At 37.6% G+C, this 576,716-nt stretch overlaps 5 protein-coding genes and 1 long non-coding RNA gene across 27 annotated transcripts in view; 4 read left to right on the top strand and 2 right to left on the bottom strand.

Annotated features, from left to right (window-relative positions):
• HEATR5A (HEAT repeat containing 5A) overlaps positions 1–183,471 on the top strand; it is a 191,993-nt gene extending 8,522 nt beyond the window's left edge. Inside the window, exons 2-37 of one of the 5 annotated variants that reach the window (XM_072622526.1) lie at positions 34,429–34,659; positions 39,232–39,443; positions 40,720–40,828; positions 42,126–42,275; positions 42,780–42,951; positions 45,832–45,992; positions 47,288–47,543; positions 49,444–49,599; positions 52,502–52,752; positions 54,137–54,248; positions 59,061–59,213; positions 60,735–60,834; positions 67,532–67,641; positions 75,739–75,902; positions 75,980–76,155; positions 85,294–85,399; positions 91,370–91,560; positions 98,066–98,225; positions 102,239–102,428; positions 103,063–103,232; positions 108,080–108,106; positions 110,192–110,330; positions 116,778–116,957; positions 119,106–119,345; positions 123,483–123,664; positions 124,537–124,605; positions 125,582–125,761; positions 130,627–130,864; positions 134,451–134,696; positions 136,267–136,394; positions 139,585–139,732; positions 141,889–142,161; positions 150,386–150,610; positions 157,954–158,108; positions 160,182–160,395; positions 178,895–183,471. In XM_072622526.1, coding sequence (XP_072478627.1) covers positions 34,534–34,659; positions 39,232–39,443; positions 40,720–40,828; positions 42,126–42,275; positions 42,780–42,951; positions 45,832–45,992; positions 47,288–47,543; positions 49,444–49,599; positions 52,502–52,752; positions 54,137–54,248; positions 59,061–59,213; positions 60,735–60,834; positions 67,532–67,641; positions 75,739–75,902; positions 75,980–76,155; positions 85,294–85,399; positions 91,370–91,560; positions 98,066–98,225; positions 102,239–102,428; positions 103,063–103,232; positions 108,080–108,106; positions 110,192–110,330; positions 116,778–116,957; positions 119,106–119,345; positions 123,483–123,664; positions 124,537–124,605; positions 125,582–125,761; positions 130,627–130,864; positions 134,451–134,696; positions 136,267–136,394; positions 139,585–139,732; positions 141,889–142,161; positions 150,386–150,610; positions 157,954–158,108; positions 160,182–160,395; positions 178,895–178,908 — 5,883 coding nt within the window. In that variant the 5' untranslated portion in view covers positions 34,429–34,533 and the 3' untranslated portion in view covers positions 178,909–183,471. The other 4 variants (XM_072622524.1, XM_072622523.1, XM_072622525.1 and 1 more) reach the window with 4 other exon arrangements.
• Positions 183,472–220,187: 36,716 nt separating this feature from the next.
• On the top strand, positions 220,188–332,284 carry HECTD1 (HECT domain E3 ubiquitin protein ligase 1). 8 transcript variants are annotated; one of them, XM_072622504.1, is made up of 43 exons: positions 220,188–220,325; positions 221,623–221,884; positions 261,417–261,651; positions 263,315–263,542; positions 266,048–266,329; positions 266,439–266,709; positions 267,517–267,593; positions 267,675–267,773; positions 270,615–270,729; positions 271,256–271,430; positions 272,848–272,986; positions 273,180–273,350; positions 273,793–274,015; positions 281,276–281,539; positions 281,630–281,706; positions 283,708–283,842; positions 284,797–284,943; positions 285,734–285,828; positions 286,681–286,786; positions 296,438–296,572; positions 296,650–296,789; positions 300,061–300,384; positions 300,971–301,137; positions 301,230–301,406; positions 307,368–308,063; positions 308,868–309,089; positions 313,785–313,918; positions 314,588–314,710; positions 315,472–315,628; positions 317,138–317,360; positions 318,165–318,219; positions 318,462–318,644; positions 318,974–319,181; positions 319,263–319,348; positions 319,560–319,687; positions 321,517–321,715; positions 322,152–322,289; positions 322,900–323,507; positions 325,417–325,495; positions 325,653–325,746; positions 326,903–327,053; positions 331,053–331,197; positions 331,315–332,284. In XM_072622504.1, exons 2-43 carry the CDS (start codon positions 221,745–221,747, stop codon positions 331,450–331,452), a joined length of 7,689 nt encoding a protein of 2,562 aa, XP_072478605.1. In that variant the 5' UTR covers positions 220,188–220,325; positions 221,623–221,744; the 3' UTR covers positions 331,453–332,284. The 8 variants fall into 8 exon arrangements, with proteins under 8 accessions (XP_072478605.1, XP_072478604.1, XP_072478601.1 ...); XM_072622503.1 differs by having other exon boundaries at positions 307,227–308,063; positions 319,299–319,348; XM_072622500.1 differs by having other exon boundaries at positions 307,227–308,063.
• Positions 332,285–335,020: 2,736 nt separating this feature from the next.
• On the bottom strand, positions 335,021–388,732 carry AP4S1 (adaptor related protein complex 4 subunit sigma 1). 5 transcript variants are annotated; one of them, XM_072622518.1, is made up of 7 exons: positions 388,609–388,732; positions 379,016–379,081; positions 352,203–352,405; positions 349,031–349,117; positions 348,183–348,251; positions 342,239–342,250; positions 335,021–335,681 (listed from the first exon to the last, which is right to left on the bottom strand). In XM_072622518.1, the coding sequence occupies exons 3-7, from the start codon at positions 352,338–352,340 to the stop codon at positions 335,553–335,555; spliced, it is 435 nt and encodes a 144-aa protein (XP_072478619.1). In that variant the 5' UTR covers positions 352,341–352,405; positions 379,016–379,081; positions 388,609–388,732; the 3' UTR covers positions 335,021–335,552. The 5 variants fall into 5 exon arrangements, with proteins under 5 accessions (XP_072478619.1, XP_072478618.1, XP_072478621.1 ...); XM_072622517.1 differs by lacking the exon at positions 379,016–379,081 and having other exon boundaries at positions 388,609–388,721; XM_072622520.1 differs by lacking the exons at positions 379,016–379,081; positions 388,609–388,732 and adding an exon at positions 373,221–373,243.
• STRN3 (striatin 3) lies at positions 388,001–484,502 on the top strand. 6 transcript variants are annotated; one of them, XM_072622515.1, is made up of 18 exons: positions 388,001–388,491; positions 434,223–434,326; positions 437,229–437,302; positions 440,987–441,068; positions 444,817–444,993; positions 446,586–446,715; positions 447,735–447,876; positions 452,937–453,047; positions 465,378–465,518; positions 470,350–470,480; positions 472,098–472,273; positions 472,414–472,461; positions 476,808–476,929; positions 477,672–477,839; positions 478,723–478,863; positions 480,970–481,077; positions 482,637–482,723; positions 482,815–484,502. In XM_072622515.1, the coding sequence occupies exons 1-18, from the start codon at positions 388,210–388,212 to the stop codon at positions 482,982–482,984; spliced, it is 2,394 nt and encodes a 797-aa protein (XP_072478616.1). In that variant the 5' UTR covers positions 388,001–388,209; the 3' UTR covers positions 482,985–484,502. The 6 variants fall into 6 exon arrangements, with proteins under 6 accessions (XP_072478616.1, XP_072478610.1, XP_072478613.1 ...); XM_072622509.1 differs by having other exon boundaries at positions 388,093–388,491; positions 440,990–441,068; XM_072622513.1 differs by lacking the exon at positions 388,001–388,491 and adding an exon at positions 430,003–430,131.
• A 2,513-nt stretch (positions 484,503–487,015) lies between these two features.
• On the bottom strand, positions 487,016–509,585 carry COCH (cochlin). Its single transcript, XM_072622516.1, has 12 exons — positions 509,486–509,585; positions 508,714–508,770; positions 508,457–508,501; positions 504,778–504,934; positions 503,254–503,387; positions 502,685–502,747; positions 501,232–501,276; positions 500,992–501,139; positions 492,354–492,457; positions 491,079–491,305; positions 490,313–490,829; positions 487,016–488,141 (listed from the first exon to the last, which is right to left on the bottom strand). The coding sequence occupies exons 2-12, from the start codon at positions 508,745–508,747 to the stop codon at positions 487,966–487,968; spliced, it is 1,650 nt and encodes a 549-aa protein (XP_072478617.1). The 5' UTR covers positions 508,748–508,770; positions 509,486–509,585; the 3' UTR covers positions 487,016–487,965.
• A 33,329-nt stretch (positions 509,586–542,914) lies between these two features.
• On the top strand, positions 542,915–575,909 carry LOC140513146 (uncharacterized). 2 transcript variants are annotated; one of them, XR_011970083.1, is made up of 3 exons: positions 542,915–543,074; positions 548,630–548,718; positions 575,525–575,909. It is a non-coding gene; the product is annotated as an uncharacterized lncRNA (long non-coding RNA). The 2 variants fall into 2 exon arrangements; XR_011970082.1 differs by having other exon boundaries at positions 542,950–543,074; positions 548,621–548,718.
• Positions 575,910–576,716: the final 807 nt, after the last annotated feature.

Genomic DNA, 576,716 nt, shown 5'->3' with positions numbered 1-576,716 from the left:
TTTCAGACTAGAAGCAAGTATCCCAAATTACTTACTCTAAAATAGTAACAATAAAAAAATTTCTACAGCTTGAAAAAGGCATAATGTTGATATGCCAAAAAGTACGGTTGCTGTTAGTCTGTTGAAGACATTGGAACCTGTCATATGATACTGAGAGAAGGAAAACTTCTGAGGGTAATTCCTAAATATTAAAGCCTTGAATATGCTTACATTTCCTTAAGGACTCAATTAAAGTACTATCATTAGTGAATAAAATGCTTCTTAGATGTACTTTCTCAGTAAAGCAATTGTTTTTTTTTAAGTGCTTCTACTTTTTAATTTCCAACATCTTTACCTCTTTTTGCTTTAGCTTCCTGGTCTATAAGTATGACATGAAGGACCCAGCTACATTGGTTGACTTAGTGTATTTTTTTTTATCCGCAAAGGAAATAGGTTGAAATTTTTTGTTTCAGAGGTAAAATTGTAATAAAATTTTGTGTCAGTTAGTAGTCTTGGTCCTTCTAGTGCTGAATGTGGAATTTGAACTTAGATCTCTAAAATATTTTCCAATTCTCAATCCTGTGTTCTTAAATATATATACGTTAAAATCCCCACACAATAGAGTTCTGTTTAATCACATGTTAGGGGACAGGGCACTCTTTGGAAGTGAAGTTTTCAGATAACTCAAATTTATCCTTCAAATATCTAATCTTTTTAAAAATGTAATTATTTTAATGGAAATCTGTAACATGCAGGTGTCCCAATAACTGTTAAAACTTAGGACTTCACTAAGACTTTTTATACACTCTTTATTAAACATTTCTGTACCTTCTTGAGCATATTTAATAAACACTGAACATATTTTAATCTTTTCACCCATATTAATGAGATCAGATTATAGAATCATAGATGTAGAGTCAGAAGGTACCTTAGAGGTCAAATCTTGGTTCTTCATTTTACAGATAAGGAAACTGAGACCCAAAGAGGTTAAAATGGCAGGCTCAAAGAAATCTTAACTAGTAAGTAGTAGAGCCAGGATCCATTGTTGCTTTAAGTATATGGCCGAAGTAAATTTTTGGGAGAGGTGAACCTCATCATCATCTTATGTAACATTTTACCTGGAAGATATATCCCGAATAGATTCCTGAAGACTAATTTCTATATGTAGAGTGGCCCAAATACAAGAAAATATGATAGCGTTAAAAAAAAAGCTTCTTAGCTTTTCTTTTACATTTTCATTTCCAAATTCTCTCTCCATCCACCCCCTCCCCCACCCATTGAGAAGGCAAACAATAAGATATCAATTATGTGTGTGAAGTCATGTCAAACTTATTTCTATATTAGCCAGGTTGCAAAAAAAAAAAAAAGGCATGAAATAAAGTATACTTCAGTCTACACTTTGGGGGTGGATAGCATTTTTCATCAACAGTCCTTTGGGAATTATCTTCGTCATTGTATTCATCAGAGTAGCTAAGTCTTCACAATTGATCATCATAATATTACTGTGTTCCCCTGGTTCTCCTCACTTCACTTCGTACCATTTTATATGTCTTCCCAAGTTTTTCTGAAACCAACCCCCTTGTCATTTTTATAGTATTTCAACACAATCACATACCACAATTTGTTCAGCCATTGCCCAATTGATGGACATCCCTTCTATTTCCAGTTCTTTGCCACCACAAAAAGAATAGGTCCTTTTGCTTTTCCTTTGGTCTCTTTGGGATACAGACTTAGTAGTGGTATTGCTGAGTCAAAGGGTCTGCAGTTTTATAACCCTTTGGACCTAGTTCAATATTGTTCTTCAGAAAGGCTAGACCAGTTCACAACTCCACCAGCAATGTATTAGTGTACCTATTTTTCTACATCCCTCCAGTACTTGTCATTTTCTTTTTATGTCACATTAACTAATCTGATAGGTATGAGGTGGCACCTTAGAGTTGCTTCAGTTTGCATTTCTCCAGTCACTGGAGAAATTTAAACCTTTTTTCATATGATTATTGATAGTTTTGATTTTTTCTTCTGAAAATTGCCTTTTATATGTTAACTTTCTTATTAACATTTTTGAAAGAAACTTTTTTTGCTGTATTCATTTTTGTCTAGGAGTTTAGGAATGTGTTGGGAAGGTGAGAGGCTTAAACTGTGGATTGCAAATATGTGTACTTATGTTCTTCTTGCTTATAATAGTAAAGTGGAATTAAATGATGTGTAACAATGCAACCAACATTTTAGGATTTAGAGTCTTAGAAGACGTGTATTTTTGCCTTAACTTACATCCAGATTAGGTACAAATAAAGGTATTTCTTGCCCGTAATCTTTTTCTCCGATAATAATATACTTGCTTCATGTCAGTTATTGAATGCAGAAGGTACCAACAACCTAGCTACCTTTAGCAGTCATGGCTAAGTCAATTCAGGGGAATTTTAAGTGGAAAAAATAGATTGTTAACTCTTTTGTTTGTTTCACAGGTATTTATCCATTGTGTCAGGAATCTATGACCAAGGGCCCTTCAGTCTTCCTTGTTAGATATTATTGTACCACATTAACTAACTTTTTAGTATGGCCTCTCACTCCTAAACTTCTTTTTTAATAAAGATAAACTGTTTAATGATACAGTAACTTCTGATGACAGTGAGTACATTTCATATCACCTCACCAAAAGGTTGCCTTTTAAAACAACTAGCAAATGGTTAAAAATCAATATGAATATTTCTAAGACAATATAGTTAGAACAACAATACATTAATGCTGGAGGGCTGGGGAGGATGGGGATAAGGAGTAGAATAAAGGAATAGTAAGTCTATTGGTGTTAATTATGAAAAAACTTCTTGGAAGAGATAAATATGTCATTGAATTTTGAAAAAATGGACATGCCTGTAGAAAGTTTAACAAGGTATCCCAGATAGGAGGATGAAAATGCTGGTTTGATGTTGGAAGTTAAGATGTATATAGGAAATAGCAAGTAAATTGTTCTAGAGATTAGGGAATAAAGTTTGTTGTGTTGTTTTTTTTTTAAAGCAACCTAGCGATTTTTAAGAGAGATTTTTAATGATAACATTGATTTTTATGCCACCTACGTTTTATCTCTGAATTCTTCACATTACCCCTTGTCAGTGAACCATCCTTATGACACAGAATTTTTAAAAAGAGGAAAAAATAGAGGGAGCAACTCAGCCTAACTCTCCCAACATTACCCTCCAAACAACTTTAAAATAATGCCTCAAATGGAATTCTCGAGTGATAAGAGTCAACAAAAGGTCAAGGTGAGACATTTTTTCTAGCCCAAGACAATTTAGGAGGTCATTAGAACCCTGTTGCATTGCCCATACTCAATTCCAGGTCTCAGTTCAGACAGAGTAGCACTTGTGTGGTCATTCACAATGAACAGGGAGGGACTCTGATGACAGTTACAATGTAGAGAGGAGCACTAACATTTGTGACTGCAGGAGAGTAGGGTCCCTTCCTGAGCAAATGTCAGAGTGCGGACCAGGAGAGCAGTGACTACATTTCTCCCAGATCGCACCAGCTTGGAAACACCAGAAATTTGCATACCTTCAAAACTACCCTTGGAAGCAACAATGCAGAAAAGCTCAAATTTGGGCTACTTCCTCAAGTGAGCAGAACCCAACTTAAAGTTCAGGGTCAAAAGATAAGCTGGAAAAATGAGCAAACAACAACAAACCATAAAAGGCTACTGTGGTGGCAGTAAAGATCAGGACACAAACTCAGAAGATGACAGCATGATAATAGGTCCTATCAAGGATTCCTAGACAAGTTAAAGTGGTAAAGGAATAATTGGGAAAAGAAATGAGAATGATACAAGAAATTATGAAAAAAAGAGTTGATAGCTTGACAAAAGAAACACCTCTCCCCAAAAAAACCTGAAGAAAATAACACCTCAAAACCAGAATTAGTCAAGTAATAAAAAGAGGTACAAAAATGAACTGAAGAAAACAATGCCTTCAAAAGCAAAATAGTACAAATGGGAAAGGAGGTACAAAAATTTGCTGAAAAAAAAAGGTCTCTTTTAAGGTAAAATTGGCCAAATAGAAAAGTTACAAAAGCTCACTGAAAAAGACAATCCCTTAAAAATTAGAATTGGTTCTAAGCCAATGACTAATAATTTTTTTAAAAGTCAAAAGAATGAAAGAATAGGAGAAACTGAAATATCTCATCAGAAAAATAACTGACCTGGATTATAGATGGAGGAGAGATGATTTAAGTATTGGACTGCCTGAAAGCCATGAGCAAAGAAGGAATCTAAACAATATATTTCAAAAAATTATAAAGGAAAACTGCCCTGATATCTTTCAATCCAGAGGGCTAAATAGAAAGAAAGAATCAATCAAGATCATCTCCTAAAAGAGATTCCAAAATGAAAACTCCCAGAATGTTATAACCAAATTTCAGAGTTCTAAGGTCAAGGAGAGAATGTTGCAAGCATGGAGAAAGGTAATTTAAATATTGTGGAACCATGAAGATTTGGCAGCTTCCACCTTGAAGGAGCAGAGGGCTTGGAATAAGAAGTTCTGGAAGACAAAAGAATTAGGGTTACAACCGAGAGTAGTCTACCCAGAAAAAAATTAATATAATAATGCTTCAGGGGGAAAAATGGACATTTACTAAAATAGAGGAATTTCAAGCATTCCTGATTAAAAGACCACAATTGAATAGCAAATTTGACATTTCAAACACAAAACTCAAGAGAAGCATAAAAAGGCTAACGTGAAAGAGAAATCAGACTCAATAAGGTTAAACTGTTTGTATTCCTGTATGGGAAGATGATACATGTAACTCCTAAGAACTTTGTCATTATTAGGGCAGTTAAAAGGAGTCTACGTAGAGGGTGTATGATTTGATTATATTGGGATGATCTCAAAAAAACAACATGAAGAGAAAAAAAGGGTGATGCACTGAGAGAGTAGGGAAGGGTAAGGAACACTGGGGAAAATTATCACGCAAAAGAAGCATAGAAGGAGGAGCTTTTACAGTGTGTGTATTGGGGGAGAGGGAATTGGGCATGAAATGGGCAATGCTTGAACTTCACATCAGAATTTGTTCAAAGAGGGAAGAATAAACACATACACACGCTCAGTTGGGTATAGAAATCCTCTTATTCCACAGGAAAGTAGGAGGGAAAAAGGATAAGGTGATAAAAGAGAGATTGGAATAAGGAGGCAATGGTCAGAAGCAAAAGCAGAGAATAAACAGAAAAGTAATCAATATAAATTCACCCATAAAACAGAAGCAGAAAGCAATGGATTGGAAACCAGAATCCAACAATAACATTCTGTTTAGAAGAGACATACTTGAAACAGAAGGACACACAGTTCAAATAAGGGGCCAAGGTATTCAGCTGAAGTAAAAAACAAAACGCAAGGGTGGCAATCATGAGATCTTGGATACAGAAGAAGCAAAAATAAACCTAATTAAAAAGAGAGAAGCAAGGAAACAATATTTTGTCAAAAGGTGCCATAGACAATGAAGTAATCAAATTTTAAAGCAAGTTTCTCAGATAAAGTTTTCATTTCTTAAAAATATGGGGAACGGAGTGAGTTTTTTTAAATCCATTCAATAGTTGATAAATGATCAAAGGATAGGAACAGGTAGTTTTCAGAAGAAGAAACTAGAGCTATCTGTCATGAAAAAAATGCCCTAAACCACTACAAGATGAAAATTAAAACAACTTTTAGGTACCACCTATCAGAAATGACAAATGCTGGAGGGAATGTGTTACTTTGTACTTTTGGTTCTCTTAATATGTACCTGGGAGGGGAAAAAAAGATGTTTTGTGCTTGGCATAAGTTCTTAACTTAGAATTGAAGCAACCATTTAAAATATTTTAGGTACATATATCTCTACCTTTAGAGCCAAGGCCTCTTTTAAGAAGCCTTCTTTTACAAAGGTAAGCACTTTTCTTTTTCTAGTTAGATTTTCTTTAGCCTTTAGTTATAAGCATCTTTGTTCTAAGTTCCAGTATCTAATCACACTGTTAGAGGTATACAATGTTGTAAAATATAATAGATACTTATTAGGCACCTAAACTACCACTTACTAGACTAGTTCTCTGGCAGATAAAAAGTTTCAATAAGATACAATCCCTACTTGAGTTTTCTGTATTGAGAGTCAGATTGACTTGTTTTGGGGTTTCTGGGAACCCCAGAATGTCAGGGTGCAGGGTGGTGTCCACCTGCAATGAATTCAAACCTTCCAGTCAGGGGGCAAATTTTATTGTAATGACCAATAGAAGTAGACAGGGTTACTAGTGAACCTGCAATTTACTGGGGGTGAGACTGAAGCTTATATACAAAAGGGCCTGTGAAAGGATCTGGATGGGATTAAGGAGTGGTAAGTAGTCTGAAGTGGGCTAGGTATCATAGTGAAAGGAATGTCAAGCTAATTAAGTGATCCAAGTGGGTTGGGGTGGGCCAGGTGCCTTGGGTAGAGGTGCTGAAATGTATGGGAAAATTCAGGGACTGGGTTGCTTTCAAAGACATGATGTTCACCTTTTAGGAGTCCAGGTCCCATTACTTCATCAAGAGGATTTAATGGAGTATAGACTCTGGAAGCCCCTTGGAATTCTCCTTGAATTTTCCTACTTAGTCTAACTTTTCATGCCCAAATCTGTTAGCCTTCGGATTGCCTCTGGCTGCTTCCTATCCTTGATTCTATAAAGTACCCTTAACCTAGTCCCCTTGATCACACCAAAATCTCACTCTCTTGATTTTGACCTCTAGTCACCCCAGCACCATCAAGATCTTCCCTAAACCCCTCCTTCTATCACTCCAGACTACTAGACCACCCCTAGATCCATCCCAGTCTTTCTGTATATATAAGATCCTTTTTGCATCTGTGAAGGTGCTGAGATTCAGTCTAGCTCACTTGTTAATACAAGCTTCACAAATGGTGAGGCTTCTTAAGAGTCAACCCAATATGGCAGAACTTTGTCTAAAAGAAGACTTGAGTTGAATTCATTCGGGCAGAACTTGAGGTGTTGGTATTCCCTGACCTTAACGTTATAGTTCCCTAACTGGGAATACTGCCAATCTCAATTTCTTCTTCAGCCAGTACTGGAAGGTATGTAAGCCTTCCCCTCTCCTTATCCCTTTCTTACTCTCCAAGTAACTTGGAGAGGTGCTTTTCAGGTCTGAGCTCTCAGGTCCCAGTAGGTCATACAGCTAGAAGGCTGTCTCATACAGGTTCTCAGTCCAATGGTTATGTTGGAGGCCATAGACCTGGGCACACTTTCTGAAGCATGAAAGATGGGAACAGATGCCTTATTTGGAAGTGTATGCCCAATTTTCTCAGCGCCAGGGAACTGGGAAAACTTCAGGAATCTTTTTGTGGGGTTTTTTTTGTCTTGTTTTGTTTTTCAAGGCTTACTCCAAGACCCTCCTTTACAGAGGAACGGACTTCCAGCCCTCACGCCTATAAAGAGTCAGTCTTTTTCAATTCCCAAAAGTTTGACTTTGGGTTGTCTTTTAAAAAATTGGGAAAAATACAGTTTCACCAAAGAACTTAAAAAGAATAAGTTGGTGTTCTTTTGCAACACTGTTTGGCCACAGTATCTCCTAGAGGGCCACGAAGCATGGCCTCATTTGGGGACTTTAAAATATAATACTCTCTTGAAGTTTCCTACATGATGGACTTTGTTGAGCTCTTTCAGAACCCTATTCTCAGGGAAGATGCTTGTAGTTAGAGCCTCCCTACAGAGGGGCAACGGGGGTCAGTTGGACATTTTGGATGGCCCCCCCCAGGGCTTCACCCCTCCTTCCACCCCTGCAGTCCTCTCACTCCATCCCCCCATGCCTTCAAAGCATTTTTCCCTTAAGGGAAGTGCCTGCCTCACCTAGTGGGACAGTTAGAGTGCATGTACCCTTCTCCTCAGACTTTATTCAGATTAAAAGAAAAACTGGGGAGATAATCGAAAGACCCCACTAAGTTTACTGAGGATTTTAGGGACATATTCCCTACAATTCGAGCTTTTTTGGGGTGATTTGCATGTCCTCTTCCACTTGTACCACTGCAGAGAAGAGAATCTGGGAACAAGCCCCAAAATTTGGGAATTGTTTGGCTAGCAATGACCCCACAAAATATCCCCTTGGAACAGCTGCTGTTCCCACTAGTGACCCAGGATGGGTTATCAAAACAGTGAGGATAGAGGAAAGAAAGATCATATGGTAATTTGCCTGTTAGAAGGCCTAAGAACTGCATTTCAAAAGCAAATAAATTTTCAAAAAGGGAAGATTCAAGGTGAATGCAGGGGTGTTCTCAGAGCCTATACCCCTTCAGATTTGGAATTGAATCATGGCTCTGTTACTTATTGCCAGTAGGCAAGTCATTTAGCCTCTCTAGGCCAAAGCTTCTTTATCTGTGGTCTCAAAGTACTTGAGTAGAATTGCACAGGCTAATAGTAAGAGGGAAACCTATCTCCTTTCTCATTAAGATGTATCAAGCTCTATTATGGCTCCATGCAAGTTGTCATTTTCTTGTTTTGCAACCTAGAAGTTCCCAAAGTGCTAAATCACAGATGGAAGTTTTGGCAAATGACTAAATTTGTTATAAAGGCCAAAAAATGCTACAGTTACTTATTATATCAGAACTAATTATTGTAGGACAGACTTGGATGTGGTTGGGTATGTTGTCACAATCTATGTTTTTGAAGTGTGGAAATATTTAGGAGTACCATTGAAATTAGGAAACTGGAGACTGGAGGTCAAGGTGAGAGACTGAATATGAAACTCAGCTCACAGCTTTTAGGACAGCTCTGTGTTAGTATTTGTCTAACACTTTGTGGGCACAGAGGTAGATTTTTGGTACAATGTATTCCCAATACGGTTCTTTAAAAACTAAACAAACAAAACCACCCTGTCACATCTTTTGCTATATATCTTGGTGTTTTAAGTATTGCAGTACTGTAATTTCCTTCCAAGCAGCACATTAAATCTTATTGTAAATTCACGAAATAATCATACAGATTAGAAAGGTACTTTAAAAATCTAAGTTCTAGGTATCTAAAATCTTTTACCTAGATTCTAAGGTGTGTGTGCTGGCTTGCTTTTAGATAAGCTTCCAGATTAAAAAATTTTTTTTTCTTTTTATTCCAAAGCTAATTTAATCATTGGTCTCTTTCTAATTTCTCGTTGCTGAGGTTCTAAAACTACTTTATTTAGCTAAATCTTTGAATACTAACTCATTTACAAGTGAAAAACTTATCCCAGTTGATATGCAGTGTAGGGCTGTCTTCGAAGTATTTTGTCACTAGTCTGCTCTTTTCTGGGTGGAAAACTTATCCCTTGTAGCTGGCCCCCTGCAGTTCTTTTCTCTTTCCTTCAACTGTCAACAACATTCATTCTTCCCTTATTCAACTAGTTCCCAGATTAATACTCTTTAAGTGTCACTGGAACTAAAAATGTCCTGAAAGTAAATCGAAAGCATTTGGCTAAAAAAAAGGTACAGATAAATATCATTTAACTGCTAAAATTTTTATTAGGTGCTTAGGGTGGAGTGAATCATTTGATGGCTAAGTTGTGTTTTTTTGTTCTCAAATGTTTGTGTAGTTGATTAGAGCAATGAGCTCAAACTCAAATTTTATTTATTTATTTTTAAAAATTTATGTCTTTAATTTATTCACTCCCTTCCCAAAGACTTGTTATTCTAATTATTTACTCTGCTGCACAAAGGGACAAAAGGCTTTATACTATGTCTAGAGACTATTTTGAGATTTCTGGGTTGTAGCATTTTATAAAGTCCATGTTTTTAGTTATTTTCAATCACATATTTTATACACTTCATCTACTCTGGTGTAAACTAGATTTCAGGAGATTAAGTAAGCAGATTGCTTTAATAATATAGGGTATCTTTGGGGCTTGAATAGTCACTTCACACAGTGAGCACCCATTAGGGTAGAATAGGATTGCTGAGCAGCTCTGAGAACTCAACTGAGGGTAAAGCCTCGTAAATTTATATGAATGAAATCAGCTTGATTTAATTTCCTTCTCTGGGGATGTTCAACAATTCAGGATTAGAAAAAAAGATATCAGATGTTTTCATTTTTTTGAACCTAGTATTTAGCATAGTGCTGGTCACATACTAGGTGCTAAATAAATGCTTGTTGGATTAAATGGAAGTCACAGTTACTAGAGGTTGAGAATAAGCTGTAGAGGAAGAAAGGAGGAAAAAAAGGTTAGATTCTAGGATGGTACTTGTAGGTCTTTAAAGTATAGACAGATGGGTAAAGGGTAAGAATGGAGGAGGCAAGTCATTTCTGATTTGGGAAGATAATCTGGGGGAAAAGTTGAAGAATTTTAAATTATAATGAAAGAAAGCAAATTAAATGAGAATTAGAGGCGTAGAAAATAGGACATTTTGGTAAAAAATGGACTTTTGAATCAAAGTTTAGAGTCTTGGATATAGTGTAATTTTGTGAGATGAAGTCTTCATCTAAAGCTGTCGGGAATTAAAAGAAACATCAAGAGTCGAGAAGGCTGAGAAATTGGGCCTTCCATGTTTTTCTTTTTTAAACTAGACCTACAATTTCATTTGTCTCTAGGCCTCCCAATCAGGACTTGCCAGTGCAGATTCCCTGTAGTCTTGGAGGGGTGCCTGGGACACAAGGAAGTGAAATGACGGGCTCAGGGCCTTATTGCCAGTATGTGTCACAGGTGAGACTTGATAGTCTTCCTGAATTTTAAGACCAACTCTTACCAAGTAAACCTTGTTGTCTTCCACCTTGCACATAGTAGGTATGCAAGTATTTTTTTAACTTTGAATTTTAATTTATGCAGAATTGTAGAGTGTTATGTGGTTGCGTTTAGCCCCAGTCTTGGCCAGGACCAACTGCAGGTATTTTGTGGTTGTAAGATTATCATATACTACCATAGCATACTATCATATGCTCTGGGAATCTCTCTTTAAGACTTTCTCATCTTCCTGAAGTCCTTGGAAATGTTAAATCAGCTTTAATTCCCTTCTAAGCAACTAAGCCTCCTGCATTATCACTCACCTAGTGTGTTCTATCAGGAATTTACAGAATGCCAACTTCAGACACTGGTAGCCAGTCATGCAACAGTATTCCCTGAAACCTAATCTGAACCTATACTTAAACCTGATTTATGGGTATGAAGTTCATATCACACTGTAAAATGAGGAATATCTGTATTAATATAGCTCATGTAAAAAGGACTTAGCATAAATACTTTAATGAAAATAGGAAAGATGCAAATTACAATCCTTAAAATGGCCAGTAAATCATTGCTGAACTGGTAAAAATATTGAAAAGGTCAGAAATATGGTTTTATCAGATAAATACACATCTGTGAATATGATTTCAGCCAAGTTAACTTTTTAAATTATTTTTATGTTACCTTCATTTTCATATCTTTCCTACCCCTTCCATACCCAAAAAATCATCTCCTATGGCAAAGAATAGTAAAGTGGGGGACGGGAGGGCCATCTTGGTCAAACTACCAACATCAGCTGAATCAAAGCGTATATGCAGTGTTCTGCCTACATAGTCCCCTGACCTCTGCAAAGAAAGGTGGTACGCTTCTTCAGATCCAAACTTTAAATTGAACTGTATCTTTGGTTTTTTCCATTGAAAGAATTTCCATTTGCTCATTTTATATATTGTTTTCCTGGTCTTGCTTACTTCACTTGGCATCAGTTTATATGCCTTACCATGCTTCTATGTATTCATCATGTCTTGTGGCATGGTAACATTCCATTCATCTACTACAGTTTATTTAGTCATTCTTCAATCAATTTGACACCTCCAGTACTTTGTTTCTAGGTACTACAAAATGTACTGCTATAAGTATTTTGGTGTGTATTACGCCTTTTTTCTCTCTTTAACCTCATCTTGGGGACTGTGATTAACAGGGGGATCTTGAATTGTTAAATTTAGGCAAACAGATTTATTCTGAAAGAACATTTGAACATTGAAATGAATAGAAGTGCTCATGATATTCAATAGGATCATAGATCTATCAGGAAGGGACCTTTGACACCAGTCTGATGAAACACCCTTCATTTTATAGATTCAGAACTAAAGTTTAGAGAGATTGTCTTTTCAAAGTCACATAGGTAATAAGTGACCAAGCAGGATTTGAATCTAGCTCCAGATTCATTACTTTTCTACTGTAACACATGGGAAACTGGATGAAATTATCTTTTAAAGAAAAATAATAGCTGGAGATAAAATATGCCATTTCATCTTCAATGTGACCCAGAAACAAAGCCTCAGAGTTTGCATGGGAGACACTAACATTCTGAAGACCAAAGAAAGTAAGCATGCCAAGATCATTAGCGTTCAGTCCTTGCTTTGGCAGCAATATATTTGTTTGAACAGACAAGTTTGTTATGTAGACGTATGAGAAAGCTTTAAAGGGGTGGAGGGGCTAACTGTTGTAGGGTGGTTGGTTTTTTAACTAAAAGCAGTGCCTAAGCTCACAGTACATTTTCTGTAAAGTAGTTTTTGATCCAAAAATGGTATGATTAAGCTTAATAATGTACATTATTTACTATACTTGGCTCCATATTACTTTAGACTGTTTCTAAATGTCAAAACCAACATCAAAGGAGAAAGATTTGCCATTTATGGATATGCAACAGAATGTGATACAGGCTTTGAAAGCCATTCCAAAAATGTTTTTAGTTGTAGTTTATATTTGGAATAAGGACGGACAGGTAATGCATAGCTTGTGACTGGGTTATGTTCCAGAATTCTTCTGTAAAATGATTTTTTGAAACTTGAAAGATCTTTCCCCCCTAGAAATAATTTTACTATTTATAGATTTCCAGGCTAGCCCCCAAAGCATATATATCTCATAATTACAAAACTGTAAAACAATAATAGTAGAATGAATTCTTCATCTGTAGATATGTAGAGCTGGGGATCACGTATCGTGGAAGTCTTTTGTGTTTCCCTTGTTGACAACATGGAGAAATGTGAATTGGATGATAGTACAATTAGGTGAATTTATATCTAGTTGAAGGTATTCAAATGCATTTATTTATAGGTTGATGTAAATATGAATGGAAAGTCTCTAGTGAATACTGTTTTTGTGAAAGGACTCTAGTGAAAATCTGTTTTTGGGCCTGTACTCTATATTATTAATGTCTTAGGTAAAGACATAGAAAGCATGTTTAGCAAATTTCTTCACAACACAAAGCTCAGAGAAATAGTTAACATATTAGATAAAAGACTCAGGATTTTAAAAGATCTTAACAGGTTGTAAGATGGGCCAGATCTAACAAAATGAAATCTAATAGGGATAAATATAAAAAGAAAAAAGAACGCACAAGTATCAAGGATACTTGATTTTCATAGTCCAAAAGGACTTGGGTGCTTTATTTGAACATGAGCCTGATAGGAGTCAACAGTTTTATGTAGGTGCCAATGTTGTTGATTCATCTTATACTATGTTCATAGAAATACAGTGTTCCAACAATGGATTTAATGGTTCCATTCTGCTCTGTGTTGATAAGACCATGGCAGGGAATACTTTGGTTCTAGGTATCATACTTTGCTATGCCATGATGCATCCAGAGGAAAACAAAGAAGTTGTGAGTCAGTCAACATATATTTACTGTCTGTTCTGTGCCAGGCACTGTGCAAAAGAGGCAAAAGATGCCCTGTTTTCAGAGAGCTCAAAGTCTAATAGAGGGAGACAACAACAAAACAGGCTAAATAGAAAATAATTAATAGAGGGGAAGCACTAGAATTAACAGGCTTAGGAAGGGCTTCCTGTAGAAGATGGGATGTTAGTTAGGACTTAAAAGAAGTCAGGGGGCAAAGATGAAGAGGAAGAGCATTCCAGGCATGGAAGATAGCCAGAGAGAATGCCTTGAGCAGAGAGATGGAGTGTCTTGTTTATGGAACAGCAAGGAGGCAAGTGTCACTGGATCAAAGAATATGTGGCAAGGGAGTAAGACGTAGAAAGACTGGAAAGGTAGGAGACGGCTCGGTTATAAAGTTCTTCAAATGCCAAATCGAGGATTTTTTAATTTGATCCTAGAGGCAATAGGGAGCCACAGGTTATTGCACCAGGGGATGACATGGTTGGACCTGAGCTGTGGGAAAATTACTCTGGCAGCTGAATGGAGGGTGTACTAGAGTGGAGAGAATCTTGAAGCAGGCAGATCAACCAGGTATATTTGAGAATCATCAGCATAGAGATAATAATGAAACCATAGGAGCTGTTGAGATTACCAAGTGAAGTAGTATAGAGGAAGAAGAGAAAAAAGTGCAGGATAGAACCCTGAGGGACTTCTGTGGGTAGAAGGCATGAGCTGGATGGATCCAGCAAAGGAGACAGAACCAGAAGAGAGTAGTATCCTGAAAACTTAAAGAAAAGATAAAGAGAAGATGGTGATCAGCAGGGTCAGAGGCTGCAGAGAGGTGGAGGTGAATGAAGATTGAGAAAAGACCATTGGATTTGGCAATTGGGAGGTCATTGCTAACTTTGGAAAGAGCAGTTTCTTGGAATGATGAAGTTTGGGAGCCAGATTGTGAAGAGTTAAGAAGAAAATGAGAGGAGTAGGAAAAGTGAGGCACCTATGGTAGATGGCCTTTGTAAGGAGTTTACCAACAAAAGTCAGAAGAGATTTTAGGATTAGTTAGCAGGGATGGAAAGATCAAGTGAGGAGTTTTTTGAGGGTAGGGGAAACATGGACATGTTTGTAGGCATTAAGGAAAGGACCAGTAAACATGGAGAAACTAAAAATAAATGGTAAGAGCAGGGATATCAGAGGAGGCAGTCTGTTGGAGGAGATGGGATGAAATGGTATTGTTTGAACAAATAGAGAAATTAGCATTGGTAAGAAGTCACTTCATTATATAAGACAGGTTGAAGGAGGAGATAGTGGCAGAAGGCATCTGAGTAATAGGAAATGAGGAAGAGGGGAGAAGAAGGAGCTTACAGTGAATGATCTCCATTGTTTTTGGTAAAATATGAGGCAAAGTTGTCAGATGAGAGGGTGAGAGAAGAGGAAGCCATGGGAGGTTTGAGGAGAGATGAAAAGATACGGAAGGCCTTCTGTGGAGAGTGGGATAGTAAGCTGACAAGGCAAGTACAGAAGGATTGCCTAGCAGCAGTGAGAGCCTAGTTGACGGTGTGCAAGATAAATTTGTAGTGGATCCAATTGAAACAGTTATTTAATTTTCTCCACCTTTATTCAAGCAGTGTATACGTAGGAGTGAAGGTGGCAGATGGTAGTAGTAATCCAGTGCAGAGGCTTGAGAGTACACTATCAGAACTATGATAAGGAGGCCAGGAACTTGAAAGGAGAACAATGTAAAGTTAAACTAGTTCACCAAGAGATTCAAAATGAGGAAAAGAAAAGGAAGTAGCTAGTCCAGGGGTGAGGATGGCCTGGGAGAGAACGAAAGGATTAAGAGTCTGAAGGGCACAGATGAAGAGCAGGTTTTGATAAGAGGACCCAGAGAGAAAGGTAGAAAGCTAATAGATTATCATCAATTTAGGGAGTTTGGAAATTCTTGAATGTGGAGGGATGGTGCATTTGTAGGTGATGACAAGATCAAGAGTATGACCATCTTCGTGTGTGGCTGAAGTGAAGTGGAATAGAAGGGATCTGAAGTAGGTTGAACTGAGTGGTTAGCATGTTTGAGGGAAAATCATTGTGTATGTTGAAGCTTCAAAATAGTGAGGGCACGAGTGGGGGAGGAGAGAAAACAATCAGGTACCGAATTCATTGAGGAAGGAAATGGAATGTCCTGGCAGTCTGTAGACAACAGTAACCAAGATTATGATTGGGTTGTAGATATGAATTATATGAATCTCAAGGGAGAAGCAGTTACCAAGTGATGGAGGTAAAGGGAGAAACTGGAAGTAGCAGTGGGAACAATTATTCCAACTCCCATCTTGACCATTGGGCCTAGAAGAATGAGTGCAGTCAGTACTGGAAAGGGTAGCTAGCAAAATGGGGCCAAGTTTCAGTAATAACTAGAAAATGGGAGAGTAAAATATTTTGGCTGAAGGTAAGTTTGCTGCTTATGGAACAGGCATTTCAGAAGTTACAGTGGAAGGGGAGGGTGGTATTGGTTAGAACTTTGGGATTAGGAGAATTAAGCAAGATGGGAATAAGGAATTGAGTAGTGGGGGTAAGGGAATGGAGTTTGGATGATGACCTCTGGGGGTTCATGATCTGTGGAATGCATAGGGTGTGAGAATGTTCATCATTTAGTGGAAGGTGTCACTTTTTTCAGAGGAGTATGGAGATTGGACTGGAGAAAAATAGGGCAGTAGATGGAAGGCAGTGGTAAGATGAGAGGCCTCATTTCACTCTTCCTCTTTCCTCTGAAGATTGAGGACCAGCCAGGAACTGTACTGCAGGAAATAGAAGTCTTATTCTTCCCTGACTTTCCTCTGCCTATCTTCAAGGAATAGGCACAGCAGGACATGGGAGGCCTGAGTTCAAAGGGAAGGCTGCTTTTTGCATGGGAGGTTCTCCACTTCCTGGTTGGGAGATGGGTCTGGCAGCAGGAGGTCGAAGTTACCAGCCTTTCCTCAGGGAATAGGCACAGCCAGAGATGGAAGATGCATGATCTTCTTTTAAATAATTTTAGGTAAAAGGAATTGAGTATATTTAATCTGGAAAAGAGAAGGCTTAGGTGAGAAAATGCTTGAGAGGTAGCTTGGTGTATTAGAAAATTACTTGACATTTAACACTGCTGTGCCAAACCTTACCTGCTCTGTGAGCTTGGGTAGATAGCTTCACTTCTCTGAGCCTCAGTTTTCACATGTATAAAATGAAGCACTTTGGCTAGTTTCTTTGCAAATTCCCTTCCAGTTCTTACTTTGTCCCGTACTAAATATTTAAAGGACTGTCTCGTGTAAGGGTGCTTAGATTTATTCTTTGTGGCTCCAGACATCAGAAATAGGGGGTAGAAATTAGTGGAAAGTAAGAGTTTATCTCAATCTTATAAAAAATTTTCTAACAACTAGATCTTTCCAAAAATGGCAAGGTAGTGATTTTATTGGAATTTTTTAAGTAGACTGGATAACCATTCTGGGATATTATAAAGTAGATCCCTTTTTTTTGTAGAAAGTTAGATTAGGCAGTTGCAAGCCTAGAGGCCTGTGGGCTATCTGAGTCTTACCTTACCTCTATCGGAGGTCTTCGGCTGGCCAAACCGGATACTCGTATGAGAGAAGAGACCTATCAGAGTTGAACAAGGGTTGAGCTTTATTCAGGGTTCTGGTTACAAGTGCAGGGGAATTCTTCCTTAGGAGGGAGAGAGAAAGATCTCCCAAGGAGGCAAAGATTTTACAATAAGAGATTGGAAATAGAAGTGTAAGTGGGGAGAGAGGGGGAGGGGAGAGCGGAGAGAGGAAAAGCGGAGCCGTCTGTCCTGTCCGCTCTGCGCCCCTCCCGCCTGAGAGAGCTTTCAGGCTTTCCTGACTCCAATTAAGCTCTCCAGCCGCATAGTTTGCATCTGAATACCGTGCCTGTTAGGTAACAATGGGTGTGCCCAGATCCGGGACAATCTCGAGGGCGGGGAGAGCTCTCTCCCATCACGTTTCTCACGGGAAGAGGCGGAAATACATGAGATAGCTCGGTTCACCTCGATTCCCAGTCGTTTCCTGGGGGGCCTCGTGAGAACTCTAAGATTTAGAAGTTCCCACCTTTACCCGCCCGAGACTGTCCACATGGAATTGAGCTTCCATCCCCAGCATCTCCCCTTTTTTGTTTTGCGCAGCGCGCACATGGCTCTAGAGCAAATAGTGGCTGGAGGCTGAGTGGATTAGGAAGGCCTTTAGCATATGAGTACCCCACAACAAGAACTTCATTTACACAGAAATCTGCAGCTAACACAACTGACAAAGAGAGGCATCAGACAAAACAAAGATGAAACTAAATGGCTGAGTTACAGCAAGAGAAAGGGCACTCACTAATTCCAAAGCATATTCTAAGAGAAGTAGCTAGTGCTGGCGCCTTACACATCACCACCCCCTCAGTCATGCAAATGGATCTCAACGGCCAAGCCTGAATGGCCAAGCCTGAATGGCCAAGCCTGTGGTATTCAGTCCAAGCCTGTGGTATTCAGGCGAAAAGTTGGTCACCTCCTCCCCCCCACAAGTGTCCTGGGTTTGTGATATCAAAGTCCTCCTTCAGCCGCTGGAAAGAGATGCCTGGATGGAGTGGTCAGCAATGTCATTTGTTGCGATGAGTGCTGAGGTTAAAGCTGTCAGCAGCAGACTCAGGTGGTGCATGATCCTTCTCCGGGGTCTCCGCCTCCTGCGTCTCCATCGTCTCCGACACCGGTTTCCACCTACGGATCCTTCTAATGGGAATCCACGCGTCCCCTTTTCCTGTGGAGACACAAACATACCCTGGACCCCATATTAGTATCTTATACGGACCTTGCCATTTCCCTGAGGCCATATCCTTTACCATGGCCCATGTGTCCTTATTTCCAGCCTGGGTATTACTTTCCTTGCGGGGTTGTCTTGGAATAGTCACAAAATGTCTCATAGCTGGAGTAGTATGTGAATTTTTTGAGACAGCTGTATCAAGCTCTGTTTGTGTTAGGCGATCTCTTAATCTCCCCCTTTTTTGTATAGCGAGGATCGCCTTTAAGGTGAAGTTGATAAGAATGCATAGTGGCTGTTTATTTTGGTATAGCTGCTGCCAGGTGCTTACAAATGCTTGATTAACATCTGTAAGGAACCTGAATTTCCCGGATTTTTTCTTTATAACAAACACAGGAGCATTCCAGGGTGACTGTGATGGCTCTATATTTCCTTTAGTAACTGGATTTGAACTGAGTGCTTTAAGGGAAGGGCAATAGCTATGGGAAGCTGATTGTCTATATGAGCTGGCTCGGCTACCACATTGGAGCATGGAAGTGCTGTGGTGCCGGTGGGATAAACTCCTGTATATATAACTACGGGTGCATGAGAAGGGTTCTGCAATATCAGGGATTCCTCCTGTATGGGGTCTCTCAGGGGAATCATAGTAAACTGATGAGCTGCAAGCTGGCACTTCTCTAAGCTGTAAAGGTGTTGCATTCCTTCCTCTGGCCCCATAATCTCCTGTATTCTCCCTCCAAGGGGCCGTCCCGATTCTCTGCCAAAGGGTACACTTTCGGGGCCCTCGAGGGGCCCCTCACCCCGTTTCCCGACTTCCTACATTGTCTAGCTAGGTGACCTGGCTTTCCACATGAAAAACAAGGGTCCTGGCCCCTCTCTGTACTTATTTCTTTCCAACACTCTTTCTTAGAAAGGTGTCCCGGTTTTCCGCAATTAAAACATTTTTTCTCCAAAGAGATATTACTTAAGGCTGCGGCCAGGTACTTCCCTTGCACCTGTGCCAAGCAGACCTGACTTCCTACCCTGTCACATCTTTGTATCATTTCTTCAACAGATGCATTCTTTGGCAGTCCCAGCATTGCCTTTTTGCAGTCATGATTACAATTCTGCCGCAGCAATGTCTTTAACACTATCTCTGTCCCTTGATTCTCCTCTCTCATGTCTCGACCCACTGCCTCCTGCAGCCTGGCCACAAAATTAGTAAATGGCTCAGTGTTTCCTTGTGTAATCCTAGTCATGGGAAACTCTCTCTCTTTCTTAGAGGCTATAACCTTCCAGGCGGCAATAGCCATTCCGGCAATCAAGACATAATCGGCGGCCGAGTACTGTAATTGATTTCCTGTAGCCTCAAACTGCCCTGTTCCTGTAAATCGCTGATAAGCCTGGGGGGCCTGAGCCCCCAGCCCACTGGTAGTGCTCTTTACCCTCTGAGAAAATTCTGATACCCAAATCACATTCTGCCCAGGGGTAAGGCAGGCTCTGGCTAAGCTCTTCCAGTCATTAGGAGTCAGAACGAACTGACCACTGAGAGTCTCAAGCATGGCTATGACAAAGGGTGAATTGGGGCCGTGCTTGGTACAAGCCTCTTTGAGAGTCGCTACTCTCTTCCACTCTATGGGTATGTGGCTCCTCCGAACCCCACCGGGGACACTGGGGTCCGCTATTTCTAGCACAGGAAATGTCCCTACGTCTTCTCCATTCTCTATGGCCTTTTGTATTCCCTTTTCCAAACTGGACTGTGGCCCTAGACCGTCTGACCAATGGAGCATGCTATAAGGAGGCGCAGAGGGAAGACACGGCGTATTCTCCCCTGCCTTGCCTTTTCCATCTGCTAGATGGAGCTCCGAATCTATTTTTTCTCTACACTCCTTAACTTTCTGCTTGCCAGGGTTCTCCCCTCCCCTCTCTCCGCTTCCACTCTCATTCCAATCCCGCCCTGGTCTCTCCGGCCCTTCCAAAAGTCTCTTAATCACACTGAATATCAGGAAATCTAAATCCTCCAGCTCCCCGGGGCATAGTTGCTCATAAGCGGTCATTTGTTCTCCGACCGCTCCCCATCTTTCTCTTGATATTCCTGTCTGCTCGAGCCAAGGAGAAACTTTCCAAATCCTTTTACAAAATTCTCGGAGGTCATTTAACTCTATAGTGACCCCCGCCTCCCTGCATTCCCTGTAAAGTATCTCAGCCCAGACCTCCTGTTCCTCTGGCTTTATTACTGGCAATTGATTCCCCATCCCTGCCCTTTTCCATTCACTCTTTCTCTCCTTCCGAATCTAGGATTCGGGACTTGCGTCTTTCACAGCCCCTTCCGGGTGTTCCCAGGCACCCAGGATATCTGCGCTCCTGTCCCCTGTTCGGAGATGCCAACTGCCAGGCCTAGAGGCCTGTGGGCTACCTGAGTCTTACCTTACCTCTATCGGAGGTCTTCGGCTGGCCAAACCGGATACTCGTATGAGAGAAGAGACCTATCAGAGTTGAACAAGGGTTGAGCTTTATTCAGGGTTCTGGTTACAAGTGCAGGGGAATTCTTCCTTAGGAGGGAGAGAGAAAGATCTCCCAAGGAGGCAAAGATCTTACAATAAGAGATTGGAAATAGAAGTGTAAGTGGGGAGAGAGGGGGAGGGGAGAGCAGAGAGAGGAAAAGCGGAGCCGTCTGTCCTGTCCGCTCCGCGCCCCTCCCGCCTGAGAGAGCTTTCAGGCTTTCCTGACTCCAATTAAGCTCTCCAGCCGCATAGTTTGCATCTGAATACCGTGCCTGTTAGGTAACAATGGGTGTGCCCAGATCTGGGACAATCTCGAGGGCGGGGAGAGCTCTCTCCCATCACGTTTCTCATGGGAAGAGGCGGAAATACATGAGATAGCTCGGTTCACCTCGATTCCCAGTCGTTTCCTGGGGGGCCTCGTGAGAACTCTAAGATTTAGAAGTTCCCACCTTTACCCGCCCGAGACTGTCCACATGGAATTGAGCTTCCATCCCCAGCAGGCAGTAACTAAGGTATTTCCAACTTAGGGCTCTGAATATAGAGCAAAGCCTAAAGAGAATTTTGAGAAATGTAAAAATTTGTCTCTGACATCCCCTTACCTCTCTTTTATCCAGCTTCTCATTTCAAACTCTCTCCAACCCAAAACCCTAGCTACTCAGGATCCATGTGCTTCTTTCTCTGACTCACTCAGTGTCACTCCTATTCCTCTGGCACCGTAGCTCACCCAATCTGAAACCTAATTAAACCTATTTATGTGGAAGATTTAATAGTTCAAAGGATCTTCATCCAAAAGTACTTGCATTTTATTTTTTAAAGGACTGCTTAGCTGAAAGGACTAAATAATTGGTCTAATTTCAGACAATATTTTTTTAAAAGTAAAATAAAAATGAGAGCAGGGAGGTTAGGCCAATTTTTAAAAAAATAGCTTTGGATCTTATTTAGGAGATTTCGAATGTTCCAAGGCTTGATGCAGTTAGCATGATGTCACCCACAAATTGGATAATCTGAAGAAACTTATCAAACGTAGGAATTTCTCCTTGGACTTTTTATTGATATCCTCCTCCACAAAATTGGCAAATGCCTTTTGTGCCTTCTTTTGATACTAATGTTCAGGAGTCTTTAAACTAGGTCTCTATTATTACATCTTTTTAAGGAACCTTTAATAATTTTGGTGTATGAAGGGGAAAACAACTTATGAAAGAGAACCTTCAAGACAGCATTTTATTCTATTAATTCAGATGCTTTTTACAGACAGTAAGCAACATGCCTAGTGAGATGTCACATTTTCTACATCTTTCAGTCAGTTGTATGTTGGCAAAAATGTGGGCATCTGTGCAGTGTCACTTGCTAAAGCCTGCCTGTTCTCTACTGATACTTTCCTCACCGTGTTATGTAAATGATTCTTAGCAAAATTTATATAGATAGGAAATAGGCATAAAAGTGTGGATGTCGTTCATGCTTTTTGGTATTAAGAAGGTCCAAGTTTTTTTCTGTACCTTTGGTGTCCTTCTCCGCTAGATGTCTTGTTGACTAGATCCCTCAACCCCTCACAGTTGTTAGCTTCTTGTGTACATTTAGTCTAATTCAGCTGCTCTCTTGCTCTCTTTAAAGCTATTTGTGCTTTCTCTATAATCACATCTGGAACTTTTTAGCTTGCAAGTGTGTTTGTTCTACTTTCCCTGATGGTGAAAAAAAAACTTATTATAAACGTCTTGAAGATTTTTTTTTCTTTTGCTCCTTTATTCTTAGATACCTTTTGATTTTCATCACTTTCATTTCTGACTAAATGCCTCTCCTTGCCCTACCCAGGTAGTCTTTTTTAACAAAAAATAAAAAAAGAAAGGGGAATCAAATAAAGCACCTCAGTAAAGTTAACAACATATCATTTAAGTCCACTAGTATATGAAATACTTCACACTCATTGTCTTCCAACTCTCCAAAGAAAAGAGGAAGGTGCATTTTCTCATCTCTCCTCTAGAGTCAAGGTTAGTGTTTGTAATTCCATAGCAAAGAAAGAAAATTAGTCACTGAGTGCTCTTCCATGAATTCATAACAAAACTGTCATTGTCGATGTATTTTTATGGCCTTCTAACATACTTAAGGTGGTGGCTTCGTCCAGCCCCTCTGAGTCTCAATTTCTTCATCTGTAGGAATATATGCAGTAATATATCTGTAATAATGTGTGTAAAATGCTTTGTAAACTTGAAATATTTGTGTAGATTTCAATGATTACTATAACCTTTCTTTTTTAAAATTCCGATCTTAACAAATATGTAATAAAATAAACATTTCCATGCGCCTTGTAGAGAAAGGGAAAGGACTATATGTGAAATTGTGAATATTTAACATGTAGAGCAGGGGTGACAGTCCCCATTGAGAAGGCAAATTCTAACAGTAATTAGAAGTCAGTATATGGCCTGCATGTATCCTTATATGTGGTTTAGTTGCCCCGTTTCTGTTTGAATTCAATACCACTCATGAAGAGATTACTTTTAAAATATATAATAAATTTAGTATGTAACTTTCAAAGTTACCTTATATGTCTTATTTCTTCTTTTTTCTTTTTTAGGTGGGGAGGAAAAGAAGGTAGAAATCCTATTCCCTAGCACCCTTTTTTCCTTTAACTTCACCTATTCTCTTTCCAATTTCGTTCTTAAATACCCTTGAACATGACTTTGCTTTATTGGGTGATTCACCGAGCTTTCTTTTTTCAAAAAATTGTTTTTATTTCATTAAATATTTTTCAATCGCATGTAAAAAAAAATTAAGTTTTTTTAAAATTTTGAGTTCCCAATTCTCTCCCTCCTTCCCTCCACTCACCTCTCCTTGAGAAAAGTAATTATATGTTGATTATACACGTGAAGTCATGCAAAATATATTTCCATATTAGCCGTGTTACAAAAGAAAATGCAACTAAAATGAATCAATAAAAACAAAAGAGTAGAAAACCAGTATGCTTCAGTCTGCATTCCAAGATCATCAGTTCTCTCTCTGGAAGTAGATAGCATTTTTCATCATGAGTCCTTTGAAAATGTCTCACCAGGCTTTCTTAAAACTGGTTTTACTTCTATTTTGTAAGGCAATTGCTTTTAATCTTTCTCCCATTAGATTCTGTAAAGAGTTTGTGTTTTAAACTGGCGTTGCCCTTGCTTACCATATGTCCTCTTGGCATATAAGTGCTAGCTGACCAAGGCACTTTATAGGCTGTTTTGGCTTCCTTGTTATGATAGTTGATGTACATTGGTTAAACTTCTGTCTGAAATTATTGTCTGTGCTTTTTTCCCATCCATATCTCATTTTTCTTCTTTAATAATTTGTTTGATCAGGTCATGTTTGAGTTGTTTTAATTGCATGTCATATATTTTTCTCATTTTCATTTTAGCTTTATACTAATTTTGATCTTCACTTTAACACATAAGGCATCTAATGCATGAATTACTGAATGAATTGCTTCCTGTTTGTTTAAAATGTAATAAATGTCATTTTTGTAATGTTCTCTGATGCTCACTGTATCATGATATATGAGCATGAAGCTTCTTTGTAATCTACAAGCCTTTGACCTCTTGCTTGTTCCTGAGCCATGTTGCCAGTATATTTTTGGCTGTCCTCACCTTTCCATCTTTGAATGGAAGTTACTAAGTATCAGAATCTAGTTTTCTTTAGTTTGGAAGGTCTTGTCACCTTCTTATTATAATTTTTCTATTTCATCTTCTGTAACAGATGTTGGCTTATAAACCATGCAGCTATTTTTGAGGTGGACATTTTGCAAATATTTATTATAGATACTTCAATGTGAGATCACCAAATGTCCCTTGAAATTATGTTGTTGTCTTTGGGGGTACTATACAATGAAGCCAATTCCATCAATATCTTTATTTGCCTTTCCTAGAATGTGTGAGCCATCCTTTGATTTTTTTCTCTAAAATTATTTCTTTATTTTTAGTTTTCAACTTTCATTTTCCACGAGATTTTGAGTTCCAAATTTTCTCCCCATCTTTCCCCTTCCTCCCCCACCCCTAAATGGAATGCATTTTAATTATCCCTTCCCCTAATCATCATCCCCTCTTATCTCCTTCCCCTTTACTTTCTTGAAGGGCAAGATAGATTCTATCCCCCACTGCCTGTATATTTTATTTCCTAGTTTCTATTTTTTAACATTTGTTTTTAAAATTTTGAATCCCAAATTTTCTCCCTTCTTCCCTTCCCACCTACCTTCATTGAGAAGGCAAGCAATTCAATATAGGTTATACATGTGTGGTTATGCAAAACACCTCCATAACAGTCATGTTGTAAAAGACTTAACTATTTTCCCTCTATTCTATCCTGCCTCCCCCGCAATTATTCTATTTTCTCCTTTGATCGTATCCCATTTCTAAAGTGTTTGTTTTTGACAACCCCCTCCCCCAATCTGCCTTTCCTTCTGTCATCCCTCCCCCCTTTTTCCCCCTTCTCCCTACTTTGCTGTAGGATAAGATACCCAATGGAGTGTGCATGTTACTCCCTCCTTAAGCCAAATGCAGGGAGAGTAAGGTCCACTCATTCCTTCTCACCTCCCCCCCTCCATTGTGAAACCTTTTTCTTGCCTCTTTTATGTGAGATAATTTACCCCCATTCTACCTCTCCTTCTCTCAATATATTCCTCTCTCATTAATTTTATTTTTAGATATCATCTAAAGATAATCATTTTTAGATATCATCCCTTCATATTCGACTCACCCTGTGCCCTCTATGTATCTCTCTATTTCCTCTAACTGCCCTAATACATGAGCTATAAATATCATCTTTACACATAGGAATGTAAACAGTTCAACTTTAATAAGTTTCTTCTGATTTCTCGTTATGCTTCTCTTGATTCTTGTATGTGAAAGTCAGATTTTCCATTTAGCTCTGGTCTTTTTATCAAGGATGACTGAAAGTCCTCTATTTCATTTAATGTCCATTTTTTCCCCTGAAGGATTATACTCTGTTTTGCTTGGTAAATGATTTTCATTTTAATCTTAGCTCCTCTGCCCTCTGGAATATTATATTCCAAGCCCTTTGATCCATTAGTGTAGAAGCTACTAAATCCTGTGTTATCCTGATTGTATTTCCACAATACTTTAATTGTTCCTTTCTGGCTGCTTGCAATATTTTCTCTTTGATCTGGGAACTCTAGAATTTGGCTACAATATTCCTAGAAGTTTTGCTTTTGAGATCTCTTTCAGGAGGTAATAGATGGATTCTTCTAATTTCTATTTTACCCCCTGGTTCTTGATAATTTTTTGAAAGATGATGTCTAGACTCTTTTTTTGATCATGGCTTTCAGTAATTTTTAAATTACTCCTGGATCTATTTTCCAGGTCAGTGGTTTTTCCAATGAAATATTTCACATTGTCTTCTATTTTTTCATTCTTTTGGTTTTGTTTTATAATTTCTTGATTTTTCATAAAGTCCTAAGCTACCATTTTCTCCGTTCTAATTTTTCAGGAATTCTTTTATTCAGTGAGCTTTTGAACCTCCTTTTTCATTTGACCCATTCTGCTTTTTAAGGCATTCTTCTCCTCGTTTTTTTTTTTTGGACTTCTTTTGCCACTTGCTTTAGTCTATTTTTTAAGGTGTTTTTTTCTTCAGTATTTTTTGGGGTCTCCTTTAGCAAGCTGTTGGCAAGTTTTTCATGACTTTCTTGCATCACTCTCATTTCTCTCTCTAATTTTCTTTCTACTTCTCTTACTTGATTTTCAAAATTCTTTTTGAGGTCCTCCATGGCCTGAGAACAATTCATATTCCTCTTGGAGACTTTTGATGTAGGAGCTTTGACTCTGCTGTCCTCCTGGTTTTATGTCCTGATCTTCCTATTCACCAAAGTAAGATTCTATAGTCTGAGTTCTTTTACCATGTTTACTCATCTTCCCAGCCAAACACTTGACTTTCTAACTCTTTGTCAAGGTAGGACTCTGCTTCTGGTGGGGGTGAGAGTAGGGGTAGGTATACTGTCCCAGGCTTCAGGGATTTTGTATCAGTCACTTGATCTCCCACAGTCTATGGACCTAGAGCTCCAAAAGCAGCCTCTGCTGCCACCTCTGGCCACTGCTACCACCACCACTGTCCTAGATAGCCCCAGCCAGACTGGGTGCTTTTCTTTCACCCAGGTCCCATAGAGTTTTCCCACTGGCCTTTTTGGCATTTGTGGGTTGAGAAGTCTGGAAATTGCCACAGCTGCCAATGATTGAGTCCCCTGAGACCGGCTCTGGCCATTTGTGCCTGTGCAGCCCACGCTGGACTGTACTTCACTCATTGCTCAGTGCAAAAGACCCTTCCTATTAACTTTCCAGGTTGTCTTGGGCTGATTTGTTTCACTGTCATTTTGTGGGTTTTGTAGCTCTAGAATTTGTTTAGAGTCATTTTTTACAGGTATTTGGAGGACTTTGGGAGAGAGCTCAGGGAAGTCCCTGCTTTTACTCCGCCATGTTGGCTCTGCCCCCTCCATCCTTTGATTTAACTTTGTCTTCCTCCTTTCCTCTGATTTAAATTAGAGCTAGGATGCAAGATTGATACCATTCAGTTCTTTCAGTAGTATCTTCACTGATTGGGCAATGGGGAAGGATCTCATGTTTAGAGTACCAACAACTAAATTAACATTTATAGGTGGTCTAAAATCTTTGTGATTCTTAGCATCTTTGCTGTTTTCAACCACTCCACCACTGAAGAAGCAGAAAGGTATTATGCAGAATTGCAGGTAATTTTGTATTTTTCTTTATTTCAGTGTCTGCTCTAGTCAAAGAATTCATCATCCAGATAGCCAGACTACTAGTGATGAGCCTTTCTGAATTAGCTCGACTAGTCTTCAAAAAAGAAATTCACTCTATGTTTAGGACCATATTCAGCTTGATACGGGACCTGTCAGGCTTTTGTTTCATTGACATGGCCTTTGAGAATTCAGGATCATCTTAGCATAGCATAGTTGTAGAGACATTCTCAAATATACAAATGGATTTGTGATCTCATCCATTTGGGAATTCCCCCTAATGGTACAGATTGCAGCACACCTATGCTTGCCTGTCTTATGGGACTTGTTTTATTATAGAGTTCCTCATTGATTTACCCATCAGGAACTTCCCCATTGCCTTCTGTGCAGTATTTTAGTTCTTCAAAGGCAATGTTGCTCAGTATTTTGTTGCTATGTAGCAATACCAGTAAATTGTTACCATTGAAAAGATTGGCCTTTGCTTTTAAGGAAGCTTTGAGTTAATAAATGAACTTTATAGTTTCCCCCAAGCAACTCAGTTTTCCTCCTTCTCTTTGACTCTTAGCCTTTCTAATTTTCTTGGGCTATTGTACTCTCTGTTCCAGATACACAGTGTCAGACAAACTGTAGGTGACCATCCAAATGCATGCTGAAATTTGAGCAATAAGCATTCTTTATCCACTTAGTCTTTCCTGTATAGATGGAAAGGTTAAACTCCTTTGAATTATTACAGATTTCTTTCAAGAGGCTCTGTAGTACCTTGGGGATTGATACAATCAACACAGTGTCCATAATGTTGAGCATTTCCAGGACCTCCCTGTTTATAGAGAGTCCCTCATTGACCCTGTACTCTGGTTAATACTGTTGGCAAGCATATATCTCCCTCTTTTATACTTTACTTGATGTTTATTTTCAGTAGGTCATTGAAATGACCCACTAATTATTCTAGTTGTTATATCTTCCAAGGAATCCTGAATGATCTTTATGTATTGAGGAAAGACAGCTTGCTATAAAAGAGCCTGTAAGGCAGCTTTTTCTTCTACCAATCCAATGCTTTTTAGTAATTAACAAACAGTAAGCACAGTGGAATATTACATTTTCTCCATCTTTCATTTATTTAAAAGTAATATGGTATAATCAAAGCCAAAAAGACTAGGTTTAAGTCTTGCCTCTGATATATACTGTCTGTGACCCAGGCAAATCACTTAACCTCTCAGTGCTCTAGGCAATCTCAAACTTTAAGTTACAGAGAAGGTGCCAACTTGTGTTGGTAAAGAGAATTTCTTCAGTGGGGAACTTCTTATACTAATGACATGACAAGTACAATTTCTATCCCTGTCCCTATGCTTAACTCTATCCCTTCAGATATTTGTGACATGATAAAATTATTGTCAAATATCACTTATCAAAAGCCTTGTTGTTTCCTACAATTTTTTTCATTGGGGTTGCTTTCAATTTATCTATAGATGACTTTCATAGAGATGTTTTCTTTTACTCTTTCTTATAATGTTTGATATTTCTTTCCATGCCATTATTATCTTTTTCAAATACCTTCTATATTTGTGCCTTAGTGCTCTTGCAATTGTGTCACCTCCAGCACTATGTTGATCTCCTTTATATATATATTTTCCCAATCTGGCCCCTTTTCCCATCTTTAGTGTGCTTTTTCTGCTGTAGATTAGTGCAGTCATCAGCGTGCAAAGATCATCGTATTATCATGAGGATCTTTTTAAAAAATATATTCATTTTATTTATTTTTAATGTTCCATAATTACTACCATAAAACTTAGATTTTTTTCCTCCTACCTAACCCCCATCACTCCCCCTCCCTCCCCAAGACGACATACAATTCTATATAGGATCTACACATACGTTCCTATTGAATACATTTTCATTATAGTCATGCTGTGTAGAAGAACTGAAATAAATGGGAGAAATCATATAACAAACCAAAACATAATACACACACACACACACACACACACACACACACACACACACACACACACACACACAAAATGATCTACTACATTCTGCGATTGAATTCCATAGTTCTTTCTCTGAATGTGGAAGGCATTTTGCCTTAGAAGACCATTGGGAATTTTTTTTTTTAATGTCCTTGCATTGCCATGAAGATCCAAGTCTGCCAGAAAAAACTCTCACACACTGTGGTCATTGCTGTGCACAAAGTTTTCCTGGTTCTGCTCCTTTCAGTCAGCATCAGATCATATAAGTCCTTCCAGGCCTCTCTGAAGTCTTCTTGTTCATCATTTCTTATGGTGCAATAGTATTCCATTACATTCATATACCATAATTTATTGAGCCATTCCCCAATTGATGGGCATCCCCTTGATTTCCAGTCTTTGGCCAGCACAAAGAGAGCTGCTATAAATATTTTTGTACACCTGGGACCCTTTCCATTTATATGATCTTTTGGGATTACAGTCCTAGAAGCGATATTGCTGAGTCAAAGGTCATAAGGATCTTTTTTCAAATGCTTATCAGTAGTATGGAAATACATAGTATCCAAATTTCCCATCAAATAATATTTCTTGTATTTCTCTGGGCGTTTAATATAATACAACTTCCTCTACCAACTCCACTTATGAACCATCTTCCCATTTAGCTGCAACTTCCTTCTTCCCATTTCCTTTATAGGAAGAATGTCAAGGTTCAGTGTGGTTCAGCACATCTAGCAATATATCCACTCATTGGTCATTGGACAAATATCTCACATTAGAGTACCAATAATCAATTTGAAATTTTTAGTCAGTCTGAAAATTGTAATTCTTGGCATCCTTTGCACCCTTTCCTGCCACTTTGCTACTGTCATTCTTGATGCAGAAGGTGGCTACACAGGACTTTGTTTCCTGCCAAGCATGAAACTGTGGCCAAAAAAAAATAATCAGGTGGGTTCTAAGAAAATAGACTTGGTTTCTTAAGGTGTGCTATAGAAATGTTTCCATTGCGGTAGATCCTTACCTAGATTGCACTCTGCTGGCCTAACCTTCAAGATCCCATGGTTGCCCTCTAAGTTGTAACGAAACATTATGGAGGTACTAGATTAGAAGTGGAGAAGCAGATGGGTAAAATCAAAACTTAGAAACAAATGTACATAATAATCTAGTATTCTGTGAACTAAGTACATCAACTACTGGAGAAGACTTAGAGGAGAGGATTCAAAGTGAAGAAAGCAGAACTCAAAGCACAGCGACTGCAACCGTGTAAACAGTGGAGTGTTGTTCAATGTTAGTACTGCACTGTCGCATGTAAAGTATATCTCTCCTTTCACTTAACAGTTGAGAAAGAAACATTTGGATGAACACACTTTGTAAGTGGGTTCGTTTTGTTATTGTATCAAGTGTGTGTTGTATCAGAACAAAATATCTGTTAACAAATAGCAAAAAAAAAAAAGAAATGTCTCTCTTCAATCCTTTCATAATGTTTTACATATTAGAAGTTGTATTTGTACTTATTTTTCCATTGGATATTTCAGTGTATTGACTCTTTTCTAATAACACAAGATTATGGTGGTTTGTATCTTGGGATATGTGAAATAGGCAAAAGCCTAGGGTTTTTTACTGCAAGTTTCTGCAGAGCCATTTATGAGTAACAGAAATTATGCATTAGATCACAATAAGGGTTCTAGGCAGAGATAACTAAACAGCAGAATTTAAGAAGCCTTTTGCTCCCTAATAGGGAAGATGAAACTATTTCTCTAGTATGCTCCATAAATGCTTGATGCATCATGAATGTTGATACACAAGTCAAGGTTATATTAAAAATGAAATTGGTGGCATCAACACACTCTGTTTCTGTTTTTCACTCTCTCTCCTCTATATGTGTGTACACACAGATACATACTGTATCCAAGTATATATGTATGTATATATACATATTTGTTTTATATATGTATATATCCTTTCAGAAATAAGATTTGAAGTAAACAGTGATTTTTAAAAATTAAATTATTTTATTTGTTTTCAGTGTTCTACAATCACTTCCATATATCTTAGACTTTTCCCCCTCCCTTTCCCTCCTTCCCTAGTCCTTCCCTGAGACAGCATGCAATTTTATATAGCTTCTACACATACATTCCTGTTAAATACATTTGCACCTTAGTCATGTTGCATAGAAGAATTAAAATGAATGGGAAAAATCATAAAACAAAACAAAACATAATACAAAAGAAAATGGTCTGCTTTATTCTGTGACCAAATTCCATAGTTCTTTCTCTGGATGTGGAAGGCATTTTGCATTGAGTCCATCAGGAATTTTTTAAGTCTTTGCATTGCAATGAAGTACTAAATCTACCAGAAAAATTCCTCACACACTGTGGTTGTTACTGTGTACAAAGCTTTCCTGGTTCTGTTCCTTTCACTCAGCATCAGTTCATATAAGTCTTTCCAGGTCTCTCTGAAGTCTTCCTGTTCATCGTTTCTTATAGCACAATAGTATTCCATTACATTCATATACCACAATTTATTCAGCCTTTCCCCAATTGATGGGCATCCCCTTGATTTCCAGTTTTGGCCACCACAAAGAGTGCTGCTATAAATATTTTTGTACATGTGGGACCCTTTTCCATTTTTATGATCTCTTAGCGATACAGTCCTAGAAGTGATATTGCTGGGTCAAAGGGTATGCACATTTTTATAGCCCTTTGGACGTAGTTCCAAATTGCTCTCCAGAATGGTTGGATCAGCTCACAGCTCCACCAGTAATGAATTAGTTTTCCAACTCTCCCACATCTTCTCCAACATTTATCATCTTCCTGTTTTGTCATATTAAGCAATCTAATAGGTGTGATGTGATACCTCAGAGTTGTTTTGATTTGTGTCTCTAATCAATAGTGATTTAGATCATATGACTATAGATAGCTTTAATTTCTTCCTCTGAAAACTGCCTGTTCATATCCTTTGACCATTTATCAGTTGGGCAATGACTTGTATTCTTGTACATTTGACTCAGTTCTCTATATATTTTAGAAATGAGGCCTTTATCACAGACACTAGTTGAAAAAATTCTTTCCCAGTTTTCTGCTCCTCTCTTAATCTTGGTTACATTGGGTTTGTGCAAAAACTTTTCATATTTAATGTAATCAAAATTATGCATTTTGTACTTCATAATGTTTTCTATCTCTTGTTTAGTCAAAAATTTCTCCATTCTCCATAAATCTGATAAGTACACTGTATCTTGCTCCACTAATTTGTTTGTAGTATCAGTCTTTATTCCTAGATCATGTACCCATTTGGACTTTATCCTTGTGTATGGTGTTAGGCATTAGTCTATGCCCAGCTTCCGCCACACTGTAAACAGTGATTTCTAAGAGCAAGTTCACCTTCATTTGTAAAATTGTATGACATTTGTTAAAACTTTGTTAGTACTTACAGAGGAGTGTACAAGCTTTCAATATATTTATATTGTATATAGTATATCAGTGATTAGTGATTAATTACTCCTTTACAAATATACAGAATATATTTATGGTATTCAAGATAATTTTCTGCCATGCCTATGATGTCAGACTTTGTACTAAATTATTTATTTATTGCATTGTATTACCCATTTTATTGCTTGATAGATCATTTTACACCACAGTCTTACTGTTGTAGAGCGGAAAAATATCTCTTCAGCCGGCCTGATAACCTCTAGAAAGGGTAGCTTGTTTTTGGCCCAATTTTGGCATGGTCTGGTAGTGTTTAAGGTTTTCTCAGACATAGCTAAATTACTTTTTCCCATACAGCCATGGGTTTTGAATGCAAACTTAGTTTTTTAATTGTGTGTACTTCATGTCTGTTTCTCTGGTTTTCTAATTGATCACATTTGTATGTTTTATTCATTCCTTCAAATAACTTGAGAAGAAAAGGAGAACTTTTGGAAATGTTTTATTGAAATTTGAGGCTCTAGCCTTTTAGTGTCAAAGAATAGTTAAAAGGGGAAAAAAAGGAATAGATTTCTTAACTGAATTTCTTTAACCAAGATAACCTTTCTGAAGCCTTTCAGAATATTTAGATTTTTATGAAATATTAACACTTTCTCTTATATAGGCATTACCATTTAGATCTACTATTGTCATATTACTGAAAAAGTGCCCTGGTCATCTGTTTACATAATTCTCGAACTTTTATTTTGATGATATATTATTTCATAATATATTATATTATTAATATAATAAATTATATTATACTTTATATTGATGATGTCTCTCTGAGACATCATAGAGTGGTGGAAAAAGTACTAGACTTGATAATCAGAAGACCTAGGCTCTAATCAAGATTCTGATATATACCAGCTATGTGCCCATATCTTTTTACCACTTAGCCTCCCTCTGTTTCCTCATCTATGAAATGGAAATAAGTTTTCATAAGAATGGCTTTGTAAACCTAAGAGCTGTGGAAGTAAAATGTTGTTATTACTATTGTTATCTGTATTTTCCAAAATTATGTTCTCCCTCCCCATGTCTACCTACCAACTTCTGTTCCCTCCTTTTTATCCTAATTATATCCCATCTTCTACAGGAAGCCTTTCCCAATCCCTCTTAATTGTAGTGCTTTCTCTCAGTTAATTATTTCCAATTTTTCATATATGCGTATATATGTATATGTTTGTTTTCTCCTTCCGTTAATATTTTGAGCTTCTTGAAGGCAGAGACTGCCTTTTACCTCTGTATCTTCAGCAGTTAGCACAGTGCCTGGTATATAGTAGGCACTTACTAACTGTTTATTGATTGATCAATTATTAACAATCACAAATTAAATTACTTGTGATTTTTATGATTTTGGGTTTCCATTTTAAAAGTTGTATACATTAAACTCTTTCTGATCTCTTAAAAATGGTCCTTATTCACATAAATCTAAGTTATGCTTTCTTTCCCCCCTTAAAAATACATTATTTTCTTTTACTACAGGTACTTGCATTTAACTCTACCAACTGAATTTTAATGAGAAGAATCCTGGCTATCACTCTGCAGAGTTTTCAGCTGGTTTCTAAAGGAGGAGATTAATTGCAAGGAATGGAACTGGCTCACAGCTTATTACTGAATGAAGAAGCATATAATCAGCTTGGGGAAGTTCAGAAGGCAGAGTTTATTTTTGAATGGTTGAAGTTTTTAGAGAAGCTTTTACTTGCAACCAACAGGGTATGTACAATTAAGAAAATAGTTAATTTTTTTGAAGTTTTCAGCTAGTCCTTTCTTGATATTTTTACTGTTAACTCATGGTCATGTATTAACCAAGGCCATTTGTTAGGATTTTTATATTAATAAAATAAGTATATAGTGGGCTGACCGGAAAAGGAAGGATTTTCAAATAGTGTCAGGGTGTCATCCAAATACATATTTCTCTGAGTGGTTATAGCTCTGAATATTTCTTCAAGTATTTCTAAGAAGATACACTCTATTAAAACTCGTTTTGACGATATAGTCATATTTTTCTCCCATGAAAAGAAATTCATTTTAATATTGTAATTAGTAGATGGTTTGTCATATAAAAAGATAGAAAGGAATAAACCAGAATTTTAAAATTTAATAAAAAAAATTTAATATGATTTATCACTTGCATCTCTTATATTACTCCAAAAGTCTTATTACAAAGACCTTTTGATACGTACATAGTGAAGAATATTTTCACAGGAATGCTTCTAGTGTTTCTTTATTATTTTTGATCATATGGAAGATCCTTCTGTTTGTATATTGTAAAATATTTTCGGCATTTAAGTAAGAGTTTTATATTTTATCAAAGGCTTTCTCAGTATGAAATAATATAATTGTGCCTTCTTTATTTTTTCTCTTGTCAGCAAGATTTTTTATATTAATTGTTTTTCCTAATATTAAACCCATCCCGTTGTATTCCATTCATAAATCATACTTGGTCACAATGGGAATCTTTTTGGATATACTGCTATGTATTATTTGCAAGTATTAGTATTTTTAATGTTGATATTCATTAATAATATTGATCTATATTTTGGGGGGGGTTCATGTTTCCCTTTCTATGATTATGAATTTGACAGACATGAACATTTTCCTTTTAAAAGGAGAACATTAAAAAGACTGCATTTGTAATCCTGAATCCCATCACATATAGCTTGAGTGTTTGGGGGGTAGATCTTAACAGTGTAATTTCTTTTACCAGAGGCAGCTAGGTGAAAGAGCTAGAGATCTGGGGCTGGAGTCAGGAAGATCTGAGTTCAAATCCAGCCTCACACTCCCTAGTTGTGTCACTTTGTGCAAGTCCCTCATCCTATTTGCCATGGTTTCCTTGGTTGGAAAATGGGAATTATAACAGCACCTACCTTGCAGGATTATTGTGAGGATCAAATGAGATGATACTTGTCAAATGCTTACCATAACCCCTAACACTGAGCACTGTATTGATGCTTAGTTCTTCCTTTAGTCCCCCTCTCCCTTTCACTTCCTGCTCATCTCTTCTGATCTTCCCTCATCTCTCTTTATTTGACTGTTTAATGTTTTATTGACTCTCTTTTCTTCCTTTTTTGGTGTTGCTAACAGTACCTCATACTCCCTACCCAACTTTCCTCCCTGTACCAAAAAAAAGTCACGTTCCCCCCAAACACACACACATTGGCTTTGTCTAAAATTATATGTCTTTTATCTTGTAGTCCACATCTCTAGTCCATCACTCCTCTACCAGAAGATGGGATCGTGATCATTTTTACAGTCATGATCAGTCATTCCATCACCGAGATGTTCGGAGCAGAGTTTTTTAATCTGACCAGGGTTTTCCTTTTACGTTGTTGTGGTCATTAAGTAAATTCTTCTCCTGGTTCTACTCATTTCATTCTTCATAAGTACGTATAAATCATTCCAAGCTTCCCATGTCTCTCATAATGTTGTATGGCAGAGTAAGGTTTCATTACATGCTATGCCACAGTTTATCTATTTCCCAGTTGATAAGTAGTCTCTTAGTTTCTAGTTCTGTGCCACAACAAAAAGTACTGCTGTAAATATTTTTGTACATAGAAGTCCTTTCTCTTTTTCCCCTGTTTGATCTCTTTGATTTCTTTGGTATATATGCCTCGTTAATGGTATTTCTGTGTCACAATTTAGTGACTTTTTGCATATATACAAATTATTTTCCAGAATGGTAGATCATTTCACAGCTTTGTGCTGTAATTTCTCCCTTTATTACATTAAGGTCTACATAGAATCTCTGCTTTTCTATATTTTTACACAAAATAACATAAAAGGAGCAAGATTGTAGAAAGTATGTGAAAGATATGAACTGAACTGACTCTAAATAACTGAAATTATTTCCTAAAATAAGTTGTTAGGAGGTCAAACTAATCGCTGAAGGCTGTTTTCAGCCTTATTTGAAGTCTACAACAGGTAGAAATAGTCTTATGCCTCAGTCACCCTCCTTTTTGTCCTTTTACCCCTAGATACTATTTCCATTTACCCCTTTTTTTCTCTTCAATCTCCCTAACACATTCTTAGGAAGGATTTAAGAAGTTAATTCACATTAAGGCAAAAATGATTGGTTAAGAATTCAGTTGTTGTAACTACTACATTTTGACCAGAGATACAGTACCTTAAACCAAGGGAATAAGTATATAATTGTAGAATTTCAAGCTTCCACTTAGCAAGTAGCGAGCTTTCTTTCAGTAGCAGGGCCTTCTTGGTGTCCTTGAAGTTATACTGTAGAGAACTATACAAGGTCTCTCTACTTACAATGTTTTTGATATCACAAGTACAAACAGAGGGAGAGAAAAATAGGCATTGACTTCAAGGTAAATAAATTATACCAATAAGAATATATGTTAAGTCTCAAACTTTAAAATGCCTTGTTTAGCAAAAATGGGGTACTTAGCCAATGTATTAACAGATCACAAAGAGTGATGTATACCAGAAAATGCTTAGGGGATATGTAGGGGGTAGGGAGGAGAATCTCGTAAGAGTATGGGTATAATTGTTGGTGGAGTTGTGAAGTGATCCAACCATTCTGATGAGCAATTTGGAACTATGCCCAAAGGGCTATAAAACTTTGCTTACTCTTTGATCCAACAATACCATTACTAGTTATACCAAAGAGATCATAAAAAAGAGAAAAGGACCCATACGTACAAAAATATTTATAGCATCTCTTCTTGTGGTGGCAAAGAATTGGGAATTGAGGGGGTGCCTGTCATTTGGGAAATGGCTGAATGAGTTGTGTTATATGAATGTAATGGAATATAATATTGTGCTATAAGAAATGATGAGCAGGAAGATTTCAGAAAAGCCCAGAAAGACTTATATGAAATGAGTGAACTGAGCAGAACCAGGAAGACATTGTACACCATAACAGACACAGTGTGTGATGATCAACTCTGATAGACTTAGCTCTTCTCAGCAATACAGTGATCTAAGACAATTCCAAAAGACTCATGATGGAAAGTGTTATCCATGTCCAGAGAAAGAACTATGAAATCTGACTGCAGATTAGAACAAAATATTTTCACTTTTTTTGTTTTTTCTTTCTCAAGTCATTGATGACTTGCACAATCTTTGACAAGGGCTCTCCAAACTGGGAACAGAAGATCAGGGTGCAAATTGTGACCGACGCTCCAGGAGTTTGTTTGTTAACCCTAAATATGTGTACACAATAGGAACAGGAAATACACCTTGTCTGCATTTTTTTTGTAAATAGAGGCTCAGAGTTTGTTGTATTTTCCAATCAATCATGCTGCTCACTAACTGTCCAGAATAGAAACCTTTTGCTTCTCTGGGCTTGTGGACAAGTGGAGGATCCTGCCTCAGGAATCAGGAACTAGGTTTACATTAAATTGCGTATGCAGTTAGTCAGTACAAAGACATCTATATTTCTTAAGGACTGTTGTAAACTTAGAAAAACGAAGTATTTTCTAATCCAACTACCAATATTCTAAGCAACCTGCAGTTTCATTCTTTTTTTGTTAAGTGAGATTGGAATTAGTTAGTATTCCTAATCTCATTGATCAGAAATATAATAGGGATGATTTCTGCTCTGGTATATTTTGTGTTAAATGATTCTGAGGTCCTTTCCAAGTCTATGACTCTTGACAGGTGTACATTAGCTTTGGGATAAGCCATCTAAGACTCATTGTGTATGAATGTAGTGAATCCCTCATGGTAAATGTTATCATGCTTTAAAAAATGACTTAATAGAGACTTCATGAGAATAAAGGGAATCAGGTTTTTAAGAAACTTAGGTATGTCCTTTAAATCAGCTTGCCATTTGCACATGTCACACATCACGTGGTCTGTAGGACTGCAAAACCACTTTCCTTTTAATTATTTTTTACTTACAAGTGGACAACCATGAAATATGAGCAACAGACCATGAAGACTGAGTCTCCCTGAAGAGTGCTATTGTAATCCAATAAAACTTACAACAAAAAACATTTCTCATAGTTTTTCCCTTTTGTTCTGATTCTTCTCTCACAGCATGGCTAATGTGGAAATATGTTTAACATGATTATACATGTATAGCCTATGTCAGATTGCTTGCTGTCTTAGGCAGGGAGGAGGAACAGAGGGAGGGAGAAAATTTGGAACTCAAAATCCTGCAAAAATGAATATAGAAAACTGTCTTTACATTAAATTGGAAAAAATAAAATGCTCCTAATGTGTATTTAAATTTATAAAAGTAGTAAATATCCTGAATTAAGAAAAATAAGAGTTTACATACTATTACATTGACTTTGAATTGTTTTTTTTTAAATTCATTTCTAGGCTGACATAAGAGAGAAACAGAAGAGGATCATTGAACAGCTTGTATCTCTGTTAAATAGCTCTCCAGGGCCACCTACCCGAAAGCTTCTTGCTGAGAACCTTGCTATCCTTTATAGTACTGGAGATACATTTTCTGTTTATCAGACAATTGATAAATGTAATGAACTCATTCGTAGCAAAGATGATTCTCCAAGTTATCTTCCCACAAAACTGTAAGTTGAATATTACGCAACATGGAGCAGACTGCTAGCATATGTCATGCTTTGTAAAATGCCTAAATTTGTTTGATTGAAAAATGAATTCAAAAGTAAATGCAGATTCAAATGTACATCCCCCTTTTAAAAAACAATAGTTGCTTAAGTATTTCATTGGCTTCATTTCAAAGTTCAGAAAATGTGCTGTTTTCTTATATTGTGTCTAACATATTTGAATGACATGAAGTCTGGATCTGGTGTATCTGTATAGCAATTAAAATGCTCAGCTGATTTCTTGGGGAAGGAGCAGTTTGGGTAATTTGCTTACATCTTGGAAGGACAGTAACTCTTTTACATTTAGTAAATTATTTTCTTGATTTCAACAAATTCAACCAGTTAGCTAAAAAAAATACTCCTATAAAAGTTTCTGAAAATGACTAGTTGACCATTCCACTGATTCCTGCCCTTCTTCCCCCAGCCAGAGCAATCATGAGCTGTTACTGAAGTGGAAGAACTATTTTAAATTGTTTGCTGTGGTAGTTATCAGAGAATACATAGTTTATTACAGAATTGTTGCCCAGACAACTCTCAGATTTTATGAAGAACATGAAGTTCCCATCAACTTCTTATTTTCCTTCAGTTTACATTAAAGGCCAATTTTTATTGACCACCTAAGAAATGATGTACTAGAAAGTTATTTTACATAATTAAATGTAGATGTTTTTAATTTTTTGGAGCTAGAAGATTAAGATCATCTATTTCATTCCCGTCCTATTATACATGAATAAACTGAGGCTCAGGGACATTATGACTTGCCCAAGGTCACACAGTTGGGTATTGTCAAAGCCAGCACTAAAACTGTGGTCTAGAGTCTGTTGCTTTTCCTACTATATAATGAGGCCACAAGAAAGGAACATTAGAAACCTAAGTTCATAGAACTGAAATTTGTAGTAACTGAAAATTGGCTGCGTACTTCTTTAAAATCATAGATTTCTTCATTTGTGAAGTGAGAAGATTGAACTAGATAATATCTAAGGGTCCTTGTAGCTCCAAATTGTGACCGATTCTAATCCTAGTCTTTGAACATATAATTTGTTATTGCCGTTTAAGGATCATATGCCGCAATTTAACAAGTGATTTTATAGCAAAATCAAATAGCTATAAATCATTTCCACCAAAGATTACAAACCATTTTTTTCTCTTAAAAAAAGACATATCAGTCAACTCTTTGTTGTAAGATTTTTCCTTCTATGTTTGTAATCATTTCTTGAATCTGATTTTTATTTTATTTCAGTGCTGCTGTGGTATGTCTGGGATCTTTATACAAGAAGTTGGGGAGACTATTGGGTAACACCTTCATAGATACAGTGGGGAATATCCTTAAAGCTATGAAGAGCGCAGAGGTGAGACCCCAAGTTCAAGTGAGGAATAGCAAAACAGCGTTTTTACGGCTTTATGAGTGCTTAAAGACTATAAAACTTGGTTATAACTAGAAATCTTTCTGCATGTATATTTAAATATGTCATATATACACACATATATACACATATACATAGCTTGTAGTAGGTATATGAATATATCTTTCACAGCATCTTAAAGGCTATACCAATAGAGGCAAACTCTAGTAGGATGTACCAGGATGGAAAGATTTCACTTAGGAATCTCATGAGAGACTGCTGCTGTCCAAGAACTAAGTTCAGAGCTTCATCATTTTGGTTGATGAATTTTTTAGCTAAAAGGTACTCTTGAAGCCCATTAGCTAAATTACAGAGAAGTTGTATTCTCCATTGGTGGAAAATGGACCTATATTGATAGCATTATGCATTCTCAAAATAATGAAGTACATAAATATGTTTTTAGGGTTTGTAGTTAAGATGTGTATATGTGCATGTGGCTCCTTCTCTCTAGGATTAGCTACAAATTCCTCTGAAATTTGAAGAGATTTTAGGACAATTAGAGCAATTTTCCATTCTTTTTTTTATTTTTTAGTTATCCATTGTCTCTTAGGACAAGGTACTGGGCTTATTTTGGCCTTTTATGATACAGAGGTTGTCAGAGTATTTGAAGTATTTAATGAGGTTTCTACAAAAGAAAGATCTTTTATCTGTTTTGTTACTTTTTAAAATTTTATTTTAAAGGATTTTGTTTTGGAGGCGGTTGGGGTTTAGCGACTCACCCAAAGTCACACGTCTCGTAAATGTCAGAGACCGGATTTGACTTCAGGTCTCCTGACTCCAGGGCTAGTGCTCTATCCACTGTGCCCACCTAGCTATGTCTTATTACTTATTTTTTTAAATTCTGTTGAAAACATCTCGTAGTTCTTATTTTTTGTGGTTGTTAAGTAGTTTTTAGTCATGTCTGACTTTGCATGATCCTATTTGGGGTTTTCTTGACAAAGGTACTGGCCATTTTTTCTCTAATTCATGGTACAGATGAGAAAATTGAGGTGAATAGAGTTAAATGACTTATCCAGGGACCCGTAACTAGTACATGCCTGAGGCCAGATTTGAACTCAGAAAGATAAGTCATCCTAACTTCAGGCCTGGCACTCTAGTTTCCGTTTCTAAGTTCTTAGCAAATACCAAAATAATTTTACTTTTTTACATAAAGTTTGTCTCCTCATAACAAAGTCGTGTACATAATAAGTTGTCATTGTTTTTTATCATTGAAAAATTGTTCCTTTTCCCTCCTTTTTGGTAGTCTCAAGGTCGCTATGAGATTATGCTGAGTTTGCAAAATATCTTGAACGGACTTGGAGCTGCTGCTGCTCCTTGTCACAGAGATATTTATAAAGCTGCAAGGTCATGTTTGACAGACAGGTGCATGGCAGTTCGCTGTGCTGCTGCAAAGGTAAAGAGTTGAAAACCAAATTTTTTTTAATGTAATTTTTTTACTATAACTATAAAATAATGCACTTTCCCCTTTCCCCATCCCTCTATCTGCTTGATCATAGTGGAAAATTGTTCTGTGGTGTTAATGAGTAAAGTTGAAGTAAAGACTTTTATTTTTAAATGCATTTTAAAGCCTATGACTTCCTAACAAAATGTTTAGAATATTTAGGCAGTAAAATAAACCTATATTACTTATAATTTATTCATCACTACAGGATTGATTCTGAAGAGGAACTTTCTGATACTTTGCTGAGTCAGGAGTCGTTTTTTTCCCCTCTCAGGACATCATTTTATAAATTAAAGTCTTTTTGATGTCTGTTAAATACTAAAAGGTTGCCCTGGCAGTCGTCATTTACATGCTTTTGACATAAAAGGTTTTGTTAGATCCTAAGACTTTTTGCATTATTTATTTCACAAATAATTATATGTTTCTTATTCATTTGTTTTTTTCCTTCTTCTGTAGTGTCTTCTTGAACTTCAGAATGAGGCGGCCTTTATGTGGAGTGCAGACATAGACAGTGTTGCAACTTTGTGTTTTAAGTCATTTGAAGGTTCCAATTATGATGTACGAATAGCAGTGTCAAAGCTCTTAGGCACAGTGTTGGCTAGAGCGGTGACGTCTAAACAAGGAGCAGGTAAAATGCATATAATCCTTTTGTAATCATTTTGTTCATCAGTTCAATTCTGTGACTTTTTGCTTTTGATTCTGAGACAGTTGCTCAATCCATTTGAAAACTCTTAGGTTAAAAAACAATGGAAGGAGGGAGTTTAGCACTTTATCTGTGCCTTGTTCATCCTGAGCTTTTTTAAGGTGCTGGAATATTTCTGAATTGTTCCATACATACCAAATATGCAGTCTTGTTTAACTTTGTGGTGCCATTTAAAAAAATAATAAATTACTACCGTGTACATGTAGTAAATCATTTACTATAGCAATGTTTTCTGATGTAAAAATTGTATAGAATTTCTTTTTATTAAATCATTTATGTAAAACTATAACATCGTTAACTAATTGATTTGAACTGGTTAAACTAGTTGCTTAGTACCTCAGTTTATTTCAAAGTATACTTATTCCTGCGAGGTGTCTCTTGGTATTCTTTGTCCATTCATTCTTAGCCATTTTCCTTCCTATATGGTCATTGTTACTCTGCTTTCTGGTCTTACAGTTCTGCTTTTTTCATTCTGCATTTTTTTAATATTCCTTAGACTTTTTGGTATTAATGACATTATACTGCTCCATTGCTTCGACATACTGCAGTTTATTTAACCATTGCTCTTATTCTTGGATATGTAGATGGTTTCCAGGCTTTTGTAAATATCTATGATTTTTACAGGCAGTTAATTATAGATGTCAAGGAGATCTTTGAAGAGAGAGCTCTTTTTTATATTTGATAACATTTTCATGGTATAATCACAACACTGAAATTATTGAATCAAAAGATATTATTATTTTTGTATTTTGTGTTATGAGATTATCCAACAAAATTTTGCCATCCTAAAAATAATGAGCATATCAGTTTTCTTCACAGTGTAACTAATAGTAAGTTTCATTGTTTATTTTATCCAGTTTGGTGTAAAATGATACTTTTGAGGGGTTTTTTTTAAGTGTATCCCTTCATTATTGGTAAGATTGAGAATTTTTTCAAGTAATTATTAAAAATTCATATTTTGTCTTTTGAAAAATTATCTGTTAATATTCTTTGATCATTTAGCCATTGTGGACTGGGAATTACCTTTGTGCATTTTAATAGCTTTTTGTATATTTGTTTGGTCTTCATCAGATCTATATAGCTAATGCTAAGATATAAATGGAGATTTTGTTGCATATCAAAAATGTAATAACAGAAGGTTAATAGGAAGAAATTTTTAAAAATTTGTTTCACTTAAGCAGTATTTTTTTTAACTCTGATCTGAAGGATATGTTTCTCAGGTTTGCCAAATGATTAAACGTATTTGTAGAATTAGCTTAAACATTTGATTTTTGTAAAAATTTTAAAATTAGGTTATATGATAATTATGTGTGATAAGATGAGAAATCTTATTTCTTTAAAAATTGTAGAAGTGATTTAGACTTTTATTCCATATTTTTTAAATGCTACAAAAAATAGAACTATTCAGAAATCGCAGATAATAATTTTAAAATAAATAACCTTTGATGGTCCTTTCCCGTTACCTGATATTGTTGTCTTACGTTTATGTTTCTGATATGTGTCAATGACTTTTCCAATCCAAAAGTAGACACCTAAATCTGCGTCACCCAAACTGTGTTTGTTCTTACTGTCATTCTTTCAAATGAGAATAAGGTTTCAAAAAAAAAAAATTCAGTGCTACTAGTATTTGTCCCTTTGTGATAATAAATATGGAATTAAATGTGTATATTAGAAACTTTCAAAAGTTCTGAACACAGACAGCAATTTTGGGGAATGGAAATAGGTCTCATTTCATTCATTTTCTTCAAAATTTCTTTAGCTACCCTCTTTCCTTTCTTGCTTCCCCATAAGCACTGGATGGGTTCTGTAAATATAGTTCAAGAACCCAAATTATTTTGAGAAATTCCAGTCTTCCTAATAAGGCCTGCTTGTCATATATTTTGGTCATTCTTTACTACGAAAAATAATTGTTCTTTTATCAAGTGACAAAAAAAAAAAAGAATTTGATTTCTCCTCTTCTAATATTCATCAGCATCTCTTCATCTTGCTTATATTACTTAACATTTTTTGCATTTTTACAAAAGTGATATTTTTCTTCATTGCTCATTGTTCCCTACCCAATTTTTGGCTAGAACTTCTATAAACCACTTAGTGCCCCAGGGCTGCACTGTTTCAGTCCCATTTTGTTTATTTAAATATTTTTGACCACATCATTTAAAATAACTTTTTGATCTATGCCTGTCTGTAACTGAAGAGGAGGTTTTTTTTATTGTCTTGTACAAGTAGTTTGTACATAAATATTCCTGAAAGAGGAGAGCGTCATCAGAGATCAAGGTGGAAAAAATGGTCAATGAGGCAATCTTCTCCTGGTAAAAGTTGGTTTCCTAATACTTTGATCTGGTCTTGTCTTAACTATTTCAAAAAAAGGCCCAAATCCTCCATAAATGAATAGTGGAATATAGAAATGAGGTAGTAAATGTTCATAAAAGGATAGCTAGAGTATTAATATGCTAAAAGATTTTTTTTCTAACTTTTTCTTGTATATGAATTGCTGTGTGTTGGCTATTATATATATATATTCTTTGCTATTTTACTTTTTGATGTTTAGTTTTGAGTTCTATTAATTTGGTTTCTCACTACAGATTTTTTTTTTGTCAGAAGTAGAGGCTACCTTATAAATCTTGATAAATAATGCAATCTGATTTCTCTACTTCCAGTCTATCATCTTCCCTTGTTTTATTAGAAGTCTCACACTTTGTTTTACAATTATTAATGTATCTTTTTAAAAAGTTATGACATAGATTTAACTTTATTCTATGAAGTATAAATTATATTTAGAGAGTTTTTTGGCTTTGTTTATTATAGCAGCTTCCCGGCAAAACATTCGCAAAGTTTCTCTGGAGGAAGCCTTGGAGTTACTAGGAACAGGGTTTCTTCGTGGGAGTTCAGGATTTCTTCGAGCCAGTGGAGATATGTTGAAAGGAACCAGTTCAGTCAGTAGGGATGTTCGAGTTGGTGTTACTCAGGTTTGGATCACAAATGAAATATCTGACTACAATTCTCACTGGCCTAAATCTAACTGCTATTTAGGATGCAGTGTCGGGGTTTGGGATAATGTTGAAATGTAAACTTTTCTAAAGTTAGTATCATGACAGATCATCCATCAAAAGTCAGGTGATTTGGCATACGTTGCTTCAGACTTTTGAAGACCTAGGTTATGAGCAAGAGAACTTGATTTTCACTTTGAGCTCAAGCAAAGCCAACTAACTCTGAAAAGGACTGATTTGCTTGTTGTACAGTTAAGTAATTCTTTTGTTTCTGAAGGATTTTTTTTCTAATTTCTTATGGTTAAACATATTTTTTAGTGTGCTAAAAGAGTGTTTGGTTCTCAAACTGCTGTTAAATCTTCAAGGAAAAAAATTTTCCCAGAATATTTGGAAGAACTTTCCAAAAAGGACTAGTATAAAAATAAAGGCATTCGTAAAACTTATTTTAAATACTTTACCTGTATGTTGTAGAAAAGTCAAGAAGACCCTGGAATAATCCCTTTCGGTAGTGACATTACATTTTATTTCTAGTTTGTCATTTAAAATCTGCTATTGTATATATACCCATTGTATTAATATTTTTGTCATCACGGATTTACTTACAATAGTAAATTCATTTGTAGTGGTAAATGAATATTATTGAGGACTTGTAAGAAACAAAGTTATGCAGAGGAATGGTTGTTTTCTGGTGACTAAATTTATACTATCTCTTCTTTGTTGTGGTATCATTGGTCTTTGTATTTCTGATGAAGTCAAAGCATTAAAATTCATGAAAATAAAGAATAATACTTGATCATTGTTAGCATTTACTGTTTTCCAGTCCCTAGACTGAAAGTTCTTTGAGTTATGGATTTATTGCATAATAATTCTTAAGATGTTTCTGACTTTAAATTTAGGATCCTATGTTAAGAATCTCAAATATCTGGAAACTGTTATTCAGTGAGGCCAGAGACAGCGTTTTATCTTATAGCTCCCTGTAATGGTTCCCTAACATTTCTTTACCCTCTGAAACAAAATAAAACAGAAAGGCAGGTGAAATGAAACCAGAGTTGAAATGAAATGCCGACATACTGTAGCTGTGACTTTAAATGAAAAAGGACTTGATCTAGTATTAATTTAGTGCAGTATAGCTTTCAATGAGAAAATATTGCAGTGTTCAAAAAAAGAGAAGAAAACCCAATTTTTTTTCCAGTGTGTTCTGTGATTAGGAGAATATTAATATTTAATTGAAAATATTTGAAGTTTGACAGTCGAACTCTTCCATTCTTTTTCAGGCTTATGTGGTATTTATTTCAACCCTAGGAGGCCTTTGGCTAGAAACGAATTTTGCCACCTTACTCTCCCATATCCTAAGCCTTGTGTCACAGTCTCATCCTAAAGCAATCCAAACTCAGATGGATGCTATCTGTTGTCGTCGCTGTGTTTCATTTATCCTTCGAACTACCGTAGGAGGTCTTCTGGGAGAAAAAGCTCAAATTGCTGCTGCCAAGGATATTTGTCAGGCCATCTGGAAACTAAAGAAAGTCGTTGGTATGGGATTAATAAAAATTTTTTTCTTATTAATACTGAAGTCATTATCATCTAACCCTATAACATTGATACTTCAGAAAATATAGTGCATGCAAAATACAGTAACATACAAAATTTTTTACCATCTAGTTCAGTTTTTTCCTAAGGAAATACCAACTTAACATACACATACATGCATATATATATATATATATATATATATATACATGTATTTAGTAATAATATCAGAAATATTTGCTTAATTTGAGAAGTTAATGTGTTTTTGAAATCAGTTAAAAGAATCCCAGAATTGGAAGGGACCTCAGAAAGTCAACTAATTTATTATTTTTTTTAATTAGTTTTCAGTTTTCAACAGTCACTTCCGTACATCTTAAATTTTCTACCCCTCCCTTCTCCCTCCCTCCCTGAGATGGCATGCAATCTTATATAGGTTCTACACATACATTCTTATTAAACACATTTTCACATTTGTCATGTTGCATAAACGAATTAAAAAGGATGGAAGAAACCATGAGAAAAAGCAAAGCAAAACATAAGACAAGAGAAAATAGTCTGCTTCATTCTGCCTTGCAGTTCCATAGTTCTTTCTCTGGATGTGGATGGCATTTTGCCTCAAGAGTCCTTCGAGAATGTTTTAGGTCCTTGCATTGCTGTGAAGGGCTAAGTCTATCAGAAACAGTCCTCGCACATTGTGGCTGTTACTACGTATAATGTGCTCCTGGTTCTGCTCATTTCACTCAGCATCAGTTCCTATAACTCTTTCCAAATTGTTCTGAAATCCAACTGTTGATCATTTCTTATAGCACAATAGTATTCCATTACATTCACGTACCACAGCTTGTTCAACCATTCCCCAATTGATGGCCATTCCCTCAATTTCCAGTTCTTGGCCACTACAAAAAGAGCTGCTATAAATATTTTTGTACATGTGGGACCCTTTCCCATTTTTATGATCTCTTTGGGATACAACCCTAGAAGTGATATTGCAGGGTCAAAGGGTATGCACATTTTTGTAGCCCTTTGGGCATAGTTCCAAATTGCTCTCCAGAATGGATCAGCTCACAGCTCCATCAGCAATGAATTAGTGTTCCAACTCTCCCACATCTTTTCCAACATTTATCATCTTCCTGTTTTGTCATGTTAGCCAATCTAATAGGTGTGATGTGGTACTTCAGAGTTGTTTTGATTTGCATCTCTCTAATCAATAGTGATTTAGAGAATTTATGCATATGACTACAGATAGTTTTAATTTTTTCCTCTGAAAACTGCCTGTTCATATCCTTTGACCATCTATCAATTGGGGAATGACTTGTATTCTTGTAAATTTGATTCAGTTCTCTGTATATTTTAGAAATAATGCCTTCATCATAGATCCTAGTTGTAAAAATTCTTTCCCAGTTTACTGCTTCCTTAATCAAAAACTTTTCAATTTAATGTAATCAAAATTATCCATTTTGCACTTTATAATGTTCTTTATCTCTTGTTTGGTCATAAATTTCTCCATTCTCCATAAATCTAACAAATACAGTATCCCTTGCTCCCCTAATTTGTCTATAGTATCAACCTTTGTAGCTAAATCATGTACCCATTTGGAAGGCCAACTTCTTTAAAACATACCTGAACAAGAATCTCCTTTAGGATACTGTTTCTGTCCTACAATATTAGCTCCTAAGTTAGTGAAAAAAATATCCACATATATGCAAAACCACACCACATACACATGAAGGGTGAGATGCTTAATCTGGACAGATTAATTACAGTTATTATAACCACTGCTCTTTTGAGCACCTAAGAAAAGTCAAATTGTGTATGTTCCTTTCACATTATTACTCCCTACCATATACTCTATATTTTGTGTTGTAGAAAAACTGTGCATAGCTAATATTTGCACTTCTTTCAGATGCTGTAATGAGTGAAAGTAATTTGGAAACTCGACCTGGCTCCACAGATGTCAGTGCCAGCCAGCATGTGCTAGTGTGTGCTTTACAAGAACTTGGGAATCTTATATATGGTCTTGGTACGACAGCTGCACCTTTATTACAGGATTCAAGTGCAGGTATTTATTTGTTCTATCTGAGACCCATTTAAAAAATTTTTCCTTTTTACAAATATTAAGTGCTTTAAAGATATTACTTATCTAGTAAAGGATCCTTTTTTATTTGGCTAATTTTAAAGAGATTATACTGTTGTTTTAATGAAGTGGATATTTTTAAAAGAAGCACAATTTAAATTTTATGCTTTATTTATAGATGGAAAAAGATTTTTTCCTTTTTTAATTTAAGTGCTTTTAGCTAGCTCATATTTTTCTCATACTTTGTCCAGGTGGTATGGTTTAATGGATAGTGAACTGTGGTTAAAGTTAAAAACTCCTTGGTTCAAGTTCTGCCACTGACACCTAGTAACTCTTTGACCTGGACAAATAATTTAATTTCTCAATGCCTCCAACAACTTTATTAAACCATATAATTTGCAGAATAGTAGCCCATCTATGTTGAAAGAGAGAATTTCCTCATCAGGAATTTTCTAAATTTATGAATTAATAGGACTAGAAACAAGTTTATACAGATGTATTCCCAGAGTCATTCTCTACAATTTCACATAAAACTAAGACATAATGTTCCATAAATCACAAATGTAGTTATTTTTAAAAATGTTTTACTTATACTCTTTTTTTTTTTTATGTTGCTGTTTTTCAATAAGTTCTACCTCCTTCCAACCCCAGGACCCTTCCTTATAAAAACATAAGTAAAGATAGTTAGAAATCCCTCGTTAAGGACGTACTATGTGAATGGCACCTTGCTAAGTGCCAAGGATACAAAAATAAGAAAAAAACACAGAGTCCCTGCCCTCAAGGAGTTTACATTCTAATGGGGAAAAAAATATATAAAAGAGTGCTGGGCCTGGAGTCAGGAAGATCTGAACACTTGTTAGTTGTGTGACCCTGGGCAAGTCTTTAATTTCTGTTTGCCTCAGTTTCCTCACTGTAAAATGGGGGTAATAACGGCATTTACCTCTCAAGGTTATTGTGAGAGCAAATGAGATAATATTTGTAAAGTGCTTGGCACAGTTCCTGGCATATGCTCTATCTGAATGCTTATTCTCTTTTTATCCCTTTCCATTCCTCACCTGTGATCTCTGCCAAGAGAGCCTCTGAAATCATGATTGGTTACTGCATTGATTAGAATTCTGAATTCTTTCCTTTGTCCTCTTGTGGACCGTAGTAATCGTTGATTTTCCGATTCTGCTTTACTCTGCTTAAGCTGATCCAAATTTTACCAGGTTTCTCAACATTTTTTATAATCATAATTTCTTAGAACACAATGCTTATGATTGAGTTTTCAAGGAATTTTCAAATTAACATGTTTGCTTAGCTTAGTAGAAAAATATCACTCAGCATCATTATTTGATATTTATTTGTATCATTTGACTTATGGTCAGCTCTCTGAGAATACTTTTGCTTTACAATTGTATGTGAAATAATTGAATTTAGGTTTTTTATTTCAGAGTTGAACATATTGTTTTGGCAAGTGACATGACTGATAAGAGTCATTTAAAAAACTGATATAGATCTAATACTCTTGTCAGTGATCATAGAAACAATAGAATCTCTTTGAATGAATCCCACTGAGAAATCAGGCAGACTTTGATTTTTTTTTTTTTTTACTATTATTCAGATAAAGCAACCTGATGAAATAGATTTATATTAAATGGCTAATAAAAAGGTATGCTGAAATGGGTGGAAACTTAGGCTGGGAAGGACTTAGAATTATTCTCTTGCCCCACCCCCGTGCCCCCCAATAGTTATTAATTAGTTTTAGTCCCTAGGACTGCAGAACAAATAGACCATTAACATAGTTTAAAGAACATAATTTTTTGGTGAGCCGACCTAGTTTAGACCTATCTTTTATTAAAAGAAACAGTGTTTAGAATCACATCTCTTGGTTTGAACTTTAAATAACTCAACAACTGGTGTATGTTAGAAGAATATGATATGTATCCAGATGACTAAATATGTCCCTTCTTTTTCTCTCATTTCCAGCCACTTTTCAGACATCTTTGATCTAGATGTCCAGAAGATATCTTAAACTCAATATGAACTCATTATCATTCCCCTAAAATTTCCCCCATGCACACCTTCCCTATAACTGTGAAAGGTGCCATCATCACGCTGTTCCTCAGACTCACAGTCTAGGAGCCATACCCCCATATCCAAGGTCTGTCCATTTTGGTGACATCTCTAGAATAACCCTCTTCTCTCTTCTGACACTGCCACCACTCTCGTGCAGGCACTCGGTGATCCCTTCTTACCTTAGTTACTGCAGTAGCCTGCTTCAAGTCTTTCCAGTCCATCTTCCATTCAGCTACCAAAATGATTTCCTGAAGTGTGCAGGCTTGCTCATGTCACCCCTTAGTAAACTCCAGTGGCTTCCTATTTCCTCTAAGATCATACTTCCTAACCAGTCCCCTCCAACCTTTCCAGTCTGCTTACACTTTAATCCTTGGCATTTTTTTGATATAGTAACACTGGCCACTTTGCTGTTTCACAAGCAAGACCCTCCATCGCTTGGCTTTGGGCATTTGCTCTGACAGTCCCCTGTGCCTGGAATCCTCTCTCGCCTCTACTTGAACTACTGACTTCCTTGGTTTTCTTTAAGGTCCAGCTAACATCCCACCTTCTGCAGGAAGCTGTCCTTAATTCCAGTATTTTCCTTTGTTAATCTTTTCCTGTTTATCCAGTATGTAGCTTGCTTTGTATGTTTTTATTTGCATATTGTGTTCCTCATTTGATTTTAAGTTCCTCGAAGGCAGGAATTGTCTTTTGCCTCTTTTTGTGTTGTAAGCGCTCAGCACAGCGTCTGGCACGTAGCAGACACTAAATAAATGTGTATTGAGTAATTGATTACTAAATCATCCTCCTTTCTGTAAAGATTCCTTATTTCTTTATTCTTTTGTTTCAGGGATTCTGGACAATATCATTTCAATGATTATCCATCCTAGCATTTCAGTTCGATTAGCAGCAGCTTGGTGTTTACACTGCGTTGCTGTAGCGCTACCTTCCTACCTGACTCCACTTTTGGACCGTTGCCTCGAACGACTTAGTGTGCTCAAATCTTCCCCTGAGGCTGTGACTGGCTTTAGTTTCGCTGTGGCTGCTCTGCTAGGAGCAGTAAAGCATTGTCCTTTAGGAATTCCACATGGAAAAGGAAAGGTAATGATTACGTAGTGTATCATTTTCCATATGTAACGATGCTGTTTCAGGAGGTCGTCAGATGTGAGGGTGGGCCTCCATGACCTCTTCTACCTCTCAATCCCTAAGTTTATGATGCATGTTTTCTTGGAAGCTGAAACAATCTAACTTGAGTATAAAATTCTTACTTTGCTATTTTTCCCACTTTTTAGATATGATTAGGGATAGAATATTCTATATGAAATATGACTGTAAAATTATGAGACGTCTCTCTATAAAATACTCATGTCTATTGTTCTCACTATTTTAGTTGCACCTCAGTAAATAGCCCATCAGTCTGTTCATTAATACTTCTCTGATTTACTAAAGAAAATGAAGCTTTGTTCTAAGTAGCGGCTTATTTGGTGTCCTACTGTGTTTACTTGAGTATTACCTGTGGAGTACTGCTGTGTTAACTGAGATCAGAGTGTGATTTTTGACTTGATTATAGTGATGAGATATTCGAAGTCTAAAATAAAGTTAGATACTTCTGATTTTCTAGAAAATATTTGTTTTTTCTGGGTTGGTTTGTTGTTTCCTAGAAAACTTAAATTCATTTATAGCTAACATTCTTTTTCTTTATATCACTGATAAAAACATAGGTCCAGACCTTCCCAGAAAAAGCAAGTCTTTGGAGGAATATTCTGTGTACTTCAGAATTATGTGCCTTATAGCACCCAAGTCTATCATAGCTCTTGTCTAAGGGGGCTTAATTATTGGAAATAGCAAAGGATGTCATCCTGGCACAATCTGAACTAAGAGTTTTTCAGAAAGTCTTTTCAAAGTACTAATATATTACTCAAATTACATTAATATTGTAGTAGCACAGTATTTTGTTAGGCATGTATAACAGCGATGGTTTTGTGATGTAGTATGCCTGATGCTCAGGTAAGTGCCTGCTTTCATTTGATTTTTAAGTGTAAAATTCCTTCTGCTAGAGAAATTTAACTTGTTTAATTTTATGGAAAGGATGTTTCAGGAAGATCAGAACATCACTAATGAAACTGAATGTGAGGAGATCTAGTATTTAGGAGTTTTAAAGTTAGTATAACACCATGTTACAAACTGTTTGAGCTGGATTCATGTTACTGTATTGTCAAAATTGACTTACAAAATATTATCTACTCACAACTTTGTGGTACTGTATCTAACATTTCAGTAATTAACTTAATAAACAGTCTGTTGATATGGTTATGATTATGCTGATATAATGTCTTATGGCATAGACTTCAAGAAGCATGGCTTTCCAGCAACACTTCTGTGAATTATATGTATTTAATCTTTTGAAATGTTGTTTTAAAAAGTAATATTCTTTTTTCAGCTTATGTGCTTTTTTTGGGTCTTTTTTCCTTCTAATTATGAATAGATAATTGTGATATTAGCAGAGGATTTGTTATGTTCTGCTGCTCAGAATAGTCACCTTTCAATTCAACGAACACAAGCTGGATGGTTGCTGATAGCTGCCTTAATGACATTAGGTAATTGGCTTTTGGAAATTTTTATGTATTTTTGAGTGCATCATTATGTTTTGGGAATGTAAAGAATTCTACATATGTATGATAATGTGATAGAATATATTTAATTATGAACTAATAAGAAAAATAATATAACATATCTTCAAAATATGTATAATAAAATATAATTTAACAAAATAGCTATAACCTGCCTATCTCTTTGTTTCCTTTCAATCTTTATCAGGTCAAATCTTTATTCTTGTATGCTTTTCCTTTAAAATTATATGTCTATAAATTGGAGCAAATGCGTATTTAGTTCCAGTTCTCCTTTCCTTATTTTGCGTTATTTTATGTCTTTCTATTTTTAAAATTTTTTTTATGCTTGTCATTTTAAATTGTGTTCTAAAACCCTATGCCAGGGCCTTACTTTAATATGGAGGTGAAACTGTGTTTTCAAAGAGCATGCCCCTAGAAATTCTGTCTCTAGCAGCTTCTACCCAGCAGGAAAGGTTTCTAGTAAGATATCAGTGATGAACTAATTTAACTTTGTGTTTTACCTAAGAAGGAGAGAAGGGTCATTACCAGAAAATTAGCCTCCAGGTGATAGGTGGAGATTTCATGCCACTGAAATCACAAATCCTTGAACCCTTAATGTTGATAAGACACCATGGAAGTTCTTTTTTAAAGTAGATGCCAAAACCCAAACAGGCGAATGAGGATTGTTCTTCAGTTGTTAACTTAGGAGGCTGCTTTTATTCCAGAGATGCTGCCTGGGCACAAAACATTTTTGGAACACAGCTAAAATGTCTTGAGTCAAATTATGAGCCCTACAAGAAAATCATTTTCTCACTATTTTACCCGCCTTGATCACCATCCTCTTCAGTAGATTTTCCTTTAAATACCTTTTGACTGCTTAAAAAAACACACATACACAAATTTACCCTCAAAGTATTATGATTGTTCATAGTTTAAAATGTTTGAAACAATTTCAAATATTTATTCACTTATGGTTATGCTTTGTATGTTGCCCTGCGAATATCTTCAAAATTATATTTATTTCTTTATTATAGTTTTATTTTACTGTAAATTTCTACTTCAGAGTATAGAAAACTTGTACCTCATATGTAATGAACTAGATTTGTAAAATGTCATGACCTTTTACTGTCTGTTATGTAGCCTAATTGTAAAAGAAGCTTAAGTCTAAATAATTAGTTGATGAATGACAATATAGTGCTTAATGTTCTTCAGATATGAGAAATAATCAGTTTTATAAAAACTTATTAAAACGGTTCTTTAGTTACTAATTATGTAGAAAAGAAATCACGTTAGGTAGCATCAACCCTGGCTACAAAATACCATATTATCCTGAAAGTGATTACACAAAAAGTTTTGCATTTCATACTTATAGCAATATTTTTAAACATAAGAACTTTTTATTCTTTTTCCTTAAGTCTCTTTTCTTTCGTGCTTTATTACTATAACCTTTTAATTTTTACCCTTTGTACCTCAATCTAAATTTCTATGACTGAAATTCTCTTTAGCATATTCAACTTCTTCCTCTCTTCTATGATTTTCAGATACTTCTTTGAATTTAGGCAAATTATTTATTTTAGTTTTAACCTTAGAGTTTGAAACCACATTTCTTAATCCCTTTTAAGTTCTAAACTTCAAAATTTATCCATCCCTTCCCTGAATCTCTGTTGCTTCACTAAAGTGCCACTTACCAATGGTATGGAAATGGCCCTGGATTATTGAAGCCTGTTAGCCATTTTGTCCAGGCTAGAAAGGCTTTGAGTGTGGTCTTGGAAGATCAGCCTCCCCGTGTCCCCAGAGACATCACTCACCACAAGGTTGGTTATTAAGTGGTGATACTTTCTAGCCATAGCAGCTTAGGACAGCACCTGCTAAGAAGCTGGGGTGTTGTGATCTACATTGACGGAAGGAATGCCATTGATAAAATCATGGATGTTTTACATTATTAAAGTAGGTAAAGGACATTGTCTTAACCAAGTGTTATGTTTTGCCTCATTTTTCCTTTAGGCATTAGATCATGAACCACTTCAAGGGCCTCTCATTATGTTTTTGCCTTTGTATGCCAAGGGCCTAGCAGTATCTTGCACACAATGGGCACAAAATAAGTTTTGATTGAATAGTTGAAAAATGAGGGAAAGTTTTATTTTTTTCCTTGATTTTTAGATAAAGCTAGATTTACTGTATTCCACCACTAGATGGTACTCATAGGCCTATAAGGCAAAAGTGTGAATGAGTTTTCAAAGAATCTCACATTTATCAGGTACCTCATAGTCATTTATTCTAATCCGTTACCTGAACAAAAATCCCTTTTATAACATACCTGATAAATGGTAATTTAGCCTTTGCTTGAAAACCAGTGATGTAAAAGACCTTGCAAACTTTAAAGGACTGTGTACATGTCAGTTGTTACCACTCCTGTCTTCTTCCAAACCTATTCCACTTTTGAATAGTTTCAATAGGAATTTTTTCCTTCCCTGAAGCTTAAATCATTTTCTCTGTAATTCCTACCTGTTGCTCCTAAGTCAGCCTTTCCAGCCATCTAAAACCAGTATAAGCACTCTTTCAGATACTTGAAGACAGCTGTCATATTGTCTTCTCTTTGCCCAAGTTGACATCCTCACTCCGTTTAGCTGATCTGCATATGTAATGGTCTTGAGGTCCTGTGCTATCCTGATTTCCCTCTTCCAAGTGGTCTCTACTTTATCAGTATCCTTTCTAAAATGTGGCACTAAGAATTGGCTACAGTGCTACAGGTATAGTCTCACCATGCAACATACAGCAAAACTGTCGCCTCCCTGGCTTTTCATCTATACGACCTGAGATTGTATTACCTTCTTTTAATTCAGTATTACATTCTACTGTAGCAGAATATCGAGAAATAGGAAAGTCTTTGTATCCAGAATGTTTAACTTAGAAGAAGAGAAGATATAAGGAAAATGTGACGAGGAAGAAGAGGTTCCCTTTATTATAACTTGAGTCAGTCCTGACTCATCTTCCTTTTGGATACCTACTGCACTTTCCCTGTTTGTCTGGTAAACCATAGCTTCTGGCGTTGTCTGTAACTTTTTTAATAAGTTTTTTTACTCACTGACTGCTTGTTGCTGTAAGAATGTTTAAACAATCTTTCAATGTTCATTGACTCTGCATCATTTGTATCTTTTTCACTAAAATTTTTGTCCATCAGCTTTTCTGTATGTCTAGGTTTGGCATAGAGAAAGTTGCTAATCCTGGTATTACTGTCCTCAGAAACCAGACCCAGGGTTAACTGTTAAAATGTACTCATGCAAGAACTTACAAAGAAATGTAGTGTTTTTAAAAGGTAAAGAAATGTTCGTATTAAGAACTGCATGAGAAGAAATATGATCTAGTAGAAATAATATTAAAAGTATTTATGTCTCATCTTGAGGTTTGCAAAACTTTATAGATAGTATTTATCCTCACAGTAATCCTGAGAAGTAGGGGTAATTATTATCCCCATTTTACAGATAAGGAAATGGAGACAGAGGTTAAGTGACTTTCCCAGGGTCACACAGCTAGTAAGTACCTGAGGCTGGATTTGAACCCAAATTTTTTGAACTCTTAAGTTTAGGACTGTATCCCTTGCATCACCTTGTTACTTAATTGTTTATTATTTTATTTAATTTTTTCTTTTATATTTTAAGTTTTGAACCCTCTGTCTACCTTCCTCCCCACTCTGTATTAGAGAAGGCTACCATTTGGCATAGGGGTGTGTGTGTGTGTGTGTGTGTGTGTGTGTGTGTGTGTGTGTGTGTGTGTGTGTGTGTGTGTGTGTGTGTGTGTGTAAAACCATGGTATACATACTTCAATGTATCAGTTCTTTCTGTAGAGCATCTTCCTTCATATGTCTTTTGTAGTTGATTTATTTTTAATATTCAGAATAACTTAATTGTTCACAGTTATTCTTCAAAAAATATTGCTGTTATTGTATACAATGTTCTCTTGGTTCTCCCCATTTCTTTCTTCATTATTGCATTCAAGTCTTTCCATGTTTTTCTAAAATCAACCAGGTCATCATTTCTTATAACGCAATAGTATTCCATCACAATCATATACCACAACTTGGTTAGCCATTTCCCAGTTGATGGGCATCCCCTCAATTTCCAGTTCTTTGCCCCCACAAAGAGAGCTGCTGTAAACATTTTAGAACATATAGGTTCTTTTCCTTTTTACTTGATCTCCTTGGGAAACAGACCTAATAGTGATATTAATGGGTCAGTGGGTATATAGTTTTATAACTCTTTGGACATAATTCCAGATTGTTCTCTAGAATGGTTAATTCTGTAGAATGATCAATTCATAGTTCCACCAACAGGGTATTCATGTTCCAATTTTTCCACATCCTTTCCAACATTTGTCATTTCCCCTTTTATCGTTTTAGCTATTCTGATAGATATGAGTTGTTTTAATCTCAAAGTTGTTTTAATTTGCATTTCTCTAATCAGCAATGATTTAGAGCATTTTTTCATATGACTCCATATAGCTTTGATTTCTTCATTGAAAAACTGCTTGTTTTTATTCTTTGACCATTTATTAATTGGGAAATTACTCATATTTTTATAAATTTGACAAAGTTCTCTATATGTATTTGAGATATGAGACCTTATCCAAGAAATCGTCTATAAAATTTTTTGCCAACTTTCTGCTTTCCTTCTAATCTTGGACATATTCTACTTATTTTTAAATAATTTGACTTTAACATGGATGTACTTATTTAAAAAGTGACTAAGAATATAACAATGTTGTGTTCTACTCATTGCAAATAACAGTCCTAAAATATTACAGGCTCTGCATTTATCCATCACCATCTTCCCAGGGTGCTAAGATTATGGAAGTGTGTTTTTCCACTATCTCCTAAGGATCTAGAAACAGAGAGAAGTCGAGGAGACTCTTTTACATGGCAGGTGACCTTGGAAGGTCGTGCAGGTGCCCTCTGCGGTAAGATGAGCTAAACATTTTTCTTCCTTGACTGCTTAAACAGCATGCTTATCACCTGGTGATTGTCTAAAATAGAAAATTGATTTGGTGGACTAAAGCAGAGGTTGTTAATCTGCAATCCACAGAGATATTAGGAGGGGTCTGTGAACTTGCATAGGAAACATCTTATTTTTATTTCAATATAATTGCATTCCTTTGTTGTAATAATGTATGTTTTATTTTGTAATTTAAAAGCATTATTCTGAAAAGGGGATCTATAGGCTTCACTGGATTTCAAAACAGTTAGACACAATAATGTCATGACACATTAATGTCATTGTGTTACGTTGACACAAAAATAAGAATCTGTTTTCTAGTTGTTAAAGTATATTTTATTAAAATAAATTACATATTTTAAAGCCTCAGGGTCATATGTATCTTATTAAATGTAAGTTAGGAGGGAGCAAGGTTTGTTCTGCTTGGATGCAAAATCAAAAATACTTGAAATAAGTAATGGTGACATAGTCTCTTATTCTTTCTTAAAAAGATGCTCTTTTAAGGGGAGATAAAGTAATTCATAGGTACTGTAAAATAGAGTATAGAGGGATTGCAGTCTCTACTGGTGAGAAATGTAGCCATACTGGTCAGATAGTGACTCCTTACGTATGAGCTTTATTTGCACTATATAAACAAAAAGCCACTCGTATATTGATTTATTAGTTGTTACTTCAACTAGGAACTTATGAAGCTTTAATGAAATTGTTCTTTAAATATTCTGAGCAGAATATAACATACTGGGGTTTTTTTGTTTTTGTATAAGGCAGAAACTAAGTCAAAGATGATTTATCAGGGGCTACAGGAGGGAACCACTGAGATAAAATGAAAATTGGGGAATTCCTTATCACTAACTTTATATTAGTCTTCTGATTTTAGAAGTAAATACTTCAGAAAATTTTGTTTCTTTTACTGTCACTTTAATGAGTTAACAGTAAATCAAAAGTGTGACAAGAATTTATCATTATTTTAATTGAGAGCTTAGTGCTAAGATTAGGGTAAAAAAATAGAAAAGACAGTAGTCCATGATCACACAAACCTTTCCTTTTGGTTTTGTTAAGAAATTTTTTTTTCATCCTGTAGTTTACTTTACATCTGAAGATAAGTGCATTTGTTAGGAAAATGAAAATTCCTTAGGAAGATACATCTGCATTGAACTATTTTCTTTTCCGCAGTTTTACTTTTAGGAAAAAACTTTCCCTTAGTTATAGCAAATTTAAAATCATTTCACATTTTCAAAAATAATAGTTCAAGTTATCCCTCTTAACATATGCTAAAAGGTAAATAACCTTAATGAAATTTTTTTAAAGTGAAAGGTGAAGAAAAATCTTATTTTTCCTTTTGGGGAGGTGGACATAAAAATCAGATCCAAATTTTGGCAACCTTGGTTCTATTTTATTTTTTCTTAGCTTTGTTTGAAATGTGCCATCATTAAATGTGCTTTGCACAGTTGATTAACCTGTACTAACTTAGTGACTTCTTCTCCAGCTATCAAGAGCTTTGTTTCCCACTGTGATGATCTTCTTACTGATGAAGTCATTCAGCGACTTATTCCTCCCCTTCCATGTGCTGTTGCTTTATTAACTCAGTAAGTACCAAATGTTGTATAAAATCTTCTAGTAAGACCTAGCCTTCTGAGCAGATTTTAATTTTTTGAAGTATAATAGTAAGCCTTGTTTTCTCTTTCATAAACCAAATATTTAGTCTGAGTTTGATTTTAATATATCATAAGTAAAAGATCTTAAATATTATAGAGAAATGACATGTGAGGAATTGAGTAAACATTATTTTAAATGTGGTTAGGTTGAAAAAAGAAGCTAAGCAAGAAGCTTTTGTCGTCAGACTTGTTTAAACCTGTTTTGTTTTTGTTTAATTACTATTTATGTCTAGTTACTGAAACTTCTAACTGTCCTAATAAAGAGAAAATTCTTACGAGTTACAAGTATTATTTTCTCATGTAGACATGTAAACAGTTTAATCATATTAAGACTATTATGTTTTCCCTTTCCTGTTTACCTTTTTATGCTTCTCATGAGTCTCATATTTGAAAGTCAGATTTTCTGTTCAGCTCTGTCTTTTCATCAAGAATACTTGAAAGTCCTCTGTTTCATCAAATGTTCATTTTTCCTCCTAAAGGATTATACTTAGTTTCACTGGGTAGGTGATTCTTAGTGGTAATCCTAGCTCCTGTGCCCTCCAGAATGTCATACCCCAAGCCCTCTGATTCTTTAATGTAGAAGCTGGTAAATTCTGACTGTGGCTTCATAACACTTGAACTGTTTCTTTATGGCTGCTTGCAATATTTTCTTCTTGACCTGAGAGCTCTGGAATTTAGCTGTCATATTCCTGGGAATTTTCATTTTGGGATCTTTTTTAGGTTGTGATTAGTGGATTCTTTCCATTTCTATTTTACCTCTGGTTCTAGAATATCAGGGCAGTTTTCCTTAGTAATTTCTTGAAAGGTGATGTCTAGGCTCTATTTTTATTATGACTTTCAGGTAGTCCAGTAATTTTAAAATTATCTCTTCTGGATCTGGATCCCAGTAACTTGTTTCTCCATTGAGATATTTCACAGTCTTCTATTTTTTCTTTCTTGTGTTTGTTTTATTCTTGATTTCTTTTAAAGTCACCAGCTTCCATTTGCTCCATCCTAATTTTTAAGGAATTATTTTCTTCAGTAAACTTTTGTACTTCCTTTTCCATTTAGCTAATTCTGCTTTTTACGGAGGTTTTTGCTTTTTCCATTTGGCCACTTCTGCCTTTTAAAGCATCCTTCTCTTCAGTGGATTTTGGTGACTCTTTTACCATTTGGCCTATTCTGTTTTGTAAGATATTATTTTCTAAAGCATTTTGGGGGGACTCCTTTGGCAAGCTATTGAGTCGTTTTTCATGAGTTTCTTGTACAACTCTCCTTTCTCTTCCCAATTCTTCCTCTGCCTCTCTTACTGGATTTTAAAAATACTTTCTGAACTGTTCTACCACCTGAGACCACTTCACATTTTTCTTGGAGGCTTTGGCTGTAGGAGCTTTGACTTTGTTTTCTTCTTCTGGATATGTGTTTTGATCTTCCTTGTCACCATAGTTACTTTCTCTGATCAGAATTTTTTTCAGTTATTTGGTCATTTTTCCCATCTGCTTCTTGACTTTTAACTCTTTGTTAAAATGGGGCTCAGCTTTTAGTGTGGAGGGCACACTGTCCCAAGTTTCAGGGGGTTTGTGCAGCTATTTTCAGAGATACTTCTAAAGACCTGTAAGTTTTTAGTTCTTCCAAGCTTGTGTAATCTAAGGAGGTCTGTGCTTTGGTCTCCTTTCTGCCCTGGAACTGTGACAAGGGTCCCCACTCTACTACAGCTACAAACTCTAGTGTGCTGGTTCTCCTTGCCCTGGGATTGCGACCCAGGTCCAAAGTGTGGGCAAAACAACAGAGTTGCCTCAATGCTAGCAACAAAACCCCTGTAATCTTCTTCTGACCAGTTGTTTGACCCCCTTACCATCTATGGAATGAGAGCTCCAGGTGCTGCTAATTAATTAAATGGCTCCCAAGACCTGTGCCTGGTTTGGTGGGACTGGGTCTGTTTTTGCACAGCCTGCACTGGATTGTGCTCCACTCTCACCCAGGTGCGACAGACCTTTCTTGCCCACCTTCTAAGTAGAGTATGGCTGGAAAATTATTTCACCCTGTCCTTTTTTGGCTTCTGTTCCTCCAGAAATTGTTATATGGCATCAAAAAAAGGTGTTCAGAGGGGTTTTGGGGAGATCTAAGGTAATTCACTGCATCTTAGCTCTGTCCTGAGACAGTTCAATTTTGAATATGTTAAGTTTGAAATTCCTCTTGGACAGTCCTTTGAAATGGCAGTTAGTGAAGTGGGATTGGAGATCTGGAAGTGATTCATATAGAAATAGTAATTAAATCCATGGGTACTGATGAGATCAACTAGAGAGAGTTTGGAGAGAGAAGAGTAGGGGGCTTAGGACAGAACTCTGGAGAATTCTTCCTTTATGGGAGTTTGATCTAGATGAAGAATCAGCAAAAGATACTGAGGACACTCAGTAGTTGTAGTAGACCAGTAGAGGAAGAACCAGGAGAGAGCAGAGTCATGGACACCCAGAGTAGTAGAAAGAAGATACAGAAGGAGAGAGTGATCACAAGTGTCAGAAGCAGCAGAGGGGTTGAGAAGGATGAGAACTGGGAAAGCCGTTGGATTTGGCAATTAAGAGTGAATCAGTAACTTTGGAGAGAGCAGTTTCAGTTGAGTGACGAGATCTTAAAGTCATATGATGTTGCAGAGGGTTGGAGAGTCAGTGAGGAGAGGTAGCAAGCTTAGTTTTTTCTAGAGTTTGAGACAAGGAGACCAATAGAATAGTTAGAAGGGATGATAGAGCTAATGGAGGTTTTGGTTTTTGTTTGTTTGTTTTTTTAAGGATGATTCTTAACCTTCCCTCAAGTGACTTTGTACTAGGTATAATGGTGGGGCCATGAGAAGCTTTGAGTAGCTCTGTATGGCATGTACAATCAGAAGTACGGAGTGCCCTGGGAATCTTGGACACCAATCAGGAGACAGTTTATCCCCAAAAGCTTGAACAAGAGACGTTAGCTTCCATGTTAAAAGGTCCTGCATTCAAATTCTGCCTGTGACACTCACTGGTTATGTGACCCTAGGTAAGTCACTTACCTTTTAGGACCCTGGGCATCTCAGAAATGATAAGATGCAGAACAGTTTTGCCCAGTTGCAGTGGTAGGGGAAATTTTCTCACTGACAGTTTGCTACACAAATGAAGTCGCAGTCATCTTTACCCCACACCCTTTCCCACCTTCACTCCCTTGTCTACCCCCCAAAAATATATAAGGAACTGTACTGGATGCCAGTGATTCAAAAAATAAATACATCATGGTCTCTGGCCTCTCAATGTGCTTATGTCTAATGGCAACGATTAGACACATACACAAAAGCAGGTACATGATGTATAAGGTAGATTATGATGTGAGTCAAAAGCAAATTCAAATGCAGTGCTCTGAGGAACTTTAAAGAGAGACAGATCTCTTTTTGTTTATGGTACCAGGGCTTCATAGAATGAAATGAATCTGCCCTAGGGTGTAACAGTGGTGACGTGTATATTCGTCCTTCGTTGCCAAAGAAGACCATGCCATCAGAGAAATGATGACATGACTTGCACTTGACTTTGTTTTGAGTGAGAGAGGGCTATGCAGGTCACCAGCCTCACTTCTCCTTCAGAGCCATCTGAATCCAGTGACTGGTGTTCTATCTACTGCACCACCTAGCTGCCCCAGCCGTAGTAATAGAGATGGAGTGAAAAGATAATTTTAGAGATAGAATAAGCAGGATTTGGTAATTTATTTGAGATGAGAAGCGAGAAAAAGGTTGAAAGCCAAAATAACACCAAAGTTTAGGACTCTAAAGTTCTAAATGGTGAAGGATGGAAAGGCAAATAAATATTAAGGAAATGATTATCTTAGTTTGCAGTATGATAGCTAAGTAGAGATTTCCTTTAAGAAGTTGGAAATGTAGGCCTGGGACTTGTGATATAGATTTGACAATCACTAGATTAGAAGTAGTGATAAAAGTTGTGAGAGTGAAGCAGATTACCATGGAAGAGCATAGAGAGGGAAAGAAAGAGGAAGAATAGATCTCGGAAGCAAAGATGAGAAGAGTAGCAGGGGAGAGTCAGCAGTGTCAAATGCTACAGGGATGAAGTCCTTTAAGGACTGGAAAAGAACTATTGGATTTGGTCATTGAGATAACCAAAAACCTTTAAGAGTAGTTTCAGCAGAGCTTTGAGGATAGAAGCAACAATATGAGGAATTAAGTTGAGATTAGATGATGAAAAAGCAGAAGCATTAGGTAAAGCTTTTTCAGGTAATTTTGGTCATAAAGGAGAGTAACTTGGCAACTTGGTAAGGTAGAAAGCCTTGGTAGGATTAAAAACACCTGTTGGTAGGCAAATGACAAGTTACCAGTGGAAGAGAAGAAAATGAGAGAAAAGGGATGAATGCTGGTTCAGGGTTCTAGAATAGGCAAGGGTGTTTAGGGGACCAACATTCATCCATGTTCTTTTTTTCTTCCAAAAAATTTATTAATTCATTTGTTTTCAGCATTCGCTTCCATAAGTTTTAAATTTCTCCCTCCCCAAGACAGTATGCAATCTTATATGTGCTCTACACATACATTCCTATTAAACACATTTTCACATTAGTCATGTTACAAAGAAGAATTATAGCGAGTGGGAGAAACCATGAGAAAAACAAAATATAACAAAAGAGAAAATAGTTTGCTTCATTCTGCAGTCCAGCTCCATAGTTCCATCCATGTTCTTCCTTTGAAACATGAAAGTCAAGGAAGGAAAGATCATCCCAGGAGGAGAAAGGGGTGGTCAGCATTGTCAGTAACTGCGAAGGTAACAACAGAGATGAGGATTGGGAGAAGGCCGTTAGATGTAGAGATTAAGACAATTTTGGTTAATCTTGAAGAAAGAAAGAAATTTCAGTTGAATGGTGGAGTTGGAAGCTAGACTGCAAGAGGTTGAAAAGTAAAAGAAGGGAGAGGCTGGAGGTAAGGATTGTAAATGGCTATTTTTAGGAGTGTGAAATGTATGTGTATAGTATGAAAAAATGAGAATTATGGCATTTGAAATTGAATAACATAGTAAGGTCAAATGAAGACTTTAAGGATAAGGGAGCCATGGGCAGATTTATAGACAGAGAAGAAGCCAATAAATAGAAGAGATAGAAGTTGGAGAGCTGGAGAGAGATGGAGACTGAGCTTCTAGGAAAGGTCAGAGGGAATATAGTGAAAAGCACAAGTAAAGGTAACGTCATTGTCAGAAACAAGAAGGAATACAGCCGAGTTGGGAGCTCCCTACAAGTGACTACAGTTTTTCAGTAAAAGAGGAGTAAAGTCCTCTACTGAGAGGAAAAAGGGGAAAGTGTATAAGTCAGTACAGGAGGATCGAGAAGAGCTTTACAGTTGCTTCAAGAAATATAGTAATCATTCAGGGAAGGATAAAAAGATTCAATGCAGCATTGAGATCCCAGTTAAAATTAAATAGTTTATGTTTCACAAATAACATATGGGGGGCACTGGCATTTTTTGACTCTAGCCTTTAACAGGTTTACTCTTGATCGGGGCAGACAGGAAGGACCCAAAGACAGCTTCGGAGAGGTTAATAATCTTACTTCAGAAAAATCTAGTCTTCTCAGTGGATTTGCTCATAATGGGAGCACTAGCTCCTATAGTATTTCCTAATCACCCTTCCCTCAGGAGCTGACAAGAAGGAGTCATTTGAGACAGGCAGTTTTCTACCTTGTTCACTCCTCTAAATCCTGTCAAGCCTCATGGGGGTCAGTTGAGGCAGACATTCTCTATGCAATACCCAAATCCCTGTGAGTTCCTCCTAAGCCTTGATGAAGGCTGATCAAGGCACATAAAGCATTATAATGGCATATTCCCCTGTGGGTTCCCCACTTACTCACTAGTGCCCACTTGCTTTATAGGGAAACAAAGAAGGCATCTTGCCAGCAATAGCCTCACAGGTTAACTTCAGCAATAGTGTCATCCAACACAAGCATCATAAAAATCACATTATGTCACACCCATATCTCACTGCTCAAGCATGGTAGAGATGTTTACAAGTTATGAACCTGGAAAATATTGTCTAACACCTGGAAACTAGAGATTGCCATGGATCAAAGAGAGTAACAAAAACCTCCTTATTTACAGTGTAACTAGTGTTTTACCCTGGGGTTAAAATTGATTAAACGTGGTCCATAGAGTTGTGTAATTTCCTCCAACAGAGTTTAGCAGCCCAAGAAAAGGAGCAGAAAAAGCTTATGGTGAGAGGAGTCAGTATTGTTTGGTAAGGCTTAAACAATTGTTTAACTAGGGATCGAGAGAAGAATTCATGGAGAGGATGGCCTCCTGAGCTGATGCTTGAAGAAAGAGAAGTATTTCAGCACATGGCAGAACGTGGAGAGTGTTCTCTCTCCATGCATGATGAATAGTTTGCCTCAAAAGAAATCCAAAGATTATATGAAGCAGCTGTATGTACCTGAGTAGTAATGAGTAGAAAGCACTTAAAATACACCTTGCTAATTCACATTTTCAGATCAACCTGCTCATTCAAAAGTAAGGACCGCTTCATTTTTTATACCTGTAGGTCCGCTGTGCCCAGCACGGTATCTGGTATAGTAGGCATTAGTAAATAATTGTTGATCGGTTATCTTTATGGTGTTATATTATTTATACACTTAAAATCTTTTTTTTTTATAGACTTTCTTCCATACAGAAAACATACGGAAGTCCTTTGAAAACCTCCTCAGTGATTTACAAACAAAGACTTTATGAACTATTGGCTTTATTACCTCCTGAGATCTATGCAGGTATGTGCTTTGGGTAGAAATAGATGCTACTGTTTCATGGCTGCATTATGCATCAGGTATGTGGCTAATTGTGTCCAAGGAATTCATGCTGTCTTAGTGGTAAATACTATTTTCCATAGTACAATATTTCTTTAAGATAGAATTCATTAAAAGAGCAAAACCACTACCCAGTCTTTTCTGTTCTAGACTGCCAACTTTTGGAAAAAATCAATGCCCATCACTACAGCATCCATCAAAGACATATATTCAATGAAGGCTTGGTCAGACTGAGTCCCAAGAGTTAAGCTTGAATCCACCCTGGAGTCTGGACAGTACATAGATAAAACAGACTCATATGGAAGTGTGATGCCTACTTCCTTCACTTCAGTATACAATTTTTTCCTTACTGTATTCCATCTGAGTCACACCTACTCATCAGGAAATAACTTTATTACTTATATGATGTTTTATAGCCATAGCTATTACCCATAACCAGCTGAGGTAAATAATGTAATTTGTGCTTCCACAATAACCTCTAGTGTGAGAAATGCTCACCTCATATATTTTCTCACAAGATACTTGGATATCTATCCTACCACTTAACCTGTATATCAAACAAGAAAACAAGTTTCAAATGGCTAAATAAATACTAGCTCCAGATGCCATCATTAGGCCTTGTGTTAATGCCAGCCTTATGGTTTCCAGAGCAAAAGTTAATCTCTTTTGTTTTTCACAAGGGATGTGAAGAAGACAAGTATTCAAACTGGCCAACAATTCTAAGATTGCGAAGTGATTTTCTGTAACAGATATATCTTTTAAAAAGATATAACAACTTTTCAATTTGTAGGGAAAATAACTTTATTTGAAAAAACTCAATTTGGAAATAAAATTTGGGGAGAGAGTGGTTAAACCATGATATAAAAAAAAAAGTTTCTGCAGACGTAAGCTATTGGACCACAAATTGGACATTTCGTAGTCATTGTTAACTTTTTCAACTCAAGTTTGCACATTGATAAACAGAGCCAAACCACAGAATTTTTGAAGTTTTTTTTTTTTTCTGAAATAAAAGAGAAATAAAGTTACTTTCAGGCATTTACTTGAGGTCTCAAGCATGTTAAATTAATGTGTCATTTTCTTAGCCAAGCTTAGAAGATTGACTTCAGATTTATAGTATAATTTGCTTACTAAAGGTAAACAGTATGAATACTGGGAGATTAATTGGGAATGAGGAAGAAGGTGTTGTATATCTCTCTTGAAATTAGAGGGAGAGTTAAAAAGTACAAGTAGATATTCTGTAAGAAAATGTTCAGAAAATAGACTTGAAAATCAGCGTTTACAACTCAAATGAAACCTGTAATGAAAAGGAAGAGAAAGCACCATTGTATTGGTGCTTTTGCCCTTTCATATAACTCATGATAAGAAAGAAAAATGAGTGTAACCATTTAATTTGTTAATTTGCTAACTTTTTATAATTTATTTGTTATTTTATTTTTCTACTCTGTTGTACGGCTATGATAGTAGTTTTCACCTAAGTTATTTGAAAAATATTCTCCACCAAGAATGGGACTGAGTTCTACTAGTGCATGCCAACAGAGCCCAAGACAGTTACAAATACTTGTAGTGTGAATCTTAGTGTCCCTGACCCAGGATCAGGATCCAGCTTGAGTTGGAAGGAGCCCTTCACACAGCTGGCCTGATGATGATAAATTTTTCTAACACAATTCTCAAAAACCATCTAAGACATAATCATGAATACTGGATGTTTCAAAGTAGTGATATCCTAATGAAGGTAAAAATAATTTGCTTGTAGAATAAACTGTAATAACTATGGTAAAAACTCATTTATAAATAGTGGTGCTTTTCTCACAATTCTATTAGGTAGTGTAAGTAGTGGTAGTTTACAGTTGAAACACAGGAGCAGTGTGGTATAGTGGGGAGAACTAGTCATAAGATCTGGATTCCCTTCTAGGTTTAAATCCCTTCCTCTCTAATGTCACCGGTATGACCTTGGGTAAATTATGTAACCTCTCCAAGGTTCTTCAGTAATACAAGGGAGGTGAACAGTATGGAGATAATCTCTAAGGCCCCTTCCATCTCTGTACCCTGTAGGGCTTGTAGAGCTCACTGGACACCCAGTGAACTCAGGTCTTCTGCTTTAATACTAATAATGCTCTTGTATCTCTGTTGGTCTTAGGTTGAGATTTATGCACATATAGAATTTTGACAGTAGGACATTTACCATTAAAACATGAGCTAACATTTAATTTTAATAAACAATAGGAAACATAGTGTAATTGTGTTAAGTTCTATAAAACAAGCATAATCTGTGAATTTATTCACCTTCACCTAAACTAGCACGTGTGTGTTTTTATTTCCAGTCAGTTCATTTTCCAAATAAAGTTATTTTTTCCACAAATCTGAAAGATTTTTCTGTCTTTTTAAAAAGAATAACTTGTTACAGAAATGTACTTTGCAGTCTTAGAATTTTTGCAAGTTTCAGTACCTGTCACATCCCTTATGATAACCAGATGTCAGATTGCTTCACTTTTACTCTCTGACAGCCAACCTATTGGGGGAATTTAGATAACACAGGGAAACTGCCTAAAGTGGTAACCAGCAACCTAGATTACAAGGGTTTTTCTATATAGCCGTACTGGATTACATACTGCTCTTTGAAAGTGACATTCCATCTCAGCTTCTCCTTGCCTTTGTCTGGCTGTGCTCTGGGCCTGGAATTCTTCCCCTCCTAACCTCGCACTCCTCAAATCCTTGGCTTCCTTAAGATTCTGTTTAAATGCCACCTCCACAAGACCTTTCTTCCCAGATGCTAATGCCATCCTATCTGTAGTTACACCCTCTATTTGTCTTGTGTACTGTGATTTATGTCTGTTGTTTCCTCCCTTGGAATGTAAGCAGTTGGAGGGCAACAACTTTTTTCTTTTTCTTTTTCTTTTTATTACCAGCACTTATCACAGTACCTGGCATGTAGAAGGTGTTTAATAAGTGATTTTGAGTTGATTGATTTAGTTTACCAAGATTCTACAGATTTCAGTAGCTGTCGGCATTGTTGAAAAAAAAGATTGAAGGGTTTTCTTTAAGAAAGTGGCTTTTCTCCCAAACAAGTGATAATTTAAAGTATTTAGATAATAAGTTTTTGCTCCTTTTCTCTATGACCTTCCATGTTGATTCAAACATGTCATCGCTTTTTGATCACAATCTAGCACTGTATTTGAAGGCAGAAGACTTGGGTACAAATGCTGGCCCTGAAATGTACCACCTAAGACTTTAGACCAGAGATTCCCAAATTTATTTGACCTACCACCCTCTTTTAAAAAAAAAAAATAGCCCCTCCCCCTGTCTTTAATCCTTTAACAGTTTTTTTTAAATTTGCATCATTTCCGAAACATTTTATTTTTAAATAACGCATCTTAAATTTGATAATTTATTGTAAATTTGCGAGTTTTTTCTTGCATTGAAATTTTGATGATGCAGTATTGTACTTTGTAACTGTGTACTATGCAGTACATCGTATTGTAAACAAGTCGTTACATGCACGTATTCTTGCCGATGATGCATGCTGGATTTCCTGACAAAGGTGACATGTTCGCCGGCCAAACGCTTGCTTGGTAAGACCTGTCCGTGGACTTGACCACTAATTGGTTATAACTTGCATTTTGTGTGTTTATTTGAAAGATAATGTAATCACTGTGACTTTAACTCTCTTATACAACAGATAAAACGTGTGAATGGTTTTTCAAAATTTTCCTCTCTTCTCTTCTTTCCTTATGCTTCTATTGCCTCCTTATTTTTTATTCAGAACTCCCCAATTGCCCCCAAGGCTGCTACTACCCTCCTTGATCATTCCAGCACCCCCCAGAGGATGGTATTGTCCACTTTGGAATCCTGTGCAACTAATCACTTAAAACTGAGTCCTAGTCAACAGATGTTGTATTGAGTGCTCACTCTGTAACTACTTTAAGCCCTGAGGATTAAAAAACAAAAAAACCGTCCATGCTCTCACATCAAATTCACATTCTAATTGATGAGGCACATAAAAATAGCTAGGTGCCTACATGATATACACAGAGTAAATTGAAGGTAACCCCAGAGCAGAAGCAGCTTTGGCACTGGCACAGGCCTGAGGGAAGCCAGGGAGTTTAAGGGGCTATTCATGGGGACAGCCAGTGTAAAAGCCTCAGTAAAATGAAGTCATTAAACTCAATCGTCTCTCAGCTTCTCTTCTCACATCACTCAGAACATTCCTCTCTCCCCAGGTAAAAAGCCCATCTTATTTAATACCGTTATTCTTCTAGTTGGGACATAGGACTCCTACTCATAGAACACTATGGTTTCCAAAGAATTGATTTGTTTAAGGATTTCCAGAAGAGCAGTGGACATGAGTAACCTGCAATGTTCCCTGCAAAGGGAATAAGGCTGAAGAAGTGGTATAATGTAATTTTTTTAAAGATCAAAAAAGGAGGGCCGCTTCTATAACAAGAATGAGGGACAGACAGTGGATATCCGTGTGTTACATTGCTACCCTTCTTATCTTGAAGGAACCGCAGCCTGTCGGGTAGACCCTCTGACAGACTGATTGTCAGAATCTTTCAGAATGAACGGGTGTGGGCGGGTTTTACTTGACATCATTGGAGTATATTCGCATCAATGAGAGCACAGATCCATTGGGTAATTCAAGTCTGAATATCAATATAAACTCTAGTGCTTAGGTTCAAAAAAATCAATTGATAAATTCTAAATTGGAGGAAGCGTGGTTTAAGGGCAGTTCATCTTGTGGAGTGCAGACTTGGTATGAGTCACCAGTGGGATATGGCAACAAGGAAGCTAATGCCATCTTAACCTGCAATTGAGAGACCAAGAATAAGGAAATGATACATGCCTTGCCTAGAGCACATGTAGAAGACTGTTCAGTTCTGCACGCTACACATGAAGAAGGACGGACAAACTGGAAAGCACCTGCCAGAGCTTTCCCAGGATGGTGAGGAGCCTCAGATTCATGCCCTAGAAAATCAGGAGGATCAGGTGAATTAGGAATATTTAATCTGGAAAAGATAGGAAATTGAAGAGTCTTAGAGGTGTCTTCAGGTGTTTGAAAGGCTGTGATCAAGAAAAGGAACCAGACTAATTCTCTTTGCCCCAGAGAGTGTAAGTAATAAGGGGAAGTTGCAAAGAGGTAAATTTAGGGATGAAAGGGGAGAACTTCCTAACCATGTGAGCTATCCTCAGGTGAGATGAGGTAATGGGTCCCTCCTGTGGAAAGGCTTCGAGCAGAGGTTAAGTTACCCCTTGAAGGTATATGGTCGAAGCAGTTCTTTTTCAGGTGTAGACTGGATTGAATGACCTCAGCAGCCCTTTCCCACTCTGCATGTCTGAGTTGTTGTTAGGCATCTGAGTATTGCAGGGGCCACTTTAGAATTATCTCTTAAATGTCAGTATCAATTTGTGACCAAACAAGAGATAGAGAACATTGTGAAATGCAAAATGGATAGTTTTGATTACATTAAATTGAAAAGTTTTTGCACAAAGGCAATGCAACCAAGATTAAGAGGGAAACAGAAAACTGGGAAAGAATTTTTACAACCAGGCATCATTTCTAAAATATATAGAGAACTGAGTCAAATTTATAAGAATACGAGTCATTCTCCATTTGATACATGGTCAAAGGTCAAATGGTCAACAGGCAGTTTTCTGAGGAAGAAATTAAAACTATCTATAGTTATGTGAAAAAATGCTCTAAATCATTATTCGTTAGAGACGTGCAAATCAAAACAATTCTGAGGTATCTTGTCACACCTGTCAGATTGGCTAACATGACAAAACAGGAAAATTATAAATATTGGAGAAGAAGTGGGAGAGTTGGAACACTAATGTGTTGTTGGTGGAGTTGTGATCTGATCCAACCATTCTGGAGAACAATTTGGAACTATACCCAAAGGGCTATAAAAATGTGCATACCCTTTGACCCAGCAATACCACTTCTAAGTCTGTATCCCCAAGAGATCAACCCACATGTACAAAAATATTTATAGCAGCTCTTTTTGTGGTGACCAAGAATTGGAAATTGAGAGGATGCCCATCCCCTGGGGAGTAGTGAACAACTTGTGGTATGTGAATGTAATAGAAGAAATGTTGAGCAGGCAGGGTTCAGAAAAACCTGGAAAGACTTATATGAACTGATGCTGAGTGAGGAGAGCAGAACGAGGAGAACATTGTACACAGTTAACATCCACATTGCGCAATGACTGATTTTGATATACTAAGCTCTTCTCAGCATTTCAAAGTTCTAAGACAACTCCAAAAGGCTCATGATGGAAAATGCTGCTCACCTCCAGAGAAGGAGTTCTGGAGTCTGAATGCAGATGGAAGCACACAATTTGTTCTCTCTCCCTCCTTTTTGTTTTGTTTGGTTTCTTCTTTCTCATGGTTCATTCCATTGGTTGTAATTCTTCTTTAAAACATATTTAATCTGAAAATATGTTTAATATGAATGCATATATAGAGCCTATATCAGATTACGTGCTGTCTTGGGGAGGAAAGGGGAGAATATTTAAAGCTCTAAAGCTTGTGAAAGTAAATGTTGAAAACTAAAAATTAAAAAACATTGAAAAAATATCTATTTTAAAAACTTTCAATCTTATTTTAATTGGGAATCTCTAATTTTTAGAAAGTACTTAGCTTGCTTTCAAATCAGCATATTTAAATATATGCTTTGCTTGATATAAGAATGTCTTTAGCTGTATTGTCTTACCCTTCTCCACATGTTGCTGTCTGAAATAGTCGAGACTCACACTAGCATGTTCCCCAGAAAAGAAAAATAAAGAAATTTGGTGACTGGACTAAGGAGTAGGGCAGAAGGAAAGGGAGCACTTTGTCATGTTTTCTTGGAAACTTGTCGAGTTTGAAGTTATCTTTTATGGAGAGTATTATACTTATATGTCCTAAATATATGTTTCCTACAATCGCTTTTTTAGATTACCTGTAAGGTAGAAGACTGGTCAGATAAGAAGAAAAATTATAGCCTTGATAGGGACCTGTTAGAACATATTTATGTTGCCAGAATTATGAATTATTCTTTTTTTAAAAACCTGCTTATGTTCCTGTTTATCTGTTTCAGTCGTGTTGTTTGCATATTTAGGTGTAAAAAATATTCAAGTCCAAATGTTGCCTTCTTTAAGAAACTTGCTTTTACAGAAAGCTATATTTACCAGAAGTAGTCAATGAGTGCTTTTCCCCAGTACCATTAGAATATTTAACTTTATTAAAAGGGCCATTAAAGTGTTCCTTCTGTTGTGTGTTTAGTTATAGTACATTGGCTGCTTGACTGTAATTTGGAGTGGGCATAGGATTAAAGACAAATATGGTAGTATATATGTTAGTCTTTAAAGATTAAAAATATCTTCCTCTCAAATTGTAGTCAAATTACACTCTACTATATACAGTAAAACATTAAAGTTGAAGAGCTTTATTATAATTGAACATTAATTAAGTGAAGATAAACTTTTGAAATTATACTGTCAATTATACTGGTTGACACACACATTTTCCAGGAACGTGTAATTCAGAAAAGCACACCTAGAGCCATTAGCTTTTGCTGTCCTTTGATCGTAGCATTGTCAGAATCAGAAGATTCTGTTGTTTAGATTGTTTTGCAATAGTTGTGCTAGATTTCTCCTGACCAGTTCACGTCTCTTCCAGTAGCGCACTGGAAGCACACATCTCCAAGACACCTTCTGAGGTTTTTAAGAGTAGTATTTAGCCCCCGAAATAGAGCAAAACTACCTAGACCTCAGAAAAGATAATATACAGCGTTGGGATGAAGAAGATCAGTGTTCAAATCCTACCTCTAGCTTCATGGCTGTGGGTGAGACAATAACCTCTCAGGGCCCTAGATTTCTCTCTAAGTGGCAAAGATATTCTCATCTGCCTCAGTAGAAGTAATTTTCAATTTGTGAGTTCCTCACCCTCATGAAACTATAAGTCTGAACAAAAAAGAAACCTAACTCACAAGGATAGCATTCATTACCTGTGTTCTTTAATCACCTAAACTAATTGTTTTTGACAGTGGATTAAATATTTATTTATTTATTTTTGGCTCATCAGGAAACCTCTGTGCTATTCTCAAAGAGCTGGCTGCTGACCTGACTGCTTCTGATGCCCAGATGGCAGCATCCACATTCTTACTTCCACCCCTCTGTCACCAGGATGATCTTTTATTACTAAGTCCTTTACTCCAAGATACTGACCACAGATTTATTGAAGAACAGGTAAGTAAAGTCCATTCTGGATAATGTCCATTTGTGGATTACGGTTAACAAGCTTCATTTGCTCTTTCATTCTTTAGCTCCTCCTTGGTAATGGTGTTGCTTGTGGAAGCCTAGAGTATGACCCATATTCAATTTATGAACCTGGCATAGAAGGGGATTCAGTCCCTAAGCCCCTGCCTCCAATGTTTTCACTTATCAGCTCTGCGGCCAGGCTTTTTGGAATCGTGTGTGCCCATGTAGCAGAATCTCAAAGGTAAACATTTTTAATCCCTTGAATAATACATGGACTTCAACATATGAAAATATGCTGCACAATTGTTGAATACCTGCTAGAATACAAATGAGTGGGGAGATCACTATATTTGTCAATCTGTACAAATCTTAGGTTAGATTTAGAAAAACTGTTAGATCTTTGTGACAGAAAAGTATTGAGTTATTTATCAGATATTAATTCAGTATGTACTAGGAGCATATGACTGTGTAAAGCCCCATAGGAATGCAAAGTGTAACAAGTTATAGAGCCTACAATCTAATTGGGGAAAGAGGGTATATAATATATCAAAAGTTAAACAAGGTGATGATATGAATTCTTTCATGAAGTAGAACATGATTAAGCCCCCCAGAGTAGAGACAGTAAACTCTAACAGTGAAGCTTGACTGAAATAGTCATTTGAGAGCTTCATAGAGAAAACTGAGTGTAAGCTGTACTGGAAATTTAATGTAATTTAGAACATAAAGTGGATTTTGAATAATTGGCATTGGTCAAAGGACCAAAACTTTATCTTTATGGTTCTGGGATTGAAGTTAAGACTCTGGATGTATAGCCCTAGAAAGAAATTTCTGAAAGCATTGTTTTCATTTTAAATTTATTTTTGTTTTAACATGAATCTTGTACCTACATAATTTGATTCTCCTTCTTAATAACTAATGAGAGCATTCTATTCCATAATCCAGTTATGGTTTCAATGGGATGGTTTTTTGTGGCTGTCTTTTCTACAGTAGCACTGTTTAAAATGTATTGTGTTTAAGCTATGGTTTATGCTCTTCTAATGGTGAGAATAATGTATGTATTGAATTCGCATGCGTTTTGCATTAGAATTGCTTTTAAATAAATTGCTTTTAAGTTAATTTTTTTTAAATTTGGGAGGTAATTAAAAAGGAAACCTACCATATTAGATATTAATTAACTAAAATGGTTAGTTTGAGAAATACTAAGGAAAGTGGTCTGGACAATAAACCATGTTGAGAAACTGGGTCATAAGCAATTATCCGCAGTCTGCAGTGGATTTCATTAGACGCCAAGGGAGAACAAACTGCATAAAGGCAGCAGATGGGAAAGTTGTCCCACTGAACTTTGAATGTAGAAATTATAAGATTTATGATTGAAATCTATACATTTCCTAATTTTCTTATACTTACAGTGTAACATTTATTAAAGATTGCTTGCTATTCTCCCTTTGAACCATCTCTTCATATTTTTTTTTTGAAGCAAAACCATAATTAAAAGATATGTCTTAGACTAAAAGAGGTCAGTTAGGGAGCAGGTAGGCATTAAAAGCTTGGAATTTTTGCTAGACACTCCATATTCAAAGGTTTTCCTTTTGGTTGCATTTTGTGGCATATGATGCCAGGGCTTAAAAAAGTTCTATTTATGTTGAAAACTGAAAACAAATTAATAAATTTGGGAGGAAACAAAAAGTTCTATTTAAAGATTAAACTGAGAATGGAAAGTAGTTTTTCTCTGTTCTAGTCCCTTTATACTTGGAATAAGAAAATGTTCATTTTTAGAGCATCTTAAATCCAAAAACATAGGAACATTTTAGATAAAGAAATTTACCATTATTATAATTAATATTGGCAAGGGATTGTGCTTAAGCCCCTCACTACAAGTCAGTCAGTCAGTAAACATTAAGCACCTACCACATACCTGGCACTGTACTTGGCACTGGCAAAAGATAGTCCCTACCTTCAAGGAGTTCACAGTCTAATGGGGTGAACAACTTGCAAATAAATATATACAAAAGAAGCTGCATACAGGATAAACAGGAAAAATTAATAGAGGAAGGTCATTATAATTAAGGGGTTGGCAAAGGCTTCCTGTAAAAGATAAAATTTAGTTGGAATCAGAAGGAAGCCTGTCGAGCCAGTAGGTAGAGTTGAGGAGGGAGAGCATTCGAGGCATGGGGGACAGCCAGAGAGAATGACCAGAGTCAGAAGATGGGAGTAACTTGTTCTTGGAATAGCAACAGCCTGGAAGCCAATATTACTGGATCGAAGAGCATGTGAGAAGTAGTAAGATCTAAAAAGATTGGAAAAATAGGGAACCAGTTTATGAAGGACTTTGAATGCCAAGTAGCAGGTTTTGTATTTGATCCTGAAAGTGTTAGGGAGACACTGGCATTTATTGAGTAGAGGGGTGACAGACAGCTGGCTTCAGCAAAATCACTTTGGGCATGTTAGAGTGAGGAGAGACTGGAGACAGGAGAACCCACCAACAGCTATTGCAGGTGTAGGATTGTGAGGTGATAAGGGCCTGTACTAGAGTGATGGCAGTGACAGGAGAAAGGGGGATATTCTAGAGATGTTACAGAGTGAAATAAACAGGCATTGGAAAAAAAGATTAATGTGGGGCGCCATAAAAGTGATGAGGAGTCCAGGATGACTCCTAGGTGGCAGACCTGAAGGAGACTAGGAAGATGGTGTTGCCCTCTTCAGTCTGTTTGGGACATGTTAAATTTAATATGCCTAATGGACATCCAATTTCAGATTCCTGAAAGGCAGTTGGAGATAATGAGCTTAGAGGTCAGCCAAGAACTGGGATAGAGTAAGTAGATAGGAAAATCATCAGCGTAGATATACATGGGAACTGATGAGATCAAGTGGAATAGAGAAGTGGGCCCAGGACAGAACCCTAAGGGACACTCGTTACAGAGCATGATCCAGATGAGGACCCAGCAAAGGAGTCTGAGAAAAAGTGGTCAGGTAGGTAGGAGGAGAACCAGGAGAAATTGGTGTCTCAAAAACCTAGAGAGAAGAAAGTATCAAAGAGGAGATGGTGATCGACGGGGTCAAAGTTGCAGAGAGGTCAAGGAGAATGAGCCTTGAGGAAGAGACCTTTGGATTTGGCAACTTAGATCATTAATAGCTTTGTAGAGAGCAGTTTTGGTGGAATGATAAGATTGGAAGCCAGATTATAAGGGGTGTGAAGAGACAGAGTGATGTAGATGGCCTTCTCTGGAGGAGATTTGTAAGGGTATTTGTAAGGCATGTTTGTAGGCGGTAGGGAAGGAGCCAGTCAACAGAGAGAGACTGAAAATAAGTGAAGGAGTGGGGATGACAGAGGAGACAGGAGGCAATGGCATCGCTTAAACAAGTGGCAGGTTTAGTCTTGGTAAGGAGTAGGGCCACCTTGTCATGTGGTTATTTGTCCTTTGTGAAGAACACCATGACATCAGGAGGATGATGCTATGACTTGCAAGTGAATTGGATTTAAGTAAGGGAGGGCTGTGGAAGTTCACCAACCTCACTTTCCTTCAGGAGACATCTGGGCCCAATGGCAAGATATAGATCAGGATGACTAGAGATGGCCCCCAGTGAAGGAGGAGATGATGGCAGAAGGCATTTGAATGATAGGAGATGAGGAAGAGGGAAGTCTTGGAGAATAGCCTCAGTTGTTTGTTTGTTTTTTTAAGTAAACTACAAGGTAAAGTTCTCAACTGAGAGAGAGGGAGAAGAGGGAACCATGAGAGTTTTAGGGATGGTTGAAGAGATTTGTAAGAGGTGCAGTGGAAAGAGAGATCATGAGTTAATAGGGCAGGTATAGAAGGATTGTTTAGCAAATGTGAGGGCACAATTGAGGTTGGATAACAAAAATTTATAGTGGACCCAGTCAGAATATTTGTGTGATTTTCTATACCTTTGTTCAGCAACACATGTGTAGGAATGAAGACAGTGGATGATGGGAGTAATCTGAGGCTGAGGCTTGGCAGGGCATAATTGGCAAAATGATAAGTGGCTTAGGTGTTCAAGAGAGGAAGATAATGCAGCGTTGAACTGGTTTACCACAGATGTGTGGCTAGATATAGATCATTTCGAAAAAATATCCCTCCAGGTAATTTTTGACAAATAACATATGTTACCTGGGAAATAGAAAGAAGAAATTATTTTCTCTCAGTATTAGAATGTAAGCTTATTAAGGGGACAGAGAGTCTTGTTTCTTGTTCCTAATACTGCTGGTACCTACTATATACTACCCCAATATTTAATTGGCACATCTTCTACACTTTCGGGGCATAGTTGCAACACAGAACTTCAGTTTTAAAGGAAGACAATGAAATTATACAACAAATGCATAAGGAGCTCTTTATGAGGGTAGGGTAAACAAGATCAGTGAAATGTTTGGTAGGCTACCAGCCACTCCACAAACTAACATGCATCGTGCACACAAATGCTTGAAGTCATGAAAGTTAAACCCACAAATGTTGAGGATTGACTGTACTGAAAGCTGAAGTGATGGGAGTTGAATTGGGAACTTGAGAAAGTTGGGAAGAACTACCGTGGGAAGTAAAGTAATTCATTAGAAATGAATAAATTGATTGCCAAGCCTCACAGTGAGTGTCCATTTGAGACTTAGGAATCTTGAATTTGTAGTAGACCATAGACAGGATTGTTTCATGACTGCCTCTTGGCTGCTTAGGAAATGAGAATTACTCAGAATGAAGAATTAGCAAGTCAGGAACAGTAGAAGGACCAAAGGAGGAAGAGTAGGAATTAACAGGGGAATGGAATTCTTCATTATTGTTGAAAACTACTGATTATTATAAAATCAACTCTGAAAGGAGAGAAGGAAAAACAGTTAAGATGTAATGGATGAAAAAGCAGGTTTTATAAAATTTATTTTTAGTTTTCAACATTCATTTCCACAAAATTTTGAGTTCCAAATTTTCTCCCCATCTCTCCCCTTCCCCCACCCCATAACACCTTGCCTTCTGATTACCCCTTCCCTCAATATGCTTTCCCTTCTGTCACATCTCTCCCTTCCCTTATCCCCATCTTCTCTTTTTTCTTGTAGGGCAAGATAAATTTCTATACCCCATTACCTGTATTTCTTATTTCCCAGTTAAATGCAAAAACAATTCTCAATATTAGTTCCTAAAACTTTGAGTTCCAACTTCTCTCCCTTACTCCCTCCCCACCCATCCCCACTGAAAAGGCAAGCAATTCAATATAGGCTATATATGTGCAGTTTTGCAAAAGACTTCCATAATAGTCATGTTGTATAAAACTATATTTCCCTCCATCCTATCCTGCCCCCCATCTATTCTATTCTCTCTTTTGACTTTGTTCCTCCCCAAAAGTGTTTACTTCTAATTACTCCCTCCTCCCATTTATCCTCCCTTCTATCATCACCCCCACCCTACTTGTCCCTTTCTCCCCTACTTTCCTGTAGCGTAAGATAGATTTTCATACCAAATTGAGTGAGCATGTTATTCCCTCCTTAAGCCAAATGTGAACAGTAAGCTTCACTTTTTCCCTCTCACGTCCTCCCTTTTCTCCTCCATTAAGAAAGCTTTTTCTTGCCTCTTTTATGAAAGATAATTTGCCCCATTCCATTTTTCCCATTCCCCTCCCAATATATTCCTCTCTCACTACTTAATTTTATTTTTTTAGATATCATCCCTCCCTGTTCAATTCACCCTGTACTCTCTGTCTACATACGTGTTTGTGTGTGTGTGTGTAAGTAATCCCTCCAACTACTCAAATATTGAGAAAAGTCTTAAGAGTTACAAATATTATCTTTCCATGTAGGAATGTAAGTAGTTCAACTTTAGAAAGTCCCTTATGATTGCTCTTTCTTGTTTACCTTTTCATGCTTCTCTTGATTGTTGTGTTTGGAAGTCAGATTTTCTATTCAGTTCTGGTCTTTTCATGAAGAATGCTTGAAAGTCCTCTATTTCATTGAATGATAATTTTTTCCCCTGAAGTAGTATACTCAGTTTTGCTGGGTAGGTGATTCTTTGTTTCAATCCTAGTTCCTTTGACTTCTGGAATATCATATTTCCAAGCCCTGTGATCCCTTAATGTAGAAGCTGCTAGATCTTGTGTTATCCTGATTGTATTTCCACAATACTCGAATTGTTTCTTTGTAGCTGTTTGCAATATTTTCTCCTGGGCCTGAGAACTCTGAAATTTGGCTACAATGTTCCTAGGAGTTTCTCTTTTTGGATCTCTTTCAGGAGGTGATCTGTGGATTCTTTCAATATTTATTTTGCCTTCTGGTTCTAGAGTATCAGGGCAGTTTTCCTTGATAATTTCCTGAAAGATGATGTCTAGGGTCTTTTTTTGATCATGGCTTTCAGGTCGTGCCATAATTTTTAAATTGTCTCTCCTGGATCTATTTTCCAGGTCAGTTGTGTTTCCAATGAGATATTTCATATTATCTTCCATTTTTTCATTCTTTTGCTTTTGTTTTGTCATTTCTTGGTCATTAGCTTCTATCTGCTCCATTCTAATATTTAAAGAACTATTTTCTTCAGTGAGCCTTTGAACCTTCTTTTCCATTTGATTCATTCTGCTTTTTAAAGCATTCTTCTCCTCATTGACTTTTTGGATCTCTTTTGCCAATTGAGTTAGCCTATTTTTCAAGGTGTTATTTTCTTGAGCATTTTTTGGGTCTCCTTTAGCAAGCTGTTGACTTGCTTTTCATGATTTTCTTGCATTGCTCTCATTTCTCTTCCCAATTTTTCCTCCACCTCTCTTACTTGGTTTTCAAAATTCTTTTTTGAGCTCTTCCATGGCCTTAGACCATTGCATATTTATTTGGGAGGCTTTGGATGCGAAAACCTTGACTTCCTCTGATGTTATGCAGTTTTCTTCCTCATCCAAAAGGATGGAAGAAAATACCTGCTCACTAAGAACGTAACCTTCTATAGTCTTATTTTTTTTTTCCCTTTATTGGGGCATTTTCCCAGCCAGTTACTTGACTTCTGCGTCCTTTTTCAAGAGGAGGGTATACTCTGGGGACCTGTAAGTTCTCAGTCTCTCTAAGGTGGCACAATCAAGGGAAGGAATTTACTCCTCTCCTGACCTGGCACTGGTCTGGGAACAACCAAAAACTTTTCTACTCAGAATCTGGGAGTAGAATTCCCTCTCCACAACCGCCTCCAGCTCCACCATTTCAGCCTTCCTCCTCACACCAGAGCCAGGCTCAGGGCTGAGATGCAGATCAGCTGCTCCATTCCCCCAGGGGCTTTAGGTGGAGGGCTCCAAAAATAGATGCTGCTGCTGCAGTTGGCTGCTGCCAACAGTCTAGATCTCTTTCCCTTCTCCTGGGTGAATGAGTTTTCCCACTGATGTTTGAAGCTGTCTTTGGCATTTGTGGGTTGACCAATCTGAGAACTGCTGCTGCCTGTAGCTCCCTGAAGCCTGTTCAGGGTCCTGTCCCTGCCACATTGCGCAGCCCACGCTGGGCTGCACTCTGCTCTGCTCCTGGTGCAATAGACCTTTTCTGTCAGCCTCCTAGACTGTCTTGGGCTAGAAATCTCTTTCACTCTGTCGTTTTGTGGCTTCTGCTGATCTGGAATTTGTTTAGAGTCATTTTTTACAGGTATTTTATGGGCCATGTGAGGGAGTTTCTACAGGTCCGTCTTTCTACTCTGCCACCTTGGCTCCACCCCTCAAAAAGGCAGGTTTTAAAGGACCAGAGGTCATGATGGGAATGAAGAGCAGGTTTAGAAGGCAATATCGAAAGAGAGGTATGTGACTAGAAATTTACAATCAGAGAAGGACATTTCAGGGTTTAGGATTTTAGAAAAAATAATATACTCTCAGTACAGGTATATATTTTGGTAACTGAGGAGATGAAGTTCCTAAGAGTTGATGTTGATGAGTTGAGACGCCTGTTTTAGAAGAATCACCATTATGAGGATTAAAGTCATTGAAAGTGATGGCAAGAGATTGGTGAAGTCATAAGAGACTCCCCTGAAGATAATAGATAATAGTGAGCATAATCAGGAGATATGATATAATTGAATGAAATGAACATCCAAAGAGGTTAGGTTGTTGAATGATGCTTATAAATAAGTGGTCTGGATATGCTAGAGGGAGCACATAGAATAATTTTATTGTTGAATGTTAGAACTTTTTAGAAAAAATCATCCACCCCAACTTCTGGGATAAGAACTTACTCTTTGGGAAAACTGGATAACAGTGTGGCCAAAACTGGGCATAGACCAATGCCTGGCACAATATACAAGAATGGATACATGCTCTAGGTATAAAGACTGATACTATGAAGAAATTAGGGGAGCAAAGATTTATGAAAAATGGAGAAATTTATGACCAAACAAGAGATAGAGAACATTATGAAGTACAAAGTAGATAATTTTGATTACATTAAATTGAAAAGGTTTTGCACAAACAAACCAATGCAACCAAGATTAGAAGTGAACTGGGAAAGAATTTTTACAACTACTGTCTGTGATAAAGGCCTCATTTCTAAATATAGAGAACTGAGTCAAATGTGCAAGAATGCAAGTCGTTCCCCAGTTGATAAATGGTCAAAGGATATGAACAGGGAGTTTTCAGAGGAAGAAATTAAAGCTATATATGGTCATATGAAAAAATGCTCTAAATCTTTGTTTATTAGAAAGATGCAAATCAAAGAAAAAATCATCCATATGACAACCTTTTGGGTGGATGAGAAAAATTCCCCATCCCTACTAATTAAACATTCCCATTTTCTCCTTTATGTAATTTGCTCAGAAAAGGTAGTATGGCACAGTGCTAGACCCAGACTTTGGAATACCTGAATTTGGTTTTGCCTAGCCTGTATGACCTTGAGCAAATCACTTAATCTCTGTCAACCTTGGGCAACCCTTGAAGCCTATGTTACTGTTACAGAAGTTGTTTACTCATTTCAGTTGTATCTGACCCCATTTTTTCATGACCTCATTTGGGGTTTTCTTGGCATTTTACAGATGATGAAATTGAGGCAAACCAGGTTAAGTGAATTGCCCAGAGTCACACAGTTAGTAAGTATCTGAGGCCAGATTTGAACTCAGTAATATGTCTTCCTGCCTCTAGGCCCAGCACTCTTATCCATTGCACCAACTCACCATTACAGATGAGTAGCATTTTATTTGCATTAATAGAAGGAATTCCCAGACACACAAAATACTCCATGTCTATGATGTGTTATTTAATCTAACTAGGTTCCTTTCCTATAAAATTTCAAGTTTTTAATCATCAAGTGTATAAATTTTAGTACCCTCTGCAAGATAATTTGAGTAATGCATTACTGTAGAAATGTCAGGGGAAGTCCTTTTGACTTTTTTTTAATACTTCATTTTATCTATATCTGCTTTTTAACATTTTTGCTTTTGATTTTAAGGCTCTTGGTATTGGAACAACTTTTGGACAGTATAAAACACACAAAAGCATCTCGTCAGCAAGTAGTACAATTACATGTTATGTCAGCGTTTTCTAATTTTTTGAAGGTAAGCCTTATATTTTGTAAGTAAACATTTGCTTATGTGTTCTTTTAATGACAAAAAGTGATAGTAGCTTCATTAGCCTCTTAACCTCTTGAGTCAATTGTTTCAGGAGCTGAACTTTCCCATAATTGTGTACAATCAAGTTTTGAGGAAAAAAAATTCAGTTTTTCTACGTCATTCTGTCATTCAGACCCCACACCTATAATTTTGTCATATTATTTCCATACCTTATTTACATAATCTAAGTAACCCTTCCAGTTTTGTGTACTGCATGTTTTGTATAAAAGAAATCAACTTGACTTACAATTGAGCTGCTCTTTCAGACAAAGTAGAGCTTAAAATGGATGTTAGCATAGAACCTTAGTGCCTTAGTTTCTCTTTTTGTAGTATCATCAGACTTTTACTTACTAGGCCTAGGGTACTGTAACACATGATGTATTTAAATGTCCATAAAATTTTGATAGCATTATGAGCATAAGATAGTTTTCAAAACACTCTGCAACTTAGGAGTTTAGGTTGTTGATGTCTGATACAACTCACCAGATCTTCACAAGGGATCTGGAGTTAAGTTGCTATTATAAACCATCTACTTTAATCAATAATTATTATTCAAGAAAAGATTGGTGGCATTTGTAATTTTTTTTTTATCACGCTTATCATTTCTTATTCATCTTACTTGAACCATATTGTAAATTTGAGGTTTTTTTCTCATGGTCTCTGCTTTTTGTGGACTTGACATTAAAATATATTATTGTAAATCTCTAATGAAGCTAAACGAGTATTAAACTTTTTCAAATTGTTATTGGACATGGATCAAAATTAGGGCTTTCATAGTTGAGTGTTTCTATTTAATGTAAGTTTGTTTACATTAGGTACTGTAACTGAGGAGAAACCCACTCTTAACTAAAGGACAGTCAGATGAAGAGAATAGATGAGAAAAAAGCCATCAGGTATAGCGAGGCAGAGATCACTGGCAGCCCAGTCAGCTGGTAGAGTTGAAAGCCAGATTAGAAGGAGGTGAGGAACAAACAGGTAATAAGGGAGTAGATGTCAAGACAATAGGCTTGAGCTCTCCCTCAAACCCCTCCAAACACTGTAAAAAGTGCCTCTAAACAGATTCTAGAGCAGTGGAGCCCACAAAAAGACAAAGAGAAACAAACTTCCAACCCAAGACAACCTGGATGGTCAGTGGGAAACTTGTCTGTTGCACCAGACTGGGAGAGGAGTGCAGTTCAGCGTGGGCCATGCTGGCACAGACCAGGCCCCAGAGAACTGAATCGCTCAGGTGGTTTCCAGAGTTATTAACCCACAAATGTTAAAGCCAACTTTGAAGATTAGTGGGAAAGGTCTCTCAGACCTGGGTGAGAGAGGAGCACAGACCAGCCCCAGCCCTAGAGTGGCAGCAAGATGACGGCAGTGCAGTGGCAGGATCTGCTTCTAGAACTCTCAGCTCACAGATGGTAAGGGGATCAAACAGCCAGTCAAAAGGAGATTATAGGGATCTCTTTGCTGGCACTGAAGCAGGATTCTGTTGCTTTGCCCATACTTGGATCTACGTAGCAGTCCTAGGGTGAGGAGGAGCCCTGGCATAGCAGAGTTTGTGGTAACAGTAGAGAGGGAACCTTCCTCACAGTTCCAGGGCAGAATAGAATACTTGTGGTTACTCATTAGCTAGAGCACAGGCCAGGAGAGGAGTAAACACCTCTCCTTAGATCATGCCACCTTAAAAGGGCTGAAAACCTGCAGGTCCCTAGAAGTATCTCTGAAAACAGCTGAACGAAACCCCTGAAGCTTGGGACAGTATACCGTCCACACTAGAAGCAGAGCCTTATCTTTACAAAGAGTGAAAAAGTCAAGTAATTGACTGTGAAAATGAGCAAACAGGAAAAAACTCAGACTATAGAATCTTACTTTGGTGACAAGGAAGATCAAAAATATACATTTAGAAGAAGACAACAAAGTCAAAGCTACTACATCCAAAGCGTCCAAGAAAAATATGAAGTGGTCTCAGACCATGGAAGAACTCACAAAGGATTTTGAAAGTCACATAAGAGAAGGAGAGGAAAAATTGAGAAGAGAAATGAGAGTGGTGTAGGAAAATCAAGAACAACTTGTCACCAGCTTGCTAAAGGTGACCCCCAACAATACTGAAGAAAGTAACACCTTAAAAAATAGGCTAGACTAAATGGCAAAAGAGGTCCAAAAAGCCAATGAGGAGAAGAATGCCTTAAAAAGCAGAGTTGGCCAAATGGAAAAGGAGGTTCAAAAGCCCCCTGAAGAAAATAATTCCTTAAAAATTATAATGGAAGAAATGGAAGCTAATGACTGTGAGAAATGACGAAATTATAAAACAAAACCAAAAGAATGAAAAAATAAAAGACTGTGTGAAATATCTCATTGGAAAAACAACTGACCTGGAAAATGGTGAGAGATAACGTTAAAATCTTGGAAATAAGGCAATGGGATATAGAAATCTGTAATGTTAAAAATTGTTTTTCCATGCAAGTTGGCAATAAGGTAATGAGGTATAGAAATCTATTTACCATTCAGGAAAATAGAAATGAAATGGGCATAAGGGATGGGGGAGAGGGGGTGATAGAAGGAAGGGCAGATTGGGGGAAGAGATCATCAGAATGCATGCTGTCTTGCAGTGGGGGGAGGGGAGAGATGGGAAGAAAATTTGGAACTCAAAATCTTGTGGAATTGAATGTTGAAAACTAAAGTAAATAAATAAATTGGAGGAAGAAAAAGAGAGAGAGACCTAAACAGAGGTGATGATTGAGTGGAAGAATAAAGAGTGATGGAAAGCCTGGAAGATAAAGAACAATTTTTGAAATGAGGCAGGCAATAGAAGAGATTGAAGAACAGAAAATTTTTATCAGAAAAGGGAATTTCTGAGTTCAAGATCTTACAAGTGGAACAGTCTTTCATTAGTGGTAAGATCATCATCTAGGTTCACATTAACAGGATCTGCTAAGATCCTCTGAACGTCAAAGGAAAATACGTTATTTAGTGATGGTGGCAAAAGGAAGGTCTAGAAAGTGACAGTAGACTTCTTCATAGACTTGTTCTTCAGGGTCATGAAAGAAAAAGTAACATTGAAGATGAGGACAGAGGATGAGAGGAACGTCCAAATTCAGATAGTGCCTCTTGTACTTTAAAACTAATTTAATGGTTTTATTATAGGACGGTTACTTCCTGCCTCTAATGAATGTTTATTAGGTAGGTAATTTCCTTCCTCTACTCACTAATTTTTGAATCTTAGGAATGTTCACATAGGTATTATTAGAGAGTAGTCAAAAAAAAGTCATCTTAAAGACTACACAGTGCTTGTATTACAGTGTTTCAGGAGTCTGTCATTCATCACTCTGAGTACTCCTTTTGCCATCCAGATTATACCCTTTTTATACTTTAATGAATTGAATTAGGGAGTTGCTGTAGCTGGTGATTTCCAGATGTAGTAGGCTGCTCATGAGACAACAGATGAATTAGGACCCATCACTAGACCTCTGTACTCGAAGCCTTTCCCATCTTGACAGGACCTCCCAGAGCTAAGCTTCACAGCATAGCCTCGGTCACCTCCCTGTCGTAAGTCATTGTAAAAAGACATTAGTCTTACTAGTTTTCATATTGTACCTCAAAAATTAGTTCTTTCCTAGGGACTATATTTTTAATATAGAGCATTTATATTTCTATTCTATTTAACACTATTAATTTAAAAGCTGTTATGACATATTACAAATATTAACCCATTTAAGAACAAAATCAATTTATGTGCATTAAGGTCCAAAAAAAAGCATGACAGAAAATCCCATATTATTAATAATAATGTATAACATTTATAAAACACATCAGAGTTTCAAAAGCTCTACAAATACATATATTTTCTCATTTGAACCTCTCAATAAGGTTGTGAAGTATATACTGTTATTCCCATTTTACATATAAGGAAACCAAACCTCAGAGACTAAAGTGATTTGTTCATGGTCACAGCTAGTTAGTGATTGAGGTAAGATTTAACTCAGGTCTTTCTGATTTCCAAGTCTAAAACTCTGTCCACTGTATTACATTCAGGGTGGCCAAAACTACTCTTAATTAACTTCAAATGATGTTCTAGTGAAGCCCGTGTGCCCCTTTTCAGAATATTGTTTTTGAATGCATAGATAAAATACGTAGGGTTATAAAGGAAACTACTTATGTTGAAATACAATTATCAGTTTTTGAAAGTTCATGAACGTCAGATTAATAACCCTTGTACTAGAAGACCTATAGAATCCCTTATATTTCTAATGTTCTATGATTGTAATGCAAAAGTCGCGATGACTGCTTTCTTCATTCCTGCTTCACAGAGGCCTTCTCTGTGACAGATCAAAACCACCTTTTGCGTTGAAGCCTTTCCAGATCCTCCAGATTGCTAGTACTCTCCTTCTCAAACAGAGTATACTGTGCTGATCAATTAAAACATATTCATTAAATGTCTACTATGTGTATCTATTTGTGCAAAGAAAACAGACAAAAATATAAGTGATTTCTCCTTGAACTCTCAGACCCCTTTGTCCTTCTTATGCCCATTATTGATTCTCTACTTTGTCTAGTATTTTTGTGTTTTATTTTCACATCTGGATTGGAGACTCCTTGAAAATAAGAGCTGTCTTTTTCTTTATATTTTCTTTTATATATATATATATATATATATTTATAAAATATATATTTATATATATCTACAACATGTTTAATAAATATTTAGCATCAGTCAATGGATTTGGGCCTGAAAGATTCTAGGTATAGCCTTAAACAATAGGAAAAGGGCCCATCTGGCTTCCTGTTGGAATTGATTTTGACCTATATGCTCAGAGTTTATCTCTTTAATGTACAATTTATGGACAACAAAAGAAAAATCGCAAAATCCATAAGAAGTCACTTAGTATAACAATAATTTTTCCTTGATGCTTCTGTCTGTGACCTTATCAATTTGAGTATGCCTTTCAAAGATGCATATCTCCCCTCTCCCTGCCTGCCCCTTCTGTGTAAATTTCATCCATATCATCTGGTAAATATGTCTCTAAGTCACAGTTTATGAGTGAATAACAGTAGATATCTTAGACTAGTCACTGATTTTTTTCCTCACTATGAATACATTTCTGTCCCATGTTTTTTCCTGTCACGTGTTTCTTGGACATCTCTTATGCTGCTTTTCCTGCACAGTATCTCATTTTTGATGCATTTCAGCTTGCTTGCTTATTAAAAGTATAATACCAAATGAACACCTAAAAATGACTTTTCATTCATTCCGACTTAAACTCTCTTCGTGAACATATGCATATTTATAGCACAGTTGTTCATAATGAATATGGTAATTGAGAACGTATTTTTGCCATAGAGTACTTCAAGGCTATATTAATTATATGCAGTATATTTTTAGTGTTAAGCATAAATTTCCTATATTCTCATTCTTTGAAAATGTAAAATCTAGTTGTGGTGTTGATGTTGCTACAATATTAAGGATTGACTTTGTGAAACCCCTGGTTTATTTTCTACCCTGAAGTTGCCCTAATGCCTCCCCTTAACACAAAACTTCCCCTTATCCTGGACCATATATTCCCTTGTCCCCACCCCCATCCTGGGGAATGGGATTTCCTTATCTCCCTTATCTCGTGTCCTTCATAGTCCCCACCCTGTGTCTTTATCTTGCAAGACTTACCCTAGATCTCCAACCCCCATAAGGAACCCTAAAATCATCCTATGTAAGCCTGGTCCTTTTCCTGTATCAGTGCCTTCTTTAGCTCCTTGCTTAATCTTTTTGGTCAGTAAAGCTCCCAGTGGCTACAGAGATGGTCTAAGTGAAACCAGCTCTCCCATCTCTCTCTTCAACAGTGTATATGGCAATTCTTTAAGAACAAGAATATCCATTTCTAGCTCTGCCAAGTAATAGTTTGTTGTACTTGCTAATATGGATACTTATTTGTATTTCAGTATGTGGCCAGCTCCAAAGGAAACTTAGGCTCAGAAGAAATTAGAAAGCCTGCACTAACAATATTGATGGGAGCCTTGGAAAGTACCAACCCCTTAATGCGATGTGCTGCGGCAGAGGGTTTGGCTAGATTGGCCCAAGTGATTGGTGACAGCTCCTTTACTGCTGGACTAGCACAGGTTAGCTTTGACAAGTAAGTGGCGCTAATGTTTAATAACTTTACATTTTCATATTCATTAGTGATGTTACAGTCCTCCTACCCAATCTGAAGAAGTTCCTAAATTGTGGACCTTTTATGAGAGAAAAGAATAAAACCAGAGTACTCAAATACAGTAAAAAAAAAAAAAAAAGAAACCAACAACAACAAAACAAAACCACTCTCATTTCACTGCTTTTAGAAAAGAATGGTAAATTCTGGCTTTGTTTTTTTTTGTTTGTTTGTTTGTTTTTTATGAACTTCTTTTGTTTTAATGAGAATTACCATGCTCAGAGACATAAAATCTCAGACTGAGATGGAATCTCAGAACTTGTCAAGCCCTGCTGGTTCCCAAAAAGTGTTTGTCTAGCCCATAGATGTCAAATTTAAATAGAAATGAATCCTGCAGGCCTCCTATTGACTTAGAAAATCACAAATTAACATCATCTTTATTATATTTTTATTATGTTAAACATTTCCCAGTTATATTTTAATCCAGTAATTTTGAGAGCTCAGGTCTAGCCTGTGCTTGAAGAAAAAAATGTCTAGTTTTGAACAGTTCTAACTGGAATTTTTTTCTTCATCAAGTAAAAATCTGTATCAGCAACTTCTAATGATTGCTTCAAGTTTGCTCCTTTAGGGCCAAACATAATGAGACTCACCTTTCTTTTATATGATATTCTTTTAAATACCCAAAGAGAACTATCATTCTTTTCCTGTCTCCTTCTGTTGCCCCTACTCCCACCGTAAGCTAAATATCCACAGTCCTTTAAATTGATCTTTGTTGGGATAATTTTGAGACACCCTCTCTCATTCCCTTGGTCACCTCAGCACATGTTCCAGACTACCTGGGGCATTCAGAACTAAATAGAATACTACAGGTGTATGAGAATAGAGTATATGGAAGAACTGTAGCCTTGTTCCTTTTGTGAAGCCTGTGATCACACAAGATTTTGATTGCCATGTCATTTTGTTGACTCATATAGCTTGCAGCATGCTGAAATCCCTATTTTGTTATATGCCACATTATTCTAGTCAGTCAGTATGTTTTTAATTTGTTTGTTTTTCATTTAATATGTTAGCTCTCTGCAGGGTTTTATCATTTAGAAATTTTGATAGGCATAATGTCTGTGTTTTATCCATGTCATTAATAAAAATACAGAACAAGAAAGAAAGCCTTATTGTATTGCAGGAGATTTCTTTCTAGGTTTTATCTATTAGTCATCACTCTTTGGGTTCTCATTCACCAAGTTCTAAATCCACCTGAAATATGCCATCATCCAGCCCATAGCCTTTATTATCTTGTTTACAAGGAAGTAGGAATAATTTTGTCATATATCTTGCTCAAATCCAGGTAGAATAATAGCATTTCTTTTATTTGCCTGTGTTAACCTTTTCAGAAAAAGTAATTAAATTAATCAGAACTGACCTGGGCTAAATAAACCTGTATTCATTGTCATCACTATTTCTATTTCTGTGTACTCGCAAATCATCCTTTAATAATGTCACCATAAAAAATGGCACTTAATGTAACTAAATCTGTGAAATGTGTATTGCCATTGGATGATAGATTTTTATTGTGTAAAGCTGAAGTGAAAAGGTAGCAGCAGTGATGCACCTGAAAGAACAATATGTAGGTACAGATTGGGAAGAATCACTTCCTAGGCTCAGATCACATAGCTTTGGGAGCACTGAAAGCTTACAGGTCTCTAACCTAAACTGTGAAAGCAATAAAAGGATGTAAGAGGACAGAAATTCAAGCCAGACGTTCTCTTTCTAAAGTGGACAGAGCCCACCACTAGCATAAAGTCCAAAGTTAAGAAGCAAACTGTGAAGAGTGAACAGAGAATCTCACCATAAATAACTATTGTGGCAGCAGAGAAGTTCAAAACACAAACCTAGAAGAAGACAGTACCTCAAAAAAAGCTTCTAGCAAAGCCTCTGAAAAAAATGCAGCTTAGACACAAACCCAGCAAGAATTCCTGGAAGAGTTAAAGCAAGTATTTAAAAAGGAACCAAAAAATTACTTTAAAGACTAAAAGAGTACTAGAGTAAGAATGAGAAAAGAAATGAATGTAGCAGAAGGAAGATATGAAAAGAGAATTATTAATAGGTTGGAAAAGAGTTAAAATAAAATAACTCCTTGAAAATTAGAATTGACCAGATAAAAGCTAAATGACTCAGTGAGACATCAAGAAATAAAAGTCAAAAGACTGAAAAAAATAGAAATATGAAACATCCCATAGGAAAACAACTGACCTTGAAAAATGTTGAGCAATAATTTAAGAATTTCTGGACTACCTGAAAGCCATGAATACACAGACACACGCAGAGCCAGTAGAGATAATATTTTAAGAAATTATAAAAAATGGTTGCCCAGGTTTCTTAGAAACAGAAAGCAATGTAGAGGTTGAACAAATCTACCAATCACCTTCTAAAAGAAACTGCAAATGGAAACTCCCAGGAATATTACTGTCAAAATCTAAAACTCCAAAGTCAAGGAAAAAATACACAGAGAGTTTGGAATACAATATTCCAGAAGGCGAAGAATTTACACTTACAACTAAGAATAACTTGACCAGCAAAACTAAATATAATACTACAGGAGGAAAATGAATCTTTAACAAAATAGAGGACTTACAAACATTCCTGAATAGAAGACCAGAGCAGAGTAGAAAATCTGCATAGAAACAGAGGAATCCTGAGAAGCATAAAAAAGTATGGGTAAGGGAGCAGTCATCAAATACTGAACTAGAGTAGATGCTTATATTCTTATATGGGGAAGTGGTACATATAACCCCTTAGAACTGTATCATCCTTAGGGGTCACAGAGAAATTTAGCTGTGGAACTGGGAATTATTTGGTTATGTAGAATGGAAGGGTAAACAAAATGAACATACTGAGAGAGGGGGTAGGGAGATTTAGCATGGGGACAATTGTCTTATATACATGAAGTGTACAAATAGAAGTGAACGTAACAACAAGGGTATAGTTGGAGGGTAGCAGGTGACCCTTGATCCTCTCTATTATCTGAAATACTCAAAGGAAAGAAGAATACACATACACACAGTTGGTTACAGAAATACATCTTACCCAATATGGAAGTAAGAAATAAGGTTAAGAGAAAGTGGGGGAAAAATTAGAGGGAGGGTATCTTAAGGAAAGGATGAGTCAGAATTAAAACAAACTCAAAGTGGGGGTAGAGGGGACAAAAGGACATAGGGAAATTCACAATTTGTAATCTTACGTGAATATGAATGGAATGTATTCACATATTGAAAATAGCATATTGGATTAAAAATGAGAATCCAACAGTATGTTATTTATGAGAAATACACTTAAAATTGAAAAATACATAGCGTTGAAATAAGCAGAAGCTTGACTCTATTATGTTTAAGGTGAAGTAAAAATTAAAAAAGGCATTGATAGTGAACCTGCTATCTTGAGGCCAGATTTTGCCCGCTGGGTCCTCAAGTGCGGCCCTTTGACTGAATCCAAACTTCGCAGTACAATTACCCTTAATGAAAAAGTTTGTTTTGTGAAATTTGGATTCGGTCAGAGGACTACATTTAAGGACCCAGAGTATTTGCTTTGTGAAGTTTGGATTCAGTCAAAGGGTCACACTTGAGGATCCAGAGGGTCACACGTGGCCTTAAGACTGCAGGTTCCCACACTAGCCTTAGACAAAGCAAAAGCAAAAATCAACCTAATTAAGAGACGGTGAAACAGTTTTGCTAAATGGTATCATAAATTATATCAGTACTCAAGATATGTACCAAATGGCATAACATGTAAATTCTTAAAAGAAAAGTTAAATGAGTCACAGGGATAAATAGACAATATATCTATAATAATGAGAGACCTCAGCTTACCCATTTCAGATCTAGGTAATCAAACAAAAATGAACAAGAAAGAAGTTATGGAGCTGAACAGAATTTTAGAAAAGTTAGATACAATAAACCTCTGGGGAGTGTACCTGTTTCTTAGCTGTGCATGGCACCTTCACAAAAATTGACCATGCATAAAAACTTCACAAACAGATGCAGAAAAGGAAAAATATTAAATGCCCTTTTACTGTTCATCATGCAATAAAAAATTACATTCAATAAAAGGCCTTGAAGGAAAAATTAGTAATTTTTTATTATTATAACTGAATAATCCTGAAGAAAGGGTAGGTCAAAGAATAAATCATAGAAAATATCAGTAATTTAAAATAATTTCAAAGAAGTAAAGCAAAGGCGGCAGGAGGCAGGGTAGTTGGGTTCCCTTCTCAGACTTCTCCACACTGATCTAGAAAAATGCATCAGGTCAAATCCTGATGAGGAAATGGAAAAAAGTCACAAATGAGTCATTTGGCCAATCCAGTACTACATAGAGACACAAATCGGTACTGGCCAGGAGCATGCAGTTCATGAAACATTCCAGTACCCAGAGAGATATAGCAGAGGAAGAAGAAACCTTATACAGAGTATTCTCAGACCCATATCAGGTCACTGCCACAGGGACAGGTACCATCTTCCAACTTGCAACTTTGTCACCTACTACCTAGTTCCAGGTCTCAGATCCAGGACAGATTGAGAAGGGAACATATGCAGAGAGCTAGAGAGGCCTTAAACTGTGGAGAAAGAAGGAAGATCAGAAGCCAGGAGCAGCAGCAGTGGTATGGTTCAGAGCTCAGGTGTAGAGCAGGGTCTCACTTAAAGCATCTAGCCTATCCTGTGAAAGAATAACCAAGACAGGTGTCCAAGACCAAAGAGAAACTTATAATTCTTCCACTCTGTACCGACAGCTTTCCAGCTGGATGATGGAGACTGAATGCCGCAGTCGTCTCCTCTTGCACAGAGTCAAACTTAGTCCAGGAACTTGCAGAGCTCAGACCAGAGGACTAGCAATCAGACTTTGCCCTGTATCAGACTACTTTGGGAACACTGTAGGTGTCCACTCTGCCCCTGAGATCCTGGAACAATACAACGCTTAATAATCTCCCCCCGGAAAAGAAAAGATCCCATAGAATCAGCCCAAGCCTTCCTTCTGTAAGTGTGCTAGAGTCCAGCCCTGATATCAGCTCTGAGTCAGTCAGTAGTTTGGAACAATGGACAAACCTCATCATGATTATTGTGGTGGCAAGAAAACTCAAGGCATAAACACAGAAGAAGAGAGTGACTCCCAAAACATCTACAAGCATTGTCTCAGAGAAAAATAGAGCTTGGGCACAAACTCAACCAGAATTCCTGGAAGAGATGAAACAACTTTAAAATGTTTTTATAAATAAAATTAAGGCACTTAGGGGGGAAAATGGGAAAAAAAATGAGAGCTTTGGAAGAAAGAATTGAAATGACTTGGCACAAGATATACAAAATCTTAGCCAACCAACAAACTCCCTAAAAAAGTAAATGGCTCAAAAGGAAGGCCTTGACTCCATGAGGCAACAGGAAATATTAGAACAAAGTCAGAAGGCTAGGAAAAAATATAGAAGAACATGTAAGATATCTTACAGTAAAACCAACTGGCTTGGAAAATAAATTGAGAAAAAAATTGAATCACTGGACTATCTGAATGCTGTAACCAGTAAAAGAGCCTCGTCATCATATTTCAAGAAATCTTTAGAGCTATTGTTCAGTTGTTTTTCAGCTGTGTCTGATCACTGAAGTGGTTTGACATTTCCTTCTCCAGCTCATTTTACAAATGAGGTAACTGAGGCAAACAAGGGTAAATGACTTGCCCAGAGTCACCCAGGTTATAAGTATCTGAGGTCAGGTTTGAACTTGGGTGTTTCTGACTCTAGGCCCATTTCCGTCTACTATGTCATCTAAATCTTAAAAGAAAACTGTCCAAATTTCTTAGAACCACAGGATAAAGTGGAAGTAGAAAAATTACACTTCATTACCTGAAAGAAACCTCAAAATGGGAACTCACAGGAACATTAAAAAAAAAAAAATCTAGAGCTTACCAGTAAAAAAAAAAATATTGCAAATACTCAGAAAGAAGGAATTTGAGTACGAAGGAAACATAGAATCTCACACAGTTTAGCAGCCACCACTGTAAAGGAGTGGATACCTTGCTATGTGGTATCCAGAAGGCAAATAATAGTAGCTTGTAGCCAAAAATGGCTTACCTGGCATACCGCCATAGGTGGGGGGAAATGGAATTTTAATGAAATAGAGTGCTTCCAAGCATTCCTGATGAAAAGGCCAGAGCCATGGAGAAACTTGAAATTGAAACACAAGAGTGAGAGAACCGTAAAAAAAAATAATGAACGTGAGTGAACAGTGGTAAAGGGCTAAACATGGATAAGTGGCTTCCATTGAAATACGAGATGACGAACAAATCGTCACTTATACAATATTACTTCATTGAATGTATTACTCTTTTTAGTACAGTTGACATTTCTGATAACGTAGTTCTAGTTTTTATAACCAGTGATGTTTATCCAGGAATTTTGGCATAACTGTATTCCCTTTTTAAAAAATTTCTTTATTGTATTTTTTCCCCTATAAAATAGATTGAAATCAGCTAGGGATGTGGTAACCAGAACAGGACATTCTTTGGCTTTGGGATCCCTGCACAGATATATAGGAGGAGTGGGGTCTTCTCAACACTTGAACGCTTGTATTGGCATTCTTTACACTTTGTCACAAGATGGAACTTCTCCTGATGTACGGGTAAGGTCCTTGATTTGATACCTTCATCAGAAATATGCACTTTATAGGTGCTATAAATGATTTTGTTTTCTCTAAGAGCTGACAGTTCATGGATGAATCTCAAAGTCATTTCTAGCCTTTATTTATTTATTGGGCCTTATTAAATTTAGCATCCCTCACATTGTAGTCTGCTGTGTATCTTACCATTTTTCATCAGTGATAGTACCGTTGCCTCCATTTCCAAGTTAAAATATTGAAATTATTTTTTACTTCTCTTTTCTCCTTTGCTTTCTTTTTCAGATAAGGCAAGAACACCTTTAAGTTATTCCTTCAAAAATATTTCTCGAATTCTTCCCTTCCTTTCCATTCTTTATACCACTATTCTTAAGTCTCTGCACGTATGACTTCATTCCCGGATTACTACTCTAGCCTCATAACTGAACTCTATCTCCCAGTTTTTTCCCATTCAGATCCCTCCAGCAAGTTAAATCTTGCTAAAAACACCCTTCACAATGTTACTTATCTGCATAAAAGATCCACAGTAGAGCCTTTTGGATGAAATCAGAAATTCCAGCCTGACTTTTAATTTCCACTATCAAGTAACCCTGTGATAGCTCTTTAGCTTTGCCTCCTTTGACATCTGATCTCAATCCTTTCTGATCTTTATCTTCCCTACATCCCTGCCTGTGAGCTTTCTTTTGCTTTCTTCTTCTGTTGGGATGCCCTTTCCTTCGCTACAAATTCTCATTGGCTCCCAGGTTCTAACTCAGGTCTTACCTACCATCTCTAAAATTTTATCTCATCCCAGCCTGCAATCTCTGAAGGTACTCTCACATGTATAGTCCATACGAATCCAGTACTTAATGACATACTGCCTAGTATTGTCTCATCTGCTATACTTTAATCTCTTCAAAATCAGAGACTATTTTGAATTCTTCCTTTCCTGCTCATTTGCACACTCCATTTAGTAAATGTCTAATGTGCACAAAGTAGACACTTATTAACTTTGGTTGATGAACTAAAAAAAAGAAACTTTCAAATTTTTCAGTGCCATAAAAGCAACATTTATCTTTTTAATAAGTTATCTTTGGAATTAGTAGTTGACTTTGTGATAATATAAAATGTATTTTGTTTCATAAACTTTTGAAGAATAGTACATGTGTGGAAGGGAAGTAGAACAGAAAAGGCAGCGGTTGTGAGCTTCTCTGCCTTGTGTGTCTCAGTGCTTGGGGGTAGGGCGAGAGTATCTTTAACATTTATCAAAATGGTGCTAATTGCAAGTGATTTCAAGGACTGCCGATCTGGGTTGGTTTTCTCCTACTCCTACCCTCTGTTTTGCTTCCCCCATCCCCCGGAGCCCTGTTCTGGCTCCTACCACTGTCCCTAATCCCACTGACAGCCTGTTCACTAAGACAATTCAGAAAGCAAAGCTTGAGTATGGTAACAATATGGACACCCGCATAAAAGCAAGTCAAGCAAGGGACCAGCCTGTAATAAAGAGCACAACCTACTCTGTGTAGCCTGCATAAGATGTATTCAGGGGGTCAGAGGTCACCTTGGAATAATTTCCAGCCTAGAGAGGCTGGTTAAGACTGTAGGGAGAAAGTGGAGCATAAACTGAGATCCATCTGCACCGTGCTAGAAATGTTGGATAAGTTTTTAACAGCAAATAACCCGGAGAGCAAGGTGTTCTTCATGACATTAAAGGGAGATTGTGTCCTCAACAGATTCGAGTAGTGTGTGGTAACGATCAAAAACAAACTCTTGCTAATTTCCAAATGACTTATCCAGAAGCATTTGACATCAGCAGGAAAGAGACGTAACCTGTGTATCCAGTTTGCTTGAGGCTGGAGTTTAACTTCCCTGTGTTTTGCTGTGTGATCCTTATAGCCTAGAGCTTGCCTGCATTTCGAGTGAAAGGGATTTTGATGAAATTGACCTAGGACTTGAGGTACTGAATGAAGACTTACACAAAGGCAGTACCATTTTTATGGGGTTGCTTAGAGATAGCCTAACATCAGATCATGCAAGAAAAGAATGGGATGCTGCAGAAATGCAGAAAATTAAACTTCATACATGGTATCATCTTGCTTCCCTGTAATGGTGATGTGAGGTTAATGGGGGGGGGGGGGGGGGGGAGAAGTGTTAAAAATCTTCCCTGCCCATTAATAGGCCTCAGTACCTTTTGTTAATTTCTGTTGAGGCGCTGTGTCAGAGAGTCCTGCTCTCCGCTTCTGAAAAGTGTATAAATACTCTGAGGCGAGGTGTTGTTTTGGGTTTTACTCATTGGAAATGTTTGTTTGGCCAGATGAGACTCTGGGCAGCCACTAAGGAGCCCCTGGCTTTGAAAACCCAGATGTTGGCGCTTCTCTCTCTGGTAACTACGTATGCATGGCAGACAGTTGGATCTGCCTGTTGATCCATGATGTATGTTGCTTATGGTCAGACAGTTGGAAGCCCTGTCTGTTCTTTGCTTCTCTGTATTTTCTCTGAAAGTTTCAGGATGCTGACTTTTTCCCCTGAACTAAGTGAATGATATTTGTACTGGATTAAAAGTGATTGTTGACCCCTCAAAAGTTGCTTTCCTTTTAGAAAAGCAGCTCTAAGAATGTGTACGACAGCCCCACCAGGGCATGCCAGGGTCTTTGCTGTTATATTCTCCTCCAGGAACCTTTTTACATATCTTCATTTCTTATAGCACCACTTGGATTTCCTTTAATAAAGAGAATACATCCATGTGCATGAAAACCAACCATTTATGTAGTCTTTTCACTCTTCAGGTCCGAGAAAACGCCATCCCTTAAGCTGCCTTTGTCTTGTCCTTCCTAGTGTGCAATCGCTGCATAGAAAAGTATTCATAGCTTCATTTTATATAAACATAAGTAACTTCCAAACACTTGTGTATGAACTAAAGTGAATCCGGTTTTAGAAAATCTGAACTAGTTCTGCAAATAACTGTTTTATATTTCATTTAAGATATGGAAATGTAGTTAATTGCAACTCAAGTGTTATACTTAGCGTAAAACCTCCTCCCCTACTCCTACCCCCCAGGATTGCCATGTTATTTTCAGGGCTTTCTTTTCAACATGCAACTTTCATGTGCTCTTCTTTATATATTCCTTTTTATAAGAAATCTGGAAGAGTGGGATAAAATGGAAACAAGTTTGGTATTTCAGAGTTAGATATGACAAAGTAAAACGTGCCTTCGGATAAATAAGCCTTGGAGACCATAGTATATCTGTGTCAGCAGGGAGTTTTCTTACTCTTTAATTGTTTCTGTTTAAGTTGAAAATTTTTCTCTTTCAATAAACAAAGAAAAAGAAGAATTCAAGTAAAATTCTTTTGACTGTAAGGCTTCATATTTCAGTTTCAGTCTTTAGGAGGATATAATTTTAACTACCTGGTGATGAGAAGTTGTATTGCTATATTATATTCACTTCATGGTTTTGAAAGCATTTATTCCATCAGTGGACACTGACATGAAATCATTTATATTCTAATTCTCTCTATCTTTTGTGTTTAGTGTGATGTGAAATTTTTCACTGTGTAAAAAAAATAATATGGGGTGAGAGGATTTTTGTTCTTTCTATAAGTTTGTTCAAAAGCCATTATTTAAGGTGGTTTTAAACAATAGTTGATGTAAACAATAAGTTATTAATAGAAAGTAATGTAATTTCAAATTATTTTTATGGTGATTACTATTAAGATACGCATAAACATGTGTTTCATTCTGATATACACAATTAAATTTGAGGTTAGATGGCTTTGGGGTGGGGAGCAGTGAGCTCTGTGTGCTTAGTTTAAAGAAAATAGTATGGCATTCCTTAACTTAGTTTCAAGAAAATAACCTTGAATTTCATTTTCAGACCTATCCATGATGTTCATTATTGGATGTGGGGATAAGGGGCTTTTAGAAAATCTCCTACTTCTTTAAAAATGTTTTTCTTGGATCTGTTATTTAATGGAACTACAGTATTTTTAAAATGTTATATTCTTTTGTTGTAACAGTTTGTTTTTCTCCCCTAACTTCCCAGACCTGGGCACTGCATTCTCTCTCGTTGATAATTGATTCTGCTGGTCCACTGTACCATGTCCATGTGGAATCTACCCTCTCTCTTATACTAATGCTGCTGTTGACTGTTCCGCCTACTCATGCTGAAGTTCACCAAAGTCTTGGACGATGCTTGAACGCACTTATCGCCACATTGGGCCCAGAGTTGCAAGGTCTGAACAGCTTCTTTTTAAATGATTCATTCGTAAGGTAGTGATGTTGGAACAGTTTTGAATCAGTGCACCATATAGCAAAATATTGCACAGCCTGTTCAGCAGTGTTCTCTTGACCTTTTGGCAGATCGTGTAAACTACTGTGATTTATTTTAACATTAATGTAATGTGGGAAAGCATCCAAATGGGAGATAAATAGATGGACCCCCCCAAAACTAATGTATTCATTTTAGTCTGTTCAGAGCCAAGGGAATATAGGGTTAGTGGTAGAAATGCCTTTCAACTAATGCAGCTTACATGCTAACAATTCCACTGCTGAGGTTATCTGCTAATTCCAACCCTGGCTGTTCAGGAAAAAAAAAATTTGATGTAACTTTGAGGTGATTTGACTTAAGTTCACTGATTGTTGATATCTTATTGAATAAACCCTTTATTTTTGAATGAATACTTTAATTTTTTCATAAGCCAAATAGCACAGCATCTACCCATTTTTCCCAGAATAAATTTTAGTTCAAGAATTTTGTTGTAAGTCAAAAATAAATAAATGCCTCCAGTTTTGTGCATCTTAATAATGAAGTAACATAACTCAAAACATCATGGGCCCATTTATTAGAAGATTTCTTTTTAATTTTAGGTAGCAGTACTGCCGTTTCTGCTTTACGGACATCCTGTCTCTTGGGATGTGCAGTGATGCAGGATAACCCCGATTGCCTTGTGCAAGCGCAAGCCATCTCTTGTCTTCAGCAGCTTCATATGTTTGCCCCACGTCATGTCAATTTATCTGGTCTGGTGAGCTGCCTCTGTGTGAGTATCAAATTTTAAATGTATTTTTTTCTTCTTTTATTTGAAATTTCTTAAAATTTACATTGTCATTTTTTAAATTCTCAGGAATATTTTATTAGTGTAACATTTAGCTTTCTCTAGTTCTTTTTTAAGTTTTCATATATATCTTAAACTACATTAGTCCATTTTTTAAAGATCATGCCTTCCATCTCATGCCCAAAAGCTCAGGGCTTAGATTGTTTGTTAAGCCAAATATTTGAAATATTCGTTTATTCATCAAATATTTGTCAGGTGGCTCCTATGTACAGAGCACTGTACTAGGCACTGTGGAGTCTACAAACCTATGCAAAATGTGGTACTTGTCCAAAGATCAATAAGACTAAATACATTTCAGAGAAGTCACAGCCTATCATGGGCTCAGTTTATTAATCGCTAAAATCGGGATAACGGTATTTAGACCTGCTTCACAATAAGCAATACATAATTGTAAGCTCTCATTACTTAGTTTAATAAAAATAAATGATGCCATTCCAAACAAAAAAAATTTTGGTTTGGTTTCTGAGTATGCTTTGACATTGTATCTGTTATAGCAATATACCCAGGGAATAATCAGTTATAAAACTATTCATTAAAGGAATAAAAAAATATTGGATATTATTTATATCCTTCTGAGATTTACTTTGACTCGTTTTCATGTTAAAGAAAAATATTACAAGAAACCGTGTCAAATAACCAAACTTAAGGTTTAACCAGAGAAGTGTGTTTAGTTTTATATTCTTTAACAAATCTGTGAGTTTGAAGCTGAGTAAAACACAGAATATTAGAGCTGTAAGGACCCTTAGGAACCGTCTTTCTTTACAGATAAAGTAATGGAGGAAGTTAAGTAACTTATCCGAGGTCATACAGCTATTTAATAGAAGCTGGAACTAGAACCGTGGTGCTCTGACTTCAGGTTTTGTAATTGAGTTTAATTTGTACTCTATTCAAAACTAGAAGTACGTCCCACTTCCCATTATGCCATTCTGAATTTTCCTAAGTGCTCTTATTTTTTATAAAGTTTCAACTTTATTTCTTCTTATACCAGTTTTTATAACAATGCTTATACTTAAGCAATCAAAAATATTATTGACATGGGCATTTCTTACACCAGCCTCTCTGCTTTAGCAATCCTAAATGTAACTTGTAAATTGCTTTGGCCAAAGCAGATCCTTATCTTCGGCTGATAAATCTGCCCAGGCTTGGGCAAATTGGTCTTACTGACTTGAAATCAGTACCTTGGGTGTTTGTCCTTTGTTTTCAGAGAGGACCATGACATCAGGGAAATGATGACATGACTTGCAGTTGACTTTGATTTGAGTGAGGGAGGGCTGTGCAAGTCACCAGCCTCACTTTCTCCTCCTGAGCCCTCTGGGTCCAGTGACCAGATATTCATCAGGGTGCCTGGAGATAGCCCAGGATGCAATGGGAGACCCTTGCCCTTTTAGGCTAAGACCTTTTCAGAGAACAGGCCTCTCCTCTTTAAGAAGTGAATTAAAGGTTTACCTGTTTAATGAAAAACATAACAAAACAAAACACTAGAAAATCAAGCTGGGAGGGGAAGACCCTTAGGGTTGCTGTTCCAGAGAGAAACAGTTACCATTGACATTCACTCTAAATTCACTCAAAGCCAGGAGGGCCCAAAAATACAGCCATTAAGTGAAGCTTGGCCAGGGACCCATTGTGGTTGAATGTATCTGCTTCAGAGTGAACTGGGGGGAAGGATGGAAAGGGTAGTGTGAATCAGTAGCTAAACCCATACTTAAAACCTTTTCCACCTGGAAAAAGCATAGCTTGTGCTTTTCACATTTGAACAACCATTTACAAACCCCAGTCTTAGAATAGTATTGATGAACAGTCACTGTTGGCGTTTCCAGCTTCTTTTCATGCTGGCTGTACTTGTTTTCCTTATTTGGATTTCATTTTATTTGGATATTGATTGGGGTTGCTGCCAATATGTACTTGTAAAAGCACCATAGAAATTTCTCCTTGTCTTTCTAAACTTCAAATCTAGGTTAACTTCCGATTTGCATTTCTTTTACTACTCGTTGTGGACTGCTGGACTCCATGGGATACATGAAAAGTTTATATCATCTAATATCAACTGGGCATTCATTGCTGCAAGGCAGGCCTTTTAGTCTTCCTTAATTGACTCCCTATTATACTCCCCATTGTGAATATTTCAAACCTTGTTTGTTTCCTCAAACTTCCTACATCTCCCTGTCAGCAGAGTAGGATGCCTACTAAGAAAATAGAGTCCATCACCACATCTCTTACAGGCAACCTCTTCTCCTGTTTTACAGTTCAAAACCCCTCTTTATTATCTTCCTTTCCTTTCTTTTTGGGCCAGTCTCTGGTATGAAGTGGCTCTATTTTTTACCAACACCAGCCTCATCATTTGTGCCCTTTAGGATATTTTTTCCATTGCCCTCCAGGAGCTTAACCACTTGGATCACCCCCTTTTGCTCATCTTTAGTCTCTCCTTATTGACTAGGTCATTTCCTATAAACTACAAATACATTCTCATCTCACCTATACTTTAAAAAAAAAATCAGCCTTCTTTCTACTCTGCCTCCCCATCAAGATATTATTCTATATCCTTCTGCTCTTTCCTATCCAAGTACACAGAAAAGGCCATCTGCTCTCCTCGAGTTCTCATCCTGACCAACCACTCACTTCTCTTTCCTCAGTCTTTGTACTTTCTATCACTACTCACTAAAGTTACTGGCATCTCTTAATTCCTTAATCTAATGACGTTTTCTTGGTCTTTATTCGTCTTGATCTTTTTCAGATTTGGGCACTGTTGCCCACTCCCTTACCTTACACATTCTCTCCTCCTCCTGTTGCTTTGCTGCCTTTCTCACTTAGATGTATACTCCTCGTTCACGCTTATTATTTTTTCCCGTACTGCTACAGTAAATTCCTAACTTGCCTCCCTGCCACTAGTTTCTGCCTTCTCCAGCCTTTCCTCCAAACAGTGGCCAAGATAATCTTCTGAAAGCATGGATTCCATTAATCAACTCAAAAATATCCAGTGACTCCTTGTATACTCTCAAGGATAAAATACAAAATCTGAAGCCTCATATTTAACGTGTTCATAGTCTGGTTCTAGCCTGCCTTCTCAGACATTTCATATTACATATCTTTATACGTTTTCTGCTTTCCCAGTTCCCGAATTTCCCATTGTTAGTGCTCTCTCCCTCTTCACATTACTGTACATTTATTTGAATGCTTTATCTCAGCAGTAGAATTTGCACTAAAAGCTCTGAGCTTGTTAAGTGTTACCTTTCAGAATTTTGCCTTTGTATACCAAGCATCTAACTCAGTATCTTACACATGGCAGGTGCTTAGCAAAAAAACCTTTTTTAATTGAAGTGGGTTGAATCTATGAACTATTATAATGCCCTTTTAAATCTACCATTGAATTCCTTTACATAGGAGAGACAATTCAGAAATGCATAGTTAAACCAAATACTTCGACAGCCAAGACCCAACCGTGCTCAGTTCTTTTCACATGAGTGTATGTATCTATGTGCAGAGGAGTGTTATATGAAAAGATGAATCAGCTATGCTGTCATCAATGAGTTTACACTCTAATTCTTTTTTGACCTTTTCCAGCTAGAGAAAAGATAACAAGACTACTGACGCTGTCAGATTTTTACTATATTTAATATTTACCATATTTACATAGTTAATATTTACATTTAGAAATATTGAGAAAAATCCAAGTTGAAAGTCTGAATGCCTGATATTTCTCCTTTTTCTTAAAACTGTTTTTTTACGTTTTCAGAAATTGTGCCCAAAATCTGTTGTACTTTTAACTTTGTTTTATTAAGTATTTTAAAAGGTCATTCTTTAATTTGTTGTTATGGTTTTCAATCAAGGCGTGATTGGTAGTGGACTTGCTATTTTTCAAGTTGTGTTAGTGATATAACAGTTATTGGATATCAGTTGGAGCAAATTACATTACTTTCTTGTTGAAGGACATTATCTCAGGTTTTATTTTCGTCAGGTAAAAGAAAAATTGTACTTGTCCTGCTTGTTTCCTAAAGAGAAGAACTAGAAGCAATGAATGGAAATAGTGGAGATGAAAATGTAGATAAATTTAGATTAATGTCAGGAAAAACTTCCAATAATTAGAGATATCCAAAAAGTAGAATGCGCTGCCTGGGGAGATGGTAGGTTTTTCCCCTTCACCTGAAGTCTTCACGAAAAGTGGTCCTTGTGACAGCTCAGTCAGTCATTCTGATCCCTTGTGACTTTGCAAGTCTATGATTCTGTGAAATTTTTTATGTTTTATATTTATGTCTGACTTGCTATTCAGAATACCTTCCATCCACCGTGAGGGAGAATATCCTTTTAAATAAATAATATTTAACCTTCATTCTCAGTCAGCATACTAGCAATTTTAAAATTTGTTTTTAATTGTAATAAATGTATAGTTTACTCTTGGTTACACAAAACCACTAAATGTCATTTGCTGGACATTCTGGCAACATTCATACCTCCGCAGAACCTTGTTTGATCTACTTTAGCTAGTGAGGCTTCACCCAGAAACTCAAACTTTGCAAACACGTAGTTCTTCTACATTTTCCTGTTAATTTGGTAAGTTTATTTTGCGTTATTCAAATTTCCTGTTGGTTGAGTATTTTCAAGATGTTTTACATTTTGATATGATGAAGTCTGAATAAATAATTTGTGGGATATTTTTGAGATGTGGCTAAGCAAATTTGAATGATATTCAATAACATTTGTATTCAGTATTGTCAACATCATCCTGGTGTTTATCTTTTGGTTTTGTCATGACCAGTTTATCATTTGTTTTTGTACAGGAGATCTTGTTGGATAATTCTGTGTTGGTAGGTCCCTGACCCTTGACTCCTAAGTTTTTGGAGAGTTTGAAGTGCTGTTTGTGTTGGGTTTTTGTTGTAATTGTTCTTGTTTTTCCTGGCACCTCTTTGTTCAACTAATTGTTAATGCAAAATGTGATCATGTGCAGCATGCTTTATGGTGTTTGTTCCATGGCACCCTAAAGAAGCCCTTCCCCCTTTGTCGGCTGGGACACTTGCTCTTTTTATCCATTTAATTTTGCATCACTTTGACTTTATGTATTCATTGCAATAAAGAAATGGGGTGGTTTGTTTGTGTATTTTGCTTGCTTTGTTTGTTTGCCGTAGCCCCTTTTCTTCCTGTTACCACTTTACATGCTAGAGAATGATGTAGAAATGTGAAACCTTCTTAGTTGCATCATGTGCCAGCCTGACTTGGGATGATCTTTTCTCATTACCTGGCAGGCACTTTAAGCATGCCCACATTGGGAAATTAAATATTAAACAGTAAGCGTTGCATTGGTCTTGTTTGTACGTTTAAACTCCAACTTGCTAGAGACAGAGGCAGTTTTAAAGATTTAAAGTATATTTTCTTAAGTGCGTAAGTAATCCTAGGCATGAAAAGAATTATTTTGTTTGTTTTTCAACATTTTTATTAGCTCTTGAACTAAATTTCTTTGAACTTATATCTGAAATATATGACTGGCATGGTATTACTTTTAAGATTTTTTTGCAAAAGAGAATTCACTCTGCTGGAGTATTGGCTCATACTTATCCTATCATTTTCTAAAAAGTTCTGGGGAAATGCTTTCATTTTGATAATCTTTTTTTTTTTTTAGTTTTCTTTACAATTATTTTCTCTCTTCTTGAATTTTAGAGCCAGTAGTTCCATGCTTAATACTTGTGCCAATCTAAAGCATTTTCCCCCCAAAGCAGTTACTGCCTAACATTCTTCTGCCGTGCAGAGTGCCGGACACCATCTACAACCAATTCACCCGCCCTGCCAACAGCGTCCCCAAGGAACCCTGCAGGAATTGTGCTCATGCTTCCTAGATTTTGCTTTGAGAACCAACATTCAAAGAGACATTTTAAATGTTTTTAAATATGAGTACTATGGTTACATTAAAATAAGGTTTTTTTTATTCAGATACTATTATTTTAAATAATTTAATAAAATTTAAATTTAAAAAACTTATTATTAAAATAAGTATGACTCTTTTTACTCTGTCCCATCCACTCATGGATTCGCCCAAATTAAAAGCCATTTCTATTACTGAAAGCCTCAGAATGAGTAAGAATTAATCATTTCAGATGTATTTAAATTATCCTTTGTTATTTGCTAGCCACATTGTAACAATGCTTACATAGTCCTGCATAATGAAGAATAAGAAATTTAGTTCTGTGATTGAAGTGGAAATATTTGGAAGCTGGTTACCAAGCTGCTAGCATCTCTTTAGCTACCTGACCCTTTCTTCTTTGAAAAGATATAGCCTTATTGTGCTTTTAGGTTAAAAATACCTCTGCCTTTCTTTGAAAATGAATTTTCCATCTACACACTAATTTATCATTTTTTAAAAAATTAATTGCTCGCTTCTGAATATTATATTGGACAATATCTAAAGTATCTTAGAAGTGAGCTTGTCTGTTAAAAAGCGTCTTTTAAAAAATACTTAAGCAGATAATATTAAAATGAATAGATATCAGGGCAGTCAGCATACACTGGACAAGAAGAAAAATAACGACTTAAATAAACAGCAAACAATTTTCTTACCTCTTTTTTTCTACTCCTTTTTGGTTTTAACTGTTTTAGTCGTGAGTTCTTTGTAAATTGTTGTTTTCTTGAATTTGTTCTGCCTCTCCAAGTAGTTTTATTATTCTGAATGTTGTATACTTATTACGTATTATATACTGAAATATAGTCACAAATTCTAAAGCTGCTTCCAAAAAGTATAAGTAGTGCAAGTTAGCATTGCATTTTCCAGCCTTAGGAATATTGAATATCACATTCTTACGTTTAGCACAGTAGTGTGGAAGGGTTAGTTGAAGTAAACCAGACCAAGGTTGTACCACCAAGAATTTAAGCCTGCTCATTCGCTGTGTGTTGGGTTTTTTTAGGTGAATCTCTGTAGCTCCTACTTGTTACTGAGAAGAGCAGTGCTCGCTTGTTTACGGCAGATTGTGCAAAGGGAGGCAGCGGAGGTTTCCGAACATGCTGTTGTTCTTGCTAAGGACAGCAGAGAAGACTTCATTCCAGGTAACGTCTTTTTCCCACATGATACATTAGTGAGTGAGTATCCTATATAATCTTAAGTTCAAATTTGTTTCTATTTTTAAATTATCTATACATGATCAAATGCTTTTTAACAAACTAGTTTCTAGTTCTTAGCCTAAAACAATCACGAAAAGCAATTACTATCAGAATCTCCATCAGGAACGTCTAACAAATATGTAAATGATAAAAGACCTTAGTTGGGTTTTTTTAAAGTGCTTTTGGATTTTGGGGTTCAGTTTAAAAATGTAGCTGGTTTTATTGGCCCCTGGAGTTAAGTTTAAAAATATGTAATCCTCTCTTTTGAAGCAGTGATGTGAGAGAATTGGATTTCCAGATAAATTATCAGACAACTTAGCCGGAAAATAGTCCAAAGAACTTCGATTTCTGTGTTGTGCTAGAATCTTTAAAGTGCCTTCACATTTCTTTATAGGACACAGACTTTTCACTAACCTTCCCATCTTTGCTTATATCAGAGCTGTAATGCATTAGAACACCAGTAACAGTCTTTAATACATAATAAATTTGTCATATATTATGTTGCCATTTCATTTTCTAACCAAAGCCCTCGTTCCAATTTGAATTCACTTAAACCTGACGGTGCCCGTTTGTTTTTCTAGTACAGGTTCTTCCACGACAGAACACAAGAGTTATTAGATAATCTTTCTATGACCCTTACTAAATTTGCTGTTTTTACCCAGAAAGGTGTATTCTTTTACCTAAATTTATTTTTTAAACTTTATTAATGAATTGATTTTAGTTTTCAACATTCACTTCCACAGGATTTTGAATTCCAGATTTTCTCCCCATATTTTCCCTCCTCCCACCCCAAGGCAGCATGCATTTTGATTACCCCTTCCCCCAATCTACCCTCCCTTCTATCACATACACCCCTTTCTCTTATCCATCCCCTTCCCCTCTCCTTTCCTGTAGGGCAAAATAGATTTCTGTATCCCATTGCCTATGTATCTTATGTCCCATTGCATGTAAAAACAGTTTTTACATTTGTTTTTAAAACTTTGAGTCCCACGTTCTCTCTCTTCCTCCCTCTCCACTCACCCACTTTGAGAATGCAAGCATTTTGATACAGGTTATGCATGTGTAGTCATACAGAACATTTCCATAATCGTCATGTTCTGAAAGACTATATTTCTCTCAACCCTGTCCTGCCCTGCATTTATTCTGTTCTCTCTTTTGACCCTGTCCCTCCTCAAAAGTGATTACCCCCTCCTCCTATTTGTCTTCTCTTCTATTATCTCCCCTGTCACCCCCCTTATTCCTTTCCCCACCACTTTCCTGTAGGGTAAGATAGATTTTTCATACCCAATTGAGTGTGTATGTTATTCTCTCCTTAAGCCAAATCCAGTGAGAGTAAGGTTCACTCATTCCCTCTTACCTCACCTAAATTTACAAAAGCTCACTGCCAGATTATACTGCAGCTCCCATCTAGTCAGACAATATACTATTGATAGTATATTTTACATTTATTTCTCACTGGTGAAATTCCAAGAACTACTGAATATATCCTTCAGTAAAATAACAAAGCACATTTTCTCATTCAGAATATACACAATCTTAGATCATGTCATGATAGAAGCTAATAATAAAAAAAACACATAATTTCTACTATGTCAGCAAAGCAAATGGGGATACTACCCAAGTTCCTTTATAATCCCTAGAATTTAAAATCCTGCCCCTCATCAAACATTTCTAAAGTCCTTACTATGCGTAAGCCATCATGTTAGGTATTGGGGTTTAAAGATAATTGAAATAGTTGGTACTTCAAGAAGAAATTTATTCAGGATTTACTCAAGATATAAAACAAAAACCAATAAATTTAATATTCAGTGCTAAACATAAGTTATGCCATATATAGATAAATAGAATTCAGACAAAGCATCTTGGAATATTTTAAGAGGGTATAACATTTTGAGCTGGTGGTGTTAGGGACGCTGTCTGGAGAAGATGGTGCCTGATTTAAATTTTGACTGAAAATAAAATTCTGAAAGACAAATTAGAAAGGAGTACATTCTAGGTGTGGAAGATGAATGCAGAAAGATAGAAAATGATATATTTAGTTTATGGAACAATTAATAGTCCAGTTTGGAGAGAATATAGAGAATAAATGGGATAGTGTGAAAGAGAAACAGAAAAGCAGATTGGAACTAGGTTGTGGAAGGTCTTAAATGATGGACTAAGAAGTTTCTTTTGTCCTCAAGGCAATAGTGAGTCACTTAAGGTTTTTGAGCAAAAGAATGATATGATCAGACCTCTGCCTTAGGAGTATTTTAAAAGCTAGAGAGGAGAGGGACTACAGGCAGAATGACCACTTAAGAGACTGTAATATCATTGTCAGCAGAAAAAAAGATGGTAGATGCAAGAGATGTTGTGGGTACAGAAACAGATTTAGAGAAAGAAGAAAGAATAAAATACAATTTTGTCATTTCAAATTTAGTTAAATACAACAGAAACTGGAAAGTTTTCAGTGGAGGAAGCTTTTGGATAGTTCACTTTTGGACATTTTGAATTTAAGGTACCAGCAAGATTCTACCCCAAAAACATCTATGAAGAGGTTAGAAATACACCTGGAATTTAAGAGGGTAGTCTGAAAGGACTAATGTGTTCTTAAGCTGTATTAAGCGAGGCATGGGTTCTAAGACTAAGGAGATAACCACATCTTGAGTGTTGTTTTGTAACGAAAGCACTGGTAAGTTAAAAAATATCCAGAAGAGAATAAAGTGGTCAAGATCCTTGAGATTATGGTACATGATTATCAGTTAAAAGAATTAGTTATTGTTTAGCCTGAAAATGAGAGGACTTAACTGTCTTCAGATATTGGAAGATAGAAAGTAAGACTAGATGTAAAAATTTCTTATTACTCTGCATAACACTGCACACTATAGGACTGAGTAGTAAATAACTGAGGGAATTAGCTCTACCCAAATTCTTTCAAGAACTAAGAAATACCACGCAAACTCCACCATGTGTCTTGGGAAAAAAGATACGCAGAAGGAAAATGTTGACCATGTCTAGAAGCCACTTTGGCCTGTGCCCTGGAGTTCCTGGGTCTAAATTAACCCCAGCCTTTGTGGTTGTGAGGCAAGGAGCAATAACTATCCATCACCTCTCATCCTCCTGCCTTTTTATGTTAAGGAACAGTAGTTTTTAAGTCCTTTCATTGCCTACTTTCCATTTTAAATATTGACACAGACCCATCAAATATAAAAGTATGTCCCTATTGTTGTGATAAAGCTTTGCTTTGAACTGATTCCCATTATTTTACATATTGTTCTGAGTACTCAAACTCTTGAAGGGATTGTTTTCCTCAATGGTTATGACTGACCCATAAGCCTTTTTTTAGATGTAAATTGGGTACTCAGACAAAGATTTAACCTCTTTTAACACTCGAAACTGTGAACTATGAAGTGCCTGAGTCAATAGGGGGAACCCTGTGTCTTCCCAGGAGATGATTCCCTTATTCTAGAGGACTGTCATTAAATACAAGCCCAGAGAGCCCACCTGAGCCTAGGGAGTCTGAATTCCTGACCCCAAAATCTCATCTGACCTATCCTTCACCCCATGTACAACCATAGCTGCAGAGCCTATTTAGAACCATGGGGAATTGCCTGGCCCCAGAACAGTATTGTCTCTTTCCGATGTCCCATTAGAAGTGAAAGACCCAGGTAGAGGGGCATCCACATCCTTTCTCATCCCCATGCTGAACAAAACCTAAAGAATTCCTTGTCCCTTTTGCCCCAGCTCATTGAAAAGTAATTGAGATTTCCACTTCTAAGCTGGTTGTGGGCCTCCCAGAAGATCTCGGTTCTACTTTTCAGAAAGCATTTCAACTATTATGACCTCCACCCTATGGAAACTATGGAAAATACTTCTGGAGGCCCCTGCTCCAACATCATCACCATTAATTAGATTACAGTAAGAAATTCCACTCTTACGCTCTCCTGAAAACCCTAAGAAACATCATACCACATGTACAAAAAGATTTATAGCAACATTCTTTGTGGTGGCCAAAAACTGGAAATCAAGGGGATGCCCATCAATTGGGGAATGGCTGAATAAATTATGGTATATGAATGTAGTGGAATACTATTGTAATGATGAACAGGAAGACTTCAGAGAGGCCTGGAAGGACTTATATGATCTGATGCTGAGTGAAAGGAGCAGAACCAGGAGAGCTTTGTACACAGCAACAACCACAGTGTGTGAGGATTTTTTCTGGTAGACTTAGAATTTCATTGCAATGCAAGGACTTAAAAAATTCCCAGTGGTCTTTTAAGGCAAAATGCCTTCCATATCAACCGCAGAACGGAGCAGATCATTTTCTTTTGTATTACGTTTGGTTTGTTATATGATTTCTCCCAGGCATTTTAATTCTTCTATACTATGCTATGGTGAAAATGTATTTAATAGGAATGTATGTGTAGAACCTATCTAAAATTGTACGCTGTCTTGGGGAAGGAGGGAGGAGGTGGAGGAAAGGAGGGAGGGAAAGAAAAAATCTAGGTTGTATGGTAGTGATTGTGGAACAGTGAAAATAAATAAAATAAAGTAAAATTTAAAGAAAAAGAAACATCATAGCCAAAACCTCGAGCTTCCAGATCCAAGGAAAAGTACTCCAAACAGCCATAAAGTAAGACTTAAAGTACTCGGGAACCACGATCAGCATCACGTAAGACTTGGCAGCTGCCGTTCTCGCAAGAGGAGAGCGTGAAGTGTAATATTCCAAAAGATAAAGAGTTACAACCAGGGAAAAAGAAACATAGAAAAGTACAAACATTTGATTCTTTGGAAGGGATTGTGAGATGATGAATCCTTTACCTGCTAATAATGGGAGAATAAACAGTTTTCCTCTCAGAGCTGTATGGTCTTTAAGAGTCATACAGAGCCTGAAATAATACAGTACACACAAACATACACACACACACATACAGTACACACAAAGACACCCACACACACTCAGACACGCACACACACACCCCCAAAGGAAAGGAAATCATCACAGATAAAGGATAATGGAACACCTTCACATACACAAAGAGCATGGTATAGAAATACATTGAGCTCAGTAGACAAGTTGGCAAAGAGGCTGGTGGATATTATGAGGAAGTTCAAAATAGGAAAGAGAATTATCCTAAGCAAAATGACTGGAACATTGTGGGGAGAATAAAGGGAAGGTTAAGAGGAAGGAAAAATATTGATTTTAAATCTGTGGTCAAGTTCAGATGTGCAATCAGTTGGAAGGGCAGCTATATGGTGAAGTGGATGGAGTGGCAGGCCTAGAGTCAAGGAAACTCATATTCCTGATTCAAATGTGACCTTAGACTCTTACTAGCTGTGGGACCCTGGGCAAGACACTCATCCCTGTTGGCCTCAGTTTCCTCGTCTGTAAAATGAGATGGAGAAGAAAATGGCAAACCACTCCAGTGTCTTTGCCAAGAAGATCCTAAACAAGAGGTCACAGCGAGTAGGACATGACTGAACGACAATAATCATTTGGGAAATGACTGAACTAATTATGGTACATGAATGTAAAAAATAATAGCACAGAATAATAATAAGCTTTAAAAAATAAAGTGACAGTTCCAGAGTCAAGTGGAAAGTACCAGGAAAGTAATTTATACTCTAAATAAAGATTGTAAAAACAACCAAAAGGAGCAGCCAACATTGGAAAAGAGTAGGAGGAAATGATGTGTCTTCAAGAGAAAGTCCAGGGTACAAGGTAGACATCTGTACAGATGGTGGTAAGTGCATGTCATGTAATAGGATGAATACAGAGAGGGATGGAGTGGAATAAGCAAAGACAAGTAAATGATATATGTGATACTAAAACAATGTAAATTGAAAGAACAAGAACCAAAGAATAATAAAAAGCAAATGGTGGAAAATTACAAAGAAGCATGACGCAAAGAAGAGATATGAGCAAATATCCCTCCCACTTCTTCGCAGAGGTGAGAGATTCATGAGTATAGAACACTGCATTTATTTTGAGACTTCTTCAATGTTTTGATCAGTTTAAGTGTTTTTTTTTCTTTAGTTATATTAGATGGTTTACTGGGTGAGTTGGAGCAATAGTAGGAGAAATTTTGGATATATAAAAATAAAATGTATGAATATTTTTAAAATAAATGTTTATTGAAACGAAAGTCCATTATAAAATAAGACATAACTGATCGATACATATTTAGACTATAAAAGGGGCATTCTTCAATGATAGTACTCAAAAATAGCTCTGCAGGATCTGTTGGTCCAGCTCAAAACATCAGCCAGCTAAAATAAACCCCAGTAAATGAGCCACAGTAATTGAAAACTTGATTTTGCCAAGACTTATGTAAATAATATTTGAATAATTCTGAATGTGTGATATAGCAGTTTTGTTTTCTGTATTACTCAGATCATGGATTTTCTTCTTATCAGATGCTAATATCCGGGAAGTGGGCCTTGAGGGGGCCTTGCTGAACTTACTGGACAAAGAGTCTGATCAGAGGTTGTGCCAGGATATCAGAGAGACCCTGAGTCATATGATCACATCAATGGCTGTGGAAAAGCTTTCTTTTTGGCTAAAACTCTGTAAAGATGTCCTTGCTTCATCAGCTGGTAAGTAAGACATTCTCATTGCGATTACGAAAACAAATATAATATAGATATTCAAGGGGTTCTCACTGAAAATTTAAGACTCCTTATTGTGCTATTTTATGTATTGTGTTAGGGTGAATATATTGGCCATACTCATAAAATGAGAGGTTCTGAGCTTTTAAATTTTTTTCTTTCATATTAAAATCATTTTCAAGTGTACAAAACCCTATGCTTAAATTGTGATAAAGTATTTTTGACTTTATAGCCGAGTATGGCTCAGGATGCTGTAGCATTGCTTAGACTATTCCTAAAAGCGTGGCTGTACGTATGTCCAGCATTGTCTCTGTCCACATAATTATAATAAGTACAGGGATTGACTAACCAATAAATATTGAGAAAGCTGCAGTCAAGTAAATCTTCAGAATAAATAGCACATGGATGATCCCAGTTTCTGTTTCTTCGGGCCTAATAGTGGCAGTGGTAACTGTCAGTATTGCTATTTACCTAATGTATTATCTGATAGAATAAAAGTCAAAGGAGTTAAATTCATTTTTAAAATTCTGTTGATACATTTTCTTTTGTTTGAACAGATTAAAGCAAAGTCCTTTACAAAATACATTTCTCAACAAAAAAAATTACATTATTTGTTTAAAAGGAATAAGTTCTTTAACTTTGTCCTTATAATACTAACATAAATAGCATGTTGCTCTTGGCTGTCCTTTTGTTGCAGTCATTCTGTATGTTCCTTGGATTCTGCTTTTTCCATCTTCATCATTTCACGCAAATCTTGTATTTCTCATAAGTGTTCATATTTTATTCCTTATGTTTCAGTATTCCATTCATATCCCATAATTTTTTCACCCATTCGCCATTTCTTGGCCACCTGTCTTGTCTTCACAGTAACATCTTCTGTGGACTTTCTTACATATTTGGAACCACTTTGGTAGTAAAAGACTAGCAGTGGGATCTCTGGGTCAAAGCTTTGGAAAAACTTAGTAACTTTTCTCTTAGGATTTCAACTAAAATACATGATTTTATACTCTTTTCTCCTTTTATTTTATGAATATTGGTTATTCAGCTTTTTTATGGTTTTGCTTATGGTTATGGCACAAAGATTAATGGAACCCTTTTTTATGAAAAAAGGGGAAAGTTCATTGTACAATCAAAGGGAGCTGTAGGTTATCTTTTTGACAAATTCAGGTATCTCTTCCCAAAATAGTAACTAACATTTCTTTCTGGTGTTCCCCATTTTAAGGGATACTATTTTTAAGGTGCCACGTATATACATAAAAGTGCTTATGTAAATGTCAAGTTATAATCATCTTTTTCCTTTTGCTTCTCAAACACAGTTTTCTCTCTCACTATTTTTTTTAAGTTTTTTTGATTCTTTTTGTTTTTGAATCATAGGCAGCCTTGGATTTCCCCTTCACCCATCCAATGAGCCTACCCTAAAACATTCAGCTAACACAGAGGGACTGCATTCTGCAACATTTTGTACCGGTTCACTGTTGGAAGCTAGAATTCAACTTTTCTCACTTAATTTGTATAGGTCTTTAATTATTTTTCAATCATATGAAAAGGACTTTGTCCTTTGTGACATTTTTCTATTAAGATGAGGCATGTCAGCAAGCATTTATTAAGCATCTGTGCTGGCCAGGCATTGTGCCCAACCCTGAGGACACAAATAAAGGGGGAAAGAGTCCTTGCCGATGAAGAATTCATAATCTAGCGGGATGGAACAAAGCAAAAGTAAATATTGATAGATAAGGCATTTACAGAGAAACAAGTAAATTTCCTTTCCTGTACTCCAGCTTCCTTAGTTTCTTTTGAAGAGAATTTGAGGAGTTTTCTAAAAGAATCATCAGCCACCTAGTGATAGTCATTGCAGGTAGTAAACCAATGCCTTCTAATGGCATTATTCATTAATAAATGTGTCATAGATGCTGTATTTCATACAGTTTAACTGTAACTGTAATTATTTTGGCAAGTGGCACGTACTGTGACCATAATTGTTCCTGTGCCTAGGTAGATAGGTCTTTTGTATTACCAAAAAGTACATGAATTATAATTGTAGAAATAGTTGTTCTAGTTTCAATTTACAGTCATTTGTGTCCTTTTAAAATATATTTTAATAAATTGTAACATGACTTTTTCCTAATAAAATCATAGATTTTACAACTGTTGCTTCTGTGGATACAACTCAGGAAGATGACGTGGATAAGGGAGATGATGCTTCAGTCCTAACCTGCAAAAGTGATGAGAAATGCCGGCCTGTTGCCCATCCACGATGGGCTACTAGAGTTTTTGCTGCTGAATGTGTTTGTAAAATAATCAACCAATGTGAGAATTCAGACAGTGCTCACTTTGACATTGCTTTGGCTCAAGAAATGAAAGAAAGGGATTCACGAAGTAAGTATCAGACAAGTGAACTGGCAAAATAATCATTGAAGTAATGCACTGCTCTTTTTAATATGTAATTTAGTGGCTGATTTTCAAAACTAACAATCGGAGATATTAAACGTAATATACTTGCTACTAGACATTATCTGATACCTCATTGTGGTATAAAGGTGACCTTGGGTTCTTGAAGGCTATAACGACAAAGTTCAAAGTCAGACAGATCCTTTTAAACCAGACAGACTTCCAATCCAGGCCCAGTGGTACTCTGCAAGTTCATCATCTGGAGACTAAATTCAGAAAGACCTATAACTAGACTGGCTGCAGGGTAAAGCATTTTTCAGCCATAACTCTTAGAGAATGTCTAACAAATTGCCGATGTGTGGTAATATGTATCCATTGATTAGGAGTACATACATACACTGATGAAATCACAAATCATTTGAATAAAAATTTGACTACGAAATGAAAAGAGATTTAGAATAAGTGTGACACTAATGAAATGACAGTGTAATACTTGTTATCTCTTTTATATGATTTTCATTATCTGGTTTTCAGAATTGATGCTGAAGTATTAAAAATTGTTTCAGTTTTGAAGTTTCATGGTAACAGGAATTTAGAGACCCAGTTACCTCTGTGAACTAACAAGCACTTTTGTTTGATGTAAGGGAGATTTAGGCTTATTGGAAATAATCTTACAGGGATATTATGTGGATTAACTGTCATAAAAGACTTTAATAATTTAACATTCCCAGGCTGAGAGGAAGCCCCAGACCTATAGCAAATAAACTCAGTGTGCAAGAATAGGTGCCCACTGGCAGCTTTGTTGTTTACAACCCATTTCTAGGTCACAGATTCAGGGTGGATTGAGTGAGGAGGAATTGCATGAACAGCCTTGCATCATAAGGAGTTTTTTCAGTGAAGGGACTACATAGGCCCTATGTGGAGAGAAGCAAAAGTTTGGAAGCAGGCAGGAGCAGTGGATATGAGACTGACTCAAGGAACAGAGCAGGGTCTCAGTACCAATGTCTGATCCACTCTGAAAAATGGAAAGAAATAACCGGGGCAGAAATCTGAGATGAAAGGGAAGCCTACCATCCTTTCACCCTGAAACAGCATAGATTTCCAGCTGTAACCTAAAAGAATGAACAGACAAAAGAGATGCCCAATATAAAGAGTCATTCTGGTGAGAGGGATGCTCAAGGCCCACACCTGGAGGAGAGTGACTTCAGAACATCTGCAAGCAAAGCCTCCACATCACAGGCTGGGCACACGTTTGGCTGGAAATCCCAGAAGAGATGAAGTAAGAGTTAAAAAAAAAAAAGTCAGAACACTGAAAAAATAGAACCAAAGATAAAGTATTTCATAAAATAACTGACCTGGAAAACAAATGAAAGAGAAAAAAATTTTAAGGATCATTGGGCTACCTGAATTCATGACCAAAAAAGAAAGAACCTTGTCATCATATTTCAAGAAAATGGCCCAGATATCTTAGAACCAGGGGATAAACGGAAATTTTTAAAAATCTTTCCTGAAAAAAAACCCCCAAATGTAAACTCCCAGGGGCATTATGGCCAAAATTCAGACCTTCCAAGTCAATGGAAAAAATATGAAGCAGCCAAAAATAAAAAAAAAAAATTCAAATACTGAGAAACTATAGTGAGTCTCATCTGAATTGGTCAAAAGAAGGAAGAATGCATATAAGCATACACACATAGTTGAGTACAGAAATACATTCACTTAAAAGGGGAAAAGGAGGGAAAGAGAAGGGGGAATTAGAGGGGGAATTAGTAGATTAGTCCTAAGCAAGAAAAGCTTTAAGGATGTACAAAAATAATTATAGCTCTGTCTGAGGTGACAAAGAATGAAAATCTGAGGGAGTGCCCATCATTTGGAGAATGACTGGTTTGTATGGTTTATAAGAAGTTATGTAGGGGGTAGTTTCAGAGAAACCTGAGAAGACTTGTATGAACTGATGCAGAATTAAATAAAAAGAACCAGGAACATTATTTATACTGGGACGACAATATGGTAAAATCACATAACTTATTAGCCATTCTGATAAGCATTATAATCAACCATGATTCCAGTGGACCTTTCACCTGGAGACCAGGTGTGGCCCTCTAGATCCTCAAGTGCCTCCCTTTGACAGAATCCAGATTTCATGGAATAATAAAAGTAATAAAATAATAAGTAAGTAAATAACAAAATAATAAAAGTAATAAAAGGATTTGTTCTGTAAAACTTGAACTCGGTCAGATCGCCACATCCAAGGACCTACAAGGCCACATGTGACCCCTAGACTGCAAGTTCCCCACCCCTGGTTAGTTTAATGGACTTGCCCAAGGTCACACAGTAAGTGGCAGAGAGAGGACTCTCTCTCTCTCTTTTTCTTTGTCTCCAAAGCCAGTCATCCTTGCATTGACCTGTGACCTGTCTACATTCAAGAATTGTACAGAACTGTTGCCCCGACTGGTAATAAACAAAATGAGGCTAATCATCACTTATAGAAACTAGTTCTTTGGACTTTTAAAGTCATAAATCTGACTGCTTTCCAAGTCTTTCTCATTCAGGAGTTCTTAAGCTTTTTTGTGTCATGAACACGTTGACTATTTTTTTGCACTCTGATGAAGCCTGTGGACCCTTTTAAAAATAATGCTTTTAAATGAATAAAATGAAATACATAGGGTTATGAAACTAATTACCTTAAAAACAATTATAAGAAAAATTTTAAATAATTTCCAGGACCCCAGAATAAAAGTAACTCCTGGAATGTGTTAATACTACAAGTATGAGGCTGCAAGCTAATCCAGCCATTCTGGAGCCCAAAGGGCTACAAAAGTATGCATACCATTTGACCCAGCAATACCACTTCTAGGACTGTAGCCCAAAGAAATCATAAAAATGAGAAACAGCCCCACATGTACAAAAATATTTATAGCAACTCCCTTTGTGGTGGCCAAAAAGTGGAAATCAAGGGGATGCCCATTAATTGGGGAATGGCTAAACAAGTTGTGGCCTATGAATGTTATGGAATACTATTGTGCTATAAGAAACGATGAACAGGAAGACTTCAGAGAGGCCTGGAAGGACTTACATGAACTGACGCTGAGTGAAAGGAGCAGAACCAAGAGATCGTTGTACATGGTAACAACCACAGTATGTGAGGAATTTTTCTGGTAGACTTAGCCCTTCACAGCAATGCAAACATTCCCAGAGGACTCTTGAGACAAAATGTCATCCACATCCACAGAAAGAACTATGGAATTGGAATGCAGAATGAAGCAGAATATTTTCTCTTGTGTTATATTTTGTTTTGTTTGGGTTTTTCTCATGATTTCTTCCGTTCGTTGTAATTCTTCTATGCAACATGACTAATGTGAAGGTATGTTTAATAAGAACGTATTTGTAGAATCCATATGAGATTGCATGCTGTCTCGAGGAGGGAGGGGGAGAAAATCTAAGACTTAGGGAAGTGATTATAGAAAATTGAAAACAAATTAATAAAAAAATACAAGTATGCAGTAACTTTTTACATGATTTACTAATAGCTATCTTCCACAGTTTCAAATACTAATAATGAAAAATGCTGTCCACCTCCAGGGAAATAACTGATCGAGTCTGAATGCAGATTGAATTTTTTCACTTTCTGTAATTTTTTGTGGGGTTTTTTTCCCTTTGGGTCTGTGTTTTCTTTCACAACATGACTAATTTGGTAATATGTTTTGTGTGACTTAACATTGTAACCCACATTAAATTACTTATTGTCTCAGTGAAGGGATAGGTGAAGGAGGGAGACAGAAAATTTGAAACTCAAAAGTTTTTCAAAATAAATGTTTAAAACTGTTTTCTTATGTACCTGGGAAAAAATAAAATATGTTTTTTAAAATAGCTATCTTTCAAAGGTGTTAACATTATAGTATGATTTTAATAGGACCTGTATTTGGTCAGGTTTCATATGTGGTTATATGTAAATAGTTTATTACATGTGGAATTAACTATATTCAACCAATGGTAAATTAAGTCAAGAGGTACATGAGAGAAGTATTTATCACAAAACAAAAATAGAAGATATTCACGTATGAGAAATTAAGTATCAAAACAGCATCATTTTTTCCCTGATCAGATCTTTGGTTCTTTTCTCATCAGATGATTTTTTGGTATTGCATCTTGCTGACTTGATCCGTATGGCTTTCATGGCTGCTACAGACCATAGTGACCAGCTCCGCCTGTCTGGTCTTCAGACACTATTAGTTGTTGTGCGACAGTTTGCAACTATTCCAGAACCAGAGTTCCCAGGTCATGTGATTCTGGAACAGTATCAAGCCAATGTAAGACTTTTTGTGTTAGATAACCTTTGGTTGGAAAAAAAATTTGTCAATAATATTCACAATTCTCTAAAACTAAGTAGCAGTATCATTATGAATTCTTAAGTGAAGATGTATGGCCCTATTAAAATATCAGTGGTCTACACAATGTAGGAAGACATTTTGTAAAATGGAGCTTCCATAAGCCTGAGAAGGAAACTAAGTCGAAGTTCAGGTGCATCAGTTTTCTAGATGACTGATGTTGCTCTTTGATGTACAATAAAAGTTTTTATAACTTTGAATGTTAAATTACTTTATGAACATTGCTTTATGATTTTGGTTAATGAAGTAATTTCATAATAAAACTATTCATAAAATGTCTAGGCAGTCAGTATAACAGTAAATCATCCTAAACAGTGAAAAAATGTTTACCTTCTCTTCAAGTTATTTATCACAAATTATTGTCAGAGAAGCCAATAATATATGTAACTTTGTGAAAGTACTCCACACATAAAAGACAGTCTAGATTCTTACTAAAGAACGTATGTTCTAGATTTCTTTGAAACTGTTTATGGTTATGCATCAAAAATCCTAGAAAGATTATAACCTGTCCGAAAATCCTCTAGCAACATTCATCCAAGAAAACTTCCTGCTGTGATTCAGAGGCAGCTCCTGATAACTAGAAATTAGGCAGGCCAGTTCAGTTCACCTGTTTAGCGTTCTCCATACACTTCTTTCCAGGAAGTAACGTTATTCTCCACTTAGCTAAGGAGAAAGACAGGATAGGGGATTGAAATTATTTTAAAATATTATTTTATAATGAACTGTTTATTTGCACTTAACCAATAGAAACCTTCTTCTGTTCATACTTGCTGTTTTGTGTGATTTCTGATCAGGTGGGAGCAGCTCTTAGACCAGCCTTTACTTCAGACACACCACCAGATGTGACTGCCAAAGCATGTCAGGTGAGGTCTTAAAAAGAAGTGAGAAATTAGAGACTTCTCAAGGCAGAGCTTTCAGTTGCTGAGGTGTTTTGTTTTTTTTAATGCTTTTCTAACTACTAACATTGCTTCCTTCCCCCTCTTTTTGAACACTTTGGTTGTCATATTTTCATAGAACTACACCTATATTAGGCATACTTTAAATCTTATCAAATAAGATTACAGTGTTACATATTCTAAGCAGGCATCACTGTAATGTTTAAATGAAGTTAATTTTAAATCGAGTTACCAGATATTTTATATATCAAACTTCAGATTATTTCCCTTCTCTGTGGCTCTAATTCAGAGGTTCAGCTTAGCAGTTAGTTGATCAAAAGATCTAAGTAGCCAGCGGAGGAGGGGGAGAGGGGAGGAACAACAATAAATCTGAATAATCCACAAACTAGGAAATCATGTCTTGAGCAGATACATAGATTTTCTATTTTGTGTAATCATTGGTGAATTTTTAATTGATTAAAAACTTAGAACTACATGGTTTACACATTATCAAATTCCTATTATCTATGATTTGAGTAGTTTTTTAAACTAAATTTTCTTTGTTAAGTATATGTTTAACCTGAAAGTTATACTGGATTCTTAAATAATGAGTTTATTCCATCAAGATTAGAAACTTCAGTTAAATGTTAATCCAGACATTTCTCTATTTACCCTCTTTGGTAACTCTGATTGCTTTCCCCCCAAATTAAGAAACCCTCCACTTTGTAGTTTTTAATATTCTTCAGTGTAATCACTACTTTCATTCCCTTACTTTCTTTGACTTTTAAATCATGGTTTTCCATTAATTATATTGTTTTGGCATCTCTACTACCTCCAGCATTTTGTTTAATACACTATTTTCAGTGAATAGGTTCCTAATACTTAAATAAATACCACCAAAATCACATGTACGTCATTTATAATTTTAAAAAATAAAGCATGTCTTTACTTCCTAAACTGCTAGGTTTGCAGTGCCTGGATAGCAAGTGGAGTTGTAAGTGATCTTAATGATCTCCGAAGAGTTCATCAGTTGCTTGTATCATCCTTGACAAAAATACAGGCTGGGAAAGAAGCCTTGAGTCAGTTATATAATGAAAGTGCTTCCACTATGGAAATCTTAGCTGTTCTCAAAGCCTGGGCAGAGGTTAGTACTTTTTCATCTTTAATTCAATTTTCAATAATTGCTTTTTTATTTATTGAACCACTAAAACTATAAAAATATTAACTGTGTATGTAATATGAATTCCAGCTTTTTAAGATTAAAAAAAAAAAAAACTTGTACCATATTCAGGATAATTTATTTGCCATGGAAACTGGTAATTGAGCTTACCTCATACCAGCTCCCAACTTAAAGCAACAGTGGCGTTCCATTGCCTGCTGTTAGGGAGATGTTCTAATAATTAGAAGTAGGAAAAAATCAATTTTCGTGGCAGCTTTAAACAAAATCTTAAAAATTGGGAAAAAATTCATATTCACTTCTGTGAACTGTTAAGCTTCACACTCTATAAGACCTCGAAATTTTACAACCTACATTGTGTCAAGTGAAAAAATACTTTCTTTTTATTGCATTTTTCTCTGTCTTTATAATTTGATAAAGGTCTTAGGCCATCCCTCCCTGTGGAAGGACAACAGTCAGTGGTTCTCCCTCTCAGGAGAAATCAAGACAGAAAGAAAGGGCTTCAGAGTTGTGGTGGGTAAAGAATGAAATGACTGAGGAAACGAAGGTCTGAGCTTCTGAGCATCCGACTTATTAAGCAATCCATGCTCAGTTTAGCACCCTAAGTCAGACTTTTATACGTTAAAAATAATCAAATAAAGCCAGCTAATTAAAAGGAAACAATACAACGTTAGGTAATCTGATTTCTCAGTGGATGAAAGATTAGGGACTTTTCGGGTTGAGAGTGAGAGAGCAAACAGGTACAATTCCCTAAATTTATTATATGAGGTATCCCAGTCCCCCTAAGTGTCTATATAAACAGTCAAAGGGATATTGGAAACAATAACTGATTGATTAGCAGAGGGCCAGTTTTAAGAAAAGACATATGGGTTGTTTGAGTTGTACAGTTGTGAGAAAACTCCTTGCTTCAGTCTTAGGATCTGAGGGTGTTTCTGGTCAATATAATGTAAGTCCTTAGTTAAGGTCTCTAAGCAACAGGTAGAGTTGGTCCTGCTTCTCAGCCATGCACAGCTAGATTAAAACAATACAATAAGTTTTTCTCCCAATTCCCACAATCCAATGAAGTTTTCTCACAGAGAAATTGGACTGGACCCATAAGTGAACAGAAACTAGGCTCGCTCCAGAATTAAGTCACAAGATGGAGTCATTATAGTTTACTCGTTTCCCACAATTAACTACTCACTGTTCTAACCCCCTCAATTCCCTCAGAATATAATAGAACCTAATCTTTTTGCACGTAGTCCAGTAGACTCATATTTCAGAGCCTACTCAAATGTGTATAATAGTTGAATATATTTGGAAAAATATCTGTTTCATGGAAGGAAAGGGTAACTAGCAATGAGCACCAGACTACTTATATAAAAGTAAATATAGAGTTGCCATGGATTCTGAAAGAACTATGATTGTTAAAGTTAGAGACAGAAAACTTGGGAATTGGGAAGAAGTTATGTTAGATATGTTAGTCTGAACAATTGAAATGGCCTGAACAATAACAAAATGCTTCCATTCTGATAAGAGGAGAAGATCCAAGTGCACAAATCCAACATTGTCTGGGGTAAGAGAGAGAATTGAAGTAAGAGGGAGGGTCTCGGTGTGGTTCTGTTCTACTTTGAGTATCTTAAGAGATGACTAAAAGGGGAGGGGAAAAGGAATGCAGAATGGAAAGAATGAAGAAGAAAGGTGAAGAATATCCTAATTCTTATTACTAGGAGCACAAGAAAAGGAGTATACAAACATGAAGAAGGGGTAGGCAGAAGCAGGCATCTTCAAAATGAGGATGACCTTCTGTCATAGCTAGAGAAGAGTTTGAACACACTGGCAGAATTTGGTGTAGTAATACATTAAACTCAACAGGAAAACAGGATTTAAGAGGAATTGTTACTGGAATGGTCCCAAGCAATAAAATCCATCTACTGCTGCAGACCATAAAGGGGGAGATTAAAAGAAGAGAAAGCATTAGAATCTGTGATCAAAGTCTGGGTAAGATGAAGGGAAGAGGAACAGTAGAATGGAAAAAAAACCACCTGAATTATAGATTACTGGCTTTTTAATCGTATTTCTCTCCTTCACCACTCTTTTCTTTGTAAAGAGGGGTATAGATAGGAAAATATAAGAGAATATGATGGACAGAATTGCACAACATAAATAGGGATTCTTGCAGTAATGAGTGAAACTTAAATAGGTAACTGAAACAGCTATATTCATAGACAGGGTAAATGAAGCCTACTGTAACCTGATTTGTAGAGATCCCATGGTATTTCTCTCTGGCCTATGCCATCTCCATAACATGGTTAATCATGAACAAAAGTCTAAGGCTATGTGTAATTTTCCCTGGTTCGGTGCATTCATGGATGAGTACACAGCTACTTACAGTCTCTGTATGGTTATAATGTGAAGTCTGGTATTGACAGTTGAGATTACCACAGACATATTTACAAGATTATTCACATGACTTAGATACTATTAGAAAAACTGACAGGTTTTATTCATTAGAGGTAAATATTTTTCCTTTACAGAATCCAGAATAAAAAGTTCTCGGTCTAATATAGTGTCTGGGATTGTAGAAAATTCATCCTTGATCATATTTTTCCTCCATATAGTTTGAGTTTTGGAGTTTTTTCCTCTATATAGTTTGAGAACAGTAGTTCTCAAACTGTTTTTGCTCCTAGAACAGTATTCTTTACCTTGACATATAGTGGCACACTGAATTGTTTATGTTTGCAACAAACAAGGGGTTAATGGAAGTCAGATCTCCAGGCCTTGAGTTTCCTTCATCTATCCTTCTCTTCTCCTCCCCCTTCACCCTTTTCTTTTTCATTTTCCAAGACTCATCATCAAGAAGGCATAGGTAAACAGTTGTGGCCTTTCCATAGCCAAGCTGGGAAGAGCAGGCAGCAGAACTACAAGTGTGAGGTGTTGATGTGCTGCACACATCCTTAGAGAACCAGTTGGCCAATACATATACCAGAGCTCAAGTCCGAAACAGTTGTTGCCCTGAAAATGAACTCTAAACCATTCTTTTTCAAAGAGGAAATTTTTTAAGCAGTCCTTCCAAATGGTTCTAAGTGTTGACACAAGTAGAGGAAGATTTCAGAATTGAGAATGTGATTAATTTTTCATGCCTTTACTTTTGTATTTTGTACAAACTATGGCTGATTCCTCTCTTGATCTCCCAGTGTGATGTTATGTCATGTTATGTTATGTTATTGTCTTTGGCAATCTGGTAAAGCCTATACTTCCCTTCTCAGAGTGTTTTTAAACACATAAAGTAAAATACATAAGATTACAAAGGAATTTCAATTATATTGAAATATAGCAATCAAATTTTTTTTAATATTGAGCAGATCCCAGATTAAGAACACCTGTCTCAGAAAGTAACCAGCTGGATGATCTTGACCCAAAAGTATTTAAGTTGAAGGAAAAATGTTTGTACTTTGTCACTGTCTAATAGGTATCATTATAAAAATCTGAGCTGAACATTAAGAGATTCATTTGTGTATATGTATATAATTATGTATTTTGCCTTTTAAAATAGCTAATTTAACAGTTACTCTTCTACCAGTATGAATGAGTTTAAATACATATACTCTGTGGATGTTCAATATATGTTTACAAAATTTAGTTTGTAGTGTTGAAAGAGAAAAAGTAGATACTTTTTCTGGTTAAGCCATGCTCTAAAGCCTTTCTAACTTAGGTGAAATTACTAGGAGCTTATGCTCCCGTGGCATAGCTCATAGCCTTCTAGCATCCAGGGCTACCTTCCCATCACACAGAGACATCAGAATAGGACTTTGTGGTAGATTTTATTTTAATAATCTAATCCTAGAAATTATTCCTAGGTAATGCTGAATATGGTTTGTGTCACCTTTGTCCAGTGATTTAGTGTCAAGTTTCAGCTGATAATAAATAGACTTGGTGATTTTACTTTATCTTACTAATCTGAAGTGTCCAGCATGCTGGCATTTTGTTGTCAAACAGCTGACGTACTAGATCTGTATGCATTCCATTCCAAGTAACAGTAGCAATGCATTACCTTAAGGTAAAAAAAACAAAGGTAACCTGTAGAAGGAAACCAGGAAGAAAAGCATTTTATTCAACAGGTTCTGTGTTCAGTGGGATAGGAATATTTTATCTTCTTAATTTCCCTGATAAAGCCCTGTAATTTTCTTTTTTGTTGTCTTAAAACTAATACAAAAGCTAAGATTTTTGGCTTAGTCTATGCTAAATGTATCTACACACTGTATTATTAAGAACTCAAACATTAAAATTGTATTTGGGTCCTTAATTTGGGGGAAAAAGTCTCCAGGATCACTTCTTTCTCAAAATTCCTTAAGGAATAGGAAATCAGGTGTTTAGTTTCTCTGTTTTTAAAGTCCTCTCAAATATCTGGCATGTGATTTTAGAGTAAGTGGAAACTGCTTCCACAAGCTAATAGTTCTAGAACTGGAATGGAACCTTAGAGATCATCTAGTTCCACCTCTTATTTTATATTTGAGGAAATTTAGGCCTCACTCACATCCTTTGACTCAAAATCCAGGGCTCTTCCCACTGCACCTTACTGACTTCTACTTTGTAGGCAAGTACATCTCAGTGATCTAAGTTTGGGCATGAAGGTAGAAGATGACCAGGCACTTTTTAAGTGCTTACTCCACATACCAAGCACTGTACTAAAGAACTGGAGATAGAAGGAAAAAGTGAAAACAGCCCTTGCCCTTATGGAGCTCACAGCCTTGATTACAAAATGTTCTCTAAAAGATATATCTCAGAGTATACTGGGGTAATTTTCAAGATCTCTTCAGGACTTTCCTAATGACAGATTAACTTCATCACAGGTTTATATAATTGCTGTAGAAAGACAGAAAAAACAAACTGAGAAACAGAAGCAAACCACCACAAAGACTGCCAGCTTTCTGGAGGAAAATGCTAGAGATGTGTCATCTTCCATAGATGGACTTCTTGACTTAGTTCAAACAGATCTTGGAACACTGAGCAAACTCTGGCTTGCTGCACTTCAGGATTTTGCTCTTCTAACTTTGCCTTCGGAATTTGCTTCCCAACTCCCTCTTGAAGGTAAGATAGCAAAATCTTTCAGTTACTGGTCCCTACTTTTCAGGAAACACAGTATTTTTAAAATTTTTTCTTTACCTGGTAATTCAATTTAATGCACACTTATTTTGACCTCTTAATTGCTGGATCCTCCTTAACCTCTATGCAGCCTTTGACAGTCTGTCACCTTTTCCTTCATACGCTCTTTTCTCTAAGTTTCCTTGACACTGTTCTATCCTGATTCTTCTCTTATCCATGCTGCTTCTTTGGCTGCTGTATCTTTATCCAAGTCATGACCACTAATGGTGGATCCCACACAAGACTCTGTCCTGGGTCCTTTTCTCTTCTCCTTCTCTACCATTTTGCAGGGTGATCTCATCAGTTCCAATGGATTACTTGATTGCCATTACCTGTGCTGATTGTCAAATCTGCTTATCCATGCTTACTCCTTGGCTAATCTTCCTACTTATATCTCCAGCTGCCTACTGGACATCTCCAACTGGATGTCCAGTAGATATCTTAAACTCAATATATCCAAAATAGAACTCAGTATCCCTAGCTTATCCTCTCTTTTTATCTTGCCTTTTACAGGGGAGAGCACCACCACTGTCGCAATCACCCAGGCTTATAACCTAGGTGTTACCTTCAACTCCTTTTCATAAGGACTCTTTGTGCCCAACCTGTGTGTGGTAGAGCCTTCTGAGCTCATGTTGATCTAATCAGTCACAGTCAGACACACTGTACCTTGACCCCAACATAGTGAAGTCATTTTGGTTCTCTCCAAGAATGAAGGGCAACAACCCACCATTCTAAGTGTTATCCTCAACTCCTTATTATCTGTCAACCTCCATATCTAATCTGTCACCAAGTGCTATTGTTTTTACCTTCATAACATTTCTTGTATATGCTGACATCTGCCACTGTCTGACTGCCATTACCTTGGTGGAGGTAGTCATCACCTCATGCATATAGACCATTAGTGTAGGCTAATGGTGTAGACTAAAGGTTGGTCTCCTTGCCTCAGATCTCTTTCCCTACTCACCTCTATCTTCCACTCACCTGTAAAACTGATCTTTCTAAAGTGGAAGTCTGACCATGTCATTATCTCTCTTCTATTAAACTCTATTACCTCCATGGGGCAGCTAGGTGGTGCAGTGGATAGAGCACCAATGCAGGAGTCAGGAGGACCTGAGTTCAAATCTCACCTCCGACACTTGACACTCACTAGCTGTGTGACCTTGGGCACAATTAACCCCAATTGCCTCATCTTGGATCATCTCCAGTCATCCTGATGAATATCTGGTCCCTGGATTCAGATGGCTCTGGAGGAGAAGGCAGGCTGGTGACCTGCACAGCCCTCCTTCACTCAACACAAAGTCAAGTACAAGTCATGTCATCATTTCTCTGATGGCATGGTCTTCTTTGGCAATGAAGGATGACACACATTACCTCCAGGATCAAATATAAAATCTTCTTCAAAACCCTTCATAGCCTGCAGTTCGCTGACACTGGCCTCCTTGCTATTTCTCAAACCCCAAATTTTTTCTCCCTATTCAGGGCATTTTTAGAGGATACTCCTAGTGCCTGCAACTCTCTCTCCCTTCTTATCTCCTCTTCTTGTCTTCCTTCAAGTCTCAGCTGAAGTTCTGTCTTCTATAAGAAGCCTTTCCCAGTCCCACGGACCTCTTAGGATTCTGTTGTAATAGTCCATATGGAAGCTAATAAGGACCAGAACTAGAGTCGAGGTTTTTAGGAATGGAGAAAGAGAGAGATAAAAGTAAAAGATTTTGTGGAGGTAGAATCTACAAGATTTGACACGTGATTGGATTGGTGGTGTTGGGGTAGAGCGGAAATTGACTCTAAGAGTTCTCAGTTGGGTACCTGGAAGGATAAAACCCTAATCAGCAGAAATAGGGAAATTTGATGGACAGTTGGGTTTAAGTGTAAAATCTTAGTTTCCTTTTAATCGTGTTGAGTTTGAGATACATATTATAAGTCAGCCAACAAGTATTTATTAAGCACTATTAGGTGGAGATGCCAAAGAAGCTATTAGTAATGTAGAAATGGTTTCCAGGAGAGAGGTAAGGGACACACACACACAGAATAAACTATATAGAGATAATATTAGAACCCATGGGAGATAATGAGATCTTTAAGGAAGAAAGCACAAAGAGAAAAGAAATGGATGCAACAACAGAGAAAAACACCCATATTTACTGAATAAGAATGAAATGATTGAGTGAAAGGAACTGAAAAGATGTCGTCAGACATGTTCATTACTCTTCCAGGCCATTGCCCTGTCTCTAGCTTTATTTTGCTCTGCTCCTAATCTCAGCTACTTCAGCATCTATTCCTGAATACCTTATTCCCTTGTTTTAATGCCACTTATGCCTTGCCAGAATAAAACTCCGGATTGTTCTTGCCATCCGCCTCTGCTTCTACTCACATGCTGCTGAACAGAACTGAGGAAAGTTCTGCACCCTTACTGATTGTCACCTACAGATTTTTAATTAATTTTTTAATTAAAAAACATATATTTTGTCTCTCATCTCCCTTTAATACCTAAAGAAAAGTACTTTTTAAATGTATTTTTTAAGTGTTTTTAAATCCTCATAACAAATAGGGATGTGGGAATTTGCTTCACTTGCCCACTATAAATTTATGCTTTCTGACCTCCTCTGGGCCCTTCATGCAGCAAAGGAGCCCTTTTCCTTCTCCTTAATTGGTTCTTCATTGGACTCACCACAGTGGCTCTATCAAGGCTCCTTTTTTGTTGAAGCCTTCCATGCCACATCATCTCCTTACTTTGTCACAGCTAAAGACTTCAGTTCATACTTAGAAGCCATTTGCTGCAAGCTCCAACTTCTCCCCTCCCCCTCTCTGTGTCTCAAAGCTTTTTGACAGTATCAGAAGCTACAAAGAATGAAGTAAAATTAGGACTGAGAAAAAACCTTTGGATTAAGCAATTAAGAGTTGACTGGTAGGTGGGTGTTCATGATTGTTATGATATATTAATGATCTTATTGTGCAAAGGTGGTGGCAAAACTACCTTGCCTGGGTGGTTTTACAGAAAAACCTTCCCACCTGTGATCACAAGACAATGAAGTTGGGGGGATAAAAAGCTATATGGGAGATGACACAGTACAGAGCTAAAGGATCTGGGCTCTAATGCCTCTTCAAACACTTATTACCTCTGTGATGCTGAGCAAGTCATTTCACCTATCTGGGTCTCAGTTTCTTCTGCTGTAAAATGAGGGGGTTTGGCTACATGACTTCTCTCCTCCCTTCTAGCTCAGGTTCTTTGATCCTGTAAAAATCAGTTTATTGGTAACCTTAGACCCATTTTACGTCATAGTCATTTGACAACTTTCCCTAGAATTCTATTCCTGTAGAATGTGCCGGCGTACGTACACACATTTTAATGCATTGGTAGTTGTAATTTAGAAAAAAAAGATTAAGCAGTCCTGGGTAATGCTTGATGTGTATTTCTTATTAACTAAAAAGCTTTTAGCATACTGAAACTTCATCTGTTGTTAATTATGAGTGAAGATGTGTCTGAAACTAAAAATAATCACTTTTATTAAAATTGTATTTGTTTTCCTTTTTGTAGGTGGAGCTTTCTACACTGCAGAGACTAGTGAAAATGCAAAGGCACACTATCAGAATTCCTGGGCTCTTATCCTTCATGCTACAGCACTGTGGCTCACTAGCACGGGCTTCATCGTAGCTGACCCAGATGAAGGATCAGCTAACCTCTCAAGACCTGTAACGCCAACTACGATGTGTCAGGGTTCTTCTGGGTCAGCAGTGAAATCCCCTGAAGATGTTTACACAGACAGATTTCACCTCATCTTGGGTCAGTGACAGTATATGTAGGCTATTGGCAATTTACACTTCATCTCCAATCTGCTCTCAGTAACAGTCAAACTGATAGCAAAGAGTGTAGTTAATTGCATTTCATTGACTTAAATTATTCCCTGTGGTAACAGTAAAAGTTATGAATTCCCAAGAGTACATATACTTAGTTTTTTAGCTCAATATTGGGATACAGGTTTTTTTTATAAACCTATTAAGACTGGTCTATTAAGTGTGGTCTTATAAAATAGCAACAGAATAAGCAGCTGCCTTTAAGTAGCTCAAGCATAATGTGAGAAAACCATTGACCAGATGAAGTAATCTGTCTCTTTTAACTCAACTCCTAGGCATTTTTAATGTATTTATTCCAGTATAGCTTTTAAGGAAGCTGACTCTTGGTCATTTCTGTTGAAAATCAAGGTGTGCTTTGAATTCTAGTTTTGATTTAGTCATCCATCTTGAAACAAAATAGTAACTGATAATTCTCAAATTTTCATCTGTCATTGTCATAGCTTTCAGTGAGATGAATGACTAAGAAATGCAAAGAGATGTGATTGTATTTCATGAGGTCTTCAATTCACTGAATCACTAATTTTAGTCTTTCTTGGCCCAGGCAAGAAAATTAGGTTTTACAGGAGCAGTGCATGGTAATCTTCCATCTTTAAGTACCTGTACTATTCCTGAAGCTGCTTTTAAATTGTTCAGTTCTTCTATGTAAAATAAACAATTTGGTCTTAGATTAGAAAGACCCAATACTAAAGAGCTGACTTCACATACTTTTTATATTGTGTTAACTGTCTTTAGTACAGGAAAGATTTTTTTTACTTACTGTGTGCACATGCAGCACTGTAATCTCCCTACTCCTTTGAAGTCATATTTTAGAAGGTAATATTGTTAGAATTTCTCATTATGTGTACATGAAATTTTGGAAAAGACTATTATATCTATTTATCTTGGGGAGTTTGAAGGAGAGGTTTTATTCTTTTGGTGGTATAAAGAGGAACTATTTTTAAAAATCTAAGTTGGAAACTGCAACTAAAACTTTTGGGATTTGTTTTTGGTTTTTAGCAACAGAGCAACATAGGCTAACAATGCACTGGGGGCAAAGAAAATTAGGTTGTATATAATGCTGAATTTGGTAGAAATCTTTCTTTAACTTTTACTTTCATGATTGTGAGAGCTTTTATGAAATGCAGGCTTTAACATGAACTTAGGAAAAGAACTTAGAAATTTAGGGGGAAAATATAAGTATCAATGTACTGCTCTGGTGTAATTCTAGTTTCTGGTCTCCCAGCAAACAGATCTTCCTTAAGCTCCTCCTAAGCTTTTCCTTCAGAAAAACAACTTTTGAGTATTAATAAACAGGTTTATGGTATGTTTTCATTAGTTTAATTAATTGATCCATCTCTCAAAACCAAGTCATTTAACCTCTCTAGATTTCTGTTTTAGCTGTGATTCAGTTAGATGATTATGTGATAGACCGTCTGATTTCATGTTATAGATCCTATACTTCTAATCATGTGTTTTCATAACTTTACAAAACGGTTCTCAGGGAGTCTTTTTGTCTCCAGGAATCAGTGTGGGATTTCTCTGTTCCCTGCGTTCAGATGCGACCATGGAAAGCATCACTGCTTGTTTGCATGCGCTGCAGGCCTTACTGGATGTTCCTTGGCCCAGATCGAGAATTGGCAGTGATCAGGTAATCTCTTCATTTGCTCTCATTGAATTCAGGAATTAAGAAATTGAGGTTAAACTCCTAACTATAACGCTGATTTTCCATGTAGAGCATTAATATCATTTTGTGTTGTCAAGGCATTTACTAAGCTCCTGCCATCTTATGGCAAAGACCTTTGAAAAATGACATTGTTTTTGTGCTTATTTCCTTAGGCCTAAAAAGCCACAGTCCCTCTCTTATATCAGGTACTTTTTTCTGGAGGTCTGCTTATTTTACAAGAATCTGTAATTTCAAGCAGTGCAGGCAGTCCTTCCACCAACATAGATCCCTTTACATCGTGGTGCATGGTCTTCCCAAGTTTCCATGGCTTAAAAAAGCTAGGAGCCTATTTATAGCAGCACTCTATGTAGTTGCCAAAAACTGGAAGTCAAGGGGATGTCCATCAATTGGGGAATGGCTGAATAAATTATGGTATATGAATGTAATGGAGTACTATTGTGCCATAAGAAATGATGAACAAGAAGACTTCAGAGAGGCCTGGAAGGACTTATATGACCTGATGCTGAGTGAAAGGAGCAGAACCAGGAGAACTTTATGCACAGCAACAACCACAGTGTGTGAGAGTTTTTTCTGGTAGACTTAGATTTTTGTAATAACACAAGAACTTCTGAAAAAAAAAAAAAATCCCAATGGTGGACCTCAAGGCAAAATGCCTTCCACACTCAGAGAGAGAAATATGGAAGTCACTCACATAATGTAGCAGATCATGTTTGTGTATGTGTATCTGTTTGTGTATCATGTTCTGATTTGTTATACGGATTCTTTCATTTATCTTAGTCTGACTACATAGCATGACTATAGTGAAAATATACTCAATAGGAAAGTATATGTAGAATCTATACAGAATTGTATGCAGTCGTGGGGAGGGAGGGAGGTAGTGGGGGGTGGGTGGGGAGGGATAAAATCTTAATTGTATGGCAGTGATTGTTAAACATTAAAAAAATAAAAAAATTAATTAAAAAAAAAATTTAAAAAAAAAAAAAAAAAAAAAAAGCTAGGAGCCACTATTTTAATGATGAACCTTAACAACTTAGCTATGCTGCTTCTCAGGCAAAATATGTTTCTAGGCCCCATCATGAAATTTTTCAGTTAGATATAACTAGTAAGTCTTGTGCTTTTGTTGAATGGCTTTTAAAAAACCAGAGCCATGTTATTGGATTTTGGTGCTTTAGGAAAAGGTCATTGGAGAGAGATTAAAAAGTGGAAAACGAATGTTATGGTTAAAAAATGATCGTTGATCCAAGCTATTTACTGGCTCCTTATCTAAGTAGGTAACCAGGACATCTGCTCCCCTATTGTGCCTTTTAGCCAAATAGCTTATCAGTTTCCTAGTTCCCACTGATACTTTGGTGAAGAAGATGACCTTATAACAAAGAAGTTTCAACATTATCTTTATAGTTCAGATCCATGCTTCATATTACTTCAGTTGCTCATTTCACAAATTATCAAGAATGGACTTAACAACTAAAAATATCTGATTATTTTCAGTTTTCTTATTATGGTGAAAAGATAAATTCAACCTAACTTGTTCTGTTATTGGAACTGATAATATTAAGTTAAATAAAATTTCACTAGCTTACCACCCCATTTTATCATTAGAAGACCTTTTACCTCGTCCCATACTTGTAATTTTTAACACTGAGTTCCAATGTTGATCACTTACTTATCCTTCATTCTTTACCATTACCAGAAAATATTAATACATTTGATGTTAATAGCAATGATTGATAATTAATTTTCTTCAAAAGTTTTAAATGCTATTCAGTGATTTTCCTCTTTTTTTACAGTATGAGTTCTTATGCTAATAGCATTTTTGACTGTCATAGTAATAAGATCATCATATATTAAGTGTAAAATGTACATTTATTTATTTAGAAATTAAATCCTTTTTTTTCAAAGTTACATGTCTATTTCTTATTGATCCTTATTTTTTATACTTAAAAATCGTGGCCTAATTTGGCAACCAAAAAAAAAATTAGATTAACCATACCTGAATTTTACTCTTTTCCCAAAATTGAGGCCTGGCAAAGTATATCTAATGGTCCCATGCTTCTGCCTGCTCTTTGCTCTGTTGTATTGATAACCTCTGGTTTTGTGATAGTAAATGAATAAGAAAGAATAGAGAAGAGAAAAGCAAGAAATGATCATTTAATATGATTTTTTAAAATCATTTAAATTTCTAAGTTGATACATGGGCATTTTAGCTAGAAAATTGGTGCATGGTGCTTATAAGCATTTGCAAATGTGCTGAAATCAGATAAACCTAACTACCACTTTCCTAACTACTATGGTGTGTCTTTCCATTATAGTTAATGAGGGGGCTGCTGAGAAGGAAACTTGGCCATAATAAAGGGATGAAAAGGACACAGGAGGGAGGAGCGCTTGCACAGGCTCTAGTGTTTACAGACTTGGAGTTGTGTGTATATGTTTATATGCACACGCTTGGAAAAAGACTTAATGAACATAGAAAAGTTTCAAGGGAAATATTATTTTGTAATGACATGTAAATTTTTTTTCTTTTTATTGCTTTCCTTTGAGTTTTCCCAGAACTGTATATGGTTCCTTTTGAGAAACTAAATGAAGGGAACTCGGGTACCCGGAGGGGGTTGTTGATATTGCACATCTTACAGGAGCTTCGTCTTGGCAGAGCTTCTAACATTTTTAAAGAAAAGTCTAGAATTAGATTTTTGGTGTGAAGCAAACGTTGCTGTACGTACAACCACAATTCAGGAACTAGCCATCCTCACATTTGCTCCTGTGCTAGCTGCTTAAATGTGTTTATATTAATTCCAGTGTTAGAATCAGTAAGTGTGATTTTATTTTGCATTAGTGATAACATAATTAACACTGACTTAGTTTTATAGGGGATTTTTCAAGAGATTCTTAACATATTGAGCTCATCAGTCTTTTATTAGGAAATGGGCCTGTTTTGTTTTGAAAAAAAGAACCAAGTATTTTCATCTCTCATTCAACAACTTTCTGACTCTGGTGGTTTTCATTGGGTTAATCAGCTGACTGTACAGATTCCTGTTTTTGCCTTGTTGTGTGCTACATTTTCTAAATTTGACTCTACTATTTAATTTTAGTATTTTTTCAAATACACAAATCAATAGCATGTTTGCTAATAAGAATTCCAATATACTCTCTGCCACAGGACTTAGGCGTTGAGTTGCTGAATGTTCTCCATCGAGTGATACTGACTAGAGAGTCACCTTCCATTCAGCTGGCTTCACTTGAAGTTGTAAGACAGATTATCTACGCAGCCCAGGAACACGTAAAGGAAAAGAGGAGAAGTGCAGAAGGTGAGTATCAGAAGGCCAAAAACTGATCACAGAGAAAAGGGCATTATATCCTCTTAGGGGAAAATGTATAGAGATAAGTCAGTACAGGATGAATACAGAGTAAATTGTGGGGGGAAGGGGCAAGCACTAACAACTGAAGGCATCAGGATGGATTTCCTATAGGAGGGAGCACTAAAGCTGAATTTAGGGGAAAGCTAGGGATTTGACAACGTTAAATTAAGAGGAAATTCATTTCAAGCATCCTGCATTCTCATTGGATCTCATCAGCTCCGATGGGTTACCTTGTCATCATTATGCAGATGACTCCCAAGTATACGTATCTAGCCCTGTAATCTCTTTCCTCCTAGTCCTTCCCTAGCTCCAGCTTGACTGCACCCCATCCAAGCCACTCGTCTACTCACACCACTTGAATGGGATGGGAGTCACCAGTTCTGTTCCTTCCTGTGAGGAGGATCACCAGGCCTTACCCCTTGCCCTCCCTCCGACTGTCAGACCCCAGGCACTGTAGTCTTCATACCTACTGAGGCAATCTTTGGACCCTTCTGCCTTTCCATCAGCCTGGACTCTCTACCCTTAAGACTTATAGGCCTTGTCATCTGCCCAGCAGCTGAACTTCCTTATGTCCTGTCACCCCAGATTAGAGTGTGAGCTTCTTGAGAGCTGGGACTGTCTCCCCTTTTCTGTTCTATCTCCAGTAACATTCCTTATCAATGACTATTTCCAACTGGATGTCCCATAGGCCTCTCCAACTCAGTACGTCTAGAATTGAATTCATTTTCTTTCCACTCAAACCCCATCACCCTTCCTAAGTATCTTGTTTCTATCAAGTAAACAACCACATTTCTAGTCTTCTAGGTCTACAGAGTTATCTTTGACTCTTCCTTCTCCCTCACTCCACACTTGCTCTCATTTACCAGTTTTCATCAGGTCTACCTCCAAAACACCCTTGCATCTTTCCTTCTCTTTATTTGTTAAGCTATTAATCTCATTAGCCCTTGACTGGACTCTTACAACAACCTCCTGCTTGTTCTCCCTGCTTCTATTCTCTCTAAGCAGGCCTCCACACAGGTGCTTAATTGATAAATTCACAATTCTGACCATATCATCCCTCTGTTCAAGAAATTTTAACACCTCCCTTTTGCCCTTAGGATAAAATAGAAACTCATCTGTTAAGTATTTAAAGCCATGTTTGAACACCACCTAGCTAAAAGTAACACAGTCCCTGTTGTCAAAGATCTCTCATTCTAACAAGGAAAACAAAGAAGCTACCTGGCACAGTGGATGGAGTGCTGGGCCTGGAGTCAGAAAGACCTGAGTTCAAATTCGCCTTTAGACACTTACTAGCTCTAGGACTCTGGACAGGTCACTGAACTTGTGTCTGCTTTAGTTTCCTCAACTGTAGAATGAGGATAACAACAGTACCTACCTCCCAAGGTTGTTGTGAGGATCAAATGAGATGACATCTATAAAACCCTTACCAAATGCTTGTTGCCTTTGCCAGTGTAGACAAGGTCCCGGTAACCTCTAATGCATCTTTACAGAAGATGTTTAATTTTGGCCTATGCTTGTGGGATCTGAAAATAGTTCATAGATCAGCTAAAATTTTTATAAATACTGAAAACATTCTCTATTTAATCCAGTCCTGTTTTGGCTACTGATACTCACTTGCACTGTTGGAAAGTACTGGTGAAAATCCTTAGGCCAGAATAAGTTTTGGCGTGCTGATAAGCTAAGTCATTTATCTTCAGGTCTGCAAAGTACTTTTTTGGTGATATAATCACGTACCTCCAGAATGACTCATGAAGGTTATGGGTGAAATTGGCTTTGAAAATATGATTTTGTAGATTTTTGTGAGGCATTCCCATCCTATTCCAAGTCTGCAGTCTTTACTTAGCTATCAGTCTTTAATTGGGATTGAAGCTGTTTTTAGAGCAGTCTGCTACAATAACTTTGCTTTCTTATCCTCCTACTCTTCTACCTGGTCAATCATTTAATTAGAAAATATTTTAAAGCATTCAAGCTCACTAAGAATAAAGTGTTAGTTCCATGTTAGTTCCACTTTGTTTCAGATTTGGCACAAAAATACCCAGACTGTATTTACTTTAGCAAACCAAAAGCTGGAATATTTTTCAAACCTTAATCCTTATGCCTTGTAGTTGATGATGGAGCTGCTGAAAAGGAAACCCTGCCAGAATTTGGGGAAGGAAAAGACACAGGAGGACTGGTACCTGGAAGATCTCTGGTGTTTGCAACCTTGGAGCTGTGTGTGTGCATTCTGGTCCGCCAGCTTCCGGAGTTAAATCCTAAACTGACAGGAAGTCCAGTAGTAAAAGCTGCAAAAGCACAGATTCTGTCAGAGGATGGAAATAAGCTGGTTTCAGCAGCATTAATTATCCTCTCTGAACTTCCTGGAGTATGTTCTCCTGAAGGTAGGATGTGATACATGATTGTCTTACATGTGTTGGGAGGTGGGAAAGAATATTAAGAGATAATCGAGTCTCGATGGTGATCTTTGTTAAACCAGCTTGAAAGGCAAAGTCCCAGCTATTGTTTCTGATCCTTTAACAATATGGCATTCTAATAATTACTGTAGTAAAATGTTGAAAACAAGAGATAGTTGCTTTTTATAAAGAGCAGAAGATTGATGGACTTTCCGATAATTGAAAATCTTTTTTTAATCAATGAATGGCAGTCATTGGCACATAAAACGGCACAGTTGGGTATTTACTGTTTTATAGTCTTCTCTTCTATGTAATCTACTGTCCCAGCCTGGAATGGAGGTAACACTTTGACATTGCAACCATTTCACTTTAGATCCAAATCATGCTTTAAAAAAGAAAATCCGCCTGAATACCATATTATCAGTAGTTATAACATTGAAACATTAAAAATTACTTTAACTCTGTAATATAGAGAAGATGATTATAAACTTAAAATTTTCCTTATTATTCACCTTCATTTTAGAAACAAATCTAAATTAAATTATTCTTGCTAACTGCTGGCCTGTTGTGACACAGATTACCTTTGTGAGCATATAAAATTCAAAGTCCGATAAAATAGTATGAAAAGAACCCATGATTATGCTAACAACAATGGCTTTGAAAGTCTTTTCACATGTTTATTATCACATTTGATCTTCACAACAATCTTGGGAGGTAGGTATTACTATTATTACTCTAATTTATAGATGAAGAAACTGAGGAAGGCAGAGGCTAAATGCCTTGCCCAAGGTCACGTGACTAATATCTAAAGCATTATTCAAACACAGGGCTTCCTGACTCTTAACACTTTTTCTGCTATGCCTCCTAATGACAATAGACGGTCTACTGTAGGAAACATTGTGGAATCGACATTGATATAATACAATATGACATTTTAAGTTATCAGTCTTATATTTTATTGAGTTCTATTACATAGAATTTTGTGCAGTCAAATCTCTCTACCTTTTAATGTATCAATTATTATATTTATTTGATAAAATTGCTTCTTCTGTAAATGAGATATGTTCAATTTTATAGTCTTTTTTAAAGATTTAAGTCAATAATTGTGTTCACATTTATACTATAACATGATGTGAGTTGTAAATTTATTTTCTAGCATATCATTTTTCCAGATACCTTTGTTTTTTATAGGTGTATCAGACACCAAGATTTTGTATATATTTCGTTCTTCTTCTGGATGCCCTATTCTGTTTCATTGATCTAATTTTTTATTTTCTGCTCAATACCATATAGTTTTGGTCATTCCTGTTTTGGACATGCAAGGTCACCTTTTGCAGCTTTGTTTTCTTTTCTCCAAAGGAACCTCTTGATATGTGTCTTTTTTCCCATATAAAATTTGATAGGATTGCATATACTTCTACAAAGAAATACTTTAACAGTGTATTTGCTGTCAGTCAGCAAGAACTTATTAAGCCCTTTTTATGGGCCAGGAATTTTGCTAAGGACATTTCAGATACAAAAATGGCCAAAAACAAAAACAGGCTTTGCTCTCGAGGAGTACATTGTACATTCTAATGGGTAGGACAAATGCAAATCACTGTATGTATGCAGAAGCGCTATACAGAGTAAATGAAGATAATCCTAACACACACACATACATAGACATACCTCTTAAAATTCTTCAGACCCAACCCAGGTGCCACTTCATCAATGAAGCATTTTTTCTGGTCTCCCAGTTGGAAATAGTCTCTCCCTTATGGAAGTCTCATAGCATTTTGAACCACTTGTGTGCACCTCTTCTGTATTCTAATTTGTGTTATATCCATCTGTGTCCCTATCTTATCTCCTCTTCTCAGTTTTAATCTCCTTGAACATAAAGATTTTTTCAGTTCTATACTCATAGTACCCAGCTCATTGTCTTAGTAGACACTCAATTTGTGGGTAAATTGATTTGAAAGCCAGGCTCTCCCCATAATTAAAGGCCCTGCTTAACTCGAGTGTCCTTTAGGAAACCCATATTAATCTTTGCTTTATTTAACTCCTATTATACTTATTATCTATAATCACACAATTAAGCTGTCATAATCACTAATTCTCTGTTTGCTTCACACACGTCTTAACAATACTATGAAATTGTTTGACTGAGTCAGGATCCCTCCTTCTTAGACGGAGAGGCAGAGGAGGAATGGCATCTTGGCTGCTCTTGGCTAACAGGACAGTCACAGTTTTTCTCTTCTTGTAGCCCTTTTTCCAACACCTCAGCCTGTCTTTGCAGTGAATGGAAGTACTCATAACAGCTGCAGTCGCTTAGAGTATCTCAGCTGTCTTACCCTCTCTCCATTTATCCTTCCTTCCTTCATGAATTTGGTGCATGGCTCAAGGCGGCTGCATCCACTCACAGGGCTGTGTTCATCCTTCATTGCTGAAGAAGACCATGCCATCAGAGACATGATGATATGACTTGCACTTGACTTTGTTTTGAGTGAGGGAGGGCTGTGCAGGTCACCAGCTTCACTTCTCCTCCAAAGCCATCTGAATCCAGTGACCAGATATTCATCAGGATGACTGGAGATGACCCTCACTCAAAACAAAGTCAAGTGTAAGTCATGTCATCTTTTCTCTGATGGCGTGGTCTTCTTTGGCCACAAAGGACAAACACGACATGGCTCAAAATTTTTCTTACCTCCCCATCTCCTCTCCTCATACTTGGGAACTTCAGCATATATATTGACTCTTCCCCGAACACCCTAACCACTCAGTTCCTCAACCCACTCACTTCCCATGAGTCACTCCTCCACCCTGTCTCAGCCACACACAAAGATAACTTGTTTTTTCTATCACCAGCAGATATATTACCTCTCTGTTCAAGAAATCTAAAATCTCTTTATCTGACCATAATCTGTTGGCTTTTTACTTCTCCCTCTGCTTTTACTTAAAACCCCTTTTTGTCTGCACTGTGCCCTTTAATCTCTTGCCCCCTCAGTTCTCTTTCAGGCCACCTCTCCTGTACTAACCACCCTCTCTTCTTATCCCATCTTGATCTATTGGTGAACCAGTTCAACTCTACACTACCCTCTCTTATAATCCCTATCCCCTTTTTATTGTCATTTACACCCAGCCAAGCCCCAAACTTGAATCACTCCTACTATCTCCCATCTTCATTTTTACTCATATGCTGCTGGACAAAGATGGAGAAAATCATGCAACCATTTTGACTGAGTCCACTACAAATTTATCTTACACAGCCTCAACTGGGCCCTTACTTCTGCTAGGCAATCCTGCTATACATATTCCCTTATCAATTCACTGTCTCACTTTTGGGCTCTTATTTTTCCTCTCATGGAGTTGTAGTGAGCAATAAAAGTTTATCAGATCTCAAACCATACAGGAGAGATTTCACTTAACATTCTTCACTTGTTTTTTTTTTTTCTCAAGTTTAAATTTTTTCTAAATTTAAAGATCAGTCATTAGAAATAATTTCTATATTATACGTAAACTTGCAGGTCCTCAGCAAGCCAAGTTCCTTGTTTACAAACTCCATCATCCAAACTAATTCATTTCCCAGTTCTGATGATCTTGCCCACACCGACTGTTTCCAAGAACCTGGAAAATTTACAAAATAAGGGGAATTGACAGAGGTCCTGGAGAAAGGACTGAGCCTAATGCACTTCCTGCCTGCCCCATCTACCCTTAGAGCTGCTATGGGCTGTGCTCTTTGACATCTCTCCCCCTTCACCTGTGCAAGCTAGAGTAGACTAACGCTCCTGCACACCCTCATGTCCCGAGGTGGATGGCTTTAAATAAGCAGAATCAGTCCAGATAAGGCTTTCACCTCATCCCCTCCTTTCCACATACAATAATCAACTGCAAATTTTAGGTTTCAGTATTATGACAATAACCTCAAATAACTTAGTTAACATTCCAGTCCAGCTGAATGCCTTTTCAAACTACCTTACACAGAACATCAGGCATCCCATCACCATTGGCATTATATGGTGATCACATCTAACATCCCATATAAAATTATCAAGTATGAAGCAATTATATCTAATTAAGGAACTAATAATGCCAGTTCATATTTGTAGTGTTTGCCCTGTGCCAGGCATTGTGTTAAGCACTTCACAGTCATGTGAAGTAAACTGAGGTAAGTAGACATGAAGTAACTTGTTTACCCAGTTATCCCAGTTAACAAATTTCAGATCTGTGCTTTTTCTGTTTGCCTTAATGTCAAGTACTATAATAAATTCTGCCGTATCTTAAACATCAAATTAGGAGAGACACACATCACTTGTAATACAAAAGAAAATGAAATGCTTCATTCTGCAATCAAATTCCGTAGCTCTTTCCCTGGATGTGGAAGGCATTTTGCCTTAAAAAGACCACTGGGAATTTTTAAGTCCTTGCATTGCAATGAAGTACTGTCTACCAGAAAAATTCCTTGCACACTGTGGTCGTTGCTGTGCATAAAGTTCCCTGGTTCTGCTCCTTTCACTCAGCATCAGCTCATGTAAGTCCTTCCAGTCCTCTCTGAAGTCTTCCTGTTCATTATTTCTTATGGCGCAATAGTATTCCATTACATTCATATACCACAATTTATTCAGCCATTCCCCAATTGATGGACATCCCCTTGATTTCCAGTTCATTCTCTCTTCCTGTTCCATCCTTTTGGCAATCTCCTCCCACCGCTGGCTCCATGTGACTCAGTCTGTGGGCTGAGCCAAAACTCAAAGCAGGTCACATGGGTCTATTAAGGGGCAAGGAAGATCTTCAGATTCTGTTTTCATTACAATTCCTTAAATACCAAACTAGATATTCCAACCAAATTCAATTACCTTTTGGTTTGTGTTCATGAAAGACTTTCCCCTTTTTCAAGAGTCATGAAGGGGTTAAGTGCCAGTCCAGTTCTGAAGTGCAAGCCTTGAAACTTTCATTGATATAGCCCCCAAACCTGTCTCTCTATAGTCAGTGAAATGACCTTCTCTAGCTGTAAAACAATAAACCAGTCATTCCCAGGAGTGGGGAGGTTATGAAGGAAGGAACTAGACCACAGTTCAGAAATGTGAAGAAAAAAAAAAAACTTTCTAAAAATGTGAAGGAGTTAAGAAGACACAGAGACGTATATAAGCACAGTAAGAAGAAACAAATAAATTAACTCCTTAGCAGCGCTGCAAATTCCTTGTTAATCTAAGCTTTCTATCTACAAATCGAGTTAAAATGCACATCTTCACCAATCTGCAGGTTTCAGGGCCACATAGCTATGAAATCTGGCCAGCAGCAGTCCCCTTAAGGAGACCAAAGCCATCTTTGGACATATTAATTCCCACAAGGAGACAGAAACAACAAAAATAACCCTAAGCTTTTGTGTTTCCAATCCATACACATAGGTCTGTGTATTTTATCATCTTTATTAATTTTGGTCAGTCAGCCACCCAGGAGAACCAGGGCACCTGCTTTTAATGTAACGTCTTCGACTGCATCACCTTGGCCAGGACTTTGGAAAGAGGACCAAAAACCCGGCCCTCCTGGTCCTTGGGGCTCAGTCCTTACAGAAGTCTGTATACTTATGACAGTACAGCAAAAGGAGGAGGAGACAACAGGAGAGGGCATGGCGTGGGGGGGGAAGGTGAGACAACTTGTGGCAAAGGTCACATTTTCTTCCTTTAGGAACCCCTAGACTATGACGACGGGAGAACATGCCCATGTGCAGAGGACCTGAGCTGCACAAGCGTTAGCCCAGCCTGGAATATTCTGGCCGCCACCTGGCTGGCCTTTCAGGAGCACACAAGGATGTCAGTCTGGGGTGCAACAATAAATTACATCACACATCCAGGGCTTCCTGCACGCCCTGGGGCCAGTGTCTCTAGAAAATATGGCAACTTAAAAAGGTCTATTCAGGGGACTCCTTCACAGTTCTCTTTCTCATGACTTTTCTGCAGCCTTTGATGCTACTAATCACTTCCCTCCTTGATATTTCTCCTCTCTAGGTTTTCAGGACACCACTCTCTTCCGGTTTTCCTCCTACCTATCTGACTACTCCTCTGTCTCCTTTGTTGGATCCTCCTCCATATCACACCCTCTAACCATAGGTGTACCTCAGGGCTCTGTCCTGGGCTCTCCTCTCTCCTACCTTTATACTACTTCATTTAGTGATGCTACCAGCTTACTTTACATCTTGATGCTGAAGATTCTCAAATCTACTTTTCCTGCCTCACCCTCTCTGCTGACTCCAGTCTCACCTCTCCAACAGAACTCTCTAACTGAATATCCGGTACACATCTTAAACTCAACATGTCTAAAATAGAACCAGTTATCTTTCCTTCTCAACCTTCTTTGCCTCCTAGCTTCCTTATTATTGATAAGGGCAACACTATCCTCCCAGTCCCTCAGGTTCACAGTCCAGGAGTCATCCAGGATTCCTCACATACCCCATATCCAAGCTGTTGCCAAGGCCTTTCAGTTTCACCTTCACAACCTCTCTCTGATACGGTCTCTTCTCTCCTCTGACACTGCCATCCCTCTGGAGTAGACCCTCATCACTGTAGGCCTGGACTATTACAATTGTCTGCTAGCAGGTCTGCCTGCCTCAAGTCTCTCTCTGCTTCAGTTTATCCTCCATTCTGATACTAAGATGATTTTCCTAAAGCATAGAGCCAGTTGGGTCATCCCTCTACTAAATAAACTCCAGGGGTTCCCTGTTAACCTCCAGGATCAAAAAAGAATGCTCTGTTTGGTATGCAAAGCCCTTTAGAACACAGCCCTCTCCTACCTTTCTAGTCTTTTTACACCTTTCTCCCCAATACATACTCTTAGATTCAGCGACATTGGCCTCTTGGCTGTTCCACAACCAAGAAACTCCATCTCTTGGTTCTGGGCATTCTTTCTGGCTGTCCCCCATGCCTGGAATGCTCTTCCACCTCCACTATGACAGCTGACCTCTCTGGCTTCCAAATCTCAACTGAAATCCCGTTTACAGAAGGCTTTTATCTTGTATAGAACTTTGTATACGTTTATTTGCATGTCCTCTTTCCCATTAGCTACTTAAGGACAGAGCCTTTCTTTTACCGCTTTTTGTATCTTCAGTGCTTAGCACAGTGCCTAGCACATGGTGGGTGGTTAATAAATGCTTATTGGCTGATTATTACTTTAGCTGACAGGTCATGAAGTTTCTGGCATCAGCTAAAACTACTGAAGCACAAAGACTGTGGCAGGGAGCACCTGCAACTGCAGTCCCACTTCCTCACAAATTATTGCTACAGTCTCTCTCTGAAAATTAAGCCACATTTCCTTTCTCTGATATACTACCTCATAGAAGAAACCACCTGCCCTTTCCCTCTTCCTTAGGGTTGAGATTTCGATCACAGGCCTGCTTCTGTCTTTAGACTCAAGTAAATAAATATCCATTACAGTTGTAAGACCTGTCTTTAAAACTAGATCTTAAGTACCTGTGGCCAAGCACATTCACACCAAGTCTTACAAGAACAGTCTAGAAAAAAAAAAGTACATGTTGATTTGAAGTGAATTACGAAGTGGCATGTATTTGATAACTTTTATTTTTATAGAGCTTTATTGATTTATAGAATCATTTTTAGAGCTGAAAGTCAACAAGGCAGCAAGCATTTATTAATCCCCTATCCCTACCATGTATCAGGACTGAATTTATCCTAATGTTTTAACAGATGAGCAAACAGGCCCACAGTAATTAAATGATTATCCACGGTCATACAGGTAGTAAGTAACAGGCACAGGCTTTTATCCCAGGTTCTCTAAAATCAGTGATCTTTCCATTATGCCAAATTTTCAACTGACACATCAAATGCAGATAAATAATGGCATTTGATACTATCAATTCTGATTTATCCAAAGAGGTGATTTAATTTTTTTCTTAAATAGTTCACAACTTTGAGATTCTGTTTCAACCAAAGACTAGATACATTTATAAAGCACCAAGTATAATCAGAAAAATTAAATTCTGTACTAGAAACATTATTTAAAGATACCTTTAAAAGTTCATATCACTGATATTAACAATTGAAACCCTTTGGCAAGAATATCCTAAGAGCAACAAATTGTATTTTAACTTGCAATAAATATTGGCATATCCTGATAATTAGATCATAGATTTAGAGCTGAAAGGGACTGTGTTGATCTGGCTTTGTAGGCATATTATTAACATGTGAAGTTTAAAGTAGGAAAATACATTTTTTTCTTACAGGAAGCATTTCAGTTCTACCTACTATTCTATACCTTATAATTGGGGTCCTCCGAGAAACTGCTGTGAGGTTACCTGGAGGCCAGCTCTCTTCTACGGTTGCAGCTGCTCTACAAGCCTTGAAAGGAATATTGTCTTCTCCTTTGGCACGAGCAGAGAAGAGTCATAATGCTTGGACTGACCTTCTTCGAAGTGCTTTAACAACAATCCTAGACTGCTGGGATCCAGGTAACTAACGCTTTGTCAGTAAACAAAAACTTGTCCAGTTTTCCTTTTAGGATGACCTATTGCATAATTCACTGTGGCTCTTAAATTTTAATAAAGTTACAGCAAACTCCAAAAGCTTTCTTTTGATAGAACTCTATATTCATTGGATATGTGTTCCATAGGGTAGGCATAGGTAGGTAGAGAGCTAAGGACATAATTTATGTTCAGGTGTTTAATCCTTAACCTTTATAGGAATTAAATGTCATGCAGTCATCTTAAGGAGCAGCTGAGACAGTATGTTTAATAAAAATAGAAGCACTATGCAGCATGACTGATTAATCACCACCCATCAGGGTTCAGTTTACTTTTTTTCTTTGGTGGTTTTTATTTGCAGCTGTTTAAGCATTTTTCAAAGCTCTTAAGTGTATTAGAAAATTGTCCTCGCCTCCCCTGCACCACATTATAAAATTCAAAGGCCGCCCCATCCCATTCTCATCTAATACAGCATTGTCTTGAAGCTGGCTCTGTCTCATTGGAGTCGGATTGTCCTCCATCTACCTCAGTATCCCACTCTGCACTCTGCAGTTAATGGAATGGCATTAGATACAGCTTTGGAACCAAAAGATAACTTTTGCTTTACTTTATAAATGAAAGTTTCTGATGAGTATAACTCACTGACTTCACTGCCTTGATTTTGAAGTTTGCTGCTCTAGGCTGTTCCACTAAGCTGTTTACTTTTCTTTCCTTGTTCCTAGTATTATTTGATGCCATGAAGACTATATTAGTCTACTCTAGGTATATATGGTACTTTGTTTTCCTGTGAACAGTTAAAGTACTTAAAGCAATGCTTTGAAGAAGTAATTTTTTCTAAACATTCAAGAATATTAAAGGTTAATACAGTTTAAAAGAGGGTAACTCCCTGATTATACAGTGGCTACACAACCATATTTATAAACTCATTATGGATAATACTCACATTCAGATCATTTTTAATGAAGATTTCAAATGGGAAAAGAATGTATGAGTAGGCATAAAAGCACTTGAGTCGTACCTTCAGCAGCAACATTAAAAAACTATTCATTAGCTGAACTCAGGCTAAATGACACTAAGCTGAATGCCAGGTTTTATAAAATGTAGGTCAGAGAAGGTCCCTGTCCCAGAAAATCTTAAAGGGTTTTTTTTTTATCATTTTTATTGAAAGTCATTAGGTAGGTAGGAAAAAAACTAGAACCACTTAAGGGGAAGACTGACAGTAAGTTTTTGATTTTCATAGATTGATGGAAGCAAAAACCACAAAGTGGGTTTTACTCCTACTTTGACATCAGGTTCTACAAAAACAATAAAATAGGCAGCTTCTTTGACTAGAATCAATCTCTCTCATCTATGAATTCACCCAACAAAGGATTGCTCCTAATATGGTATTTACTCAGTCATGTGTCTTTCTGTCCCTGATAATAGCCTTTGGTAGCAAAATTAGTTACATCTAAGTCTCATTTTTATATGAGGCATGTTGCTCTTTTGTGCATTATATCTGTACTTTATTCAAATACCCAGAAATCCTGTGGCAGGGGGCATAGCCAAATTGATACATATATATATGTGTATGTGTATATATATATTTCAGATCATTTTTATGTCTTTTCCTCTTAAGCTTAATTGCATTTTCATTAGACATTTTTATCATATCAAAGTATAGATAATAGAAATACTATTTTTTTCCAATGTCTAGCAACTACAGATAACAAATAAGTTGCTTTTATGGCCCTACTTAAACAATATTTATAGTCTCAAAAAATAGCGTTTCCATTTTTGTAATTTATTTGTTATGATGGTCAATACTTTGTCAAGACCTCAAATGTAGGCCAAAAACCTTTTAGAATGGGCATGTTCATTTGTCTTTAAGAAAATCAGATGTCACAGCATATGCTGCAGAACTTTTAAAATGTCTTACTATACTAATTCATGTACTATCAAAAGGTCCACTGTTGTTGCCATTGCTGCTGCTGACCCAGTGATGGCGCTAGTGCTTTAAAGGGATTTCGCACCCATCTCAGAAGGAGATAGGATTAGGGAAGGGGCACAAGAGTGTTAGAAGAAGGGTAGAAGGATAAAGAAGAGTCTCATAGAGCTTTATCTCCTTAGGAGTAAAAAAACATACAGACTAGTTGACTACGATATAGTCATAGAATTAAGGCTTATGAGGTATTTTAAAAATTCTTCACTTCAACCTGTACCCAAAGTATAACTCCTCTACATTGTCCCTAATATATGATTATTTGGACTCTTCTTTGAAAACTTCCAGGGATGAGAATTCACTACTAGTCCCAGAAGCAAGCCATTCTAGATATAGGTAATTCTCCCTCTTTCTCTCTGCCTCTCTCTCTCAATCTCCTGTCTTCTGTTTCAAAGACAACTCTAATTCATGTGAAAGATTTTTAAAATTGTTTTGGTTTGGGTTTTTGTTGTGTTTTTTTTTTTATTTGTTTGAGTGTTTTTTACCATATATTGAACCAAAATCTGATTCCCTCTTATCTTCATGAACCAGTCCTAGTCCTACCCTCTGGGGACAAGCAGAATGAGATTACTGTCCCAATATGACAGTCCTTTGAATATTGCATGCAGCCTGTTATGGTCTCCCTAAAGTATGTTCTTGTCAGAATTCTCCAAGTACCCTCTAAATCCTGCTTTCCTTTCTTTGGACATGTCAGTTTCCCTATCTATATGGGGCATATAGAATGGGATACAGAACTCCAGGTGTGGTTTGGCCAGGTCAGTCAACAAAAGTTTACCTTCTCTCCCTACCATCCCCATCCCCTTATTGAGGAAAAAAAACAAAATCCTGGCTATAAATATGAATATAATAAAGTCAAGCAAATTCCTGCATTTGTCCGTGCCCAAACATGACACGACTTCTTCTGCACTATCTAGTCCTTCACTTCAAGCGGGAGATGTGTCAGATTCTTCATCGTTAGTCCTTTGGCATCTCGGCTGGTTATCATGCTGATCAAAGTTCCTAATTCCCTCCAAGCTGTACGTCTTTACCGTATTGTTGTCGTTGTATGAATCATTCCCCTGGTCCTGTTCACTCCCCTCAGTATCAGCCCACACAGGTCTTCCCAGGCTTCCCTGAAGCCATCTGCATCATTTCATCCTCTTTATATGACATCATTTGCTCAGCCATCCACAACTGATGGGCTTCCATCAGCTTCCGATTCTTTGCCAACACACCAGGAGCTGGAAGTATTTTTTATATCTTTATTTAGACTTTCTTTTGCTTAGGACTAATCCCTCCCTTAATCTGTTCTTCCTTCTTCCCTTCCCCCTGTTTCCCTATTGAGTGAAATATATTTCTGTCCTCGGTTGTGTGTGTCCGTATGTGTTTGTGTCTTCTTCCCTCCCTTGACTAGTTTGGATGAGAATCCGGTTCACGTATCAGCCGTCCCCCCCAACCCTTTGCACCTTGCTTGTAGAGATTATATTTGTACACCCTGATTTATGTAAGGTCATCTACTCCTCGCTCTCCTAATTTACTTGTGGTATCACTCCTTACATCTAATTCATGTATCCATTTTGTAGTTATCTTGGTATACAGTGTACGATAGTGGTCTCTAGCTAGTTTCCGCCATACTAGTTAGTCCAATTATTCTTTTATCTCTCCTTGATCTGTCTTCCCGATCCGTTGTTTTTGCTATGAGATGATTTGTATTCTTTTCTGGTTTTTTTGGTCTTTTGACATTGTTTTATTTCTCGTTGTTAATAAAAGCACTAACTTCTCTTTGGTCCGTCCTAATTTTCAGGAAATTTATTGCTTGCATACTTCTTGTGCCAAGCTGTTAATTCCTTTTCCATTTTTTTTTGTCATAACTCTCTTTTTCAGTTTTTTTCCCTCTAGCCCTGATTTTTTTTAAAAACTCTCGCTGCATCTCTTCTAGGAGTGCTAGTAGAATATGTGTCCAAGGTGCTTCTAGATGTCTTGGAGTCAGTCTTTTTTTCTGGGTGGTGGGACTGTTTTTCTGTTTGCTTGTCCTTCCAGCCTACTTCCTGACTTGAGATCTGATGTCTGGATTGGTCCAATCACTGAGTATTGTATTATTCCCAATGATCTCTAGTGCACCCTGATCCAGTCTGATCCAGGGCAAAGTCTGATTGTTGCCCTTCTAATCCGGGTTCTTCAGAAGCTACTGATTTGGATTTGGGCTTGACCAACAGCATTCTCCACTCACCCCACTTGGAGTTTCAGTAGACCACTGCCAGACTCCAACCCTGGTAGCCAGCTGGAAAGCTCTGCTGGTTCAGAGGGACAGAAATGCAAGCTTCCCTTTGATCTGAGATTCCTGCCCTTACTATTCCTCTTCAGACTTTAGACTAGAAGCTAGACCTGAGACCATGTTCTGTCCTGCACGGGTTCAGGCCACAAAATGGAACGTGGGGACTATTCCTTGCCCCAGAATCCTACTCCAAAGCACAGGGTCATTTCTCAGTCTTTTCTGGATCTGCATCCCACAACTGGGTAATGAGGGACAGAATTGCCAGCTGGTGCCTACCCTGTGCCCTGCACACCTTTGTGCTGAATCTGGGATCTCACGGACTGCTCTCAGCCTGTCCCTGCACCTGGTCAGACCTCCAGCCCCAGTGTCTACACACTTCTTTGTCTCCTTATGTTAAACTGGGCTGGAAAATGACATTCCAGTGTCTTGAATTTCCCAGTCAGGATTTAGTCTAGTGCATCTTTTAGATCTGTTTAGAAGATGGGAGGGCAGAGGACATTGAGTTCTAGTGGGTGATGTAAGGGGTACAACCTGATAATCTTCTTCCTGCTGCTTCACTGTCTTGGCAAAGTAAGGCTCCGTGAGACATCTTCTTGGAGGAAACAGTTCTGAGACAGCTATGGGAGTATGTTACTAACATGGCACCTGAAGGGAAGGAATGGACCTCCCATCCAGAGAACATTTCAGCCACCCTGATGAGCTTTAAAAAAAGAAAGTTTTCTTATAACTCTTTACACTTAGTCTAACATATTTGATTGACTCATAGAAGCCCAAACCAGCGTGCAGTCTCTGCAGATCACTAGAGCAGTCGTTTACCCTCTGTACCTGAGAGACTTGCTCTGCTCTGTTATTTGTGTCCTCACCTAACTTTTCCTGCTGCCAGCTGCCTTTCTGCAGCGTCTGTACCCTGAAAAGCTTCCAGCCGTTTAGACCACCAGAAACCTTTTGTTTTTCCTCCTGGTCTTTTATCTCTCAGGTATAAACAATCTGAAATAGTAGATACCAAGACCCTGATTGCCACAAATCAAACAGAAGGCTTGATTAGCCGATGACTTTCTAGGCCTCTGCTTCCTTTGAGCAAGCCAGACTACGTGATCTCTGCAGTCCCTTCCAGGCCCCTAAGAATGTTTATATCAGCCCTACCAGGAAAATTCCAAGTTCCCCTTTTCCTGCCAGCTCACTAAAGACACAGTAGAAGCAAGTTAAAATGAGCCTCATTTTCACGATATTTTTCTAAAGGAACTTCTATCCCAAGGTCATGAGATTAGGACTTATCTGCAGTGGCACAGTGGATAGAATACTGGACCTGGAATCAGGAAGACTTAAGTTCAGATCCATCCACAAGGACAAAGAAGCTGAGTGACCCTAGGCAAGTTACCCTCTGTCTGCTTTCATTTCCTCATCTGTAAAATGGAGATGATAATAGCTCCTGCCTTACGGGATTGTTTTGAGGATAAAATGACATAACAATTGGTAAAGTACTTTGCACACCTTAAATATATATGTTAGTTGTTATGAAGATATTATCTTTTTATTCGTAGCACTTTATGTAGACTTTGTGTAGGTCCAGCCTAATTTATCTGTAGCCAACATTCCTGCATAGTATTACTTTATAATAAACCAGACCTAATAGTGTATTAGGATATGAAAATGCAACTGTGGCATAAATTGAAATGCAGAAAGCCCTACTTTTACTTCCATTCTAAAATAACAGCTAAGGAAAGAGCCCCAAATGATTTATGTGTACAACTACTGCTTTAAGATTTTTATTTGCTAATGATTTATGTCATTGTGAGTCCCAGTTTTAGATTTTAAGGATTGGTGTTCATTTGTTTCAGTCATGTTGAACTCTTCATGACCCCATTTGGGGTTGGGTTTTTGAAGGGTTTTTTGCAAAGATAGTAGAGTGATTTGTCATTTTCTTCTACAGCTCATTTTACAGATGACTTTCCCAAGGTCATACAACTAGCAAGTGTCTAAGGCCAGATGTGAACTCATGAAGATGAGTCTTCCACTGTCCACTGCTCCACATTGCTGCCCAGATTTTACCTTTTAATACCATGTATCCAGCAGAAACTTTATTTTAAAAAGTCTCCCAACAATTCATAGTTATTCCACAACAGAATGTGTATTCCCGTAGGGTTTGGGTTTTTCAGTTTTTCTCCATTTGGAAAATTAAATATGAAACTAGTAGTACTTTTACCTTTTTTTAAATGTTTATATTTTTTCCCAGTTACATATACTTGCAATTTTTAACATTCATTTTTTTCCTTTTTTTAATTTAACATTTTATTTTTTCCCCAATTACATGTAAAAATAATTTTTAACATTCATTTTTAAAAATCTTGGATTCCTAGATTCTTCCCCTCCCCTTCACTGAGAAGGCAAGCAATTTGATCAAGATTATATACGTGCAGCCATGCAAAAATGTTTTTCTATATTAGCCATGTTGTGAAAGAAAATAGACCAAAAAAAGGAGAAGAAAAGTAAAATAAAAACTAGCATGCTTTGATCTGCATTCGCCTTTCATTAGTTCTTTCTCTGGAGGTAGATAGGATTTTTCATCGTAAGTCCTTCGTAATTGTCTCGGATCATTGTGTTGTAAAGAAAACTATGGAAGTTACAGTAGCTGAGAAGGCACAGCTTAGACTCTGCGACGTGGCAGATGCATGGGTGGCTCCCGTGGCCCTGTGTCTGCCCAGCATGTGTGCACAGGCAGAGGGCATGTGAATTCTCAGGTTCCACCCTGTCCCTTCACAACCGCTGGTTAATTACTGACCGTACTTCCAATAGGAGGAACATTTTACCACTGGTAAAGTAGAATTGATGTCATGGGTGAACCTTGAAACTTGAATCATTGGCTCATTTTAAAGCACAAGCTAAGGCCGAATGGCGGAGGGAGGGGACAGGAGGGTGAAGTGTGAGGTTTAAGTCCCAACTGCACCGCTTCCTGCTCCATGACAGCTTCTCTGGGCTTTGGTTTTCTAATCTGTAAAAGCTGAAGGGTTTGGACAAGGTGGCTTCTGCAACCCCTCGTAGCCCTCAGTCTAGAACTCTGTGTTCAGAACCCATCTCTAATGGACCATTTCTCTTTAGTAGATGGAGCAAAGCAAGAACTTGATGAGATCAGCCTACTTACTGCCATAACGGTATTTATCTTGTCTACAAGTCCAGAAGTGACCACCATCCAGTGCCTCCAGGAACGTTGCATAGAGAAGTTTAAAGTTACACTTGAGTTGAAAGACCCAGTAGTAAGTGTACTTGGTAGATTAATCATAGCTACTTTTATTAAACTCCCATAATGCTCTTTTCCAGTCTGCTGCCTTCCTGCCTCTTCCCTTTAAGGGACCAGATTTTTCACTGAGCTGGATATTCCTTCCAACAGTGCAGATTGCACCCCATGTCTTTTCCTGCCAGTACTATCCACCTCTCATTTGTGTCCTCCCTGAAGAGTATGTGCTGACACTCCAGGCCTCCTTTCCCATGATGATTCCACTCAGAGACTTTCCGGCCTAGTAAAATCTGCCCTAGATTGTGCACCCCTCTTCAAGAGCCTGTGTTCATGTTCAGGCCAAAGTTTTGTTTATGAAAGATGCCACGTGATAGAGTAGGGGAAGTATTGACTGTGAGTCAGAAGACCTGGGCTCAAATCCCATCTCTGGAAGAGTCTGTTAGCCTTCTCAGACCCCAACTTCCTCATCTGTAAAGTGAAGGGACTGGCCTTTGGGTACCTGCCACCTCCAGAGCTGCGATCATGTGATTCTGGGACTTTCTGTTTATTCTTTTTGGAGTAGTGAGACCCAATAGTTTCAGCTAATAATTGGAAAGGGCTTATGGCTCAGTTTTTGAAAAGTTTGATGTTAAAACATTCTCTTGTGTTGAAGTTTACGTCTTTTTCATATGAACACCAAAAAGCTTAAATTTGTTTCAAGATATTTACAAATGATCATTTGTCACTTTTTACATTAAGACTTCACAGATAGCCCAAGGAAGAACTGAGTCTGTTCCTTCAGTCACACCTCATTTGAGGTGACCTCAAAGTAATGAAATTGATTTCACAAACCTCACGTAGAAGTCACTGCCATTATAGAGTTACTAAGCTCAAACATCCTTCTACTCACAAAGAACTAATAAACTCTGTTTCCACAATAAAGAATCTGTGGATAGAGCACTGGCTGTGGAGTCAGGAGGTCCTGAATTCATATCCAGCCTCAGACACTTACTGGCTGTATGGCCCTGGGCAGGTCACTTAACCTGATGGCCTCCTCTTTCCCTCCCCCTCCCCCCTCAATAAAGAGAAAGTTTAGGAACCAGTTCTAATTCTTTTTAAATGGTAAAGCAATCGGGGTTAAGTGATTTACTTGCCCAGGGTCACACAGCTAGTAAGTGTCAAGTATCTGAGACTGGATTTGAACTCAGGTCCTCTTGGCACCAGGGCCAGTGCTCTATCCACTCTGCCACCCAACTGCCCCAGCCATTTCTAATTCTCAAGAAGAAATCCCACCTTTAGAGATATTCAAATATATCCTCAAAAAACAAGTTTTTTGGTTTGTTTGTTTTTTTTACCCCATGCCCTCTTTTTACAATGAAACACACAGCTTTAAGGTACCACTTCCATGTAGTTTGGCACAGCCAGTCAAGTACAGACCTTAATCTTAAGGGAGCTATGTTATATAAAGGTATTTGTTTAGTCTGACCAAAATTTCTTTGACATCTTCCTCAAACCATAACTTTGTTATTTAATTTAAGTTTTGTTACATTTTAAGTGCTAAGCTGTCTCCCTCGCTCTTTTCCTTACCCTGCACCAGTTCTTTGCCACCACAAAAAGAGCTATTATAAGTATTTGAGAACGTATCAGTTCTTTTGCTTTTGCCCTGATCACCTGGGGAAACAGACCTTATAGTGGTACTGCTGGGTCAAAGGGTGTATACACAGTTGGTGTATACACAGTTTTATAACTTTTGGGGCATAATTCCAGATTGTTCTCCAAAATGGTTGGATCTCAAACCACAGCTTCAAGGCTGAAGTATTCTATGTATAAATTTGGCCTCAGATATTTTTCCTATATCTCCCAAATAGTTCTAGAATCATCTTAATTGAGAAAGGGAAAATTTGCATTTCACCTTATATAAAAGTTTAAATATGTTCTAAATAAATTGAGAAAAGATTTCAAAGTTAATAGCACTGATTTTCTAAGTTCTTCCACATCACATTTTTATGGTGACTTTGTTTTAACTACTACAGTTCTCACAGTTCTTTTCTGCTGCTTGTAATGCCTGTTTTTCCTTTCATACTATGATTGTCCATATGTTTTGCCCATTTAGGTACAAATCAAGTGCTATCAGCTGCTACTTTCCATTTTTCAGTATCCAAACCCAGCAGTATCCTACCCTTATATTCATTCGTTAGCATCACCCATTGTGAGAAAACTGCAGGAGACAGATCAAATAAAACCCAAAGATGCTGCTGAGCTTCAGGCAATCCAGGAAGGTATCAAAGTCTTAGAAGCGCTGGTGGCTCTTGCTGAGGAACAGCACCGTGAGTACTCCCCCCATCGCCACCTCTTTGCATTTGTAGCTAACTGTTGTCAGAAGTTTGTTGGAATGAACAGTTATAAATTTTAATTTTGACATACAGCAAAAATCAGAGAGTCATTTGTGTTATGTTGTGCCACATCCTTGTAATGTCATACTCAATTCCAAAAACTCTGTGTCTTCTGTTCAAGGCCATGTGCTAGGGGCTTAAGGGAATACAAAGAAAGCAGCTCCCTGAAGCTCAGAGGAGAGATTGGAGAATCAGTAACATAAGAAAAGATGTTTGGAGGTGTGAAAGTAAATGTGTATCTATGGGAGACAATGTAGGGAAAGAAAGGGCAGGACCTTCGGAGGAGCCAGCATTTTAGAAAAAAAAAGCCAAAAGTTGTATTTATGAAGCAAGGAAGAAAAACAGCATGGCATCATGGGAAAGATCCTGGATTTTTATAGTAACAACAGTAACAGCTGACATACAGAACCTTCAGGTTTGTAATGTACTTTATGTAAATTCTACCGAGAACATGGGAGCCAGTGCCAGCTCAACGTCAGTGACTTAGCCTCTGGACCTCGAGTTCCTCATCCATAAAAGGGTGATTGAGGTTCAACATTAGACGGCTTCTTACATGCCATGATTCTGTGAACTGCAAGGAGCCAGAAAAGGCAAGGAAGGAAAAAAGATAGATATTTCAGAGGTCAAAGGAAATAAGAAAAGAGCATTAGTTTCTATATTTAGGAACTTCCTGGTGACCCTTGAGAGACACTTGTAGGGAGGGTGTGGACAGAGAAGCTGCATTCATCGGGGCAGTGGAGTGAGCAGGTGGTGAGAAATGAGAAGCACTGGTGAGAGACAGCTCTTTCTGGACATTTGACGGTGAACAGGAAGGAGAACTGGGTATCTGGAGGCTAGAAGTTGGAGTTAAGTCATTGTGAAGTCAGATGTTAGGAAAGTCATCCTGGCATCTCTTGAAGTTGCAGAGATCAGCTGAGGACAAAGTGAAGGGAACTGCAATCTTGGTACAAAAAGTCATTAAGGAAAGTGAAAGAATGCTCTTAGAATTTAGAAGGCAGTAGTATCATGAGACTTGTGGGCTCCCAAAGAGGGAAGTGACAGTGAGTCATAGTGACAGAGAAACAGGTGTACTCTAGAACTGGCAGTGGGAAGGAAATAGGATTCCAAACTTAGCCCCCTCCTCTGTTGGTAGGAGGGATGGAAGAAAGAAGACATGAGATCAGGTAAACTGAACAGTGGAGAAGGACAAGGACTTGGAGAGGTTTGCTTAGTATAGAAATAACTGTATCTTGGATAGAGAAGTTGGAGGGATTTTCTTCTCCCCTTAGGAGTAAAAACGTATCCCCAAAGAAAATTAATTTTATATAATATGTCATTATAAGCATGTGTGCTGTCTACTGAACCTCGGGTTCATGTTACGTGTTCCAATTTTACAGGAGCTCAGCTGGTGGCTGGCATTCTCCCCATTCTCATTTCCTTTCTTCTGGATGAAAACACTCTGGGCTCAGCATCCACCACAATGAGAAACTTACATGACTTTGCTTTGCAGAACCTGATGCAAATTGGTCCCCAGTATTCATCTGTTTTTAAAAATATTATGGCTTCTTCTCCCACAATGAAAGCCCGTCTTGAGGCAGCTATAAAAGGCAATCAGGAAAGTATCAAAATCAAGACAACCCCTAAACATATCAAGAATCCTGGAAAAAATTCAAGTATTCAGTTGAAGACCAATTTTCTTTGATGTTATCTTACTTGAATTGCAGGCATCTTAATCAAATACTTTGGGTGGAGAGTTGGTGCCTTTTCATTTCCATTCGAGGACTACAGTAAGGTTTTAGGCACAAGTACATCTGGAACTGATTTCTTTTAAAAAATTGATGAAGGACTTTTTCTTGTCTTACATGACATTGATCTTTTAATTCAAAGTAAACTCTTAAAAATGAAAGATGGGTCATGAATTTGAATTGATAAGATTGCACAAGAGCTCTGTCAAAATCATTACCAAGAATTTCAAGAAGAGATCCTGAATTTAAATCTGTTCAGAATCTTTTTTTTTTTTTTTAGAAAATGAAATGAATTTTTTCTGACAGTCCAAGCACATGCAATATATTTAGTACCGTGATAGATATAGATTTAACTATAGTACAAATGTCTATAGTTTACAGTCTATCACAAATGCTAATTTTAAATCCTGTCCCATTAAGTAAATGTATTAAATGTTACTGGATTCCTCAAACAGGATAAATTATTGTAAAGCTACTTAAACCAGATGATTAAGGTGATATTGATAGCTTTAATTAAATTCTAATAAGGTCTAAAATTATCCAATATATTTTAGTACACAAGTTCATTATGGCTGTATAGCAGTGTGACTTAAAACTTGGCATCTTAAAAAGTGACATGTTTTTCAGAATGTGTTTTTGGTTTAGTTTTTATTAATCAGTTCAGATGATGGAAATTTGCTGATCCTATATGGAGTTAGTATTTCTCCAATTCAAGTGTATCTTAAAAGAGTTTGTTTATTCTAACTCTAATTATTTGGTTCATTTTAATATGTTGCATATATTCATATTAATAAGTTTAATATACATGTAAATTAATATCCATCTATTGGGATCGGCAGTGGATTTACAAACTGTCAGATTTAGTAATGACTTTCACGTCATAAAAGGAATATAAATAAATTTTTAACAAGGAACATATTTTATTATAGAAAGACATATAATAACATTAAGAGCATATTGGCTACTCTTAATTATTTTCTAACTGTTGGTGGTCCTTGCCTTTCCCCTTCCATGCCAGTATTATTCTGCATAAACCAAGCACTGTGTCAAAATAAGCACAGCATTTCCTTGCTAATAACTGAAAACTGAAGTGTTAGAGGTACCTTCAGAATTGGGAAAACACACTGGGGCTCAAAATATGTGATGTACTGTATTTTTATTATAAGTTTTGTATATATTTACTATTGTAAATTGTACAGAATTAAGCATTTGATCAAAATTCTAACCTGAAACCAATTTTTCTAATTTACATAAATAAAGCTAATTTTCTTCATCATAGTTGTATTTAAGTTATTTTGCCTACAAGAGAAAATAGTCAGTGACTCATTTGCTTCAAGAATTACAGCTGTTTGGAGCAAATAACTTCAGTATTTTGTGCTCTGATTTAGATGAATTCACAGTGATGACTTAGAGGTACACAGTTACTTCAGAGACACCGTTTCTTTTGTAATACTCCTTAAAAAGGTTAAGTAAGCTATGTTTGTCCTCTAAAAGTTCCAGGTTTATTCCTTCTAATAAATAGATGGATCCCAAGTTGGGTTCTTTGGAAGTAAACAATTCCATACATTATCTTTTATTTTGTGGTCTTGCATTTTTAGATTGTAAAACAATTATTTGTGGGCAACATTTAATAGTTTAGTGTTATTTAGATGGAAGGGGTCGTGCATATTAGGGATTGGTAAGGGATTATCTCTGAAGTGCAAAGAATTTTATCTTGGAAAGCTTGTCTTGGACATCTCTAGGAATTACTTGCATAAAAATTTCAGTGAACTAGATTAGTGTTAACTCATCTGTTGGTTTTATTCTTTTAGTCTAATTTTGAATACATTTGGCCCTAAAAATGAGCTTCAAACTTGGCATAACACCAAAAAAAGTTAGAGCTGCATTTAATTAATATTTTAAAAGAAGATGCTGGCCAAAACCTAGTGGAAATCTGGACTACAAATATTGATACAAATGGTGTTGGTGATGACAATCTTTATATGCAGTTACATATTCATAGATGAATAGTAACTAATTTAGTAGCTGTCTATAAAGATTTGAGATGTATTTATAAGACAGGTTTGGTCTCTTAACCTTTACAAAAAAAGTATTTGTAAAAATAGCTGCTAATATATCCTTTTCTGATAAAATAATTCATCTTCTCATATATTTGTGATAATTTGGTGTTACTTTAATTAGCTTACTAATACTTTCCAAATTAATTGTGCTAATTAGCAAGTTGGGAAAATTTTGTTTTACATAAATCTCCTAATGGTGTTATGGAAACATTTATGTTTTCAATACTCATGTTCACAATTCATACAATTGACAGAAAATGTGATGAGCTACTTTTACCTTTTTATATTGTCCCTAACAGGAAAGAAATAGCAGTCAAACTCAGCTCTTCAGGGTGTGATCATTTTAAACATTTCCCCTCACCATGAAAAAAGACATTCTCTTGTAGTGTTCTCCATGATCAGACATGTAGTAATATCTTTGACAGACTTGGTTTCTATTGAAAGAACATTATTACATATAAAGATATACTTTACTTAGCAGAGTCAAATGTAAGATTAACTTTGGTTTAAGTGAACCATTTCTTTGCCTTGATTTTTCTTATACAAATAATATTTTAATAAAATTATAACTGATAAAATATTACCAGTAATATCAAAATATTAATACCCCTCAAAGTAATAAAACTTTACCATAATCAAGAAGTTACACACACATGCAAAAAAAAAAAGATGAAAAGGCAGTACAAAATTAAGAATGCTAGCAATATATTGTTTGAGTCACATGTTTGGTTCTTTAACACGGAGTTTCATATTCAGCAGTTTGGCCATGTTTTTCATCACCCTCAAAAGCAAATAATAGAGTTAATTCTTTTACATTTTTTTCAATTTTCCTATCATTAAAACTTAACCTCCAAAAAAAAGGATATATATAGTTATAGAAATTCAACTCAATGTTTTGCTAGTATCTTTTAACAGTCTCATATTTTATTGTATTATGCCTTTTTAGTTTCATGATTGAACTCTAATGGGTTCATTTTGAGCCTGGAAAAGACAATGTCCCCAAAATTGTCTGCTAGGCATTCCAAAGGCAACATGGTGGCACTGTATCCTCAAAAGGGTAGTTATCACAAGAAGAATGCCTTAAAAATTCATTCCCTCCTCATCTACACTTCACAAAATCATAGGACATAGAACTGGAAGGAACCTCAAAAACTACCTTGTCCAATCTCTTTATTCTAAAGATAAGTCAATCAACCATGGCCTTCCTGTTCTTTGGAGACTGGTTCATATGCTACCTCTTCCATGAAGCTTTCCCTGATCCCTTATATAAAATCATTTAGTAAATATTTGTTGAAATTCTGTAAGTTCCTGAATGTGTGTGTAACGTACCAATTCCTTAAGTTTCTCTAATTTAGCTAAGTTAATTTTGGTTAAGGCAAAAAAATTCAAAAAGTATTTGTCGAGTGCTTCTATCCAAGGCACTTTTCCTCATCTGTAAAATGACGTTGTTAGACTATATTGTATCTTATATTCCCTTCCATCTCTCGCTTCTGTGATCTGTTTCCTTCTTACAGGAAGTTTACCATCTAACACAAGGATAAGGAAGACATGTGCACAACCTTAGTTGGGTGTCCTATACTGCTCAGTTGAACATTAGAATCAGTGACCCTCATGCCAAGAAAGATCAATACAAAACGAATTAAGCAGTGACACTGAATGGATAAGCCATGTAAGAAAATCATTTCTTGGCAGTCACATCTTGTATGTTGCATGAGATTATAAAGACCACCTAGCTACTGAGTATATTTCAGAAGAATATTCTGTACTGGAAATCTGTTTGTCAATTGTGCTTATGTATACAAGAGGACCCATGAGAACCTGGGACCAGCCACCTTTACTGACCACCAAGTCACAGTGAGAAGCCAGGATCTTTTAACATACTCTGCACCAGCTTGCCAATGCAAGAAAGACCAGCAACAGCTGCTGTCACCAAGAGGAGATTCAATTTTCCCTTCTCCAGCCATCCTCATTGCCCTCCTGCCAAGTTGCCAACAAGCCAAGGATATTCACTGACAACTATATGCTGACCTCTGATCCCTACATCTGCTGGAGATTTCCCAGAGCCTCTTCTCTCTGGCTCTTAATTGCACTCTCCTCTTGATAGAGAACCATTTATTCCCTGAGGTCTTTTGGGCCTTGTTATCTACCTTGCTATTTTTCTGGTCTAAGTACTATCTGCCTTTTCCATCTACCATGAACTAAATATAAACAAGAAATCTCCTTTATATGTTATCTCCCCAATTACTTCCAGTTCCCTGAGAACTTGAGTATGGGACTGTCTCAATCTTCTTTTTGAAGAGTAGATATTTAGCACAATGCTTAGCATGTAGTAAGAAGACTGAAAAGATAAGAAAGGGCCAGGTTATAAGGGCTTTGAAAGACAAAACAGTATCCCGTGATTGATCTTAGAGGTGAGAAGGAACTAATGGAGTTTTATTGAAGGAGGGGACAAGACGAGGTGACATGATCAGACTTGTGGTTTAGAAAGATCAGTTTGACAGCTGAGTGGAAGATGGACTGAAGTGGGATGAACCTTCAGGCAGGGAGACCATGCAGCAGGCTGTTGCATTAATCCAGGCTTGAGGTGAAGAGAGAAGGGGACAACGTACAATGCTATAAAATACAAAGGTAGAAATGACAAGGTCCGGCAATTAATTAGATTGTGGAAAGGGAATGAACAGTTGAGGATGACATCTAGTTTGTGAGTGTGGGTGAATGGGAGGATAGTGGTACACTGGACAGTATTTGGGAAGTTAGGAAGAAGGAATATTTCAGGGTAGTGGGGGGGTGGGGCATAATGGGTACAGTTTTCAACGTGTATTCAATGTGTAAACAGGACTTCCAATTCAAGATGTCCAGAAGGCAATTGGAGATGTAAGACTGGAAGTCAGCAAAAAGACGGGGCTGGACCAATAGATATGCGAATCATATGGGTAGAGATAATAGTTGAATCTGTGGGAGCTAATGAGATTGCCAAGTGAATTACTGTAGAAGAAGGGAAGGCTAAGGATACAACTTTGAGGTGGGAGAGACCCAGCATTATTGGGCATGATCTGAATAAAGATCCAGCAAAGGAAACCCAGGAGTGTTAGGACAGGTAGGAGAAAAACCAAGAAAAACAGTATCAGAAGTCCAACAGAGAAGAGAGCAGCTGTCCACCACCACTGCACACTGTGTATAAAGGTTACAGAGAGATCAAGAGATCACCAGTCACTGGAGAGGCAGAATCACTGAGCTGTGGTCATGCTGAGATCGTCTGCTAAATCTTTTCCTCCATACAGTGGAGGAAATTAAGAATTAGAACCTTTATTTAACAAATTTGAAAATTATTTTTCAATATATAGATGTCCTTCACTGTTGAAATGCTTTTAAGTCGAGGTGAAAATGTCTTGTTGCGTCAATATGAAAATGAGAAGTGGTCAGAGTTACTTCCTTTTCATTTAGTCAGTAGACTCCTTATGAGCTTTTTACCGTTCCTGCTCTCCTCTTCTGTTGTCTTACTAATATTTTGTTTAAAGTTGCCGTATAAAAAGTTTGTACTTGCTTCTCCAGACTTTGCATATCACTCATCTCCAAGCACAGTATAGTCTGGCCCTCTGGTTCTTCTCATACACAGCATTTCATCTCCCTGGCTGTGCCCTATGAGCCTGGAATGCACTCCCTCACCTCCAAGTCTTTTTAGAATCCTTTTTTTTTGCCAGATTTTCCTCAAGAGCCACCTTTGGATATTGTTTTCTGTCTCCCTTCCCCAATTAATTACTGTCTTCCTCTCAAAATTAGCATGCATCTATGTAGTATTCATACTTGTTCTCCTCAGGTAGACTCTAAACTTCTCAAGGCCAAAGACTATCTGTTTTGTTTTTATATTCCCCACAACTTTACTACAGCACCTGACACATATTCTCAGCAGTATGTTTAATAACCAGATGTTTGAGGGAAATAATTGTGCAGGTTACACCTTTAAGGGCAGCTAGATGGTACAGTGGGTAGAGTGCCGGGCCTGGAATCAGGAAGAGTCATCTTCCCGAGTTTAAATGTAGCCTCAGACATGTATTAAGCTGTGTGACCCTGGGCAAGTCACTGAACTCTGTTGGCCTCATTTTCCTCATATATAAAATGAACTGGAGAAGAAAATGGCAAACCATGCCAGTATCTTTGCCAAGAAAACCCCAACTGAGGTCACAAAGAGTCAGACATGACTCAGCAAAAACAACATACACTTATGTTATCCTGGATAGTTTTAATATCTATGATAAAATCATAAATTAAGAGCTGGAAGGCTTCTTGTTTACTTATTCAGTCGTGTCCAGCTTTGCCATAATCCTAAATTTTCTATGATAACTTAGAGTGTGATTGGTTCAGTGTAAGAAGAAGCTCTTATGAAAGTGCCAAATCTTCTCAATCTGAAGGATAAGATGGCCATCTTTCTCCCCTGCTTGTCATTGGTGTCTACCCACTTTTAAGGGGATATACCTACTTAAATGCAAGAAGAATAGCAAATTACAAAGTAATTAAAAGGTCTCCCCAAAGAATGAAACTTCTACTGAATCCAACTAAAGGGAACAGTAACTTGATACTAGGGTGAGAACCATGGTATGTAGTATAATATTACATTAGTAATACTTCAATGATTGATGATCTCATAAGTATGTTTATTGCCTCTGCTTGATATGAATTGGAATGTCTTGTAGACCATTTCTGTAATATCACTTTGGATGGCCAAAAATCGTTATCCCATGAGTCACTGAGCCTCTCCAAACTTAGCTGGGTTTATCCTCAGGAAAAAAGTCTTACATACAATCCCTGTCATCCTAACCAGAAGTTTCATCTTATAAATCGTTCTTGTTTACTTTTAAACTTCCCTTATCTTTCCTTGATAGAGTAAGGGTTGTCACAGGGTTCTGGAACCTCCAGTGCATATTAAAGATCACCTTTCCCTGCCCCTCTGCCTTTTCCCATTTCCACCAGAAAGCAGAGAGGAAAGAAAGAGAGGGGGCGAAACTCATCTGTCTTAATAGTCATCCTTAGCTCTGGAAAGTAGTTTAGGGCTGGAGGCGGTAAAAGAAATTGGTTAAAACGACCTGTGGGGATTCTGGTGATCCCTTCTATCGCTCACTTCCTTCCCCCCTCACCATTACCAGCAATAATAATGGCTGACCAAAAGGTGTCACAGAATAACCCTTCTGGAATGAGTTATGTCAGAAGAAAAGACTTCCCTAAGGTCATCTCCAAGTCCGAGATTCCACAGGGCAGCAAAGAGCAAGACCACAGTGGAGACCACATGACTGCTGCTTCTCAGAGTTTGCTAATTAATACTGTAGAAAGGTTTTCTAAAATAGTTTGACCCATCCCTTAGTCACATGTCTTCTTCCAAGTTAGGCTAGGAGAAAAGAAAAACGTCCCTTGGGTCAAGCCTTTGCAGGCGGGGAAGGTGTGATAGGAGAGGGAAGCAGGTAGCTTGCTGGACCTTAATGAGTGTCAAAACATTTGAGTCACCTCCATTTTATCTGCCCTACTATTAAGTCACTACTTCCTTGGCCTCTGTAATTGGAGTCCTTATAGGAAGAGGATAAGATAAAGTTGTTTCTCTATAATTAGTTAATCTAGCCCTGGTGAGCCTCAATAGCCTTGATCCTCAATGTGTTTCCCTTTGCTTCTCTTGAGTGATTCTCCACTGTCCCATTCTTGTTACCATCCTCTTATTTCATTAACCTAGAGCATGTATCTCCTGAAAAAAAGAAAGAAAGAAAGAAAAGAAAACAACTGCACCGAAGTGGAACCAGTCTTGTAGGGGAAACTGCCTTTGTATTTAGGACCCCATCTGTAGAACGCTAGTGGTGTTAGTGATGGTTTGCAACTTTGTGAAAATTATCAACATCCACACAGAAGAAAGTATAGACAGAAAAAAGAGAGGTCTTCAGGGTGTCCTCTTAGAAGCCTTTTGAAAATCCTGGAAAACATTAAGAGTCATTTTTCAGCTTCTAGTCTGTTGGTGGCTAGTTTTTAAATTACAAGTGGCCATCACGTCAGCCTTAACCATATGGTTATTATTGACCACATATGGACATATGGGTATTTTTCCTGCATAATTACAACTATGTACCAGGAAAACAGGTCAATATTGTTTTCCTCTCTACCACTAATTCTCTCTCTGTTCCAAGGAAAAGGCCCTTCTTCATCACTTACACACTGCATCTTTTTCTTTGGGCCCCCTGCTTCAATGCTGTTCAGCCAGTCTGTACACACTGGACTTCAAGACTTTCCACAGTGTCTCTGTTTTCTTCCTTTGTGGCTCCTTTTATATGTTTACACAGGAAATAGAAAAAGAGATCTTATTTCACCATTAACTTACAAGGTGATCTTGAGCTAATCATCTTTGGACCTCAGAGTCTTCCCATATAAAATAAGAATGATCAGTTCTCCCATCTGTAAAATAAAGGAATTGGAATAAATTCGTTCTAAGTTCCCTTAGGAGTCTACGATTCTACGACAAATACGTGTAGTTATTGAAAGGAATTAATTAGAGAAAGTTGAAGAAGCACATTTGTTTTTATTTCTCAATTCTCATATTTTCCCAGAATGTTTTTCTGTGTAGAGGTCGAATTTCCTCCTACTATTGTACGTTGTAGCTCCTGAGCCCCCACCGTTGTGCATCCCAATTAACCAGTCATTCAAGATGAGCAATATCAGCTCAGAAATCAGAAATATTCCACTTACAAATCTGAGACCCACTATCTCACAAATGCAGTGTCCACAGAAGAGAATGGACACAAACTTAGAAAATCAAAGTAGGTACATGAGGATGGAATACATGTCCCCAGGACCACTCACAACTCTTTACTGATGTCCTTTGGTTTCCTCAGCTGCACTGCAGTTCTTTAATGGGAACAGTTACTCTTATGCTCCACTTAGGTCTCCCCAATCCTGGGCTGCTGAAGTAGCATCATGCACTTTCAGCAAAAGTGGAAACCGTAAGCCTGGGTCCTTCAGAGCTTTATCAGATCTATTCTCTTGACGGTGCTCTCAAGGATTTCCACCTCTCAGGAAAATAATTAGTGAGAAGGGTAAAACCTTCCCATTTCTATTCATGTCTTCCAAACAGCAAAGTCAAAGCCCATTTTCCTTTCCAGTCAGCATTTCTAGACAGCAGGTGGCAGTGTAAGCTCTGAGACCTCGTCCCACGCATGCTCCCAGGTCTCTCCAAAAACTCTATTTCATGATGATAAACCAAAACCTACATTTCTGCCACTGACACCATAACTAGGCAATATACATTTCTCCCCTTCCCCCAGAGTCACCAAACACTTTTAGGTACTAGAATTTCCCCAATTATTACCTTCAAAGTCCTCATAACAGTCATACATAAATTATATGATAGCAAATAGGACCCTGTCCATCTTTACCCTGAATCTTTACCTTCCTTCTGTGGGGTTACATTTTTGGTTTTTCTCTCATAACTATCCCTTCTTCTGCCCCTTTCCATTAGCTACAACTGCCCACACCTGGAAGGGATGCCCATATATACTTTCATTTCATCTTTGTATCACCATTGCCTTGCATATGGTGGGCATTTAACAAATGTTTGTTGAATTGAGTATCTTTCCTGAACATTGTGGGGAATCCAGAGAAGTTTCATAAAAGATGTAGCTGCTATGTTTGAGACTTTTACAATCTAGTTAGGTGTGTAGATTAGGTTAGCTCTGTAATACCTATTAAGATCCCTGCCACGTAGGCTAGGGCTAATTTTTCTCTTAAAAGGCAATGAAACCATCCTTAGCGAACTAAGGTCCAAAAGTTTGACCTAGCCTCCCCATCAAATACCCACATAGCTATTCAGAGTTAGCTAGTTGTTCAGTGGATAGAGTATTGGGCCTGAAGTCAGTAAGACCTCAATTCAAATCTTATCTCAGACACTCCTCTCTAACTGTGTGTGACTCCTCTCTGTCTCCATTTCCTTAACTCTAAAATTAGGAACATAAGAACACCTCCCTCTGAAAGTTGTTATAAGGATCAAATGAGATATATGTAAGGCACTTAACAAAGTGCATGGCACATAGTAGGTGCTTAAAAAAATGTTTGTTTCTTTTCCCACTTATCCTTGAGGCAATAGAAAACTGCTGCAATTGGTTGAGTAGGGGTCAGAGCTATCCTTAAGGAAAATCACTTTGGCAGCCATGTGTAGGATGCATGGGAATGGTGAGAGACTTGATTCAGGGAGACCAATTAAAAGACTGTTGCAATCTAATTGAGAGATGATGAGGGTCTAAACACAGGTGGTAGCTGTGTGACTGAAGAGGAGTCTTATGTGAGAGGTATTATAAAGGTGGAAATGGCAATATGTGTCAATGGATGGTATATGTAGAGTAAAGGAGGGCAGGGAATCAAGGATAATGCCAAGGTTGTAAACCTAGGAGACTGCAAGGAAATAGAGTGATTGGAAAATGAATGGGTAGTGAGGAAAAGACAATGGATTCAGTTTTGGACATGAGTTTGAGATGGGTCCGGGTCATCCACTTTGAAGTATCCAACAGACAACTGGTGATGTAGGACTGACATTCAGAGAAGAGCCTGAGGCTGAACAGATACGTAAAGGTCAGAATGTTGGGAAACACCCACAGATAGGGGGTATGAGATAAATCAGCCAGAGTAAAGGGGAAGGAACAGCCAGGCAAGGAGGAGGAGAAGGAGGAAAAAGTAATAGTAGGTATCGTGAAAACCCAGAGAGAAACCATGTCAAATGCAGCAGATACTTCAAGAAGGATGAGCACTGAGAAAAGATCATCCAGCTTCACAATTATCATAATAGATCACTGGTAACTTTGAAGAGAGCAGCTTCTGCCCAGTGTTGCACAGAGTGGAAGAGCAAATGAGGGACGAGGAAGGAGAAGCAATAAGTATTGATTGCTTATTCAAGAAGACTGGCTGAGAAAGGAAGGGAAGATGGAGAACAGTAGCTTGGTGGTTGTGGTTTTGGTTTTAAGAATGGAAGATATTTAGTTATGTTTGAAGGCAGTAGGGGGAAAAAACAGAAGAAAATGGAAGGGGAGGAGAGTAACGATTGAGAATATAGTCTTCAAGATTTAACCCTATCACTCTTTTCTCTAAAAAAAAAAAAGTGTTCCTTACTTTTCCATTTAAAAAAAGCTTTTATTGACTCTTTTTTGTTTTTACATCACTATAATTTCCCCTAGTATCATTTTCCTAGAATCCTCCTTCCTGAAAGACATTCCATATAACAAATGGTATTTTAAAAAAAAAAAAAAAAAAGGAAAAAGAAGAGGAAAAAATTAACACAAAAACAACACATTTAAGATTTTGGGATAAGAATATACTATTTGGTAAAAATTGCTGGGAAAAGTGGAAAGTAATTTGGCAAAAATTGAGTTGAGAACAATATCTTACACATATACCAAGATATGGTCTTGAATACATGACCTCGACATAAAGGGAGATATCAAAAGAAAATTAGAAGAAATGGAACATAGTAACTACCAGACATAAATAGGAGGATAATTTATAAATAATCAAGTGATAGAGAGCACTGTGAAATATAAAATGGATAATTTTGATTTCATTAGAAGGTTTTATACAAATAAAACTAATGTAGCCAAGATCTAGAAAGCAGAAAATTGGGAAACAACTTTTGTGGACTCTTTCTCAGACAAAGGTCTCATCTCAAATATACAGAGAACTTTGTGTCAGATTTATAAGAATATGAGTCATTCCTCAATTGGCAAATGATCAAAGAGTTTTTTTCAATAACAAAATCAAAACTATATATACATACATACACATACATATGAAAAATGCTCTAAATCATTATTGATCAGAGAATTTCAAATTAAAGCAACTTTAAGATATCAGATTGGTTAAAATGATAGAAGGGAAAATGACAAATGTTGGAGGGAATGCAGAAAAATTGGGACACTAATACACTCTTGGTGGAACTGTGAACTGATCCAACCATTTTGGAAAGGCATCTGGAATTATGCACAAAGAGTTATAAAACTGTGTATATACTTTGACCCAACAATACCACTATCAGGTATCTTTTCCAAAGAGAAGAGGGAAAAAGGAAAAGAACCTATATACATTCTAAAATATTTATAGCAGCTCTCTTTGTGATGACTAAGAACTGGAAATTAAGGGAACACCCACCAATTGAGACATGGCTAAACAAGTTGTGGCATATGATTGTGATAGAATACTACTGTGCCGTAAGAAATGATCTGGGTGATTTTAGAAAAACATGTAAGACTTGCATGCAAGAACGAGAAGTGAATGAGCAGGACCAAGAGTACGTTGTATACAGTAATAGCAATATTGTTTGAAGAATAAGTGTGAATGACCAAGTTATTCTGAGTATTATACTCACATCAACTACAAAGCACTTGTGAAAGAAGATGCAGTCCACCTCCAGAGACAGAACTGAGAAAAAGAAGTATGCGTAGCATGATTTCACATATATTTACAAATCTGTGCCTTCCCTTCTCTAGTAGAGAAGGAGGAAAGGAGTTGGGAATTTAAAATGTAACAAAAAAAATTTAATTAAAAAAAAAGAAAATGTCCCAAATCATGTGTAATAAGCAGCACCAGCAGACTTCCTGCCTCCATGAAGGGGTGGGTTGGAGATGTCCTCTTATTTCAAGTCATGCTCGATGTTTAAAATTTTCCTGTATTCCCTTTTGATTTGTTCATGTGTGTTTGTTCTTTCCTTTTACGTTATTATAATCATTGTGTATGTTGTTTTCTTGGATCTGGTTACTTTACATCAATTACCCCTGTTGTCTGTAATTTTCCACAGTACGCTGCAAATCTCTAAAAATTCTATTTAATTATCGATGGCCAATCCACAAATAACCAAAACCAAGAACATAAAACCTGTGAATGTTAAGGGATGACTGTATAAAATGTTGGTCTAAGTCTAATTTCCCCTAGACTTTCCAGTTTTCCAAGGAGGTTTTATCAAATAGTGAGGGGATTTCTGCTTTCCACTTTAACAAACACTAGGTTACTAAGTTCCACTGTTTCTGATTCTGTATTTTCTTATCTGCTCCATTGATCTACTTCTCTTATTTTTTTAACCAATGCCAGATGATTTTGATGATGGCTGCTTTATAATATAATCCGAGGACTGAAATTGCTTTCATTCATTTGGAGCAGCTAGGTGACCTCAGACACTTACTAACTAGGTGACCTTGGGCAACTCACTTACCCCTGTTTGCCTCAATTTTCTCATCTGTAAAATGAAGGGGAGGAGGAAAGGGTAGACTATTCCAGTCTCTTTGCCAAGAGAACCCCAGCTGGCGTCATGAAAAGTCAGACATGAATGAACAAGAAGTTTCATTCATAACTCTTTTCATCTTTTCACTTGATAGTCTAGGTCTGGGTTTGTTTGCTTGGTTTTTTTTTTAATGTATTTTCTTATTAAGTATCCCCTTGGTAAATAATCCCATTTTCTTCTGCTCCTTCCAGGATTTTGTGCTGTCAGTTATCCAGTCTCTTGGACAGCTTCATCTCTCTTTCCTCTCACTAGGTTTTTCCCCTCTGCCTTACAAACATGATCAGGTCATTCCTTATCCATAGATCTAGACATTCTTTGGCTCCTTTTTGCCTTCTTCGTCAAGTTCAAACTCTTTTGCCTAGGCGAATTCAATGTTTCACTGTGCTTTTATTTGCTGTAACTCCCTTTCATATAATCTATGCTCTAGTCAAACTGGATTATGCTGTCCCTCAAAGACAAAAGACATCTTGAACTTTCCTATCACTGTATCTTGGATAGTGCAGTTCCTATGCTAGAAGGCCCTGCCCTCTGGCCCCTTTTCCAAATGAATTGCAGTACACTTCAAACTCTAACTTAAATGTTACTTCCTCCCTGAAACCTTCCTGGACCCTCGCAGTTAGTAAGTGACCTCCACTCAAACTTCACATACCACCTTATTCTAGAACTCTAATGTATTTGAGAAAGCATGCTGAAGTGGCTAGAGGGCCACCTTAGAGGCAGGGTTCAAGTTCTGCCTTGGGACGGAGGGGTGAGGTGGGGGGAGGCAACTAGGTGGCACAACAGATAGAGCACCAACCTGGAATCAGGAGGACCCGAGTTCAAGTCAAGAGAGAGGAAGGGAGGGAGGGAGGGAGAGAAACAGTTATCGGAGTGCCCCTGGACAAGTCACTCATCAGTTCTCTGTGGCTCTAGTCAACCATAAATTGCCTATGACAACAGCCCATAGGCAACTACAAATAACCCACCATACCAGTAAAATCATAGGTCAGGACCTTCTCATCCAAACCCCACCTCCTTCAAAAAATACCTCTAAGGGTGTAAGAGTCAACCTGTATAAATTCCAACTAAGGCTGTAGGGACTAAGGGATTATAATATACGTGGAAGACCTTCCAGAAGCAAAAGAAATATTCAGGTTTTCGAAGGAGGTCAGAGACTTGAAGAGCTCGACTGCATAAAAAGTTCAGGTGCTAGTGAACTTGCTCCTGGGCACAGAGACCTTTAAGCAACCCCCACCATCCTCCCTACCCAGCCTGAGTCTGGAATGTGTAACTGACCAGAATATCCTGAGTAAAGAGAGTTCTTCACTGTGGGAAACTACCTCTGGACCAAGAAGGATTATAGAACAGAAGAGATTAAATCTACCTCAAAGCTGAGACTCTGAGGGAGTCAAAGAGGAGAACCATCAGCTGCTTCAAAGCTGAAAAAAGGCCCATAATGCCCAGCTGAGCCAGAGGCCCTATTATAGGTGATGAACACTACAGCTGCCCATCAAAGAATAAGCTGAAGGAGACCTAGCAAGCAGATCTACCTGTTTAGCAGAGATACTGTGCCCTATGAAAAACCCAACTGCCCAGCAACTTCCCAGGCTTAGTCTGGCAGCAGCTGTCCAGAGTCAGAGAAACCTGTCCAGGCCAGCAACAGCCAATCCTGCTCAGCAGCCAAGGAACCTGCCCTGACTTGACCCATGAAAGGCAAGACTCCATATCGCATGAGGAGCTACCTCTTCCACACCATGTTCCAAAGCAAACTTCATGAGGACCCCTACGGCGGGGGGGGGGGGGGGGGGGGGGGGGGGGGGAGTGACAATAAGCCCTGTAGTTCCTGGAGCTGTGAATTCTGTCCCATAAATGAGTAGCTTCCTCCCATTGCTAGCAGAGACTGTCTTTGCTTCTGTATTGTGTCCTCAGGGCCTAGCACTGTACCCAGCACAAAGTAAGCGCTTAATAAATGTCTTTTCATTCACTTATTCATTCATTTATGCCACCTGAGTAAAAGTTTTTGCTTTGACCTAAATCTACCACCTGGTTATCTTAATAATCACACGAGTGGAGGGTCTCATGAGCTATTTAAGTGCCCAACCTGTTATCCCCCAATAGACTGTGTGCTCCCCCATGGAGCCCTTCTTGGTATTCTCAGAGCTTACCATGCTACCTGTCACATAGAAAGTGTTTAATATGTGCTTATTGACCAACTGACCCCCAAAAACCCTGAGCATGGCAGTAGCTGCCCCTCTGGGTACCCAGCCAGGAGGAGTGAATCCAGAGGAACTGCTATATAATATTGTGTATTATATTTATGTCTATCTATCTGTCTATCTATCTATCTATCTGTCTATCTATCTGTCTATCTGTCTATCTATCTAACTATCTCTCTCTATCTGTCTATCTATCTATCTAACTATATCTTTGTGTCTCTGCTAGACTGTAAGATCCATGAGATCCAGGGCTGTTTTATCTAAACTTTATACTTTCTCAGGCAGTATTGTGCACTGCATAGGCACTTAATAACTACTTGTTGAATACAAAATAAAATCTCAGGTTTAAAACCAGCCTAGGAATTCCAATTAATTTTGATTGTTCAGGGCCTTTTAAGTTTCATATGTTTCTTTGACAAACACTTCTTTAGTCATTGTTTTGCATGTAATGAAATAGAGTGGGCTGAGTCATGGTGGGTGGGCCATGGTTGAATATCAAGTGTGTCCTGAGAGCATTCTGTATCCTCTTCCCTTTGTGACTCACTTGAGGATGAAACCGGACATCTCAATGTGTAGGTGCACAAGAAATCCACTGAGACTGACATTCTCAGGCTGGTAACACCCAAATATCCTTGACTTTCCCAGCAAGGGAACAGAAACTGGGAAGCAAAACAAGTGCCCACAAGTGACAAGTCAGTGGAATTTGGAGCCCATGGAAGAGATGTATCACATTCTTGTGAATGATCCAGTGACCCTTGAAGCTACATCAACAAACTGACTTGTCTCTTGGCCACCATCCCAACAAGAGCTCCTTTCTCAATTTAGATCATGGGGTAAAAATCAACTTGGCAGAAATGCTTTCAGTGGCCTCAGATGTAGTTTTATTCCAGGATGAGATCACAAGACCAGCTTTCTAATAAAAGCCTTTTCAAGACACAAGTATACAACATGAGCTGCTAGATGTACTGCCTTTTTCTTGTAATTTAAGGAGAAACATTTTAAAAGACCCTTAGATGGCCTGAACCAAGGAGGAAAAGCAAAATCTTAGGTGAATTCCCTGTCCCTCCAGCCAGGCTCAGAGAACAGTGAGAAGAAGAACCTGACCTAGCTTTATATTTGACGTATCGTTTAGAGCCAAACTGCTTGATCATTGTGTACCTTCTCTTGCAGATGTTTTAGTCTGAAGACATCATACCAGGAATCTGAGCCTTCAGTGTCCTCATCTCTTTCAAACTGAAGTTGAAACAGTTTTTGAGGCTATAGGCCACAGCCTGTCAGATCCAGAGCGCAGATCAGAGTGGAGAGAAGAAAATGGCAGATTAACACAAACTATTTAAGGAACTAAGTAACCATTATACACTGGACAAACTGAGCTCCTTCTGTGGCTCAGAAAATTAAGACAGCAATTACTTAAAATAAATGTATATAGTAAAATCAAATTAAGCTTTTTTCTTCTAAATATGAAGAAGCATAAACTTAAGCTGCAACTTTTTCTCTGTCCATTGGCTCCCCTCTCCTCCTTTCTGGGCTCTATTTTACTAGAGGGAACAACACTGGAGAAAATTTTTAGCCACAGGTTTGTGATTCAATTATCTGGAGATGAATTATGACTCAAATGAATATTCCTGTTTACAAAGAACTAAATAGTACTGAATTTGACTATGAGAACCTCTTCTGCAGGAAATATTCTGTGATGTATGGTAAACATAGGAGAGACCAGGTAAATAAAAAGGATTCAGGAATGTGAGTCATGTGACTTTAAATACCTTCAGTGGAGGAGTATCGTATATTACCTAATGGATTATGGAGAAACGAAAAATCATGTGCTTGTAGACCTAGGCAAGTCACCAGAACCCTCTTATAATGCCAGTGTTGGGTTTTGATGGATTTTTCATGTAACGTATATCTATGGAGACAAAGAAGGGCTTTTAGTCTCTTTAAGTTATGACAGGGAAAGAGTGCCTGGGTAAAGGATCAGATGTTTACAAACAAGGCAAGTGCAAAGCAGATGCTCCCTTTAACACTGGAATCCCCAAGGGCGTGCTGGAGCCAGCTCGGACTGGCTTGTAACAGTTTACTATTAAATTTTCAGAGGGAGCATTTACACTTTAGAAATCCATCAGGGCTCAATTTGTTATTTTGTTGATTATCTAAACTTAAAAAAGTGTTGGAGAAAATGTTAATAATGCAGATGAAACTTTAAAGTGTATTCTGCTTTTTAGAGGTATTTATTAGCAGACCCTGCAGTAGCAGGCAAGCCTGGTAAGGATCCCACTCAGTGACCAAGGAACCTGTTGTAGCTTGACCCATCAAGGCAAGACACAGCATCCTGTGAAGAGCCAGGCCACCTGAGCAGGGGTGAGGTTCATCTGTCATTCACACCACATCCCAAATCGAACTTCGTAAGGACCCTCCAAGGGAAAAAAAAGACAAGCCTTGCAGTTTCTAAAATAGCATACCCTACCCTAACCTTAAAGCATGTCACGGTAGCCTGCTTTTGCATCAGGTTTAGCACCTGAAGACACCTTCCACTACACATACACACACACACACACATATCTATGTATATATATGGTTTTTACTTATTTTCATTTAACAAAAATCTACTTGATCTCTTTCTCTCCCCTATTTTAAAAAAGAGAAAGAAACAAAACTAGTAACAAATATGCAGAGACAAATTCCTGAATTATTCATGTCCAAAAAATATTCATCACCATCTGCACCCTGAGTGTATCCCTTCTCTGTCAGGAATTATGTATGCCTCATCATGAGTCTTCTGAAATCATAGTTGATGAGTGTGTTGCTCAGAGTTTTTAAATCTTTCAAAGTTGTTTGTCTTTGAAATGCTGTTATTGAATAAAGTTTATATTGTGTTATAGAAAATATTCACCTGGTTCTTCTCACTTTACTCTGTATCAGTTATAAAAGTCTTCCCAGGTTTCTCTGAAACCTTCCTCTTAATTATTTCTGATAGCCAAATAGTATTCCATTACATTTGCATATCCATAATTTGTGTAACCACCCCCCAGTAGATGGGTACCCCCTCAGTTTCCAGTTCTCCATCACTACAAAAAGAGCTATTATAAATATTTTTGCACAGATGGATCCTTTTCCTATTTATCTGATGTCTTTGGATTATAGGCCTAGTAGCAGGTAGCAGTACCCCTGGGTCAAAGTGGATTTGCAGTTTAGTGACCTTGGGGGCATAGTTCCAAATTGCTTTCCAGAATGGCTGGACCAGTTCACAGTTCCACCAAAATCTGGACACTAAGAAATAAATGGGCATTAATATGCCCATTTCCCCATAGTTCCTACAACATTGACTAGACAACCACTACAACATGAAAGCCAGATTGAGATGTAAAACTCACCAGTAGAAGTATCTGGAAGAAACTGACTTTGTGTGTAAATACCGAAATGGTGCGTTTGTCCCAATAATGCCCAGAACAGCCCATTAGGTTCAATTTCTGTGAACTGAGATGTCTGAGTAGGAGAGTGGTTCATGAGGAAGGTTTGTGTTGGCATAAAACCACATGTGCTTTCATGAGTGAAATATGCTGATTTCCCTAAAATTCAGGTGTAGCGGAGTTCCGTTCTCCACTTTACCAAATGCCCTTCAGAAGCAGGATTTCTCTTTTTTTATTTTTTCACTCTTTGAAGTTATCTATGTCACAAAGAACTACTTAGGAAGTTAGTACTTATTTCCCACATCCATTACTCACCATCAAAATGGTACCCTCATCGATCTGAATGTATGAATCTGTCATTTGACTTATGAAGCACCTTCTTTTATCAAAAAGAGTTAGGTTCCTAGCTACAGTAGCATCTCTTGCAACGTAGAACCAGGCACTCAGCTTGTAACGTCTAAGAGCCTTGCGGCTAACACTCATACTTAACATAGGCTGAGACAACTTGGAGATGGTGAGAAATTTATGGAAATGTTGGGAACCCACATTTTTCCTAAAAGGTAGCATGGCTTGGTGAATATAGTTAGGAAGAATTAAGTTCTTCCTCTGATGCATACAGTTATATGATTTATTTCTTTTTCTTTCTCCTTCCTTCCTTCCTTCCTTCCTTCCTTCCTTCCTTCCTTCCTTCCTTCCTTCCTTCCTTCCTTCCTTCTTTTCTTATTCACGGTTAAGTGACTTGCCCAGGGTCATATAGCTAGTAAGTATCTGAGGTCTGATTTGAACTCTGGTCCTTCTAGCTCCAGCGCTGGCACTCTATCTGCTGCACCACTTAGTTGTATGATTCTTCGCAATTCACTTAAATTCTTAGCGCCCCAGGTAATTCACTAAAATGACAAACAAGTTACCAATAAGTTGCCCTCTGCCTCAGTGGAGAATGTTTCCATACTGGGAATTCCCTATGTACATGAAGTTTCAGATCTGCCCTTAAAAATTTTTTTTGGACTAAATGTCCACTGTATAACTGTCCTAGGACTTATAGGAGACAAGACTAGGATGTAACATATGACCTCCATGCTGTTTGATTAGGACTCAGGGCCATAGACCTTGTCTTTGAAAGAATTAGACAATCCACGGACTGAATCTGTTTCCTGCACTCAATAAAACATATCCTATGATTTGTGCCTAAACCCCCAAGGAGAAATTAGGAATTTTATATCTTTTTGATAAGACAAATCTATTTAGTTAGTTTTGATAGAAAACTTAGCTGCAATGTTCTTTTTTCCTATGTCTGGCAAAACTCAGGACCCAGCAATACCAAAATACATTAAGTACCTCCTAGCCTTAGAGGCTATAGATCTTCTGGCCTATGGAGAAGAGCAGATTAATTTTAACCCCTTTGTTTTTCAATTCAGAACAAATATAAGTGAATGACAGTTTAAGTAATAATATCTGGTCTTTAATAATAATAATAACATACTCTAATCATGTTTTTAGCTTTATGAAGCACTTTCTTCACAAGGGCCCTTTGAGACAGATAGCTGCAAAAATTATTTTCCCCATTGTACATGTCACAGTTGTGACCAAGACAAGCATGGGGCGACATTTTCCAGGAGTCTGAAAGCTAGAAAAGGAATGTTTCTTGGTAGAATAAAGATTACATTTCCTTTGGAATTCAAAATCTTATATAAGTGAATGTTGAAAACTAAAAATTAATTTTTTTAAAAAAGATTACATTTCTGATGAGGTCACATGCCTACATCACAGCTAGAAATTTGTACTCTGCGACTTCTGTGAAGAAGGAAATTTGATAAAGGATTAGAAGAAAAAATATTAATATTATGCTCTCCATTTTAGGTACAAGTCTGCCAGAAACAAGTTTGTAAATTTAACATTATTCTAAATCCAAGCTTTTCCAGCCTAGAAGGAGGTATCCAAATTGACACAGTTTCCCACAACCACCACCATGCCCTCAGACAAGTCTCTGTCTACACCAAGACAATCTGAGGTAATATTTGTAGGAGTCATCAAAGCAGGTGATGGAGGGGGAAAGAATTAATATACACTAAAATACAGTTTGGGGTTAATATTTCAAAGCAATAGTCACTAAGAAGACTTACCTAATCATCAGCTAGAATGAGAAAATATCTTAATTCTTTCTGAATGGAGAAGAGTGAGTCATAACACCATTCCTTCAGAGGTTAAGGAAGTCAATAATCTCAACTAGACAAGAGATATTTCTCCTTGACCTCTTACACATTTTTCCAAGGGGAAAAGTCTGGAAAAGGTTTTTAGACTGGAGAAAATATTATGTCTTAATATTTTCAGTGGAACTAAAAAGGAGGTTTTTAATATGTTTTCCCAGAGGTCTCTGCCAAGGTTCTTGACTATAAAGAAGGAGAGACAAGATAAACCAGCTGCATGAAGATGTTTACAGCTGGGAGCAATAGGCAAATCAAGCCAGAACTTGGAGTGGCCAGACAAGGGATGAGCACTGGACAGATGCTAGTAGCAAGAACAATTTTCAAGTAGTCCAATCAAAGCTCTCACTGATGTTTCCCATCTGAAGCGAGACTACAGCTGCAAACGATCATTGCCTACATCTCCCCTCAATGTCTTTTGGAGGAGTTCATTTCCAAGACTATAGGAAATAAGGGAACCAATTTGAGGTATCATGAGGCTAAAGGAGATAATGAGTATAGAACATTTAGTGAACCTTAAAGACTGATAGCGTTCATCCTTCATTTTCGAAGAGGACCATGACAGCAGAGAAAATATGACATGACTTGCACTTGATTTTGTTTTGAGGGAGGGAGGGCTGTGCAGGTCACCAGCCTCACTTGCTCCTCCTGAGCCATCTGGGTCCAGGGACCAGATATTCATCAGGATGACTGGAGATGACCCAGGATGCAATGGGAGACCTAAAGTGAGGTAATGCCCTTCAGCGAATAGGCCCCTTTAAAAGTAATCAGGGGGATGGCCCCTTTAATAGGAAAGAAAAAATAAATAGATAAATCACACCGGGAGGGGCAGGAGCCAGTTATTATTATTTTAATCATTATTTGCCAGGAGTCATCAGGCCTCCACTCTTGTGATGATGCCATTTGCTAAACCTTCTACTATACATCTATTGAGCTCAGGCAGTAAAGTAGCACCAGAGAGTGTTGGCCAATGTTTACAGAAACATGGTGGGTCTTCTGTATGCCTCTGCAGCCAGTCAAAGAGCTTCCCCTTCTCCAAGTCGTTAGCAGACCAGTTACAGAATGTCTGTAGTCAATAGTCTCTCCGAGATACTTCCTTTACGCATCAGGCGTCAGCATCCTCTGGGAAGGAGGCTCTTGGAAATCCTCCATGTGGAAAGATGCCATCGAAGACTTTCTGACCCACATTACAAATGTAAATGAATAGGACACTAAACCTAAGCCAAATGCTGTATAACTGTGATGACCAATCTTGGCTTAGGAGAAGTGCTGAGGAAATACACCTCCTGAATTACATTAGAGAGACAGGGAACTATGAGTAAAAAATGTTGTGTAAGTTGTCAGATAAATTAATGCCTTACTTGATTTTGCTTAACTATCTTTCTGTATTACCAGGCAAGGTTCATTGAGTGGTTAAGGAGACGTGGTGCACCCAGAAATGACGATTATGCTCAAATACAAGTTTTCAATAAAACTTTAATTTTAATAAAATGAGAGAATTGTTCTAGATGGCCCTTCAGTTCTCTTTCAGTCAAGAATTTACTAACCACTTACTATTTGCCTAGCACTGTGCTAAGCTATAGAATCAAAGAAAAAGCAAAACCAGGCCTTGCCCTCAAGGAGGTTATATTCTGAATCCCGTACATAAGAGTAAATAGAAGTATTGTCAGAGTGAAGGCACTAAGAGCTGGGAGAAACAGAAAGACCTCCAGAAGAAGGTGGCAATGAGTATATCATTAGTAACTTTCAAGGGGGATCCCTAGAGGTGTAGGTGAGAATGGAGAGTTCTAAGGATGGGCTACTGCCAGTGCAAGATCTCAAAAACAGGAAATGGAATGTCATGTGGAACTACAAGGAGGCAAACATGACTGGAGCAGAGAGTGAGTGAGTGGGAATGCAATCAATAGTGAGTGGACAGCTCTCTAAGTTCTTTTCAATGCCCAATAGAAGACTTTGTATTTAATCCTATAATTCCTCCTAGATGACAGACCTCCGAAAACCATTTTGGAAGCTATGTATTGGAGAGAATGGAGCAGAGAAAGAGCTGGGGGGGGGGGGGGGAACCTTCCTTTAAAAGACTATTGCAATAGTTCAGGTGAGAGGTGATGAAGGCTTGATTAGGATGCTGATGGGGCAAGTAGCGAGTAGGTGCCATATTGGAGTACCTAGGTGGCACAGTGGATGGAGTGCCAGATCTGAAGTCAGGAAGACTCTTCCTGACTTCAAATCTGGCCTTAAACACTAACTAGATGACCCTAGGCAAGTCACTTAACCCTGTTTGCCTCAGTTTCCTCAGCTGTAAAATGGGCTGGAGAAGGAAATGGTAAACCACTCCAATATCTCTGCCAAGAAAACCTCAAATGGGGTCATGAAGAGTCAGACACAACTGAAACAACTGAACAGTAACAAGAGTATGTTCCACCCTGTGATAAGACTAGCTTGTGTAGTGCCTTCAGACCTTCCAAGAGCTGTATCTACATTATCTCATTTGAGCATCAAACAATCCTTTGAGGTAGATACTACAGGGATCATCTGCATTTTACAGGTGAGAGGTTAAGCGATCTGAGCACCAGTCACCCAGCTGGTATCAGAGATGAGATATAAGCCTGGGTCTTTCTGCTCCAGGCCCAACATGTTATCCCTTCTCTGAGCTGCCTCTGGCCTTACCACTTACCACCTCTTCCAGAAAAGACCAAAAAAAAAAAAAAAAGTTAAAAAAATCCCCAAACTTTCCTTTTTTAGGACCCTAACTTGGAAAATTACAACAACAGGGTCATGTTTAGGAAGATTCTGCTTTCCATGGGTTGTATTTTAATTTTAATTCCTCATATGTGATCCAAGCTACTGAGATCAGAGCAGGAAGCATTAATATATTGAACCATTCTGTTGGTTGCATTCCCAGAAGGTGAGGACAAAGTTATGAGGATTTTGTAGGCTCCACCATGCCCTTTAATTTAGCTGATTTATTTGTCCATGAATGAATTTATAACACCACCCCCCCCTTTATCTTCCTTCCTTGGGGGAAGGGGCTACAGGAGCATCCAATGAGATCTTTCCCTCTTTCCCCTTTGTTAGGGAGAGGAGACTGATTCATGAGACCTGTGAAGGTCTGATACTAGCTTACATTTTATAGGGCTTTTAAGATTTACAAAACACCTTATGTCCATTATTTCACGCAATCCTCACAAATGCCATGTGAGGCAGAGGCTATTATTATTCCCATTTTATAGATGAGTAAATTCCTAAAGTAGGATTCTTTTTTATCGTTATTTTGTTTTTTATTATTGTAGCAGTGTGTCTGAGAAGGGTTGTTTATATAAGGAGAAAAGACTTATGGCTGAATTGCTGCAGGAGGGGAAGGGTGAGTATTCTCCTTCTTCCCTTTCCTCTGACCCCTGCGTTTGGAACATGGGTGTCATCTATTTTGTCCAGCTCCTCCCTGACTCCTCCTACCGGGTGTGACTTACTCTCTAGTCACAAGTGTTGGTTCTATCTCTCCACCCCCAGGAGTCTACATAAACATTCCTGGAGTAGAATAATGGGCCAAGTGGCCCACAGCTACATCAGGTATGATCAAGCAAAAGAAATCAACATATTGGCTTTTCTTTCCTAAGAAAATATCTATCTCATTCTACATCTCTAGGCCATCAATTCTCTGCCAAGATAGTGGAAGCAAGCTATGTTACCAGTCTTCTGAAGGCATGATTGGTCACTGTGTAGATTAGAATTCTAAAGTCTTTCAGTCATTTTCCTTTACATTATTATTGTCATAGTATAGTAATAGTATAAATTGTTCTGGTATATTTTTATTTCACTCCATCAGTTTATGCCAGTCTTCCCAGATTTCTCTGAATCTATCACATTCACTGTGTCTTACACCACAAGAATATTCCATTACATTCATATATCACAATTTGTTCGACCATTCTCCAGTTGATAGCTCTGTACCCTAAGTAAATCATCATGAAGAGATGCTTCAGGAATGTAGGATTTGAACTCAGGTCTTCTTTACTCCAAATCCAGAGCTTTTTCTATTATGACAATGTTTAATTACTCCTGAAATGAACGAGGCAACTTCTGATAGCATGATTATAGATTGGGATAGAATGCTGAATTTGGAATCAGGAAATAGGTGGCTTCAGCTCCTGCCTCAGGCAGTTATTAATTATGTGACCTCTGATGAGTTACTCAATCTCTTTTTGCCTCAGTTTTCTCATTCACAAAATGAGGGTGGTGGACTTGATGTCCATTAAAGTCTCTTCTATCTCTATGTGCTCTCTTGATCCATTGATGGACTAGTAGAGTTGGAAGTCACAGAAGAAATGAGGACAATGAAGGGGTTGTGGTACTGTTGAGTCTCTTACAATTCACTGCATTATTTGTGGGTCATTGTATAGAAATCATCCTGGTGTATTTTGTTTGGCTGGTATATGGGTACCTTTACTTAATGACACAACACAAATGTTTTCCATCTAAGTTGGTTTGCTTTGCTGGCAAGCATCAGCCCTCATGTGGGTACACACACACACACACACACACACACACACACACACACACACACACACACACACACACACACACACCCCTAAACTCTTTGTGCCTGGTACCATGGGTACTTCATCCTCACACCTGAATAATGGGCTGGAACTCTGTTCTCTAGTTGTGTAGCTTTCCAGAGGAGAGCCATGCTAACGCATGACAGACAGTGGTGACAAGTAGCGAAAGAATTGTGTATAGGAAACACATTCGGATCCAGAAGGGACCCAGCATATCAGTTCTCCTCTTAGAATGGAGCCAATCCCTCTTCCATAGAAACAGTGAGTAAGGAGACATAGTTGAATGATAAGATATTAAGAAACTATACAGCAGCTTGTACAGTCAAATGAGACATCCTGGTGAGTCAGAACCCTGGTACATGTGGAGTTAGGTCAGGCTCTAGGTCACCTCATAGCCCATCAGACCTGTTCTTCCGGGTTTCTCTCTGTATAATCAATCATCTGAGGAGTCTACAGTGTATGTATCACAGCCTAAATCTTGTTTCTGACTAGAGTTGTTAGTTCAGGTAACAGGGAAAGCAGCAGGAGTCCCTCCCAATCTTTAGGTTTCACATTGCGGCCTTTATTATTTAAGTCAGGATATCCTGTTCTTGCTAAAGTATACATGAGGTACTCAGCATTATAATCACACTAAAGAATCAGCTCTTTCCTCCTATAATTAGGAGGAAGTTTACTAACCTAAATTACTAACCTAAATAGTCTCCCCCAGAGGGTGTCTCCCTTACTTCTTCAAGACATTCTTTGCCAGTAGCAGGCTGCTTTTTAAACAGGGTATACTCCACTTCACACACACACACACACACACACACAAACACACACACACACACACACACAAACACACACACACAGAGCACTATCCCTCTCAGCTTATAATTTGCTCTGTATAATGGCTGCCTATGATTTCTGTTAGAGTCATACAACTTAGAAAGAATTATTTTTTTCATAAATAAATTCTTCCCACTACCCTTAGGATAAAATTATTTTTGTGTCCTGAGTTCTTAGCACAATGTGTGTGTGATGTCAAGCAAAGAAGGATATTTTGCTTTTTTTGTTTTAGCATAATCAAGAAGTATAATGCCTCTGTTTGTTCCAGGATCCATGGCCATTTAGATTGTAAGATCCAGGATCCTGGAAGGGTGGAGTGTGATGGCAAGCAAAATAGGATCTTTTGCTGTTTTTGTTTTAGTATAATCAAATACCTCTAATCGAATCTTGCCTTTATCAATCAAGAGTCTTTCCTAGGAGAAAAGAACAGAAACAAGAATTTCTTTAACTAGAAACAGTATGTGTATTTATGTTGTTAATTATTTTAATGTGATTAAAGATCTTCCCCACCCATTAATGGGCCTGCCCATTGAGGGGAGTTTGATTAGGGAAGATTTGTGAGAAGGCCCAAATCTTCTGTTAATGAGGTACTGGTTCTCAAGGGTTGGGATGCCCTCTGGCTCTAAAAGAGATATAAAAACTCTGAAGGTGAGGTTTTACTTTGGGGGTTCACTGCCTGGAAGTGTTTGTTTGGCCAGGAGAGGACTCTGGGAAGCTTTAAGGAGCCTCCTCACCTGCCCTGCTTTGAAAACTCAAATGTTGGTGCTTCCTTCTCTGGTAACTATGGTCAGACAGTTGGACTTGTCTGTTGAATTCAGGCAGAGGAAGCCACATCTGTTGATATTTGATCGCTCTTTATTTCCTTTGAAGTTCAGGGTGCTGACTTCATTGAACTAGGTGAATGATATATGTGCTTGGTAAAAAGAATGATATATGTGTCTGATTAAAGTGATTGTTAACCCCTCAAAAGTTGCCTTTCCTTTTATGAATGCAGATCTAGGAACCTGGGATAACAGGGCCCTCCCCTGCTTGTATGTTGGGGTGCTTACTGATACAGTATGGCACATAGCAGATACTTAGTAATTATTTTTTGGCTGACTGATTGATACCTCATCCTATTCCTAGAAGAATGTAAGACCCTTGTGGGTACAGACTGTTTTGTTTTTGTCTTTGGATCCCTAGGGACTTAAGATAAAATGTGAAAAGTGCCCTAGATTTGGAGTCAGAGGACCTCACTCCAAAATGCTATTTAACCATTTCTATCACTTGCTACCTCTGTGACCTTGGGCAAATCAATTGGCTTTTGATACTGTGTTTCTTCATCTGTAAAATGAGAAGAATGTCCTAGGTTAGAGTTCTTGGAACTCATGAACTTTTTTTGAGGCAATTAAAGTTAGGTGATTTGCCCAGGGTCACACAGCTAGTAAGTGTCTGAAGCAGGATTTGAACTCAAGTCCTGGGGCAGGTACTCTATCTACTATACCACATAGCTGTCCCCATGAACTTATTTTTTTAAAAAAAATTCTGAAAACTACATTTCAATGTAACTGACTTTCTTTGTATTCCGATGATTTTTATTTTATGCCCTTAAAACATTAGCCTCAGAAGAGGCTCGTGGGTTTCACTAGACTGTCAAAGGGGTCTAGGATACACCAAAAAGGATAAGAATCATCCTTAGACTAAATGAACTGTAAGCTCTTTCCAGTTCTAACTCTATCATCCTATGATTTCATCTATGTAGGGAGCTCCTCTGTAAAAAAAATCCTTCCCTGATACAGATTCAGCCTGTAGTGAGTGATACAGCTACTACATGTCAGAGGCAGGTCTTAAACCCAACTCTTCCTAACTCCAAGGCCAGCCCTTTCTTCTCTACAACAAACAGCATTGTAAATATTTGATAAACGCTTGGCAAAATGAATGAGTAAAATGTCAGGAAACCAACCAAGAGTTCAAAGTTAACCTCTTTGCTGTCCTTTGACCTATCTCTTGTCTGTCCTATCCCTTCCTTCCCATCCCTGCTTCTCCCAGCAGAGGCATAACAGAGCCCCAAAATACATTACCATTACAAAAGTACAGTGCTTTATATGGAGAGGCTGTGTTTCCTTTAATCATATAGTATACTAGAATGTTCAAACTAGAAGGGATTGTAGAAAACATCTAGTTCAGCAACAAGTCCAACAAGTGTAGGGGAGTTCATTTTTCTTTATCACCCCCCCCCCAATGTAATTACAAGGCATTTATAAGTTATTAAACTATAAGGAATCAAGGAATCATCTATACTCAGATATATTTCTCTAAACATATGGGAAGGGGCAATCCCATTGATTGATGGAAGACAAACACAATCCATCTTTACTAGATAGTTTTTTTAGTTTGAAAGCACTTTGCAGAGGAGACCATATTGAGGAGAGGGGAGAATCTCTCTCTCCCTCCTCCCATTGACCATGACATTCTAGAAAAGACTTGGCCAAGAAGAATCATCCCAACCAGCCAGCAGTCCAAGAGCTCAAGAGATCTGAGATAACTGAAAGAATACCCTGGAGATAGCTACAAATAAAGAAACAGTCACCTGAAGGAAGAAGCGTTATTGGGGTTCATTCTTCATTCTCGAAAATGACCAATGCCATCACAAGGGTGATGTCTTAACTTGCAAGCAAATTGGATTTTAGTGGGGCAGAGCTGGGCAAAGTCATCAGCCTCACTCTCTCCTCCAGAGTCATCAGAGTCCAGCAGCAAGACATAGGTCAAGATGACTGGTGATGTCTCTGGAAGGAAGAAATATGCTTAAAAAGCAAGATCCCAGACAGCAAAGAAGAGAGAAAGCTATGAATTCAAGAGAGAGATAGCCCTAGCAACTGGGAATTGTGATGTGAGGAAGAACAGATTCTGGGTACCCAGTGGAGGGACATACCCAGCAGATGTATTGTACTCAGAGGAAATACTTGAGGATTCTATGAAGAGAGGAAAGGATTACCAGGCCCTATAGTACCAGGATTTGTCACTTATCTTTGTCATACATATTTCTACATATGTGTCTCAGTACCATTATATTCTGTGTCTAAATCCTCTCTTCTCATGGGTTCTATTTAAGAGATAATATGTCTAGGATTATGGGAGGAAAATGTTCAATAATTACTTACTATGCCAGGAGATTGTGAGCTCCTTGAGGGCAAAAAACTCTTTTTCCTGCTTTTGTACCCCCAACACTTAGCACAGTGCCTGTCACTTAGTAGGTACTTAAATCTTTATTGACTGACCAAGTTGGTACCTTGTGTGCTACACAGGATATCCAGTGAGAACATTCCCAACATGCTGCATCTTGAATTGATAGAGTTGGGATGATTTCCTCGAGGTCCATCTCCTCTTTCCCAAAATCTCCATTTATAGTTATATTCACTTATCAGTGACTCTTGGAGCTGCCCCAGTCCAGCCTGTCTTCTTTCTCTTCCTGTTTGTGTTGTCACCGTGGTCTCCTTTTTCTCTTTCTGTTCCTGTTGTGTCTCTTATATTCCCTTTCCCCATCACTGTCCTCACAGAGCTTAGCCACCATTAGGTCTGAAATGCCACCACTTTTCCCCAGTGCTTCCCTTCCAGTCATGAATCTCTTTAGGATACATTCAGCTCTAGCTCCACTTAAGACAGCTTCCAAGGTTAATGTAGCACACTGCTGGACAGCGAACTGCAACAGACTAAGCTAAAGTAGCAGCAGCATTCAGGGCATGTGGGCACTGAAGAGCTTGAACACCTACACTGGAACCTGGCTCCAGTTCTTGGTTCTACCACGGGAATGCAACAGGAGCAGCAACAATAAAAAAAATGACAATAGGGGATACAGTGTGGAGTGGTGGACAGTGTGCTGGGTTTGGACAAAGGAGACCTGGGTACGAATCCTGGCTGCTATGCTTACTAATTAGGAGACCACAAGCAAATCTTGAAGCCTCTTTGAGCCTCATTTCCCTATTCTTTAAAAAAGGGATGATCAAGTTTGTACCTGAGATCTCACAGGGATATTGTGAGAAAAAACTATTTTGTAAGTCTCTATAGAAACATAGATTTTCCTTAATGATGTACTTACTGTGTGCAGACCATGAGGACCTGGCACCATACACTGTGACATGACTAGGTCAATATAGTAGTGTTCATATAGTGCCTACAATGGTCCAGGCACTATTCGAAGCGTTTTACAAATACTATGTCATTTAATCTTCAAAACAATCCTGGGAGGTAGATGTTATTATTATCCTCATTTTGTGGTTGAAGAAAATGAGGCAGGCAGAAGTTAAGTGATTTGCCCAGGGTCACACAACTTTTAGCAAGTGTTCAAGGCTGAATTTGAACTCAGTTTGACTGGAGGCCCAGAGCTCTATCTACAGCACTACCTAGTTGCTTCAAGGCTTTCCGGTTCTAAACTAAGGGGTATACTCCATGTTCTAAGCACACAAGGGAAATAAGAACATGGTGTTGACTACATCAGCAGCCAGGAAAGCAGGCATGTGAGTGATTCCCCTGCCCTCGATGCCAGCCACCAAGTTCCATAACTTCAAAGGAAAACTCTATGATTCAAAATACTATACAGGAATAATGTAGCTGGCCTGGAGTTAGGAAGACCTGGGTTCAAACTCTACCTCTGACACGTTCTAGTTATGTGATTGTGGCAAGGGCGCTGAGCTTCTCAGTGCCTCAGGTGACTGTAAATCAATCAATGAGCAACCAACAAATACTAAGTTTCAACTATGTGCCAGGCACTGAGTCCTACAGGCTCTGGGGATACAAATTTAAAGAAAGAAATAATCCCTACTCAAATGGACTTACATTCTGTTGATAGAGTCAGTAATACATATAAAATATACATATACAGTATAAATATTAAGTGAATAAATACAAATATATACAAGGTACTTTGGGAGAGAGGATACCCACTGTCAGGGGATCTAAAAAGGCTTCATGCAGAAGATGGGCCCGCTAGGTGGTGCAGTAGATAGAGCACCAGTGTAGGAGTCAGGAGGACCTGAGTTCAAATCTCACCTCAGACACTTGACACTCACTAGCTGGGTGACCTTGGGCAAGTCACTTAGCCCCAGTTGCCTCATCCTGGGTCATCTCCAATCATCTGGATTCAGATGGCTCTGGAGGAGAAGTGAGGCTGGTGACCTCTCAACCCTCCCTGACTCAAAACAAAGTCAAGTGCAAGTCATGTCATCATTTCTCTGATGGCATGGTCTTCTCTGGCAACAAAGGACGAACACATACACACGCAGAAGATAGTTCCTGAGCTGCATATAACAGAAGAGAGGGTCTCTATGAAGAAAAGGAAAGGAAAGCATATATTCTAGGCATGGAGAATGTTCAGTGCTAAAGCACAGAGACCAGAGATAAGAGTGTGGGAGAAGAGAGGAGGCCAGTTTGATTGGATGGCAGAGTATGGGAAAGGAAACAATATCCAGTAAGGATAGTCAGGTTGTAAAGGACTTTAAAAGTTAAACAGAAGAGTTTACATTTTAACCTTAAGGCAACTAGGTGACAGTAGACAGTGTGCTGGGTCTGTGTGACCCTGGCAGAGTCATTTAACCTTTGTTTGCCTCAAATTTCCTCCACTGTAAAGTGGGAATAGTAACAGCACCTATCTAGCTAGGTTGTTGTGAGGAGTGAGACAATATTTATTTATAAAGCATTTAGCTCAATGCTAAACGTCTTTCTTCTTTGTAATCTCTTCCCTTTTCCCTCCCCCCATCTTCCCTTTATCTTAGGGGTAATAAAGAGGAAGCCTCAGAGATGATTGAGTAGGGGAGTCACATGGTCATTTCTGTACTTCTGGGAAATTTCACTGGCAGCAGTGTGTCGGATAGACCTTAGCGAGGAGCGACCAGAGGCAGAAATAATGAGGAGGCTATGGCAATGATCTAGGCAAGAGGTGATGAATTTAGGTGGCAGCTCTGTAAGCAGAGGGGAGTCAGAGGGAAAAGATGCACAGGAATTGCCAAAAGACATCTGCAGCAACGTTTCCTTGCTGAAAGTTCCCTGGAACAGTGAAATCATCAGTCTTGTGCAAACCCCACTTCCTCCCAAAGCCTATGGAATGGTTTGGGAATCTGAAGGGAAAATCAGATGTCATTTAGTTCCACTGTGAATAGAAATTCTTAATACAACATCCCTGATAAAGAGTTTATTCAGCCTCCCCCAGGATGGCTCCTACAGGGAGGGAGAACCTGCTGAAGGAGGTTGTTCCAATTTGCTATAAGGAATGCTCTCAGGCCACAATTTCATTCACAGGGTTTCTGTAAGTCAGGAGATAACTGTACAAACTAGGAACACATTTTGACTTCATTCTGAAAGATCTACACCTTTGGTCCCTAATGCCCAGGATCATCTCTGCACCTTAATGCACTGTATCTAGTTTCCACCCTCTGGAACCATTTAGCCTTAGTTGCCTCAGTTTATCGCTGATTATGGGCTTCATCTCAGATGTCAGACATAAATGCTACTGGGAGGGCCAGCAGAGTAGGATCTTTGTGCTGTTTTTATTTATACCAAGAAGTATAATGCATCTCAATAAGGTGATTAAGGAGGATCCTTCCCACCCATTTTTGGGCCTGCCCACAGAGGGAATTAGGGAAGTTGTTTTGTAGGAGGGTCCCAAGTACCTTTTGTTTTTTCTATTGAGGCACTAGGTCAGAGGGTAATGCCCTCTGGCTCGAAGAGTGTATAAGTACTCTGAGGGTGAGATTTTACTTTGGGATTCACTGACTGGTAGTGTCTGTTTGGCCAGAGGAGGACTCTGGGAAGCTAAGGAACGCTGCACCCTCCCAACCCCTCCCACCCCCATGGAAAACCCAGATGTTGGTGCTTCCCTGTCTGGTAACTATGGTCAGACAGCTGGACCTCTCTGTTGAATTGTAATGTATATATTGATTATGGTCAGGCAGAGGAAGCCATGTCTGTTGATCTTTGATTTCTTTGTATTTTTTCTGAAGTTCAGGGTGCTGACTTTTTCCCCTGAACTAACTGAATGATGCAAGTGCTTGATTAAAGTGATTGTTAACCCCTCAAAAGCTGCCTTTCCTTTTGGAGAAGCAGATCAAAGAATCTGTGATAGCAGGCTTCCCTGTGTATGTCAGGGTGCTTACTGTTACAGCTACACACTGTGTCCCCCTCTTCGTTTTGATCTCTAGGTTGTATTACAATCTAAGTCTCCTTTGGAGACTCCAATAGGAAGCAGGAATAAAGTTACCTTATTGTTTGCCTCACCCTTGCACATGGCCAGCACAATTCCTAGGGAGAATAGGCTTGCCAAACTTTTACCCATTCCCACTGGCTCCTGCCAGAAAAGAGTGGAGAATGGCAGTGGAAGTGAATCTAGTCCAGGGGTGACTAATTTAGTCAAAGGGCCACACTTGAAGACCTAGAGGACCACACATGTGGCCCTTGAGGCTGCAGGTTCCCCACCCCTGATCTAATCCCATCCGTTCTTCTCATCTTGTGCTTAAATGTGACCATATTTTTTTCATTTCTAATTTCTTGTGCTAATTATTCCTTTCAATCTCTCTTAAGTTCATCTCCTACTTCTCCTTATAATTTAAAATACTGTCACCTCCTTAGCATATAAATTCATAATGTTTGTTAATAAATTCCACTCACAAAAATGGCATTTTATTTCAACAAACATTATTAAACACCTACAATATGCAAGGTACTATGCTAAGTACTGGGCTTACAAAAGCAAAAATGAAACAGTGCTTGGCCTTAAGGAGATTATGGTCTATTTTGGGGATATGACATGTACAATTATAAGCAAATATGAAAACATGGAAAGCTGAGTGAATGTTCATACACCTGGTGGAAATGATGTCATCAAATGCCCTGTTGACCAGCTAGTTCTGCTGGTAACTTCCAAATTGAGATGACAGCTGGATAGAAAAGGTTATCTTCTTAGAGTGGATACTTGAAGTTTCAGAACTGAAAGGTATTTCAAGAGGGAGAGCACAGAGAGAAAAAGAGAGGATCATGGGCAGAACTTTGGGGAAGATCTACTTTAAGGAATTAGCAAAGGGACAAAAATCCAATAGAACAGATAGAGATGGAGAAGTCAAAGATATAAGAGAAGAGGCACCTAGGTGATATAGTGGATACAGTGCTGGGTCTGGAGTAAGGAAAACTCATCTTCCTGAGTTCAACTGTGGCCTCGGACACTTACTAGCTCTGTCATCCTAAACAAGTCACTTAGCCCTGTTTACCTCAGTTTCCTCATCTACAAAATAAGCTGGGGAAGGAAATGACAAATCTCTCCAGTATCCTTGTCAAGAAAATCCAAAATGGAGCCATGAACAGACAGACATGACTAAAAAAACTCAATAAAAACTAGAGAAGAAAGAGCGTGATTGACTGTTGTCTTTGAAGACAAGGGGGAGAAAGTATCCTGAAAGAAAGGTTGATTGACATTGCCATATAGGATCAGAGAATCATAGATAAATCGTCAGCTCCATCTTCATTTTAGATATGAATAAACTGAGGCCAAGAGGGACTAAATTACTTTGCTCAAGGTTACGTAGCTAGTAAGTGTTTGAGGCATCATTTGAATTCAGATCTTCATAATTCCAAGCTGGGCTCTCTACCCACTGTATTTTATGGAAGTAGTTTCTTTAGTTATTTCTTAAGTAGTTACAGGCACCTTTTGAGAGAATATTTGTCATAAAATGGTTGGGCCCATTTTGAAAGGTGAAGAAAACAGAATGGGCTGGTTAGGAACTGGAATGATCATCGGTAAAAGACAAACTGCTACGATGTAGTCAACATACACATCTTTTAAGGTGGAGTTAACAACGATAATTAAAAGAAATGACACATGTTAATCATTTTTAATATCTTGTTTTTTGTTTGTTGGTTGTTTTCACTTGATTTTTTGGCTTATTTTTTCTTATGTACTTTCTCATATATTTGAATACCTTTACTTGACAAAAGAAGTTAAAATAAAACATCTTTAAGAAAAACATAGAGAGGAAATAATATTTTGGTATTTTAGTTGGCATATTGTTCTCCTATGAAGTTTTTTTTAGCATAAATCAGTTATTGAGAACTTGATAATCTCTAAATGAACTACAGATTTTTATATGATCTATATTTATATGAATTTATATATTTATATGATTTTTATATGAAATATATATATTTTATAAAAGTATCGTTGTTTTTAACTGCTTGTTTGTAATTAATATGTACACTGTTCTTTAGTTTCTGCTTTCTTTACTGTTCATCACTTTTATTGTTTTCCTGTTTCTTTGAATTTGTCATATCAGTCATTCTTATCTTAAATATTATTTCATTGCATTCATATTTCATCATTTCTACAGTTATTCTGAAATAATGGCTGCCTAAAACAAACTCCAAGTTTTTTGTTATTGCAAATAGTACTACTAAGAATATTTTTGTATAGATAAGGTATTTTTCCCATCAATATTTTCCCATCCTTGTGGTATAGTTCCAGTAGTAAGATCTTTGGATATACACATTTTTGTATTTTTTATTGTATAATTCCATACTGCTTTATCAAAAAGGTTAGATAAATTCATAATTCCACCAGCAATGTAACAGCTATCTGTTTTTTTTTCTTTTTTGTTTTTGCAGCATCCACATCAGCATTATATTTTGTCATCCTTAACTCAATGGTGGTTGAGTGGAATCACAACTTTTTTTTCCCTAATTTATTTATTTATCTTTAGTTTTCAACATTCATTTCCACAAGATTTTAAGTTTCCAAATTTTCTCCCCATCTCTCCCCTCTGCCCACCCCAAGACACCATGCATTCTGATTACCCCTTCTCCCCAGTTTGCCTTTTCTTTTATCATACCTCTCCCTTCTCTTATCCCCATCCCCTCTATTTTATTGCAGGGCAAGATAGATTTCTCTACCTCATTGCCTGTATAGCTTATTTCCCAGTTGCCTGTAATAATTTTTAACATTTGTTTTTAAAACTTTGAGTTCCAACTTCTCTCCCATCCTCCCTCCCCACCCATCCCCACTAAGAAGGCAAGCAATTCAATATATGTCACACATGTGTAGTTATGTAAAAGACTTCCATAAAAGTCATGTTTGAAAGACTAATTATATTTCTCTCCATCCTATCCTGCCCCCCACTTATTCTATTCTCTCTTTTGACCCTATCCCTCCTCAAAAATATTTACTTCTAATTACTCCCTCCTCCCATTTGCCCTCCCACCTATCATTCCCCTACCTCCAACTTATCTCCTTCTCCCCTACTTTCCTGTAGTGTAAGATAGATTTTCATAGAAAATTGAGTATGTATGTTATTCCTTCCTTAAGCCAAATGTGATGAGAGTAAGGTTCACTTTTTCCCTTTCACCTCCCCTCTTTCCCCTTTCATTGAAAAAGCTTTTTCTTTCATCTTTTGTGAGAGATAATTTGCCCCATCCTATTTCTCCCTTTCTCCTCCCACTATATTCGTCTCACCCCTTAATTTAATTTTTTAGATATCATCCCTTCCTATTCAACTGACCCTGTGCCCTCTGTCTATATGTATATAATCCCTCCAACTACCCTAGCACTGAGAAAAGTCTCAAGAGTTACATATATTATCTTTCCATGTAGGAATGTAAACAGTTCAACTCTAGTTAAGTCCTTTATGATTTCTCTTTCTTGTTTACCTTTTCTTGCTTCTCTTGATTTTTGTGTTTGAAAATCAAATTTTCTATTCAGCTCTGATCTTTCCATCAAGAATGCTTGAAAGTCGTCTATTTCATTAAATGACAATTTTTCCCCCTGAAGTATTATACTCAGTTTTGCTGGGTAGGTGATTCTTGGTTTTAATCCTAATTCCTTTGACTTCTGAAATATCATATTCTAAGCCCTGTGATCCCTTAATGTAGAAGCTGCTAGATCTTGTGTTATCCTGATTGTATTTCTACAGTATTCAAATTGTTTCTTTCTGGCTGCTTGCAATATTTTCTCCTTGACCTGGGAGTTCTGGAATTTGGCTATAATATTCCTAGGAGTTTTCCTTTTGGGATCTCTTTCAGGAGGTAATCAGTGGATTCTTTGAATATTTATTTTACCTTCTGGTTCTAGAATATCAGGGCAGTTTTCCTTGATAATTTCATGAAAGATGATATCTAGGCTCTTTTTTTCATCATGGCTTTCAGGTAGTCCCATGATTTTTAAATTGTTTCTCCTGGATCAATTTTCCGGGTCAGTTGTTTTTCCAATGAGATATTTCACATTCACTATTTTTTCATTGTTTTGGTTTCGTTGTATAATTTCTTGATTTTTCATAAAGTCATTAGCTTCCATCTGCTCCATTCTAAACTTTAAGAAATTTTTTTCTTCAGTGAGCTTTTGGATCTCCTTTTCCATCTGACCAATTCGTCTTTTTAGGGCATTCTTCTCCTCATTGGCTTTTTGGATCTCTTTTGTTATTTGAGTTAGTTTATTTTTTACAGTGTTATTTTCTTTGGCTTTTTTGGGGTCTCCTTTAGGAAGCAGTTGACTCATTTTTTTAAATAATTTTCTTGCATCACTATCATTTCTCTTCCCAATTTTTGCTCTACTTCTCTTATTTGATTTTCTTTTTTTAAAAATTTATTTATTTAACTTTTCAACATTCATTTCCACAAAATTTTGGGTTCCAAATTTTCTCCTCATTTCTCCCCTCCTCCCACCCCAAAACACCCAGCATTCTAATTACCCCTATCACCAATCTGACCTCCCTTCTAACATCCCTCCCTTCCCTTATCCCCATCTTCTCTTTTGTCCTGTAGGGCAAGATAGATTTCTCTACCCCATTATCTATATTTCTTATTTCCTAGTTGCAAGAACAATACTCAACAGTTGTTCCTAAAACTTTGAGTTCCAACTTCTCTTCATCCTTCCCTCCCCACCCATTCCCTTTGGGAAGGCAAGCAATTCAATATAGGCCATATCTGTGGAGTTTTGCAAATGACTTCCATCATAGTCGTGTTGTGTAAGACTAACTATATTTCCCTCCATCCTATCCTGCCCCCCATTGCTTCTATTCTCTCTTTTGATCCTCTCCCTCCCCAAGAGCATTGACTTCAAATTGCTCCCTCCTCCCATTGCCCTCCCTTCCATCATCCCCCGACCCTGCTTATCCCCTTCTCCCCCACTTTCCTATATTGTAAGATAGTTTTCATACCAAAATGAGTGTGCATTTTATTCCCTCCTTTAGTTGAATGTGACGAGAATAAGCTTCATGTTTTTTCTCTCACCTCCCCTCTTTTTCCCTCCACTGCAAAGTCTTTTACTTGCCTCTTTTATGAGAGATAATTTGCCCTATTCCATTTTTCCCTTTCTCCTCCCAATATATTTCTCTCTCACCGCTTAATTTAATTTTTTTAAGATATGATCCCATCCTATTCAATTCACCCTGTGCTCTGTGTGTGTGTGTGTGTGTGTGTGTGTGTGTGTAATCCCACCAGCTACCCAGATACTGAAAAAAATTTCAAGAGTTACAAATATTGTCTTTCCATGTAGGCATGTAAATAGTTCAACTTTAGTAAGTCCCTTATGATTTCTCTTTGCTGTTTACCTTTTCATGCTTCTCTTCATTCTTGTGTTTGAAGGTCAAATTTTCTTTTCATCTCTGGTCTTTTCATCAAGAATGCTTGAAAGTCCTCGATTTCATTGAAAGACCATTTTTCCCCCTGAAGTATTATACTCAATTTTGCTGGGTAGGTGATTCTTGGTTTTAGTCCTAGTTCCTTTGACTTCTGGAATATCCTATTCCATGCCCTTCGATCCCTTAACGTAGAAGCTGCTAGATTTTGTGTTATCCTGATTGTATTTCCACAATACTTGAATTGTTTCTTTCTAGCTGCTTGCAATATTTTCTCCTTGACCTGGGAACTCTGGAATTTGGCCACAATGTTCCTAGGAGTTTCTCTTTTTGGATCTCTTTCAGGAGGTGATCTGTGGATTCTTTCAATATTTATTTTGCCCCTTCATTCTAGAATATCAGGGCAGTTCTCCTTGATAATTTCATGAAAGATGATGTCTAGGCTCTTTTTTTTTTTTTTTTTGATCATGGCTTTCAGGTAGGCCCATCATTTTTAAATTGTTTCTCGTGGATCTATTTTCCAGATCAATTGTTTTTCCAATAAGATATTTCACATTATCTTCCATTTTTTCACTCTTTTGGTTTTGTTTTGTGATTTCTTGGTTTCTCATAAAGTCATTAGCCTCCACCTTTTCCATTCTAATTTTGAAAGAACTATTTTCTTCAGTGAGCTTTTGAACCTCCTTTTCCATTTGGCTAATTCTGCTTTTTAAAGCATCCTTCTCCTCACTGGCTTTTTGAACCTCTTTTGCCAATTGAGTTAGCCTATTTTTAAAGGTGTTATTTTCTTCAGCATTTTTTTTGGTCTCCTTTAGCAAGGTGTTGAACTGCTTTTCATGCTTTGACTGCATCTCACTCATTTCTCTTCCCAGTTTTTCCTCTACCTCACTTACTTGATTTTCAAAATCCTTTTTGAGCTCTTCCATGGCCTGAAACCATTGAATATTTGTTTTGGATGTTTGGGATACAGAAGCCTTGACTTTTACGTCTTTCCCTGATGGTAAGCATTGTTCTTCCTCATCCAAAAGGAGGGGAGGATATATCTGTTCACCAAGAAAGTCACCTTCTGTGGTATTGTTTTTTTTCCCTTTTTTGGGCATTTTCCCAACCAGTTATTTGACTTTTGGGTCCTTTGTCAAGAGTAGGGAATACTCTGGGAATTTTAAAATCTCAGTTCCTCCAAGGTAGCACAATCAAGAGTGTACTGCTCTGGGTGCAGTGAGGGATTTTTGTGCCCAGAATCTTAGCAGAGTTTCCTCTCCACAGCCACTTGGCCTCCAATTCCACAAAGTCAGCACTGCAGGGGTGGGATTCAGTCAAGCTGTGGGAGCAGGGCTGCCATTCATTGTGAGACAAAGACCAGCTCCCTCAGAGCCTCTACACAGGGCCAAGGTAATAATTAGCTCCTCTGTGCCCCCAGTGGATTTTACAATCCAACAATGTAGGGGCTGCCATGAGAACTGCTGCTGCCTGCCAATTTGGCCTCTGCAGTTGCTGCCTGAGGCTGGAGCTATGGGAAGGCCCTTCTTCCTTCCTAGCCAGCTGAAAAAACCCCGTCACTGACCTTTGGAGCCTATGGGTTGAAGGATCTGAAAACCCACTGCTACTGGGACTGGGGATTCTGTGACTGGAGATTCTGCCCCCAAGGGCTGTTTGGGAGTGGTGCCGCCCGGCCAAGGTTGGGCTCCACTCCAGGTCCAGTGCAACAGACAACAGACATTTCCTATGAGCCTTTCAGGTCACCCTAGGCTAGAAATCTCCTCCACTCTGTTGTTCTCCACTTCTGCTGCTCTAAAATTTGTTGAGAGTCCCTTTCTACAGGTATGTTATGGGCTGTGTGGGAAGAGCCCGCATTTTTGTGTCTTTCTACTCCACCATCTTGGCTCTGCCCCTTATTTGTTTTTCAGAATCCTTTTTGAGTTCTTCCATGACCTGAGACCAATTCATATTTTTCTTAGAGGCTTTGGATGGAGCTTTGACTTTGTTGTCTTTCTGTTTGCATGTTTTGGTCTTCCTTGTCACCAAAGTAAGATTCTATAGTCTGATTCTTTTTCCAGTTTTTGTTCATTTCCCCAGCCATTTACTTGACTTTTGAGCTCTTTATCAAGGTAGATCTCTGCTTCCAGTGGGGGGGGGGGGTGTACTGTCAACAGCTTGATTCCCTCACAATCTGTCACATCCTTCTTGTGACTGTGGAGGTTGTATAGCTCAGTGAAGCTATGAGCTATGTATGCCATACAGGGTTACTCAAGATCTAAACGTCATAGTGGAGAATTCTAACAAAAGGTGATCCACTGGAGAAGGAAATGGAAACCACCACTCCAGTATCTTTGCCAAGAAAACTCTTCTTTTTTTTTTTTTTTGTTTTTGTTTTACAGACTTTGGGAGATAATGGAGAACAGAAGCGTCTGGTGTGCTGTGGTCCACAGGATCACTAAGAGGCTGAATGACTGAACAACAACATCGTCTGACCACTTGTCAGATGGAGAAATACTCTTATCTTGATAAATTTGCATTTGTTCCATATTTTATCACACTTGGCCCAGAAGTTTCTGATGCAAGGATATTTCTTCTAGTTTGTTTCTTTCCTTCTTATTCTAGATGTTCCTTTTTTTGTGTTTTTTTGCTTCTTTTTATATAATTAGATTAACCTATTTTTTCCTTTTATAATTTCCCGTTACTGTCTCTTAAAGTAAGTGGTCCACTTCCTGCTAGAAAAGTGATAAACTCAAAATGGAGGATGAGACACATACATTTCTGGACATAGCTAATATGGGAATTTGCCTAACTATAAGAGTTGTGGTCTTATTTTTTCAACTGCAGGGAAAGGGAGAAAGTCAACATTTTTTACCATAAAATACCTGCTATATTGTCATTTATAGCCCTTCAGAATCTAGCTCCAACTGATCTTTCCAGGTGATTGCATGTTCCTTCTCCCTCTCTACCTCCCTGCCCTGCAGCCTCCATTTCAGCTAAATCATCCTACTTGACGCTCCTTGTACAGGATGTTTCATCTCTATTTCCACAACATGCCTGTAATATGCTCCGTTTTTACCTCTTTTCATTCCTTTAAGACTCAGTTCAAGCACAACTTCTACATGAGGTCTTTTGTGATTTCTCCTTTATGAGATTCTCCCACCATAATTCTGTATGTTATTTTGCATATTTTTTATTGTCTGGTACATAGAAGGTACTTAATAAATGTTAGCTGATATACCCAAAGGGCTATACAACTATGCATACATACCCTTTGATCCAGCAATACCACTACTAGATCTGTATCCCAAAGAGATCATAAAAATGGGAAAAGGACCCATATGCACAAAAATATTTACAGCACTTCTTTTTGTGGTGGCCAAAAATTGGAAATTGAGGGGATGCCCATCCATTGGAGACTGGCTAAAGAAGGTGCGGTATGTGAATGTAATGGAATATTATTGTTCCATAAGAAATGATGAGCAGGCAGATTTCAGAATAACCTAAAAAGACTTATGTGAACTAAAGTAAGCAGAACCAGGAGAACATTGTACACAGTAACAGTGATATTGTGCAGTGACCAACTTTGAGAGACATAGCTCTTCTCAGCAATGCAGTGATCTAAGACAACTCCAAAAGACTTGTGATGGCAAATGCTATCCAAGTCCAGAGAAAGAATATGGAGTCTGATGTGCAGCTATAGCACACTATTTTCTTTCTCTCTCTTTTTTTTTTCTCATGGTTTTTCCCTTTTGTTCTGATTCTCCTTTCACAACACGACTAATGTAGAAATAGGCTTACTACGAATGCACATGTATAGCCTATATCAGATTGAATGCCTTCTTGGGGAATGGAAAGGGGAGGGAGGGGGGAAAATTTAGAACTCAAAGTCTTATAAAATGAATATTGAAAGTGAAAAATAAATTTAAAAAAAGATAATAACCCATCCATACCAGCTCATCCTGTGCTATTCTATCCATTTCCTCTAATAAATATGCCATCGGTTATCCTCACAAAAAAAAATGCTAGTTGAATCCAGTCACCTACAGACATTTACTGCAGTGAGAAAGTTAGTCTGCCCTATACTTTTCATCAATTGCCCCAAGGATACAATTGTTTGAAAATCAAGCATGGTTAAGAAGGTCTTTTTTGTGTGTCTAACCTTTGGGAGGCAAAAGATTTTCATGACCTCATCCATTCTGGATAATTAAATTGCTGTTTGTGTCTTCTTTATGCTTTTTAAAAATAATCATCGTTTCAGTGAGCAAACTGCAAGAGCATTAACTGTGTAAGTGTTAATTTAGGTGGTGTAGCCTGGTATGCAATAGAATTGAATAAGGTGAATAGTCTATTGACCTTAAATTTAGTCTTCTAACCTAAGGGGATGAAGATCCAGGCAATCGTTCCCTAATTTTAACATGTAAATATGTATTATACATACACAATATACATATACATACCCACACACACCTTATTTGAAGCTAAATTTCCTAATCTGTGTCAAAGGCAAAAGATTTAGACAACAATTTAGATGTAAGTCCTTTGCAATTAAATTAATTTTTGTTGTTTATTAGTTAACTCTTATTTTGTTTTTTTAACAACTCATGTGTTTATAGTTTAACCTACTAAATTGTAAGTTAATTGAAGAAGTGACCTATATTGTATGCTTCTCTACACAAACAAGGAATGTTTTTTTTCCTTGATTTCTTGAGGGTACCTTATAGCAAGTTGCCAAGTCAAGTGTTTGTTCTTTGTGTTCTTAGCCTCTTAAAACGTTCTGGGGATCCAGCTGTACCAGTGATCACACTGCCTCCCAACTCCACTGCCTAAAGGCCAGATGTATTACATTTCACTTCTCCCCTAGGATTTTTCCATACCCTAGGTACAAGGCTGCTCTTAGGATGCTTGTTCCTCATCTCTGCCATTGGCTCAAATGCCCACCAATTGTGTTTCCCCAGTTTTAGGGGTCCCAGCCCCCCAGTTCCACTTAATAGTCCAATTAATTTTTGTAAGTCAATATTTATTACGAAGTGAGATAGATGCTCAGCATACAGTTATTTTCCTCAAAACTTCAGGACCTTATACATTTTACCTCAGTCACTACTTACCATTGATCCCACTAAATTCCAAGTCCAATGCTTGAGCTCAAGGATTCTGGCTTCTCATTGTTTGCCTGCTGGGTGGGTAGCAAAATTTGTCCTGGAATCATATGCATCCAAGATCCTCATGACTGGAAGTCCTGGATTAGGAGGCCTCGCCTTTGGACCTGAAACTGAAAAGGAAAAATGCTATAGCCCTCAAGTTCCAAGTCTGTTTCTCAGGGCTGTAGGATCTAAGAGGAAGGGGAAGGTGGTTCCTTTCCTAGCTGACTGCATGGTGCACCTTGTATGAACGAATGAGACCTTCACCCCTGGATGCCACTGGAAATTGGGAGCAAGTGTGCTTCAGTCAAGTGAATTTAAAGATGTAGTCAGTTCCATCTATGTAGACTACAGAAAAACGTTGTTCCCACCCACATGGTAGGTCTAGGAAGAATGTCTTCTCCCAGAAGTAGGTCCCTGACATCTGTGTGGGTGCTTCCATCTTAGGTAGTCTGAATATCTGCCAAAACTTTCTTATACAGAGGTTGCTCATCACAATTCACAGCACAATATCTAGCACATAGCAGACATTTAAGAACTCTTGGTGGAATTGAATTGTATTATATCCCTCACTTGGCACAATGCCTAGAAGATAGTAGGCTTTCCAGTATTTGGGCAGTTAGGTAGCACAATAGAGAGAGTGCTAGACTTGTAGTCAGGAAGATCTAAGTTTAAATCTTGCTTCAGATACTAGCTATGAGGCAAGTCACTTAGCCGCTGCCTGCCTCAGTTTCCTCACCTGTAAAATGAGGATAATAATAGCACCTACCTTCCAAGGCTATTGCAAAGATAAAATAAGTAAATGTGTGTAACGTGCTTTGTAAACCTTAAAGAACTTTGTAAGACCTAGGTGTTATTGTTGCTTTTTTTGTTGATAGAGGGTATATAATCAAGATGGGGTTCTTACTATCGTCATCTTAGGACTCATAAAATTGAGAATACCGAGAGACTGTTTATTTTGCATTTTTACTATTACAAGGAGACCGTCCTTGTAGGATTAGGTGTTTTGCCACCTCTGACAACCCCAAGTGACAGAAGGAATTGTACTTTTTCCCTTTTTTGTTTTCCATGAGATGAATGTTAGCTTTTAAAAATTGTCTAAAACATATTCTATGTTAAATTTTGACTCACTTTCCCATGTTGTCCCCATTGCTATGAATACTCCTGGGCGCTGGCTGGCCTATAGAATAGGAATGGGGACAACTTGTGATTACCTAGGTGAGGAAATGGCTCCACAATGTTACAGAATTGCTTACAGCACTGGGACACTAAATGACTTGCCCTGTCCCACAGCCAGTATGAATCAGAGGCAGGATCTGAGGACAGTTTTGCTTGGCAGGATACTACACTATAGTATTGATGGAGAACTTGAAGATTATTTCTTTATCTTCTCGTTTCCAGCCCCTAACATCATGTAATTTTTCTTTGCCTTAACTATGATTTTTCTCTTCTCTTACTAATTATTGACCTTTGCCCACGCCAACTCTTGCTATGGTGAGACTGATCCCTTTTGGTGGGATCCCTTATGTTTCCCATCTGATAGCGGAAGGCTTCTAAAATATAGACTTCTATGGTATTTTGCAACATATGCCTGGCAGGACAAAGATAGCGTGAAAAATGTGTAGTAGGCAGTGTACTTGCAGTTCCTTTCCCTACCATCTTTTACATTCCAGAAGCTTCCACTGGTTTTTCATGACCATTTTTAGATGTGAAGTGTCAGAAAACTTAAGGTTGGATCATGCCTCTGTTACTTAGAACTTGTGCCGCATTGGATATGTCACTTAAACTTCCTGGGTCTTCATTTTCTCATCTGTAAAATGAGGGGGGTGGGGTAGATGGTGCCTGAGATCTTTTCTACTTCTAACACCATGGTCCTATCACTCCTTTCCTGTCCTCTCTACACATCCCTCTTGTAGAATGAGAGTCCTGTCATACTTTGGAGCAAAGATAAGGACTGGATTTGTGATTTCATTGGTGGAGAGCCTTGTCTGCAATTTACAGTCTTTGAGAATTGCATAGAACACTAAGAAATTAAGTGGCCACAATCATACAGCCAAGTATGTGTCAGAAGAGAAGCTTGAACCTAGTATCTTTTTGACTCTTAGACCAATACTCTATCCAACAAACCATGCTACCTCATACATAGGAGGAAGTGACTAAATTAGGACTTAATACTCCATCTCTAGGAGACTGCCAATCTCTCATCTAAAAGGCTGTATTGACTTGTATACTGTTCTTATATTATGGCTTCCTTTGTTGACATATCATGGACAAAATTCTCAAATATCTGATGTTTTAGTGTCTTCAACTGCAAAATGGGTTGGTTAATTCTGAACTAATTGACTCCCTGGGGTGTGGTAAGGTTGAATGAAGGTCAACCTTCTGGTGAGGTCTCAGGAAAACACTTAGGAAAGAAATGCCAATATATTCAGTGAAGACAAATAGGAATTTTTGAGTGAAGGACTGAAAACCTGGTATGCAGACTATTATACTGGGGGCTGAGGATAGAACTGAATTTTCCTAGAAATTAAGCAGAATTGTTCCTTGGGGAAAACGGTTCCCCTTGCACCCTTCTCCTTTGACGTAAGGCATGGTGTAGTGGATAGAGTCAACTTTGAGTCAAGAAGACCTAAATTCATAGCCTCTGTCAGACACTTATTAGCTGTAAGACCCAAGCAAACCTCTCTTGGAATCAACAGACACAGGAAAAAGGGAGAGGACTTCACTCAAAAAAGCCTTTTGGGGAGACAGAGAAGGTATGATCCCAAGGGTCCCAACAGAGTAGCCTATAAGGATAGGTGGGAAAAAAAGGCAATTTTAAAAAAAGCTCCCCTCTTTCCCTCCCAAGTCTAGGGGGACCCCGACATCTCCATCTTCTCCTGCACTACATCATTTTAAATAAATTAAAACAACTTCAGAAAACAGGCCTCTTGGAGGGAAGGGGGCAGCTGGTAGGTGTGACCTCAGGCTTCAGACCAACCTACAACCCCTTCTCCCACTTCAATCTATTTTAAGTGGAGAGTTCCAAGCCCAAGGAAAAACGCCCCCTCCTGTTCCCTTGAATCCCTCAGAGGACATATATAAAAATTAATATGTTATATAGTTAATATATATAAAACACTTTGTAAATCTTGAAGCACTATATGATTGGTTGTTGTTCTTCACCTTCAAAGAGGACCAAAATGACATCACCATGATAAAGCGAAGTTTCACTGTGTCTGACTGTGGCTGATCAGACCAATATAGACTCGGAATGCTCTACCATAGATTGGGCACAAATAGTCCATGTGAACATTTGGGGTGGGCATTCCAAATTTGAGCATCCTACGTTTACTTTGTGCTGTCTCAATTCTGCTTTGCTCAAAGAGTCAGAATTTTTTCTGATGTGGGCACGCCATGCTGAGCGGTCCTGTGCCAGTGTCTCCCACGTTGCACAGTCAAGTCCACAGTTCTTGAGAGAGACCTTGAGAGTGTCCTTGTATCCCTTCTTCTGGCCACCATGTGATCACCTGTCCCATGAAGTCTTTTTCTAATTCCCTTTGGTTGTTATGTAGGTAGTGTAGTAGAAATAGCAAAGGACTTAAAATCAGGGGAGATTTATGTTCAAGTTGACACCAGCTACATTATGTTATCATGGGCACCTCTCTAAGCCTCAGTTTCCTTGTCTGGAAAAAGAGGACAATAATAATACCTTCTTACAGAATTGTGAGGTCCAAATATTATATATATTTATATATAAACACATACATGTCCATATTCATAGATATGTCTAGGTACATATGTATGTATGAAAAGTGATAGGCAAAACTTGGGAAAATTTTAAAATAATTGTGTTTTCCCTTTTCAAATTTTCTTATATTATTTATTTAATTATGTAGCTAGTTGCATCCCTGGAGGAAGACCTAAGCTCTTTGAGGACAGGAACTATCTCTTCCTTGTCTTTGTATGGCCAGATCTCAGGATAGCTTGACAGAGCAGAAGTTTCATGTATGGTAAATTGAACTAAATCCAGCTAGAAACTTAAAGTACTTAGAGTCTACTAGTTTTTCTTTTTTTACTGCATGACAGGACAACAATAGTTAACCTTCATTTAGCTATGTCATACACTGCAGATAATCTAACAAGAAGTCAAATTGCCTCTGAGTGTCTAATGGAACGTTTCTAAGTGGAAAAGTTTCATGGCAAATACCAGAACAGGAAATCCCATTTTACTTTCAGAAGTCCCTCAGTCGTCTGTCTTTCTGCCAGGATTCCTCAAAGAAAGAGAGTTTTGTGGTGGTACTGTGTTTGCCAACAGTTTGGGTGGGTTTTTCCTTTTTGGGCTGTCCTCCTTGACCAGCATGTACTTTGATTCCCAGTGACCTACGGTATCTCAGTCACACACACATCACAGCAGTCAGATGAGTAATCATTGGGGTTATGTGTGTTAGGCAACCTTTCACACATTGCCCAATGCGACATATTGCACAACATATTTGCCAGGGAAGCAGCAACACCGAGTTTTACATTCGACTCCAGCCTTCCTCTCCATGCCAGTCGCCAAGAGTGTAAACACTGCTCCTTACTTTTAGAAACACCAGCAGCTGACATTGTGTTCCAGGCTTCCTTGTGTTGTGTAACCTGGCCAAGCATGGGGGTGGGTGAGAAGATCTCTATGAAAGAAGTGAAGAACGGACAAGGGGGCCAAATCTGTACTTTAATCTCTCTTTGCAGAAATTGAAAACACACAAAGCAATTAATTAGGGCTGTAAATAAACCTATTCTTTTGAAAGACATTTTTTTCTGAGAAAGTACTTAAGAACTAGGGGGAACAAAATAATCAGTACTTCAATAAATTTTATGAAAAAAACTGTAATAAATTATTCCATCAATAACAAGTAAATCCCTGTCCTGGGAAAATTTTCCCACCATCTCTGGAGTGAAGTTTCATGGGAAGTCAGTCAGAGAAAAAGTGATTTTCCCATAAATGAACATCCTATTACAATCTCATAAATGTTACAATAAAGCTTGTGCTTGGCCGAAAGAAACTATCCCATAAAGAAAGGTTTTGTGGGGTTTTTTCCTGGAGGAACTGAGATCCCAGTTTTTGTTATAAGAAGAAACAATATTTTTGCCAGCTTTTTAAATAGCCTTTGGGAATATTTAGCACATATAATCCAAGATATTATTTTAAAATTCTCTTTTCTTCATTAAGTACCCAGGATTACAGGAATGTTGATGTGAAAACTACAGGTACTTATGGAACCTAGACTATTAAGCTAAAGAAACGGGAGATGCTGCAAGGAAAACATAAAACATTCACTTGGAATCAGGTTATTCTAGAGAACAGAGAAGAGAACTGAAAAATGTTTTATCTTCTATGGTTCTCAGGTCCAATGACAATTTGGGTTCAATGAGAATTTGTTTTCAAATATAGGAAAGCTGGCAAGGGCTCATGCTTTGCTATAGTGGAGGGCAAAAGGAAAACAAGTGAGATATGCAGTAGTTAATGAAGTTATAATCTGCTCATTTTTTAAGTTAAAAAAAGAGCGAATTAAGACTCCTAGAATGAGGCCTCTGGCATTCAGGACTGAATTAAACCCAGCAGTTTCAGGCCACCAACTTCCTCTAGCCCTTCCAATGAGAAGCCCAGAATGATTAGTGTCAGAACCACTTCTCACTTGGATAACCTGAATGTGGTTAAGCATCACTCATTTTGAGAGGGAGGAGCCTCTCACTTTGAGGGAGGAGCAAAGGGCCAAAGTTCGTCTTCTGATTGATTAATGAATTACCAATGCCCTAAACTGAATTGTGCCATTAGGAGTAACAGGTCTCTAAGCTACAACCTCAAGTCCTGAAGCAAGTGGACAACTATGACAATTCATACCATTGATCTCTGGGTCATTTTCCTAGATAGGGTTATAGAGGCCATTTGTTATATATTGTCATTCAAAAGAACTGGGAACAGGGGAAATTGCTTCAATGATTGTTAAAGAGGGATGCATGTTGAAAACTGGGGTGTCTATTCCTTTAAAACCAATACTAGACTTGTTCTTTTTTTCTGGGCTTCTGATTGATTATTTACTTGCTCAGAAAACACAAGCTAAAGAAAAGTTTCACAACTAGGGAAATAAGACTGTCTATTCTGAATATGTTTTAGCCATTCTTTCATGTCTCCATATTGGGTCTGATTCCTAAAAGTACCTAATAATGAACTATTTGAAAGAATGAATGCAAAAACACGTATTAAGAACTCACTATATGATGAGAAGACTATTTATGTTTTATCTTACAGACCAGTGACGATGAGGGAAATCTTGGAACTTTTTGAAAAGAGGAAAGTAGTGTCATTTTGTGTGTGTGTTCGTCCTTCGTTGCCAAAGAAGACCATGCCATCAGAGAAATGATGACACGACTTGCACTTGACTTTGCTTTGAGTGAGGGAGGGCTGTGCAGGTCAGCAGCCTCACTTCTCCTCCAGAGCCATCTGAATCCAGTGACCAGATATTCATCAGGATGACTGGAGATGACCCAAGATGAGGCAATTGGGGTTAAGTGATTTGTCCAAGGTCACACAGCTAGTGAGTGTCAAGTGTCTGAGGAGAGATTTGAACTCAAGTCCTCCTGACTCCTGCACTGATGCTCTATCCACTGCACCACCGAGCTGCCCCAGTGTCATTTTACTGCTTGCAGAGAATGCCACAACTGAAGTTTCTATAGTCATCTGGAGTATATTTCTTTTTTTCTAAGGGATACATTCAGTTCAATTCAACATTGAATTGGTAAGGGACTTCTAAGTGGGAGAACACGGTAGGATGGTTGAGTAGGAAAGTCTTGTGTTTGATGTAGGCAATCTAATGTATATGACCATAATGGTTGTATTTGACTTTCTCCTGGAAATTGGCTGTTGGGGGCAGCTATAGCAGAAGAAATCATTGGTGACAAGCGTAGCCACTGAAACATTGCTAATATTTGAGTCTTTCTGTCATAGAGTGTTTTGGGAAAGCTACACTTTCTGGTGGCAAATGTTATCATCTTGTTTGTTTAATAGATGAGGCATCTGAAGTCTAGAAAGTAATTGAAAATCTTCATTAAGGTCCTAACAATGAGTGAGTGGGCAGAAAGCCATGAATAATGATTTTTTTGACTAGAAGCCCATAGTCCTCTCTTTTAGATCAATTGCCCAGGATAACAGCATGGGGAAAAAACCACTAAGGAACTCGCAGATGCAAATTTTGTGGCTTCAGTTTTGTGCTAAAACTGGGGTTTTAAAGCAGAGGCTAAGATGTACAAATCAGGAATCTGAATATGAGAAGAAAGAAATATTGTGATCTTCACCTGTCTCTGGTTGGAGGGATTCTAGCAGTGATGGATAGATACTGGTGGTAAAAATAGCTAACATGTAAAAGCTATTAAGATTTGCAAAGCACTTTACATGTTATCTCATTGATCTTTACAACAACCTTGAGAAGTATTTCAGAAAATATTTTGAAAAATCAGTATTTTTTAAAAAAACTATTTTTATCTTCATTTTACAAAGGAGGAAACTGGGGTTGAGAAAAATTAAATGCCTTGCTGAGATTACACAACTGTAAGTGTCTGAGGCAGAATTTGAACTCAGGTCTTGACCCAAAGTATAGCGTGCTGTTTGTTATTCTATGTAACCCAGGCTGATCCTCTTACCCTAAGACAAATGGTCTCTTCTAGAGCGATATAGACCTCTGTTTAACTCTTGGAAGAGGGAATATGACTTTGACTTTCACTCACAATCTGTTCTTGGTTTGATGAAAAAGCCCATGGTTTTCTAACCCAGCTAGTCAAATACTTCTGTTTGCGTTATTTTGCAGTTACCTATGACAAAATAATAACATTTATAAAGAACTCTCTCTGGGCTAGGAACTGTACTAGATGCTTTACAAATATTATCTCATTTGGGCCTCACAACAATGCTGGGTTAAAGAAAAGTTTCACAACTTTTATTAAGCTGTTAAGTGATAATAAAGATCTCTTAAGGTTCAGAAAAAAGTTACTGTCTAGATTATTTTTTTAACCACAAAACTAGCACCTTGAAGAGAATTTTAAAAAAAATTATCCTCAAGGGGTATAAATTGTTGGGGAGATTTGGGTATGGAGTATAGTCTCCTTGTTCTGTAGCATTTCAGTCAAAAAAGTTTGAAGAGAAATTCTACAAGGGGTCTTGAGCAGTAGATAGGATCAGATTGTAATGTCTAGGTGAGTATTAGTCCTTGTTTGCCAGAGGTTCAGAAAAAAAGAATTAGGTATTGCTTTCTCTTGGGAAGCTACCCTTACACAGACTACCTAATAATGTGATACCTAGAGAAAATGAGTTTAATCACTTGAATATTATTGGAAGTACACAGTAAATGACAGGCATTCCATTGTTATTTAGCTAAGAAATATTTCTACCAGGCTGTCGAGAACACGATTCTTTAAAGATTTTCCTTTGAAATCCTGTAGGGCACACTTAGGATTCTTTTACCTTCTCATTCCAGGAACATTTTCTAAATGGAGAAAGATGTGATATTATACACTTCACTATCTGATGATGCCCAATCCTCAACTCTTTTCCCATTCCAAACCTTCTTTCAGGCTGTGCAATGTTGAAACTGTATAAAAAAATGGCTTGATAAGTTGTGTTTTTGTATGCCTTTCATATGTCTACCTATGTCAGTGGTATCTGAAGTTGTAAGCTCATCCCATATACTGAGAACCATGTCTTATCAAGAATATGAAGTGAGTACTAAAAAGGTGAAATGAAAACAAAAATGTATGTCAATATGGCCCTATTTATTAAGTTTTTTTTTTTAAAAATAGTGCCTTTCCATCCTTCACTAAATTCCTACTCTGATGTCTCATCTCCATGTCAGAGTGTCAACTGTGGTAGGCGTTAACCCGCCAGGAGTTGGTAAGTACAGTCTTGTACTCAGTGAAAAATGGTAAAGGATCATTTGTTGGTTATCTAAGGAGTAAGCTAGGTAAGTCTGGAAAACCAAAAAGTTGGCCACTGGGCAATGACTTTTTTTTTTTTCAGTCATAGCAAGTTAGGAAGAATTTCTATGAGAGATGACATTGTTGCAATCTGCTTTGGGGGAGACAGTGCCCTCCATAACCAAAATATTAGATCTCTTTAGTACTTAAGTATCTTCAGTTCAATTCACAAAACATTTTTAAAGTATCTATTGTGAGCAAACTGTGGCAAAAAAGTCCTTGTCTCCCTTTCCCCCCCCCACCCCAGGAGTTTACATTCTACTAAGGAAATAAAACATCTATACAGAAAACTAACCACCAAATATATTCAAAGTAGATAATATGAGACATTATACATATAATTAAATGAAACATAATTGTCTCTTCACTATGAAAATGTAAGTTTGACATCCAGAGAAAGAACTATGGAATTCAATTGCAGAATGTAGCAGATCATTTTTTTGTGTGTGTGTATTACGTTTTGGTTTGTTATGTGATTTCTCCCATTCATTTTAATTCTCCTATACAGCATGACTATAGTGAAAATGTATTTAATAGGAATGTATGTGTAGAACTTCTATAAAATTGTATGCTGTCTTGGGGAAGGAGGGAGGAGGTGGAGGAAAGGAGGGAGGGGAAGAAAAAATCTAGGTTGTATGGTAGTGATTGTGGAACACTGAAAATAAATAAAATTTATAAAATAAAAGAAAATGTAAGTTTGGTATTTCCATGTAATGGCAGTGAGACTTATCTGAACTTGTATTTTCACCTAGAAAGGTGCTTTGTATACAGCCAGTACTCAAATGTTTGCCACTGAATTTACCAAGGAGGTGAAAGTTATCCTTCCCTTCTCTTTAGTTCTTTCCCTTCCCCCACAGAAAGTTGCCGGTAGTAAATTACACTTTTGAGAAGATACACTTTGACAGGTGCTTTGGTGATTGGAGCTTTCTCAGCTGATGCTCACCTTGCTGAACAGCACTCCCTTCTCCCCACACCAATTTTAAGGCTGCTTTACTGTGAGGTGTCCCAGGATGACTAAGACTTTTTTCCCCTACTGGATCTGTTTTTGAGATCACTTTATTCTAGAACTTTTAGAGTTAACATCCATGCATGGATATTTCCTCTTAATCTCTTCCATTATTATAGATCCATACAAGTATGTATGCTATTTAGTTCACCAGTCCGAAAGTGAAACATGTCACTGTCTTTATTATGTAAAGTTTACTGGAAAACTTATAAAGGGTCTTTCTCATGTAATGCTGGGCATCCTAGAGGAAAAATCAAAATGTATTTATTGATTAGCCCAGGGAGTATTACCTGAGCTTGAGGGGTCTAATATAGAGTCCTGACTCCAGGTCAGTGCCAGTATTAATGTAAATCATGTATGAAAAACTGTTTCTGACTGTTTGGATAGAACGGTACATTTCATTTCAATAGTGGTGTTTAGTCATTTTCCCCAGATGGTTAATATATAAACTTGCTTTGGCTATTTAGACAAGAGCTTAAATGAATGATTCCAGAGGGCCAAAAGAGCATCACCAGTTTACAGACTACAATTTTCAGTAAAACTTCCAGCATTTATGCAATGGTTCTATAAACTTCCTGTCCTCATTTTCTTTCTTTTTCCTATTAAATGGCACCATCATTCTCTTACATTCAACCCTGAAATAAGTAATTTTTGATTTCTGGCTGCTTCACCCTCTATATTCAATTCTCCTTTCTACCACCTGCCACCCAATCTCCCATCGTCTTATTGCAGTATTCTTTTCAACAGATGATTAGGTGGTGTCTCAATTGTTTCTTTATCTCGTCCCTCTCTATTTAAGATCCTAAAGCTTTGTCCTATTACCTCTTCAAGTTTGAACACTTCAGTTTGGCTTTTAAGCCCCTTTTTAATCTAGTTTCTCTCTTACCTTACATCGTGGGATTCTCTAAGACAAATCAGGCTGGTCTTCATACTATAAGCCCAACATCCAGGGGTGTGCTGGAGCTAGTTATAACTGGAAAAGCCCATTGTTAAATTTTGAGTGTGAGCATTTCCACCTCAGAATCAGCAATTGCTACACATCAGGGCTTGACTGATTGTTTTATTGATTACCTAGACTTAAGAAAGTGTTAATAATGCAGATTAAACTTAAAAGTGTGTGTATATATATACACACACATACATACACACATGTGTGTGTACTGTATGTATATATGTGTATGCATGTATGTATATGCACGTATATGCATATGTCTCACTCTCGTCCTTGGTTAAACATTAACCAGCACACATGTGTATAGCCCTACAAACATCTCTTGAACTCAGCAGGACTGGAAGCCTGGTAACTGTAGGTTCAGGAAAATAACAATAATTAGCATTTACATAGCTCTTTAAGATTTGCAAAGTGTCTTCCATCCATTGTCTTACCTGAACTTCACAACCTCCCTGCTACATCCCATGATAACTTCCATTTTCATGTCTTTCCTCAAGTTTTTCCCATTGTCTATTCAAATCCCAGCCCATCCTACAAGGTCTGCCTCTTTCATGAAGCCTTTTCTGATAATGCTGGTGGATTCTGATCTCCTTCTAATGAGAATCCACTTGTATTCTGGTTGTTTCCAGCAAGTGTAATGCTTGTCACTTGGTCTCCTGGCGCCCTTCTAATTAGACAAGGAAATGTTCTATCTTATTTGGAAAAGTTACCTGTGTAGCTGTGTTCTAAATGAGGGTCTGTGACTGCTCATTTAAAAATAATTAAACAGGCGCAGATCGTAGCAGAGAGCAGATAGATTAGTGCTTTTAAACTCAATGGACATTTATGAGTACCAACTATGTGTAAGGACCTGTGACAGGTGCTAGGCTCACAAAGAAAAAAATGAAATCATCTTACCTGAGCAGCCTCTCACTTGGAATCCCAGTTCAGCCACACAGGGGTCAATTTCCTCATTGTACAAAATGAATGGGGTGGATTAGGTGACTTCTGAAGTCCCTTATAGAGCTAAGATCCCATAGGATTAATTGGGATAACATTTTATTCCCCCATTTTAAATTAAACTTTAAATTAAAGGAAGGCATAGTTACACATTCTGGATCATAGCCCCCTCAAGTACATGAAATTCCTTTTGAGTAGGTGACTGGTCTTCATGAGAATAAAGTAAAAGGTTTCTGAAAAAAGTAATTCACCTCTGAGTCTCATAGTTGGGACATGGGTCTCCTTCCTCCCTTAGGAGGGAGAGGAAAAGTGCTTGCTCACTCACAGAGCACTACAGATCCAGTCTGGTGAGATTTCTGGTCTTGACTTGGCACCTTGTGTGTGTGTACATGGGCACAAAGAGGAAAAGTTGAGGAGCTTATCTTTAACCTTTTCCCTCTGCCACTGAGAAAAACGGGTTCTGACGAATCATTGTGCCAGCCACAAAAGACACTTTTTGGAAGGAAAATACACTGAAAAACCCCGTGGAGAGAACTGAGAAGGGAAAGGGAGAAGGCTAGGAAAAGGGAAGTAGCAGAGAAACCTTACAAAAAATTATTCCCAAACTTAAAAAAAACAACAAATGGGCTTGTCCATATGTGTGTACATGCATTTATATTATGTATATGTAGCTATGCACATATATGCTTATATATAGCTATACACACACATATAGCTATACACATATACACACATACACATATATACTATATATAGCTATACACGTATACACACACACACATATATACTACACACATATAACGCAGACACGTAGGATTCTGCACGAAGCTGGTCCTCAGGCCAAGCCCCCTTTTTAAGAAGTAACCAGCAACCTTGTATCCGCAGCTGGCCACGCCTACTAGTCAGTTTCTTTCTTAAAGCCTATTTCATTTCCACGCCCCATCAAAGGGGCGTTCCCACACGCGCAGCGCACGTGGCCCCGGCCCCCCCACCCCGCAGCTTCGTGGTCGAGGCTGTCACGCACCCCCTGGTAGCCCGGCAGGCCCACCTGCTCGTCTGCGCTTTTTGGGTAGAAAGCCCCCACTGCAATCCCGGGTGATTTCGGGCCCGTCCTGCGTGGAGACTGCGGGGCCTGGATCTGGGCCGGATGGGCGCTCCCGGGGCACACAAAGTCGTGTTTCTTTTCACGTCCCCAGGATCATTAATGCGCACACCTGTCACGTGGCAGGCGCTTCATGAATGGTGATTGATTGTTTGAACGGTTGTCACCTTTCCTTTTCACTGCAATAACCGCCTGCCGTGCCCCTGCCCCTGGCACCTCCCCCTCCCCCCCCACATGTTTCTTTCATGGCACAAGAGGACCTGGGCACAGCCGTGCGCAGAGTAGGAGGTTCGGGGACGACTGTGGCCGGATCCACCCCCAAGGAAACCTGGAGAGACCGGGGCACCTGCGAGAGCAGGGACAATTGCACGCGGGCGGGGACGGCCAACGCAGGACGGCGTCGCGGGCCGGTTGGCTCGGTGGTTGGCGGAGCGGGCAGCGTGCGGGCGGGAGCGAGTCTCCGCAGCGCCCCAGGTGGCCGCCTGTGGGAGTCGCCGCCGCCCGGGTGATTCAGAAGCGGCTCCGCCTCCGCTGGGCTCGGCGAGTCCGGCTGTCGCTCGCTCGGTGGTTTCCTGGCCCCGGTGTCGCTCCCTCCTCCTCCCTCCCTTCTCCTCGGCCCCCTCCCGGAGCACGATGGACGCGGGCCCCCCCCGCCGCCGTCGCCGCCGCCGCCCCAGCGCGGGCCTCTGAGCAGCGGGGCCCGAGGAGCCGCGTGTCCGCGGGGGGACGGACCCTGCCGGGGCTGCCGCCGCCTGGGGCTGGTGCGCGCTCGGCCGCTCGCTTCCGCTGTCACCGAGCCCCCTCCGGAGGAAGAGAAGCACGAAGGGCGGGGCTTTTCCTGCGGCGCCTGCCCGGCTCGACCCGCGCGGCCTACGGCTTCCCGCGAACTCGAGGACCGCAGCCGGGCCTGGCTCCGCCCGCGGCCTGGTACGGGGCGGACGGGAGTGGGAGCCCAGGCTGGGACTGGGGGAGGCCTGCGGCGGCGGAGATGGGCCGGTCGGCCCGGAGCGGGGCGGCTCTCGCTCTGTGGGGTGGGCGGGGAAGCTGAGCTCGGGGATCAGGTGCCCTAGCCCGGGCCCCGGGGAGGCAGCCCCCGCCACGATTCTTTGTTTCCCCCTTGCCCAGGACCCAGGAGGCGACCCGGAGCCGGCTGCCCTCTCTCTCGGCCCCTGGCTCCGGGGAAGCCCGCTTGCCCTTGAGAAGAGGCTCATCCCCTGGTCCCCTGAGAGACCGCGACCCTCGGGTCCTGGGGGGGCCCCCTCCCCCAGCCCTTCCTCCGCCTCGTCCCCCCTTTTTTGTTTTGCGGTAGGTGGGAGGCTTCTCCATTTTCTCTCCCGAAGTTATTCCCTCTCATTTCGGAGGACTTGGGACTAAACTTAAAAGTAGGGAGACACACCTAGAGACAGAGAGGAGAGGCTGTGGAGGGGGTGGGATGGAGAGAGAGGGAGACTGAGGCAGGCGGGGGGTTGGGAGGTGGGGAGCCTCTGTGTGCTGTCCGGCTGAGGCTGGCTTCTGGCTCGGGGGTGCACCGGGGCACATGTTGTCGGTTTCCTGCTCCCCCTCCCCCCGCGGCCCCCCGTTAGCCTACGTGGGACTGGAGAAATCTTCCCGTCGTGTCAGTTACAGAAACATCTGTAATTGACATGCTTTGCTGCCCTGTCCCGGAGCTTTATCTGCGGCGTGCCCCTGCCCCGAGAAGCCTGGCTTACCTATGCCAAGGCTTAACCTGTGTCTATCCAGCTTGGACTTCTCTTGTACTTTTGTAACTCCTGAAAACTTCCCCTGAATCCTCATTCAGGTCTTTATAGTCTGGCTTGATGGAACCCCTTTGGAATAGGTGCTTTTAAACTTAAACACCAACTTAAATAATTTTCTGAAATGTGAGGGAATTAGGAGATATTGAATCTGATGATCTTTTGCAGATCCTTTTGTAAAAAAAAAGAAAAAAAATTGGAATGTGCCAGTGGAAAAAAGGAAAGTTGTTTTGCCTTTTTGGCTTGGAATTCTTGGTAATAGCAATTGTTGGATCTGAAGCTTGTTTTACTGTCTTTGATAAAAGAAGCTTTCTGGTTAGGCAGCCACTTAATCTGCTTATGTTCAATGGCACAACTGGTTTGAATTTAGTGTAGTAAGGAATACTGAGTGGGAATGAAGAGGAAGACTGAATATTAAAGAACTGAATCATTTATTGTATTTTACTGATGAATCTTTTTTTAATTCCTAGGAGAAGACGTCAAAAATTTGATTGTAGCTGATGTGTTTTTGATGCTCACTGATCTGGCTTGGGCATTTTAAGGACCTTTTTTCCTTTACTTTTTAATTTAAGCAAAGAGGCTTTTAAAAACCATGGCAGATGTGGACCCTGATACATTGCTGGAATGGCTACAGATGGGGCAGGGAGATGAAAGGGACATGCAACTAATAGCCCTTGAACAGCTATGTATGCTGCTTTTGATGTCTGACAACGTGGATCGGTGTTTTGAAACGTAAGTAAAACCCTTCATCATCTTCCACTGGGGTTTCTGTAATGACATCTGTTTTCAAGCATGTCCTGACTTCAGGTTTTTAGAAATTTGCCTTCGGTTTTTTAAAATAAATTCTTTCCTACCATTTGAAAGTACCTCCAGGATTGTGGAGATGCATTTTTTTCTGAGCAACTGATAATCAATCATTCGGTGAAAGAATAACAGTGGTAATAATTGTGATTACATAATGACTCAATAGGAAATGATCATTTTTTTAGTTTGATTCATTTCCAGAATATGCCAAACATCAAAGAGAAGAATATAAATATTTCTTTTTATATGGCTATTTCTTGCCATAAAGTTGATCAAAAATTTTGAGCTTTTGTCCTTTTGTGGAGTCAAAACAAAAAGAAGGCTTTTAGCTTTCAGTTTGGAGCGTAAACATTGGATAGATGACATCTACCAGAGGTTTAGTTTTTGAAATGGTAATGACAGATTGGAAATGAAACAAAGTCTTCAACTTGTACTGGTATTCTAGCTTTTTTATCTAGGATATGAATTTGTGCCCAAACTTTGAAAATAAAACTGTATTAGAAATTGTGTTAAATGTATGGTTCCTGGTAACCTGATTGCTCTTGTGTTGAATTTTTGAATGAATTTACTTTAAGAATGTCATTCTTACTGGTTTATTGCTCAGAAGAGAGAGATTTGGAACTATTTGAATTTGACAGTTTCTTTATATTAGTTTCAAGTAAGGAGTGGAAAATAGGAAGATGTTGACTTAGATTTAACGTGCGTTTAAATTTACGTATTGCTGTGGGAATAAAGGTAGTATTATACATGTGATAAAGGTGTTTTGTTTGTCTTGATCTTTTGTTAGTTTGAGAAATACCATTGACAATGCCATTATTATGAAAAACTTTGTAAACCTGAGAAGGTTGCCAAATCTCTTCGGTGACTCATTCGTTTAAAGCTGTATTTAATAGGACAATCTCCTAGTACCACAAAAATAAGATACTTCCTTGGAGTTAATTGTATTTGGCTCATCTTAAAGTGATGATTTTGCATATATTTTTTGCTGAAAAGTGAGGTATTTTTCTTGTGACTTTAAGTATTTGACATTTTTTGCATGTGAAATGTTTGGCAGGCCCCAGAAGATCATTTTACCAGTATTGGAAACGTGCGTTATCATGGATTCTAGTAGTAGCATTGCATTGATTTTATGAGTACATTCTCCATTTCATGAAAAATGATGTTGATAGCCTTAAAACCTAGGGACAGGTTATTTAGAAAAATCTGGAATAGATGGGACCAGAGAACCCAGAACCAATAGCTTTATTTTATGTAGTATAATAGATTTCAAACTTTCATATAATATCAAAGATAGATGTCATCTAACTAAATTTTGTGAACTGCTACTTTTTAAAAATCTAAATTTTGACAGTGAATGTTTATTTACTATTAAAATAGTTCTCTGGTACCTTGTCATTTTCCTCCCTAGTCATTTCTGTATAAATAAATGATCCTTGCTTTTCAAAATTTGAAATTAAATTCAACAGACATTAAACACCTGCTGTTTACAAGGCATAATGTAGTCACTGAAATTATTTAAAAATAATTTTATTTTCATAAATGAGAACACTAAAACCAACTAAACTAAACCAACTAAAATCAACATGACCGTTTATACTTAAAAATAAATGTCTTTTTTTATTTAACTTACTTTAAGTCTGATTCCTTTTAATTATAATTTTTAATAATATTATAGTAAATGCATTGTATTCCGTTATGTAAATTGTTTTTATTTGTTTTCTTTCTCGATGGGGTGCAAGTCTGTGTTTTCATTGGTGTAGGGGAGTGGTGTCAAACTCAAATAGAAATAGATACCCGAAGGCCGTATATTGACTTGGAAAGCCATAAATTAATATTATGTAGTACTGTATTTTTATTTGTTTTGCTGAACATTTCCCAGTTACATTTTAATTTGGCTTCATTTGGGATAGCATGACACCCCTGGTGTAGGGAAGCCTGAATGAGGAAACTCCTCTCTACCAAGGCATATTGGCTCCCACTCCATTTACCTTGTTGGAGAGCTGCTAGGGCCGCCGGCTTAAATGGCTTGTTCATCTTCACACCTCCAGGATGTGTTAGATGAAGGACCTGAACTCAGGCCTTCCTTATTCTGACAAAGGCTTGGGAGCTTGCTTCTCGGACTTTGAAGTGACAGTGTTGATTCATACGGGTGGTATTTTGACAGTTGATCTTTGTTTTTATGAAAACTTGCTAAGGGTATTTTCCAAAAGTGGAATTGTTGGGCCAAAGGTTGATACATGTTTGAAAAAAAACCTTTCAGATAAACATTAGCCCCATGTTTTAGTGTTGTTTTAAAAAAATAGCAGGTATGCAATTTCTGTACCTCTTCTAAATTTCTCTGTCATTACATCTTTCAGTCTTTGATCCTTGCCTAATTGTTCTGAATGTTTAAAAAGGATAGGAAGCAGACTCTAGTTTTGAGTAAAAGAAAAATCCCTAGAGAAATGAAAGTATTAAGTGTCTTACTTGTTTGCAAGTGTGCAACTTTAAACCTGTAGAGAATAGTTTTTAATGAAACAGATAGAAATTGTTGATTTTTGGAGAATGTTCCTGAATTCTTAGTTTGTTTTTTTGAAAAAAATTTTGAAAACTAAACATGGTCAAAATTTGTTTTTGTTTTGGATGAAGAGCAGTTTTCTATTTCTGTCTGGCTATGGATTACTGTGTGGATTACCCTGCTGAAAGAGAAGTCAAGTTAGCTAAGTAAGATTTTAAAATTTCTTTGGTAATTAGAATGAATTTGTGATCTCATCAGTATGGGCCCTCCCTCATACTGCTGTGAATACCGTCTCCTTAAGTCTCATCTTGTGTAGCTTTGAGCCAGGTCCCTTGAATTAATCCTCCACAGGAGGTATTTTATTTCATACTTGATACTAATAATCAGAAAGGACTTGAGCAAAGTTACTTCTGTTACTGCTTGTGTCAAGTAATCTTGTGTGATACTCGTACGTGTAGTAGACACCTTGTCGAAGGAGAGGCCTTTCAGGCTGCAAATAGTATTGTTCTCTTCAAACAATAAGATTTTGTTTTCTTGATACCTTTCAATAAGTTTTGTCTATAAATATGTGGTCTGCTTATTTGTTAATGGAAATCTAACTGATTTTCCATTTTTTGAGTGGAATATTAAGATTTCATTTTGCAGACTTGAGATTTCCTTATGAGGGATTAAATTGTTTTTACCACAAAAGTGTGAAAATTTCACTTTTATTAAGTGTGGTCAGTGTCTTCCTTAGTTGTCTAAGCCAGAAAGTCTATGGTTTCAGATATTTCTTCATTTGGTCTGTGTTGTATTGGTCTACAGCTCTATTAACTGCCTATCTTACATTCTTATAATGCTTCACAGTTTATGAAACAAGGTCACCTCTTCTTTTTTATTTTTACGCCCTTATTAATAGGTCGGGACAGACTGTCATTCCTATCTTATAGATGCTGAGACTGAGAGGTTCAGTGACTTGCCTAGATGGTCATACAGCCCTGTTTAAGTGATAAAACAGAGACAAACCACTTCTTAGGAATTGTGGTCTAGATTACTTTTCACTATTGTGCCTACCACTAAATCTGGACCGGTTTTGATGCTTTTTAAAAAAAATTATTTTGTTTTCCGTTTTCTGCAGTCATTTCCATGTCTTAGATTTTTTTGCCCCTCCGTCCACTTCCTTTCCCCCCTCCCTCCCCCTTCCCTCCCTGAGACAGCATGCAGTCTTATATAGGTTCTACACATACATTCTTATTAAATACATTTTCACCTTAGTCATTTTGCATAGAAGAATGAAAATGAATGGGAGAAACCATAAAACAAAACAAAACATAACACAGGAGAAAATGGTCTGCTTCGTTCTGTGACCCAATTCCATAGTTCTTTCTCTGGATGTGGAAGGTGTTTTTGCCTCAAGAGTCCATTGGGAATTTTTTAGGTCCTTGTGTTGCTGTGAAAGGACTAAGTTTACCAGAAAAATTCCTCACATGTTGTGGGGTACTGTATTTTCTAAAGAATTTATTCATGAAAGTAGTATTATAACTATAAAATGCTTCATAGTGTTTGAACAATTTTTTTAGAAAGTAGCTCATTTTCTTGTGTTTCAAGTGTAATTGCTATAGATCTTTAAATCCCATAAAAGTATTTGTATGTTCTTATGAAAATAGTGCCATTTTTGTAGTATACTTAGACAAAGTCTGTTGGGTTAATATAAATGAAAGAAATTGAATTTTCATATCTTAAAAAGTTGTGTTTTCTGAGAGACTTGAAATGTTTTAAAATCATTCCTGTGGTAATACCTGATTAGAAGAAAGCTCCATCTTTTTAAAAAGTGGATTCTATTGTTGGAAATCAGTGTTAAAGATTACTTTTCTACATATGTATGTGGAAAATTTTCTACATATACAAATTTCTAAAGTAATGAGGTATTAATATTGATTAAACTTGGCCCTTTTGGAAAAAAATTAAAGTGAACTCTTGTTTGTGAGGGTCACTAACCATCTTTTCTAGATCATGGTGTAGGTAAGCTGAAGAACCATGTAGATACTGCTTTCATGGATAAATGAAATTTCTTAATGTAGTTTTGGATGACAAAGCAGGCTTGGGGCAGTGCGAGCTGCCATCTTTTTCTGCTTCCTCCTGTCTGTCCCTTCTGCCCTTTGAGGTTTCTGAAGGAAGTTTGTGATTCAAGTTGATTGTGAGCCATTCTTGTTCGGCAGCAGAAAGTGAGATTTGATTTTTTGAGAGTGGGGGCATGGTTGCTGTGTATATGATAAACTTCTACTTACTGCTAAGATGCTCATTTCTCTTAAACAATACTGACTCCCTCCTGTGATTCTTTGAAAAGTGGCTATATTTTAAGAACTTTATATGTTTCTCATTTAGGACAAACTTGAATAGGGGTATGCTTTAAGTAAAAAAATATAGATGTCTTCTTTTTCCACATCATCTTCCCTATCCAGTAAGCCATTTAGGGTAGTTTGTATGGTCTGAAGAATTTTTATTAAGACACTTAAGAGTCTCAAGGTTCTGAGGGGCACTGTTAGGAATTTTTTTAGATTTTTGTCAAAGTTTTAAAGATTTTTTTCTTTCTTCCTTTTTAGTTTTCAACATTCATTTCCACAAGATTTTGAGTTCCAAATTTTCTCTCCATCTCTCCCCTGCCCCCACCCCATAATGCCTTGCATTCTGATTACCCCTTGGCTCACCATGCCCTCCCTTCTATCACACCCCAACCTTCCATTATCCCTATCTTCTCTCTTTTCTTGTGGGGCAAGATAGATTTCTATACTCCATTACTTGTATTTCTTATTTCCCAGTTGCATGCAGAAACAATTCTCCACATTCATTCCTTAAACTTTGAGATTTCTCTCCCTTTCTCCCTTCCTCCCTCCCCACCCATCCCCACTGAGAAGGCAAGCAGTTCAGTATAGGCTGTATATGTGTGGTTTTGCAAAAGACTTCCATAAGAGTCATGTTGTGTAAGATTAACTATATTTCCTTCCATCCTATCCTGCCCCTCATTTCTTCTATTCTCTCTTTAGACCTTGTCCCTTCCGTAAAGTGTTTACTTCTAATTATTCCCTCCTCCATTTGCCCTCCCTTCTATCATCCCCCTAACCCCCTTCTCCCCTTCTTTCCCATAGTGCAAGATAGAGTTTCATACCAAATTGAGTATGTATGTTATTCCCTCCTTAAGCCAAATGTGATGAGAGTAAGGCTCACTTTTTCCCTTTGATTGAAAAAGCTTTTTTTTGCATCTTTTGTGAGAGATAATTTGCCCCATTCTGTTTCTCCCTTCCTCCTCCCAATATATTCCTTTCTCACCCCTTAATTTATTTATTTATTTATTTTTAAGGAAGAACAATTTTATTTCATCTTTTGCTTCCCTACCTTTCAAAATATCTTTACCATTTGTAACCCTGTGGAAACTATCTTTTGGTTAGGGTGCCCAAAGCACCATACAGTATTTGGTATATCAAAAGGATTGTGGGAAATAAAATCGGGTCAGGGTGTTGACATCGGTGTCGAAGAAAGACTTGTCGGTCATGATTGGGTTGGAGGGGTAGATGTCTTTAGGGCAAGAAAAGTCCTGAGTGCTGCAGGCAGCTGGAGGGGCTGGAGTAGGGAGTCGGAGCTGGTCTTGGTGCTCGTGTATGCATGAGAGCCTCCAGTCTGCTTAATTTATTTTTTTTGATATCATCCCTTCCTATTCAACTCACCCTATGCCCTCTCTCTCTCTTTTCTCTTTCTCTCTCTCTCTCTCTATGTATATGTGTGTGTGTATGTATGTATGTATGTATGTATGTATAATCCCTTCAACTACCCAAATACTGAGAAAAGTTTCAAGAGTTACAAATATTATCTTTCCATGTAGGAATGGAAACAGTTCAACTTTACTAAGTCCCTTATGATTTCTCTTTCCTGCTTACCTTTTCATGCTTCCCTTGATTCTTGTGTTTGAAAGTCAAATTTTCTATTCAGCTCTGGTGTTTTCATCAAGAATGCTTGAAAGTCCTCTATTTCATTCAATGATGATTTTTTCTGCTGAAGTACTCAATTTTTCTGGGTAGGTGATTCTTGGTTTTAATCCTAGTTCTTTTAACTTCTGGAATATCCTATTCCAAGCCCTTTGATCCCTCATTGTAGAAGCTGCTAGATCTTGTGTTATCCTGATTGTATTTCCACAATACTTGAATTGTTTCTTTCTTAGTTGCTTGCAATATTTTCTCCTTGCCCTGGGAGCTCTGGAATTTGGCTACAATATTCCTAGGAGTTTCTCTTTTCAGATCTCTTTCAGGAGGTGATCGGTAGATTCTTTCAATAGTTATTTTGCCCTCTGGTTCTAGAATACCAGGGAAGTTTTTCTTGATAATTTCATGCAGGTTGATGTCTAGGCTCTTTTTTTGATCATGGCCTTTGGGTAGTCTCATAATCTTTAAATGGTCTCTCCTGGATCTATTTTCCAGGTCAGTTGTTTTTCCAGTGAGATATTTCACATTGTCTTCTGTTTTTTCATTCTTTTGGTTTTGTTTTGTGTTTTTTTGGTTTCTCATAAAGTCATTAGCTTCCATCTGCTCCATTCTGATTTTTAAAGAAGTATTTTCTTCAATGAGCTTTTGAACCTCCTTTTCCATTTGGCTGATTGTGCTTTTGAAAGCCGCCTTCTCCTCATTGGCTTTTTGTACCTCTTTTGCCAGTTGAGTTAGCCTATTTTTCAAGGTGTTATTTTCTTCAGCATTTTTGGGGGGTCTCCTAAGCTGTTGACTCTCTTTTCATGAATTTCCTGCATTGCTTTCATTTCTCTTCCCAATTTTTCCTCCACCTCTTACTTGATTTTCAAAATCCTTTTTGAGCTCTTCCAGGCCTGAGACCATTGAATATTTATTTTGGAGGTTTTGGATGCAGAAGCCTTGACTTTTATGTCTTCCTGTGATGGTAAGCATTGTAAGGATGGAAAAAAATTCCTGTTCACCAAGAAAGTAGCCTTCTATAGTCTTATTTTTTCCCCTTTTTTGGGCGTTTTCCCAACCAGTTACTTGACTTTTGAGTCCTTTGTCAGGGGGAGGGTATACTCTGGGGACCTGTAAGTTCTCAGTTCCTCCAAGGTGGCACAATCAAGGAAGAAGAGTTTACTCCTCTCCTGGCCTGTGCTCTGGTCTGGGAGCTGCCAAAGCTTTTTTGCCCAGGATCCTCTCCAAAGCCTCCACCAGCTTCACCACATCAGAACTCTTCCTCACCCCAAGGCTGCTGCTCAGGGCTGAGACCCAGATCAGAGGCTTAACTCCCCCAGGATCTTTAGGCTGAGGGCTCCAAAAATGGATGCTGACACTACCTGGAGCCAGGGCTAGGGAAGAACCCTGCTCCTTTTCACACAGGTGAAAAGCTTTCTTCACTGACCTTTGAAGCTGTCTTTGGCATTTTTGGGTTGAAGGATCTGGGAACTACAGCTGCTTCCCCAGACACCTGCTCCCATCCTCTTCCTGCTGGTGCTGTGTGGTGAAGGCTGGGTGTGGGCTCCGTAGGCTGTGCTCCATGCGCCATGCGATAGACCTTTCTTGTTGGCCTTCTAGGCTACCTTGGGCTGGAAATCTCTTTTCACTCTGTTGTTTTGTGGCTTTTGCTGCTCTAGAATTTTAGTCATTTTTACAGCTATTTTATGGATTGTGGGGGAAGAGCTAGAGTAGGTGGGTCTTTCTACTCTGCCATCTTGGCTCTGGCCCCCTTTAGTCAAAGTTTTAAAAAATATTTTTCCATAATGTGCTTTATCCTTTTAAAACATTTTTTTGGATTAGGAAACTAAAATTCTCATAGTTTACTGAGGGTAATATGTCTGAAAGGATGATTTTGAAATTTTTAAATTTGGGATTAATATAATGTAAAATAAATTTACTAAATGTAAATTGTGTAAGCTATGACTTAAGGACACTAATAATCAGTGTTGTGCCCTAAAGGTTTTGGAATTCTTGAGCTATATCTGTACTACATTAAGTATATTTAAATAAGAATTAAGATTTTTTTCCCTTTTAAACTGGTCTAAACAAATAATAAAATTTGCTCTTGAAATCAGTTTCAGAAAGAATTCTAGGGAATTACTTTTGAACGCTGTTGACTGTTAGTTTGCATACCCATTAAAGCACTTCAAAGCTGGTTATTTAGGTTTATCCATTTGGGGGTATATCAAAAAATAAACATGGAAATCACAAGCTGCTCCATCACCAAGGGACTTTAGTATCTGGGGAGCAGGAAGATGAGAACGTACCAGAATCTCTGCTGCTGTGCTTAGCCTTGACTTTGCCAAGATCGCCATAGTATTTAATACTCACGGACTCACACGCTGAGCTTGTGAGGAGCACAGCTCCCCATGTACTGGGGGGGTCCATTGCAGGATGAAGAGAAGCACCAAGGTGTTTAATTTAAAGAAAACGGGGGATGGTGCAACAGGTTAGATGCCTTACTGATTACTGAATAACTCCACGATTCCTGGATAGGCTAGAAACTGTGGCATCCAGTCTGGTGTAGCGGTGGATGTTTTCACGTCTGCCAGAGACGCTAACATTGGTTTAGAGTAGAAGTGGCTTTTTCCTGGTATGGCATAATTTGACTTTTTGTTTTGGAAACTTCACAATGATGCCATATGTAATTTAAGATATAGATAGGTTTCCTTCGATAGATTTAACCGTTACAATCCTTAATAATTAGCTGTAGAGTGAAATTCTTCTTCATGGGCCCTGTTTTCCCATTGATGCCCATTAATGATTCTTGTAGGAAATGGTTTTTGAAAAATGAGAGCTGATTGAAAAGAGTTTGTCAAGCTTGGAAATTTGAAGCTCTCTGCAGTCTTTATAGTAGGCACCTAAGTGGTGGGAATTTAGGGACGTTACTAAAATGCAATATTGTTCGAAATATCACCCATCCCACTGATTCACTTGGAAAGGATCTCAGCAACTCTTGTACTATGAACAGGAAACCCCTCATCAGCATCTCTGATTTAGCCTCTTCTGGATGACCTCCAGGGATAAACCAGTGCCTCTAAATGTAGCCCATTTTATTGACAGTTCTGATCATTAGGGTATTTTTTTAAAGCCTCTCTGAAGTTGCCATGTATTGCTGGTTTTTGTTTTGTTTTGTTTTGGGTTTTTTGGAGAAGGAAAAGGGAATAAGAAGGTGGGAAGCATAAATCTAATCTCTTTTCTATTATGGCGGGCTTTCAAATACTTTAAGAGAGTTATTCTATCCCCCAGGTCTTCTTTAGGTTAAACATACCTAGTTTCTTCGCCTGATCTCTATATGATGTGATGGTCAGTGCTTTTCCCATTCTTGTCATTGTCTTCTAGATATACTTTAGATTATTATCGTCCTCCCTAAAATATTGTTTCCGCAACTGAACACAGTCCTCCAGAGGTGGTCTGACTAAGGTTATCGCTTCCTCATTCTGGATATTAAACTTCTGTTAATGCAGCTTAAGGTTACGTTGAGCGGTACTGTGCTGTAGTAGGTAGAGTTCCTACTTTCACTGTGCTGCCATATTAATTATTGATAAAAATATCCAGCTTTATAGTGCTTCGATTCTTGTGGCAGAGTTGGTTAAAAAAAAATTTTTAAAAAGGAAAGGCTAGGTAGAGTAGAGGGAGCTGTCTTCCTTCACTTTTGGTAGTAGGAGCAGCAGCAGTAACCTGAGTGCGACCTTCGCTTTGCTCCCCTCAGAGCTGATGTCTTTACCTTTTACCTTAACAGTGCTTTTTTTGGTCTCTCTCTCTTTTTTAATAGTTTTATTTATTTTTAGTTTTCAACATTCATTTCCACGAAATTTTGAGTTCCAAATTTTCTCCCCATCTCTCCCCTTCCCCCACCCCATAACACCTTGCATTCTGATTACCCCTTCCCTCCATATTCCCTCCCTTACCTTGTCCCCATCTTCTGTCTTTTCTAATAGGGCAAGATGGATTTCTATACCCCATTCCCTGTTCTTCTTATTTCCCAGTTGCATGCAATATTTTGGTCTCTTTTCTTACCAGTGGTAGGGTTATAGAGAAGTGGGCCTGCTGCTGATGCCTGTCCTCCATCCATCTCTTTGTCAAACTCACGTTCTCTGCAACAGGTATCCCTCAGGATAGAAGATATGTTGTTGAAAACCTCATTAGGTGAAGTTGTTGGGCATGTCACAGATATGATAGAGCAGTACTGGATTATAGATTGAGAGGTCAGTTAGTACAAGTCCTTAATTTTACCGATGAGGAGACTTGAAGTCTAGAGAGGTTGTGACTTGTCTAAGCTCCTACAGTTAGCAAGTGACAAAACTGGGATTTTGGCTCAGGACCTTTATCTCCATATCTAGCGCTTTTCCCCCTGGACCAGGCTGCTTATTATCTCTTGTCATTTCAGTAAAGTGTGTTTCATATGTATCCAAATACATGTACATATACACACAGATTGTATGGATGGAAAAGTGGGGAGTTCTACCTTTTTTTCCTTGTATGAACTGTAGTTACAAAAGAGACACGTACATGAGTGTCCAGTCAGGAATGCTTTTTATCTCACCAGTGCTAAACTGAACCAGTCTGGAAGCAGGACGAGGGCTGGAGAGGGAGAGACTAAACTTGTTGCCTGTTTTAGACCACACGTCTGCTTGAGTTTTCTGATAATGGAGCATATGAGGGCTGTGTTCTGAGGTCTGTTAATAGCAGTTTTTAATGGACTCAGAATGAATTTTTCTTGCTCTTTCAAAACTTTCTCCACTCATGCAGTAATAGCAATAGTACATGGCCCAAATATGGAATTTTCATTCAGAGTTGTCAGATTGGTTTGAAATAAATCATCCATTTTCGCTTTATACTGATGCTTGAATTGGATCTCTGCCCATGAGAAGATGGCAGTCAGTGGGGCGCAGTAGCCTCTTTGCCCGCTGTGCTGTGCTCCATGGATGGTTTTGTCAGTACTAAAATTGTGACATAGCCTTGAGACAAGATCTCACCGCAGAATAATTCTGACATTCGTTGCAGGTTCTGTTAGTTCTGCATAGATTTCTATTAATCTTAATCCCCTTTGCGTGATAGGCTGGTGCTAAATGTTTGGAATGATCTTTTCATTCCTGCCTTTTCTTTTTGGCCCATTATTTAGATTGTGTCTTGTGTATGAAGGCTGTTACTTTCATTTCCACTTTGTGGAATATGAGAACTAAACCCTTAAAAGGTTAAGTGCTCTTAAAGTAAGTAACTTTATTAACCTACCAATTAGTTGAGAAGTTACTGTTGTACCACATTTGTAAAGTTTATTTTTCTTTGTTTATTATTCTTTTCTTTTTTTATTAATTTATTTGTTTTCAGTTTTCTACAATCACTTCCATGAGCCTTAGATTTTTCTCCCCCTCCTTCCCCAAGATAGCGTGCAATCTTATATGGGTTCTACACATACATTCTTATTATACACATTTTCATATTAGTCATGTTGCACAGAAGAATTAAAATGAATGAGAAACCATGAGAAAAACCCAGACAAAACAAAACATAACCCAAGAGAAAATGTTCTACTTCATTCCCATAGTTCTTTCTCTGGATGTGGATGATTTTGCCTCAAAAGTCTTTTGGGAATGTTTTAGGTCCTTGCATTGCTGTGAAGGGCTAAGTCTACCAGAAAAATTACTTGCACGCAGTGGTTTTTAATGTATACAATGATCTGGTTCTTCTCCTTTCACTCAGCATCAGATCAAATAAGTCTTTCCAGGCCTCTCTGAAGTCTTCCTGTTCATCATTTCTCGTAGCACAATAGTATTCCATTACATTCATATGCCACAATTTGTTCAGCCATTCCCCAATGGATGGGCCTCCCCTTGATTTCCAGTTTTGGGCCACCACAAAGAGTGCTGCTATAAATATTTTTGTACATGTGGGACCCTTTCCCATTTTTATGATTTCCTTGGAATACAGTCTTAGAAGCGGTATTGCTGGGTCAAAGGGTATGTACATTTTTGTAGCCCTTTGGGCACAGTTCCAAATTGGTCTCCAGAATGGCTGAATTAGCTCACAGCTCCATGTAAAGTTTATTTTCATCAAAGTGTTAAGAAAAGACATATCCAGTGATACTTACTAGAAAAATGGTTGTGGTTGGTGAGTCCTTTCAGTTGTGTCCATCTCTTTGTGACCCCATTTGGAGCTTTCTTGGCAAAGATACTGAAGTGATTTGCCATTTCCTTCTCCACTTAATTTTATGGATGAGGAAGCTGGGGGCAAACAGGTGAAGTGAGTTACCCAGGGTCATACAGGTGTTAAGTATCTGAGGCTGTATTTGAACTCAGAAAGAGGAGTTTTCCTAACTCTGGACCCAGCACTTTTACAAAAAAAATTTTTTTTTTTAATTAAAAAAATTGCAGCTTTTTAAATGCATTTGAAGCAGGAACACAGCCAGTTTTAGGGAAAGTTACACATTTTAAATTGAAATTATGGGGAAGCCTTTTTTATTTTTCCTTTGAATGAAATATTTAGTCATTTGAAGGGTCTCACCAAGATTGGTGATGTTTTGTCTTAATTATTTACAGGATGATCTCAAAGTGGTTGTCCCATTTTTCAGTGGAGATGTGGCTTTTGGTTATTTTCTGTTTTGTGGTTGGTTGTAGATAAATCATAATGGCACAAGGAGTTTGAATGTAAAGAATATATGGATTGGTGAATTCAAAGGTACTAACTTCCAGGAATGGGAATGGAAAGCTGCCTAACACTACACATATACTAAAATGATTGGTAGGTTTCTTGTGAAGGAAGTGTGTATATTTTTTCTTACTATTTGTAGAACGGTTCAGCTTTGTTCAGTGTTTAAGAACTAGAACTGGCAACTGATTAGATACTTGGGTGATGAAGAATGAACAGTTGAAGATGAGACTAAGGGAATGAATCTAAGTGGCTAGTTACGTTGGAAATAATTCCCTGGTGATTGATCAGGGGGATCATCTCTCTCCATTTTGGAGACCCCACTACATTAAAGGATGGTAAACTTGTTAGGCAATGCTGTGTGGAATGGGGATCATTACTAGAGGTAGCCTTTGAGTAAGAAAGACCCGCTCAAGACCTGCCTCGGACATTTATAAGGCTGTGTGATCTTGGGCTAGCCATCTAATAACTTCTTTAGTGCCCTGGGCTACTTTCAAAGATTTAAATTGTAGAACAGTTGACCTTGGAATTCATTGGGGAAGTCCTTACTAAGTGTTCCCCTACGTCAGTGAAATTATGTGTCCAGATCAAAACCAAGACAAAATCTGACAAAACAGAATCTGGAGTTGATGGAATTTTTAAGTTGGAAACTGGTTTGCCAGACTGGATTAAGTAGGGTTAATTATGTCTCTGATCATGTGGTATTGCTATTTGATTTGTAAATGAGGAAGGCAGTATTCTTGGAGCTATTAGCTAACATACTAATAAAGTGGATGGATAGGAGTTTGTAAATTTGGAAAGTAATGCTGCAAATGGAAAATAAATGAGATGAGATTCTGCCAAGCCGCCTCTGCAGAACTGACTTCTGTATAAGCCTCATGCCAGAGATAGGTATATGCATTGAAAAATGAAATCTACAGGTGTCGTGTGAGATTCATTAGGGCCTTAGAGTACTTTCAGTTTCTTTTAAAATAAGTAGCACTTTTGACTCATGAATATTTTACTACTTGTATCTACCCTTTGTTGAAAATATGTAAGTTCAAGAAATCTAATGAAGAGTGTGCTTCAGAGGACCTCAGACAGGGCTTAGAATGGTTGCCTTTGGCTGCTGCCCTCCTGCTGACACAGATCAGGCCTTGTGTGTTGTGATAACTTTTTCTGATGTGTTAGTAGCAAGTCCCATACTAGCTCCTGATTGATTCTGTTGCTATTTCTCACGTGTTCTTATCCTGTTTTTACCACATTCATTTTAAACAGAATTAGATATTTTTGGCAAATAGGCGTTTGGGACACCTTCGTCACCCTAAAAAGTTGTTGAATTGTTTCAGGTCCTTTCAGGAAAGGATTCAGAGCTTATTCTGTTCTACTCATTAAGATCCATGTATAGGAAATATGTAATTTTAAATAAAATGATTTCATATAATTTGAAGTTTCCTGTTTAACATAGGAGAGAATTTTGATTTAATCCACGTTGTAATTGTTTAAATGTTTTATTAATTGTGTTATTTATTTTGTCTTTATATCTTTTTTCCCTGTTCCTCTTCCAGATTGAATTTTTCCTTTTTATATTCTCCTTATAGCTAGAAGACTCAGAGGTGATCTGATCTAATCTTCTCATTTTACAGATGAAGAAACTAAGGGCCGGAGTGGTTACATGTCTTGCCTAAATTCACATAGCTATTAAGTGGCAGAGTAGGGACTTGAATGAAGTTCTCTGAGTCCAAAGCCAAAAGTTTTTTTTTTCTTGCTGTAACACATTGTGACAAAGAAAGACAATTACACAGAAGCATCCAATTGACCAGGTATATTCTGTACTGGTAGTCAGAAGGTCAGAGGTAATAATCATTGAACATTTAAGTGCCTGCTCTGTGCCAGGCATGGTGCTAAGCCCTGGTGATACAAAAAGAGGCAAAAGAGAGACCTGTCCTCAAGGAGCCCCCAGTCTGATGGGGGAGACCAACATGCAAACAAATATATGCAAAGCAAACTACGTGTAGGGTCAATAGGAAGTAATTAAGAAAAGGGAGGTACCAGAATTGAGAGGTCTTCCTATAAAAGAAAGGATTTTATCGAAGCTAGGCAGGTAAGTAGGAGAAACTGAGGAATGAGTACATTCCAGGCATGGGCGACAGCTAGAGAAAATGCCCAGAACCAAAAGATAAAATATCTTGTTCCTGAAATATTCAGGACACCGGCGTCACTGGATCAAAGAGTAAAAGCATCATTGCAATTAATTTGTGTTTGATAGCATTTGTCTTGTTTTCACTTATATTACTGTAGTCGTGCGTATTATTTTCAGACTGCCTAGTGCAGTAGAAAAAACGTGAATTTGGAGTTGTTTACTTAGAGCCAGTGTGATTTGGGGATATCATTTATTCTCTCTGAGCCTTAGGTTTTTTGACTTTAAAATGAGAGAGTTTAACTGGGTATAAACACCCAAGGTTCCCTTCCAGCTCTAGGTCTGTGAAACTTTTCTTCATTCTCTTGGGTTGTATGTTTTCCCATATTTCTCTGAATTCCTCATATTCCTATTTTTTTGTATCACAATGCTATTTATATAATCATGTACCACAGTTTGTACAAATTTCCCCAGATCAGTATCCAGTTTGTTTCTAGTCTTTTGCTACTGCAAAAATTGTTCTATATGGTACCCTTTGTTCTGGGTTAAAGGGTGTGAATGTGGATGTTTTAGTGACTTTTTAAATATAATTCCATATAGGTTTCTACAATGCTTGAACATATTCAGAGCTCTGCTAATGAAACGCTTGTGCCTTTCCTCCAGCACTGCATTTTTCATCTTTACCAGTTTGCTGGTCGTGAGGTCAATCATTAAAAACAAGTGGAATTTATTACATACGTGTGTATCAGTAAGCACCCCAACATACACAGGGGGTTCTGCTACCACAGGTTCTTAGGTCTGCATTCATAAAAGGGAAGGCAGTTTTTGAGGGGTTAACGATCACTTTAATCAATCACATGTATCATTCCTTTAACCAAGTACAGGTTCAGGGGAGGCAGCACACTGAACTTCAAAGAAAATACAGAGAAATCAAAGATCAACAGACATGGCTTCCTCTGCCTGGCCATCAACAGACAGGTCCAACTGTCTGAACGTAGTTACCAGAGAGGGAAGCACCAACATCTGAGTGTTCAAAGCTGGGGGCTCCTTAGCAGCTGCCCAGGTCCTCTTCTGGCCAAGCAAACACTTCCAGTCTGTGAGCCCCAGAGTAAAACCTCACCTCAGAGTATTTATGCCTTTTTTAGAGCCAGAGGGCGTCCCAGCCCTAGAGAACCAACCAGTGCCTCCTTAACAAAAGGGGTGGGCCTTCTACAAATCTTCCTTTGGGAAGGCCCATTAATGAGTGGGGAAAACCTTTAGTCACATTAACAATGTAAATAGACACTGTGTTTCTAGGTAAAGAAACTTATTTCTGTACTTTACTCATAGTAAATACTTTGTTGGAGAATATAAAAAGGAAAAGTTTGATTATACTAAAACAAAAACAGCAAAAGATCCCACTTTGATTGCCATCACAACTTGTTAAAATAAGTGTATTGGTGTCTTTATGTATCCTCTAAATGTTTCCCTGCATGCCTCTTTTCTTCAAGATGCCCATCTTTTATAGCAGACTTTTATTTTTAATGAAAAGAGATAAAGAAGATCATTAAAATTGACCAATAATGTTGAAAAAGTTTGACAATAATGCAATGTTTCATACCTGGGAAAACCTGTCATGCACAGGCATGGGGACATTGAGGGGGAAATGTGCATTCCCATATCTCTTCTTTGGGGGCAAGCCTGTCCTTTGTCATTTTGCAGCCTTCATTTTTGACTGTGTTTTGTGGTGGTTCTTTTCATGTACGTTGTCTTCCTCTTGTAAATGGTTTTCTGGATTCTCTTTACTTTTTGTCAGTTCTAAGAATCTTCTTTATGTCTGTTCATCATTTTTCTTTGTGTCTTCAGTGCTCAGCAGAGGGCTTGGCTCGTAGTATTCACTTATCATGCTTATAGACTGACTGACTAACATTCCTCTTTGGGGCCATACTTCTTTTTTATTAATTCTGCAACGTTCATTTTTCTTCGTTTAGTGGTGATTCTTTTCAGTTTCGTTGCTGTAGTTTGGCTCTCCTTTCTTCACGCTGCATCAGTTCATGGAAGTCTTTCCAGAAGCTCTTTGTAAAGCTTCTTTGTAGTTCATTGTTTCTTACAGCCTGGTAATATTCTGTCACATTCATGTAGTATAGTTTATTTTTAACTCTTTCCTAATTGGTGTCCATCTATTTGATTTCCAAGGTGCCACAAAAAGTGCAGTTATAAATATTTTGATGTATATGGGGTCTTTTTAAAAAAAAATCACTGACCTCCTTTATGCAGCAGTGTAATGTCTGGGTCAAAGGATAGGGACATTTCAGCCACTTTATTTGCCCAGTTCCAAATTATGTTCCAGAATGGTCAGATTAATTCACTGCTCTGTCAGAAATGAATTAGCGTACCTGTCTTTCCACAGTTGCCCTAACATTGGCTATTTTCATCTTTGCCAATTTACTGATTATAGGTGAGACGTTAGAGTTGTTTTAATTTGTGGTTTTTGTGTTATTTGGAGTTTTTTTTCCCCATTTGGTAGTTGTTAGCATTTCTTTAGGGCCTGCTGAAGAAATAATCACCTCTGTGTTGGACCTGTACTCTCCAAGTTACTGTAATGACTGGGGTAGCCTTAATCTCTTTCTGCAGACTTCTCCATTTCTACTTCCCATTCTGTGACCTCTCAGCTTCACAGGCAACATGAGCTTTTTTTCTTTTTTCTCCTAGAACGGACACTGCTCAGTAATTACACGTCCAATCCTTTTCTTTCTGTAAAATGGCCGGTGCCTGAATTTTCAAACTTAGGAATTCTCAGAATTGGTGAGGCAGCCTCTAGCGTTTATTTAGCTCAGGCGACAAGGCCAGTTTCCTGGGTTTTAGTGCTAGAGAACTGAAATTCTTCAGGCTTCCTCTTAGGAGCTAAGGGCTAGTAAACATAAGTAGGGTTTTTTGTGGGTTTTTTTTTGTTGGTGCCATGAACCATAAGCCCTTTTCAGAAAAATATTTTTTATATGTCTAACATAAAATGTACAAGACTGTAAAGGAGACTAATTGTATTGAACTTCCAGCAGATTAAAAAGAAATAGTTTATAGGTTCTATAAAACTTCTACCAGTCTGTCCTCTTGGGTGCTGTGCAGTCACTTGTCCGCTTTTGTTGTCTTCTTTTGCAGGAATTTAAAGTGCTTTAGTATCAGCCAAAAGATCCTGCAGGATTCCCAGTCCTAACATGTCTTTTTAGGGTTGGGAAAGCCCACTCTCAGGAACTTGCTTCTGACCAGTATCTAGAAAACTGACTTTGAGCATTAAAGGTTTGGGGAATGAGGCTATGCAGATGATGGCAGCGCTGTGCACACGCATTTCTCTCCCATTTAAAGGATATCAGTCTGCTGCTGCATTGCTCTACCATGTGAACAGCAGAAGAGTCTCTGACTCTTTGGTACAGAACGTGGAGAGAGGCAGAGATAATCAGCTTGGAGGCAGATTGAGTCAGTGAAAAGCAGTTTGGAGAGTTCTCTTCTCCTCTGAAGAAAGCAGTAGTGGGTTTTTATTTTCTTCATGGGTCGATGCCCCTTAGATGCTTCAGGCAGAAAGCTCATCATATTGATTAAAAGCTCATCTAGTTGAAAAAGGGACTCCCTGGATTAATTCTAATTGTTTTAATTAATTCTATTTATGTCGGCAATTTCCTGTAAATTTTTTCATTTTGTTGACAATCAGCTGTGTATGGTGTTTTTTCATAGTACTGTTTCTTTTATTTTTTCACGGAGTTTATTTTGTTCATTTTTCGTTAGTTTGATTTTTCTCTTGTTTTTTAATCAGCTTGGTTAATGGTTGATTGCTTTTGCTTGGCAGCTAGGTGGTTCAGTGGACAGTGCTGAACCTAGGGTCAGGAAGACCTGAGCTAAAACCTGGCCCCAGAAGCTCACTAGCCCTGTGACTTTGGGCAAGTCGCTTAACCTCCGCTTTAAACCAACCACTGGAGAGGAAATGACAAACCAGTGCAGTATCCTTGCCAAGAAAACCCCGTGGACGGTATGGTCCACGAGGTCATGAGGAGTCAGACACGGCTCAACACAACGGGAGCCACGAGTTGTGTTAAGTTTTTAAAAAACAACTCCTTATGTCTTTTGTTTTAAAGTGTATTTTTTCTGAGTTTTAGGATTTACTTTGTGCTTATTTTGGGGTTAACTTGTGATTTTTCTTGTTATTTTTGTTTGCATGTTCAGTTCATTCTTATAGTCTGGAAATATATCTTTTCAGAGATGTTCATTTTCCTGAGAACTACTTGAGATTCAGCTGTAAATTTGGGTGTATTTTCTCATTATTCTCTGTAGAATATTTATTGTTATCCATCCACTTACTGTTTATACTGTCATTACTTAGTTTCTCTTCAAGTCTTTGTCCTTGGCTCGTATTTATGTTATTGATCACTGTTTTTATTATACACCCCTCTCTTTTCCAGTCCAGATAAAAGCATGATACATGATATCCCCCTTTCCATCGCATTCCCCACCTGTCTTTTTCCTTCTAAGATTCTGTGGCATCTAGCCTTCCGTACTTGCCTTTCATGAACTTGGTAGGTATTTTTCCTTTTCCATCACACAGTGGGGTGTTTAGGGTACTCAGTCTTGACCTCTTTAATCTGCCTATTTGTGCTGTCACAGATCTCTTCCATAACTCTTATTCCTTCCTGTAGTCTTTCCTCTTCTTTTGAAGTACTTCATTTTCAGATGTATTAGTTCTTAGATTAGGCAGTAGGACTGTGCATATCACATTTTGGGGCCTAATCCTTTTCTATGCCCTTTCCTTTACCATCGGTTTTTCATTCTGAGGCCAGTATTTCCTTACTTGGAGTCCCTGTCCTTTCATCTACTTTATCTCTAAGCCACTTGTCCTTCTTGGTCGAGACAACCCATCCTTTGGAATGGAAGGTATGTAGAGGATCATAGATTTTGATAGAACTGGAAGGGATCTTACAGGTCATCTGGTGCAGTGGTGTCAAACTCAAATAGAAACAGGACCATGTGGGCTTTATGTTGACTTAGTTTCATCTATGTTTTATTGTATTTTAAAAAAATATTTCCCCAGTTACATTTTAATCTGCTTCAGGGACATAAAAGCCCCATGTGTTTGATGATCTAGCCCAACCCCCGAATTTATAGATAAGAAAACAAAGGCTCAGAGAGGTTAAAGGACTCGCCCAAACTCTCAGTCAGTAAGGTCACCATTCTCTTTCACTATACCTCCTGTCTTGATCCAGTCCACAAACTTATACTGGGGATACCATGAAAAAAGTTGAAGCTGTCTTTCCCCTTCAAGGAACTTCTAATCTATAGGGGTATATGTGTATATGTGTAAGTATGTATGCAATGTACATAGTCTTGGTCACATAGTGTCATGTCTCCTGATTTCTCCTCTGCTTGTGCCCTCACATCCTTCTTTGTTTAAGACTGTCCTCTACAGTGCCCCTCCCTGGAATACTGATTTATTAGTGAAGAAACAAGATATTTAGCATTTAGTAACAATTCTTTCTCCTCTTGATTATGCCCATTGAGATTCTTTATTCTTTTTAGACTTCATTTTTTAAAAAGTTTTAATCCAATTTATTTTTTAAAGTTTGTTAAAATTAACTTTCAGGTTCGTATTCATTTGTGCATGTTTGATTCTACAGGAGGGTAACTACTTTCTAGGAACAAAATATACAATTTCTGTTAATTCTTTCAGGAGACAGTGGTATTGCTTAATAAATTCCCTATTTAATATCTTGATGCCTTGGCAGAATTTTAGACTATGGTGTTTGTTCCCAGAGAAAAGGTGCTTTTCTAGTGGTTTATGATAGAGTTGGATACTTAACTTTGACAATATAGGATTACTTAGGAGAATTAGAATAAGTACATTTAAATTTGATTCTTTGGTAATGTATCATTTAGCTGGCAAAGGGCCAGAAATTTCTTTTACTTGTTAAATTTTTATATCAGGTTTGAAATACTTTCGGCAAAGAACAGTTCTTTTAAAAACAATATAAAACTATTAATGTGGATTTAAAATTTAGAATTATGATTCGAGTTGGGTTCTCTAATTTATGAGAAAGATTTTGCTACACAAATAAATCATAACACATAGAAAGTGTTTTCTGCTAAAATGGATGCTGCATTATTACAATAGGCTCTGCAGGGTGTCCGTTTGGTAGTGGAGCAGAGAGATCCTCTGAAGTCAGGAGGACTTAAGGTCAAATCCAACCTCAGATACTTACTAGCTGTGTACAGACCCTGGGCAAGTCACTTAACTCTGATTGCCTAGCCCCCCCACCTGCCCCCCCAAAAGAGGAAGATGCCTATTTGGAAACTGTTTGTTAGCAATTGCTTTGTGAACCTGAAAGTATTTTTTGTTGAATGTAAAATACTATTAAATACGGGCTTCACATAATATGAATTCAGGTTTGAAAACATTACTGTATCCAAAGGCACTTGTTTTTGTTGAGACAGTGATAGTGTTTTTTTGGAATTTTGGTGTCCATCTTGTGAGTGACTTTCCGTTGATGTCTTTTCCATTTCTGGTAGCTCCTAGTTGGTGGTTGAGCTCGGACTAGAATCTCCATTTCCTGAATCCTAGTGTAGGATTCTGTTTGCTACCTCTATAGCCTTTTTGTTATTGCTTTCTAAAAAGTGGTTAAAAAACCAAACAGTCAGCCAACCAGACGAAAAAACAACCAACCCAAAGACATGATTGTGCTTTAAGAAAAGATCAAGGGGATGGTCACTGGAAGATAGGAAGGTTTATATGAACTGATGGGAAGTGAATGAACACAACTAAGATAGAATTGTATACAATAATAATAATATTCATACAGACACCTTTGAAGGAGTTAAGAACTGTGATCAATGACCAGTGACCAACCACAGTTGCAGAGGACTCATTGTAAAACTACTTGCCCACCTTCTGACAGAGACATGACGGACTTAATGCAGATTGAGACATATTTTGGGGGAACATGATTATTGGGAGACTGTTTGACTATACTTTCATATTTTTCTTCTCAATAGGGGAGGGGAGTGGGAGAGAGAGAAGGCAGATTTTTGTTGATATAATAAAACTGTAAAAAACCATTTCTATAGGTAAGTGGTTTGAGTATAAAGAACATGTATATGTAAATACAGTTTCTATTTTTACTTGACTAATTGTACTGGAAGTTATATTTTTATTTCAGTATAATTGGTTTTTGTTGTAAAATTGTGTATTTTGTTTTATGCTTTTGAAAACCTTATTCTTGCAAGGGCTGCCATGAGACAAGGAAAGACTGGGAAAGAGACCTAGGAGACAAAGTTAAGAACCGCTGTTTTATCCATTACCCTCTTTTAAGGGACTTGTTTACCTTTACTAATCATTGTTTGCTATCCTTATTTCTGTACTTGTGTAAGCTACTTGCTTCTAGTTGATTCTTCTTTTAACATGGTTTTCAAATCTTTGGGGAGGAATTTTCTTAACGTTACAGTCTCCAGATCTGTATCCCTTCTGCAGAGTATTTGTTGACATCCACTCAAATGTCCCCAAACTACCAGACTTAGGACAGTTCTAAAATTCTGGCCTCTGAGTCGTTATATTTTGGTTTGTTTTAACTGCTGAAGATAGTGAGCTTAGCACATACAATCACTGTGCTAAGGGCTGTGCTTAAACATACAAGTGAAAAGAAAATCTCCGCCTTTATGGATGAAAAAGGAAAACAATACGTAAAGTCCAGGAGGGAGAGGAATAAGATGTGGCAGGTCTGGGTTCTTTTTGAAATGGGAGTTCGCGAAGGAGCGATCTAATCAGAGGGAGAGATTGTGGGACGGTGGGTGCTTCCAATGTGTGAATTCCAGTTCTAGAGTGAGGTTTCTTTCTTTTTTTACATTTTTAATAGTATTTATTTTTTTACAACTATATATATAGATAGATAGATAGTTTTCATCATTCATTTTTGTAAGATTTTGAATTCCAACTTCTCCCTTATCTTTCTCCTCCGCTCCCCAAGACAACAAGCAGTCTGATACAGGTTATACATGCTACAGTCATGTTAAACATATTTCCACATTAGTCATGTTCTGAAACAAGAATCAGAACAGAAGAAAAAAATACAAGAAAAAAACAAAGTGAAAATAGCATGCTTCGATCGGCTTTCAGACTCCACAGTTCTTCCTCTGTGTGTAGACAACGTTTTCCATCAGGAGTCTTTTGGAATTGCCTTGGATCATCGGATTACTGAGAATAGCTAAATCTATCATAGTTGGTCATCCTCCATGTTGTTCTTACTGTGTACAATGTTCTTCTGGTTCTGCTAGAATGAGGTTTCGAGATGAAGAACTGGGGCATGATGAGGCTTTTGGTGTGGTAGAGGAAGTCCTAAGTGAGGCCTGGAGAGTCATTACTCACGACAGCACTTTGGTGCTTGCCTTTATGTGATGCTTTCCTACCTACAAAGTCTTGAAGCATGAAATGATTCTCTTTGATAATCTCCTATTTTGCCTTTCCTGCTGCTTTATTTCTACTGAACCTACTTCATTATCATCATGAACTGTTTCTTATTTTCCCAGTTCATCCCCAAGTTCTTGTTGATATCACCAGTTCTCATGGATTTAACTATGCCGGTGATTCTCAGATCTCTGTATCCTGCCCCATACTCTCTGCTGACCTCCAGTGTTGCATCTTGAACTGCTTTTCAGACATTTAGAACTGAATATCTTCAGCAGACATCTCCAACTCAACCTGTCCAAAGCTGGATTCATGCCTCAAACTCTTCTCTCCCTCAGACTTCCCTGTTACCGTTGAGGACACCCTCCCAGTCCCCCAGACTTACAGCCTGAGTGCCATCTTTGACCTCACTAACTCTCCCCTTCCACGTTTATTGTGTTGCCAAAGGTTGTCACTTCTGTGTTCTCACCATCCCTCGAATGCACGCTCTTTGCCCTTCTGGTGAGTGTCCCACGCTTGGACTGCTGTGACAGCAGGCTGGTGGTTTGGCCTGCCTTGTCTTGCTCATGGCAGAGTGGTTTTCCTATAATGTAGGTAGCTCCCTCTGATTGTTTCACTCTCTTCCCTCCCTCCCCAAACAGATGCCAGTAGCTCCCTGTTGCCTCCAGAAGCAAATACAAAATCATCTGTTTGGTATTTGAAGCCATTTGTAATGGAGGCTACCCCACCTTTCCAGTTTTCTTACCCCTTATTTCCCAACATACACTCTTTGATCTACCATCACAGGCCCCCTTGCTGTTCTTGAACAAGATGCAATCTCCTGACTCTGTGACAGTTTTCTTCGATTGTTCCCTATGCTGGGAACGCTTTCCTTCCTTCTCTGTATCTTCTGGCTTCTCTGGTTTCCTTTGTTGTTTGTCTTTCATTTTTGAAGACATCCCAGGGTGACATCTCGACTTGCATGTGAATTGGATTTAAGTGAGGCAGATTTGCACAAAGTCATCAGCCTCACTCTCTTGCTGAGTCATTGAAGTCCAGCGACAGGACAGAAGTCTTCAGGACAACTGCTACTGGCCTGGGATGCAGTGTATTACTTTGGCATCTTTGATCTCTGGTCAAGCTCTAAGTGTTCTGTAGCACCTGCTTCAGTTACCTTCATGGCCATTTTCAGCAAATTGTTCTTATCCCCCATTCTACAGGGGAGAGTCTTCACCTGCTTGGGGTAGACATTCCTTAAGACGTTGATAGGATAGGTTCGAGGCCTGCTGGTTCCCTTCAGCCTGGTTTGGCCTGTCTGCTGAGACACTTACGGGATGTGGGTGCTGGGCACGCGCCAGCTTCTTGGAGCCACAGGCTGGCTGTTGGGTGGCAGGTGGGCACCAAAGTGTGAATGCCTCACACCAGAGGTGCTAGTCTTCCTGAGCACCCCCTGATTTCCTTTAAGTCCCAACTGAAATCCTGGTTTCTAGAAGAAACTTTCTCTGACCTTAATTTTAGTGCCGCCTTTTAATTATTTCCCATTTATGCTGTATACAGTTTGTTTGTACGTATTTATTTACGTGGAAGTGTTAGCTCCTTGAGCTGAAAGACTGCCTTTTGCCTCTTTTTTTTGCATTTCCAACCATCAGCGCAGTGCCTGGTACATAGTAGACTTAATAAGTGCTTATTGATTGACTGACTTCTGTGTTCATTCACTCCCTGAAAGCCTGTTTCGGGGTTGTGGCCACTATTCTAAGCCTTCGTTCTCTTCCCTTTTTTGTTGTTTCAGCTTCTTTATCCCCACATTTTTTTCTTCCTTCTTGACTGTTAGGCATTGTTGAGATACGTTACAAAACTGTGTTGATTGAGTTTGCTAAGAGCTGATGCTATTTCTTTGACTGGTTTTAAACCTTTTATTCTTTAAGCTCCTAAGCCCTCTCTCTCTTATTTAACTTTTAACAGATGATCTTATTGCATACTTAACTGGGAACTTGAGGTCATCTAATACCTCATTTTCCTCCTTATCCACTTTAAATACCTCTCTTACTCTGAATAATGTTCAGTACATAACAGGCAACTAAGTTGTCTTTGAATTGGAATTTTAATAAGAGTGAGTTACAGTTCTGTAAGTCATTATAATTTTTTAATTAGTTAATAAAAGAAATTTAGTCTGTGTACTTCAGCTTTTTTGAAGAACTATGGTAGTTTATTGTGAAATGCCTCAAAAGCATGTACAGTGCAACTGTGGTAACTATACTATGTGAAAATTTGGATTCTCTCTGCTAATTATAACAGCCCAGAAGAGATACCATGCATTATATACCGAAGCTAAAGTAATGAGGAAAAGTTACTTGGCAAAGAAGAGACTGAGTCAAGTGATGTGTATTTAAAGCATCCCTCAGTCTTTTCAGGAATATAATTTGTGATAAATTTGAGTTACAGGGCCTCGGGAAGCAGAGATCCAAATGCTATCTAACATGTTAAAGTCACTTTTTAACTCTCTGAAGAAACCAATAGGCAGCTTTTGTAGAGTGCGCATCTAATCTTTTCCATGTGGGCCACTGATTGTCCATAAATGTGAAAACCAGTGCATTCCTCATCAGTTTAAATCTTCTTCCTCGCCTTTAGGTATCCAGAAGTAGTATGCCTTGTGTAGTGAGTTAGCTAATTACGGGATTTAGTGTTTATTGTTAGTTGACATTTAATATTGCCTCGTCACTCTTCTGAAGAGTTAGAAGGGCATCGTGCAGAGTTTATGTGCCATTGGACTAAATTGTTGATATAGGCTTTTAACTTACTGTGGAGAACAAAGCCTGCTACTTGTTTAATGCTATAAAGTAAGGGAGAGTAATAAAATGTTTGGAGTCGGGTCAAAAGAAGCAAAACTCAAGGTTCGGCTCAGTTAGACTTAAATATTTGACGTCACATTGCCCCAGTAGAATGTAAGCTCCTTGGGGTTAAGGCAGTCTTTTGTTTTGTATAGGTATCCTTAGTTCCTAGCAACAATGCTGTGGCTATAGCTCTGCCTCCGTCACCTCTGTCTCTTATGGTCTCCAAACCCACCTTTGGTGAGAAACCCTTTCAGGCTCCCCTCAGCTACTAGTACTACCCCCTTTCAGATTACTTCTATTCACGCTGCATATTTTTTATGTACCTCATTATTTATATATTATTTCCTCTCTTGGAATGTCTGTTGCTTGAGAGCTAGGTTTATGTTTTTACCTTCCTTTTTATTACTTAGGTATAGTGCCGGGAGCATAGTAAACTTTTAATAAATGTTGTTTAGTAAAAGTCTGTTTACTGATTAACTTGCTACAGTTATGTTTTTATATATGTATATACATAAATATAAAATATTTGTAAATCTTCAGCCCCATACCATATAATTCTGATATGCTTCTTGATAGGTGAATTCCCAGTTATTTCATACATCCTATAATTATTTTGAAAAGAATTTCTTTCTCTCTCTTCTTCTGGTTTTTGTTGGTCATATACAGAAAAGTTGCCAATTTTTTTTATCCGTTTACTATAATACATTAAATTTTTTTCAATTAATATTTTAGTTGAATTTTTGGTGTTTTCTAAGTAATCCATCATATCATCTGAAAAATGGGTTGATTTGGTTTTCTCTTTGCCTGTGCTCATTCCCACAATTTTTTCCTTGTTGTTAAGCTAACATTTCTAGAATCATATCAAGTAATAGTGGTGACAATGAACATCTTGGTTTTACCCCTAAATCTCTTGTAAAGTCTCCTAGTGTTTCCTTTCTTCCCCATAGTATTTTATTTTTTCCCATTACATGTAAAGATGATTGTCAGCATTCAGTTTTGTAAGATTTTGAGTTCCAGATTTTTTTCTCCTTCCTTCCTTTCCCACTTTCTCAAGACAATATACAATCTGATATAGGCTATATATGTACAATCCTATTAGACATTTCCATTCCTAGTGTTTCTTGACTACAGGAAATGATAGCTCTTGGTTTTGGATACATACTCTTTACAAGATGTGAGAGTGACAAAGGCAGTGTGTGGTGCAGAGTGCTGGACTAATCATAGACTTATCCTTTCCAAGCAAAATATTTGCATTCATCAAAAGCGCCCCCTCCCAAGGCAAAATGACTACCAGAAGAATTAATGTCAACAAATTAGAGCTCTTCTCTGAGCATGGACAGTTTGCTGGTGACTTGGAGGGAAAGTTGAATCAACACACAGTTGGCAACAGTGGGGCAGAAAAGGAGTGAGCAGCTCTCAGAGATTTGGTGTACAGCACTGCATTTGCTCATCTGGGTCAGAACGCTCACAAACACCAAGACTGGTTTGATGAAGATGATGGGGAAATTCAGAAACTGCTAAATGAAAAACGTGAACTCCACAGGATTCACTAGCAGGATAGTTCATCCATCTGTAAGAAGGCAGCATTTAATTCCATCAAAAGCAAAGTACGAGCAAAGCTTAGAGAGATGCAGGATTCCTGGCTCAGTAAGAAGGCAGATGAAATTCAGTTTTATGCTGATAGTAACAATCCAAAGCAGTTTTATGATTCCCTGAAAGCTATTTATGGACCAAAAACTTATGGTGCATCACAACTACCCAGTGCTGATGGAGCAATATTGATTAGTGATAAGAACATGATCTTAGAGAGATGGGCTGAACACTTCCATAGTGTTCTCAACAGACCATCATCAATCAATGCTGAGACCATTGACCGTTTTACTTCAGGTTGAAGTCAATCCCTCCTTAGCTGAACTTCCAATTGAAGAAGAGGGTCATTTTGAGGGCCATTAGGCTCCTTTCATGTGAGAAAGCATCTGGTGCTGATTCTATTCCAGCTGAGATTTACAAGGGAGGGGGACCATTGCTCATACAAAAGTTGACTGAAATTTTTCAGGTTATATGGCAACAGGAGGTTATCCCCCAGGAGTTCAAGGATGCCTCCATTGAACATCTCTATAAGAGTAAAGGGAATAGATTGTCCTGTGACAATCACAGGGGGATCTCTCTCTTAGTCATTGCTGGCAGAATTCTTGCTAGAGTCCTCCTTAATAGGCTGATCCTTCACCTGGAAGATGGTCATCTACCTGAGAGCCAGTATGGCTTCAGAAAGGGCCGAGGAACAGTTGGTATGGTGTTTGCTGCCCAACAACTCCAGGAGAAATGCCAGGAGCAGAACAGAAGTCTGTACACGTTTGTGGATCTGACCAAGGTCTTTGACACTGTTAGTTGTGAGTGCTTATGGAAAATTATGTCAAAATTTGGTTGCCTGGAGAAGTTCATCAATATTGTACATCAATTTCATGATGGCATGTTTGCCTGGGTTCTGGATAATGGACAAAGCTCTTGTGCTTTCCCAGTCACCAATGGAGTGAAATGGGGCTGTGTGCTTTTCCCATGCTTTTTAGCATGATGTTTTCAGCCATGTTGATAAATGCTTTCAATGAGGATGAACACGGCATCAAGGTCAGCTACCATACTGATGGTAAGTTCTTCAGTTTGAGAAGGCTCCAAGCCAAGACCAGAGTGGAGGGAGTGTTGGTGCACGATTTTCTGTTTGCAGATGATTGCACACTCAGTGCAGCTTCTGAAGCTGAGATGCAGCAAAGTATGGATCAGTTCTCTGCTGCTTGTGCTAATTTTGGCCTAATAATCAACACCAAGAAAACACAGGTGCTCCATCAGCCACCACCACACCATCTGTATGTGGAACCATCAATTACAACAAATGGAGACATTTTGAATGCTGTGGATAAGTTCACTTACCTTGGTGGTGTACTTTCCAGGGATGTACACATTGACAATGAGGTTGACACATGCATTGCCAGAGCTAGCTCAGTGTTTAGGAGGCTCCGAAGAAAGGTTTGGGAGAGAAGAGGTATTAGACTATCAAACTGAAGGTCTACAAAGCCATTGTGCTGACCTCATTGTTATAGGTTTGTGAAACGTGGACAGTCTACCAGTGCCGTGGCAGGAAACTGAATCACTTCCATTTGAACTGTCTTAGAAAGATTCTGAGGATCACCTGGCATGATAAGGTACCAGACACTGAAGTCCTTGCTGGAGCTGAACTGCCAAGTATTCAAACTATGCTTCAGAGAGCGCAACTCCAATGGGCTGGCCATGTTGTTCAAATGCAAAATGTATGCTTGCCAAAAAGACTATTTTATGGAGAACTTTCATGGGGCAGGCGATCACATAAGTGGCCAGAAGAAGCTATACAGGGACACTCTCATGGTCTCAAGAACTTTGGATTTGACTGTGCAACATGGGAGACACTGGCCCAGGACTGCTCAGCATGGTGTGCCCACATTAAGAAAAGGTGCTGTGCTCTTTGAGCAAAGCAGAATTGAGACAGCACAAAGTAAACGCAGGATGCACAAATTTGGGATATCCACCCCAAATATTCAAATGGACTATCTGTGCCCAGCCTGTAGTAGAGCATTCCGAGCTCGTATTGGTCTGATCAGCCACAGTTGGACGCACTGAAATTTCACATTATCATGGTGCTGTCATTTTGGTCCTCTTCAAAGACGAAGGACAACAATTTAGCTTATTAAAGAAAGATCCATTAATTCCCAAATTATTGAATTTTTTAAATGAAGATACTGAGTATTTTTTGTTTTTACATTTCTTGATTTAAAAAAAATTATAGCCGGGGTTTTTAACTTGGGTTCTGTAAACTTGTTTCTTTAAATATTAGAATAACTACTTCATGATGATTGATTTCTTTCCATAATCCTACATGTTTTATGCATTTAAGAGCATTATTCTAAGGTGAGAGCTATGGTTTTTACTAGACTGCCAAGGGGGACAGGAGTAGGGAGTAGAGGGTGAGGAGTGGTATGTCTATGATACACAAAAGAGTGAAGAACTCATGTTGTGTAGGTCCTGGACCTCATTTCATTGGTATAGGAATTCCCAGGAGAGGAGACTCGACAACTTCTATGCCTAGTGAGTTTCCAAGAGCAGCAAGAGGTTAAACAATGTGTATATGTCAGAGGCGGAACTTGAGTTCAGGTCTTTATGACTTAGAGACTACCTGTCCATGCACTGTACCTTGCTACTGTCTCTTAATAATTTTCCTAACCTTTCAATCAGCATTGCATTCCTGGCATAAGTACAATCTGAACAAAGTATATAATCTTCTAAGTATATTTCTGTAACTTTGATTGAATCAGCTGGGTGGGTCAGTAGTGCTGGGCCTGGAGTCGAGAAGACTTCAGTTCAAATTTTTCTCAAACACTTAATGGGTGTGTGTCCTTGGGCAAGTCATTTAACCTATTTAATCCCCTGAAGAAGGAAATGGTGAACTACTCCAGTGTCTTTGCCAAGAAAACCCCATGGACAGTATGGTCTGCACATTCATAAAGATTTGGATGTGACTGAACAAGGACACATGTCATTTGGAATAATTTTCTCAGTATTTTTACATTGGCATTTATTAGAAATATCAGCCTATAGTTTTGTTTTCTGATTTATCTTTCCTTGATTTAAATATCTGGACTATGTTTATTTTATAGAAGGAGTTTGGTAAAATTCTTTGTTCTCTTCTTTTTTTGCAAACAATTTATGTAATTTGGAATTAATTACTTTTTAAATGTTGGATAGAATTCCTTTGTAAGTATATATAATTTTGATTTTTTTTTATTTAACAGTTCCTTTATGGTTTGTTTGATTTCTTTTTTTTGAGATCAGGTTATTTAAATTTTCTCTTTTATGTCCTTGTGATCTGGGTATTTTTTTTTTTTGTAAAATATCCAATTTATTTAAGTCTTGTGTTTTGCTGGCATATAACTTGATAAAATAATTTATTTACTCTTCATTTGTTGTGTTTACTTTTTCATTTTTTGAAAGTGACAGTTTGACTTTCCTCTTAGCTATTTGTATTTTAAAAAACCAACTAGTTATATTCAGTATATTTATTAATTCAGTAGTGTTTTGGGTTTCTTGTTGTTTTCTCAGTTTTCAGAATTTGTTTTTATGTTTAATTGGGATTTTTTTTATTTGTTGCTTTTTCTCATTATTAAAATTTTAACTTCTGTGCCCAATTAATTTTTCCCTTTCTTTTCAGGATGAATTTTCTTCTAGGTAAAGGTTTGATATGCTGTCTTGTTATTTGTTCTGTTTGTTCTCATGAAATTATCTAACGTTTCTGTAATTTGCTCTTTGATCTACCAGTTGTTTAGGATTAACTTTTTCAGTCATTTTTCACTTGTATCCAACTCTTCGTGACCCCATTTGGGGCCTTCTGGGCAAAGATATTGTGGTGGTTTTCCATATCCTTCTCCAGCTCATTTTACAGATGAGGAGCTTAGGAAAGCCGTGTTAAGTGATCTGCTCAGGGTCACTAGCTAGGAAAGGTTTGAGACCAGATTTGAAATCAGGAAGATGAGTCTTCCAGATTTCAGGCCCCCTACGCTATCTACTAGCAGCAGTCTAATCAATTAGTCTCCAATTAAGTTAAAAAAATATTTTGTTTTAATCATGTTAAATCTGCGTTGTCATTCTCCAATTCCCTTTCTTTTCTCCCTCCCCGCATTTTGCCCTGTAGTTCTAAGAGATCGGGCCAGTTTTAATAGTTTTTGAAATAAGATATTTAGACTTTTTTTTTGGTCATGGCATTACAGGTAGTAGAATGTTTCTTAGATGTTTTTTTCTCCTCAGTATGTTTTCCTGATCAGTTTTTACTAAGATACCTTTGTGTTTTATTTTATCAACCTCCTGACTTTAATATTTCTCATTGGCATCTTCTGTTTCATTCATCTGAATTTTCAGGGAGTGTGTTGCTTAGGTAAGGTTTTATAACTTTTATACCCACTGTTAATTCCCTTTTTACTTCTTAAATAGCTTTTGACTCTTTTCCAAATTTTTTTTCTTTAATTGCTCTTATTCAGTTTATAAAAATTATTTTTAACTTTTTTATTTAATTTACTAATTACCAGCTTTCAACATTCACTTCCACAAAATTTTGAATTTCCTATTTTCTCCCCATCTCTCCCACCTCAGGACAGTGTATTCTGATTGCCCTTTCCTCCAGTCTTCTATTCTGCGTCCCCCCCCCCACCATTATCCCCTTCCCTTATATTTTCCTGTGGGGTAAGATTTCTATACCCCATTGCCTGTATATCTTATTTCCTAGAGTATCATGTAAAAACAGTTTTAACATTCATTTTTAAAGCTTTGAGGCTCATATTCTCTCTCTTTCCCCCCCATCCTCCCTCATTGAGAAGGCAAGCGATTCCATGTAGTTATACATGTGTAACAGTCATGTTGTGAAAGACTGTATTTCCCTCTCTCTTGTCCTGCCCTCCATTTATTGTCCTCTCCTTTGACCTGTGTCTTCTGATTACCCCTTCCCCCAAAATGCTGTCTCTTCTGTTATTCCCTCCCCACCTTGTACCTTTACCCCTTACTTTCCTGTAGGGTAAGATAAACTTCTATACCCAATTGAATGTGTATGTTACTCCTTCCTGAAGCCAAATTCAGTGGAAGTAAAGCTCGGTTACTTCCTTTCATTTCCCCCTTTTTCTGCTCCATTGTAAAAGCTCCTTCTTGCCTCTTTTATGTGAGGTGATTTATTACATTCTGCCTCTCCCTTTCCCTTTCTCCTAGTACATTCCTCTAAACACTTAATTTTCTTTTTCAGATATCATATTTAACTCATCCTGTGCACTCTGTTGCCCCCTCTCTATATGTACATATATACATATACACATACAGATACATACACATATACATATACACATGCAGGTATGTACACACATACATATACACACATGCATACATACACACGCATATAAGAATCCTAATACTGAGAAAGGGCTCATGAGTTACAAGTAACATCTTTCCATGTAGGAATATAAACAGTTGCGCTTTAATGCTTGTCTTGATTCTTATATTTGAAAGTCAGATTTTCTATTCACATATGATCTTTGGAAGTCCTCTATTTCACTGAATTTCCAATTTTTTCCTGAAGTATTATACTCAGTTTTTCTGGTTTGAATCCTATCTCTTTTGACCTCTGGAAGATCATATTCCAAGCCCTCTGATCCCTTAATGTAGAAGCTGCTAAATCCTGTGTTATCCTGATTGTGTTTCCATAATACTTGAATTGTTTCTGTCTGACTGCTTGTAGTATTTTCTTCTTGACCTGGGAACTCTGAAATTTAGCTACAATATTCCTAGGAGTTTTCCTTTTGGGATCTCTTTGAGGAGGTGGATTCTTTCCATTTCTATTTTACCCTTTGGTTCTAGAATATCTGGGCAGTTTTCCTTGATAATTTCTTGAAATATGATGTCTAGGCTCTATTTTTGATCATGGCTTTCAGGTAGTCCAATAATTTTAAAAAAACTTTGTGTGTTTTGTAACAATTATTTGTTTTCAGTGTTCTACAGTCCCTTCCATATATCTTAGATTTCTTCCCCCTCCCTCCCCCTCCTTCCCTCCTCCTTTCCCACTTCCTCCCCAGACGGCGTGCAGTTCTACACATACACTCCTATTAAATACAATTTCACCTTAATCATGTTGAATAGAAAAATTAAAATGAATGGGAGAAACCATAAAGCAAAACCAAACGTAACACCAAAGAAAATGGTCTGCTTCATCCAGTGATCCATTTCCATAGTTCTTTCTCTGGATGTGGAAGGTGTTTTGCCTCAAAAGTCATTGGGAATTTTTTAGGTCCCTGCATTGCTGTGAAGGACTAAGTCTACCAGTAGTCCAGTAATTTTTGTCTACCAGTAGTCCAATAATTTTTAGATTATCTTCCCTGCGTCCATTTTCTAGGTCAGTTGTTTTTCCAGTGAGATACTTCACCTTGTTTTCAAGTTTTTCATTCTTTTGGTTTTGTTTTATAATTTCTTCATTTCTCATACTCATTAGCTTCCATTTGCTCCGTTCTGATTTTTAAGGAGTTATTTTCTTCAGCGAGCTTCTGAACCTCTTTTTCTGTTTGGCCCATTCTGCTTTTTAACGCATTCTTCTCCTCGTTGGTTTTTGGGACCCTTTTTGACATTTGGGTTAGCCTATTTTTAAAAGTGTTATTTTCTTCAGCATTTTTTTGGGTTTTCTTTAGCTAGCTGTTGACACATTTTTCATGATTTTCTTGTATCACTCTCATTTCTCTTCCCAGTTTTTCCTCTGCTTCTCTTGATTTTCAAAATTCTTTTTGATCTCTCCCTTGGCCTGAGACCAATTCATATTTTTCTTGGAGGCTTTGGATGGAGGAGCTCTGGCTTTGTTGTCCTCTTCTCGTTGTATGTTTTGATCTTCCTTCTCATCAGTAATGTAAGAAAATACCTCTTCACTGAGAAAGTAAGAATCTATAGTCTGTTTCCTTTTTGGCTTGTTCGTTTTCCCTGCCAATTACTTGATGTTAGAGCTCTGTGTGGAGGGCTCCAGAAGCAGCCTCAGGCTTTAGCATTCTGACTGCTGCTGTTCTGGGGCTAGGGCAGAGGCAGATGGGGGGGGGTACCTTGTGGCTATTGTAGGACCACGGAAACTGCAGCAGCCAGTGACTGGGTCCCCTAAGGCCTCTTCCAGCTCTGTCTGTGCTGGCATAGCCCACACTGAACTGTACTCTGCTCCCAGCCGGTGCGATAGACTTTTCCTGTCGGTGTTCCAGATTGTCTTGGGCTGGAAATTTGTTTCGGTCTGTCATTTTGTGGTTTCAGCTGCTCCAGAATTTGTTTGGTGTCATTTTTTACAGGTTTTCTGAGGGATTTGGGGAGAGAGCTCTAGCAGGTCCCTGCTGCTACTCCACCAACTTGGCTCTGTTCCTTTTTAACTCTTTAAAAACCCTTTCTCTCTTTTAGGAATTCTAGGTGGACTTTTGCTTACTCTGTTTTTCTCTGAGGCATTGCCTATAGATGATTTGGAGGAGTTTGTGCCTTGAGCTTCCTGGCCACCGTGGTAGCTCCAGCTTTCTCTTTACTTCATACTTAATGTTAGGGTTGGGCTCTGCAGCAGTTTAGGAGTAAGTCCTGTTGCTTTTCTCTTTTGGTAATGAGTGTTATGCTATTTTAAGATCTCAGGGATAGGTGGGATCTCAGGGATAAGTTTCCAGGGATCTCAGAGTAGTCTGATCCAGGGTAAAATCTGACTGCTGCTCTCCTACTCTGAGCTCTGCAAGTTCCTGACCCGGGTTTGGGTCTGAGAAAAAATAGACTGCTACTGGATTTACTCTTTATCTGTCAGCTGGAGAGTTCTGTTGTCTTAGAATGCAGAATTGTGGGCTTTCCTTTGATCTGGGATTCCTGCTTGGTTTTTCCTTTCAAGGCTGGGCTAGATGCTGGAACTGAAGTGGTGCTTTATACCGGGAGTCTGAACCCCACCACTGCTGGCTTTTGAACTTCCTTCTTTCTCCTTCTGTATTGAGGAATAGCACCCCATCATGTGGAAATTCCCTTCTCATTCAGCCCATAATGTGACTTGGAAGTGGGTAGTGGCTGACAGAATTGCAAATTTGCATCTGTCCTGAGTCTCAGTACTTTTTTTAGGTCTGGTGGAGTCCCAGTAGTTCTGGAACCTCCCTCTTCCTGAGAGCTGTAGTGCTTCTGGCCTGATCATGTCCCTTTTGTCTGTATGCAGACATCTTTGTCAGTCTCCCTGTGCCAAACCAGGTTGGACAGATGACTTTCTATGACTTTTTCTGGATTTCCCCATTTAAATTCAATCTGATGCATTTTGTAGATACATTCAGAGGAGTTTTATGGAGAGGAACTCCATTGTACTGGTCTTACCATTCCACCATCTTGGCTTCTCTAGCTAATTTTTAATCGTTTCTTCTCATTTCCTTTGTTGATTACAATTTTTATTGTAATGTTGTCACTAAAGAATATGTTTAGTCTTTTTCCTTTTCATTTTTATGAGGATTTAAATGTCCTGATATGACTGGATCCATGTTATATACCCAGGTTGAAAAAAAAAGAGACAGCATATAAAAAAAATCAAGGGGTTGGAGAGTGTGATTATTTGAGGGGGAGCGGGGAGGACTGGGAAGGCCTCATGCAGAAAGTCATGATTGAGCTGAGTCTTGAAAGAGAAGAGAGATTCTAAGATGATGAGAGAATTTGTTTCAGGTGTGGGATACAGCCAGTGCAAATCCTTGGAGATGGGAAATGGAAAGTATTATGAATAACAGTAAGGCCATCAAATCCTTCATGTCCATCATGAATGTACCAAAGAGGCCCCCTGCAGTCTGTAAGGATTTAAATATTTATTCACTAATATCTAGAGCCTTGGTATGAACAAGTGGAAAGGAAATATTAGAACTTCTGTTTGTGTTTTTTAGACCTAAAAATAAGAAAGAAATTTAGCTTTCTCTAATTAAAATGGATTAACACAAGGTGGAGAACTTGACAATGTTTCCCTAATCTGTTCTTTTGCTTTCAGAGTATTATGACAAATCACAGTTATGTGTTTTTGGTGAAGTGGATTTATAGATTAATTGAAAAGGCAAAATGGACAGTCTTTGGCAAGAGATAGTCCATGGGGGAGGAGAATGAGGAGTTGAAGATGACATCTAGGTTGTGACCATATATGACTTGTAGGATAGTTGTACTCAGTTTTAGCTATGTTCAGTTTAAGATGACTTCTGGACATCCAGTTTGAGAGGTTCACCAGGCAACTGGAGATGGAAGATTGGAGGTCACCAGAAAGGTTAGGACTAGCTGATTTGATAATCATAAGCATAGGTGATAACTGAATCTGTGGGAGCTGATGAGATCACCAAGTGAAAACATATAGAAGGAGAAAAGGAAGTGAACCCAGGACAGAGCCTTTGGAAATATCTGCTGTTATGAGGTATGATCTAGATGAAGAGCCAGCAAAAGACAGCTGAGTAGTGGATGGACTGAAGTGGGAAGAGACTTGAGGGCAGGCAGGTCATCCAGCAGGCTGTAGCTCAGGAGATGAGTTTCCTGTGTCAGGATGATGACAGTCAACTTCACAGGAGAGAAGGGGATGTGTAACAGAGAGGTTAGGAAGGTGGAATTGACAGGACTTGTTAATAGATTGGATGTGATTGGTGAGAGAGAATGAGAGGTTGAAGATGACATGTGGGTTTGGGGCCTTGGAACTGGGCAGATGGTGGTGTTCTTGACTGTATTAGGGAAGTTAGGAGGGGGGCAGGGTTTTGGAGAAAAATAATGAATTCCATTTTGGATATGTTGGGTTTGAGATGTCTAAGGGACATCCAGTTTGAGGTGTCTCATGGGTAATTAGAGGTGCAAATCTGAAGACTTACCTTTCTAGAGAGAATAATTGAATCCTTGGGAGCTGATGAAATTTCCAGCTGAAATAGTTTAAAAGGAGAGAAGAGAAAGGGTGCTGGACAGAGCCTTGGGGGCCATCCTCTGGAATGAAAGGTGCAAACTGAATGAAGATCCATCAAAGGAGGAAGAATAATTTAAGTGCCAAACAGGATTTTATATTTGGTCCTAGAGGTAACTGGGAGAATACCTGTGCTTTTTAGGAGAAATTATTTTGGCAAACTACATGGAAGACAGATGGGTATGTGTGAAGTGATTAGAAGCAGGGAAGTTGGTTAGTTGGCCTTCGCAGTAGGCAGTCATCATATCTGCCATACTTTGAATTGGATTTGCTGTATTTTACTGGTGCTTATCCCTTTTTTTGTATTATTGCCCTGTAAAATAAATGAAAGTTTAAAAGTATGACAACATCCCATGCTGCGTTCAGCTATTCTAGAAGTATGTGTTGTTTTTAGTTTCTTGGCTTTTGGTGTAAAAGGGCCATGAGTATTTTCATACAGAGTTTGTGAAGTGCTTAATAAACGCTTTTATCATCAACGCGCTCATGCGTTATGGTAATAATTTTAGTAGTAGGATGTTGGAGTCTTCTGGTTTTGTAACTAACTGTAAATTGTCAGACTGCTTTTGAAAAAGTTGTAACCAATTTTCAGCCCTACCCACATCCTTGCCCTATGTTAATTAACCACTTTTTGGGGAATTTGATGAGTTGTTTTGAATTCGCATTTCTTGAATTATTAAATATTTGAGTAGTTTTTTTTTAGATAGTGATTCATAATTTTTTTCTCAGAAAATGTTAATATTCCTTGTCCATAATACCCCTGGAAAATTCTTACAGATTTGTTTTAGTTCCTTATACTTTTGGTGTCAAATTTCTATCAAATCCTTGTTACAGATGTATTCATCTGCCTGATTATCTTTGACTTAGTTTAGAGATGTAGCTTTCCTTTGGCCCATCCATTCTGTAAATTCTGTGTCCATAGTTTGTCCCGTTGTCAAGATAGATGCATTTGCTTCTCTCCACAGTTGACAGATAGAGTATTCTTTTATGGCTATGTTTTTTATATTTATAACCTTGATCTACTTTGGGTTATTAAAATATGTTGTGTATCCTATGATTCTATTAATTTGTTGCTATACTGCTATCCAATTTTTTCTAACAATTTTTGTTTTCCTGTTCCTTCCTCAAATGTTTTTGTATTTTGAGTTTACCAAGTCAAATGAACAAGCATTTATTATGCGCCTACCATGTGCCAGGCACTCCCTGAGAACTAATCTAATATGTACTGGGTTCTATTTTTTTGTCCTCTGTTCTATTGATCTAAATTCATGAAAGTAGCAGGCGTGCATTTTAAATAGCATTAAATCTGTAAAAATTTGTGAAGTTTTGATGTGATTACTTATGTTTGAACTGATTACAAATGGAGCATGTCTCTAATTGTTTCATCATTCCTTAATTTCTTTCATAATGCTACTATAAAGTTGTTTGTACTCATCTCATTTTTTTGTGTTGGTTAATAGCAAAATATATTTTGTTCGTATTGTATAATGTATTCCTTTTTACTGTAGGTGCCCTCCTCGTACATTTTTACCAGCACTCTGTAAAATTTTTCTTGATGAAAGTGCACCAGACAATGTGTTAGAAGTGACAGCCCGTGCCATAACCTACTACCTAGATGTATCAGCAGAATGTACTCGGAGAATCGTTGGAGTAGATGGAGCCATAAAAGCACTTTGTAATCGTTTGGTGGTAGTGGAGCTTAACAACAGAACCAGCAGAGACTTAGCTGAACAATGTGTGAAGGTAAAAATCTTTTCAAACTTAAATTTTAAAAGATTGTTTCTTTCTTTACAGTTTTTAAAAAGATGCATACCTTAAATTGTTCCATTTCAGGGTCATTTCAACATGTTTGTATAAAACTTTAAAGTTTACAAAGTACTTTCCTCACAACACTTCTATGAGGTAGATGTAAATATTGTCCACCCACCACCCACCCCTTTTTCATTTTTTGAAGATTTATCAATATGGAGATTGAGTAATGTTGCTCTATTAAATCTGTGTAATGTTTTTCCCCAGTTAAATCTGAAAACAGTTTTTAATATTTGTTTTTTAAAATTTTGAATTCTGAACCCCTGTCTCTCCCCTCATTGAGAAGATGAGCAGTTTGATATAGGTCATCCATGTGCAGCGATGCCAGACATTCCATATTAGTCACATCACTCGCTTTTGACAAACACAGAAGCTAAAGCTCAGAAGTGGTTAAGAGAGATTTACCAACAGCTAGATGGTGCAGTGGTTAGAGTGCTGGGCCTGGAGTCGGGAGGATCTAAGTTCATGTGACCTTAGACACTCACTGTCTGTATGACCTTAAGTAAGGTCATACCCTTAACATACCCTGCTTAACCCCCTGCTTGGCTCAGTTTCTCAGTCTGTAAAATGGGGATAGTAATAGAACCTATCTTCCAGGGTTGTTGGGAGGATCACATGAGATAAAGATTGTGAAGTGTTTGCACAGTGCCTAGAACATGGCAAGTACTAACCAAGTGTTGGTTGTTACCACCCCTCCTTCTCCTCCTGCTCCTCCTCTTCTTAGCGAGTGGTAGAACTAGGACTGAAGCGCAGGTCTTTGGACTGCAGTTCCAGGATTCTTTGTACTGCATTTATATTTGAGTACTAATAACTGGCGTTTATACTGTGCTTTAAAGGTTGTTTTTCTCACAACATCCTTGTGAGATAGGTAGGTGAGAAAAATCAGGTCTTCTGGCAAGATGAAAAGAATTTTTTCCCTCACCTTTAGCTTTCCTTTTTGAAAGTGGTAGAGAGTAGTTGAAGATGTGTCTTCTATATAACCAAAGCGTGGTTTCACAGGGCTTAGGGTCAGAAGTCTTCACTGTGGGGGAGATTGTGACAGAGACTTTAAGCTCTTTTCTTAAAACTTCCTCTCATACTGCTTCGACTACCTATTGGTTCATAGGTTTGCTGTAATTTGAGCGATACCCAGTCAGAGATAAGGTATGTATTTTAAGTCGCTTGTTAGACTGATAGCGGATTTTTACCCTGCCTTTCATGGACCGTGCCAGAGTTTGTAACTCTGAGCAGTCAGTATCAAGCCAGCAGACTTGCCTGGTACCTTTCTAGGGATCTCTCTTTTTGCAGCCTTTATATTATTATTCTCTAAAAACCTTATCATCCAACATTGTGAAAAGAGGAAGGACTGTAATCAGTTAGACATTCTGGTTGAATAAAGAATGTCCTTTAATGAAAGAAACTTCTTGTTGCCTCATTGTCTTCATTTTCTTAGATTGGATTGGAAGCTTAACGATTTAAAGCAGTTATGGGGGAACCATCTAGAGATTTTTTGCTAGATTGGTAGAAATCCTATTCTCCAACAGCAAATGCAGGAAAACGTTACTTTAAGAAGGCACAATTTTTCTTTGTTGTAATTTTGTATTTTAATTATTCTTAGGTTTTGGAACTTATCTGTACTCGTGAATCAGGAGCTGTCTTTGAGGCTGGTGGTTTAAACTGTGTGCTGACATTCATTCGTGACAGTGGACACCTGGTTCATAAAGATACTCTTCATTCTGCAATGGCTGTAGTGTCGAGACTTTGTGGCAAAATGGAACCTCAAGATTCTTCATTAGAAATCTGTGTAGAGTCCCTGTCTAGTTTATTAAAACATGAAGATCATCAGGTATGTAGCCAATTTGATGAAAACAAAGAAATCAATCAGAATGGTCTGGGTGTTTGTTTGTTTTACAATTTATGATGGTTTTTGCTTTTTAGTTTTTGTTGCTGCAGTTTGCCAAAGATTTGGACGGCGTTAAAAGCAGCAGAACTGACGTTGCTTTTTTGTTTGAAGTCTTCACAAACTTGATTGATTTTGTACATTTGAATTGGCGTTAAAATAGAGAATATATGAAACAGACTAGAATGTGTTGAAATGCATGAAAGGACTAATGTTCTGGAGTACTGTATTAAGTTTTTTGACAAGCATTTTAGGAAGGACATTGATTACAGAGAGAAAATTGGAAGAACATTAACACTGAGAAAGCTGCAAAGAGACAAATCTAGATTTGATGTTGGGAGTAGCTTCGTAACAATAGCTTTCCCAAGTGCATTGGATTGTCTTGGGAAGTAGAGAAGGAGGGTTCTTTTCCCTTATAGGACTTCAAGCAGATGCTAGATGACTACTAAGGATTCTTTTGGGATATGGGTTATGCTATATGGCCGCTGACATCCCTTCCAATTTGAAAATTCTGATATTTAGAGATGATGCTGGAAATGCAGTGTGGCCAGATTGTGGGAGGGCTTGATGGCCAGAAGAGTTTGAAATTTACACAGTAAGCCACTGAAGAGAGTCCAAGATTTTGAAAGAAGGAGTGTCATGATCAAATGTATGGCTAATAGAGATTGTTATGGCAGAAATTTAGGGAGTAGGTTAAAAGGAGAGAGGGAAGGAAGACATTGGTAGGAAGCTGCCATAATAATCTGGGGAAGTTGTGATGAGGATATCTATTGAGACTTGATGTGAAGCTCAGCTCTTTGGAGAGGTAAGGACATAGATTTGGAAAATGTTGTGGAAGTAAATTTATGTGACATTGGGAACTGATTGGTTATGGACAATAATTAAACAAGGAAATAAAAGAAAGAACAAAGAGGCCACAGTAACTCCAAGGTTACGAACTTGGGAAGTTTGGGGTAAATTATGATGCTGCATCTTAGGGAAGATGTTCTCTGTCAGGGGTGCTTACCCTTTTCGTGTGTGTCTTACACACCATAGGCAGTCCAGTGAAGCATATGGACTTCTCAGAATACCTACATTCATAATTAAAGGAAATACTAAATTTCAGGTAAAGGGTAGTGAAAATAAAGATGCATTTTTTTCCCCATCCAAGTTCACAGATCCTCTGCTATCTATCCCCTGGCCTCTTGGGGTGATGGGGATCTGTGGACCCCAGATTATGAATCCCTTTTCTGTAGGCAGTTGGAAATGCAGATCCAGCACTCAGAAGAGAGTTCATGAATGGAGAAAGAGTCAGTCATCTTCATAGAGAAGTTAATTGAAGGTATGGCCATGAATAAGATTACCAAGAAAGAGGTCATAGACAGAAGACTGCTAAGGGCAAGATGCTTGTGTGGGATACCTATGCTAAGGGATTATATAGAAATCATGGAGCTAGACAAGGAAAGTGGAGAAATTAGAAATGAAAGGAGAAGCAGGGGAATCCAGTGTTTCTTAAGCCTTTTGAGGAGAAGAGTATCCAGTTGGAGGGAAGTAGTCAAGAGTTTTGGTAGTCATAGAGGTCAAAGATGATGAGGGCTTTAAAAGTACCGTTTGATTTGTTATTAGTAACTACCAAGTGATGATTTTTGGGGACATAGAATATCAGTTGCAAGTAGAAGCATTGGGTTGTAGATAATGTTTTCTAGCATTTTAGCAATGTAAAGTTATAATGAAGAAGCAGTGAAAGGGGTGGAAATGTCAAGGGAACTTTTTAAAAAATTGGTGAAACTTGAACATTTTTTTACTAGAGAGGAATTTGTTGATAAGGAGAGATGAAAAGTGAATGAGAGATTGGGGATGACTGATAGTTCCTAGAGGAAATCGGATGAATTTAACAGGTATAATAATTAGGCTTAGTGAAACATAGGGAAACCTGGTGATGTTGAGAAATTTGAGGAATAGGAGGAAGACCTAGAACTGGATCATTTGCTTATTCTGTTCAATAAGCATTTTTTGTAAAACTTGAATGGAAGGTGGTGAAGAAGAAAGAAGAAAGGTTTTGAAATAAGTACTCCAGGAAAAGAGAGAAAAGTTATATCACAAATCTGTAGTCAGAGAAGTCATCCATTCTAAAAATATTTTTCTGAAAAACAAAACACTTAAATTTATTTCTCAGATTGTGTTAATTAAATCAAGAATTCTTGTAAAGTAGATCAACAATTTTATTTCTCAGACTTACTGAATTGACAGAGTTTAGATATCAAAGGTTATAATACCAATATTATTATCAAATATGTTTTTTTTTCTCTCTAAACCCAATATGACATGCTTAGATTTTTCTTAGGAGTATCCGTGGTATTGTTTTCAGTGTCTTAATAGTGTGATAGTCTTTTTGGCAAGTTTAAAGTTATTCAAGTTATGTAGATTATGATCTCCTTATCTAGAGATTCTATTTTGTATTTTCATATCTAGGTTTCAGATGGAGCTTTGCGATGTTTTGCTTCCCTAGCTGACAGATTTACTCGACGTGGTGTTGACCCAGCCCCACTAGCCAAACATGGACTGACTGAAGAGCTCTTATCTCGAATGGCAGCCGCTGGTGGTACTGTATCAGGGCCATCGTCAGCATGCAAACCAGGGAGAAGCACAACTGGAGCACCATCTACAGCTGCTGATTCCAAATTAAGTAATCAGGTTTCGACTATTGTAAGTTTGCTGTCAACACTTTGCAGAGGATCTCCAGTGGTCACACATGTAAGAATATTTTTTGCTGCTTTTTATTTCAGAGGACAGTATTTTATGGGCTGATGGAACAGAGTCATTAGTAAACTGCAGACATAACTATTCTCATCCCTTTTTCTAGGATCTTCTGAGGTCTGAGCTTCCAGATTCAATTGAAAGTGCTCTACAGGGTGATGAAAGATGTGTGTTGGATACCATGCGTTTGGTTGACCTTCTCTTGGTCCTGTTATTTGAAGGACGAAAGGCCCTCCCCAAATCCAGTGCCGGATCTACAGGCAGAATTCCAGGACTTCGTAGATTGGACAGTTCTGGAGAGCGCTCACATAGGCAGCTGATAGACTGTATCCGAAGTAAAGATACTGACGCACTTATAGATGCAATTGACACAGGAGGTATGTGGATTATCTTAAGAGATGAGGTCCTGATTATTGTTATTAAATGTTTCTTGAAGCTGCATTGGCAGATATCTTCCCATGATTGTCGTTTACCTTGTCTGTGTCAGTCTGCAGCTGTCAGTGTTCACACTAGAGGGTGATGCTGCCTCCTAGTTAAGGTTCACGGGAACGGTTCACTCACTCTTCCTGGAACCTGAGAGAAGTGTGGGACCAGGCAGATTGTTGCTGAATGGTGAAATACTGATCTTTAAAAAGAAATTTCTTTTGGAGGCAAAGGCAGAGTGATGAAAAGATAGAACTGCTTTTAGGATAAGGTTCAGTTTGTAATGTAGCCACTTTACACAGTTTCCATCTGATTTGTGACATTTAAGATGTATTGGCGGATGTTCATCTCATGGTGTCTAATAAAGTGATGTCTGGCCTCAGGTGTAGTGTTCTTTTCAGCTTTTTTTATTCTTTTCAACCTTAGTTTCTTCCCTGCCCATGAGTTGAACTCTCTAAGTAATCTGAATTACAGACTGTCATCTTTGTTCATTTTAAATGTAGAGGAGATGTCAGATATCTTTCAAAAAGACTGACTTGTGTTTTATTGAGTTTACTTTTACTTAAAGTTCAAAATGAGTGAATTTTCGCTGTTATGCTCTTTAGTGGGGGGAAAGCATAGAGCATTACAAACTACTAGAAAATTCATGGTAGGAAATATTTATATCTACTTATAATAAATTCATTCTGTATTGTGCTTGGTAGTTATACTTTCACATTTTCATTTGATTCTCAATTATATTTTAATTTTAATAATTGCAGCATTTGAAGTGAATTTTATGGATGACGTAGGGCAGACCCTTTTAAACTGGGCCTCTGCTTTTGGAACTCAGGAAATGGTAAGATATTATGTAATAACTCGTTTCGCGAAGGCAGAGGAATGAATAAGGCAACTAACTTTTTAAAAAAAATTCCCACAGGTAGAATTTCTGTGCGAAAGAGGTGCTGATGTGAACAGGGGTCAAAGGTCATCTTCATTACATTATGCAGCCTGCTTTGGAAGGCCTCAAGTAGCAAAGGTGTGAATTTTAGCTTTAGTATAATAAGTTATTTGCATGTGTTTTAAGAATTATATTGAGGGGGAAAAGTAATATATATTAATATATAATCACATTTTTTTGTGTGTTATCAGTATTCTTCATGAATTTTATGATTTTGGTCCATATAACACATATTCTATGGTCAGTTCTGTTACAGTATCTCATAGTCATGGTTTGATAATGGTCATACTGGTTTGTGGGAACTGAGAGTTTGGTTAAGCATTTGAAATGAGTCTTGTCATAGTTTAGATGCTTTCCCGCTGGGTGATTGGACAAATCTCAACCAAAATGGAAAAAAAAAATGAACAATTTTTTCTCACTGAATTGTTGTGAGGAAAACGCTTTGCAAATCTTAAAGTGCTATTGTAAATGTGAACTCTAGACTCCTTCAGATCTTTAAGATGAGCCTCCTCTTTTCTTTTTTTAAATAGTATTTTTTTCAGTTACAGGTAAAGACAATTTTTATTAATACTCATTTAAAAAATTTTTTAGTCCCAGATTTTCTCCGTCTTCCTCACTATCCATTTGACTAATGTAGATAAGACAAACTACAGTAGAATATGGGGAGAAGTTAGCTTCGGTATCTTCCAATGCAGTTTCAAGAAACAATTTGATATAAATTATGTATATACAGTCATGTAAAACATATTTCCAAATAAGTCATATTGTGAATGAAGAAACAGACCAAAAGAAATGAACCCCGAAAAAAAAATAAGGTGAAAATAGTATGATTTGATCTGCATTCAGACTCTATCAGCTCTTTCTCCAGATGTGGTAGGCATTTTCTATCCTGAGTCCTTGGGAGTTTTCTTGGATACTTGTATTGTTGAGAAGAGTTAAGCTGTTCATCGTTGATCACCTCCAGTGCTGCTTGCGCTGCATGCAGTCTTCTCCTGCTTCTGCCCCCTTCGCTTGGTTTTTATGAAATCTACCTGCTTGTCATTTCTTATAGCACAGTAATATTCCATCACAATCCTGTGTAACGACTCTTTTCTTTGTATACTTCCTAGAGCACTTCTTTTCCTGCCCTAAGCTTAGTGTCTCACTCCACATTTTATTGAGAAAATATATCTCTCTGCATCTCAGATCTCTTTTACATGTACATCTCTCCTTCTCTCCTTTTCTCTGGTCCTTGAGAAAGGGATGGTCTTGTGCTTGGCCACAGCCTATCCCTTCACATAGCTTGTGTCTCCTCTGGTAGATCGTCCCTCTCTCTGATCTTCAACTTCTCCCTGTCCTCTCCTTCTACTCCTGCTGCACATAAACATGATTGGCTCTCCTCGTCCTTAAACCCTCACTTTGCCTTGCTTTCCCCTAAAGCTGTTGTCCTATTTCTTTTCTCCCTTTCATAACTCTAAGACAAAGCTCTCCTAGTTTTTGCTGTCCCTTTTCTTTTACTCTTAGCCTTTTCCTCATCACTCAACCCAAACTATTTTTTCCAAATTACCAGTGCTCTTTGTCACTGCTGTCACAGATGTAATGACCTTTTCTCAGTCTTGGTTCTTTGACCACATCTGATCCTGTAGACCATCACTTCTCTCCGAGTTTTTATGATACCTCTCTATTGAGTCTCTTCCTATCTGCTTGATCACTCATTTTCTTTTTCTGGATGATCATCTACGTCACACTTCAAATATGGGGGTACCTGAAGGCTCTCTCCTGGATTTTCGTTGCTCCTCTTTCCATGTTCTCTCAGTGATCTCCTCAGTTCTGGTAGATTTGATTATCTGTATGAAGATGACTCCCATATTTATTTATCTAGCACTAACTTTTCTCTTACCTTCTAGTCTTACCTCTGCTAGCCTATTGGACTTTTCAGATTGGATATTCCAGACACATCAAATTTAATAAAAGCCAAGCTCCCCAAATCCACTTGACTTCCAAATGTACCTAGTTTTGGCGTGGGTGGTAGCATGGTGGTATCATCCTGATTATCCAGATTCTTAACCTTGGAATCACCAGAGATTCTGCTCCATTCAGATTCTTTCCAAGTCTTGTCAGTTCTGTCTGACGTAGCAATCATTTGCCACGTCTCAGTTTTATTTCTGCCACATTTATTGTGCATGTAGATTTCTTCTACTTTCCTTCCTTCCATTACCCTAGTTCAGACCCTCACTCCATCACAAAGACTCTTAGTTCATCTACCTGCTTCAAGTCTTTCCTTTCCAGTCTACTCTACATAGAACTACAGTGATTTTCTGAAAGCAGATGTCTGACCATTTCATTTCCTTACTCAATAAACTTCTGTAGCACCATTTAAGATAATGTATAAGCTCTAATTTTTTTAAAGATCTTTACAGCCTTTCTTCAGTCTACCTTTCTAGCCCTATTATATATCCTCCAATTCATATAATTTTCACATAATTCCGTCAACCCAAGCTTCTTACTATTCTTCATATACAGTGTCTTTTTGCACTGACTGTCCTGCATTCCCAGAATGTATTTTCTTACCTAGCTACCTTTTAGAATCCTTAGTTTCCTTCAAAGTTCAACTCAAGTGTTACCTCTGTGAAGCCTCTCCTGATGCCTGTTGTTAACATCTTTTCCAAAAAATCACTTGTGTGTATTTTGTTTATATGCAAATGCAAATTATTTTCACCTTTTATAAATGTAGGTTCCTTGTGGACAAGGACTCTGAAAATATAGTTGGAGATCTGGTACTGAAACTAAAAAAATTTTAGGACTTTTGATTCTGATAAGTTCAGGGACTGAACTTTGGGCCATACAACCTTTCAGTTCTTTTAGTTAGGATTCTGTAAATTTCTGGGAATATAGAACTAAAAATTATTGTTATTCATTAAATTGTTTTTCTTATACTAGACCCTATTAAGACATGGTGCAAATCCTGATTTAAGGGATGAAGATGGGAAAACCCCGTTGGATAAAGCTCGAGAACGAGGCCATAGTGAAGTAGTAGCTATTCTCCAGTCTCCAGGTAAGTAATAACATTGTTTCTTGTCAGTAATGTTTCTTCAACTTTCCAGCCAGTTTCGACGATGAGTTTTTGCATGTGTACTGTCATGTGAAGTGGTTATCTAATCTTCAGTAACTAATAGTGCTGCATATTATTTCAAGTTGGGGCTATATGACTGGAGTCACTCATAGCATTGGGAAGGCAAATCAGTTTAAGTAGTTTTGGAGCATTAAATAGCTGCTTAGTTGACGAATTTTTTTCGTTTCATCACATTGTTCTAGTATTTACATATAACCTCAGGTTATCATTTTGTAATTATTTGCTCCCAAAACTGATTCATTATTGGGATTGACAACTTTTTGAATATTGTGTATTAATAAAATGAACAGTCTGATAAGTAAAAACAACTGAATCAGGATTTCAGTGACAGCATAGATTTTTTAGGTGAGTGATAATAAAAACTTAAATTTGGTCAAACACTTAAATTTTGTTTGTTATAAAAAGTTCCAGAAATGTATTTTATTGACTGATGCCTACTGGTTTCAAGGTGACTGGATGTGTCCAGTTAATAAAGGAGATGATAAAAAGAAGAAAGATGCAAATAAAGATGAAGAAGAATGTAATGAACCCAAAGGAGATCCAGAAATGGCACCAATATACTTGAAAAGATTATTACCAGTCTTTGCACAAACATTTCAGCAAACTATGTTACCTTCCATCAGGTAAATGACTCACGTGTTCATCATTTCCCCACATTAATGTTAAGTTTCAGGTTATAGAACTCTGTTTTTGTGGCTCTTTAGGGAACCAAAGTTATTATAATTTTAGAACCAACAGTAGAAGAGAAGAAAACTTAGAGTCTGTTTTCTAGGTACTTAGTTACATTCCATTATTTACAGATCAGCTTTATTCATGTTTTTTTTAATGCTAAATTTATCCTTTGCCCCAGGTTTCCAGACTCATTTCTCAAAATCCTTCATGTGCATTTCCATTGTTTTCTTATGGAATTAGTTCAAAATAGCAGGTTTTTCTGTTCAGATTATACATTTATAACTTCCTTTGTAGCATTTCAACCTGTTGCAGTCTTGGGAGAGAAATGTGAATTCCATTCTAGTTGTTATTACATGTTTAACAGTGCTTGGTGATATTCTTGCGCGTAATTATCCAACACATTTGTGCTTGCGTTTACTCCTTGACATGTTAATCGTTCTGTAAGTGCTCACTGAATACGTGTGTGCTTTGTATTGCTGCTGTTTTCTTAAAAAACGAGATGGAGTATTTTGGTGTGTTTTATAATTTTCTTTTAGATTATATTCTTCACAAAAGTACTTTTTAATTATGATACTGCTTTCATTTTTTTAAACAATTCTGTCACTTGCTACATTACCCCCACCCCCCCCCACCCCTCCTTGGTAAAACAGAAAGCAGCAGAACACGTACAGTGAGGCAGAACAGAACAGATCAGCACTCGGCCATACCTGAAAATGCCTCGTTCTGTTGCTCCAGTTCCTAGCCCTCTGCTGTTGAGTTAGGAGGCAGGCTTCGGCACCCTTCCTTTGCAGTCAGTATTAATGACCAAATTCTAAAATCTTCCATTTTTTTTCTTTATACCATTGTGTAAATTTACTTTCAGGTCTTGTTTTTCATTATATCAGTTTGTGCAAGTCTTCCAAGACTGTGGATTTGTTGCTTCATAGTGTGTACAGCAATATTCCCTTGTATTCATTAACTACAGTTGTTTTTAACTATTCCCCAAGTCAAGGGGTATCAACTTTATTTCCAGTATCTTATGATGATTTAAATCTTTGATGGTTAAACAGTAATAATATGGGAACATTTCAGAAAACCTTGAAAGTAGTTGTTGTTGAAAATAACCTAAGTTATTACTTCATGAAGGAAATCAAGAACATACATAGCTAATCTTAAATATGTACCAAGGAGCTAAAGCTAGTCTTCGGTTGCTTCTGATTATCAAATTTTGTACTTGGGAGAGAAATGTGACTTCATAGTACTCTTTAGGTTTGATATATCCACATATGAATTGGGGAAATTTTAGTATTTGTTACAATGTACTTTTGAGTGATTTTATTTATTTATTTCATTTTAGTTTTATGGGAATAATTTGTTTTTATTTTAAAGGAAAGCAAGTCTTGCTCTCATTAGAAAAATGATTCATTTTTGTTCTGAAGCACTCCTTAAAGAAGTTTGTGATTCTGATGCTGGTCACAATCTGCCTACAGTACTAGTGGAGATTACTGCCACTGTTCTTGATCAGGAGGTAAATTATTCAGTAAAGCCTTTGTACTTCCTATATGTATGTTTTTACTTATATGTCATAGAAATCATGATTCTCAGGTAAAATTAAATTTTGATTTAAATTAACATGTCATTCTTTATGTGGCATGTAATGGAATTTAGTTAATCAAAACTAGTTAACTTGTTTTAATCACTTTCTCCCTAATTTTTTTTAGGATGATGATGATGGCCACTTATTAGCTTTGCAGATCATAAGGGATTTGGTAGATAAAGGTGGCGATCTGTTTTTGGATCAGCTCGCTAGGCTTGGAGTAATTAGTAAAGTGTCAACCTTGGCAGGGCCTTCTTCTGATGATGAAAATGAAGAGGAATCAAAACCTGAGAAAGTAAGTGGTTGTCGAAGCCAAGTCTGAAAGGATATTTTCTGGAGAAGGGACATTTGTTCTTGTGTAATAATATTCTTAAAAAGTGACCATAAAGCTTGTCAAATGAGAGAGGTGAAATAACATGCATTAGGTCTCACAGCTATTTAATGGAAGAACTGGGACTGGAACCTGTGTCTTTTGACCATGCTGTGCCACTTTTTTACGTCACTGGTCTTATCAACTTTTAATTAAATTAATTGTTTGGTTTGGTGTAAATACTTGCCATATTTATGGGAAGTTAATTCTCAATGTATGAATACATATGTTTACTTCTGTATTTGAATGTTATTTAGTTTTTTACATCCTAAATTTATCATTTGTTGATGAGTTTTTATAAATGTTTTCTAAATTGTTGTAATTCAGATTATTTACCTAGTTTCATTTAACTTTCTTACTTGTATAGGAAGATGAACCACAAGAAGATGCTAAAGAATTGCAGCAGGGTAGACCGTACCATTGGAGAGACTGGTCAGTTATTAGAGGAAGGGACTGCTTATACATCTGGAGCGATGCAGCAGCTTTGGAGTTATCTAATGGCAGCAATGGATGGTTCAGATTTATCTTGGATGGGAAACTTGCCACAATGTATTCCAGTGGCAGTCCTGAAGGGGGATCTGATAGTTCAGGTAACACATTATTTTCATCCTAAGGTCTATTTTAGATTTGTTATTGTTAAAGGTAGTTTTGTAAAGAAGTGATTTTTAAAAAAAATTCACAGTACTGTTATGAATGTATTAATCATCCAAGTTCCATATTATTAAGCAGAGTAGGCATTCAGACCCAGGTTCTTTGTCTGCTCAATTAGTTGTCATTGTAGTACACTGATTCTTTTCACCTGATTTTAGGGTTTTCACATATCTTGTGACTTAAGCCCTTGTGGTGCCCCAGCTGCATGCCAACTAGACCTCTGTGAGTCCCGGGGGAATAGTAATTATATGTGTAATCTGCCTTACTCTTTATGTAGACTGGTTGTGCCCATGGACTTACCCATAGACTGTTGGAATGGTGTCATTTGTGGCACCCACAACCTCCTTATCCCCATGGTTTGGCTCACAGAACCCTAACCTGTCCACAATATGTCAGAGATACATTTCCTCCACACCTACACCTCAATTGTTACCAACCAGAGACTTGGTCACAGGCATAACTATGCTACTATCAGATTCTCTCTGGATTTAAAAAAAAAGTTTTATTTTTTTCCCAACAGTTTAAACCATCATTTTAAAAACTTTTTTGTTCCAAATTTTCTTCCTCTCTCCTTCCCTCAATTCCTCCTTCCCTGAAATGATAAGCAATTTGACATAGAAACATATGCAATCATGTAAAACCCTTTTAGTCATGTTGTGAAAGAAGATGCTAAGAGAAAAAACAAAGTGAAAAATAGTCTGCTTTGATCTGCGTTCACCCTCCGTTAGTTCTTTCTTTGGATGGGGATGGTATTTTCTTTTACCATGAGTCCTTTGGAATTGTCTTAGATGGTGATCGTCATCCCGTATCGCTGTGGCCGAGTACAGTGTTCTCCTGGCTCTGCTCACTTCGCCTGACATCAGTTCGTGCTTTTCTAGGTTTTTACTGACAGCGTCCTGCTTGTCATTCCTTATAGCACAAGAGTATTCCATCACAACCATGTACTTGTTCAGCCATTCCTCAGTTGATGGGCATTCCCTCGACTTCTAATTCTTTGCCACCACAAGAGGAGCTGCTATAAATCTTTTTGTACAAATAGGTTCTTTCCTCTTTTTTGGGATATCTTTGGGATACAGATGAAGTAGTGGTATTACTGAATCAAAGGGGGTACCCGTTTTTATAGCCCTTTGGCATTCTCACAGGGTTTTAGTGGTAAGCAGGAATACTCAAAACACGAGATAGAAGACAGAGTAGGAATTAGCATAACATTCATAGAAGGCAATGACAGGAACAATCCCATTATAACAGTCCACCCATAAACCTGGGTTAGACTCAGCAGCCAAAAAGCACAGTGTTTGTGGGGAGGGTGGGGAGTGACAGAGCAAGGAGGCAGACGAGTAGGATAAGTAGGAAAGCCCTTGTGTCTGGAGCACTCACGGCTCTTCAGGTAACACTTGGCAGTACATCCTGGGTGCTATTTAAAGATCCTTACAGCTTTCCCGTTGGCCTTTTCTGCTGCTCTTGGACTCCTGAACAATAGCCAGCTCTAATTGACAGGCTCCCTTTCAGTTTCTAGTTTTTTTGTTACTGCAAAAAGTGCTGCTATTTTGGTTCATGTGATTCTTTTTTTATCTTTCTTTGATCTCTTTGATCATTACTGGGTCAAAGGGTTTATACGTAGTCTAATAAGCTTTTGGACATAATTTAAAAGTGCTTTCCAGGATGCCTGGAACAGCATTAAATGTTTTTTAATGTACTTATTTTCCTGTTGCCCTTCCAGCATTTTACATTTCCTTTTTTGTCAGTTTTGCCGATCTAGTCTGTGTGAGGTGGTACGTTGGCGTTGTTTTAATTTATATTTCTCTTACTCTTAGTGAATTTCAAAACATTTTTTCATATGGCTATTGAGAGCTTGAATTTTTTCTTCTGAAAACTGACTATTCATATTCTTTGATTATCAACTGGAGGATGGCTCTTATAAATTTGAAAAAATTCCATATGTGTGTGTGTGCATAGATATATATATATATATGCAGATATATGTAGTATATATGTAGTAATGAGGTCTTTATCACAGAAACTTGCTAGAAAGATTTTTCCCAGTTTCTTTTGCTTCTCTTTCAATTGAGCTTTGGTTTTTTCCCTAATTTTTTTGGTAATCACAATTGTCCTTTTTACGTTGTTATCCTCTCTGTGTCTTTTTTTGGTCATAAACTCTTCTCCCTTCATAGATCTGACCCGTAATTTCTTTCATGCTCCTATTTTTCATGATGTTCTTTGATATTACACTTTATGTCTAAGTCATTTACCTTTTTGCAGCTTCTCTTCATACATGGTATGAAATGATTGTCTTTACCTAGTGTCTGCAGGCTTCTTTGTAGTTTTCCCATCCATTTTTGTTAAATAGTGAGATCTTTCGGTTCCTCCAACTCCAGCCTTCTGTGCTTCAGTATATTGTGTTCTATTCCACTGATCAACCCCTCTGTTCTTACTGCGCACCAAATGGTTTTCAATGATCATTGCCTTCTTTGTGGCTTCAGTGTGCTTGGAGATCTGGTCCTACCAGGCTCCTTTCTTTCCCACTTTATTTCATTGATTCCCTTGAGGTTTTCTTCTTCAGGATGAATTTTTGCTTTTTTTTTTTTTTTTAAAGTTCTGCGTAATAATCCTTTGATAGTTTGGTATCGTGCTGAATAAGTGCATTTATTTAGTTGTGTTGTCATTTTTAGTATGAGCAATCAATATGTTTCCAGTTATGTCTCTCTGTGTGAAAAGTGCTTTGTAATTGTGTATACGTGATTCCTGTGTGTTTCTTGGCAGGGGTACTCCCAAGTATTTTATACTGTTTGTAGTCATTTTAAATGGAATTTCTCTTTTTTCCTGCTTCATTTCTTTTGGAATAAAGAATTTAAAGATTTGCTCATGATTTGTTTGAGTTTATGTTACGTATTGAAACTTTGCTGCAGTAATATTAATTCTCTGAATTGGTTTTTTAGTAGACTGTAGAGCACTGCGTGTAAATCATCATATCTTTTGCCAAAAGGGGTAATTTTATTCCCTCTCCATGTAGACTTAGTATTCCTTCCAATTCTTTTTTGTCTTTTTTGCTATAGCTGGCATTTCTAACATGATATTAACAAGTAATGGTAATAAGCTCCTTGCTTCCCCCAGTTTCTTGTTGGAAAGGCCTTTCTCTAGGTTCTGCCTGTTATAGATAGGAATTTGTTTCAGATAAATTACCGCTTGTCATATTGAAGAAAGTTCCATCTATTCTTGTTTTTTTTTAATAGAAATGTTGTATTTTGTTAAAATCTTGTTCTTTATCTGTAGGTATAAATCACAGATTTTTATTCTTCTTATTACTAACGTATTCAGTTTTGTTTGCAGTTTTCCTAATAATGAACCAGTCTTACATTCCTGGTGTAAATCCATGCACGTTATAGTGTATAATTATTGTGATACCTTGGTGTAGTTTTCTTGCTAATGTTTTATTAAGCTTTTTTACATCAGTATTTACTAGGGCTATTGGTTTATAGTTTTATTTCTCTGTTTTGACTACTTGGTTAGGTATCAAGACCACATTTGTGTCATAGGAAGAATTGGGCAAAAACCTTTCTTTTACTATTTTTTGAGACAGTTTATTGTAATTTATTGTCCTTTAAATGTTTAATAGAATTCTCCCAAAAATCCATCTGTGCTTGGTGGATTTTTTTTGTAGGGAGAGATCATATGTGACTTGTCAAGTTTATTTTTCAAAGATTGGATTATTTTAGTCTCCTATTACCTGTTTTGTTAATCTGGATATTTTATATTTCTGAGAATATTTATGCATTTCAACTAGATTGTCAGTTTTATTGGCATATAATTGATGAAGACAGTTTTTAATCATTTCTTTCACTTCTTCCTTATGGGTTGTGAGTTCATCCTTTTCATTTTTGAAACAAGTAATTTGGTTTTCTTTTTTCCTCTTTTTAAAGATTAAGTTAGCTAATGACTTAGTTGTGTGACTGGTTTTGTTAAAAATTAGCTCTTGGCTTTATTAATTTAATGGTTTTTCTTACAGTTTTGTTCACCTTTCTTTTGATTTTGAGGATTTCTGTTTTGATGTTTATTTGCAGGGTGGAAGGGAGAGAAGGTTCTTTGCTGCTTTTCTGGTTTTTTAGTCATGTTGCCATCTCTTGATACATTCTTTTCTCTCGACAGTTTCCCCAAAATATTGCTTTGAATGTGCCCCTGAATTTTGGCCTTTTGCCTCATTGTTGGCTTTATCTTTAATGAAATTGTTTTTAGCGACTTGTTCTTCGACATACTTATTCTTTAAGATTAAAATTATTTGGTCTCCAGTTAATTTTTAATCTTTGCTTCCAAAAGCCCTTTTTGAATAAAATTTTTACTGCATAATTACCCATAAAAGATGTGTTTAATATTTCTGCTTTTCTGCATTTGTCTTTGATGTTTTTATGCTCTTATGTGGTTATTTTTTGTGAATATGCAGCTGAGAAATTGGTATGCTTTCTATTCCCATTTATTATTCTCCAGTGGTCATATCTTAAGTTTTCTTAACTTCTATTCAGGTTTTTCTTTTCTTTTTTGTTTAATTTTTGGTAAAATCTGTCTGAGAGAAGAATTGAAGTTACCTGGCGTTAGAATTTTTACTGTCTCTTTTCCCCTGTAACTCAGTCAACTTTTCTTTTAAAGACTTAGTTGTTTTGACCCAGCGATATCGTTTTTGAGACTGTATCCCCAAGAGATCATAAGAATGGGAGAGGGTCCCACATGTACAGAAATATTTATAGCATCTCTCTTTGTGGTGGCCAAAAACTGGAAATTGAGGGGATGCCCATCCACTGGGGAATGGCTGAACAAGTTTTGTGGTATATGAATGTGATGGAATACTACTGTGCTATGAGAAATGATGAACAGGAAGACTTCAGAGAGGCCTCGAAAGACTTATGTGATCTGATGCTGAGTGAAAGGAGCAGAACCAGATCATTGTGCACAGCAACAGCCACCGTGTGTGAGGAGTTTTTCTGGTAGACATAGGCCTTCATAGCAATGCAAGGACATAAAACATTCCCAATGGTCTTTTAAGGCAAAATGCCTTCTACTTTCAGAAAAAGAACTACGGAATTGGATCGCAGAATGAAACAGATTGTTTTCTTTGGTGTTACATTTTGGTTTGTTATATTTCTCCCATTCATTTTAATTCTTCTATACAACATGACTGTGTTGAAAACGTATTTAATAGGAATGTATGTGTAGAACCTATACAGAATTGTATGCTGTCTTAGGGAGGGAGGGGGGAGGGAGAGAGGGAAGGAGGGAAAGAAAAATAAAAAAATAAAAAATGAAAACTCGGTTGTTATACAGTTCCTTTAATAGTTTTCTTTTAGGAATTCAGTTGCTAACTACATTTGCTGCATATACATTCAGTATATTAATGCATTTTCTGTAATACTTTTTAAGCAAAATGTAGTTTTTCTGTTTATCTCTTAATTAGGTATGTTTTTGCTGTTGCTTTTTCTGAGATCATGGTTGCTAACCTTCCCTTTGTTCTATCAGCTACAGCACGATAGATTCTGCCCCAGCCCTTTATTTTAGCTCTGTGTTTCTCCTTCTGTTTCAGCATGTTACTTGTAAACAACATACTATGAGATTCTGGTTTCTTAGCTTCTTGCTATTCCTTTCCCTTTTGAGTATGTTCATCTTATCTGCGTTCACAAGTATTGATCGCTACCTCTGTATTTCTCGCCAGCCTATAAATTCTCTTCTATTTATCCTTTTTTCTTAACCTTTTCTCCTCAGAAATCTGTTTTGCTTCTGATCACTGCTTCCCTTAATCTGTCCCCCCGTTATCACCCCCTCCTTTCTGCCCCTGACCACATGTACCTTCATCATTTCCCCCTGGAAATGGATCATGAGCAGGAATGTGCTAGTAAATATTTAACAGCTACCTCTCTGAAAAAAAAAAAGAGCTCATCACATGTTTAAGTTTAATTATTAACATTTTCTCCCTCATTCTGACAAGAAATAAAATAAGTCAAGCTATGATTTTTGTAGCATTTGCCTATTTCTGAGATAAATTCTCACACTTAAAATTTTGAGCTGGCACCGCTGGTATCGATTCCAGCGTCGCGCAGTCGTTGGAGTCCTCATGACCTCTTCATGCCTCTGCTTCTCAGTCTGTTTGCAGTCTTCATGTGATGTCCTCCTGGCCACACCTGGCTTCTCGGTCTGCAGGCCCCTCTGTCTTCTTAGACCTACTTGGCCTGGAAAAATGACTCCCTCTTTTTTCTTGGATTTCCCCATTAGGATTTGGTCTGGTGTGTTCTCTCTGTCTTTGTGGATAGGTTACATTAAATGAACTCAGGTGTTGCTTGGCCACCTTGACTCTGCCTCTCGTGCCTGCCCCAACTCTTCAAGTAACAGGAGATTTTACTTCTGACAGTCAGTTCTCAACAAAGTTGATCTTGTTTTCCACCGCCAAGCTGATGTAAATCCTGTCTTTCTGCGTGTATTCCTTCCTTTCATAGCCGTGAGGGCAGCAGAGCCACCCCTCTCTAGATGGTGTCAGAGTGCTGAGCCCAAGTAGCCACCTCTCCACAGCAGGAGGGTTTAGCAGGATGCTTCGGCAGCCCTCCCAGCTTACTCAGCCTTGCCTGAGGGCGTTCTGTTCCCTGTTACAGCTTTTCTTGTAGCTTCTCATGACCTCCGGCTGTGACTCCAGTGTTCAGCTTCTTCCTCTTTTCCATTTTCATCCTTTTATTGTTGCCTTCTTCTGAAACTTTTTCTGTGGCATCTATTTCCTCGTAAGTACTAACTCATCACTGATTAGTGATATCAAGTGTGTGCTTCTAACTTGGCTTATGTGAACTTCCCATTCCCTGTAAATAGTGATTTGGTTCTTTTTTGTAACCCTTGAAAAAACGACAACAGTTTTATGCATATTTGTTGCGTAGTCGTTACCTCAGTAATTGCTTTGCCTTCAAAAAAGGCCTCAGTACGGTCCAGTATGTGCCTGAAAGGCAGGTCTCTATCTGGTCCTCACAACAGTCTGATTCCATTATTTCATCTGAGAGGCCCTTCTCAAGTTGATTTTATAAAATTTAATTACACAGATATTCTTTTTCTGATAGTTTTGGCGATGAAAATGTTCACATGAAAAAGGAATTCTTTTATTTTGGAAATATCTTTGAAGGAAAGACAAAGCTTTAAAAGGACGGAAGCATTAAACATAATCCCTTTTTTTTCCCTTGTAGAAAGCAGAAGTGAATTCTTAGAGAAGTTACAAAGAGCCCGAAGCCAAGTAAAGCCATCTACTTCAAGTCAACCTATACTTTCAGTTCCAGGACCCACTAAGCTTACTGTAGGCAATTGGTCACTAACTTGTTTAAAAGAAGGAGAAATTGCTATTCATAATTCAGACGGACAGCAGGCTACAATATTGAAAGAAGATCTACCTGGTTTTGTCTTTGAATCTAATAGAGGAACGAAGCATTCATTTACAGCTGAAACCTCTTTGGGTGAGTATATATGGACTTCAAGTTTTGACAGGTAAGAATTTATGTAGCACTTCGCGTATTTCATGTGTTGGTATTGTATATTTTTTGTAGGGTCAGAATTTGTCACTGGCTGGACTGGCAAAAGAGGAAGAAAATTAAAATCTAAATTAGAGAAAACAAAGCAAAAGGTATTTTTCAAGGAATTATTTTTTCTTCTGAATTGTATTAAAATTATTCCTAATAAAGTTTTAAGGTGCAAGGTTTGAACAGATCAAATTTTATAATATAATTCTTGCTACTTTTTTCCTTTCCAAGTTTACTATTTTCATTTAATTTTCTTCTTTCATTTAATTTTCTTCTGACTGAATTTCTTAATTCTAAATATATCCATGTATGAAGTGCCAAATAGCATATTTTCATTTTATTTCTTATGGTGGTGATAAAAAACCACAGTGCAGCAAAAGGTTTAGTTTTAAGACAGAGGGATTTTTTTGGAGGATGAGATCTTACTTCTTTAAGTTTTGGTACTAGGGATAATAATTTATTTTAGTGGGCATTATTTTTTTAAAAAATTTGTTTCTTATCACAGTTCCTGGTGTGAATGTGATCCTGTAATTCCTGCATAATAGAAATGAGCAGGAAAGTCATTTGGATTTATAAAAACCATTTTACTTCTGTATTTTATGTCATTATAGCTCTTACAAGTGCATCATCTACTTTGGGATGCAACAGATCTCTCTATGAGAATGACATCTCTATATTTTACATGGCCATATTCCAAAAGGGACTTTTTTTATAACATATATTTTAACACATTTTTCTAGAACTTGAAATGCTAGCCAAATTAAATGTGTATGCGTGTGTGGGGATGCCAGTGCATACACATGAACACATTAACGGCTTCATTATTAAGTGAAAATGATGACCCTTTGAGACAAATTTATGTAGTGACATAGCACTTTGACAGTTTGTTTTAACTCTTTATTTCAGATTTATGATATGATACTCTTTTTGATGTATTATACTGTATCTTTCACATTCTTTTGTTGATATGTAGCAAGATAGTTTAAAAAATGTGATTAGTGGTAGTTGGGAGAGGGAAAAATGGGTTAATTTTTTTCTCCTTAACATTAGAACTCCTGTGTATATTATTTTCTGTTGTCATTAAAATAAACATTGATTCTGCATGGTTTAATGAATTGCAAACCATGGTTTGCATTTGTAGACATTTTTATTACAGAATGACTCTTAGGAAACATCGTATCTTAGGTTTGCTTTGGAATCTGTGGTATTTTTGATGAGCTCACTTTTTTTTTCTCCTCCAAATTGTTTTTATTAGTTTGAATGAGAAGAAATCACATCTTAAAACTTTAATATGTATAGAAGTTATGTATATTAGTAAGATACAAATTAAACCTAAATCCTGTGAGAAGTACGATAACGTGGAAACTTTAAAGACATTTTTTAGTTTTTATTGGTATTTTTGTTTATATCACCTTTTCATCTCTTTCCTCCCTTTCTGAGAGCCATCTAGTATTAAAAACACAAAAGAGGAAAAAAATGAAAACTAAATACATCATTTTAGACATTCTGTGTATGTTCTATAGCCTTGGCCTCCCACCTCTGTAGAAAAGGAGGAAATGCGTTTTCATAGTTGTTCTTTGAAGCCAACCTTGGTCTTTGTACTTTCCTAATGTTCAGTTTCAGTTTTGTTGGTGGTAGCGGCAGACTTTGTATTTCCATTGTTGTCATTATTGCATATATTGCTTTCCTGGTGGTGCTTGTTTCATTCTGCTTCAGTTCATAGAAGTCTTTCCATTTTTCTTTACATGCACCATATGGTAGTATTCCATTACATTCGTGTACCAGTTTTTTTGCTGTTCACCAATTGAAAAATTTCTGTTTTGTTTACAGGAGAACATGGAATCTTAATAATTAAAAAACATTAACTACAGCAGTGATTTTTGCCTAATATGATGTTGTTAGTCTGGTGATACTCATTATAGGCAGGTTAGGAATTTGATGTGTATGGGTAAGAAGTGATGGAATTTTATTTTAAGCTGATAGAAAAAAACCTCATTTTCCATGACTATATTAAAGCTCTAATACTTTATGAGGAGTAAAAGAAAAATCAGGTAGATTTGTTAAATGTGATATAAAAATAGTTTTTTTTTTTTTTTTCTTGGTAGGTACGAACTATGGCCAGAGATTTGTATGATGATCACTTTAAAGCTGTTGAAAGCATGCCTCGGGGAGTAGTGGTAACACTCAGAAACATAGCGACGCAGTTAGAGTCCTCCTGGGAGCTGCACACAAACAGACAAGTGAGTTACGGCACTCATACATTTTAACAAAAACTTGGCTTCTTTTCTCACGAACTTTGCAAACATCGATGAAGGTGAATGTTGAGAGGACTGCGTGTGAGACTGAGCCTTCCATCACTCACAGTGTCGTCTTCAGAGCGTTGTGCTGTCTGTGTTACCTTCTTAGCGTGCTTCGTTCTCTCGTTGTACTTTTGGGTACCTGTTATCACTCCTTTCTCCCCAAACTCTGTTCCCCCTCTCCAAATTAAAAGCTCTGCCTTCTAATGATTAAGTGTCCAAGCAAAACATAACCTCCGATTGAGTGTCAGAAATTGCCTCATTTGGTGTCTCTAACATCAACTCTTGCGAGAGTTCTCCTGGATGAGAGTTCTGAAGTTTCCCACAGTGGTTGTCTTTTAAATTGTTTTAGTCATTCTGTAGATTGTTCTCCTTTTATTCCCTTTTCTTTGTATTAGTTCTTAGAAGTTTTCCCTGGTTTTTGTCTGAATCTGTCATTTCTTATGCTACGATAGTTTTTTCACATTCTTTGTCCATTCCCTGTGTGACAGTTCTTTGATATAACTATTTTGTGCACAGACTTTTTTTTCTCTCTTTGTTTGATCTCTTTGGTGTATACGCTTGTAGGAATTTAATCTATTTTCAACATCACTATTTTAAGAGAGTGTTTTGAGTATAATTTCAAATTGCTTTTTATAGTTTCCAGATTTTTAGAGAAGAATCAATTCACAGATCCACCAATAGTTTAAAATGTTTAGATCCTTATGTCAAATCAACAAACTTCGTAAGGATGCTGAGGTAGAATTTTTCTCCTCAGTCTTTGTATTAGTGAAGTATAAAAAGAATTGGCATATAATAGAGAAATTCATTTATTACCAAGGGTGATAATGTTTGAATTAAAATAGGAACTTGGCTTTTGCTTATTATATTCTTTTACCTCCTGTATTTTCTCTTCAGTGCATTGAGAGTGAGAATACTTGGAGAGATTTAATGAAGACAGCTTTGGAAAACTTAATTGTACTCTTGAAGGATGAAAACACTATTTCGCCATATGAAATGTGTAGCAGTGGTTTGGTGCAAGCACTTCTTACAGTTTTGAATAATGTAAGTCTGTTCTTGAGCATAAGTGGAAAAAATAGGCTATAGTAAATGGAATCACTTAGTATTGTATTTAAATTTTCATTCTCTACATTAAAGACTTTATTTTATCAGCACCTCTTCAGAAACTAAAATATTAAAAGTACTAAGTATAAACTATGTAATATCTGATTTTAAAAAGTTGAGTAAAAAAATTCAATAATGAATTTATTGACCATTCTTTATTTGTTCAGTTTTAATGAATCTCCATTTTTTCCCTTTTTCTAATCATTGGAATATTTGAAAAGAATCATTAAATTTAGAATTTGACCTAACTTATTGCTTTATTTTATGTAGTGACAAAGGTAAATGAAATGCATTAGCACTAACCTTAGTAAATTTCAAGCACTTATTAAGGTAACTGCTGATGATTTTCATTTACTGTGTCCCTCAAAATCAGCTTATGAATTTGCATAAAGGAAATTCATGGTGATTTTTGTATCTAACAAAATGATGTACAGCTTGTTGATCAGTGTTTTGAATTTCTCTAAAATATAATTAGCCCTTAGTTTCTTTATCCTTTCTTGTGATGAGCAGTTTAGTATTGTAGGTTTAGTCAGAACTGCCTTATACGGAATTTCATAGAGGACCTTTACGTAATAGGAAAATATTGGTGGCTTAAGTACGTCCAGTTTTTATCTTAGAATAGAATAATTTGTCTAGTAACATTTTATGCAAATGTGAATATTATCACTATCCCAGTGAGGAAAGAATACTGTTTACAGTTTATTAAATAATAAGATTGTTTCTCTTTTAGAGCATGGATTTAGAAGTGAAACAAGACTGTAGTCAGCTAGTAGAGAGGATCAATGTTTTCAAGACAGCCTTCAGCGAAAATGAAGATGATGAAAGGTAAGAGCCACCTTTTTATTTAATTGCTTAGACAGAATAATGTAGCTACTTAAACAGTTCCATGTATATTACTTGCCGTCAATGAATGATTGAATAAAACCTAATTTAGGTACCTTGTTCTGTGAGTTTGTATAAAAAAGGAAGTCTTCTGGTATAGTTGAAAGAACTTTTGGCTAGAGTTGGAGAATTCATGTTCTGCTTTCTGAAAGGCACTTTCTAGCCACGTGATCTAGGGGCAGGCCACTTAATTGCTGTGAATTTTCTTAGGTAAAACGGAGGGTTATTTTATCTAGAGCAACCTAGCAGTCTTGGGATGTAACGTTTAACATTCTTTACTTTGAAATAAAGTATTCCTCAACATCAAATATGCCTTGTAAGTAGATGCTTACTAAATTTTGAATTAAATAAAGTATTTTCTTCATCTGCAATTGGAAAAAATCAAAGAGTTTTAAATGATATGTTACTTTTACATTGGAAACAATTGACAGGGAAGGATTTTCTTTGACAACAAATCTTCAAATTACTAAAGCTTTTTTAGGTTCACTAGAAATAAAGTTGAATTATGCATAGATGCCTCTGCTTCCTCAGAAGTTTGCCAAAAATAAAATATGGTTTTCACCATATAGCGAAAGCAGCATGACTATGAAGTCCTTGTTCCGTAGATAAATAATAAACCAGAATATTTGGGTTTTAATCTTTCCTTGATAAATTAGCTCATTTGTTTCAGTTTCTGTTATTTTATCTAATTGGATAGTAGCTTTTAGATTAATCTTTTAATATAATTGTGCTTTTTATCATTTATTCAATATTTTGGAATTCTTACACTCTTCCCAATTACTCTTACCTTCACAGTCGTCCAGCAGTTGCTTTAATTCGGAAGTTAATAGCAGTGCTAGAATCTATTGAACGTCTACCTCTCCATCTGTATGATACCCCAGGATCTACATATAATCTCCAGGTAAGCATAGAGTACACAAACTCTTAAAAATGGTGACTGTCTCCAGCTAAGCAGTCTTTTCGTTAAGGGTTTTCTTCTTCCTTGTGTTTGATTGGCAGTATTCATTTTGGCAAATCCTCTTTATAAATTGCTTTAGTGTTAGCACTTTCAACTTTTATTTCCTCAGTAAATTTACAAAAGAACATTTTTTCACTACGCAAAAAAAAGATGAAAAGAATTAGATTTAGGGTCTTGATGCCTGTTTTGTTTTCTTTTTAATCAGATGAAGTAAGGGAATTTTATGTACTTTTTGGGGGTAGTCTCTATTGTTGTTGTAATAGTTTAAAATCATGAAGTATGTACCCTCTTGTAAGCCTTCAGTTTTTTCTGTTGATATTTAAAAATGTGTACTGCTTTAAATACACACGCACACGCGCACGCACGCACACACACACACACACACACACACACACACACACAGACACACACACACACACACACACACACACCCCTCCTCCCTACACCTACTACAGGGGATTTCTACCTGTTTTAAGTGTATAAGAACCTTATGATTTTACATTTTCCCTCTCACTTTACTTGATTGATTTTTGTCCTGTATATTACTAAATTATTTATTCTGCCTTCTATCATATTAGGTATCCCTCTCAACTTTATGTCATCTGCAGATTTTATAAACTTTATTGAAGTCTTTGATATGTCATTTATAAAAATGTTGAGTAGGACAGGATCATTCTGAATCCTCTGTCACTGTACTGCGGACAAGTGTATAGGGTGGTACCAGTCAATTAACCATTGCTTTTTGAGGTATGGTTGTTCAGCTGGCTGTGTAAGTCCTTATTTTGCTATCTTACCTGTCAAATTATTATGACAGAGTTTAGATGATTTTCTAAAATCTAGATCACAGTGTTTGTGATGTTCTTCTAATAATTCATACTAATTAATTATATTATAGGAGAAAAGAAGGTTTGTTTAGTTAATAGTGAGGTTGGTCTTAGTGAACTCATTCCTATTCCCTGAAGCTACTTAATAATCTCTCTCATTTTGTGGGTGGTTATTCTACTTTTGACAATTTTGTTTCTTTTTTTGAAATAAGAACAATTCCTCTTTTCCCCTCTTCTTTTTTCATGATTTTCCAGAGATGAACAGTTGTGGCTCAGTGATCTCATCTATAGATTCTTTACGCACGTTAGGGAATCATTTGTCTGGGTTGAGAGGTGACTTACCTGAAGAGTCTAAATGTATTCTTACTTTATTGACTATTTTAGACTTAAAAAACCATCCCACCGTGATTGTTATGCTCTCTTCAGTTTGAAGTTGTTTTCCATACTAGAGAAGGCTGACACAAAGAATGAGTTGGATGGTGTTGACTTTTTGTTACACATCACCATTAAACTCATATCCACAAGTATTGAGCCTTCATCTTTTTTTTCCAAACTGTCTTGCCTCCAAACATGTGAAAAAATTCTTTTGTCATCTAGCTGCATATTGTGTGTGTCTCATGAGTCTCTGCACATCCACTGCTTTTAACAATAACAGTAACTCCCGTCTTCATTCACAGTACTCTCAGCATTCTGCTTAGGAGTTTGTACTGTCCCTTTGTATTCAAGCTCAGTTAAAGTTATGTGTCTTTCCTTTCTTCTTTATTGTATTTACTGCAGTGAATCTTTAATCTGTGCTTTGTACTTTGTCCATGTCCGTACCACCCATTATACTTTAAGAGACCATACTTAGTTCTTTTAAGTGTATGTTGCATACCAGAGTTATTTGGAAGGAACTTTAGCAGCCATCTAATTTCACCCATAACCAGAAGTCATTCCCCCTATAGCATACCTAACACATGGGTATCCACCCTTTGCTCAGAGATATCTAAGTAGATAAAATACCTCTTCACCAAGAACCCACAACCCCAAGATAACCCACTCCGTTTAGGGTACTTGGATTGTGAGGAGGCTTTTCCTGTGAAGGCAGAATTTGCCTTCTTGCACCTTTTGACCATTGTTCCTTGTTGCTAGAAGGTCTCTCATTGCTCTTCCATTGATGACCTTTCACATACTTGAAGACAGTTCCTGTGGACCCCTGGAGTCTTCGCTGCTGTTTAAAAATATGTATATAATTTATTTATTTTCAGTTTACAACATTCACTTCCATAAGATTTTGAATTCCCAATTTTCTCCCTATCTCTTCTCGTTCCCCACCCCAGGACAGCGTGTACCCCATCCACCCCTTTCCCCAATTTCTTCTCCCTTCTGTTCCCCCCCCCCAATCTCTTTCCCTTCTATTTTCTTGTAGGGCAAGATAGATTTCTGTGTCTCATTGCATGTACATCTTATTTCCCAGTTGCATGTAAAAACAATTTTTAATATTCATTTTTAAAGCTTTGAGTTTCACAGTCTCTCCCTTACTCTCTCTCCACCCACCCTCATTGAGAAAACAAGCAGTTTGATGTAGGTCATACATGTGTAGCCATGAAGAAAGCTTTCATAGCAGTCATGTTGTGAAAGACTAACCGCATGGCCCTCTATCCTGTCTTGCCCTCCATTTATTCACTCTCTTGATCTGTTCCCCACAATAGTGTTTGCTTCTGATCACCCCTTCCCCCAATCTGCTGTCCCTATTATCCTCCCTCTCCTATCCCCTTCCCCCCCCCCCCCCACTTCCTGCAGGCTAAGATAGATTTCCATACCCAATTGAGGGTGTTATTCCCTCCTTAGGCCAAATCCTATGAGAGTAAGGCTCACTTAATTCCCTTTCATCTCCCCCCTCCTTCCCTTCTACCTCTTCCTTTCTGTCTCTACCAGTACATTCCTCTCAACAGTTAACTTTATTTTTTAGGTACTCCCTTCATAATGAGCTCACCCTGTGCCCTCTGTGTCTCTCTCTGCGCACACACCTACACATTCCCTCTGACTACCCTAACACTGAGAAAGGTCTTATGACTTACAAATAGCATCTTTCCATGCTTTAATGAGTGCCTTGTAGCTTCTCTTTCCTGTTTACTTTTTCATGTTTCTCTTGATTCTTGTATTTGAACATCAGGTTTTCTATTTAGTTCTGGTCTTTTCAACAAGAATGCTTGAAAGTCCTCAATTTCATTGAAATTCTGTTTTTGTCCCGGAAATATTATACTCAGTTTTGCTGGGTAGGTGATTCTTGGTTTTAATACTACTTCTTTGACCTCTGGAACATTATATTCCAGGCCCTTCATTCCCTTATTGTAAAAGCTGTTAAATCCTGAGTTACCCTGATTTTATTTCCACAATAATTGAATTCTTTCTTTCTGGCTGCTTGTAGTATTTTCTCTTTGCCCTGGGAACTCTGGAATTTGGCTATACAATATTCCTAAAGTTTTCCTTTTAGGATCTCTTTCAGGAGATGATCAGTGGATTATTTCCATTTCTATTTTACCCTCTGGTTCTAGAATATCAGAACAGTTCTCCTTGATAATTTCTTGTAAAATAATGTGTAGACTCTTTTTTAATCATGGTTCTCAGGTAGACCAATGGTTTTTAAATTATCTCTCCTGGATCTATTTTCCAGGTCAGTGGTTTTTCCAGTGAGATATTTCACATTGTCTTCTATTTTTTCTTCTTCTTTTTTTTTTAATAATTTTTTGATTTCTCATAAAGTCATTACCTTCCATTTGCTTCATTCCATTTCTTAAGGTCTTATTTTCTTCAGGGAGCTTTTGGACCTCCTTTTCCATTTGGTCAATTCTGCTTTTTAAGGCCTTCTCATTGGTTTTTTGGAACTTTTTTACCATTTGGTTTAGTTTATTTTTAAAGGTGTTATTTTCTTCAGCATTTTTTGGGTCCCTTTTAGCAAGTTGTTGACTCATTTTTCATGAATTTTCTTGCATTACTCTCATTTCTCTTCCCAATTTTCCCTCTATTTCTCTTACATGATTTAAAAAATCCTTTTTGACCTCTTTCATGGCCTGAGACCATTTCATTTTGTTTTGGAGGCTTTGGATGTAGGAGCCTTGACCTTGCTATCTTCCTCTAGTTGTATGTTTTGATCTTCCTCTACTTGTACACTTTGTTCTTCCTCATCCAGAAAGATGGAAGGAAATACCTTTTCAAAAAGAAAGTAACCTTCTGGAGTTTTATTTTTCCTCCCTTTTTGTATGTTTTCCCAGCCAATTACTTGACTTTTGAGCTCTTTGTTAAGTGGAGGGTATACTACCCCAAGTTTCAGAAGTTTTGTGCAGCTGTTTTCAGAGATAATCTCTAGTGACCTGTAAGTTCTCAGTTCCTCCAAAGTGTTATAATCAAGGGAGAGGTGCTTACCCCTCTTCTGGCCTGAGCTCTTGTCTGTAAGCTCCTACAAACACTCCTTTCTGCCCTGAAACTTCAAGTAAGATTCCTTCTCCACAGCCACCACCAGTTCCACCACATCAACACTCCTCCTTACCCTAGGACCCCCACTCAGGACTGTGACCCAGATCAGCTACTCAATTCCCCCACTTGTCTGTAGACTGTGAGCAGGAGCTGCTGCCCTGGGGCTGGGGCCAGAGCCAGACCCAGACCAATGCTCCCCTCTCACCCAGATGAGGGAGATTTCTCAGTGATCTTTGAAGCTGTCTTTGGCAGTTGTGGATTGAGGAGTTTGGAAACCACAGCAACTGCCAGTGATTCCAGGCCCTTGAGGCCTGGGTCTGTGCCAGCACGGTATGGGCCGTGCTCTGTTCTAAGCCTGGTGCAAAGACCCTTCCTTTGGCCTTCCAGATTGTCTTGGACTGAAAATCTGTTTCACTTCGTGGCTTCTGCTGCTCTAGAGTTTGTTTAGAGAAATTTTTTACAGATATTTTGAGGGGTTTGGAAGGAGAGCTCAAGGAGATCCCTACTTCTACTCTCCCTCGGCTACTTTTTGAATCCAGCAGTTTAACTCGCATTATTGTCTGGTTTACATTTCTCCATAGATGCCACAAGAATAATGAGACATTTTATGGAATTCTTTTGAGATTTGAGTAAACTTAATGTACAACATCTCAAAAAGGGAAATAAGATTCGTTTGACATAACTTGTTCTTTATGAACCTTGCTTGCTTTCCAAGTTTTTTAACTATCTCTTTAATGATGTGTTCTATAATTTTTCCTGTCAGTCAAAGTCAAGCTCACTGGTCTGCATTTTATTGACTATTCTCTTAACGGTTTTTGACTAGCCTTGCACTGCCTCTTGCCTTCTTCACCATATTTCAGATATCTTCTTTATGTTTGTGTGCTCGTCTTCTGCCAAACCCTAAGAGAAATAGCAAGTTTCACCCCTTTTATCTTTCTTTCCTCACTACTTTGTTGTTTACTCTTAACTTTTGCTCTTAAAAAACTCTTGGAGTAGAACCAGTCCATCCTTAGAGCTCATGTGTTTCATATTTAATTCTAATTCTCTTTATACCCTTTAATTACATTAAGCTTTCCAAGGGAAAATCGTTTCTTTCCCCCTTGTTACAGTATAGCCCTTTCCAGTGAGCCAGACATATTTACCTTTCTAGGTTACTCTTGACTGATGTTTGCATTTAAGTTCCTTTTTAGTTTCTATTCCATCAAAGGTATGTTCTCTCCTCTTAAAAGATTAAACTTTGCAGAATGGGTTATTTGTCATAAGCCTATGTCTTTTGCTTTTTAGACTGTTATATCCTAAGATCTCTCATTTTTAGAAGAAGCTGTGTGACCTGACTGGTTCCTTTGTATTATAGCTGCTTCTTTCTGGATGCTTGCAGTATATATATATATTTTTTAATGTGGGAACTCTGGGTTTTAGTTACATAACTCCTGGAGCTTTTGGCTTTGTGGTTTCTTTCAGAAGGTAATTGATGACTTCGATCCTTGTCCTCTGGTTTTTATAGGTCTGGGCCCTTGACATTTATGCTCTCTTGAAATAAAGTGTCCCACCTTTTCTTTAATCATTATTTTCTCCAATTATTTCTAAATTTTCTCTTAAGTTTGTTTTCCACATCAGTTATTTCTGAAGTTATGTATTTACATTTTCTTCTCTTTTTTCAGTCTTGATTTTTGTGATAATATTTCCTGTTTTCCCAGGAAGTAATTAATTTTTGACGAGATCTATTCTAGTTTTCTGAGAGTCTCCGTTTCTTGGATCAACTTTACTACTTTCTCTTTGAGGGTATTTATTCTTCTAGTTCTTTTCTACAGAACTTTATTTTGTCTCTTGCTTTATTTCTTTTGGATATTCATGTAGACCTTGTGGAAAATGCATTGTTTTTCCTTAAGTCACTCCTCATAGCTATTCTCTCCTTTGTGTAGATTTCTAAACTTGCATTTTTGGGAGGATTCATGTCTTCTTGGGTTTTACTTAATGTCACTATATTTAATTCCTGAATTGGGGCTTTGTGTCAAATCTAGGTTGTGCTCTCTGTTGTCCTTTTGGGTGGAATGGTTGGTCTCCTTTAAGACTCATCTACTTGAAGCACAAGAAACTTTGGAAAGCTTCTTGATCCTCCTACTTCTTAATTTGAGGAGAAGGAAAACATCATTATTTTTGCTTATTTGTCTGTTATATTTCCCCATTAGAACATAAGATCATTGAGGCCAGGGGCTTTTTTTTTTTTTTAATATGTTTTGTTTTATTTTATTCTATTAGGGCCTAATGTAGGTGTGTAATAAATTCTTGTTGGATTGAGTAGTTGCTTGCGTACCTGACTATTCTTTATTAGTAGTTTTCCTTTTTTTTGGTTCCAAATGATCACTTAGGTACACTTACAGAATTAGTTCCTTTGCCTCTTTAGAGATCCATGACTAATACCTGTGTGCATGACCTGTACTTGCCTGGTGTCTGCTACCTCTCACTGCTGTATTCCCCTATCAGATATTGCCCCAAAATGGTAGTAACTTGTCTCAGAAGGAAAAGAGTGCAAATCAGTGTTTAGATGACAGGTGTACACAAAAATGGCTTATTTTACATAAGAAACTGAGCCCAAATTGTTTCCTTAGAAGCAAATTATATGTTCGAGTAGAGACATTATTTACATGCCTTTGGGAGACATGGCAAGTACGTTCAGTTCATATTAATTTGCACCTCTTAAAAGATTGAGGAATTTGCAGTTACCATATGCTCATAGTGAAGCATTGCGGTGTGATAGAACAAAGGAAGACTTACATCTAAACTTGACCTCTGTCCTCATTTTGCTGCTTGGTGATGGACAGGTTGTTTACCCACTTTGAGTATTGCTTTCTTGCCAGCGTGATGGGAATAATAATATTGGTATGCATGCTTTACAAAATAATTGTCAGAGGGGCAGCTGGGTGGCACGTTGGATAGAACACTGGCTCTGGAGTCAGGAGGACCTGAGTTCAGATTTGGTTTCAGACATTTACTAGTTGTGTGACCCTGTGCAAGCCACTACTAATTGACCCTCCCCCCAATAAAAACACACTAGTTGTCAGAATAAAATGAAATAATAGGGAAAGTATTTCATACTGTCTAGAGTCTTTTAAAAAAAATGTTGTTCATACATATAAAAATGCTAACCCATGCATTTAAATAAAAGTAGTCCTGGTTGCTAGAAGTAAGAGCTTAAGTGACTTGGATATGCTGAAGAGAGCTTAATTATGTGTCTTCCTCACTTCAGGGTAAGCCTTTTCTCTGCCTTGCCTCTGATAGTGAATGGCACCCCTCCCCCCCACCATTTTTTTTCTTTTTTACTTACACTGTCCTTTTGGTACCTGATGGTGACTACCTTTACTGCATTGAGTTTTTACTGCCAACGTAGTTGACACAGAGTACATTTAGCTAAGATGGTCGTGCATTCGTTTATTTCAATAGATAACTGTTGAGCATTCACTTAGTCTGACAGGAAGAATAAAGTTTGTTCCCTGTCCTTGGGGAGCCCTTAAAAATACATCAAGGACGGTGACTCGAGGGGCTGTGGAACCACAGAGGGATGTCGCTGTCCTGTCTGCGTAGCACTTGTTGATTCTCAAGATGACTTGTACATGTATTCTTACTCTTGGCCTCCAAAAACACTGTGGCACAGAAGATTAAGTAACTAAGGAATGAAGGGGGTGATGACCTTCCCATTGAAGGCACACGGTGTAGTTGTTGAAACTGAGAGCAGACCCTGGCTCTTTTCATGTTCTCCATGTAGGAGAGAGAGATCGCCTCTAGCCAGAATGATTCATGGGATTGTGGGCTTAGATTTGGGAGGGGCTTTAGGGATCCTTATTCTCCTCTCTTTATAGAGATTCTTTAGTTCAGTCCATCCATTTTTAGAGAGGAGCAGACTGAGGCCTTGGAGATGAGGTGAATTTTCCCAAGTCACACAGTACACAGTAGGTAGAAGAGCTGGAATTGGAACTCAGGCCCTGGAATAGTGGTGGGTTTTGAAGGTTAGTGTGTATTGGTAGTAAATATGGAAATGGATCTCAGTGGAAAAAAGCAGAAATAGAAAGAGGTGGCGAGTAAAGTTTTGCTGATTCCTTTCGGACTCATAACTCAGGTTAATAGGAAGAATGGGTTTTAAGGAGAAGTGATATTCTTAGTAGAGAGCCAGGTTTTAATGAAGCTGAATAGATGAAAGGAATTCTGGGAAAAAAGTGAAAATAGGGGGAGTTTGCTTACCATAGAACAAAATTCTCACATTGCAAAAGGGGTCAGGTGATAGTGCTGAACTGCTTGCTTGGCACAGGAGAGTTTTGGGGAAGGGGTTTTTCTAGGGGGGATAGTATGAAGCTACATTAGTAGCTCCATTAGTACCTAATCCCAGACGTATGACTTACATATAGAATTATATTTTATCCTCAGGAAGCCTAGTACTTTTATTGAAGCAGAGTTTGGAACCTAGACAGGGAAAAAGAATTTGTACTTATTCCTTGTTATATTACATCAGAAGTATATGATTCCCTTGTAGGCTATTCCACATAGACTTAGGGGTAGGAATGAGAACAAGTTTTTTTATTTGGATTTGCTTAAGGCTTCCTTCTCAATCCTTTGGCCAGGCCTTATGTGAGATCAGTAATCCAGAATAGCAGTATAATCTCTGGTATAGGAATTGAAGAGGTTATCAAAATGCATTAAGGATAGAATTTCTGTCACAAAGCAGTTTGCTACTCTATCAGCACAATATAATTAGTAGAGTTAACGGCAGACATGTCATTATTAGCCTTGATGATGAAGATAAATGCAGAAGTAAGAGAGTCCTTTCTTTCTAGAAACATACAGTCTTAACAGTGACGACAATGCCATTAAATAGCACACATGCCTGCCATAGCGGGTGACTTCTAAGTGATGGGTGAGCCACAGTTCTGAAGCTAAATTTGGCCTTGGTTGTTAACCATGTATTTTATATTTCTGTTTGGGAACTGTTTGGAAAATTAACATGTAACTACTAGTTGTAAAAACACAAGAATGCTGGAAAATAAGCCACTGTGCAATATTTCCATCATGAAGTTAAATTATTTTATCAAAATGTTATCCTATTGAAATTATGTGACAGTTCAGAGCAATTAATAGTTTGTGTGTGAACTGTGCTTTCCTTGATAGTTCAACTGGTTCTGAGAATTAATTAAAAATGATTCAGTTTTGCTGCTGATGTGGTTTTCAAAAACTGTCTCCATTAAAGTGATCATGTTGTTATATTTCACAGTTCTAAACTAGCAGGGCCTTTTGTGAATTATTTTCCTGTATGTTTTTTAAAAAGATATTGACAAGAAGATTACGATTTCGTTTGGAGCGTGCGTCTGGGGAAACATCTTTAATAGATCGAACTGGAAGAATGTTGAAAATGGAACCCCTAGCAACAGTTGAATCTTTAGAGCAGTATCTCTTGAAAATGGTAAGCTTTTTTTTTTCTGTCCAGTTCAGGATAGTGGAATTATTTGGGTTGAAATGGTCTGTGTTCCTTGTTTTCAGGTAGCGAAGCAGTGGTATGATTTTGACCGGTCATCTTTTGTTTTTGTTCGGAAACTACGAGAAGGGCAAAATTTTGTGTTCCGGCACCAGCATGATTTTGATGAGAATGGAATCATTTACTGGATTGGGACAAATGCTAAGTAAGTGAACTTTTTTTTTGATGTATGCTAATAGTAACCTTCCTTTGAAAGATCCATGATTTCATAGTTGTGTGTACTTACTTCTACCAATATCGATGCGTATCACAAGTACTCAGTACCTTTACAACTTCTAGGTGCTGTGTCCTAGGGAAAACTGTAGGACTGTTCTTTTGCTATTCAAATATCTTAATCTAAGACCCAGTCTATCCATGTGCTTTTCTCTCCTGTTGTGACAAGCCTATTTGCTATTAGGATCACAAAGCTCTTATCTATCTTTAGTATGTGAATTGGCATGTAAGTAGTCATTGGCAGCAAGCTAAAAGTAATTAGTATTTGCTTATCATTCAGCAAGTGTTTGTTAAGCACTTACCTGCTAGGCACTGTGCCAGGTGCAGAATACGTGGGTACAAAGAATGAAGCAATTCCACTTGCAAGGAGTGTTTTTTTTCTTATTGTGGGAGACAAATATATATATGTGAATTTATATAGTACAGATATAAGGTGAATAAATATAACTATATTCAAAGTAGTTAAAGACAAGGTAGTTTTGGAGGAAGGGCATTTGGGAAGGAATATCAGGAAAAGCATCGTGAAGAATTTGGTGCTGTGTCTGATAGGAAGAGAAGGATGCTGAGAGCGAGTTATGCATCATATATGCTCATTCAGAACTCTGGAGTGACTTCTATTGACTTGAATATTTTGGGGTGTTATTTTAGGGTTTTACTGGAGTAGAGTTTGGCGCTCTGGGTCTTCAGCCTGGGTTGTCAGCCATCTTGGCCGGAGTTCTCATTTTTCACATGTATGTTTTTGGCTCTGTCATTTTTCAGTTGTTTCCAGTTCTTTGTGATCCCATTTGGGGTTTTCTTGGCAAAGATACTTTGGTAGTTTGTCATTTCCTTCTACAGCCCATTTTACAAATGAGGAAACTGAGGCAGACAGGGTTGATTTGCTCAGAGTAACAGAACTGGCAAGTGCCCAAAGCCGTATTTGAACTCAGGAAGATGAGTCTTCTTGACTCCAGACCCAGCACTCAATGCACAGCATCATCTAACTGCAGAAATAAAATTTTATTGTATCTTATGATAAAAATTTATTGTATTTAAAATGTAAAAACCTCTCTTTATTTCAAGCTTTGCCAACCCCTGAGCTAGGCAGGAGTGATGAGGGACTGAAGTAAGCTTTGCGAGTAGAGAGAATAACTTGGATTGAAAGATGTTGTGGGGGTAGATAGAGCAATACTTGGCAACTGATTATTTGTGCGGGATGAAGGAGAGTGAGTAGTTGAGCGTAATGCCAAGGTTACATACTTGAGGGAAAGTGGTGCCTTACAGAAATGAAGAAATTTGGAAGGGGGAAGGTTTGTGGAGGAAGATAATTAGTTCTGTTTGAGTTGTGTTCAATGTAAGATGTTGTCTGAAACGTACAGTGTGAAATGTCCAAATGACATTTAATTCTAGGGGTGGATATATTGCACCCCCAGGTTTAGTCATCTCTAAAGGGATGATAATTAAATCCACTGGATGAGGTCAACAACAGGGTGTAGAGACCTCCTGGTTCATGGCAGCCAGTCTTAATACTGTAAAACATTACTTCTGAAAGAGTTCCTCTTAGTTATATGGACAAAGAACCTTCGTTTTGTCTTTGTATTGTATGTGTTCACACCCTTTATAAGGAATGTTATTTGAGAAATGCATTTGAGGGGAAAATAAACCTGCAGAGAGTTTGGTATGAAATCTAGTTGGCAGATTTTTCCAATATGTCTGTAGATTGAAATTGGAATCATAAAGAGAGAAAATAATTTATTATCTGCTATCACTTGTGTATTACTGAAAACAGCTGCAGTTTTCCAGATGTAATACGGTAAGCGTTCCCCATCTAGCCCATTTCTGAGTGCATTTTACTGTGTACTTGTGACACCTCTCCTGAACATCATAGCCTTCCTACCCTCATTGGCAACTATAATGAGCCACCACATTTATGCCTTATCACTCCTGTACCAGATGGATTATGTAAATTTTAAATGTTTAAAGTTGGAAAGGACTCTTGGGCCTGACCTGACATAAAACAATCTATACCGGATTGGAGGATGGGATAACAGTTTTAGCAGGCACTCAGGGACTTGGCCAATTTAAAATCACATTTGAAGACCCCAGTAAGGGAATTTTCCAGGAGAATGGTGTCTTTACCACAGATGATACCTTTACCAAAAATTCCCTATGCCTCCGGTCTCCTCCCTCACGAATCTATCTGCAGAGCTGCCAAAATAATCTCTTCTTCTTATGACAGGATGACGTCCAGTGAAGCTCTTCCAGTTTAGGGGCTGCCTTGCTTTTGTTCTCCTGGGGCCTGGTGCGGTTTATTGCACATCGCTGAATACATTTTTGCTCAGTTTAACTCCTGTTTGTCTTTCTGGCTATCCTTTTATTCATCTCTCTATGTCCAGAGAGAGGGGATACTTCTCTCCCCTCCTTGCCCCCCTCCCTTTTAAGACCTTATTGATTTTCTGGTCATTGTTGAACAAGGAAAGTTTTCTAGTCAGATTTATCATGGAGTCTTGTGTAATTAGGATACATGAGGAAAAACAGAGAGTCTGAAAAAGATCTTATGTTGTTGGCCACACTCATTTTTTGTGACCGTGCAGCTATTGCAAATTTTCTGCAGAAAATTTTCATTGAGGAAACTTGAGTTGCGTGCAGAAACCATTCCCCCAAAGTCTCTGTAAGCAGTATATAGGTCAGTAGTGGTTGAAGCCCTTTTTGTTTATTTTTCTGAGATTGGGAGTTGGATGTGTGGCTATAAAAGACCCCATTTGTGAAACCTTGATATCTTCAGGCTCGTTTTTTCCTCAGTGCAAATGTCATTTCTCAAACAAAATAAAAACTGAAGTGAGTTTTATAAAGTGAAGGTTTAGATGAGGTAAGCTTCAAGGTTTACCTTTTATCAGTAGCTTTATATGGTACCAAGATGAGCTGTTGGTGGGAGGAAATAAGGGAAGTTATTGTGACGGAATTACTCAGGTCTGAACAATTGTTTTGTTCATGTATATATGAACACACACATATATTTGGATATATTTAATAATTGATCATCAAAAGGTGATGAAAACATTAAAATTATTTAATAAAGTTGAAAGACACTTGATTGTGAATATTGGTGCCTATAGTGTTTCCATTTTAACTCAAAAGTTTGCCCGTTCCTCATTGTAAACATAAAAAAGAATCTGTATGACCAGCTTGAACATTTTCCTAATATTTTAATTTTATATCTTTAGAACTGCATATGAGTGGGTAAATCCAGCAGCCTATGGACTGGTGGTAGTGACGTCATCAGAAGGAAGAAACCTACCTTATGGCCGCTTAGAAGACATCTTAAGCCGGGATAGTTCAGCGCTTAATTGTCATAGCAATGACGATAAGAACGCTTGGTTTGCCATAGACCTTGGTCTGTGGGTCATTCCGTCAGCGTACACGTTACGCCATGCTCGTGGTTATGGAAGATCTGCACTTAGAAACTGGGTTTTCCAAGTATCCAAAGATGGACAGAACTGGACTACTCTGTATACTCATGTTGATGATTGTAGTCTGAACGAACCAGGGTTAGTTGAGAATTGTCTTTGTTTGAGGATTTGTTTCTTTGTCATGTGGTATTGTAGTATTATTTTTCCATATAATTTTTTAGGAAAATATATTTTATAAAAGCAGTTTAGAATTTGGAATTTATTAACATATAACGTAACATATAATCTCAACTTGCATATTAGAAAATTGGATGCTAAAGACATAGAACCTTCAGAACAATCACAAACTTTCTTTCTAAAGCATCTGTTACATGCCAGGCCCTATTCTAACTGTTGCTTTGAAGTTAGTTTAAATACATTCATATTAAATGTCGTATATTTGCATTCTGCATGTCAAATCTGTTATTTTGGGAGGTCTTACATTTTTTTCTGGGTTGACATTATTGTAAAGAATTTTGCATGTTGGTTTCTTGAGGGAGTTGTCAAATATATTTCTTGACAGTGCCAAGAATTCAGTGCACTGAGCAAGTCTGCCCTTCTAACTGATTTTTCAGTCCTAATTTTGATGAGAGTTTACAGTATATTAATTAAATAGCAACATTTTGAAGTTCATTTTAAAATTTTTGCTCTTCATTTTAAAATATTTTTCTCAACTCTCAAAAAGGTCAACGGCAACATGGCCTCTTGATCCACCGAAGGATGAGAAACAAGGGTGGAGGCATGTGAGAATCAAACAGATGGGAAAGAATGCTAGTGGCCAAACACACTACCTCTCTCTATCTGGATTTGAACTTTATGGCACTGTGAATGGAGTGTGTGAAGATCAGCTGGGTAAATAAATGATACGGAGCAATTCTTTCTAACGTTGGTAATATTTTCAAATGTAAGTTGTTTGTTACAGCGTTGGAATTGTCATTTTATAGGAAAAGCCGCTAAAGAAGCAGAGGCTAATTTAAGAAGGCAGCGACGGCTGGTACGGTCACAGGTTTTGAAATACATGGTTCCTGGAGCCCGGGTAATACGGGGAATTGATTGGAAATGGAGAGATCAGGATGGTAGCCCACAAGGAGAAGGCACTGTCACAGGAGAGCTGCATAATGGTCAGTAGGTACTGCGAATTGGAGAGTTAAGGGGTTTTTAAAAATACCATATTGGTATTTTTTGGCAAAACTTGGAATTGATTTGTACTTTTTCCTCTCCATTTCAATAATATTTTAGAGACTGAATAGGTATATTCCAAATTTTTTTTTCAGGATTATGACAATTAATTCTTATGATTATAATAGCACCCATGGTTTATTTTACAAAGAATTTGAAATAGGTACCACATTAGTGATTGTGAGGAACTTAAAGATCTCCAATTATCTCTGCATACTGGTGATTTTTAAAAATGTGATAACTATGATAGTATAAGTAAAAGTACTTGAAATTTTACCATCACTTTGTCATGCACATAACTTAATAGATATGTTTTTCACCTTTCTTTAGCTTAGCAGTTGTGATATTCTCATGGGTCTCTTATTTTATAATATACTTTAGATTTCTTTCTGACTTCACTGGGATCAGGCATTATTTATTTTTTGGTTCTACAAAGAATTTAAAAAAGTTCCTTTTGCCCCAGAACATGAGTGATCTATGTGGCTGACCTTGCCTTTCTCCTACCATTAGCTTTCTTTGTGAGATCTCCACAAGATCTTCACAAGAGTTAAATTAATGGAGTAAGTTTTCCACTGATTATTTGACCTTAACATTTATTTCCAAAGTTCAATGTTACCTTAAACATATCTCAATATTACATTAGAGTGTTGCTGGTGAAGGTAATCCATTAAGAGACTGCTGTTTTTAAGCATGAGCAGCTCTTGGTGGTGGTTTTTAGTTTGATATATCCAATAATACTTATCAGAACTATCAGGAGTTGAAATGATGAATACATGTTTTCAGTAGAAACTTGCCAAATAATAATAGGAAGTGAATCTTCCATTTTTTTCTTGCTTGCGTACGTTAAAACAGGAATCAACTAATTATGCGTGTAAACTGATCATTGTAAAAAGCCAAAATATGAACTTGGTGTTTTGACAGACGTCCTCTATGAATAAGAGCACTTAATCTCCTAGTTATTTTTTTAATTAATTTTAATTAATTTGTTTTCCGTTCACAATCACTTCTATATATCTTAGATTCCCCCCCACCCCTGAGATGGCATGCAGTCTTGTATAGGTTCTGTACATACATTCTTATTAAATACATTTTCACCTTAGTCGTGTTGCATAGATGAGTTAAAATGAATGGGAGAAACCATAAAACAGAACATAACCCAAGAGAAAATGATCTTCATTCTGTGATCCATTTCCATAGTTCTCTCTCTGGATATGGAAGACATTTTGCCTCAAGAGTCCTTTGGGAATTTTTTAGGTGCTTGCATTGCTGTGGAGGGCTAAGTCTGCCAGAAAAATTCCTCACACACTGTGGTTGTTGCTGTGTACAAAGTTCTCCTGGTTCTGCTCCTTCCACTCAGCATCAGATCATATAAGTCTTTCCAGGCCTCTTTGAAGTCTTCCTGTTCATCATTTCTTATAGCACAATAGTATTTCATTACATTCATATACCACAACTTGTTCAGTCATTCCCCAATTGATTGGCAGCCCCTTGATTTCCAGTTCTTGGCCACCCCAAAGCGTGCTGCTATAAATATTTTTGTACATATGGGAGGGATTCTTTCCCATTTTTATGATCTCTTTGGGATACAGTCCTGAAAGTGGTATTGCTGGGTCAAAGAGTATTCTCCTAGATATTATTTAAATGAATTTTATTGCCAAGGAAAGAGCCAAGATAGATTGATTTATCTTGTTTTTAGCAGTAGTCAAGGTGTACCTTCTGCAGGGGAAAGGGGCTTGATTCTACTGGTTTGAGGCATATAGAGAGTTAGGATTTTGAATCTCTAAGATTATTGATAACAGTTTTGCACAACAGTCTATATTAAAGAGTGTTCGTGTATAAGATAGGTGTTTTTGTAGCTTATAAAATAAATAGCTGTTTATCAAATGGTCACTGGGGAGAGTGGTTGTATTTGTAAGAGTTAATTTTCAATGAAAACTCAATCCTGTCTTACAGTCAAATATGAAAAACTTTTATATTTTGATAGGGTATTTTGGATCATCTAAAGTTGTGTTCCTTTCCATTTTTGTTTGCCTTCAGTGGAACGCTTCTGTATAAGAACACTTGCTCAATCATTGTCTTTTCCCTCAGATTTTCTCTCTCTGAAAGTTTCAGCCCTTGTTCTTTCTTGGGACTCATATCATACCCACATTTCCCCCTTAAATTACTTAATAACGGCACTTAACATTATATATTGAATATTAGCATATTTGCATGTGTAAGTTTTTTTAAATAAGATTGCAATCTTAATTATTTTTTTAAGTAACATTTTAGTTCTTTCAATAAGCAAGCATTTCTTTCCTTTCTCTTGTCCTTCATCTCCTAGAAATAAAAATGAAAAATATAAGCCTTGTAGCAGATAATGCACTGACAAGTGAAACGATTCCCACGTTGACATTATCCAGAAATGCACGTTTCCTAAATCTGTAGCCTCTTGGTCAGGAGGTGGATAGAATGATTTATCATTGTTACTCTGGAATCATGGTTTGTCGTTGAATTGATCAGAGTTATAAAGGGTTCCAGCGTTGGTTGTTTTTATAGCATTGATGTTTTAGTGTAAATTTTTTGCTTGAATCTGCTCACTTCACTCTATCAGTTCATACAAGTCTTCTTAGGTTTTGCTAAAAATGTCCTTCATCATATCTTATAACGCAGTTGCGTTATATGCTTAGACCATAATTTGTTCAGCCATTCTCCAAATGATAGGTACCTGCCGCCCCAGTTTTCAGTTCTTTTGGGCATTAACTTTGATGAAACATACACTAAAGAGAGCTATACAAAAATAGTTCCAATGATTATGACAAATGATATGGTATTGCCTACTCATGGTTAGGTTGAGCAAATAAGGTAAAAATGTTAGTGTTTTTTTTCATAATAACTTGGAGATTTAATAAAATGGTAATAAATATACCAGTGGTTTATTTCAGATAATTAGTTGAGTTTATTATGTGTATATTAGATTAGTAAAATTCACATGGAAAAAATAAGTTGGACAAGAATATAATGAACAGCTATGATAAACCAAACCAATGAAGATAAACTAGCACTGTAAGATCTCAAAATGTTATAGAATAATATGAAAACTGTTAAGTATTGAGGAAAGCACAGATTGATTCATGGAACAGAAGAGAGGATCCAGAAGTCAAATCAAGTATTTGTACAAGACAAGTGTTAGAGAACCACACACTCAGAAACACCAAGGAATGGAATCACAGTTAAAAATTGCTGGATAGTTGTATAGAAGAAAATGAGTTTGGATCCTTGTAAGTCTTAAGGATCTAGCACTGAAACCAAGCTGTTATCTATTCTCCCTGTAGTACTTTTAGTAGGTCAAAAGAAAGTATTCACTTGTTGAATTTAGTGGATGACATAATAAAATCTAATTACAGAAGTAATCTAAATATTTAAAAGTCTATAGAGAAAGAGGAATAGGCATGTCATTTCTTCAGGTTTTTGAAGAAAAAATTCAGTGGAGTTGGATTGAAGTTGTACTTACAATTTATACCAGCAGGAGCTCTTGGTGCATACCCTCTCACCCCTATCTCACTTCCCCTTACCACTCTCACCTTGTTTGTCATTGGACCTCTTGTCCCAGATTTAATGGGAGCTACCACCACTGTCATAGAACTGAGAGAATCATTATTCCTGCTGTCTAGCCTCTCAAACTAGAATTCTGTATTTTCTCCATAGAAACATGAGTATACCTATCAGTGATTTTCTATAGAACTAATAATGTACTATGATTGGTAACTTTGATAAGGTTTTGTTGAATGACCTCAGAATTATTTGTTATGATGTTTCTATGGGGAAATGTGGTTTTAGTTTCAAAAAAATTAACTTAAAACTTTGATATTTTTGATTTGAATTTGAATTTTTGATAATGTAACTAGTTTGTAAGTTTGATCCTGTCTGTATGGGGAGGAACTAAAGCGGGATAGAGTGCATGTATTTCTAAAATTTTCTACATCTCGCATTTCTTCTTCTTTCTGCAAGAGATGTGTTAATTTCAAAGGGCTATTCTGTATGCAGAGCAAATTAAGATGTTAGTCAAATAAAGCAGATTAAATTCAGTCAGGATTTTCTGTGAATATACTCAAATCCATATAATTAACTCCATTGGATAATTGAGTTGCCTACATTTAGCATAGCATCAGGGATGTTCTAGGAGGACCAATAATGTTTAAAGCAACCATGCATTTACATCTTACTACCGCTTATAATGTTCAAACTATTTTAAAGTGGTCTAGAATTTTTAAAATACTTTTCCATAGATAGATCCTGGGCACACGTTTTGTTTTAATATTGATTACATCTTTTGAGTTGGAGACAGATAGAAACATGAAATGGTTGCAAATAATTACACCAACATTAATAGCTAGCATTTATGTCTTCTCATTTGATCCTTACAACAGTCTTGTGTGCAAAGTGCTATTATTATTATTTTCTCCATTATACAGATGAGAAAATGAATGCAAAGACAGGTTAAATGACTTTTCCAGAATGACATAATGTCTGAGGCAGGATTCAAACCTGAGTCTTCCTCATTCCAAGTCTGACACTCTATCCATTGTGCCACCTACCTGCCTGTGATATAGTTTTAAATTTGAAAATGACCATAACTTTTTTACGTTCAAGAAAAGAAAGTATGTAGTACACATTTTCTTCTTAGATTATAAGTCTTAAGATGGTTAAACTATTTTCTTTCTCAAATCAGTTTAAAGTTTAACTCATGACTTTCAATTTAATTGCCTTTATTACATTAAAATAGTTTCTTTTTTCAGGTACATAATAATACAAATTGAAAGATTATAATTCTTTATTGTGATTCATTTTAACATGTCCATGAATAATACAGTATGTAATAATTACAGACCAAATCAATGGCTTTGAAGTTTTCTATGCTTAATCCATTTTATAAAGCGGCTCCACTAAATGGATCTTTGAACTTCAAAATCTGACCAAAATGACAAAAATTGTCATCACTTTAAAAAGTTAATGTTTATTTGTAATATTCCCCCATGGATTGGGAAAAATTTTAAGGCCATCTTCAGTTTTTGCAAAATATTGTCAGTGAACCAACAGTTTTTTTATTTTCCTGATTTTGTGTTTTTCCAGAGGGGGACTGACCACCTGATCGTATAATTTTCTTTAGCATAGTAAAAAAAAAAGGTTTCTTAATTTCCTCTGTGCTTGTATAAGCATTCACTTAGAAAAATGAAACAGAAAGCCTTACTGTGAATAAAATTACCCTTTTTATTTTATTTATGTGGGATCAAAATGAACTATCAACAAATAAAAAAAAAGAGTAGAGTGAAGAATTTACCAATTTTTTTCTGAAATGGAACCAAAAAATTTTGTTACCTGTAAGAGTTTACATTCCTATGGTACTTGATGGTTTTGTAAAATGCTTTTCTCATAGACTCTAAGATCATGTAAGCTCAGGAAGATCACTGATTTGCTTATAGCTACACAGCTAGTTGAACCCAGGTTTCCCTCCAATTCCAGCACCTATTCTTCTGTTCTGCTGTGAATCATATGACCCAAAGAATGCTGGCCTTGTGATGGCATTCGTAACCTTATGGAGACAAATGGTTTAAAGTAATTGAATTTTCAAATCTCCTATTTAATTTTAGTTGGCAGACAAAAGTTGTTTAATGACTTCTAATAACTCAGAGATACAAAGCTGATCCCATATTGTGGAGCTTCTGTCTGACACGCTCCTGTCTGCTTTGTGCTGGGTCTCACAAACTCCTGTCCCTTTCCAGGCTGGATTGATGTCACCTGGGATGCTGGTGGCTCAAACTCTTACCGTATGGGCGCAGAAGGAAAATTTGACCTCAAGCTTGCACCAGGGTACGACCCTGATACAGCGGCATCACCCAAACCTGTTTCATCCACTGTTTCAGGCACAACACAATCATGGAGCAGCTTGGTGAAAAACAACTGTCCAGACAAGACCTCTGCTGCTGCAGGCTCCTCAAGTAGAAAAGGAAGCAGCAGTTCTGTGTGTAGCGTGGCCAGTAGCAGCGACATCAGCTTGGGTTCGACCAAAATGGAGCGGAGATCAGAGAGTGTAATGGAGCAGAGTATAGTTTCAGGAACAGATGTCCATGAACCGATGGTTGTTCTCTCGTCTGCTGAAAGCATGCCTCAAGCTGAAGTAGGGTCGTCCTCCAGTGCGAGCACCAGCACCTTAACGGCGGACACAGGAAGTGAAAATGCTGAAAGGAAGTTAGGCCCTGATAGTTCCGTCCGTACGACTGGAGAGTCTAGTGCCATATCAATGGGGATTGTGAGTGTTAGCTCTCCCGATGTTAGCTCAGTGTCTGAATTGACTAACAAAGAAGCAGCTTCACAAAGACCCCTTAGCTCTTCAGCAAGTAACAGACTCTCAGTAAGTTCTTTGTTGGCTGCTGGGGCCCCTATGAGCTCTAGTGCAAGTGTTCCTAACTTATCCTCTAGAGAAACTTCTAGTTTGGAGTCTTTTGTAAGGAGAGTGGCAAACATAGCACGAACCAATGCTACCAACAACATGAATTTGAGTCGAAGCAGCAGTGATAATAACACTAACACTCTGGGGAGGAATGTGATGAGCACCGCAAGTAAGTGAGCTTTTCCTTATGGAAGACAATGCTTTTCTGAACTCTCTTAAGTGATGTCAAATAGAACCTTTTAATCAGTGACTTACGTTTATTTTATTTTAAAAACTGGAGTTCTGATTGCTTTCTAGTGTTTTTGAGTTGTAAAACAGTTTTCATTTCAAAATAGTAATTGAGCAGACTTCTTTAAATACTGAAGGGCTAAAATTCATTATGTTCTAAACCAGGGGCTTGCTAACTGTAGCCCAAGGGTTGAATACGTTCCTTCTCCTATTTTTATACAGCTGGCTTTATTTAAAAATGTAAAAGCTCCTTTTTAAAAAAAATATAAATACTGATGGCTCCTCCTGTTCTAAACTAAAGAAGCTTCAGTCTTTGCTTCCTAAGGTAAGTGTGATAAGAGAGAACTGGTAGTAGTTGGGCATACTTCATTGAATTAGTGTTATTCTAATACAGGTTTTGCTTAGGTCTTGATGAAGTTAGTTTTCGCTGGGAAAAAGCTTTGATTCCAGTTGAAGTGACAAAATATTCAAAGTAGTTTGTTTTGGAAAACATGATTTGAAAAAGGTGAATTATTTTAGTTCCTATTTGTGATTCAGCCACTTTTAGTTACAGTTGTAGAAAATTACAGTGCTATGAAACAGTTTGGTGTTAGGTCTTGGAGTTACCTTTTAATCTTCACAACCATGATATTTATTGCTAAGCCGGCCTAAAAGTTATTTTCCTGGTTTTGAATTCTTTTGTCTGTTGCTGTTGTAACTCCTGGGCATGTTTTTTATTTTTCACTTACCATCTTTTTATCTATAGCTTCTCCTCTCATGGGTGCCCAAAGTTTCCCTAATTTGACTACAACTGGTACTACGTCTACAGTGACCATGTCAACGTCCAGTGTTACTAGCAGCAGTAATGTAGCCACCGCCACAACAGTTCTGTCCGTTGGTCAGTCCCTAAGTAATACTTTAACCACCAGCCTCACGTCAACGTCAAGCGAGAGTGACACAGGTCAAGAAGCAGAATATTCATTGTATGGTAAGTTATTTTTAGGTTTTAAGTCATTGGCTGTTTTCCATAGTTATTCCTTTTCTTCCCTGGAAGAACTTGGACCTTTCCTTAAAAATATGTAAGGAAGCGCTCATTAAACTCTAACTTCAATATGTTGATGTAAGAAATAAAAAATTATTTTAATTGGCATGATTTTATAATAAGTAGATATGTAGTTTCTTTTATAGAAAAAGAAAAAAATGCAAAATACCTTGGTTGGACAAGCATCGAAGGTTACGAGAGGGTGTTGGGAGAACTGCCTTAGCAGATACTTAGAATACTTAAAAGGAAAGAAAAAGTGCAGGTGAATAAGCTACGTTAAAATGGTATTTCAAAATTTGATTTTTGTAAAAATTATTCTTCCTGTGTTTTCTACATTGTAAATATGTTAAGGATTCCCCCTCATCCTCCCATCCATATGATCTTTTATTTTCTGCCATTAAGATTTCAATTTTGTTATTTTGTAACCATGCATATTTTGGTTCAACTTAATGAAATCTGGATTTTGCAAACCTTTATTAAGCTCCTGATATGTACAAGAAGTGAGTTAAACCTGTTACGAAATAATAATCCAATAAAGAAGAGACACAGACAAATAACTTTATATAAGAGAAGTTCTAAAATGATAATGTATAGAATCAAACACAGTAGGTAGGCTAAGAAATTTAAAGAGAGGGGATCAGGGAAAATGGTAGAAAACATGGTACCTGAACTTGGCCTTAAAGAGAACGGTTTCCTTATATATTAGACTGAATTAAGAAAAGGCTGTTTCCAGTGTGAGGGATCTACTGCACCAAAGGATGGAGGTAAAAAAGGTCATTCCAGTTGAAAACATTGGATGGGATACTGAGAATAAGACTAGAAATGTAACTTGGAGCTCCATTATAGAAGTCCTTGAATACGAAGCTAAAAAGATGCTTGTTGAGTAGGGACATGATTAGGAAGATTCAGATCCTGAATTTGGGCCTGAGCTTAATTGTCACTTACTATATATATCTGTGTGATCTTGAGCAGATAATTTCCTTTAGTAAGGCAGGCCTCAGTTTCTCCTGTAAAATGAAGGAGTTGGACTGTATGATCTTTAAGTCTCTTCCAGCTCTAAATCATCTACATTTTTTCTGCTTTTCTGAAAGTTGCAGAAGCTGAGTTGAAAGGGACTTCAGAGTACACCTAGTATATAACTCCATAACTGAACAAGAATTCCCCTTTTACAATCTGACAAGTCATTTAGACTTTGCTTAAAGACTTCTACTGAGGAGGAATTAACTACCTGCCAGGGCAGCTAGTTCATTCCATTTTTGGGTAAGTTTTATTAGAAAAGATCCAGTATGTCATAGTGGATAAAAAACTGACCGTGTGGTTAGGAAAACCTGGATTCAAGACTTGCCTATCATGCATAGAAGTGTATACGTCATTAAATTCTGAGTATCCTAAGCTAGTTATCTCTAAACCCTTGTTCATATACTCATATCAGTTTAAAAAAAAAAAAAGAACATACACCCCAGTATGTGAATGCTTATTTACTTTTACATTATGTACATGTTCGAGTATTCATACTGCTGTATTAATAATTTTGGACGTTAGAAAATTTGTGCAAAAATAGAAATTTAAAAGCGATTCGCTAGAGATGAGATAATATATGAACTTTGAGTCAGTAGGGTGCCACTGGAATAGGAGAATATCCTGGTCAGGCTGTGCTTTAGGAACATAACTGGCAGCTGTGTGGAGGAGGACAGATTAGAGAGGGGAGGCACTTGAGGCAGGGAGACCCATTTAGGAGACTTTTGTAATAGGCTGTGTGAGTATAGGGAAGGGGACAAGTACAAGGGGCGTTGTGGTAGTAGAAATTAAAGGATTTGGCAACTGATTAGATATATGAAGTTGAGGGAAATTGAGGGGTACAGGGAATTGAAGAATTGGGGATACCAAGTATAGCTGGGAGAATGTGGGTATCTACAATAGAAAAGTTTGAAAGCGGGACATATTCAGGAGGAAGGATACTGTAATCATATCCTTTCGTGCTTCCTTATCTTGGGTTATTCATTCTTTACCAATGAAAAATGACAAGTGTGGTGGAGCTTTCCTCAGGCTACTTCTCCAGACCACAGAGGCTGCTGTGGAGGAGTACCTGCTCTAGTCACTAAGTGGCGGAAGGGTGTGGGGTGGGAAGTGGTAGAGTTTATGGGGTTGTTGTAGAGAATCTGGCCTTCACAGAGTTGTGTACGTTTGGATATTTGTTTTAACTGCCTTGAGGCTGTGGGGAATGTTGAAATCCCAGAATGCCAGTGGTGTGAGGGCTTAAGGGGGATGGTGGTGGGGACAAATCAATAATTGTTTATGGAAGTGTCCATTTCTTCTCCCCAGTTCCTCATTGGTTAATCATGCCACCTCTGGGTTAAGCTGTGTCCCCACTTTTAAGATCAGTGCCATAAATAATGAGTAGCTGATCTGCATCAGTGGAGTGAATTTCTATACTGGGAGTTGCTCATACTGAGGAAATCACAAATGTGGATATTTGGTGCCACCATATCCATTGAGTTCTGGTAATCTTCCTCCTACTGTGTACCCTCTGAGTTGTTTCTTCCTTGTGTTAAACAGTCCCGGTTTTTTCAACTTTCTTCATGTCATGAACTCATTTCTCTTCACCGTTCTTGTTTCCTCTGGGTGTTTTCCTTTTAGCTGTAAATGCAGTGCCCAGAACTGAACACAATACTGGTTTTTTTAAAATTAATTTATGGAATAAAACAAGCATTTTCATAACATAGCATAATAAAAGATTGTGTATGAAACTGCAAATCTGTTACTTGCAATTTGCCGTTTTTTTTTTTAACATGGTTAAATATGTCATAAAGTTATCATGGTCAATTTCTTTTTCTCCCTGTCTTTAAACCTCTCCCCACCCTTAGATACAAGTACGTATGTGTATGTACATCCACATTCACACAAGGGTGTAAAGTCATTGTACACCACTGTCAGTTCTGTATCTGGATGTAGATGGCGTCTTCCTTCATGTGTCCTTTGTAGTTATTTTGTCATTCATTACAGTCCAAATGACTTAGCCTCTCAAAGCTGTTACCGTGCACAGTGTTGGCTTGGTTCTGCTTGTTTCGCTCTTCGTTATTTTGTGCAGGTTTATCTATGTTTTTCTAAGATCATCAAGTTCATCATTTCTTATTGTACAGTAGTATTCCATCATGATCATACCACAGCTTGTTCAGCCATTCCTCAGGTGACAGGCATCCCCGCAATGTCCATGTCTTTGCCAACACAAAGAGAACTCCCACAAATATTTGAGAACATATAGGTTCCTTTTCCTCTGAAACAGTTTGACTCGGTCAGGTCCAGTGGTTCTCTTACCTTCTTTCTCCTAGAAGTGAGGCTGCTTCAGAACAGCCCAAGATTGTATAAGCTTTTGGGCGCTGCTGTGTCATTGCTATATGGTCCTGCCTCCCCGGTATAAGCCTGATTAATTATTCAGTGCAGTCTCTCTGCTCTCAGCCCACTTCTTTTTTTGGATCCAAATTCCAGTCATATCTTTGTAATACTTGTCAGGTCAACTTTTCCTCTTTGCTTTAAGGTGTCCCACCTCATCTTGCTTATTTTACTATACATTTGTGTATAGATGTCAAGGACCATAGCTTTTTACTAGTCAATCAGTAAGCTTCTGTTAAGCATCTACTGTGTTCCGGGCTTAGTGCTGAGGATGCAAAGAAAGGTTCAAGGCAGTCCCAGTTCTCCAGGAACTATTGAAGGAGATAACTTGTGAACAATTATGTACAAACAAGTTATAGCATGAGAAAATGAAAATAATCAGGAGAGGGAAGGCACCTCCCATTTTTTCCTTGGATATACTCCTTGAGTATTCTCGTGCTGTAGTGATGTTGCAGCTGTGTCTTTGGAACCATATGGATTGTTTGTTTTCTTGTAAGTTATCTCGGGATCTGAACCAGGAGCTAGCTCCTGTTGTTCTTTTGGTTGATGGACCTTCCCTGCTTTTACCTTTTCTGTAAAATGTAAAAGATCACTCTTGGCTACTACATATACAAATATACATATATGCACACCCATATACACCCATATACACATATGTATGTGGATGGATATATACATACATGCATGTGTATGTTTAGTGTGTGTGTATATAAGTATATATAGCAGGGAAGTGTGACTAATCTCTGCCTGCTAACCCTAGATGTATTCAACACTCCTTTATAATACTAGCATAACAGTATCTAGAAGACCTAATTTAATTTGTGAGATAGCTAGTTTGGAGTTTTTAGTGATGTTCTGTTATCTTGACTCCTAGAGTAAAGAAGGAAAAAGAAACACCTGTTACCTCTCTGAGCGCCTTCTGGCAGCTTGAAGAAAGGATAAAATCAATACAATTAGACAGTTTTCCCTTTCAGTGGGTCATGAGAAAAATATATAAAATAATACACCTTTGCTACCTCCTGTCTGTTAAATTACGTCATTAATGACTGTTGCATCTTGTCCTTTCCGTCTTGCCTCATCGTAGCCAATTTACCCTGCAGATTCTCCTATGATCATATTTGGGTCATTTTCTCCTTAATAGATAATTTCATACTTTTATTCTTATTTTTATCTTGTTTGTTGGACCATAAAAGGTTTTTTTGTTAGTTCGCTGATTACTTTGAAAGTAAAATTATTGATGTTATTCTCTAGATTTTCTCGATAGTTGTCGTGCAAGTACATTGTTAGCAGAGCTAGATGATGATGAGGACTTGCCTGAGCCGGATGAAGAAGATGATGAGAATGAGGACGACAACCAGGAAGACCAAGAGTATGAAGAAGTTATGGTAACAGGAAACCTCTTGGCTTCTGGTGATTAATGTAGGAAAGTGGTGCCCCACCCCCACCATGCTAAATTAAAGCTGTATCATCAAGGAAAGGCTCTCATAGATGGGAAATGGGTGATTAGAAAATCCTTTTCATGTGCAGTGATGGATATTTTGACTGATGGAGAAGAAAGGTTGGATCATGACATTTAGAGATGCACCATGACACTGAAGTATATTTTTACCTTATGTGAATTTGGTACCTTAATGCCTCTCTTATGGGAGTTTCTTTTTAATGGGCTAAATCAGACTGTTTCATCGTTATGCAACTAAGTCTAGTGCCTGAAAAATCTATTTGTAGGAACTTGAATATATTGGATCTCCCTATACTAACTCTTCTATTTGATCAGACTTAATTAAAATGACTTTTTGATGGGGAAAGATAGAAGCTGTTTTTAGTATCTGTGGCTTAGAAAATGAATAATAAATTGGTTACAGCTTTATGATCAGAAAGAGGGATGCTTACAAACCAATTTATTTTTTAAGTTTTTCTGAAAGTGACCTATAGAGATAAAGTTCTCAGTTTTAATATCAGTGTGTATTGATTGTTTCAGAGCAGAATTGGTTGGAGTAGTGGAAATAGTCCTACTGTAATAAAGAAATCTTTACTTTTTTTTTTTTTTTTTTGAGATCCTGAGGCGTCCATCCCTGCAACGTCGGGCAGGTTCCCGTTCTGATGTGACTCATCATGCTGTCACCTCTCAGCTGCCACAGGTCCCTGCTGGAGCAGGCAGCCGACCCCTTGGGGAACAGGTAGACTTTATCTCGTCCTTATCCCTAAACCTTAGCCTCTTTACCTCAACCTATGATTTAAAATTTTTTGCTCCAAATAACAAAAAAAGGGCTTTTGAAGAATATATGCTGTTGTTTAAGAAAAAAGAATAGATAAATGAAAGGACTCTCCACAGAAGAGTAACCTGTGACATTTCCTAGGACACATGTCCCTGAGCATTTTACTTCCTTAGGCTTGTGAAAAGGACTTGAGGTGGGGGTAGGGCAGGGTGCTGCCAGGGCTATGGGAATAGCTGTGCTAGCCAAGACACAGTGTCTGTCTTGAACTATTTCATCTTGACCATGAGGTTCAAGAAGCTCATGCTGGCAATGTTTCTAGCATTTGGTACTTGGCCTCTCCAAGTCACATTTCATAACTTTCTGTGGCATGCTAGTGTATAAATTCCAGTAGCATATATAACCATGGCTTATGCTGGTTGAAAGTGCTGTATGTTTAGCCACTTTGATTTCACTCCAATAAAACAACGATTTAAACTACTAAAATTTAGCAAATTCCATCTTTTTAGTTACAGTCCAAGGGAACTTGGTGGTGTGATTCCTCTTGTATATAATCTTTACATATGTCCATTTGGGTTTGCTTCTTCTCTGATGTGATATGTTTGTACTGTAACACCAAATTATCAATTGGCTGCCTAGAAACAGTTCACGGGTTGCATTTCTTTTGCATGCATCAAATTATCACTCTGGTAATGTTTGGCTGATATAGAATTTTTTTTCATTAGGAAGAGGAAGAGTATGAAACTAAAGGAGGACGTCGGAGAACTTGGGATGATGATTATGTGCTAAAACGTCAGTTTTCTGCATTAGTACCTGCTTTTGATCCTAGACCTGGTCGTACTAATGTCCAGCAGACAACTGATCTAGAAATTCCACCCCCTGGTATGTAGATAGAATAGTGCGTATTTTATAGATTCTGATTAATTTTAGTATATTAGACATTAAATAAAATAGTCATGTGGTTAGCTTAGGAAAAGAAGGTATTGGTTTAATGTGTGAACTAGCAAAAAAAAGAAGCGTTTTGTTCTTTTTCATCCTGAAAATATAAAGTCATGTAAATAGGAAGATTTCAGGTACAAAATATTTTGATAAATCCAAGCTGTTGCAGTTCATCATAATAAAGAACAAATAACTTTGTGAAATCATAGATTTGATTTTTTTGAAATTTCCATCCTTATTTAAAAAGAGAATTGTTTTCAAAAGGGCTCATGATGAATATGGAAACACTGTTTAACCTTTCTGCTAATTTTGCAAAATTTAGGACTCATTCCTAGTCATTCTTTTTTTTTAAATTATTTTTTAATGTTTAACAATCACTGCCATACAATTGAGATTTTATCCCCCCCACACCTACCCCCCACTACCCCCCTCCCTCCCCACGACTGCATACAATTCTGTATAGGTTCTACATATACTTTCCTATTGAGTATATTTTCACTATAGTCATGCTATGTAGTCAGACTAAAATAAATGAAAGAAATCGTATAACAAATCAGAACATGATACACAAACACATACACATACACAAACATGATCTGCTACAATATGTGAGTGACTTCCATATTTCTTTCTCTGAGTGTGGAAGGCATTTTGCCTTGAGAACCACCTTTGGGATTTTTTTTTTTATAAGAAGTTTTTGCGTTATTACAAAATTCCAAGTCTACCAGAAAAAACTCTCGCACACTGTGGTCGTTGCTGTGCACAAAGTTCTCCTGGTTCTGCTCCTTTCACTCAGCATCAGGTCATATAAGTCCTTCCAGGCCTCTCTGAAGTCTTCTTGTTCATCATTTCTTATGGCACAATAGTACTCCATTACATTCATATACCATAATTTATTCAGCCATTCCCCAATTGTTGGACATCCCCTTGACTTCCAGTTTTTGGCAACTACAAAGAGTGCTGCTATAAATATTTTTGTACATGTGGGACCCTTTCCCATTTTTATGATCTCTTGGGGATACTAGTCATTCTTTAATAAACTATTGTCATGGAAGATTTTTGTGTAAAATTAAAAAAAAAACATGACATGGAAATCTTAGTGAAATACTTTTGGGCCATAACAATTGAAAAAGCTGGAAGGGGCATTTTTGCTTAACTGTGAAGGTGGATGCATGTTTTACAATATAGCATTGTCCTGAATAAACCTGGCTAATCTGTAGTACATAATGGTAAGTGTTTAGGTTAGAAGATGCCTGTAGATATGATCAAGTTTACCCCCCATTCCCCCCCCCCCCCGCCTTTAGAAGATAAGATAAATTGTTCATGTAGTTAACACGGCATAAAGGAAGGAGTAAATGCTACTTCTTCTGCCTGTCAGGATGATGGGCTTTGTACTTTATTTTGTATGTTTTACTGTACTGAAGTTTCTCATACGGTTTTCAAATTTTGTAGGTACACCTCACTCGGAACTCTTGGAAGAAGTTGAATGTACTCCATCACCTCGATTAGCACTGACTTTGAAAGTAACAGGTCTTGGAACGACTCGTGAAGTTGAATTGCCCCTCACTAACTTCAGATCAACCATCTTTTACTATGTACAAAAATTACTTCAGTTTTCCTGTAATGGCAATGTGAAATCTGATAAACTTAGGCGTATTTGGGAACCAACATACACGTAAGAGATTTTTTGAGTTAGATTTTCATAGTGTGTGATGAGAAATAGTCCAAGTTTGAACTCTATTTCTGATAGCAGTTCAGGTTCTGTTTTTTGTAAACCAAAATTTGTAGAATTGTTTAAAAATACCTGTCTGATGACCTTTTCTCTTCAATATACATAAAGCATGTCTTTACATGAGACATATATATATGCATTGATACAGTTTTGTAATTTGGTGGTTGACATTTTTTTACAGCAAGCATGCATTATAAAAGTAGTTAGTTATTACCAAAGTCTCTTATGGATCACTTCAGTTTTGGGAAGGAAAAGGAAGTAAGCAGAGCAGTAATTTCCATTTCTAAGTCTCTGATTCCCTCCCTTCCCAAACCCATCTTTTAATTTTTGGCTTTTACCTTTGAAAATTTCTCTCTTGACTCCTGTATGCTAAAAATATCCTTTTTGATTGCCTGTGGTTATTCTTTTAATATAACCTCAGAGGCACATAGCTTTCCCACTCTGTTAGGTTTCTTTCTAATGCTTGATCACACTGTGACTTAGTCAAGATTTCTGCAATTGTTATTGTGTCTTTTATTTGTATTCATGATGAAATACTCAGTTCATACATCTTTCTCTACAATGATCACCTCTCTTGCTTTATCCCTGTCCTGGTTTTGAAGTACCCTGTTCTGCTTCTGTTGATAAAACTTCTCCCAAGATTTTATTATCCTCCTCAGGATGTCCTTATTAAAGTATAAGTAAACTTCATTGGAAATAAGCCTTAAGAAAATGCTTCATTAATTTGGAAAATATCTTCATATTTAGAATTATGTACAGAGAGATGAAGGATTCTGACAAAGAAAAGGAAAATGGAAAGATGGTAAGAATATTTTCTTCATTATTTTAAAAATTCTTATATATTGCCTTAGTCCGTAACCAACATATTGCTGTTTGTGAGGTGCATCGTGTGGAAAAAAACAATACTAACAGCATTCAGAGTTTTAAATTAGAAACACGTTAATTATTAAATGCACGATCCTCTAGATATCTTAGTGTGATGCATGTAAAACATCTTAGACTTTACAATCAGGAAAAACCAACATTTGGTTCTTCCTGTTGTAGGGTTGCTGGTCTATAGAGCATGTGGAACAGTACCTTGGCACTGATGAATTACCAAAGAATGACTTGATAACCTACCTGCAGAAGAATGCAGACTCCGCTTTCCTGCGCCACTGGAAATTAACCGGCACTAATAAAAGTATTAGGAAAAACAGAAATTGTTCTCAGCTCATAGCTGCATACAAGGTATATGTCCTCATCCAGATACTGTTTTGTTTGGGAATGGCTGTGTGCTTCATTTTGCAGCTTTGTAGATTCCTCTCATGAGGAGGAAAGTGATGATGGGGTGTTCTTAGAAGCTTGTTTAGTTAATGATGTCCATGTTCCAACCTTTTATTTTAAAATCTGGTCTTATAAAGTCAGATGCTAGTAAAATTTCTTGTAAATGTATGCATCTTATTAGGAGATATTTAATGTTAAAAGAAATTGATTATACTCCGCTATTTTTATAGACAAGCCTTTCATTTATTCTAAAAATATGACTTAATGATTAATTTTGTTAATTATTTGTATAGGATTTTTGTGAGCATGGATCAAAGTCTGGGTTGAGCCAGGGAGCCATTTCTACTTTCCAAAATTGTGATATTCTTAGTTTGGCCAAAGAACAGCCCCAGGCCAAAGCAGGCAACGGACAGAGTTCGTGTGGAGTAGAAGACGTTTTACAGCTGTTACGCATTCTGTATATAGTCGCAAGTGACCCTTATTCAAGATCTTCCCAAGAAGGTACGTACGGAACCTTGTCTGGCTTCTTCAGCATTGTTTAAAAAACAAGTCAAGTTTTTATATTTTTATTAATGTTTGCAGAAGGAGATGAGCAGCTTCAGTTTAATTTTCCACCAGATGAATTCACAAGCAAAAAAATCACGACGAAAATCTTGCAGCAGATTGAGGTAATTACCGCAGGCCAGTGAACTGTGCAGTGCTGTAAGTGCTGGGCTTTGGAAGTCCTTCCTTTGACATGTTCTTCTCTGCCTGATTTTTTGTGGCTTTTACGCCTTTGGACCTTGACTTTGCATCATTTAATTACATGTTAGGATTTACTCTTTTTCTGTTATTCACATATGTGGTACTGAGACCATTGTTTTATGTGATAATTTTCAGGAACCATTGGCACTAGCAAGTGGGGCTCTGCCGGACTGGTGTGAACAGTTAACTAGCAAATGTCCCTTCTTAATACCATTTGAAACCAGGCAGCTTTATTTCACATGTACAGCATTTGGAGCATCCAGGTAAGAGATGTATTTCCTTTTAGAAGTTGCTTAACACTGTAATAGTATTTTTAGCAAGTAGTAACATAGTTAGGGCTACTGTATATTTCTTGGTGTAATCTTTTAGAATGTGCCTAATGTTATAAAATTTTGCTTTGAAATATTCTTTCAATATTTGCTTGTGATTTGGAGAAGAATGGGGGAAAAGGTTTTGAATTGTGAATCTGTTGCTTTCAGGAGGCTTACATATAAAATGTGCTTTATGTAAAGGAGAGGCTTCAGAATGCTTCTTTTCTAAAAGGACTTGTGATCCAAAAAAAGAAAAAATATTATTTGGGGGAAATTCTTTTGTGGGAAGACCAGATAGCAAGTTCACACATTCTTCCTGGAACTATATATAAATTCTGAAAGTTGATAAAAGAATTTGCCTTGAATTCATACTGGTGAAATTTTTACATAAATAGGTGATTCTCCCTAGTACTTCCATGTAATAGCACTTCTAGTCAGTGTAGGGATTTATTTCAGCTTAGAATTGCGTGGCTGATAAAGATGAATTCTTCATTTCTTAATTTACTTTTCATTGTGGGCATTACTTTTTTGTGACATTTTACATATCACATGTATAAAGTAATAGATGGAATGTAAGTTCCTTGAGAGCCCAGACAGTTGATTTTGTGTTTGTGTTCCTCAGCGCCCATCACATACTTAATAAAAACCTTTTTGAATTGAATCTCATTGAATGGGAGAAACACTGCCAGCTGGATGAGGGTTCGGAAGTGCCCGGCCTCATCCTTGCGTAGTATGATTTAATTTTATGGAACAGGAAATTGGTCCATTTATCAGAAAAGCTCCTTAAAGTTCTGTAGTATTTTAGTTATTCACAGCTCAAATTACATTTTTTGCCAAACATTAATTTCCATACATTTTAAATTCAGTTGTAAGATACATTACTGCTGGACGTCAAACATTTCTCTTCCCCAGTAGATTTCCAGCTGTTGTGATAATTACAAAATAAAAACTTTAAATGGCAAATTTTTATGATACCCAGCAGCTGCATGCTTATAAAAGTAGTTGAATCCTGTGGTTTTTTTCATAATATATATGGAAAATAATATTATGTATCTTTAAGAACTGAGAAGGCTGAGTGAATGCTCTGAGCCTTGTACATAGAGTACTCATTAGAGCCGCGCTGTCCTCCGTGCTTTAGAGAGTATTAACTGTGCAGAGTCCTTTCTCCATGATGGAGACATTCATATTGAATTACTTAGAAGTCTTTTCCTATGTGAATGGAAGTATGACAGTTATGACGTACTGCATAGTATACTTGATGATTTCTGAAACACTGAGCATCTCGTTGGAGGGTCACAAAAGCCGTCAGGTCACTCTGAGTTGTCCCCATTTTACATCTGAATAAATGGAGGCCCAGAGCATTTAAGGATACTTGTCCATGCGTAATAAACACCAGATGCAAAATTTTAGCTTATGTCTTCCAGGCCCCCCCCCCCCCCCACATGCATGCATGTGCATATGATACGTAAGTGGGTGTGCATACCTATGCAGGTAAGCTCTTTCCTGTAATGTTAGTTTTAATATGATTGATGCTTCACACTGTAAGAATGCTCATTTTATTCTACTCCATAGAGAGGTGCCCCATGGTAAATGATCATTTGTTTAAGAGGAGGCTTGTACTTAGTGTGGAGTCGATTCCCACGTTTCTTTTGTATATTTGCTGTGGTTTGTACTTCTCTTCCTGTGTTTTAAAAAAGTGTATTAACTAAAGTTTTCAACAGCATAGGAAGTTTACTAGTTCCAAACATGATGTTACTTCGCCCATGATTTTTTTCTTTTAGAGCAATCGTGTGGTTGCAGAATAGACGTGAGGCCACCGTTGAACGCACGAGGACGAGTGCTGTGAGGCGAGATGACCCAGGAGAGTTCAGAGTTGGGCGTCTTAAGCATGAAAGAGTCAAAGTTCCACGTGGTGATTCGCTGATGGAGTGGGCTGAGAATGTTATGCAAATACATGCAGATCGGAAATCAGTTCTCGAGGTACAGCCTTGGAATCGGAATGCTTTTCTACAGTAGAATGGAGTCCAGCTCCTTCACTTACACATGTAAAAATTGAGGGCCAGAGAGGTGGTAACTTCTTTCCTAGTGTCACGTGGTTCATAGTGTCACGTGGTTCATAGTTATAGTCCCAGAATAAGAACTGGGTTCTGACTCACAGTCTCATTTTCTAATACATTTTACCTCTTTAGTGAAATAACATCTACTATTATCCTAGTCGTTTCTGAATATTAAGTTTTATCTTGACAAAGACATTGAAGAATTTTATTTTTAAGCTCATTACAGTGTTTCTTGAATGATACACAAATCACATGGACTCAGTTGTACACAAAAGTTAAAATGAGATGTGTAATCCTGATCTACCTTATTGAAAAATTTTAATAACCAATTTTAAGGCTACTTTCCCAATCTTTTTTAGGTTGAGTTTTTGGGAGAAGAAGGGACTGGCTTGGGACCTACGCTAGAATTTTATGCTCTAGTGGCAGCAGAATTCCAGAGAACTGAACTGGGAACATGGCTTTGTGATGATGACTTTCCAGATGATGAATCTCGTCATGTAAGATCCATTTTCCCCATCTTGTACTCATGAAATTAGAAATACTGACCCATGAACGTGGGACTAAACAAGTCAGGATGTTAAGGGCATGTGAACTGGAGAATTCTGTCAATCATAAGATTTGACATATAAGTAATACTAAACTTGTTATATTCTTTATTGAGATGTCAGGATACCTGAATTGAAAAGATGTCAAACCTGAGCGTTTTCATTTTTTAAAATTAAAAATATCTCCACTCCCTCTCTGGCCCTGTGGGGCACCCTCCCATTCCCTATTCTTCCAATACGTAGTTTGAAATGGCTTTTGTTGGTGGGTAAGTTGACTTAACTATATCTTGAAAAAGGGTCTTTGGAATTCAGGTTTAATGTAAGTCATATTTGTAATTATGCCTCTACTAAACTAGAGAAACGGTGAATGCTGTGATGTTAGGATTGATAATTAGGTTAATGCTTGTTAACATCACAATTCAGCCACCAGAAATATTAATTTAGAATTTATTGGACAAAAAGTGATGTTTGTGGGTTCCCCCTATCTCCCCAGTAGGAAGATAGTCTTAGTTTATGGTATGATTCAATTGTAGTCTAATTATCTTCTTTTTACAACACTCAGGTTGATCTTGGAGGTGGATTGAAGCCCCCTGGGTATTATGTACAAAGATCATGTGGACTTTTTACTGCACCATTCCCACAAGATAGTGATGAACTTGAAAGAATCACGAAACTCTTTCATTTCCTTGGAATTTTCTTGGCCAAATGCATTCAGGACAACAGACTTGTGGACTTACCCATTTCTAAGCCTTTCTTTAAACTCATGTGTATGGGGGACATTAAAAGCAATATGAGTAAATTGATTTATGAGTCACGAGGTGATAGAGACTTACACTGTACTGAGAGTCAGTCCGAAGCATCTACAGAAGAAGGTCACGATTCCCTCTCAGTAGGAAGCTTTGAAGAGGATTCAAAATCAGAATTTATTCTTGACCCACCAAAACCAAAACCCCCAGCTTGGTTTAATGGGATTTTAACTTGGGAAGATTTTGAACTGGTAAATCCACATAGAGCCAGATTTTTAAAAGAAATTAAAGACCTTGCTGTTAAAAGGCGCCAAATTTTAGGCAACAAAAGTCTTTCGGAAGACGAAAAGAACACCCGATTGCAAGATCTAATGCTGAAGAATCCATCAGGTTCTGGACCTCCTCTTAGCATAGAAGATTTAGGGTAAGATTTATATCACAAACATTTTTCTCTAATTGAGGAGTGCCTGTTTATGGAAGAATCAGCTATTACTTTTTGTCTTTAAATTTTCTTAAGTGAAAGAGTGGTAAACTAATCCAGTGCTCTAACAGATAAACTCCAGAAAAAGTTTAAGTTGTATAGGAATTTTTGATTTCTTGTTGGCACTTAGACCTCTATTACTGGCATAGGGATTACTATTTCTGAAAGGTAAGAATATTAATCATAGTAATAATTAAAAATTTCAAGTTCTAAATTAAAGGTCATAAATTCATAGTTCAAGTGCTTTTAGATTGTTTTGGGGAGAAGAAGAGACTGGCTTGGGACTTGTGCTAGCCTAAATCAATGATTTTTTTTTATACAAGGTACAGATATCTTATGCTGTAGAGGAACCTTTTCTTGTGTTCACTGTGTATGGACTACTTGCCTCAGATATTTTGTTAACTTTCATTTTAATCTTGCTATTTCTAGTGTGTGCTGAACTTGCCATCTCCACATGATTAGGTTTGTTTGTGAGAAGATTTTTTTCTTAAGTTTTACCAATTGTGCTTATTATTAGCTAGTGCGCAGAGTTTTGTAGAATTGGGGGGTGCTGCTCTGGGCCTGTACATGTGGGAACTTTCTTCATAAATGCAGGTCAACATATTATACATAATCTTCGAGAATTGTTTAAGGGCACTGCGAGGTTAAGTGATGATCAGGGACACAGCTAGTATAGTATGGGTACTAGAGATAGGGCTTTAATCCAGGTCTTCCTGTCTAGGCCAGTTCCATATCCACCAAACCATGCTGCTTCTCCGTAAGTTATTATATGTTAGTTTTTAGGATCATAGCTTTACAGTTGAAATTGTCTTTTTCAGTGGCAGTGGTGTAGAATTTGTAGCCCCTTTTTTGCAGAGTTAATAATTTTCTCCTGTTATAACCAGTAGAATCTTAAGAATGTGTAAGAGAGAGAGAGAGAGAACAACCTTTACCTCTCACGCTTTTATAATGGATGGAATGACCGAGATATGAGGGATTTGAAAAAAATTGGCATGTTGAAAAGCAGATGGTTTCTTTTCAGAGCCTAATGTTAAAAATTAACATTTAAAATTATTTAAACTGAAGACATAAATAGGTTAAGCTTCTCATTTCTTCTTGCTCCAGGTTATACAGTCATTTTTGTCATGCAATATTAAGAATAGACTTGATGCCTATCTGTTGAATTCCATTAGAAATAAACCAGTGAGCATTTTTAATAGGCTCATTTTAGTGTAGGATAGTGAAAGAAGCACCAGGTTTAAAGCTAACCTTGATGCTGTTTACCCGTATCACTTTGGGTAAGTCACTTTACATCTAAAGGGTAGCTGTTTCATCTTTCATGTGAGGGGATTGTAATGGATTGTCTGGATGGGAAAGCTGTCATGCTTCAGGTGATGGTGTGAAAAGGCTCAGAAAGGAAAGCACTTTATATCTTAGTAAAATAAATTTTGACCCTAAAAATGAGTTAAATCTACATTGTAATTAAGAAGATTTGTATTTATCAGACATTCTTATTTATAGCCTCACAAATGTATTTACATCCTAAATATACATCAACCACCATAAATATATAAAAATCTATAAACAAAAGCAGAGGAGTTAGAGCAAAAGTCTTTTCTCTGAATTGTTTTATTTCTAGTAACTGTGCAAAAGGAATCAGGGGTTTGGGGGGGTGGTTTAATCTAGTTGCAGGGAATTTACATGAATCCTTTAGTCTTTATAGTTGATTGAATATTAAGGGATGATTCCATTTTCATAGGTTTTTTTTTTTTTTAATGTTCCCATAGGTAAGGATCCATTCCTAGTTACAAGCTCGTATTCAATACTCAGCCATTTGGACTGGTAATGAATCCTTTATTCTTTTTCTTTACAGTTTAAATTTCCAGTTCTGTCCTTCCTCCCGAGTTTATGGATTTACAGCTGTGGATCTCAAACCTCGAGGTGAAGATGAGGTAAAGGTTTTGTTTGAATGATCAGCCTTTGATAGCTTTACCTTGTTGGGGGAGATGGTCTCTCTCAGTATCTTGATCAGTATCCTGTGCATTAGGAAATAGCTGAAACACTCTTTGACAAACACAGGAAGAGCTCATTTCCTTTTTTCCTTTACAGATGATTACCATGGACAATGCAGAGGAATACGTGGATCTGATGTTTGACTTCTGCATGCAGACGGGCATTCAGAAACAGATGGAGGCTTTCAGAGGTAATTTTAATCACCACAAGAAGACTCTTTTGAACATTTTTTAGGTTAACTACAATGAAGGAATTGAATACATTAAAAGTTTTTCTCATTTGTGATTCTCTTTTTAACAGAAACTCCTTAGTATAATTAGTTAATCTTTGGGTTCTTTTTATAACACTTTTTTGGGGGGGTGATGGAGCTAAATCATAGGGACTCATTGGCAAGGTACTACGGGTGGTAACAATTGGTGAAGGACGGTGTGGCTAACTGTTCTGTGATGAGAACTGCCTGATTGTTTGCAGGTTTTTCCATCTAGTTCACCACCAGAAAAAAAGGAGATAGTGAGATTTGAAGGGGACTAGGGAGAAGTTGTTAGAATCTTGTGAGTGATTCAGCTCCCTGCTCCTTAGACTGTTCATTGGATGGAGGCTGCTAAACTCTGATACAGTTTAGTAACTGCACTGTTACTCATCTGTAAAATGGACAGCATACTCCATTCTGCCTAGTCAAGAGTTTCTTTCTTAAGTGCCTGCTCTGGGTTAGGTACTATGCTAAACATTGGGAATATATAGAAATAACATAATGAGGGAAGAGAGCACATAAAAAGCAGCTGAAAAGTGGGACGGAATATGGGGAAAGTTAGCTGGTGCAGGAGCATGATGAAGTTCTGCAGGTGGAGTAGGAAGTAATCTGAGGAAGTGGGAGTTTCTTTCAGAATGATGAGTTTCTGAAGGTCACGAAATCCAAGGGTTTCAGCTGGGTGGGAACTTGTCAAGATGAGTGAAATAATATATTTTATCTTATTTATTTTAATCCTTCTGGAAAAGGTGCTAGCAAAAGTGATGTTTATCAAGTACATATGATTAGAAAATGTGTGACTGGATTGTACAGTGGGGTCCCTAGGCTGGCTGAGGAGAATCATCTGCAGCGATATGTATGTCATCTTGGTTGCCTGTTCTTAGTTTAAGATTGTGGCAGTCATTTAGCAGAGAAATTTTATATAACTGAAGTAGATTTTTATTCATAATTATTTCTGTGGTTGCTTTTAATGTTTTCATAGTATATTCTTCATGTGGTTAACATTAGGTATTATCATTTTAAACTGTTTTGAAATCAGAATTTAGAAATAGAGTTTTCATTCTTAGTGATTTTTTTTTTAATTTTTTTATATATGAAGATGGATTTAATAAAGTCTTCCCAATGGAGAAGCTGAGTTCCTTCAGCCATGAAGAAGTCCAGATGATTCTTTGTGGAAATCAGTCCCCATCCTGGGCTGCTGAAGACATTATCAATTATACCGAGCCCAAGCTAGGCTACACACGTGACAGGTACGTGCGCAAGAATTGGGACCAAGGAAGGAGACTTGCCTCATAACTTCGGTAATGCAAAGGGAGTAAAAGTGTGTTTTTTCAAATGTCCTCTCCAAACTGTAGAAACAAGTTTTATTAGAAATTCAGTTTTCATGGTTATCAAAGAGAAGAGATGGAGAGAAGAGGAGAAAGGTGTATTTTTCTGTAAACTGTCACTTTTTTATGGAGCTCACTTTTCCATTTGAAATTTCCTGTGGCATGATTTGTCTCTAGAGGTGTTCATCATTTATACAAACATTCTGTTCATACAGACTTAATAACTCTATCATCATCACCACTCTCTACCCCTGCCTTCCCTTTAGCAAAGTTACATGCAGTTTAGGTACTAAGGCATCTTAAAGCGATTATCATAAACTTTTACTTGTTTACATCAGTTTGACAAATAAGAGAAATAACAGTTACTACTGGGTTTTTTTTTAAATTAACTTAATGGCCCCATGGAAATAATTTAACATTATACATTGATCGGGTGGGAAGGAAGCTTTAAACAGCTAAGATCAAACTTCATTTATGTGTGGAATGATCCTTTCAAAAATAATTCAAGCCAGTACCGTATCATGAGCTTACTTTGTGTATGTTTCTGCACTATGTAAGGAAGATGCCAGACAACTAGTTATTGCTTGATGTTTAAGGGAAATGTTTTGGGGTTATTTTATATTACATAATCTTTGGATTATTCCTTTTTTATTTTTTGTTTTTATCCTTAATTATTTATTAGCTACTGAAGCCCTGAATTCTAGTCCCAGCTGTGCTCGCAATAACTGACTTTGTGAAAGTTACTTAATCTTTGAGATTTTAATTTCTTCACCTATAAAATCATTTTGTGCAACAAGTACTTGTGTTGTGCATTTGTGTTCATTCAGTTATGTTTGACTCTTAATGACCCCACGAACCGCAGCACAGCAGGTCCTACAGTCTGCCCAACCTCACGTCCCGTTACACTATCATCAAGCTCATCCTCTCTCATTCCTGTCATTCCCTTCTCCCTTTTGCCTTCAAGGCAGTGACCTAGGAGGGGTATTTACTGCTTGTTGCGTGCCCAGCATTTTACCAGGTTCTAGGGATACACGTACAAATAACGAAACACAGAATTTGTTTATTCTTCAGCTTATATTCCAATGGGGAAGACTGCAAGTACATGTAAAAATAGATCCAGCATAAACATAAAAGTCATAAATATTGGCAAAGTAGTTCAATCCAAGATAGTTTAGGAAGGGGGGAGCTAGCTTAGGAGGGAGTGCGTTCCAGGCATGGGGGACAGCTACGTGCAAAGGCACAGAGACAGGATAAGGACTCCGTATGGGAGGAACAAAGAGAATGCAAGTTTGGCTGGATTACAGAGTTGGGGGGGTAATGCCCAAGGAAGCTGGCAAAGATAGGACGGTTGTGGCTTGGTCACGTAAGGCTTTTACAAGCTAAACCAAGGAAGTTTGTGTTATCCCGGAGGCAATAAGAAGCGACTGGAGTTGATTAAGTAGGGAAACCAGTCGGATCTGCGTTTCAGAAACATTGTTTTGGTAGCGATGAGTAGGACGGACTGGAGGAGAAGACTTGAGGCAAGGAGGCCATCAAGGACTTGACCTCATTTGGTAACTCTTAGTGGACAGAAAGGATTGAAGAGAGAAATGGTGGCATTGGGCAATTGATTGGATATATGGGCTGAGGAAGAGTGAGAAATCCTGGGATAATGCTGAGGTTGTAGGCTTAGTAGACTGAAAGGAGTTTGGAAGAGAAGAGGGTTTGTTGGGAAAGAGAGTTCAGTTTTGGTCACAATTTAGGATGTCTCTGGGACATCCAGTTTGAAATGTCCAATAGGCAGTTGGTGATGTAGGACTAATGGGAGAAATTGGGGATGGATATAGATGGAGGAGTCATGTGCATAAAGATGATTTTTATGGGTTTATGTTACTTAAGTTACCAAAGGGAGAGTAGAAAAAGAGAAGACAGTCTAGGAATGAAACTTCAGTGAACGTTCACAGTTAGGGGACAAATCAGGAGAGACAAGTGTCATAAGAAACCACAGAGAAGAGAATATACAGGAGGAGGGGAGGCCAGTCAGCAGTGTCAAATGTAGCAAGTATGTTGAGGATCAGTACTGAGAAAAAACCCATCAGATTGGGCAATTGAGAGATCATTGCTACGTTTGGAGAGAACTATTTTGAGTGATGAGATGAGAAGCCCCAGGGCAGAAGGCTGAAGGGTCAGTCATAGGACAGTACATGAAAGCAGCAACTGCAGACAGATTTTCTAGGAGTCTGGCTGAGGAAGGGAGAAGAGCTATAGGATGGAGGAAATGGTTGGATCTAGTGAAGATTTCTTAAGGCTGTGGGAAACCTGGGGATATTTTAAAACAGGGATAAATTAGTGGGGAGAATTGTTTGAAGGGATGAGTTAAGATGCAATTCCTGGAAAAGAGAGGAGGGATATAGGATCAAGTACATTTCTCAATGGGTAGTTCCAGAACAGCGTTGGTAAGGGAAAGGACCTTTGGCAGACTGAGTGAAAGGAGGAGAGAATGGAAGATTAGGGGAAGGATTTTGAGATGATGAACATGGAAGAAGAAGAGCTCCCATTTCATGGTGCTGGTAGAGTAAGAAGCAAAGACCTCAGGGCAGAGGAGGAGGTGGGGTGGGGGCCGTAAGGCAGGAATGGAAAGTTTGGAATATCTTAGGGCCAAGATGGTGAATGAATTAACAAAGGATAAAAGGCTGTTTTGATCCAAGGAAGATCCAGTTGAGTTTGGATATGAATTTATAATGTATTTAGTTGGACACTATTATTTTGGATTGTATTATATGCCCAAATTATGTGACTAATAATGATCATTATCACTATTTTCTGCATTGGCTTAAAAGTATTTAATTTACAGCATGATATTTGCTAGCTGTTTATCACACCTGTCTTTTGACTGATAGGGGAGTGATTGGTATTAAGGTCATCATTCTGTTTTAAAGCTGAAAACCTGGGAAAGTGTGTAGGCAAGTGGATAGCACAGAGCCATGAAAAACCTCAGTGGCAAAAATGGGTTAGAATGTAGACCACCGGAAGTCGTTAGCTGCTTAGCACATTGAGCGGTAACGTCTCTGAATGTACATTCCGAATTTGCTCCGTGGTATACCAAGTTTTTGCAAATACTCTCTCCCCCAGAGAAACCCTCCCTTGCAACAAATAAGTACAATCAAGCAAGCAAAATGCCTTCATGGTGTCTATGCCTCATTCTGCCAAGAAGTGGTGGCACACCATTTCTCGTTCTCTGAAGTCTGCTTAAATTGCCTTTTAATGATCATACTTTGAGCAAGTTCTCACAAGATAAGAGCTCATTTCATCAGATGGTAGAATTTGGAGCTGGAAGAGAACTTAAAAAACCACAGAATCATAGATTTGGAACTGGAAGGACCTCGGAGGTCCTCTATTCCAATTCAGCCTGCTCATTTTACAGACGATGAAATGGAGGCCCTCAGAAGATATGGGACTTGCCTTAGCTTGTATGTGGCAGTAAGCATCCAAGGTGGGATTTAAACCCAGCTCCTTGGACTCCAGAGACAGTGCTAATCAAGTCTCTATATAAGCAGTTGTTTAAAGCTTCACCATTTTTTCTTCCCCACGATCAGCTTGTAGTGTAATGAAAGTACGTAGTCCGTAGCGTAGGGTGAAAAATTCAGAATTTTGTGCTGTAGAGGATTTTGGGAGGTTTTTTTTAGGCAGGTCCCCTGAATATGGGCAAGATCACTTATTTTCTTGACTTCTCCATTTGTAACTACTTAAATCTGCTTTTTAAAAAGTCATTAGAATGATTATATTGACTTGTAGTCATCTTGAAAATAGCTGCAGTTAATGTATGATGGTACTTGACCAAAATCAGTTTGTAGAATATGATAATTGCTAAATGTGCTGAATGTAGTACATTTAATTAGTTTCTGTGACTTTTAAATTTTTTTTTTCTTTTTTTTTGTTTAGCCCTGGTTTCCTGCGGTTTGTGAGAGTTTTGTGTGGTATGTCATCAGATGAAAGGAAAGCATTCCTGCAGTTCACCACTGGCTGCTCAACTCTGCCCCCAGGTGGACTGGCTAACCTTCATCCCCGTCTTACTGTTGTACGCAAGGTACAAACCCTCTTTGGAGGGGCTCTAAGTGAAATTTTATCATTGAGTGACTTTGAACAGCTCCTAGCAGTTTAACAGATCAGTCATGATCTTTGGCTTCCCTTTTCATTTCTGTAGGTTGATGCTACAGATGCAAGTTACCCATCGGTGAATACGTGCGTGCATTACCTTAAGTTGCCTGAATATTCCTCTGAGGAGATTATGAGAGAACGCCTACTAGCTGCTACTATGGAGAAAGGCTTTCATCTCAATTGAACTATGGAGTGCAATGAAAGACATCCAAGACTTTTTTGACAATAGTGAAGCCTCTTGTGTTTGTGTGCAGAAAAGTGTATGACCTTCACGCCATGCTCTGATGACACTTGCCTTTTTTTTCCACCTTTGAGGCTTAGAAACTTGTGGAATAAGTTTGTTAGCTGCTAAAGACAAAATGAATCCCTTTTAAATACCCAGCCAGCAGGTAAATAGCACGGAACACTGTGCGATGCTTCAAGGGCTCGTGTGACTGGAGTAAGGTGGTCCTGTTTGTTCCAAAGAGCAGCTCCTCAAATCTTCAGTGTTCACTGAAAAATTTCTAACAGTGTATTTGTGTAAAATTTGTCATTTCATGCCCCATACACTACAGTTGCCATCACTGATCCCTGTTTTGCTGGCTTCTAAGCTATTTGGTCAAAAACCCTGCTTCCTTACAACTTAGAGAGTTAATGGGCATCTCAGGCTTTTTCTTTCCCTTTTTATGATGCCTGCACTGTCAGAGTATTCTAGTGTTCTCTCTTCTGTTTGGCATATAATCATGCACAACCTTTTTATTTCTCTGAAGTGGGAGTATATTTTTATTTCCTAATGCCCTGCTATAAAGATCAAATTCTTAAGTGTGTTTGTGCAGCTCAACAATAAAGCTATATTAAAAAAATAAACAAAAAAACACTGGTTCTAGGTGCAAGGCACACTTAAAGCAAGTTTTGCTTTTGGTTGTATTTTCTTTGTATATTATAAACATTTATTTAACTTGTTGCAGTTTGAAGTAAAAAAAAAAATTCCAATGTGTATGCTCAAAATAATCATTAAAATGTTTGCAGCGTACAAATCTGCGTCATGTGACTGATTCACCGCCACTTGTCAGACATTCTTGTTGTCAGATTTCGTTTTATGAAATTTTTACATGAAAAATGCATTTTTCTAGACTAAATTCACTTGTTGAAGTTGCAGTATAAAGTTTGTGTTCATTTCAAACAATGGATTCAGCTGTATTGTTACGTTAGCAGGAAACAACCGTGTTACTTGTGTTAACTTTTAAAAAACCAAATCTATTATCCTCATATCCACGGAAACATGTAAGTCTTAAGTTCTGACTTAGCTGATCTTGAGAAACGAAGAGCCCTCTTCCATTCCAGATAGGACCGAATACCCTCGGTTCGTAATTTCTAAGCTCTTGCGACTTCATAGCTTCTGCTTCTGCAGTCGATATTACTAGCCTTGACTTAGCCAAATATTCTTTTCAGAGCCAAACACGTGATGAAGTTGCACATTTACCTCTATAGCAGGTGCCTTTCCTTTCTGTGGCAGCCGACTAATGATCAGATTTGGGAACTGCCGTATTCAGTTGGTGTATGAGAACGCTGTGACGGCATTGTCCATCTCAGCAGTTGTCTGTGAGAATTAAGGTTGAAAGGAAAATGCAATCACAGTACTGAAATGGGTGATGTTTGCTTTAATCCAAGAAATGCTGGTAGTGTTCACTGCCCTGAGAAGGTCATGGCTCCAACTCTGCACTAGTATTTGGATTAAAATACATTTTATATGTTGTAATATTGCCCTTATTGAAATTGAAACAATTGTGAAGAGACAACGTTCACTGAATCTTTTCAGAGACCTATTCCAGAAAATTAATATATCTGGTATAATGATTAATTTTGTAAAAATCAGTCTGGTTGTTACAGTATTTGACAGGATAGTCAGAGATTACCTGGAGATCTATAGAAATGTTTGATTTTTTTTTTTTAACGTATGTTGCTTTGGTGGATAGTTAATACCTTGTGATTGGGGGGGGGCGGTGTCTGTGTGTCCGTGTGTGTCCCAAGTAAGCTGCTGTGCCTGAATTTCATAGGATTTCATTACTGGAAGGAAACTTATATTGCACTGAAACCCCTAATTTGAAAGATAAGAGTGCTAAAGGCCAGAAATGTCATTATTTGTCCATAGTCACATAGACAAGGTCATAAGTAGTAGTAGAGCCTGGTTTATTTCAGGGTCTTCTATTCCTATACTGTCGTACAATAAAGGTGTACTTGTTGCTGCCAGAGAACCAAGCAGACAAGGTCTGTGTGTGGAATCATTATGAAGAGGGGTGGAGGTGGTAATGCCTGATGCTTGACTTGAGTTTGAGAGTGGAAACGATCTAGTACTAGATGGGAATAGCACTCTCCATTTCTTTAAAAAGTAAGTTTTATTGATACTTCAATATTACATACACTTCCAGTGTCTCCCTTCTTCTATAGAAGCCTCCCTTCTAATAAAGAAGCAGATTTAAGCAAAAGAAACATAGTGAATAGTGGCCCAGTCTGAGAGACGAAAGGAACTGCCTGAGGTCACGCAGGAAGTCAATTGTAAGACTGGGATATTTTACTCTTCCTACTTTTTCCTCTCAACTCAGAGCCCTTTCCACTACAACAGTTTGTTTCCTACACTTAACCGTTACTGATTTGTTTAGTTTAGGTCAACAGTCATTTTCAAAAACAAACCAGAAAAACAGTGGATGAGCCACACTGGGAATATTGATTTTTCAATTCAAGATATCATAAAGTTAACTAGTAAATGTGAGGCTCCCTAAGTAGGATTACTTCAGTGATACCTGCCTAGCATTTTTATAAAGTCATTAAGCTCACAAGGTTCTAAAAATCTGTGCTAAGATGTAAGACAGTGACTATTTTGGTATGACCCAGAAATTAATTTTGTGCATTCCCTTGGTGCCAAATCTTGGTGTACTAGTTCCAGTAATTCCCTGACATATGCTACTAATGAAGTGCCTACCAAGTAGGACAGTGTTTTCTAACCTGTATGTCTCAAAGACCTCATTCCAACCTGGGCTTCCCCATCGCCCTCGGTCTCTGTATAATACTGCAGCTAATGGTCACTTCTACCCATGCCATGTGTTCTGCGTTTTTCCAGGATCTGCCTGAGAAGGCTGACCAGTAGCTGCTTCTGTCCCTCATTTTTTACTGTTAGATCCTGGCCTTAAACATGACAATTCTTAAGTGAGTAAAGATGATCCAGGAAATACTTAAGTTTGGAGAAACTGAACTAGGAATTGGTAACAGCGGCATTAATAGTACTTGGTGTGTTGTCAGACACTCAGTAAACTCGATCATCTGCCTTGAGACAATGGGCTGTTAGAAAATGGTGGAAGGAGACCTGCTGCATTCCACAAGGTGGCAGAATGCCTTTATCCTTTACATGGATTTTCCCCTTCTCCCCACGCACACAAATATGTAGACCGATTGTGGTGACAGTGCTTCGTTTGAAGATATGGACCAAGTCAGGCAGGAGGAGGATGGAAGAAAGTCTCTACACCTGTCATATAAACATGGGACTGTATTTTTTTGCATGGTGCTAAGCAAATTAAATAACAGGGAAAATAAGGAGGTGCCCTCAAGACAGCTGAAGTCTGTTAAAATGTGTTGTAAAGGGCAGTTGAAAACTCCTTATTTTAATTCTAATGATCCATGACTTGATAAAGGTACAAACAATGATATTTTAATTGCTATATAGCTCTGAAAGCGTTTTTGATTGCAAAAGCTTTTACAGAATGGCAAATGGAATCAGGTTAAATTTTGAAAAGTTTATTTAGAAGATATACTCAAATTTAAAAGAAGAAAACTTAACAAGATTTATAAAAAAAAAAGAGGAAATATCTTAAATAGGAAAACAACATAATCTTTAATTATTTATGTAGGTTTTTTCAAGCCAATTTTCAAACATCATTGGCTGACAAAAGCAAGCTTCCCTCCCACCTCATCCTTCCATTCCTTGATTTGATTTGTGAAATTCAGCTGGCTACCAGATTCTTCATGTAAAAAAATGTAAGGAGTGTGAAATAGGCTTAGAATTAAACTTGCTAAGATCCCAACCTATTAATGTAGTTAATAATAATTCCCATTGCATATCACATTTTGAAAATACTATTTCTGTTTTCCATTTAGGAAACTATGGAAATCCCCAAACGGTGCTTTTGGCACTAGATCCCAGTTCGCTGTAATGTGTGGCCTTGTGGATTCTCTGGGGGTCCAGCTGCAGGGGGTGTTCGGTGCCTCTGGCATTTCCTGTGAATCAGTGCCTTCAGGACAGGGCTTCTTTATTCAGCTTGCTGCCATTTTGTCAAGAATAAGGAGAGGAGCGAGGATTCTGGCCTTGTTCGTTTCCACAATGCAGCCATTCAGCACCATTTCATCCAAAATGATGTGCACTTTATCCAAATTAAACATTATCTGGGGGAAGGTCAGGTTAAGGATCTTCTTTTGCTTAAACAGCTTCACTTGAGGAACAATTAAGGCCTGGGCTTAGGGGCAGAAGAAATTTTCCACATCCAAACTATTATAAGCATTGTATTAACATGGCTTCATACATAACTTTAGAATTAGATTAGACATTTCTAATAATAGTGAAAATTTTTCATTTCTCATGTCTATGAATGTGATGAGTTTGTACAATTTTTCTTAATCTGACAGAAATAACACTAAGAAACTAAATAAAATTAAGCTCCATCATGGTTTACAAAGGTAATCATTTTGTTTCCTTATACAATAAGAGACAGTACATTTTTTAGAGCATCTGAACTTTTTGATGAGGTGGTAAAATAATAAATAGATGAAATCTACTTTTACTAAAACTGAGTTTATCATAAAAGAGTCTAGTCTATCCAACATAGCAAATGAAATGGTGATCTTAAAGAAAGAGCATAGTTAAGTGCACCTCTTTACCTCGGACTACTCTTATATTAAAAATCATGAAATTTATGCTTTCCTTACCTGAGCCTCAAAAACTTACCAGGAAAGAACCTGTTGTTCCTCCTTTTCTAGCTCTTCAGGAAACATACTGGTACACCTGAGCAAATAGCTAGACTAAACCCTCTGACTCTCCCCACCCCACCCCATATTTGTATATCTGGACCGGTTTTAATCTGTGGTTCCCAAATTTGGGTTTGTTTTCCAGATTGAACTCTTGAGATTTTTTTCCTTCCTCTTTTGGTTCCGATGCCTCCTCTACTTATTTGGAGAAACAACTGGCAATACATACTTGATGTCCTCTTCTGGCTTACATTTTCACTTCCTTTCTCTAATGAGTAAAAAGGAAAGACCCATCTTGGGAAAGAAGAGAAGCCTTCTTTAAGAAAAACAGAATAAGTATGATGGGTGGGGACACAATAAACCAAGACCCTGAATTGAAAATGACGGAGCATAAATGGCACTTCCAGTTCAAAGGTTAAAAAAAAAACTGAGGAGTCAGGGAGGTCCATTTTATTGCCACTGGACTTGAAGTGTAAAACAATTTCATTTCACATATTTTTTCCTCTAAAAAAAGCCACTTTAGAATTCCTGATGGAATATAAATATGTATACAGAAAGAAGGAAGGTGATCAGAAAACAGCCTAACCAGAAATATAACAATGCTCTTTGCTCAGGTGACAACAAATACGTGGTACTTTTGAGAAAGTTTTGAAAAACTGAATAGAAATACCTACAGGGAAGCTTTGGGGAGGGAGGACTGAAGGAATTATTGCAACTTCCCTTCACCACCAGAGTTCTTGGAAAAGCTGTCTGTTATCTAATAGCTCCTCACCAGAAATGTCTCTTCTATGTAACCAGCCAAAGTCCTCTAATCCAACAGTCTTCATCCTTCTTGACCTCTCTGCAGGCCTTGACACTTTCTATCATCTCTCTCTCGGCATCGCTCTCATGGGTCTCATTTCTCCAACTAGTCTTTTTCTGTCTCTACTAGCTTATGACTCCATCTCTGATTCCCTACTCTCCTCTGCTGTGGGAATCTCAGTAGCTCCTTTGACTATATACTGATGACAGTTCTAGAGGTAGATGGGACCCAGAGGCCATCTGGTTCACCCCCTTCATTTTAGAGAAGAGGAACCGGAGGCCAAGAGAGATTGTGACTTGCCCAAAGTCAGGTGGGTCAGAAGCTTCCAGTGTGGAATTTGAACTCAGGTCACCTGTCTGCAGAGCACTCTGGGTGGTTTTCCCACTATCCCATATTGGCTTTCTCTTTAAGGAGATATGTCTGTCTCTAGACTAGAATTCTCAACTCCAGCTACCTAACATGACATTTTACCAGTATGTTCCCATAGTCGTAAAACCAAGCTTTGTCATCTTTCAAACAATTTCTGTCAGTGGCATTATTATTCATTAATCTAGACTCTTACGGTTAAAACTATAAAGTTTTTCTCCTTTCCCTCATCTCCATCCTGTGGAATCTAACTCCACAGTCTTTCTTAGATCTGTATTTCCACTGTCAATTACTATTTGCCTAGACACTTAATAAAGCTTCCTCCCAAGTCCTCTACTTTCTTCCCTCTTGAAGCCAGCCATCTTTGACATTGACACCATCCTTAAATATACATAGGTTTGATCGTGTCACTCCTCTGCTCAAGGCTCCTTACTAGTTCTGTTGCTGCCACAGAAAGGTCAAATTCCTTACTGTAGTTTGCTTGTTTCAGTAGTGTCTGACTCTTTGTGACCCTATTTGGGGTTTTCTTGGCAAAGATACTGGAGTGGTTTGCCATTTCCTTCTCCAGCTCATTTGACAAATGAGGAAACTGAGGCAAACAGGGTGAAGTGATCTGCTCATGGTCACACAGCTAAGGTGTCTGAAGCCAGTGAACTTAGGAAAGTGAGTCTTCCTGACTTAAAGCTGGCACTCTACCCACTGTACCACCTAGCTGGTCCAAATGTAGTGGAGTCATTTACAAATGAGACTGGAAAGATAAGGTTGCAACAGATTGCAAAGGATGTGATTTTTTAGGGACCTCGTTGCCTCAGTTTCCTCATCCATAAAAAGAGCTGGAAAAGGAAAAGGCAGACCACTTCCAGTATGTTGGGCAAGAAAACCCAAAGTTGGGTCATGAAGAGTCAGAAACAACTGAAACGACTGCACAACAAACACTGCACATACTCTATGCTCTAGCCAAACTTGGCACTCCTGGTCGCTGCCCTATATTTTCCTATTTTTGTCCTTGTTTACCACTTTCTGTTAATTCACTGGAGAAGGAAATGCCAAACCACTTCAGCATCTTTGCCAAGAAATCCCCATAGACCACACTGATGTGCTATGGGCCATGGAGTCACAAAGAGTCCGACAGCAAATGCCTGGAATACTTTCCCTTCCACCCACTTGTAGCCATCTGAATTCCTTTAACGCCCAAATCAAAAGCTACAGTTTTTCCAGCAGATCTTAACATCTAGTTGACAGTTCCCCCCCCACCCTGCCCCAATTCTTGGATTTCACATAGCCCTGTGTGCCTTTCTTATGTACTTAATTACCATGTATTATTTTTATAAATTATTTGTGCATGTGCCATAGATTCAACTAAAATCCTAAGGAGAGGGGTCATTTCATAGTGAAATTTTCTATCTCCTTCAGCATTTTACCTCAGTGATCATAAGAAAGAGCTACTTGCCAAAAGAGACTTTAGAATCCAGCAGGTTAGACCAGGATGTGTTTTAATAAGTTATAAAGCTTCATTCAAATAATCTTCTATCAGAATAAACTATTCTTTGGGGACCCCTGGGAGACGTCCTTATGTGACCCAGAAAAGAAACATTTCTCCAAGATGGCATATTAATAATGCTTTCCATTTATATAGATCATCACTGTGTTCTACAACCAGGTAATTGTCAAACTGGAAGTGGACTAGAATCTCAGTCCCCTGACTCAGCTTTGCCCACCAAGACACTCTTGCCAGGACACAGAAGCCTGAAAAGGTTCCAACAGAGAGGCAGAAATGGAGAGGATAAGAAGTGATGTGAAAACAGACCTCAGGAGAATGACTCTGCTACATTCAGTAAACAACTCTGAAAGGTCAATCAGCACCTTTACAAGGTTTTGCTCATCTCCAGTGGCTTTCCGGGAGACAAAAGAATATCTCAGGGTTAGTTCAAGGAGCAAACTGGTCTGGGAATTATTCTATCTAGCCTAAGAAGTTGATCTGCAATTCAGATGTACCTTCTGGCCACTGGCCAGTTGTTTCTAACAGATGAGATTTGTTGTCATGCTAGACACTGGCATCACCCCATGAGGGGAGGGCTACGGTCCTCAGGCAACCATCATTTCCCAACATCCTGGAAATTCAAGTTTCAAGTCATCTCAGGAATGAGGCAATTCTGAACTCATGACTGTAAGCACAGGAATGGCAGCCTATCTGTTTTGGCTTTGGCTCAAAACCTCCAAAATTGTTCGGATCTCTGGCAGCTCTAAAAGAAGGTTGATCAAATCTATCTTCTGCTTTCTATCCTGAGGACCCAGATGTCTGAGACTGAGGCAAAGGCTTGAAGGCTAATATTTCTTCTAGTATCTAGATGAACAACAGTATTCATTCATTTAGAACTTCTAGGGTTTTCGGTTGGTCTAAGGGATGACCAATAATATAGAGTTGCTCAGAATTCCAGTACAAGAGGCTATATGCCAGGTGAGTAAGGGTTAAATGGGTATTCCAATGGCCCATGACAACCAACACCCTGCGCTCGAGCGAGAAGCTAATAAGCTAACAATAGACACATTATATATTTTGTTCACTCAAAGGAAAAGTTTCTTTCTGTGTGCAGAGGACTGAGGATTGATGTTATTTTGATGGGCAGATATTAATAAAGTCCTTCCACCAACATAGATAATAATCCCTGCACAGTTTATCAACTCTTATGGCCAAAATTTAATTATCTGGTAGGTAATCATCTGGTGATGAGGAACTCTTCAATTGCCTGGGCTGTTTCTTGGACAACAGATAAAAATATGTCACTGGGTTATAGTCAAAGCTTTGCAGAGCCAGTGGTCCACTGATATAACCTTTGAGAACCCCAAATCATTTCCATACCATGATGGCACTAGAATAGAACTTTAGTGGAGGAGGCATCCTATCTACTACATGCCAGGTACTGTGCTGGGCAGTGGTGATACCAAGACAGCAGTGAAGACCTAAAGGAGCTTTTTATCTCTCTAGCTACACGTATACAAATATTGCATATGTATGCACATACATATTCAATGTAAACATACGTCCATATAAAATAAATACAAGTAAACTTTGGTGTAGAGGTATCCGCACCCAGGGAAACAAGAAAGTTCTCATGGAAGAAATCATGGTACTTGAGCTAACCTTAAAAGAAACTAGGAATTCTAAGAGGTGGATATGAGGGACAGTCTATGGAAAGGTTGAGACTAGACTAGAGACAGGATGCTCTGCGTAAGAAAGGGCAAGAAAGCCAGTTTGGCTTGACAAAAAAAGTACATGATAGGAGTGACATCTAAGACTGGAAAGGCAGGTAGGACGCAGGTTGGGAAGGGTTTCAGATGCCAAGAAGAAGAATTTTTATTTGATCCTATGGCAATAGGGCCATTAAAGTTTTCTGAGCAGCAGAGTGACGGTCAGACCTTTGCTTTAGGAACATCACTTAGGCATGATAAAACTTGCTTAAATATTATTCAAAAAGCTGAGATGTTTTGTAAAAAGCATATGAAAAGGTCCTGAGAAGGGGAATTAGTTACAGACATCTTAATGAGTGTATCTTACAGACTCAAGGTGAAAATGGACTCCTCCCTGAAACAAGAATTCCCTTTATAGTATCCCACACCAATGGTTATCCAGCCACTTTCTGTGATAGGGCACTCATTGCTTCCAGAAGGAGCCCATTTCATTTTGGAATAGTTCAAAAACTATTAAGGAGATCTCCCCTGGATGGAGCTGAAATTGGCCTCCTTGTAACATTCAATGACTTGATATGAGTTCTACTCTACATTGCGAGCCACAGTCAGTCAAAAATCACAGTCTTTTGGATCCTTGAAAACACCAAAAATTGCTATCACATTACTTTTATTACCCAAGTATAAGTTATGTGCTTATAAGGGTGAGATTGGTTTTTAAAATGGCCTCTGACTATACCTCTAAGTGATAAACAGAATTTTTTAAAGTAAATAATTAACTTGAAAGTCAACCTGCTTCCATAGCATCCAAAGAAAGTCTGTTTCTAGGCTCCTGCCAAATATCAATGTGCCTGAAAGATTTCTGTGCAAATGATACTTCCTTTTAAAAGCCTACAGCTTTGATTTAAAACGGGAGATCAAGGAAAGAAAATAAGAAAAGGCAGCCAGCTCTAGCTGAGATCAAAGGGAATGATGGCAACCTTCTAGCTTGTCTGAACTGTATGATTATTGATGATCTTGGCCTTACTAAACACTTTATTGGGGATCGAATGAAATACTAAATGGAAAGTGTTTTGCATACCCTAAAGCACCAGGTAAATGTGGGCTACTGTTATTTGTTTTATATTTGGGAATCCCTGTAGATCCAGTTGCTTCAAGAGAACTGGATATGTCCTCTAAATTTTGCATAGAGCCCAAGTCATTCTAGATCAGAGATTCTTGTATTTTTTGTACTTTGGACCCCTCTGGCAATCTGGTGAAACATGTAGACCCTTCTCAGAATAAGATTTTTAAGTGTATAAAATAAAATATACAGGATTATGTATTGTATAAAGGAAAAAGTTACATTGGAATAAAGTTAACTAAGATATTTTAAAAGTTCATTGACACCAGGTTAAAAACCCCTATTATATGCTTACTAAATGTTAAATTGGTAAATAATAGTGATGTGCAAATGAACACTATGTCTAGAAATCAAGCCAGTAATACTTCTTTTCTTTGTGAGAGACAGGCTTTCTGTCCATCTCTGAAAATCTGGATATGCTAACACTTACCTGCGCAGGTAGTCACAGGAGATGTTTTGCATGGGAGAGTGCGAACACATTCATAGAACTGAAAAGGATACATCTAATTCACTCTGGAAAAGATTAAAAAAAAAAATAAGGGAGAAGATAAGAGAGAGAATAGCATTGCTCCATACAGATACTGACCAAAAAGGGCTGAGCACAGAATGCTTCACTAATTCAGAAAGAGAAAGCCCAGCAGTCCTGACTTTGAGGCTGTCCTGAGGAATTCTAGGGCAGAACAATTCATCTTATGGGTTGGGAGAAAATTATATCATATTCAAGAGGAATAAGATTTTTAAGTTAGAAAAGTCCCTGGCTGAGTCCCGGCAGACTCCAGAGAAATGAAGTTTCCTCGAGAGCAAATGTTTTGCCTTTTGAAAGCCAGTTGAGGCTTATCTTCATTTTCTGAAATTTTGATTCTGAGAAGTTTCCCTCAGCATCAAACTGATCTCTGGATTGAAGAGTTGGAAATTCAGGAAGATCAAAAATAGGCTTAGCAAGAACGTTCAAAACTTCTAAATCTAAAAATAAATGTCTGATGACAAGACGGTCTGCTTGAGTGGGACAGATGTTATTTTCTTTCCCACAGTATTTTCTGCTCTTCTCTTTCTGTTATTGTCATCCTAAATGGGGCGTATATTGGGATTATACAAATACTGTCCAGTCACCTCTTTGGGGCTAAATCCCTAGTGTTTATTTTTGTGGTTTATGTGGTCACTGTATCTCTCCGTGGAATTATACCTCCAATTCAGCAACCTGCTATTTTACTTTCTCTGTCCCAGAATAATCAAAAATAAACAAGGAAACAAATAAATAGACTGAAGGCAGGGCAGTGCTCATTTCTCCTTCTGATTCCTCCAAATCTACAGCTCTGCTACTTTAGGTAAGGCTGCTTCTTTGTGAGACAAAACCTTTATGCTGTTACAAAAGGGCAGTTCTGAGCTCGCAAACTTAATTTTTTTGGAATCACATCTAAACAAGTTTGATCACCTGCATGACATTTGATGAGGTCAAATGCAAGAGTCCTGGGTCAGCAACACAAGATGGATTTTTGATCTAGTCTTTAGGATCTCTGAGATGAATTTACTGTTCCTTAGAGGCCCTGCTCTTGGGGGCTCACCATATTTGTGCCTGATTTGGTTCACTCGACTGGCATAACACAGGGCAACTCAGAAATCCCAAGCTTAGTTTCTCCAGGAGAAGGGGTTACAGGTAGGTGTGCCAGACTTGCCTTTAACTTTCAAGAGAATTGTTATCAATCCTTTCTAAGTCGGGCTAACAAAATAACTGACTGTTGGAGTTGAAAGGGATCTCAAGGTGTCCAGTCTTAACACAAATCATGAATGCCTTCTACAAATGGATATTCAGCATCTGCTTGAAGGTCCTCAAGTGATGGCAACTCACCACCCTTTATGGCAAGTCATCCAATTTTCAGACCTTTGCAGTTATTAAGATATGTTTTCATAGACTGAGCCCCAGTCAACTTCCCTGTCATTTCCAACGAGCACTCTTGGTTCTGCCTTCTGGAATCAGAACAAGGCTAATCCCTGGGTCTCATAATAATTCGTCTCTTATTTAAAGACAGCTATCATGTTCTTCCCAAATATTTCCTTCTCCTTTGCCTCCTAAGTCCACTCTACCTTAGGTCTGCTCTGATCATTAGAAATTTTTTGTTTACCAGATTTAAATTTGCCTCTTTGGAATGTCCACCGTGTGGGGTCTGCAGTTCCACCCACTGAGGCCAAGCATTTGACAGTACTGCACACACTTGAAGACATCGTCATGTCCCTCCTCAATCATCTCTTCTACACAAATATCCCCACTTCTTTCAACTCATTCTCACATGGCACAACGTTGAGGTCCTCTGCCTTCTGGCTAAGTCTCTGGATTCTTTCCAACAAATCAACATCCTCCATAATTCTCCACATGTTGTCTAAGCAGGGCAGATACAAAAAGTATCTCCTTCCTCATCCTGGATGTTATGTATTCTAAGTTTGCCTTGTTTTTGGTTGCTCTGTCCCACTATCCATAGGATGATAGAATTATAGATAGAGAAAACTGAAAAGAGCCTGACTGACCCCAGAGAAGTTAGTGACTTGCTGCTCAAGATCACAAAGGTCATTTTAAACATTTCAATTAAAAAAAACAAACATAGCAATTTCTCTCCTACTCCTACCTCCTCCCCTCTACCTCACACTGGCTGCCTTGGATCCATTACCAGACAGTCTGCCAGAAAGACACACAGGTAGTCAAGGGACGAGGGACAGAGGCAAGATTTGAACCCAAGTTCTCTGACTCCAAATCCAGTGCTTTTCTCATGACCATGTTCCCTCCAATAGTATTTTAAATCATATGGGCTTGTAGTCTACTAAAATAACTCAAGGTTTTGCTTTTTTTAGGTGAAGTGTTGCTTAACCATTCCCCCCCCACACACACACTTTGTATCTGTGATGCTGAACTCCTTAGGCTTCATCACCTAAGTACTGGCCCAACACTGGCCCATTGAAATACTACTGTGTTTTGATCCTGTCCTCCCATGGGTTAGCTATTCTTCTGAGAATTGTGTCATTTTCAGATTTCATAAGAATGTCATCCAAGGCACTGATTTAAAAAATTAAACCACAAAGGGTGAAGCAGAGATTACTACTGTACTCTACTAAAGAACTCCTTTCCAACTTAATATTAAATGATTAATGATTTACTTTTGGAGTCCAATTATTCAACTAGTCCTGAATTCATTTGTTAGGCCCACATACCTTCTTCTTACCCACAAAAATAGTGCTAGAGGCACAGCCAAATGCATTGCTAAAATTCAGGCAAAGACCTTACACTTATCAGATTAGCTAATAAGACAGAAAAGGAACATGATAAATGTTGGAGAAGATGTGGGAAAATTGGAACACTAATGCATTGTTAGTGGAGTTGTGAACTGATCCAACAATTCTGGAGAGCAATTTGAAACTACATCCAATGGGCTATAAAACTGTGCATACCCTTTGATCCATCAACACCACTATGAGGTCTGTATTTCAAAGAGATCATAAAGAAAGGAAAAGGACCCACATGTACAAAAATATTTATAGCAGCTCTTTTTGTAGTGGCCAAGAATTGGAAACTGAGGGGATGCCCATCCATTGGGGAATGGCTGAACAAGTTGTGGTATATGAATGTAATAGAATACTACTGTGCTATAAGAAATGATGAGCAGGTGGACTTCAGAAAAACCTGGAAAGACTTCCATGAACTGATGCTGAGTGAAGAGAGCAGAACCAGAAGAACATTATACACAGTAAACTGCAACACTGTGCAGTGATTGACTTTGAAAGACTTAGCTCTTCTCAGCAACAGAAGCATCTAAGACAACTCCAAGGGAGTCATGATGGAAGAGGCCGTCCACATCCAGAGAAAGAACGACAGAGTCTGAACACAGATAGAAGCCGACTATGTGCACTTTTTTTGTTTTTTTTCTTTTTTGTGGTTTTTCCCTTTTGTTCTGATTCTTCTTTCATAATATAACTCATGTGGAAATATGTTTAATATTACAATACATACATAACCTATATCAGATTGCTTGCTGTCTTAGAGAGGGAGAAAAATATTTGGAACTCAAAATCATAAAAGTGAATATTGAAAACTATCTTAACGTAATTGGAAAAATAAAATATTATTAACAACACAACAATAGTGTGAAAATTCAGGTAATGATACCTACAGGGCTCCCCTGAACTCTCCGTCAAAAAAAAGTAAATGAGGACAATATGGACAGAGCTTTGCGGGCTCTTTGGGAGAGCTACTTCCTTTTGTAGATGTTCATAAATTATGCCTTTAATAACATGTTCTAGACTTTGCCAGGAATTAAAGTCAAGCTCCTTGGCCTACAGTTTGCAGAGTCTATCTTGTTTCCAACTTCCTAGGAGTCAGTTCTGTTCTGTCCTTTATGATCCAAAGGGCATTCTTCATGGCAGAGAGAAAAAAAGCACAACGAGAGCTGAATAGCATTGCTTCTTGTCTCACGGTCCCATCTACCCCAACCAACAGCCCTATCTCTCCTTTCATCTTCTTTGCCCTAATAGAATTAAGATGAAAAAAAAGACTTTGCTGCCTTTAATTGCCTCATTTCTTGAGTTTAGCATTTCTGAAACTTTTAAATTAAATTTTATTTTTTTTCAAACAAAAATCTGTTTTTCTTCCGCCTGTCCCTCAGCGCCCCCAGCCTCTCCCTTGCTGAGGATGCAATAAAAACACAACCTCTGTTACAAACATGTATAGTCAATCAAAATAAATTTCCTCATTGGCCACATCCAAAATTTTTTAAAAATGTGTCAATCTACACTCTGAGGTCATCACCTCTCTATCAGGAGGTGAGTACCATGTTTCATCATGAATCCTCCAGAATTATGGCCAGTCATTGTGTTGAACAGTGTTCCTAAGTCTTTCAAAACTGTCTGTCTTTACGTCATTATTGTTACTGTATAAATTGTTCTGCCTCTGTTCGCTTAATTCTGCATCAGTTCATATACGTCTTCTCAGGTTTTTCTGAAACCAATTCTTTCATTTTTTACAGCACAATAGTATTTCTAAAACTATTCTAATTGTGACTACAACACATTTTTGTAATTTTTCTGTTATCTGCTTTGTTTCTACCTTTTGTAGAAGCTTTTTAAAAATTTAAGTTGGTCAATGAGATTCCTGTGCATCCACATTAGTCTCTGTGGACAATGCCCTAGTTTCTGTCTTAGAATTGTTCCTGTGTCTTCAGAATTCTAATTCTTGAGTTTTTTCCAAATGTTCTAAGAGGACTGCTACTCTAGAACTTTCATCCATTGGATCCAATCTGTTCTTCCTCTGAATCTTCTGAAATGTGGTCTCCAAAAATCTAGGATGCATTTCATACTAAGCCTAGCTTTTTTGTTCCTAATGGAGTTTTCACTTCCCAAGGTCTCCATCACTTCTGCCCTAGCAATCAGTTTTCCCCTGTTGAGAATTAGGTCCTGAATGGAATTTCCCCCTTTTTCTTCCATTACTAGTTGAAGAATGAATTTAGGGTTGAGGCAAATCATGAAATTATTCTCTTCTCTGCTTTTGGCAAAGGCTCTAGCAAAAGTCTGGGTAACGAAAGTCCCCCGGGCTCATGACGTGTTCCAAACGCCCCCTCTACTTCCTCTTTGCATCCAGGTGCTTCGTATAGTTTACAGCAAAGTCCAAGGAGAGCATCAGGACTGCCCTGTCTCTGCTGATCTTTACCCAAATGCCTCCACCTCTGCTTCCTAAATTTCCTCACCTAAATATTTTCCCATAGCTTTGCTCAGCTCTACCACCTTTTACCTATTTGTTTGTTTTTTAAATAAATTTTATCCTTCCAGAATCAGGCATCTTACTCTTATTCTTCAGAACTCAGCTGTCTCCTAGAGGGAATTTATTTTGGCTCTCAAACCATGGGTTTGGAAAGAGAAAGTCCTTAAAGGTAAAAGTCTTTTGGACTGTACGGGTAATGCAGCTTTTAAATCTTAAAGGCAAAAGGTGAATAATATATTATTCTTATCATACAGAAGAGTCATTTTAAATTAAAGTACAGTAAGTTTCAAATCTTTTCGTTAGCATTCTGTGATATACTATATAGATAATATGGTGGGCAGTCTGTGGAGAGAATAAAGGATTTATTCTGACTCAGGACATTATTAAATTAATAAAGACTCTCCTGTGATCGTATTTCCAAATGCTCCTTGTCATGTTTACCTATAACTCTGAGGATCACAGGGCTTCATTGAGAAGAGTGGTCCCATTTTAAAAGTGCTCCAAATAGAAGAGGATATCAGTTTCTTAGACATAATTTTGTTAGAAAGACCTCAGCCAAACATAGCTTTTCTTGGGTGAGCTAAAATGGAGCACCTTTTCATTCTTAAACTGCTATATTTACAATTAATTCAAAACTCAAAAGGATCAAGGCCGTTTCTGGACAACTGGACAGATGAAGGAAAGAATTTCTTTTGCTATGAGACTTACCACTCTGCTAAAATACATGTCCAAAACTTCCACAAAATTATGGATGAATTCATATACAGCCATTTCATTCTGAAATGAAAAAGAAAGCTGATGGATGGTGCTGTTAATTTGAATATAGAGTGAGACACAGAGTCAGCTCCCAGAGGGATGTGTGTGTGTGTGTGAAAAGAAAGAGAGACAGAGAGAGAGAGAGAGAGAGAGAGAGAGAGAGAGAGAGAGAGAGAGAGAGAGAAAGTCTCTAACTTCTGGAGAAAATTATAAATACATTCTAAAGTCATTTCTTCTCAAGTTCACAATGGACTGCTAGGAACCCCAGCATCTTAACACAGGCAGGACTTGGAGTCTCATGATTAGAACACGAAAGTGAGGAGCTCACTGTTTTTGGTGCTTCAGATAACTCACCTGGAGGAAAACCTGTATAACCTGAAAGCCACCCCCTCACAGCTGCAGCAAACTGATGGACAATAAGACTTCCTGGATGTCTGCACTCTCCCTCTCCCAACCCTATCTTGAACCCAAAATCAGGGAGGGGGATGGATGCCATTTAGGGTACAAAAGTCAGGACAAGTCAGGAATGTGACTCTGCTGTCTTGAGCGTACTTTGTTGCTTAAGGCTTCACCACATGTCTAGGCTTGAAGAGAACACTGTAAGCCACCCATCACCTAATGCAGATGACATTTCAGTTATCTTCCTCAACATACCTCTTGTTCTCTAACAGAAATTTGAATCATCAAATAATCGTGAAAAGCTTCAGTGGAAATTAGGAAAGAGAAATGCCAGTTGAGCAAAAACAGGCTTACTACTCCAAATTCTCTTGCATTTTTCATAGGCTTTTTTATTTTCTTACCTCAGTTTCATTGATCCCAACCACAATGAAGAGAGCTGCATACTGCCGGTATATGAGTTTAAAATCCTTATACTCGATAAAAGAGCACTAAATAGAAACACATTTAAACATCAGATTCTAAGTTAAGAGATTTCTTCACAAGAATGTGCCTATTTCCCACTTAATGTGTGAGTATCTGTCAATACACTCCCAGAAATACAGAATATACCAAGGGTGAGCCAGCTTTTGTTTCCCCCATCTCTTTGCAAACTTCCAGGAACTACTTTGGACATTTTCCAGGGGAGGTAAATAAATGGTCTAGAGAAAAGAGAAGCGAGTCTGTCTACACAGGGAGCCATCTATAGAAGGTTTCCCCATCTCTTGAATCTGCACAGAGGCAGCAGCTTTGCTCAGGCTGATTCCAAGTGAAAATGACAAACCTAACAAGGAAGGGAGAGTTTTTATTCTTTATGTTTCTCCCAAGTCTCATGGGAAAGAACGAAGAACTTGGAGCTTCAGAAAGTGCCTGCCAGTCATCAAAGAGCTCCGCATGTGACACGCACACCTCAAGTGGGAATCTTGGTTTTTTCCAGGGAGGTAGAAGACCGAGGTATTTATCCCTTCTATAAATTATTTAAAGATGGCTTTGGTGGGCAGATGCTAGACAAAATCTCCTACTGTAAAACACAGCTTCATATGAATAAAGAACTGCTCTCCCATGACTATCATATGAAAAATACCTCTCCTTTCCTTTGTTGTCTACTAAAGCCATCCTAAGAAGCAAGCAGGAGAAACTACAATGGTGGCCACCCAAGGGACAGGCAGACGTAAGGATCCCAATACTCTTCCTTTGGAATTTAGGGCATGTTTGCCCAAATCCAGTCTGAGAAAGCACTTTTTGGCTTTTAGCAGAGATGTTATGTTACTGTCAAGGCGCAAGAGGCACCTGTGGAATAAAACTCCAAGTTTTCATTATGGAAATTCTACAGTTGGAGATTCATCTGAATATTTTTGGGTTGGGGGAATGGAATGGATATTTGCTCCTGGTTTTCTGAATCAGAAAAAGGGTGATATGCATAGCTCTCTGACTGTGGAGTCAGTAGCATCTCTACACACAGTCGGGTTCCTCAAATAAAGACAAAACCACTTGTGAGAATCAAAAATCTTTCTGAAATCCCTAAGGAGTTACTGGCATAAAAAGCATCACAGAATGGATGCAGAGAGAATAGAGGTCACCTCAGAAACTGTGCACTCTTGGCACTCACTCATGCCAAAAAACTCACCAGGCTTACAAGATGCAAGGCCACTTCTAAAAGAATTTTGAATGCTTCAAAAACTGTACAGCCAGGGTGGGGACAGGGTAGGGTGGAGGGCAATATAGTTAGTCTTACACAACATGGCTATTATGGAAGTCATTTGCAAAACGACACATATATAGCCTGTATTGAATTACTTGCCTTCTCAGTGGGGATGGGTGGGGAGGGAGGGAGAGAAGTTGGAATTCAAAGTATTAGAAATGAATGTTGAGAAGTATTATTGCATATAACTGAGAAATAAGAAATACAGGTAATGGGGTATAGAAATCTATCTGGCCCTACAAGAAAAGAGAGAAGATGGGGATAAGGCAAGGGTGGGGTGTGATAGAAGGGAGGGTACACTGAGGGAAGGGGTAATCAGAAAGCAAGGTGTTATGAGGTGGGGGGAGGGGAGAGATGGGAGAAAAACTGGAACTCAGAATTTTGTGGAAACGAATGTTGAAATCTAAAAATAAATAAATAAATACAATAAAAAAATTTTTTGTTTTTTTAAATTGTACAGCCACACATTCCAGAGCTCATATTCTAAAGGCCGGTTTGAAAATAAGACTTTAATTGCCTGAGTGCTAGCTTTTTGCAAAGAGGTTTAACTATAGTGCTTCTCCTAGTCTGTTTATATTCACTTATATTTCTATGGCTCTTAATGTAGCCCTTGAACAATTAATTCTGTTTTCTTCTGACTAGATATTTCTGAAAACATGAAGTCTAACGTACCATGGATAAGTCACAGTAGTAACTTAGATAGGACTTCTGAGATGTTAGACCTGGAAAATGTTAATACTTATACAACTTAATTTTTTATGTTTATTTGTATTTGTTAAAGAATAAAATGAGGAACTGTGGCATTAGCAGAGATAATCTAAAGAAGCTTCCTGTATTTGCCTCAATTTTCCAGATATTTCAGGGAAAAAAAGGAGTTGGGAGCCTGACTGTATTGGAGAATTGTCTAAATTCTTCATTTCACTTTACTTTGCATGTAAAGGTAGAGAGTTAGGTATTAGTTTGATTATTTTTAAATATGGCATCACGGTCTAGTAGAGAATGTTGTACCTAGAACAAGAGGACGTGAATCTTAATCTCAGATCCGCTATTCAGTTCCTACCTCAGTGACTGTGGGCAAGTTTCTTAACTGCTCAAGGCTTCAGTTTCATCGCTGATAAAATGATGGCGTAGAGCTAGATAACCTGTAAGGTCCCTTCTGGATCAAAGCTACTGACCTATGAACTCTCACTATTTAAGGGTTGGTAGGTTTATCTACTCATGAGCTTTTTCTCCCTTTTCTTCACTTAGAAACCAAAGAAATCCCCAAGTTCAAATGAGTGTTTTGGCAGTAGGAGATGTTATATGAAATCTTCTCATTTCATTGTAATTTTAGAGGCCTGTGCACCATGAAGGTGGGCAAATAGCCATGAGAATATAAACCAAGAGAGACTGTCATGTAACAAGCACAACACGGGCCAAAGGGATTTCATTTCCATTCTAGTCATTTGAAAACCTTTTCTTGGTTTCATAAAAAACTATGTCCTCAGGGTACTAACAGGACTCATAAGGAATGATTTTTGCATTACCCCAAAAAAGGTAATATATCCATTAACATTTTGGGGAAGGAGGAAGGCATTTGAGTGGCCATTTCCAGTGAGCATACCATTTTCTGTCTATGGACCATGCAAGGACGTGGTATTGTCCCTAAGGAAAGAAAAAGGAGCTATGTTTGGAGCCCAAACTATTTCTAGTGGTTGGCATTGTTTTTGTGCAGGAGGTGGTGGAAGGAGGAAGAAGCAGTACCTACTGAGAAGAAGATACCTTAAAGAAAATCCCATGATACTATGTCTGCCAAGGCTGCCTTATGGAGATGAAAGAGAATCACAGAAACTTACTTGTTCCTTGGAGCGTGCTAAGCACGTTCTGATCACATCTGCCTCCAGAACGGTTCTCTTGTTGATTTCCACACGTTCATAATATCTGGAAAGTCTGGTCTGTCCTTGCTTGTTCACCATGAGGAAAAATTTTATCATTTTTTCTGGGTAATATTTTATGTTGCTACAGCACAGAAGTATCAGCTGTCAGCGGGACAGTGTACCTGAAGGCGAAAAGACATAGACATTTACTAAGTGCTTACTATATGTAAGGCACTCTGGTAGGTGTGGGATGTGCAAAAGCAAATTCTTAAAAGGACCAAATTCCCCAAAGACTCCCATCATCTTTTCTTATTATTTGAGGTGATTAAGTTCAATTGTGTTCAATGTAGTCCTTTTTAGTTTTTGTCTGACTTTGTGACCGCATTTGGAGTTTTCCTGGCAAAGATGTTGGAGTATTTTGCCATTCCTTCTCCAGCTCATTTTACATCTGAGGAACTGAGGCCAACAGGGTTAAGTGACTTGCCCAAGGTCACACACCTAGTAGGTGTCTAAGGCTAGATTTGAATCCAGAAAGATGAGTTTTCTTGACTCGAGGCCTGGCCTTCTATTCACTGTGCTACCTAGCTGCCCCTGAGGTAAATAAAATACTCTCTCAATAAAATCTTTATTCCTTGAGATAAGTGAACTTTCTCCCCCAGAAAGAATACCTTATGACAATAAAAAAAACTTATATGAGGTAATTAACTTCCTACAAAAGTTCTCCTTAGATGTCTCCTTAGAATGTTCAAATGATCCCAAAGGCTATGCCAACAAAATTTAAGAGCCAGGAAATCTTGTCAGGTTGGAAATGGTTCAAGTATGATCCCCATGACAGACTGTGTCTGCTGTCTGGAGGGGGGGGGAGGGAGGGAGGCAGTCTATATAATTACAGCGAAGATCCTAAATAGCAGGTTGGCTACAAGGTGATGCATTATTTGGTCAAAGTACGCTTAAAACAAAGAAAATGCTTTAAAAAGGCCCCGTTGTCTGTGGTCTTCTGTTCTTTCAGCGACTGTGGTTAAAGAGAAAGACACTGGGCAGAAAGTTGAATGCGCTACATATGTACACATCTAATCATACATACACACATATGAAATGCTTATTATTAGAACATGAGTTCTCTCTTCAAGCCCCAACAAGTTAACAAATCAAACCACCACCATCACTTAGGTCACCACTTCCCCCTACAGAGGATAGCCCACACTCTACACCTGAAAGCTGGAGGCGCCCCCAGGTCAGCTCTGCTCCCAAGCTTGGTCACATAACCTTTTTTGGGGGAGCATTTCCTACAGAGACCTGATCCCACAACTGCTTCTGTAGGTACTGCAGCCATTGCTTCCTTCAGCAGCCATAGTAACTGAAGACCTAGAAAAGAAAGTTCTTGCCACTAAAGTCTTTGATTCAAATTTGGAAATTGATATAACTATCAATAGAAATGACACCAAAGAAAATACATCATTAGTAGTCTTGACACTGTACCCTAAGGACCACTGGGCTGTTCTATCTGCCCCTCCATCTAAGCTCTCTTACAAATGTTACTTTCCCCTGTTACAGAAATTCTTAACCTAGGGTCTGTGAACTTAAAAAAAATTATAACTTCATTATAATACATTTAGTTTCATTTGAAATCCTGTATATTTTATTTTATGCATTTGAAGACATTATTCTGAGAATAAGTCCATAGGCTTCACCAGACAACCTTTCCAAAAGAGGTTCATGACACAATAAAAGTATAAGAACTTCTGCCCTGTTCGGATGCGAGCTTCTCAGAATGTGACTGTCTGGCTTTTCTTTCTGTATCCTCAAAGTTTAGCAGAAGCCTTGGCACTGATGCTTAACAAATTCTGGTTTATTTATTCATTCACTCATCCATTTACCATTCAATGGAGTAACTGAACTATGTCAATATTGATATTCTTAATATAAGCAAAAGGACCACCATGAATATAACAATTTATGTGGCAACATCAATTGCAGAGGATGAAAAGGTAATGAAATTCTATGAAGAACCTGACAAGATCTTCCAAACAAAGTAAGCATATACACCGATGCTCAAGGTATTTAATGTGAATATGGGCACAGGGGATAAAGTATGTTGGGAAATATGTTGGAAAATGTGGTTTGAGATTAAGAAATGAACAAGGATAAAAATTAGTGAAATACTTATAACTCTATGTCACAGATATTTTTCAAGAGAGACTAAAAGGTATTGGATATAGAGAGCACTAAATTATGCTGCAAAATTGACTATATCATAACAGGAAATATCTAAGTCATTTTCTATTGTGCACACATCTGTATTTGCGTGCTAGGACTGTTAGCTAGTTAGGACAAAGACAAAAATCAAAGCTAATCTAGAAGAAAAAAGGAAGGTCGTTAATTACATTTCTGACAGCCTATTTGTCTACAATGAAAAGTGGGAAATGGATATAAGCAAAGACATTGACTTTAATTATCACCAATTCCTACACAAGTTTAACTATTGCTTACAGCTATGACCAAAAGAAGGAGGCTCACCATGTCCAGAAAACCACCTCTGCCAGTAAACACTTAACCTTCTTGTCAAGCTGATGCCATAAGTACAAGAGCAAAACTGCTCTTATTTACAAAATCCACTTGCAAAACATCAGGGAGGTAGAATAGACCCGTGCCAGTAGAGCAAAGGGTCACTGAAGTAAAAATGAGTCTTTATCAAGTTCCACATGATACTCTATTAAACCAGATAATTCCAAGAATGTTTATGATTAATTTGGAAGAAAAAAGAATGGATGAAAAATGGAATAGACCTGCCAATAGTTCTATAACAAGACTCAAACAACTCATTTCCCAATGTATTGCACAAGAAGTGAAAGTAACTTCAAGAAGATGAAATTGAGAATCGCTGAACAAGACTAAGCACATAAAGAAGAGATCTGTACTGGAGGTGACACAATTTTGAAAGTATTGATTTTCAAAATATCATAAAGAGGTGAACATATCAAATAATTCTTTAAAAATCGTGGATGGTATTATTACACTAAAAAGCATGATGGAGAGAGGACATCAGTAACTACTGACTCACATGACTACTTTATCACCCTATAATTTTTATAAGAATAACTGACATATATATGGAGGACATCCTTGAATGGTAATATAATAATGATGATGATGATGACAGGTCACATCTCTATATTGCTTTAAGTTCTGCAATATGCTTTAAATATGTTATTTCATTGATCCTCACCCAGCCCTAAGAAGTGGGTGGTATTTACTTGTGCAGACAGTTCTCTGAAGGAGACCAGATTTTCTCAGTAACTTAGCTGATGGAAAGATTTAGAGAACAGAAAAACCTGTTGCGTAAAATCTAGCCTTAAAAGGTCTCCTTCAACAATGGTCACCTAAATCTGGGTTCAAAGCACAGAAAATTCCTTGGCAGAAGCAATCACGGACATATTTTTGTACAACAATCCTCTGATTATCAATATCAAAGTGGCACAAAACTGCAAAACACATTCCTGCTGAAGATGTTTGCCACTGTCATAGAAGAGGGATTCTCTTTAGGTGATGTATGTTGTTCAGATGTTCCCTTTTGATGTTGACTGCAAACTCTAGACTACAACAAGGTCCCTGTCCTGGGATCCATGACTACTCAAATGGGATGAACTTAACAATTCAAACAAGCCCAATAGAAGTAAAGAGATCATCCAACAAATGTCATTTTGGCTTCAGTTCCCCTCTAGGGTAGGTAAGTGTTAAGTTACTTCTGTTTGCCTCAGCACACACCTCTCAGGGTTGTGAGGATCAAATGAGATAATACTTGTAAAGCACTTACCACAGTACCTGGAACACATTAGGTGCTACAAAAATGTTGGCTACTATCATCATCTAATGATGTCGAACATTTAACCCTTAACAGCCACCACAGGTGTCAATTCATCCATTGCTACTGAGATCCAGGTTGGAAAGAATTCAGTTGTCTGTACTCCTGGAATATAGTGCGCCTAATTTTGAGGAGAATTTTTTATGTTTAAGTGTCAACATGAACTCTGCAACATATGATATGCCTAGAATCCCCTATAAGGCATATAGTCTGTAATCATGTGTTTGATGGGGTACCAATGTTAGCTAAGGATACAACTTACCTTACCTGCCTCTCATTGCCTTCTCACTGACTGATGTTGGCAGCAGCACTACTCCAGCTATGACAAAGTATACAAAGGTATAGAGAAAAATGAGGATTGGATATATTGGGGTTAGCCCAATAAGGTGGGAGAGGGCTAATCAAGGAGTCCTGTAAAACTGGATCTTGTGGAAGCAGGTCCAAGTTATATGGGCTGGGTTACTGGGTGGACAACCATCTCTACACCATGTAAAATGGTGACCAAAGAGAAAACCACAAAAATTCTTCCAATTTGGGGAATTTGCATGCAACATCTGGAACCAAGGAACTTAGGGTGGAGAGAGCAGAAAGGGAGGGTAGATGATGTTTTATGGACTATGGTATTGTTTTCTCAGGTCACCTCTCAGATCTTAAGGCAAAATGCCTTCCACATCCAGAGAAAGAACTATGGAATTCAATCGCAGAATGAAGCAGATCATTTTCTTTTCTATTAGGTTTTGGTTTGTTTTATGATTTCTCCCATTCATTTTAATTCTTCTATGCAACATGACTAAGGAAAAAATGTGTTTAATAGGAATGTATGTGTAGAACCTATATAAAACTGTATGCCATATCAGGGAGGGAGTGGGGAGGTAAGGGGGCTGGGGGGAAGGAGGGGAAAAAATCTAAGATATATGGAAGTGATTGTACAACACTGAGAACAAATAAAATAATAATACCAATAAATGATCAGGGCAGATGTCATTTCCAAATCCAAACCAACAGCCCACACCAAACCTTTGCAGTGATTAACAGCGACCAGATATCTAACATACAGTTTGTCTGACAAGGTATGGAGCTGCATTGATCCAGTTTATATATCCACTCAGAGAACAGGATGTTATTCAGAAAGGTTCCCATTTGTGCTATGACAGCTGTGCCCATGGGGGTGTGTTGAGGTCACTTAGCCACTCTTCCAGGAAGATAAACTCACGGCTGTAGGTGGGATTGCAACACAGTCCTGATGCGTTATGGCTTGGCTTTGAAGCCTTTACTGTCTCCAAAAGCTAGTGCTGGGAAATGACAGCAGGTGACTCCGTGCTGAGAAATTATCCTAACAAGTTAAGATTGGAATCTTTTTTCTTTCTTCTTTTTTTCCTAGTATAACTATTTTAAAACTCCTTTCAAGCCCAAGGGAATGAGATGTATGGGGTCATGTCTTTCCATCATGGGAGGAAAGTCTTTTTTCATTTGTTAAAGATGCCCATACATAGGTAAGCCTTTGCCTTTAAACAGGTTGGTTGGAATATGAGGTAAAGTGAGATGTAAAAAGAGCTCACTGAGACACTTTACCAGGGGATCAGATTCTTTCCTATTTCCCTAAGGATAGGGTTCTCACCATGAGTATTCCAAAAAAGGGCTTGTGACCCTGACACTCATTAAGATGCATGATTTTAAAGGAAAAGTTAAATTTAACTGAAGGGCTGTAAGCACAGTTCTTTGTGCTGGTCCACAACCAAGGACCCCTTTCATGTGATAGGACCTCACCACAGCAATAGAATGAAGTATGGCACTTACACACCGCCTTTACTATAAAATATATAAACAGACACATGAAAACATAAATACATCAAAGAACTGAGGATGCTTCTAGTGGAGGTCCCAGTTATTTATTGGAAGGAAGGAGATCAAATGATTATGAAATTTAGGAAGAGTAATAAGGGATAGGTTGAGACAAGTGTAGGGAGGGGCAAGGGAGCAGGAATGCACTTCCCCTGTTCACTGTTCACTTTTCTATAAGGCTTTAAAGTTTACAAAGCACTTTCCTTCTGAAGCCTTGTGAGATGAGGCCTACAAAGATTATTCTCCTCAGTCTACTGATGAGGAATCTGAGGCATGGAGAAGTTGAGTAGCTTATTCAAGATCACATAGACTACTAAGTGACTGAGCCTGGATTTGAACCTAGTTTTCTAACTCCAATGCCCAGGGCTCTTTCCATGATGCCACAGCTGACTCTAAGCCTGATAAACTCTTGGCTTTTAATCAAAAATCAAGGAGCTTGATGGCTGCAAAGTAAGGAAAATCCCCATTTAATTAAGAGACAAAGGGGGCATGGCAGCCTCGACAGAAGTCCTGGACAAGGAGCTAGGAGGTTCTGACTTTTTTAAACCTGACTCCACCACTATGCCTCTGGCTGATCCAGGGCTGGTCATTCTCTCTCCGTGGAGCCAAGTGAACTCTCAGGGCTTTCCCAGCTCAGATATTCAAAGCAAGGGAGTTAGTTGTGTTGTATGTCCTTGCAAAGAAACCGTGAGACCCCTAAAGGAAAAGAAAACTAGGTCATGGTGGCATAAGCCCATCATCAGCCCTTCTCAGGAAGGTTACAACTAGCGAAGTGAGCAGGTTCATACAAAAAGATGTGTCTCAAGATTGAGAGCAAACATTCGGAGAAAAGACATGGTCAAAGTACAAGCTGAAAGAGTTGCAGAAGGATGTCATTATTTGTTATTTTTTTGTCTTTATATTCCCGTGGGTGGCTTTTGTGGGTTAGAATCAGAGAAGGTTGGAGCTGGAGGGGACTGGTATGAAATCTAGTCCAACACCCTTGTTTCAGGCACAAGGAAACAAAAAGACAGCAGAAAAGTGACTTGCCCACGTTTACACAGCTACTTAGTAGGCAGAGTCGGGCCTATTCAGGTTTTGTGGCTCCCAAAACAGGGTTTTCTCTTTAGTATACCAGAATCTTTCTGCTTGGACAAATTCATTTAGCAGGCAGAACTATCTGACATCTTTTCTAATTACTGACTTGTTAGCTTTGGTAAATAAAACAGAATTCAATATTTATTTTTCTGATAGAGTGGCAATATTAATTTGAAAAAAGGCCGAAAGAAATCACTGAAATGTTTATAACATGTACTTGCTAAAAATGAAAACTTAGAAGGTATCTAAGTTCCCATCTGTCTGTAAAAATTCTATGGTTCTTGGTATTTTGGAATTGTAAAGAACCTAAGTATTTCTATCATACAGCAAAGATGTACTCTCTAGAAACAAAAATGGTCCAACCCTTCCTCACTAGTGATGTATATAAATTTACCTTAAAATGTAAATCCCTTTATAAAAAAATATTATTATATAATAGCATCTTGAAAGGATATTTCTAGCAACTCTGGTTTTATGTGAAAACCTAAAATACTAAACAGTGCCATATTGGGTCAAAGATAATTAACATTATGACATTAACAATGTACTTTAAGGTCTCTAAAACTTGACTCCATTTCGTAAATGAGGGAAGTAAGGCTCAGAGAGTTTGTGACTTGCCCAAAGTCACAAAGAAACTAAGTACTAGAGGCAAAACTCTAATCCACAATCTTCCTGATTACAGGCCTACCATACTTTCTACTCACTACGCTGTCCTTCTTACATAGGCTATAATTCCTAAAATGAAGACTCTTGGACAGGAAAATACATAGTTATATAAACTGAAAAATAATGCAGATTATAGGACACACTCAGGTTTTACACCTGCAAGATTTTGAGAAGTATGGCCTATATACAGACTACTACAGTACACATCTATAAATAATTATAGGAAACCCTCTTCTCCCTTGATGCCTTCCCTGACACCACATCAAAAGAATTTACCAGGAGTCAGAGAACTGAGATATGAATCCAAGCTCTATCATTAAATCCCTGTGTGACCGTGGACATTTTTTTAACCTGAGACTCAGTTTCCTTATCTGCAAGGTGTGGTAGATGATTTGTAAGGTCTTTTCCAGTTAAATTTATAATCCAATGATCCTCTGTGACAGTGCTTTAGCAACTCAACAACTTCAAGCTGGAACAGAAAGTGATGGTCCTAAAAATCTCTTTATGGTGGAAAGCAGTCTTTTAAAATGTAATAAAAACGTTACTTACTTAGACCTTACAGATATAATTGGCTTTTTTTTTTTTTTGGCAACCAGCTTTTTTGGAACAGATACACTAATGGCCTAGGGGTAATATTCTTTCCCTCAAATGATCATGCATGCATTTATCTCTTTCATGTTGCATCTTATTCAGTAAAATACAAGATGTCTGAGGGCAGGGGCTGTTTTTTGGTTCATTTTCCTAGTGCCAAACACTGTGTCTTGAATACAGTAGGTGCTTCATAAATGCTTGTTACTTTGGATTGTTAGGCGATCCAAGGGGTCACTTGGTTGAACTTGTAGTAGATCCTTCTTTGCAGATGGGTTCCAAAATTCATCTGGCTCAGAAAAGTTACTTGGTCTTTCTGGATTCAAGAAGGCAACGGTAAGCTGATGAAAAGCCAGGTGGTGTAGTAGAAGACGCACTGGTGCTGAAGTCAGGAATTTCACTGTTCAGTAATTTTGGTCATAGCTGACTCTTCATGACCCCATTTGGGGTTTTCTTGGCAAAGATACTGGAGTGGTGGTCCATTTCCTTCTCCAGCCTGTTTTGCAAATGAGGAATCTGAAGTAAACAGGGTTAAGTGACTTGCCTAGGTTTACATAGCTAGTAAGTGTCTGAGACTGAATTTGAACCTAGGTCTTCCTAACTCCGGGCCCTGTCCACTGGGCAACAGAAGTCAGGAAGATCTGAGTTCAAATTTAGCCTCAGATACACACTAGCAGTATAATAACCCTGTCTGCCTCAGTTTTCTTAACTGTAAAATGAGGTTGTTGGGTTACTGTGGGGATCAGAATGTAATAATATTCATAAAGCGCTTAGCCCAGTGCCTGGCACACAGTAAGTACTCTGTAAGGGCTAGCTCTTAATATTATTAGGAGAAATGTGTTGTACTGTAAAAAGGACTAGATTTGCAATAAAAAAGAGATGTAGGTTTGAACCAGTCTGGCACTCGTGTGTCATCTCAGGTCAGTCCCTTTTAATCTGAGCCTCAGTTCCTAGATAAGGTAAGGTGTTGGAGAATAGAGGGCCAGTGCTGAAGTCACAGACACCTGTCTGGGGTGAGTCTAGCCTTTGACACACGCTACTTTTGTGACTGGGCAAGTCACAGATATAGAGGGAGGCAGGCAGTTCTTGAATATGCTAAGTTGGATGAATTACATTTATTACATGAATTATATACATGAATTACATCAGCAGAATCATGTGTGATCCATCCCAGAAATTCTTCATACCAATAAAATCACAGGTTCAGATCAAAACAAAAACAAAGAAGACCTCGTGCCACCCACCTCACAGGGTTGTTATGAAGATTAAATGAAAAATGTATGTCCAGTACTTCGTAAACTTTGAAGCTAGGAGGAGAAGACCCTTAGGTTTCCTGGGTAAAAGAGAAACAATTACAATTTAGAATTTAAATCCACTCTGCGCTGGGTGGGTAGGGACTTGTCCAGTCTATGAGCTCCAGAGTGAATTGTGTTTGAGGCTTGAGCAAGAAATGTAGCCAGTAAACCGAGAGGAAAAAAGACAGCTTTTGGGCATGTACTGTACTTTCCCTTGGGTAGAACATCATAGGAGAGGAAAGGAGGAGGAGGAGAGCTGCCACTCACTCGTGGGTTATGTTTGTCCTTCATTCTTGAAGAGGACCATGACATCAAGATGGTTACATGACTTGCCACTGACTGATTTGAGTGAGGGAGGGCTGCACAAGGTCACCAACCTCACCTTCTTCTCCTGAGCCATGTGGGTCCAGTGACCTTGCACAGCCCTCCCTCCAACACAACAACAAACTCTGAAGCACCATTGTAACCAATTTTAAGTTAAAATTAGTGGGGCTAATACTTCTGATGGCAATACACATTTGGTAACATGAAAAAAGAATGGCATTAATGTTGTAGGTCATAAGATCAATTTTTAATATTCTTTTTACTTAATCACACACTGAATTTCTTTGGTTTTGAGATATGCGTATGTAGATTACTCCATAAACACTGCTGTCCATCTCCATCCTCAGACCTTACTTATCCTGACCTAGACAGCAACTTCAGATGACACCCCTTGCAACTAATTCTTTTTCTTTCTATAAATATTCCCATAGCTCACCAGGCTAAATGTCAAATTAAATCAAATCAGAAGACTTCAAGTGTCTACTCATCAGGCACTGTGAATAGGCAATGAACGACCATGGATAAACTCCTAATACAAAATGCAAGAAGAAATGCATGGAAAGGGTCCCACATGTACAAAAATATTTATAGCAGCACTCTTTGTGGTGGCCAAAAACTGGAAATCAAGGGGATGCCCATCAATTGGGGAATGGCTGAATAAATTGTGGTATATGAATGTAATGGAGTACTATTGTGCCATAAGAAATGATGAACAGGAAGACTTCAGAGAGGCCTGGAAAGAGTTATATGATCTGATGCTGAGTGAAAGGAGCAGAACCAGGAGAACTTTGTGCACAGCAACAACCCAAGAATTTTTTCTGGTAGACTTAGAACTTCATTGCAATGCAGGGACCTAAAAAACTCCCAATGGTCTTTTAAGGCAAAATGCCTTCCTCATCCAAAGAAAGAACTATGGAATTCAATCGCAGAATGTAGCAGATCATTTTCTTTTGTATTACGTTTTGGTTTGTTTTATGATTTCTCCCATTCATTTTAATTCTTCTACATAACATGACTAAGGTGAGGGTGTATTTAGGGGGAATGTATGTGTAGAACCCATATAGAATTGTATGCCATCTTGGGGAGGGAGGGGATAGGGAGGGAAAAAAAATATCTAGGTTATATGGAAGTGATTATGAAGCACTGAAAATAAATAAAATAATAATAATAATAAAGAAATAGAGAGCATGGATTCAAAAAAAAAAAGAAGAAATGCATGATATTTGTAATTTTTAAAAATTTTCCCATAGTTTTGGTGGGTAAAATGCTACTTCTTAGGGGCAGGGCCTCCCTTTTATATCTGTACCCCTCAGTGGACACTTCTATAGTGGACACTTCACAAGTGCTTCATGACTGATTGAAATCACTTGCAATTCAGTTTTCCACAGTTTAAGAAAACACATTTGTAATAAAGAAAATAGAAATAAAAAGTAAATTTAATCATCATTTCCTTGTTTGCAAGATGACAGCATTGGTCTAGATTATCATTTAAGTTCACTTTCAGTCCTAAAATTCTATGGTTCTATGCCTGGAGCCCAGGTTCTTGAAGACAAGTTGGATAAAGCAACTTTTTTTGTAGTACTTTTAACCTGTGCTAAGGACCTGTCAGTAACATTTGCTTGAAAATGTTGAGCTAAATGATAGAATTTTCAAAGAAGCATCCAGTTGCAGTAGAGATATTTACTGAGAACACTGGATTCATCACAACATTCATAGTGACATTTCTAAATGTCATATTTCCTTAAAATGTGCTACTTTGCAGAATAGATGTGCTGACACCAACTAACCAACATGGCAAGAACACAGAAACACTGGAGTAGCAATTACTAGCTCCTATTTACCCGTCCGTATTGACTTTGTTCTTGGAACAAAATTTGCCCCTAAGTACTTCTAAGACAGAAGAAAGTGACGGTGGTAGTAGTTAAGAAAATGGATTTTTCCCACAGTTTGGGGCAATATGCTTCTCCCTTTGAGTTGACAATTGACTCTTCTCTCTTTCTTTTTCATACGGTAATGTGGGTTTTTTTGGCCCCAGGTTTTATTTTTTCCTTTTCATTTAAATAGTTCTTGGAGGACATTATTGACAAGATTTTCTTTCCCATCAGATCCTTTCCAACTAGTGTCTTCAGCTTGTGGAAATGTGATTTCATAAGGTCATTTTCCAGAGCGCTCTGAAGCCCACAGGTTGGACAACAAGAGGTCCCTGCCCAAGCTCCACGAATGGCTGGCTTAGAGTGATGATCAACTGTAACAGCTTCTCTTTCCCTCCCAGTTGGATTTAGTTATTTTTTTTCTTTTGCTCATTAAAAGGGCCATTCCCTGACTACTTCTTAAGGAGGCCTGTTCACTGAATGGGCATTACATCCATCAAAGTGAGTATGTCCAAAGGTCCAGCCTAAAAAGGCCAACATCTCCCATTGCATCCTGGACCATCTCCAGTCATCCTGATGAATATCTGGTCACTGGATCCAGATGGCTCTGGAGGAGAAGTGAGGCTGGTGACCTGCACAGCCCTCCCTCACTCAAAACAAAGTCAAGTGCAAGTCACGTCATCTTTTCTCTGAAGGCAGGGTCCTCTTAGAAAACAAAGGACGAACACAACCAGATTAAAAAATTTACTGGATTATCTTCCTTTTTTTTTGTGAGGATTCTGACTGTATTTATTTTGCTTCTTCCAAGGTTTCTGTACATTTTTTGGTACCTGGCCTACACCTCTTTGGAGAAAGAACCAAATTAAAGACAGCTGACCTAGCTGTGTTTCCCACTGTGTGTTAGTAAATTGTTCCTGATGGGGTTCAGACTCTGCAAGCCTCCTTGAGCTCTCCCTGAATCTTCCCACTTAATTTAGTCTTTCTTACTCAAATCTAATCTTCCCATTTGTTCTGGCAGTCTCAGGAAGCCCATGGGCTTTTCATTATCACTGTGCTCAGGTCTCGGTTGCTCTCCCCACCCTTGATCCCATGAAAACCCCATTCCCCAGGCTGCTAACCACTCCCATCAAGATCCTCCCTAGAGTCTACCAGTATTCACCCCAGGGCACCCATCATTCCCATACCACCCCCATCAAGACCTCTGGATTGCCCCACCTGCTTCTTACTCAAGCCCTCCATTGTCTGACATCTCTTGATTGCCTCCAGCTGTTTCCAACCCTGGACCAGTCACTCTAGTCCCACTGAGGTCCTCCTTGGACTTCTCAAGACCCTCCCTAAACCTCTCCTCTCATCACCCTAGACTACCAGACCCCAGATCCCTCCTATAGTCTTTTCTGTATTTAAGTTCCATCTTGCCTCTATGGAGGTGCTCAAATTCAATCCAGCTCAGACTCTAACTAGCTGAGATTCTGTCTGGCTTAGGCTCCTTAAGAGTCAACCCAGTATGGCGAATCTTTAATAAACTTTGTTTTTCTTTGGCTTTAAGAAGTCTTGAGTCGAATTCATTTCAGCAGGACTCGGCGTATTGGTATTTTGGGGTCCCCAGCACCCCTAAACCTTGTCAGTTCCTACCATACATTCTAAGAACTAATTGAACAGTCTAATCACCTTTACTGCTTTCTCAGCAACTGAATATTTGAATTTCCCCATTATTAGCAGACAATGATTCACAGCTCCATTAGTTTAGTTACACAAAAAGAGCTTGTTCAATTCTGATCCAAGTTGTGATATAGATCCAAATAATAAAGCCTGACATTTCACTGAACAGATATGAGCTAGTAAATCTGGCAAAGAGTTTTTATGTAAAAAGTCTGATAGTATTTTCCAATTTATTTACATTATATGTGCAACTGTGGTTTAAGTGGAAAGGGGATTATAATTGAGGTTAGAAGACCAGGGTTCTGCTACTTATTACATAGGTGACCCTGGGGAAGTCACTTAACCTCTTTGGGGCTGTTTTCTCACCTGTTACATGAGCAAGTTCAGGTAGCTCTAGATTACAGCTCTAGATCTATAATCCTATGATTAAATAGCTCCCTTTTAGCTCTAAATCCTACAATCCAAGAAATCAGAGATGTTCTTTCCAGAAAAAAAACCCCAAAGTAGGCTGAAATGAACTTTCGGACTATGAAGAAGTTGAAAGGTTACGCTTTTCATATGAAGGGAATACATAATATTATTTACTTTACAATTTTATAGCACTTTTCCAAAACTGGGATCTATTTTCAACCATTCCTTTTTCCCAGTTCCATTTGCAAATTAGATCAATTTCTCTTAAAGTCAAAATTGCCCTTCTCTCCTTGTCAAGAGGCTTATAAGGTCTTTTAGAGCAGGGCAGCGATAGCATGTTTGCCATTTGTTATTGCCTTCCATTACCTAACGTAAGCTGAGAATTTAAGGTTTTAGGATATAGAAGATGAATTATATAAGTGTGAAATGCTACAGATCTTCCAGTATTTCTATAATGATCTGTTCTCATCATTAATGAAAGAGGAACCACACTTAAGACTTAAAATCTCAGAATCGTATATGATGAAGATAGAAAATGAAACTCAAGAACATGAAATGGAAAAGAGTGGCTAGAGTACACCAAACATACATAGAAGAAATCCATGCTAGCATGATTTTTAAGGTACTCTTGGATTTTCAAGATATTTCAAATTAGAGAAAATTACAAAGGAATGGGGCTCATGCATAGTATTCCTGCCCGCTAAAAGCAGCTAAGTAGCCATCAGTAATTCATGACAGAGGGGTATATAGATAGAAAACAATTTATTAAGCATTTACTGTGTGCCAGGTATGGTACTAAATGCTAAAGATACAAGTACAAGCATATAAGAAAGTATCTGACCTCCAGAAGCTTACATGTTAATGGAGGAAGACAACACCCAAAGGGGAGCTAGAAAGGAGGAGGGAGATGGCTGGGAAGTTGGGTGGAGGTCTGATCCTAGGCAAGATAAGAGAAAAGCTCACTAATAAGTATTCGGAATCACAGGGACAGAGTCCCAGGTTCCAGTGAGTAGGAAATGAGGATGATATGAGAAAGGAACAGGCAGGTTTCCAAAGACAATTTTCTTCAATTGAAGACGTTCACAGTTATCCAAATGACTGAGGCATAGCAAATATGAGATCCTGCTTTGTTTATTATTACCAAAAATATTTAATTCAGTATAGCAAAGTATAGCTATAAAGGCTCTGTACTCATGAATATGCGCAAGATTGCTTGATGTAATGATCCATTAATTATCATGATAAAAACAGGCATAAAACAGAAACAAATGTCTGTGAAAACTAGTTGGCATTGTTGTGTAAGACATACTTTATAAAATCCAAATGAATGCAAGAAGATTTCTCTATAGCTGGTGCAATTATCCAGATGCTCCCATTTGTGTATCATATTGGGTTGGTTTCACTGAGCCTTAGAGAACCACAGAGCTTCAATGAGATCCATGACTACTCTAAACAGAACTATCTAATAATTCACACAAGAAAAATCAGTTGCATAATAAATGCAAATTGACCAAATTATGACATACAATTGGAATTGTAGCCTATCCTAGAGTTATCCTATATTATCATATAAATATATCTTAATGGAAGACAATGACATAGGTTCAGAATTAAGTGGGAAGAGATCAAGCTGACTTGTGTTAGATCATTTTTTAACACTCAGTGACCCTAAATTGCTTCATCTTTCTCTCTTTCTGGCCATCTCAGTCTCTCCCTCTGTCTCTCATACATGCACATCTTTGAAAAAACTACCTTTTTTCTTCAATTATTTGGCATTTCTTTTTTCACTTCCTTCCCTTCACCACCGGAGGAAAAAAGGAAAACCCTTGTAACAAGCATGCATGGTCAAGCAAAACAAACTTACACATTGGCCGTGTCTACAAACATGTCTCATTCTATAAACTGAATCCATCACTTCTCCATCAGGAAAGTTGGTCTTCTGGAATTGTAGTTGGTCATTGTGTTGATCAGAGTTCTCAAGTCTTCAAAAATTGTTCATTTTTACAATACTGTTGTTATAGTATCAATTGTTCTCCTGGTTTTACTCACTGCACTCAGTATCACTTCATATCTGTCTCCCCAGGATTCTCTGAAACCATCTCTTTCATCATTTCTTACACCATAACAGTACTCCATTACATTCCTATGCCATAACTAGTTCAGTCATTTCCCAGTTAATGGACATGTCCTTAGTAAAAAGAGCTACTAAGTATATTTTATTGTACATGTAGGACTTTTTTTTCCCTTTGGGCTAGTAGTATTTTATCATTCAGTCAAAAGGAATGCACATTTAGTGACTTTTGGAGAACCATTCCAAATTGCTTTCCAGAAGAGCTGAAACAATTCACAGTTCCACCAACAGTGCATTAACATGTCTGTTTTCCCACAGTCCTTCATTTGTCATTTTTCTCTGTGAAGAACTTTGAATATCTGCTGGGTATAAGGTGGAATCTCAGGGTGGCTTTAATTTGCATTTCTCTAATTATTAGTGATTGTGAGAATTTTTTTTCACATAGCTTTACATAGTTTGGGTTTCTCCTCTTGAAACTCATCAGTATCATTTGGCCATTTTTATCAACTGGGAAATGGTTCTTTTAAATTTGAATTAGTTTCTTACATACACATAGACATGCTTATATAATAATTTAAATATCAGTTCCTTCTTATAAATGAGGCTTCTATTGGAGAAACTTGTTAAGAAGATCTTTTCCCAGTTAACTGTTTCCTTATATCAGTTACACTGAATTGACGCAAAAACATTTTAATTTTATGTAATCGAAATTGTCAATTTTTAAACTTCAGTTGGGTGACCTTAGGGAAGCCACTCGTTCGTTTTAGTTTCCTCAGCTCTAAAATGAGGATAATAGTACCTACCTCAAGACTGGTGTGAGGATCAAACGAGGTAGTCCTTGCAATGTGTTTGGCAGGCAGTATATACACTTATCCTTTCTGCTCCACCTTCTCTATCTCTCACATAGATACTGACTGTATGACCCTGGGCAAGTCACTTAATCACTCAATGTCCAAATCACCTCTAAAAATATATTGCAGGGTAAGTGCCAATCTGCATCTCCTTACTGAGAGTTCCCTATTCCAATAAAATCATAAGTTTGGTCCAAAAAAATTTTTAAAAGTCATTGGTGTACTTTGTTTTCCTAATTCTACTTATTTCACTCTGTATTTATTCATGTCTTTCCATGTTTTTCTAAATTCTTCATATTTATTTTTATGCTATAAAAATATCCCATTATACTGACACAAACCATTTGTTTAGCTATTCTCCAACTGATGGTATGTACTTGAAGTACATGTTCTCTTAACAACACCACCCGCTGGTGCTACATAGCTGCAAATCATGGAATAAGTCTCTCAGAAGAATAAAAATTGGAGGTAATCCAAAGGAAATCAGAAATGTGGATGGTGTGCAGAAGCAAACTGCAATATATTGCTAATGATGATTTACATGCGGATGACATTTTGCTGACTACATCAGACCCTGAAAAATTGCATAGCCTCTTAAAAGAGATCCATGATGACTCTAAAGCATTTAGCCCAACCAGCCACTCAGGAAATGAATAAAGAATACTTTTTGCTCAGACTATGATATGAAATTGCATGTACAATCTGCAGAGTTAATATGTATACATGTATATGTGTGTGTGTATAAATTTGTAGGTATATATGAGTGACAGTATAGCACATGGGGACAGGGAGATGGTCTCAGAGCCAGAAAGACTTGAGTTCAAGACTCACCTCAAACACAAAATGTCTATGTAACCCAGAGCAAGTTGTTCAGTAAGTTCTCTAAGACTATAGAGAGAAGATGCTGAGCTACATGGGTTGAGGAAATTTTCAGATAATCTTGGATTGAATGTAAATGGAAAATGAGTTTATCTCAGAATTCTTTAGGAGGAAGAAGTGAGCTGTATTGTTCCTAGGAATTGCAAAATAATTGTGAGTTCTTCCCTTATACAAACAAGGCTCTTTAACAACAATATTTTTACAGAGAAGCAGGATGGCTTTAAGCCATGAACCACTATAGTCTCCAAAAAACTGAAACTAAGGATGACACAAACTGCCATAAAGACACATACAATGTGTGTCAGTAGGCTGCAACATATTATAAATAAGGAGAAGTGTTGTAAAGGAACACTATCATCAAAGAAATATATTTTCAAAAAGATGGCACAGTCATGTGGTTAGAGTAGGGATAAATGATGGTCAGTCTGCTCTGCTGGTATCCGTGAAATGTTAAGACAACGAGACAGAGGCCCCATATGTTAGGTGGGTCCCCCATGGGAAACTTAGGGAAGAACTTGCATAAAGAGTCACAAAGGATGATCAAAGATGGGGTGAAACTTATATTGCTAGAGGGATATGTTACAGGAAATATCCACACTGCTGAAATGACAGATACATTGGAACACCTGAGTATTTCCAGAAAGGATGTTTTTGTACACTGCTGAGCTACGAGTTACTAAGGGAATCTCAAGACCATGACACTGCCTGAGGATTTTCATGCAGTGGCCAGCAGGGCTGGACAAGCTGAGGCATTAAAGTCTACCAGTAAGGTTATACTTTGAGGAGGACCATGAGCAAGCTTTGGGTTCAATGTGGGGGTGTGGGGAGGGTAGGTAGGGCCTAGGAGGGGAAGGGAAAATTATTGGAGCAATGACTGTGAAATACAAAGGAATAAGGACCAGAGGCAGCAGCCATGGACCCAAGGACAGGGTTGGCAAAGAGGTAGCTACCAGATTCAAGTGGTAAGACAGAAAGACAATCCTAGGTTAGGTTGCAGTTCAAAGAAACCAAGTATCCAAAAGACTGAGCTTGGGCAAAGAGTTTCTATACAATTTGTCATGTTCAATAAGGTGGGAATGCCTGCATCCTTTCACATTGTCATGTGATGCTAGCCTTACCATCCTTGTTGCTCTAAATAATCTTCAGCTGTGGAAGGCTCCCATCCACCACCTGCATTTCTTGAAATGGCAGCAGACAGGGCTGGTGGTGGAGAAGAATGAGAACTGATGTAACCCTTACAAAATTAACCATGTGGTATGCCTAACCTTTCCTATTATATTCCTTGAGGACAAGGACTGTCTCATTTTTGTGTCCCTAAAAATCAGCCCAGTGCCTTATATTCAGTATGTATTTAATAAATGTTAAATTGAATTCGTTGAGTAACTATAGAAATATAGACTAGAAAACAGATACCTTGAAAAGAATTTATGTGCAATTAAAAGAAATGTGTATATATATATCTTTTATAAATGGATTATTACATAGTCTAACTGAAAATATCACTTTTATTTTTGTTCATTAGTCATAGCTTCTGATGTGTGTATATATGTGGAAAAAGGGAGAGACTGCAGCTAATTTGATCCAAAATACTTCACGTTAAAATAAACACTCTAAAAAATGCGTGTGCCTAGGAATGTGCAAGTACATAATTTTTTTACACAGTATGAATTGTAGAACTGGAAGTGACCTTTAACATAATTTATTAAAACTTCCTCCGTTTATAAATGAAAAAACTAAACGTCCTGATGAGGCTGCACAGAAATGAGTGGAACAGCCAGGCCTAGAGCCACCTATGTCTCCTGATGCTCTTAGCACCGTGATGGCTTTGACACATACACACACCTACTTAGGCTAGCCATGGATGTCACCTCATTTTCCTGGCTAGCAAGGGAACCCTTCTAAATGTGTTTTGTAGTATAACTACTTTGCTCTTCCTTTTTGTGATAAGGCTACTGGTATATTCTTGTAAGAATAACTTGCATATAAATTATTTCTCTATAATAACTAATTCAGTTTACAATTGGTGTTTGAATTCTTGAGTACTCCTCTGATAAATGTGAAAGTAATAAGGAAATCGATCATTTAAATATGACTACATTTTCTTCAGTTTCATAAGATAGCAATTACTGATTTCAATGCATTGGAATTTAAAAGAATTTCTGATTAAGAATATAGTTCCAAAATTATAGGCCATTAAGTTGCAAAAATAGGCAGTGGAATCATAAAATTGCAGATTCTTTGATTTAAATATGAAAAGAGAATTTAGAATCATGAATTGGCTAAATAAGCAATCTTACAGTGGAAAAAACATTGGATTATGAGACAAGAAAGTTTCATTCTGGTCAAGCTCTGATCCAACCTTATTAAATAAATCACTTAATTTCTCTGAGCTTCCGTTTCCTCAAGGAAAAATGAGGAGGCTAGCCTAAATTCTCTCTGAGGTCCCTCCTAGAAATAAGATTAGACAGGGTTATTGAAATCTAATCATTCTTTATTTTATGTATTAAATAACTAGCAGAATATCTTATTCTATGTAGTAGATATATTTCAGAAAAGTTGCATATAAATGATTTTTTTGTTAGTTCTTACCATATTTTAAATATGGGACACACATAATGGTTTCCTCTGTAAAACAATTTTTTGTAAAGTAAATAATCATTCTTTAATTTATGTTATAAATATGGAATTCCTTAAAGCAAGCTAGTACCGTGTATTTACCTAAGTCTCTGACCTATAGGTTAAAACTTGGGCTGCTTTCTATTGGCAGAGGAAGCCATGTGAATACAAGAGTTTTAAAACAAGAATGTATTCAAACTCATAAAGTGTCTTGTTCATTCTAACGTACTCACCATATTTCTTATGTTCCATGGAAATAGGTTTTTAACTATTATACATTTTTAAATTGGAAAATAAATATTTTGGAATATCCTCTAAATTAGGATAAATAAAAATTATTTTGGGAAAAAAATGAAATTAGATATTTTGGAAAGCTGCTTTAATTCTTTCATGGATCAACACCATCATTTAGTACATTAATATCCTCGGAGTAAATTAATATTCCAGTTCAAAATAGTGATTTAAAAGAAGCAATGCCCAACGCTTAATTTAAAGTCAAGGAGTTGCTACCTACCTTGAAGGATCAGGCCCATTATTTACCAATGACATAGCTACAGTGAACTCCAATTGAGAAGAGTTAATTCTAAGTCACAAAGTTTGGTAGCATCAGGGTAAGACTGCCACAGTAACTATTTGAAAGTCAATGTGTGCTCCTAAGGTGACTCAAGATATGATGTTTTCATGAGACTCATGGCTCTTGAGTGCCTGAGGGAAGCAGTAATGAACCAGTGACTAGTACCTCCAAGAAATGTTTGGATTCAATTTTACCAGTATGAGGCAGATAAGAACAGTTCAGTACAAAAACTTCAGTTTTGGAAGTTTTTGATGGAATCTCACATCCCACCCACTACCCCCACCTCCAATAGTATTTGTAAATTTAATCTGGCTCCTAAGCACATGAACTACATTAAAAAAAAGTCACATTCCTAACTGATTAAGTTATAGGCATTCTTAGCCTGGAGCCTAAAATACTATTTTTACTCACCGAAGAAGATCCACCAGGTACAGATGAAATTTGGAAATACCCTACCAAATAAGCTACAACATGTTTATTTGCGTTTGTCATCAGCCTCTGTGGCTCTCTGATTTACAGGTCAACTAATTCAATCATCTTCTCTCCTACTTCAAATAAATATAACATACCAACTGCATGCAGCCAGCCTAAGGGAAGTTTGCAGACACATCCCTCTGAATTTAGTACCAGTCTCATTCAGATCAGATGTCAGAGTGGAATACACAGTTGCTTAAATGGCCTGCTTGGCTGCCCTTTGCTCAGAAGCAATTTCAGCTATTTTACATTCCAGAGTAAAGTGTAGCAACTTGTTACAGCTCACACTTAAAATGTAAATAAGAGATTAAACTTGTCAGACAAGACTCTACAAATGCTACCCAAAGGATATACATAAATACATACATACAAACATATGTGCATGTATCTTATAGAAGAAACAGCTCGATCTTAGGGCTGTTACTTTAATACTTCAATAAATTATTTTTAGACTACCCTCAAGTAGAACTATTTGAATCACAGGGCTGTCAGATATTTTAATTTTCCATTAAACTATTTAAAATGAAAAGAAGGTAAAATTTTAATTGTAATAGGCAATAAAAGCTTTAAAAGGTTCTCTGATCCATCTTCTTTCCTTCTTTTTTTGGGGTAATAGGCATTTATTCGCTTTAGGCTAAGTTTTTTGTTTTATCAAAGCAAAAGACTGCGATCTTTTTATTACTGATTTTTAATTTAAGTTCAACTAGGAAACCTCTAAAGACAGTGGTATCCATCACTCCCACAAAGAAGGGTTCAGTAATTGACTTCCTGGACACTCTCCTCTGCTCTGCTGGTCTTCCAACAGAAGGCAAACCACTTTTCCATGCTTGTTAAATTATTACCTAGGAAGAGTCTGGCAATTTTCCATTCAGCTAAATTTTCTGGCCATTTTGTTTTGATCTGAACTATAAAAACTTGGTCTTTTGCTTCCTTCTTAGCCAAATGTCCAGTAGGGATTTGGACTTGGACAGTGACTTTTTTTCCCATTTTGACATCAGGTTACTCTGCGTGGGATACATATTAATATAGAATTATCACAGTCTATTACTTTCTGACTCATATTAACCAGGAGAAAATCCTGATGCCAGACTGAATTTTTAAAAAGTACAGTATGTTATGTTTCCAAAAGGCTATTTTTTTCTTCTCTAATTTGTAAACAGCTCTTCTTTTTTCTATCCACTGTCGCCAGTGTTTTGAATGGTTTGAGGGTGCTGTGGTGTTCCTTGATTTCCACAGTTTCTTGGCTATGAGCAATCAGTGAAATGAGAAGCGGATATCTGATCTCATCTGGCAGGTTAAGTCTCAGTTCAGGTCAAAGTTGCCTCCTCTTTGGTTCCACTTGCATTATAAAATTCTCTTGTTGGCATTTTGAATGTCTGCCCATTCTCCTCGAAGATCTTTCTCGAGGTCTCTCAACCACTTGCTTATGATTTGACTGTATTTATAGATGTGAACACTAAATCTTTCCCCTGAGTGTCTGTATCACCTCAAAAATTATATAAACAGTACTTCTTGATGGAGGAATGATTTTGAAACCAGATCATGTGGCACTTTACTGCCAAAACAAAGTGGAAAGTAGCATAAGAGAGAGTCATCTTTAGGGAGTTTTAGAGACAGTCAAAGTCTTGGATTATCTAGTTTAATCCTCTCATTTTGTAGGTGAGGAAATTGATAATTACGAACGTTCTTTCCAATACTACTATATTCAATTCAACAAACATGTCTTAGCTGTGTTACACATGCCTGTTGAATAACTGGGTCAGGGGCTGACCAGAAAGACAAGAATGAAGACAGTCTGACTTCACAAAACTTACATTCTGGAGTCAAGGGCATAATATATTCATAGAAATGTATGTACAAAGCATGTACAAAGTAAACAGACAGTAATTTGGGGATGTGGGGGGGGCACTAAAAATTGGGAGGGTCAAGAGAGGGATCAAAAAGTGCAAGTTGAGCAGAGTCTTAAATAACATGAGAGACTCCAAGAAGGAGAGGGAAGGGGTGAGAGAGAACCTTCCAGGCTGTGAAAAATCACATAGCGGGGAGACATCATGTGTGGGGAACGGCCGGGAGGCCAGTCTGACCAGAGCAGGAAATGTGTGTGAGTGAGGAATGCCAACTATGTTTGGAAAGAGAGGTTGGGATTAAACTGTAAAGATACTAAAGCAGAAGACTTTTGTATTTTATCTTCGAGGCAATTCTTTGAATTATACAGCACCTTTACAATGTGCTTCTCTACCGGGTTAGAAGTGAAGAATCCAGAAAAGTAGTTTTGGACCTGGAACTAAAATGACAAAGCTGATAATGGGAGAAGGTAGAAAGCCTAGGCTCTGTATGCAAGGCAGGCAGTTTCTTTGTGTGCAACATGGAGGGGAGTATGAGGAAAACTCTTTAATATTACTTTTTACAGATGCATACAAATATATTCTGATCTGTTCCTGTGATTTCGTTACTCTGCTGTAACCTATGGTCTCAGAGAATGCTCTGAAGAAGTGAAAAGTTAAGTAACTTGCTCATGGCCAAACAGCCATTATATTTCAAAGGCAAGTCTTGAACCTAACTTCTATCCACCATGCTACACTTCTCCTTGCAGGCATTTTTTAATGTCAGAAAGCTCTACTCTCTGTGTCATGAGGGTATTTACTTGTGACAAGCCGTGTTTCATTAAAAGGAAGGCTCAAAGCCTCCCCTAAATATGGTACAGTTTTCAAAACCGTGTTCCAGGTCTAGCACAGGGAGACCCTTCTCTCCCTTCACACTCAAACAGGGTAAACATTTTAATTAGACCCAGAACTCATTCTTAATACTATGGTCCTAAACACATCACAAACTCTATTACCATCTCATTTTGTTATGTCACTTGTCACCACAGCCTTCACCCTGATATTGCAAAAATGCTGAGTGCTGTGTTTGTGAAGTATATTGAGTTCTTTGGGGAAAAGAGGCCTGATAGAGTGTCATATGAGATATGGGAATCAGAAAAGACATTAGAGATAATATTCCTAGAGAAGAGGAAACTGAGGCCTGGAGACTTTGCCTAAGGTCACATAGTATAAAGTTAAAAAGATATACATCAAAGTATAAAGTTGCTTGTGAATTTAAGTGAGTATTCCCAGGTGAGCCATGGGGCTCATGAATCAGATACCAGCAAAACTGGAAAGAAGGGATTTGAACATTACCTATGCTCAACTTAGCAACCTGGAATTTTTTCACAAGCTTCTGCTGACACACCTTCGACACACCTTTCTTGTTTATGTAGCCTACTCAAGAGATATGACAACCCCTTTCAAAGCTTGAAGTAGAAAAGTAGTTATAGACAGGTGTCTGGAGATTAGACTGAAGGTACAAACAGGTATTTCTGAAGCTGAAAAGTGGTGGTCAGAAAATGTGAAGAACCTAAGAAGGTGTAGGAAAGCTTTGGGCAAAGACTAAAGCAAACAAGGAAGGTTTTAAAGGTGAGATTTGAAAGAGGAAATGACTCACTAGCAGCTTGCAGGGAGGGAGTTCCAGTTAGGTGAGGTAAGAGGAATAAAATAATTGCAACAGAGATACTGGAGATGATTTTTAGACAGAGTGATCACTTACTAGAGAATAAAGGGATCTTGGACATTTTGTAGGCTTTTACTTAAAGAAATCAGCCCCAAATGCTGGGCATTATCACAACAGGATTAGAAGTAAAACAAAATATTATTCTAATCTTGTCTAAGGACATGATATCTCCTTCCTTCTATTACCTTGTGCAGTTTGAGTCATGGAATCTTAAGAAAGGCAAGCTAATGATCAGAGGAAAATAAATTTAGGGAAAGGAGGAGTGTTCATATGGAAAGAATTCAAAGGATTAGAGCTTGGAAGTCTTGGGAAGAAGAACTGAAGAGAGACATGCTTGAAGTTTATAAATTCCTGAAGGGTGTGAGCTGGGTAAAGATGGAACTGTTTAGCAAATCCAGTAATACTTTAATTAGTAAGCACTGAAACCTGAAGCTTGAGACAGTTTGAGGATAAATATAAGGAAACAGGTATTTTTATAGATATTAGCTATGTTACCATTACTTGTTATATTGTAGATCCAGGACAGGATAACAAGTATACTTCTAATCTTTTGAGGCTGTAATGGAGAACAGTCATGTCTTCCCACAAACCATTTCTTGTCCATAACATAAGGAAGTTTAACTCCATGTGGTGGTTTTACCCCTCCAGTACTCTATGGTCCAGCCAAACCAGCCGTTTTGCTGCTCATCATATATGAGAGTACATCTCTTGCCTCTCATACTCACTTCACCTCAACCTCTCAGAATCTCAAGCTTCCTTCAAAACTTAGCACAAATAACATCTACAAGAAGCCCCTCCTGCCTGCTTGACTAGCTAGTGCTTCTCTCTCATTACCTTATATTTACTTTTGATATATTTTATTTTTTCCTGCTTATAAAACCATATTTATATGTCCTCCCTTTGTCCAATCCTAAGCCTACAGCTTTCTCCAGAGGAGGTGGAGGCAGGATTGATGGGAGTAGAAATAGCTCCTTCACATAGCAAAGATGATGAGGAAGACCACCATCAGGCAAGAGAGCCCCATGTTTTCAGAGAGGGCAAAGCCCAGGATAGGCTGAAGAAGGAAAGGCATGCTTAGCATAACCAATGATGAGGCTTCCAAAGACAGTCCTGTTCCTACCGCAAGAGCCAGCACCCCTACAGTGGCAGCCCCAGCCCTGCTGAACTTGGCTGTTCTATCAGCCTGAGACAGCACTGATTTGGAAGCCATGTCTGGGGATGAGTGAGGTCATGGAATCTAATGCTGCCGAGATGCTGAGGCTCTCATCTGTTCGAATCTCTGAATGGAAGAAATAAATGGGAATAGAGAGATCTAATTCCAGATATCACTATCTTCTTGCTAGGCAGTAAGTTTGGCCATTTTATTGGTAATGGTGTAGAAATTGTTTTTTGTAAGCTGTTATATGGACAATGTTTTTTAAATCTGCACTTTTAGACTAAGAAAATAGTAGAATTTACTGAAGAAAAAGAGTTTGCAAAATATGCCTTGTTTTAGCTTCATATATGGAAGAAAAACCCCCAACTAGATTGGGAGACCTAGATTTAGTCCAAGTTCAGTCACTGACTAGCTGTTTGACTTTTTTCTGCAGGTCATTAGTAGCTCTGAACCTTAGTTTCTTCATGTGTAAAATAAGAGAGTTAATCTAGATGACCTGTAATGAGAGCAACCATTTGCTGATATTAAGAAAGGAAATTCTACTTTCAATAAGGTTTTCTAAAAATATATATCCTTAATCAGACTATGTGTCCTGATTTTTGGTTTAGAAAATATGGCTTTAAGGTAAATGGGTCCATAACATATACATACACATTTATTTATTCATTCTATCTATCTATCTATCCATCTACCTATCTATCTATCACTCTTTCAGACTTGTCCTGGTAACTGGGGAAAAAACTGGAGGAGAAAAAAAATTTCAGGACTTCTGAGATGCTATTTAAAACAAAAGCCAGTTAAAGTACAAAATATGCAAAGTTTACACACTTAGATTCTGCCACAAACATAAATTACCTTTATGAAACACGTTAAGTCATTATCAAAATTGATTTACAATAAGCTTTCCAAAACCCCTGAATTAGCTACCCCCTCCCCACTGGGGATAGCCAGGTGACACAGTGGATAAAATGCTGGTCCTGGAGTCAGAAGACTCATCTTTAGTTTAAATCTGGCCTCAGATACTTACCAGCTATAGGATCTTGGGCAAGTCATTTAACTCTGGTGGCCTCAATTTCCTCATCTGTAAAATGAGCTGGAGAAGGAAATGGTAAATCACTCTAGTATCTTTACCAAAAAAAACCCCAAACAACTGAACCCAAATGGGTCAGGAAGAGTCCAACTGGACTGAAACAACTGAACAACAACAAACAACCTCACTGATAACGCCAAAGAACTAAACTTTCACATCAAGAGTCAGGGGGAGGAGAAAGTCTTTGCTGGAATCAGGGACCTCCTTCTGTGGGTCATGCAATGAAGGAGGGGAAATGAATGTCTTTTTAGATTTCATAGTTTCCACAGGTGCTAAATTTTCATTAGCTATTAAGTGGGCACAAAGCTTCAGAGAATAACTGGCTTTTGGAGGGTGAACTAGAAATAAGATGGTTGCCAGTTTAAAGATAGGAGAAAAAAACCAGGACATCATTTTAGTTGCATGAAGAAGAAAGAGGGGTTGTATGCTCAAGTTGCAAAAGGGGTCACTCCACCCAAGTCACAAATCTTTTCCCAACTTCTTAGACAAGTAGTCATCTGGCTTCTGCTGAAATACCTTTAGTGATGGGTCTTAGTACTTCCCAGGGTAACCCATTTCTTTATGGCCAGCTTCTATCAGTTAGGAAAGTTTTTCTTATATAAAACTGAAATGTACTTTTTTGTAACTTCTCATTTGTAACTTTTTGTCCTGTAGAGCACTCCTACTGAACTCGGGCACTTCCATGAAGACAACAGTGCTGACGGGGCTACAGGAGACACTAAGGCTGAAGCAGCTGGCGGCTTAGTGTGCCAACCGAATGCGCAAAACTGAGGTCCTTCTTAGTCTGATAACCTGTTAATTTCCCAGGACTAAATCATGAAAGCCTAAATTCTGGAATTCATCTTTTGCTATTCCTCTCAAACTCTCTTTTGATTCCTGGCTTTAATTCTATTTTTGCTTCAGACAGCTCCCTTTCTGCTTCCGGCTCTCTCAACCCAGTGAATTTTCTTCCTGGTCCTTATTCTGGGCTTTGTCACATTTTGAGTCTGACCTTTTCCAGCACTGATACCCCTGTTCCCCAAATTAGGGAGAGGTTCACCTGGCACCATGACAAGGACAGGCTATGTAGAAGATGAAGCGCATGATCTCTCTTTCATATGACAGTTCTTCAAATACTTGAAAATAACTTATTCATCCTCTGTTCCCCCTTATGGGTCAGTTAAATGGGACACACCTGAAGATGCTATGCTAGGCAACTTCACAACAGAGTTCTAATTAGAATCTTGGTGCTGATTTATTTTACAAGCTTCCTTAGGCCTTATCTAGCAAATGCCCACCTCTTGCTTAAATGTGACTGAGTGGTCAAATGGGTTTAGGATGAATCACAGAATTTACAGCTGGAAGGGACCTCACAGGTTATCTAGTTCCATCCTGTCATTTCACATATGAGGAAACTGAAGCCCACATAGAAGTGATTTTTCTCAAGATCAGACAGGTGGTAAGTGTCTCACACCTTCTGTCTCAGTATTCATATTTATTCTCATGTATCACATTGTCTGTATTGGATTTGTTAATCAGGCAGTTATTCCAAAGGTGTTATTCTAAAAAGCAGTAGAACGGTTAGGATAGAAGAGAGATCATATAGAATTAAAGAATAAGTGGGTTTTGAGAAAATAGGGAAAGTGAATAAACTCTTTTAAAGGAATTTGGTTATGAAAGGAACAAGGAGAGAAGGAATCTCAGCTCAAAGGCATAGGAGGGTTGAGGGAAAGGGTTTTTTGGGGGGGCTTGGGAGGAGAATGAAAAAAAAAACCTTGTTACACTTACAGGCTGAGGAAAATATACCAACAGTGAGAGAGGAAGTAAAGGTTATAAAAGAAAATGGGAATAAATATTGTAAGAGCTATGAAGGTGGGATGGGATCAAGAGTTCAGGAGTTTGTTTTGAAAAGGAAGGACATTTCTTCCTCCTTGAAAGGAAAGATGATGCAGAAGGTGAGTAAAGACATCAAAAATTTTCTATGTGAAAAGGGGAATGGAGGGAGCCTCAATCTTCTTAGAAAATAGAAGATATGGTCATCTGATGATATCAAAGTGACCGTGTTTACAGCTGGGAGACTTGAAGAGGAAAAAAAGGTTTGGAACCAAATCCATTTGTAATAATCATAATAGCTGTTTACATAGCTCATTACGGTTTGTAAAGCTCTATCAGTTACATTATTTTATCTGTACAACAACCCAGTGGGAAAGGTGCTATTATTACTTCCATTTTATAGACAAGGAAATTGAGACTGAGAGAGGTTAATTTGCTCAGGGTCACACAGCTAGTGAACGTTCAGGGCAGGATTTTGAACACAGGCCTTCTTGACTCCAAGTCCAACACTGAGCTACTTGGCTCCTCTTGTAGCAGGTTCCATGGTCAGATACACGATTAAAGCATTCATCAAGTTTTTCTGCTTTTCAGTTCTGCATTCTAGTCAGTCAGTCAATAAGCATTTATTGAGACATTGTGCTAGTAAGTTCTTGGGATACAAAGGAAGGCAAACATGTGGTCTTGACCCTGCAGGAGTTTATAATTTAAAGGGAAGACAACAGGTAAAGATCTATGTGCATACAAGATATATACATGTAAATGGAAAGTAATCTAAGAGGGAAGGCACCAGCAGTGGGAACTGGAGGAAAGGACTATGTTACTGTGAACTGATTATTTATTTAAGGTGGCTAGTTCATTTAGAATTAAAAGATACAGTTGATCAGTGTCATAAAGTTTAACCAGCTGGAGAATGTCCTGATGAGGACAACTAGAATGGCAATGGGTCTGCAAAGAATCGTATTTGTGATTCAGCCTACAGAAGACAAGACGTGGGCAATATAAGAGTTCTCCTACTCCACACTTCAAAGCATCTCCATATTCTTCACTCTTTTTTTTCTTTGCTCTAATTCTGGGGATGAAGTAGCCTTTTTCCTTGTCAAAGTTAACTCTTCTACCTGGGCTTTTTTGTTTTTAATTATTTAAAAAAAAAAAAAGACCTACCTTCTCTCCCTCTAAAACCTCTATTACAAACATGTATAGTCAAACAAAACAAATTCACAGGTTGGCCAAGTCAAAAAAAAAAAAAAGTCAACCTGCATTGAGTCCATCAACTCTTTAATTGGAAGTGGATAGCTTATTTCACCATGAGTCTTCTGGAATTGTGGTTAATCGTTGTGTGGATCAGAGTTCCTAAGACTTTCAAAGGTGATTGTTTGGAACTATCCTCTTCATCATTTCTTACTGCACAGCAGTATTCCATCACATTCTTGTGACTTGTTCAGCAATTGCACAATTGATGGGCACCCTCTTAGTTTCTAATTCTTAGGCATTACAAAACAGAGAGGTTATAAATATTTTTGTTGATATGGGCCCTTCTCCTATTTCTTTAATCTCTTTAGGTTACAGACCTAGTAGTGGTATCACTAGATCAAAGATTTATGCATAGTGTAACACCTCTTGGGGCACAGTTCCAAACTGTTTTCCAGAATGGCTGGGCCAGTTCACAGTAATACAAAGAAAGTGTTTTTCCACAGCCTTTCCAGCATTTGTCATTTTCTTCTTTTGTTTTTTGGTCAACTTGGCCATTCTGTTAGGTGTGATGTGGAACCCCAGAGTTGTTTTCATTTGCATTTATCTAATTGTAAGTGTTTTGGACTCTTTTTCATATGGCTATACATAGCCTGGATTTCTTCCTCTGAAAAGTGCATGTGTACATCCTTTGGCCTTCTATCAACGGGAGATTAGCTCATATTCTTATGCATTTGAATCAGTAGCCTATATGATCTTAGAAATAAACTTTTATCAGAGAAGATTAATGCAAAGTTTTTTTCCCCCATGTAGCTGCTTCTTTTCTAATTTTAACTACATTTAACTGTCTGGCAAAAAATTTAAAATTTTTTATAAGGTAATTTACCTTCTGTAACTGTATTTTTTGTTTGGTCACGAAATCTTCCCTTATCCAAAGATACCACAAATAATTTCTTCTTTGCTCCTCTAATTTATGTTGCCCAAAATGTCTAAGCCATGTACCCATTTGGAAATTATCTTGTTATGTGGTGTGAGTTGCTGGTCTAGTTGTTGGTCCTAGTTTCTGCCAGACTGCTTTCCAATTTTCTCAAGTTTTCTCAAATAGCAAGTTCCTTCCCAAATAGCTGGTATCTTTGGGTTTATCCAACACTACTAAGTGACTGTGCTCATTTGTTTCTGTGTATCTATTTGTGCTTTTGATTTAGTTTGCTCCTGTCTTCTTTAGAAGCTTGCTCATCACTCTCATCTTCAATGTCTTCCTATCTACTGTCTTCTTCAATGATGCCACATAAACAAGCTCTAGTCTCCTCACTTAAAAAAAGCAAACACCTTTCTTTAAACCTGCTACTCCCTCAAATTATTCTGTCTTTCTCTCCTTCCTTTTACTGCTAAACAACTAGTAAACGTAATGAACGCTGGCTGCCTCCTCTTACTACTTGTTCTCCAAAGTAGCCAATGATCTGGTGGCTAGACTTGATGGGTCATTTCTAAATTAACTCCCTCCTTGATCTTTTTGCAGTTTCTAACAATGTTGACCATTCCCTTCAGGAAAGTGTCTTTTCTCTTGGCTTCTGAAACACTGCTCTTTTCTGGTTCTTTTTCTACTAATCTGACCTTTGCTAGTTAAACTTCTTCTATGCCCTAAGCATCTCCTCCAATGCTTTGTCCTAGGCCCTCTTTATTTTATCTTTAAACTTTTCCCCTTTGTGATCTCACTGGCTCCCATAAGTTTAATTATTACTCTACACTGATGACTCTGACATCTCTATATCCAGACCTGTTTTCTCTACAGAACTCCAGGTCTACATCTCCACTTTCTTATGCATAAATCTGAACAAGCAACTCCCCTGGTGAACAAGACACTGCATCTCTCAGTCCTGGGTATTATCTCTGACTGTCCCCCCATGCTTTAAATGTTCTCCCTCCTCTGCTCTGCTCACCTCCCTTGCCTTCTTTAAGTCCTAACTAAAATCCTACCTTTTATAGGAACCCTTCCCTACTCTCTCTTAATTCCCGTGTCTTCCCTCTCTTTATTATTTCCTGTTTATTCTATACACAAATCGCTTTGCATATATTTGTTTGCTTGTTGTCTCCCCCATTAAATTGCAAGCCCTTTATGGATAAGGACTGTCTTTTGCCCTTTTTTCTATCTCCAGCTCTTAGCACAGTGCCTGGCATATAATAGGTGCTTAAAATATGTTTAATGATTTATTGGTTCCTTGTTTCCTCTAGAATAAAATACAAACTCCTTAGGTTGGCATTTAATAACCTAGTAAGTCACAGCTACAATCTTACTTTCTACAGGAAGCCTTTCCTAATCTCTCTTAAGATAAGTGTTTTCTATTGATTATTTCCAATTTATCCCGCATGTAGCTTGTCTGTTTGCATCCTGGGCCATCTCCAGTTGTCCTGATAAATATCAGGCCACTGTAACCAGATGGCTCAGGAGAAGAAAGAGAGGTTGTTGATTTTGCACAGCCCTCCCTCATTCAAATCAAAGTCAACTGCAAGTCATGTCATCATCTTAATATCATGGTCCTCTTCGAGAAGGAAGACAAACACAACCTGTGAATAACAGCTCCTCTCCTTTCCTCTCCTCTGGTGTTCTACCTAGGGGAAGGTACACTCCATGGCCAAAAGTTGCTTTTTTTTCTTTTGGTTTATGGCTACATTTCTTGCTTAAAGATCAAGCCTTAAATTCAATTCACTCTGGAGCTCGTAGACTAGACAAGTCTCTACCCACCTAGTATAAAGCGAATGTAATAACTAAATAGTAATTGTTTCTCTTTTACCTAGGAACCCGGAGGGTCTTCCCCTCCCAGCTTGATTTTTTTTTTAAAAATTAAATCAGTCATCCCTTGAGTAACATAAAGAAGCCTATTCATTGAACAGGTGAATCTCACTCAAAGTGAGAATGTGATAAGACCTAAGCCTGAAAGGGCCAGGGTCTCACATTGCATCCTGGGTCATCTCCAGTTGGCTCAGAAGAAAGTGAGTTTGGTGACCTTGTGTAACCCTTCCTCACTCAAATCAAAGTCAGCTGCAAGTCATGTCATCATCTTGATGTCATGGTCCTCTTTGAGAACGAAGGACAAACACAACAACCTCCCTCACTGGATTGCGAGCTCCTCAAGAGCAGAGAATGTCTTTTACCTGTCTTTCTATTCCCAGTGTTTACTCACTGACTGTATTCTATGCACCAATCAAACTGGGCTCCTAACTATTCCCCAGATGATATGCCATCTTCGGCCTTTATGATTTTGCATAAATTATCCTCCTGGGAAGGCATTCCCCCTTCAGCTGTCCCTCTCAAGATCCCAGTCTTGGTTCAAGACTCATTTTAGGTGTCACCCTCTCCTTCCATGAATTACACTCCCAACAACCTCAAGCTAAAAATGCTCCATCTCTTCTCAGTTATTCCTAGAGCACTTTTTTTGAGATCTCTCCTTTACCCCCAAAACTAATGTTGTATTTATAGATGTATATGACTTATTCCACCCACCCCAGGAAAGGAGAATTTTGTTTCTGTCTTTGTATCCTTAGATATGCACCTAACACTGTGTTTTATGCCTCTTCCTCTCTCTCATGTTTCTTTTCATCTTCCAGACTAAACACCCTTCATTCTTTAATCCATTCTTTTTTGGAAGGCACTTAAACTCAAAGGAGAAGTACTCTAATTCTCACAAAAAGATTATTTACTCTAGATTTGTGGACACTTCTAAAAATAATGGTTATCTGGTTTCCCAGCCCGTAACAGATTGAAAGCAGCAAAGGGAAAGCAGGGTCAGAGAACATTCTGGAGAAGGGAAGACTTTCGTTGATGACTTGTTTTTCATTGAGGTTGGACTCTCTGTGATCCCATTTGATGTTTTCCTGGCAAAGGCACTGGCGTGGTTTGCCATTTCCTTCTCCACCTCGTTTTATAGATGAATAAACTGAGGCAAACAAGGTTAAGTGACTTGCTCAGGAACACCCAGCTAGTAAGTGTCTGAGCCCAGATCTGAACTCAGGAAGATGAGTCTTCCTTATTCCAAGGCCCTGGGCTCTATTCACTGTGACACATAGCTGCTCTTAAGACCTTTATCCACTCGATCATTTTTTCTTTACCTGATATGGTGTGCTGCCCTGTACCATTTTGTTTATCCCCCTTTGAACAAGAAAAAATGTGGTCAAGGTCCATTTGATGATGTAGCCATAAAACTAAATGCAGTACTCCAAGCAAAACAAGCATATCAGAGATTCTGTTCTAGTCTTCAAATTCACGTTAACAAATTACTTGTCTCCACGCTGCAGAAAATTGGCAAAGCACTTAAATATAAGCAAATTTCAAGGATACGGGGCAAAGTACATTTAATTTCCCAGAGAACAGTTGGGAGGGGAAATTTAAAAAGGTTACACAATCTGAGATCATACAAGCCTTGAAAAGTACCTGAAATTCTTACTTTTAGAAATTCATTCCCAAAATTTACAGATTTCTTTACACAAGCAAATTATCCTTCAGGGGCTAACACAGTAAAGAAGTCATTGCAATATCAAACATTTACTTTAATAAATTTATCAGAGATAGTAAGCCAGTTACTTGGGGAGACCCATAAAATAGATTTTGGCTAGGGTGTGGCTGGAGAAGAAAGGAAGGGACACAAAAATGAGGAACAGGAAGCCTGAGGAAGTTGGAAAGAAGCACTGGATTCAGAGCAAGCCAACTTGGGATTAAGCCCAAACGGACCTTCGCTATTTACTATGCGTAACTATGGACAAGTCAGGCCTTGTGGGCCTCAGTTTGTACATCTGTAAAACGGAAGCTTTGGGACTGCGTGACCTGAGGTCTCTTCCAGTCTGAAATCCTATTTTAAAATGGGGACTGATAAACCTTATGCCAGGTGATGGGGATACAAAAGAGGCAAAGAGACTCTAGGGAGGTGGTTGGAAGGGAACTCTCCCATGGAAGCTACAACCCCAGGAACAACCTTATCCGCCGTATTTAACGGAACAGGTCTTCGCAGCCCGGGGGAGAAGCGCGGCCCCCTCCCCGCCCCGACGTCCGCAGCCCAGTCTGGGAAGCAGTGCCAGCGAGGGCAGGGGGCAGCGCTGAGGGCACGTCCGACGCCGTCCTGGGCACCCCAGGCGAAGAGGGAAGGAGAAAGGGAAACTTCCCCCCTCCCACGGGCCGCACACGGGCCGGTCACCCTCAGCACGCTCTTCCAGACCAGACCGCAGCAAAGTGTGGCCCTCCCCCACAGAGCCGGAGCCGCGGTCCGGCCGAAGTCCAGCGTGGGAAGAACCAAAGCGGGCTCCGGGTCAGCCGCGGAGCCTGAGTTACTACCAGAACGGAGAAGAGGCCGGCACGGGCCAAGAACCGAGGAAGAGGGAGTGACAGACAGACAGACGCGGAGGGGCGGCGGGAACCACGCAAGGAATGCCAAAGAAATGCGAGGAATGCGGCGCCGGAACAGCAGAACCGGCTCCAATCCGGCCCTGGCGGCGGCCTCCCCGCTCGTCCCGCGGCGCTGGGTGCGGGGATACAGCCGGGCGGGACGAGCTTACTCGGGAAGGTAGCAAAGAGGAAAGTCCTGCGGTCCAGATTAAGTCAGAAGAGGAGCCACCGAGTCCAGCCCGGGCAGCCCAGCCAGCCCAGCCCGGGCAGCCCAGCCCGGGAGCCGAGCTGCTGTGGGCGGGGGAGGGGGACGCCCCCACGGCTCCTCCCACCTCGCGTCTTGGCCCCTCCCTTCCTCAGTGCGCTTGCGCAACGGTGGAGCCCGACTCTATTTGGCTATAAGATTTGCGGCAGCGGCACCAGCGTCGCTTACCCAGCATGCCGCGCGGGGGCGACGGCTGTACGACTACCCCTTTCCCTCCCCCGTCCCCCCACGTTACCCTCCTTTCCCCCTCCCCTCCGCCCCCCCTCCCTCCAGTGAGTGAGTGAGACGGGCAGATGGAGGAGGGACTGTAATGGCGGCGGCCGGCAGCTCCCTGCTCTGACCCGCGGCAGACACTTAGCAACGACCCCCTCCCCGCCCCTCTCCCCGCGGGCCGCCGCCCAGCCGCCCGCGCGGGGCCACCTTCCTCCTCCTTCCCCCCCGCCCCCGGCCGTCCGCGTTTCCCCCCGCGCCCCGGCCGGGGCCCCTCACACAATGGATGAGCTCCCGGGAGGCGGCGGCGGCGGCGGCGGCCCGGGGATGGCAGCCCCTCGGCAGCAGCAGCAGGGGCCGGGGGTCAACATGAACCTGCAGCCGGGAGTCGGCGGCGGCGCGGCTCAGCCGGCGGCGGCGGAGGGCGCGGGCCCCTCGGCGGGCCCGGAGCTGTCCCGGCCGCAGCAGTACACGATCCCGGGCATCCTGCACTACATCCAGCACGAGTGGGCGCGCTTCGAGATGGAGCGGGCGCACTGGGAAGTGGAGCGGGCCGAACTGCAGGTAGCCGGTCGCGGGACCCCGGGGTGGGGAGGACGGCGGGACCTCGACGGGAGGGTGGAGGGGGTGGGGCCCGCGCGGGGATCCCGGGCCCGAGGGCACCGGCTGGGCGAGACGTACCTTGGGGGCCCGGGCCGAGGAGGAGCGGCGGCGGCGGCGGCGGCGGCAGGTCCCGGCAGGGGTCCCCTCCCCCTCCTCCCTCCCGCGGCGGGAAGCCTTCTCGGCGGCCCTCACTGGCTGCGCGATGCGGGCTTCCTCGGGGCAGCCATTTTGGTTTCTAGTATGGCGTCCGCCGGGGCTTCTCCGGCGGCTGCGGCGGCGCCGGCCCGACCTGGGGAGCCGTGGCCCCGGGACGATCCCTCCGCCGAACCCCCGGGGGTGGGGGGAGGGAGGCTGGCGGCGGGACGCGCGCGCGACGGCTGCCCTCAGCCCTTCCCCCCCTCGGGTCAGACACCCCGGCCCGGATCGTGCCGGACTCTTCCTCCTCCCCTTTTCTCCTCCTCCCAGCAGGTCCTCCCCCCGCCCCCCACCTGCCCTTTGACAGCTGCCCTCCCCGGAGCATCCCCGCTCCCTCCGAAAAGGATCTGAAGTTTGCTCTGCGCGCGGCCGAACTTGGCTTGGGGGGCCCGGTCACCTAGGTGGTGTCCCCTCCCCCCTCTCCCTTTGGGTCCCTAACGTGCCCCAACTTCGGGCCAACTCTTGAACTCTCGGATGATGAATAATTCTTAAGTTTGCTTCACTTATCCCTGAGTCCCAAGCAGTCACTTCCTTCTGTCTGCTGCTTGGTGTTAGGAAACAGAGGAAAGGGCAGATTGGACTTAAATCGGGCTGGAATAAAGAACAGTTATTTGCATATTTCAAACTCCCTTTTGGGGGAGGAAATGGAAAATGAAGTATGCCTCACCCTGAAAAATGGGAAGAACACGAGTGTATAGGCTTTTGCAGCAGAATAGGAGCTTGGATTTAAGAACCTATTGTTGGTGTATCTGTTGGGAAAGAATGTTTTAGTGGACAGTACCAACGTGTTTATTTTTAATCCCTTTCCAAGGCAAATTTAGGACTGGGAGGTGGGGTTGGACAGCGTCTCTGCTACAAAGTATTGCACCTGTTTTGTTTTTTTGATACAATGTTGCGTGCAATATTGTAGTTCGGTGTACGTGTGCACGCTAAGTAGTTACGGAAAGATAATATGGAGGGGAAACTACCTATTTAAAAAGATTTCATCTCACATGTCTTAATCAGGCCAGTAACGTTTTGGAGTCAATAGGGTTTTTTTTTCCTTTGGTCTTATAAATAGTGAAGTCACAAAATGAGGTTAATGATTTTTTTTTAAAGTGAAAATTATAATTTTGCTTTGGAAATTGTCTTTATCAAGCCTTAGAAAATAAGATTATGAGATTAATTCGATTCCTGTCAGCTTTTTTTTTTTTAAACATTTGTGGATTTTATCTCTTATTTTATAGTATTGGACTTTAAAAACATGAAATTTTTAAAAAGTGTTTTTATGTAAACAGTGCTTTCTGCCTTTTATACTTTGGGGTATAATGATACATGGTATATTGTGCATTTTAAATGACTTGCTGAAAGTTTGTAGTGGCCTGCAGATAGTGTTATATACTGTCTACTACACAGTTACCCATGTAAGTGGACTAATCATTTAGAAAAGGGTTTTTAAAAAGCATCTGTGTTGGAAATTGAATTTATTTCATTATACGAGTGTTGTCCATAATAATGTTGTCCATAAGTACGTAATAAAAATTTGTGCAGTGTGGTTGATCGGTTTGAAACGGCATTAGGAAGAATTATTAGGTATGATCATTTGTCCTATTTTTTTGTTGGTGGTTTTGAAATGCAGTAATGCAGTCTAAATGTTGATGACTGGTGTATTTTATATGGAATCAAGCCTGGGATTTGTATTTTAGGACTTTTCTAAATAAGAATTTCATCAGTCACTCTTAAACTGTAGTGTAACACAAGCAAAAGAGATGTTACTGGTTTACTAGTGGAGTTGTTAGTGATGTTAATCCTATGATATCTATTTTGACCTTGCCTTTTCTATCCTTTCTCCTTCTGAAACTCCTTTTCCCCTGCAGCAACCTATCTATGCTTGCCTGTTCTGGGAAAGTCTTGTCCATGTTCTCTTGAAAATCTTCCACAAAAGATGGTTCTAATCTATTTATCTTGGGGACGATCCTCTAGAATTCTTCACATTACTAAGTCACTGGGATCCTGGGTGCTCATTATTAGTTATCCATACTCTTGCTAGTGACAATCCTTTTTTTTTTTCTCTAAAGTCTGATAAACTGTTTCTCTTGTGTAGCTCACACCCACTGTGTGCCTCTATTTGCCTCTAACACTTCAGAAATCCTAGTACAATGCAAAGAGCAGAGGATTTGTAGTCAGACAAGCTGAGTTCGAATTCTAGTTCACAGTTAATGTGAACCCACCCAAGTCACAGAACCTCTCTGAGACTTAGTTTCTTTCCACTTCTATAAAAATATAAGGGGTTTGAACTGGATTACTTTTAAAGTTGCTGCCAGCTGTATCTGTGATTCATCTGTGATCACATATGTGTGTGTTTGTCTTTTGTTGCGGAAGAAGACCATGCCATTAGAGAAATGATGACACGACTTGCACTTGACTTTGTTTTGAGTGAGGGAGTGCTGTGCAGATCACCAGCCTCACTTCTCCAGAGACATCTGAATCCAGTGACCAGATATTCATCAGGATGACTGGAGATGACCCAGGATGAGGCAGTTGGGGTTAAGTAACTTGCCCAAGGTCACACAGCTAGTGAGTGTCCAGTGTCTGAGGTGAGATTTGAACTCAGGTTCTCCTGACTCCTGCACTGGTGCTCTATCCACTACACCACCTAGCTGCCCCATGATCACATATGATCTCTCCCCAGATATACACTATTACTAGGAGAATACATCGTTGTTCATTTAAAAGATGCATCTTAATTAAAGAAAAACATCACCGAAAGCAATGCATTATTTCCCAAAAACAAAACAGCCTGTCTTACACATGACCAATTCTGAGACCAGGTTGCTGTTCATTTGTACAGTATTTCCAAAATAAATGTATTGATTGGACCATGACATGGACCGTCCATGTCATTTCTAAGGGAGATTCTTAAACTAGCAAGGAGGCTGTAGTGCAGTGGAAATAGAACTGACTTTGAGGGCCTAGGACTTAGCTTGAATCCTGACTCCTGCTTTCTGCTTCTGTGACATTGGGCAAGTCATTTACCCTGTAATACCCTCAGTTTTCTCATCTGTAAAAGTAGGAGGTTAGATTAGTTACTCAAAATTCTGTAATCTTAGGATTCTGCTTGTTTATAAAAATTAATTTCAGCAGAATGGTTTTGCATTTACCAGCTTAGTTTTTTCAAGACAGCATAGCTTCTGTTTCTAAGCCATAGGCATTATTTTGTGCTACTTTTGGGGCATAAAAAATTCTTATTTAACAATTTTTGAAAGTCAGTAATATTTCTTTCAAATGTAAAGTTGGATTACTTAGTTAACAGTTTTCCCAATTTTACAATTAGCCTATTGAGATTTTTTTTACTTGTTTTTATTGACATTTATCAATAGATATGATAAGAATGTAAGAGTGTGTGTATTTGTGTCATTATTTTAATGAAGTGTCAGCGCATTTCTATCTGTAAATTTATCTTTTCCAATTTATTACTTATTTTAAATATTCTTTTCTTTTTCAATTTTGAGGTCTGAATTCTTTCCCTTCCACCCCTTTCTCCACCACTGAAAAGGCAAGCAATTTATCAGTTATGCATGTGAAGTCATGCAAAACATAATTTCAAGAAAAAAGGAAAAAATTAAGAAAGTAAGAAAATTATACTTCAATTTGTACTCAGTTCATTAGTGCTCTCTCTAGGTGCATAGTATTTTAAAGACAAACCTGGTAGCAATTAAAATACAAATTATATCACTGTTGTATGAAACTTAGTATATATATGCATGTATGTATGTGTATATATGTATATTATGTATGTGTGTGTGTGTATGTATATATTTTTCTAGAAATATGATTCTTTGAATTGTCCATTATTGGAAGTATTAATAAAATTATAAATGCCCTGAACTCAGATAAATTATATGGTAACTTTTTAACATGTGAACTTTTTCCTCCTGGCTTTGAAAAAGATACTGTGAAACTTAGATACTTATTCTCTGAACAGGAATTTGACCTAAGTTTGTTTTGGAATCACTAGGTTTACTTTATATATGTACTGTATTTACTTACCTCTGGATATGTTTTATCTGTGGAATGATAGCTCCTTGAGGGAAGAGATTGCCCACTTTTGCGTTGGTATTACTGGTGCCTGGCACTTATTTCCCCTACTTGAACTGGCCCAGTGATTTCAGAGGTGTAGGGTACTCCCTCTATGCAGTCAAACTTTGTTCTGAAACTTAATAGTTTTAGAGGGGTGGTTGGGGCACTGAGAGGTTGTGGCACAATTATTCTATTAGAGGCAGTACTTGAAGCTAGGTTTTCTCACTCAGAGTTTAGTTCTTTGCTTACTATACCACTGTGCGTTTTGCCTGGCATATTGTAGGTACTTAATAAATACTTGCTTGCATAATGGTTATGGTGGGTTTCATTGCAGAACTACCAAAGTTGATCTCACTCCCAAGATAGTCTACAGTCAACTAAATTGTACAACCTACATTTGATTGTTAATATTGGACTTCTCTAAATCAATTTTGAAGTAGCCTCTTTAGCTGAGCCTTGTCTTTTTCTTTTTTCCTTAACTTGTAATTTCCTAATTTTGTATTCTCATGTAAGGAACATGTGTGTTCCTTACAGTTTTTATATATGGTGCATGTATGTGGTTTCATTAGTTGCTGTGACTGAAAAACTAGTTCTTTTACAAGCTTATGTCCTGGTGGTGACCTCCTCCAAATTTTTCGAGGCTAATTCTTAGATGAGAAATATTTGTATTTGTGGCTGTAAAAGTTTTCCTTTTTGTCGGAAAATAGAGATTACACTATGCTATTATGGACTTCAGGAACCTCTCTGGGTCACTTGCTTGGGAGACATCTGGGTATTAGTAGAGGTTTATCTTATATGTTAAAATATATATTTGAAATGAATACAATTTTTAAAATGTGCTATAGATAGAAGTGTTGAAATGAAGTCTTTAATACTTTTTTGTTGTTCAGTCATTTTTCATTTATGTCAGATTCTTTGTGACCCCATTTGGGGTCTTCTTGGCCAATATATTGGAGTGGTTTGCTATTTCTTTCTCCAGTGTATTTTATAAATGAAGAGACTGAGGCAAACAGGGTTAAGTGACTTGCCCAGGATTATCCAGCTCTCAAATGTCTTCTTAATTCCAGGCCTTGAACTCTGTCCACTTATTTTAAAAGTCAGCTTGTTTCTCAAAAAGTTGTTACTCTCTTTCTTGACTCTGATCACCCAGATTGGTCATAAAACTGATTAGTATGGATTGGAATGGGGAAAGATTTGAAACTGGAACACCAGGTTATTGCTGTAGTCCAGTAGATAGATAATTTGGGTATAAAGTAAGGTGGTGACATTAGATATGAGTAGAGAGAAAGACATAATAGGGGTGTTGTGAAGGCAGAAATGACAAAATTTGATACTAGATTGGATATTTATAGTGTAATTATAAGTGAGTCATTGAGGGTGGCACCAAGGTTACAGGGCTAGGTGATTGGGAGGATCATGGTAATCTTCAACAGTAATGGGAAAGTTGGTCAGGTGTGAGGGTTTTGGAGGAAAAGAATTCTGTTTTTGAACATGTAGAGTTTCCAGTAGTTATGGGAATTCAATCTGAGGTGTCCAAAAGGCAGATTCTGTTATTGAACTGAGCTCAGGATAGGGCTGGATCTACAGATCTGGGAATTATTAGCATATTGATATTTTATAAAATAGTGTTTCTGTTGTCAAAATGCTAAACATCATAGAGCTATAACAGATTATAAACATTAAATATTATTAACTTATAAACCTATGATGTTAATAACACCTGCCTTACAGGGTTGTTGTGAGGATCAAATGAGGTAGTTAGTATGTGTAAAGTCTTAATAGTGTTTGACTGGAGCATATTTTATTCATAGGGGAGCTAAGAATGTCATGTTCCACCTATCACAACACAACCTCTGCTTATATTTTGCAGGAAATTGAATATCAGGCCAAAGGAGTTTGAGTTTTATCCACAGAAAGATTGAACCATTTAAGTTTTTTGAATAGCAAAGTGACATGATTTGAATCTTGCTCTAGGAAAGAGCTTTTTAACCTGGGATCTATGAACCTGTGGTTTGTGGGTTTGGTTTTTTTATTTGGTGACAGGATTTCAGCAAAACTACTTTCCTTTGTTATCCTATATATTTTATTTTATGCATTTTAAGTCTTCTGAAAAGGACTCTATAGACTTTACTAGGGACAGCTGGGTGGCACAGTACAAATAGAGCATTGGGCTTGGATTCAGGAAGATCTGAGTTTCAATTCTGGCCTCAGACATTTACTAGCTGTGTGACTCTGGAGAAGTCAGTCCCTATTTGCTTCAGTTCCTCATCTGTAAAATGGGGGCACATTGGAGAAGGAAATGTGAAACCAATCCAGTATCTTTGCCAGGAAAATCCTATACAAAAGTCCGTGGGCTCCCATAGGACATGACTGAACAGCAGCAACAGAAGACTTTGCCAGACTTCTGAAGGGGACATGAAAGAAGGGTTAAGAACTTCTTCCAGAAGATGTTGTTTGTCATCTATGCGTAGCATGGATTGGGGTTGGAAAGAAGACATTGGAGGCAAAAATTAGTTTTGTAGGTGTTTCTAAGGATCCCCAAACTACTAAGTTCCTGGAATGGTAACAGTGGTAACAAAAAGAAAAGGGGAATGGGGCTGAGTACATTTCAAAAGGAGAGTAGATGGATTTTGCAATTGAATGGATAAGAATTGGGGATGAGGAGAATGGAAAAAGGAGTCGTAAGATAATAGTAAGATACTGAACATGACTGATCATCAGGTGAATGAAAGTAATAAATAGAAATAGGGAAGTTAGGAGTTTGTGGATTTTGAGGTGCCAATGATGGTTAATCAGCAACTGGAAGTAAGGGACTGGTACTCAAGATAGCCCTGTGAGCTGAATCTATATTCATAGAGAAACGCTGAACTTTATTCTTATTAATTTTTATCTTCATTAATGCCTAAATATAGTATTTTGCATATAGTGTTGACTAAAATGTTCAGGTGGTTTGGGTGAGTAGGTGATGAAATGATTCAAATAGTTGGGGAGGGATTATTTAAGCTGAGGACTCAGAAAGACTGGATTTGGTGATTAGCAGTTATTAGTAACTTGAGAGAACAGATGTCATGATTGGAATGGCAGTTGGATTGTAAGAGATTGAGGAATAGAAGGACCAGACGTTTCAGGCAAGAAGTAAATACTTTTAAAAGAAATTTGGTGTTTTTTTTGTTTACAACATGGCTAATGAAAATATGTTTTGTATGATTTCACATATTGATATCAAATTGCTTGCCTTCTCAATGCAAGGAACTGGAGAGAGGGAGAGAATGGAATTCAAAGTTAAAAATGTTCCAAAATATATAAATAAGACATTTTAAAAAAAGAAATTTGGTGAAGGGGAGAGAGAAGGGCACACAGTTGGTCACAGTAAGGGAATTCAGAATTCAGTGTATTAGAGACAGGCAGCTAAGTGACCCAGTGGATGGAGCATTGGGACCTGTAGTCAGGAAGACGCTGAGTTCAAATGCATCCTCAGACTTTATGACCCTGGGCAAGTCATATAACATATCAGTTTCCTCAACTGTAAAATGAGTACAGTAAGTGGCACATACCCTGCAAGGGTTATTGTGTTGATCAGTCAAATAAGATACTATTTGTTAAGTGCTAGCACAGTGCTTGGCACATCTGTACGTGCTGGATAAATAAATGCTTATTCCCTTCACCCCTAAAGTGACTGATTGTAAAGTGGATACCTGGAATAGAGATTGACATGATATTGTTGAGAAGGGTCTTGCAAGTCTAGATCGTTTTGAAGAATTATTATTTGGGGTTATTTTAAAGAATTATTATTATTGTTTTTTGTTTTTGTCATTGTTATTTGTCTTGCACTTGTGAGAAAAAGAGAACTCCTGATGAGGAAACTAACTCCCAAAGTAGATAGGCACCTGCTCTTCAGTTTATGACCTTAGTTTCCCTGGAGCAGTGAGAAATTAATTGATCAACCCAGAGTCACACGAGTTTGTATCAGAGGTCCTACTTGAAATCTTTCTCTGATTGCCAAGTTTGATTTCATGTTAAATCTTTTTCTTTCTTATTCCTTTTATCTACCAATTTTTACTGAGACCTGACTTCTTTCTGATGACTGCCTCCTTTGACGTACTTTTACTTATTCCCCTCCCCTCCCCCCCCAGCTTAGGTCCAGATGGGAAGATAGGAGTACTCTTTGCTCCTTGTTGCTCTTTTACCATTACTTAGTATCCTCTCTTTCTTTGAGGTCCCCTCATCTATATCTACTGTCCAATCAAAATTCTGGTAGCTATTGTCTACTGACATCTAGGATATTTCCCCTCTACCAAAAGTTGTTTCCCTGGCTCATTGTCTTTTTCTCCTCTCAACTCCTACTTTCCTACTAGGGATAAACCCATAAAAACCCAAATCACTCTGGTTCTCATTGATCAGTCAGCTATAGATCTTAGGCCTACCCTAACTTGGTTGTTTTTCGGACCCTGATTGGCTCAGAGTGAATGTAAATAGCAATTGTTTCTATTTTGGTCAGAAACCCTGAGGGTCTTCCTCTCCCATCTTGAGGTTGTGATCCTCTTCAGCTACTTAGGACAAATACAACGACAACTTTTCTCTCCCAGATTTTTTTTTTTTGACTAGTCTTTTATTACTGAATGGGCAAACTTAGTCAAACTGAGATCTGTTTAGATCTACTAAAAATTAGTAGATAAAAGGAATAAGAAAGAAAAAGATTTAACATGAAATCAAGCTTAGCATCAGAGAAAGACTTCAAGTAGGACCTCTGATACAAATTTGTGTGACTCCGGGTTGATCAATTAATTCTCACTGCTCCAGGGAAACTAAGGCTATAAACTGAAGAGCAGGTGCCCATCTGCATTTGGAGTTAGTTTCCTCATCTGGACTTCTCTTTTTCTCACCAGTACAAGACAAATAACAATGACAAAAACAAAACTTAAAAAGGCCAAGGTCTCCTGCAGCATCCAGGGCCATTTTTAGTCATCCTGATCTATATCTTGCTACAGGACTCAGATGGCTCCCGAGGAGAAGGTAAAACTGGTGACTTTGCACTGCCCTCCCTTACTTAATCCAGTTCACTTGCTTGTCATGGCATTACCTCCCTGATGTCATGCTCCTCTTCAAGGACAAGGATAAAAAACAAACTGTTTCACCACAACCACCCTAACCTCCTAGTTCCGTAACTTGCTCCTTTTCCATTCCGCTCTTCCTTGGAGAGACACTCAGAAGTGAACATACGCTTGATTTTGCCATCAGGAATGTACCATTTTCATGTTCATAAATTCCTAAATTTCTTATCTAATCACAAACTTAGCCTTCTGCCTTACAACTTCACACCTTTTCCTTTGTTCTCATTGTGGTGGTAGATGGTGCATTGGGTAGAATTCTGGGCCCTGAATCAGGAAGAACCAAGTTTGAATTCAGCCATAATACTTTCAAGCAGGGGGCAGCTCGGTGGTGCAGTGGATAGAGCAGCAGTGCAGGAGTCAGGAGGACCTAAGTTCAAATCTCACCTCAAGACCTCTGACACTCACTAGCTGTGCGATCTTGGGCAAGTCGCTTAACCCCAATTGCCTCATCCTGGGTCATCTCCAGTCATCCTGATGAATATCTGGTCACTGGATTCAGATGGCTCTGGCGGAGAAGTGAGGCTGGTGACCTGCACAGCCCTCCCTCACTCAAAACAAAGTCAAGTGCAAGTCATGTCATCATTTCTCTCATGGCATGGTCTTCTTTGGCAAAGAAAGACAAACACACACATACATACTTTCTGGCTCTATGAGCCTAATGAGTAGGTCACTTAGCCTCTCTTTGCTTGGAATGACTGTCCCCTCTTCATTCTACCTCCTGCCTTCAAGTACTAGCTAAAATCCTATTTACTAAGTAGGAAGCCTCTATTGATTCTCTTTAGTGGATTCCCTCTGTTGCTTATCTCCAATTTTTCCTGCATATATCTTGTTTTTATATAGTTCTTTACATGTTTCTAGGTAAGACTGTGATCTTTGAGGTCTAGGACTGACTTTTGCCTTTCTTTGTATTCTTAGTCCTTAGCTTAGAGCCTGATTAATAGTAGGTGCATAGTAAATATTGATTGACTGCCACATTGGATCTCAGAAGAATCATTATTTAAATGATCTAGTTATGTTACCTTTTTAGAAATTTTACATAAGTAGGCACTGAAGAGGTCAGAGTAGACCAATACTACAGTAGGAGCCAGAGATTTGTGTTTTAGTATTCTAATTTCTTTGTCTCTGTCCCCCAATGTATTAACTGTGGGACCTTAACTAGGTCTCAGTTTCTTCATTTAAAAATTGAGAGTATTGGATGAATTTTAAGAACCTTTTTAGCTGAAGCTGTCACCTTACTTTTTTGAAGATAGGGCATTGAAACAAGTTTTTCAAGGCCTTTCCAGGTCTCTTATGGCTTTATGATGTTGGACCTCAACATTGTGGGGTTTCCAGAAATTCTTGTAAAGATTATATTGTAGGATTAAAGAAAATTATATTGGAGTTAGTGTTTGGTCAGTCTAAGATTGTCGTCTTCCTGCAGGAAAAGACCACAGAATCTAGTGCATAGTCTTTCTTACTTTGCAGAGGGCCAGAGAGTTTGACTTACTTATGGTCACGTAGCTAGTTAGCAAATTGTAAGTCTCCTGACTCTTAGTTGTGTCCTTTTCCCTGATTTTTTAAAAGAGTTTTTAGTTAACAAATAGATCTTGTTTGCATGTTTGGGTAACAAAAAAATAGTATCTAAAATGCAATCTTTCTTCCAGTGGGTTGACTCTCTTTCCCAGTTTTGTGAAATCTATAGGTTTTTACCTATAGGTTTTATCAACATGCCTTCCATGTCTTTGTCCAAATTGATTCATAAAAATGCCAAACTTGGCAGAATTTCATGATCTGCCACTAGTAAGCTACCTCTGGATCTTTAGCATCAGTCCATTTGTGAAAATTCTTTAGGTACTATTGTTTAGCCAGTTATTATCCAAGAATCCTATGACTCCAGCATCTCTCTACACTCTTGTTGACCCTTATCAGCTCCCCTGGGTTTAATTGTCAATTCTGGGCAGATGATTCACAGATCTACATATCCCAGTCATATTCTGTCACCAGACCTTCAGTCCTGCATCATTAGTTTCCTGTTGAACACTTCAAAATTCATGAGACATTACTGAGATAGCTCAAATTTGATATTCTCACCCAACTTCTAGATTTGCTGCTGAAGGCAACACTAGGTTTGTCCTTGGTTCTTTTCCTGTATTCCAAATATCCAGTTAGTTTACTAGATCTTGCCATTTCTACCTCCACAATATTTCTTGCATCTGACTCTGTACTCATGGAGCCTTCTCTCCCTTGAACCTTCATCATCTCTCACCTAGATTGTTGCAGCAGCCTTGTAATTGGTTTCTCTCACTCAAGTCTTTCCCCACTTTAGTTTATATTCACAGTTGCCAGTGATTTTCCTTAAGTGAATATCTGACCATGTGACTCCTCTATTCAGTAAACTGCTGTGGCTTTCTCAGGCTTCTATGATCAAATGTACACTTTAGCGTTTAAATCCCTTTACAGCCTGACTTCAACCATCTTTTCAGCTTCATCGTACGTTATCCCCACCTCCTGTACTCTTTAATCCAGATGAATTGGGTTTCTTTATTTCTTATATGTGACTTTCTGTCACCCTCCTCTTGCATCTGCATTGACTGTTTAAGCTCCAACTTCTACATGAACCCTCTCTTCATCTCTCCAACTGATTTTTTTCCCCAGTTTTATTTTGTATTTGCATTTTATTTGTATTTTCTTCATATTTATTCTATAGTTATGTGTCTATGTGTATGTATAGGTGAGGGGAACGGGATAAGCATTTACATAGTGCCTACTGTTTGCTAGGCACTGTGTTAAGTGCTTTATGAATATTAGCTCATTTGATCCTTATACCAACTCTGTGAAATAGCTGCTGTTACCATTCCCATTTTACAGTTGAAGAAACTGAAGAAAACAGGGTAAGTGACTTGACTAAGGTCACCCAGATAGTTAGTGTCTGAGGCTGGACTTGAACTTAAGTCTTCTTAACTCCTGGTGTTCTACTCATTGTGCCATCAGTTGCCCAATAAGATACTCATCTCCCTATTTAGAATGTTAAGTCCTTGAACTTGTTTTATCTATTGTATTTGTATCCCCGTTAGTGACTGGCACATAGTAGGTACTTCAGTGTTTATCAACTGATTGTCTATCAACACAATTCAAATTCTTTGTCTTATCCACAAGATCACGAGAGACTATCTTACGACATTTTAGACTTTGCTTAAGCCAAGACATTGTATCTGTAGCAACATTGATTATAAGAAAAGATTTGATGGTACCTGTTTTGTTTCTTTTTTTACACAATCTTACTTGAAACTATCAGCCATTGTCTTTGTTCTAACACACGCACGTTCTTGAAGTAGCTTATGAATCTCTCTATAGCACCAAGGTAGTGCCATTTGCACTAAAGGGCACCTGTTTGTGTTGATCTACCCTACCTGTTCCATCTCTGCTTAGGCCTTACTCTCTTAAACCTCTTGAAAGAAATTGGAAAAGAAGAAGGTGGTGGATGAAATACTGGTGGGGGGGGGGGGGGGGGTTAGGGTTAAGCTTACCTTCTAGGCTTCCAACTGCTATAAAGATAAAGTTGAAGTCATCTGGTTAGGCAATGTCCCGTGGTCAGTTTTCTCTGAGCCATTATCCTAACTCCTTTGAAATCCATATCTAGACGCTGCCTCCACCCCCACCCCAGTCTCTCAATCATTTAGGTCTTAGCTTAAGGTTATAATTTAATGCCCTGTGACATCATGCTGTCTTTTGCCCTGTGTTTTCAGTTTCCAGAAATCTAGAAACTTTGGTTTCCTAAGCTTTTGAATGGATCCAGAGTACCTTTGTTAAGAAGTCTTGGCCTACTGCATTCCTTTGCTAGTAAAGAAGCATTCCTTTTACTCTAGTAACTATCACAAAAAGAATTGGGGCTAACTTTTAGTTTAATAATCACTTGTACCTTTTCTAAATGCTCAAAAATAGTTTTCAGTAATGTTTTAGAATTTTGATTGAAATTCATGTTAAACATTTCACAGTAAACCTGTGAAGTGGGTAAAACAGCTTGTATTTACATATTACAGGTGAGAATACTGAAGCTGAAAGAAGTTCAGTGTCTCTTTCAGTGTTGCACAGGAAGTAAAGTGGCAAAGTAGGACTTGAATTACATCCTCAGGCTTCATTACCAATACTGTTTCTACTACATCATGTTGTTTCTAATTTTAAAGTGGCTTGGATACTCTTACTATGTTATATGCTTTCATTCTGGGCTTTGACTTTTGTGGGAAAGGGGGAACAAAATCTGAATTTAAGTAATTTTGACTTTTCTTTATCTTCTATTAACACTATACCGTGTTGCTCAAGCCTTGGGATCCCTTCCTTGTTCATCATCTTGCTCTTAACAAAACCTTAAAGTCTTTTAAAAGTTATTTCTAGTTTTTTTTATTTGTAAGGCAAATCTCTACCCAAAGCTTTTGTGTCCTTGACTGTCTTCTGAGAGACACTTTTTTTTGAACTTGGTTTTGTAACCAACTTCCATTAGAAAAAAAGACAAAACTTATCAGATAGCTTTGAATAATCATGTTGGTGTCTGTAGACATTTCATTTTCTGTTTTCCTTTTTTAAGAGTCTATCCATGGGATCATACTGTATATCCTTTCTCCAAGTTCTGCAGAAATCTGCTTCCTTCAGGCTAGGTGAGGTATCTCACTATGCCTCAGCTCTTACTATGAAGTACAAGATACTGAGGTCACTTCTATGTAACTAACCACTTTTTCTTTATCAGAATTGAGTGCTGAATATTTGTATTCTTTATTGCTTATAGAGATCAAAATGTTTATCTAAGTTTTAATGAACATTTATGGAATAATAAGAAACTTTGGTAGAAAACATGATTACATGGAATCACCTCATTAGTAACTTAAACATACCTCGTGTGTAATTTTTAACAGAATTTGATTGTATGGCTGAAATGTTAGCTTAAATTTTGTATGCAACCAAATTATTTCAAATTTCAAAGATCTGTGACTCTGATGTACACTTTGGTGTAGGCCAGCCTTGAGGCCACATGGTCTTGTAGGTCCTAAGGTGTGACCTTTTGATTGAGTCCAAGTTTTACAGAACAAATCTTTATTAAGGGGATTTGGTCTGTGAAATTTGGATTCAGTCAGAGGTTGATACTTGAGGACCTAGAGGGCCACATGTGACCCCAAGGTCACAGGTTCCCGACCCCTGGTATAGGCATTCTTACAGCAAGACTTGTAAGACCCATAGGGTGATTTGAATTGTTTGGGACAACAGAATTCATCTGGTGAGCCTGCCTGAATTTAGCTTGTCCTTAAGTGATGGACATAAATATAATTTATTGTCATGCCAGTTCTAGAACTTCTGTACTGTTGGTATAATCTGAGCCCAGTATTACCTCCACCTTAAGATAAGGTACCGGGATGGGATTTTAGTGGTGAATACACAGATTAGATAATTTAAAACCAGATTTTTATCTTGAAAAAAACATTGAGAAGAGATCTCAGAAGTTAAAACATCTTTTTTTGCAATTTTTGTATTAAACAATAAATACTCAAGTTAAAATAAAGGTCAGTGAAACCTGGTCAAAATAGATGTAAAATGACATGATTTTGTTTCGTTTACAAGCCCATATTATGCAATAGATTTAATATTTGGTAGTATTTGTCAGTTGTTAAATTCAGGTTAGATGCTATGTATCTGTGCTCTTGATTTATACTCAGACTGATTTGACATTTCATCATAGTGGGAATTCCAGTGATATAGATAGATTGCAACCCATCTGTGCTTATATCCTCCCAAAAAGTTCATCACAGTAAGTGGTTCCCCTCCTCCCCCCACGACCCCCCACACCCCAGTAAGCTGTGGTTCTTCCTTTCCTTAATTTCAAGAGAATTACAACAAAGCATTTACTCTGTGAAATCATGTGACCACTCCAGTTATTTATTTATTTTTTGCTTATATGCTTCTTTGATGACATCCTTTACAGAAGTGGTGTCAAACTCAAATAGAAATGGATCCTTGAAACCTGCATATTGATTTAGAAAATTACAAATTATCTTTACCTGTGTTGTATTGTATTTTTATTTCTTTAGTTAAATATTTCCCAATTATATTTAATCTGGTTCTGTTTAATTCCAGAGTTTTGCTGGCTGGGAGTTTTGATGTCTTGATTTATAACACTTGCTTAATTCTTGTTTTAATGTGTTTCATCCTGCTTGTGTCTACTATGTGCCTCTTTATTTCCCTTTGGATCAATTAATCAAGTACTTATTCAGGGCTTAGTGCCAACCTCTGTGCTAAATGCTGGGGAATCAAATTCAAGGAATGAATAGTTTCTATTTGGAAGGAGCTTAGATTTTGGTAGTTTTCAATTCTTCATGAATTCAGGCTTCAGGTAACACTAGAAGAATATTGGTTTTGGAAAGATAGGCCTTAAAGTTACAAATCCTTGAAATTTGAAATAATTTGAGTGTATAAATATTTTTAAAAATAATATTTAAAAATATTGGTGGTCTTTAGAAGAACTTTTCAGTTTCCCAAACGTACTCCTGCTCATTCTTCCTATTCATTTCTAGACTCAGTTCATTATCTGTCTGCATTGTCTGTCCAAGATACATGTACTGATATTGTTTATCAGTTGTCCTTTCAACTTCTTGTTATATATAGTCCCCAAAGTGGAATCAGGCTGGGGCCTGATTCCAAGGGTGTATGATAAACTAATTAGAGGGTGGGAAATTAGGTCATATCCTACCTTCTCAGTATTGAGCTGTAGGGCTTGTTTGTCTCCATTGCATACACACTTACTTATCCCCCATTTCTTCCTCTCTCTGTCTTCTCTTATTGCAAGCTCTTTCTTTTCTCTCCCACCCCCAAGCTGATTTTGCAAGATCGGAAAAGTTTGAAGACCATTTCTTGAGACGTTACTCACATGCTTGATTTTTCCTGTGTGAATGGTTTGGTCAAACCCTTGAGGTTTGGATTTTATAGGGGCTTCTGCCTTGTTCTTAGGCTTGGCTGAATGCCATTTCCGTAATTCCATCCACAGTAAGAGAATCTGAAGAAGCTCATTATCTCTAGGGACTCTATCCTGGACTTGGATTTTTAATTGGACATCCTCCATGACAGTGGAGTATTTGGCAAAGATAATTTGATGCTTCCCGTGATATGAATAATTTTGCTTCCTATGTATTTTTGTTTGCATAATGGGTGTAGAAAGTGAAGGTAGAGATGTGATCAGGAAGCATTTGAATTACTATTTTAAAGTTTTTTTTGAATAACTTGTTTTTAAAATCTTGACAAGGTTTCGGCTAGCACAACTATGTTACCATTTGGCTGCTTGTATTTAATGTAAAGTACTGGTTTTTTTAATGGAGGAAAGTTTATATGTTTAATTTCTCTCTTCTTGTTTGAATGAAAAATGCCATTTAATGAACAAATGTGGATTTTCTCTGTGCTTCCTTTTTTCTTGAGTGATTTTACTAGTGTCTGCCATACCTTCTTTTAGCAATCCTGTGATGTGTTCAGAAGACTAATTTCCTTTTCTGTAGAATTTTGAGCTGTTTTAAAAAGTTTAAGGTTATCAAAAAAGATATAATCATGTGCATTAACAGCTTAAACAGTATTTTATTTATAATATTTTATATTTATATATTATATATTTATGTATTATATTTTATATAATAATATTTATAATATAATAATATTTTATTATTTAACAATAGGATTCATCAAGTCACCAAGCATTTAGTGCCTACTAAAGACCAGACGCCGTTGAGGGATTCAAAGTTAAGCAAAAACAGCCTCTGTCAAGGAGTTCCTATTCTAATTAGATGAAGTAATAATAGGTAGACAACTATATATGTACACATACATACATATAAAATATGTATATATACACACATGTATGTACATATATATACACACACACATACATAATAAACTGGAGGTAAGCAAGAGAGTAACTGTATTATTAAGTGGGAAACAGACCTCTTTCAGGGTTCTTAAATTAATAAGTCATCCACAGAAATTAATGGTTTTTTTTCCAGTAGGGGGAGAGGATGAAAAATAATTACCCAGATAAGTGATAATCATTATAGTAGACTTTGTGTATGTGGAAGATTTTTATCACATTCTTTTATGTCATAGATAGTTGGAAGTGTGTGTCTGTTTGTGTTGAATCTGTGTCTATCTGAAAGGAAAAAGGAATATTGTTAATTCAGTGAATGAAAGGAACCATAAAGATTTTAGCAATTTGGAAAAATTGATCAAATTAAACATGATAAAACTTGAAAAATTTGATCAAATTAAACATGATAAAATGAGAAGTAAATATGTAATTCTGTACTTTATGAATGATTATTGATTGTTCTAGAAATCTATATATAAGGAGAGGAGGGAGGATGGCACCTATTTATGTGAGACATGAGGGTTTTGCTTAAATGAAAGAGCAGTAAGAATCATTAGTGTGATGTAACTGCCAAAAAAAAGTCATTTTAGGCTCCATTAATAGTGTCCTTAATACAGCAGGCAGTGGGTCACATGGTGTTCTGCTGGTATAATTGGCTTACTGTGTTTTGTTTTGGACACCACATCTTAAAGGGAGTGCTGAAAAGCTGGAGCTCAGCAAGAGAAGAGTGACCTAAGAATGGTGAAGGGAATTAAAACTGTTGTAGGTGGATTTAGGAGGGACCTAATAGTTCTTTAAATATTTGAAGGGCTGTTATGCACAAGATCTTATTTATTCTGTGTTGCTCCAGTGGAGGGGGTCTATTATGACGTAGTGATTCTTCCTCCCCACCTCCCCCTTATATTGGAGATTTTCAGATAAAGGCTGAAATTAGTTTAGAAAATGTTGTAAAGATGATTTTTGCTTTGAGTGGAAGGCTACCTGTAAAGTCATGTTTAATTGATCTTGAGTTCCTAAATGGATATTTAAGAATAAAAGACCATAATCAGCTTGGATGTTACTGATTTTAGGGGAAGATCAGTTGAAAGTTATTGAAAATATCTTAACTTTTAGAGTTTTCCTTTCTTTTTCCTATTCTTCTACGATATGACTTCACAAATTTGAGTCTTGGAGTCAGTGAGAAGAGACCTGGATTTGAGTTCTTCTCCTGACATTTAGTATGTCACTCTGATTAATTTTGCTGAGCTTCAGTTTTCTTATGTTGTAAAATGAGGATAATACTTCTATTTATTTTGTAAAATGAAGATAATATTGCTACTATACCCCCTTAAATGATTGTTGTGAGGTTCAAGTGAGACAAGTATTGTGTAAAAAACCACTTTGCGAATCTTAAATCCCTTCTAAATTTCATCCATTCCCTAAACAATATACAGAGATGAAGTGTGATAAGGTGAAACTTCGCAACAGAAAATAGAGTAAGTGCTGACTAGCTCTCATATTTTTATACCATCCATTGACATATAGAAAGTGCCAGAGATAATGCTTAGAGAAACTTCTGCTGGCAGCTCAGTTGCTTTTTGAGAGCAGGAAAAAAAGTGAGAATCATAAAATTGCTTTTCCTTAAATAATGCACTGGATATTTGGTGTGTAAAGATAATGAAAAAATTTCTAGGTAAGGAAACTTTGAAAGTACCAAAATATACTCCTGTTCTTAAAATGATTTCTTTAAAAGTCATAGTCAAGGTTGTAACCATTTTGAATTGAGATTTTGCAGTTTTTCCCCAGTGGACTGAATCTGTACTAGGAGTTCTTAACCAAGGAGCCTGTGAACTTAGAACCGTTTTTTTTCTATAACTGTATTTTATTATAATTGGTTTCCTTTGTGATCCCATGTAATTTATGCAGCGTGGTGGCACTGTGGGTAGCTGGGTTTGGAGTCAGGAGGACCCGAGTTCAAATCCAATTTCAGATACTTCCCAGGTCACTTCACCTGTTTGCTTCAGTTTCTTCAAATGTAAAATGAGGATAATAGTAACACTTAGTTAATTTGCTAATAGAAGTAGAATGAGTAATTGGGAAAAATTCAGATGTGCTCTTTGAAGGTGGATGAAGATGTCTCTTTTAATTCCCATTGCTTTCCATGGTGCTTAATTAGGGGAGGCGTGATTGGGATGCTACTGCAGAGGCCAACTAAAACCCAAATGAACTTGTTGGCCTGGAGTACAGAGATTCTGGGTAAGAATTAACTATTTGGGAGAAATGGGTTGGGTAAAAACTGAGGTGTGGGCAAAAAAAGAGACAGGTCCCAAACCAAGCATTCAAGAAGTCAATAATGCCTTTTTTACATTTTATAGTTTTTCTCTTCTTATTTAAGTATGGTGACAAGTGTTATGCTCATTGTTGCAAATTGCATTTTAGCTGCATTTATTATTTAAAAAGCCTAACTTTATTATGTATTTTAAAATGACTAGCAGGTTGTAAATAATAGATTTGTAGTTTCATTTGCAATCATCATTTTTATTATACTATGTTATGGAATTGCTTATTTTATTTCCATAAATTAAAAATTGTTTAAAGGATGAAAAAAAAGAAAATCTAAGTATTTTTATATCTTTTCTTTTTATATCATTTTCATTTCTGAATATATTCTACTCTTCTCTACCAGCAAACTCTCTTGTAACAAATCATAAACCTACCTGGGGACAAGGGGCTTGGTAAAACTAAACAACATATCATTTGAATCTATGCATTGTTCATACCCATGATACTTCTACCTGCAAGGAAGGGAAAGAGGTGCATTTCTTAAGGAACTGAGTTTGGTAATTATAAATACATGTTAAATTTTGTGTTTTTTTGTTTTTTCCATTTTTCATTGCTGTAACTGGAATATAAATATATTGTTTCCTTTGTTCTTCTTATTTCACATGGTGTCAAACCAGAATTTATTTAGCATTTCTCCAGTTAGTGGGTATCTACTTTCTTGGCAGTTCTTTTCTACCACAAAAAGTGCTGTTATGAGTTTTTTTTGGTACATATGGGACTTTTCTTTCTGCCTTTGACATCCTAGCTGTGGTACTTCTTGAGGCAAAAGGTATGAACACTTAAGTATTTTTTAGTGGCATTACAAATTGCTTTCAGAATGATGCCTTCAATTTGTAGCTCCACGTATGGTCAGTGCAATAGTGTCCCTTTCTTTTTTAGTTTCTCTATTGACTATTTCTATCTTTTGTAATCTTTGCCAATTTGATGAATGTAAGGAGTAACGTCAGAGTTGTACTGATTTTTGAACGTGGGTGGTACAGCGGATAGAGTGATAGACCTGAAGTTCATTCATGTCCTGCCACAGACACTAGTTGTGTGATCCTGAGCAAGTTTTTAACCTCTTTCTTATCTTAATTTTCTAATATGTTAAAAAAAAGATATTAATAGTACTTGAGGACCCCACCCCCCCCTTGTTGTGAGAGTAAAAAATAGTTAACCTTTGTATAGTACTTTGCAAGTCTTAAAATGCTACGTAAGTGGTATCTGTCATTATTATTAGCTATTATCTCTTTCATTCCTGGTTTGTAGTAGTCTTTCATGTGTTAGTAAATACTTGGCATCTCATTTGAGAACTTTTTTTCATATCCTTTGATCACTTATCCATTGAAGAATTTGTTTTCTATATTTGTGTTTTCTGTAGATCTTGGATTAGACTCTATTTGATGGAAATATTTCCCCCCAATTATATTGATTTTGTTTATGCAGAAACTTTCAGTTGTATTTAATCAAAATTATCTGTTTTATCTTTTCTGATTGTCTCTACTTGCTAAGAATTCTTTCATTTGCTACAGCTGTGAAAAGTATCCAGTACTTTTTAAAAAGTGTGACCTTTAATATCCATTTTGAGCTTACATAGTATTTTTGTGAGCTAGTTTGTGACAAAATGCATTTCAAATTATAAGTAACTTGCTATTGAACTTTTGCAATGCAGTCTTTATAAACAAGTGACTTTTCCAAATGTTTTCATCCTTACTTAAACCTCCAATAGCTTCTCTTCTTTCCACTTTCTCAGTTGAAAACCTTGCCTCATTTCGTTGAAAAAATTGAAGTCAGGAATAAAAAGCTCCTTCTTCTCTCCTATTCCTCATCTCGTACTACCCAGATGCTTTTCTGCCACCGTCTCTCCCTTCCCTCCTATGTCACATGAATTGGAAGTGGCTCTTCTCCTTGCTGGGACAAACTCCTCTATATGCACATTCTCTATATTCCATTCTGTTCTGCCCTTAGTAAGATTCTCCCTTCTATCATCCCCACTCTGTCACTTATCTTCTATTTTTCCCTGTCAGTTGGCTTCTTCTTTCATGTATACAAACACGCCCGTGTCTCCTCCATCCAAAAATAAAAACCCTCATTTGAGCCATACTTGCCTGCTTGCTATTATCATATCTTTCCTCCATTTGTGACTCTCCTCCTTGTGAAGGTCATCTATAGTAGGTACCTCTCTTCCTTTCTTCTCACTTTCTTAACTCTACAATTTGACTTCCAACCTCATCATTCAACTGAAACTGCTCTCCAAAGTTACCAATGATTTCTTCATTACCAAATCAGTGCCCTTTACTTAGTCCTCATCCTTCTTGACCTCTGTGTAGCCTTTGACATTGTTGATGCCCTTCTCTTCAGGTTTATGTGATACTTCTCTCTGACTGCTCCTTCCCAGTCTTCTTTGCTGGATGTTCATCCAACTTATGTCTAGTCACCATGGATATCTCCTGAGGTTCTGTTCTGGGCTCTTTCCTTTATGCTTGGTTTTTCACTTGGGTTATTTCATCAGGTCCCATAAATTCAGCTAACTTCTTCTTAGTTGTACTGTCAGTTTTGCTATAATACTTGCTTTGAAAATGCTAATTTATGAGAAAGTGAGAATGCAGAAAACTGTACCACTTCCCAAAAACTTTACAAACTGCAACCTTTACTATTCCCACTTTCACAATCAAACTTCACCTCTTTTTCAAGGTTAAGTTCCATATTTATTTTACATCTTCTGGTATAGCAGGAGCTGTGGGCTGAGGAGGGCTAGCCCTACATTCATACCCCACCCCCCCAACCTTCCACCATGACTTTTGGACTACCACTGACCTTTCTGCGAGTGTGGCCCATGAGGACCACCTTCTTTTTTGATTTTGCCTTTCTTAGCCTGTGATTTGGGGCACAGGCCAACCGGCAGCTTGAACCCAAGGCAGAATTTTATCTATTTACGTGTTTTTATGTTTATCTACTATTTAACATGTAGATAAAATTGTGCTATTTTTATTAGATGTTTTATATATATATATATATATATATATATATATATATATATATATATATATATATGATACTGAGGTTTTTGAGCCATGGTTTTGATTGCATAATTTTGCATAGTGTAATGATCGTCTGACCTCATGTTACTTAATAATAACTTTATTTATCTAGTCCCAATCTCTCTGTCTCATGTCTGTATCTCGAATTGAATGTTGTGTAGACATGTGTGAGAAACTGGCTGTGGGGATCACAGGATTTCCCACATAGGTTCAGGGAGGTAGCCCAGAACAAATTGCCACCTGCTTCCCTGGTAACAGACCCTTAGGAAGATCCATATGAGATGCCCCTTAGTACTTCTGTGGGGATCATAGGACTTCCCAGGCAGGGTCAGGGAGCTAGCCTGGGACAAGCTGCTTGTTGCTTTCCTGGTAGCATGCCTTAAGAAGATCCATGTTATATGCCCCTTAGTACAATAAACACTTTCTCACTGAAAGAACTCAAGAGACAGAGTGGGCAGAGGAAGGTGTTTATTAGGCTTCTCACAAGCAAGTAGGCGGGGTGGTCACTAGGAACACTCAGCCCCATACAGAGGCAGAGTGAGGTTACCCAGTTCGGTCCTGCTAGAGTTAGGGTGAGTCAAATTCCTCAAATTCTTTGCATTCTTTTCCCTATATTCTCTCTGTTTGTAGATTATGTAGGCGTGGTCATCTGGGTACTTGTGGGTATGACCAGGGTATGACCCTTCAAACTTGAACGGGTTTTTCCTGTTTAACCTTTTTAGTCCCCCTGGCCCTAGATGATCGTTGTGTTGGTAAAATAAAATAAACAAACTTCCCCACAAATCCTGATTCGTGGAAGCAAAACAAGATATCATCGTATCTCTTCTTACACATCTTAAACTCAACATGTCTAAAACTTGAACTCCTTATCTTTCTCCCTATTTCATTGTGTATTTATCTCGTTTGTACCTAGTTGTTGTTAACGTTGTCTCCCTCATTAGACTGTGAGCTCCTTGAGTGTAGGGATTGTTTGCCCTGCTTTGAATCATCCTTAGAACTTAACACAGCACCAGAAACATAGTAGGAGCTTAATACATTAATGCTTATTAACTTCATTTAGTTTCTTTTTGTATGCTCTGTGGAGGACACACAGACAAGACATTGTCCTAACTCTTATGGAATTTACAACTTAAGGGCTGTAATGCAAGAATACATGAACAGTACAAGTCAGAATGTGCTCACTGCCATAAGAGCGCTATAAATAAGGTGTTCTGGGGATTGAGATGCAGAAAATATCATAGCCAGTTAAGAGGATAACTTTGGGAAAGCAGCCTGATTGTGTTTATAGTTTGCGTTATTCTTTGCTCTCTTCTATCAATTAGCACTGCTATTCAAGAAGAGAACTGTGGCAGAAATTATTCTAAAAATATATGTTTAAAAATCCTATATAACTTAACGGTAGCAAACTTTGCATTCTAAAAGTATCAGAACAGTTGTACCTACCAAATTTTCCTTGTTAAAACTGAACCACAGTAAGAGGCAGGGTATTCCTTGACATGCCCTAGTTTTAAAATGAACTGCAGGTAAGAAGACAGCAGAGTAGAATTAGATATTGAGAATATTTGATTAGGCAGCACTTTTCTCAAAAATCTTGCAGAATTTATTTCAAACAACTTTTCTTATAGATACACCGAGTGTTAATTACTAGAAAGCTCTTGCTTTCTAACTATTCTACTTGATGAGCTTTGGTGAATTCTTGGTTTTGGTTTCTTAAACCAATAATATTTAAACTTTTTAAGGGCAGGGAACTCTGTCATTTTGTCTTTTTATCTCAGTGACTGTAGATACAATGCCTTGCATATATGTGTGTGTTGGTGAAATCTTGTTGAATTAAAACAATGTTTTTAATAAATTTTTTAAAACTATGTCTTAATTTCCTTCAAAATATTTTCATTTAACCAAAAAAATTTATCCTGTTGTTTAATTACTCTGGGAATTTTTATGTTTATATATGGTCCTGGTGTGGGAAACAAGAAAGTTATCTTTTCCATAGTCCTAGATAATAAGGATTGGGACCTAGCATGGACAGGTTAGAGGTCAGAAACTAATTTGAAGGCTCAAGGAGCTGTATGAGGAGCTGTATGTTCTCTTCAGAGAGAACATAAAGTCACATGACCAGTTGACGGTAGGGAGGGAAATCCAAAGGTAGGAAAACAGTATAAGAAGCCCCATCTCTCTGAACCGTGTTGTAGCAGTCCTGTAACCTTACTGGGGAGGCTGCCCATCCATTTAGGGGGAATGGACCTAAAGATTAATAAAAGCTTTCCTGATTTCACAACAGGTATTGTTCTTTGTTTAAGGTGAGCATGTTTCTCACTGCTGGGGGCTTGTTAGACAGGCTCACTTCTAACACTGAGATTTTTGGGTTTTTTTGTTTGGTTTGGTTTGTTTTTTCTGTCTCTCAACTTTTGGATCTGACTTCATGAAGCAAAATTGCTTCCCTGTATTCTTAATCTTAAATTCCACTGGGCATGTAGGATTGTTTTGTTAAGTTTTTTTTTTGCCTATTATAAACAAAGAAGATACAAATATTTTTGTACAAGTGCTCCTTTTTTTCTAGTTGATTTTTGTTGTGACTAGGAAATTATGCTCGTCACTTTTTTTTTTAGGAAAATGAATGTTTTAAGAATATTTTGATTAGGGAGATTAGTTGAATGACAAGTAATTACAATAGCAAAGATTGTAGACAGTGCACCGTTGGCAGGTGAAAAATTAAATTCTAGAAATTTTAAATTTTAGTCTCTCTGGAATCAGTGGCTAAATGGCTTTTTAAAGAAATACTGCACGAGAAATGTAATCAAGGCACAGGAAAAATGGGTGGGTATCCTGCTTCCCTTCTACATTCGATACCACCAGAGCTAGGGATCAAGAAGGCTGTTTCCTGATTCTTATACTTTTTTGGGTAGGGGATGGGGTTGGAGGTGGGGGTGGGTTGAGGGGAAGGTGGCAGGGGGTTAGTCATTAGTTACATTATTTTGATTCTGATAGTTGCTTATTTGCTCCATTGACTTTGTTGCCTAGGACAAAATTGTGTTTGGCTATCTCTCAAGAATAGTAACATCTTCTCCCTGCATTCTTCTCTCTTTATCTGCTTTGATAAAGATATTTTGGATAGCTGAGTTTTCTACTAGTTGGGGATTGGCCATTTAATTGTTAGTACTCTCTTAGACTTTTCTTTTCGGTGACAAAAATTATTTTAAAATGAACTGAATGAAAATTAATTAAAAAATTTTTTTGCTTTCCTGATTTCTTAAAAAGACTACTGGATATAATTTAATCTTTTCTTGATGACACATGGTTATTGTAAATATCAATTATTATGATATAATTGTAATGGAGATACAGGAGTTACAGACCCAGTGGATTCTGGCCCTAATAATGGACCTTCAACTGTTTTCTTGAGAAAGACCCCAAGATCAACTTTTTGGGTGAAACATATACCAGTCAAATTTTTCTCTTAAGAGTTTAACTTTTTTGGGGCAGAGGCAAGATGGTGGAGTAGAAAGATGCACATACTCTAGCTTTTCCCCCACAGCCCATAAAATACCTGTAAAGAAAGACTCTCCACAAATTCTAGAGCAGCAGAAGCCACAGAACAATGGAGTGGACGAGATTTCCAGCCCAGGGTGACCTGGAAGGCCCACGGGAAAGATCTGTCACACTGGACAAGAGTGGAACGCAGCCCAGCCTTGGCCATGCAGCACTGGGAGGAGCAGGACCTGAGCAGGCCTCAGGGGTGAAATCCCTAGCAGCAGAGGAGGTTCACAGATTCCTCAACCTACAGGCAACAAAGACACTTCAAAGGTCAGTAAGAGGGCTTTTTCACCTCCATGAAAAGGGAGCAGGGTCCTCTCCTAGTTCCAGCCCCAGGCAGCAGCCAGTGCAGCGGCTGGAGTCCATTGTTCCATTGTTGGAGTGCTCAGCTTAAAGCTCCTGGGGGAATTGAGCAGCTGATCTGAACCTCAGCCTTGAGTGGCAGCCCAGCCCCCTCCTAAAGCCCCTGGAGGAATTGAGCAGCTGATCTGAATCACAGCCTTGAGCCAGATTGGGGAATAAACTCCTCTTCCTTGATTGTGCCACCTTGGAGGAACTGAGAACTTAACAGGTTCCCAGAGTATACCTTCTCTTGTATGTGTTCCTCCTTCATTGCCAAAGAAGACCATGCCATCAGAGAAATAATGACATGACTTGCACTTGATTTTGTTTTGAGTGAAGGAGGACTGTGTAGGTCACCTACCTCACTTCTCCTCCAGAGACATCTGAATCTAGTGACCAGATATGCATCAGGATGACTGGAGATGACCCAGGATGAGGCAGTTGGGATTAAGTGACTTGCCCAAGATCGCACAGCAAGTGAGTGTCAAGTGTCTGAGGTGAGATTTGAACTTAGCTCCTCCTGACTCCTGTATTGGTGCTCTATCCACTGCACCACCTAGCTGCCCCTACCCTGCTCTTGACAAAGGACCCAAAAGTCAAGTAACTGGTTGGGAAAATGCCCAAAAAGGGAAAAAAAATAAGACTAGAAAGTTACCTTCTTGGTGAACAGGTATTCTCTCCCATCCTTTTGAATGAGGAAGAATAATGTTTAACATCAGGGGAAGACATAAAAGTCAAGGCTTCTGCATCCAACATCTTCAAAATAAATATGCAATGATCCCAAGCCATGGAAGAGCTCAAAAAGAATTTTGAAAATCAAGTAAATAACACCTTTAAAAATAGGCTAACTCATTTGAAAAAAAGAGGTCCAAAAAGCTGGTGAGGAGAAGAATGCTTTAAAAAGCAGAATTAGCCAAATGGAAAAGGAGGTTCAAAAGCTCACTGAAGGAAATAATTCTTTCAAAATTAGAATGGAACAGATGGAAGCTAATGACTTTATGAGAAACCAAGACATTACAAAACAAAACCAAAAGAATGAAAAAATGGAAGATAATATGAAATATCTCATTGGAAAAACAATGATCTGGAAAATAGATCCAGGAAAGACAATTTAAAAATTATGAGACTATCTGAAAGCCATGATCAAAAAAAGAGCCTAGACATCATCTTGCATGAAATTATCAAGGAACCAGAGGGCAAAATAAATATTGAAATAATCCACTGATCACCTCCTGAAAGAGATCCAAAAAGAGAAACTCCTAGGAATATTGTAGCCAAATTCCAGAGTTCCCAGGTCAAGGAGAAAATATTGCAAGCAGCTAGAAAGAAACAGTTCAAGTATTGTGGAAATACAATCAGGATAACACAAGATCTAGCAGCTTCTACATTAAGGGATCGAAGGGTGTGGAATATGATATTCCAGAAGTCAAAGGAACTAGGATTACAACCAAGAATCACCTACCCAGCAAAACTGAGTATAATACTTCAAGGGAATAAATGGTCATTCAATGATATAGTGGACTCTGAAGCATTTATATTGAGGAAAAAACCAGAACTGTATAGAAAATTTGACTTTCCAATACAAGAATCAAGAGAAGCATGAAATGTAAACAGGAAAGAGAAATCATAAACTAAAGCTGAACTGGTTACATTCCTACACAGAAAGATAATATTTGTTACTCTTTAAACTTTCTCAGTATCTGGGTAGTTGGAGAGATTACACACACACACACACACACACACACACACACACACACACACACACACAGACACACACACACACACACACCACAGACAGAGAGCACAGGGTGAGTTGAATAGGAAGGGATCATATCTAAAAAAATAAAATTAAGGGATGAGAGAGGAATATATTTTGGAGGAGGAAAGGAGAAATGGAATGAGGCAAATTATCTCTCATAGAAGAGGCAAGAAAAAGCTTTTTTAATGGAGGGGAAAAGAGGGGAGGCGGGAGGGAAAAAGTGAAGCTTACTCATCACATTTGGCTCAAGGAAGGAATAACATACACACTCAATTTGGTATGAAAATCTATCTTACATTACAGGAAAGTAGGGGAAAAGGGCATAAGCAGGGGATGATGGGAGGAGGGAGCAATTAGAAGTAAACACTCTTGGGGAGGGACAAGGTCAAAAGAGAATAGAAGAAATGAGGGGCAGGATAGGATGGAGAGAAATATAATTAGTCTTACACAACATGACTATTATGGAAGTCATTTGCAATATTACACATATATAGCCTATATTGAATTGCTTGCCTTCTCAGTGGGGATGTGTAGGGAGGGAGGAAGGAAGAGAAATTGGAACTCAAAGTTTTAGGAACAAATTTTGAGAATTGTTTTTGCATACAACTGGGAAATAAGAAATACAGGTAATGGAGTATAGAAATTTATCTTGCCCTATAGGACAAGAAAGAAAATGGGAATAAGGGAAAGGGGGAGGGGTGTTAGAAGGGAGGGCACATTGGTGGAAGGGGCAATCAGAATGCATGGCATTTTAGGGTGGGGGGAGGGGAGAGATGGGGAGAAAATTTGGAACTGAAAATTTTATGGAAATGAATGTTGAAAACCAATAAATTTAAAAATTAAATTAAATTTGAAAAAGTTTAACTTTTACTAGAATTCTAGTCACAAAGAACTTGGAAAATTGCATTTTAATGTTATAAAATATCGAAACTATGTTCATTGCTTGCATGCTGAATTCATTTTCTGATGGAATATCTATAAATATAATTTCCTAGTCTACATAATACTTAATCCATAAATTGATTCAGTGAAGTAACATTGAGGGGTAATAAAATAGTTAAAATATAACCCTATGTGCTTAGAATAAAGTGTACAATTGCTTTAGCACATAGTAGTTCTACTATTCTAAGTTTCTGAAATGATCTCTCACTTTAAATGTGCAAAAATGATTGAGAAAATAAAATTTTAGTGTTCCAGGCATGTATTTTTGTAGACAAATATAAACATTTAGTAATGTGACATTTTCCTTTTCTGATCACGTAAGATTTATTTTGTGAGCATATCTTTGTTTACTAAATTGTTCAGAAATTTCTGATTTTGCTTTATGTGCACTTTGAGATCAAAATAATAATAGCATTTATTTTTTATTAATTTGTTTAATAATTTTTAAATTAATTAATTAGTTTTCTACAATCACTTCCATATATCTTAGATTTTTTTCTTCTCCTCCTCTTCCCCTCTCCTGTTCCTTACCTTCTTCTTTCCTCCTCCCTTCCCAGATGGTATGCAGTCTTATATAGGTTCTACACATAAATTCTTATTAAATACGTTTTCACTTTAGTCATGTTGCATAAAAGAATTAAATTGAATGAGAAAAACCATGAAACAAAACAAAATGTAACACAAGAGAAAATGGTCTGCTCCATTCTGCGATCCAATTCCGTAGTTCTTTCTCTGGATGTGGAAGGCGTTTTGTCTCAAGTCCATTTTTTAGGTCCTTGGGAAGTTTTAGCTCCTTGCATTGCTGTAAAGGGCTAAGTCTACCAGAAAAATTCAGTGTACAGAGTTCTCCTGTTTCTACTCCTTTCATTAAGCATTAGTTCATATAAGTCTTTCCTGGCCTCTGTGAATATAGCAATTACACATAGCTTTAATGTTTGCAAAGAATGTTACAAATATTATCTGATTTTATCCTCAAAACAATTTCTGGAAGTAAGTGCTATTATGCCCATTTTACAGATGGGAAAAGAGGTAGAGCAGTTAAATGATTTGCCCAGGATTCCATAGCTATTTGGTGTGAGACTGAATTTGAACTCATCTTCTTAATACTATCTACCACACCATCTAGTTACTTATCAGTTAAGTCTCTTAGTATAGTCATATCTCCATGAATGATTTCCCATATAGTCTGTGAGTGAATGATTCCTCAACCCAGTATTTCTGATATTAAGATAGGTCTATCACCTCATCATTTTATATATTCTTTGTTGCGATGTAGATTGTAACAAGCATGCTTGCCTATCCTGTGTAATAAGTCCATCATAGCATATCTGCCTAATATTTGTGGGCCTTGCCTACTCCTTGTAATATCAAGAAGATAACATTTGAGTACAGGGAGGCTGTCTATTGGTTATCTTTCATTTTCACCGCTGGTCTTTTTTTTTTAAGTCATATGCTTTAAAGATTTTTTTTTTAAATGAGTTTTGTTTTATGACTCCTCATTAATAATGGGTTGCACATGTCTGATCCTGTCCAGCAGGTGCGTCTTTATTGCCCCTTCAGTCATATTGGACTTCATTTTTCAATGACTATGGTGTTCTGTGGCACATACTTACTCATCAAAAAAGGTACTACGGAAGTATATTTGAATAGAAAAAAAAATGTTGCCAAAGAAGACCATGCCATCAGAGAAATAATGACACGACTTGCACTTGACTTTGTTTTGAGTGAAGGAGGGCTGTGCAGGTCAGCAGCCTCACTTCTTCTCCAGAGCCACCTGAATCCGGTGACCAGATATTCATCAGGATGACTGGAGATGACCCAGCATGAGGCAGTTGGGTTAAGTGACATGCCCAAGGTCACACAGCTAGTGAGTGTCAAGTGTCTGAGGTGAGATTTGAACTCAGGTCCTCCTGACTCCTGTACTGGTGCTCTATCCACTGCACCACCTAGCTGCCCCGAGAAGAGGGAGTCAGAGCAGTTGGGAAGGACCCAATGCTTTGCAGGCCAACATGGCATTGACTTACTAAATATGTTACACCAAAATGATATTCCTAAATGAGTTTCAGATCATTACATTAATTTGAATTTTAGATTTGTTGTATATGTTTATTGTCATTTACCTTTGACACTAGTGGAGCAATAAGATTAAATATTTTTCTCTACTCTGAAATACTGATAACAATGAGAGCACGCCTCCTTTGGTGTACTGAAGTGAAATTCTGGGGATCAAGTGAGATAGTAGTTGTAAAGATGTTTTGAAAAGTAATAACAGAGTAACATACAGGCTTGTTGACTCATTATATCCTTTAGAAACCATGCCCATTCATATTTCTGTGTTTTTCCTTTTCACTATTATCCTTAGACATGTGAATGATTTTTTTTTTAAAGAGAAGATATTTGGATTTTGAATGGTGAATAGTGGCAGGAGCTGCCTCCTGACCATCATTCACCCCTCCTAACCCCAACCCTAACCAAACAGTCAGTACTCTCATACGAAGAAATAGGTAACATGAAAGAATCAAGTTTTCAACCTGGAATTTTTTTTTTTTAGAAAACCTTGAAGAAGATAAATATGAAACACTTGCAAGAAACCAGAATTGTTCATATTAATTGCAGTTTTCTAAAACTTGTAATTAATTAGTTTGGACTTTTTTCCCCTTTCTTCTCTATTTCCCTAGTCTTAAGTCTTAAAATATTTTCAAATGATATGGATAGGGATAAGGACTGGACCTTGGATTTCATTCACATAAAGAACTGCCAGTTTCTCTTATCTGCTTTTCTCCAGTTTATGGTTTTAGTTGTTTGAAGTTCTGAGAGGTTAATTGACTTCCCAGCCAAGGTCACAGAATCAGTATGAGTTTGTCAGAGCTGGACTTGAATCTAGGTCTTCTTGGTTTGCAGTCAGCATTCTATATACTGTTCCACAATGCTTTCCTTAAATATGATAGAAAAATTTTGATCTTTTTTGTGTTTTACAAGATGTTGATGATTTTGTCTGTTTTCAAGGTTCTGTCTTGCTTAAACAAACTTATTCGAAGAAGTTCAGTATATTCTACCTTCATTTATAACAAAGTAAAATTTTCCAAGGTAAAGTCAGTGAGCAAATTTGTTGTTAAATGATTTTTTAAAATACAATTTCAGGTAAAATAGTTTTATGAGTAAATTAAATTTAGGCTTTTTTAAATAAACAAAATTACTTTAGTTCTATAAAGGGCACTTAATAATCCTTTGTATTTCAGTTTATTTCCAAGTGGTGAGATTTTTTTTTCCTTCAAAGAATCAACTTGATAAAACTTTTAAATATTTTACATCTCTTTTTTTTTTTAAACACCATTAAGCCCATTTTTACCCCGAGCCTATCTCTAATACCCTCTCTTTACAGCCCTTGACACTTTTATCCCTCTGATGGGTGTCCAGCTTATCCTCACCACTTCCCATAAATACTCTCAGGCTATATTAATCTCTCCTTTGATGAATTAATTTTTTAATTATGACATTTAATTATGACATTAATTTTCTACTCTTAGCCCAGTAGTCCCATAATAGTCCTGATCACTAGGAATGTAACGGTGGAATTATTATTTTTCAGAGAAGTGACTTGCATTGTTTTTGATCAGAGGATACTTTGTGATGACATTTTAAGATTTAGTATTGCTTAAGAGAGGAGTTAAGAACTGTGGAAACTTCAGTTTTACATGCCTCTCTACTCTTGGAAGGTAACTAATAATGCTTGCATTACACACACACACACTCTCTCTCTCTCTCTCTCTCTCTCTCTCTCTCTCTCTCTCTCTCTGTGTATATTCTTATTTGGACTTCACAGCAATATTGCTCCCATATTATAGATAGGAAAGTGAGATTTAAAGAAGTGACTTAGCTATGGTCACACAGGTTCTAACTATCAGAAGTACAGTTTGAACCCAGTTGCCTCCAGATCTTCCTTTTTATCTACTACAGTGGTGTACTGATTCTCTGCAGTTGATACTTCCAGTTCATAGAATGTAAAAGGAGGGTAGAAATAGAGATGGTGAAAGGAAGATTGGGTAAAGATAATTAATGATGTAAGCATTTATTGAGTGCCTATAAGACACTGTGCTTGGCCCTCGGGGGTGGTGAGGAGATAAAAAGACAAAAATGGTAGGAATAGTAATTACTGATTAGTTTTTCTTTTACCCTAAGTTAGTGGTTAGATGCTAAATTTAAAATTTTTTTCCCATCTGCCTTTGCTTGTTAACAGTGTTATTTCAAAGGAGTATATGTGACTGAGAAATGATCGAAGGTATGGGAAATTGATTTTTCTTAGAAGTAAACTGAAATGCAAAGGATTATTAAGTGCTCTTTACAGAACTAAAGTAATTTTGTTTATTTTAAAAAGTCCAAATTTCATTTACTCATAAAATTATTTTACCTGAAATTATATTAAAAAACATTTAATAACAACAAATTTACTCACTGACTTTACCTTTTCTTAGGGTGAAAGGAAAACTGACAACTAAATAGGATATTGTTAAATCCAAAAGTCAGATAATAAGGTTAAAATTGATAGACATTGTGTGACAGATTTCTCTTTGAAATAGATCAGTGCTGTAAATCCTTGAACAAATAGTTGAACATTTGGGGTTTAGGAGAGTGATGAGTCAGGAGATCTGAATTTATATCCCTTCTCAGATGTGTATTATTTGTTGTGACCATACTCAAATTATTTAAACTTGCAAAGCCTTAGTTTCCTAATCTGTAAAATGGGAAAAACAATACTTGCTCTATCTGCTGTATAGAATTAAGTATTCTATGAATTGTAATAAAGAAAATGTTTAATTGCTGGTAAAGGTGATATTGGACTTACTAATGTAAAAACTCTTTGTTGGGCAAAAAACACTAAATAGATCATGAACACCAGAATCCAACTAAATGTATACAGAAAACAAATGTTATTAAATAATGAATCCTTTCAGGTTTGGTTTTGTTTTTTAATTTTCAGTAGGTTTTAAAGTTACTTGGGAAAATTTATTAGTCATTTGGCAGGAAAAAGATTCAGACCCACATCTCATGTCATATAAACACATTAATCAATTTTTACTAAAATGATGGGCCAAACCATTTTAGATGAAATAATGTATTCACCTAAGTTGTGGAGGAAAAATAACTTTTTTATTCAGTAAATGAGAATTATTAGGAACAAGATAGCTGTGCTTGACTACGGTCAAAATAAACTCTCCCCTACTCCATTTGCTTGCCAAAAATGTAAGCTCATGGTAGACGTTTTACTCCCCTATTTAGTCAACTTCAGTGACTCCTTATTTCTTCAGGATCAAATATAAAGCCTTATATTTGGCTTCTAAAATCCTTTTGCAGCCTGATTTCTTTCTTTCTTTGTTGTCTTTTTACACTTCGCTGCCCTTCCCTGCCCCTATATATCCTGTATATTCAGCAATATTCACATCATTATTCTTCCAACTTCCTGGAGACTACCTCTTATTCACGTTGTATATTGCTTACATGAACAATTGCTTGCATATTGTCTTCCCCCACTAGAATGGATACGAGCTCTTTGAAGGACAGGATTTATTTTTGCCTTTCTTTGGATCCTCAGTACTGCATAGTGCAGTTGGAAATAGATTAAAATTTAATTGGGCAATATTTAATAAAATAAACAAAAATACTATTGTATTTGTATATACTACTGTTACATAGTTGATACAGTAGAGATCCTTAAGGTTTAGTGGCCCTGGTTTTTATTTGAGTTTGACATTGTTTCTCTAGAACAATTTTGGTGGAAATCTGAATTGATCCAGCCTTTCAGGAAAGCAGTTTGGAACTATGCCCAGAAAGTTAACAAACTATTCTTTAATAGTTTGTTATATCCTTTGCATATGCTTTAATCTATACTATTACTAGATCTATATTTAAAAAAACTGTTTGTACAAAAAGTATTTATAGCCTACTTATGCTATGAATATTTTATATTTATTTGTAAATATATATTTCCAAAAATTGGAAACTAAGGGGCTGTGTCCTATTGGTGAATAACTAAAGAAATTGTGGTATACGAATGTAGTGGGAAAGTGGCAAGAGGTCTGTATGAGCTCGTAAAAGTGTAGTGAGCAGAATAACAGTGTATACAGTGATGATAACATCGTAGACAGAAGCAGTTTTGAGAAATAAGACACGGGTCCAGAAGAATAAAGATGAAACATGCTACTCACCTCCTGGATGGAGGGGTGAGAGATATAAAGTGCAGAGAGAGACATATATTTTTGGACATAACCAGTAAGAGAATTTGTTTTGCTTGATTTTATAGATATATATTGACGGATGTTTTTTAGTTTTAAAAAAATCCTTCAGTGTGAGGTGGCGTTAGGGGTATTAGTGGGGAGGGAGAGATTTAAAATTTTGTTACTTAAAAAAATAAAAATAAATTTTTAAAAAAGTAGATAAATAATTGAAGGATTTGATAAGTGTTGAAATTAATTTGTTGTAATTAATTTAAAAGCAGTTAGCAATTTAGTTCTGTTACGATTCAGTATTAAATTTATAATAAATTGTTAAAGAAGAGGATTATAACAAATGTCTCAAGTTTATAATCTAGTAAATTGGAAAGAGATTTGCACAGCCCTCCTATTTCCTTTCATTTTTTTACAGCTCTTTCCCAGCACAGGAAAAACCTTGTTAGAATGATGAGGCCAGAGAGAGCTGGAAAGAGAACTGGGGAGTTGTTGAGAGCTTTCCTTATGGATACCGGAGGCTTTCGTTGTCTGCCCTTTATTTCTGCTGCAGTTTCTTCTCAGCGATAAAGGGGGAAACTGCAGTTCTAAAAGCATAAACCCATCCTCTGTGTATGCTGCACCTCTTCCATCTCCTGTTTCCTGGGAGGAGTGGTTTTTCGTGTACCCCTTCTTCCTGTGCTCTTTCCTTTCCCTTCCCCCAATCTTCCCCAAAGAGTCCAAAACTGTTTCTGTTTTTATTGAGAGTATTTTTTTCAAGTGTCGGGGAACAGCAAATTTGGAGAATCTTAATGAATGATTTGAATTCTCCCTCCTCCTTTTCATATATTTTTAATGGTTCAATCTTAGTTTTTCTAAAGGACTTCTGAGAAGAAAATCCTTGGACCAAGTGTTTTTGAGAATATTTTGAGCACGGCCTTAGTGTTGCCTATTGACCTTTTCAGCTTCCATAGGAGAAGTGTTTTGCAAGGGCTGTGCGCTGAATTAAAGGGGAATGTGAGGGAACTGCTTTGGATGTTTTCTCTTTCTGACTTGGAGGTGAATTATGAAATAGGTTTTTAGAGTTAGAAAGTAAAGGCAGTGTTAGTAAACTACAGTGGTTCTGCTTATGACTTTGTCACCTAATTTCATCTAAAACTTAACTTTGCTAATCTTTAGCATTTGCCCTGCTGACTTCAGAGCTTTGTTGTAAGGATCAAATGAGATAGATTATGAGGACACACTTTGTAAAATTTGAAGTAATATGCAAATATTAGGTGTTGTTATAAATTTAGCTAATGAATTTCCTGCAGGTTTGAGACATACATCTTTGTGACTTCAAATACTTTAATGTGTTTCCAAAATAGTGTTGAGTTTTCTTTTCTTGAACTGCAGGCTGTGTAATAGGAAAGTAAAGGCAGGTCGTCACCAGATGATGTTTGTTCTGCTTAAATAACCTTAGAATTGATGCATTCAGTCTGAAAGTGAGGTGAGTGACTGCACAGCCCTCCTCCCTTAAATCCAGTGTACTTACATTCATGACATTACCTCCCTGATGTCATGGTTCTCTTTGAAATCAAGGACAAGGACAAAAAAAAAAGAATTTGTAATAGATTAAATTAAAAATTCGAAATGAAAAGCAATAAACAGTGACTAGAAACAAATGTTTCACTCATTGCTTTTTTGAAACAACAGATTTTGCTGAATTGTATTCACTTTATGAATGAAACTTCACACAGCTAATATTTTGACACTTTAAGAAAGAGAATGTCCTGGGAAGAAAAGTTTGGATTCCCCAATCTTAATATACTAATGATATTTTTAAAACTCTAAAATCATTTTTCTGAAATTTCTGTTTGGGAGGTAGTGGATGAACTGGAAGAAAAGTAATGTTGTGTACTAAGTAGTATTGTCTGATAGAATGTGTTGGGTGAAGACTAGATATTCTTTAAGGCTTTTCATTAAGTAATTTTTTAAAAAAGCTCAATTTTAATGCTAGACAGTTCTTCTTGAAAAAGGGTTAATTTAATAAATTTGATTTCAGTAGTCTATTGAAAAGAGTTACTGAATTCAAACAGAAGAATCCATTGAATTTTAGAAAGCACAGAACAGATGGATCCTTGACTTAGAAGTCCCAGCAATTGGTGCATGCCAAATCAGAGGCATCGAATTTTGTAGAAACAAGTATCTTATAGATAGCACAGTTTTCTGTAGTCATCAGAGGGAAGTTGTAGAAGAATAATTTTCATTACTACATTTTCTCTTTACCTTAAAGACTAAACCTTGGAGTTAAGTATATGGAATGCCCATTCTTGGAGGTGTTTGTTTTTGTTTTTAGACATTAGGATTAATAATTACACAATTTTTGTTTAGCAAAGATACCAGGTTCAAGCAGGTATTTATTTGCACATTCATTAGACTGCAGATGCATTATATAGGTGCCTTTATTTTGATCAGTTCTTTCTGAATTGGTATTAATTTGGTTAGAATTTAGTGGCCCAAGTAATTTCAACTAGAGGGAGTTCATTTACTTTTGCAGATGGGAAAATGACATTATTAGATAGCATTAATCCAAAAGGTTTTTGTGGTGGTTAGGTCAGTGAATTCATTTGTAACTTGTCTGGTTTCCTACTACTTGTATCTTTTTTTGTTTAGAAATAACCTAACTTGGATCATACGCTAGTTGAAACTGTTAATGAACTCCATTAATTGGGCATACTATATATAGACTCTGTGATAAGCCTAAGCAAAAAGACCATTATGTTACTTGTAGCTTATGTGTTAAAGGTTTTTTGCTTGAGTAGGTGGATAAATTCTACAAATAGCTTGATAAGACTCTCTAGTTCAAGTTAACATTGCTTTAATATTTTCTGGTTTCAGTGCACAAGGATGGCATACAAAAAGTACAGTTTAGATTAAAAAATAAAACAGACCAGAGGATTGTAGACTACCCAGAAACTTCATGCATGTATACATGTTATGAATACTTTAAGGTGAGAATCAGGAGTCGCAGGACATGATGAACCCTGAATGATGCCACAAAAAGTGAGATTACATTTTAATGGATAAGAAATGACTTGCAAGGAGTATGGGAGTAATTTCAGAATTAGCTATCCATGAAGTCAGATAATTGACTTATTGGAGCAAAGATAAAAATCAGTACCATGTTAGGAAATCTGGAGTACAATTAAAACAATTCTAATCCTAACTTCTTTTAAAAAGCTGTCATGCAAAACAGACATGGACATGGTCTGTCAGGATGTTCCTTGGAAGTTTAAGCATTGCAAATTACCTGTTAACATGAGGACATCAAAACATTCTAAAAACTGCCTCTGCCAGTAAATATTTGATCACCTTGCCAAGCCAAGAACTCTGGTATGGCCTTTAAGAGCTAGTTGATTTAGAGTGTAGACTCATTAGTAAAATCCTTAGGGGGATGAGGAAGATAATGAAAGTCTGAACCTTTCATATGTATTCCATATGTAGGGAACTCCATGTAGGAATTTTCAGAAAATTCGACATGAAACCAATAAATAAACCAGGTTATTCCAAAAGCATTTCAAGGTGAACCTGGAATGAGGTTAGTATAAGTAGGTGAAATGAAATCTATCAAGATTTTACAGTAAATTCTTCTTTTTCAATGACAATGAAGCCACCACGTTGAAAATCTGACATCAGTTGCTATTATGCTTCATTAAGGAAGTAGAAATTGAACTGAATAAATAAAATGGATGTCTGTGCTACAGGAAACATAATTTGGGGGTATTAAGGGATAAATTCTCAAGATATCTGAAAGAGGGACAGAAACAAGTGCTCTGGAAAAAATAATAGATGGTACTATTACTGAAAAAATGATCAAGAATTAATCATCCACTATTGACCAGTTTTTGACTATTGACCCCCTCACCATTTTTATTCCCCACAAAATCTTATCAGTTACTTATACATTTTATGGATGACATCTTTGTTATCAAAATATGAAAAAGAAACAAGTTCTTGCAAACCTGCAGACCAACTTTATAATCACAATTGAGGTGCCGCTGTAGCATTTAAAAAATGTTATTACAAAAGTACTCAAAATTTGGTAAATTTGAATTAATGCCACTTTCAAGTTTATTGACTAAGATATCTCCTGTACACATATTAAGGTCTTAGATTCCTGGAAAGATGTAGCAGCTGAGATATCTTATTTGTAAATACATATTCCCCTAAGGTGTTTATTTTGTATATTAGAATACGACCAGGGCAGAAAGAGAAAAGAGCCACATAAGGGAATAGTCTCAAGTTCTTGCACCCATTGATTGCCCTTTCCATTGCTTCCTAAAATGGGCTGGGAGCTGAAAATGGTGCTTCATATGTGCTTTCACTGGGGCATAATATCACAGGACCACTGATACTCTTTCTGGAAAAATAAGCCTCTAGTAACACAACCAAAGTAAGCTTGCTTGCATGTTTTTGGCTGCCATGTCACACCATTTCCTCATGGAGCTTGCATTGCAATTCCCTGTGATTCCTGGAGCCAGTTTCTAAGTTCTCCTATATAATCACATGTACTTGTAGTACTACTACTACTACTGCTGCTGCTGCTACTGTTACTACTACTACCAGCAGCTAGCATCTACTGTATGCCAGGCCTCCTGCTAAACAGTTTACCAATATGATCACATTTATTATTCTCAACACCACTGGGAGGTAGGCACTGTTATTATTAACCTGTTTTACAGTAGAAGAAACTGAGGTAAACAAATTAGGTGACTTGCCCAGAGCCATACAGCTAGTAAAATGACTAAATTTGAATTCAGATCTTCCTGATTCCAAGCACAGAACTCTATTCTTTGTGCCCACTTAGTCCCCCCAAATGTAGGACTTTACATTTAATCCTATTGTTTCATCTTAATAGATTCATTACATTATTCCAACACCTCAAAATCTTTTTCAACTGACCTGATTGTCTAATAACATCTTATTTCCAGCTTTGTATCAGCTATGAATTTGATTATAATACCATCCGTAAACATCAGTAATAAATATGTTGAATAGTATAGGTCCAACAACAACTCCCTGGGGCACCCAATTAGAGGTTTCTCTCCATGTGGACATTAATGTGTTTTCATAGCTGCCCAATTTGGGAGCTTAGTTATTCACCCTCATTCGCATTATTTATTTGTGTCCCCATTGTCTATCACATAGTCCACACCTCCATATATCTATTTGCATCTTCATCTCTATTGTAGTAGCCTACTAGATGAATCTGTTGTGGTCTAGGAGTGCTGGGAACCCCGAAATTCAAGGGCAGGTTCTGCCTTGAAAGAATTCAGCTCAAGCCTTCTTTCATTCAGAGACAAGGTTTATTAAAACCCCAGTTGAGGTGAGTGAGATTTTAAGAATCTGAGTACTTTAATGGAGGCAAGAGGGACCTTTTATATACAGAAAGACTGTGGGAAGAGCTGGATGTGATCACGGAGTGGCCAAGTAGCCTGGGGTGACTGGGAGATAACAGAAAAAGGGTGTAGATAGAATTAAGGAGTGGTGGTCTAGAGTGAGGTCAGGTGCAGACAGTGAGGGCTACAATGAAAGGGATCATTTAATTGGGCAAGGCCAGAGACCTGGGTCACATAGGAAAGTCCTGGACCTTTTAGGGCCCATCGTTATCAACCCATCAAGTCCACCTTTCTCAAGTCTGTCCTCCTGCCAATACATTCAGGCACCAAAGTTATTTTCTTAAAAGTGTAGGTCCATCTATGCCCCTACAAACAAGCAAACCCAATCAGTAAACTTCAGTGCCTCCCTGTTGCCTCCAGGACCAAATAGACATTATATTGTATTATTTATTTCTGAATTACATTTAAATTAGGCCACTTAAGTCTGTGTAGAGTATGAAATCTTTGGTGCAGAGTAATGGTGAACTGCTCAATTTGGAATCTGAAGGCCTAGGCCCAAATCCTGTGAGACCGGGCAACTCATTTAACTTGTTTGGACCTTATTTAAGGCCCAATCTGTAGAAGGAGGCAGTTGGACTGATTGACCACTCAGATCCCATCTGGCTGTATGATCAGCAGCCTCATGCTTTTTCCTATACTGTTACCTAAACTAGGTATCAGGAGAAAAAGAAGCTGATTTTTTAAAAAAGAGTTTGTAGTAACCCTGTTTGCCTCAGTTTCCTCGTCTATAAAATGAGCTGGAGAAGGAAATGGCAGACGACTCCAGTTTCTTTGCCAAGAAAACCTCATGTGGATCCACGAAGAGTCAGGTATCACTGAAAGAACAACACATTTTCTTGATAAATTTTTCTCAAGACTTGTTTGGACAGCGTATTAACAATTCCCAGTAGAGGGTTCTGCACGCACTTATTTGTTATTGTTCATCCTTCCTTCTTGAAGAGGACCAGTGACATCATGAGGGTGATGTCTTGACTTGAAGTGAGACATAGCTGAGCAAAAGTCATGAGCCTCATTCTCACTTCATAGTCATTGGAGGCAAGTGGTAAAGACATAAGTCAAGACAACTGGTGATGGTCCAGACACAAGCATTTAAATCTTTGTTGAGAAGCCAAAAACTTTAATCGCAGCGATTGATCTTGGCCTCAGAGAAAAGATGAGGAAATATGCCTCCCTCCTTACAGTAGAAAAGTTGGGGATAGAGAGGGGAAGTAAGGGTTTTTAGAGTGTTGCATATACAGTCAGAAATGTTCAATGTGTCTATTGGTTTTGTTGCATATTCTTATTATCTGTTGGTTTTTAAAGGAAGACTCATTTGGTGATTGTGGTAAATTATTTTTTATCTAGAAACAAAGACATCAATGGAATTTTATAATTGATTCGATTTTAATTGCATTAAGTTTAAAAAGAATGTAAGGTTATAATTTTTAAATGGTTAAATTATTGAATGACTTGATATTTCTTACAAAATAATCAAATGGAATTTACCCATCTTTATGACTTCATGTACATTTATTTAGCTATAATGTGAATTTAATTAAACCAGTGAGGAAATGTAAAAAGAAACTTAAAGTTTGTGTCATAGGAATCAATACAGAACATTAACAGTTTATGCCCTCTAGTGGCCAAAAAAATGAACCAGTTAAGAAACTCCCAAATCAATGACAAGTATTTGAATGTTGCTTTACCTTGATTTAATCTTGGAGGGCAAACTTACCTGGAAAATTATTTATGTAAAAATATTTTCCCTGTAACTGTTTTTCTTTTCTTTGTTTTCATGCTACCTTTATATTTTCCTTCTACTTATAAATCCATCTCATAAACAAAGACTTAAAACAAGAAAAAAATAGTTATATATAATTGTATTATATAAAGCGTTCCACATCCTTTGTGGTGGTTGTTGTTGTTTGTTGAGTCATTTAGTCATGTCTGACTCTTTTGGGGATTTTCTTAGTGAAGATACTGGAGCGGTTTGGCCGTTTCCTTCTCGAGCTAATTTTACAGATGTGGAATTGAGGCAAAAGGGCTGCCCAGGGTCCCACAGCTAGTAAGTGTCTGAGGCTGTATTTGAACTCAGGAAGATGTCTTCCTGACTCCACGCTTGGCACTCTCTCCCCTGTGCTGCCTCTTGCCCATGTTACTGGTACCTTTTGTTTTCATGTCACTTTTGTAAATAAGTAAATGTAAACAGTCTTTAGAAACAGAATTTGGAATCTGGTAGGGTACTGTATAGATCTAAAAAGTCACCCTTCCAAGAGATGCCACTGATGAGGAATAAAATGAATAACTGGGTAGATATGAGTTGAAATATTGTGGGAATTTGATAATGCCCCCTTGTTCCTGTGTGGATTCAGTGTGAGAGGTAGAAGTTATTCTGAGAGTTTCAGTAGACAGTGATAGCTTGCTAATTGTCACTAATTAGTACATTAGCAATGTTAAAAGAAGGATGGGAGCAATAAATGTAAAAGCTGTGCTTCCTCAAAGTGCCCAGCTGGTGAAATAAAGCATATTTTATGGCAGTTAAGGGACAGCTTAGAAAAGATTGTTCGCCCTTGTAATAGTGATTGACATTTGTATAGAGCATTGTAAACCTTAAAGTGTTGTATCAGTGAGATTTTTACAAGTAAGGTAGCCTGTGATTCTGTTTCCTCATCTATACATGGGATTAATATCTGTCCCTCTTCATGTTAACGATGATCAAATGAAATAATATATGGTACCAGTAGCTAAGCATTATCTTTACTTGAAGATCTCTATAGGAGTGTATTTAAATTCAGAGTTGGAAGATAGTGGCAGTGCTTTTGCTGTCTTTGCTGAATTCTTTTCAGCCTCATTGTGGAATTGCGTGTGATTTCATACATCCCCTTTGTGGATGTGTAGAACCATTGGGATTGATGTCCTTTTTTTCTAAGCCTGTAGATTTTAGGTCTTGTTTACCACTGATTTAATGTATTTTAATTTTAGCTATTTATTCCCTCTCAGTTTTTGTAAATGTCCCACTTTTGGAGGGGGGTCTTTATGTATGTTATTTTGTTGATAAAGTTTTATTTTTTTCTGCAGGTATCTTCATGATCTTATTGTTATTCTTATTGAACCAAGTCTGGCATATAAATTATGTAGTATGTTGATAGAAGTCAAATTTAAAATTTGTTCCTTATGTGTATTACAGATAAAAATTTGCCTTTCCCATAAGTTTTCCTTATTCCTTAGGACTTTTACATTTTTTTTAGATGGATAAAATACTGCAGTGTAACACTTCAGTTGCTTTAGGAATAGGAGTTTAAAAATTTGAGGTGATTGCTCTAATGGCCATTATTTGTGCTTTTTGTAATTGACTGGGAAGTTTCAGATTTTATTTAGAAATGTTAATCCATAAGATTGTTTAGAACATAGATATCTAGGATATTCTCTTATTTACACTGCACATTATTCTTATTTGTGATTACTAGAATTAGCTCAAAGTTAGTTTAGTTTTTCCACTTTTCTCTTTCCTATTGGTCTTAAACTGGAAAAAAAGGAGGGAAGACCTTTTTTCAAAAGATGAATCAAAGCATAGTTATAAATTAACCATTAGTCACTAAAAATAGCAGTAGTTTAGAAAAAGTGAGTAATACTGTTCCTCTTTGGTATGTTCTTTGCTAAATAATTTTTTAAAACCTTACTTATTTCCAAATGATGTCTTTTCAAATTCCATAGTCAAAATATTAAGATTATTTTCTTTCTGTGTCTTCTCTTTAAAACATTACTTGATAGAAAAATGATAGACCATCCTCCTCATTTTACAGATGGAAAGGTTGAATGATTTTCCCTTGTGTTTCATGGAGGCAGGATTGGAATCCAGGTCTTCTCAAAGTCCAAATTTTTCTCTGACTCCAAATTTAATGCTCTTTCCACTATACCAAACTGCATTGTCCTTTATGCCTTTTGACTTGGATAATTAATAGTATTTTACTAAAAGACATTTTAACACTTAGAGTTTTCATTTGTCCTTCATAGTTTAAATCAAGCCAGCGAACTTTTATTTATTTATTTTTAGGAATTCTTGGTGGCTCTCATGTGGGAAACTGAAGTGAACTCTAGGCCAAGAGTCTCAGTATTTAGAAAACTAGCATTTTATGAAATAGTTTCAATTAGAGTAGGAAATTCTAAGCGAAAGAAACAAAACACAGTTAAGGTATTAAATTGACAAATGGGACCCTTCAAATGTTAGCCTCTGAAAATATTTAGGGGCCGAAGGAAGAAAATATTGGGAGTTGTTCAGAGAACAAAGAAGTAGCGAAGTTATCATTGTACTGAGTTGTTCTTTACACCTTGTTATTGAGCAGGGGGGCAGGAAACTTAAGCTGGTGAGTTTTTCTTCTTGTTTAGGGGTGGGTGGTGAGGAAGAGTACTTTTGGTGTATTTTGGAATCAGAAGCAATGGTTGGAAATTAGAGAAATGCAGTCTCCATTGTTATGCATCGAAAATTTCCTAACAGAGATATGTACAAAAATAAAATAGGCTTCTTCCTGAAGTAGTCCCAAAGTCTATAAGCACAGGCTGGAAGATAATTTCATTGGCGCTATTTAGGGGGAATTCTTGACATGTAGATTGTAGTAGATGGTCCCTGAAGTCTCTTTCAACTTTGAGATTTTGTGATTCTGTAAAGTTATCACGCTGAGGATGATGACTGAAAATATTAATGAGGCTATCAAATAGCTTTATTTCAGAGATTTATGGTATCCTTTGCTTTTTAGGTATTTAAAAGGAATTTACTACATTTAGTAGTATTAGAGATATACAGATATTTCAAGAGGATAATTTTTTAGCTGTACTATAAAAAACTTTTTATAAACTGCTAAGAGTTCAGTATGCTTTTTAGATATTTTAAACTTTCTAGTAAATACTATTTTTATTTTTCTAGGCTCGAATAGCATTTTTACAAGGAGAAAGGAAAGGTCAAGAAAACTTGAAGAAAGACTTAGTAAGAAGAATAAAAATGTTAGAATATGCATTAAAACAAGAAAGGTATGTATGTTTCATATTCTCTTAAACTGAAATATGAATAATTTTTTTTACTCCATTAAGCAATGTTTATAAAAGCACTCTGAAAAGTATAAAATGCAATACAGATATAAAAAGAGTATTCTATCCTAGGTAAATAGAAGAAATAAATCATATTTAGATAGGCTCTAAATAGAAACAACAAAATTAATTTGAGATTTCAGATTTTTATCTTTTTTTTTTTTTTAAAGAAAGATAGACCCACCCACACATCCAATAATATATAAGCATAGCCCAACCAGCATCATGAATTGGTTCTGAAAAATTGTGGTATTAGGCAAAATAATAATATATCGGGAAATTATTTGTTAGTCCCATGGGGAAATTATTTGAAAATGGACAGTCATCGAATATTATTATAATACAGTTTTGTAGAAATGTTCTGCAGTATGCAAGAGCTTTAAAAATGTCAGGCTTTTATTTACTCCGTTGTCCATAGACATTTTTACGTAGTCCCACACACATTTGTTTTCATTGTCACTTGAATGGTAGTTGGAGGTATATCACTGAATCACAAAATTCCAGAGTTGGAAGAGGGACTTAAGCAGCCATCTATTTCAGTCCTTAAATGAAGATGCCCTCTGCATTGTACTCCGTAAGTGGGCATTCAGCTTTTGCTTGAAAACTTCCAGTGGAGAGAAACTCGCTGCATCTTGAGGCAACTCCTTCTGCTTTTTCTGCTTAATTTTTGATTTAGTCCAGTTATCTAGCTTGTTAAGCTCTCCTTGAATCTTGAGTGTCATGTTTTGTGTCATTTATCCCTCCTAGTCCTTTTAGCTGCAAATTTGATGAGAATTCTGAGTCATTGATAAAATTGTTAAACTTCACCAGACCAAGTACCCACTCCCTGAAACTTCCCATTGGAGTCTTCTTAGCTTGACATTGAACTTATGACAAATCTTTTTGGCCCAGCCATTGATAAATCCTTCTAATTTTCTCTTTTGTGTAGCCCATATCATTCTGTTTTTCCATGATAATAGTATGAGATAATTTTATCAAACACTTGGCTAAAGTCTCTTTTTTAACGTCATGGAACTCTTTGAATCCCTCAGAAAAATGTTTAAGATGCATAAAATAAAATGCTTGGTGTCTTAAAGAAAATCATTGAAACTTACTGAAATAAAGATGCAATTTTTTCCCCATCAAAATTCGCAGCTACACTAAAATTTGTTCAAGGACTCTAGATTATAAACCCCTGTTGTAGGCTGACAGTTTTTTAAAAATTGTTTTATTTTTCCCTAGTTACATGTGAAAAGTATTTTTTTTTTTAACATTTTTTTTAAAAACAATTTTGAGTTCCACGTTTTCTCCTCTTCCACCTTCCTTCCTTAAGAAGACAAGCAATTTTATGTAGATTATACATGTTCAGTCATGCAAAACATTTCAGTATTAGCTATGTTGTGAAGGAAAACAGCCAAAAAAAACCCGCAAGGGAAAAAGTGAAAAAATGTGTGCTTCAGTCTGAATTGAGACCCTGAATGTGGATAGCATTTTTCATCATGAGTCCTTCAGAATTGTCTTAGATCGTTGTCCTGGTAAGAGTAGCCAAGTCTTTCACAGGTGATCCTTTTTACAGCATCCCTGTTGCTATTAGGTTCTCCTAGTTCTTCTTACTTCACTTTGCATCAGTTCATATAAGTTTTTCCAGGTTTTTCTGAAACCAGCAAAATGATAGTCTTGATGAATTTGAGGTGGCTCCTGGTGATCTTGGCTTATTTTTTAGATAATCACTAACCATCAGAGTTTCTGGTTTGTGTACTAGATGCTTAAGAAATGTTTATTGACCAAGTGACATCTTGAATTTTTCAAGGACATGAAGTCAAATTTACTTGGCTTATAGTTTGCATGTTCCATTCCTCTCCCTTTTTTGGGGAAAATTGATACATTTGTACTTCATCAATTCACAGTTCTTCAGATTATCACTGATTACCTGAGTTCATCTAGGCCGCCTGACTTGAATATATCCAAGGCAGCTTTCTTAAAACATTCCCATCTTTATCTTGGATATCAACTCCCTTTTGTGTGTGTGTGGGGCGTACATTCTATTCAGTAGAATATTCTTACTGGGAATACAGCTGCAGAACAAGAAATGAGCAGCTGTCCTTTCTTCAGTATAGTTAGAGGACAGTGTGTGGATATTAGTTGGGTGTTTAAATCTTGTAGAAGTTACAAGGCGAGGGAAGAAGAAATAAATTAGAATTTTTATGACTGCTTTACAAATGTTATCTTATTTGGTCCTCAGGACAGCTCTGCAAGGTGGGTGCTTGTACAATCTCGATTTTATAGCTGAGGGAAAGGAGACAAACGGAGGCTATGTGACTTAGAATCATACAGCCAGTAAGTGTTCTGAGGCTGGATTCCAGGCCCAACACACTATGCATCGCAGCACTACTTAGCTGGTGCTGCAGTAGATAGAATGGGGATAAAAAGATAAAAACTGTCAGAAGTAGTTCAGGATTCTAATTTAGGTTTTTGTCAGAAAACAAGATTTATAAATCTTTAGAAGGCCAGCAAATTAAACACTGAACTTTATAGGCTTTTTAAGAGATAGTCCTAAAAAGATTATAGGTAAAATCTAGGACAGTGAACTTGGAAGGGGAGATAAAATGGCATAGTAGAAAGAATGTTAGACTTTAGATCCCAGTTATCTGTATGACCTTGATGAAGAAAATCACTTCAGTTTTCTCATCTGTAAAATGGAGATTATAATAGTTAAAACTAATTTCACAGAGTATTTCTTGGGAGAATGCCTTGTAAATCTTAAAGGGCTATATAATTGTGAATAATTGTTAATTGAGCACCTGTTTATTTGAGGGCATGAAATGTTTTGGTGAGTTTCTGTTTTTACCAGTTTCTTATTTTTCAGGGCAAAATACCACAAATTAAAATATGGCACAGAATTGAACCAAGGTGACTTGAAAATGCCAACTTTTGAATCAGGTAAATATATTTGTACAACACATATATTTATGTGTGTTTATGTATGTGTTTGTATGTACACACATGTTTACACACATGTACACACACATTAGCACCCTAGGGAGGGGCTGCTTTTTATGATGGGAAAAAAAGTTGATTTTTAGTTAACATATTTAATATGTGTGTTTTGCTTTGGTATGATAGGTTAAATTGAGTCTTTTTTAAAAAAGAAATGTAGTGAAACTGAAAAACCAAGTGTCTGAAAGCTAATAGATGGCTGAAGGTGTCCTATTACGTTTTGTTCCTCCTGTGAATAACCCTAATTGCAAACTATGGAGCAACTTTACATTTTAATTAGAACTGTAAGAGAACTCTGAGTTCTTACTATTTTACCACCCATAATTCTGTCCCAACCCCACACATATTTACAAGTTTACACTGAGAATATTCAACATCTGGAAAGGTTATGGTGAACTAAATTAACCCTAGGAGGTTGAGAATATGGCTGGATCTGGTACTTTAAAAGATTTCAAGAGACTGTACGTGTCCGTTAGGCCCACATTTCCCATTGCCTCTAAGTAACCCACTTACTGACGTAGCGATTCAGCTTAGGAGGAAGTGGTTTAATTTTGGCACCAAGTTTCTGATGTGGTAGTATAGATACCAAGATAAATACAATCATATCATATAGAAAGCAGTAGATTTAAAATCATTAGGCTCAGGTGTCAGCTGTTGTTACCTTAGTAATGTTGTACGAATCACTTAACCCCTCTAACGCTCAGGTAACATGTCCCCTTCCCCCTGTTTTCCCTTTTTTTTTCTTTGAAAGGTCATGCCATGTCATGGGTCAAATTATCATGTTGCAGTATTTGTGCCTTAATTCATATTCAGTGTGTAGGCACTGAATATGATTTCTTTTGTGTTTATTTTATTTCAATCTTTGGGTTTTGATTTGATTTTCTAACATGATCAGAATTCTGTTTTATGCAGTGGAGATGATAACTTTGAATTTTGAGTCCGAACCTTGTGAATTCTTTTTTCCCCCCTCATTTGTAAAGTGAGGAACTTGGACTCAATTGAATGATCTCTATAATTCTTTGAAGCTTAAGAATGTTAATTTTTGTAGCAGTAACTTAATGCAGTGCTAAAGAACAAAGCACTTCATATATTTTATCCTCGTAAAAACTGAAAGAAATAGAGGCAAATGTTATCCTTATTTTGCAGATAAGGAAACAAGAGAAGGGTTAAGTGATTTATACAGCATTACCAAGCTAAGTGAAACAACTGATATCTGAACCCAGTGGTGGTTTCAAGTCTATATCACTATACAGCTCTCTTCTATAATATATTAGATATAACTCTGTTTGTCTTGGTATTTCTCTTTGATTTTCCTTTTACTTCTGTAATTGTTGATGGATAGCTTATAGCCCAGAGGTGGAGGTAATTGAGATGTTAACTAGTATTTGGCCCCACCTACTGGTAAAGATATGAAATTAAAGCTCATTTGGGTGACATATCTTCAGAAAAGGAGTTGGGGCAAGGACCTAAACCTTGAAATGTGATTTCTAGAAATACAAAAAATTTAAATAATTCAAAAAAAATGAAGCATTGTAAGGGAGATGTATGGAGTCATGAAAAGTGTTGCAAAACAAATGTTTTAGTATTCTGCAGGGTAAAAACTATACTGTGCTGTCTAAAAATTTTCAATTCTAGGTGCCTTTTAGTACTTAGATCAGTTACAGACTTTGATAATTAAAACAAATGTAAAAATCATCTAGTCCAACATCCTAGTTTTATGGAAGAGGACACTGAGGTCCTGAAGACAAGACATATCTTTCCCATTTACACTATATGACTAGAACTCGTTTTCTGATTCCCAATCCATTGATCTTCTGCATCTTAATCTGCATTTTCTTTCCTTGGCAATACATCTCCAATGTTTTAATGAAGGTCATTGTAAACATGTTTGTTTTATTTGCTAGAGTTTGTGATAACCTCTCTTTTTTATAGTATGACTTGATTGTCTTTAGACCCCAAATTGAATTTCAGGTATTATAAAATCAGAAGAAAATGTGGCTCAGTACCTGAAGTGAATGTTGATGTTTTTATTTTTGATACCTACCAACTAAAAATATTGTGATTATAAGAAGTTTCAGTAGAAACACAAGATTCTCAATAAACTCATGAGATTTTCAGATTTAGGAATAATTAGGTAACTCACTTAATAGTTATGTAATATAGTAAAAGGTAGAAACCATATACTTTCAGTGTTTATAGAAATTGCATGTGAGACTTGGCTTCCAAAAGTTCTCAAAATTGACCCATATCATTAGTTTCAGTAAACTATTTGCATATACAGGCCCCATCTTTACAGCACTTAGTAAATAGGCATAAAAGAATACAAAATTCCACTCTGCTTATTGTTGACTATTAAAGAGTGATTCTACAGAGCAAAATGCCTTTAAAAACTCAGCAAAGTATCCACCCATGACTGTATGTTACAATCATGAGACTTCTTGGAAGAATGTAACAAAGATAAGTTTGTTAACCTTTTGATTATAAGCTAAAAGTAAAGCATAAAACAAATACATGTTCTCCACGGCTGTTTGCTAGTGTTGTGGAAGATGTACAAATACCAAAAAGTATTCCCTGTGAAGTTCTCCAGATGCTCTGGTTTGTGATTGATGACATGTTGAATGTGCTAAGCCCCAGAACATTGCAAAGCATTTTAAATGAGATCTCTTTTGAGTTTGGTTTGGTTTGGTTTAATTATCCACATGGAGGGAAAAACAGGATAAAGAATGCCTCTTGTTCATATTGTAATATTTAGTTGTTTGGGCAGTCTATAGGCTTTATCCATTGTTACATATATTTGAGAGAAGAATCTCAGGTCAATCAATCAATCAACAAGTATTTATTAAGCTCATAGTTTGTGCCAGACACTGGTAATAACCAATAAACTGGGCCCTGAATTGAATAGGAGGAAGAAAGTAGATTGGATTGCCTTTGGGATATTGTGCATTACTTTTAGTATGACGCTTAAATATCTCCATTGAAAAAAATAAAGCAAAAAGTAACTTATTTTTAGTACCAGTAGTAATGCTGTTTGTCTGGGAATCATCAGATACCAATCTCCGAAAAGTTATTTCTGGGTCACCCAAAGAGGAATGGAGAGACACATGTTTGTCATGAATAGACTGCAGTGTATTTATATATAAAATGGTGTAGAAATGACAAATGATAATATCAAAGCAATATATGATTGGGAATGTAGGTGACCCAGTCCACATAAGAGCAAGGAATAACCATTGCACAGCCGATTGGGCTCTGTGTAATGTCAGGGACCAAAAGGAAGATACCCTAGTATATTGGGTGCTTTTTCTTTCCCTCCCCCCTTGGAAAAATTTCTTGGAAGATGTGAACCAGAGTCTTACAGGATGGTTTGTGAGGCATTTAGTTAGAGGGAACTCTAATTATCTAATTAGATCATGTAACCATCACAGTATCAAAGCTTCAATAAAGCCTACTTGATTCATTTGTATTTTTAGAATTAGATTCTAATATTTTTGTAGACTTTTTTTCTAAATATTTATTTTAATTTTACCTTTTCCCCTATGGTTTTGGTTATGTATTGCAAACAGCAACTTTGCCATCGTTTTTGGTGGTTTGCGTGACAGCTGTTAGTAATAAACTTTTCCTTTTCAGAAGAAACCAAAGACACAGAGGTTCCCACAGTACCTCAGAACAGTCAGCTGACCTGGAAGCAAGGCAGACAGCTATTAAGACAGTGAGTAAAGTAATACACTTAAATGGTATCGAGTTAAACTTTATCATATAAATTAGAATCCTGGTATAACATCTCATGAGATTTCCACTAAGATTTTATGATAATGAGCACATAATGGATTCATTTATTCATTGCCTCTCTAGTAGGCTCTATATAGGGAAGAGATTGTTGGGGTATGGGGAAATGATCTCCTTTATTCCCTTGAGTTTGTAAATTTGTTGTTGTTTTAAAATTGAAGAATCATTTGTAGCATTTCATATATCCATGTGAAGGATCCTTCCTTCAATCCAGCTCCAGTTGGTGGATTAGCAGGAAGGGAACACAGTATTGAGAGTAAGGGGTTGTTGCCTATGCAGGAAAAAGAAACAATGGAATAAAACCAAAAAACTAAGCTTTTTTCCTAGCTTGGAGATATCCTTTGTTACTTGAATATACCACATTTTGAATTGTCCTGCCAGGTATTAACTCCTGATTTGACTTGTAGATAATTGTTCCTTAAAGTACTTTATAAAAATTTAATTTAAATACAATTTTTCAGAGCAATTCTTTGGCATAGAGTAAAGTACATATCTAAATAAATTATATAATAGGTTTTATTGCCATTTTCTTTAATGGAATAAACTAGCCTAAAAGCTATTTCAGGTGCACTGAGAGTCAGTAAAATAAATTTAATTCATCTATGAATAGTTCTTGAAGTGGGAGAGGATGGTATAATACCATTCTACTTTTTTGGAGAACCTGATCCATCATTTTATTTTATTTCATAATCAGGCTTTTACTGAATGTTGGTATAAAAATCTTTCCTTATCTGTAAAATGGGCGTAAGTACTTGTACTTACCTAGTATGGTTATTTTGCGGATCAGATAAGATCAAAATGTAAAAAACTTTTCAAACCTTTAATTGATATGTGACTATCAGCTGTTACTGTTAAACCTAGCTTGCTGCTCCTCTGGTTCTGTCTGTGTAGTCTGTATGACTTGATGCTGTCCCTGCTGTCCCCTGTCTAGGGGCATAGACTGAGGGAACAAAAAACAACTGAGTGATCAGTTTAAGTTGAACAGCTAAGAATCTAAAAGCCCAGCTGTCGTGAATCAGGAAGTCAGTCCAAGAAAGGCAGAAATAGCTAAATACATGGTTTTACTGTAGGTTTTTTTTTTAATCTTCCTTTTACCTGTTATAGTAGCCACCTGCAATGTAGCACCAGTATTGAAGGGTCATTAATGAGTAAAACTACAGACTGTGGGGATTAGGGGAGAGTTCGAGAGGCATTTTTCATCAATGTAATTCCCTAACATTGGGTTCATTTTATGACCTGCTGTTGAGTGTTGTTTCCTGGAACAGTTTGTATCTTAAAAGTAGGGACTGCCTGTACTTGAGAAGATAAATATAGATCATATCAGTCAATAAGCATTTATTTTTTAAAGTATGGTTTTTATTTTGTTAAAAATTGATAAATTTTTGACATTCAGTTTTTAAAAATTTGATTTCTAGGTTCTCTCCCTCCTGCCCCTACTTCTTGTCACTTTAGAAGGCAAGGAATATGCTGAGTTTACTTGTAGCTAAGTCTTTCACAATTGATCCTCCTTACAATAGCGTTGTTGCTGTGTCCTGTATTGCCTGCTGCTTTTCACTCCAGTTGGTATCCAGGTTCTTCTGAGACCAGCCCCGCTCCTACTATCATCTCTGATAGCACATCACCAATTGACATATATCCCTTCATTCAGTTATTTGCTACCTGCAAAAAAGCAGCCATCATTATTTTTGTATGTACAGGTGCTTTCCCTTTTTCTCTCATCTCCTTGGAATATAGAACTAATAATACTGTTGCTGAGTCAGAAGGTATGCATAGTTTTGTAGCTCTTTGGGCCTAGTTCCAAATTGCTCTCCACAATGGTTGGATTAGTTCACAACTCCACTGATAGTGCTTTAGTGTCCCAGTTTTTACACTGTCCTCTCTAGCATTTATCATTTCCCTTTTCTTTTATATTAGTCAATTTGAAGTGTGAGATGGTGTCGTGTTTTAGTTTTCATTTCTCAGTTGATAGTGATTTAGAACATTTTTTATGACTCTTGATAATTTTGATTTCTTCTAAGTGAGTATTAAGTACTCGTGTCAGGCACTGAGGATATAAATACAGCAAATGAAAGAATCCCTAATTTAAAAGACTTTATTCTTAGAGGAGACAACAAAGACATGGTACAAGGCACATAATAAATGCATCATCTATTTAATATGCAGAACCAACATAAAGAGAATAAGTACAAATTCTTGACTACATGGCATTTGGGAGAGAGGGCACTGTATGTGGAAAGTGGTGCTTGTACCGTTGCAGGAAGAGAGAAGGGAGTACGTTGCCCTTCTGGGGCACATCCAGCCCCTTGATGGGAGTGCAGTGACAGAGGCCAGTTTTGATTGGATTAAGATGTGTTTGACTAAGATTAACATCCTTTGAGACTGATAAGATAGGTTGGCAACAGGTTGTGAAAGTCTTCAGAAGCCAATAATGAGTTTATATTTTTTCCTATGGCCAAATATTTTTTTACATGGCTGTGTTTTTATGTATACAGGCTTCCTATTCAATGTAACTTGATTCAATATAACTATGTGATAGTGGACATTCTCTTTCATGATTCTGAATTGATAAATTATCTTGATCTATGTTTGGCATTGGAATCTCTATACAAAAATTTCTAAGCTTGCTAGAAAACAGAAAATGAAAAATAGAAATCTACACTTTGGTATATTTTGCCTCTTGTTTAACATTCTGATTTTCTAAGTATTTTGTTATTTTATTATTTTGGACTTGGTGGGTGGTTTCTTTGGATTGGGTAGTTTCTTGTCCTTGAACTTGTTAGAATCCTTTTCCCTTCCATTTTCACTTAGCCTTTATCTTAGGTGGCTTAAAGCCTGCAATTTTGTTTCATGACTTTTATACTTTGGTTATAGATTCATGTATTTCTTCTTTAAATTTTATACATTTTTTAATTGTTTCCAAGAAATATTGTGCTGCATAATGTTTTAGCCTGTAGTCTTGAGGGGAAGGAACTATGTTGACTTAAGTTTGACAGCCTTAGAAATTTTAAGAATGATTTTAAGGCACTAAAAGGAACCAAATTTCAGTGAACAGAATATGGAATAATTAGATCAACAGCAGATCACTTGACTATGAGCTACCTATAAAGGAAGGAGCTTTTTCACATTTCTTTGAACTAGAATTTTCTGTGATGAGATTTTATTTGTGCATTTTATGATAGACATCACATTTTTTGAAAGTTTTCTTACCTAACCACCATTGTAGATGCCACCCAATAAATGAATTTTTTTTAAAATCACAGTAAATTACTCTAGTTGTGCCATGAACATAAAATATTTATTCCTGCCAATACATTCATCCTACAAAATATTTCTGGCTTCCTTTTATTTCTGGACCTCTAAACAATTGGGGAACCCTTCCCCCTAACCTTCCATATGGAACTCTCTGTTATGTATGTGTACAAGAGTGCATACACTCTTAGTCTCTTGTTTATAACTGAGAGACCAGCCTAAAAATAATGAAAAGTGAGAAGAAATAATTTTATTATTCACTTGGAAAACATTTACTGAATATCTGGAAGGTATACTGGGCACTGTGAAGACTGGAAAGTTCTTTCCCTCAAGCCAGTTAGTGCTCTTTTAAATATTTCTTTATTTGTTCTGATCTTGTCACAGGTTCACATTTTTCAGGATTGAATATCTTTCCCCAACAGGTATCTTCAGGAAGTAGGTTACACAGACACAATATTAGATGTACGGTCACAGAGGGTAAGATCATTACTTGGACTCTCTGGTTCGGAACCAAATGGCTCAGTGGAGACAAAGAACTTAGAACAAATTCTGAATGGAGGCGAATCTCCATCTAAGCAAAAAGGACAAGACATCAAAAGGTATGATACATATTTCTAAAATTTACATTCATGAGTGTATGATAAACATACTTTTTTATAAACTATTACTAGCAGTTTATGTGCCAGGGAAGTTCTGAGTATTTTCAAAAAACCCTCCATTAGAAGTCAATACGCTAATTTTAATTCTTATTCATTATTGGGTCATAATCAGAAGTAGCAAGCTGTGGACAGAAAAATGTTGATTTGTGCTTTCTAAGTTTGATCATTTATTAAGTAATTAATAGGTACATGACATTGTGTCAAGGGTATGGACAAAAATGTTAAGACACACTGCCCTTTTTTTCCCCCAGGGAACTTTAATAGAGGAGAATTTTAACTTTAGTAGAGGAGAAGCAACATATGTATAAAACACTTATAATGACAGAAAAGCCCTAGGAGAAGTTTAAGGAGTGAAAGTGTACTTCTAATTGGGGAGAAGATATGTCTTGCTTATCCCTTCCTCTAAGTATAGACAGCCTAGTCATTAAAATTATTAGAAATATTATTTGAAACTTGTTCTCTTGAACTCAACAGAATAAATAGTCTTAGTTCCAGTGACTTTTATGAATCAGAAAAGCAAAGTTCATAATCTCTTAATATCTTTTAGTACTTACTTTCCGTGACATGCTTATTTTGCCCTATTAGTAACTTTGCTTATCCGTTCCCTTCCGTTCTCAATTATTTGACCCATATTATAAAAGAAAATCTCAAATTTGTTACCACTTTCTCAGAGTCTAACCACTAGAACAGGAGTTCTTAATCTTGGGTTTGGGAATCTCCCACCCCCTGAGTATTTTGATAAATTAATGTCAGCATAATTGGTTTTCTTTGTAAATCTATGCATTTTGGTTCATATATTTTAAAATTGTATTCTGAAAAGGAGTCCACAGGTTTCACCAGGTTGCCAAAGGTATCCATGGCATAAAAAAAGAACTCATGATCCAGGAGCAGCCATTTCCATTCTGTGCATAGATAAAATATGATGCTTAGATTTGGGAATACAAGAGATTTTTTATGTTTACTTGCAATTGGAGATGTTTTTAAACCTTTCTCTTTTGACTAATGGGGTCAGTTGGAAGTGATGACAATTCTGAATTATAGAATGCTTTTAAAGAAAGTAATTTGTTACTTTCAAGCGTATGTGGTTATAATCTTATGCTAAACATCATTTTAATGAACAGATAAAATTATTAATTACCACATTGATTTTAAATAAACTAGTAGTGAAATTTGGTTTTTAATAGATTAAGTATTTCCTTTTTTGTCAGTTTACACTTTTTTCTTAGCTAAGCTATGAACTTTTGGGTATCTCATCTGCACTAACACAAATTCCAGATTAGGAGAGCATAAATAAACAGAAATAAGTTTTTACTTTATCTGCTTCTTCATTGACTAGTTGGTCTAAGTAACAGAAACAGACATGAATTGCTTGAAAGTTGACATAATTTTGTATCTATAAAAAGTATATTAAAATTTTAAGAGTAATGTAAAGTACATGAATATTGAAAGAAAATAAAACCTATTTTAAAATTCTAGTCTTAGATCATTTATGAAATCAATAGCCATTAATGAATTAATCTTTTTCTTTCTAGGAACTCTGGTGATGTTCTTGAAACATTCAATTTCTTAGAAAATGCAGATGATAGTGATGAAGAAGAAGAGAGTGATATGATTGAAGATCTCACTGATGGAAAAGAGAAACATCGGATGAATAAACACAAAGTAGAGACTTAATTTTATGTGCTCAAAAACTAGGCTACATTTGGACTCTTGCATTTCAAATATTTTTATAGAGCTCTTATTCAGTATTTAGTCATTAATTATGTTAGAGGCTCTTAAATATCCAGCTTTAGGTCACTTTCCTTGTTGGTTTGCTACCAAAATTGTCGTTGTCTTCTCTTGATCATCTTTATTTCTAATTTATCTGCATGTAATAGGAATTATGCTTACCACTCAGCTGCTGTACCACCCAGCTGGATTATGTGGTATGGGGCTTTCTATAATAGAATGTAGTCTGCCCTTGATTAGGACTAGTTCTACTTCTCTTGGTATGTTTACTTGCCACTTGAAATGGAGTTCTGAATGGCATTTGCCCAGTTTAGCAAATTATCTGGATTTTTATTAGTGCTAGACTGTGTGAGTGAGGAGCCCAAGTCATATCCTGGCACTAATACTTTATTATTTTGAGCAAGTCTATACCCCACTTTCTGGGCTGTAATTTACACTGAGTAAAAAAATAAAAGCATTGGGCTACTTCATGATATCTGAGTTCCTTTCCAGCTCAGAAAGTCCTGACATCTATGTTAATGATCCCTTTAATTGACTAAAAAATTGAGAACTTATTTTACAAAAGAATTATCTTTAATTTTAAGAGTAAAATGAGGTTATGGGGAAAAGGTAGAAGTGATTATTTGTGGCAGGTTATAAGGGCCAGAGGTGAATTATGTTTGTGTGTTGTGGAGGGGAGGGGTAAGGTTGGGACTGTTGTGATTGGGAGAGCATACTCTCAAGAAGTATTTTCGCACCTACTATACATTTCTGAGTTACCTAATGTGAAGATTTACTCCTAGTACTGAAAATTAGGGAATTGTCATTTAGCAATGAAAAAGTGTTAATTTTCTGTGAGCTGGACACTATAACATAATAGACATTTCGGGCTAAGTGTTTGAAAATATTAAAATATGCTATCTCTCTTAAAAATTCATCATAAAAATTTTTTATGGGTATTGGTCCATTTGCAGATTGGTAATGAAGGCTTAGCAGCTGACCTTACTGATGACCCAGATACTGAGGAAGCCCTGAAAGAATTTGATTTTTTAGTTACAGCAGAAGATGGAGAAGGAGCTGGAGAAGCACGGAGTTCAGGGGATGGCACAGAATGGGGTAAGAAGATAAGATAAAAGCAAATAAGGTCGGAAGGAGGGGAGCATTCCTGTAGATGTATGTGTTGGAAATTTTTTTTATGAGTTTGAGTGTTTATCGGAATGTGTGGTTAAAGTTGAAATGGATAGCAAAGAATCAGGACTGAAAAATGGCAAGGTAATATATCTTGAGATGTCTTATTCAAAACCTGATGTAGCAACAATTAGTATGTAGCTTTAAGAGATTTTGTTTTTAACTTGGAAGATTTGTTTTAGTTTTGGAGAAACTATTCCTTTCTTAGCATTACAGTTGTCAATTTTAAATATTCTCATTTTGATCAATTTGGAAAGTAATTTATGTTCTTCAGATTCTTTACTCTTTTTATATTTCATCTCAGGCTGGTATAGTTTGTCCTTACAAATGTGAAAACAGGTGAAGTTACCAAATCTGATTTTAGGTTTCTGTTGGTCAAGAATTATTATTATTAATAATTATCATTTAACTTGTTAATACCTAAACTAAAAAATCTTCACATGCTTCTAATGTGAGTTGTTAGAAGGAGTTAGACCATCTAAGCATATAACAATTATATGATAAAATATATAATGATATGACTGTAGCTCAAAATATACCATGCAGTTTTACTTGGGATGTATGTTAAACTCCCTTTAGACACTAAATTGTTGTTTATATTAAGTATTTGCTTATTTAAAGGATTTTGACTTGATAGAGAAGCAGCATGGTATAATGAAAAGGAGTGCTGGCCTTGTAGCCAGCATTTGAGCCCCGCTCCCCTGACCCTACAACATTCAATGCCTGTGTGATTCTGAACAAGTCACTTCCCTTCAGTTTTACTCATTTTGGGATAACACTTGGACTACCTATCTCACAGGGCTGTTGTGAAGAAAGTGTGTTGTAAACCATTAAGTGCTATATAAATGTGAGTTGTTATCATTATCACTTTTATACCAGAATAAGTTAGAATTTGATGACAGTTTTAAAGGAAAACTTTATTATTACTTAATATAACATATAAGTCATTAAACATTGTCCATGAATGTTAACTCTTCTTATAAGAGTAAGCAATTTCTTGTTTTGGATTGGTTTTTTTTTAAGTTTCCTTTATGGATATTTGTAAACCATTTTGTAAAGGGCTTCGTTTCTCACAGAAAAATCAATAATGTTTAGAGCAAATGAAATGAAAGAAGTAGTATAAATTAGTTATAAAGACCCAACTTTCACACATAAATGGACAAAACATCCATGAGATCTCTCAGTTTACCCCACTCTTATTTAAACAATAGACTTCCATGCAGCTAGTCCACTCTTAAATTATCTACACAAATGGAGAGGAACAGAGGCACAATCCAAAAGCAGGCATGATAAAGTGATACCGTAAATGCACCCTACTCTTTCCAAGTAATAGACGGCATCATTCATTAAACTAGCAAAACATAATTTTATACAAAGTTACATTTTTTTGAACTCTTTCTACACAGAAGACTTTGACCAACGGTATAGTACTTTGTAGTCTCTTGTATTTAGGTGAGAGGAAAGGCAAATTGACCTCTCAGCAAAGGAGTTAATCAGTATAGTGATTGTAATAAACCAGTAAGAACATGAAAACCATTTCTGTTTAGTTTTTGATAATTGAGAATTTAATTTTCTTAACACTTTAAAGCATAGTTATCTCAATTTTTTTCCCTTTCAGGAAGCACTTTTAAAGTAGTGTGTTTAAAGCTCTTTGAGTTCTTCGGAGAGGAAAAAATTTTGTTTTGTTTTCCTGATTTAGTACATATACCAAGCAAGGAAACATACTTTATAAATACAGTTTGTTTACATTTTTTCCAAATTAATTACATTTCAGAGAAAGTGTCCAGAAAATATTTTATAAATATTTATAAACTTGATTTGGTTTTATTAATTTGTCATTTTTTTGCTTGGGTCTAATTGATAAGGAAATATTTGTATAGCTGTTTACATTGAATTAACTTAATAAAATGGTCTGTTTATTTTTAAGTAGACACTTGTCATTTTTGATGGTACTGGCTGGTAAAACTACGAAGTTGTATGTAGCAGTGAATATTGTCAGATATATCCTAATGGTAATAGTAAGGATAATGACAATAGCTGGCATTTACATATTACTTAAAGGTTTACAAAATGCTTTTTATATGTTTTCTTACTAATTATATTGTCCCACATAGAGACATCTACTTGTATTGTTAAGCATAACTTCATTTAATTCACTTATTTATTTTTGTGAGCTAGTAGTGTAGTTGTAAAATTTGATGAAATTCAGTTTGGGACCTTTTTAAACATGATTAGATGTTTTCTCTGATTTAGCTATTTTATTATTATATTTTAATTTTATGTATTTTTTCTTCTGTCAAATATATAGCATAAGTTAACTTTAAAATTTTTATACAGTTTTTTCCCATGTAAATATGTAACCCTGCAAATCCCTGCTGTTGCATCTCTGATTTTTATTATTGCTTTATAGGGACTACAATTTTAAGTGCTTTATTTTTCCTCCTTCCCAACCTACTAAAACATCTTTTAAGCTGATTGATGAAACAACATTGTTCTAAAATCTAAATTGGTACCTGGATGTATATATTAAATATAATAGAGGATAGTCTGAAATTTTTCATGCTTCAGGAAAACAAAATAATGATAGATTTAGGCCATGTCTAAAAAGTCTTTGATATTTACTCTACTTTGGCAGTCAGAAATGCCCATATTAAAATTCCATGTGTTTAGTTGCGTTGAGCTGTCATGGGTGTAACTTTTGTGCACATTCCATAATCATGTTCGCTTTAAAAAAAAAAAAAAGTAAAATGGCCTGAAGTGGTACAACCTCATTTCTTGATTTTTTTTCTTCCCCCTAGATTTTTTAAAAAAGGATTAACAGTGTAGAAGATTATGATGCCTCTTCCTTTGTGCTCTTATCTATTTCTTATAAGCAATATCAATCAGCAGTTACTTACCAGGCAAGTTTCAGGATGTTGTCTGTGCACATATGCATTCACCAACATGTTCCTTATATTGCAATAAGTTTAACTTTGAATTTTTGAGAAAGTAGGTTATTTTGCAAATGATGTTTATTTTTCCCCTTCAGCTTATTCTTATATATTGCCTTTTGCTTTTTCACTCCCTTTTGCTGCTTTAGTTTGAGCTACTCACAGCTTTTTTTCTTTCTGCAAAGACTCTATCTTAATTGGTCAAATGTCTCATTAATTTTTTCTATCTTATATAATTTCTGATAAATATTATGCCACTTCTGTTGAAACAACCCCCTTTTGGTTTCTATTGCTGATTTTTTTTTTTTAATGTGATTATCCAAACCATTGTTTGGTCTTATCCTACTGTCACACTGCTTTTAAATAACTTCTTTTTTAGATAGGAATCTTTAGCTTTGTTAAAGCTGATTGGATTCTTTGTAGCGCATTCATCAAGAAACTTCATGTGAGATAGCCTGTCAATTCAGTTTTTGTTTTGGGTTAGTCATGTTAATATACTTGATACCTTTGGCATATGTTGTAAGAGAATTTCACTTATTCAGGATACATTTGAGGCAGCATTGTAACCCATATACATAGAATTAACTCAGATACTGTGTCCACAAGAAGAAAAATGGCTTTAAAAATGCTCAATTCAAGTTTATTTTTCAAATTTTTAGGTTTGTATTCCCTACAAATCAAATACTCTAAGGTAGTCTTTTTAAAGTATCAGTTTAAAGGTTGCATCTCAAATAAGAAAACTGGGTGTTCTGTATGTGGATCTTAATTGTCCAAAGTACTTTTTTGTCCTTTTTATCTAGAATAACTGAAATGAAATCATTAAGCAAATATAAACTTACAACTTTTTAATAACTTTGAAGGGAAACCTTCATAAATACACTGTTTAAAAAATTCTGTTGTATATTTTATTGCTTGAATTTTCAAAATTTAATAAGTACTTGTTCCCTAAAAGTTATCCAACTTTTCAGTCCTATAATGTATTTTGATATAATTTGGTTTTCTTTTTTTGCTACAGGCTATAATGATATAAACTCACAACTATGATTCCATTGCAGGATATTTTGTCAAACCTTGTATAACTGGGCTATTTAAAATCAACCAGCAGTCTTTCCCCCCTCCCGTTGCCCTTCTAATATCAGCAGTACTCTAGTTAATGTATAAACAGACTTACTCTTTTTCTTATCACTTCGCTCCCCCTAAAATGTTTCTTCCACATTTACTTAACAGTAACTTTTTTCCAGGCACAAGTTTTAGCTAATAAAAATATGGATTTGTGGATGGCCAATTAAAGGTGCTGAAATTTCGTCTCTAGTAAATGCACAGCAGTGTTTATTTTCACATCTCCCTGCATTTCACTGATCTCACCCCCCAAAAGTATGATCTAAAAATATTCAACAGTAGAATCTTAAGAGTTTTTTGCTAACTTTAGTAGTAGACCTATGGAAGAAGGTAATGAGATGTTGAACTATTTTGGGTTTGTGTGAATGTTTTTATATTATTTAAGAGGCTTTACTTTGGAACTGTATGTTTATTATATTGGCCATGATAACTTCATTTGTAGAGCTGCCTCTGCATGCAGAATAAGAGGGAGAGAGGGTGCATGATTACTTTCATCAACAAAATGGCACTGACATATACTTAGCTTGCACTTTCATGGTTAGTACGCATGAAATTCATTTATTTGCTTATGATGCTGGCTGAATAATTTTTTTATTAACAACTTTCTAAAGATGCAGTAATCTAATTTGGATAGTTTTATATTTTGTTTTTATTGGTGCTTCAACAGCAGCGGTATTCAGAAAATAACCATTCCTGAAGTTTGATTCATAAAATTAGTCAAATTTTAAATGTTAAAATATTTTAAAATTTGGAAAACTAACATAGGATTTCGTGCTTGAATTGTGAATAACAAGGCAAACACTGCACCTTTAAATATTTTGAATATAATCTAATAGTACATTTTGATGATGATTACATAAACCTATATAACAGTTGATTGCCAACAGCTTGCATTGCCAACTGCTGATTTTTTTTCTTTTAATAATATGCTGCATGTAGACAAAGATGACCTGTCCCCAACTGCTGAGGTTTGGGATGTAGACCAGGGACTAATAAGTAAACTGAAGGAACAGTACAAGAAGGAACGAAAGGGGAAGAAAGGGGTCAAGAGTAAGTGCAGATATTCTGACTATTTTAATGTCACTTTTCATATTAATATTGAGGAAAACATTTTTTAAGTTATGTTTTGGTTTTTTTTTGTGTGTGTGTATGTGTGTGTGTTTAACATTTACCATTTTTCATAATGGGGCAACCAACTTTAAACTTTGTCTGTTGTATGACATCTCAAGTTCATATGAACAAAATTTAATGTATCATTAGTGGAATGGAGAAACATTGAAAGCACATCCAATTGGACAGGGATAGAGACTAGAAACACTTGCTTTCCAAATCATAAACAGTGTAAGAGATTGGTCATGAAATTAAAGTGTTAGCAGTCAGTAAGAAAGGGAGAAAGGGAGAACCTGTTACTTAACTTCTGTTCCCTCTGTGCTTTCCCCTTGACCCTAACTGTTAATTTCCTTTGTTTCCTATAGATTTAGGAATATAGAAATATCAGGAGCAAAATGATACTTCCTGCTATTGCTTCTGCCTGACTTTAATTAAAAAAAAAACTATCATAGGTAATATCCCCAATATAAAACCTTAAGGGCTTACCAGATATGTACTTATGGGTTAGTCACTGATAAATTCAGTTGTGATGTTTATCATGAAAATTTTAACTCTGTTTATAAAATAAGGGGGAAATTGTCCTTAATCAGCTTTAAACTTAGAGGAAATAAATATTTTAACACTGTTTTTAGTGTCCTTTGACTCCTATTCTTAATGTGTTGTTCCTGATCGTTACAAAGGGAAAAATAAAATTAGGTGAGAAAAGGAACACAGTTTTTCATATTGACAGTTCTCATAACACACACATATTTGACTCAGATGGGTTAGCAAATGGTAGCTGTAATATTTCTAGAATGAGTTTCATTTTGTAAATGGTTAATTTTTTTTTTTTGGAGAGTAGGGATTAGCTGCTAGTAGCTTAATATTGAAATTTGACTTGGTGCCTTTTCCTTGCTATAGACTTAAGTTGTTGCTGTGTGCTAGCCTCAGTTATTGCATGTTGATTTGAAAACTTAAAAATTTAGAACTTCAACAATTCTAGAAGAAGTTTCAACCTTTATAGCAAAATGCTTATTTTATTTTAAAACAGTGCTGGGCTGGTGCTGTATTCAGGCTCTAACATCACTTATTTATAATTTGTGCATGATGAGTGTTTAAGCAGTTTTGCATGATGAGTTATTTTAATGAAATTACGATTAGTTTCGAGAGGCTAAGCTTTAAGAGATTTACCTTCTTTAATCTTTTGGCTTACATGTGGACATTTTAAGCTGAAACATCTGCTGCACTTGTTCTCAAAATGTAAAGTGATAATTTATCACATATCTTTCTAATCCCATTTAACTTGATACATACCTTATTATATATATAGACACCTGTGTTAAAATTTGGAAATTAAACATAAGCAAAAGAGTGGTTTTGACTTTAAATGCTTGTTTACTAGAACAATTTGCTAATAAGTCACATATAAAATTTAAATTTATTTTTCTATTGTCTTCTTGACTCTTCTTCCAATTTTCCTTTTTTACTTTCTCTTTGCTTCTTCTTACCTGTCATTGGACAAAAAAAGTAGGAGTTAAGTATTCCTACCCTATGTTAGCTTGATGATTTTTAGTCCAAGTTCTTTATCTTCATCCTCTCTTTTAGACTCTTTCAGAGTATGTTGGTGTATAACAGGCACAAAGTAAAATAAAGTTAGTAGATTAAACAATATACTTAGCTACTTTTTATATCTTAAAAAGAAGGAAAGTTTTAATGAACAGTGTCTTTTTTCTAGTCACCTGTTTGGAGTTTGCAAGATGTTTGACATTCTTAAATTCTTTATTATGAAGATACATTTTTGTCATATTGGCTATTAAACATGCCTGTGAAGTCTGTTTTTCTAAGAATAACCTTGATTATATTCCTTGATTATAGCGTATAGATTTTCAGTGGAGTTAAAATCAAGTGAGTTACTGTTTTAATAAATGATACACCTTTCAGATTTATGAAACATCTTTCAGATAACTTTATTAACATTCTGGGACCAAGTCACACTATCTAAAGTTATAGTTTAGTCTCATCTCCTTTATGGAATTTCTGTAACTGTGAATTAATTCTGCTTCTCAGTGTATCAGTCCATTTTTCAGTTAGTCACTCTATCCATGTAGAGTGGATGTTTTGTGGTCTGATTAGAATGCTTAGACTTCACAAGCTCATCTAGAATCCTTCTGACATTGGTTTTCATAAATGTTTGAATATTAAAAGTAAATTCATCAGTAAAGTTACCTTTTCCAAACTATTCCGTTCTTCATATTGTCTTTTTTGCTAAGGCAGTTTTTTTATTGAAGTGGAGAAGTGATCTCTCACATCCTTCAATTGAGTAATAATGTGTGTCCTGTTGGGAGGGCTTCCGTTTCTTTTCTGAGGCTTAGTTAGGCTGCCTTGCATCAATTGTTTTTTCAGTTCTTAGTGTTATTTTTCATTTTCACCTTCATTTTCTTTGTAGCTTCAGTGTGACAGATCCTGTTTACTTGTGTGGGCTTGAATGATCCTTAAAATTCTTGACTTTACCATTTTAACTGTCATTGAATTGTGCTCCTTAAAAGCTGCAGCTTGTGTTTCCTTAAGAAGCACAGGATTAAAAAAGAGAAAAATGAAACACATGCATAGCATTAAATTCAGCACTTAATGGATGGAGACTGAGCTAAAGATAGGGAAACCAGCTCGGTCTGATTTCATCTAGTCAAGATCAGATGCTATCTCAGAATTATTTCTTTGCCCCAAGTTATTAGCATGTCATGATAATTTATTCTAAGGCTTACAATTTCCCCAAAATTCTGTTTTAATTACACATGTGTTGAATTGTTTTGAATATTAGGCTTATGTAGCATTTTGAAAAGTCATCACTAAGGAAATTCCTCTAGACTTTCATATGCATTTGTCTAGCTAGTCTTGAATGGTCTGTAAGAATAACTATTAAAAGAAGGAACTCAAAATAGACCTGCTCTCACAGAGTTGTTTTTTGTTTTGCTTTTGTGGGACAGTTTATTCATTATTTTTATATTTCTCTTGATATGCCGCATCATAATCAAGATCTTATTTACTTGATCATCTATATTAACATACAATATTACCTAAGCCTGGATTGCTGGTGGGGAAATGGCACTTGGGAAATTAAAATTTTTTTCTTTATTCGTGACTGCTCTTAGCCCTAGTCCTCTTTTTTCAAAACCCAAAAATTACAGCAATTCTTGAAATTGTTAGTAATTATCCCCATGATGCATCTAGTGTTCCATCTTTAAGAATCTCCATTTTTTTTGTTCAGATAAGCTTTGAAAATTTTTCAGAAAAATTAGTAAAACTTCAATGCTGTGATTATTCTTTCTTCACTCTACCTCTTACTCCTTACCCTGAAATATTTGTTGATTTCCTGCTGTGTTAATGGCACTCTTTTCTCTTGACATTTTTGTAAACTGATAAAGATTTGGAGGAAGTTTGCCTTACCATGTGATAATTGTTAGTATAATACCAGTGCTCTTGATACCCTTTTCTTACTTGTCGTAAATATTCTTCCGTTGAGGGAGGAATGCTCACCCATATGAACCCCTTGAGGTTTGACATATCAGTGAAAAGACTTCTAAAGTAATGATTTAAATAAATTTAGTAGCAAGTTGTAAAGCCTAAGGCAAGGTTTCTTTAACTTGTTCAACTTGCAACCCCTTCAGGACTTCCTGAACTGTGGGGTCACAACTCACAGTTGAAGAAGTGGTGGTCTAAGGCCTGTTTCTTAAATATTAAAAACATTGATACTTTATAGAATGGGAACTTAAAGATCATAAAGTCCATTCTCCCTTCCAGCTCTACTCCTGTTTTACAGATGTGGATGCTGTCTAACCCAAAGAGGTTCAGTGACTTTGCCAAGATGACGCAGGTAGAACATGGTTGAGCCAGGATTTGAACCAAAATTCTGAGGCTGCACGGCTCATTCTTGCACCTGCGCCATGCTACTTTATATTTTTCTCTCTCAGTTTGCCTTCTTTCTCTTTTAACTTTGTCATCTTTTAGCTTTAAAGTTGTCCTGTTTTGCTAGAATGGAATATATATTTTGCTGGTTCTTTCTGCAGAGAGAAAACAACAATACCTGTAAAATATCCTGAAATTGTTTGCTAGTGTTCTAAATACTCTGAAAAAACTAGTTGATGAAGATAAAAAAAGCAGCCTAATAATTGTTTCACCATTCTGTGCCTTTTTTTTTTTTTAGCAAGTTTAATAAGCCATTTCTTTTAGTTTTACTATTCTGAGCTACCATAATAGTAGTTCATCTCTTTTCTCCTCCTTGGGCTGTTAAGTTTTTGTAGCTCTTAGTGTTGAACATATTTGACTGCAAAGAGATAGCAAAGAGGCATAGAGCATAGAGTGCTGTGGCTGGAGTTGGGGAAATTCCATTCATATGTGATCTTACTGGCTGAGTTACATTTAGTAAGTCATTTAACCTTTATTTGCCTCAGTTTCCTCATCTGTGAAATGGGGATAACAGCAGCTACCTCCCAGGGATATTGTGAGGATTAAATGAGATAATACTTGCAAGCCTTCCTTCGCACAATGCCTGGCCTGTGGTAGGTGCTTATTAATGCTTATTCCCTTCTCTTTTGCTCTTCCTCATTTAAATCCAGTTCATGTTCAAGTCAAGACGTTACACTCATGAGGTCATTGGTCCTCTTCAAGAGTGAAGAATGAACAACATAGGCATCATTTGTTAAAGATCACATGGTTGAGATTAAATCCTTATGGTCATTGAATATTTGAATGGACCTCAGAGGTCATCTAGTCTGATCCTCTTATTTTAAAACTGAGGTAAAGGAGGCCCATAGAGGCTAAATAAATTTGTTGAGAGTCGCATAGTAAGAGTGCTATAATTAAAACAGAGATTTTCCACTGCACTATATATTTCAGCATTTTAGACTAGCTTCTGTTTATACCTGTTGGACTTTGGGCAAAGCCATTGAGCATCTCTGGGCTTGTTGAAGCTGACAAATGTATATTTGTATCTTCTTCTTTGATAGGATTCGTTATTTCTAATTGAAATATGCTTATAAAGCAATTAGGGCATGCTGTGAAGGGAAAGTCTACCTTGCTTATTTAGTTCTCCCTTTTAGAGAAATAAAATAATTTTTTTCCTCTGTCTTCTTAGTTATAATCCTTTCTCAACTTGATCAGCTTCTTGTTCATTTCTTTATATATGGACAAAACATTTGCATATTTTCATGTTTTTATCCACTAGTACGTTTTTAGAGGTTTTTTCTTTGAATTTTCACATTTTTATTTTTTCCTAACTACATGTAAGTAATTTAACATTAGTTTTTCAAAATTTTGAGTTCCAAATTCTCCCCCCTCCTCTTCTCCCAGAGAAGGCAAGCAACTCCATATGGATTTTACATGTGCGGTCATGCAGAATGTTGAGAGTGAAAACACAGACAACAACAAAAGAAAGGTTGGAAGGAATGTGCTTCAGTCCTTTTTCTGGAGGCAGATTGCATCTTTCATCTTGGGTCCTTGGGGATTGTCTGAAATCATTGAGGAGGAGACACTGAGACACAGCTCTGCCTCACTTCATTTCAGGACATCCCCTTCCTGATGTCCTTGGTCCTCTTTGAGAACGAAGAGTAAACGACTGCTGATCATTCACGGTTGATCATTGTATGATATTGCTATTACTGTGTACAATGTTCTCATCATTCTGCTTTTGCTTCACTTGCTCAGTTGATACTTTTTCCAGATTTTTCCTAAAACCATCTTATTATTTCTCATAGCATAATAATATTCTGTCACAATTATGTACCACAACCTCAGCCATTCCCCAATTGATGGGCATCCCCTTTAGAGGTTTTTTTTTTTAAGCTCTTATATGATTACTAGAGCTTTGTAAAAGGAAACCTCTTTTTTTCTAAATTTCATTGTATCAATTCACCATCTTGTAATATTTACCCTGTATATTTTTTGACTGTCATCTTAATTTGTTGTGTACTTTCCAGTTAAGGTGGAAGTTGTCACGAGGAACTATTTGTGTTAGAGTGGATTGTTTTTAAAATCCCTTCTACTTCTCCCTCTCCCCCCCCCCCCTTCCTCTCCCCCTCCCTCTCTCCCTCCCTCTCCCTTTCTCCCTTTCTCCCTTTCCCCCTCCACACACATAATGTGTGTGTGGATACACAAATATATGTATTTACACATACACACACACACACACATATATATATATACACACACATACATACATACACACATACATATATATTTTATGCTTGCAAATTATTATAAACCAGAATACTCGGGGTGGCAGCTTTTCTTTTCTCCTGTATTGGACCTTCATCTGTTCAGGGTGTGCCTTCTGAGGCAGTATCTTGACCAATGCAGATCAACATCTCTGCAGCTTAGAATGTTAAGGACTTGCTGGGGGCAGCGGGGATGGGGCACCGAGAAGTCACATGACTTGCCCTGGCTCCTCCAGAATGTTTCAGAAGTGGAACTTGAACCCAAGGCTTTTTGACTTCTTTACCAGCTCTCTGTTCACTGAACCAAGTGCCAAGCTCCTGAATGCAGCTGTCACAGATTAAAATATAATTGGGAAATGCTCAACAAAATATATCAAAGTAAAACACAATATTGATGATGTGAAGCTGTGGTCGTCTAAGGCCCTGTACGGCCTACAAGGGTCTGTTTCTGTTTGGTTTAACACCACTGCCCTGGGCCACTGCTGCCTCTTACTTTAGTCTTTATTTTTTATTTAAAGGAGAAAAGTTGTTAATCAGTTTATAATCTTTACAAGGGAAGTTAATATTATATCTGTAATTTTGGTATTCTATAAAAACGAGCAGTAGTTAAATTCTGTTGGAATTTTTTCAATAGGCACGTATATATAAATATATATATATATATATATATATATATATATATGTACTGGGACAACTAGGTGGCATTGTGGATGTAGAGTAACGTGCCTGGAGCCAGGAAGACCTGAGCTCAAATCTGACCTCAGACACAAACATTGAGACCCTGGGCATGTTACTTAACCCTGTTTGCTTCACTTTCCTTATCTATAAAATAAGCTAGAGGAGGAAATTGTAAAGCACTCCAATACCTTACCAAGAAGACCCTAAATGGGGTCACCAAGTCAGATGTGACGCAAATAGCAGAACAAGAACAGCGTGTGTGTGTGTGTATGTATGCATGTATGCGTATATATTCATGCACATGCAGAGCATGTATGTACATATTTCTGTATTTGTAATGTAACCTCCATGCTAAAACAACTTTTTTTGATAGTTATGGGGGGAAATGTTACCCATGAATATTGAGTAGACCTCAATATTCCTGTGAGGAAGGTTTTCTGATGCTGATTTTTATGAGGGAGAAGCTTTATATTATTTATTCTGTTATTTCTCTGATATAAAATTTTGGAGTAGTAAGATCGAGTCTTCCTTGTGTTCTTTGTGACAAAACTGAGGGGCCACAGAAGAAGGCTAAGTGATCTGCAGAGGTCGTACGAATAGTATGTGCAAGAGCTTTCTTTTGCCTCCAAGTCCTGTGTGCACTTTTTACTGCACGAAAATGCCTCTGTCACATTTTATTTTTAAACATTACATGGGTTTTTTGCTATTTAGTTCAACCCAGTTACCCTTTTTAATTTTTAAAAAAAGCATCCTAATTTTGCGGTGTGGGTTTTTTCTTATAAAGAAAATTTTTATATAAAATTGTATATAAAATAAGTAATTTATATAAAATTACTTATAAAGTAAATTTTTTAGAAGAAATATGTATTTTATTAAGAATTATCTTTAATGGTAGCTTATTTACTTTATGTTAATATATCTCTTGTGTTAATATATCCTAGGCAGAAATGTGATTACTTCAGTGTGATTATAATCTTTAGAAAATATAGTGGTTTAATTATCCTACCAATATTTTGATTTATTTATGCCAGAAGGAGGAAATGCATAGCAAATTAGAAATTTATATCTTGGGGGAGGGGAATTAGATTTTCCTTTGTTTATGCTTGCCCCAAAAGGCTAATTTTGTACCCAGCTCCTGCTGATTTTGAGTTTGGCTTTGATATAAAAGATTAAACAACAAGGAACATAAATGCTCAAGAAATAATCTCTGAAAATTGAACCAAGTTTCACAAGTCCAGTGTAGAGCTTCTAGCTGTCTCACTTGTGGTGATGATATATAGGGAAAGATATTCTTGTAAATAACCAGTATGTATGTGGTCATGGACAAGTGATTGAACTAAAGAAATGTAATAATCTGCTCTTTGGTTTGCATTTTGTCTAGATATCTGCCTCTGTCTTGTCTGGTGCATTTTCTGAGTTATCTGGTTATTAAGTCTGGTCTGGAAGGTTATGATTAAAATAATTAAATTAAAAAGATTTGTTTGTTCAGTCTGAGGAATAAAAATTTTCTATATAGATTACAGTAGAACCTGAGAATTGAGAAATAAGTTGAAATGATGATGAATGAATGAGTCATTTTTTTACGTATATTTAGGTATTTATTTCTATCATCAGTTCATCTCTAAGGAAGGCACATGTGACAATGTGACTGAGATTTTAAAAAGTTTTGTGTTAAACTTTAATGCTTTAGTATTACTGATGCCATTGTAACTTAAATCTTTACTTTGGACGCTTAAACTAGCTACTGGGGGGGAAAGTTGCTGCTAAAAAATAGTAAGGATTGAAGAACTGTTTATACTTATACCCCCACCTAATATTAATTGTTTGGTTCAGCAAAAATAGAATTTTTATGAAATAGTGTAGAAGGGGCAGTTAGTTGCTTGGCAACAATATATGTAAGATAAGTCCCTTAGCAATTTATAATTCAAGATTATAATTTAAGATTGATCTTTAAAGAAACTTGAGAAGGACTGTGTACAGAAGGTGCAGATTTGAATATAGAGACTTGACATTACATTGTCAGAGGGGGCTTCTTCAATTTATAACAATACAAGAAAAGTGGAAAAGTGATGTGATGTCTTAAAAGGGATATAGGGATGGGAAGAAGGCTAACTTTCTCCCTGACGTCTATAGATACTGTTAGAGATAACTCTTAAAATGAGCTTTCAGATTTCTATGATCTTTTCTCCTCCCCCACAAAAACATCCAAAACTATTGTCTCCCCATTGTGAGAATGTACAATCTATATCCCTAGAGGAAAAGAACAGTTGAAAAATACTGAGACACTATCAGAGTATGTGAAAAAGGGAAGAGCAATTGATTAGAGTTGGAGCCTGTCTGGTTCAGTGTTTATGTCACTGTTAACTTCAAAAGGCAAGTCCAGGAACAGATTTTTTTTTAATATGGAAGAGGTTTGGGTTTTTTCAGCAATGGTTGAAAATCACTATTAGGTGATACAGAGTCAAGAACACTGTTTTACTTGGGCTTTTCATTTTACCTGCAGAAAATATTAATTATGCAAACACACCTCCAAAAATATGAATGTCTTTAAGTGCAGACATCTAGTTACAATGTTGTTCATCCCCATCTCACCCTGACACCACTGTGGTCAGAACAGAATCTACGGTTGCAGATTTTTTTTTTCTAGTACAACTAGCATGGGGTAGTTGAAAAATGGTTCTTAGGACTGGGAGTTAGCAGTCTTATAGTTGAGGTCCTGCCCTCACACACTAGGTTGTGATATTGGAAAAATTGCCCTTTCTAGGCTTGTTTCCTTGCTTCTGAAAATGATAGTATCTGTTCTCCCTCAGATGACTCTTTGGAAAAGTACTTTGGGAAGGGGGAGGGAGAGAGACAGACAGACAGACAGAGAGGAGTGTTAACAAATTCTTCTCTTTAGCTCTTTATGTAACTGTCTGAGCAAGTAGTAATATTCAACCAATCTTCCAGCATAAGGAAAATAAGTGTTTTTGTCAGGTTGTCTCCTCAGTAGGTCAGTGTATAATATGTTTATATAAACTTAATCTTGTTTCTTGCCTTGTTCTCCTTTTTCCTAAAGGTATTGCTACCTTCCTTTAATCATCGTTATCTCCCATAGGGCACTAGAGTGGCTTCTGCTTCTTTCTTGGAACCATTCTCATGGGCTGTTTCCCTAACCTTGTTAATTTCAGTAAATTTTTTTTTTAAACAAAAGAAAGCCTTTTTATTCTCTGTGAAGTTCATTGAGAGCTGATTTGACTTAGAATCCTAAAATGGGTCTAAGTTAATAAAGTAATGTTTCTTGCCTCAGGAGATAGACATACACATGAAATAATTAAAGCAGGCACGTGTATGTTTCTTATATTGCATGTTCCATGTATGCTAATATAAAAAGGTATTATAGAGGACTTGAGTGGGCCATGGAGAATGGATAAAAACTTACACAAATAGGATAGAAGGGAGAGTTTGATGATTTAGGGGCTTTGGAAAGGATGAGTTATCTTTCTGGAATCATCCTTAGGCAAGGAAATAAAAATGAATATATTCTGTGTGAGCAAAGAGTAAGAGGATTTTTGTTCTAGAGTAGAGGGTATTAAGGTCAATTACGTTTTATAGAGCTAAGTCGTCAAGTATATTGAGAGTTTAAATCAGAGGTTCTTAACCTTTGTTATGCCATGGATTCCTTTGGCAGTCTGGTCAAGCATATAGATCTTATCAAAGAAGATCAATTATATTTAAGAGTTATTAAAACATTTAAAAAAATAAGTTCATAAACTTCAAATGAAGTTTATTTAGTGTAAGAATTTTATACTTATTCCATTGGGCAATAGGCATCATGTTGGTTTTTGAGAAGATGAGTGGCAAGATAAAAAGTGCTCTCTGAGGAGAGGGAAAGCTTTGGAATTTGAGATTAGAGCAGGAAGATTAGGCAACTATGGTAGTAATTAATGAGCAACATGTTAACTTGTATTGGGGGCTTTGGCAATGGAGATGGAGAAGGGAGGGAGATTCTTTGGACTAAAGAGTTTACAGGACAGTGGTGACTGATACTTAAGGGCTAAAGAAGAGGAATAGAGATGGCCCATAGGTTTCAAGCCTACTAACTGGAAAGTGTTTGGTACTGTTAATAGAAATTAGTAAATGGGAGAAGAGCTTTGGTGAGATAGGGAAGAGGGATTGAGTTTGGTCACTTTAAATTTGAGAAGATTTTAGGACATTGAAATGAAAACATTTTGTAGGCAGGTTTTATTTCATTATACCCATTGAAATTTTAGTAAGGAAAAACTGTAGCAGTTTAATTCAGTCACTGTTTATCTAAGTACTTAGTATCCACAGTTCACAGCATGCTAGGCACCAGGGCTACAAAAATAACACTGTGAAAATTCTCATCCTTCAAAACCTTAAAATCTAGGTTTATTGAGTAGTGAAATAAAAGTACATAAGTATAGTACAAGCGTGAATAAGCGCACGGGAAAACTTCAGGTAAAATCCTCTGTTGGGGAGGAGATGAATGCTTGGGGAACACTTTCCAGCAAACTTCCACCCAAGGTGACGATTACGTTTAGTCAGCTTGGAAATTTCAAGTAAGTTTGCTTAAAGCCTCTAAGATATTTTGTTGTTCTTTCCATAAAAAGTGTTAAACACGATTCCCTTTTCTGATATGCTTTAAAAACGTCAATCTTTGGACAGACCCATTTAGTTGAAAGCAAAGAGGAATAAGGCAAAAACTGTTTTAGGTGGTCGGCCTTGGAGAGTGGGGGAGGGAGGGAAGTAGCTAAAATTATCTAGGTAAAAGCTTTAGAGTTCTCCCTAAATATCTAGAATTGTATAGTCTCAGTGATATACAAAGGACTCGTGGATAAACTGTCTCATACACACACACACACACACACACACACACACACACATACATACACACACAGAGAAGTCTTTAGTGGGAAGGAATTAGAATAATATTAGCAGTAGTTTAATTTGGCTTAATTTTGTGGGATGAAGGGAAACATCAGGGAAAGTTAATTGTTTGTTGCACCCACATTACCAATCATGCCTAATTTTTCTTTTTTTTTTTTTAGTTACTTTTTTAAAATGTTAATTTTAAGTTGAAAAAAATCTGTGTTTGATTACATATATTTTCAAGTTGTGTACATCATTTTATTTTATGGGAAGTTGTCATCTGTCTTCTGTGCCCATGGGCGTAATGGAGTGGGGGGGTTTGATGGGTGATGGGAATTACACTCTGGATAATTGTTTTTAAATTATGCTTAAATGGTATAGAAATTTTATAGTACTTGGTACTAGTATTTACAAATGGACCTCTCTTAATAAATTAGTTTGTTGTGTTTCATTGGTAAACAGGTGATAAAGATTTCTAGCAAGTTAAGCAGTAGCCACCAAATGAATCTCTGCTGCTGCCATTAATTTACAGGGGTCAACAGGACAAAACTTCACGACATGATAGCTGATCTGGGAGATGATGAGCTACCCCACATCCCTTCAGGAATCATTAATCAGTCTAGGTCACCCTCAACTAGAATGACTGATCACGAAGGTGCAAGAGCAGAGGAAGGTACAAAAATTTAGCTGCCATGTTTATTTATATTACTGAAGATTTTCATTCCAAAGTATATGGCTCCTTTTTCCTCTCACTTGCTGCTGTTTGAGTTGCTAATAGCAAGTCTTCAGTGTGATCTTCAGAGAGACTTTGGACAGACCCTTGATAATACAACTAAATATACTTTGTGGCATCTTAGTTTCTTACTTTAAATCAGCAAATTATTTCCCATTTTATGTCATGGAAGCACTGCTTCCTATATGGTTTCTTTGTAAGTTCTTTCTCAAGGTGTCTTTCAGAAGCCTAATTTTAGCTTATTGTACATACAAGCAATTATAAATTATAGTAATTTCTTTAAAGACAAAATATATTAAAAACTATGTACTTCGAGAAGGAAAGTTTAGTCCTTGGTTTTGTACTGTCTTGTGTATATAAATATGTGTGCACATTTTTGTGTGTTTGTGTACACATACAAAATCCCTAATTTATCATTTTAGGAAAAAGTATATAAATTCAGTGCTTTATTTTGACACTATACCTGATCCTTTTAGTATTAGACCTTTATCATATAAAGGTAGCTTCTAGAATGAAGTACAAATTTCACATCTCTTATGAGAGTTTTTGATGTTAAAATTTAAACCAAAATTTAATAGATTCTCTGTATGCTGACAGTTGATTTTTGTGGTGCCGTAGTTAATAAAGTATTTGCAGTTAACCAGTTTCTAAATAAAAATGTTTTACTTTTGTGCCCTTTCCTTATGATATAGTATTTTATTAATTTTATTAATAATTTGTGAATATTAGGTAATGTGTATTTCTTTTTCTCAAACAGTAGCACCTACAGTAATAATTACATTTTTAAATGTAGGTAAGAAAGGGGAAGAAAATAATGACTAGCAGGAGGAAGGAAAGCTAGAAAGAAAACAACATACAATTAAACTATTTTGTGTTGTTTATTCATTTTTATTTGGACATTTTGAATTTCAAATATTTAAATGCTACTTTATGAATAAAAAAATGTAATACTTCTTCATTCATAGGATAGGGCAGCTAGGTGGTTCAGTAGATAGAGTGCCAGACCTGGAGTCAGGAAGACCTGAGTTCAAATGTGGCCTCAGATACTTCCTAGTTGTGTGACCCTGAGCAAGTCACTTAACCATGTTTTCCTCTGTTTCCTCATCTGCAAAATGAACTAGGGAAGGAAATGACAGACCACTCCAATCTTTGCCAAGAAAACTCCAAATGGGGTCAAGAAGAGTTATACACAACTGAAAGCAACAATAAAAATTAATAGAATTGAAAGGCTTCTGGGTAAATACGCTCTGTTGCTTAAGACCTCCCTCACCCCACACTCAGAAGAACCTTGCTTATAAGAATTTTCTGCAGATTACAGTTTACTTTAATGTATTTTGATCTTAGAATAGACATTGTTCTGCTAAGCCAGTGGCCTACAGGGGGAAAAAAATCAAGTGTATCCTACGTAATTAAAAAGCAATTAAACTTTTTGTTGAGAAAAATACAAAAATTTATACACATGGGTTTTTTATTTAAGAGTAAACAACATGGCATTTTTCAAAACATATAACAAATGATAATAAGTATTATGCCCTGTTAAGGAAAGGAAAAAAGTGGAAGGTGAGGTGCTAGAAAAAGAAAGAACAAAGGTACAGAGTCAAAAAAACTAGAACAAAACAAAGGCAGAGTATTTCTTTGGACTTCTTTGGGTAGTAGGTTGGGGATATGTGAGAAATTAAATTCTTTTATATTTTAAAAGCATTTCCAGAATTATCTCACTTCCTCATGAAAATTCTCCTACTTTGCATAACAGTCAGATATCATTTCTCATAGAAAAGGGTTTACTTGCATGGAAGAATGCTGCCTAATTTGAGGCTTTTTAGAATATTGCTGCCAAGACTTCAAATTACCTTGTGTTTGTGTTTCTTACCCCCTTTGTGAAAGGTTTTTCCTCCTGATATAAGCATCTTCAGGAAGAAGATAATAGATGCACAGACCCCATAGGGACCATGATATAAGGCATTCTCACCTACATTGTAGTCCCACTTCATGTTCCTTAATTATTGAAGTACTGGGGAAACTCTAGTGTACCTTAAAGGTAACAAGGGCTTTTTGAAATCAATTCTGCTACCTGATTTTAGATCACCTACTTTATGTTGTTATATTTAAACTACTTTGCAGGGGGGAAAAACTGATGACTTAGGAGCTATAGAGCAATTTTTTTCATAGTAGTATATATGTATATAGAAAATTTTTGTGATGTATATACATGTTTTATTCATGTATAGAACATTAATTTAAATAATTTACCTAAAAGGAGGTATTTTTCTGAAGGGGAGGTAATTGTCACACCTTTTGAGTGTAATTTGCCATAGTGGTAGCTCTTTGGAGAAAGCAGAATTTTACAGTGTAAAAATATAGCTAAAAAATTCTCACCAGTAGATGTATGTAGTAGTAGGACTGGCTTATAATATGTAACCATACATTTTATGTACTTAATTTTTAATCAAGGGAATATTGAATGTTTTTTTAAAATGCAAATGACCCAGTCTGGTATCAATATTTTATGTTGGCCAACAAATTATTCAACTCTTGGCCTTCTCTAACCTCCCAAATGATCGGAACCACTTATTAATTATTGATTTTATAACTTTAAGATAGCCATGGCTTTTTTTAATCTCAAAGAGAGTTATGGAGTGATATTTAAACTCAAAATTATGAAGATGTATCTGTGTGTATGTGTGTGTGTGTGTGTGTGTACATGTGCTAAAAACAAATTGCAAAAAATATTACATTTTCTAGTAACTCAAACAAATCACAACAAAATGTTACCTACCTTTAACTTTACATGCAGGTTCTTAAAAAATAATCTAAATAGCTAATTACATAGTTTTCAAATTTTTGGCCATTATATGTAATGATACCCAGTATATTAATAGAAATAGGGGGAACGAAGACTAAATTTGTCCAAATTTCTGCAGTTGTAAGCAGACTTAAATTGTTTTAAAACATTACTAAGTATACTCATGCTTATTATTTAGCTGTTTTCACTATATTAAATCTGTTAGTGATTCAGAACTTAATTTTATCTTTGATTTTTTGCACCTAGTTAGCATGGTATGAAAAAATTTAGAAAAACTGTGTTGGTATTAAAATATAGAGCTTATAAGTAGAGGTGAATTTGACTTGCTGCAGTAAATTTGAAAGGTATTACATTTCTCTTTTTTAAAAGTAAATTGTATTTACTTAGTTTCATTTTTTCTAGTATGAACAGTTATGAGCTATTGATGTCATTATTTGCTTTGTTTATTTACATCATAACATTTTCAAAGTATACATGTTCACATAATGATCATCTTCTTTATAATGTGCATTTATATATAATTTCTTCCAATTATATCTGTGCCTGATTTTCAAATGTGGCTAGAATTGCTTAGTAAAAATGTTGTTATGTTGATTCATCTGGTTCTTTTTAGTATCATATTAAAATTTACTTTTAATGTATAATTGTAAATTTCTTTTAAGATCTTACAATTTTCAGAGCAGAAAATGAACATCATTTCTAAGTTGCCTACCCACCCCAATATAAACATATTAGCAGGAGTATAGTAAAATACAGAGGGAAAAGAATTCTTTTAAATAAGCTGCAAATAGAAGAAAATGGCAAATTTTAACCTAACTTCAGCATTGTTTTTTATCCAAATGTTAACATGAGAATCATGATTATTAATATATTAAATAGTATTTAAAAACTAGTTAAATTTGATGCCTCATTTTTAGAATTGAATTTTAAACCTAATAGTTAATTTCAGCTAGTATATAATGGTTGTTTACCTTATAAGCAATTTGGGGAAAATATAAAGAATGTAGGAGAATAGTAGTCATACAATTTTCAAACTGTAAGTAATCTTAGTAGGATTGGACAAGAAAAAATGAAGCCAAGAGACCTTAAGTGTCCTAGATAAGGTCATACAGCTAGTTAACAATGCAGCCAAGACTAGAACTCAAGTTTCCTGGCTCTTAGACTGAAGCCTTCCGTTCTTTTTACTGAATGCATGTTAATAGTGCCTCTGAAAAGGGAGAGACCACATCTAAGGGTGATCATGAAGTACGTGGGATTCAGTGAACTCTGAAGAGTAAATAGGACTATTTTTCTTTATAGCAAATTAGTAAAGATCCTGAATCACAGTAGTTTCATTGCAGCAAATGAATGTAAAATGTTTTAAAGCAATTTCAGTTTAACTGTTCTTTTGAATGTGTATCAGTAGCTGTTTTTCATAAAAGTTTAAAATTGAGTAAGCAAGGAACTAAGAACTTTAAGACTAAAAGCATTTATTATTATTTAAGTATATGTCCTTACATATACTTAGCTATATCTTACAAAATTAGTTATAGAAAACTTTTTATCATAAAGGGATTTATGGTCCGTGAATTCTAGGTAACAACCTGAAATTTAGCATGAAGGAGTATAATCAAGATTCTTCCTATTTCCATCTCAACACGTAAACTCGTTTATAATGGTAATAATGCAAAGACCTGTATAAATGATATTTATGGTGTTATAGAAAGATTTAAATAGAAGTCACCTTGACTTTATAGGAGATGGCAGTTTAGTTAAAAATACTAATTATTTTTGTAGATTTCATTACAATTATTACATATTTTAGCGGGGCATTTTGTAGCTCAGTGGCTTCCTTTTTTGTATATGGGAAGTAGGGAAATTAAATAAGTTGCATTTCTTTTATGTCTTAGTAAAGTACTTAGATTTCCCCAATATTGTATTATTCTGTATGACTTTTCAGCACTTAAGAAGCGGTTTTGTTCTTTATAGCTGAACCAATGTTTCCATCTGGAGGAGGCAAGTCATTTATTATGGGTTCTGATGATGTTTTGTTAAGTGTACTGGGCCTTGGCGACCTTGCAGACTTGACGGTAACAAATGATGCAGACTATAGTTACGATGTAAGTGCGGTTTTATTTTTAAACTTCTTAATGCTTTAATAAAAGACTTCATTTTCAGAATGACCTGTGTAAGGAAATTAATGTCAAGATACATTAAAACGATGAGGTTAAAATGAAACTTAACTTGTTGTGAAGATAAATTTGTTAGGTGTCGTGATTTATATTGAATTTGAAGTTTGGAATGAAATAGGATAAAATAGTTACATATTGGACACAGTGAACCTTTGATTATGTTTACAAATGATAGCACGTGGTGGTATAAACAATCCCAAATAGCAGATAACTAAAAAAATCGTGTTGTGAGCAGATTTACCTTAGCAAAGTTACTAAGGCCATTGTTAAGAAAACAACAACCTAGAGTCATGCTGAAAGCTAGGGGGAAACTAGCCTTAGAATCAGTATCAATAGATTGATATCAATAGATATCAATCAGTAGAATCAGTCAATTTTAATATGACTAGTTCACCTACAATTAAGATTTATTTGGATTTTTATTTCTGTCCAGATGCTTAATAGTACTATAAGTTTACATTAAATTAAGTGAATTTTTTTTCCACATTATTACCAACACTCCTCACTTCCATATTCACGTTGGATAATAAACTCTGTTATCTTTGTTTTAAGAAATGTTTCTGAAAGGCCTTAAAGTGTGAGCTATTAAATTTTAGTAAACATATGATTGCTTTATAAGTGATTTCAAATTCCTGGTGTGTGGGATGGCTCAGGTCCCTACATAAATCAATTACTCAGAGGCCTCTCAAAGTGATGACAGAAAAGAGATTTATTCGATTCTCGAGAATCTGGACAATCCTACAGCAGTTCACCTGGAGTAGGAAAGCCCAAGACAAAGAAAAGGCAGTGATTTATATAGACTCTAACGCAAGTCCCTCCCCCCCCACTGACCATTATTCTCATTAGCTGAGAATATGATCTTACGTTCTAGACACGAAATCTAACCAATCCCTTTTGAAATGAAGACATTGAAGAATTAGGTAAACTTTATCCAATCATTGAGACCCTAATGTACTACACAGTTTTATATCCTTATATGGAATTATTCTGTTCTAAAAATATAGTAACCTTGAGCCTCTCAGTCTTAACCTCACCCCTGGGAGAAGAACTACAATCTGAGAAGTCTTCACTAAACCTATCCCACTCACTGGCAAGATGAGAGGAGCAAATATTAGAACTGCCAGCATTATTGGAGGGTGGGAGAAAGTATTTTATTCCTTTTTCAATAACACTACTTTCCTTTCTGAAAAAAGTTATAATACACTATGTTAAAAAAATAGCCTGGGAAAATGACGTATAAAGATTTTGTTATAATTTATCAGAAGGACATTATTATTTTTAGTTGATAATAATTCCAAATTTAGTTTTCTGATTTAAAGAAATTCCCACTTGGCCTAATGACCTTTTAAACATAAAGTTTTTCGTAAGAAGGTGAATATATTTGTATAAATCGAATTTTTAAATGACAATTTGTAGCATGCTTAAATTTTTTAAATTGAGCATGCAATACTATTTTTTGATGTTTTACAAAATTCTTTTAAAGAATTCAAGTTGCATCTAGCCATAATTATCCTTGCTGATGGTAGTTCATTTTTATCTTTTTAGTTACCTGCCAATAAAGATGCCTTTCGAAAGACATGGAATCCCAAATATACACTACGTAGCCATTTTGATGGAGTACGGGCATTAGCTTTTCATCCTGTAGAGCCTGTTCTGGTTACAGCCTCTGAAGATCATACTCTAAAACTTTGGAACTTGCAAAAAACAGTTCCTGCCAAAAAGCAAGTATTTAAATGTTAGCCTACTTTGTAATTTGATTAGTAATTGCTAGTTATTCATCCCTTTTATATCCCTAATCCAATCTTATCCTACTCTGTAATTATCGCATGATTGTAAAATTATTTTTCTATTTCCTTTTCAGGAGTGCCTCATTAGATGTAGAGCCTATCTACACATTTAGGGCCCACATGTAAGTCTTTCAGATTCAATATGGATAAATACCCGTAGATATTTCTAATTGTTAATCAGATTGCAGGTCATCTAATATTGTTCATCTTTGCATTTTGTGTTTTCCCCATTGCTTAGTGTAGTACTTACACAGAATATAATTCAATGTTTGCTTGCTTTGAATAAAAGTGTTTTTCTGAGGAACTCCACTGTATCAAGAGAGATGAGCTGAGGATTTTATTTGATCTTTGTGCAGAATATTTTCTAGTTTATAATCCTCAGAGGAATCTTTGATCCACCTGAACAGAAAGAAATTGTGGTGGACTCCCATTGAAAGCCATGAAAGTAAAAATCATTTTGCATAAGATGTTTAGAAATTCACAGGCAACAAAAATCCATGAGAGGAACTAGCAGTAAAACCTTTGACCTTAATTGCATAAACAGTCAAGTTGACCTACAGTATAATGTAGAGAAGCAAATTCAATATTACAGGTATTACTGAAATATTGGAGAATGAGATTCATGGTTGGAATACAGCAGGAGAGAGTATTATGCCTTACTCAAAAGGAACGGAATAGACAGAAAGGGAGGAGGGGCAGAGTAGCAAAGTAATTTGGTTGATTAAGAAAATATAGCCACATAGAGACAAATGAGGAAATCCAGGAATGACCAGGGAAGGGAGGAATATTAGAGAGCATTTGAATGAAGATCAGTGGAAGGAAGAACAGAAGTTAAATTGTTACGAGAGCCTGCTACAGGTGACGTAGAAAGAAAAAGGAAATAGATGAATATGGTTAATTGATATACCTGCCTTCCATGGAGATAAAATGCAGTGTAGTCATGGAGGACTTCATTATCTAGACTTTTCGTGATGTTCTTTTTCTCTGTCAAAAGCAGAACAGCTAATTTTTTTTGGCTTAGTTTAATGACAACTTCATCCTTCAAAATTTGGAGGGACAAGGGTGATAGCTAAATTTGGTATCCAGTTACTTCCAAGGAGAAACTGCTTGCTGAAGTAGAAATAGAAAGAATGTAAAAACTCTTTGTTTTGTGACAGAAAAACATTAGAAAGTCTGATTCTGTTCCTTAGGTTTTAGGGGGAAACGTATATTAAAGGGTTCAGAGAGATAAGTATGGAATTTCATGAAACTTATTGGGGAAGTAAGCCCAGGTAAAATGAAAAACTCCTCAAGAATTAAATTCTTAAAGGCACAAAAGCTTAAAGAAGAAGAGGACAATTCTTAATCCCCTATTTGGAATACATAGGAAACTCAGACCAATTTAAATTTTTTAAAGATATAATGCAAGAAAGAATACTGAAGAATATTCTGGATCTTATCTTAAAACAATAGTGTTAGGGACTGCTAAAGCTCTTTAGTCAAGACTGGCAAGCCTTTTGAACAACCAAAAGTGTCTCCAAAAAAAAAAAAAAAAACCCAAACATTTTTGCAGGGGAGGTGGGAGGAGCATAGAGATAAAAGAATGAGATAGGGCCACTTATTGGGGTAGTTTGGCTGATGACATGATGGGGAGGAGGCAGAACTAATCAGCTATTTTTACCTTTCATAACATATGAGAAGCAGTGTGGGTGTAATGTTGACAAAAGGGGTCTTAAGGCCCAGAGGACCTGAATTGAGGTCTTTTGGGCCCATCCTGGCTGTGTCCTGCTGAATAAGTCACCTAACCCATCAGTGCTCTAGGCAACTCTTAGGACAGTAAATCTTAGATCAGATTCTGACATGAATTGGTAAAGGGAGTTTACTTATCCAGAAGTTCTCTATACCAGTGAAATCAAAGGCCCAATTCCTGTCCCTAAACATATTACTATAATTGGGTTCAAAAAATGAACCTGTAAGTTATTAAATAGATGTGTCTAGATAACAGTTTGTCAGAAAAAGATTGGGCGGACAGGGGTTAGTGGACTCCAGGCTGAATATGAGTCAAAAGAGTGATACAGTCAATCCTCAACTTTTAAAGGAGTAATCTTCCTAGGAAACAACATACAAGTCAAAACCACAAATGTTGATGTATTGAACCTTTGGAAAATAGGGGTTAGATTCCCATAACCACCAGAACCTGCAGTCTTTCACTTGAGAGAGATTTCCGAAAGTACGTTTTCTATGTACAGTTTGTTATTAACAAAACATTAATTCTGGTAATACGCACCTTTCCTAGCACAGCAACCCTGAAATAACCCATACCATGCAATACACAAAATAAAATTGGTAACATGCCAAACATTTTTCTGGCTGCCTAAAATTCTGTGATCTTTTGTTCTAACATCTCAAAAGACGAAATAAAACATTGATTTTAGATAATACTCACTTTTCATAATACACGAAATCTATAGTACCATAAATACTGCATAACAAATACAATTCTTAAAATTAAAACTTAGAAACCTGAATCTTATCTTGTACTTTGTCAGATGACAGTGTGAAGATGTTGTACTGTATGCTATACTGCTGTAACCCTCTCTACCTTAGTGGGTCTCGGAAAACCCAAGGAGACTTTCCTGGGGCTTTACTCACCGATATTGGAAGATTCAAGACTGGCAAAATCTTGACATCACCTGACCCTCTTTCCTTCACAGATGGTGGGTGGCATTAGAAATCGTGAAGGATGCAGCAGTTTGAAATAATGTGTCGGCAGTGTCTGCTTTGTGCATTGTTTGAGATCCTTAAGGATTTTGGTTATGGGAGCATGGCAGGGATGAGTTAACATTTAGCCTTGGGGCTACAATTGATGATGGAAATGGCAGCCTTACTAGTTCCAGACGGCTGGATGATCAGGCTGACAGCACTGCAGACATTTCAGTGTGAAGTTCGTTCTTACACCTTTATTTTCTCACTAAGCTACTTTGCTGATTTTGCACACTTGGGCCTAGAGCCCAAAGAGCTTGCCCTAGGCTTAAGGGGCATAATTGCACCACAAAAACTTGAGCTTTAAAGGCAAACAATGAAAATATGCGATAAACTCCTTGGGAGCTCTTTGCAGCAGTAGGGTAAATAAATGAGACCAGTGATGCACTTAGTAGGATACCAGCTGTTCCACGGATTTATGAACATCCCACCTCTCATTTTTTTCTCTTATGCAGAATCACAAATGAGTTTGGTTGACAATCAAAGTGAAAATGAGATTACCAATAAAATCATGTGAATATTTGAAGTCACAAAAAATACATGAATGTTGAGGATTGACTGTATGCGCACTAGTAAATGTAATATTAGGCTATGCTTAGAGGGATATGTTAGTCTTGTTGTCCTGGTAGACCATAACTAGATTATGTTAATTTCTGAGTACCATATTTTAGGAAGAATATTAATAATCCAGAGCAGCCATATCAAACTCAAATAGAAACAGATTCCTATGAGCAACATGTTGACTTAGCACACCACAAATTACTGTTATCTGTCTTGTAATATATTTCTGTTTATTTTCTTAGACATATCCCAATTACATTTTAATCTTTGTTGTAGTTGAATTTGACACTTGACCTAGAGCAGTGCTTCTTAAAAGTTTAAGAAGTGCTGAAGGGGCCCTGACCTAGAGAATGTTCAGAGAAATGGAACTAGAATGGTGAGGGCTCTTGGGAATATGCCCAGTGAGCATTAGTTTAAGGAACAGGGAGTGTTTAGCCTGGAAAGATAAGCCGTTTAGTGAGCTGTCATATGGGAAAGGGTTAACCGTGTTCTACTTGGCCCCAGATTGAATCTTGATATAAGAAAAAAAAATTCTTGTTTTCCAAGAGACAATGGCCAATGTATACATCTGTTACTACTCAGACTGAAGACATAGAACAGGGTGAACAAAACCACCCTGTCTCTGCTGAGAGTAGTTCAGTTTGGCTGCTGCATAAACTGTATGGAGGTAAGTAATTTGGGTGCCTTGACAAGTCAGAGAGTACCAGATGGTGCAGGGTCTTGATTGTTAGAGTTTGAATGTTATTATGTGGAAAATAGAAAGGCCTTGAAAGATTTTTGAATAGTTAAACTAGCTCTAGGAAGGTAGAATTATAGCTAGAACTGTTCTTAGACCTTACCCTAGTCCAGCTATGTTATGTTTACAGACAGTAAAACTGAGCAGAGATAGCATATGCAATTACAGTTGGGGTTTGAGTCTAGGTCCTTGTCAGTTACAAACCATTGTCCTTTTCCTGTGATACACTATGCCTAGAGAAAAAAATTTTGGTGATGAAAGGCGGATTGATGGTAGTGGGAAATAGAATGGAGTCAGAAGAACCTCTTAGGTCAGAATTTGAATGTTCTAGTAAGTGCTTCTAGCCAGCATAGAAATTAGCTTTCAGGTTTTCATTAACTTTTAAAATAAATGCACTGATAAGTATCTTTTTCTTTTTTCTTTTTGTAGTGGACCTGTACTATCATTAGCTATTAGTTCTAACGGAGAGCAGTGTTTTAGTGGTGGCATTGATGCAACTATTCAGTGGTGGAATATGCCTAGTCCTAATGTGGATCCATATGATACATATGGTAAGCAGTAGATAACTGCGATGTCAGTAGGACCTACAGATATGAATGTGTGGTTGTCGGCCGTATTAGGAAATTGTCATCCTTGTTTGGTTCTGCCTCACACTCAACATTTTGGTTTTTAAGTAGATCTTGTTTCGAGGGTCTAATTATTTAGCTGAATAATTTTCTACAAAATGTCTGAAAAGATGTAGACATATAATCTGCAAAGAAAATTCCTTTATTTCTAAGCTTTTTGTTGAATTGGGCAGGAGAAACTTAATTTTTAAAAAACAAGGATGATTTCCCAGTTTTAAGAAATGTTTTCAAAGGGCATTGAAGTAAAGGCAATGTAGAAGAAAGAGTGAAAGGTAAAAGTTGGAACAGCACAACTAATTTGGGCTTTGCCAGTTAATATTGACCACTATGTAACCTGTCTAAGTGTACACTTTTTTCTGAACCATAGCAGATCATGATGGTGATACTGCATTTGGACTTCTGACATAAATATTACCTATGTACTTTGGTGATTCATTTCTTTCCTACCACTAAAGTAAAATGCCATAGTAACTTGAGAATGTAACCCAGTTTGAAATGGAATAAGGGATTATTTAATGCAAGATTTCTGATATATTATGAATGAGTTTATGGTGTTAGTAAAGTGACAGATCCTTTTTACTAATAAACCAAAAGATTTATTTTGTTGTCTTATCTTAATAATTAAATTTACTTTCTCTCCTTTCTTCCCCTAAACCTCCTTCCCTAGAGCCAAACGTTCTAGCTGGCACATTAATTGCTCATACAGATGCAGTCTGGGGTCTTGCCTATAGTGGCATAAAAAATCAGTTACTGTCTTGTTCAGCAGATGGCACTGTTAGATTGTGGAATCCACCAGAAAAATTACCCTGCATTTGCACTTACAATGGAGATAAAGGTAAATAAATTTTGCTTCTAATGAAAAGGCAAACTTTTAAAAAAGAAATTTGTTAAGGTAGAGAGGAGTTAAGTTTTTAATTCCTTTGCTTTTGACACAGTAACTGAAGATAGGTTTTGAGGAATATTCTTACTGGTTAAAAAAATACTAGAAAATTTATGTTAATATTTTGGCTGCCAGTCACCTGTTTAAAGCAAAAGGAGGTTTCACCTTTGATCTTAAAGATCAGTCTAATGATTTAAAGGATCTTCTTTTCAAAATAAACTCTTAAGTAATTTGTGTTAGAAAAAATTGATTTTAATTTTTCTAGCACTTTAAAAAAGCACTTTTTATGTATGTCTGAAGTTGAGAGAGGTGGTTTGGTTTGGTAGATAAAGTGCTGGCCTCAAAGCCTTCAAAACCTGGGTTCAAGTCCTTCATATTGGTTACAAAGACAAGTAATTTAATCTTTTGATTCCCTAAGACTTTTTAGTAACAGAAAATGCTAAACTGCGTTGATCAAAGGAGTTTGCTCACCAGGGAATACCCCTCTAACTAATGAGTGCCACCCCTCTAACTAATGAGTGCCAGCCTTCTTGTCTCTCAGTTTATCTCTTAGTTATAGGTACTATTTATTACCTTGAATCATTTTAAACAATGCAGATGGGTTATATCCTGCTGGTACGACTATGCTTCATGTATATCTTGGATAATTTTTTAAACCTCTCTCTATTCTTGCATCAGTTACCTGAGTGTGTTTTTCATCCTACATGGTTCTGGTAATTGCCCAACATCCTAATTTAGTTGATGTTATGTAGAATTTTTCTTCCCAAAAGAATAAAGATTTTGTAATGATTATTTGCTGTCATATAATACATTGTTATTATTCCTGACCTCTTTTTAGAGCATGGAATACCTACATCTGTTGACTTCATAGGCTGTGATCCTGCTCATATGGTGACCTCTTTTAACACTGGCAGTACAGTCATTTATGATTTAGAAACATCACAATCGTTGTTGATGCTTTCATCACAGGTAGATTCTGGTAAGTTTGCTTGAGGATCATGGCTGTTTTTCCATCATACTTTTCCTGCTGTCCTGTCTTCTGCCCTTCCTATGCAAAGGGGGTGGGAAAGTGCGATTAGGGGATGGGTCTTTAGCTCTCCCTTTTAATAAAGAAAAGCATTTAAGCAAAACCAGCAAATACAGAATGAGTGTGTCTGAATTGTCCTCCTGATTCTCCTCTAAAAGGAGCTGGAGTAGGAAGTGTTTCATCAACTCTTTTTGGAACCAAGATTAGTCACTGTAGTTACTCAGAGTTTAACTTCCTTTTAATGTACTTTTCCATTTATAATAATAAAGTTAATGTATATATTCTTTTTTCTGGTTGTTGACTTCATTCCGCTCATTCACTTTTCTTCCTGCTTGTTTGCCACACCTTTAAGTTGATTGTATTTGTGGTTTCTTATGTTGCTCTAGCTTTTCTTCTTTGCACAAGTCTTTTGTTCTTTTCTTTTAAGTTTCTTGCTACCACAAAAGCATTTTTTCAGGATTTATGGAGCCTTTTCTTCTGCCTTTGTTCTCTTTGCTATATATGCTCAGCAATGTGGCCACTGAGTCAAAAAAAAAAGAATCGTTTAGTGACTTTTCTATGGTAGTTCGTGATTGGTTGGACCAATTTTTAGGCCCACTCAGAGGGAATCATTGTACTTTTCTTTTTTATAACCCCTCCAACACTGACTGTCAGCTGCCAGGCTGCTGACAGGCGTAAGCTTTGATCTTCAGATTGTTTTGATTGTCGTTTGTCTTTACAGATTTAAAGCAACTTTTTATATAATTGTTTATATATTGTGGTACTTTGTTTGAAAACTGTTCACTTTTACCATTTATCTAATGAGGAATGGCCCTGAGTTTTCTTTAAAAGAATGATTACAAGACCAAATCAAATAGTAGTTAGTCTTGTTTCATCAAGTCAGATTATTTCCTGAAGTTTTCATTATAAACTGACTTATTAATAACATTGCTTAAATATAATTAGGAGGTTCAAGGATCAAGAACTAAGTTCTTTATTGGCTTTTTTCTAACTTAATTCTGAACTCTTCATTCTGTGCTCGGGTTATTGTCTTTTTTTTCATCTAGCAAATATAGATTGTGCATTTTTACACATGGGATATGTGACATAGTTCATTAAAGGCTTAGTAAAACCTGTCAGAGTTATGCCCCACTGACATACTATTTAAGAACTGAGGGTTATCTCCATATTATAATGGTACAATTGAGTAGGAGCTTTAAAACCAGCATTAATAAATTTAAAAAAACCCATAGTATATGTAAATTCTTCGATCTGTCCATGGCTTTAAAACTCATCTATATCACAGGAGCCACAATGGTGGATCTCTTGAAGTCTCTTAGTGCATACAGAAATTAGTTTGTTTTTGTTCTTGGAGTTAAAAGGATTTCATGTTTGACTGAGGTTTAGAGCTTAAATGACTTGCTCAAAGTTTCACTCAGCTAGCAAGTGGCAGTTTCTTCTTCTGTAAAGTGGGAATAATATGTGCACTGTTGACCTCACGTGGTTACTATGAGGGTGAAATGGAATTGCTCTATGTAAAGTGCTTTATAATTGTAAATTGCTTTAAAATGTAAGTTTTTCCTACTGTTTCCTCTCCCTTCCTAGATTTGATAAAACCCTTAATTTTTTTTTCTTTCCACAAGGCTAATTTTTATTGTTTGGGTTTACAAAAAGTCTCTAGCACCTCATTTGCATCTCATAATAAACTTATGTAGTTTTTATAAATTAAGTGAAATCTATTGTTTTTTAAAAAATCAGTAATTGGTTTGTTATATTATATTGATTTTTGTCACTGATGTTGTATACTGATCTTAAACATAGAAAAATTCACCAACATTCTAGATAATCTTAAATTTAATGACCTCCCATGTAGAATGAGTAGTGAAAAGGAGCCATAAGCATCACCCTAGACTTTGGTGCTTAGGCCTTAATGTTAAGTAGAGACCTTAATTTGCCACTGACTCCCAATTTAATAGTTCAAACTATGTAAGAGAGTATAATCTCTTGTGATTAGTACAAGATAGTAGTAGTAAAGAAAACTGTATGAGTCACTGGTTGCACTTTTTCTTCTCCATCCAGGTTTACAATCAAATAATCATATTAACAGGGTAGTCAGCCATCCCACACTTCCTGTTACAATTACTGCTCATGAAGATAGACACATCAAGTTTTTTGACAATAAAACGGGTAAGTTGGTCTTGTTATTTTCATCATGAGAATATTACTGCCTTTTTAAATCTTGTTTCTTTTGAAATTAATAATTTCAAAATTATCCCATTAATGAAGTAATGAATCTTTACTTTTGAAACTTTTTGCCATGTATGCTTTAATCTCGATTTAATCTCAAGAATATAGTACCTTTGTATGAAATTTTTTTTTCTTGCTTGAAAATAGCTTAAATCATCTTATTGTATTATCTTCCTGATAAAAGTAGGAAAGTTGATGATATGTAATACATTTTAGCTTTAAAATTTGGAATACTAGTAGTAGTAAGCACTTCCTTGGGAGTAAATGGAAATCAAAATGTTCTTAAAATTCTTTTTTAGCTTAATTCTTCATTTACTTCACACATCTCTCCAGTGATGACTGCTAACTTTTAATGACAGTCATATTCTTTATCATCAAGGAATGATTGCATTATTTTAAATTCACAATTATGTTCACATAGTTTATTTTATTGACTTATCATTCTTTCAAACTAAGTACATATGGTAAGGTTTAACCTGAAAAGTGAATTTCCTGGTTATCTTGCCAGTTAGCAGTGCATCGTACTTTACTTGAGAATTAATAGTAGCCATCCAGCATTTATATGGAGCTTTAAGGCTAAACCTGAATTGAGAGAGAGACACCCCCAACCCACTCGCACCCACTCGCACACACTCGCACACACGGCAGTTCAGAAAGTAGACCTTATTTTATTAGGAGCAGCTCCAGCATTTGAGCAGTAGAGGGTTCTCAGGCCTGGGGAAGTGTGCACGAGTCATAGCGCTTGCCACTTCTCTGACGTCAGTAGAGTGACAAGTTACAGCAGAGATGGCCATTCCCCACTTAGAAGAGTGTTTGGTTCATGGTGCCTTCTGCTTTTCTCATGTCTCTTTAGTCACAAGCACTTATTTCATTAGATTGCTCTTTACAGTGTCTTAAATTGATGCCTGAGTCAATTCAGAGTTAGTTTCTTTGGGCCAAGGGTTCTTAACTTTTAGGATTCATGAACTTGTTCTTGTCAATATTTTTATTTTAATGGTAGTGGTTTCCTTGTAATCTTGAAGTTTTTGTTTTGTTTTATTTAAATTTTATGCGTTAAAAATGTTCTGAAGGAAGGTCTATAGATTTTTTTACCTGACTACCAACCTGGGTCCATAGCCAGCCTTTGTTTACTTGTTCCTGCAACAAGAAATGATCAGCATCTCAGTGGAATAAAGAGCTTGATGAATCCACTGAACAATTGCTTATTTTTCCAGTCTGCTTAAATGTTGTAAAAGTGAATTCACTTCTGCAAATTGTGCAATTTCATAGAGAATCTAGTGATATGATTTTGTTGTCAGTGGCTACCACATGTTGCCAATTTGTTTTGGTTATTTGAGGCTACTTACTAAGAACTTAGTTCTATGTTAGGATTTTGCTCTTATATGAAACTATTGCTATTAACATGTTAAAAAAAATAAGCGTTATTCTCTCTCCAGCCTCCCCACCTCCGGAGTAAATGACTTGGAGAAATTTGACATTTTTTATTGTGTTTCACATAGGTAAAATGATCCATTCTATGGTTGCTCATTTGGATGCTGTTACAAGTCTAGCAGTAGATCCTAATGGCATCTATTTGATGTCTGGAAGTAAGTTTTAATATAATTCATGATGTCTGCATGTTGTATGCTAATTGTGGTTCTGTTGCAAAACCTAATTAATTGTGACCTTCTTCCTTAGGTCATGACTGTTCCATTAGATTGTGGAATTTAGACAGCAAGACGTGTGTGCAAGAAATAACAGCTCATAGGAAGAAGTTGGATGAATCCATTTATGATGTAGCTTTCCATCCGTCAAAAGCATATATTGCCAGTGCAGGAGCTGATGCCCTTGCCAAAGTATTTGTGTGACATAACAAAAACCTGCAATGTAACAGCAGGACTTCTTGGACAGAAAGAGGGAATGCATCACTGCCATCAATGAGGTTACTGATAAGACACTACGTATGATCTGCCTAGGCAAAGGCTTTTGGGGCAGGTATAAATTGGTGAAAATCACCACATCTTGAATAATGTCAGGCTCATTCATTTTAACTGTAATCACTGTATTTTGTGGGGGCAAAAAAGGAAACCAGTATTTGTAGCCTTTACTGGATATGAACTGAGCATATGTCTGTTCATTATGTGTCTAAGCCAACGTGGAGTCTGATATTACAAAAAGACTTACTTTGGACTCTGTGTGCTGCCTTAGGGTTAGGATGTGGTGCTCTCGTGGGGGGAAGTGAGCTCCAAGAGTAGCTTTCTTTTCATCTCTTAGTGATCTTCTCTGTTTATCAGTTGAATGCCACAGATTCCCTTTTAAATTTATTTTGCTTTAAAGAAAAGGAAATTTAACTTAAAATATTTTAGCATTAGTTGCACAAAATGTTTGGATAAAATTCTAGTTTTTATAAGTCTTTTTATATATTTAGCCTGTCACAACAGTGCTCAAGATTGTATGGATGATGTTTTTTCTGCATTATAGAACCCTAAAACACAGAGATCTCACTGACCCGCTGCCGTGTAACCACTCTTCCCTTCTTTTGCCTAATACAGCTCAGCTAAGTCCTTCCATAAGGATGCTAATTCATCATCATTACATAACTGTCTTCATAAATAAAGGACTGTAAAGAAAGATGTGTTAAAATGAAACACTGGGGCTTACCACCCCCAATGAACTCTTTAAAATTTAAAAAAAAAAACACAAAAACAAAAAACTAATCTTGGCATCCTATCACTATGTGATATTTTGTACATCTTACTGTATTTACAAGTTTATTTATCAAGGATTACCCATCTTACTCTAATGGCCTATTGTTATTTATTTCACTTTTTTGTTGGTCTTTATATCCTTTATGTATGTGCTAAAGGGCCCTGTCTATCTATTATGGCATTCTTTGAACAGTCTAAAATAGACTAAAAGTTGATAATTTCATAGTTTAATTTGCAAACCAAGTTATTTTTCTCCCGTTACATATCTCAGTTTACCACAATTCCAGAAAAGCTATCTTGTTTAAAAAATATTTGGAGTGAAAATGTTATATTTGCATTACAAATAGGACACAAAAGTAGTTGAATCAGGATTCAGAAATCTGCTGTGTTTGGACTAGTTATCCCTGTTTTTATTTTTTCAGATGTGCTTAATTTTACGGTGTAACTAAAGATTTTGTTTGTGTAATGCATGATTAAGACAATAAAGTATTTTTTCTAGTCTTCCACAAAACTTTTCTGATCAGTTTGCGAGTTTTGATGAGTTTTGTAAGGTTTTTGTTTTACAAACTATGAATCAGCAAATTTTTAAGATTGTACCACATAGCAAAAGTACAGCTGTTGAAAAATAATGTATATAAAATGCATATAATAAATATTAAATGGTGTACCTGTATGTTACAGTTGGCTACATTATTTTGTGTTGAATAGCAATAAAGTGTAATACTTTATTCTTAGCCATTGAATTAGAGAACTTTTTAGATCCTTTAATTTTTATGCTGCTTAAAACAGCACTTGAATTTTAAATTTATGCTAATTTATCAGTGTTTTGAAAATATTACTCTTTAACAGTACGGTCAACACCAGTCTTGAGAATAACTTTCCAGGAGTTTCATCTAAGTTGGATTTTCTCTTGCAGATCCTGAAATTGGATTTTGGTAATTTGTATCTACTTTGAAATTATATTACGCACATTGAACCACCGTTACTTTCATTTGAATTGTTTTGAAAAGCAATTAAAAAATGTGATCTCTTCTCCTTTCCCTTTTCCTTCTCCCCTCCTCACAAAAGTCAAATCAAAATGTTAATGGGTCTCTTCTCCTCTCCCTCATCCCCTACTCCAATTTAGTTTGTCCTAATCTAGGAAAAAGACATTGAAGATCAAATTGAATTTTTAAGCAGTTCCCAATCTGTGATTTTTGTGTATCAGTCATTTGGATCACTCAACTTAATTTTCCCATAGAATCAATGTTATAAATGATATTTTAATTCCCCAGCCTAATTCTTAAAAACTTGTAATGTAGCTAAACCAGTAATAGTGCTATAAAATACCATTCCTACCTGTAATAATGTTTCTCCGTGCAAATATGTTCAGAATTACAACTTGGGGCATCAGAATCTAACACAAGCACATCAGAATGGTTCTGACGATCTCACCACCTAAACCTCTTCACGTGGGCTCTCTCTGCATTGCTGCCACCACTACCTGTTGCTTTCTGCCAGAGACTTCTTTCCTTTCCAGCTTTTCTCACATTCTCCAATTTCTTAAAAGCCAGGGTGCAAGGAGCATTGTGAAGCATTTTTTTTAATTGCAAGGAGTAAAATAGTTCCCTTCTATTGCTCTTTGCCATAACTGTCTGATACTTCTCCCCAGGGCCTTTTTGCCCTTAAGAGTAGGGTATGGGCAGCCAAGGACTGCTGCTTGTGTCCCCTAAACATTTTGATGTGTTCTTAGAAGTGGTGTCAATTGTAGCGTCATGATTCATTCAACTCATTGATGGAAATAACTACCCTTTTTTTTTCTTTAAGGAAATAAACCTAAGATACACGAAATGATACGCAAATCATATTTCACTCAAGATAACGTAATCATAATTTTAAAAAGTCATGTATGGAAATGTGCATTTACAAAAAACATTGCCGAGCAGTTTGGGAGAGAGGCAGCTTGGGAGTATCGTGTGTCTAGAATAGTAATCTGAAGCATTCTTTTTTTGTCATACACATGGCAGTCCGGTGTGATGCCTTTGACACCTCAGAATAATGGTTTTAAATGCATAATGTAAAATATAATTACAAAGAAAGCCTATTTTGTTGAAGCTCTATAGTTGGGGAGACTGATCACATACAATTCATGCACCAGTTTCTATTAAATACATCTGGTAGTGATGAGCATAGATTACATTTCAAGATACTTGCAACAATGGCAAAGTTAGTGAGAGTAAAGATGTAATTTTTTTCCTATCCAATTTCACAAGCCCTGAGAAATCTTGTCTGTGGACTCCAGATTAAGAACCCCTGATTTATAAGGTTAGCCTTGGGCTCAAGTCTGATATACACTGGTTACTGCGAGACTTTGTGCAAGTCATTTAACTTAGGACTTCAGGGCAAGGCAACTTAGATAATTTTCAGGTGAGTTGGTCTGTATTTGTATAATTTAACTGGATGAAATCACAGGTCAAAAACCAAAGAAAAGAAGAGGTTATGTTTGATACAGTTCAAAAAATTCTCCCTCCCAGTATGTGGAACGCTCACATTTGTCTAAATTAAGCTCCAAACTGTTTGACCAAGTTGTTTTTTAAAAGGTGTGAATAGGCTTTGTCTTCCTGTCCGTTACCAAGAATGTAATTATTTCTACAAGAAATTGATTGGCAGAACTTCTTGTTCGGTTTTGTTTTGGTCAAAACTAGTTAGATGCTATTGAAAGCCCTTTTTATTTCAGTTAAAGTTCTCCAGTTTTAGAGTGGCTTTAATAAGAATTTACACCAAGGTGTGGGGGAGTTGAAGGGTGAGGGGAAGAACCTGTTGCTTTAGAGTTATACTGGGTTGGTTGGCAGGCAAATGATTTTAAACTGATGGTTTATTTGATTTGCCTCTCTTAGTTGGTTTGTTCCTATTTAACCTTAGTAAGAGAGGCAGTTTTATGAACATCCATTTATGTGAAAATAATTAATAATGCTAATTATTAATAAAGTCTTTTCTCACTATGAAACAGGGTCTCTGGGGTCACCCATTCACTTTGTTATTGTTTGTGCTTAAAAATAACTAAGGCATGTTTCAGTAATGACCTTTTCCCCAGTTTATCTCAATAAGTGACCCTTTTCCTCCCTCTCCTCTCCCACTTCCCTCTCCAATCATTGAAATAATCAGATTCTATAAGTAAGAGTGGAGTGTTAGGCAACTTGGGATAGCACAGATATTAAAAGATTTTTTTTATTGCTCAAACATCCAAACAGTAATGTTTCATCCCTGTATTTTCATTCTAAGTTATTTGCAGTATGTATGTATTTTTCCTTTGAGTTATCTTCATGAAAAATGTTTACAACATGAGTTTAAATCTTGTCTTTTTTTGTACATTAGAGATTCTTATAGTACTAGCCAATTTCATTTAAACTTGTACAAAAATTAAGGATATAAATAGCAAAAGACAAGGCACTCCCCCCACGTTCAGCGTAATAAATTGCTAGTCATAAGTTATTATAAAAATACACTACTTAAAGCTTGATAAATGATTCCTTTCTATCTCGTAAGTCCTTTTACAGCTAATGAACACATACGAAATGAATAAAATACCAAGAGATCCTTCTTGAGTGCATAATGTTAAAGAAACATCTCCAAATGAACAGAACATACTTGGATCAAAATACTGTTTTGTCTGTTATGACCATGACATCAGCCATTTTGGCAAGCTTTGAGAAACTTAAGAGCCACTTCTATAATTAGACAGGTTCCAATGTGTCTTTTTTATTTCTCACATTTGACAGTTTTTCTTCTTTTTGGAGGAGGTATCTCTGCTTTCAGACCAATTTGCAGTTACTTTTTATTTGTGATAATTTCTGTTGAGCTTACAAAGATGTCAATTGACATTAAAGGGTAACTAACTTTCCCTAACCAAAATTGTGAGTATTTTTGTAGATAAGAAATGTGGTGCTTCCAAATACCGTCTTGAATCTTATGCCTATCATAAAGCCATGAATGTAAAACGTATAGTGTCTACGTTCGATTAAGTTGTTGGAGATTGTTTGAGAGGTACTAACATCTTTAGAATAATGTTATTGTATTAATCCAAATACTTTATGTATTAGAAACATCAGCCTAAGCAATAGAGACCTTTATAGCATTTCTTTCTGCTGTGAAAATGTCACCTTTATTGTTGTGATTCCAAGAAATCTCTGCAAATACCTCTAACTATATCAGTAGCTATCTGTTCTAATCCTGAGAACTCTCTTGTGAAGAAGGTGTGAGTCTCCTTTGGTTCAGAGGCCATATCTTTCAGGTCGTCCAAAGGTGCCCAAGCCACACCAATAGAGTAGACGGTGATACCTACAAGGGAAGTATTTCAAAATGAATTAAATAAAACTAGCTGACATACACAGTCAATTTACCTTTAAGTATAAAACTTGGTTTCACATTTTACATTCATACACAGTTGCATAGGATAGATTAAGGGACCAAACTGTGAGCCCAAGCTTCCTGTCTCATGAACAGTCAAGTTAATTGGGGGTACTGAGATTAGATGAGTGTGAGGTTAGATTGCTGGATCACAGATCAAGCTCGCAACACTGAAATACGTTTTCTGTAACCATGTTAACGAATGCTTATAATGAGCTCTCCCCAAAACCCAAAAGCATTAGGACAACTTTCTGCAGGTCTGCAGACTTCTTTACCAGCTCTGCTGATGATGTCATGCTTCTTCCTATGAGGAGACTAGTATACTCCCATCATTCTCTTATCCTCCCACCCCCTGTGAAAGGAAGAATCCTCACCTTCCCTTAACATGCAGAAAAGTTAAATGGAAAACTTTAAGCAAGAAGGAAAAATGGAATAAAATGGTACCCAACTAAGCCCTTAGCTACTGGTCAAAAAATAATTAAGAGTCTGTTAGTCTCAGAAAGCTTTCTTAGCCCCAAGTAAGTCCTGTTAGAAATGAGAATTTTTCTTGGGTCTGACTAGAACCACTCACCACGTATTTCCTATGCAGTAGTTGTATTTGTCTAGTTCCCAAACATGTAAATAGCCTTTGTAAAAGTCTTTCAGATTCTTAGCGTGCTAGTGCCCTTCTACATGATGTGGATGTTAGATTTCCCCAAAAGACTTTTGTATGGGAAGTATTAGAATGGGTCCTAGTCATTTACCCCCTTTGACTTCAACTTCAGCAGATCGTCACTATGGTTCTCCAAGATTAACAATTAGTAATTGTAGCAAGAGCAAGCACCAGTAATATGACAAGTGCTACTTGAAACAGTTTCTGATAGAATTGCATATTCTCAACTCTACTTACTTCTCTTGATGTTCACGCTATTTGGAACTACTGTTAGACTGAAACATTGCTAAAGTAGGTGCTGAGTTACTAGACCTAGAACCTCACTCAGTTTCAAGTATTTTTTGAATCATACTATTTTACCAAAATGCAAAGGAAACTAAAACAAGAGTATTCCAACAAAGCCTCGATGGAGATAAAATGTAGGAAACTTTGAGTATTCAGAAACGTGGCAGATGGATTACTATGAGCAACTACAAAGTAATGCACTTATAAGGAAAAATGATGTAAGATTTCTTAATAATTCATAATAGTTTGTATCTAACAGTTCTATTCTAGGAAGGGAGCTAAAAAGTCCCTTAAGAGTATTTCCTGATTAAACCTACCTGATGTACCACCAAGAAGATGGACGTTTTGGAAGCAAAACTGAAGACATTCCATCCTTACATAAAAGTCCTAATGCTTCTGGGTTCAAAATGCAAATATTTGTTTACCTCAAGGAAAATATATACTAGAAAAGCCCTAGCTGGAGAAGGGCAAGTAAAATGATAAAACAATGGGAGATGATATCTATTAAAAGGGCCTAAAAATAAGGTTATTTGTCTTAAGAGATGACTGAGGAGAACTAATGAACAAAGTAAATCCATGTGTCCACTAAATCCAAGGATATTAAAATGACAGGAATCTCGCTGTGGGAACATTGTAGAGATAGAGGAGTTTGTATAGATTGGAAAAAAATGATTCAAATAGGATCTAGATAAATCCATAGGTATCAAAGTTAATGCCAAAGAAGACAACTATCCTATTCTCTTTTGTATTGCTTTTGGAGACAGAGTTTGACCAGTAGAGATATCATAGGATCATAGATGTAGCACTGCAAGAGACCTTAAAAGACATCTGGTGGAACTTCTCCCCTCCACCCCTTCCCCTTTTTTTTAACATGAAAAAACAGGCTTAAAGAGAAAAGTGACTGGCCCAAAGTCACACAACTAGTGTGTGTCAGAGGCAGGATCTGAACCCAGGTCTTCCTAAGATCAGTACTATCCACTACATCAAGCTGCTTCTCTAACAAAAAAATCAAGTTCTGATGACAATTGTTTTCTTCCTTAAAGAATATAAAAACATATGAATAATTTCTACACTAAAATGACTGATTACATAATAAAATAACCTTGCTAGTAACATTTCCTCAGTTTTCTCCCAAATCTTACCCGTGTAGAGGCAAAAATGTTACCTGCTTTATGAGCAGCAGCAGCAGGAGCTTGGACATCATCATAGGATTGCCCATCAGTTACAATTACAAGGAAGTTTTTATTGGGTCCATCCCTCATGGGGCCAAATACATTTCTCACAGTGAAAGAAATGGCATCCCCAGTGGCTGTCCCACCACTCATGTAGCGGATGTTCCGAATGACAGCCAGGACATTCTCCTTGGTGGTATAGTCAGTGAAACTGAACTCTGTACGCTGATCATAGGTGAACTGTACTGCAGCAATCTTGGCACCAATGTCAGAGATCTCAAAGGTCTTGGCTATATTGGAGACAAATTCAAGCATAAGGCGGAAGTTACTATCTCCTACGCTACTGGAGCCATCAATCAGGAAAGCGATGTTAACGGAGTTGTAGCAGGTCTTGCTACATATCATCTGCTCATGCGCACAGAGTTTCTGGACCAGGGGCTTCACATATTTGGTGGTGCCAAACCAGCTTGGAATGTGGTAAGAGAAGAAACCATTACTCCGACAGACGGCCTGACAAGCAGAATAAAACACGAGAGGAACCCTCAGAGAAACTTTAATATTGCTTTCTTGTTCTCACAAAAAAGAAAAGATGATTCAGTTATGGAAAAAACACCATAAACTTGGACTCCTGCTAACAAAGTTCAATTGAATAAGAAGAAAACCCTATTTCCCTAGAGCAGCGTATGAAGCTCCAGCACAAAATCACTACCCCAACCTAAACTGATAGGACACCCCAGCCCTCTCTCCCAACCACGTTACCTTGTCAACAAAGCCAACATCCTGAACCATCCCCAGTTCTTCAGGTATGGGTTTGGCTACGGAGACAATGAATACATTAACACCAAATTCTCTGGCCACAATGCCAGCTTCCTCTATGTCATCAGAGGGCCAGCCATCAATGAAGACCACCACCACCTTTGGAATGCCTTTTCTCACTCCACTGTCTGCTGAGAAAAATTTTTGGGCTGTGTGCTTTAAGGCTTTCCCTAGGATTCAAAGAGAAGAGGATTACTGAAGTAGCCTTCACCACTTGCAGGAACTGATTTTCCAATTACCTATAAAGAACTGACTGATGGAAGAAATTTTTCCAAATTATTTCCAAAACTCTGGCCCCCAGTCAATTTAATTCAAAAAAATTTATTACGTGCCGACTGTATATGTTCTAGACACTTTCTAGACACGAACCTTGCCTGGATGATGCTTATGTATTCTGATTGTCTTTAAGATCTACATTATTCCCATACCACTTCCCATAAACCTTACTTATTTCAGAGTAATTTTCATAGTAACAAATTAGAAGTCAGGAAGACATAAGTAGGTCCTATACCATGGAAAATCTTTTGTCCCAATTAGCAACTTACTAGTTACCTGAAGTGCTCAATAGAACTGAAAGTCTTTAACAACAGTTAACAACCCAAACTCTGGCTCTGGTCTTTTGGGGCAAGTCCCAACCCTTCTTAATTCTAGTGCTTTCCTCCTTTAATTAGTTCCTGTGTATTCTGTACATATCTTACTTTGTACGTATTTGTTTTCATATGGTCATCCCCATTAGAGGATGTAAACTTAAGGGCAAAGACTGTCCTGCTTTTTGCATCCCCAGAACTTAGCATGGTGCCTTGCACATATTAGGTACTTAATAAATGTTTATTGATTTGTTGATTGACCTGTACAGATATAATTACATACTCTTTCAGATTTGAAGGAAGATAAATAACAGGATAAATAAATATTCAGTGATCATGGCTGTGCCATGCCAATTTAATAAAAATGACTGCCATCAATAATTACAGAATTATTGATATACTGGTTATTAAACTTGGTTCCTTTGCTTTCTTCTGTACACTAGGGATACCTATATGTGCCATGTAGCCTAGTTACTCAAATGACTGTGAGCATTCTAAAGGAAAAAAAGTCCCCAAAGTTGTAAGATTTTTTTTAATCCAAAAAATATTTTGTGACAGTGTCACAAATTGCGAGATGATTTTCCATTGTTAATCAACTGTCCCTAGGTCCTCCAACCCCAGGTATACTTACCTGTATTGGAATTGCCCCCTCTGAAACCCACTTCCTTTATGGCAAACAAAACATCTTTGGCTGAAGTAAAGTTTTTCAGAAAAAATTCAATTTTGGGATGTTCACTAAGAGGAAAACAAGACAAAAGTTATTCCCAACAGAATGAATAAAAATACATTCTGAATTTTTTAAAATAACTAATAGCATTTATATAGCAACTTTAGGTTTGTAAAGCTCTTTTATATTTATTTCTTTTTATCCTCCCAACAACCCTTTGAGTTAGGTGCTATCATTATTCCCATTTTACAGATAAGGAAATGGGCTGAGACAGAAGAAAGTCACGTAGCTAGTAAGTATGCTGAAGTAGAATTCAAACTCATCTTCCTGCCTCCAGGTTCAAAACTCTATCCACTACACCACCTTCCTCCTCTAATGTAACTGTTTATATTTCTCTCCTAACAACACGGAATCATGGATGCAAGAAACAGAATCCTTGGTGTTTATTACTAAAGATGGGAATGTTAGTAACTAAGCAGTTAAGGTTACTGAGCCCAGGACTCCAGCTGGAATAGGTAAATACAGTGACAGCCCAAAGTTTTGAACAGAGGAAAAGGATAGTTTAGAGAAAATTAAGAAGACATCTTCCATTCTTAAATCTACATGTTATTCAGGTATTGATTTGGAATAATGCATTGCTAGCTGAGGGTTACAAGCATTTCAATTTACTTCTAGAAGTATTCTCTCAGGGGTGTGTGTGTGTGTGTGTGTGTGTGTGTGTGTGTGTGTGTGTGTGTGTGTGTGTGTGTGTGTGTGTGTGTGTGTGTGTGTGTGTGTGTGTGTGTGTGTGTGTGTCTGTAAGTTATTTGTTAGTGTCACAACTGTGCTAAAATACCAGTACTCGGGAATCTGTGATTTTGGAAGTGGGAACTTCCTCTACCTAAATAAACTATCTATAACTTAGTAAATAAATCTTAGAGAGTTGTCTGAAGTTTAGAGATTTAAATGACATTCTCAGTCATACAGCTAGTTAAGTACCAGAGACAAGATTTGAATCAGGTCTTCCTGACTTCAGATCCAGCACAGACCCATCACTATCGTGGGCTGCCTCTGCAAATTTATTGTATTGCTATTATACTTTTCCATTCATTTTTTAGATATGTAGATAAATAGGTACTTCCTAGTTGTAAGACTTAGAAGTCCTTAGCCTTGCAAATAGTGGCTTGCTAACAGTGAGTAATGATTTATAAGGGGCAAATAATATTGATTACCTATTAAGCTTTTTTTTTTTTTACTGAAGTATGCCCATGACATATTTGATGAATGTCACACATTTGTTCTAATCCAGCAGCAGCTGGAGAAAGGGCTTTTAATCCGGAATAATTACCTCCCTGGAGCAGCTAGGTGGTGCAGTGGATAGAGCACCTGAAGTCAGGAAGACTGAGTTTAAATCCCTGAGTGTAAATCTGGCCTCAGATACTTACTAGCTGTTTGACTCTTGGGAAATCACTTAACCCTGTTTGCCTCAGTTTCCTCATCTGTAAAGTGACCTGGAGGAGAAAATGACAAACCACTCCAGTATCTTTGCCAAGAAAACCTCAAATAGGGCCACAGAGTTGAACACAATTGCAAAACATCAAATAACCACAAACAAAAATTACCTCCCTGCTCCACAGAAAATATGAAACACAAAATACCCTGAGAGAACCCAGCTCTCTACTCTAGGCTGGTCCTTGTATCATACTGGAAGATGATGTCCATTCCCAGCATGGACTGTGGGCCAAAGGGCAAGTTGAACAGGAAAGTATGACAGAACAGTTACACATGCCTTTATAGGGTGATTCCATTGCTTTATTTGACTTTCTGTGAATTTCTAATTCTGGGGTGCCCATGTTAAAATCTAAGTTTAAAAATATCTGCAAAACCCAAATCTATCACTTTTCATTATGTGCCATTTTAAATTACATTTGCAAGATAATTGAAAGACAACTGCATTCAAAACCTTTCTTGTTTTTTCCCATTTAATAATAATTTTTATTGTGAACTTGACCATCATCAATGGAACATTTCAATACTGAAAGAACCAGAACTTACTTAAGAACCTGAATTTCTGTGAAGTATAGTTTATTTTTCACACACTTTTAAGGCATGAATGATTGAAAGAGTAAACATTTAATTTCTTAGTGCTACTGCTGGAAAAATTTTAATCACCTGACACTTAAGAGTTAATGTTACGATCTGAAGCTTAGCTCTTTTTAAACTCAAAATTATAACCATCCTTACAGAAGCTGACATACTCATGCATCCCCACCCCCAGAACATGGGCAACAGTGGTCTACATCAGCTTTCTCACTTTTAGATGGGCCGTATCCAAGCAATCAGTTGAGTAGTTGCCATAGTAACAGAGGCATTATTTTTTTTTAAAATATATACTTGAAATTCATGATTAAATAGGTGTCAGGGACTCTGCGGAGGATGAAGAGGAAGATTTGTGCTCCTGGTTTATGAGCTGGAAGGTTTTAATGTAAAATCTAATTTGAACAGAATGAATGGTAAATTGAAGACACAGATAATTACATCTTAGAGCGGAGGCTCTGGCTAATTCACCAATGACCAGATGAGGAGATGCAGGGAGGAGTCAAATCTAGGGGTCTAATGTCTTAAATTTGCGATGCATTTAAAAGATTAGTCAAACCTATAAAGTTTATGAGTTCTGGGACTGGGCTAGTTCTCAGAGGTGTTTCAGCTTTGATGGCAAAGGCTGAAATTGGTACTCGTAAGAGTCCACACCTAGACAGTTTAAATTTATGCACTGGCATACAGAACTTCCTAGCCTTCAATCTGATAGTCCTAGAAGTTTAAAAACTTTATACTTATTTTTATTTATCTTCATATCTGTTGATCTGAAAAAGTACAGATTCCTGCTCTAGTATCTCGTTGTAGCATAAAGGTTATGATGGGCTCCTCAAGTCTGTGGCAGTGGAATGTATGGTACAGGGAAAACGGTAACAGCTCTGGCATTAGAGAATCAGGATTCACATTCTGCCTCTGTCACTACTTGTGTGACCTTGGACAAGTCACTTCAATCTTTCTGGGCTTCAGTTTCCTCATCTGTAAAATGAGAGCTTTAGACTCTTGCCATTCAGTTGTTTCAGTCATGCCTGACTCTTTGTGATCCCATTTCGGGTTTTCTTGGCAAAGATACTGGAATGGTTTGTCATTTCCTTCTCTAGCTTATTTTGTAGGTGAGAAAATTGAGGCAAACAGTGTTTCAGTGACTTGCCCCCAGTCTAGTAAGTGTGTGAAGCCAGATTTGAACTCAGGAAGATAAGTCTTTATGACTTGAGGCACAGAAGTCTATCCAGTACATGAGAATTTAAGAGAAATGGTGATCACCATTTCATCAAGAACAAATCATACCTTGATTTCTCTTTTATGACAGGGTTACTACTGATCACAGAAATTACCTAGATATAGTATACCTAGATTTTACCGAAGCATTTCATAGAACCACAACCTCAAAGTTAGAAGGGATTTCCAAAGCCATCTTATACAGGCAATATCTAAACAACATATCCAACTAGTTACCAGCTTTTGGACTAGAGATTTAGAACCAGAAGAGACCACAGATGCTATCCCGTCTAACCTCTTCCTTTTATAGATAAGGAAACCGAAACATGAGGAGATCAAGTGATTTACCAGGTTCTCCCAGATTAGGAAACATTGGAGGTGCCCTTGGAACACAAGTTCTATAACTCCACAGCTGGTTATTCCACTGTCTCATACTGCCCCTCTATTTATCTGAAGACTCCTATATAGAGGGAATAAACCCACTACCTCCCAAGGCAGCCCCATACACTTTGGGATATGATAATTTTTTTCCTAAATTTGCCTTTTTACAGCTTCTACTCATCACTTCCAATTAGGACAAAGGAGCATATTTACATTCTTTCTACCACCTAAAAATCCTTCCATTACTTAAAAATAGTTATCATGTCCTCCTCCTTCTCCCTTCTAAGTATTGTCTTCTTCCTTGGTCTTCTCCCTAATCTTCATGAACCCAAGATCCTTCACCATTCTGGTTGCATTTCTCTTATCTGGTTCATCAATGTGAATTCCAAACCATGGAAACATGATACTCTAGATATATTCTGACCAACCAGAGTACACCTATACCTTGGCTCTAGAAATCATACCTTTCTGAATGCAGTCTTAAGAGTTCGTTAGGTTTCCTAGTATTGAATTGAATCTGCAATTCACTAAAACTCCTAAGTCAGAGGTTCTCAGTCTTTTTTGTGTGTCATGAACCTCTCTGACAGTCCATTAAAGCCCATGGACCCTTTCTCAGAATAATGTTTTTAAACTCCACAAAAGAAACATTGAGAATTACAAAGGAAGCCAATTATATTGAAATGGTTATCAAAATATTTTATTGTATTTTTTAAGACTGATTCTCCCTATTCTGCCTGGTTGGAAGTACAAACGTTTCTTATAGGCCAGATCTCACAAATAATCATTTTGGAAGCTTTGGCCTGTCATGTGTGTGACATGGGTCAGGTCACCTCTCCTTAGTAATAGTTTAGACATCCAATGAGTATAGGCTGCTGAAACTCAGAATTCCCAAGCTCATCTGATTCACCAGCCTCAGCTTCCCCCATAGCAGCGATTAAAAGTTTGTGCTATCATGCCTAAATAGTTATCTATCTATCTATCTATCTATCTATCTATCTATCTATCTATCTATCTATCTATCTATCTATCTATCTATCCATCTACCTACCTATCTACCTATCTACTTATCTATATCTATATATCTATACCTATATTTTAAAAGAAGTTCACAGATCCCTGCCCTAGATCTTTTTCAGACAAACTTTGATCTAGCCATACCTCTTCAATTTGGCAAAGTCTCTCAAGTATTATTATGGATAAGACGGAAGAGCATGGACTACCACTATGGTAAGATAGATTTAAATATATTCAAATGACTGTTTCTAAGCAGTAGGGATTAACAGGTCACTGTTACCCTCAGAGGTCTCAGGGAAATGACTGAAGATCTGTGACCTTTATCTATGCAGTTCAACAATTTGTAATCAATGACTTCAGAGAAGTCACAGATGACATGCTCATTGAATTAGCCAATTCTATAAAGTCAGTTTAGATAGTTAATATATTAAATCACAGATATCAGATCCAAAAGAGATCTTGATAGGACAGAATTACGGGCAGAATCTAATAAAATTAAATTCAGTAGAGATAAGTATAAGTAACATTCTATACTTTTGAAAAATCAACTTCAACCAGGACTACAGGGCTGGTTCAATATTAGGAAAACTATTAGCATTATCGACCACATCAACAACAAAGCTAACAAAAACCACATGATTATCTCAATAGATGCAGAAAAAGCTTTTGACAAAATACAACATCCATTCCTACTAAAAACATTGGAGAACGTAGGAATAAAGGGAACTTTCCATAAAATAATAAGCAGTATCTATCTAAAACCTTCAGCAAGCATTATATGCAATGGGGATAAGCTAGATGCATTCCCAATAAGATCAGGGGTGAAACAAGGTTGTCCATTATCACCACTATTATTCAATATGGTACTAGAAATGTTAGCTGTAGCAATTAGACAAGATAAAGATATTCAAGGAATTAGAATAGCCAAAGAAGAAACTAAGTTATCACTCTTTGCAGATGATATGATGATTTACCTAGAGAATCCCAGAGATTCAAGTAAAAAATTACTTGAATTAATAAACAACTTTGGCAAAGTTGCAGGGTACAAAATAAACCCACACAAATCCTCTGCATTCCTATATATTAGCAACAAAGTTCAACAGCAAGAGATAGAAAGAGAAATCCCATTTAAAGTTAGGGTAGACAGTATAAAATACTTAGGAGTCTACCTGCCAAAACAAACCCAGGGACTATATGAACACAATTACAAGACACTTTTTGCACAAATAAAGTCAGATTTAAGTAAGTGGAAAAACATTAGTTGCTCATGGGTAGGCCGTGCTAATATAATAAAAATGACAATTCTACCCAAATTAATATACTTATTTAGTGCCATACCAATTAAACTATCAGACAATTACTTTCTAGAGCTGGATAAAATAATATCAAAATTCATTTGGAAAAACAAAAGGTCCAGAATATCAAAGGGACTAATGAAAAGAAATGCTTGGGAAGGTGGCCTAGTGCTACCAGACCTTAAACTGTACTATAAAGCAGCAATTATCAAAACCACTTGGTATTGGCTAAGAAACAGAGAGGTAGACAAGTGGAATAGACTTGGCACTCAAGATGCAGTAGGCAAGGAATATAGCAACCTTCTGTTTGATAAACCCAAGGACCCCAGCTTCTGGGATAAGAACCCATTGTTTGACAAAAATTGCTGGGAAAACTGGATAACAGTGTGGCGGAAATTAGGCATAGACCCATACCTGACACCGTACACAAGAATAAAGTCCAAATGGGTACATGATTTAGGTATAAAGATTGATACCATGAACAAACTGGAGAAGCAAGGAATAGTGTATTTATCAGATCTATGGAGAAGGGAAGAATTCTTTACTAAAGGAGAGATAGAATGCATTATGAAATGCAAAATGGATAACTTTGAGTACATTAAACTGAGAAGTTTTTGCACAACCAAACCCAATGCAACCAAAATCCGGAGGGATGTAGTAAATTGGGAAAAAATTTTCACAGCTAAGCTCGGGGATAAAGGCCTCATTTCTAGAATATATAGAGAACTGACCCAAATGTATAATCATACAAGTCATTCCCCAATTGATAAATGGTCAAAGGATATGAACAGGCAATTTTCAGAGGAAGAAATTAAAGCTATCTATAATCATATGAAAAAATGCTCTAAATCACTATTGGTTAGAGAGATGCAAATCAAAACAACTCTGAGGTACCACATCACACCTATAAGATTGGCAAACATGACAGAACAAGAAAATGATAAATGCTGGAGAGGATGTGGGAGAGTTGGAACACTAATTCATTGTTGGTGGAGCTGTGAGCGCATCCAACCATTCTGGAGAGCAATTTGGAACTATGCCCAAAGGGCTACAAAAATGTGCATACCCTTTGACCCAGCAATATCGCTACTAGGACTATATCCCCAAGAGATCATAAAAATGGGAAAGGGTCCCACATGTACAAAAATATTTATAGCAGCACTCTATGTAGTTGCCAAAAACTGGAAGTCAAGGGGATGTCCATCAATTGGGGAATGGCTGAATAAATTATGGTATATGAATGTAATGGAGTACTATTGTGCCATAAGAAATGATGAACAAGAAGACTTCAGAGAGGCCTGGAAGGACTTATATGACCTGATGCTGAGTGAAAGGAGCAGAACCAGGAGAACTTTATGCACAGCAACAACCACAGTGTGTGAGAGTTTTTTCTGGTAGACTTAGATTTTTGTAATAACACAAGAACTTCTGAAAAAAAAAAAAAATCCCAATGGTGGACCTCAAGGCAAAATGCCTTCCACACTCAGAGAGAGAAATATGGAAGTCACTCACATAATGTAGCAGATCATGTCTGTGTATGTGTATCTGTTTGTGTATCATGTTCTGATTTGTTATACGGATTCTTTCATTTATCTTAGTCTGACTACATAGCATGACTATAGTGAAAATATACTTAATAGGAAAGTATATGTAGAATCTATACAGAATTGTATGCAGTCGTGGGGAGGGAGGGAGGTAGCGGGGGGTGGGTGGGGAGGGATAAAATTGCAATTGTATGGCAGTGATTGTTAAACATTAAAAAAATAAAAAAATTAATAAAAAAAAAAAAAGAAAAATCAACTTCACTAGAGGCTTTCCTTTTTTTAGGGGATAAATCATTTTCACAATTGGGCTTAATGATGATAATAGTTGAAAACCACATCGACATTTAACTAAATGAGGTTAATGTTAAATACAGATTTCTTTTTGCCAGAAACCAAATATCCTCATATCTGAGTCTCATCAAGATGGACTGGAATTGTTGAGGTATGAGGATAAAATGTCTAGGGCTCATAAGACAACAAGATGGTCAGAAATAAGAAGTGCCTGATAGCCTGGAAAGCAAACAAATGGCATGCATCATTGTGAAAAAAAACCCCACAACTTTTCTCAACACAGACACACACACACACACACACACACACACACATATCCTTGGTACTCAGCACAGTGCCTAGCACACAAGAGATACTTAATAAATGCTTATTGACCCACTGACTCTTGAAATTATCTCAAATTACTATGTACAATTTTGTATTTACTTATATGCATTTATGTAGTATGTATTATTCTGATATATATGTGAATATATCTGTCTCTTTCTATGTGTGTATAACTCAAAATAATACACACACAAATTGAATTCCCTAACATAGAATGTTAACTCCACAAAAGCAGGGGCTTTATTTTGTCATTGTATGCTTAGTGGCTAGCACAGTGCCTTATATATAGGAGGAACTTCATGAATGTTTGTTGAATTTTCTTGGCTTCCCTACCATTGCATCATAGGGTTTGTTCATAATACACCTGCCATAGATACAGTCCTTCCATCTATGGCTCCTAATTCTGAGAGGTCATTTGCTCTATTACTCAAGTCTCCTGACATTTTGAAATATAGGTACCTGGCTTGAACAAGTCCCACATGTGGCCCTTCTGTTCCAATCCCCAACATCAGAGCCACTTTTCCGACAAAGTTCTTTTGTAGGTTAAATCTGCGTTGTCCAATATTAAAGCTTCCATCAATCAGAAAAGCAATATCTGCTTTACAGTCTATAAAAAAGCAAAACAAGTAACTTCACTCAGAAGTCCTAGAAAGACACAGACTAAGTCTGGACGAAGTTAAAAGTTTTGAGTCATCTTACCTTTGTTTCCAGCCTTTTTGTCAGATGTCTTCTTCTGTCGTTTACCTGAAACACAGCAAACACCCAATGCCATTACCAAAAGGAGGAAAGGAAGTTCCAAAGTGGAAAACTGAAGCCAAGAGAGGAGAAAATAGTAAGGACCATCATTCTTAAACAGATTGATCTATTTCTTTGGGTCACTTTCAGAGGTAGAGGCAGTAATATCTCCACCAAAGAAACTAGAAGTCAGGAAACAATCTCTCCACCAAAGAAACTAGAATCCAAGACTCTTAAGAACTTAGCTGGCTATATCTCCAATCTATAGACCATTAGAGACTTCCAGAGATCAGATGTTTAGTTCTCTAAGGCCCATGAGGAGGCTTTGAAGCCAAAGAGGTTAGAGACCTTGTCAGGAGGGAGAAAGGCAAAAAAAAAGGATCTCATTTGCACTTCTCTGAGGTTCAGTTTCTTCTTCTGTAAAATGGAGAAGATAATACATATACTATCTATTTCAGAGAGATGAGATAATATTCATAAAACGCATTGTAAACTTTAAGGCATAATTTTATGTGTTATTACTTTTTATCATTGTTATTTCCCCTCTCATATTTGTGCACTTCCTTTCTATGGCTTTAAATCCATGAAAACCTTAGGAATCAATCAATCAATCACCATGCATTTATGAAGCTCTTAATATGTACTAGGCTCTAGGCACAAAGAATGAAACAATCCTGGTCTAAAGAATTTAAAATTCTACTGGGAAATATAATATATACACAAATAGTAAATGCAAAGAAATTTCATGAACATTAACATCCGGGAAGGTGGAAATCTGCATGTTAATAAGTGTATCAACATTAATTAACTAATCAACAATGATTAATTAATATAACTGAAGGAGGGCATTCCTTGTCTTCTTTTTTCTTCGCCTAGGAGAAAAAGTTTAGGAGGATTTGGTGACTGAAAGGATTTCACCGTCACAGATTCAGAGCTAAAAGGGATCTTAGAAGCCATTGTGTCCAATACTTTCATTTTATAGAAAGAAACTGAGGCTCAGAGAGTGATTGCCTTAGCACATACAAGTGGCAAATGACAGAGGCAGGATTAGAACTCATGGTCTTAAGACTCCAAATATGGTACTTATTTGACTATACCAGGAGCTCACAGCACACTTTCACTTTTTCCACTGGATAAGACCAATGAGTGGTGATGTAGTGAATGGTGGAGAATGGTTGTTAGCACAGTTCAGGGTAGACAAAAAGAATCATGGGAAATATGCAAGAGAATATTGTATGTTCCTTCTCATACCTGTCATTTTATGCAAGAGCAAAATTCAGCATATTTATTTGGCTTCTCTTTAACATCATCACAAAACAATTAAAAGGTTGACTCAACCCAATTATTAGAATACACTTATTTCAACTTTTCAAATTTTGGGCCAGGCAATTGAAATGAGAGATTCCACACTTCTTACCTGCAGGTGGACGTGCTGTGGACACTGCCCGTCCTGTGGCTTCCAGACCTTCATTTTTGCTTTCTGTTAATAAAATAAAAAGATCATTTTTTTCTCCTATCTCATCACCATCAGAGATTAAGAATTATTCAGGACTAAGACTGAGTAGGATGAAGGGCTGGTTAAATCCTGAATGCTGATTGCTCCTGGGAACAAACTGTGACGTTTCAGCTGTGAAGAACCAAACTTGACCCCATATGGACTGTAACAACAATCCCCCCCTTACACACTACTTTTCAAGTCTACTGTTACTGTCTAGATGGTCTATAATTCTACTAATACTGGATCGGTCCTCTAACATCACATGGAAAAAAGTAGAGGGATACAGAAGTTAAAAAACTCTTCTCTTTTCACACATATTCCACCAGACTGAGCACCAGATCCCAAAGATCACAATCACTGACATCAATTGATGGCTTCAGTCTTTGGGACCAGCAACGGAACTAAGGATGCTAACTTAAGAAAGGTAGGCAATGTTGCAGCCTAGTGACACTTTTTTTTCCAAAGAAAAGGAAGCTAGTTGCACCTACTGGACACTGTGAAAGATGAGGACCATCGGGTCAGGGTTTGAGACTGGATGCCATTGGAAGCCACTGAAGAATAGTTTTCCCGGCCAGGAAGACCATAGACCCGCACAGCCCCTCCTGAGCTGGTGATTACACCCCTGAAACATAATAATAATGGGTTGAACAGCAATTAAAACTCACATCTGAGATCATAGGATCATAGATTTAGTGCTAGAAGGAACCCCAGAGATCTACTCCAACCTTCTTATTTTATAGATGAGGAAACTAAGCCTCAGAGAAGTGAAATGACTTGCCCATATAGATAAGAAGTGGAAGAGCCAGAATTTTAGCCCAGGTCCTCAGACTAATCCAGAACCAAATGATAGTTCTCAAAAACTTTATAGGAGCTCTAGGGACTGGAGTAGGTTGTCCGGACTGCAGTGCTCTGCTGCATCTAAGTAAAAAGGCAAGATGATGGAATGAAAAGAGAATCTGACTGGAGTCAGAAACCCGGGATTTTAGTACTGAGCTTGACACTTACAAGTCATGTGGCCATAGGCAAATTACTCAACCTCTCCAGTCCAAAGGTTTTTCATGAGTGAAATAGAGATAATAATACCTGTACTACCTACTTTTTTTGAGGATATACCCTATAAATAAGAGGTCTTATTATCTGTAATTCTGATAGACACCATGGCATACAGAATAGTATTTATTCAGGAAGGTCTCGGTAAAAGACTTGCCCTGACCCTTTCCAGTTGTGTGACCGTAGGGAAGTCACTTCACTTTTGTAGGCTTTAATTTCCTCATTTGTAAAATTGGGATAATAAGTCAGGTAGGACCTACTCTACAAGACTGTTGTGATACTTACATGAGATAACAAATGTGAAGCTCTATGTAAATACCAGTTACTACTTATTACGAGGCAAGGAAATACATCTCAGCTATTCATGCAAAGAAGTCATGTAAAGATTCTATCAATCTTGTGTCTGTTTGTTTTTATAATAACAACTGTTTAGAGTTGTAACAAAATATCTCTGGGGAAACGTGCCCTCTTAACTTTTTGAATGACAGATAGAGACTACTTTTTTTAAAATTTCTCAGATTAACCGAGTTAATAACGATCTCAGCACAACTTTCCAGATTTTCTAGGATGTGCCCTTGAACCACTGGACTTTGGATTTCATTTAAAATAAATTAAAAGGGTGAGTCCATTCTTCAGCTTACTATTAGTGTGGGGAGCTACAACGTATTTTAGAATGAAAGAAGTCTCAAAACAGAGGGGACCCTGAGAGGAAATTGAATCCATTTTGCCTTTTTGTAAGAACAATCTCTCAGGGGGATATTGAGGAACATCGTTTGTTTGTTTTTTTTTTAAAAGAGTTAAAGCTTCCCCTGAAGCTTTATTTTATTCCATATAAGGTTTTGAGGGTATCCAGGAAACCTTTAAAAGCTGGTTGTTTCCTACAACCAAAATGGACAAAATAATGTGAAAGTGGGAGATGGATAAAACAGTCACTCCTGTTCTGACATGATCACTAGGCTTACCTGTGAATAGCAGCTCCACAGATGCTTGAAAGAGAGGCATAGACTATGTTCCCAAAGACATAGAAATCCTGGAGAAGACACCCCCCTGGGCAAAGGACATCAGCTTTCTCCTTCCTGATATCAAGTCCTCTTGTAAAGCATGTGATAGCAATAGGAGCTGAAGAAAAAGAAGTGGATAACCAGCCCCATGATTTCTTTGTGGTAGCTATTTTCTTCTCTCTCTCTCTCTCTCTCTCTCTCTCTCTCTCTCTCTCTCTCTCTCTGTCTCAGTTCAGAAATATCTTGACTTTGGCCAAACTTGGTCCCAAAGAAAAGAAAAGATACCACTCTGTTGCCTTTTATTTGCTTTGTTTTGTCAGAAATGAAGGATTAGAAGTGTGGAGTATAGATGTCAGACTTTTATAATATGTTGACTAATTTTGCTGATTTTTTAAAAACTCATTTTAATTTTGCTATAAGGTATTAAGAAGGAAGGAAGAGGGATTCTTTAAGGAGTATATGTGATGTAAAAACAAAAGATATCAATAAATTATTGTTTTTAAGGGGATGTAGAAAAGAGGAGGAAATGCTGATGATGGAAAAATATATCAATAAAAATGTTTTGAAAAGAATATTTTGACTTATCTACTACAGTTTAGATTTTTATCAAGGCCAGGTAAGTATCTTCCCTAAATTGGATCCAGTCCTTAATTATGGATCTATTCTATTATAAAATTCTAATTTGTGTATTTTTTCAGGGCTGGTTTAAAGATTATGCTGGAGAGATGAGTTCGGGATGACTTAAAAACTTTGGTTTAAGAGCAGGATTAGTCATAACAATGGAGAGTCTTTACTTTCATAAAAGTGAAAAATTTACAAATCCTATTTTGCAAGTGCTACCTGCAAAGAGATTACATATGTAAAATTGTTTTTGAATGAGCCTATGATTAAATGTCTACATATGTGTAGATAATCTGAGCAAGATATCAGGTAGATAGTTCTCTGGTTTAAGAATGCTATTTCTGTAGCTATTCCCACAACACAGTACATATATATATATATATATACATATATATATATATATACATATATATATATATACATGCTTATGTAAGTAAAATAGTAAATAAAATATTCTTCCCTAATATGAAACAGAGAGGCATAACAGGGCATAAGGATGGAGGACTGGCCTTGGAGTTTAGAAGACCTAGATTCAAGTCCTCCCACTGACACATACTTTATAATCATAGACAAGTCTCTTAACCTCTCGTTGCCCAGGCAACTTCCTAAGATCTGTGTAAATTACAGGTGAGTTACTGATCCTCACTGGCGAAGGGGTTTCCACTAAAGGCACTCTGAGCCTCTAGAAGCAATTAGGTGGCACAGTGGAGATAACGTTGGGCCTGGAGTAAAGAAGTACTGAATTCAAATGTGACATCAGACACACAGCTAATGCAATCCCAGGCAAGACACTAACTCTGCCTGCCTCAATGTCCCCCTCTTTGAATTGGAAGTAATAATAGTGCCTCAACTTCCAGGTGAGGATAGGATGAGACATCTATAAACCACTTTGCATATTATAAAGTGCTATATAACACTAGTTATTATTACACTGATGAAATCACAAATCTAGACCAAAAATATGAACCAAAATAGTCATTCTCCATGCTTGCTATGGGAAAATATCTCTATCCAGAAAGACATCAGAAATATCAGAACAACAGCTTTTTAAACATGCTAAAATGCAAACTGGAAACTTATGTAAATATTAAATTTAAGAATGAATGGTAGCGGGTGCTGTCTTACAAGCATGCAGCTGAGAAATTTTACAACAGATTATGAGAAAAATTTACAGTAGAGAGAGTTCTGTTCAAATTCTGTTCTGTACCTAATGTATATATTTTTTAGGGTCAATAATGCTCAATTTAGTACTCTGCATTCTTGAGCATTCTTGGATAATCTGCCAAGACCTACTGAATCTAGAACTAGAAGTAAAAGTCTTCCCATAGGGAGTTTTAGCCAGGGCATAAGAGACCATTGTCTTAGCAGAGATTCATATCAAATGATACTTTATTAGCTGGAAAAAACCAATGTCCTTATAGAAGAAGAATCCAGTAGCCTCAGATCTATTATCTCACTGATTTCACTGAAATCACACTGGAAATCATCATCTTTTACATGTTTTGATAAGCAGATCAAAGTTTGACCAAAATCTCCTCTCTCCAACCACTTATCTTTAACCTCACTGCTACTTCACTCGCTGGCTGCCCATTTACCCCTTCACAATACTTATCTTTGACGGAAACCAAATAATAATACATTGAAAAACTGAACTCCATTTGTAAAATCCAGAAACAACAAAATTCCAAACAAACAAAAAATCCACATATACAAGGTTGGAAAACGCAAATACTTTCTAGAGTAAGAAATTAACCCCAAACTGTTGCATGTAAAGAGGTTCCCTATAGAGGTGCAGACAAATAAATGAAGCTTAATCAAAGCTTGTCGCCCACCTGGCCTATACCAAAGTTCAAATGCTGCACTCTCCCAAGGGATAATCTCACCTGGAACACAGATCTGGGGCAGAGTTGAGTGCTACTGGGCAGTCAGTGGATTCTTCGATACTGCCCGGAAAAGGAGATAACTTTCCTCATCCTGTGACTTAGAGAATCAAAGCACCTAGAACTGGAACATGTCTATTCCCTTACATGAATCCCATCTACAACACTGATGACAAAGGTATCATCTGGCTTCCATCCAGCTCGTTTGAACACCTCCAGTGATGAGAAACTCAGTACTTCACTTGGCAACAGTCTATTTTTTTTAAAACAAATTTTTCATCATACTGAACCAGAGCAAAACCAAACTCCTTAAAATTTCTACCCATTGCTTCTGTCCTGTACCACTTGCGTTCAAACAAGAAATCTAATAAATGTTTGTGACAACTTTTGAAGTATTTGAAGATGACTTCTCTCCTGACAACCTTCTATGTCCCTCTTAAATATTAGGATACCCACCCTCATTTCTAGAACTGACCCTTTTAAAGAGATTCCAGTCTCCTCAGTCATCATTACTGTCCAAAATAAGGCTTGTTTCAGAGTCCTTTTAAATGGGGGACCAGAGGTGAAGGCAGTCCTCCCGATTTGACTTTTGAAGACCATCATCTCTCTCTGGAGGCTGCAACTTTACCTTTTCTTAGTCTCTCCCCCTCCCTCTGATCTCAAATGGCAACTTTTTTCAGGGATAATCAACCAACTAGAACCTTCCACCTCCAGTTCCTTAACACCTTCTCTGTCTTAGGATCAGAGGTGAGGGAACTACCCCTAGAGTAGTAGGGCTGGGAGAAAAAGCCTGTGCGAGCTGAAAAGAACCATCCTCCAGAAGCAACTAGGGTGTAGGATGAATGAACAACAAACCAGTTTATTACAGCTTCAGAACAAGGACAGAGGTAGAAATCCCTAAAATGACAAAATGGTAACAAGCCCCAATACACCCGGTTTTTCCTCTCCCCCGCCCCCCATCCCCGCCAAGTATACACTTGGTTATTCCTCCCAAAGACTGGCCCAAGGAGGTTCAAGGTCAGGTTCTGGGGGTGGGTTGAACTCCTGGGCATAGCTCCCATTGAGAGGCCCAGAGTTCTCTGTAAACTCCTCATTCCAACCCCTAGTGTCCCATTCTCTCTAGCCAGAGTTGAACTCACCCGCCCCTTCGCAGTTCACAGGTCCCGGCAGGAGGAAGTAGCCACCTGTACAAAGAAGAGAAGAGGGTCCAGACAGCAGTAGCGGCTCTGGCTTCCCTTTTCTTCCTCCTCCCCATCCCACTGCCTTCTCGGGAGTCAAAGGAGAGGCTAGAAGCTAACCCAGGGCAAGATATTGGGGAAAGGGAGAAACAGGGTGAGAGGGTGAGGGGCACTGGGAGACAGAACTGAGGGGGTGTGGTAACCCACGAATTACCTACCGAGGCAGAGAACAGAGATCCAAGCCGGAGACATGGTGGCTCGAGGAACGCTCAGACCTGGAAGGAGAGAAGGGACTTCTGTGCGTTATCATCCCTTCCTACAGTTAGCATCAGGGGCAATCGATGTCCCTCCTAGAACGCCCCCACCCAGATACATCCCAGTCTCTCTTTCCCCCCGCCCCCCAACCTCTGATCTCCATGCACTCTGTCTACGTTGCCCCAGCTCCAGGGAATTGGGGCCTCCCCCCTGCCCGCACCCCTTGCCCAGCTGCCGGGCGCGTTCGGGACTCCCTTGGAAATTCCAGCTCCCTTTAGGATACAATGGGGTCATTTCTCCACCCGAAGGAAAAGAAAGGGGGCGACTGCTCGCTTCCAGCTAGGGGTTCATATTCCTTCTGTAGAAGGAGCCTTTGGGGTTATAACGGATCTAGGAGAGAAGGCTGAGGGGATGTCCCCCAGGTAGGAGAGAGTGCATGGAGGCACGCAAGAGGATAGGCAAGGGAGAAAGAAAAGAGGGAAGAGAGGGAGAGGGAGAGGGAGAGGGAGAGGGAGAGGGAGAGGGAAAGGGAGAGAGAGAGAGAGAGAGAGACAGAGCGAGAGAGAGAGAGAGAGAGAGAGAGAGAGCGAGAGAGAGAGACAGAGACAGAGACAGAGAGAGAGAGAGACAGAGAGAGAGAGAGACAGAGACACAGACAGAGACAGAGACAGAGACAGAGACACAGACAGAGACAGAGACAGAGACAGAGACAGAGACAGAGAAGTGGTTCTCCACCTGCTTGCTCGCTGTCAGTCCGGGTGTGCACGAGTGCAGAAAGCCCGAGCGCCTGGGTCGACTATAAAGAGTCTCCTGCGCGCATGGGCACTAGTAGGCCGGCTGCAAAGAGGGGTCGGAAATGGGGGAGGGCCTGGAAGCGAGGGAGGGGGCTGTGTGTGGGAACCGGGTTTCCCCTCGGGACTGGGCGGCGGTGACAGCCTGGTTCCCACTGCTCGTTCTCCTCCCTCCTACCCTGGGAACTTGCCCGGGGTGAGGCCAGGCTGGAGGCGCCTTGCACCACACGAGCTGCCCACTCCCCGCGGGGCTGCCCAGTAGCCTGGGGAGTCCTGAGGGCTCAGGCAAGGGTCACCTGGACCGAGCCCTTCCTTCCTGCTGGGGGAAGTCAGACACGGGGAGCCAACTGCCAAAGGATGGACACCACCATCCTCCCCTTTTCCCAAGGGAACCCCCAGAGGGTGGGCACGGGGATGGGGGGGGGCACAGACAGGAGCTGGGCTGTAGGTGCCAAGGACTCAGAAAAGTGGGTGGTGGTGGGGGAAGAGTAAAAATGCCCTGGTGTGAAGTATTCAGCCTTGCCCAGAGTTTCGTTGTGATTTCAATGGGAGAAAAAAGCATGACATGCAGTTGAGCAAGTGGGAGAGATAAAAACCAGGGTCAGATTACCAACCTCCACTTTCTAACCCGGGTTCTGTACCCCAGAGAGCAATTCAGCATTTGACTAGTGCGTGGTGGGATTTTATCAGGCACAAAACCTTTTTTTTTTTTTTGTATTTCTTTAAGGAGAAGAGGAGGCAGCAACTACGATGACAGCTTTGTTTGTCAAGTCTTACCTTGCGAGTTTGAACCTTGTTGCCCGGCAATAGGGCCCAATGCCTGATACATGTTTAATAAGTGCTAGTTGACGAACCACCATTGTAAGGGGGAGGAAATATTTATATATATATATATATATATATATGTACATATACCTATATATGTACGTGTATACAAAATAAATAGGTAGTTTTAGGGGAAAGGGCACTAGATCTGGGGAGAGGACTTAACAAAAATGTAAATCTGACAATTGAGCTGAGTGGTGAAGAAAGCATGTATTCTGAGATGCAGAGGTGAGATGGGAGTGCTTTCTAGACATGGGAGAGAGCCACTGTAAAGGCATGGACACAGGAGATGGTTGTGGAGAGATGCAACATCGGGTGTGAAGAGAAAAAAGTAAGCCAGTGTGGTTGGAGAAAAATATATTTAAGTTGACTAGAAGGGAATGAGCCAGGTTGTGTATGGCTTCAAATGACAAAAAGGTCAGTTTGTATTTTATCTTGGAGGAAATAGGGAACTATTGGAGTTTATTGTGTTTGGAAGGGAGGGGGTATTGACATGGTCAGCCCTAAACTTTAGGAAAACCATTTGGGCAACTATGCGGAGGATGGTTTGAATTGGAGAGAGGTTTGAGGTAGGGAGGCCAAATAAGCTATTTTCTTTTTTCTTTCTTTCTTTTCTTTTTAATTTATGAAATAATAAGCATTTCCTTAACATAGTATACTAAAAAAGATGATTACACACGAAACTGCAAATCTATTATGTATAACTTGATGTTCCTTTTAAATATATAATAGTTATGTAAATTCTCTTTTTCCTTGCCCCCATGACTACCATTAGACACAAATAGGCATATATACATTCACTATTATATATATAGGCTTATATATATAGGCATATATATATATACACATACAAAATCATTCTATATATATACATTTCTATTTATCAGTTCTTTCTCTGGATGCCGATAGCATCTTCCTTCATATATCCTTTGTAGTTAATTTGGGAATTTATGATAGTTGAAATGACTTATTTACTCAAAGTTGTTCTTAAAACAATACTGCTATTACTGTATACACTGTTTTCTTCGTTCTGCTCATGTTGCTCTTCATGATTTCATGCAAAATAGTCAGTCTATTTTAAAAGTCTGGGGAAGAGGCGATGAAGACCTGAGCTAGAGTAGTGGTTGTATTCAGTAAGTGGAGAAAAGGGACTGTATCTGAGAGATGTTATGATAGCGATGATAAGATTTGGCAACTGATTGGATGAGGATTCATAAATGACTAGAAAGAAAATTGTACCCTTGATAGTAATAGTGAAATTCTGAAGACGGAAAGGTAATGAATTCTGTTTTGAACATACTGAATTAGAAATGCCTATTGGACTTCTACTTTGTACTATTTGTTCAACAGAGCAATTCACAAGAACTCAAGAGAACTCTAGAATGTATAGATCTGGGAATATATAGATCTGGGAGAATTCTGTATAGTTATGAGAACTGAATCCATGGGAGTGGATGAGATCACTAAGTGAAAGAGTACAGAGAGAAAAGAGAGGAATGCCCAGAACTGATTGCTGGGTGTATACTCACCGTTAGTGATGAACCAGCAAAGGAAACTGAGGTACGATCAGACAGGTAGTAGGAGAACTAGGAGAATGATGACAGAAAAACAAAGGGAGAAGAGAGTACACAAGAGGAAAGAGTCAAGTGCTACAAAGAGGTTAAGAAAGGATGAGAATTGAGAAAAAAGGTCATTAGAGTTGGAGATTAAGAGATCCTTGGTTACTTTAGAGAGGAGTTCCAGTTAAGGCAGATTGCAGAGGGTTTAGAAGAGTGAGAAGAGAAGAACTGTAGATAGTGATCTTTTTTTCAAGGAGTTTGGTTGAGAAAGAGAGTTGAGATGTAGTATAGGGGCAGGTAGGTGGTGCAGTGGATAGAATGCCAGGTCTGGAATCAGAAAGACATCTCCTTGAGTTCAAATCTGACCTCAGATGCTTCTTAGCTGTGTGACCCTTGGCAAGTCACTTAAACCTGTTTGCCTCAGTTTCCTCCTCTGTAAAATGAGCTGGAGAAGGAAATGGCAAATTATTCTAATATCTTTGCCAAGAAAACCCCAAATGGGGTCATAAAGAGTTGAACATGATTGAAACCGCTCATCAACAACAAATGACCATGTTGTCTCTCCTGAAAGAAAATAATCTTCTTGAGGTCAGAAACTGGTTTTATATTTGTAGCCCCAGTGCTTATAGTAGATGCTTAATAAATGCTTGTTGAAAGATTGATATCTGAAGAATGAATCTTTCTATAAAATCTCTGACATCTAGCATTTGTTTGATGGCCTCACAAAATGGGATTCTTGTTACAGTCAATTCTACTTTTTTTTCATAGTTCTAATTGTTAGGAATTTTTACTTATATTGAGCTGAAATCTGCCATTTGCAGTTTTTATCCGTTATTTCTTATTTTGTACTCTGGAATCAAGCAAATTAAGTCTAATTCTTCTCTTACATGACAGCCCTTCAAATATAGCACTTGATGATGTGGTGGGGAGGGAGAGAGGAGAAAGGAATAAAGATTTACCAAGTGCCTATGCCTACTCCGTGCTAAGCATTGTACAGATATTATCTTGTCCCATTCAAGGTATTTTCTCCTCTTAGCTAAATATAAGCAATTTCTTTCAACCAATCCTTATATGACATGGCTTCAATTTCCCTAATCATCTTGGTCACCTTCCTAAGGAGAGTTTCTAACTTGTCAACGTTCTTCCTAAAATATGGCATCTAAAATTTAACACTACAGTCTAGGTATGGGCTGACCAGGGCCAACTATGGCAGAGCTACCACCTAGATCATTTTGAATACTATACTTTTATTAATGTAACACAAAGATAATTTAGCATCTTCGGTTGTCATATCACATTATTGACTCATTGACTTTGCAGTTCACTAAGGCTTACCTTTATCTATCCTCCCATATAACTGTGCTACGGATTTTTTTTAAAACCAGTGTGTAAGACTTTACATTTATCCCTGCTCAGGTACTTATAACCTAATAACTCTGTTCAATTTCATTTTAATAAATTTGGTTCATTATTACAGTCTGAGATATTTTTTGAGATTGATTCTGTCATCCAATATATTATCCATTCCTCCAAGCTACACTTAATCTGAAAATTTGATAAATCTGACATTTATGTCTTCGACAAATCATTGAAAAAAATGGGGCCAAATGACACTTCGCTGGAGCTCTCTATTCAAGTTTCACATCAACACGTTAATCAGTCATGCTTGGGGTCTGGTTTTTCAAGCCATTCCAAAGCTGCCTAATTGTTCTGTCATTCAGCCCATGTCTCTCTGTCTTGTCTAGCATGAGAAACTGTCAAACATCTTGCTTATGATCTTCAAATCAAATAATCCCATCAAAAAGCAAAGGGTAATTCTTTTAAAATCTTCATTTTTATTTTATTATTTTAAAATTTAATATAGTTTCCAGTTCCAAATTCTATCCCTCCTCTCCCCCTGTCCCCACTTACTTAGGAGGCAAGAAAAACCAATTCAGAACCAATTTCTGAATTTAGCCATGTACCAAAAAAAAAAAAAAAAAAAAAAAAAAAAAGGAAGGAAGGAAGGAATGAAGGAAGGGGAAAGAAAGAAAAAAGAAAAACCATTCTTCAGTCTGGACTCTGAGTTCATTAGTTCTTTATTTGGAGGTGGATATAGCATTCTTTATCATGAGTCTTTTGGAATTGTGGTTGATCACTGTGATTGTCTTCTCAGGTTATTCTGACACCATCCTCTTCATTATTTCTTAAAGCACAACAGTATTCCATTACCTTCCTATGTCATAACTTGTTCTGCTATTGTTAAAATGTTTTTCAGTTGTATCTGACTCTTCATGGTCCCATTTGGGATTTTTTTTGGCAAAGATACTAGAGTAGTTTGCCATTTTCATCTCTAGCTCATTTTACAAAAGAGAAAACTAAAACAAACAGGGCAAATTGACTTGCCCAGGGTCACACAATTAGTAAGTGTCTGAGGTCAGATTTGAAGTCAGGAAGGTGAGTTTTCCGATTCCTGTCCTGGCACTCTGTTGACTGTGACATTTAGTTGTCCTATAATGTTTTCATCCATTCCCTGATTAATGATCATCCCCTCAGTTTCCAATTCTTTGCTGCTACAAAAAAAGAATTATACAATTTGTCTTTTTCATCTTTCTTTGGTGTCTTTGAGATGTAGACCTCGTAGTGGCATCACTGGCTCAAAGGGTATGCATAATTTAATAGCTTTGAGGGCATAGTTCCCACCTACTTTCCAGAATGGTTGCACTAATTCAAAGTTCCATCAACAGTGCATTAGTGTGCCTATTTTCCCATATCTCCTCCAGCATTTCTAATTTTCCTTTTTTTATCATCTTAGCCAATCCGATCAACATGAGGTGATGCCTCAAAGCTGTTTTAATTTCCATTTTAAAAATAATTAATATTTTGAAGAATTTTTTTATATGGCAATTGAGCTTTGATTTCTTCCTTTGAAAACCGACTATTCATACCTTTTGACCATTTATCATTTGGGGAATGGCTCAAAGAACACTTCCTTACCAGTGTTCTTTTCTCTTTGCCATATTGTTTCATTATAGCTTTTTAATCAATTAAATAAAGTAGATATTTCTAGTTGTTGAGAACAATCAAACATCCTCTTTTGGTGTATGATGAGTAAGGGATAAATTGGGGAGGTCTGTTGACTTATGGAGGGGAAAGGCATAAGAATTTACATAGTACCTACTGTGTGTCAGGCTTTATAAATATTATCTCTGATTTTCACAGTGATCCTGTGGGGGAAGTGCTATTATTATCCTCATTTTACAGTTTAGGCTCATGGAGATTCACTATCCAGGTAATTCAATATTTATGTGGGCTATTGCAGTTGAAGGACATTTACTGAAATCCAAAGCATTGCTAGTGCTGGTGTTCTTAATTTTTGAGATTTTTATGAGTTGTGCTTATGGCTTGACAAATTTTTATTAGGTTCTTTTGGCTTTAGTTGGTTATATCTAGGATAATAGATTTAGAGCTGGAAAGGATAGTACAGGCTTTTAAGTCCAGTGGCATCTCAGAGAGGTTAAATGCGTTGCCTAGGGTCACACAACTAGTATCTGAAACAGAGTTTGAACTTGGGTCTTGTCCCTTCTAGTACTGGGAACTTATAATGTAGATTTCTTTCTTTCTTTCTTTTTTTTTTTGCCACCCATACACGCTCCATTTTATTGGACAGTTTCCAAGGAAAAAACCCAACATTTGGCACAAGAATGTTAATTTTTCATTTTTTGGACACAGACACAAAATATCCCTGCAGGGGATCACATTGTGCAATTGAAACAATGAACATTTTATTGAAGTACTAGACTATGACACCACACACAACCTTAATAGTGTAGAAAACACCTATTAGACATATATCCAAATCCACATTTAATAAAATATCATTTGAAGTATTGCAAGTCTGACATGGATTCTGCTGTTAGTCCTTCTCTAGGGGGCTGCATAGCATTAGTACAACTTAACAAGGATGTTACATAAATCCTTTACTTCAGTGAATTTCTTTCTTCTTCTCCTTCTCCTTTTCCTTCTTCCTCCTTTTCTTCTTCTTCCTCTTCTTCTCCTTCTTCTCTTCCTCCTCCTTATCCTCCTCCTCCTCCTTTTCCTTCTTTTACTTTGACTTCTACTGTTGCACCTTCTCTTCCTTCTTTTCCTCCTCCTTTCTCTTCTTCCTCATCCTTCCTTCCTTTTTCCTTTCTTTTCACCTCTCTTTTCTCTTCTTCCTCCTTGCTCTTCTTTCTTTTCTCCCCCCTTTTTCCTCTCCCTCTTCCCCTGCCTCCTTTACATTTTCCTCCATCCTCTTCCTTTTCTTCTCCCTTTTTTCTTCTATTTCATTAATAAAAGGAGCACCAGTGTAGAACTTCCTATAAAAAAATAGATAATGATGTCTTTAACATTCATAGTCTTTAGAAAAGGATTCTTAACCCGGAAATTTATGAACTGGAAACAAAATTTTTTTGATAGCTGTATTTCAGTATAATTAGCTTCCTAGTTACAAAAGAAACCAATGATATTAGCTTTATTTTAATGCATATTAAAACATGATTTTATTCATTTTAAACACGATTCTGATAAGGGGTCCATAGGTTTCATCAGACTGCCAAAGAGGTCCATAACACGAAAAATGTTAAAAGCCCCTATGACTGAGCTATCTAACTGAGGCATTGAGATATTAAATAGTTTCTACAGAGTCTCATAGCCAATGGGTGTCAGAGATGGGATTTGAACCTGTTTTCTCAATTACAAAGCCAGCTCTTGCTCACTCCGACACATCATCTCCTCTCAGAGCCAGCCTCTCACTGGATGCCACACCATAAATGAGATAGTTCCAGCTACTTTACCCTAACAGGCAGCTAGGTGGTATAGTGGATAGAGTGACTGGCCTGGAGACAGGAAGACTCATCTCCCTCAGTTCAAACCCTTACTAACTATGTGACCCTGGGCAAGTCACTTACCCTGATTTTAGTTCCTCATCAGTAAAAAAATGAGCGGGAGAAGAAAAATGGTAAACCTCTCTAGTATTTTTGGCAAGAAAATCACAAAGGGTCAGACATGAGTGAAGCAACTCAATAACAACAGGAAGTGGAACACTAGAGTAATTACATTTTTCTCATCTTTTTCTTCCTTTGGTCAGAAAGGTTGCTTTGACAAGCTGCCTGCCCCTCAAGATCTGACTCCCAGATATGACCTCACAAAAAATCTTCTGTTTTCTTCTTTAAAACAGAAATTATTTATATCTATTTTTTATTAAGTGGATATAGGGGAAAGCTATAGAAGATTTGGAATCAGCTCCAGCAGAACAGGAGTGATCGATATATTGCTGCATGTAGATGATATCAGCTAAAGAAATATTGATGCCGGCTTAAAGTAATGAGAGGCTGGATCATGTCTTTTTTATTAGGCAAACAAATAAAAACAAAACACCCTAAGACCAAAATATTGAAGCAGTTAAGCAAATATCCTCTTGCCCGGGGAAGTAAATATTTATTTTAAGCAAATCAAGACCATCAATTTAATTTATTGGACTACCTCTCTGCCTTTGGGAGGTAGGGTGGCTGGTAAAATAACATTGGTGGGCTGGCAGAATTTTGGTACTTAGGGATTTGTGCTAAAGCTCTAATCAATTCCATCTACAGAGCGCAGTATCACAATGTTCTAGTTCTTAGAAACTGGACTGTTTAATCACCATCCCTGAAGTTTTCCTTGGGAGAAATTGCAAGCCTTCAGATGGATTAAAAGCCATGTATGATCTTACTGCTGTGGTTTAATCATTATTGGGTACCCACAAACAAGTTGTGACTACCTCCCCCAATTAGTCTGGGCAAGTCCCCATGATGGCAGATCATCAGGAAGAATACACACATTTTCTGGAAAAGTAGGGGTTATTTCATAGTTCACCAGGCAGAGGAGGTCCAGTTGCTGGAAGGGATTGTTCAACTAAATATGTTAGACATTATTTTCAATTTATACACAGCAGAGTCTCACTATGACACTGGGATCCCATTATACCCAATTGCGAAATTAATTTTCCTGGTAGGTCTTCATTTTATAGGGATCATTCAAAAGGGAAAAAAGAAAATTGACCTTTGATTTTAGAGTTGTTATTTATCTACAAATGAATTTAAGGTTTTTGTTATTATTTTGTAAAGTTAAAGTTTTAAAAGGGGAAAATATTTTACACATTTTCATATGTCTGATAAATAGTCAAACTCAAGATTGAGTAAACGCTGCATGGGGAAGTCTGCACCCACAGCGTAAAATCAGAGATGTTTGGAGATGAATTTTTCATGGGAATATTTTAGAAAATGTAGAGTTAAATGTGATCCTTTTTTCTTTAATTTTTTTCTACTTGAAAGCGTTTATTTTCTTTCCCTCCTACAGTGTACACCCATGGGAGGGGGGAAAGCCCCAAGCCCTGTGATAAATATGCATGGGAAAACAAAACAATTTCCCACAGTGCCCATATCCAAAAATTTACATCTCATTCTGCACTCTGATTCTTTCACCTCTCTGTCAGGAGTTGGGCAGCATTCTTCCTCATCAGTCCTATAGAACTGTGGCTAGTCATGGCAGTCATCAGAGCCCTTAAGTCTTTCAAAATTGTTCATTTTTACAGTATTGATATTACACCAAAAATTATCCTCATGGTCTGTTCACTTTACTCAGTATCAGTTCATGCAAGACTTTCCGGGTTTCTCTGTAACCATCCCTTTCAACATTTCTTATGGCACAGTAATATTCCATTACATACATAAACTATAATTTGTTCAGCTAATTGATGGATATTCCCTTAATTTTTATTTCTTTGCCACTATAAAAAAAGAGTAGCTTTGAATATTTTTGTAAGTCCTTTTTCTCTTTCTTTGATATTTTTTGAGTAGAGATCTACTATTGATTATTGGTGGGTCAAAAGGTATCTGTGCACAATTTAGTGGCTTTGGAGGCATAGTTCCAAATTTCTTTCAACAGGAACTGAACCAATTTATGGCTGCACTAGCAGTGCATTAATGAGCGTGTTCCTCTGTAGCCCCTCCAACATTTGCTTCCTTCCTTCCTTTTTCTTTTTTTCTCTTCTCTTCTTTCTTCCTTCTTTGCTTCCTTCCTTCCTTCTTTCTTCCTTTCTCTTCCTTCCTTTCTCTCTCTTTCTTTCCTTCTTCCTTCCTTCCTTCTTTCTTCCTTTCTCTTCCTTCCTTTCTCTCTCTTTCTTTCCTTCTTCCTTCCTTTCTTCTTTCCTTCCTTCTTCCTTCCTTCTTTCCTTCCTTCTCTAGTCTTATCCCAGAGATAGAAACTGAGGCCCTTTTAAAACCTATAGTTTGCTGACAGTGCAAGAAGAAGGAAGTCACATGCATGCCACCAAACTTAATATAAGAGAACAAATAATGACAATAATAACTACTATAAACTTTTCTCCTGTTTAGTTTATCTTTTCCTTTAGCACCTTAAAAATGAATCCTCTGAGAAAGAACATAATTTTTTTTTTTATTGATTGTTCTTCCTTCTTCTTGACAAAATCACTTAATAGTATCACAAAATTTCCAGGTCATAAAGTCAAAGAGGTTTGAATATGGATTTTTATATGAATATTTCAGAAAATGTAAGGTTAGGGGCAGAGTCAAGACAGCAGAGTAGAAAGACTCACATACTCTAGCTCTTCCCCCACAGCCCATAAAATACTAGAGCAACAAAAGCCACAGAAGGATGGAGTGGAGGAGATTTCCAGCCCAGGGTGGCCTGGAAGGCTGATGGGAAAGGTATGTCACACTGGACATGGAGCAGAGCCCAGCCCAGCCGTGGCCATGAGGCACTGGGAGGAGCAGGACTGGAGCAGGCGGCAGGGACAGAATTCCCAGCAGCAGTGGAGGTTCACAGATCCCTCAACCTACAGGTGCCAAAGGCACTTCAAAGGTCTATGAGAGAGCTTTTTCACCTCTGTGACAAGGGAGCAAGGTCCTCCCCTAGCCCAGGCCCCAGGTGGCAACGGAGGCAGTAGCAGCAGGTTGCAGTGGCTGTGGTGTGGCCATGGCAGGTAGCAGCCAGCTTCCATTGTTAGAGCACTCAGCTTAAAGTTCCAGGAGGAACTGAGCAGCTGATCTCAGCCTTGAGCATGGTCCTGGGGCATGGTGGAGCTGGAGGCCCCTGAGGAGTAAACTCCTCTCCCTTGATTGTACCACCTTGGAGGAACCAAGAACTTACAGGTGCCCAGAGTATGTCCTACTCTTGACAAAGGATCCAAAAGTCAAGTAACTGGTTGGGAAAATGCCCCCCAAAAGGGAAAAAAACCAAGACTATAGAAAGTTACTTTCTTGGTGAACAGGTATTTTCTCTCATCCTTTTGGATGGGGAAGAACAATGCATATCATCAGGGGAAGACATAAAAGTCAAGGCTTCTGCTTCTCAAACATCCAAAATAAATATGCAATGGGCTCAGGTCATGGAAGAGCTCAAAAAAGATTTTGAAAACCAAGTAAGACAGGTGGAGGAAAAATTGGGAAGAGAATTGAGAGCAATGCAAGAAAATTATGAAAAGTGAGTCAACAACTTGATAAAGGAGACCCAAAAAAATGCTGAAGAAAGTAACAGCTTTAAAAATAGGCTAACTCAATTGGCAAAAGAGGTCCAAAAAGCTAATGAGGAGAAGAATGCTTTAAAAAGCAGAATTAGTCAAATGGAAAAAGAGGTTCAAAAGCTCACTGAAGAAAATGGTTCTTTAAAAATTAGAATGGAACAGATGGAAGCTAACGACTTTATGAGAAACCAAGAAATTACAAAACAAAAGCAAAAGAATGAAAAAATGGAAGATAATGTGAAATATCTCACTGGAAAAATAACTGACCAGGAAAATAGATCCAGGAGAGACAATTTAAAAATTATGGGACTACCTGAAAGCCATGACCAAAAAAAGAGCCTAGATATCATCTTTCATGAAATTATCAAGGAAAAGTGCCCTGATATTCTAGAACCAGGGGGCAAAATAAATATTGAAAGAATTCATCAATCACTTCCTGAAAGAGATCCAAAAAGAGAAACTCCTAGGAACATTGTAGCCAAATTTCAGAGTTCCCAGGTCAAGGAAAAAATATTGCAAGCAGCTAGAAAGAAACAATTCGAGTACTGTGGAAATACAATCAGGATAACATAAGATCTAGCATCTTCTACATTAAGAGATCAAAGGGCATGGAATGGGATATTCTAGAAGTCAAAGAAACTAGGATTAAAACCAAGAATTACCTACCCAGCAAAACTGAGTATAATACTTCAGGGAAAAAAATAGTCGTTCAATGAAATAGAGGCCTTTCAAACATTCTTGATGAAAAGACCAGAGCTGAAAAGAAAATTTGATTTTCAAACATAAGAATCAAGAGAAGCAAGAAAAGGTAAACAGGAAAGAGAAATCACAAGGGACTTACTAAAGTTGAACTGTTTATATTCCTACATGGAAAGTTAATATTTGTAACTCTTGAAACTTTTCTCAGTATCTGGGGAGTTGGAGGGATTATACACACACACACACACACACACACATATTATATATGTACATATATATATATAGAGAGAGAGACAGAGAGAGAGAGACAGAAAGACAGAGAGACACAGAGAGAGAGAGCACAGGGTGAGTTGAAAAGAAGGGATCATATCAAAAAATAAAATTAAGGGGTGAAAGAGGAATATATTGGGAGGAGAAAGGGAGAAATGGAATGGGGCAAATTATCTCTCCTAGAAGAGGCAAGAAAAATCGAGGGGAAAAGGGGGAAGGGGAGAGGGAAAAAGTGAAGCTTACTCTCATCGCATTTGGCTCAAGGAAGGAGTAACAGGCACACTTAATTTGGTACGAAAATCTATCTTACACTACAGGAAAGTACGGGAGAAGGGAATAAGCAGGGTAGGGGCAATGATGGAAAGGAGGACAAATGGGAGGAGGGAGCAATTAGAAGTCAGCACTCTTGGGGAGGGACAAGGTCAAAAGAGAAAATAGAAGAAATGGGGAGGAGGATAGGCTGAAGGGAAATGTAGTTAGTCTTACACAACATGACTATTATGGAAGTCATTTGCAAAACTACACATACATGGCCTATATTGAATTGCTTGCCTTCCCAGTGGGGATGGGTGAGGAGGGAGGAAGGAAGAGAACTTGGAACTCAAAGTTTTAGGAACAAATGTTGAGAATTGTTTTTGCATACAACTGAGAAATAAGAAATACAGGTAATGGGGTAAAAAATTTATCTTGACCTACAGGACAAGAGAGAAGATGGGGATAAGGGAAGGGAGGCATGTTAGAAGGGAGGGCACATCAGTGGAAGGGGTAACCAGAATGCAAGGCATTTTGGAGCAGGGGGAGGAGAGAGATGGGGAGAAAATTTGGAACTCAAAATTTTGTGGAAATTAATGTTGAAAACTTAAAATAAATTTGAAAAAGAGAAAATGTAAGGCTAAATGGGATCATAAAATTTCTTTTTTCAATCAGCAAGAATTTATTTTCTCTCCTTCCCATTGCCTCCCAATTGAAAAACGGGGCAACAAATATTCATAGTCAAAGAAAACCTACGTAGGCCTTACCCAGAAATGTATATCTTGTTCTCCACCCTGAGTCTACCACCCCTCTGTCAAGAGGCCTCAGAGGCCATCCACTTCAACTCATACCTGAAAAAAAATCCTGTGAACAACCAACATACCCAGCAAGTGGTCATCTAACCTCTGCATGGAGAATTCCAGTGAGAGGGAACCCATTGCCTTCTGGCACAAACCATTCTACTTTTGGACTACTCAGACTTACACAAAATACAGCATATCCATTACTCCATTTATTTTCCCTTTGAAGTTCTTATTCATTTACATGTATCTACATAAAATATTTGTGTATGGTTGAACTCAACATATTTCTTCTGTAAATCTGCATTCTTTATTCTTATCTATGTATTTTATACAACTTCCATATTCCTTTATAACATATTTTTAATTTTAATTGCATAATAATATTCTATTATTTTGATGCACCACAATTTGTTCAGCTAAAGAATAATTTTCCATAAGCATGCCAACATAATTAAGTTCCTAATCTTTTACATAATGGACCAGAAACACTGTTCAGTGAGGAAGTCACCTTCAGAAGTCTGGCCCTTTAGGGGAGGCATAAGATCTTTAAGCTACAGGCAGCAGTAATTCATTATATACTCCCTGAAGATCTGAAAAAGTTCATAGCCTTGAAAACAGAGTTTCAGATTTATCTGATTGGATTTGGTTCATTGCTTATACAATTAAAAACATATCCTCTGGGTCCTTGGGATGTTGTATTTTTTTTAAAGATGCAATTTCATTTAAAAGCGAATTTCAAGTGAAAAAAGTCTTAGTTGCTACAATATTTAATCACAGAATTTATTACACAGTATAATAATAATATGTACATATATATGTATATAATATCTCATTTGGTCCTCACAACAACCATGTAAGGTAGCGTACTATTATTCCTCATTTTATGGGGATTAATAATTCTTAGATGAGTAAATAAAAATACTCAGGTGAGTAAACTCTACCTGAGAGAGGTTGTCCAGAGTCACACAGCTAGTATCATAAGAGATTTGGAGTTAGAAAGGATGTTGGAGGTTATCTATTCTACCTCACCCCTTCACCATCATTTTACAGATAAGAAAACTGAGCCCCAGAGTAGTTAATTGTAAGTGACAGAAAGAAGACTTGAACCTATGTCTTCTGATGCAAAAGTCAGCATACTTTCCACCAAACCAAACAGAAACTTGAGACTAGTCACCATCTTAGGGAAAAGAATAAGGATGGAGACTATAATTATCATTTTACTGATGTCAGAAACTTCTACATGAGGAATCTCCCAATGTAGGTCAGCACCTTCTCTTCAGTTTAGTCTTCAAGAGTTGTCTAGAGCACTGAGAGGTGAAATAATATTCCCAGGGTCATACCATTAGGTGTTAGACGTATTATTTAACTTGTCTTCTTGAAATAAGTTCAGCTCTCCATCCATTATACCAACAGTTCTCAAAATGTGGTCCAAAGGTCCCTGGAATCCCCAAGACTCTTTCAGAAGGACCTTGAGGTCAAAACAATTTTCATAATAATTCTAAAATGTCTTCATTTCTATTATCACTGCATTTAAATACATATAACATATAAACAAAGGCTCTTTGGGGTTTTCAATGATATTGAAGAGTATAAAGGGGTCCTAAGACCAAAAAACACCATACTGCCCCAGTGGAAAGAGTCCTTTGCCTGAAAGTCAGAGGACCTGGGTTCTATAATCTTAGTATTATAATCTTAATTGCTATAGGACTTTGAATAACTTCCTATGTTGACTTCTCTGGGCTTCAGTTTCTATTTCTGTGAAATGAAGGGATTAGACTAGATTGTCTGGTATCTGGTAGCTCTGGCATTTTTTGATTCTGGCTTCTCTACCAATAGTCCATAATGATTTACATCACAACACACACTCAAAGTCTAATATAATACAGTTGTCCAATAGAGTTGTTTACTAATATCGTTGTTATGCATATATGACTCACAGTTTATTTTAAAGCATTTCAACAGCTGGAATTCAAGCTGCCATGTAATGTATATATTTTGACTTTTATCTCATTTAAAATTTGTAGCATAAAGTGAACTATTGTCCTTTCTAAAAAAAAATTTAAATATATTCCTGAATTAACTGATGTAGCAGTTCACCTTGTGCTTTCTGGTTGCAAGTTAAACATTTTTAGATGCATTATTAGCTCTTTTGTGTGATGGAATGCCACCAATAAACTATGACTATGCTTATCTGTTTACCTATAGTACCTAAGCTATAGGTCCTGACAAATGGATTTCCTTCCTTGAAGTCTATGTTCCTCATCTATGAGCAATTAATATTCTGTCACTTAGCAATTCTTTTTTTTAAGTACATTTTCACATTAGTCATGTTGCATAGAGGAATTAAAATGAATGGGGGAAACCACGAGGAAAAACAAACCGAAACAAAACGTAACACAAGAGAAAATATTCTGCTTCATTCTGCTTTCCAATTCCATAGTTCTTTCTCTAGATGAGGATGGCATTTTGCCTCAAGAGTCCTTTGGGAATGTTTTAGGTCCTTGCATTGCTGTATAGGGCTAAGTCTACCAGAAAAATTCCTCACACACTGTGGTTGTTACTGGGTACAGTGTTCTCCTGGTTCTGCTCATTTCACTCAGCACCAGTTCATATAAGTCCTTCCAGGCCTCTCTGAAGTCTTCCTGTTGATTGTTTCTTACAGCACATACCACAAGTTGTTCAACCATTCCCCAGTTGATGGGCATCCCCTCGATTTCCAGTTCTTGGCCACCACAAAGAGAGTGGCTGTATTTTTGTATATGTAGGACCTTTTCCCATTTTTATACTATCGCTTAGCAATTTTTATTACTTGTTTATCAATCTCATACCTAAGGCTCCCATCACAGGTAGACACCTCCTTCTGAATACTCATCTAAATTCAAGTAATGGATATTTATGGATATGCACAAGGATCTACTTAAAACCACAGAGGCAGTATAGCATAATGGATAGTGTACTAGACTTGGAGTCAGGGAGACTAGCATTAAAATACCTCCTCTGACATTTACTAGCTCTTACATTGTTGTTATTGAGTCATTTCAGTCATGTCAGACTCTTTGTGACTCCATTTTGAGATTTTCTTGGAAAAGATATTGGAGTGTTTGCTATTTCCTTCTCCAGCTTATTTTACAGATGAGGAAACTGAGGCAAACAGGGTTAAGCAACTTGCCCAGGGTCACCTATCTAATCTGCGACCAGATTTGAACTTATGAAGATGAGTCTTCCTGATGCCAAGCCAGGTACTCTATCCACTGAGCCGCCTCAACAGTACTATTAGCTTTTTAACTTCTCAACAATTCAGTTTCTTCATCTGAAAAATGAGGATAAAGAGTACTCCAAATGCCTGTAGTACTAATCTCATGGGACAATTGTGGGGGTCTGAGAAGTTTATATTTGTAAACAATTTTTCAAGACAAAGTGCTATACAAATATCTATTATTATATACATTTGTTCTTATTTTGTTATTGTTATATGTATCTATTATTATTATATTGTTACTGTTATTAATATAGGTCATAAGGCCTTGCTTGTGTATTTACAGTTAACTAGAGCATATTAGTTCAAATCAAGATATTAAATTAAAAGCACAGCAAGAAAAATGAGAAGAAAGATTTTCTTCATGATACAATGTTACACTTTACCATAGGGTTGCCCTGCTACCGTTGGGGAAGGGACACATGTAGGACATATGTTTCAAGAACATATGTGTAAGTAGGGCAAATTATGTTGCCACAAGTCAGAGGCACTAATGTGCTCCAGGTATACCATGGTGCAAACTGCTTTGTCTGGTGAGCTGGCTTCCTCTGCTTGTCTCTTCTCTCTGCTGTTCTGCGCTCTTTAGGACGTCAGCTGCTTTTATGACTCTTTGCTGGTCTTTGGATCCTATGGGATCTCAAGGGGAGGGGTGAGCCAAATCTTCAGTTTGATAGTCTCAGGGATGATCTTGAGCTCTTTTTGTGATTCCAACCCTCCAGCAACCTGCACTCAGCCAGCAACTCTGAAAGGCCCTTAATGCATTTTATAACCTGTCTTTTCAGTTGCTTTTCTCCTGCTAAACCTCAATATAAAAAATTTTTTTTCTGAGTTATGCTTGAAATTTCCTTTAACTCACTTCATGACCCTGGATATATTAGCTTAAGGGTCCCCTTCAATTCATTTATCTAAACCACAATAATGCTGTGATAAAGGAATTTCTTTCAACCCCTCCATGCCTTTGGTAGTCATGCCAGGTGGTGAGGGCTGATGACTTTTTTTTCACTACAATCTTGCCTTTTTTAGGTCTCACTGCCAGCAACAAAATTATTAATCTCCCTACAAGTAGTGCCTTTTTTTACAGTCACAGTTATAATTATTAATAATTATGCATAATGGCTCAAATGATACAATTCCTTACAAGTTAAAAAGCACTTTCCTTGCAACAATTCTTTTAGGTAGGTAGCACAAGTATCATTATTACCATTTTACAAATTAAGAAATTGAAGCCCATTGCTCTGAGGTGAGTGACTTGCCTAGGGTGGCACATGTAAGCACATTTTCAAGCTGGTACTCAAACATATGTCTTTAGACCCTTCTGGGTATACTGTGTTGCCTCTCCCATTGGGCTTACAAGACCCATGAGGAAAATGGTGGTGGAAAGCAGTAACAATGAGGGGCAAAAGAAAGGTCTCATGCATGAGGCAGCATCTAAACTTGAACCTCAAAGGGAGCTAAGGATTATAAGAGATGAAGGTGAGGAGGGCAAGTAAGACACAAGAGGGGAAGATGAAATGTCTTGGACTGGGAGCAGTAAGTAGACCTGTTTGGATGGAACACAGACTGTATAAAGAGGGGTAAAATGAAATCATTTTGGAAAGATGAGTTAGAGCCATATTATGATGAACTTTAAATGAATTTTATTTTATCAAAAGGTAGCAAGGGAGGAGAGGGAAAAAAGAACAAAGTAAAAAGTGCACAGCAGAAAACAAAAGAAAACTTACAAGGAAGCCAAGAAAAGATGGACAGCTCTCAACACAATGTGGAGCATTTATCATATAGGCTTTCTTGAAATGGAAACTTAATTGTTACATATTTTGAATCCTCTCATGTTCTGCTATGCATGCAACATGCTTCCCTGCTTTCTTATTTTCTTATGAGTTCTGGTATTTAAGTGGATGACATGTTTTTGTTTCTTTTCTCTATTCTATATTTTTGTTCTGGTGTTTGAGTCTAAAATAAAATTTTTTAAAAAAAGGCAGTTAGGGAGCCATTGAAGCTTCCTGAGAAAGGGAGTGACGTATTTTAGGAATATCAATTTGGCATTTGTGTAGAAGATGGAATAGAGAAAGGAAAGATGGAAAGCAAGAAAGTCATGTAAGAATTATTATAATATATTAATAAAAATAGATACATTAGAAATATCTTTTTAAAATATGATATAATATGCCCAATTACCTTTCAGCTCCATTCTCCATTTTTCCTATTACACCTCAAGAAGCACTAATAACATTTCTCTACATGGTTCTTAGAACTAAGAAAATCTGTGAAATTAATTCCCCTAGAATTAAGCTGAATTAAGTCGTTCAGTATCTTCAGATATAAATTTAAAAATTGAAATGAATGCAATTTAACATCTTGGCTATATCTTCACACTAAAGAAGATTACCTAATAGGAATGCTGTGCCAAAAATATTTAATGTAGGAAAGAAATTTATGCCATCCTTAATGTCACAATCATCTGAGATCCAATGGAAAAGAAAATAATTTTCATTGGATGGCAGAAGAAGAAAAGCATATCTTACAAATTAGACTAAGACTTTAAGAGGTCTACAATCTGAATGGATATAAGAACTATAATATGAGGAAAGCCAATTCAGAATAGGAGTAATCCTAAGATTAAGTTTATGAGACTACAGATTGATGCAATTGTTTTCTCAGCCAGCAGTTCCTTGGGAGATGGAAGCTAGCCAAACATATACCATAGGAGAAAAAGGGGAAAGTAGTGAGTACATTTCTGAACAAGCTATAAAGATTAAGCTTAAGGAAGCCTGAGGCATAACAATTGAAAACTATAGAAGGTGGCAAGCATTATAAATTCTAATTATGCTGTTAGGTGATTTTTCAGGTAATTTTTTCAGGTTATGAATGTACTTTGTATATGTGGGATAGTTATTGTTTACTTGTTTTTGAAAAGTATCTCACACTCAAAAACTCAGATGAATCTGTAATCTCATCCATTCTGGAGATCATTCCAATGATGCACCTTGTATCCTGTCCATGCATACTCATTCTGTGCTTCTCTTGTCCATGGTCTCCCAAAAATTTGCCAGAGTGGATCCATCCAATGTGCTAGAGTTCTTCTGTGATTTCTTTTTAGGTAGGATTAGTTTGCTGGATAGGTTACCCTTTGTTGTAAGCCTAGATCCTTTGCATTCTGGAATATGATATTCCAAGTTTTTCACCTCTTTATAGCTGTGGTTGCTAATCATCTGTGATCTTGCTTGTGGCTCTTTGACACTTAAATTATTTCTTTCTGATTGCTTGCAGTATTTTTTTTCCTTGACTTGGGAGCTCTGGATTTTGGTTACAATATTCTTGGGATTTTCCATTTTGGGATCTCTTTCAGAAGGTGACCAGTTGATTCATTTAATTTCCACTTTGTCCTATGCTAAGACATCTGGACATTTTTCTTTTATCATTTCTAGAAACATAATACCTATGCTCTCCTTTTTCATGATTTTCAGATAGACCAATGATTCTTAAACTGTTTTTTCTTGATTCTTTTTTAGATCAGTTGTTTTTCCTATGAGATAGTTCATATTTTCTTCTATTTCTTCCAGTCTTTTGACTGTTTTTATTATTTCTTGATGTCTCATGGAGTCATTAGCTTCCATTTGGTCAATTCAAATTTTCAATTACATTTTCCTCTGTTAGACTTTGTATCACTTTTTCTAACTTGTTTATTATCTTTTCATATCTTTTCTCCTCAGTGCTTGCTTCTTTTTCTATTTTTTTCTCTATCACGCTCATTTTTTTCTAACATAGTTAATTATGTTCTTTAAAAATTATTTTGTTTTCAGTTTTCTATAATCACTTCCATATATCTTTAGATTTTTTTCCCTTCCCTCTTCACTCCCTCCCCAAGACAGCATGCAATCTTATATAGGGTCTACACATACATTTTTATTAAATACATTTTCACCTTAGTCGTTTTGCATAGAAGAATGAAAATGAATGGGAGAAACCATAAAACAAAACAAAACAAAACAAAACATTACACTAGAGAAAACGGTCTGCTTCATTTTGTGATCCAATTCCACAGCTCTTTCTCTGGATGTGGAAAGTGTTTTGCCTCAAGAGTCCATTGGGAATTTTTTAGGTCTTTGCATAGCTGTGAAAGACTAAGTCTACTAGAAAAATCCCTTGCACACTGTAGTTCTTGCTGTGTATAGAGTTCTTCTGGTTCTGCTCCTTTCACTCAGCATCAGTTCATATAAATCCTTGCAGGCCTCTCTGAAATCTTCCTGTTGATCAGTTCTTATAGCACAATAGTATTAGATTACATTCATATACCACAACTTGTTCATTCCTCAATTGATGGCCATCCCCTTAATTTCCAGTTTTTGGCCACCACAAAGAGAGCTGCTATAAATACTTCTGTACATGTACATCTTTCCCTTTTTTATGATCTCTTTGGGATACAGTCCTAGAAGCGATATTACTGGGTCAAAGGGTATGCACATTTTTGTAGTCCTTTGGATATAGTTCCAAATTGCTCTCCAAAAATGGTTGAATCAGCTCATAGCTCCACCAACAATGAATTAGTGTTCCAATTCTCCCACATCATCTCCAACATTTATCATCTTCCTGTTTTGTCATGTTAGCCAATTTGGTAGGTGTATCATGCTCATTTTAAAATAATTTTTAGCTTTTTAAGATCTCTTGATTTAATTCTTCTAGGGATTCTTGCTGAACTTGTATCCAAAACTGCATTTCTCTTTGAGGCTTTGCTTGTAGATATTTTAAAGTCATTCTTTTCATCTGCATTTATGCCTTGAGCTATCCTGTTAGCATAAAAGCCCTTAATCGTGGCAATGTTTGCTCATTCTTTCAACTTACTTCTTGACTTTTGACTTTATATTAATTCTGAGGTCTTTGCAGTTCAGGAGTGGGAAATATCTGACCTGAGCTATTGTTCTTTTACATATTTCTTTACATCTTTTGTCAGTTCATGTGAAATCTGTTCATTGTCCTCCTTGTCTGAGCTCTAAATTCCTGACTCAGGTTTGAGTCTGTCCTTGGTTGGGAGTTTCAGAGACTGCTATTAGCTCTCTGAGAGACTCTGAGGGTTTGGAGAGGCTGAACTGCTGGCTTTCCTTTGGTCTGGAACTCCCCCTTGGTTATTACACTGCAGGCTTACAGGCTGGGTTAAAGGCTAGAACTGAGAAACTGTTCTGCTCCTGAGATCAGAACCACATGGCTACATTTCTGAAACACGTACCTTGATCACTACACAGCTCTGGCTCACACTTATAACCACTCCTCTTTGTTTTGGATCTGTAAAGGGGTAACAGAGCTGACAGATGGTATCCATTTCTATACCCTGTGTTTGTTTAGGGATCCTCTGGGATCACTTTCTGTCTCAGTGCTTCCTGACCTGGGGCTCTGTCTCAGTCCCCTTTCAGTCCCTACCTACTCTAGTGTTCCATATTGTTTAGCTTGCTTTTGGCTAGACTGAATCCCTATTCTCTGCAGTCCTTACTACCTGTTTTCCTAAGCTTCCCTTGGTTGAAAAAAATGACTCATGGTGACTTTTTCTTGGATTTCCCAGTCAGAATTCACTGATCACTGTGAAGAAGAGAAAGTGGGGTCTAGGCTCCACTACTCATTCTGTCATCTTGATTCCCCTTTTTTAAAATTTCTTTGGACTAGGAGAATAGTCATCTGTCTAACTGTCATTCCATGTTCTTGCCATGTGATCAGTTCATCCATCTTCTCTCTCATGTAATTCCTTGAAGATTTTCTTTGCTCCTGTTCTTTCTCAGAGTGCTGTGTTGTTTATATATGTTAGCCTTCTCATACTATCATGTGCTTCTCTATTATTTTACAGCTGATATTCATCTTTAGTTCTTAGTAGGCAGTAGTGTTCCACATCTCACATCTCAGGAAAATGTTGGTATTGAAAAGATAAGGGAAAAACAATAATCTTTCAAAATTAAATAAAAAAATTAAAAAGAAAGGAAAATACAGATCTTTTCTTCCATGGAATGTGTGAAGTCAATGAAAGTTTTGCTATTTCCTATAATCTAGCATACTTTTTTCTCCTTTTCAACTGTGGAATCACCTCTTTGTACAGCACAGATATACATATGTTGAATAAGTTCTATAGGGTGTCCATTGAAATACATGTTGAAATCTGGGTGATAGACATTCTTTAGAGACTTAGCTTTCCTGTGTGAATAGACAGATTGAATTGCTTTGAGTGACTATATGTGGTAAAAGTAAGGGGCCATTTAAGGAGCATAGTACTATAGAGCGTTTTCTGTAGTTTGGGCTGGAAAAAGGGAGACACTGACAATCAGTTTAAAACTAAAAGAACAATTACCATGTGAATCTGGTCCAACCCATTTCTTCTCTGCATAGGACAGCTAAAGTTCTAGTTTCTTTCTGCTTTTTTCACTTAGTCATGCCTTTCCCTTTCACCTCAGACTTGTCTATTTTGGGCTGTTTTGTAATAGACAAGATGATCATTTCCGTGTACTCAATGATGTCTATATTCCTGGGCCTACTAATAGCCCAGTTTGAATAACCCTGAGCCATGGAGTGCACTTCATGTGTTATTCTACTTGACAGATATGTGTTTTTCCCCATTTGTGTTTTCCTCCATTCATTTACTTGTCTCCTTAGTCATTTTCACATGCTTTTTTTTTCTTCAGACTGGTGTTGACACTTTTAGCTCATTCCAGTAATGATTAATTAAAAAAAAACTGGACTTAGACATCTCAAGTAGTTTACAAAACATGTTGCTTGATAGATGGATTGGTGGCAAGGAATCATCTTTAAACGTCATACATTTTGGATGTAGCCAAAAACTACTAAAGAGTTGGAAATGCCAAATAAATAATGTTTTTGCCTAGATATGACGCACTGAGCAGGGTCTAGTTGTTCACTTTGCAGAGATATAGTTGTCCTTTTAGGCCACTAGTAGCTGATATAGAATGAGAGGATTTTATAGGTAGAAGGTATGTTACAAGTCCCCTAGTCCAATCCCCTTATTTTATAAGGGAGGAAACTGGGGTCTAAAGATCTGACTTTCTTTCACAAGTAGCTTTACATAGCTAATAAGAGTCAGAAGCAGTACTAGAACTCAGGTTCTCTGACTTTTACTCTTGGACTCTTTTATCTTCAACATGTGGCCCCAGGTTCTGGGAAAATATGGACCAGATTCATTTTTAGAGGTGGTGTTTTGACTTGCTTTGCCCCCACCTAAAGTTCCTTCTGGGAAATATCGAAATACAGCTCATTAAAATTTACGTCCTCGTAGATATGGATAAAAGGGTCCCTAGCTCCCATATAAGCACCCAGGGTAACAAGATTTATTGAGTATAGGGCAGCCTTTATTTCACCCCATACAAGGAATGTAAAGAAGACAATGGAAATATGGGATCCAATAAACAATGCAGAAAAATAAAAGACTCAGAGTAGCCAATAAATGGTTGAACTTGAGGTTGTTAGAGAGGTAGTCTCCTGGTAGTACACTGACTTGCGCTTCCTCAAGGAAATATACAGGTCTCCAGCCTTAGGGGACTACTGTAGAGGCTTGGCTTCCCTCTGGAAGGAAAATAACTTTGGTGATGCCAAAGAGGCAACCTCCTTCCTATCGCCCTTACATTGTTCAAATATCTTGTTATACAGTAGAAAGTACTCCACCGTGTTGTAACTTAGTCTCTTATTACTCTTTTAGCTCTGGGAGCATGTGAAAGAGCCCCTTCTCCCCAACAGGTTGTTGCTGCCTGGGACCTGTTCCTTTTCTTGCTAAAAGTTGGATTCTAGAACTCCTCAAAAATTTGATACTGTCCAGGAAATCCTTTTGCTGTCTATCCAGAAATCTGGTATCCAACAACTTGGAGTCCAGGAACTCTCACCACATTGATGAAAACACTTGTGACTTCCATGTACTTCTGCCCTAGGGTGGCCATTAACAACTCATAGGTAGTGGGTAGCTGTATGCCATCAACCAGACAGAGCCAGCCTCTAACCTGTGGATGGCAGGAGCCAAACACAGCAAGCTAGAGACCAGAGAGTCAGGAATCAAACAGAACTTTAATTTCCAAGTGAGGGAAATGACTTGCAAGTAAGGACAATTGTGTCAGAATCCCACCTCTAGTGGGAGAACCTGCTTTAGTGTAGGCAGATCTCAATAAGTATACCTATGTCTATGCAGTGAGCTGCAGCCCTGACAATGAGGTATGGCAGCAATGAGGAGACAGGCTTGGTTCATAGCAAGACTTCATGACTGGAACATGGGTACTTTAATGAGCTTTTTCAAGCTCAGAAAACATCTGGTGCTAGTCAAAGCAATACAATAACAGTATGATTTTGCCAGAGGGTGAGCGCAAAGGATTGTTGTTATGCCAAGCTCAGGACACGGTTTGCTTGCTGGGCCTTAGCTCTAGAAAACAAGGTATTTCCTAATATCTTGACGATAAATATACTAGCTTGTCTCCACCTGGGATCTAAGGTTAACTATTATCTGTTCTCTAAAAGGAGAACAAAGATTGGCTCCACAGTGGATTCCTGTTTTTATGAGCCTATCATAGAGGGGTGGCTCTATCTCACAATAGTCTGAGCCAATCAGTTCATCTACAATTGATCTACACTGAGTTGAATATGTGAAATGAACACGTTTATAGCCTTTATAGGAAGATAAAAGCAAAGGCTCACCCTGTAGGCTCACTGAATTGACCAAGGAAACCCTGATAAATATCCCATGCTAGCTACTACACTACAATACTTGATACCAGACTGACTAGACTTCTGGTATACTGAATTTAGCTCCAAAGAGGATAGTTTATTGAAAAAACTGGGAACAAATAATATTAGAAACTCCAGGGATAAAAATTTAGGAGGCTTTTAGCAGTTCTAGGCTGGTCTACTTTTTGTATTAGTCTAGACTGAAGTTAGAGCGACACTAAAAAGGGAACCAATTATATCAAGATTTACTTAAAGACTACTTTGAGTTGCATGGAAAACAAAAAAGTAAAAAAAATCATGAAAGATTTTCGGTGGTTGGTGTGGTTTGCTTTGGAAAGGAAGACAATGATGCAGAAAAACATGGGGCTTGTCAGGAGACTTCTGTTCAAGGGCAAACTTTTCGACTTATTAGTTACATGCTTTAGTTTCCTGATCTGTAAAACAGGGATGTGTCCTGCTTCCTTTATAGCATTGTTGTGAAGATTAAATGAGATGACTTAAATCCAAAATCCAACCTTTCAACAACCATTAAATACCATTTGTGTTTTTGGTACTGGAGGAGATACGTAATTTGGCTAAAAAATGATCCCTGCCAGAACCAAATCAGGTATTTTTCACAATTTTGTTGCAGGGGAGAGTCCTTAACCAAACAAGGGATAGAGATGATCACAAATTATAAAATAGAAAATTATGACTAAATGAAATTGAATAGCTTTTTCACAAATGAAATCAACGCAGCCTGGAGAAGAAGAGAAGTAGTCAATTAGGAAAAATCTTTGAATCAAATATCTCTGATTGGGCTCTGATATCTAAGATAAATTAGGAACTAACTCAAAAAATATTTGACCAAGAGTCATTACAAAGTGGATAAGCAGTCAAAGGATAGTAATAATTCTTAGAAGCAGAATTGCAAACTATTAACCATATGACCATACAATTGTTGCAAATCACAAAAACAAGAGAAATATAAACTAGAACAACTTTGAGGATTCACTTCACACCCCAGAAATTGGTAAAGATAATAAAAGGTGGAAATAGTTAATGTTGGAGGGGTTTTGGAAAGACAGGGAGGCTAGTGTACTACAAGTAGAGCTGTTTTGGAAGCATTCCCAACCATTCCTCAAAGTAATATAGAATTATACAAAACAAGTGACAAAAATATTACTCGATTTAGAGATTGTAGCCTTTGATCCAGAGATTCCACTATTAGGTATATATCCTCAGGAAATCAGATTTAGAAAGAAATCCCCTATACGTGCCAAAATATTTGTAGTAGCACTTTTGTACTAGTAAGCAACTTTAGACAAAGTAAATGTTTATTGGTTGGGGAATGGCTGTTATTATTAAATTACGGTACATGAATATGATAAAAATTACTGTGCTCTAAGAAATGATGAACATGAAGAATACAGAGAAGCATGAGGAGACTTACATGAACTGACATGGCTGTTGTCCTTTGTCTTCGAAGAGGACCAAAATGACACCACCATGATAGAGTGAAGTTTCGGTGTGTCCAGCTGTGACTGATCAGACCAATACGTGCTCAGAATGCTCTACCACAGGTTGGGCACAGATAGTCTGTGTGAATATTTTAGGTGATTACTCCAAATTTGGGCATCTTGCATTTACTTTGTGCTGTTTCAATTCTGCCTTGCTCAAAGAGCACAGCACCTTTTCTGATGTGGGCACATCATGCTGAGCAGTCCTGTGCCAGTTCCCCCCATGTCGCACAGTCAAATCCAAAGTTTTTGAGACCTTGAGAATGCCCTTTTATCGTGCTTCTGACCACCATGTGATCGCCTGCCCCATGAGAATTCTCCATAAAATAGTCTTTTTTGGCAAGTGTACATTTTGGATTCTAACAACATGGCCAGCCCATTGGAGTCGTGCTCTCTGATGCATAGTATGAATGCCTGGCAGTTCAGCTCAAGCAAGGACTTCAGTGTCTGGTACCTTATCCTGCCAGGTGATTCTCAGAATCTTCCTAAGACAGTTCAAATGGAAGCGATTCAGTTTCTTGGCATGGTACTGGTAGACTGTCTATGTTTCACAGGCATACAACAATGAGGTCAGCACAATGACTCTGTAGACCTTCAGTCTGATAGTCTAATACCTCTTCTCTCCCAAACCTTTCTTCGGAGCTTCCTAAACACTGAGCTAGCTCTGGCAATGCATGTGTCAACCTCATTGTCAATGTGCACATCCCTGGAAAGTACACTACCAAGGTAAGTGAACTTATCCACAGAATTCAAAACTTCTCCATTTGTTGTAACTGATGGTTCCATATATAAATGGTATGATGGTGGCTGATGGAGCACCTGTGTTTTCTTGGTGTTAATTATTAGGCCAAAATTAGCACAGGAAGCAGAGAATTGATCCATACTTTGTTGTATCTCAGTTTCAGAGGCTGCATTGAGTTCCCCATCATCTGCAAACGGAAAATCATGCACCAACACTCCCTCCACTTTGGTCTTGACTTGTATCCTTTTCAAATTGAAGAACTTATCATCAGTATGGTAGTTGGCCTCATTGAAAACATTTGACAACATGGCTGAAAACATCATGCTAAAAAGCATGGGAGCAAGCACACAGTCCTGTTTCACTCCACTGGTGACCGGGAAGGCACAAGAGCTTTGTCCATTATCCAGAACCTGGGCAAACATGCCATAATGAAATTGACATACAATACTGATGAACTTCTCTGTACAACCAAATTTTGGCATAATTTTCTATAAGCCCTCACAACTAACAAGGTCAAAGGCCTTGGTCAGATCTACAAACATTGTGTACAGACCTCTGTTCTGCTCCTGGCATTTCTCCCGGATTTGTTGGGCAGCAAACACCATACCGACTGTTCCTCGGCCCTTTCTGAAGCCATATTGGCTCTCAGGTAGATGACCATCTTCCAGGTGAAGGATCAGCCTATTAAGGAGGACTCTAGCAAGAATTTTGCCAGCAATGGCTAAGAGATACCCCTGTGATTGTCACAAGACAATTTCCCTTTACCCTTATAGAGATGGACAATGGAGGCACCTTGAACTCCTGGGGGATAACCTCCTGTTGCCATATAACCTGGAAAATTTCAGTCAATTTTTGTATGAACCTGGAATAGGATCAGCACCAGGTGCTTTGCCAAATGAAAGGAGTCTAATGGCCCTCAAAACCTCTTCTTCAGTTGGAAGTTCAGCTAAGGAGGGATTGACTTCAACCTGAGGTAAAAAGTCAATGGCCTCAGCATTCATTGATGATAGTCTGTAGAGAACACCATGGAAGTGTTTCAGCCCATCTCTGTAGGATCATGTCCTTATCACTAATCAATGTGGCTCCATCAGCACTGAGTAGTTGTGATGCACCACAGGTTTTTGGTCCATAAATAGCTTTCAGGGAATCATAAAAGTGCTTTGGATTATTACTATTAGCATAAAACTGAATTTCACCTGCCTTTCTACTGAGCCAGGAATCCTGCTTCTCTCTAAGCTTTGCTTGTACTTTGTTTTTGATGGAATTAAATGCTGCCTTCTTAGAGGTAAATGAACTGTACTGCTGGTAAATCCTGTGGAGTTTTCGTTTTTGGTTTACCAACTTCTGAACTTCCCCATCATTTTCATCAAACCAGTCTTGGTGTTTGTGAGTGTTCTGACCCAGATGAGCAAATGCAGTGCTGTACACCAAATCTCTGAAAGCTGCCCACTCCTTTTCTGCTCCACTATTGCCAACTGTGTGTTGGCTCAACTTTCCCTCCAAGTAAGCAACATGTTCAGAGAAGAGCTCTAATTTGTTAACATTAATTCTTCTGATAATCATTTTGCCTTGGGGGTGGCATTTTTGATGAATGCAAATATTTTGATGAATGCAAATGCAAATATTGGAAAGGATAAGTCTATGATCAGTCCAGCACTCTGCACCACACATTGCCTTTGTCACTCTCACATCTTGTCTATCTCTTCTTCTTACAATCACATAATCCATTAGATGCCCATGTTTGCTGTGAAGATGCATCCATGAAGTTTTATTGCATTAGGTAAACAGAAGACAGTGCTGGTGATGAGAAGGCATGTTATGCACAAGTCTTCAGCAGTAATGACCATTGCTCTTGCTATTTCCAACTCCATTCTTCCCCTAGGACTCCCTGCCAAGTCTGGTAGTCTGAGCCTACTCTAGCATTAAAGTCACTCAGAATTATAAGCTTGTCCTCTTTTGGCACATCATTGATGATAAGGGTCTCTCGGTCTTCATAAAATTTTCCTTTGACCTTGTCAGGGTCTGTCATGGTGGGAGCACAGGGGCTGATGATGGTGGCATGGCATTTTCCTGTGAGTGGCAATTGCATTGTCATAAGCCTGTCATTCACTCCTTTTGGCAGGCATACTAGCTTGCTGACTAGATTAATTTTGATTACAAAACCTAGGCCAGCTTCATGGCACTCTCCTTCACTGAGACAACTCCAGAAAAATGTGTATCCAGCTCCAACTTCAGTAAACTGGCCTTCATTTGCCAGTCTTGTTCCACTCAGGGCTGCTATTTGGATGTGATACCTGTTGAGTTCTCTTGCAACAAGACCAGTTCATCTTTCAGGTCTACTGGATTTTGTGTTGTTTATAAGTGTGTGCATGTTCCATGCCGATGGTGAGTGGAATCATCTTTGCAGATGTTTTAGTACATGGTGTACATTGTTTTTGTGTGTGTGTTTTGACCACATAGTGGGATTCCCCCCCGCCATGGTAATCAGGCCAGGGTTGGGTAAGCAGACAATTATTAGGGCACCTTTTCTAGCCCCCTTTCTCACACCAGGAGGTAAGCAGTGTGATCCTTAAAAGGCTGCTCACACACCCAGGGAGCTGCCGAATCCCACTGCTGCTTCCACTGAGAAATGACCCTATGGCCTAGGCCGCCTGTGTGCAGGATTTTGACTACAACTCCTAGTGTATCCTCACCTGCTGCTTTATCACTTGCCTGCCGCCACAGAACTTTGAGGTAGAATATTAAAATAGTATGGATGATGTCTTTTGATTCATGAGTAAATTGGATTTAAGCGTGACAGAGTTGCATGAAGTCGTTAGCCTCACTCTCCCCTCCAGGGTCATCATAGTCTAGTGGAAGGACAGTGTCAAGACAGCTGGTGGTGACTCAGGATGCAGTAGATGACCTTGGTGTCTTTGGTGTCTAACCAAGCCCTAAGTGCTCTACATTGCCTGCTTCATCTGCCTTTGGAACAAATTGTTCTCATCTTCCCATTCCACTGGGGGAAGTCTTCACATGCTTGGGATAGACACCCCCCTAACTCGCCAATGGGTTTGAGACCCTTTGGTTACCCTCAGGCTGGTCTGACCCATCTGCCAAAATGGTTTACCAGGGTGAGGCTGTTGCACATGCTACAGCTTCTTGGAGCCACAGGTGAGAGTTGGGTGGAACAGATAGACACCAAAGGTGGAAAGAGCCCTGAAAAGGGCTCAGCAGCCATCACACCAAAGGTACTGGCCCTCCCTGAACACATCTACACTCCATGGACAGATATAAAGCAAATTAAATAGAACCAGAAAAACAACATCGACAATAACTACAGCAATATACATAGAAAAATGAAAAAATCAAGTTGAGCAGTTTAATTATAATAACAAAGATTCTAAAAGAAAGGATAAGAAATGTGCCTCCAGGCCTTGAGAAGTGGGCTACTATGGGTGTGGAACACTACATATACAGTCAGATTCATTTGATGGGTTAGTTAGTTTTTCAGAACTGCTTTTTTTTCTTTGTTTCTTTCCTTGATATTTGTTATATGGGGTTGCTCTAAGGGGAGAGATATATTTATAAATGAAGGTGATGAAAGCACAAGATATATCAATTAAAAAAAGGAAATATTCCCTTCCCTGATATAACTTATAGTCTAGTGGGAATGATGTATGCCTATCAATCAACAAGCATTTAGTAAACACTCACCATGCACCAGGTACTTTTGTAGGTGCTGGGAATTCAAAGACAAAATCTGAAATAATTTCTGCCTAATTGGAGTCTATATGCTAAGAAGGGAGACAACATGTATGTGTGTGTGTATATATATATGTATATACATATGTCAATAGAGGAAAAATATATACAGAATAAATACGTAATATACAAGTTTAAAAAACACAAGGGACTTAGGGAGGGAAGACGCTGGAACTTGGAGAGATGAGGAAAGGCTTTGTGAAGTGCTTGAGCGGAGGGATGCTATGAGGAGATCTAGATGAGGATGGGATGGATTTCAGGCAGGGGGATGGTTGGTGGAAAGGCATGGAGATGGCAGAAAGGAGTCCTATGAATGAGGACCAGTCTGCAGAGTACAGCAAGTGGTAGTTATATGTAATGAGGTTGGAGAGATAGCTTGGAGCCAGCTTGTGAAGGGATTTAAAAGTCAGAAAAGGAGTTTGCATGCATATATACATACATGTATGTAGATCTACGTATTTAAATCTATGTACATACACACTGTATATATACACATACGTATATAAATGTAGTGTCTTAAAACTCTATGCATTTTTGTATTACTAAAAGCTTAAACTCAATACAACTTTTGGGACACTCTGTGTGTGTGTGTGTGTGTGTGTGTGTGTGTGTGTGTCTTATGTTCTGTTAATCATCAACTTCTAGGCAAGTGTAAGGAATTTTACTTAGTTGAAAGACCACTCAGCTGAGTCCCAGTGAGTTGGCTTTATTCTTGGCCCTTTCCATAGCTTCTTATTCTCATGACTCTCACTGAGATAGTGATGGAGGTGTTGACTGTATCTTGATCTGGTTTGCAACGAATATGATCTTCCCCAGGTTTCAGAAGGGATTTGAGTACTGAGAAATCTGTGCTGGGTGAACCTCTAGACTTAATCTGGGATCTGTCACACACACATACACATACACATATACACACACGCAGACACACGCATGCAGCACTAATGGGAATTAGCACTAATGGGAAAACACTTGTGGGAAAGTAAAGGAGAGCCACTTTTAAAAAAAATTCCTTAACTTAGGGGCAGTTAGATATTGCAGTGGATAGCACACCAGCCCTAGAGTAAGGAGGACCTGAGTTCAAATATGACCCTCAGACACTTATTGACCCTTTGCTTAACTCCCTTTTCCTCCAAAAAAGAAAATTTCCTAATTTCTTTTAACTTTTTCCTCAGTTATTTTGGAGGAAAGTCAGCAGGGCATAGTGCATAGGGTACTGAACTGGAAGCTTAGAAGACCCAGGTGTAAATTCTGCCTATGATCCTTGGTAGTGGTTGGTAACCAGAGGTGCGAAGCCCATTAGTATGGGAGTCTCCGTTCATTGGTGAACATAAATATCCTCTACCTGAATGGAGGGAAGAGATACAGTCATTTGACCCTTCCTGGATCTCAGTTTTCTCACCTGTAAAATGAGGGAGTTGGACCTGGTAATCTCTAAACTTCCTTTCAGCTCTAAATCTATAATTCTACAATTTGCATTATTGAGAGGAAAGGAACCATTTGTTGTTTGGGGTCTTCAGGGTAGGGGAGGCAGGTGCCTGTCATCTCAAGTTGAACTCCGAACTGTTGCTGCTTCATCTGTAAATCATTATCATGAGAAATGCTGCTGAAGGCTGTTCCTCTGATTCTTTCCACCTGTTAGGATACTACTGGTTTGGGAGATTTTTGTGGCTGAACCTAAGACCTAGAAGGAAGTTAGTATTTTTTAAAAACAATTTAAATTACAACAAAGAAAGCTTATGAAGGGCATGCTTTGTGGGGACTGAAGAAAGTGACTTAGTTGTCATTATCAGAGGCTACTTTTCTCTAGGGTGGCTGTGTTAATATTAAATCCCTGAAACTCCATTTTCTTATTAAGCATTTCTTTCCTATAAAAACATGATGACACATTTATACTCATTGGACTCTGTAAAGAGAGGCTGCTTCACCTGTACCTCACCCCATTTCACTTTGCAATCTGCCTCTGGTCTTTTAGCAAATGGTTTCTGAACACAGATTTGGAATATATTATATATTAGAATATGTTATATATATTTTATATCATTAGAATATATTATTCCTTTTTGTTTAGGCATGTGGTTTAATTGGTTGGAGGACTGTGAGGATTTCCTATACAAATTCATAACGGCAAATGTTCTGTATCTTACTGCTTGGAAATTCAGTCTTATATATGGGTAAGGAGATAGTAATAACTTGGATTTTATAATGTTTTTGTTTTCATAAAGTATTCACGTGTACAGTGTAATTGCCTGCTCTCTATCCCTCAACAAGAGTGATTATTTTCATTTTATGAAAGGGAAAGACACTAAGATTCCAAAGTTATATGACTCTATTACAGTTATATCATTGGTTACGATCAAACCAAAGCTCTGGTCTCCTGATTCCTAATCTGTGCACTCAGTGACAAGGAAAACAGTAGACCTAGCTGCAGGTATCTTGGATTTACTTGGTCATTGCCAACAGGTGAGGATGATGTGGTAACTGGGCGACCAGAGGAGAAGAAAAACCACTGACTACCAAATGATGGATAATTAGACTGGCTGGATCCTTGCTGCTTTGAGAAGCACTTGGTTATTTGCGGGAGGAGAAGCAGATCAACTAAACTCCTTGGACTTAGGAAGGATGTATCTGTATTCTGGGGGAATTTCTTGGAAGTGAGTGTGCCACTGTATGTTTTCCCTGGTATGCTGACCTATGTGTGAAAATTCTCCTTGGGGACAGTGTGTTGTTTCTCCCTTCCATAGATACCTTGTGTGATGCCACTATGCTGAGCACTTTCCACAGTGATAAGGCTTGGTATTCTAGTACAGGTCATCTGTGATGACGATGTTATTCATAGATAGCCCTGGCTGCATTTCTGGTACTCCGATTACTCACAGCCTCTGCTTTTTTGCTCTATGGGTGGCTTGAGGCCACATATATGGCATAAGCCAGTGCTTTAGTATTTGTAAGCAATCCCTCGAATAAATAAAAATAATATGTCTCAGTTTCTCCAGTAAAAGGCCAGTATTGAACTTGAAGAGACTAAATGGACTTAGATTGTGATAATTAATGAATAAAGTTGATAATGTGACTAGGTACATAGCTTGGGTAAGCTAAGGTCCTATCTTTCATGATTTAAAAGACTAGAGCATATTGCAAAGGTCCGTACGTATGGAATTCACAAGTAGACTTGGTTTGGGCCCCTTGTCAGTCAATGTTGTCTTGAGAACTTGGACCGCAGGACTCCTCCAGCAGGGCTTGTTGCTTCAGACTAATATGATTTGGCAAGAATTCTCTTCCTTATGCTTTAAAAAAAAGACCACTAAATATATTTTAATGAATTAATGGCTCTTCTTCTCCATGACATGCTAGGGTAGTATTTCAATAAAGGCTTTTAGATCTCTGGTACTAGAAAAACTGTATTCTGATCAATCATAGGATTTAGGGGTATTGAAATTGAAATTTATTGCTAGATAACTATGAATTTATCCCTAAATGTAGTTCTGATCATTGGCTTAACCTTCCTTACACTTAAAATAAGCAAATAAATAAAAAACCCTGAAATTGTTGATATGGTCCTAATGAAGTGGTTTCCTACGGTCTCTAAATTCTACACTGGTGTAGCTTCTGGATGGACTAACAAATTGGACAGTTAACCTTGAGTGGGCTAGAGTTGTTTTATAAAAAATTGTAACTACGTCATTATGGTTTCCTTGTTATAGCAAACTGATATATAATTTATCTGGAAAAAAAGTTTGGCAACCTTAGAGCTTCAGAGCTGGAATTTAGAGTAAATGCTGATTTTTTTCTTTTCCTTCCTTCCCCTCCCCCCCCAACATCTTGTTTATAAAACATTCAAATCTTTTACACAAAAAGGCAGTTAATTCTGGTGTCTAGTATAAGAGCAGATTGTGTCACTTTGGCTAACAAAAAATATTTATTCAGAAAATATCCCCATTAAGTATAATGTGTCAGAGTGAAAACGCCATTTCTTCTGGATAACTGAATGCTAACTAACTAAATAACTTTAAAAACAAACAAAACACAGGCATGCCAGGAGGAACCTCAGAGGAACCTGAGTTCCAAATTCTCTCCTTCCTTCCATTTCCTCCCCTTCCCATTGAGGAAGCAGGCAATATGGTACCCACTATACATGTGAAGTCATGTAAAACATATTTTTGTATTAGACATGTTGTAAAAAAAAAAAACAGAACAAGAAACCTAAAGTGAAAAACATGATACTTCAGTTTGTACTGGGAGTTTATTAGTTCTCTCTGTCTCTGTCTCTGTCTGTCTGTCTGTCTCTGTGTCTCTGTGTCTGCCTGCCTGCTTGCCTGCCTGTCTGCCTGTCTGTCTGTCTGTCTGTCTGTCTGTCTGTCTGTCTCTCTCTCTCTCTCTCTCTCTCTCTCTCTCTCTCTCTCTCTCTCTCTCTCTCTCTCACACACACACACACACACACACACACACACACACACACACACACACACACACACACACACATCAAGAGTCCTTTAGACTTATCTTGGATCATTGCAGGGATCAGAACAGTTAAGTCTTTCACAGTTGATCATTGTTAGAATATTGCTTTTACTGTGTAATATGTTCCACTGGTTCTGTTCACTTCACTTTGCATTCATTCACATGTTTTCCTAGTTTTTTCTGAAACTACTCCCCTTGTCATTTCTTATAGAATAATCACATTTCATCACAATCATATACCACAACTTGTCCAGCCATTCCCCAGTTGATGACTATCACTTCAATTTCCAATTCTTTGGATGTGATGACTAGGGAACTTGTAATTGTCTGAGGCATTGTTTCCTTTTTAATACGTTTCTATTTGCAGTATTAGAAAGTTGTCTCTTATGTTAAACCAAAATTTGCTTTTCTATAACTTCCATCCATTGGTCTTAGGCTTCGCCTCCCAGACCAAACAGACAAACTCTAATGAGTTTTTCACATGACAACTTTTCAAATAAGTTGACAGTCAATACATAATTCCACAATTTTGTCTTCTCCAGGCTAAATATTCCTTAGTTCTTTCCACTGACTTTCCTGTGGCATAAGTTTTATTGGTTGGGACTGTCATAGGGAAACATTCTAATATTTTTTTTGTGTAACTAAGGTACTGAAGTTTCACCACCCTTTCTTTGTCAAGCTCTCCCTCCCTCCCTTCCTTCCTTCCTTCCTTCCTTCCTTCCTTCCTTCCTTCCTTCCTTCCTTCCTTCCTTCCTTCCTTTTTTTCTCTTTCTTCCTTCCTTTCTAGCACTATAGAAATTTTATTATTAGTAATATGATGAAAAATAATTGACAGTTTGTATCTGACAAATTTAAAATATTTATTGAGACATATTCATACCTTGAAGACACCAACCTAAGCAGTCATGCGATAAAAATTAAAAGATTATAGCTAAAAGGAATTTATAAGGGAGTTAACAGTTCAAAAGGTAAAAAGGATAGAGATGACTAAATAGTAAAAAAAAAAAAATTCAAAGCTAAGGAAATTTCATTCACCTAGCATTTGAGTGTCTGAATTGTTCAAGGCACTCTGCTTCGACCCTATTTTTAAAAGTCACTCTTTAAACTCATCTAAAAAAGCCTTTTCCTATCTCAGTGTAGCTTAGAGATGCCTTTGTCAAATTTTCACAGCTAATCAAGTGTCTCAAGAAAAGCCCATCAATTATCCTTAAGGAAGAAGAGAGTTCTGTTTATCTCACACTTTGAATGGTGCTAGAACTTGTGTGTATGAGTTTTATGAAATAGTACCCATTTATGTAAAAGGTTTTGAATTGAGGAAAAACATGTTTTTACAGAGAGACAACTCTGAGAGATCAGAGAGATCAAGTGATCCCAAATAGATCAGAATCTTAGGAATTTTTATATAATTCTGGATAATTCTATAATCTTGCTTTATGACCCTGGGTAATCTGCTTAATCTCTCAATGGCATGTCAACTCTCTAAGACTATAAATTATAGAGCAGGTGGGACCAGCAAAGGTAGAAGGATTTTCCTCTCTAAAAAGTTCCATATACTGAGGAAATCACAAATCTGATCCAAAAATTAGAGAATAAATAAATGAAACAAAACTCTTAAAAAATCCACCTTATTTTTGTGCAAGATGTGTTATATTTTTTCCTTCTAGTTCTTTTAACTTTCTCCTAAGTGTTGTTTTTCATTCTTTCTACCTTCTTTGTCTTTCTATAACATTGTTTTGAAAAGTTTTATTAATGCTTTTTAAAAATAAATAGTCGTTTCCCAATAACTCTCCTTACCCTCAGATGTCCTCATGTAGCAATTAAATTCACCCTAAATGAGTGTCTGAAAAAAGAAATCATGTCTGAAATTATGTGCCTCATTCTATATTTATGGTTTTTCTGTTTAAATTTCTATAAATTTACTCCATAATGGTTTCTATGGTCTTCCATTTTAATTGCTGATGAACAAAACTGACTGTACTCAGGCAAAACTCAATGCTGAGGATCAATTATTTGTAGCACCTTGAAAGAAAACTCTCCTCAAAACTTGTGGCAGAAGCTCCACCAGGAGAGGCTGTGGTGCCCTTTTGAACATTTTCCATCCTCTGGCTCATAGCTCCCACCTAGAAAATGTGGAGAAATCACCATCTGACAGCATTCAGTGAGCTGCCACCAACTCCCCTTGCAAGCACACATTTCACAATATTGAGGAAGAAAAGAAGTTTTGTAGAAAGAATGAGAAAAACAAATCCTTGGAAGCAAAATAGAAACCCTCCAATGAATAACTTTCACTCAAAGATCTATGGAAACTCTCAATCATTTACAGTCCCAGGTATGCAGACTCTTCTTCTTCTTGCTTAGTTCCCTTTAGATATTTTGAAAATGGCTCTTGTTTTTTGCTTGCATTTAATTTTTTTCCCTGGTGAGCTGCCCTAGTGGTGTGCGGTAACTTGGTTCTCCTGGTAGGTATTATTGAGTCTCTGTCTCTGTCTCTCTCCCCCTCTCCCTCTCCTTCTCCTCCTCTCCCTCTCCCTCTCCTTCTCCCCCTCCCTCCCTCTCCCCTTCTCTCCCCCTGTCTGTCTCTCCCCCTCCCTCTCCTCCTTTCCCCTTCTCTTTCTCCCCCCTCTCTCTACCCCTGTTTTTCCCTCCTCTTTCTCTCCCCCATCCCTCTTTCTTTCCCTCTCCCTCTCTCCCTCCCTCTCTTTTTGTCTCTTTGTCTCTATCTTTCTTTTTCTTTCTGTCTGTGCCCACCTCTCTGTGCCCTGTGTCTCTCTGTCTTTCTGTCTCTCATTTTTAGGGGTTCTTTCTGCAGTTCCTTGTTGATCTCTACCAGGAGCCCTGGATGGAGCTCTGTTGCTTACTAGAATGGTTATCATTTGGTCAATCAAGGCCAAAACCTTCCCCTTTGCTGATGTGAAACACATCCTATTTCTGGGTATAATCTTTTGCCTTTGCCAACAAGAGGAAGATCCAGAGTTTTCCTTGTCTCACAGGAGACACCTAACTCCCTGAATAGCTCACAGGTGGTTCTGCTTGTACCAGATTGAGGGCTTCCTCTTAATGAGTTGATTCCCATTTGCCATTGCTTCTGTTAGCTTCTCGCTACACAAGAGCTTGCCCAGGAACTGTCTTTCATTATCTTTAGGAGAGAACCAATTACAAACGTTAAGTTATAGTGATTTCCAAGTTTACAGCTCACCATTAATGAGCCTTCCCTTGTAGCAAAGACATGCAATCAATTAGAACCAACTAAGAAAACAGCTAAGTTAAGCAACAAAAGGTACATTTTGTACCAGTATTCTCCCACCTCTCTTTTGAGAGGAGGGAAATGTATTACACAGGCATCTAGGTGGCTCAGTGGATAGAGACTGAAATTAGGGAGACTCATTTTCCTGAGTTCAAATCTATCCTCAGACACTTACTAACTGTAAGACCTTAGGTAAGTCACTTAGTTTGCCTGCTTTTCCTCAATTGTAAAATGAGTTGGAGAAGGAAATGACAAACTGCTCCATTATCTTTGCCAAGAAAACCCCAGATGGGGTCATGAAGAGTTAGACATGATTGAAATGACTGAACAACATGGCCCAGGCTCTGCAATTTCTAGACTCAGAGTTTCCTGGGGGCATGAAGAGGTTAAATGATTTGTGCTGTGCCAAACAGCCAATAAATAAGAGTCTGGACTTGAACTCAGATCTTCCTGACTCCAAGATCTCTAACCATTCTGTCCCATTTCCTTTCTGAGAATCTTCAGAGGTGGGAATACCAAAGGAAACTGGCAACTTCTTCCAGGACTGTCCCCACTCACTAGTGTGACCAGTTAAGTAACCCGCTGTGTTGCAGGTAAGTCTTATCCAAGAAGCTTTCTTCCATGTCCTATAAACATTATTTTAGGATCTTATCCTAAGGGGAGAAGGAAAGGCAAATGCCAAGATGGAGCTGTATTACTCTGTTGAACATACAACATCTGCTTGTATTGGCACTAACTGCTAAGAGCAAACTGTTTTGTTCACATCCTCTTCTGGCTAGTCATTCATTCTGTTCTTTCTGGGGATCACACAGGGGACAAGGGCAAAGACTCATTTGCTTTCACAGACTGAGAATGAGGGGAAAACCAGGGAAAGGTTCCCCCATTTTTCCCAACATCAGAACACAACTACCAAGGAAAGTCACAGAGTCTTACAAGGATTATAGGAGGGAGATCCTTGGAAACAAAGCCTATATATTTCTTCATGTCCATGATTTCTGAATGGGGGAGAAAGACGGGAGGAAAAAAGATGAGAGGAGAGAAAGTTTAGCTGAGAGATGATAAGCCTATAGCAACAGATCATTTAAATATATTGAAGGGGCTATGAATATCTGCCCTGTGTCCTGCCTGCTCCCATATCTACCTAGTTGCTGATGGGCATTCAGCAAAAATAAGGGACTAGTTCTAAATTTTATCAGTCTTGAAGAAGTAGACCTTGTTTGAATGCCCAGTGGAAATAAGTGTTGTAAATCTTTTCTTTTCTCATATACTGGAAAGTATGTCAGTAATGAGATACCTCAGTCTCAGACCAGAGCAGAAGAGTCAGGAAAACAGAATGACCTTAGTAATAAGTGCCATCCTAATTTTGTGTTTAGAAACACCCCAGATTTTTCAAAACAGTTTTATTGATACCCTTTGTTTTCATATCACTGTCATTTCTGGAAAGACTTTACCTTTTCCTCCTACTTCAGACTGAATCTTCCCCCAGTAGCCCCAAATTTTTATGAGCCAGGCTTTATTATAATAACTTCCTTACCTTTTTTTTTTTTAAACAAAGCTTGGATTTTTCCAGAAAGAGAGCAAAATAGAGACCAGCTTTCAGCAGGAGCCTTTTCCTATTCCCTCCCTTACGCTCAAGCTGTTAGTGACAGCCCCTTTGAGATTACCTTCCAGGTATTCTGTATGTACCTTGTAGGTACCTAATTAATTACCTTAATTAACAGATAATTACCTTAATTATCTAAATAAACCATTAAAATACAAACTCCTTGAAGGCAGGCAGGGACTGTTTTTTGCCTGCCTTTGCATCTCCAGCACTTAGCACAGAGCCTAGCACAAAATGCTTACTAAATGCTTGGTGATGAACCTGCCTCTAAATTGGTCATCATCAAGTATTTATGAAGCACCTACTATGAGCCAGGCATTTTGCTAAGTATTGATTATGCAATGAAAGGGGCCCAAACACAAACAAACAAAAACCAATCACAAACCTCAAAGAGTTCACAGTCTAATGGGAGAAGTCACATATAAACCTATACATACATATGTGCAAGGTATAATACAGTATGAATGGGAGATCATTGCAGAAGAAGGGCACTAGGGATAGGGACCATGGGGAGGAACAGGGGGCACACTGGGAAAGACCTTGTAAAGAAAGTGGAATTTTAGCTGAATCTTGGAGGATGTCAAGATACAAGACGTGAGGAGAGAGAGCTTTCCAGGTAAAGGAGATAACCAGTAAAAATAAATAAATAAAAATAAATCCCAGAGTTGGAAGATGAAATGTTTTGTGTGAAGAACAGGAAGAAAGCTAGTGACTCTGGGTCACTGAATACATGAAGGGGAGTCAAGTGTAAGAAGACAGACTGATCTCATTTTAAAGCTCATTTGAGAGCTTTAAATGACAGAAGATTTTAAATTGTATCCTGGAGGAAACTGGGAGTTGGGGGAGTTTATTGAATTGAATCTTGGGGGTGGGAGGGTGACATTGACTAATGCTTTAGGAAGATCATTTTAACAGCTGATTGGAACTTCAACTGGAATAGGAAGAGAGGGAGACCAACCAGAAGGTTATTAAAGTCATCTGGGTATGAAGTGATGAGGGTCTGCATGAATGTGGCAGCTGAATGAATGGAAAGGAAGGGACATATGCAAGAAATGTTGTGAAGGCAGAAACAATGAGACTTGGCAATAGGTTGCACATGTGAGTGATGCAGATGGGGTGGGATTGGTGGTACTGTTGACAGTAACAGGGAAGTTTGGAAAAAGATGGTTTTTGTTTTTTGGGGTTTTTTTTGGAGGGAGAGATAATTCAGTTTTGGACATGTTGAATTAAGATGTCTACTGGACATCCAGTTTGAGATATGCTAGTTTGAGGCAGTTGGTGATACAGGCTGGAGGTCAAAGGAGTTATGGGCTGGATAAGTAGATCTGAGAGTTATCATCGAAGAGCTGATAATTGATTCTTTGGGAGCTGATTAGATCACCAAAGGAGATAGCAAGGAGGGAGAAAGGAAGAAGACCAAGACTAGACTCTTGAGGAATACCCATAGTGATGAAGAACCAGCAAAAGACATATGGACAGAAGTCAAGGATAATTTGGAAGGGGGATACCGGGGGCAGTTAATTTTGTTTTCTCACAAAATATATGGTCTCTTCATTGAACAAATGCCTTTTCCATTCCAGCCTTGGTGACTCATACAGCACTCTATTGACTAGGAATCTTTGTTCATGTAGATTCTTCTCCCTGGAATGTCCTTTATCTCTCTTTTTCTTGACATCATTCCAATCTAGGACTTCTATTCATTTCTGTTCACACACAGAAATAATGTATTCTCTTCTTCTTAACTCCAACAACATTTGGCTCATGACTTTCTTGTAGCATTTTTCATTTATTGCTTTTCATTATAGGTACTTAGCATGATCATAGTTTCCATTTCAGATTTTTAAAGTCTTCTGAGGAAATAGAAGTACACAGAATCTCTCATTTGGAAGGAACTTGGAGACCAACTAGTCCAATGTCTACCTGAATGGGAATCTCTACTGCCAACATCCCTGATAAGGAGATTTTTCAATCTTTACTTAAAGACCCATAGTGATGAGGGAATCACTGTGTCTTAAAGCTTCCCATTCTACTTTGGAGTAACTTCTTAGGAAGTTATTCTTTATACTAAACTTAATCCTTCGTAGTTCTTCTCTGTGAGGCTAACCAAAACAAATCTGACCCCTCTTGTGATTGAAAATCTTTCAAAATTTTAAAGACAAATCTACCCTTCTGCAGGTGTAATATTCTCAGTTCCTTCAACCTCATGAAGCATGGTCCTTCACCATCCTAACTTCCATACTCTGGATGCTCTTTAGCTTATTAAAGTCTGTTCTAAATTATTCCTAGCATTGAACATAACACTAGTGATGTGATCTGACCAGGGAAGAATACCAGGGAACTATCATTTCCCTCCCTTTGGACAATATCCTTTTCTTGACTCTGCCTAAGATTGAATTAGCTTTTTTGGTTGCCATATCATAGTGGTGACTCTACTTGAGTTTTCAGCACTCATACATAATGCCTTCCTTCTCCAAACAACTGTAACACTTTAAGAACTATAGTCACATCTACTCCATCCTGTATTTGATATATTGATTTTTTGAATGCAAGTGCATTTTATCCCTATCAAATTTCATCAAATTACATTCAGTCTTATGTGCTAGCCTGTCAAAAACCCTTTGAATCTTGACTGCCATCAAACATATTAGCTTTTCCTTTAAAATTTTTTTTCAGTTTAACAAGAATTTATTTTCTCTTCCTTCCTTTTGCCCAAAATGAAGGAAAAAAAGAAAAACAAAAAACTTTATAATAAATATGCATAGACAAGCAAAATAAATTCCTGTGTAGTCCATATCAAAAAAGTGTTTTGACTCACTTTTCTGTTAAGAGATAGGTAACACAGTCCCCTGAAATTGTGATTGGTCACTGCATCGATCAGAGTTCTTAGATCTTTCAAAGTAATTTATCTTTACAATGTTATTTTAGAAATTATTTTCCTGGTTCTACTCAAAGCACTGTAATAGTTTACTAAAGTCTTCAGTGTTTTTAAAAAAATAATCCTTTCATAATTTCTTACATCATAAGAGAATTCCATTGCATTCCTGTTTTTGTTTTGTAATTTGTTTAGCCATCCCTGATTTGATGGATATGCCCCAGTTAGTTACCAGTTGTTTTTGTTTTTTGTTTTTGTTTTTTTTTTTATTATAAGAGGAACTGCTATAAATATTCTTGCATATATGGGTCCTTCCCTACTTTCTTTGATCTCTTTGAAAGTGGTTATTTCTGGATCAAAAGTATGCACAGTTCTAGAACAGCTAGGCCAATTCTTAGCTCCACCAGCCCTTTTTAAAAATATATCCTCTAATACTTTTTAATTTTTGGTCACCTTTGCCTATCAGAGAGGAATGAGGTGTATTCTCAGAGTTGTTTTGATTTGTATATTTCTAATTATTAGTGATTTGGAGTATTTTTTTCATATGGCTTTTGATTGCTTCTTTCTTCCTTTGAAAGTTACCATTTATATTTTTGATCACTTATCAGTTGAAGAATGGTTCTTATTCTTATAAGTTAGGATGAATTCCTTATATATTAGAAATGAGACCCTTATTAGAAAAACTTGCTGTAAGGATTTTTCTCCCTAGTTAAGTTTTCCTTCTAATTTTAATTGTATTGGTCTTGTTTGTGCAAAAACTTTAATTATTGAAATTATTTTATCTTCTTTGATCCTCTTGCTTTCTTGTCTGGCCATAAACTCTTTCCCTATCCATATATTGGAAAATTGTAATCTCTTCTTACTCCTCTAATTTGTTTTTGATGTGACCTTTTATATCTAGGTCATATGACCATTTGGAACTTACCTTGGTATGTAGTTTGTTGGGTTGATCTAAACCTAATTTATGCCAGACTACTTTCCAGTATTGCCCAACAGTTTTTGTCAAATAGTGAATTCTTACCCCAACAGCTGGGGTCTTTGCATTTATTAAACACCAGGCTACCAGATTCCTTTGCCTCTCTGCATTGTGTACTTACTCTGTTTCTCTGATTTCACCTTTTTATCTCTTCACTATTATCAAATCATATTTATGGTTATTGCTTTGTAACATAGTATGAAATGTGGTATTGCTTGGCCCCCTTCTTCCCACTATTCTTTTTGAGATGCTTGATCATTTGTTCTTCCAGAAGAATTTTATTATTAGTATTTTCGTTAGCTCTATGAAGAAATTCTTTTGTAAATTTTTTTTTTTTCCAGAGTCGAACAGGGGTTGAGCTTTATTACAGGGTTTCGGTTACAAGTGCAGGGGGGTCTTCCTTAGGAGGAAGAGGGGGAGATTTCCTAAGGAGGCTAGATCTTAAGGGATTGGAAGTAGAAGTACAAGCGGGGAGAGAGGGGGAGGGGAGAGAGGAAAGAAAAGAAGCGGAGCCCTACTATCCTCTTTGGCTCCACACGTGCTAAGAGAGAGCTTTCTGGCTTCCTCAATCCTACTTAATCTTCAGCCACACAGTTTGCATCTCAATACCGTGCTGTTAGGTAACTAGGTGTGCTCCAATCCGGGACGACCTCGAGGGCAGGGAGACTCCACCCATCACGTATCTCCCGGGGAGAGGCGGAAATACCCGAGCTAGCCGAGCTAGCTCAGTCTGACCTTCTCAAACCCCCGCTGTTCATGGAGGGCCTCGTAAGACTCTAAGATTTAGAAGTCCCACTTTTACCCGCCCGAGACCGTCCACACGGAATTGAGCTTCCAGTCCCAACATATCCCCTTCTTTGTTATGCGCGGAGCGCACCTGGCTCTAGAGCAAACAGTGGCTGGAGGCTGAGTGGATTAAGGAAGGCATTTAGCATATGAGTACCCTACAACAAGACTTCATTCACACAGAAATCTGCAGCTAGCACAACTGACAAAGGGAGGCATCAAATAAAACAAAGATGAAACTAAATGGCTGAGTTACAACAGGGGAAGTGCAATCAACTAATCCCAAAGCATATTTTAAGAGAAGCAGGTGGTGTAGGCACCTTACATCACCACTCCCTTAATCTTGCAAATGGATCTATACAGGTGGAAAATTGGTCACCTCCTCCCCACCCAAGTGTCCTGGGTTTGTGATATCAAAGTCCTCATTCAGCTGGCGAAAAAAGGATGCCTAGATTGAAGCTGTCAGCAGCAGTGTCTGCGGTTGTGATGAGGGCTGCTTCCTCTCTGGGCAGCAAGGTTAAAGCTGTCAGCAGCAGGCTCAGGTGGTGTATGATCCTTCTCCGGGGTCTCTGGGCTCTCCGGGGTCTCCGCCTCCTGCGTCTCCGTCGTCTCCGACCTCGGTTCCCACCTACGGATCCTTCTAATGGGAATCCATGCATCACCTTTTCCTGTGGAGACACAAACATTCCCTCGACCCCCTATTAGTATCTTAAAATGTCTCATAGCTGGAGTATTATGTGAGTTTTTTGAGACAGCTGTATCAAGCTCTGATTGCATTAGGCCTCTTAATCTTAGCTCTGATTGTATTAGGCCTCTTGATCTTAGCTCTGATTGTATTAGGCGATCTCTATCTCCCCTTCTTTGTTTAGCGAGGATCGCCTTTAAGGTAAATTTGATAAGAATGCATAGTGGCTGGTTACTTTGGTATAGCAGCTGCCAGGAGCTTACAAATGCTTGATTAACATCTGTAAGGAACCTGAATTTCCCGGATTTTTTCTTTATAACAAACACAGGAGCATTCCAGGGTGCTAATTGCTCCTTAACCAGTAGTTGTAGTGCCTGGAGTTTTTCTGGAGTCAGGGACCACTGCTCCTCCCAAATCGGGGTGTCTGACTTCCAATTCAAGGGTGGGGACTCCAGAGCAACAGCAATGGCCCTTACTAAAAATTTGATAGCTTCATCCCGAGGCGGCTAATAGCCATTCCGGCAATCAAAACATAATCGGAGGCTGAGTACTGTAATTGATTTCCTGTAGCCTCAAACTGCCCTGTTCCTGTAAATTGCTGATAAGCCTGGGGGGCCTGAGCCCCTAGCCCACTGGTAGTGCTCTTTACCCTCTGAGAAAATTCTGATACCCAAATCACATTCTGCCCAGGGGTAAGGCAGGCTCTAGCTAAGCTCTTCCAGTCATTAGGAGTCAGAACGAACTGACCACTGAGAGTCTCAAGCATGGCTATAACAAAGGGTGAATTAGGGCCGTGCTTGGTACAAGCCTCTTTAAGAGTCGCCACTCTCTTCCACTCTAAAGGCATGTGGCTCCTTCGAACCCCACCGGGGACACTGGGGTCCGCTATTTCTAACACAGGAAATGTCCCTACATCTTCTCCATTCTCTATAGCCTTTCTTATTCCTTTTTCCAAACTGGACTGTGGCCCTGAACTGTCTGACCAATGGAGCAGATTATAAGGAGGCGCGGAGGGAAGGCACGGCGTATTCTCCCCTGCCTCGCCTTTTCCATCCGCTAGATGGAGCTCTGAGTCTATTTTTTCTTTACGCTCCTTAACTTTCCGCTTAACTTTCTGCTTGCCTGGGTCCTCCCCTCCCCTCTCTCCGCTTCCACTCTTATTCCAATCCCGCCCTGGCCTCTCTGGCCCTTCCTTACAAAATTCTCGGAGGTCGTTTAACTCTATTGTGACCCCCGCCTCCCTGCCTTCCCTGTGAAGTGTCTCAGCCCAGACCTCCTGTTCCTCTGGCTTTATACTGGCAATTGACTCCTCATCCCTGCCCTTTTCCCAGGGGTTTGGGAAGCTTCTCTCCACTTTCTCTCCTTCCGAATCTAGGATTCGGGACTCGCTTCTTTCACAGCCCCTTCCGGGTGTACCCCAAAAGCACCCAGGATTATCTACGCTCCCAATCCCTGTTGGGGCACCAACTGCCAAGCCTAGAGGCCTGTATTGGGCTACCTGAGTCTTTCCTACCTCACCTCCGAGGTCTTCGGCTGGCCACGCCGGATGCACATATGAGAGAAAGGACGTTCCAGAGTCGAACAGGGGTTGAGCTTTATTACAGGGTTTCGGTTACAAGTGCAGGGGGGGAGGGGTCTTCCTTAGGAGGAAGAGGGGGAGATTTCCTAAGGAGGCTAGATCTTAAGGGATTGGAAGTAGAAGTACAAGTGGGGAGAGAGGGGGAGGGGAGAGAGGAAAGAAGAGGAGCGGAGCCCTACTATCTGTAAATTTTTAATAACACAATAAGTAAATTGAGTTAAACAATACTGTCATTTTTATTGTACTGGCTACTCTTGAGCAATGAACATTCATTCAGTTATTTAGGTCTGTCTTTATTTCTGAAATGAGTATTTTTTATTTAAATCAAGTACTGGTTTTGATGTAGATGTTTAGTATCAACTAAAACAGAAGTAAATTGATACATAAATTATAATCTATATTTTCAAATGGTCCATTTTTTAAGGTAGGCTAAAATGGAGAAATACTTGATACAGGGTTTAAAAGCTATTGTAATTTAGAATAAATCCTTTTATTGAAATCAGAAGTGATATAAATCACTTTAAAAAATTAAATTTAAAAAACATTGCTGCAATTAAGATTTTCTTTGAACATTAGTGTTTTTAAAACTTTGTCATGGTAAAAGCTGTATTTACATTTTCACATGGGCTAGTTCAAATGGCCTTGTTTTTGCAAATAAATAACAGTATACATTCTAAGTATTCAGTAATAATTCAACCTGAGTTTGAGATTTATTTTCTATCATGTTATTGAATATATGTTTCTGGAGTTTCCTTTAAAAATAGTAATTACTCCCATCTCCTGCTAGAGAATTGATAGCCCGAGAGTGCAGAATGATATATATTTGGATATGACCAATGGGGGAATTTATTTTGATTGACTATGCATATTTGTTACAAGGATTTTTGTGTTCTTTCCTTCTGTCCTTTCTTCTCTCTCTCTTTAGAGTCTCCCCCTCCCAGTTTTTTTTTTTAAATTTAAGGGGCCATCCCTTGAGTAACTACTTAAAGAAGCCTATTCATTGAATAGGTGTATCTCACTCAAAGTGAGAATACGATAAGACCTTAGCCTAAAAGGGCCAGGGTCTCTCACATTGCATCCTGGTTCATCTCCAGTCATCCTGATGAATATCAGGCCACTGGACCCAGATGGCTCTGGTGAAGAAAGTGAGGTTGGTGACTTTGTACAGTCCTGCCTCACTCAAATCAAAGTCAACTGCAAGTCATGTCATCATCTTGATGTCATGGTCCTCTTTGAGAATGAAGGATAAACTCAACACAGTTTTGAAGCTGAATTTCTGTGTGTGCCTGGGTGGGTAGATTCTCAAGTATTTTCTACATATAGCTATTTGAATTGGAATTTTTCTGTCTCTTTTGGCTTGCATCAATATTTAGTGGGGATATTGGCATTTTCTTTCTCTGTTTTGACTTTCCCTGGTTTAGGTATCAAAATTATATATGTATAATAGAAGGAATTTGATAGAATTCCACATTTTCCTTCTTTTGCAAAGTTAATATATAGGAATTAAGCTATTTAATCTCCAAATTTTAACCAATTAATGAATCTTTATGATTTTTATTGGATCATAATCAGTGAAAGATATTTTCTGCTTTTTTTTTGCATTTTTGTGAGATGTTAATGCCATTACCCATGGCCATTTTTTTGTAAGAGTGCCTCATATATATGAAAAATGTGTACTTCTTTTTCTTTTCATTTTGTAAGTACCAGAGATATCACGTCTAATTTTTTCAAACTCTGTCTTGGCTCTTAGCTTTTCTTTTTATCTTCTTTTTATATTTGCCTAGGTCTGAAAGGGGTACATTAAAGACTCAAAGTATTACAGTTTTACTTTCCATTTCTTCCTGTATCTCATTTAAGTCCTCTATTAAGTATTTAGTTACCATGTCATTCTATGTGAATTTGTTGAGGATCAAAATTGTCTGGGTACCTTTAAGTTTAATATATTTTTCCTCTTTTGTCTGAAACCATGACGGCTACCCTGCTTTTTCTTTTTAGTTCAGCTGAAGCCTAATTTATTTTGATGAAGCCCCTTATTTTAAATCTGCGTGAATTTTTGTTTCAAGTTTTGTTTCTTCTAAACAACAAATTGTTGAATTTTGCTTCCTAATCCATTCTGCTCTCTTCTACTTTATGGATGAGTTCAACCCAGCTACATTAAATTTTCACTAATTGTATATATTCCTCTCATCTGTTCTTAAGCTTTTTACTCTTTGCCTCTTGCCCCTCTCTTTACAAATAAGGTGGTGAGACAATGGTTAGCTCTAGTGCCCTATGCTTGATGCATTTTTCTCTTCCATGCTCTTCTCTTGATCTTGCCCAGATACTAATCACAGGTTCTGACCTTTCTTCCTTTCCTTTTAAACTTTTTATTCATGATCCACTCTTTGGGGCTGGAGTTTCTTTTACTTATGATTAGTCATTCCCTTTTTCTTCCCTCCTTCCTCTCCTAGTTCCATCATATTTCTCTGAGTTGAATGAATTTCTGCACCAAATTTTCTCTCTCTATCTCTCCCTCTTTGTCTGTCTGTCTCTCTCTTTGTCTCTGTTTGTCTGTCTACCTCTTTATGTGTGTATGTGTGTTCTACTTTTACTGATTCAAATGAATGAAGTTCAAGTGAAACCCACTCTACCTTCCACTCCCACCCTCCTTTCTTCTTATTCTTCCACTTGTGCACCCAGTTTATATGAGATGGTGACTACTTCTCACTCCCTCAACTCCTTTCTTATTTAGTTATTCCTTTTCTCTCCCTTTCCTTTCTTCTTTCAAGGTAATCAAAGATAACAAAATCAGTTGCCGGGCTTTAATTCCTTTTATGTTACTTTATGACATCAGAATTCTGAAAGGGTACTTACTTCATCTCATCCATTAGAATTTTAAAAAAATCATAATTGAACAATCCCTTCTGATCAAATATGTTTAACCTTCTGTATTTCTCTTTACTGCTATGTTTACACTTCAGAGGTTCTACCAAATTTTGGTCTTTTCATTAGCAATACTTGGAAATGTTCTGTTTCACTGAAGTTCTCTTTTCCCACTATGAAATTTTAGTCAGTTTTGGGGGAAAAGTTACTTTCGATTTTAAGCCTTTTGCTTTTTTAGAATTTTTTTCTTTGATTTGGAAGCTTTGGGCTTTGTTTATGATGTTCCTGGGAGTTTACATTTTAGGGTTCCTTTCAGGAGATGTCTGTAAATTCTTTCTGTTTTTACTTTGTCCTCTGATTCTAACGGGTCTTGGTTATTTATATTCATATGTAAAACATGACTTTTAGGGTTTTTTTTGTCATGGCTTTCAAATGGATTAATGGAACTTAGGAATTTTGCTTTTGCTTTTTTCCCCAGGTCATTTATGAGGTACCTTATATTTTCTTCAATTTTTTCACTCTTTTGACTTTAATATTCCCATTTTATTTAGTCATTAATTTATCTTTGGTCCATTTTAACTTTTAGAGAGTTAGTTAGTATTGTAAGATTTTATACCTCTTGTACAAAGCTTTTAGTCCTAATGCTATACTACATTACACTGACTTTCTGCATTACTAGTAGTAATGTAATAATACTACTAGGTGCTTAATAAATACTTGTTGAATTTAGTGCAGGGGATGCCATGTGGGAAGTTGCCAATATTTTCAGAAAACCCTTTTGCCTTAGAAGGAGTGGAGAGATCTGCTTCACATATACTATGAGGAATGGCAGATGTCAGAATCATCAGCAAAGTGATTGTTAGCCTCAGAAGAGATGGATTGGAAATGTTGTGCACTTTAGAAATGGAAAATCCATAAATCATCATGTATGAATGCTCAAGGAAAATGGATAATCACTTAGGAAACACAGTTAGTGCTATGGGCCTTGAATTCAATGAATGCTTTATTAGGCACCAACTATGTGCAAGAAACTATGCTTTTTAGGTGGTGGGGTTATGAAGTCCAAAACCTTTCAGTCCCTACCCTCACAGAGCTGACATTCTATTGGGAGATGATCCAATATGCTGCAAGGAAATATAATGTATAAAGTAAACACAAGAGATGTATAAATATATAGTTATGGTTTGTGGGTGGCATACATGGATATGATCTGAGATCTGGTCTGCCTTTTGTAGAGACTGGAATGGCTCTGCCTGCACCACTACCATGATAGCTGAGGGGAGAGGCAGGCAAGGTCTGGAATAGCCAAGGCTGAGGAATCTCTTCTTCAGTCTGTAAGAGGAGTTTTTAGATATCTGTAGATGCTCCTCAAGTATCTCTGGTATGGAGAAAATGACTTCCTGATCATTATATTGATGTAAGCCCTTAGCTTACAATTGCTGTCTTATCCCCTCCCCACTACATAAAAGGTATCACAAACAATAGTGAGTAAACCCATTTATCCAGACAAAGCAATAATCAGGAATTGGGAAGTTGTGCAGATTAGAATATACTGAGAAACACACTAGTAAATGACTTCTTCAGCTTGGAATGAGATAAAGTTTTAGGTCAGACCAGGAAAGAGAGAGAACACTGTCATGCAGGAGAGATCCTACATTAGTATTCTCCAGGAATTTTGAAACTGTGATGATTAAAAAGTTTTGAGTGACATTGTTTCTGGGTAACTTAGTCATTTTATTATTAAGGTCAGCAGGTTATTAATAAAAGGATGATTAGTTGGCCATCCCCCTTAAACCAAAGACCTCTAAGGATGGTGGGGTCACAGTTTATATGCTTTTCAACAGGAGGAACCTACTCAACTCTGACTGGTTAACAAAATGGGAGGTGGGCTATCTTGGGGTATGTGGCTTAGGTCACTCAAATCTTGGTCAAAGAGACATCAGTTTCCATATCACCTGTCTTGATAATAGGGAGAATCAACATTTTCCCAGACCTGAAGAATGAGGAATGAGGGATAGGAATGAACCCATTGGACTAAAATTAGAATTTCTTTTAATGTCTCATTAGATCTTGGCCTGGGTAAATTTCTCAGAGATTTCCCACACTACTTGGTTTCTGGATAAGGAAGTAGAAGAGAGGAAAAGCCTTGGTCCTAATACCTAATTACTTACTAAGTATAAGAGAGAAATATTCATTTCTCACAAAGCCATAGAGGTCAGGAAAGCGATGGAGCTAATTCTCATTTATGTCCATAGCACTGAGGGTCTATAATTCTTCAAAGGAACTTTAGGAAGTTCTTTCGCTCTCTACCTTTCTCTAGAGTCTCTAGAACTCATTGAAATCCTTTATGTCAGATACTTGGCATTCTTTCAGTCAAGACCTCTGTCTTCCTCTGAGTATTCAGCAGCATGCAAAAGAGTCCTAAGGCTTAGAGGGAAACTGGTTTATAAATATAAAGAAAATCAATGAAGCAGAGAAGATTGACATCCTGGGGTAGGTGGGTGGGGGAGGAGTTAGGGACAACTTCATGAGAAAAGTGACACGTGAGCTGAGCCTTTGAAGAACAATTCTAAGAGGCTTACCTCAAGGAATGTATTCTAGGTACATGGGACAGCTTGTACAAAGACAAAAATGTGGGAAGTGTTGAATTTGGGTAATAGCTAAAAGTCTAGTATAAATGGAAGGTAGAGTTCATAAAGAGGAATAATATGAAATCAGTCTTGCAGATATATAGGAACTAGATTGTGGTGGTCCTTAAATGCCAGACCGAGGGATTCATGACTTCATCTTATAGTCAATGGGAAACCACTGAAGGGTTTTGAGTAGAGCATTAATGTTGAAAGACATTAGGGAAGATTAATTTGGCAGCTGTGTAGAGGATGGATTGGGAGCAGAAGGACCAGGGAAGTCAAATCATTCTGGGAGAAAGAGGAAGAGGACTTGAACTAAGGTGTGTGTGTGTGTGTGTGTGTGTGTGTGTGTGTGTGTGTGTGTGTGTGAGAGTGAGAGAGAGACCATGATGTCATGGAACTATGATCAGCTTCATTTGCATCTCATCAAAGAGAATGGAGAGCAGGGAATAAAGAGAGTGGGAAGCATCATGGAAAAATGACATTCCAGGCTCAGTCTTGCTGGACTAAGATCCTTCCCCCCAAAAGGGAGGGAGGGAACACATGGGATAGGGAGGAAGGACACTAGAGTAATCAATCCTCATATCCCTTGAAGCCAAAAGGAATTTTACCTCTCTATTTGGTAGTAGAGGCCTTAATCTCTTTAGTATTTCCAAAGTTCCCTAAACTCTATACTCTGTAGAGAGGAGTTTTCAAGAGATTCTATTCCCTTTGTTCTTCTTTGATGTAAAACCATTGTGTCTCTGTGATTAGGCTATGACTGGATAAGGCTGTTTTCCTGGAGGAAATTGTATTTCTCTGGTCCAGCTTAGCACAGGGAACCATTGCACGTGTCTTGTTGTAGCCTTCCCATACAAGAAAATTTACTACATCAGTTTGTGTAATGTCAATAAATCTCATAGTCAGATCAACCTTGGCATTTGTTCCTGTTCTTTGAAATTCTGGACCTGAGTGCTGCATGGGATAAATAAATCCCATACCTGTAACTTATTTCAGTGATGCCCTTGGAAGAAAAAAGAGAAATTTGGAGGAGGGTGAGGTTTAGATAGTAGACAGGCATGATAGAAGAATTCTATTTTGTATGGTTCAGGGATCCAGCTGACATTTTGGGAATGGCAGAATAATGGAATATCATACTGAAAAATGAAAGGTCCAGCACAGGCTATACAAAGGAAATTAGCACTACCCAGTGCTTAGCATAGTACCTGGCACATAGTAAGTTCTTAATAAATATTTATTGATTGATAACTTCAAACCTTACCACTCAGTAGCTATAAAGCTCATTATGATAATTTCAGATCCCTACCTTGGAGAAACGAGATCTAGTGAGAAACTAGAGATAAGCATCCATGGATTCTTAACTAGCCATATAAAAGAGAGAATTATACAAAAAAAAAAGGACTGTTTCAGTTGTTTACTTGAAAAGCTTTTCCACAAAGCAATATAAGTAACATAACAATGATTGAAAAATGAATTGGGACAATCTTTGTATCTAACATTTCTGATAAAGCCTAACACCTAACTGGGCAGGTAGGTAGTGTGGTGGATAGAGGGGCTTGGAGTTAGGAAGAACCGAGTCCAAATCCAACCACAGACACTAGTTGTATGACCTTGGACAAGTCCTGTTTGCCTCAGTTTCCTGATCTGTAAAATGAATGGGAGAAGGAAATGGCAAACTACTTCAGTATCTTTGCCCAGAAAACCCCAAGTGAGGTCATGAATAGACAGATGCAACTGAAACAATTAAACAATACCACCCAACCAAATGTAGAGAGGAAGGGGAATCAACATCCATAAAGTACGTACTATGTGCCAGGTGCTTTACCAATATTTTCTCATTTCATCCTTGCCACAAGTCTGTAAGATAGATGGCTGTTTTCCCTCTTTTATAGTTGGGGGAACTGAGGCAACCAGAGGTTAAATGACTTACTTTGGGTCACACAACTTCTAAGTGTCTGAGGTTAGATTTGAATTCAGGTCTTTCTGACTCTAGACCCAGAACTCTTATCTACTGCGCCACCCAGCTGCCTAGCTACATGAACACAAAAAATTACTATCTGACAAACCTTTTGAAAATAAAAACTAGGGAAAGGATTAATTATTTTAAAAATGCACTTCAGAAAATTGTTTACAACAAAATTTAGATAAAATGCAGCACTTAGTTGTTGGTATTATACTGTAAAGCTAAAGCGCACTTTTTTTTCAATCATCAATGGTAAGACTCCCAAACAGAATTTCCCGTATATAATTAGACATAACAGTTTTGTTAACTGGTTTTGCTTAACTACTTTTGACGTCTTTGTGAGAAGATCTGCCTGGCTGTTTGTTTTGGGAAGCCTGTTGTGTCAATAGCAAATATATCAATAGAAGTATTCCTGAGCCAAAATTCTTAGCTTTATCCAACTTGGAATCAGGGTTCTCCAAGAAGTACATGAATGCTGTGGTTTCCTTGCTCAAGTCTTCTGTAATCAGGGTTCAGATTGTGAGAGCCAGTTATTGAGAGAAGAGCTTGATTTGACAGGAATTAACACATTTAGACCCACGCCTTACCACCCCAAGGAGATCTCTAGCCAGAATGTTGCAATCGCAACTTGGTAAGTACACTGGCAGTACTCAAAGCAGAAGGCCTAGTGGAGCCAATGGGATATTACTGGTACATGCTTGAAATACTACCAGAAATTGTGTCGTGGGATTTGCTTCCTATTAACTGACATTTGAGTGAGAACCTTGGCTGCCTGGTGACCTTGTGCCCCCACCTAGGGGAAGCAGACAGCTCTGATAACCCTCAAATGTGCATGGCCTCAGTGCTTGGGCTGATTTCCAACATGTGTGAAAACTATTTCCCTATAAATGACAGGCAAACAGTTTCTTGTTTTGTCCTCTATGAATAACAAGGAAACACAGGGCAGTAAGTCATAGCTGATATGAGTCAGTATATGGTACCCTGGAGGTAACGGGTGCAGATATAGCCAATGTGGCACACAGACGCCTATGGGCACAGTTTAGCACATTGTATCATGGGAAGGAGAGTACGTAAATGATTAAATGCTTGTAAAGTGGACCACATGTGAACTGGACTTTGTTTACTAAAGTTGGGGTCCATTGCTAGGACTAAAGAAACTTTGGAGAAGAGTTAGGTGATAGTGCTGAAAGCATTCAAAATAGCTAAAAGCAATTTTTATTCGGCAGTATTGATGAGAAGGCCACGTTGACTTAACTAGACACACTCAAGGAAGCATGGAGGGAAAACCAGAGTTAATACAGGTACAAGGGCAACATCCATCTCTAAATCTGGGTCAGCAGGTAACCCTTTTAAACTAGGACAGTCTGTTGAATTCCGTTTTCCAACCCCTTTTTAATCGGCCAGGACTGATATCTCCATACTAGGACATCCCGCCAATTCTACATAATGGGGCCAGGACAGAGGCTCTTAAGATCTTAGAAACAGGTGGAATTTCAGAGTCCATTTCATCCTCTTAGGACCCAAGGAAGTTAAGTGACTTGCCCAAGGTGACAAAGATAAAGGTCAGGTGGCATTTGAATTCAGCTCTTCTGTCTCCAGAGTCAGTGGTCTTTCTACTTTCCTCCAGGCTTATATTCCCAAAGTGGAAGAAGGAATGGTAGAGAAGAGATAAAACCAGGGACACTGGCATTTTGGCCATGACTGAAGGAGAGAAATCTACAATGATCTATGGAAAAGTTGTTTCCAGGACTTGGTCCATAATTATGCCAAATTCTCCCTGGAACTTTTGAGTTTAGCACCACTTCATGCTCAGCATATGGGCAGCTGAAGTATTTTGTTGGGAGGGCTGGAAATCCCACTTAAGCAGTTCTATTATTTTCCTCTCCTCTGAGGCCATAGACAGGGAAGCTGACAGTTAGCTGGGGAACTGGAATTCTTTTGACCTGAATATTTCAGGCAGAGAAAATTCAGATATGGCAAATTTGAGAAAAGGGGGAGGGCAAGAGGAAAAGGGGCATGGTTAAAGAATAGATACTTTATTGGACAAAAAGATTGGGTTATGGCTTTTCTGGAATACAGTAACTGTATATCATATATTATATGTAAAATATATCTTGTTTAAATGTCATGCAGTATGATAATATACAGGGACCAAAAATTTTTGACTGAAGGGAAAAATATAGCAAGTTTTAGGATATTTTCATTTTTCCCCTCATATTTGAGTAGCTGGAGAAAGGAAACTGTGTTCCTACCTAGATAAGCTTGGGGATGGATGCAAGTGGTTATTGGGAAAGAGTGGGGGCGGGGGAAAGATGAAGGGTGTTTTGGATGAAAAAATGGTAATTAGAAGAGAAGAGGATGTTTTGCAGAATTTTTGCCTTCATTTGGTTCAGCAGAGAAGGCACAAAGATAAGACATTGTTTCTTTGCCTGAGACACTAGTGGACCACCACTGATGCAGATGTTGTGGACAGCTATGGGAATACTATATGCTGGAAGTTAGAGAGAGATACTTTCTTGGGTTGTAATTTAACCTGTTGAAAGTAGAAGGCTAAGACTTTTTGGGGTTGGGAACTTTCTTGAGAAGAGTTATCTTATTTGAGGTAGCAAATGATTTTAGAGATTTATAGACATCTTTGGGACTAATAGTTGTGCATTCAAGGATTTGTTTGTTTTTTCTTCCTTATTAAAGTATTTTTAGGGTTATCTTCTTGATACATTACTTTCATTTCTGAACATATCCATTTCCACTCCCTTCTCAAAAGAGCTGTTGTTTATAAAATGATTGAAAAAGAAACAGAAGGATAAAAGTAGTTGAGCAAAATCAACCAACTCATCCAGTTTTGTCTGAGAACATATGTGATATTCCAAATCTTTGCGAAGAGGTATGGGGAGGTGCACTATTTCAACCCTACTCTGAGGACCATCTTGGTCATCATAATTATACAATATTCATTCTCATTTTTTCATTTCTGTTTATAATGTTGTCATTGGGTATGATGCTTTTCTGATTCTGTTTACTTTTCATCAGTTCACCATCTTACCATTTTCTTCTTCATTTAATGAAATCTTTTTTCTGTAATATTGGGAACTTTATGCTTGCAAACATCCTAAGACATACCATGTGTAGGTCATCTTAGGTTTATCAGGGAGAGGCTTTCAGACAAGAGACTGAGAAATTCTCTAAAGCATACCTTTATGCCAAGAGATAGTGTGTAAAGGTAAAAATATTCATGTCAGAGACTACTAGTAATCTAGAATAAATTTTCTGTGCTAGAAGGGTATATTAGAAAGCAATATTTTTATGTGGAATGGCAGAGGTCAGAAGGGATAGATAGAAAGGGATAGATAGACTTTAAAGGGCATGTGGCCAAGCTGAAGGGTGAGAAAGAGTGAAAAATCACTGGAACACTTATTAAAGTTCTATTAATAATGATTTTCTGCTAGCAGCCATGAGAGAGACTTAGTCTCTCAAGTTTAGCATAAATTGAAATGGTAGGGATGGTACCAGAGGGAACAGAGGAGGACTTTTCCCTCCTTTAGTACCTAGAAAGAATGTTTGGCTACCACTCCCACTATGTTGTGGCATTGGGCACCCTGTTACTCTTCATGTAGCTAATTCTTCTTTAAAAATAAAGATATAGAGATCTTTAAAATTGCTTGACATCTTTAAAAAATGCATGCCATATTTTCAGGGGAAATCATAAAGACAGGGTGGGACTGTACCCTCCAAGTTAGACCAGGGAGTTTTTAATGTGCCAGGCCACAGGGTGGGGCATGAAGATGTCCAGTTCCATCATGTATAATTGAAATCTGCTGGTGTCTTGGAGTCTTTTTTACAGTAGCTTCTCTTGCCCTCAACCACAGCCCAGCCTTGGACTCAGATCTAGGGTCTCTTAATTATGCTAGAGACTTAAACTGCTCCCATGTGTTATTAGTGCCTAATTCTAACAAAAACAAAAACATCATAGCCTTGTAGGAAATTAATTGTTATTTCTACTGAAGCATCTGTACACTTGGCATCTCTAGCTGCTTTCGTCAGTGGGATATTTGCTGTAGTACCACTCCCTAGCAGACCTGATGCTGTCAATTTGGGAAGCAATTGGCCATTTTATTTGGTACATTTAAGGGATGGTTGGTGAGACAGAGTGACAAAGTGGATGGAGAGTTGGCCTTAAAGTCAGGAAGGTTTCAAATTTTATTTTTGATGCATACTAGCTTTAGAATCTTGAGCAAAAGCACTTAATTTCTCAGTGTCCCAATCAATTTTCTAAGAGCATGAGCTATGACAAAGATATCTATTTGCATTGGGAGAGGAAGCTTCTCATCTGGTGCTCTCTTCATGAAATCACATATAAAAAAGAATGGGGAGAGAAGTCACATGGCTTAACTGGAGACAAGCAAAGGAAGATGGGAGGGCGTGGAGTCGGGAATAAGAAGGGAGGAGTATTATAGTAATCATCTGTAAAACAAGGAAGCCCATCAACTGCTCATCCTGGGACAGGACTAATGTCCTGGGGGAAATGATGGAGAAGGAATGTGACCAAGTAGCCTTGTGTATTTGTTGGTTGGTCATTTTTTCAGTCTCATCCAACTCTTCATGATCCTATTTGGGATTTTCTTGGCAAAGATGCTAGAGTGGTTTTCCATTTCCTTTTCCAGCTCATTTTCAGATGAGGAAACTGAGGCAAACAGGGTTAAGTGACTTGCCCTGGGTCATAACAACTAATAAGTGTTTGAAGAAGAGGAACTCAGGAATAGGAGTCTTCCTGACTTCAGGCCTGGCACCTTACCCATGGTGCCACCCAGCTTTTCCTTATGTATAATGGTCTTTAAATGGTGGCAAGAGTAGATAATCTTGATAAAGATAGCTCCAGATCTTGGCATGGTGTTCTACCCAAGTCTTGCTGACTTCTGAGTAATTTTTTACAACCATACATGAAAGCAGGTCAGAAAAGTCAACGAGGGTCAGTACTTTATGAGGAAGGGGAGGGGGAATCCACTTAGGTGGATCTGATTTTTCAGGAAGGTAGCTGATGATTAGGAAGAAAACTGGGCTTTAGGGCATAACATATTTTACTTAGGAGTACCTAGAAAAGGGACAAAACAAAGAAGTGGTACCACGCAGAAAAATGGAGTGTGGCCAGATCACAGATAAGGGATAGAGAAATGTGAACCCACCCTCAATCTAGATTTTATTTTTTTGGACTACAACAAGTAGTCCTCACACATAACTATCTCCCTACTTTTAAAAAAGAAACATTATTTCAATTACTGGGTGTGGTGAAACACACATCTAGTCAGTTCCTCCTATGGGGGACCTGAGGGTGGTGCATCACTTGGATTTGAGAGTACCGAGGGAAACAGGGCTAACCCCACTTGGGTGTCCATACTAAGTCTGGTGCCAGATTAAGCTGTCTAAAGAAGTGTGAACTCATCCAGTTGGAAATGGAGCAGGTCAAAACACCAACGAAGAATATTTAACAGTTGGGAATAGAGTATGGTTCTTGTACTTCCAGGTTTTCATATGGAACTAGGAATAATTCAGCAACAGCAATCCAGTGTAGGATGAACTAACTGATTTCTACAACAGCCAGTCACTGAAGTTAGAAAATGTCAGAGAAGCAGCCTCTATCAATTCTATTTATAACTGCTGATATTTATAAATCAAGATTCTCACATCTTTTCTCAATTAAATCCCAAGCCACAAACTGGAAGCTGAATGTGATATGTAATATTCTCTTTCCAAAAATTATACCAAATATAAATGCAATAGAATCCAATAGTGCTATAAGAAAAGATGAAAAGGATGGTTTCAGAAAAACATGAGAAGACTTGCATGAACTGATATAAAGTGAAGTAAGCAGAACCAAGAGAACAATTTCTAAGTTATAGCAACATTGTCATGATAAGGACAATAATTCTGATCAGCACAATGACCAATCACAGTTCAAAGGACTGATGATGAATCATGCTAATATACTCCAGATAGACTCAGTGCAATTTGAAGCATATTTTCTTGTCTTTATTTTTCTTGCTTCTTTTTTTTGGAAACATGGCTAATGCAGAGATCTGTTTTGTATAACTATATATATTTGAAATGGATTTTGTTTTTCTTGCCTTTTCAATGAGTGGGGAAGGCAGAGCGAGTAAGGAGACAACTTGGAACTGAAAATAAAAACAAATTTGAATTTAGAATTGCAAAAAATAGTCCTCAGGATGAAAGTATTGGTTAATAAAAAAAAATAGAATCATGGATTTTACCTAATGTATTTTTCTGTATTCTGATAAGCACTTAACTGTATGCTATTATGTGACACTTATGTACCAAAGGAAGTTTTCTTTAAGAAGAATTAATCTTTTTATTCTGTTTCTTAAGCGGTAATGAGCATAGCATAATAGATAGCTGGCCTCAAATGCACAAAGACCTGGGTTTAAATGTTTCCTGGGTAAGCCTATCCACTTCTCAATGCTCTAGGCACCTCTGGGGGAAAGAAAAAGGAGAAAAGGAACAGAATACTCATATAACACCTACTATTACAAGACACTATGCTAAGAGCTTTACAGATCTCTCATTTAACCCTCACAACAATTCTGTGAAGTATTACACTACTGTGCCCATTTTATGGCTAGAGAAACTGAGGCAAACACCAGTTAAGTGGCTTGCCCATCACACAGCTACTAAATGTCTGAGGCCAGGAATTGCAGAGAAGTTGCTAACCTGAATTTTTAAAACAATTTTAAACATTTATTAAAATTTTTTTTTTGAGAATTATAGATTTGAGAGTTCCAAAGTTCTCCCTCTAGCCCCACTCCCACTCATTGGGAAGGCAAGCAGTATGATACTCATTATACATGTGAAGTCATGTAAAACATCTCTATATTAGTTATGTTGCAAAAAAAAAGCAAGAAAAATAGAGAAACTCTAAAACAATATGCTTCAGTTTACAATCAAATCCATCAGTTTTCTCTCTGGAAGTGGATAGCATTTTTCATTACAGTCCTTCATTTGTCTCAGGCCATAGTATTGATCAGAGTAGCTAAGACTTTTACAACTGATCATTACAGTGTTGCTATTACTGTATGCTATGTTCTCCTGGTTCTGTACACTTTACTTTGTATCAGTTCATGCTAGTTTTCCCAGGTTTTTCTGAACCCGTCCCCCTTGCCATTACTTATATCACAATAGTATTCTATCACAATCATATACCACAACTCAGTCAGCCATTCCCCCACCCGATGAATATCCCCTCAATTCCCAATCTTTGCCACCAGAAAAAGAGCTGCTATAAATATTTTTGTACATATAGATCCTTTTCCTTTGATCTCTTTTGGATACAGACAAAGGTATGCACAATTTCATAGCCCTTTGGGCATCATTTCGAATTGTTCTCCAGAATGGTTGAATCAGTTCACAACTCTACCCATAGTGCATTAGTGTACCTATTTTCCCCCTTTTTCTTCCAGCATTTATGACTTTCCTTTTGTGTTGCATTAGCCAATCTGAGAAGTGTGGGCTGAGACCTTAGAATTGTTTTAATTTTTATTTCTCCAGTTATTTAAAGCATTTTTATATAATTATTTAAAGTTTTCATTTCTTCTGTAAAGACCCATGCTGGTAAAGAGAGTTCCTTATAACAATGAAAACATTAAGTCTATCTATCTATTTTATCTATCTCTATTTTAAATTTTGTATGTGCATATGCATAATAAAGTCTAGAATTTAATTTACTTTCATATTGGATAGGGGTTATGGAAAGGTTTCATAAAAATCAAAGGAAATTGAAAGAGGTTGGGAGCCCTTGACATAAAGCAGGGATTCTTTAAATTATTTCTGTTTTTTTTAACATCACCAAAATTACTCCAAGAGACCATCTCATATAACAAATAATATTTTTAAAGAAAAAACAACCAAAAAATCCAATCAGTCAAGTGAATAAACACATCAAAAAGTGAAAATATTCTTCCACATGTTCCATGTAGAGATCCTATGCCCCCCCCCCCCCACTCCTCTGCAAAGGAGCAGGTTAAAGTTGTCTTCTCCCGTCTCTTCTTTGGGATCTTGCTTGGTCTTTGTAAGTTTGCAGCGTTCTCTGTTGACTGTCTGACAGTTAACTGAATGCCTAAATCTCCTAAATGGAGATATCCTTCTTTTGGGACTCACGGGAATTGGAGCATCCATGGACATTCTGAATTGGTTTACAGCGTAATTCTTTGACTGCAGCAGGACTACTATAGTCTCCCTGTTCTGTACTTAGTTAGAGCCTCCACTGATTATATTACCTTAATCCTATAGGTCCGAGTACTCCATTTCTATTTATGCACTTAATAGCCAGATTAGCTTTTACACAGGATATTTACTTCCAAGTTATTACAAGAGCAAACATAAAAACATTTCTCCCAGAACCTTGATGGCTTAATGTCCCCTACACTACTTCCATCTCTAGGGAGGAAAGGGGGATTAGACTCAAGTTTGACTCAGCTCCTACATTGCATTAGTCCCAGGAGATTCAAGTTCAACCCTTTCTTCCCCCTTGTATCCAATGACCCTGCTTCTCATAGTTTCTTCCCTGATGGATTGGCTGTGACATTCAACCTGGAGTTCTGGGCTTCAAAGTCCCCATGGCTTGAACTCCTAGGTTGGAGATCTCACTCCTTCTACCTAGAATTGAAAAGAACAAATGAAACAGACCTAAATCCCAAGCTCATTTCTCAGGGGCAAAATCCTTAAGGAAAGGGAAAGATGGCCTTTCCTAGGTAAGGTAATATTTGCTCACTTTGAGTGAATGAGTCCTTCACTCTTGGATGTTGTAGAAAGGAGTGGAGGGGGAGAGAGAGAGACAGAGACAGAGAGAGAGAGAGAGACACACACACACACACACACACACACACACACACACACAGAAAGAGAGAGAGAGAGACAGAGAGACAGAGAGACAGAGAGAGAGAGAGAGAGAGAGAGAGAGAGAGAGAGAGAGAGAGAGAGAGAGAGAGAGAGAGCGCGAGCGAGAGAGCGAGAGAGCCAGTCAGTTTCAAAGATGCAACCAGTTACAGACAGTTACAACCAATGGGAAGAGACTGCTCCCAGTCACATGCCTGACCAATGCAGAGCATCTATACCTGCACCATTCCTCTTATCTCCTAGGAGCAGTCCATGGATGGATGCCTCCATCTTAGGCATGTGCCTAACCCCAATTACATCTGTTTTCCATTCACTCTGTTGTAGTCATTACGTATATTGTGTTCTTGGTTCTGCTTACTTCTTTCTATATCAGATTGTATAAATCTTTCCTTGTAGAGAAGGAATTCTTAAGACTTATTTGTGCCACGGATGACGTTGACAATCTAGTAAAGCCTGTGGAGGACTTCTCATCTGTTTGTTGCCAATATTAATAATTGTTGGAAATGCTAAATGTCAGAGGTTAGTAAAAAAAATAAAGATATATATTGTTTCCCATCCAAGTTCACAGACCCCCTGAAATCTATATAGGAACCCATCTGAAGACCCCCTGGCCTAGAAATTAGACCTGTCACTGTGGGTATGAGTAGGAGGGAGGATTCAGAATCCTAGCTACCTGGTAGGTGGTGTGACTATGTGTGGTAGGGGTAGGAATAGGGGCACGGAGAGGAAGAGGGAAGAGCCATTATAATGGTGTGGAAACCATGGGAAAACTTGACTCCATCCCTAGGATTGTAGGCTTAGAGCATTGCAGACTTAGAACTAGAAGGCACTGCAGATGCCATTTGGTTTAACTCCTTTATCATTGCAACCTTAGGCAGTCAATTTATTTACATCAATGCTCTCTCCCAACCTTCACCCCCGATTGCCAACCATGATCACATTGGTATGGAACTTGGGGCAACTGAATTGTGTGGTGCAGTAGGAAGAGCTATAGATTTGTAATCAGAGAATTGGGTCTCAAACCTTCATTCTTCTACTTACTCCCAGTGTAATTATAACTTCTCTGGGTCTCAGTTTCCTCATCTATAAAATGAATTTGTACTGAATGACCTCTCAGATCGCTTCTAACTCTAAACCTATAGTTCTATGACATTGTGTACAAAGTTGCTGAAAAACTTTATAGTATGTAAAAAGTCCAAAAGACTTCCCTACTTGGTGGAAACCACTCAGAATGAGATTCGTGTGATAACAGGTATTCTCAGTTATAGGAGACAAAGGGGTAATTAAATAATTGCACGCTGTGAGTTACATTTTCTAAGTTATTTCAGATAGTGAACTTTGTGGATTGGACGTTAATTCTAGATGTCACCTCGTCCAGTCCCATGTCTATAGGCCATATTGTACCCAAATAATTCAAGATAGACAGTTGTATAAACTTTTTTCATTGTTACTCTCTCAGATCTTTGATTCTTACTTAACTGAACAGAAAAAAGAAGAACCTGAGGCTAAATCTTTTCTTTTTCAAGTGTTATAATGACTGGGGATGATTAAGTGGAATTTATTGAGGACAAATATCCAGTGTTGTTTATTGCCAACGTACTGATTGAGGTAAAGACGCTTATCAGAAAAAGCATCTCTTAGAAAACTCTTAACTAATTTTCAAGGGAAGTCAGGAGACTCTGAGCCGTTAAATGAAGAGGAATCAGTCCTAGAGATAGTTCTGAACCTGTTTTTTTATAGCAATGTGGGACCATTTTCTAGTCCTTATGGAGATTTGCCATCGGTAAGATTATAGGACTTAGTGCTAGAAGTAACCTTAGACATCACTTAATCTCACTCCCTTATAATACAGATCTCAGATGTATATAAAATAATAATAACTACTAGGATGTGTCAGACACTATGCTAAGCACTTTACACGTATTATCTAACTTTATATTCACAAACCTGAAAGGTGGTTGCTACTATTAACTACATTTTATAATTGAGGAAACTCAGGTGAAAAGAAGTTAAGTGATTTGCTCAAGGTCATACAGCTTGAATCTGAGGTCACTTTTGAACTCAGGTCTTTCTGATTCCAGGCTGAACATTCTATTGCTTATGCCATCCAACTGCTTTTAAGCATATCCTTTTTAAATCTCTCTTCTGAGCTTTGATCCCACATTGCCAACTGCCTATTAAACATTTTGAAATAGTTACCTCAAACTCAGCAGTTCAAAACTGCAACCACACCAAACTTTCCTATTTCTGGTGAAGGTGGTGCTAGTCTTTTATCTAATCAAGTTTACGATTTTGAAGTCAATCTTAATTTTCCTATCTCCAACCCATTTATCTAAGTTAATAGCAAAACAAAATCAGAAATAATATACATATGAGAATATGTCTGGGAATGAAATTATCCAGCTCAACCAAGAGAGTCCCAGATCTCACCCAAAGGGGAAATTCCTTAAATTCTCTAGTATAGCAAGCTGTGGATAGTGACATAACAGAGACTGCCAACTTCTCCAGATGTCAATATCTTCTAGGATTATTCTCTTTTTAGGAGGATTGAAGAGAGGTTGGCAACCACAGATCATCTCTCTTGAAGTTGGAAGCCAGAAGAATGCAAAGAAACTGAAGAGACTGGATCATTCTTTTCTCCTGTTCTTGTCAATTGCATCCTGCCCCTCAGGCACTGGGCATTAATTCCACCAGTGAAGAGACAGTCCCTTACCAGTGGGCTTTAAGGCTTTGATTATATATAAAATTCTCTGTTTGATACTCAAAGCACTTTATTACTTGGCTCTACCTACCTTTCCAGTCTACTAACACAATACACCTCTCCCCTGTTCCTATCCCCTGAAGTCATACCTTCCACAGAGAACCTTTTCTAGTCTTCCTCAATTCCAGTGCCTTACTTATTTTGATTATATCCAATTCATTTTGTATATAGCGTGTTTGTACATATTTGTTTGCATGTTGCCTTTTCTAACTGATCCTTCAGAATAGGGACTCTCTTTTGTCTTGATATCACCAGTACTTAGGATAGTACCTAGCACATAGTAGGTGTTTAAAAATAAACAACTGATTAATAAATGATTCATTCAGTTAAGGAGACTGAATGAATGAGCACCTTTAAATGCATTAGTGAACTCAATTGCAAAGCAAAATAGAAAAAGTTAAGTCTCTCAATTTATCATAAAGATCTTCAGACATGGTCAGTTTCTCTTTTCACAGTATTATCTGCAGATGGAACCATTTGAAGTTGCTTTGCATATAATTCACCTCGTTGATTCAGACATATTAATGGCTTCTGGTGTTACTCATATTTTCCTATCAAATGAGTCTTTTTTCCACTTAACAATTCTATTAGTAACCTCATGTAAGAAAACAATCCTTCTGGTGTAACAGACATGATTTTTGATAAAGTTTTTTTTTTAAGGTATCAAATTTTCCCTGGAAAAAATTCTTATCTGCTGGGGATGGAAGCTCAATTCCATGTGGACAGTCTCGGGCGGGTAAAGGTGGGAACTTCTAAATCTGAGAGTTCTCACGAGGCCCCCCATAAACACCAGGGAATCGAGGAGTGAGACCGAGCAATCTCGTGTATTTCCGCCTCTTCCCGTGAGAAACGTGATGGGAGAGAGCTCTCCCCGCCCTTGAGATTGTCCCGGATCTGGGCACACTTATTGTTATCTAACAGGCACGGTATTCAGGTACAAACTATGCGGCTGGAGAGCTTAATTAGGATCAGG

This window comes from Notamacropus eugenii, chromosome 7, assembly GCF_028372415.1.
Source record: "Notamacropus eugenii isolate mMacEug1 chromosome 7, mMacEug1.pri_v2, whole genome shotgun sequence".
Lineage (NCBI taxonomy): Eukaryota > Metazoa > Chordata > Mammalia > Diprotodontia > Macropodidae > Notamacropus > Notamacropus eugenii.
Note: the sequence above shows the minus strand (reverse complement) of the source record. Positions and strands in the feature narration are given on the sequence as shown.

Bases quoted from the DNA above. Each gene is read 5' to 3' on its own strand.
- HECTD1 (XM_072622500.1), top strand. From the start codon at position 221,745: ATGGCAGATGTGGACCCTGATACATTGCTGGAATGGCTACAGATGGGG. The intron at 296,573-296,649 runs GTAAGCTTTTTT...CCTTGTTTTCAG, and splicing joins AGCAGTATCTCTTGAAAATG to GTAGCGAAGCAGTGGTATGA. The intron at 300,385-300,970 runs GTTAGTTGAGAA...ACTCTCAAAAAG, and splicing joins TGTAGTCTGAACGAACCAGG to GTCAACGGCAACATGGCCTC.
- AP4S1 (XM_072622518.1), bottom strand. From the start codon at position 352,340: ATGATAAAATTTTTCCTCATGGTGAACAAGCAAGGACAGACCAGACTT. The intron at 349,118-352,202 runs GTAAGTTTCTGT...GTTTCTATTTAG, and splicing joins TAGCACGCTCCAAGGAACAA to TGCTCTTTTATCGAGTATAA. The intron at 348,252-349,030 runs GTAAGAAAATAA...TTTTCATTTCAG, and splicing joins TTGGGATCAATGAAACTGAG to AATGAAATGGCTGTATATGA.
- COCH (XM_072622516.1), bottom strand. From the start codon at position 508,747: ATGTCTCCGGCTTGGATCTCTGTTCTCTGCCTCG. The intron at 501,277-502,684 runs GTAAGAAGTGTG...GCTGTGTTTCAG, and splicing joins CACAGCACGTCCACCTGCAG to GTAAACGACAGAAGAAGACA. The intron at 492,458-500,991 runs GTACCTATATTT...TTTTCCTCTTAG, and splicing joins GTGGGACTTGTTCAAGCCAG to TGAACATCCCAAAATTGAAT.
- STRN3 (XM_072622515.1), top strand. From the start codon at position 388,210: ATGGATGAGCTCCCGGGAGGCGGCGGCGGCGGCGGCGGCCCGGGGATG. The intron at 465,519-470,349 runs GTACAAAAATTT...TGTTCTTTATAG, and splicing joins AGGTGCAAGAGCAGAGGAAG to CTGAACCAATGTTTCCATCT. The intron at 481,078-482,636 runs GTAAGTTGGTCT...TGTTTCACATAG, and splicing joins GTTTTTTGACAATAAAACGG to GTAAAATGATCCATTCTATG.